Source organism: Neopsephotus bourkii, unplaced genomic scaffold (assembly GCF_033783945.1).
Source record: "Neopsephotus bourkii isolate Nb327-2 ecotype Australia unplaced genomic scaffold, CSIRO-AGI_Nbou_v1 NB_1292, whole genome shotgun sequence".
Classification (NCBI taxonomy): Eukaryota; Metazoa; Chordata; class Aves; order Psittaciformes; family Psittacidae; genus Neopsephotus; species Neopsephotus bourkii.
The window spans coordinates 9,851,036-10,332,097 of record NW_026901776.1 but is presented as its reverse complement, the minus strand read 5'-3'; the positions used below and the strand labels follow the sequence as shown (position 1 = coordinate 10,332,097).

Here is a 481,062-nt window from a genome sequence, read left to right as displayed (position 1 = left end):
GAAAACTGTAGATCTTTCCATAAAATGTGAATATTTTGAATCTCTGCTGAACAAATTTTTCTTACAACCAACAAGAATCTAGAGGCAGAAACAGAGGATGTGGATGGAGATAATTGTTCTATGGAACAATTTCAAAGTTAAAGTTTAGCTGAAGTGTTACCTTCTTGGAACACTAGGGTTGGAAAAGTTCATTCCAGTCAGTGGTTTTGTGAGGTTTAACAATCTGACCAGAAAAGAAATTTCTCCCTGCCCCCGATTTGCAAGCTCTTTTCCCAGTTTTTATTAACTTTGTTATATAAAAGTTCACCATATGGGTATGCTTCAGACTTGGGAATCATCAACTAAGAACAAAAGCTTTTGTGAAAAGCATCTTGATATGCTAGCAGATCGATTACTCTCATTTAATGTGTCCACTCTAAAGCAGTGGGAAAGCGTATGCCTTACCTTGTCTTACCAGCTTGAACTTACCTCTGAAAATCAGAGGAAATGGTTAGGAAAATCCTTCTGGGTGATTATTCTGAGTGAGGAAAGAATAATACAGACTATGGATGCACCCTCTAAGCTAATTCTGGGCATGTTCTTTACATTCTCAAACACAGATCTTCATGAGTCAGGGCCTTGCTTTCACAGAGACTACTTAAATGTCCTATTTTAATTCTTTGGGGATTTTTGGATCATCTGTTAAATATTTGTGTTTGGCTGACATGGCATTCTTGTCTTTGTCAATTCAGGCACTACCATGGTGCCTCACAACTTGAACAGCAGTATCTTGCATGGCAAATGAGCATAAAAACATTCAGAAAGTAACTTGTCCAGTGACTTGAAAAAAACTATACTAGAGTTAATGCAGGAAGTTGAATACTTGTTACAACATTGATGTATAGAGCATTCCTGGAGTCCTGAGGTCTTCAATCCCTAGAGATAATGTCAACTGGGAGGAATGACTTGTGATGATTCAAGTAATTAACTGTATTAGATGTCTGAAGTTGCTGTTAGATGTCTGAAGAGCTGGCTGTAAACAAACTAAGAATACTATCCCACATATGACTAGGACACAGAAATACATTGAGCATTCTTTAAGCACAGAGACAGAAAAGGAGCCTTATGACTAGATGGTAGATTTCTGCCGTCACAAAACAGGTTATTTCTAGTAAACTAACTAGAAAGCTATATGGAAATTAACATTCGTTTTAAATGGGAAGTAATGAGCTAATGCATGGTATTGAGGAAACAGAACAATCCCCTAGACAGGCTCAGAGAAGATGGGAAACAGTGGACTCTAAACAGAAAAAAGAGATGCTGTCAAGTTTATGATGCAATATATGAAATAGTTGAGATCAACAATATACTCTTCATCTCTGTTCTTAGAGGGTGGAGAAAAAAAAAAATCTTCTTTGGTGTAAATTATCTAACTCAGCATGTTATTAATTTGCACCTTCCCCAGTATCTTTCCATATAAAATTTCACTTGTAAATGTGGCAGTGCACATGTTCCACCCATGGAGGCATTCACAGGGTTAAGCATTGTTTCCCCATTGTAATTAAGCTGAAAGTCCAGACGAGGAAAAAAAAATGAAGCATGAATAAACTACAGTTGTGCTGGTTTTCGGATATGAACTTTTTCTCCCTCTGTCCACACAGTGGGTAGACTGAGAATGCACAAGAACATGGGAGGGCAAAAAGACGGGACAGCTGAACCAAACTGTCCAAAGGGATATTCCACACCATATGAGGTCTTGTTAAGCACCAAAGACATAAGAAAAGCAGAAGGGGACATTTGTGCTTATTGCATCTGTTTTCCCGAGTAATCATTACCTGTGCTGAGCCCCTTCTTTCCCATAGATGGCTAAACATCTGCCTGTCAGTGGGAAGCAGTAAATAAATTCCTTAGTTTGCTTTGCTTGTGTATGCAAAGATGAAGAGACAGGTGAAGAGAGCAAGCAACTGCGCAGATACTTAGCTGCTGTTATGTTCAACCCACCAGAAATACTGTCTTCAGTGTTTTGATTACTTGGAACAAAAAAATCTGACAATCAGTCAGTTTGGGGTTATTTTGTTTATTTGCTTGGGTTTTATTGTGATTTTTTTTGTTTTTTTCTTTTGGGGGGTGTTTCTTTTTTCATATAGTTTAAATATATGAAATATTTTAAACTTGTATCTGAGAGAACTTAAGTTTAGTTTCTATATTGTCTTCTGTTGTCATACATCGCTGAAAACACCAGCTAAAATAATATGAAAAACATAAGTTATTTTATAAGGTTTAAGAACATTTTATTTTAAATTGTATTATGAAAGCAAATGTTCATTTTTTAAGTAATATAATGGAAACATCAAAGACTACAATCAAGAAACCTATTTTGAAAACTACTTTAAAATTATCAGCAAATAGCCAAGAACAACTGAATTTACTGGAAACAGAGAAAAAATCATTAAGCCAAAATGAAAGTTCTAGTATAATGACCAATGGCCACCAAATAAAAAGCAATAGAAGTAGCAGTAGAAGTAGAACAAATTACACATGTAATTTATTACATGTGCCATATATTCTCTTACAGTTGTGGTACAAAAAACAGTTTACTTGATGTCACACAAGAGAGCCACTCCTCTCAATATCCAGTGGTCTGGAGTCACGACTGTCCTTAAGTAGACCACTGTAATATAGTTCAGATCTGTCCTCATGGGCTTCTTGTAAAGTGGACAAACATAGAGCTTGGGATCTTTAGGACTGGTTGTATTAACAGCATAAATATGCAACACAGGCAGCCGAGTAAAAAGAATCTTTGGTGTCGATTCAATGAGTTTGCTATTTCGTTTGTCCCAGCCTGCACCTTCCAGGTATAGCCCATATACATATACTCCTTCCTGTGTGGAGAATAAGCAGATATACAAAATAAAAAATCTATTTCATGAAATGAGTGTCGTAAACTATTAAAAGGAATATATGTTTGATAATAATACCTGACATTGAATCTTTTCAAACCACATAATTTTAAAATAGTATCCTTTTTCAGAAGATATTACTGAAATGGATAGCAATGAAAGTTGTTTAATAAAGCCCATACACTACAAAATTTGATCTAAACTTTACTATAAATTTAAAAAAATTGAGAGGTGATACAATGAAATGGTTATTTTAATAAAATATTTTCATAACTGCAAAATAAAAAAAATTAGTATCTTCATAGAATCATAGAATAATTGGAATGGAAAGGACCTTAAGATCATCTAGTTGCAACCCCCCTGCCATGGGCAGGGACACCTCACACTAAACCATGTCACCCAAAGCTCTGTTTAACCTGCCCTTGAACACTGCCAGGGATGGAGCATTTACAGCTTCCCTGGGCAACCTATTCCAGTGCCTCACCACCCTAACAGGGAAGAATTTCCTCCTTATATCCAATCTAAACTTCCCCTGTTTAAGTTTTAACCCGTTACCCCTTGTACTATCACTACAGTCCCTAATGAAGAGTCCCTCCAACAGCATCCCTATAGGCCCCCTTCAGATACTGGAAGGCTGCTATGAGGTCTCCATGCAGCCTTCTCTTCCCCAGGCTGAACAGCCCCAACTTTCTCAGCTTATCTTCATACGGGAGGTTCTCCAGTCCCCTGATCATCCTCGTGGCCCTTCTCTGGACTTGTTCCAACAGTTCCATGTCCTTTTTATGTTGAGGACACCAGAACTGCACACAATACTCAAAGTGAGATCTCATGACAGCAGAGTAGAGGGACAGGATCACCTCCTTCGACCTGCTGGTCACGCTCCTTTTGATGCAGCCCAGGATACGGTTGGCTTTCTGGGCTGCAAGCGCACACTGAAGCTGGCTCATGTTAAATTTCTCATCGACCAGCACCCCCAGGTCCTTCTCTGCAGGGCTGCTCTGAATGTTTTCTCTGCCCAGCCTGTAGCTGTGCCTGGGATTGCTCCAACCAAGGTGTAGGACCTTGCACTTGACATGGTTGAACTTCATAAGGCTGGCATCAGCCCACCTCACAAGTGTGTCAAGGTCCCTCTCGATGGCATTCCTTCCCTCCAGTGTATCAACCGAACAACACAGCTTGGTGTCATCGGCAAACTTGCTGAGGGCGCACTCAACCCCACTGTCCATGTCAGTGACAAAGATGTTGAACAAGACCGGTCCCAACACCAATCCCTGAGGGACACCACTCGTTACTGGTCTCCAGCTGGACATTGAGCCATAGACCACAACTCTTCGTGTGCGGCCATCCAGCCAGTTCTTTATCCACCGAGTGGTCCATCCATCAAACTGATGTCTCTCCAATTTAGACACAAGGATGTCATGCAGGACAGGGTCGAACACTTTGCACAAGTCCACATAGATGACATCAACTGCTCTGACCCCTGTCCATCAGTTCTGTAGCCCCATCATAGAAGGCCACCAAATTGGTCAGGCAGTATTTTCCCTTAGTGAAGCCATGCGGGCTGTCACCAGCCAACTTGTTGCTTTTCATGTGCCTTAACATGTCTTCCAGGAGAATCTTCTTGAAGATTTTGCCAGGCACATAGGTGAGACTGAGTGCTCTGTAGTTCCCTGGGTAATCAATTTTCCCCTTCTTGAAAATGGGGGTTATATTTCCCTTTTTACAGTCATCAGGAACTTTGCCTGACTGCCATGTGATTTCAAATATGATGACAATGGCTTAGCAACTTCATTCACCAGCTGGACCCACAGATGGATTTCATCTGTCCTGTGGTCTTGTGCACATTCTGGTTCTTCAGATGGTCTCAAGCCTGATCCTCTCCTACAGTGGGCCTAAGGTCTTCATTTTCACAATCCCTGTACCTGCCTTCCAAGACTTGGGTTGTGTGGTCAGGGCATTTGCCAGTGAAGACTGAGGCAAAGAAGTCATTAAGAACCTCAGCTTTCTCCAAATCCAGGGTAACCAGTTCTCCTGATAGCTTCCGGATAGGGTCTACATTGTCCCTAGTCTGTCTTTTATACATTTATAAATGCTTGTATACTTATCTCATTGTTATTTATCTTGTATGCTAAGCAAAAACAGCGAGGTGAAGACATTAGTAACTTTTGCCTCTAGCAATCCAAAATGACAGAATGATTTAATATAAATTAAATACTGGAATTAATACTGAAACATCTTTGCATGTTATACATACAGAAGGAGGTGCTGTGATTTCTTCTTTGTTTTGCTTTAGCACTTCATTATGGATTGTAACGGTATCTAAAGCCCAGCCTTTATGTGCTCGAGTTGCTTCTTGTCTCATTGCTGTCAGGAATCCTTGAGAAATTAAGCCAGAGATTTATTATATATCTCAGATGACAAAAAAACCTAAAATATATATATATACACACATATGTAAAATCTTGTTTAGTTATCTGCTTGAATGTTATAGACAGATATTCAGAGTTCTGTTAAAAATGAGCACCCTGACTAATAATAGCAAACTTTGCTTTGGGGCCAAAATAGGAACAAATGACAACAGTGGTCTAGAATGCATTACACTGAGAAAAATATTTTTAAATGGCAAATAAAATAATAGACCTTTTTTTGTTGTTTTTCTCCTACTGAATTATTCAGTTAACAAATATTCACTCAGGATACTGACTTACACATTTTCATTAGGCAATCAACTACAAGATCCAGGGTAGAGTTGTGTTTCAAGAAAGAATTTGAAGGCAGACAAGGTATGAATTATGTAAGCTGATATTTCTGTAAAGGCAACTTCGGAAAAAGGTGTTTTTTAATAAAAGAAGAAAAATAAGATAAATTTCCATGACAGCACATCTAAATGTGATAAATAACTATAAAAATGTGTGGAATATAGATAACGCAGTGCTTAAAAAGAATGAAAAATTTATGTTTTGCTAATGAAGAAAAGGGAGTTCTAGACAGAAATGCGGTAGGGGATGACATAATCAAGTCGTGAGTTCGGTGATCTTTTGAATTTTTTTTTTAACACACTATACTTAGGCTTGCAATCAAAAAGGGTTAAGAGGTAAAATTCACAGCATTAGCTGAGCACCGTGTCAACTTTAGAGAACCTAAACACTGCCCTGCCCCAAAGACCAGATATAAAATAGAAAGCACACAATGCATCTTCTTGTGTAAGAGGCTTGAAAAGCAGAAGCACAAGATGACAAATAATTGGTCAGCAAAGAGGTCTGGATGTGTTATAAAGAAAAAAGCTACAAAAATGCAGCAATTTTAACAAATACCTGGTTGTTTCTTTGTAAGTGTCTCAGAAGATGACAATGCAGTATCCTCTATTTTATGCTACCAGATGAAGAACTAGTTGGAGTTATATCAGAGAGTTTAGGTGAAACATGAACAATAGAGAACAGGATAATTATATATGATTACTGTAAAGATTTAAAGATGAAATTGCATCAGTTCCTTCTTGGTAAGGCATAAAGGAGAATATGACTAGTGTTTTGTTGGCTGTCAAGTGTCTACAAGGAGGAGAAACCACCTAATAAAATACTCACAAGCCAGGGAAGAAATCATGAAAGTACATGGACATGCAGTAGAAGACAACGTTTCAAGATATGAGTGGTTTAACATGCTAATTAGGATAAAGCCAATTAGAAGTTAAGAGATTTGTCACAGCTAAAATATTTATATATGTTGTAAATACAATTAATGTAGTACTTAAAATGAACATGTATTCATTTCTCAAATACTGATAAAAATACAATAGTATTATTTAGGCTTCAAATTTTGCAAAAAAATTAATTATATCTGTATAACATGATACTTGTTTTTTCATAAGCCTGTTCATTTCAAGTGCCATGTGTGCTGAATGGCATATTGCATCACCATTAACATACATTTTTACTTAATAAATATTTATAGGACACAAACACTGATAATAGTAAAAAATCACAAGAGGTTTAAATACAATTACTGGTGATACTTTATAGTACTATCAATAGATTTTTTCCACTGAACTGATACAATACATTCCTCATGTTTTAACATTATAATGTATTTGCCAATTCTATGATAGACTTAGAGCTTGATTCACTAGGGCAATTAGTTTAGATTTTCCTGCAACAGCAGCACAGGATAGATTAATTTCTGATTTGCCTCACAGTCAATTTTTTTAAACATTACTGCATGGTTTGATTTACTCAGAATTTTCTGGAGAGCAGTATTACACATACAGCAACTATACTTACCTCACCCCTAACCAGAGCAAACCTTTGTGCTTAGCACACTTCTTTCTCCATCTACAGGACTATTTTATTTGGAACACAGAGGCTGAAGCAATCACCAAGTTCAAGAACATCTGTGTCTCAGGTTCATTTACTATTAGGCTAAATATTTTTTTTTCAAAAGAATCTGGTTCATTATCTTCTTTTACACCAGCATGAGTGCTGCTTTTGAATAACCAGAGATCAGCTGCACCATTTTTGGTACAAGTTGAATGATGTTTTAACTAGCATCTCAATGCTATCTTTTAATGATAATCCGAATGGGCTTCAGGCACCTCAACTGTTTCTGAAAGTAACTCCAAAAAAGACTTTGATATTAATTATTTTTACAGAACTGGTCATAGAAAGGCCAGAAAGAGTTAAGCATTACAAAGTAAAGGTAAATAAATAGTCAAGGATTTCAGCAGTTAATACTAATGGAAAAAAACATCATAACTGTTACCTAAGAGAAGTTTCTCATGAGAATTTTGTATGGACAGTTGTGTAGGCTAAATGAGATTCTTCTATGAACATGCACCAAATAAGGTAACAGGTTTTGTTATTCATAAAAATGGTTACAATTTCTTTTTCTTCCTCTTTCCTAAAAACGTCATAAGTTATAACAGGTAATGATAGATAATGTTTACTTGAACTTTGCAGTGTATCTTTGATGAATTAGGACAAACTGTTAGTTAAATAACCTGTGAAATGGCAACACTGTGGAAACTGCAGGTGATAATTCTGTGAAACATAGGTAGCTGCTATAAATTCTGATATAGTTGCATATTTGTAGAATCATAGAACAGCCCAGCTTGGAAAAGACCTCGAAAGATCATCTTTTGTGAGAAAAGGAGCCTAGAGGAGAATAACTAGCACCCTATCCAATTGTATCTTGAAAACCTCCACCAAAAGGGACTCTACTGTGTCCCTGGGGAGGTTGTTCTAGTGAATGACTGTTTAAACACTAAAAAAATTCTTTCTTTTGCTACTGTACAGCATATAAATAACATCTTGCTCTAGATTAAAGCTTTTCCATGCTAGCATCTTATAGTTTGGAATATGTTAAACACTTCAAGACAACAGGAAAAGAGTACTTTAGAAGTTATATCATATCATCTCAACAAGATAAAGCATTTTGTTAACTACATGTTTTCTTTCTTGCAATATAAAAAGTGTGTTTACAGGTCAGACTAAAAGACCATCTATACAAGCATCCTGCCTCTGATACTAGACAAAGGCAGATGCTTAGTGAAATAATATTACAACAGGCAAAATGACACATAAATCCTTTCACTTCTTTATTCTTCCAGCTTCTGGCAATCTGGAGCTGAGGGACCTCCCAACTCGAAGGTTAAATTTGGACAATCATTTTTATTGCTGCCATTGGACCTGCTTTCCATGACTTTATCTAATCTTTTTTTTTGAACCCATTTATCATCTTGGCTTCTATGACACGTTCTGACAGCAATGAAAACATCTTTTCTAGGTGTACCATTAAGTTAGCTATGTAGTAAACCCCATTAAACTATAATTAAATGCATTACTACTCAAATCCTTTCAGTATCCTTACCCTGTGGATTAAAGAATCCAGTCATCCAAAATACATTTGGTCTTCCTCCAAATATCCAAGCAGAGAATTGAGTATTTCTTTCCAAAAGTTCAGTAAACCAGAAGCCAATTGTTGAAGAATCCCAAGCTACTCTTTTCCATCCTTGAGGAATTCGAGCTTCAAACATATTATCAAATACATCTTTCAAATTCTGAAGGAATGAAATTATAACACATGAACTAAAGCAATCAAGGTAGTAATTTGAAATACGGTATTCAATATTAGTAAATATGCTTTACTTGCCTCACTCATAACAATAGTTCCTTCTATGGCTAATTTAAGATCATTCAAACTGTTGCGGACTATTGTGATCACCTTTTGCATTCGGTCGATTTCTTGCCGAAGAAAAATATTCATAGAGTTAAGATGTCCCATTTTAATTAAATGAGCTTTTACCTAAAATATAGGAGCACAGAAGAAGGAATTTAGTTGAAATTGAATTGTTGACATAATGTTGTCGTATGTGACATCTTTACTTTCCTGTGTTCAGAAAACAGTAGACTAGTACTTCATGTATTTCAACAATTATTCTGTAAACTGTTGCAGTTTTTATTTTTATTTTTTTGTCTGATATTACCAAAGCACTCATGACTTTGCTAGAACAGAACTTCACCCAGAAGGCCCTGGAGAATGCTGTCACAAAAAGTTAAGACTGACTTTTTTCCTGTGTTTTTACATGCAGCTTTGACAGTCCAGGAATAGTCTCCATGACCCATCTCCATGATCAATTGTTAGAGGTCTTTATTTTTAATAAAATAGCCTCATATCAATTCATGCTGATAGTTATAATGATGTTGGTTATTTGCTTGAATCTGCTACTAGCTATATGTTATTTCTTTACCATTCAAGGTTTCTTTTTTTTGGAATGTCTTCTGTTAAAACTCAACAGAGGGAACAGTAAGAAAACAACTAAGACTAACTTGCCTCATGAGGTATGTAATCTGGAGGAAGTTTCTCTAGCATGTCTTCAGCTAAATGATAAACAATTGCTTCACGAGTTTCTCCAGCTCCTGCACCACCTTCTTTAGGCTGAATGTTGGTAATAGTGTCTAAAACATCAGCTGCTGTATTACTTTGGTATCTGAGAGGATAACAAATACATATAAATTACATAGAATTTTTTAATAGTTAAATGATACTTTGGAGAACAGACAACTTAAAACTTGAGAAAAAACATAGTGTCATCAGATTAAATCGAAACTCCCAATAATTTCTTTTTCTTTGTGTCCTGCACGAAGTTGAACACACTAGTCATGAGGGTTTGTTGTGGGTTTTTTTTTTTTTGACCATGAGTTTTATTTTGGTTTTCCATGATTGTAAAGAATATGAACTTCCTTCTACGCACTGTTACACACTTGCTGTTTTTCTAATTCAGGGTTAAGAAGGAGTTCTACAAGCTGAGAACATGGGGTGTCAGAAAAACCTACCCTGTGATTTCCAGGAATTCTGTGGAAAAGGAGAAAATGCCATATGCCTATTACGGACATCTAAACAGTTATTTGCTGGGAAGAAGCAACACAAGTTTTTTTAACAAGGAAGAATATTTCACTCAATTATTTCTTAAAAGTGGAATTCAGAAGAAGGAAAAGGTGGAGGCATTACTCTGCAAACTGCTCATTTATTAATTAGTACATTCATTCTGCTCTAAGGTATTTAGTATTAATGATAGAAGATGATAGATTTACAATGTTAGTGATTAAAACCTTCTATTCCATAGTAGAGCATTGGCAGTGCTAATGTAAATTTATGTTCTGAGTCAACACAAAAAAGTAAATTACATTTATGTGGCATTTGACAGCAAAAGACCTCATCAGTCCTTCAACATAAGCAGACTTACAGAAGTACTTTTGCTACAATGCTATCTAGTGGCACAAAGGTATGAGAAGAGTAAGAGTGAAAACATAGCAGTGTGCGTGTTGCCTACTTTTACCTTATAGAGTCAGCTACATAAGGAACATACAGCATGGGTCTGACACAGAAAATAAATGTGTACTGTCTCAAAGCATAATTTTGCACATCAGTTTTGTTTTCAACCTCATATGACACCATTCTCTTTCTATTACTTTCTCATACGTAATTGTATAAGCCACAAAACCAAGGACTGTGCTGTAGGATAGAACATATGAACTCCTAACACATCCAAGCTTTGGAGACAGTATCATAAGATTAGAGAAGCTAGATACTGTAGCATTTCAACATATGCTGCTTGTGAATGCTATTATAAAGACTATAAATCAGAAAAACAGAAGAAATCCTACTGGCAGTTTGCTTCTCAGAGGATCTAATTTCTGCTTCTTAATGTACGAATGGTGGGGCTTTCACGGTTTTTAATAACCCTTCACTTTAGATTCAAAACTCTCAAGCTTATTTCCATTTATGGCCTCATTTAAAGAGTGACAGATATATTCAAGACTACACATGAGCAGAAAAGTTGGAAAAAATCAAATTTCTCTTGTACTTATGGCTTCATTCGCAACAGAGACGTGAACCTTCCTGTTGACACTGCATGTACTGTTCTTCCAGTATTTCTGGGCTTTGGAAAACCTCACTTTCCTTTACATTGCAAATAAAATGTTGAAGTGTATGTGCAAACAATAAAGAAAAAAAGATTGCACAGATTTGTAGAGGAAGTACCATGCTCCTGGGAATGAAATCAGATATATGCAATGGGGTGTCCCCATTTTACAGGGACTTGTTTCCAAATACTAAAAGAAAAGGTCTCTGTTTTCACTACGTTGGAACTACTTACATAATATCAGCATTGCCATGAAGACCAAAGACCATGGGACTGTCCATTGCAGGGAGTAACTGAATGCACTCCAAATACTGTGCCAGGGTTTTGCACACTAGAACTTTATATCCAGGATAAAAACAGAAAGTGCTGTCAAACATCTTTTCATTAAACCATACCTATGGGGGATAAAAAAAAAAAAAAGTATTACTTTGTTACTTCATGGTTTTTTTTTTTGTTTGTATTTTTTTAAATCTCATTTTTATTTTTGGAAAATTAAGAGTTCTTATTTTAGCCACAACATCTGTTTTCACTTGAATACAAAAGTAAACTGTTAAGAGTTATGTCTTCGAAGTTTGAGCTCCAGCTAAGTCTTTTTAATAATTTCTGATCCTCACTAAAGAGAAACCAAGGGGGAAAACCTCACTGCCGAAGATGTTTTGAAAAATTCATTTTACTCTGAAGAGTCTTATAAACTGGTGAAGAAGTGCATATTCAGCAGAAAGGTCTTCTGATTTCTGTATTGCAGCTGCCAATAAAAATGACAAATAAGTGTACTTTCAAGGTCTCCTACCTTTGCAAAGCAATTAAGAAGACGCTTATCAAAGTCATCTGTGACTCGGCCTCCATACTGTACTTCCCCAATCATGTAGTGTACTGTGTTCCATGATATCCCCTGTATACAATAAAGTAAATGAAAGATTGTATTTGTAACATGTAAGAAGAAGGTATCTAGCCTGCAATTTCGGTATCATTGGAAGCTCATAAGGCTCTGAAATGTAAGCTGAGAAGTTCATTGTTGGAAGAAAAAAATAATTGCTTATTTTGAATATATTTTCTGAGCTCAGCTCTATAATTTTATAGTACAGTTAGGCTTGGTCCTGCTATTAGAAACATATCTCATTATTTCCTGCGTGACCTGAAATCACTCTCAACTGCTACTGCCTCTTCTCTCCCACCCCTCCCCAGATTCTCATCCTTCTCTATTGGCAAAGTGCTGCTTTGCAAGGAATGGCTATTCTGTTGCATTATTCTCTGATAAACAGTAGACCAAATGGCAGACATAGAGAAGTTTTATTTGCTCTGTCAAACTCTGTAAATTTTTGCTCCCTTTTAAAAGCAGATATTATATAGACATGTAAAAATTTTAGATATGGTACTGAAAAAAAAAACAAGATAAAATTCTGAAATTCTTAACTATTACATATTTTTATATGGATGATAGCACACAAAATATTTCAGCTTGACTGTCTTACAGAGAATCTGATACTTTGATCATTAGAAGCCGCACTGAAAGAAAAGCAATGAGTATACTCATAAATAGTAACATGAAGAAAAACCAATTATAGATGCTGAACAAAGCAATTAAATACACTGTATGCAAATTTTAGTATTCACCTTCTTGATGCCACAGTCATCTAAGTGATTTTGTATAAACTGAACACTGGCTGTAAAATCTGATGAGTTAAATTCATAAGGAATATTCCAACCCAAAGGTCCAAACTTGCGTCGTTCCTTAGGAATGCAATTAGAAGCAAATAGGTTTATGAAACAACAAATAATTTTGTTTTATTATTAAAGTTCTACACTAATAATATCAGTAGTGGAGTAAAGAATTGAACTGAAGAAGAAATCTAGCCTAGGAAATGGCTATATGCCTCATACACATCAGTAATAGACAAAGTTTATTTTTAAGTTATACCATGAGGGATAAATATTTACAGAAAAAGCAACAGACTCATTTGTTGTTACCTTTACTAATCAATTTATCATCATATGTTTGAAATATCTCATGTCTGTGTGGATGATCAGGTTTTTATATTAAGTAATTAAAGAATTACTGTATCTCTGCATTTTCAGCACACAGTTCAGAGTTCTACAGTTTTCTATTTTTTTTCTACAAATACTGTCTAATAATGATAGTTTCAGTTTTTCAAGCTCCTGTATTAATGCTCAGTTGTCCATAGGTTTCTAGGTTTCTGCTTTTGTCTTATAGTTTCACTCTATTGTTTTAATAAATATTTTTCAAAATTTACAACTTTATAAGACTGCCACCACTACATTATTTGAATTTATTATTGCATACATATTTAAAATAAAATTGTAACACTTGTAGTAAGAGAAAAATAATTCAATCTAAAAGTTACTAATAACTAAAATTAGCTAAATGATAACATATCTATTAGAGTTTAAATTACCAAGTCAAGAATGACTGATAGTCTTTGACATACAATTAAGCAACATTTAGGTACCTTAGCTACAGTACTTAAAAATAATTAGAATTGAAAATAACCCTTTAATTTTTTCAAAATTAAGTATTTTTATAAGCAGAGAAGACAACATTAACCAGTAATACCCTGCAGAAACATACAATGATTTTCTGTCAAATTCTCTGAGTTACTTCTTATGCTATATTTATCATGGAGATATTGGTCAGTTTAAAGGCAGGGCAACATATATATATATTGCTTGCTGATTGGCAATCCGTAAATACATTTACTGAACAGATGAATAGCTGTAACAGTTTTTAAAAGAACTGATGGTTGAGTAAGAGCTTAGATCTTCTATTTCCACAAGAACAGTATAATCCTGAGGCAATACATGGAGCAGCTTTCTCACTGCTTATATAAAGGTAGAAGGAGGAAAATAATATGGAATACTCTATCTTAATGGGGACCTCCAACAGTCCTCAACATCTTTGCTACACTAAAAATATGAGCAGCTCAATAGAGCCTAAGGCTTAAATACTGTTTTATAACTATTTTGAGATCCTTGATGAAAAGAAGGTGTTTTCAGAGAGATCAAAATATTGGTATTTATTGTGATCTCGAAACTTCTATATAACTTTAAAGTACAAAGTATAGATACCATTATGCTCACATTGGAATTAAGGTAGAAAACACACTGACAGATAAAATATTATAAAAAGAGGACACTAAGTGATAGAATTTCATTTAATTTCAGCCATCTAGAAATTAGACAGCTACTTTAATCTAGGCATCTGGATTGCCTTTAAAATCAGCAGACAGAAAGAGTGATATATCTCTTGAAAATTATTTATTTTTTTATAGAAGGACAGCTAAGACAGATAACTTGATTTTCTTTTTTGGAGTGCTTATCTATTTCTATTGTCTACAAAGATAGCTTTTTCCCCTTACACCAAACAACTTTTGAACAGCTAAAGTTAGATGAGAAAAAAAAAAACTCATCCTAAATACCCACAGTGTAAAAATCGTGTAAAATTTATTTAAGAAAAAAAAAAAAAAAGAATACGGAATCTTGAAATACAGAGAAAAATTAAAGCTTCAGCCCTGCAACATGATGCTACAATAAAACTCAGAATGCATATTTTCAGGAACCTCTGTTAAAGTGACTCCATCAATTATAACACTATTTGAAAACTCTGTGACTAGTACCTGAACAATAGAATGCAGGAAAGCTACAGTGTAAAGCAAAGGTTTCCACATAGGCAAGTTGCTAACGTCTAACAGATCCTGATTAATTCCAGAAAACGTTCTTTGCAATCCAGCACGTATACCATGGGGAGGTTCATTTGTGAACTTTATAGCCATCTGTCATTTGAAAAATATAAAGGAATTGAATTTGTTTACTGAAACAAAAACAGCAACATGCAAAAATGTTGCAACTATTAGTTATAAATAAATTGTAAATAGCTAAAGCATTGTAGATACAATGTTGATAGGTAGCTTTACTGTAAATTACATAAACTGAGCACATACAAGATCAGGCCTCAAAAGGTTTTGAATATAGACCTTCAGTTTATGTTGGTCAGAACCATCATGGACACTTGTCCATAGATCCAAGAATTTTCATCAACAACCTAGAAGTATTTGCCATGCTTTTCAGAAGGCATCATATGGTTCTCTACACCTAATTCAATGACTGAATGATGGAAGAGAACTATCCAGTGTAGATGAAATGTCTTCTATTTCTGGCCCCAGGAGTTCACAGTAAACGCAAAGAAGTCTCACCTCTCCTCAGATTTTTTGTGTTCACAGTGGCTACTCAGGACTCTGTGGCTAGGTCTGCACAAGTAAATTAGATTCACCTGAGAATGTTCCTAGGCGCTCTGGTCAGCAGGCATGGAATCGGCATTTGTGAAAGTAAACTGCACAGCCCCATAGAATACAGCCCCTCAGTTCCATGCTGACTGCCTTACAGCAATAGTTGCTACAAAATTTCAGTTGTCAAACCATAGCTGCAGATTATTTGGAAGAACACTAGTTAGCACAGGGTTTTGTGTTAGAGAATGTTGCACTTACTTACCACTATGTACTACTGCATTCCAATGCTCGGTAATGTTTATGGGGCACACTTGAATCTATTAGGTCAGACGCAGACTGGCTGTACTAGAATCTCTATTCCTTGAGACACCTTCAAATGATGGAGGAACCCAAATAAAAACTAAGTATTTTTCTGTTCCCACAGTAAATACTTTTCTGGCTGGCTTGGGTAACAAGGTTGCATTCATTGAAAGGACACTAAATGCCTGTCCATGGGCTGAATGCAAGTATGGCTCTGAACTCTTTCTACTTCTGATAGACACTTAATGGAAGACATTCATGAATATGTACTTCACATGGCAGTTTTACCATCTCCATACTTGTGGTAAAAAAACTTCAGTTATTTTTAAGGAATGACTTTTCAACTTCAGTCTCACAAACTTATTTCTGGGCTGCAGAGCCCAGACATGCTGTTTCAGAGATAAGCTCCAGTCTTCTGCAAAAACCTATCTATTGGCACATAAACACACTAGGCTGTTGGACGGAATGGGAACACTTGATAACCTGTCTTTCCACACTTCAAAAGATACCCCGTTCAGTTTCTGCTGCATGTTCTATATAAAAAGAGGTAATTATTCTCTTCTTTCCTTTGAGAAGGAGCTGGCTTTTGGTTTGTCTGTTAATAATTTTCTGTAATCCCTGAAGGTAGTGTGATATTATAGAGTGGGAAATCACATGTGAGATATTTGAGATAAATGCAGTGATGAAATTCATGCAGCAACCCTCTTCAGTTCTCTAGTCTCCTTTTAGCAAACTGTGTGTTTAATTACCTCACAATTCATAAATCCCTTAAAGATGCAGAATGCATTTACTTTCTGTTGTGAAAACACAAGAGAATGTAAGTCCATAAAACTAGTTATCTATACACAATGCTTTTCCATGATGACATACATTTTTTATTGAAGGCTGTTTCCTAGATTCATTCAAGAAAGGAACCCTTCCCTTCCTTCACATCCCAGGTATCAATTATGGTATCTATTGTTATTTAGAGAGAATGAGAACCACTAAGCAGACTTCCACGTTTTTTGTAAAGGAAAGGGATCTATAAACACAGAAATGTTAACGTACAGCTGTTGCACTAGATATTAACTAGCATTATGAGCCACTGTGAGAGAGCTAGAAGCCATCATAAGTAACTTAAATGTACTTTGTAAGAGTTTAGACAATTTTCCTGGTACTGATGAAAATGTCTCCTTGAGATCTACAGAACAACCACTGATCATTTATCCAAAGTAAAATGGGTTACTTCTTGGTGGAATATGTTCTTTGAGATCTTATGTCCCTTTTATCCTTTATTTCAGACAGGGAAATCTGAAAGAGTCTAAGAACAGTTGCAGGCATTACTCTGTTCACAAGGCTGGGTTGGGAAAAAGAGATAGTTTTGATTCAGGTGTTTCTGTGTACTGAATTAGTTTGAGCTCACACATACATAATGCATCTTTGGGAACTTCCAGTTACTGGTAAGTAACGTTCCTGTTTAAAGTGTTACTTGCATTGTGAGGTAAGTTCATTTTTTCTTGTGTTTTGTTTTTGTTTTTTTTTCCCCATTAATTTAATTTCAATTTGCAAACTTAATTTGCATAATTTTGATGGCTTTAGGTACTGGAATTAAACAGTTAAACAAACCTGTAGCAGTGCAATTGGGAATTTAGGATGTGGCTCAGTAGTTATCCAAACTCGAAACGTCTCATTCTGTATCTCAACTGTAAGAAATGTTTCCAGCAGTTCATCCATGAAATCCAGCCCAAGATGACAATTCTGAAGTAACACCCAGCCTCCCTAAATAAGAATATAGACTATTACAATATAAAATTTAGAGGAAGTTATTTATAATGCTAAAACCAATTTCCTATATTAGAATCAAATTTGGTCTTGCATTAATTTTTTATTTTTTATTTTTTACTTTTGGATTGCTCCTGAATATGTATTATCATTTGATTTGATATTGGCACAGTTAATGCAAATAGGAAATGTTAGTTCAACAGTTATTTCCAAGTCCTACTGTTCACAATGAAAATAACGTGACAGGAGCCAATATTCTAAGTAAAGTACCAGTGCTACCTAGTGGCAAAAAGAAGTAATTCCTCTACTCTCCAGTATTCAGTAATCCTGCTCTCAGATCCGAAAGAATGTCAGTGGAAAAGTAACAGCTGAAATCTAAGAAATATATTTTCTAAAAACTTTTTTAAATAAAATAATTAAGTGTAAAGAGACAGTAACAAGACCCTGAAACTTTTTAACTGCAATTAGTTTATCTGAAATAAACGTATTTGCATGAAATTCAACCTCTGCATATTAATTTTGATCTTACTCAACTCTAAAATTTCATGAAAGCTCTATTTTGATTGTTATCTCTCTGTATTTTTGCTTATGAGTTTAAACTCATCAGCTTTTGTAGCATCCCTTTAGAAGTCTCATAAATCAGAAGCCTGATATTAAAATGGGATATTATTTAATCAGTTCTAAACAATGATGTGTGGATTTCATTACTGCTTCTAATTTCATTTTTGCAATTTTGTTTTAATTCATTTAAAAATAATTAACATTTGGTGACAAAATATAATTGAAATATGTATGGTGAACTGATGGATATTAAAAAATACTAAATTACGGACTTTTTTTTCTTCTTTTATTGGGATCCACTTTTTTGAGGAAAGTCTTTAATCAGTTTATCACATTCCTAAATGAATCAGGCTCAGTTTTTTTAAATTATCTACATGCAATACAGCACCACAGTTTTAATCGTATTATATACTCCTGGCCAGAGGTAGGAAAAAACCACGGAGATTTGTCTTCATTTTTATTAATTCTGCATTGTTTCAGATCTGATGTTCACATATCCCCTCTTCTGTAAAATGTATGCACTGCCAAGGCATTTAGTTCAGAATTTGTTACCAGTGAATTTCTTTTTTTTCTTTTTTCCAGAGTGGTGTACATCTATATTCCAGTACTGGTGTCATAAAAGTTGGAAGGAATTCTGAGGTTACTGGGACACAATATAGATACAATATAGAGAACTTCCATAACCAAGGCTGCATTAGCTAGAGAACCTTGGATTATACAATAGTATCTAGAAAGCGTGTAGTAAAGACCACATACCTACAGACATATACATTTATGTCCATAATAGAAAACCACAAATTAAGCAGACTGTATACTGGTCAAATGAATAAACATCATCTGACAAGATTCTTTTTTAACCCCTTCTCAAATGAAGCTGTCTCACAGATGGCAGACAAAGACCTAGTTGATGATGTCCCAAGTCATTGTGGAAGGGGGTTGGACTAAATGATCTTAAAAGATCCCTCCCAAGACAAACCATTCTATGATTCTATACTACGGTTGGAATTCCCTGAATTGATACTGCCTGGCCTTTTCTTTTTTCTGCATGAAAGACAGGAAGTCCTGGAAAGGCTCTGAAGCGCTTCGGTCTATCAAATAAAGAGGAGACGACTTTGCAGAAGTCTAAAGAAGCATTTCCTCATTATGACTGACATGTTAATGAATACTAAAACAGTCAACTTATATTGCAGTGTTTTTTCCCACCTGTTGCACTGATGCCTGTATGAATTTGCGTGCATGAACTTCTTGTCCTTGACCCATAGAGATGGTCACACATTCTACAACATATTTGACAACATATTTGACAACATATGATTAATGGACTTATATTCTTGAGAAAAAGTAAGAATTCCAATTCAGCTCCCCAAAACAGTGATATAAGTACAGCACAATTAAGTACACTTTAATGCAAAACATATTCTTTTAAATGCAAAAATGTGTATTGTATACTTTCATATATTTTTACCGGAAAAATATATTAAAGTAGAATCCCTTTACTATCGTATTATACTGCTATATGTAATTTTTCTAAACACTGTATCTTTGTAAAATAATATTCATATATACATCTACAATATTTACAGTTTGTAGAAGTGAAACACTCTGCCAAATTTTAACAAAGTAAGCTACAGCATTTGAAATATGAACCCAGATTTTTCTTTAAATATAGATAATGAAGCCATGTAAGTAAGCAAATCGTATAATTGTTCATATGCACAGTTCTTCAAACTTTCCATATGATGCAGACATGAAATACAGACTATACAAATGCTGATCTTGTGGGTATTTTTTGTTAGTTTTTTTTTGTAAGCAGATTACTGATTTTCACATTATCAGCAGTTAAATGTAAAAACAAGAAAACGGTATTGTCACTATGCCAGAACAACAACAAAAATTAGCCCAACCAAACAATCAATCAAAATTTGCAAATATTGTCTTACAGATAGCGATTAAAAAAATCATCACTGAGAAGGATGATAACAATTTAGGAAAAAAAAAATCTGAAAACATTACTCTTCAACTGCACACAGAATGATTCTCATCATACCATCTTTTACTTAAAATATTATTTTATCACTAAGATGACAGTTCAGGAACAATAGTGCAACATAAGTTAAGAAATACTTTTCAGAGAAAAAATAAACCAGAACCTGAAATTACTTACATTACACTTCCGTATCTTCACACATGAAAATGAATAATTGCTTACATACCTAATTTAAGCTTTCTAGCCAAGGATTCAATCTGCATACTTGGGTCAGATCCCATAGACAAGAAACAGATGAGAGGTGACCGTTTGTCACTTTCTCCCCATGTTTTCTCTAAATTCAAAATGAATGGCTCCGTGTATTTCTCACTCAAGGAATTTGCGATATATTTCCTGGCTTGGGAAAGGGTTCGATCTGGACACCAAGACCTAGAAATTAACATATATACCAAGATACTAATTCACTGCCTCTTCCTGTTGCAAAGACCAGACTTATATTGGAAATTCTATTTTTATCATAGATTTTTGCTTCATAATATGCATTTATATGTGTATACACATTCACGTATATGTTTGTAGGTTTGTCTTTACAGATATAACAACAGACACAGCTGGTGGTCTTCCCCTCTGCTTAGGACTGTTCAATACTTTCAGTTGCTAACAATTTTGCCTAAAGTAACCTATTTGCACTGGGATTTTCTGTTCTGGGTACCTTTATCAGTCTGGGACATTCTTCATTTTAAACACAGATTTTGTATCTGAGAACACAAGTAAGGAATTGCAAGATTGTTTTTGTCCGTAAGGAGAATTCTGTAGATATTTCATTGGGTTTATCAGTCTTTTAGGGTACAGACATCACTTTTTGGCATTGGATTGCATTTGTGTTGGGGGTGAGCTTTTATTTTTTCCCATGAGGAATACAAACTGTTACTTTTGGATAAAAGACATCACTTGGCAAAAGGGATTTTTAGATTCTTACTCAAAGGCATATCGTACTTCATCCATGAGATTCTAGCCTTTTTACTGCACAGGTTGAATCTCCTCCAAAGAAAAATCTTGGGTTAGTAATTAATGCTGCTGGTTTGGTTTGGTTTGGTTTGGTTTGGTTTGGTTTGGTTTGGTTTGGCTTGGTTTGGTTTGGTTTGGTTTGGTTTGTTTTTTTTATGGAGCACCTCTGATTTAATTGTTGCAGCACTTGGAAAGTATACAATGAACATAAGAAGATATGATCTCATGCATAAGACAGCTGAATGCTGCTTTGGAGAAATCCATTCTACGCCAAGCCCTGCCACAGAGATCTTAGCTGATTCAGTACAATCATACACTTTTCACGTGGGACAATGGAACACCCGTATTGCATTTCCACAAATCTATTTTTTTTCAATTATTATAACATATTTAAAGTTATTTAAAATAGTTCATTTTAAAAGAAATGAAGAAATAAAATAATTTTTAAAACTATCAGAATGATTCTACTTTTTCAGTGACTTTTTGGAGAAGGCTGCAATGTGATTCCCAGTTTCCATTTGCCATGGCATAAAAGCGATCCTATAAATATATTTCCTAGAAACAAATTTTTTAGACTCTTCAAAGCGTATCTCTGAAGTGAGTGAATTAAATCATACTTCATGTGTGTGAATTAAATACTACTCCAAGTCACTCAGAAATTAATTAAAATTACCCTATTATGATAATAGCACACTGGATAGGCCAAGACATGCGATGTAACCATGTGTGTTATTTCCCAAAGTTCTGAAGATGCTCACCTGATGAGTAAAAGCTTGTGAAAGATATCAAGTGAATCACTATATCCATCAGGTATCATCTCTTCCTCAGGAGCATCTTTATCAAACCAGCTTTTCCATTGCTTCTCATTAGAGGATACCTAAATTTATGACATTAAGATACATATAAATATATTTCAGCCATAGCAAAATCCCATTGTAAATGCGCATTTTGATGAGAGTCTGTTATTATATTAGGATAATGTTACAAATAACATTAAAAGTCTACAGCATTTAAGACATATGCCATGCGAATTGCTATTAAGATATTTAAAACAGAAATTCTAGTATTAAGATGTCAGCTCTTAAGCTAACCAATTATGCATTGATTCACCTCCTGAACACATGCAGCTCCTTAGAGAAAAAGCAGTAATTAGCAGAAAGATTCTATACTACAAGGGGATCATACAGTGATTAACTCATTACTTCTGATCACAAGGCACTAAGAGGAACAGAAAAATCTGTCCCAGTGCAGACCAGCCAGCCAAAGAGTCACAAATGAAAAATAACAGAGTCTAGTATGTTTTTCATTTGTGAAAGAATAAATCTGACTACAAATATGATCATTATTCAGGCACCTTACAAAAGCAAGGATCTAACAGGACAAGGGCGTTGGTGGTCAGAACAGAGTGAAAATTGCTATGCAATTGAGCCTCTAATTTAGTGACTGAGAAGAGTCAGCTACCACAAAGTTCTCAGATCACTGGAAAGAGAACAAGGAGTACACTGATACCATCTCTTCTGAAATATAGTTCCATATGCCTGTTATAATCCGAGGAGCTCTGTCCAGTTGACTGACTTGGTTTCAGATAATAGTTTCAGAACAACCTACACCAATCATGGATTTGGAGAGGAGTGAGAAATGAACATATAGGGACATCTTCCAACCACATATTTGCTATAATGAAATTCAGAGAGACCAATGAACACCAAATATCCCTTTCTGAACTATAATCCATGTCTGAGAAAAACAACCTTATAAGCAAATAGCTCAGTTCTACATCAACAGTCATCAACCTAAGCACATGCTAGAAGTGTATTCAGAAGAGGTACCTTTTCAAAGCTAGGCCACAGCCAGAGATAGATTGCTGAGCTAAAGGGACTTTAGTTGGCTCAGTAAAATCATTAAGCTTTCATTACGTATTTCTTTGTACCACCTCTCAACCACAAGTGGAAGTAGTACCAGCATGAAAACGAACAGGGTCATCTAAACGTTTAAAGAGGGATATGTCTTTATTAGGTTAAATTAGGCATCTGGGACTGGAGGACTTTCAGAGGACAAAAAAAATTGTAACTGGCAAGAAAAAAAAAGAGAAACATGGGCAATGTCTTGAGAACTGAGCATACCATTTTCAAGCTTTCTTTTTCTTACTTTAAATAATTTTCGGTTTGTTTCTAAGTAAATAATGATCCATTAGTATTTAATATGATGATCCAAATAGAAAAGCATATCTAATGGATGCAGATAAGTATTTAAAAGATGTTATCTCCATATATGCATTTTTAATTAATATCTTTCATCTCTATGTATTATTAAATCCTCTAATTGTCACATTTCAACTTGCAAATACATGGAAATTTTAAGTTAGTGCTAAAAGATTAGTTAAAAAGGAGGTCTTTCGGGGGTAACATGGTCACCTGTGTATTTTGTTCGCACCAATTTTAGAAAAGTGCTGTAACAGAACCATTACAATTTACAAATTAAAAAGAAAATACATAATTCATAACCCCACAGCTAAATTGAAACAGTATTAGCTCAATTTAAACAGTGTTAGCAAGTGTGATGTGGCATGCATTTTGGGTTCTGGTGCCCTAATCCATGTGAAGACCGAACTAAAATTCATCCAACTTTCTCCTGACTCAATATCCTGTTTTGCTAAGTCCACAAACTAAAACCTGGAAGAAATCAGCTGGTATGTATTCAGATCTTGCCTTGATGCAGAGTTAAGAAACAGCCATGACCACTTCCAGGTGCAAAAATTAGAGAAAATCTCTGCTACCCTTCAGGGCACTAAATGCCATCACAAAATGAACTTGGATGACCAGTTCTGTAACAGCAAGAAGAACTTAATGTCCTGGCTATCAACCTGAATAGCAAGGAGTGCTTAGGAGGTACAGAAAGATAAATGCTTAGGGAGTGTTTTAACTAAACTAAGAAAGAGAAATTTACTAAAGTAAACATGTCACAAGATTATGTGCATATAAGTTCATATATGTATCAATAAATAGTATATTTAAACTAGCTCATCATATCTGAATAACAAGTTCACCTTAGAATGGAAATGAGTATTGGAAAACAAGCAGCAAACAATTTATTAGTAAAATCTACCAGATTCAAGATATAAAGAATTGTAACTTAAAACCCGACACCCACAGATTAACTTTCTGAGCCTTTTTGATACCTCTACTTTTTAATTATTTCTCCTTATTTCTGTCTCTCTTTCAATACTTCCTTTTTTACCAGTTCTTTGCTCCTGTTCTCTTCTTTTTTTTACCTCAATGACTATAATACAAAATACAATAAAACATACAAAAAACCCAGAGCAAATAAATATACCTCCATTCATGCTACCTAGATGTTCACTTCTATGCTTTCATGCTGTATTCTCTGGCCTTGTTCTTAACTACATCTCTTGTGCACTCCAAATGTAAAACATAGGAACACAGTTACGATTAGGAAACTGGTTATTAACATTAAAAAGACAATTAGTAGATATCACCTGATCCAAAATTTCTGCAAACTGTGGGAGTTTGCTCAATTCCACTAGGTTTAGCCACGTCATGTCAAGAATCCAGTGGAATGGTTTGGGTGGGCAAGCCTGTAGATCCAGTGCTGCACCTCCTGTAGATACAAACACTTTGATGAAATACACAAGGCATTCCAGGGGTCAAGATATATTTGGTATTTCTTTCTAAATTATGTTTTCTGGCCCATGCCATTTTCACTGGGATGCTAACTGCACTCCTGTGTACTCTGCATTTATTTCATAAGATCATAATTTAGTGTGGAAGGGACCTCAGGAGGTCTGTAGTCCAATCTGTTCAAAGCAGGGTCAGCTGAGATAAAATCAGGTCTATATCCTGTCTGATCTTAAAAACCTCCAAGGATGGAAACTGTATAACAATGAGTTCTAATGTTTGTTTGTTATCATAATGAAAAAAAACCACAAACCCTGACCCTTACATCCATCTCTGAATCTCTCTTTGTTTTTCCAGTTTATTTCTGTTGTCTCTCATCTTCTTGTGCACCATTAAAGAGCCAGGCTCTGTATTCTTAATGGCCTTCTCATAGGTGATGAAAGACTACTATTGAGTCTCCCCTAAGTCTTATGTTTGACAAGCTGAACAAGCCCAGTTCTCTCAGCCCCTCATCTAAGATCATGTGGTCTATGTGGTTTGTTGTTAAAAGTTCATAAAACGATACTGATTATATTTGAAGTATTGGAAATTCTTAATAATCTTGTTTCCTTTTCATATGTTCACAACAAGAAAAGAAAGAAACTCTGGACTGATGGAATGAGTCAATCCTAGACAGCCTATCAAGCACAAACAATTTTAAATAGCATATATAATGGCTATCTGGCCTTATATAATACATGTTTAATGTCCACTGATATGCAATTGAAGAGGAAACTCAAAGGAGCACCTCTGCAAAAAAGATTGCAATCCAATTTTAAGCAAATTAACTTTTAACTTTTTTTTATAATTAACTTTTTATCACAATTTTCTTCTTGTTGCAGTTGCCTCTTCCCAATCCTCCACAAATCAATTAATGTCACTTCTTGGGAAAACTAGAGGGTGTTATTCAGTGGTCTCCACAACTAAGATCATTTATTCATGTAGGTCACTGTTATAATGAATATTGACTTTACAGGTAAAGAGTTAATTCTTTGAGATGTTCTCCTGAGTGCTTCAAGGATGCAAGAATTTTATTTTTCTATCAGTGCTGATTTTCACAAAACAGAATCTCTGCTCTAGCTACCTGAGCATCCTTAAGTAGGAACACAAGAATCACTTTGCTGAATCTGGACATTAGTACGCCGAGAACAATTAACATCAAAAGTGAGCAAAAAGTTCCAGTGAGTGGGCAGTAAACAGACCTTAGGGAAGCTTTTGCTTTGGGAAAAATTTTAAACCTTAATTTTTTGAGGCAGACTTATTCAATTAAGAATGAGAATTACAAAAGTGTAAATAATGTGTTTCTCATTGTAATAGAATCATAGAATCACTGATAATCTTGTTATTAATATAAATCCCTATCTTTTTGATAAATCCTGCTGAGTTCTTATGGTTAGTAACTTGTTATGTTAATGAGTTAAATATGCAATGCCTCTCCTTTCATTAGTTTTTATTTTGTCATTCATAGGCATATGTAAAAAGTTCCAGCATCCAGAATAATACATGCAATACTTTCCTATCTAGCTAAACAAAGAAAAAACTGTATCACTTCCTGGACTTTACATGCATCTGTTCTGGCAACTTAAAAGATAGCTTTATTCAACAGTGAAGCAAAGGAGCAAGAAGTTACCTAATTTATAAAAATAAGGATACACAGATAATACAAAAGTATATAATTATTAAACAAATTGATGGAGAGAAGCAGAACTATAATCTTAATCTCAGGATAGAGCACAGCATGGTTAAATGGTGGAGAAAGAGATGGGCATCTAACTTCACTGGACCACAGCAGGGATAAGGACAGAGGTAGTTCCCACAGAACTATTGGTAGAAACCATGGAGCCAAAAAAATTATACTTACCCTTAATGAATGTACGAAACTCTTTGGTTTTCACATATTCTCTCTCAAGATCAATTTTTAATGTCATTAAAAGGGTAAAGAGGAATTTGTGATTTTTGTACAAGCCTCTAACAGAATATGAGTGAATTTCAAAGGTAAGATACTCAATAATATTTGAGACTCTTTTCTGAGGTACAGGAGACTTCCCAGATCTGAATAATGGGAACAAAGCAAAAACAAAGCATGTTAATAACAGCAAATACATTGAAAGACAAATATTTGGATTGTAGAAAAATCTGTGCCTTCCTACTTGGCCATGGATCGATCAAATAACTTCAAGAACTGAGCCAGTGAAGTTTGATACATATTATTGACCATGCTCATTGCTGTAATAAGAAAATAAAGAATGCTTCCGCGTGTAGCAGCAGGTCGATATTCCTCCTGAGCAGTGTTAATCTTCACTTCAGTTTCTGCTGCCACAGCCAACTTTTCAGCTACTTCAGCAGCTGTTAGCTTAGTTGTTTGCAGAACACCAATCAATGATTCATCATCTACTGGTGAACCTAAAAAGTAAAATATTTTATGTTTAAGGCATTCTAATAACTTCATATATGTAAAAATCAAAAGGCTAAATTACACGAATTATTTATAATAAATGGAAATTATTTACTGAATTGCAGAAAGCTTTTAAAATGGAGACCAAACAGGATATGTAATACTAAAACTATTTTTATATTCAACACTCTAAACAAATGCATTCTGCCTACGTCAATATGAATGTATCTATACCAGCTTTGCAGCATGTATTGGAGAAGTCAGCCTTCTTATGCACATAACATACGTTCATACACAGTACTTCGATTATTTTAAAGTCTATTGATTGGTACACACAAAGTCAAAAAGACTTAGGGTCCTAACGGCAATGGTCACACAACAGTATTCATGCATCTCAGGTACTTAATGATTGATTTGCTAGAAGGCACCACCTTCTGTTTCCACCATAGAGATAGTAATTGATCATGTGCAGGTTCCTAATACACTACAAAAGACTTTGAACACCATTTTAACTAGCCCATTTTACCTTGCATTTTCAATGGGTTAAGGATTTGCCCATGATCAGATACTTTTATCTCATTTGAGGGGCAAAAAGCTCTCAAGAACTGGATTTCTTTCATAAAACTTGTTTAGGTGTTAAAAATACTTAGTGTCTACAGTTGTATACAGTGGAATTCTACAGTTCCAAATCCCTCATGCTCCAGTAAATCACTATACTTCAAATTTCTACCACTGGATATTCTCTTATTATATCTTAAATGCATAAATAAAATTCCACATGGAAAGGTTCTCATGTGAATAAGTTTAACCTGTCTAATCTCTTAATCTTTGATACAGAACCTTTGATTGCACTTAGTTTGTACAGAAGATTGTCTTCCAGTTCTTTCATCTTCCTCTTATTTGAAGTTACATCTTCCATGAGTGCAATTCGTTCTGCCTCTAGTTCCTATTATAAAAAAACAAGAAAATGCCATGACATTTTATGGTCTGTATCTATGAGTCATACTTAAAATTCAGTTGCTGATTTTTCAGGTTCATGAAATTTGATACAGGTGAAGAGTTAGATGCAGCCATGAAATGTGCATTTTACTTTTTAATTTTTCAGGTATCTAAAATGTATTTCTATAACATCTTTTTTTCTTTTTAAGCAGTCTTTAGTTAGCATCTTATGAAGTATCTTATCAATGCCAAATACTTGTACTTAAGTGTTCATGCTATGCTGACAGCCATATGCAGAAGATCCTTTAGATGTATTTTTGTTATTTGGAAATTTCTATACTGACTCTGAATAAAACTTTAGAAAATGATTGATGTATTTTTTCCATTCGAACATTTATTTTTCCCTACATACTAAAACCAGTTAAATAATTAAAAACCAAAAAAAACCAAACCAACAAACCATCACCATGGTTTGTGTGTACCATTAGGTTACCTGTTTTTCAGTAAGGACTACTCTTCTGAGCAATTGATTCTCAAGTCCTTTTATTGTAACAGTAAAATCAATAATTGATGTTTTTGCATTAATTTCAGGTGTGAAAGCAGGATTGGGTAGCTTTGTAGTAATGTACAGTCTAAATGAATTCATAATATCTACTTCCTTGTTACCAATTTTCACCTGTGGAGTAAGTTAGAATAGTATTAAGCAGAGGAAAATGAGGTTTATTTGACTCAATAATATTGATCAGAAAAAAAAAAAAAGTGTTATTTGAAATGCCAAAGAGAGGAGATGCATTTCACGATTCAAATTTGTCATGAAAATAACAATCAATGACCTAAGGTAAAGTTAGGGTACATTACAAAAGTAGCATTCCCCTCCAGATAAACATAGGGATAATATCCACTGTGGGTTCTCGTTCATGTCTTCAGAGCTATTTGGTTTAGGTTTTGTGCTTCTAATCACACCTCAAAGGAAGATGGCAAAAACTATGCATGTTTGGAGAAATAATTGTTCTGGTGTGTTCACAAAAAAAAAGAAAATTCTCTCCAACTATGGAACATAAATTGTTAGAAATTATTTTTATACTTATTAAGACTAAGCAGATCTTAAACAATCTTTCTAAAGGAACTATGAATTTATTCAGTTTTCCACAGATTTTTTTTTTATAGAAGTTAAAATATCCTAAATCAGCAGTCTAACTTGAAATCTGCATGTGCATAAGGAAATCTGATCACTGTGTATGAGTCTCCAAGGCCATTTCAAATACCAGGCTTAAGAAGAAACAGGACCAAACGACTCCCTTGTTTGCTCTGACATTCAAAATAAAACTACTCTACAAAAATAGTAATTATTTTATTTTCAATATCATCAACAATCTGGTCTCCCATGTCTCTCATATCCCAGCCAGTTAATTAAGGTTATTTGAGAAAAATACATACAGAAATATACAGCATGTGCAGTCATTTTATTTCAGGATGTTTGAAGGAGAGGTGTTTTTAAATTTAGGAGCGATTTCTTTATCTAATGAAGGTGAGAAAGACTCATGTTTTCTCAAGACTGTGAATATACTTAATATTATTAATAAAACTTTGTGCTTTTTGGCTTGTTCCATCAGAAAACAGCTCTATTTCAAAGTAAAGATTCTGCAGCTGCTACAGTCAGTGCTCCACACTAGGAAAAGAGAGATACTTTCAATTCTTTTAATTCTTTTAAACTGTGTAAAATGAAATTGCTCAAAAATCAATAGAAAGTATTGTAAGCATTTAACGTGATAAATGTAACTCATTCCAGTTTGGAATCTTTAGTAGCAAATTCAGCAGTTAAATTCAATTTTAGACTCATGAACTTACTACTCAGCTGGGGTTCTCTCTCGTATATTTAGTTACTTCAGTTTGATTCTTCAGACTACCCTACTGAATATAAAATTTACCTGATTCATCAGAGGTTTGGACAAAAGGATGAAATATCATTCATAACAAAGCAAACTACTTGTTTCAAGTCTTTTTTTATTTTTTTTTAATTACTAACCTTAAAAGAAGTTCCAGACTTCATGAAATTCTTTTCTAATATATTATCAAGGACTGGATCCAACTCTTCACCTATATTTTCAATCACAAGTGATCGTCCGAGTGAAACACTTTCTTCTAGGTGTGTACGGAAATACTTGTCATTCAAAGTTGTTACCTCAAAAGTAAATTATAAATTTGTGTAAGGACAAAAATTTGTCTTTGAAGTCTTACATGAAAACCACAGATATAACAATTAAAACTTTTTTCATTGTTTTTGATGGTTGCATTTCAAATGAAGTAATAAACATTGACCATGCAGCGGTTTATGCAGAAATACTTCTTGCATATACAATGCAAGAACCATACCAATGCAAGTACCATAAACAGGCAAATTAAAAGATTGGCTGTAACAGAATCTAAGAAACTTAATTATGAGAGTAATAATGTATCAATTATTGGTATTCATTGGGAACTGAAGGTGTTACATATATTTTTGAAAACACAGACACCCAACTTTCAGTTTTCTGTTCTATGTCCTGAGGACTAAGTTTTCTAAATTTAGCTTTGAAGTTCTGAGAAATTCTTTCTGAAAACCTGAATTCAGTGTAACAAATTAATTGCTGTTACAATATTATGAACCCAGAGGTTAGAAATATCATTCAAAGGAATACATAATGTATAAAATCATAAAAAACATGTAAGTAAATAAAACAATTAGTTTTGGTTTGCTTCCTAGATTTTGACTTTCAGAAAGTTCCTATATTATTTTCCAGATTCTCTCTGCAGGTATAAAATAGGGCCATTCTACTGGAAAAACAGCTTTGCAGAGCAGGCTCTTGGGGTCCTGGTGGACAAGATGAGCATGGGCTAGCAATCTGCCTTTGCAGCAAAGGCCTACAGCATTCTGGGCTGCATCAGGAGAAACATTACCAGGATGTTGAGGAGGGCAATTTTTCCCCTCTGCTCAGTACTGGAGATGCATATTTTGATTCCTCTACCTATTTCTGGGCTCCCCAGTGTAAGAAAGGCACTGAGGTGAGTCCAGCAAAGGACCACCAAGATTATTAAGGGATTGGAGCACTTGACATATGAGGAAAGATGAGACCTGGGATTATTTAGCCTCAAGAAGATTTACAAGGGTATTTACCTATGTACATAAATATCTGGTGAGTGAGAATGAACAACAGGGAGGCAAGCCCCTCTTGGTGGCACACAGTAACAGACCAAGACACAATGGGCACCATTTGAAATATAGATAATTCAATTTAAACATAAGAAAAAAATTCACACAACTTTATTGTGATGGTGGTTGAACACTGCTGGGGGCAGCTGACCAGAGAGGTGGTGAAGTGTCCATCCCTGGAGGTATTCAAAACCTGAATGGACACAGTCCTGGGCAACCTGCTTTAGTGGATCCTGCTCTGAGCAGGGATGCTGCACTAGATCTACAGACATCCTTTTCAACCTCAACTTTTCTGTGGTTCTGACAGTTTGTTTTATTAATGGTAGAATGATAAGCAAGAACTTCACATTCACTTTACTCTGATCTTCAAAATCTAGAAATCCTAAAGTGCTGAAAATTTCTAGAAATTCTCGAGAACATATGAGATTTTGCAGGGTTTTAAAATGTAGGTTCCTTTTTACATGCTACTTCATTTGTGAAAAAATCTTTTGTGATGCAAATTACAGGCGTCATGTGAATATCTTTGCATTATATTTCATGAGCAGATATTTAACCTCATTGGCTTAAGCTATAAAAGAGCTATTAAAATTGCAGTAACATCAGGATACATGAATTTGTCTTAGATCTCATTTCAACTGGTTGTCTTCAATTTACTTTTGTAGCAATAACTTCATGTATGAATTCCACCTGGAGTTCTAACTTCTGGACTGCATCAGTTTAAGCACTTTGCCCACATTTTCAAAGTTATCCTGCCTTTGTCTGTAATCTTACTAATAGTTGCCCAGTTCAATCTCAAAAAATAATTTCATATTACACTCTTATGCTATACTTTTCACTACATTGCTCTTTATGGATAGAGAACATGCCAATTTTGAACATAAGGCTACCTCCTTCTCTTTCATACTTGGTAGTTTTCATACCAGTATTCCAACATTTACAATTATATAATCCTTTCCTAGTCCTTAAATGGGATTCAAAGACTCATGTCAAGTTCCCTGCTGATGCATCCACATTGTTGTCAATTCACATACAAGCTAAAGTTCTCAGGTATGTATGTATGATAGCTACATTGACTCAGAAGCAGAGACAACCTAAAGCAACAATGTTTGAAGGAATACAAACTAGCACATTTTTACTTTAAAACACTGCTCACCAGTAAGTCATTATCCTCTTCTTTCTTTTTAATCCATGCTTTTCCTTGAGACTGTGGGTCTACCAAAAGTGGGTATCTAGCTGATTTAGTGACAATGATACCATTCTGAATTGAGAAATCATCTCCAGGCAGCCCTTGAAGATTCCACTCAGTAATCTGAAGAATACAAAATGAAACAACAAAAAAAGTGAGTAGTTTGGAATAAAATCTCACTGCATTATCCTTCAATTATGACTGTTCTAAGAAATAATGGGAACATCAAGCCCAAAGGGATGCATTCCTGAACCTCCTGAAAAACGATTAACGCAGATGGAAAAATATTTCCAGGATTTTATTTTTATTGATGTATTTAATGATAAAAATACATATTTTAAAAGCGTAAGAAAGCCAAAAGGCATGTGGACAGCCAAATTAAAAATTGTGATCAATTAAGAGAAAACCAGGCTAAAACAGCTTTTGGGGTTTAATATTTACTGAAGGACACTGGCATCGTTCTCTGTTTGATTTCTCCTTCATTCATGTTGAATGAAAAGACTTTATGCATTCTTTTTAAAATGTATTTTTATATGAAATTTATTTTTGAAACCAGACTCAGATAACATTGACAGAACCTAAAAAAAGCTAATAACCAAACCCACTGTTTTGCACATATCTATGGGTACTTGAAAGTGCATTATCATGCCAGCATTTGTCTAATTGTATGTCACTTGTTTATAACATGTAACATTTTTATGTATCTGAACATTGCTCAGCACTCAGATCTTTAGTGGAAATTGCCAAGAACATTAGGAAACCACAGAACTACACTGCACAGCAATACTGGGGATTATAGATCCTTTCTAAGCAAGCATAATGCTAGCTAATAGTCACAGAATATATTAATTGACATTGAAATGAAACCCATCCATCACCAAGAACTTACTGTTGGCGGATCTACCAGCATAGAAATCAGGTTCAAATTTTCAGTAAAGGGGATTTTATGGGCTCTCATCTCAGTTTCCCATAAATCTTTACGCAAAAAGTCCCTGAAGTTTTGATTAAAAGGTCCACAGTATGAAAGAAAACTTGTGCAGAGCAGTACATCTCCCACAAGCCTAGAAAACAAATAAAATAATAATTAAAAGGTGATATAGAATTTCAATTTCTATAGATTTAGACAATCAGCTTTTGAAACACCAGATTTCTGTTCTGAGGACAATTCAAGGAGGGTCTTTGAGAACAACAAATAGTTTCTTTATGCTTTAAAAAAAATGTTTGTTTTTTTTTTTTTGGCAAAACTTAAGAGTTGTATAATATGAAAACATTATATCCAACCCTACAACATAATAAAGACCAGATGACTATTCCTTGTTTAATAACTGAAGGAAGAAATTGGTTTATTTCTTAAAAAATATGTCTGCAATACAATATTTATCGAAAGTTACAACCTTAATTCTCGGAATGAGCAGACCTCAATAGACATGTAAAATTTATGGAAACAGAAGCATTCCATAGAGGCCCAGTCTAAATTTTCAGGCTCTTTACCTCCATCAACCATTTTGACAGCGTTCCTATTTTCTAGACAACTAGAACCTCTAGCTATAACACTGCTCAACATGTCATTTGGATAGCAACACAATGGAGACTTTCAAGTTTCCAAGATAGAAGTTACTGTCTGATCTCCAGGGCTTCTTTTACTTAAATATGTCATAACTAAAATCAGACTATCCAGTATTAAGCTAGGAGTTCTTCCTTTTTCCTTCCCAGAGTTAGGCTTAGATAATCTCTACCTCCTGCCTATCTGAAGTTTTCACTTTGCTGGGTAACACTGGAACAAGACACAGCATTAAGAGGGACAGGAAAAGCTGTAATAGAGGCATGTAGCTGCACTGGAAATAATCCCTTTGGAAATAAATCCCCAAAGCAAAAGTATTGGTGTGAACTTAAATACAAGCAACACTCAGGTATTCACTTATGTGAAGGAAATCCACATTTCAGGATACTTCATTTAATTGTCTAACTATATAAATATCTCCAGCAGGAAAAAGTACAACTTCTAAGGCTGCTAAATTGCTTATGAACTATTCAGGTTTTATACATAATTAGTGTTGTTTTAATTGGGATTTTGGTATTTTGTGAGGTTGTTTGTTGTTTTGGGTTTGTAGGTTTGTTGTTGTTTTCTCTGATGAATTTCATACCTGTTAATCTGAGATTTAAATTCTTTACTTTGCTGAGTCCACCTAACTCTCTCTTCGCTTAGTCCATCTATAAGTGTAGAGGCTGCTTGCATCTTTCTTCTACATGTTTCTGCATCATTCAGTAAGTCCTAAGATTGGAAAAATGTCTTACATAATTTAATAATAGAATGAAAAAAACTAAAGAGTTATTTTAGATATTTTTAAATTCTATTGTAGTTATTGTGACTATTCTATTTATTTGAAAATTGCTCTTGAAAACTCTAGGTGCACCTATTGTCTAACATGTTCCTATTCACAAAAAAAGAAAGAAATATGAGGGAACATCTTTTTATACCTGAACCTGATCCATGTCATTCAAGGTAGCAGGTCCTAAATGTGTGTTTGTATCAATTCATGAATACATAACATCATTGTATGGAAACATTTTTCACAAAACTAGAAAACTGATCTCACCATTTTCTTTTTCATTGCTGCATCAAACTTTGCTTGCACTTTTCCCAATTCAGATTGTTTTTCTTCTAAAACCACCTGAGCCTCTGCTAACTCTGCATTAGCTACTTTCAGGCGGCCTTCCTGTTTTGCCAAGTTAGCCTGCAAAGATAAGAAATATTAGGACAATAATCATGCAAGATCTTAATAGCATTCGATGAATTATCTTAAGCCTGGTTAGCTGGGAATCATGAGACAATACGTAAAATAACTTTCATATTAATATTTACATTAATGTTTAAAATATTTAATCTGAATACTGTCACATACTGTAAATACTACTTTTTTATTAAAGAACAATGTAGTACTCAAGGTTCCTACAATATATTGTCAAATTTATTATTTAAAAATAATTACATTTGAAGAAACTGGTTAAAGAAGTCAGGTTTCTGATCTGTATGTACATATCAATTACCCTACAGGAAAAATCATTCTATATTCTTGCTTGATTATATGCTCTCTTATTTCTTTTTTATTTGCACATTCTGTAGCAACCAACAAGAACATCACCATGATTTTGGTCCTTTATTAGCTAACAATATAGTTTTTACCCACTACAAAATCATGGTCCTAAACTAGTGAATCTTCGTATTGCTCCTAAACTGACATTTGTGCTGAACACAGGAAATGATTTTTTATTTTTTTTTTAAATAATCTACTTGTATTACTGTTACTTTCGTAAGTAGCAGTTCTACCAGTGGAAAAAAAAAATGTGGAGGAGATTTGGAAGCACCATTCAGACGTTTTTCCTTTTTTTGACGTTTTTCCTTCTTTTTCTTTCTTTCTTTTGTAAACTGTGCTACGTGTAGGAATTAAATACTTCGTTGAGTATCCAAAAAGCAACAGTCAATGCCTTTGAGATCCTAAATTATTTTTACATCTAATTTTTTAATTTAAATGTTCACAAACATTAAAAAGGAACACCCACAGTAAGTTAAAAATGAGTCTTAAAAATGTTTTACCCAGTTTGGTTCACACTATTGCAACATGATTTCTTTACTGAAGTGAGCCCTCAATTTCTCCATAATGCCAGTATTTGGGCAAGATATTAATCCTTTACTTCCACAAAGTTATCATGTGAAAACAAAGAAGGTTAAACAACTGCAAACCTGTGTTTGCAAGACTGTTTAGAGAGGCAGTAAAGATCCTGGTATAACTTTTTGAAAACAATTATAAGGTAGTTATAATAAATACAAAGACTGAAAACACCATCCACTGCATACAATAAACCAGAGAAAATATAATTTATGTCGACTAATTTTGTGTTTAGTGTTCTGTCTAGAATCAAGACAAGGATATGGGGGTTTCTGCTTTTATCATTCTTAGTAACTAAAGTCTACAGGCAATTATTTCTGAATAAAGTTATCTAAATACATTTTTAAGATCCTACTACTAAAGTAAATGGAATTGAATTACATAAAAAGAAAACACAAAGCAAGTGATAATGTATTACCTTAAGAGGTAAGACTTCTTTGTTAACAGCATAAAATCTTGTCATGGCTTGTGTCCAAGAGAGAAGTCCTGCCACATTACCACACACCTTTTTACCATGATCTAGTGTATAGTCTTCCATGTTAAAGTAAGGCTGGAGTAATTCTATTGTCTCTTCATTCATTGAATCCTTAGTAAACTGCTGTAGACTCTGCAAGAATTGGCCACTCATAAACTGCAAAAAACAATACAGGATATTTATAAGCTATTTGCACATTTTACGTTCAAAAGCTTGTTCATAGATGACTATGTTAAAAAATGTTCCTAAAATTCTTCTGAAGTAAGAGGTAATTCATACAGTTGATATTGTAAGTATGCTATTCAGTTGTAACTCCTACACGCCTGGAGTTTTAAGCAGTTACACTCCAATAACTAGGCTTGAAAGGTATTGACGTACTTTTCATCTTCCATATTCCCATGTTGTCATGTAAAAAGCACTTGAGAAGCAGCATTTCATAAAAGAAATTAGCTAAGATAAAGCCTCAGAGATACATTTCTATCTTACCTAAAGAATGTCAAGAAAACAGCTTATGCATATATGAAATGTGACCTAAATTCGTCTGGAAAGGGAAATTACTGGTTTTAAATTTTTTTTCTAAGAAATGTTTAACACATTAAAAGGAACTCATGGAGTAACTGCTTATCCCATTTTCATAATGTTGGTGGAAAATAAAGTTTTGATGATTTCTTAATTTCTGAAAAAGCTTAAATAAAAAGCATAAGCTCTATTCATATCCAAAAATACCTTACTTTTTGTTATTTGCATAACAAAAAATTAAGGTAATCCTATTGGCAAATTAATACACTAATAGATTTAGAACAGAATTTAAAGGCAGAATTTAAATGGCAGGAGGAGGTAGGAAAATAAGAGTATTCTGAGAGAAGATCAAAGTCCAGAAGGAAGAGATGGCTTGCCAACCAATAATTTTCAGCCAGAAATACTGAAATGCAGAACGGGAAAAGCTACTGTGTCTCAGTCAGTCAAATAATCTTTCAATCAAGGAGTCTGGGAGGATCAGGAAAGACTGTTTAGATGTGGACCTACAAGTTTGCAAAGAGGAAGAGGTCTTTTCCAGCATGCCTTTATCTCGTGTATGGTTAACAAGAATTGGTATTATTTATTTATTTGCCATCAGGTCATATGCCAGGACCAAGGACAAGGAAAATCTAAGGCCCCTACTCCAAAAGTCTCTAAACAATTTACCTACTACTTGCTATGAAATAAACTCTACTTATATACTATGCCTGTCTTAAAACCCTATGTTCGCCTTTTGCAGAATTCTATCCTGTTTCAAGTAAACAACATCATAAATTCTCTGATACTCAAGTTGTTATTTCTGATGTTTGAGAAACACTGAAAACTCTACTTACTTTTAATGATTCTCCCCATGATGGCTTGCAGCAAGGCTTTTCTGGATCCATGGTAACTGCATGTACTGGCTTTTGGAATAGTAGCAGACAACAGTCCATGACCCTCATAATTAGGTGAGGAGGCTTTGCAAGTTTTCTAACAGTAGCAATATCCGCTGGTTTGATGGTCTAGTTAAAGAAATGTAACAGAATCCTGCATCAATACCATTATTCTATTTTCCCATTTAGTAACTTGATTTTAATGTTTGTCTGTTGTACTTTTCTCTCAGGTAAGTTTGTACTAAGTGCATACAAAAAAGTGACTAATGGGGCTTTAATAAATGGCATAGTTTCATGAAATATAATAATTTTAATAAATATCTCTTAGATAAGAATATTTTCCCAATTTTAAAGACATCACTCAAAAATCAAATTTAAATACATAGAACAGCAGCATTAACTCAATGAAGATAATTGCACAGGAATTAATTAAAAGCAGTTTTCTTGGTAAAATACTATTTTGGATATTTAAGGCTTCAGTGTCATTATTTACTCTAAGATGGTTTTGTTGGATTTTAATTTATTATAGGGATGAGGTACTACTGCTTCATTTTCTAGCAGCATCACTAACATTTTGCTTAGCTTAATAACCAATGTAAGAGTTATAAATTATTGCAAACTTCAAAACTAACGTATTAATTTGTGCCTACAAAACACATGCATGCCACTAATTGTCTAGAAGAAGTGGTTACACCACAGGATAATGTGTGAGTCCATATATTTTATAAACTAATTTTGTGACTATTTTCAGAAGTTTCATTTATCTTATCTAAATGTGTCCTGGGTTTAGCAGTAGCAGTCAATTTTTCTCCTTCTTAGTAGCTGGTTTTGACTTTCAGCCTGGGAACAGAGCTAATAACAATGATGTTTACTCTGACCAAGGACTTTGTGAGTCTCATGGTCTGCCAGGAAGGAGGGGAGGTCGGGAGGAAACAGAGACAGGACACCTGACCCAAACTAACCAAAGGGGTATTCCATACCACAGCACAACATGCCTGGGGAGGTAACTGGGAGTTACCTGGAAGGGCACTCTCTTCTTGGTCGGGCTCGTTTCGGCGGGTGGTATCATATTCTCTTCCTTTGTTATTTCCCTTATTATTATTACTGGTGGTAGCAGCAGTGGTTTGTGTTATACCTTAGTTACTGGACTGTTCTTACCTCAACCCATGGGAGTTACACTCTTTCCATTCTCCTCCCCATCCCTCTGGAAGCCAAGGGGGGGTGGGAGGGGGGAAGGAAAGAAAGAGGCGGGGCGTAGAAACTGTGTGGCTGACTGGGTTTAAATCACAATAAAATGTCAGTGTAAGAGCAAACAATGCTTCTTTTCTGGTCTTCTCCACTCAATATTTATTTCTTGTCACATAAATTCTAGAAAGTTGACATAAAGTATTAAAAATGTAATATATCACTGATTTCTGATTCCAGATTTTTTTCCTTTACTTTTTAATTGCTCAGAGCAGAATAATGAAATTATGTAGAATACAGCAATGCCTCCAAATTTCTTAACTCTGATTCTGATTGCCCTGAATCCCTTTTGTTTCCTGTTTCTTTCCAAATTAAACATTTTTTTGCTGAAGGAAGAGATATCCTCTTAGTCATCTTGAAGGAAAGATATTGCTAATTAAATATGAAAATAAAGCCGTTCTTTAGCACAAGAAGTATTCTCTTGAATTAAAAAGAAAAGATATTCTAAAGGCATGTGTAACTTTTGGAAAGACTTACACCTTTATAATGATCAAGTATTAGAGTGGAAGCAGAATGACTACTATAAAATAATCTCCATGTGTTTAAAGCAAAACATGAGCTCCGCAAATCTTCAAAGCCATGACCACTAACTGTGAACAGCTGGTGACAGCAGTCAAAACCAAGTGACAACTGCCTGATGGTGGCTCTAGCCTTTCTTTCACAGGTGACTGAAGTAGTACTAAACTAATCAAAATGTAAGAATTCTACTCACATTCAGTGCAACTTCTGCTTCTTCTAATGCTGGTCTAGCAGCCTCCAGTGTAGTCTCTGCTTTCACTTTTTCTACATCAATTTCATCTACAATTTTTTGTGCTTTATCTTTCACACCTTGGACTTCATTTTTTACTTTAGATGCAGCTTCAGCACTTACTGTGACTTCTGCTAGCACCTGGAATTGATAATAAACCATTAAATATATAAAGCAAAATGGTGGAACAAATGTTTATCAGATACAACAGATACGTAGAGGCTGTTATATAGAAAAATATAAAGCTAAACCAAACTATATATGGCACTATATAAATATATTCACAGAATGAAGTGATGCATTTATGTCTGGTTCTTCAGTATGTATATTTTCAAATCTCCTTTGAATGTGTAATATACCGTTAGCTTTTTTGACCAGTATCAGCTATAGGATCAAGGCACTCTGTACACATTTACAAGAACATAAATGATGCTCTCAAATACCCATGAAGAAAACAACCACAGATAAAATCCCCAAATCTTTTTTTTTTTTTTTTTTTTTTTCTGAAATTCTATTCTGGTTTCTATAAGGTGCAGTACTAAAGGAAGGAAAGAAAGAAAGATATAAAATATGAACAATACTACATGCAGTTTAAATAAATGTCTGTTGTCTTATTATTTGTCCATGTCTTTTACTTTTGATGACTCATAAGTAGTGCCCTATTGAAGAAGCTGACAACTAAGAGGCTATGTGAATGGTTGCCAAAGAGCTATTTCAAAATGCAAAGAAAACATAAATTTTAAACAAAGTGAACTCTACCAATATTATACTCCAGATATGTCAGAAGTGTAATTTCATTCCTTTCTGTCATAATTCTCTCTCTCATCAGATTAAAGGCTTTGAAGAATGCTGGCAGTACCATAGCCATTGCTGGCCCGAAGTTTGCTCTCCAGTGCATATTAAATATGCACCATTATGGCATCTTTCAGAAAACAGAGTGCCTATATTAATACATTCCCTAACATACCTTTCCAGTAAGTCATTTTGGAAACTAGATTTCTACCAGACAACCAAACTCGTGAACACACAGACACGTTGTTAATGTAAAAGACAAAAGCTGAAACTGAACTTCATCTAAAGTAATGAACTTCATCTAAAGTAATGAACTTTATCTAAAGTAATTTTGAAATGGTAAAGTCCCATTATCATGCTAATTTTCTGTTTGCAAATAAGTGCATCTATACCCTAAAATTTAATAAATTTCAACAAAAAAAACCATGAAACAAAAAATGCAACCTGATTCTTATAGGTGTGGGTAAGAAATGGGAGGAGAACAAGGAAGGCACTGAACGTCTGAAGTAGTCTTAAAGTGCCTCACTTTCGGAAGCAAAAACTGAATCAACATGCTAAAGACAAAGAACTGAAACCCCATTTTAGATAACTATGCACATTTTTTGTCTTGTACAAATTATGAGAAAATTCTTCCATAGCACTTTACCCCATTAAATATCTTGGTGCTAACCTCTGCCTTTTGCTATTTAACACTCAAATACTTACCTCATCTGCCTTAACAGATGCCACAGCTAGTTCCTTCTCCTTAAGTGCCAACTCCTTAGAGAGTTTAGCAACAGACTCACTGGCCTCCATCAGCTTAGACAGACCTATTAAATAAAAGATAAAATCCAGAAAACTTAAAACTGTTTTTTCCTGATAATATAATACAGTCTAGCTCTATAGCCCAAATGCCTTGTACGTTGTGTTCCTATTTAAATTTGTGTAAAGGAGAGAAAGTGGCTGTAAGCAGTCACAGTATCATGTTTGTTCCTACTATGCACTTTTCATGGATACAAATAATTTCACAAGGTGCAAAATTATTCTAAACAAGATTGATTCGTCAAAAGAAAAGTCCGTACTTTTTAGGTTTAGTTTGTTACAGGTGTAAAAAGTAGCTAAAGTTTATAGATGGAATATTACCCAGAATAAAATATATTCTTACGTAAATACCCCATTCCTGGCAATATTCAAGGCCAGGTTTGACAGAGTCTTGGGTAACACGGTCTAGTGTGAGGTTGTAACTATTTGCTCGCAAGGTCCTTTCCAACCCTAACTATTCTATGATTCTATGATTATATAGCCTTCATTTTTAAAAAAGAAAGAAGTTATAAAAAGTTTAAAAGGTAAAAAAGGTTAACAAGGTTAAAAAAAGGTAGAAGTAAAAAAGTAAGAACAAAAGTAAAAATGGTAAGAAAAAAGGAAAAAAATAAAAAAGGGGGTATGTCAAGGATATGTTGTGTCATGAAGTCACAGGATTCTCTATCCTCTTACATTGATATACAAGATCTGTTCCCGTAAAGATGAAGTTTCCTAAGCTGTCAAGATGCCTTTGTAGATTTACAAAAGCATGTCTACATGCAAATGGAAGAAAACTTCAAATGTACTCTGAAACATTAAGAACATTGAGAACTAATATAATACAAAAAATTAGGTAATTTGAAAAAAGATATCCAAATTTAGAAGGACATTTCAATTATACTTTTACATATTTCAGATTCCTAGCTAGAAAATTATTACAAGTAACAGCTACTTATTCTACAGCAGAAATCCAAAATAAATCGTGAAGCACTCAGATTTTCAGCAAGAATTTCCACAGACAAGTCCAGAATTAAATTAGTAACTGTGTTTAGAGCTACCTCTCTTTATGCTAGTAAATCAAAGCTCTCTCTGGACATTTCAAGGCCATGCTCAAATAGAGTCTTGTGTGACATGGTCTAGTGTGAGGTGTCTCTGCCCATGGCAGGGGGGGTTGAAATTAGATGATCTTATGGTCCATTCCAGACATAATCATACTGATTCTATGATTTTCTGGTGCTGCTTTCTGTTATGAGTGCTAATTGGGAATATTAAAGTTTAAAAACACTGAGATGAACAATTAAGCTGGCAGCTTCAAGTCATTTTTGTAAGAGAATCATTATGAATTTGTGTTAGCTGGAGTGCTTGGAAAGGGTACCTGTATGCTACCAGTTTTCGACTGTGATCCAGCAGATCTGATTTTAAGCTATCATGGATAAGAAGCCTAATATTAAAAATAAAGATCATTTCAGACCACACAATTATCCCTATATTGCTTACCAATTTGCATACGTTCTGCTTGTTCATTAATACTCTTCAACTTTTCAGTATAAATTTCTTTGTAGCCATTGATGAAAGAGAGATAGGATTTAGGTGTTACATAGGTTCTTCTTCGAAACCTAAAACATAGTATATTGGCAACATCAATTTAGTATATATTTTTTATATGTATAGCAATTTCATTAGTTCCCATGAAACAGGAGATTATATAAATCAAGTCTTTAATTCAGTCAAGAATCTAATGTCTTCGTAATGCAAATCCTTATTTCCAATTACATTGCTTTTATGTACATTGCTGAACAGTGGAAATAAAATTAGGACTTTGCAACATAATAGTAATTACTTTTCATGGCCTTTGTGTTTCTTGATATAGCAGATCTATTAGCTTTTCAAAGCACTTACTGCTTCATATAACAGAATGAGTTCAAGAAACACTACCAGTAGCAACACTTTTGTGATTAATTATTATGTTTGTATAAAATATTACCTTTGGAAATAATCCTCACAGCTTTCTGAAACTATATCGTGAAAGAGACCCATGGTTTCCATCACTTTTGTTTTAACTGATGCAGAGCAGACCATATTAAATCCTGAAAGAAAGTAACTGGATACAGCTACAAGAGCTTCCCTGGGCCATCGGCTGAACCAATCCATTGTGCACCCTGATATGAGACCAGGAAATTTCAAAGAACGTGCACGGAACTTCTCACCAACCTAAAGAGAGCAACACTGTCAATTTACAATATGATACATAATTAGGTTGATCAAAATGTTTAATTCATATAAACAATTAAATAGTCAATTTTTTTCTTGCTAATTTTCTTCATGGAACATCCTGCACAACTTTTTTATGTGTTTTGTTAAATTTCCAACATTCAGTATTTTATGAAATTTGAAGAAACAAGTTAATGAAAAATATAAATGTTTCTTAACATTTCAAAAATTCAATTATTTTAATTTTCATTAAATTCTCGTTTCAAGTAAATTTTTATGTGTCTTTAAATCTCCTTTAAAATATAAAGCATGAATAATCCTGTCACACATTATAGGATAGTTTACTAATGGATATAAGACAGATATGAAGAAAAACACTTACTGGAGAAAAGCAGAGGATAACATGCAAGTTCTTCTTTACCCGACTTAAAAAATATTCATAAAGATTATCATAGGTAGGAGGACACCGAGGCATCTCTTTTTTCATCTCAGCTATTAATCCTTGGGTGATTTCATCCATTTCATCCCGAGGAATTAAATTTGAAATCTTTTTATAAAATTAAGATGGATAAGAAAATAAATAGCATGGGTGTAATTATTACAGAGCTTATAAATATTTGTCTCTTTACAACTGTACGTCTCTCTGCACATACAGTTTAGACAGATTAAAAAAACAACTTTATGATGTAGACTTATGTAACACCACTAAAAACTAGCAAGTCTAACCCAGGAAGAGTCCAGATCTTGACTGGCCAGTGAATCTTCATTTAATAAAAGCTACCAAAGTACCCATTACAGCTCCTTATCTTCTGGCTTACACTGAAGCAGAGATAAAAGAACTCCATACCAAGAGCACGCCTTAGAAAAGATGAGATATTTTAGAGTTATTATTAGAGAATATTTAGATATTACTGATTCTACAGTTTATTTACCAAAATAAATAGAAATGAACTAGTGGGAGCAAATTTTACAGTTTCCTGCTTCTAAAGTACATTTCCTGCCATATTAAGACTCTTACCTCGCCTGAAGACAGCAGATTATTTATATATTCCAAAAACGACTCCTCCTTTATTTCATTATCAGTGAAAATAAAAGTGATACCTTGTGCTTCCACTCCAGCTGTTCTATACAAAATTTTTAAATCTTCTAAAAGATTGGTTACATTATAGGCTCTAGGAGTAGTAATAATAATAATAATAAACATTACCTGTGAATTCAAAACAATTGGGACTACCCTTATATTTGGATTATAGTTTTATAAAAGATAGAGCAAATATTCTTTATAAACACACATATTTTGGCTTAGGAATATGTAACACACAGTCCAGTTTTTTCAGCTCAAACTTAACCCAGTGTTGTATACCAATCAGATAAGAATTTATTGTTTTCCACATTTTTAAATGGTGACAAAAAGAAGAGGGAAAAAAACCCCACCCCCCCCCCCAAAAAAAAAACCAAAAAAAAACCCCAAACCCACAAAACAAAGGAAAAAAAAACCCACAAATAAAGCTGCTAAAACATATGATTATGACTGTGGAAAGAGAAAGCAATAACATTAATTGGCTTCATATATTTCTTGCATTTTTTACCTGGTTAAGGTGATCTGAAATATATTATAGCCAGCAATTAAGGAGGCCAACCTTGAAAGACTTTGTTTTCCAGAACCACCAACTCCAACAAGTAAAGCATTTCCATATGCTGTCCGAATTATTCGGGAAATCTATATGGGAAAAAATGGAAGAAAAGATCATTAATAAATTTAAAGTAAAATCTTAATTAGAAAATTAAAAATATATTATACTCTACACTTTATTTACTATAGCACAACATAAAGATTATTAAAAGGTTGCTTGCAAAAAATTTTTCTTCTCAAAAGAACACATATACATTCTTTAGGGATTTTGTGTACCTAATGAAGAATCTGTATATACATATATATTCATATGTATATAGGATATTTATAATCAGCTACAAATGGGATTTAAACACATAAAGGGAGGCATTTTTAGCATTATTTTATCTTTCCTGAACATGTTTGAAAACATAAAATAAAAACACGTTTTATCTAGATATTCTGCTTAATCTTGCTAATGGAAATGGAGTATCAGAGACTTTCAAGGTCTTCTGAAATTCACCTAGCATCATGTCCTCGGTTCAGTTGTGACAGTTAGTTTTCTCCTTCCTAGTAGCTGGTGCAGTGCTGTTTTTTCAGCTTTAGTCTGAGAACAATGCTGGTAACACATTGATGTTTTCAGTTGTTGCTAAGTAATGTTTACCCTCATCAAGGACTTTTCAGTCTCACGCTCTGCCAGCAAGGAGGGGCACAGGAAGCCAGGAGGTAGCAGAGACAGGACACCTGACAAAAACTAGCCAAAGAGGAATTCTGTACCAGAGCACATCATGACCAGTTTATAAACTGGGGGGAGTTACCCAGAAGGCCCACATCACTGCTCAGGTAGTACTGGGTATTGGTCAGCAGGTGGTGAACCACTGAATTGTGCATCACTTGTGTTTATTCTTTTTTTTCCTTTTCCCCTTTTAGTTTTATATTCTCTCCCTTTACTATTTCCCTTATCATTATTATTATTGGTGGTAGTATTAGTGGTTTTGTATTATACCTTATTTACTGGACTGTTCTTATCTCAACCTGTGGTATTTACATTCTTTCAATTCTCTCCCCCATCTCTCTGGGAGCAGGGGAGAAGGAGAGGGAGTGAGCAAGCGGCTACGTGGTTCTGAGTTACCAGCTGAGCTTAAACCACAACACATCACATGAACTATATTTAAAAAAAAAGTATTATTTTCTTCTGTTTAAATGCAAAGCAAACAGTCATTTACTTCAGTTGAGGTCAAGTAAAGAAAAAGCAAACATCTTCTGTTTTGATTTCACTGTGGCTTCTATGTGTCTTTCAGTGAATATACCCTCAAGTTAAAGTAATCCCTTAGATAACTAACACAACTTCTTAAACCTGAGACATAGCACTTCGAACAAATCTCATGCTTAGCCTTCCTCCCCACCCCTCCATGAGTCAGATTCTGACTTTGGATTAATTCTTTCCTTATATATTATTTTATGAATAGGGATACAACTGACTGTAAACTGAGACTTTCCTCTGCCCTACATACTGATTGATTCTACTGGAGCCCTGATTATATTTCATGCCTCTTATCCATTCAGATCCTACTTGATGTTGTTTTGGTCATCTATCAGGTACAAATACGTCTGAAGTGTTCTCTGAATTCTTGAGGATTAAAAAAATAATTAAGTCATTCTATATACAAATGTGCTGCTTTATGACCTCACCTTTCTATCAAGGAGAATCTTCATACACCTGAATACACAGAAACTCAAACAAATAAAGAAAGTAACAAACCCCAAACCTTAACAAGATGTGTCATTGCATCCTTAAAAAACACCAAATCAAGAGATGATCCTCTAATAAATTCATTGTATTGTCTCTGATACATTTGCAATTTTTCAAAAAGAAATTCAAAGCTTGGAACCTGGAAAAAAAATAAAAGTCAGTAACAATACTAGCGTGTTCCTTCACAGTTTAAAATTGCCCTGATATTTTTACACAAACTCGAGTTTGCATATTGGCCATGCATAATGAGATTATATTGTTAATTCACTGTAGTGATGTTAGTTGTGTATAATCAGAAAATTTCTGTTAATGAGGGAAAGAAGGTGCAAGGAGAATAGGAATGAATAAACTACACTTTTATGGGATTAGTAACTTTAATATCACTAAAACAATTCATTGCATACAAACCAGAAAAATCTAGCTATATCTTTACAAAAAATGTGATAGGCATTCAACAAAAATTTCTGTAAGATATGAGTTAAGCAATATAACATACTTAATAGTTAAAGTAAAACTTCGGTGTCTAGTATTTTAGGTGTAAAATTAAATACCTTCTCATAAATTTTTGGTGCTTCAAACACAAAATCATCAGGTTCATCACCAGTTGGTTCAGGAATATCCCGTAAAAAATCTACAAAATATGATTCAGCTTGGAGATCTTCTGTTATGTTTGTATCTACATTTTCCTCAACTGCTTTAATAATAGTTTTATCAAACCAGGCTGTATCTTCATGAGTAATAAATCTAAAAATCATAGATCAGTACAGGCAAAAAAAAAAAAATTGCATAGGAAGTCAATCAGATAATTAAATACGAGAAAAACCCCTTGTAACATTCCAAGGAAAAATAGATATTAGGCAACACATACTAAACAATCATCACAAAAATGGATTAGGCAATATTCACAGAAATCAAATACTTCTATATTCAAAAGCATAATAGTTAAACAAAATACAACTTGACTTCCTGAATTTCACTTAGAACTAGGCAGTAACAGACCACTTAATACCTCAGATGAATAAGGCTGAATGATTTCCCAAATAACCATTACTAAATGACCCTTCCATCTTTCAACCTAAAGCAGAATATCATAATCGAGTTATCATAGTACTGCCTATGAAAGTGCAATGATATAAGGAATAGTGAAAGGAAGATAGCATATGTCACCACAACCTGACTTAACTCTCAATCCCTTTTACTCCAAAATTTATAATTAACATAGGGAGAAAAACACTGCAGGGGAAGGGGGCAGAAGGAGTCATGCTGATTGAAATACAATGAAGTCTGCAAACACAAATACTAATGACTACATTTTATTGTTTAAACAACTGTATCTGCTTCTATTGATAGTTTCAAGGTGGTTTTAATACAGATCAAGATCTTTGACTACTCTGATTATCTGTGGTTGTGATTATCTGAGAAGCAATCAAGGATGATACTCAGTAACCAACTAGTAAACGTAAAAGGCAAGAACCACCTTAACCACAGAAAAAAAGGTATGCCAACTGTCAATGTCAAACCACAAATGAAAAATAATCTTCATCTTTACATTTTCTTCCAGTGATGCAATGCTTATCGTAGGAGAGAATCAGCTTCAAGATCATCTTAAGAACCTGAATGTGCACAAGTCCATGAGACCTGATGAAATCCATTCACAGGTCCTGGAGGAGCTGGCAAATGAAGTTGCTAAGCCACTGTCATTCATATTTGAAAAGCCATGGCAGTCAGGTGAAAATCCTGACTGGAAAAAGGGAAATAAAACTCCCATTTTCAAGAAGGGGAAAATAGAAAACCTGGGAAAGTAGAAACCAGTCAGTCTCACCTCTGTGCCTGGCAGGATCATGGAGCAGATTCTCCTGGAGAACATGCTAAGGCCCATGAAAATCAACAAGGTGGTTGGTGAAAGCCAGCATGGCTTCACTAAAGGGAAATCATATCTGACCAATTTGGTGGCCTCCTACGACGGGGCTACAGAAGTGATGGACAGGGATACAGCAGATGGTGTCATCTATGTGGACTTGTGCAAAACACTGGACACTGTCTCACACGACATCCTTGTCTCTAAACTGGAGAGACATCAGTTTGATAGATGGACAACTCGGTGGATAAAGAACTGTCTGGATGGCCTCACGCAAACAGTTGTGGTCAATGGCTCAATGTGCAGCTGGAGATCAGTAACGAGTGGTATCCCTCAGGGATCAGTGTTGCGACTGATCCTGTTCAACATCTTCGTTGGTAACATGGACAGTGGGATTGAGTGCGCCCTCAGCAAGTTTGCTGATGACACCAAGCTGTGTGGTTTGGTTGATACACTGGAGGGAAGGAATGCCATCCAGAGAGACCTTGACACGCTTGTGAGGTGGGCTGATGCCAGCCTTATGAAGTTTAACCATGCCAAGTGCAAGGTCCTATACCTGGATCAGAGCAATCTCAGGCACAGCTACAGGCTGGGCAGAGAAGAGATTCAGAGCAGCCCTGCAGAAAAGGACTTGGGGGTGTTGGTCAATGAGAAAATGAACATGAGCCAGCAGCACATGCTCACAGCACAGAAAGCCAACCATATCCTGGGCTGCATCAAAAGAAGCATGACCAGCAGGTTGAAGGAGGTGATCCTGTCCCTCTCCTCTGCTCTCGTGAGACCTCACCTGGAGTACTGTGCACAGTTCTGGTGTCCTCAACATAAGCAGGTGTAGCTGTTGGAGCAAGTCCAGAGGAGGGCCACTAGAATGATAATGGGGATGGAGCACCTCCCATATACAGACAGGCTGAGAAAGTTGGTGCTGTTCAGCCTCGAGAAGAGAAGGCTGAAACTTGAAAGCATAAAATGATACACTCAAGGCTACATGACATTTTTGCATCGTGGGTATGATCCTAACTTCAAATTAAAATTAAACATTTTTCCCTTTTTTATATCAAGAGCTCTCAAGTGCACATATAAATGCATATACGTCAATTTCAGGTAATTTGTAAGTTTGTATAATATACAGTAGTTCAGGCATTTAGAAATATCAGCACTGTTAGTAGTGGATTTCCACTGAGAAAGGTTTCTCACATTATAGAGAAATAAATATTAAAGCCATCAGAAAAGTCTGGCCTTCATTTATATATCTTTCACATGTGCTGGATAAGATTTCTTTTTAGATTTCCTGCATGCATTTTTGTGAACTCAGCATACGTATTTACAGGGAGAGCAGAAAGTGTGCATGATTTTCAAATTGGAGTTCCTCTGGAATACTGGAACTGATCATAGTAGCAATCTTACTTCCTTGGCTCTTAAATCAAGTTTGTTACTGCATCTTCCTGGGGAAAATGACAAGGCATCTGCCAGCTGATTCAGGGCTTATATGGAAGAAAATGAGTGATTCCATAAATATAGGTAGGGATAGTAAACAAAACTGGCTGTCAATAGTCTATGTTTTGTTTGGAACTGTTTCTAACATTTACCTGAAATGGTAATGAAATGATAACAGTTGCTTTGCCTATAGTTTCATCACTCTACGTACAAAAATATTACTGAATCTTTAATACATACAGCTCATAGCTATATCTTTTATGAATATTTTAAAGATTTAGAAGAGATCAGCATTATTTTTTTTTTAATCACAAGCATGAGAGACTTTTTTCTGTGAGGAATTCAAAGAAATGTTAAATTATTCTCTGTGTATAAATCTGGGACATTGTACAATCCTCTTTTTTCACAGAACTGGCTGAGTGTACCCAAAGTTAAGTGAAAAAAATTGTGGGTTAGAACAAAGAATATATTTTGGAGATGCCCATCCAATTACTGAGTAATCTATCAGTATATAGCACAACATTTCTTGGGATAATACCACAATGAAGACTGAATGTAAAATATGACAAAATTGGCCGAATAAGGTTAACCATAATAAGAAGTTACACAAATGTATGAGCATAAATGCAGTAAATAGCTAAACCAATATAAAATTCTATAGTTATTATACCTGTCAGCAATCACTCTGGTACATTCATGTTTAAAAAGTGTTACAAGGACACTGGTGCTGTTGCATTCTTCTGCCTTTATATTTAACATTCCTTGCCAAATTCTAGAAAGGTCTCGAAGGTTGAAGATATAGTGGAATTTAGATGGTGTAGGCAGCATCTTTGCCTAAAGAAAAATATTGCTGATACTCAAAATAGGTAACATGTAGAAGGATTCAAGAATAAGATAAAATTATAATTAATATCACACATAAAATATAAAAATAACAAAACTACTAGTTTTCATGCATAATACTGTGGTTAAACTCTTTCTCAGAAGTCATAAAAAATATTTATTTAAAAGCAGGATATAACGCTAAACCTAAAACCCCAACTCTTATGACACGTAATAATGTCATATGTTGTTCTGGGCTTTGTAAATTAAAAAATATAATTTTATAAAGAATTTCACTCCTTGCTCATTAGCTATAGTGATTAAAACTTTGAGTAACATGAATAAATCTAGATGAATGAATGGTCTGATAGTTTCATTCATGTGTCTTGTATACCAAAATCAGATATTTTCCAGATTGTAGCTCCAAATCTTTTTAGCCCATCTTTTTTCTGGTTTATTGTGATAAAACTTTCTCTGTAATTTATACCTTTGTCCACTGCCATAATATTCTACTTGTTGGGACCAATTTTTCCACCATATCACATACTTCAGGGTTGAAATTTCTACAGGAATTAAAGTATCCACAGCCAATAATACCTGAAAAGATAAAATTCAATATACAGTCAATCTCAAGTTGTAGGCTATACTAAGGTAAGTAGTGAGCAAGATATATAAGTATTTATTTAAAACATTAATTTGCTTTTAAATTACAGATGAAATTATTTTGTCTCTCCTGTTCATGGAATTTCTGAACTGGTGTAGAAACAACTGGCAGTAGGTGCTGGCATTTAATAATACACTGTATTGACAAAGTTAACAGAACTGAAAACTTTACCAAGAGGCCATTTCAGACAGTACAGAGGTAGAATGTAACCTACATTAATAGTAGCAGTGCTCATGTAATTCCAGAAAATTCCATTACTTTCTTATTATCTCGCTTATCCAAAATTAGAAAGACAAGCATTTAAAGGGGTTAATTTCTCTCCCAGAGACTATTTTTGCTGTAATACAGCTTCAATTGTTTCATGGGAAGTACTCTGAATTTACATAGTGAAAGTAGGAAAGAGAACATACTTTTACACATTTTAAATCATTTATAAAAAAAAACCAAAACAATGATAAAAAAGTATCAAAACAAGGAAGAAGTACCAAAAATCTTGTCAATGGATGTATTGGATGGCAATGTACAATTGAATACAGAAAACTGTCTTTTTAAACGCTGGGGAATATCATTACGACCTCCTCCAGGATGTATCATTGCAGCTATTAACTGAACATCTACAATTGTAGTGAAGTCTCCAGGTTTATCCAAACTGTACATTCCTTTCATTTCCATCATCTGACGAACGATTTCATTTGTTATCTGTAAGTTTACATGACTTGTAAGTTCAAACAAGAAAAAAAGAAAATCTTGTAACTCTACCACCAACCCCTAGAGAAAGGTTTTAACTTTAATCTAAACTCAGATTAAACTTTCAGGCTGTACTACCATACAATATCAACAGAATGTGTTTGATATTCCTTTAAACTATGTAAAGTTAAGGCAATGAACTGAAAAAAAAAAAGTTCCATATTTTGCTGCTGGATATTCAGCTCCAGATGTTCAAACTATGCTTTTCAGTTCTCCCTTGGGCCTCCTTTGAAACAGAACAACTAATTCTTTTCTGAAACAGGAAGCTGTTTATTCTGAAAAGGTTATTGATTCCACATTCCACTCTATAGTACCTGTATGGATCAGGAGGCACCAGAGTTTGCCCCCATAGTGACTGCTCCAACTATATTCAGCAAACCTTATGGGTTCACATAAAAAGCCACATGATATGCAACAGGGCACTGATCACAAACCATCATCCCAATAAAAACATTTTAGCACTGTCTTGAGGCTATAATGGATGTTCCTTCCATAGGGGAGATCTCAATCTCAAGTGAGAGCAAATGATGCAAACCACCACTGAGATACAGCATTTTGATAGAAGGCCACGTTCCACTTCAGACATTGAAAACACATGCCTGGCTTGCATTTTGACAAAAATTGCTTTCAAAAGTGAACAGGAGGAACTGTTGAGTTTACATAGACTCACTTGTATCCATAATGCCACTTAAATACATGCCAAGTGGAAATTCTTCAGATCTACTATGGGAAGGAATTGTGAGGTATTTTTGCCTGATTTTGGGTCTGTATAGACACCCAAATTGTTACACACCCAAATTGTACATTGGCTTATCAAGAGGCAAAAATCTTTAATCCAGTTTTCAAGCCTATGTGTTACCTTTGAATTTGGACAGTCTTTATTACTTTTTCCAAGGTGTCACATTCACATTTTGCAAAAAGTTTGTTTCCTGGTGCTCTCAAATTAATGTCAATCTTGAAATTAACAATATGGTACTCTAGTAGAGTGACACTTTTTATTTAGTCTTATAAAAATATGAGAAAGTGGAGATAATGTAATATATGACACCATTATCATATATATTTCTACAGTAAATCTAGTTTACTCTCTTTTTTTCTCCATCAGTGTACCATATTAGAAAGCATTTCCAATAATTAATACTTAAGTATACTATTGAGGAAGTCCACTGATTCCAATGTATATAAATAAAAAAGCACAACAATTTGAGAATAAGTCATATTTGATAAAAATATTTTACCTGATCTCCCCATTCATTGATAAATGGCATACTGATATCATCAATAAAAACAGTCATTTTTCTGCCCCCAGGAGGTCCATAAGTACTTCCAGCACGTTTGTCCACATAACTCTCTATTGTCTTCTAAAAAGTAAGGAGGATTCTTGTTTTGCATCTAAAGCAATGATATTTAAAATGTATTGCTAAAAAATGTACTACTTATTGCTTTCTGCTAAAGCACTTCTTCAATGATTTCCTCTTTTTGTTAGTAGTTTCATCTTCAATTCATCATTAAGGAATGATGAATTCTCCTGTTCATGATACTTATTCCAATGCAATTCCCTGGCCTTAGGACTATGTCTCTGCTACCAGAGAAATTTTTATAAAGTTTTCAGACACGGAAATTATTACTTAATTATCATGAAGTCACCAAACTGAAATGACATTAATTTTGGTATGATGCATTATGTCCATATGAAATATTACATCTTCTTATGAATTATATTTCAGTCTTCAAATACATCAAGATTAATGCAAGAGAAACTGCTAAAAGAAAAGAAAATAGATCAGAAGTTTTGAATTCTGTTGCATTACTACTTTTTTTCCTCTTGCTTCTCAAATCAGTGAGAGTGGGAAGGTAGCACACACAATTTGAGAAATGAAAGATTAATCAAAACTGTATTAATTATGAGCAATAATTAGAATATCAACAAGCACAAATAGCATTTTCATTACCTATAGCATAATTTTTATACATACTGGAGTTATTTAGAAAAGCATTTAACAATCACTCTTCCAAAGGGCAGCTCTGGAGAGGAATGGAATCTGGTTTCAGAGTTTTTCATGCACAGTCTTACGATTATGATTTGGATTTCCCTAACTAAGCTCAGTTGTTTTATATTAAATATAAATTTATATATTGCTGTAGAACAGCAAACCATAGATTCTTAGAACAGCAAAACACTTAGATTCTTTTCCAGTTATTTTCTGCATGTCTTGTAAGCCAAAAAATGCAGCATTTTAACATTTTGGTGTCAATAATCTTTTAAGACTATTTTTAACTAAATAAGAATCAGGGTGCAACAGACAAATAAGACATGGATATTTAATTGAAGTATATCCTCAAAGTTCTACGTCTCTGCAGTTCTTCAAAAGGTATCTAGAACATACACTATGACAGAAAAAAAATCTTACACGATGGTAGCAAGTATTTTCCCTAGAGAAATTAGTTTTCTGTTTCACAAGCATGATATCATCCTATATGAGTAATGTATACTGTCATAAAGATCAAAGAGTTAATCACATTTTTGAAACAGAAAACAGATACAACAGATACAAGTTTTGCCCAGTGTTTTTGCCCCCCTCCCCCCCCGTTTTTTTCACAACAGAAAATAATTAGTTGAGTGTTGTAAGGTAAAACATGTAGAATATATGTAATGAAAATGAAAAAAAAAAAAAAAAGAAACTGGTAAGAGAAAGAAAGCAATGATGTAAGAAATCAAGAACTTTGCAGCATATCTAACACATCCAAATCACACAATTCACATATCCTCAGAATGAAGACTGAAAAGACTTTTTGAGTGTAGTTCTAACAAGTGTTTAGAAGCATTTAAACTGTTTTTCTGCTACATTTCTCTCTTAGAAAACAGCAGTGTGAGCTATGCATTCAGCTAGCTGGAGGAAGAGAAAGCTTTTCTTCAGAGGTACTGTGGGACTGCAGCAGAGACAAGTCATGGCAAGATCTTTTACAGACTTTGTAGCAGAGACAAGGAAGTCTGTGTTTTGTTTTCAGGACAGTAAAGTTCTAGGGACCTATAGTACACTAAGTAAAGGAAAGTAAAGGATACTGAAACAGATATACTGATTGATCAATTAATCTTGCATGCATGAAAGGTTGCTTGCCTTATTCTGTCTCACTTGTTTGATATAAACCACGGCCAGAGATCTTACGCGCAACATAAAAGCTCAGCAGATATTCTGTGAGTTTGGAGCTTTAAAAAATAGATGTTTAAGCCATGACTTTTCACCATTTTCTTAATAACATTTACATTAGCTTCTTAAAAAGATGCTTGACTTTGCAGTTGAGTTTGTAACACCTTCTCCAGTGAGCATGCTTTTCAATCAAGAAATATCCCAAGATTATTATTTTATCCTACTGGAAGACTATTACCATTAATTCATTGCTCTGAATTGGTAATGAAGCCAGTTCAACTTACAGGATCTATAAGTTGAAATCTGCTTTTTATTTAAGAAAAATTAACATTATTGGTATAAAGAATCAAGAAAAAAAAGAAGTGTAACTAGAAATTTTCATTAATCTAGTATGAAAGGTCTTCAGCAGTAAATGGATTATTAGAATTCCATAATGAAAAAGCACAGAGCAATCATGAATATATGTATCTCTATGTGAGTGACTATATTTTATTCTGATCTGCAAGGTTATTTTTAATGGAGTTTTCTGAAGTGTTTTAAGTGACTTAGAGGAAAAAAGTCCTCTAGACTTTATTTCTAAATCACTTCCTTTATCATCAGAATGAAGTACAGTTTAAATACTTAGCAAGTAAATTATATGCAAAAATTACTTAAAATCTGTATTTTTACCTGAAACATAAATGGTTCTGTGGCAGATGAAAAGTTTAAACTTTTTGACAAATGCTCTTCTGGATCATATTTCTTCATATATGCCTTAATCATGACTGTCTTTGCACTCCCCTGTTCTCCTATGAGCAAAACTGCCTGTAACAGATTTTAAATAGCCAGACAGTATCTAAATATAAAGACTTTGTATGTTTCCACAGTTTGCATCAGATACATCAAAGGCACAGCCACATTATGGCTTCTGGACAGTTTCATCAAACCCAACAGACTTGTCAAAATCCTAGACTTTTACAGAAAAAAGTGTCCTGGGCTTGGCCACAACAGTTATTTTCCTCCTTCTCAGCAGCTGTTTCAGTGCTGCATTTTCTACTTTAGTCTGAGAACAACACTGATAACACACCGATGTCTCTGGTTGTTGATAAGTAATGCTTACTCTGGTCAAGGACTCATGCTCTAACAGTGAGGAGGAGCATGGGAAACCAGGAGGAAGCAGAGACAGGACACTTGATCCAAACTAGCCAAAGGGGTATTCCATACCACAACACGTCATGCCCAGTATATAAACTGAAGGGAGTTACCCCGAAGGCCCAGATCGCTGCTTAAGTCAGATTGGGTATCGGTTGGTGGGTGGTGAGCAATTATATTGTGCATCACTTGTGTTTATTGTTTTCCTTTCCCCTTTAAGTTTTATATTCTCTCCCCTTGTTATTTCCCTTATCATTATTATTATTGGTGGCAGCAGTAGTGGTTGTGTGTTATAACTTAGTTGCTGGACTGTTCTTGTCTCAACCTGTGGGATTTACATTCTTCTGATTCTCCTCCCCATCCCTCTGGAAGCAGGGGTTAAAAAGTGGGAGGAGTGAGCAAGTGGCTGCGTGGTTCTGTTACCTGCTGGGTTTAAACCACGACAAACAAGTTCCAGCACTGACTCATGTGATGGTGGTATTTCTAAAACTGTCTCCATCTACTAAAAAGGGAATACACATTGACTTATATTTGACAAGATGATACAAATTTCCATAGGAAGTTGTTAAGGTTATTAAGAGCATTGTGCTAAAGCAAAAAAAGTGTTTTATCAGATCTTCATCTGTTTGAAAACAAGCCCATATGCATTTTTTAAATAACTCTTGTTTAATGATGCCTGAGCCAAAAGCCATGACACCAGATTGGTCCTTATTGGTTAAAGCTCTGTGAGTAGTGCTTTCTCCTTTTTAATACTTGCTATTAACTACTGCTTTCCTAATAAGAGGAAAAAACAAAAGTTAGGACATTCATGGTTTTATTGAAGTACCCTGTGAAATTTATTTTCCTCGCTTCCTTTTTCCAGAAAGCCCAAATCAGAAAAATTAATATGGTGTAAAGACTAAGCACAAGGTTTTATGTCTTTCTCTGAGAAAGACAGTAGGTTGTTGGACCTAAACATTTATGACAAAAAAAAAAAATATCTAAAAAGGGTATTTTAAACATTTTGCCCAAGCACAGAAGTGAGTACAAAGTAGTCACGTTAACAAAATCAAAATAGAGCAATATGCAAATAATGATGCACCTGGCAAGTAGTAAGTAGAGACAGAGAAGTTGGACAAAGATTGCAACCCCCAGATACATTTTAATAGTTTTCTATTTATTTCATATAGTAGGCATATACTTAAATAACTAATCCTGTACTTACTTTCTCTTGTTTCGCAATTGTGTTTATCAAAAACTGAGTTGTGACATTGTCAACATTTGGAACCAGAATAGATGCATATTCTGGGACACTATCTGTTGGATAAACATACTCCTGAACTCTTTTACTCCAGTGCTCCCAGTGACCTGAAATGACAAAAAAAGAGGCATAAATTTTCTCAAATCTAGATAAACTACAAGTAACAAAAAATATACGTAGTCATGACCTTTAATTAGTCTACAGTCCTACTAAATATATACATATTTTTTACATTTATATGTAGCTGTCTAAATAAAAAATTGAAAGAATGTTTACCTAGAAACTCATTCTCACACTTCTGGTGAAGTATAGAATGTGACAATATGGACTGTGCATGTGTTACACTAAATCAACGTTGCTGGTCAAAAAATTATGAATTTGAATACATGAAACATAGATGTATTCATGTAAGAATATACTCTGAAAGAATAGTAAGTTCTTTGTGACAGTGGTTGTATATGTTATTTAAACAATTCATTGCAGAAAACATTACACTATTCAAAATATTAATAGTTGCAATATTCAAAATAACAGTAATCTTACCTTTATAAAATATAAAGATTTATTATTGATTATAAAAGATAAATAATAATTAAGAGGAATTAAAATAATATTATATTTTAAATAAAAAATACTAGCTGTGAGGAAATTCAATATAAAATTATATTAATTTAGGCTAATACAGCCTAAGCATAAATTATCTAAAATTGTAGGTTGGTTAAATTTATACAAAAGAAATCTGTAAAAATTAAAAACAAAAGAAGTAAGAAAATGTTACCAATGAACACACTATCCCTTGTTTCTGACTTCTCACTCCACAGAGCTCTGCAGATAGAATCTGTGTTAGTACTATACTGTCATCAAAAATCTCTGCTCATATCACTGTATAATAAGGACTATAGGAATAATTTTAAGTTTCAAAGAAGCCATACTCAGTTTTAAAATGCCATTATAAAAAAGGATGTTAATGTTTTTTTTCTTACCATGACCAGAAACATAAAACTCATACATCGTTTGACTGGTACCAGGTGAGATTTCTGGTAAGTCTAATTTGTTATCAAGAGCTCTAATGAAGGCTTCAAGTTTATTTCTACTTTCCAGCTCCAGAAGGGCACCTAAACTCCACATTATCGCAAAGCAGAATAATTTATGCAGATGAGATATAGATGATAAACCACCTTCTTCTTTCGATGGAACCAAACCCTCCAGAAGATTAATAGACTGAAAAGATTTTAAAACATCATACATTAAGAAAATATTACATTACCTTTTATTTTTATACATAAATGTACATGCATTACTTATATGTGTTCAAACTTTAAAACATCATCTGAATACAGGTTACTGAAGACTAAAATAAAATTTAGAATGACAAACACAAGAAAATAGACTAAAGATATCTACATGAAACTGGATAAATTATTTAAAACTACTTGAGTAATGTGATCATTAACTATCCTTTTAAATTATGCCTACATTAAAATGTAATTTTAAAGCTAGGATAAGAGAACAGCTTTTTAAGGGATTTTATAATATCTAGTGGGATATTCACAACTTTAAAAGCAGGTGGGGCCTAGTGATTTCCATCTTTAAGCATGGAAGAATTCTCATCATCTGTCTGATACATTTATTTCAATTCTGGTCAGTTAATGCATGTAGCACATTAAACTCTGTTTTGTGTTTTAAAAACTAGATTAAAATATACTACTTTATTATTGATTTGCTCTGTTTCTAATAAGCTATATTCCAGAAATCCAGTAACTTGGTATTGACAATTTGGTGATATTGCTCATTGTCGTGGTTTACGCCCATCAGTAACTCAGAACCACACAGCCACCTGCTCATTCCCCCCACCCCGCTTCCTCCCCCTGCTCAGCGAGGGATGGGGTGTAGAATTGAAAGAATGCAACTCCCACAGGTTGAGATAAGAACAGTCCAGTAACTAAGGTATAACACAAACCACTGCTGCTACCACCAATAATAATCATGATAAGGGAAATAACAACGGGAGAGAATACAACCACTCGCCACATGCCAACCGATACCCAACCTGACTCAAACAGTGATCTAGCCCTTCCAGGTAACTCCCTCCAGTTTATATAGTGGGCATGATGTGCTGCAGTATGGAATACCCCTTTGGCTAGTTCAGGTCAGGTGTCCTGTCTCTGCTTCCTCCTGACTTCCCCTCCCCTTTGTGAGCATGAGACTCACAAAGTCCTTGGTCAGAGTAAACATTACTTAACAACAACTAAAAACATCGGTGTTATCAGCGTTGTTCCCAGGCTGAAAGTAAAAAAGACAGCACTGCACCAGCTACTAAGGAGGAGAAGAATGACTGCTGCTGCTGAAACCAGGACACTCATGAAGCCAGATATTTTACTGTCTTACATAACAGCACTCATATTCCCTTTCTATATGAGGCAGTGTCAAACACATTGTTTAGAGATAAGTCTTTTTAACACTGAAACACATGTGTAATCATCTCGAAATCAGTATTCTTTGTGTTGCCTTGCATCTCATCCTTGAAGTGGGAAGTAATGCAGTAACGTATATTTTAATACAGCCTATAGGACATAGATAGAATACTTTTGATTACTTCAGAATTTAGTTTAAAAAATTATTAGACAGCATTAATTACAATTCATAATGTTAAAATAATGTCAGTTCTTTTGTTTGGAAGCGAATTATGTATTTAATTATTTCCAGGACAGGCTGTCCCCCAGTTTGTCTGAAAAAAATCTTTTTGTTCCCTGAAATACAAGCTTGAGTTTAACATTTCCCATAGAATGGTGCTCTTTGTCTTGGCAATATTCTGTAACACGTGTTTGAAGAATGAAAACAGAAAAGAAATAAAATGACTAATAAACCATGCAAATGTTTGCAGCAAATCAGATTAAAACTTCAGCTTGTCCAGCATCTAATCTGCAATAGTGAGCGAAAGTGAACACTTAGAGAAGAGTAAAAAAAAAAAACAACTCTTGGCTTATGGTGGTACTAGGGGTGGTACTTTCTGATGGTACTTTTTCAGCTCAGACCTTTCTGAATCAAATACACTTTTTCAGGGTTTAGGAATCCTATAAGAATTTTTTCACTCTGAGAAAATCAAGACTAGTCTTGAACCAACATAGACTTCTATTGTCTATAACACCCGTTGCTAAGATGTTCTGTAGGTCTGCCATCCATGGCATTGCAGAGCTTGTTTTTCTGCTGTGTGAATCTCTTCATGCTTACCTTCACTGATTTTCATTATTATTATTTTATTACCTATATTATTTTATTATAATATTATTATTATATTAAATTATTATAATATATAATATAATAATATATATTATTATAATACCTATATTATTTTATTACCTATCATATTCAGTCTTGTAAAGTCTGTCTACAGTTTTTCATGGTTAGCTCCTTAGTCCTTACTATCCTGAGTAATCAAGTAGCATCAGTAGACTTCACCTAAAACTTTTCCAAATCGTTTATGAATATTTTAAACAGCATTGTCCCATCAATGGCACCTCAGTAGCAGTGGTGTCCTCTGTCTTTCCTAAGAACTGATCCGCTAGTCACACACCTCCTACCTTCTAATTATTTATCTAGAAAAGAACCTCCTATCTTTCTGCTATGACTGCTTACCTTCCGTATAAATCCCTGGTAAAGAATTTTAGCAAACACTTTTGTTTCTTCATGCAGACCATATCAACCTTTAGCTACAATGTTATTAACTTTTCCAATAGGCTTACAAGGCAGGATAACCCTAAATAAAAGTTGTGTTGAATCTCTTGAAGCAAATTACATTCACCTACCTAATGAGGTGGTCCAGAGAATAGTAAACAATTATAAAGTCAAGAGGAAATTACAAGGAGGAAAGCAAAGGTGAGATCATTTTTTGTATAACATCATTGCCAAGCTGTTGTAGATACAAAAAACAGATGAAATTGCAAATGCTAACGAATAGCAGATATTTGGGTATGTGTGTATGTTTGGGTGAATATCCAAAACTGAGCTTTAGTACTCAAGTACAAGTCTGCTATCTGCTTGACACAACTGGTTTGAGGTTGTTGTAAATTTTGAAAATGCCTGAACTAAACAAAAGCAGCACATCTTCAGTCCCACAATAAAGAGAAGTAAGACAGAGCCCTCACTCAGGAGGCTGGTAAGATACGGTGCTTCTGCATGTACAGTATTTCAGCAAAACTGGGATCTTAGGGTGGTCCTGGGTTCAGAAGTAGCAGTCATTTTTCTCCTTCTTACTAGCTGGTGCTGTGCTGTCTTTTTGACTTTCAGCCTGGGAGCAGTGCTGGTAACACCAAAATTTTTAGTTGTTGCTCAGTAATGTTTACTCTGACCAAGGACTTTCTGAGTCTCATGCTCTGCCAGGGAGGAGGGGAAGCCAGGAGTAAGCAGAAACAGGACACCTGACCCAAACTAGCCAAAGGGGTGTTCAGTACCACAGAGTGTCATGCCCTGTATATAAACTGAGGGGACTTACCTGGAAGGGCTAGATCACTGCTTGGGTTGGGCTGGGTATCGGTGAGCAATTGTATTCTCTCCCATTGTTATTTCCCTTATCATGATTATTATTGGTGGTAGCAGCAGTGGTTTGTGTTATACCTTAGTGTCCTGGGTTCAGCAGTAGCAGTCATTTTTCTCTTTCTTGGTAGCTGGTGCAGTGCTGTGTTTTGACTTTCGGGCTGGGAACAAAGCTGATAAAAATGATGTTTTGGTTTGGCCAAGGACTTTGTGAGTCTCATGCTCTGCCAGGGAGGAGGGGAAGCCAGGAGGAAGCAGAGACAGGACACCTGACCCAAACTGACCAAAGAGGTATTCCATACCACAGCACGTCATGCCCAGGATGTAACTGGGAAAGTTACCAGGAAGGGCTAAGTGGACTGCAGGGTTGGAGGAGGTATCGGTCGGTGCTTGGTCGGGCTGGGGGGGCGAGTTATCGTTCGCCTGGTGATGAGGTGTTGTATTCTCTCCCCTTGTTATTTCCTTTATCATTACTGTTATTGGTGGTAGCAGTAGTGATTTTTGTTATACCTTAGTTACTAAACTGTTCTTATCTCAACCCGTGGGAGTTGCATTCTTTTTGATTCTCCTCTCCATCCCTCTGAGAGTAGGGGGAGGGCAAGAAGAGGGGGGGGAGTGGGTGAACAAGCTGTCTGGTTGGGGTTAAACCACGACACTTAGTTACTGGAGTGTTCTTATCTCAACCCATGGGAGTTGCATTCTTTCGATTCTACTCCCCATCCCTCCAGGAGCAGGGGGAGGAAGGAGGGGGAGAGCGAGCTTACCGCTGTGTGGTTCTGAGTTACCAGCTGGGCTTAAACCATGACAAACAGGTTCTGGAAAGAAGAGACTGTGCAGAAAAGAAGGGTTCTGGCAAGAAGTGGTCTTAGGGAAAAAGAAAAAAGGCCCCTAAACGGAGGTGAAGATCCTAGTTAGAGGAAAGATCCTGAAAATGGGGTAAGATCCTGGAGATCAGGGAGATGCATGTAAACAAATGCGAGATGATTCCAAGAAACTTTATCAAGTAATGCCCAATTCTGGCAACTGTAAGAAGCTGAACAGCACAGAAACAAACACATCTTTTTGCCCTACCTTCCCATACGGAGAAAGAAATCCATGCTGGGAAGAGAAATCAAGACTAAGTGAAAGTAACAGTGGAGGAGGGAAGCAAGTGAGGAACTGAATCAGTGAAATTACAAAGTACAATAAAATCTTTGGTCTCACTGGTTTTTAGTTATACCTCAGCATAGAGATCCACTAAGGTGTATTTACCCTGTCACACCTGTGACAGAAACTTATTAGTGATTCTCATTCACAGAAAGAAACACTCAATACAGGTTAAATCAGGTAAACACTTCCCAGACCAAGCAGTATGAGTAGAACACTCATTTGCTCACACTTACTAACAAGCCCTCATCAGAAATAACATAGAAACCTATACATCCCAAGAAAAGTTTTCCATGAAGACATCAATTCAGCCAGAGGTTTCACAGATAGCAAATGTAGGAGAAAAAAATATTGCCTTTCTAAAAAGATTTTGTGTATAGCATGTTCATCTTATTTATCATCATAAATTGTCAAGTTATACAGTTCTTGCCTGCGTCTTTCAATTCTATAGATGCCTTAATTCCATTTAGTACTGCATACTTAGCTTTGCAGCATTTACTGTGGCTATTAATTTGCAGCAAAATATTCAAGCTATTGAAAATCTGAAGCTAAATCCCTAATGAACGTTAAAGAGATATGGGGTGCAAACTGACTAGTTTAATAACAAACTGAGGTGTTATCCAAAACATTGTATTGTCTAGCCTCTTATTCAATATAAAACTGAGACTACATGGACAAATGGAAAGTCTGAAGACTTAGAATCTGCAGATGACAACAGCCTCATAAACAAATCAGCTGGAGACCTGCAGTGTAGGACTGACAGTCTCACAAAATCTGCCAAAGACGTAATTCTATTATTAAGAAATCACTGCAAAAAATTGGACTTCATTCAAGGTAGAATTCCAACTGACAGGAAGGGACAGGCACATTGACCTTGACAGAGTTGGCTGACAGAATCACAGCTATTACATTTGAGGATAAAAAGATAATTAGAATTATTCTTCTCTCTGCTGACACTATCCATAGGGTTAGATTGACTTCCACCACAATTTGCTTGGTACTAAAAGAACCTCAATGAGACCACTAGCTTATTAAATATATGCCTCTGAACTTTCTGAAGCCTGCAAATTCCAGTGAACAGAAGACTAGCCTACATATGAAGCAATAAAGAGCAATAAAACTTTCTTCTGCACATCTATAACAGTTCCTCTTATATTGCCTGAGGAACAAATATTGAGTTTGAGGTTTTCTTTATCAGGATGAAATCTTTTCAAATTAAATTTTATTGCTGTCAAATGTTCTCTTTGCTATTTTTGGATGCTTACTATAGTCAGTCAACTCATACAGGCTTACACAGTATCTCCTTTACCTGCATAATGTAGTTACATTCCAGAAGCTCCATTTTTGGATTAAGGTTCAGTTTCATGTATGTATACACTGGTTCAAAGACTCTGTCATACAAACTTTGTAAAACTTCATTTTCTTGAGAAGAACGTTTTTTCAGCCATGCCTGTAAAATATCCACATTACTTTTCTGTATAAAATGTGTAACATGGTAAAGTTAGGAGTAGCCAGCAATTATAATCTTACTTGCAATATTGGTCTCCAGCTGAGAGCAGAAGAACTGATATAGACCATACCCATTCGAGAAACTGTTGCTGGAGAGGCATTCACAATGTTGTGAACCTCAAATAACAGTTTACATGTAGGAGACATAGGAATTCGATCTCCATTTGCTAGAGTTAGGGTCTTGTTATCATCCAAAACCGAATTTAGATTCTCAATCCAGATTGCATCTACAGGACCATCTAAAATCAGAAACACATTTTCACCTGGAAAAAATAATTAAAAGAGATATAGTTCATATCATTGTACTGAAAGAGCAAGAAAATAAATTTACAAAAGATGGTCTAGAACTTGGGTAATATGTAAAAATGTATTTAATTTACTGTAATTTCTGATATGTCCAGAGATGTTCATTACTGTATAAATGGCTGTCATGATTTAAACCCAGTCAGCCATAAATCACGCAGTCCCTCTCTCAACCCCCCTCCCTTCTTCCCCTCCCCCTGCTTCTAAAGGGATGGGGAGGAGAATCAAAAGAATGCAATTCCCACAGGTTGAGATAAGAACAGTCCAGTAACTAAGGTATAACACAAATCACTACTGCTACCACCAATAATAATAATGATGGAGGAAATAACAAGGGAAGAGAATACAACACCTTACCACCCACCAACCAATAACTTGCCCACCCAGCCCGACCAAGCACAGACTGATACCTCCTCCAACCCTGCAGTCTTCCTAGCCCTTCCAGGTAACTCCCCATTACATCCTGGGCATGATGTGCTGTAGTATGGAATACTTCTTTGGTCAGTTTGGGTCAGGTGTCCTGTCTCTGCTTCCTCCTGGCTTCCCCTCCTCCCTGGCAGAGCATGAGGCCCACAAAGTCCTTGGCCAGATCAAACATTTGAGCAGTAACTAAAAACATTGCTGTTATCAGCACTGTTCCCAGGCCGAAAGTCAAAAACACAGCACTGCACCAGCTACTAAGAAGGAGAAAAAATGACTGCTACTGCTGAACCCAGGACAGTATCCACCCCTTATTCCATACCATTCACATCATGCTCAGATCCCACATTTTTCAGTAAACCATCGCTCTTATCTCAGTGCACTCTTATCTTAGTGCATGGACCAGTCCCTATAAAGCTGCTGAGTCCATCCAGTTGATGATGTCTGGCTCCATCTCTTGTAACAGTCTTTCAGAGCAGGAGAGGCTGTGTGCAGTGTCCACACTCATGAATAATCTGGGCAATAGTGTCCACTGCTAAATCCACCCCTCGATTATGAGTCCATCTATATTCTGCGTCTCTGCCCTGATGGCCTGAAGTGTCATGGGCCCACCAGGCTCAAAATAATTCACCACCCCCTTCAGCAGTTTCTGCAGCTTGTTGCTGGGGACTCCATACAGCTGCCTTCTATCTCTGATGCTTTCAAAGCACTGGAGTGGCCCAGTGGACTAGATACTCGCCCATACTGCCCCACACACCCTGCCACTCATGACTGTCCAGCCTTGGGGAAAACCTCTTGGTCCTTCTATATCATCATCTAATCCTAGACAAGACCCAAACCCGACTCTGCTTAACTTCTGAGATCAGACAAAATGGTAGCGGGTAGAACACACTCTGTGTGTGTGCCAACATGCTGATCCCCATCACAATCAGCAGGCAGGTCCCAAGGATACCCAAAGGCCATTCAAAACCTTCAGAAATCTCAAACGATGCTGCTGTGCTTGTCACTGGGGCTGGTGTAGCTGCTGTGCTTGCCGGCTCCCCCACCACCAGCTTCTCTGAGTCCAGCTCTTCCTCCTCTGCCTTGCTGCTAAATGCTGTGTGGTCTCCTGCATCCTGCTGGGGCTCGGGCTCGCAGAGCTTGGTGGGTGGCTGCCTAGGAATGCTCTTGGCCGCCGTGGGCCTCGTCTCCTCCGTGGGGCTCGGCTCCTCCGCCGCCTTCTCCCGCTGCTCGGCAGCCACCTTCTCCCACTCCTCGACAGCCCCGACCTCCTCCACCGGCAGCCGCCCCCTGCTGGCCTCCGGCCCTGCTCCCGCCGCCGTTTGGTCCCCGGGGCTGCTCTCCCGGGCCGCTTCGGCAGCCGCTGGCTCCAGGGCCGCTCCCCCTCAGCTCCCCGCAGCCTCACGAAGACGGAGGCGAGGGCGAGGGCCAGGACGGTGAGGAGCAGCCGGACGGCCAGGGACCAGTCCACGGCCACATCCGTCCCGCCCTGCTGCTGGAGCCTGGCCGTATTACAAGTCATTGCCATAAAGTACAGTGAGACAGGAACCTTAGCCCAAGCCCCACACTTGAGAAACACTAACACAGCAAATACCGGCTCTAAGTAAGGTACAACATTCTGAAGCTGTGAGATCAAGAGGAACAACTCTGAGAGCCAATAAATCAGCATTGTGACGAGTAACTATTAATCTGGTCAGGTCTGTCGTTATCTCAACCCTTCGTGCCTCTCGTAGGGCGCCAAAAAAGAAATGTCATGGTTTAAACCCAGCCAGCCATAAATCACGCAGTCTCTCTCTCAACCCCCCGCCCCCTTCTTGCCCTCCCCCTGCTCCTGGAGGGACGGGGAGGAGAATCGAAAGAATGCAACTCCCATGGGTTGAGATAAGAACAGCTTAGTAACTAAGGTATAACACAAATCACTGCTGCTACCACCAATAATAATAATGATTAAGGAAATAACAAGGGAAGAGAATACAACACCTTACCACCCACCAACCAATAACTCGCCCCCACCCCACGTGGCTGAGCACCAGCTGATACCTCGTCCAACCCCTCAGTGCCCTAGCCCTTCCGGGTAACTCAGTTACATCCTGGGCATGATGTGCTGTGGTACTGAACACCGCTTTGGCTAGTTTGGGTCAGGTGTCCTGTCTCTGCTTCCTCCTGGCTTCCCCTCCTCCCTGGCAGAGCATGAGGCTCACAAAGTCCTTGGCCAGACCAAGTATTTGAGCAGTAACTAAAAACATTGGTGTTACCAGCGCTGTTCCCAGGCTGAAAGTCAAAACCACAGCACTGCACCAGCTACCAAGGAGAAAAATGACTGCTACTGCTGAACCCAGGACAATGGCATACTTAGTTAATGAACTATTTTTGAAACAATCAGTAGCAAATGAGGACACAAGTTTATCTTTATAATGTTCAGTAACTGTGGTGAGATTACCTTGGCTGGATGCCAGACAGACACTGTGCCACTCTCACCTTCCCCATCCTCAACAGGATAGAGGGAGAAAATAAGGTTAAAATGTTTGTGGGTTGACATAACAACAGGGAGACCACTTAACTACTCTTATGGGCAAAACAGGCTGGACTTGGGGAAAAGTAATTTAATGCAAATTAACATAGACTTGGATGATGAGAAACAAAGACAAAAACCTAAACTACATTTTTCTTACCCACTTTTATTTCTCCAGACCCAACTTCCTCTTTCCAATCTTTTGTGACACCAGCGTAATCTAACTCCTCCTCCCCCTGCTCCCCCACCATTCTTAAGGGGCACAAGGGGGATGGAAAATTTAGCATTTTGTTGCTAAAAGAAGGGTTCTTTGGGCAACTAAAAAAAAGGCATTGAACATTCACAGATCCCATTGAAGTTAAGTAAAACTATCACTCACCAATTCTGAAGATCGTCTTGTTTCACTTTTTTCTTTTATTTTGAAACATAGTTTAAAATGCAATTTTAAATTTTAAAATTTTGGCAATCAAATTTTAAAATTCTCTCTTTATCTTCAATATAGAAAATCTCCAATAGAGAAAGTATAGACCTTTTAATTGAGAAAATTCAACTTTCTTTTAAAAAGAACCTCCTTCTAGGAAGGTTTTTTAGAATTCCCTTTTTTTTTCTTTTTTTTTTTTTTCAGATACAAATGAATCACCATGAATAGGAATTTCAGTATTCCAATCCTAAAATACTAAAATATAAATATGGGTAATCATCAGATGAAAAACTATGCAAAAGACATGATTTTAAAGCTAGTACAATTAGTACAAGTAAATCTAATTTATAATTTATCAAATTTCAAAATAATACATCTGCACAGTAGAACTGAAGTAGCAAAGGAATTAGCACCATTTTTATGCAGATATATTACTAATAATAAAATTTTAAACTGTTGTCTTTTCTTGAGAAGTGAACTGTATACTCATCTATGTTCTCTATAGTTTCCTCCAAGAGGGAACATTACCACATTTGCAGATTCAAGATACTTTTTTCAAGAAAGCATTCAGGAAGTATTTTTATGATGCCACACACAAAATGATTACATACCCTTTTTAGCTTTCAGTGTTTTCCTCCACAATGTAGAAAAGATTCCATCTGTCCAATCATTGGTTGCAGCATCTAGTTTTCCAAACATTTGAGGAGCCGTTATAGCTTTGGGGTTCATACGCATTTCTCTATGAGGCTGGCCACATTCTGTCAATGCTTTCATTAATATAGTTATGACCATTGTTTTTCCAGATCCACTTGGTCCAAGTATCATCAACCCATGACGTACTAGAGAAGTTTCATACAACTATAAAACACACACACAAAAAAAAAATTAAAAAATATAAAATGAAGGAATATATGCTTTTGAAAGATTTTTGCTTCTTTTTAACAGTCAGTGACATAGATTTGTTAAGACACACAAATTACATGCTCAGAATTGAAATCAGCAGGTGTTTAGGGATTTTGTGTGTTTTGTCGAATAGTACATAACATTTTAATCTTCTAAGCACCAAGGAAATATGCTATAAAACAGTTTAGAAAACTAAGTCTTGCCTAAATTTTTCAGAGGAACTGAAAACAGTTTTACCAGATTTTTAAAAGTATTTTCTATATTATTCAAAAGGAAAAATGAATAGTAGCAAAACACTACTGCAACAGAAGAATGACTAAGCACCAGACTACTAAAATAGCTGAGTACGTGAAATAAACATAGGGGCCACACATCCCCCAGGATTGTAGATGGGTTTAGGTTTAGGAAAGCTCTTTAGTGCATTTTCTGTTTTTCTTTTAATGTTAGCTTTAGGCTTGCTATGGAAGTGGCAGAGTCTGCCTACACAAGCAGCAACTCAAAGGAACATAAAAGTGATAGGCCTCCTGAGTGACACAACCTTACAAGGAGAAGCATATTTAGCTCCTTCCTCTGCAAGCTGAATAAAGGCCTGTATCATTCCAGAAGGAAGATCTAAAGGCACAAGAAATGTAAACTAAGATCAAGTGAACCATAAACTTGAAAATATCAAATTTCTTATTCCCAGTATAAGGTGGGGTGAAATTTGTTAAGGATTGTTATGAACAATCCCCCTATAAGCAGTTTGGCAATCAGAAATATTGAACTATGAATAAAATAGTAAACATAATTTTAAGCAAGATGGTCAAAAGCATTTTCTCCCACACAAAAATTCTGCTGGCCATCACTGTGAAGATGTGTGAAGGACAATATGGATCCAGCCTGCATAATGTGGAACAAAATCTTATATAAATTAGGTGGAGTTTGAGCAAAGCCATAAATATACCTCTGGTTTGATGACAGAGACATGATATTTTAGTTGTTGTTAAGTAACATAAGGCAGAACGTTGTATTTTCTGGAACAGTCTAATGCACTGTTTCTTTTGCTCTCACTCAACAAATCACATAGCAGTTTTGTTTTTTAAGCTAGACAAGTTTGGACATTTTCAGAAATAAGCATAAAAGCCAGTGTGCCTTTCTTGTTTGATGCCTAGCTTCTTTTAAGATCGTTCGTAAGAGGCAATGATGTAGTTTCTAATTTAAGACTGCACAGCCAATGAACAAGCCTAGCACTTCAAGGACTTTAGTTTCCGATAACCTCTATTCTGATGTTGTGCTCAAGGAAAACATATTTCCATATTTCCATATCCTTAAATGTCAGTTGTTATACTCTCAACTTGACAATCAGCAAAATTACGAACATATGCTTCTAGAGAAATGCAGTTTTCAGCCATTAGGAATGGCAAGGATTATTAGTCTTCACCTTTAACAGTGTCTAACTGTTACTCAAAATGTAGGGATAAGTAAAAGATGAAAATTAGAAGTCAGATGAAAATTAGAAGTCAGCATAGTTCTTCTCTTGCTGACAAATTTTACAAAGCAAAATTCAATTTCATCAATTAAGGGAATTAAAAAAGAATTAATCCATTTCACTAATAAAACCTACAAGTTCAATCTTAATGAATAATACAGCTAATAAGCTAAAGTTGATCACTGTTTAAAGCACGGTGTTCCAAGAAACAGGCTTTATTGCCTGTATGCAGAAGAAATAATCAGAAAACATGGGAAATTAACAAGGTCATTATGATTAAAAACATCATTATCATCAATCATAGAATCACAGAATAGTTAGGGTTGGAAAGAACCTTAAGATCATGTAGCTCCAACCCCCTGCCATGGGCAGGGACACCTTACACTAAACCATGTCACCCAAAGCTCTGTCCAACCTGACCTTGAACACTGCCAGGGATGGAGCATTCACAACTTCCCTGGGCAACCCATTCCAGTGCCTCACCACTCCTACAGTAAAGAATTTCTTCCTTATATCCATTCTAAACTTCCTCTGTTTAAGTCTGAATCTATTGCCCCTTGTCCTATCCCTACAGTCCCTAATGAAGAGTTTCTCCCCAGCATCCTTATAGGCCCCCTTCAGATACTGGAAGGCTGCTATGAGGTTTCCACGCAGCCTTCTCTTCTCCAGGCTGAACAGCCCCAGCTTTCTCAGCCTGTCTTCATTCAAGTGTGTATTCAAAAGAAAAGAGTAGAACAATAAGACAAAAGAGCAACAATGCTCTAGTTACTTTTCTGGTTTGTCACCTTGTAATTGTTTAATGATTGTCTCATCATTTGTTAGGCTGCTCCATTTGCTAAGTTTGCTCCTTAAAGAAGGCTGTGTATAGGCAAGTGTGTTGGCATAAAGTTTATCAGAACATGAGTTAACTGTCTTTAATGATCAATTCTAAGATAGTTTCAAACACAATTTCATGACAGAAATACAACTGTCACCCATTTAAATGTTAATTGGAATAAAGGTCCAAAAGGCCATCCAAGCACCTTTTGTCTTCGTATTAAATAACTATATATTCTTTAATCAACAACATGCCACAAAGATTATCTGTCACTAAACAAAAATTTCCATAATACAAAATTACAGTTTAATCATTAATCATTAGTTTACTAAACATAATGTCTTACAAATATTCTGAAGTCAAAATAATTTCTTGCAACACCTTAACAATTTCATCTCTTTTACTTTTCAATAAGACTACACTTAGGTCTCAAAAGCTTGCAACAAACTAAACAAAACATACTAAGCTCCAAGCAAGCTGTCAGCCCACAGGCTCTATGCTATTCCTCCAGTGCCACGAACCAAGCTTTTCTCAGGTCAAAAGTAGGCAACTTTTTTTTGTTTTATGCAAACAACATTGTAACAACTTTCTGCTACACAATCCTTTAGATTCTATGTATTTTCTTACTCAATTTTAATAGAACTCTTGCATGAAAGTAACAGACGGATACATATTCCATGTAGGTCAGGTATTCCCACAGTATTCAGGTGGCCATGCACTTCAGAAAGATGCTTTGAACACTACAAATTGACAGTAGGTGGGTTTGCCCACATCCTTGTAGTCTAGAAAGCTTTTAAATCTCTTTATAGCTTAAATCTTCAATCACACACATCCTTGAGAGAGACAATTCCCAGTGTATGGCAGTGCCATTCTTGCTACTGACACTATTTTTTTTTTGTTCTTTCATTTTATAGTGCCTACATGCATGTTTACTTTCATGCTTAGACTTGTCATAGGTTTCCATAAGCTTGCCATAGCATATGCTAAGACATATATGCTCTATACATTTTATACTTCAACTCAATACAGGTAAGCTGGATGATTACTCAACCATACTTTACAATTATGTCTGCTCAAACCCATCATGAGGACTCTTCATTAGAGAAACATATTTAAGTCATAAATACATACCCCTTACATTTCTCTTTGCCCTTATAAAGCTCTTCTAGCTCTTTCCTCCTACTTAGTAGGAGTTGTGCCAAGGCTGTGTTTCTTCTCACTCTTTATTGCTTTGACCTTCAGAATACCTCCCAATCTGTAGCCTAAGAAACTCGTGTTAGAGAACCATGTAGGTGATTTGCTGCTTCATTCAGATAACTTAGATGGACTTGGAAGTGCATCACCATATCTGAAAAGGCTGGGTTAAGAGCATGTTTTAAGGTTTGGGTTTTCTTTTGAGATTTTGTGGGTTGGGGTTTTTTGTTTGTTTCTTTTCTTGTTTGGTTTTGTTTGGGTTTTGGTGGGTTTTGTTGGTTTTTTTTGGTTGGTTGGTTTGGTTCTTTTTATTTGTTTTTTCTTTGGGTATTTTTTATTTGTTTTGGTCTTTGTGGGATTTTTTTTTCTTTATTTTTCTGTATTATTTAAAGAAGTAAAAACTTAAGTCCCTTGGATTGGTCTTCCTTAGTGTGGTGTACACACAATCCTTTTTCCCATATTAGAAGCACAGGTCCTTGAGTGAAACAGTGGTTTGACTACTAACATGATGTTCTGACTCCTTTTTGTTAAAATGCTTTGGAAAAAAGAAGTTTTACCTGAATAAGTTTAAGATTCCATGGTGGATGGTTGATCAATCCTGCCTCTACAACCTGATTAGCCACTGCTGCCTGGAGCTCAACATAGGTACTACTGTCCAGCTGTAAGCCCGGAAAGAGATCACTGATAAGATTGAGAAACAAAGGCTCATCTTCATCTATCTGAAAGAAAAAAAAAGTTAAGTGCATAAAGCATGGTTATCAAAGAATGTCCTCAAACCAAAATTAATCTCTGTTTTAAAATAATAAAGAGTAGGGCTGTATTTTCTAAATACAGAAGCTTACATTCATAAACACAGCCAGATACAGCTCACTATAAAAACAGCATTTTGGAAATGTCACACATATGCCATGTGAGAAACACATTTAAAATTAAAAGAAATTTCCCACTGAGAAGACACTGGAATAAATTTCTAAAAATGGTTTGTAAAACATTACAGCATGGATTGGAAAGAACATCCTACTTGGAAAGAAACAAAAGTCTAATTTATTAGATACTCAAATTATGCAGTTTACATATAGTACAGTAGTCACTTTGTACAAAAGTTAGTATATAAAATATGACACTCACGACTAAGCCATTATTAACCTATTTGAAACTTTGCACCCTAAGCACTGTTTGCAAGTCTAATAAATTCCCATTGCTGTTTAATGATAATGATTACTGTTGCCATTTTTAAAGAAAAGGATGTTTGAGATTTTTTTATATTCTTTTATGAAACTCCATGAAATATCTAGTAGACTTGACTCTACATGTTACTAAAATATTAAATTAGATTCTTACCAGCTTAGAAAGATTCATATCTCTTAGCCCTCTCATAACAATACTTAGTTCACTTTCATTTGGCCTGGCCCTCTTCTGAGTTCCAAGAGTCCTCAGTACTGAAAGGACATTCCTCAGACCAAAGTCATAATGGACCTAGAGAGTGGGAAAAGGTTTATTGTTGCTATTGCTTAAGAATTATTCTATGAAAATTAGTGGAGGATAGTAAGGTCATTTTCAAGAAAGAGAGGGCAAATAGGAGTTTTCATTTCCAATTTAAATTTAATTGTCTTCACCATTTATAATGCCATATAGGAATTTTTTTTTTGCAGCACTGTATAGCAGGGTTCTAAAAAAAATAATGGTTCCATTCCATTGGAATTTCCAAACAGGGCATCTTAAAGCTGAAACTTCATATCAAAGCAGTGCTTTGGGGAGAAGGGCAATTTAAATCAAACTTGAGACATTCCTCCTGTGGTTTCCAATTTCCAACTACTTTTTAAGCCATAGATAATTCTTACAGGAAAACTAAATCAGCAGGTTAATTTCTAACTGGCTGTCACGTTTAGGCAGAGACCCTCATGCAATTACAATACAGGCTATTGTTCCTTAACAAATAAATGTTTGGACATGACTTCACATACACAAATTATCATGGTTATTTATTCCAAAATTGTAGAGATATTTGTTAAAATTATGTTTAAACTACTTCAATATTTGGTAAAAAACATAAAAAACAAGCTGCACAACCAAAAACCTAAGGGATGGTATTGTGTAAATATGAAGGCAAAGATGAAGGGAATACATAACACTACCTGCTTAGTGAGCTGCTCCTCGCAAAGTTTATAAAGAACAAAGAATTTCTGAGACAAGACCACATTATCAATAAATCCATAGCTTGCTAGCTTAACTCTTATAATTATCTGAAATACATTTTTTTAGAAATTTCATTAGTTTTTTGGAAGTTAGGTGAAAAAGTAAAATACATTTTTTTCCTTCAGTTCAGTCAGTAACCTGTCTATCTGGAACCATCATAGCAACACTTCTAAACTGCATTTTGAGATTTTCTGGTAGTTCTTGACGTCCAGCATACCCAGGATTCTGTGTAAGAAAACATAATTCATTATTTACAGAAGTCAAAATAAAATTTAATAGAAGTTCAATAAAAATAAATTTATGTATAAATACCTAGATTTCTTCAGAGTTATAACTCTTGTATACTAATGGTTAAAATGTGAAGAAAAATGTTCAACCATAACTATGAATTTAATAACCTATTCATAATTGTCAGAATAGTAACTGAATTTCTTTATCCTAACAAGCCTGCAATCAGAATTTTAAAATGTCATGGAATACAATCTAGTTGGTTAATTTCTTCTAGTGTATTCCCAATGCAAATGAAGTCTTCATCACCATTTTGCAGAAGAGGTAGGTTTTGTAACATATAAAAATTCAGTGATCCAGCAAGAGCCAAAATACAATAATAACAACAATAATATTAGGATGCCTTTCTCTATTTCTTGCACCTAAAAGGCTTGCCTTAAAGTACAAAAGTGCAGTAAAAATAACACAATCAAAATTAAAACAAGAGAGTTTGACTAACAGAATCATAGAATCATAGAATAGTTAGGGTTGGAACGGACCTTAAGATCATCAAGTTGCAACCCCCCTGCCATGGGCAGGGACACCTCGCTCTAAAGCTCTAAACCATATCACCCAAGGCCTCGTCCAACCTGGCCTTGAACACTGCCAGGGATGAAGCATTCACAACCTCCCTGGGCAACCTATTCCAGTGCCTCACCACCCTAACAGGAAAGAATTTCCTCCTTATATCCAATCTAAACTTCCCTTGTTTAAGTTTTAACCCATTACCCCTTGTCCTGTCACTACAGTCCCCCTAATGAAGAGTCCCTCCGCAGCATCCCTATAGAAGATTTCTAGAAAATTGCTGCAAATATGGGAAATAATTCTGATATCAAAGAGGTGATGTTTAAGAAATTAGCAGTAGTCAAAAGATATTTATGACCTCTGCAGTTGTTATCATTCACCTGAAAATGCAGATGACGGTTTTAATTTCCCGTATATCATCTTGGATTGCCGTGTGCCTTGGCATTACAAAACACTACAAAATTCCCTGCCCGTGAGATTATAGGAATTGGTGCTATGAAGCCTCAGGAACCCTAGGCAACAAGACAGTACTAACTCTGAAAGTTAATATTCCAAATCCAGGACTTGTGTTTCTCCCTTGGATAATGGTTGTTAACGGCCAGCACACTGCCTTGCCTAAATTTTTTGTACAGATTATCCATTCATTTCTGGAACCTAACTTTGATGTATATGTACTGCAAGTTTTTTCCACAAGTAGTCATTATAAGAAAGATAACAATGTATCTCAAATATCACCCATAAGAACTTCAAGAGATAAGAAGCACAGCTCTGTCTTAACACCTGCTCTGATTCCAGATTTGACACACAGAGCAGAATGGGCCTCTTTGCCACAGAAAGAGAAAAGAAGACATCCAGCATTGCATTTACCAGTTTAGAAACATACTGTATCAACAAATAAAAGAATCTGATAATTTTTTGCACAGGTTTTGAAAAGACCTGCTGTCACCACAGTGCAAGGAGAGTGGTTTATTCCAGAATCATCATACTTGTCTTCTGTAAATCAGCTTGAAGAATTCTTTTTCTATATCCATGTAAAATACTCATCAGACAAGACATATGCCCTTGCAAAATATCTTTCCTGTATCTCCTGCTTTAAGTGAATGTTCAGGGCTGTTTGTTTTGGTTGGTTTTGGTTTGTTTTTTTTTTTTTTTTATTCCTACACTAACTTTCTCACTAATACTGTTGAAGCATTTCAAGCTAAGGTATTAAAACATATTAGTGTTTCAGTCCCCTCAGTGTGCAGAGAATTCTTGAAGTTTGGCCAGACTCTCTTTGGCCAGACTCTCTTTATTATTTATATAATAAATTGCAATACAATAATTAAAGGACCTAATTATGAACTTTTCCAGTAATCTTAAAGTAAAAATGAAGACATGCAGCTCATGAATAGTCAGATTATTTATGTTCCAGTAGTTTAGTATAATTCTATTGCAACAGTATCACTTAATTAATAAAAGCAGTTATTTTCACCTTGCCATTTAATTAACTTGTATTTAGTATAATTTGTCATTTCTCTGGAATTATTACCATTGTTAGGAAAATTCCAAATTCTGGATTTAAATCCACACAGTCTCCATCAGAAAAAATGAACTGCTTTTTTTTAAATTTTCTTGCTGTTAAAATAATAAAGATTTGTTGTGCTGCTACTGACAAGACAGGCAACTCAATTCGGTTGAATTCATCAAAACATCCCCAAGATCCAGACTGTGCAAGACCTAAAACAGGCACAGAAGAATTTATTATTCTTCATGCATAGTTGAGATATCTGAATTAGTTTACTTTTCCTTCAAATAATCAAGCAACATTAGTTTTATTTATTGCCCTGTGGCCAAGGCCTATTTCATTCACATGACTATTTCCATATCAATCTGAATTAACAGTTGATTTATACAGATTACTTAAAAGTGAGTCAAAATTGGAAAATAATATTTTGATAACTTAGAGTTTTTCATATATCTTTCATCCAGATCTTTCTGTGAACGCAGACTTAGTGTAAAGCAGCAATTTAATTATTTGCAAAAAGCTGTAATGCTAATATAAAAAAAAATAAAAATAAGTGACTTAGGGCTACAAAAGACTAGCCCTAGATGTTACAACAACAACAAAATCCACTTTTTTTTAATTTCCATTTGGGTATTTCAGTTTTCACAATGCTTTTAAATTACTTTTTACTTGGCAATTATAAGTCATAAAGGTCAAATTAAAAATTGAAATTATTTTTGCATTAATTAGGGCTTTCAATAAAACTTTTAATCTCACAAGGCATAAAATATTAATTTTAGAGCATATATCTCTATGCATAAGCACTATCATTGTAAGTCCACACTAAACTACAAGTTTTTCATGTATGGTACAGCATATCAACAACATGCAAAGTGTGAGCAATGCTCTGTGTGAACTTGTCTACGAAGGAAAGAGGGGAAGACAAAGAAAGAAAATGAAAGCAAAAGAGATATCTAGCACAAAATTAGTAACAATGACATTTTATAAAGGACTGATTTCATATTTGCCTTTTTTCAGTTTGGAAAAGTAACATGTATTTAGTAGTAGACAAGAGAATTGTTGCTCCTTTAGCAACATTTTATGAGAAAATTCGTTGCAGCACTTTTTCTCCCAATTATATTAAAGTACCAGCAGACAGTAGTTTTCTTTCACATAACTGAAAGATAGCTATTTAAAAATGAAAAAATTATCCAAACCATTCAGGGTATGTTTTTGTTACACAGTTAATGCTAAATCACTTTAAAGGGATTCTGTGAGGTACTCTTAAGATTTTTTTACTATTTTAACAGCCTGACTTTCAAACAGACAGTATGCTCGTAACCCCATACCTTTAGGCACTTTAATTTGCTTGCTAAAAAAATAAATTAATAGTTTAATCCCTTGCTTCTTAGTACATACAATACCATAAATCTGCAAAATCCACTGACAAAAACATCATGAAGTTCAAGTCCCTTATCTGGAACAGAATAATTCCATGCAAGAGTACAGTTTCAGTGCTGACTAGCTACATAGCAGTCTTGCAGAAAATGACCTGGTGTCCTGCTTGACAACTAATTGAGTATGAATCAGAATTCTGGTCTTCTAGCAAAGGAAGCCAGATGCATTTTGCACAAGAGTGTAGCCAGCAGGTTGAGGAAAACTACTTTTTGCCTCTTCTCTGCACTTGTGAGATAGCAGCTGGAGTATTGTATTCAGTTTGGGGCTTACCAGTAGAAGAGAGACATCAATATACTTGCATGAGTCTAGCAGGTGACTGCCATTATTTATAGTCAGTGGCTGAAGGGCATGACATAGAGGAAGGGGCTGAAATAACACAATTTGTTGAGTCAGAAGAGGAAGCTAAGGGGAAAGCCAAATGTTGTTCATAACTATCTAATAGGAGGCACTGAGAAACTGGAGCCAGGCTCTTCTCAGAGATACACTAGAAGGAGACAATGGACGCACGTTTCAATGTAAGGTATTCCAAGTCAATGGAAGTATAAAATATGTCACCATGAGGATAGTCAAACATGAACAGGGGCCCAAAGAAGTTGTGGAACATCCATTCCTAGAGGTTCTCAAAACTCAACATGTATAAGGTCCTGAGCTACCTGCTCTAACTGTATCTGCTAAATCACTTGTGGAATCCTATGTGAAGAAGTCTTACCTTTGAAAATCCTACCCAAACCTCTGAAGTCCATTTGATCAGAGCAGTTAAACACGACTACGTATTTTCCCAGAGCTTTTCCCATGTCTTTCGTTGTTTCTGTTTTACCAGTTCCAGCTGGCCCTGCTGGAGCTCCTCCCATGTTCATTCCCAAAGCCTGTGCTAACGTTATATAGCACCTATAAATGTTAATTCATATTAATTTATTAAATCATATGAAAGATATATGTGTGTATACATGACATAAAAATGACTTATCAATAGACTCTACAGCTTTTAGGTTGAAACATTACTTCATAAAGCAGTTCCATTGATTTCCATGAGTGTGGGAAGTTAAGAGTAGCAAAGGTCACAAAATACAGCATTTGAATATTACTTCTAAAAGCAAAAAAAATTATCTGCTGTTTATTTTGTTATGAACTGTGAACGTTACACAAGTTAAAAAATTAATGCACACCAGGTAAAGGAATTTAATTGTCAGTAACTCTTCTAGCAGCTTTAGCAGATGCTACTGTTGAATTCTGCCACCTCATCATATTCTGTAGTATTTTAATATGTATGCATTTCATCAGGTTAGCTACCTTTGTCTAAATCATCAAGTCTGAAAGAATATACGGCCCCGTTGCAATTATGAGCAAAAGATTTTTACAAATCTAAGAGAAAAGGTATTTTGACTTTATTATTTCTTTTTTTTTTTTAAGAACAAGAATATATGGCCCCTTTGCAATTAAAAGATTTTTACAAATCTAAGAGAAAAAGTATTTTGACTTTAATATTTTTTTTTAAATCTTAAAATGTGCAGACTACTGTTTTAGTTATGTGGTCTTAAATCTAAGAGAAAAAGTATTTTGACTAATATTTTTTTTCTAAGTCTTAAAATGTGCAGACTACTGTTTTAGTTATGTGGTCTTAGCTACGGTTTTCATTCATAGCAAGATATGGTAGAGCAGCACTAAAGGAATTAAATTACAAAGTTTCTATACAAATGATAGAGTATCTGCACTCTCAAATCACTCAGTGTACACTGAATACGTTTCTAACTGAAGTATTTCTGGGTTTAAATCTATAACTGAACAGAGATTAATAACTAGTTCATTCAGTTTAGCTTGAATCACTACATTATGCCAAACTTGCACTGCAGGAACCTTGATGCTTTCTAACCAATAAGAAATTTTAAAGTGACCTAAATTTTTCAATTCGACAGTTCATTTCGGCTCAAGGCAAATTTTGGGGTGGAATTTAACATTCTGCATCAAAAAAATAGTTGAGGGCAGTACAGCTCACTGCAGAAATGTACTGAACTTTCCATAATGTCCCAATAGCAGTCCTACCTCTTCTGGAGAAATAAAGGTGTTCAAAAAGCTGTATACATACATATTCCATATAGGTAGCAAAGTGAGTGATTTCTGGTTCTTGGGGGAACTTTTTGCTAGTGAAGTATCATTTGACCTTGTATTTTCACATTTGGTCAAAAGTGACACCTCAAGAAAGAAAGAAATGGAGGAAGCATTTTGACTAGAAAGGAGCCAAGAAATTCCCAAGAGGAAAAATGAAAACTTATTCTTACTGTTAAGCTACATTTGAAACAAAATTAATGGTTGTTTCCTTGCTTGACTGCAGAAGAATGGCAGGTGAATGCATACATCTGGGACTTTATCAACATCAAAATTCGTATGGACAAATTTAAACTTTTTCCAAGTATTATTAAGACAGCAAACACTGACTAGTTGTCTTTGACTTTCAAAAAACATTGTCATATTTACATAATCCTTTATTGCAGAACTTGAAATATTTGACCTAATCTTTTATTCAGTATAGAAATACTGCTAACCTATATATTACTACATAACTTTAAAATTGTTTATTTCTGTTACTATAACTTTTTTTACGACTAGGCAGTCATAAAACTTTTCTAGGAATGACTAAGTCCACAAATTAGTGACAGTCTGTTTTACCTTTTCTAAAAGAGAATAATTAAGCAAACATATGAGATTTTCATGAATGACCTAGCCCACACAGGACATAATTCAGAAGGTACCTGTGTGATTGAAGATATATGTTAAATATGCACTACATATCTTAAAAGTATTTGTCTTTTATAATTGTTTTTCTAACCTGTCTGTAAGAGGTGTTATAACCAGACGATCAGTGCAACCCAGAAATTCATTTTGGTAAACAAAATCAACATCTGTAATGGATACTATGACATGATCAATATCCTCTTTGAAGTAGAATCTAGACTGCTTTAACCATTCAAAATCAGTTGGTGATGTGATGTGCCTTTTTACCTTAAAAGAAAGTAAATAAACATTTATGTTAGAATTGAGCATCCATGTTTATTTTCTTAGATAACCGCATGAAAATAATGAATAATGAATAACATCACTCAGGTTAAAGTTCCAACATAAGGAAACTGAAATACATATAAGCGTCTCATAATATTTTCAGATGTACAGTAAACTGGTATTAAAAAGCATCCTGGTCACTTAACCTGATCATCACAATATCTGGTTTTGTTAAGTAAATCTTACCTTGTTTTAGTAGCGCAGCTCACCCTCCAAGTTAAATTAACAAACAGCACACTGCTAACTCCACCAAACACATTGGAACAAAGGGCATGATGAAGAAAGAAACTGACTGAGGCATGGAAAGCAAATGGTGTAGGATCTAATCATCTTGTGTCATCAGCAGTAAAAATATGAGAGAGGTAGTGTTGAGGGAAGGCATTCCTCAAAGAATAAAGGAACATAAACAATTTAGCACAGTCTAAAAAGTTCAAGTACGGGACTGGCATTATCTGCTGATTTTAGCAGGGTATTTTGCTTGTCTGTCTTCTACATATTCTCATTAGGAACCAGAAGAGGAATCACAATATCTTGCTCTCCAAAGAAGCAGAAGAGACAGAAAGAATAAACTAGGAGATATGGATCAATGCTGCTATCATTGTTGTAACTCTAGTGCCTACTGCCATCTACTGAGATGTAACGAGTCATGAGGAAATTATCTATGATGATAAAGCTACAAAACCCTCAGCAGACTTTTAGTTATGCAAGTCAAAGCAATATTACAGTTTTTCTTCTTTTGTCTACCAAAACTATTGTGTAGGAAGAAGTGGAAAATTGAAATCTTCTAAAAAAGTGTAAACATTTGGAGCAAATATTTAGATGGCAGAATTGATGGATTTTATTCTAGTTTAAGTAAAAATGTACTGGTTTTAGTGTGATGAGATTATTGACATCTCTGTCTTACAAACACACGCATGTATGTGTAAGTGAAGTTAGCCCATCTAAGAGAAATTATTACAACAGGAATCAAAATCTATACCTTACCAAATCATCAAAAATATCACGCTGATGCACATGAATGGTAATAAGTGTTTCATATTTCACTCTCTCATACTTGGAAAGATCAAGCGTTGTCTGGCTAATCAACATATTTAGAATCTCTAGAAATCTCATGTTGGTTATTTGCATGATTTTTCTGTCCTCTTTAGCATTCTGTAGAGCTTCTTCTGAATCATTCGTCCACAACATTTGAATTCCCAGTAACCCAACCTACAAATTTAATATGTGGAAAACCAAAACAAAACAAAGCCCACAGGAATCATTTGTTGAACAATAGCCTTATTACAGAAGACTTCTGTGTAACAGGATGTTATATAAATAATAATAAATAACAGTGTAGAGAGTCCTAAACCATCACTACATCCATCATGATGCTATTTCACCAGAATACCGTGTCTGCGTTAATTGGCTCTGCTGTGATATTGGAAACTCCTGAGAAAACATTACAAAACTTTTAAGAAAATTTGTCATATACTGAGATACACACAAATTAAGGATGATTCTCAGTTTCACTTAAAATCCCTCAGTGTACTGCAGCATCACAAACATAAACGGGTGCTAAAGTTTAGGGAGAAGTCCTTCTGAAAATTTTCCATTGCCAATTTGTAGCTAATTAAAGAACATTTAAGAAAAATATGCCATCCATTTCTACTGAACGTGGGATGGATTGCTATCTTTCTAACACATCATGACTGCAGAGCAGTCTAGAGCACATTCAACTCAAGTTATTTGACCTCCAAATAAATCTAGAGTTAAAGGATGTTGCATGTAAACTACTGTCTCAGATTGATTTCGATTTACAATACTCGTAACAAAACAGGATCAATGAGAATTGTATCAATACCTTTTTTCCCCCACACTTCTGCATTGACAAAGCACTAAGACCTAAAAATTTGATTCATTCACTCTTTCTACTTTTCTATCTAGTCAGTAGATTCTAAAAAAAAAATTATTTTTGAGTAACTGATTAGTAAGGAGGAAAAAAAAAATCTTTGGATATGTCTTTTCATGCTACCTGCAACAGAAGCTTCTGAGACAGGAAAATACCATTTGAATGAAAGAAAACATTTAAAGTATTTGTCAGTATTTAGCCCAATTTCTTTTCTGCCTTATAACTAGCTCTTCTTCCTGTGTACTCTACATTTCTTAACCAAAGTCCATTTTCTTCTTTTTTTTCCCCAACCCTCCTCCCTTCTAACTTAAACAATTCTTTGAAAATAGAAACATCTGGATCAGCAAGACACAGGAAAGAAAATCTTTGCAGATGGTAATAAAGCCACTTCAAAATGTCTGACATGCAAACAAGACAGTCCTTTACTGTTTAATGAAAAGTAGTAGACTTTCTATATATAATGTTGAGATTATATATAATTATGTCATAAATACATAGAATTTATGTATTTAAAATTTAGAATTTAAGATAATTCTATTAAATATTTAAGTGTACTCTTTGGTTAGTGTTTTTTTAATTGGCAATGTGTTGGCCAGTTTTAATATTCACAGAATTTCTATTAAAAGAATTTACACCCACTACTACATTTATAAGCAAATTACAATCAGAATTTGTATAGGATGGGGAATAATTCATTACTTGTTAATGAAATTTATGAATTATCAAAATGGAGGTAGGCAAACTAGAGTCCTTCAAGATAGGCTTCTACAAGACTGCATTTTCATAGTGACAAGTATATGAACTACAAAATAAACCTTGTACATGATGAGACAAAAAATCATAATCATAGCTCTTGCAATCTGAAGTTATGAGAACTAAATCAGTCTGCACATGAAATTTTATTTGCATTTGAAAGGAGTTCAATATCCAGAATAGAACAAAAACTATAAGCTCTACTTTATATTCTTCATGACAAGGAAAAAGTAATTTTTAAAGTAGATTACAAGAAAAATACTATGCTATATATAGGGTACCAATACTAAAGTAATTAAGGATTGGCCTTCTACTGAGTAAGTCTTTAACATTGTTTCCATTATGAAAACTTCCTCATATAGACAATCCTATATGCTCTGTACTTCCCACCTCCCAACACACACAAACCCAGACTGAATACAAATATACATCTTGTAATCTCACCTGTGCTGGGAACTGATTAACAAAATTCAGCAAGTGATATCCCGGGTCAGTAATTTGGCAAAATGCCGCCCTAATTATGCCATGCAACGACATCTGCTGCACACGCAATAAATCCTGCAACCAAAGTTCTATGGGTCCTTTTGCAATCACTGGAGTGTCCAGCTGGAAAGTTAATAGAAGTATAAAGTACAAACTAGCACATAGGTACCAAACTAACAAAGAATGTTAGCTATCAAATAGTCACTAAATACCTATTCAAGACAATTATGATTTCATTAAAATAATAGAAATTTATTTAATGAAGAACTATTACACTTTTGTTACACCAATCCTTAAAACGCTAATTTGCAATTAAGAATAACTGAACTTAATATATACTTCTATGTTCAATAATAGAATTATTTATCTATTAACAACATTTCTAGAAAAAATATTCAAAGAATTACTGGAATTTTTTCTCCTTCTCTTGATATGACTGCCAGCATGCGATCATAATCCTTTTCGTGAAATTCTACTTCATTTATATTGTCAGATATGGAAGGAAGATGTGGCTGTAAGGATAATTCAGAAGTCATTCAATGTAAATGCATAAAATTAGCAAACAAAAAAAAAATCACAGGCATGGTTATCCTGCAAAGATTCATCTGAATCTACAGATGGATTTCAGGCCATCTATCTGTAACAACTGCAGTAATGGTTGTACAGGATTTTATCTTCATTGCATTTTTTTACAGTTTCCATAGGTGATCTAGCAGAACAGAGATCACCTATTGTGCAAGATCAACTATTTTGTCATCTCAACCAACCATCAGTTACAACGCAGACTAGCTAGACAAATTTTCCAATATGCAAAACAGAAAAGGCTCATAGGGCCCCTTCTCTTATTTAGTCGTGAAAGGAATCAACAGAAAGCACTTGATGGAACCATATTCTAAGTGTTCTGAATTCTGAAGATTTTTTTAAATTACAAATATCGATTTCACATTTCACTAAAGCCTAAGAGGAAGCAGCAAAAAATTTTCTCAAGCAAAGTTTATACAAAGAAAATGGGGTAACAATTTATTAAATGGTTTTACTTTTTTTTTTTATTATAAGCAGAAGAGATCACTAAGGTCATACCTGAATTGTATGAGAATCACTTGCTTGTCCAAAAATTTCAAGAAGTACAGGATCAGAAACAAAAAAGAATCTAGGAAACAGTAGTCTTTTCTTCTCTAAATATCTTTAAAATAGAATAAAATTTTTATTAGAATATTTCAAGTCTTCAATTTTTTTCTACATAAGGGAAAAGATTGAAATACAATTAATATTTCATATAAACTATTTCCAATATAATAATGCATTAAAAATTAAGCAATTCATACCCTGTAAGTGATTTCTGACATACTTCCAACTGTTCATGTAAATAAGGCAGAAGTTGCTGCATAGTCTCATCTCCAACACAGCATTCTACTACATTCGGGTTTTCACGAGCTCGTTGCATTATTCTCATCCATGATTTGTCAATATTCTGAAAACGCTTTGCTTCCTATACATAGCATAAAAATTAGTACTTTCATAGCATAACCTGTTGGAAATTATTACACAGATAGCTTTTAATACACAGTAATAGGCAAACATTGTAAATTTTACCTGGGGTAACTGTTTTGCAATTTCTCCTCCTACAAAAACAGCTTCAAGATAAACCCAGAGGTTCTGCACAACCAGCCATCCTTCAATTATGTCTGTAGAGCTGCTTAGTTTATAAATCCAGCTCTGAATGTCCTTTTTAAACGGAGCATTGTATCTAAAGCAGAAAGAAAAGCAGAAATTATTTAATTCTAAAGAAAGCTATTATAAAATAAATACTTACAATAGTGAAAACACCAAACCCAAACAATACTTGTTTCACTTAGAGCAAGAAAAATCTCATGGCAAGGTTCTACCAGCTTGATTACATTAAAGCATACTGAGACAATAGTTTGCTACTAACACGTGGAAGTCTTCCACTTGAGGAAGATTTTCATTAGACGTAACATTCTTTTCATTAAAAAATAACATTTTATTCAAAACATTACTGCTAATTTAGCCTAATAATAGTACAGTTGCTACACCAGTGTATTTCTGAAAATACCATACACAATAAATTTAAAAGTACCTATTGGTCAGTAAAGAGCCAAGAATCATTAAACTATCCTCCATCAGTGTTATAATTTCTGATGATTCACTTCCCCTCAACATTAACTCTCCTCTCCCCTTGAATTGAGAAAAGCTCAGAACTTGGCTTTCCCAAATCTCAGCTACTTGAGATAGTTTTGCTTCTATATCCTTTTCCTTTGTAGCAGATATGCATATATCCTGTAAAGAGAAAACCATCTTCAGAAATGAAATATTTCCTATTATTACACAGCTAGTAATAGAATATCTAAAACAATATACTAATTTTATTAAATAGTACAGAAATGTGTTACACAATTACAGACACACACTACTAATTTTACTACTAAATTACATTTTTTGGGTAACTGAAAAAAGCACAATTGGAAATGCATGGACATACCATTTCTTTGGCTTCTTATTTTGTTATTTCTGTGTAATGAGATTTCTGAATCATCATTTTTACAAGGTTTAGACTAGTCATGTAGACTCATCACCAGATGACCTCTCAGTCTTATCACATTTCAATTTATAGAATCACAGAATCCAAGAATAGTTTGGGTTGGAAAAGTAAATGAAGATATGGGAAAGCAATCATATTATATATTAATAATCATGGAACCTTCCTCTAAAATTTATGATTTATTTACAAATTGTTAAAGTAACCACAGAGTTAAAAAAATAGATTACCAGGATCATTGGAAGTTTTGTTTGATGTTTCTGGGTTTTGGGTTGGTTGTTCCCCCCACCCACCCCATCCCCCCCTTTAAAAAGGGTAAAAAATCTCACAGAAAATAGGGCCAGGAAGAATGTGAAAAGATCACGTAGAAATAACTGTCCAAAGATTCCAGTTGCTACCTCTGTTGTTCATATGAATAAAAACTTCTACATAAATTACAAATTATTTTAAAATACTGTGGCCTGACTGCCAAGAACTTTAACAAAGTAAAATATATTTTTTAAAAAGGTGATAATTTCATAAGTATTCATGCTATTTTTAGTGACAATATAAAATGAACAAGGAGGTAAAAGTGTATGTACCTACCTCAATATCATCTTTATTTTTAAGAACTGGTGCTTCCATGATGTTTCGAAGGCAAAAGGTATCTGATTCTACATCAAACTGATGTCCTGTTGTTTCAGCAATACGATCCCAGTGTCTTTGCTTCATTGCTTTGTTGGTCATCATTTCCAACAAAGGACAAAACTCGTTAAAACTATCAATTTTTTCCTTGAGATCTAAAAATGCTTGCAAGTGTTTCAGTCCTTTAGGTAGTCTATGACACCTGCAGTTGAGTTTAATTGATACATTAGTAAATGCCTCTTTTATCAAAATCAGAATTGCTTAAACATTTTTAATAAGTTAAGGGGATACGTAGTTTGTATTGAGTTCAACAGTTTATATGTAAAATTCCAACTTGTGTCAAGTACCCTACCTTTTGTTGAAAAAATAATACAAACGCCCTACTAACAAAACATAATATTTAACAGTTTCAGCCACTGATATATTCTCTGCAAATAACAGTTTGCATTAAAACATAGCTTACCTGCTGCTTTTCGTCACAAACTCTTTATAGGCAAACAAAAAACCAAAGCAAAATCAGTTAAATTTCACATATGCAATCCTTGTGCAAATCTAATACTTTCTTCAATTTACAATTCCAGTAATACACATGGCACGTATTAACATATCACTTTGGAGATACGTGTAATAATAAGAAAGACATGACCACCTTCTCGTCTACTTTTGTTAGTGGTCCTGAAACTATTCTCTAAGAAAATGAACATTATATAGTTCTAATGTGGAAACACCCCAGCAAAACACTTAGATGAATAATCACCTCTTTGACCACTCTTTTACAGAGCCTACACACTAAAAAGCAATTTTGAAGCAGCTGACCTTCACAAGAATGTCCTTTTTGTAATTTATATGCACTTATACATAGATAATTAATGTCAATTACCAAGTATATTCTTTGGAGAAAAAGTAATAAAACCTGGCTCATATTTCCCTTGGGTTTGCATCCTTTGCCACTTAGTCTCTACCTCCCACTGATACAGCTTCATATTTTCTTCATATCAGGTACAATACAGCAGTCTATGTCTGGTTTCAAACTATGTTAGTGCTGTGTGGTTGCCAACAGAATCATGTTGATTAGCTCCCTGGTTGCTGTCAAACAGAATGCTTCATACTTGCCTTGCTTTCCCTGACAGGGGAAAGTACTTTGTGTCCGATTTTGGACTACTGTGAAGTTTTGACTTTTGTAAAACTCATAGACCTTCTTTGCTGTTTGCAGCCATTCTTTCCATTTACAAGTAAAAAGCTAACATCAGGTTCAATGATTTGTGACACGGGAATCACACACAGCAAAGAGGAAGATTTTGAATGACATGCTGTAGGCTCCAGAGCTGGGGGCCCTGTTACTGAGTCTAGTGAACCAGGAGGTACAATTTTACACAAAGGTACTGCCAGTAAGGTGTCAGCATTACTGCAATATTAATTTTTTTTACAAATCCATATTATTTAAGACACTCAGCATTGTTATATATTGGAAATGGCAGAAAAGTTTTTTAAAAAAGGATAAAATAGTCTAAGAAACTCAGAAATGCTGTTCTTGCATTCAGGATTTAAAGATTAATAGGTTAATCCTCCTAGTTGAAGAACACACCACTTACAGATAAACTTTCAGGTCTCCTAACCCCTTGGCTGATTTAGTCATGACAGACGACTGACTCTTCAACTGATCCTATGCCCTTCAGTTATCAGAACTACAGGTAAAAGGCTGATTTAACTAAAAATATAGTGTTATTCCACTCTACCTTGAAGAATCTTATTACATTATGATAAATGTTATTCATGGAAGTTTTGCATTTTAAATAGCTCTGATAGCTTTACTGAAGACACCTAAATTTTAATGCATCTAACATCAGTTATAATTAATATTATGAACATACCTGTTTTGAAAATCTAGAAGTTCAGCCTTAATTTTTTCAATATCTACATCTGTCCAAAGTATCTCATAATAACCTTTAATACTATTTTTTACAGTATCATATAACCCATACATTTTTTGAAGCAAGCTTAACTCCTTCCTGGAAAAGAAAACCCAAAACATTCCAATAATGTCAGTCATTAACTCAGATATCTCACAACAGTTAAATAAAAGGTATATGCAATAGTACTACAAAAAATAGAGGTAGATCAATTAGATTATCTTTCTTAATGTAGACGAACACTTTATTATTAAAATCCACAACAAAGAGCAGGTAGTTGTGCTAATGACCTAATACCACACTAAATATATCAGGGAGAAGTTTTGCTTTAGTCAAGTTCTATAAAACTTCCATTCATCCAAACGGAAGCTAGTTTATATATTCTGAGCTGGCTCTGCAGTGCAAAGCAGAGCATGACAAGTGAAGACTATTTGGAGACACTGCTCTCTGAATCTAAATTAAAATGCTGATCTAAAAACATCCAGAAAAGGTTGTATCTTCATCTGCTGTGAATCACCATCAAACAATTAAATGGCTGTTGCAAAAACTTTAGAATCTGATTGTCATCTGTACAGCTTAAAAAAAAATGTAGTCTTTCATAAAGTGATACATTGACTTGTCCTTGCCTTTTCCTTGTTTGTTCTTTGTACTGTAACTTAATACTGAATACTATACTCATCTACTTCAATGTATTTATATTTATACATTTCTAGGACATATTATTCTGCTCCTTTGTATAATATTTACATGTAGTAAAATATTCCTGGTGTTTCTGTTACCATAATAAACAAATTTATTTTTTATTGGCAAATTAATTAGACATCTACACTTTATTTTTATTTAATTTAAGGAAGTGGAAACATTCCATATTGTTATATTTCCCTCTTTGGTGTACCCTAAGCTTTTCTAACATACTTAAGAATTACCTAAGACAGCTGTATTTGCACATTTACCTCACTTTATGCAAAACTGGATACTCTGTGACAGGCAATCCAAACAGCTGTTCACCAGATGAGTATGTGATAAACTTTCTCCACAGGTCATCAAAGTTAGACTGATAAAATTAGATTTAATACAGGCAAAAAGAAAAAATGTAAGATGTTTTAATCTAATCTTGTCTAATAATACATCGTTTAGCAGTTCTAAATTCGTCTTAAAATAATACCATTAGAAGTGAATGTAATAGAAAATATTTTAGAGCTAAAATTTTGAACAGTTCTCATGTAACGTAATACTCAAACCCATATGTTGAATTCAAATAGTGAAAGTTTACATAAGAAGCAAATAATTTGAAGAAGCATTTTATAAAAATAGGATGTGAAATGAATTCCACATCATAAGGGAAAAAAAAAAATAATTATCAGATGGTAAAATATACAGCCTGAAAAAAAAGCACTGAAGAGGGCCAAAAAATAAAGTTACTTTCAAAGTGTAACTACTGTCCAAAGGGTAAGATCATCATAGAAAAATGGAATAACAAATGATTTTTCTGGTTAGAACCCATAAGTACAAAGCATTCTTTTGACAAAACACTGCAAATTCAACCAAAATCACTCAACTTTCAGTACATATTAGATGCATTAGAAGGTGTAAGGAGCTTTTGTAATTTACTTTCAGAAACTTGCTGTTCAGAAATTCTGAATTTACTTTTTACAAGTCTTTACAATATGTAAGAGATTGACAGAAGTCCTGTTGAAAAAAATCTTCAAGTTCCTATAGCTTGCAGAAAAATAAGGTAGGATTAAAAGTAGACTGACAACTGGTTTTGGACCCATGAACTATGGTTCATAGCAAACAAATATCAAATGGAAAGACAGTTATCTGATGGAAAAGATGACCTTTAAAAGATAAAAAGATTGGGTTATGTGAAAGAGCAACTGGATTGTATTAAGTTCTGTCCGGGGCCAGATGAGGAGCAAGTGGAATGTCTGTGGGTACGAATTAAGGGACAGACTGGTATGGGTGATACAGTTGTGGGGGTCTATTATAGATCTCCTGATCAGGATGAAGGAGTTGATGAAGCTTTCTACAGGCAACTGGAAGTAGCCTCGCGACTACATGCCTTAGTCCTCACGGGGGATTTTAACTATCCCGATATTTGCTGGAAGACTCACACAGCCAATCATTCACAGTCTAGGAGGTTCCTCCAGTGCATTGACGATAACTTCTTAATGCAAATGGTGGACAAACCAACTAGGAGAGGAGCACTCCTAGATTTAGTACTCACCAACAAGGAGGGTTTGGTTGAAGGGGTGGTGATCAATGGCAGCCTTGGCTGCAGTGACCATGAGATGGTAGAGTTTCGGATCCTGTGTGGGAGGAATAGAATACCTAGCAAGGCCACAGTTCTGGATTTCCGAAGGGCCAACTTTGGCCTGTTCAATCAACTGCTAAGAGAAATCTCATGGAAAAGGGTACTAGGTGGTAAAGGGGCTCAAGATAGTTGGTCAGCATTCAAGGACCGCTTCTTCCAAGCTCAGGATCTGAGTGTCCCAATGGTCAGGAAATCAAGTAAGGGAGCTAGGAGACCAGCGTGGTTAAACAAGGAGCTGCTGGGCAAACTCAAGTGGAAAAGGAGAATCTATGGATTATGGAAAGAGGGGCTGGCCACTTGGGAGGAATATAGAACAGTTGTTAGAGGATGTAGGGAGGCAATTAGGACAGCTAAGGCCTCCTTGGAACTTAATCTTGCTAGTCAGGTTAAGGACAATAGAAAGGGCTTCTTCAAATACATAGCAAATAAAACTAACACAAGAGGCAATATAGGCCCACTGCTGAACGAGGTGGGTGCCCTGGAGACAGAGGATATAAAGAAGGCAAAGGTGCTGAATGCCTTCTTTGCCTCTGTCTTTACTCCTGCAGACTCTCCCCGGGGGCCCCAGATTCCTATTGCCCCAGAAGGAGTCAGGGCAAAGGAGGAGTTTGCTTTGGTAGATGAGGATTGGGTTAGGGATCAGCTATGCAATCTGGACATCTATAAATCAATGGGTCCGGATGGAATGCACCCACGGGTGCTGAGGGAGCTGGCGGAGGTCATTGCTAGGCCACTCTCCATCATCTTTGGTAAGTCGTGGGAAACAGGAGAGGTGCCTGAGGATTGGAGGATGGCAAATGTCACACCAGTCTATAAGAAGGGCAAGAAGGAGGACCCGGGTAATTATAGACCGGTCAGCCTTACCTCCGTCCCTGGAAAGGTGATGGAACAACTTATTCTTGACTCCATTTCTAGGCATATCAAGGATGAGGGCGTTATTAAGAACAGCCAACATGGTTTTATGAGGGGGAAGTCATGTTTGACCAACCTTATAGCCTTCTATGAGGAAGTGACTAGGTGGAGGGATGATGGTAGAGCAGTAGATGTGGTTTTTCTTGATTTCAGTAAGGCATTTGATACTGTCTCCCACAGCATTCTCATAGATAAGCTAAGGAAGTGTGGGCTTGACGATCAGGTAGTGAGGTGGATCAAGAACTGGTTGGAAGGAAGAAGGCAGAGAGTTGTGGTCAATGGTGCAGAGTCTAGCTGGAGGTCTGTGACTAGTGGAGTCCCTCAGGGGTCGGTGCTGGGACCAGTGCTGTTTAATATTTTCATCAACGACCTGGACGAGGGAACCGAGTGTACTCTCAGCAAGTTCGCTGATGACACTAAACTGGGAGGAGTGGCTGACACACCAGAAGGCTGTGTTGCCATTCAGCGAGACCTGGACAGGCTGGAGAGTTGGGCAGGGAGAAATTTGATGAAATTCAACAAGGGCAAGTGTAGAGTCTTGCATCTGGGGAAGAACAACCCCATGTACCAGTACAGGCTGGGGACTGACCTGCTGGAAAGTAGCAAAGGGGAAAGGGACCTGGGGGTCCTGGTGGATAGGAAGGTGAACATGAGCCAGCAATGTGCCCTTGTGGCCAAGAGGGCAAATGGCATCCTGGGGTGCATTAGAAAGGGTGTGGTTAGTAGGTCGAGAGAGGTTCTCCTCCCCCTCTATTCTGCCTTGGTTAGGCCACATCTGGAATATTGCATCCAGTTCTGGGCCCCTCAGTTCAAGAAGGACAGGGAACTGCTTGAAAGAGGCCAGCGCAGAGCCACAGAGATGATTAAGGGAGTGGAACACCTCCCTTATGAGGAGAGGCTGAAGGAGCTGGGTCTCTTCAGCTTGGAGAAGAGGAGACTGAGGGGTGACCTCATCAGTGTTTACAAATATGTAACGGGTGGGAGTCAGGAGGGTGGAGCCAGGCTTTTTTCAGTGATATCCAGTGATAGGACAAGGGGTAATGGGTGTAAACTGGAGCATAGAAGGCTCCACGTTAACATCAGGAAGAACTTCTTTACTGTGAGAGTGACAGAGCACTGGAACAGGTTGCCCAGGGGGGTTGTGGAGTCTCCCACATTGGAGATATTCAAGGCCCGCCTGGACAAGTTCCTCTGTGATGTACTCTAGGTTACCTGCTCTTGCAGGGAGGTTGGACCAGATGATCTCTTGAGGTTCCTTCCAACCCTTGGGATTCTGTGATTCTGTCATTCTGTTATGTGGCTGATGTAACTTAGCTTCTTTTCAGTCATTATCCAGTTGTCATACTTGACTCTTCCCTCTTCTACTGCTTTTATTACTCATTAAGTCAATAATTTTTGCACAAAGTGAAGCAAGGTTACACATCAATCAATCAATCAATACTTACACATTAAGGGAAATACTGCATGATAGTTAACATAACACAGAGAATAACAACCAAAACACATTTACCAAAAATCGTAGATGTGTCTGTCCTGGGTTCAGCTGGGATAAGCAATACCAGATCTGATTTTAATTGTTTGGAAACTCAGTTTATTTTCTTACCTGAAAGATCTGTAATCTATTACTGGCTTCCTGAGGTGGAATATTTGGAACCATAGGTCCTTCCTTTTAAAAAAAGCAGTTAACAAAAACTGAATATCAATTCTCAAAGTGACTGAAGCACATTATATATTTACAGGTAATCACAAAATGCACATATTTTTGATAGTCAAAATCCAATAAAGTTATATTTCTTGGTAATGCAATACTTACAATGGTAAATCTAAGAAAGGATAACTTTAATGAAATTTAAAATTCTTTAGCTTAATTGAACTCAATAGAGCTAGACTTCCATTTTTCATATTTTGTTCTTCTGAAAATAAAATACTGAGTGGCCCAAGACCATCTTTTCTAATGACGTGTGATCAAAGATGCCACATGTGCTACAATTCATCAGTTAATTTCTAAGTTAGCTAATTTGTAAGTTAATATTTCATGGCAAGTTTTACCACAGACATTTTTTTCTTTCCCTACAGAGTTGAGTGCATTGCTCTTTCTTCATACTGAAAAGTTTGACCTACAATGCTGACTGCTTAGCAACCATGGCATCAAACATCCAGTAGCTGTGCAGTATAAAATACCAGCAATCAACAGCTGCAAACCAAAAATATTGGAAAACTAAGTCAAGTTTTATATGTAGCTACTAAATTCACTTACTGTTTCATATGATATTTCAAAGTTTGACACATCTTCCTGAAAAACTGTGACTGATTCTAGCAAATTATTCTTAAATTTGGGCTGAAGTTGAACCAATTCATCTTGAACTCTGGTCTGATATGCAAAAGATTAAAATCAAAATAATTTCTTTTAAAATCAGGAACAGATAACTGAATTACACAGAAACCAAAATTATAAATAAACGTATGAAAATACTGAACAGAAAGCTAAGTAGATATTTTCCTCTTATGGCACTCTGTTTGATTTTTCACATGAAAAGTAGAGAAAAAACAAACAAATAAAAAACATAACTAAATCTTCTCACCACCATTACGTAAACATGTTTCATTATAAGTGGGCGAAGGAACAAAAGAACACAGAAAAGGGAGAAAAATATGCTATTATCTTCATTCCCTCCCACCAAAAAAACTCTTAAAAGCCAAAGTCTTTAAAAACTGTCTCATTCTTTGTTCGAAGAAAGCTCTTGAGTCCTTTTCAGAGTGATTAATCTGTGGGACAGGTTCTAACTTAATTGCTCCAACAAAGTATCTACATATTTCCATCTAACCTTCTCAATACTCAATAAATGTTGAGCTTTTGTGGGATATAAGGCTGTCTTAAACAATAAAGGCAATGTGCAATCACCACTTCAGGGTAGGGGAAGTAGCAGTGTATACACTCCTTAAAACCCAGGTAATCTAAAGGTAGTACAAAACCTGGAAATAAAGGAGAGCAGGAAGGGCAGAGAGACATAATGCATTTCTCATTTTCTTGCAGGTTATAATCATATACTAAAAGCTACAGTAATATCTAAGTATTAAAGAGCTCTATAAAAGTAAAATTAGAAAACTAACATACTAATAAAAGGCATAGACACTAGTATGAAACTGAGGCCAAGTGAGAAGACAGAGTGGAGTGACAGTGAGTCCCACATTGTCATTTATACTCTGAAAGAAGCATGCAAATACAAATGGAAAATAACATAGTTTAGACACTTACGGCTTTTTTCTGTAATTTCTTAAAAGAATATCTGAGTGAGTCAACTCCTTCTGATTCTTCTTTTGTAACCTTAATTTCACATGTATTTAGAATGGCATAGGCTTCCTAGATAAAAAAAGTAAAAAGCCTTAGGAACGCATTTTAAATTCATTTGCAGGAACATAGAACAAGTTTGTAAGAAACATTTCAAAGAAAGTCTGCTCATGTAATTTAGGCATAAAATATTGATTTATTTCTTTTTAAGTAGGGATGATGACTGAAGAACTAGGGAACAACAGCAAAAATATTTCTTCAAAGATGTCTTGGTTGAAATACTAGAAAACAATATACAAACACCATAAATTTAATATTAGAAATACATAACATTTTATCATCTCAATGGTATTTTTATTCCACCTGAATGTACAAGTTGATTATTTTTTTCTGACTCTGAATAGTTCTGCTCACTAAACTATACATTTTTAAATGTTTTGCCATATCACCTATAAAATATTAATTACTGTTTGCCAAACTATCAAATGCCTGCCTATGTATCTGTTACAGAATGAACCTTTTTTAACACTTGTTTTCATTAACAATGTGTTTGCCTGTCTTCTGCTCATTATTCTCCTCCTACACTCATGGCATTATTTAAAAATAAAATCATTTTCATATCTTATAGTTTCCCTGAACCACTGAAGTTGAAATGGGCCTCTGGAGATTGCCTGGTCAAGTTGATCAGGCATGATTCTCCCTTGATTAATCAACACTGACTATGTTCAATCCCCTTGTGTCATACTTTTCCTTGCATCAAGTTCTCTTTCCTTCAATCGTGTTCTAGTCAGAAATATAAAGACTAATGACCCCATCAACAAAGTTCTAATTAAACCTGCCGAGAACAAAAAAACACTGAAATTACCAATCAGTTGCCATTGTTCTCTACTTATAGATATGTCTTTATTTTATCAGACCTGTATTCTTTCATCATGTACGGAAATCTCATTAAAAAAATACCTAAGACTTACTTGGTAACATCACTAGCCCTACTGATATTAATGGAATTCATTATCTTAATATAGAAAGGGAGTAAATGCTTACAAGTTATATAGAATGCGAGTGGCTTGGGAAAGAACCTTTAACCAAATATTGATATCAAGGTGCCAGAAGCAGTTGTAAATAAACAACCAATGCTAATACTTCATATTTTATATCATTTATTTATACATTTTGCATAATTTCCTACACATGTAAAAGCTAGCAAATAGTGCTGAATTCAATTCCTCTTGCTTATTTTATTTAATATAAGCATAATTATCATGACAACAATAATCTGAAAGTTCTTTCTGCTATGATCTAACAGTCTTCAAGAAAGAAAATGTTACTCTACAGCAGTACAACTCCTCCTCCAAAAGGTGAATTACAATTTAACCCAAATGTGTTCTATTAAGGTGACCATTTCAAAGTGTGATAATAAATACCGAGTATATAACAGAATAATGAGCTTCTTTTACCTTCTTTCTCATAGGAAAAATGAAAGAATGCTGAAAGTTAATGACAGCATACAATGATATGTGGCTCCATGAATACTTTTTGGTTATATTTAAAGAGGTCACATGATCAAGATGTTTGTTGATAGATAAAGAAAAATTAAGAGGATTAAGACTAATGGCCAAGCATACAGCAAGAGGGAGACTACTACTCCCTTATCTTGCGCTCTCATCTGCTTATTTCCGCATATTGTCTCCTACAGTGTATTTATATTATAATTTGAGAATATCTTTTTGTTCTGCATTTATAAAGTATCTAGCTAAGTAATACTAATTAGTAATTCATAAGAAAAATAACAACAAAAATATTACTTCATTTCCCATCTTCACTGTATGTCCTTTAGGACAGTAAACTCATTGTTTGGGTTCTCAGGATTTTTAAGACTCCTATTATATACTATTATTAATCAAGATAAAAAAGTCATCTTACTTCAATAGGTCCCAGAGTTATATCTATTTCTATTTCTTTATCACGTATGACAGATAAAGCTTCCATTGCAAATCTGACATCATCTAAATCACACAGAGGTCGAGACATTTTTTTTAAATATTCAGTTATGAACGACGTCATGTTTGTCATTTTCTCTTTATATTTCTCATTTAAACAATGACAGAGAAGCAACATCCAGGTTTTGGCTTCAATTGCTAAAGCTGTTTGCAGTGGTCCTGATTTAAAAAAAAAAAAAAAAGCAATTTTTTTTTCCTGTAAAAATAAAACCCATATCATCAGTTATGATTCTTTAACAGTAATTAGGAAAAGCAGACAGGCAATCCAACTACTGCATTTTGAAAAAATTTAAGCTATACTTAAAAATATTTCTGTTCTTGCACTGTATATTATGGTATCTGTTAAACATATTCATAAGCTTACCTAATAAGATATATAAAGAAGAAAAAAAGAGGAAGGAAATGTCTACTTATTAATGTTGATTTTCAGACATTAACCAAATGTTAATATATATACATAAGATCAGTGGTGTGTAAATGGTTTATACCTGAGATTTTGAATACTTCATAAGTAAAACTGTAAGGTGCCTCATGATATCATTTACAGTTAATATATAAAGACAAATGAAGAGTGATGAGATAGAAAAGCTGATCATTTGCATTCTAACTTCTTTTCAGAGTAAATTAAGGTTTTAATAGGCAGTTTTTGTACTCTGGTGAAAGAAACCAAAAGATACTAGCAGCATATAGCCTGTTTTACAGCAGATATAGTTTCTCCTTTAATAATGTTATCATTAAAATATGACTCCTGAAAGTCAGAGGTAATTCAAGAAAAGTATTGTACACTGTCCAGAAGCTAGAATATGTAAATGATAATAAATCAATTCCCCAAACTAAATTGAGTCCAAGAAAAATACCTGCTTCCACAGATCACAAAACCATTTAATATCCTTGATCTTGAATTTAAAGGACTTGGCTCCCTCTGGTGCAGTGGTGACAGATAAGGGAGTAGCATGAACACCAACAATCTCCATATTCTTTTGGTTACACCAATTTTTATCACTCTTGGTTACATAATAATAGACAGCAAGAGTTATCCAGAGTCAAATACTTGGTTCCAGAGTGGTTTCATTAATAACAAGTTGCATCAAGGAATGAGGATATGCAATTAGCAGTCTGGCATTTTTGCTTATTCACTGTAAAAACCTAGGGTTAACACACCACCAAGATTCTGCAATGAACTCTAGTCATCAAAGAGTGCAGATTCTGTCTTCTCTGAGGTACAAGGAGGAGAAATTGTACAGAGATGATTTCTCAATCTAATCGGTTTAATCTCTCAGGAAATGGGTGTTGCTCATTAGAAACATGGCCTTACTAATATTTTAATATTTAGAAAGGGATACAATTACCACTTGTGCCTAGATAGCAACCACGATAATATTGGCCACAAAGTAAAACAAACAAACAACAACATAAAACAGTGACACTTGTCCTGAGAAGACATGTTAGCTTCCCTGTCATAGAACAAACAGCTTAATTATTCAACAAGCAGTTGCCTCAAGAGAATGCATTTGTCATTAATAACAGTCGCATCTGAGTGTTCTTCAGAGTAACCTGATCAATGTGTACCAGGTTGTCAGTACCACAGAAGGCCAGGTTACTGAAACATGGTGCAGTATAGAACTGAAGGAATGCATTCCAACTGCAGGTCTTAGTGCCAGCTTCTCTACCTTTAAAGACACTAGAGGTGGACAGGAAAACACGTGGTATTCTGAGAGCTATGGGTGCTAAACATGGGAATGACTAAGTAGCCATACCTCCTGCTAAGCCAAAAACTGATATTGAAAAACAACCTGATGCAGCAATGTGCTAATCTTCTGCCAGTATCAAAGAAAGTGATTTATGGTTCCAATGCACTTCATAATCACTGGCTGATTTGGTGCCAGAGATGAGTGCCAGAGATGATCAAGCCTCCACGAAAACTTCACAGCCATGACAGAATTTAATTTCGCTGCTCCAAAGAGGAGAAAGGAAGGGGAATGGAAGATTTGTTTCAAGACAGATTTCTTAGATGGGTCTGAGTGAGCCCTGGCTGATCAGTCAGGGAGGTCTCTTCAGTAATCTCTATTCATGTTGTAAGCATTTCTTTCCAAGAATAAACCAAATAACATGACTGTTATATTCATTATCTTACTGTATATGCAAAGATAAGAAAATGTCATACCTATATGCAATTCAATTGGACCAAGAGGAATAGTAGGGTTTAAATTTTTCATCTCTTCTTCCAGCTTTGCATACCGAAGTATTTCTTCTTTAATTTCAGTCAGAGATGGACAGCTAGCAAAATATTGCTGTGTGTAGTTTAAAATATCAATGAGCAAACATCCTTTTTCATATTTTTCATTAAACAAGTATCAACAGTTATTCAGGAATTAGTGAAAATTTATACAGGTTTTAGCCTTCTGTAACCCTGCTAAAAGAGTAAAATGGATGCGATGAGGCAGTCATGTTTATCGATTTCTGTGTCAGTTACTCTCAAGTTTGTTGGGAAGTTCCAATCAAATTTAGCAGAAAAACAAATACCCAAGACATGCAAAAAGCCTAACAGTTTTGTGAAAACAGGTGATGAAACAGAGACCAAAACATACATGCCCACACTTACAGAAAGTCTACCCTGTTAGCCCAATCATATGGGAAACAATCACAATAAAACATTTTCCTTCCATGAGAAGGACTCAAGTCTAGGAAAGTTCTGTGATTCTGAGAAACTGAAGTTCAGAAATGTTACACAAGAGCTGTACTCAATATGTCTGTGTGGCAGGGACAAGAAATAATGAAAGCTGTTTCCCACTTCTATTCTTTTGTCTGAGAGTACCCAGGCAGGCAGTGGAAGGGTTCGTATAGTGCTAAAGAAAGAATGTATAAACGATAGCATGTGTGTAAAAAACTGAACTCCAGTATTATTGAGGCTTTCTATGTAGCAGTATTGTTTTTTTCAGTAGCACTAGATCAAATGAATAGTACTCATTTGATTAGATTTCAAATTTTAATTAGGCTAACAGTAAATTCTCAGTTCTGCATATAAAGTGGGTTTTCCTAGCCCACATAAACTGCACAACTTGCATTGCAACAGTCGAAAGACACCAGTACTCCTGTAGTAAATAAGGTGATGCAATATTCACAGATCTGTGTGCATATAATGCAGTCTATTAAATAGAAAGTAGAAGCATAGAAAGCTCAATTAATGCCAGGTTAAATAAAGTAGATACATTCCTTTTGCTTAGGAAATACATCACCACTACTGAAAAACAAAATAAGAATTTCAGCTGTTAATGTGCTTTCTACATCTTTTTCCTTGATTGTTTTCCCTGATTTTTTTCTGATTAAAAAAATAGGAATAATGAAGAACAGTCCTATAGGTGATCATCATTAAACTCACCTGAACTTTCTCATCTCTATCTTCTGTCCATAGTACCTTATACTTCTGAAAGTCCTTCAGAACTTCACTAGCTACTTCTCTTAGAGAATTCACAGAAGAAGAGAGAAGCATAACTAATTTAGAAACATCTTCATGTTCTGCAACACCTGAGTAAAAGTTTAGTAGCTTTCTGGCGAGCACACCTTCAGCTCCTTCTGTAAAATAAAATTATATGTCAATGAATGAACCATTAAAAGTTTGAATAGAATTCTCTTCTAAACCTATGCATGCCAAGTTAAGTAATGATACTCTTCAGTAAGGCTGAATAACCTTCTTCAAATGTTTGTATGACTGCTTAAATATGACAAAATGCTAGCTCAGCCAGGCTCTACACAGCCAGAGAAAATTCCATACAGAGTGAATGTTTCCAAATGGAAATAGTCTTCCTAATTTACAAATTAGATGCTAAGCTTTACCAAGTCATATGTAAATAAGTGCATAAATAATGTCTGTCATATGTTAAAGCTGCTCGTCTTGCAAACTGCTAATTTCAAAGTATTTTGAGTCTTGTCTGAAAGAGTGTAGAAATAAATGAAGAAAAAAAAAAGTGGGGGGGAGGGCAGGGAGAAAAGGACAATCTAGAGATTTTCCTACATCTCATAAATCTCTTGCCTCCACAAATGCTTTCAAAGGCAGTTTTGACACTGGTAGCTGCTGCTCCGGTTACACTGTTGATGTTGAAAGACAAGCCCTGTCTCCATTAAGAACTAGAATTAAGCTCAGACAGAAGGAAAATAAAATGCACTTAATCATGTCCCTCCATCTTTGATGAATTGCTGAAACAACCAGGGTCAATATAGACATTGATATCCCCAAGATCTAATAAGCCCATTCTGCCATAATGATGTCTGAGCATTCTGAAGCAGATAAAAAAGAATGGAGAAATAAAATCCACTCTTCCCACAACCTACATTTTTAATGGGGGATTTAATGCAACTCTGAGTTCTCTTTTACTCTGAAGACCTTTTCAGGGATCTGCTCACTGGAAACAAAGTCTCAGATTTATCCATCCTTGCCAATGTACTCCTATAGATCTCATTGAGCAAATACTAACATACACCTCTAGGTGCGGCTGCTGAGCAGTTAAAAGGTGATGAAAATGGTTACTTGTTGATATTGTATTTTGACACAGAAGAGGAAAAGGCTGTGACTGACGAAGACAGCTTCCTACCATCCCTGCTTGAAGCCCATTAAAAGACCTTAAAAATCATACAAAGCACATCTGTAGAAGAACAAAGTCCCAGCTCTGGACTGTGGAAACAAAAACCTGCCCAAGATGTTAAAGACTATCCAAAGGAATTACAACAAAGATACAACTGTATTGCAGATCAATGGCTCAGCCAAGCAGCTAAAAGAACCTGATGGTAAAAATATGTTCAGGCTTTTGTAGGTGCTTGCAAAGCATATGGAGGGATGTTTAGAAATAATATAATGGTAAAAAATATCTTAATAAAGCAGATGCTGGTCTATCTACAGACTGAATATTCACATGAACAAAGACTTGAAGTGTCTTACAATCCATTCTAAGAATACAGCCAGCAATTAAAATTTTTACTGGAACCTAATTATTAAACTGGCTCTTGTTCAATTCTCAATATTCCAATGTAAGCTCATATACAATCATTGTTTATGATTTAACTATATCATTATGGTTACATTCCACAGTAAGCAGGTAAAAAAAATTAACAAGCTTACTGGGCCTCAAATTAAATAGGAGATTCAGAATGTAGTAACTTTTCTAAGATTGCTTTGCTTATTGTTTCTCAGAGTTTCACTTACATAAGCCTGAAAAGGTATTTCTGGAACAGACAGCTAAATAAATCAAAACAAACCAAACAATTTAATGCAAGATAATCCACAGTTGGCCTTTTTGAAGGAAAGTAAGCTTATTCAGAAATATTTATACATGACATTTTAATTAAAGACAAAATTTAAAATAAGTAAAAGAAAAACAAACCCAAACCACTTACTTTCCTTTTTTTTTTTTACTTGTCCTGGTAATCCTGCTGAGGATAATTGCCATTTGCTTGCTTCTGGTTTTAATCTAGATTTTTGCAAATGCTTCTGTCCCCACTGAGCAACTCCACGATTTACTTCCAGTATTAACTGAATCATGCAATTGATAGCTTGCTGTATATCATCTAAACTGGGGACCATTATCTGTTTAGAACATTTGAAACATTGTTAAATAAAATGCAATTGACTTTCATTTTTTAAGTTCTCAGTTTTACTCCACTTGTAGTGAATTGTGGAACTTGCCCCAGGAGACAACCTGGGAAATGTAACAGTTTGGCTCAGAACTGCCTATTAAACTTGTACATACTCTAGTGACCTGTTACCTATTTGCACAGTCATAACTTGGTTAAAATGATAAGCAAGTATATAAGTAGATGGATTTATTGGTGGTTTGGTTTTTTTTTTTTTTTTACAATATGTTTACAATTGCTACATTTTAAATAGCATTTGTATAATTATCTTCTATAGTTTGTTACAAGCCTTGTTTCCTGCATTCTAGAAGCACTAGAAAAGGATGCCAAGATCCTCCCCTCTGTTGCTCTTAACCACTAAATTCTGAGAGAACTGTAAGAGAGATAGTCATAAAAACACATATAGTCAGCTTATTTTAAAGATCTACAGCTACAGAACCTCTTCTTTTAAGTGCTTTTCTATACATGTATTCATACTGTGGGTATTTTCAGATAAACAAAATCACCTGGATCAAAGTGCCAAAGGTTTTAGTTGAATAATTTATTTTCTCCCAAACAGTTTCTTTTCTCCCAAAGGTTTCATTACCTCAGAAACTTTTGGAAGAGCACAGTATTTAGTAAAGTAGTGGAACTCCATGCAGTAGCCCTGAAGATGTCAACTTGTATATTTGGCAAGGATTTTGTATCGTAATTCTGAAAGCAAACTAAAACCGAGTCAGAAGAGGAGAACTCATATGCAACTACTGGAGTACATGTTAAAAGGAACCAGAAGGAAAACAAGAATTCTTGATGTGAATCAAGAACAACTAGCTAACAGAATAGTGTCAAACCCCAGGCCCTAGTCTGCCATCATCCACTGCATAAATGCTAATATGGTTAGCATAGCAAAAAAAAAAAAAAATCTGAAAAACTCTCCCAGAAAAAAATCAGGCACAGTTTGGTGCATAAAACATGTCAGGAGCTGTTTCTAACACACAGTTTGAATGCAAACTTCTGGAGTCAGGAATATAAACAGTACAAGGGATACACACTATTTCACATCAGCTCACTTTCAGGTCAAAGAACAGTCTCTAGCCTGTTTTATTTAGCATTACACAAACAGCCATAAAGTGCTGAACCCAAAACATTTTGAACTGTATTGACAGCAATAATGACAGTCTTGTGCTTGTTTGAAAATCAGGTGTATGTAGGATAAGGTGGAGTAAAGGCACACATCAATTTCGCAAAAATACTGAGCAGAAGGAAGAGTCTATCTGAGAGTGACTCACGAAAGAATGGAAAAATGGCATTTCCTGCCAAAATTACAAGAAAGGTCACTCTCATGATATACTTAATCCTCAAATGTAGTCCTTAGAACACTATCTCACAGCTTTCATGTGCAAGCCATCATTCTGAAAGGATGCAGTCAGCCACAGGAGTCCCCCACAACTGGGACACAAACTGCTTGAAAGTTATAGAATGTTTCAGAATTATAGAATGGTTTGGGTTGGAAAGGACCTTAAGATCATCTAGTTCCAATCCCCCTGCCATGGGCAGGGACATCACACACTAGACCACATCTCCCAAAGTTCTGTCCAACCTGACCTTGACCACCGACAGGGACGGAGCATTTATCACTGCTTTAGGCAACCCATTCCAGTGCCTCATGTCCATCACAGTGAAGAACTTCTTCCTTATATCTAGCCTAAACTTCCCCTGTTTAAGTTTTAACCCATTACCCCTTGTCCTATCCCTACAGTCCCTAATGAAGAGTCCATCCCCAGCATCCTTATAGGCCCCTTCAGATACTGAAAGGCTGCTATGAGATCTAAACGCAGCCTTCTATTCTCCAAGCTGAACAGCCCCAACTTTCTCAGCCTATCTTCATACGGGAGGTGCTCCAGGCCCCTGATCATTCTCATGGCCCTCCTCTGGACTTGTTCCAACAGTTCCATGCCCTTTTTATGTTGAGGACACCAGAACTGTACACAATACTCCAAGCGAGGTCTCACGAGAGCAGAGTAGAGGGGCAGGATCACCTCCTTCAACCTGCTGGTCATACTCCTTTTGATGCAGCCTAGGATACCATTGGATTTCTGGGCTGCAAGTGCACACTGAAGCCTGCTCATGTTCCTCATCAACCAACACCCCCAAGTCCTTCTCCGCAGGGCTGCTCTGAATCTCTTCCCCACCCAGCCTGTAGCTGTGCCTGGGATTGCACCTACCCAGGGGTAGGACCTTGCACTTGGCATGGTTGAACTTCATGAGGTTGGCATCAGCCCACCTCTCAAGCATGTCAAGGTCCCTCTGGAAGGCATTCCTTCCCTCCAGCGTATCAACCAAACCACACAGCTTGGTGTCATCAGCAAACTTGCTGAGGGCGTACTCAATCCCACTGTCCATGTCAGTGACAAAGATGTTGAACAGGATCAGTCCCAACACCAACCAATCAATCTCATGGATTGAGCAGTTACATGCATAAAAGCAAGGATCTTGCAAAATTCTTATCAGCATTAGCAAAGTGGTATTTTACCCAGCATTACTTGATCACTGCCCTAGATCAGTCAAGTATTTCAAGAGCTGGTTAAGAAAGATAGATGCACTTCCCTTTGCAGTGAGTAGATCTTGGGGCTTTATGCTTAGGCAAATATCAATAAGGTAAAAATTCTACACTTTGACAGACCTTATATGCCATGTGTACATAAAGTGTGAATGTACAAGAGAATGCCAATATAAACACTGATTCAATGGCAAAGGAATATCACCTTATCCTTCCTTTCATTGCATTTCCATAAACATAAAACTTTTAGTCTTTATAAGGCAGATAGATATTATGTTACCTTCTCATGCATAAAATAAAATACCACACATATCACTGCCACAGAGTTATCTTACTCTACAAAACACAAACAAATGCATTCATTATTTCTTTGCAGTCAAGCCGATTTTTGTCCTCCGCACACAGAAATCCACAGCTTTTTTGGGTTTGAATCTTCTCATTTTTTTTAAGTTTTTCTCCTTCTGGTCATCTTACTTCCTACTGAGATGACCAAAACCAATCTGACTTAAATAATGTTAAATTTTTTTAATTCAATTAAGTATTTAAATCATGCAAGGAACAAAACAGTTAAAAACAAACATGAAAAATCTATTTCAGAAATGCTACACATGAAGGAGAACTGTAATAATTCTGCAAAGAATACTGATGGACAGATTGCAATATAATTGCTGAAACACAGAAGAATAAAAGGCCAGGTTCTGCAAGTACCACTAAGAAATCAGGAGCATGCGGACTGTGAGCACGTTTCACCAGTGCTCTCAGCACACTCAAAGGCCTGAGCAAGTGTTCTATGTTGGAATGGATGCCAGTTCAGTAGATGTGTGCCCACATCCTGATCTTAAGCAAATACATAGATAACTATAAGACAGTGTATTTTACCTTACCTATATGACACATAACTTACAATATTGGGAACAGCGAGGTGTAGTTCCACTTTTAGAAGAGAAGCCACCTCCTGAGATTTGCTTGAATGGGCAGAAAGCTTTGTTCTCCCAAAAGTAGTTTTGCTGAAAATAATTTTGAAACATCATAAACACTTCACCAAGAAATCTCCTCAAATTATCTTGGAAATACAATTTTGAGCTACCTTTTCTGGGCAGACCCTCATGAATTTTTCATACTAAGTTATGAACTACTTGACAAAACTTATAGAAGCTTCTTGTTTAAAGGGTAATGATAATACCCAGAGCTCCATCATTCAGACAGAGGTTACCTTGGATCCAGCCATTGCTTTCAGATTATTTTTTTTTAACCAGAACATTTCCTGATTCTGGATTCTGATGCTTTAATTAACAGAATTTAATGCCTTAATGATGGAACTCTACCAGTGCTTTGATTAGGACATAAGAAGGTTTTACTGACCATTTCATGTAACAACCTATCAAGAGTAAAAGTTGCTTTGTTACATTTTAGATAAACATTCAACAGAACAGGAAAAAACCAAAACCACTTTCAAACATGATGAGCTAGTGGAAAATTAAAAACACATGACCTGAACCCACTCAAAACTAGCAACTAAAGTGCAAATTACGATTTCTAAATGCCATGACATGACATGGTGACCAAATAAGAGAGAATTCAACAATATGATACGATAGACATATGTAAAGGACACACCTATATAAATTCCTGTTGACTTAAATAAGATTGGGATTTCAATGCATTTTCTATGAAAGATGTCATCAGAAAAAGAATTGTCTTCAACACACATTAATGAAAAACCACCATCAAGTTCACCTGCTTAAAATTAATTCTCTTAATAGAATTCTAAGTAGACTTTCCAATATACAATATATTATACTGAAGTAATTCTGTCTCTGAAGTATACGCCTGTTTGAGCAGGGAAGAATCTATAAAAATTATACTGGGTATGGGAGGATTATAAAATTGTATGGATCTTGATATTATCATACAGAATCATAGAATAGTTAGGGTTGGAAAGGACCTTAAGATCATCAAGTTCCAACTCCCCTGCCATTGGCAGGGACGCTTCGCACTAAACCATCTTTAACCCATAGGAAACAATTCTGAGTGCACAGCCATGCTTGCTGAAATAATCTGAAATGATTACTTAAGCTCTAGTCATTTGAGTCAGACTAATTGTACTAACAGCATTTTGAAAGCAATCCCAAGGAAAAACATACGGGAATAAAAAAGGGTGCAGGTAGAAGGGAAACAATACCAGAAATAAACTTCATTTTCTGCACAAAACCAAGTGCATAGACTATAATTAGCAACATAAAGAAATAAAGCATAAAAGTGCTGTTCAAAGCATCACTGCAACCTAAAGTAAATGCTCTTGTCCTGGATTCAGTAATAGCAGTCATTTTTCTCTTTCTTGGTAGCTGCTGCAGTGCTGTGTTTTGACTTCCGGGCCGGGAACAGAGCTGATAAAAATGATGTTTTGGTTTGGCCAAGGACTTTGTGAGCCTCATGCTCTGCCAGGGAGGAGGGGAAGCCGGGAGGAAGCAGAGACAGGACACCTGACCCAAACTGACCAAAGAGGTATTCCATACCACAGCACGTCATGCCCAGGAGGTAACTGGGAGTTACCTGGAACAGCTGGGGGACTGCAGGGTTGGAGGAGGTATCGGTCGGTGCTTGGTCGGGCTGGGGGGGGGCGAGTTATCGGTCTCCTGGTGATGAGGTGTTGTATTCTCTTCCCTTGTTATTTCCTTTATCATTACTATTATTGGAGGTAGCAGTAGTGATTTGTGTTATACCTTAGTTACTAAACTGTTCTTATCTCAACCCGTGGGAGTTGCATTCTTTTTGATTCTCCTCTCTGTCCCTCCAGGAATAGGGGAGGGCAAGAAGGGGAGGGGGGAGTGAGTGGACAAGCTGTCTGGATGGGTTAAACCACGACAGCTCTCCATGTTCTGCTTGAGCTAAGAAGTCCAGGACCAAGAGTTCTAGGACCATCTGACTAATAATACATGTGCATCTATTATTACATGTGAGAATGTACATTTAAATTATTATAATAATACAGAAATAACTTTGTTCTAGTAATACTATTGAAGAAACCTTTCATTTGCAACTTACTTTGAAACAAATATTCTTTTTTTAAGACTATCCAAAGACAGTCGGGTGGCTTTCTGGAGGCTGTCTAGCAGCTGGTAACTGAAATAGGCAACCAACTCTTTTGATTTCTGTAATAAATAAAATGCACATCATCCTGTATTGTATTCGACAGAAACCTGAATAATACTTCAAAAGGTTTTAAGTCAAACATATTAGTTTTGTCTGAAGGAATTTATACTGCAAGCTGCATGAAAATACAAGGGGAAAATAGCTTGTATGTAAGTAAATAAGCAAAAGCTGAATGAAAAAGAGAATATAGTATCTGAGGAAACTCAAGTTGTCTTATTCAGAGACAGAATACTGAGATTTGGCTGAAGTTTCACACTCCTTCAGAAAAGCTCTCTGTAAAATCACCATGAATTATGCAAAAATATTATTATATAAGTACTTTTTTGAAATAAGAGACAAATATAGTAAAATCTCACTGTACTGGATGAAGAAGAACAAAAACGCAGCAACATGCAATAATCACTAGCATGAAACAACAGAATGAAATCTTGTAACATTACTGCATTTGTGCTTGCCAGTTTGTGAGTTTGTTCTCTACTTCCACTTCTCTGCTGAATATGGAGAGATCGTATACTTTAAGGAAAAAGTACAAAGGTGGTGAAGTTGGAAGAAGACATAAAGGATGAATGTTTCCACCCACCCAAGAAGGAAAGCCTGTGTTATGGCCTAGGCACAATATTCTCTCCAAACTTTTACACTTACCACTTACATATCAATAATCTGTTTAGTAAAGGTGATAACCTGAATAACATGGAATATACTTTTGAAAGCTACAATCTATTTTAAACTCACTTTGTAGGGCAACTATTTCATAATTTTTACATTACATTTTATATTCTTTATGTGATGTCTTTCCGTAACAGATTTCTATCTACCAAAACTCAAGATACTATTTACTAATATGAGTGGTCAGAAAAAAAACCCTTTCTGATCACAAAATACCTTTTTAAACTCATCTTTGTTATCATGAGAAGGTGAAGAAGCACTCTTTTCGCTCTCATTTTCATCATCTCCAAACATTATATGCTTTTCTTTTACTGTAAATTAAAAAAAAAACAAAACAGAAAAAAAATAAAACCTTGTTAACTGAACATAGTGTTCTGCCTTGAACCATGCCGTTTCCTCTCTTTACAAACAAAACAGTACTGATTTTTTATTTTAGGAGTATTTGGATCAGCTAATTAGTTTTCTCTCACACATTTTTCTTTTTTTTTACACCAGGAATCAGCTTAACACCCCAGTCTATAAGCCTCAGCCTAAGAGATACCATGCACTACAGATATGTTATTAAAGGTAGCTAGGCAGACATGGATATATCAGCTTGAAATGGGGGGGAGGGAGTGTGTGTGTGATATCAAGATAAACAGTTTAACAAAATACAAAGAAGTATATTTTCATTGGGTTTGTCTGGTTGCATGGCATTGAAATACCTGGAGCATTGAACCTAAGTACGCCCCTATGTCTGGAGGAAACTGAACCCAGAAGGGAAAAATCCTGTGTACGAAAAGGAGCTCCATTACTGAATAAGCCTCAAAATGCATTCTTCTTAAAAACATTTTCTTCAGCTAAAACCTGTTTTACCTATAATGGTATAGCACCTCCTAAAATCTTTGTAACACATCCCAGAGCAGTGGGAACCAGCCATGTTGATGAGCTGTGAGCCTCGTACACTAGCAGTTGATTGTCAAATAACTGTACTAATTTAAGCTGATCAGCTAGTTAAGCACTGGCATTTGAGATACAATTCTACTGTGACAGAAAAGTCACAGAAAGGGACAGTATCAAATACTCCATAGACCTGAAAAAAGAGAAACACTGGATTCATTGGGGGGAGGTATGGTATAATACTAAGAGAAATGGAACCATAATGTTCTTCCTCTAGAGCAAATACCTTGGTAATCTAAACAAAAGGACAGAGTTTAATTCTAGAAACCCCAATACTGAAACACTGAATTACCTCTGTATTTCATAGGCTAACATAGTCTCATAGTTTAACAGAAGTAATTGAAGGCAGAACTGTGACACAGATCAAAGCGCAGTGGGAGAGAGAAGTCTGAAGAAAGTCAGCTAAAACAATTGAATTTTGATACATAGTACGTAAATCACACAACAAGGGACAGATTTTTATTTAAATAATCAACATTACCTACCTGGTAAAATGGGGCTTTCTGAGGTTTTCTTAGGATATTCAATTTCATAATTCTGTTTAAATACAGATATTAGTTCTTGAACAGCATCTTCAATGTGCATGCTTTTGTGGTTCAATAACTCAGCACAATCTTTAGCATAAGCCTGTTAAAGAAAAATATCAATGAATTATCTTAGCATCACTGATTATCTTATTACTGTTTTTCTCTTCATGGAAAGACAAAACATTTCCCTGAATATTGCATTCTTCAGAATGAGACTATTTCAGTAAAACAGCAACATTTTAAAAAGAAAACTGAGAAACCAAACCAAAAATCTTTACTCAAAAATATAAATATCTTCTGTTATCACTACATTTTTAACACTTTTAATTTCAAATGTTCATTTTTGAAATACAACTGCATTTTTAAGGGCCAAGAAGAAAATCCGGATTATTGAAGGGAGGTCACAGTCTGAACCTGAAATTACCCAAATACTCTTTCAACTGTCCTTAATTGTTTTATTTACTTGCACTAATTTGCTAACTAAATACTTCTTTTTAGTCTCATTTGGAATTAAGAAAACTCTTACATTCTCAAATATACTTGTTAGAAAGTCTTTTTTTGCATTATCCTTTAAAAAAAAAACAGTTTGGAAAAAACAGGAGAAAAAAAAAGGCTGCATATATCTTAGTACCTTCATACAAAAACATCTCATCTAAATGTGAAGCAGTCAAATAGATAAAAATTATGTGTGAAATACTACACCTCAAGTACCTCAAATACTCAAGAACAAATCTATCTTCATACAAAACATTGCAACCAAAATATTTTAGCTATAAAAAAATTAAAATTTGTTACCACAGTTGGAAAAATTCTCTCCTAGTTTTATATTAATTTACTAAGGCATTGTTTCTAATATGCTCAAGAAGTCACATCCAAAAGTGTAAAGTGGCACATACTTCATTGGAGGTCAACATATCCTCTACTTTAATAGGATCCTCTACTGGTAATACAATTAGAAGAGTATTTGATATCTCACTTAATATTGAAAAAATCTGCACTTCACTTAAATCAGTAACCTAAAAAGAGAAAATCATATTAATACCATACATTTATCTTTAAAGCATAACGCATTCGATTTTATAGAGTTCTAACAGGTATGCAATGTTTTGCAGAAAAATAAAAATTGTATCTCTCTACCCAGTGAAAACACAAGAACTTACATAGTGGAAAATCCTCTAAGAACGTGAATCATAGCAGAAAAAAACAAAAACAAAAAAAACAAAAAAAACCCTTGGTGAATATTTTAAAGGCTAAATTCAGTCTGTTTTTATTGTGAATTATCTCTTTCTCTATTATCTACAGAGGGAATTTAGGAAGAAAAGCACCCTACAAAAAATTTAGTCTTTGTTAACATGTTCCATTGCGGACTATGAACAATGAAAGACCAGATGTAAGTCTGCTAACTATTCAGTTACTATTGCCACAGAAAACAACAACTCAGTTGATGAGAGTGTAGGTATTTAAATGTCGCTTAATATAACAACATCTAAAAAGATTAGTAGTATGCACAACTTCATTTCAGGCAGTCCTTTAAAAAAAATAAAATCTTGCAGCTCCTAAGTGTCTGCACCAGTTCCACGTTGGCAAACCAAGACATATGAATCCTTCAGAAAGTGAAATCTTTAGAGTAATTTCATGTTTTCACCTATTTCTTCACAGATTTCTAGTTATCATCACCGTATTTTTAAATTCACTGCACACATGAAATTAATTCACAGACAGTATAAGCCAAGACTACTTGTGCACCATAACAGCAAGGATCTAATAATTTTTGAATGCGTTTTTCTTGATAGCTTTTGAGATGGTCAGCCTTGGAGATTGGTTGAATGACTGGCAATAGAAATAATTATCTCCTTTTTCCAGGAGATTCCAGGAATGCCAACAGAAACTGGTCCCAAGACTAGAAGTAGCTTCTTTAACCTTGTCTTCTTTCCTGCAAGTTTAGGAATTGATGGAACAGAAAGGAACTCTTGCTCCACAATACTATCCATGATACTAGGCTCCTGAACCATCCTTGTTTTAACAGCAGTTTTAGGAAGACAGGTAGTAAGTCCAACCACAAATCATTCCAATTATGCACTATACACTGCTGCTAGATTAAATAAAAGAGTAACAAAACAAGTTAATGTGTTAAGATTCTTGTTCATAGTCTTACTGGCCATGAGTTGCAAGGCAAGGGGAAGTCTGCTGTAACTTGCTTGATGGGTTAGTCTTTAGTCCTTCATAGCTTTTCACTGGTTTTTATTCTAAGTTACAGAATTATTAGTATTCATTCAAATATAGATAAGTGGCTTTATCATAGCAAAATCCCAACAAAACTGACTTCTAGACAATTTTTATTTTTTTACCTGAAATATTCTGCATCTGTGATAACCCATCTTGTTTCTCACAATATCACTCATGTTTCTGGTTTACATCACTTTTTCAGTAGTTATTTACAATATCCCACTCACAGTAATTAAAGGTCTAATCAAGGAGAACTGGCTATCCTGGATTTGGAGAAGGCTGAGGTTCTTAATGACTTCTTTGCTTCCGTCTTCACTGGCAAATGATATGAACACGCCACCCAAGTCTTGGAAGGCAGATGCAGGGACTGGGAGAATGAAGACCTTAGGCCCACTGTAGGAGAGGATCAGGCTCGAGACCATCTTAAGAACCAGAACGTGCACAAGTCCACTGGACCTGACTAAATCCATTCATGGGTCCTGAAGGAGCTGGCAAATGAAGTTGCTAAGCCACTGGCCATCATATTTGAAAAATCATGGCAGCCAGATGAAGTTCCAGACCACTGGAAAAAGGGAAATATAACACCCATTTCCAAGAAGGATGACCCAGGGAACTACAGACCAGTCACTCTCACCTCTGTGCCTGGTAAAATCTTGGAGCAGATTCTCCTGGAAGACATTCTAAGGCACATCAGAAACAACAAGGTGGTTGGTGACATCCAGCATGGCTTCACTAAGGGGAAATCCTGCCTGACCAATCTGGTGGCCTTCTGTGATGGGGCTACGGACCTGATGGACAGGGGTAGAGCAGTCGATGTAATCTACCTGGACTTGTGCAAAGTGCTCGACACTGTCCTGCATGACATAATTGTCTCTAAATTGGAGAGACATCAGTTTGATGGATGGACCACTCGGTGGATAAAGAACTGGCTGGATGGCCCCACACAAAGAGTTGTGGTCAGTGGCTCAATGTCCAGCTGGAGACCAGTAATGAGCGCTGTCCTTCAGGGATTGGTGTTGGGACCGGTTTTGTTCAAAATCTTTGTTGGTGACATGGACAGTGGGATTGAATGCGCCCTCAGCAAGTTTGCCAGTGATGCCTTGTGAAGTTCAACCATGCCAAGTGCATGCTTCTACGGCTGGGTTGGGGCAATCCCAGGCACTCTTATGGGTTGGGCTGGGAAGAGATTCAGAGCAGCCCTGGGGAAAAGGACTTGGGGGTGCTGGTTGATGAGAAACTGAACATGATCTGGCTTCAGTGTGCGCTTGCAGCCCAGAAAGCCAACCATATTCTTGGGCTGCATCAAAAGGAGCAGGAGGATCCTGCCCCTTTACTCTGCTCTTGTGAGACCTCATTTGGAGTACTGTGTGCAGTTCTGGTGTCCTCAACATAAAAAGGACATGGAACTATTGGAACAAGTCCAGAGAGAGCCACAGGGATGATCAGGGGACTGGAGCACCTCCTGTATGAAGATAGGCTGAGAAAGTTGGGGCTGTTCAGCCTGGAGAAGGCTGCATGGAGACCTCATAGCAGCCTTCCAATATCTGAAGGGGGTCTATAAGGATACTGGGGAGGGACTCTTCATTAGGAACTGTAGTGATAGTACAAGGGGTAATGGGTTAAAACTTAAATAGAGGAAGTTCAGATTGGATATAAGGAGGAAGTTCTTTAGTGCAAGGGTCATGAGGTACTGGAATGGTTTGCCCAGAGAAGTTGTGAATGCTCCATCCCTGGCAGTGTTCAAGGTCAGGTTGGACAGAGCTTTGGGTGACATGGTTTAGTGTAAGGTGTCCCTTCCCATGGCAGGGGGGCTGATCTTAAGGTCCTTTCCAACCCTAACTATTCTATTCTATGATTCTAAGTTTACATCTTTTTTGCATTGATATTGGAGGGGTAAGAAAGTCAGAAATGTATACAACCTACATATTTAAGGAAAATTAAGTTTACCTACAAAAGACATTGTTATTTCAGATAACTTAGGCTCAGAGAACTGTTAATTTCTTCCATAGCCAATCTTTTTTTTTGTGGCAAACGGAGCACTTGATCAGAATTATAATTTTTTGACATACAGAAAAATAAGTGGATATACCCACCAGTGGCTAAAAATCTCCTAGAACAGGAGTCACAACTTAAAATATTTCTTGGAAGATCACAGCCATACAGTTCAACTGTCAAGCTTTAAGAATGATCTGACTATCAAGGTACAGCCTTCAAAAGAAAAAGAACTAATACAGGTCCTTAATCATGTTAATGACATGAAAAGAATTCAGAAACTATGTTGCAAACACTAAGAGAGTAAAAAAGTACAGACCCAGTCAACATGCAGAGGGAAAAGCATACTCCCATTGATTATTTTACCAGCTGCACAAAGAGGAAACAGTTTCACAGTATGCTGTCTATGAATACAGTTAATGTTAAAAAGTTCTCCACTAGACAGTGTTTACATGGAAGCATCATGTGTGAAATTGTGCTAATGAACAAGGACTCAAAGCGAAGCAGAGATCAACTGAAAATCAGAGTGGCAGTGACAGAATCTGAGGACAAATGGAAATACATTCTACTGCAACAACAGAAGCAAAGGTCAAACATTTAAGGATAATGGGAGAATCGAGTACACCATTCTTCAAAATAAGAACATACTTTAAAAAGCAAACAAAATTTCTATGTATTTCAATTGATATAAAAATAAGTACAGATTTATTTCCAATATGAAGCGCAAGATAGTGGAAATAATTTCTCTAAACTCTAATTTCATTTATATAGTGATTAAGTGCATACCTTTTTCAAAAACTCTTCAAACATAAACAAAACCTGATCAGCTTCTTGAAAGAAACTTTCCAGTGTCACAGATGACCAAGTCAACATGGTAAGTCCTTGTCTCAACACAGTTTCCATCTAAACGTAAAAATATAATTTCACAGAATTAAAAAAATAATAAATAGACAATTTAAAGAAAATTCCATAATTTTTGTAATCACTAACATCATTGATGAAAGGAAGAGCTGTGTCTAAGTTTTGCAAGGAAGGTCACAAGTTTTCAAGGGAAACATCAAAGAAATTTATGCAATAAAAGTGTGGTAGTGCATACTACAGCCTCTGTCTACAATTACAGTATCACAGTATCACAGTATGCTAGAGATTGGAAGGGGCCTCAAAAGATCATCTAGTCCAATCCCCCTGCTGGAGCAGGAACACCTAGATAAGTTTACACAGGAACGTGTCCAGGCGGGTTTTAAATGTCTCCAGAGAAGGAGACTCCACAACCCCCCTGGGCAGCCTGTTCCAGTGTTCTGTCACCCTCACTGAGAAGAAGTTTCTTCTCAAGTTTAAGTGGAACCTCTTGTGCTCCAGTTTGTACCCATTGCCCCTTGACCTATCATTGTTTGCCACTAAGAAGAGCCTGGCTCCATCCTCGTGACACTCACCCTTTACATATTTATATACACTAATAAGGTCACCCCTCAATCTCCTCTTCTCCAAACTATAGAGACCCAGCTCCCTCAGTCTTTCCTCATAAGGAAGATGCTCCACTCCCTTAATCATCTTAGTTGCCCTGCGCTGGACTCTCTCCAGCAGGTCCCTGTCCTTCTTGAACTGAGGGGCCCAGAACTGGACACAATATTCTAGATGCAGTCTCACCAGGGCAGAGTAGAGGGGAAGGAGAACCTCTCTCGACCTACTAACCACCCCCCTTCTAATACACCCCAGGATGCCATTTGCCTTCTTGGCCACAAGGGCACAGTGTCGGCTCATGGTCACCCTGTCGTCCACTAGGACCCCCAGGTCCCTCTCCAGTACACTGCTCTCTAACAGGTCGTTCCCCAACCTATACTGTCAAGTGCACATATGCTGCAAAGATCTTCACCTTCCTTTTCTGCTGGCTAGCGGCTTTTAGTGGTTTCCACTGCTTCCCAAAATCTAAATCAAGTCCACTACTGATCTTACAGTTTCTCTTTTAACATATACCTCAGTCACTCTCAACAGCATCATTTCAACCTCATGTACCTAGGTAATGACATTTTTCATTCATCCCTGTTTGAATCACACCTATCCTCTGTAAATTTTGTTATAACCGCTATGCTATTTTTTAAAATACTCTTCCCTACTGTTTCCTTTACTGAACTCTTGGTTCTCTATGGTCTTTCTTCTGGATTTGAGGATTTTCAGCACAGGATTTTCAGTAGCTGAAATCATTTCCCTGTCACTGTATGATTTACACTAAAGACCTTCCTTCATTGCAGATCCTGTACGTTCAAAGGAGATGGAACTGAGGAAAAGGAAGTCTTACACTAAGGCCTTTCGAGACTCTCTCACAGAGCTCACATGATTTTTTTGCCTAATCTCACTGATTCCCAATATACAGTCACCATAATTTTTAATTTTGTCATCCCCATCATCCTTGAAGTGACAGAACTTTAATTTTGCTTAATTGCTGAGAAAGTCTGAACTGATCACTCTCATATCTAATTTTAAATAGCCACCTATCATATCCGTTCTTTCATCTAACATTTACCAAGTCACTGCCTGGACCTCATGTACTCTCTTCATCCTAATCCTTCATTTACTATGTCTGTATCATAACTAAAACAATGAACTCAGTTTATACAGATACACGGCTATTTGCAACTACAGCCATTACTATCATCTTGATGTATATGTTTTCAGGGAATATATTTAACCTCACAATGCTGGGATGGTTCTGTTACTGATAACCAACACAGCTAATTTAGAAGCAGTTTAAGACTCTGCAGGAGTTTCTGTCAAATTCTGGCACCAATGTAGCCATAGATTAGATTTGCTCATTCCATGTTTGGATTTCTGCTTTCCTCTTTTCCTCATATACATCAAAGGCTTCTCTCCTTTGTTCAAAAAACATTTTCATCTTCTGTTGTTTGTACAATACTCATCCTTCCTTTTGCCAGTTGTTTCCTCTAAAATACAGAAGTGCATGATTCCCTCTATGATATAATCATTTTTATAGTAGTATCACTAAAGTGAAGACTACCATCACCTTTTCTTTTATTAAATTCTTAAGACAATCAGGACAAGTATTTTGTTTCTCGCACTTCAGGATATGCCAACTACGTAGTTGTACAAACTCTGCAACCTTTTAATATTATCACAACCAAAAGGGGAAGTATTATGTAGAACAATCACATTTATAGACTTGCAAGTGTCTGGCAAAACAAAATGGCCAGTAGGATAAACAACCTGCATCTCCAATAAAACTGTACCTTTAGTGTAATATATAGCCTTTCTACATCACTGAAAAGACTGACTTAATTCACAAGGCTAATAATTCTCTCTGAGCAAAGACAAGGATCGAGACATTCAGCATTTCAGCTAAATGAAAAACACAACTTGCCATGAAAACCTCTAAAACTGAAATAAGTGATAATTTACTTCCATGTCAAAGCCAGAGAACTGTATAGATAAATAGACCCATAAAATAATTTTCTATATTCCACTGGGTTTACACCTCATAAGCACTAAGATTATTCTACTGTAGCACACATTATTTGATCACTGTATGAGAGATGCAAAGAGCAGATTTTTGGTCTTAAAAGTTTTAATAAAATTCGTTAAGCTCCCAATATGAAGACTCATCTAAATATTTTTAAATTATAAACTACTGGTAAGTTATTCTAACTTCTGAAGTATATTGAAGTGCATTTAGCAATACCAACCTTATTCATTTTGGGGGCCATTAGCTTTACAAAACTCATTGGTGTTTTCTCACACAAATCTTCGTAACATCGGAGAAGACCCTGTTCATTATTCAGAAGGATAGTATCAAGAAGCATATTTTAAGTGCTTTCTTTATTGAAACAAACTACCTTTTACACAAAAATCATCATAAAAAGAAAGTACAAGACTATATTTGAAAGCAAATGTAGAATTTTACACAGACATTACATACCTACGTACATAATTTCTGGAATGCGATAAATCTGTATGATACTACACAAGGAAGAATGAAAGCGGCCCTTGCACATCACATGATTTATACACAAAGCTAAATGAAGCATGAACCTTCTCAAGAGCTAAAGACGGTTTGAGCTTTAGTGACCAAAACTTGCAATACTCTCTTGAAGCTGATTATCATATGCCTTAGATAATTAAAATCACGCATAAACTCAGTTTTAAAATATCTCCTAGTCATATGTTTTGCACACACACACACACACACACACACAAAATCTTGTATGGTACACCTCATCCTCACAATATAAGCTTCTCAAAATACTACAACAATAGCAAATACTACAATGATTATCAGAAATTTGACTTCTCTGGCAGGTAACCTGCAAAATTCTTGATGGTTTTGTGGCTCACCATATCTTCCAATCCAGAAAGATTCCAATCTTTGCTTCTTAAAAATTCTGTAAAAATGTGTTTTACTGATTTTCAGAGACTGAACACTTTTTGGATAGCTTTAATTATTTCATCACCAAAATATATTTAACATACCGTGCGGTATAAGAAACATATAGGGTTATATTGAAGTATACACTAGGCCACATAGCAATTAGCAGAGCTTCTTCAAATAAGAGCCTCTATTTCCACCTTGTGGATTCCACAAATATAGCTTAAACTATCTCTTACCCAGATTTAATCTTTATTTAACCATAGAAAAATTTCTAAGGTTAATAAGATATTTTTTTTTTAAACAGCAGTCATGATAATTTTTCAATTTACCTCTAAACGCAACTTGTTTGACATCAGTTTATTTTCTGTTTTTACTATCTTTATTGCTTGCTCTGGTACTTGAAGACCCAACTTCATCATACATTTGGTCTCTTGGATAATCTCTGGAATTTTGGGATCAAAATTAACCAGGAGCTTCCCAGTTCTAGGATGATGCTGAAATATTGGGGCTTGTAAGGCTGTAAAGACATTTTTATATCAGTTTTTAAGACAAACAACTGTTTCTGTTATATAAAGTATAAAGGAGCACAGATTTCTCATATTACTATATAGTTATTAAATATGTATATTTACTTGTGAAATAGCTTCACATTATTTTAATTTAAAGAAAATATACAGCTAACTTCCACCATATTACTCTCGCATTACTTTCATATAACCTTTCTCTTAGTAAGCTAAACAAGCATCATATCTGGTCTTATCTGTGGCATATTTTTTCTTAGCTTGAATTTCAAAATTTTCTAATTCGCTTTCTAAGGATCTGGAAGCACAACACTTCCATGAGATACTCAGTATCTTACAGGAATTGGTTAACCCAGAGAATGAATGCTTAAATAGGGATATTGCAAAAATTCAAAATAAAAACACAAACACCAAGACAAAAATTTGTGTTGACTGCATGATAACATCCTATTCTTAGAGACCTACTCCTAGTTTTGAAGCCCACAGAGTGTCTTCAGTCTACATGATTTTTTCAAAACTTCTGCCCATGTTTACTCTTAAGGTGTTAAAGTTTGATTATCAAACTTTTTTTGTAGGCATTGGGATAATTTAGCTGTATAAATTATTATAGTGTAAAGAAAACAGGAAAATTATTAAATTATATACAGAAACAATCTGAAAAAAAGAAAAAACAACAACAACAACAACTGTGTGCCTTAAATTTATTTCACTATTGTTTCTAGACACCTGTTAGTGTACCAAGTCTGCAATTCTCTGCATCAAAATCAATGTTCAAGGTCAGGAAGGGACAGAAATTTGTATCATTAGGCCTGCTTACTGGATCATGATTAATTTGCACATTTTAAGGGTAAATCACAGTATCACAGTATCACAGTATGTTAGAGATTGGAAGGGACCTCAAAAGATCATCTAGTCCAATCCCCCTGCTGGAGCAGGAACACCTAGATAAGGTTACACAGGAACGTGTCCAGGCGGGTTTTGAATGTCTCCAGAGAAGGAGACTCCACAACCCCCCTGGGCAGCCTGTTCCAGTGTTCCGTCACCCTCACTGAGAAGAAGTTTCTTCTCAAGTTTAAGTGGAACCTCTTGTGTTCCAGTTTGTACCCATTGCCCCTTGTCCTATCATTTTTTGCCACTAAGAAGAGCCTAGCTCCATCCTCGTGACACTCACCCTTTATATATTTATATACACTAATAAGGTCACCCCTCAATCTCCTCTTCTCCAAACTATAGAGACCCAGCTCCCTCAGTCTTTCCTCATAAGGGAGATGCTCCACTCCCTTAATCATCTTAGTTGCCCTGCGCTGGACTCTCTCCAGCAGGTCCCTGTCCTTCTTAAACTGAGGGGCCCAGAACTGGACACAATATTCCAGATGAGGTCTCACCAGGGCAGAGTAGAGGGGAAGGAGGACCTCTCTCGACCTACTAACCACCCCCCTTCTAATACACCCCAGGATGCCATTTGCCTTCTTGGCCACAAGGGCACAGTGTCGGCTCATGGTCACCCTGTCGTCCACTAGGACCCCCAGGTCCCTCTCCCCTACACTGCTCTCTAACAGGTCGTTCCCCAACCTATACTGAGACTTAAGAAATTATCTGATTTGCATAAAGGTAGCATTTAATAACAGTGAAAAAAAATGCCTTGTACATATTTAATTACTTACGATACTGTAATTGTGATATTTCCTTCTTCCATGCATCATGATAGACTACCTCGAATTCCACCAACAGATAGGCAATTTTGTTGTATAACTGAACAACTGCTTTACCTTCTGGACTTGCCAAGATATCTGAATTTTTCTATGAAAATACAGCATATTCAAATTAAAATCATGCCAGAAGAAAATTATTTGGGGCTTTCTCAGTTTAACTACTGGCTGTACTTAGTCAGGAGAGCTAAGGCTCAGTTAGAACTGAGTCTGACAAAGGATGCAAAAGATAATAGGGAGCGATTCTATAGGCATGTTGGAAACAGAAGACAGACAAGGGCATAACTTTACTAAGATGATGATCAAACAGTGGAACAGGCTGCCTCAAGAGGTGGTCAATGCCCCAAGCTTGTCAGTGTTTAAGAGGCATTTGGACAATGCCCTTAGTAACATGCTTTAACTTTTGGTCAGCCCAGAACTGCTCAAGCAGTTGGACTAGGTGGTCATTGTAGGTCCCTTCCAACTGAAATAATTTATTCTATTCTAACTCTACATCCTGGATCTACAACAGCTGTTTCTGCAGAGCATGTTTTTTTAACTAGATATTCACATACAAATAAACAGGCTGACTAGCATATGAAAACAGTCATCATAGCCACAAACATCATGGTCACTCTGCCGAAGACAGTTCACTGTTACACAAAACACCTAATTTTTCCTCACATCAACTTACATGGAAATAACTGATTGGTTCATTTATCCTTCTGAAAAGCTGTCTCACCCATAGTATCCTTCCTGCAACAGGTGGCATGTTTCGACCAAGAGGAGGGTCATTTTTCTGAATTTGGTAACACTACAGTAAGAACATCATCATTAAACATATGGAGTAAAAAAGTAAATAAATAAATCTATTGAAATGTTAAACTTTTTTTCCTCTGATAACAAAGTTTATTCCTCTTTACAAACAGAACAAATCTGTGTAGAGTCACACAACAGATCATTGTGAGAAGAATGCATTGTTTCCCCCTTTTGCTAAGCTTCTGAGGTAAACACATTGATACCACTGTTGGTATGTCTCCTGTCTTCATTATTTTATACCATTTCTTACATGGGTTTATGACAGAGCCCTGAGTACACCAAAAGGCATTGCAAACCTAGAAGCTGAGCAGCCAGTATTCAAGGCCAAGCCATACTGGTGCACCTGTGTAGCTTTGGAGCCATGGGCTGTGAAATCAGGCTGTTTGAGAAGTGTTGTGGCTTTTCCTCCTTTCCTCGGCAACTGCCCTCAGGAATGGCCTAAGCTATATTGTTAACTGAGAAGTTTTACCTGAATAGAAATGTCAACATTGTTATTCAAACACATACACTTGACTAATAGCTAACATTTCAGGAGATGGACTTGATGATTCTTATGGATTCCTTCCAACTCAGGATTATCTACTATTCTATGATATGCTCTTTTCTACTAACTTGTCATCAATATACACATAGAGACTCCTGGGTACACATCCCATGCTTTTATCTGTGCCTACGCTGAGTGAAAAAAGAGGCCCTACTCACTAAATGGTGTGGAACAATTAGAAATTAAGCATATATTAAAAATGTGGCATTGTTCACACATAAAGGAAAAACGGACTTTCAGGGGAAGATGCACCTACACCTCATGTGCCTGTACTCCACAGTGGTTCCTGTGGCAACACTGACGGAGGATGGAGCAGAGTGGAGATTTTGCGGCCACGCTCTGTCCTAACATCAGCAGAGAGGGGAACTTGGTGGTGCTAGAAACTGATAAGCTGCATAATTGTTACCCTGAGCTAACAGTCTGTCATCTTTTGACAAAGTGCTGTCCTTTGTGCAACCTCTGCTACATTATAATGCATTTTAATACAAAAACACACCTTTATCTCTAATGCCACCTGCCTCCAAAGTGAGATCACCCCTCTTTGAACATGCTCTTTGAATTCTATGTGGTATATTCTTTTAAAAGAGAAGCAAGAGAATTTTACACCAGTAATAACAAAGGTATGTATGACTAGAGTCACTCAAGCTCCACCTTGAAGGTGAAAAAAGTATAAAATGGCCCAACAAAGGGGAATTACTGGGGGAAGACATCATCATGGACAAGTCCAGGAAAATTCCATCAGCAGATTACCCTTGACTCCTGGGATTGTTTGACAGGCTGGACCTTTCTTCCTCCCCATTAAGGATGCCTTTGGGTAAGACGTGCACTGTATTAAGTGCTTCCCTGGGAAAATCAGGAATCTCTATACAGAGTTACTTTTCACTTTTATATTTTAAAGCCAGGCTGTGTTATTCATAACTTTATTGTGCGATTGTATAACTTATTATTTGCACGTGCTTTTACAGATAGTGTATTTATCACCAATCCGTAAGAACCTGTATGTGTCGCTTTAATAAACTGCACTGTTTAAGTGGCTAATCATAATAGTTTTCTTATTGAACACAACCAAATCCTTCAGTGTGGCTGTGTCAGTTCATGAGCACGATTAGACTGAAGGTACAGCATGCTATTAGTGCAAATACATGTATACTGTACTTGCCTACACTCATGTCTGCTTTCCTTAACAGGAAAATAGTGGTAGGACAAATTGAGCACTTACAGTCAGCTAGAGAAATAGGCAAAATGTTTAAAAATTATTGCAAAGACGTTAAATACCTTTTCAATAGATTCCAGTTCTGCTACATAATGTCGAAGAATACAACCAACTGTATGTACTGTTTCTTCTTGAAGGCATGTCAATTTCAGGTCTTGAAACCTGCATTAAAAATGAGTAACCAAATAATATTTCTAAATCACAAATAATTTCTTTGTTTTGTTTTGGGGTACATAAACATTGCATAAAATCAAAACATAAATTTAGGAAATGCTTCTGGATCTGGGAATGTTTGGGGTTTTTTTGCTTTGAGCAAACTTAAGCAAGTTGAAAAGTTCTGCCCTGGTGAGTTTTCTTATTGCTGTTACTGATGTGTTTTTTTCAGGTTTTTACTTTAGCATCCTCTTGTAGATACAAAATAAACTGTAATGAAATTAAGAAACAGGATAATATATTGATTCCTGTAAGAAAGCTAAAAAAACATCTTCTATTATGATTACATGGTGCAGAACACCAATAATGAAAAATTCTTTATTAGGCCCTTAGGTCTAAAATTAGCTGTGTTATTTAAATTGTGCCAATCAATACTTTGAAGTTACTTTAAAATATTTTAAAACATAATTGCCAATACCTTTGAAGTAACTGAAGTGCATGTTGTGAAGACAAAATTCTCCCAAAACAGGTATGCATAAATGTCTGTATCTGCATCTAAAAATAGAAAACTTAGTATAGTTTTCCTGGTCATATTGATGCTTGATTTTTGATTGGTATTTTGATGTTTGATAATTTCTTAGCATAGTATCATTTGAAAATGTGACTGCTTAAAGCACAAACCAGCAGCCTTTACTGGTCTATGCTTAATGTAAGCAATAAATAGGTAGTGTTAGTCAAGTAATCTCTTAAAATGCCATACAACTTTAGCAAAGAATCAAATAACATATTGAGAACAGTTGTAGCTTTGTTATGCCCAAAATCTAACCACGTGTCTCTAGGCTTATAAACCACCTCCATATAAATCATTCTGTCAGGTCTCTAATTTTTGACATTTTGACTGCAGTGATGATTTTCAGTGAGGACTGTATATGTTACATCTGACTTTGGAAGAAGGAGAAAGAGAAAAAGCTGCTCTCCGGACAAAAAAATCCACAAACCAACAAACAAAACAAAACCAAAACCAATCCCCCAAATTTAAGCTCTTTGGAAGAAAATCAATGTAACCTATTCAAAGTCCAAAGTCTCACTAACAGATGGGAAGATACTAAATAAGGTGTGATGACATTCTTCCCTAAATAAGTTATAGGTAACAGTATTACTTACCTCTAAACCTTCAACTTTCGTGAGGAAGTCCACAAAATCCACATCAAAGTCTGTTTTTCGAGGATCAAGAATGTCATATTGTTTCTTTTGAACACTTTGGTAGATATTTTTGAATTCTACTGCCATGATATCTATCCCTTCAATGGTAGACAGACTCAGTGAATTAAAAGTCTGTACTATAGTTATCATCTCTGTAATCTGAAATGTAAGTATTATATTCATACTCAAGAATGAATTATTTGCTACTTACTCTATAAACTTCAACCTGAGTAAAATAAAATATATAAGAGCCACCTCTCTAATTACTGCATTCAGAAATGTGCTGCTTCTGAGCTTCTAAGTCAAGTAGCTTGAACAGAGCATGATTAATTCAGTTTTCAACATCAGTTCTCACTACAACCCAATACAAAATAAAATCATCTTCATTTTTCTTGATAGTGAAAGGTTTCTGTTTTACATTTGACTGTTAGATTCAACAGGATAATATGAAAAAAGTTAAAACATGACATATGCACACTGACACAGATTTCACAGAATAAACCCCCCCCCCCCATACAGATCAGTATTTATACTGCATGATAAAGAAAAACATCATTAACTCACAAAATTCCTGCCCTCTGATGACTGCCCCATCACCCTCTTATCCCTGTCTGACCTTACTGTGCACCAAGGAGCACTTACTATCTATTTCACTCTACAATTTCTAGGTTAAAATCCTTTCATTGGATTAGCAAGCTAAGTGTTAGGACCACACCAAGCAGCAGAACCATCTGAAGAACTGTCTTTGGCAATAACAGGATTATTAATATGTTTGAACACCATTCAAAAGAGTAAAGTGTGTTATTTTTCACATATTTTTAAATCTCCTAAAATAGTGATCTAAGTCTAGATCAGATGGGTTCTTTCTATCCACGATAATACAAAGAAATTGACAATTTCAGAAGGACATCGTGACGTAATTGCCTATTGGAACGACTTACTCTGTGGAAGTGCCTAATTACGAACTCCTTCCCAGGATGATTAAGAGCATGTATGTTGACGGGTATCGACCTTGTAAACTGCTGTTGGAGAGGCCCTTCTTTACTGATAATAACAGCACATAGTATACTCACTTTTTCTAATCTCCTACAAAAAGCTTCAGATTGTCCAAAAATGTACATTTCTGATACTTCAAATGACTTTTCTCCTAGAGTTTCCAAAATCTCTTGCTTTGTTTCATGAAAGCATTTCTGATATTCTTTCAATAAAAACATGCAGTCCTAAAAAGCGAGGGAATAAATACTATATTCATTATGCTATGCTTATGGGTAAAAGACTGCAGAACTCAAACCTACTGTCTTTCCAAAGTGGTTAATTACCACTGAATCTAGTTTCAGTCAACAAGGGATAAGGACTTACATACAGTGGTTTTCTTTCAGTATGTGTTACAAATATTTGCAGCTTACCAACACAGAACAGTACAGTACAGTGAAAGATTTAACGCTAGGAAGTAAGTCACAAAAAAATAAACAGAAAAATTTTAGTTCTTCTTAAAGGAAAGAGTGGTTTAAAGGCCAGCAAAGAGCTCTGAAGGAGACATTTAAATATCAAAAGCCATTAGCTTAATTAAGAATGGTCAGACTGTCCCCTGGATAAGAGTGGAATTTGTCATACCAGTGTAGTCTGCTTAGAACTCCCAGGGGACTTCGAGGAAATTGGTTATACGACTTCATGTGTGCTGACAAGAGTTAAAGTGAGATTGAAAAATAATCTTTTTCAGTTGATTACTTACTTAAATTATGAAGACTTTATCAGATGTAAAAATAATAAATGGTAAGAAGTGTAAACTCTATAATCATTGGGATACAAAATCTTCTGTCAGCTCTTGGAAAACAGAAAGCAGATTCTACCAGAATATACTGGCAGTCATCAGACTGTCTGAATATATAGGTATATGCAACAATTGCTTATGAATTACAGGAAATGAAAAAAGATCTTAATTGAAAGGAATTTTCAGATCTTCAAGAATATACAGATACCAGAACAAAGACTGATCGCCATGATTAGAAACTGGCCTTATATTTCTTTCATAGAATAATGAGGGCTTATTTGCTGTATAACAAGATGACCTCAATAAAATAGACAAATTATCAGAATCATATCATCCTGCAAGGTCAGAGAAGATACATTCAATACATTTTTTTCTGTATCTCTGGACATAAATTTTAAAGGACTGAAATTCTATGCCTTTCTGGATAAGATAGGAAGTCAGTAGCTGAGGTCTAAGGAAAAGGCAGAAACTGGGTCAGCATTGGCAATCAGTAACCCCACAGCTAGAAATATTTTGCCATGGTGTATTGCATATGCTTAATTTGTTCTTAGTACGTCATCATCAGCTGAAGAAAAGGAAGAATCTCTTTGTAGTAAGCTCTCATGGTATATCAAAGAAAACTTGAAATGAGTTACTACTAAACAAATGGGGGTCTATTCAGGTGCCAGGTTCCCCATGGTAGAGGATGATGGTACTATATCAGATACCTTTAAGGAAAGAATGTGAACTATGCAGGATGACAAAATTCCTTGGTGACATATATGGTGAAGATGACAATTTCAAGGTCAGTGACAGACCACCCTGATATAGATGAAGCCATTCTAATTTCAGCAAATGCCCACGGGCTAAAAAATGGGAAAACACTCAAGGCATCACAAAATAAAACAGTAAAGGGATGTAAAATACTTGATACATATTGATATGGGCTTCCTTGTGCATATCGATAGATAATCAATAGGTTTGAGAGGTAAATAATAAAATGCCAAAATACAAACCTTAATTTTTCCAATGACTGTTGATGTCTCCTGATCCCAGACACGAGTCAAGCCACTATTTGTAATATATGCTCTACAAGATGTTACCATTTGATTTGTAACCTAACACAGACAAATGAAAACAAGTAGGTCTCAAGTTTGAAGTAGATATGCCTATTTTGCAAAATCTAACAAAATTTCCATATGCCTGTCTTAGTACTATCAGAGTTTAGATAAATTTCAATTACGGCAATAAGAGTGGCTAATATATGTAACATACATGACAAACACCCTAAGGAGAGAACATTCTACTTAACCACAAAAATCCAAAGTTTGTAATGACAGAGAGAGAAAGAGGAGTACGGGAGTGAATGCAGATGCAGAAAACATACTTTGGAGAATAGCTACAGGTATTTTGTATATTGTATTATATACAATCTATTTTGGCTACTAATAATGTGAACAATTCAAAACAGTTCTTCTGACACACGAGATTATTGTAAGCAGGTCTTAAGAATTCCTAACTGAATAATGACTGAAAACTGCTGCACCAAAGGCAGCCTCACACTGTAATACAAGAACTGGTGAAGTTGCAGATAGGACCTCCAGCATCACCTCTCATGATCTTTAAATGAAAGCAAACAGTAAGGAGGACATCAAGTCACTGGATTAGAATAGAGCTTTTCCTTTGCTATTTCTTTTCTACAACTTCATATAAAAAGATTGTTATTAGCCTCCTAGACTATTACATAAACTATAGCATGCTTCAATATGCACACATAAAAACAATTACATAACAGGCAATATAAACATTGCTGCATAATCCATAACTAAGATCCGATGAATGCACTAAGATCCGATGAATGCAAACCAGCCAAAGCCATGGATAAATACAGCCTCACAAAAGCACATGAAAAAGTGGTGTAATGAGGGTGTACTATGAACTTCCCCTATGTGTTTACCGGAGTCTTTTAGTTATGCAGGATTTCTTTGCTCTAAAACCATTACACAAACAATCTTTTCCTGCAGTGAATACCTGGATTCCACAAAAGACACTGGTATAAATACCTAGATGGTCTTAATTTTCTGTTTAAGATGGCAAAGTTTATGATCTCAGATTCAATTAACCATTCAAGTATGACTTGCTTCTGGAAACAGGAACTTTTTGTCTTTCACACCTTTTGGAGTAATAGCCTAGGCAGATTGATGATTTAATTAAGTCTTCAAGGCAGATAATGAAAGAATCTTTTTGGATTCAGTGATTTAGGAAACAACTGAGAAGATTAATTCAGATCTGAAGATTAATCAAGAAGATAAAAAAAATATTAATTTTGCTGAACCAAGAATAACACCAAAGTTCCTTCCAGAAGACAAGTCTCTGATCCAAGTTCTATCTTCTCCTGACCACTATACTTCATTTCCCATGCAGACACCATTTTTTACCATTTTTTAACAAACATCCTACTGATTTAAACAAAATGAGTTTGTTTCCTGAAAAAATCACAACATTTTTAGAATGAATATTATACCTAGTATGTTTACCTTTATACACAATGATGTCATTCTCTCAGAAGTATTGTAATATCTTGAAACACGGTGAATCATTTGTATAGCATTTACTAAGTTTGGTATTCCATGTGTCACTGACATCTTAAAGTGGAGTTTTTAGAAAAATAAGTTATTTTCTAGTCTTAGCAACTATATTTCTACTCTATTGACAACTTCTAAATTACCTTTTTCCCTAAATCACATGAACCAATCTTCAAAATGCCATGGCATCTTACCAAAAGGTTTCGTATTGAAAAAAAAAACCAAACAAAACCAACACAAAAAACAGCACCTAATCACACTCAATATATTTTTAAACTTCAACTAATAAGAACAATAAAACTCATTGATGATTTGGTGAGAAATCAAATAAAAAGGCATTGATACTGTTATTTTAATGAGCTATTTCAATGATCAAAAACTGATTCAAAAAGTACATGTTGCATTTTTTGTTATAAAAGAAGCATTCTTCTGGCAGATGACAGTGGTTGTGATTAACACTTTTATTTTACTTCAAGAACAGCTGCTAAATATACTCTATGCTACCACATTGTGATATCAATCATAACATAAAACGTTTCATTCAAACATTTCACAGAACTCATGAAGTAATTGTCACAATTAATTTCACTAGAGTACCTAATTCAGTCAACATATGAAACATCTAAATCTTTCACACAATTCATGAAATAATTGTTCACATTATTAAAATCAAACCACAGTATTAGAAGTATTGCATAATTCAATCACTTCCAAAGTATTTTGGAAGAGGAATATAGAGTTAAAAATGATAATTCATTACCAAGGAAGGACTTATCCAAGTTGCAATTCTCAACATCAAGAAAAAGTAATTTTGATTGTCACCCCTCAGAGAAGCCCAGATTCTGGAATTAACTTTTGGCTTCATAAAGCACATTAGTACTGCGTATACATACAGCAGGCATTTGCATCTGGCAGAAGAGTGTGAAAGAAAGGTATAAAAACAACCCTCAGTGTCTATCACCCCACTTCCCAAAATGGAATTGGGAGAGTCTGAGTCTACTGATTTTTTTTTTAATCCTTCACCAAAAAAACAACCAACCCAAACTCCTGCACAGTGAACTGTACAGAGATTCAAAGCCCTAACTTACACATCCAGTCAAAATGTTCATATAGTAACCCACTTCAGCTACAAATGTGACTGTGTGATACTGCATTCAGTAAGTGCTGTATTTATGCACATACTAAATATCATATTAAATCTGCATTTAATCCATTCCCAAACCACTAATATTTAAAATACTTTTCAACATCAGATATTAAATTCAACTCGATCCAAAACGTAGTTCTTTATTGAAACAGAATACATTTAAGTTGTATATAATTATTTTCAAGTTGAATACCATAGAAAATCCTACCTAAATTATCTTGATCTCAATGTTTTAGGAGATGAAACAGAAGTACAGATGTATCAACATTTTCCCCAACTGAATAAAGAACTATAATTAACCATCCTGTATTAGTAAGATAATGAACTTTTTTAATGCATTTCCAAGTGTCTGTCTATGCTTAAGATAACAAAAGTTTTATCTTCACGACACCTACAAAGCAGCTCATCACTATGGCCTGGTACCTAGCACCCTCTAGTGATACTCTGAAAAGCTGAAGGTAAACAGCTTTGCAATACTGCTCCTTTTTCTCCCCTCTTCTACTATTCCATGCAGCATCAGCTTTATGTCATACAGTATCACAGTCTTTTTCCTTTCCCCCAGTTAAAATTCTGTAGTAGGATCCTAAGCTTCCAGAAATTCAGAAGAAACTCAACACTTCCTGACAGAGGACAAGAGGCATGTAGGACAAAACATGTAGTACTAAAAACTAAAGCAGAACATGCAACTTTTCCTAGGGTATATCCTCCTTACATCCTATTCTGCAACAATCATTAGAAATTTATATCATTTATAATATTAGTATACAAGGGCAACCAATTATTTAATTTCCAACTAGCTGGTTCTTCTGCAAATAGGAGTGTCTAATACTATTTTTAATACCAAAATATTATTTTACTCATTTGGGACCTCATTAGGTTCATTATTCTCTACATAACCGAATTTTTTGTACTTTGGTTACAGCTGGGTGATTATTCATTGACATATGGAATTTTCATTGAAAGACATATTTTGAGACTCTTGTACTATAAAATATGTACCTGTTTTAGCTCATATTAAAAATAACATTGGCAGCAGGACTGACTTACTAGGAAATCATGTGTGCTTATATTTAATATGTATTTTAAAATATATTTTATGTAATGCACAGTAAACTAATGCTTTAATATTTAGCTTGACAGGTGTGTAGAAAAGATCAGAAAAAATGGAAAGTGACATGATAAAAATTCAAGCAAATACAAAAAAGATCTCTTTTGCTCTGGGCATTCTATGTAAATACCTAAACTATGCTTAGAAATGATGAAAGACATACTTACAAGGTCATAGTTGTAAAGGGGCTGACAAACTTTTTCAAGTATGCCTAAGTATTTCACATTATCTTTTGCTTCATTTGCTGCATCTGTGATTCTGGCTTCTAGCTCTCGCCACATCTAAAGGGAAAACAGTACTGTAAAAAACCTCAAACCGTATCTTTAACTTGCACTGATTTGCCAGAAGTAAATCTTGGTAAATTAATTTTTAAAAGCCAATGTCAAACCAGGCAATAAAAGTTACTTTCATTTATCATAATTTTGTCTGAATGTCTAGTTCTTTCTCTTAGTATATTATGCACACCAGCATCACACCTAAATTTTCCTCCCACTTCTTCTCAGGAAACCTCTCTAGGGTGCAATGAAAGTAAATTTTGCAAGCTTTGTCCACTACAGCAAAAAACAACATTAAAAAAATTACCCATAGTATTCTAGAATGTCCAACATTCAGCACATTAATGACAACTTTGCAGTTTGGTCCTTTCATCTGCTCAATAATAGAATTTAATTTAGCAGACATAGATTTCCACTGCTGTAGTTCAGTCAGCGGACCTGAATCATCAGCTTCTCTCCTCATCTGCTTACTCTCAATCAGAATCTACAACCAATTTGGAAAAACAGAAAAAAAAGAAGAAATGAAACACTGAGGATGCTAAAAAGGAACATATTTGCAGTTATAGACACATAAAAAAGGATACTTTTTCCAAATTAGAACCAAAGTCTGAATTGCACTTAATCATATTCCTAAACTGAAAAAGAAATTAATATGCATGTTTAACTGGTGTCATTAAAAGGGTGAATCTCTGCATACACCTGTATTTTTCTTTAATCAGAATATATGAATTTAAATGCTTCAAATATAACTTCACATGTAAAAAACTTGAACTATTTTAACAAAAACATTAAATATCAAAGTCAAAAACATACTCATTTGTATGTTGATAAATGCATTATATGTCTTTTACATTTTTATTCTCATGAGCTAAAACCACTAAACATAGTATGCCTTTGTTAAGTAGAGCATGTCCCACTCTACACAGACTGTGTACTTTGACAAAGGGTTCTGTGCTTTATCACAGAAGTCTCAGACACTAATTTCCGTGACCTTACCTCACTGGAAGATTTACACAGGATAAATGCCCTACTGGGCCTGGTCAAAGATCTTCTTAAGAGTCGTATCACATACCATGACTGGCAGCAGAAAATTAACAGGTAATATGTGTAGAGTATACCTAACTGTATACAGTGTGGTCCTCACCAGTGTTATAACTCCTGCATCCTTCTGTTCTCTTCTTACTATTTGTATATCAGCTGTTCAGAAACCCTTATTCCTTCTAGACTGGAAGTTTGTAGGGCTTACAGACTACCTACTTATGCATAGAAGTGAAGCACTTGTCTTACTCAGGTGGTAATGCAGCTGAAGCCTTCATCTAACTTCATGCAAGTCTCATATAAATATCTATCTCTATTCATATTGGATGGAAGTGTTAACAACCTACCTGCTCAATTTGTCTAGACCATATCATAAGTACTTTCTCTAGCTGGTGAACCTCATCAGGATTATTAGCTGCTGCAGCTACTTTCTCAAAGGACTGGAGTTTAGAAAAATTAACATAATCTATTATTTCCAACTCAACAGCTCCTTCAATGCTTATCATAGCCCCTGGGGAAAAAAAAAAAAAAAAAGTGATTGCAATGCCAGACCAAGTAAGACTTTAAAATTAATTTCTATCTGTGTAAGCAATTGAAATTTGGGAATATTCTGCAGTCACTGTTATTTCAACATAACAGCCATTTTACTGGACTCATATAAAGCAGAAAATTACTATATATATGTGTTTCTTTTTAAAAGCAATATATCACTATTTTCTTCAGTAATTAATCTACCTGTGTAGTTATTATGCAAGTAATTGATCATTTAATTCTTTCTTGCAGAATGTGAAAAGTTCCATACCTATGTGCTACAGCCTTTAAATGGAGTTTCTTAAGCAGAATTCTTCTAGTTTGGCTGCTCCCTAAATGCAATGCTTACCCTCTAGAAATGAAATGTATCTCTTAATTGTTTCCACGAAGTTCTGTTTGGTTTTTGTATCCTGTTTGTTCTGACTTAAAGCACCCCAATTACTTGTTTTGAGGATGGCAGGGAGAAAAATCTTTTGTATCATATTCTTAACTCCACGTAGGAGTCCTTCAGTAGCATCCAAAACACCAAAGAATATATCCTGCATTGTAACCAAATGATTGTTAGTAATGCAGTAATTTAGAATTGAAAGAGTCATATAAAATCTGTGTATTTTTTTTTATAAAGGCACTCCAATGTGCCAATGAAAACTTTAAGGAGACAAAATCTTTTCAAAATACTGATACCTACCACATGACCATAAGATTCTGTTTTCAATAAAAAAATGCAAGTCAACAATAATTTAATACAGTTATAAAATACTGTCAGGTTACATTTTCATAATTTCATTATTATTTCATAATGTTATTTCCCTATCACACAGAAGTTTGGAAATTTTAAAATAGTACACAATTAAAAATATTCTAAATGTCCCCATCTACCATTAGGAACTGAGTAACAAGATGTAAGTAGCAAAAATGCTCTGAAAGTACATACCTGAAAATATATTAGAAGCTATTATGTAACTGAGGGTATATATTGCTATGGATCAGATTAAATTATTGTCTACTCTCTAAACCTAAACTTTACAAGTTCTGACTATATTTAATATTCCAACATTTTAATTGTCCTTCAAGTCAGCAAATCTTAACATACTTCATATAACAAACTTCCTAAACATAAACTTCTCATCACTTCAGCAACGAATTTAATGAAAGGGTAATATTTATGACCAATATTGAGACTCTTGATAAAGACAGATCTCTTACTTCTAACAGTGCTTTACTCTTTTCTTAGCTTCCAAAAGGAATAAAATATTTTTAATATAAAATATAAAGTATATAAATTAATAATGGTTTTTCTGTCTGAAGAATTTAAAATTATATTAATTAGAAGATACATATACAGGACTGATTCTAATCAATTTACAATCCCTTCAGCACAAGTATTATGATGTGTAGCTATAACTGAGAACAAAGCCCACGCACATCTAAGAATTTGTCTTGTAAAGCAGAAAAACCCATGCTACATAATCTACATACGATAAATGTGCATTTCACACATTCAAAGACACATAAAATAAAAAGGTACAAGTAAACTTTTCCTCTCCTGGTATTTGCAATAAAGTCTTCTCAGTTCATCCTTCTACCTTAAAGATTTTGATGACATCTAAAATGTACTTAGCAGAGTTAAAGTTTTCAAAAACAGCAAGGAGAAATTAACTTAAATGCTGACTTCTTTAGCAAAAGTCCTGTAAAACACTGAATTCACAAGATACCCTGAGAATTTGCTGAATAAAGCTATTCACTGTCTACCCAAAAAGAAAAGCAAAGAGCATGATAATAGCTTAACAATCAAAAAACAGTTACCAGAAACTTTAGTTATATGACAGTAGTGAAACAAATAATGAAACAAAATAGCTACTTTTAAAGTATTGAGGTTTTTTTTAATGCATCAAAGAATACCTCGTGTATAGTTTTTACATTTATAGGGTGGTCATTCTTGAAACGAACAAAAAAAAAGCATTGTCCTATGAATTTGTCTGGTGTATCATCCACATACAATCGCATCATTTTACTTCCTTTTGCAACTCCTGGAATTGTCCGACCACATTCTGAAAAGCATTTAAAACATGTTACTACTTTTAAAAGCAAGGATACTACAAAATTATTAAATCAGTATAGTGAAATAAAATTCAACATAGAAATAATTAATTTTCTTCTTTTCTATGAGAACCAAAACCAGCAGAATTCATGGCTGTAATCGACCACACATTTCAAAATCTACACCAAACATGTAATGTCTTACAAAGCAAATCTGGTGCATTGTACTGCATCGAAATGGGAATTTGCTTGGGCCCATCATTCTAGGTTAACTTGCTGGTGACTGAGGTACTCTGTTTATTCACATGCACCCTATGAGACAAAATATCATGCCTAAGCAAGAAAATAAGAGAACTGAAATACCCTCAGGACCTCTGGGGATCACTGTATACAATTTGATCATTTTATATAAATAGGTAAGGGAACAGCATGTTAATTGCTTTGAGAATCATCAAGGTTTTTAGACATTACATTTTAATTCTCTACTGATCATGTGAAAATGAAAAAAAAACCAATAAATTTTTATTTCAAACATTTATTTATAATAAATGCAAATTCATACAGGTTTTATCAAAGTGCTTTTTAATGAACTAAACAATTTGACTTGAAGCAAACATTTAAAATATGAATTGTCAGTCATTGCAAAAGGCTGCAAAATTACAAACAAGCGAGTAACAGGTTTTATTCTGGAAACATTAAACAAAATTATATCTGCCTGTGTTAACATCATTAAAAATTTACCTATTTCTGGTGCTTCTCCTTCTTGATAGAAAATTTTTAATGCTTTACTTCCTCTCCTGGCGAAAAAAGAACTAAAGGCTTTCAACTGTTAAATCAAAAAGAGAATACTTGTTACTCAAAATATTTTTATGTGCCTTTAAGACAAGCAAAAGTAATTTGACCATTCCAGTGTTAAAAGTTTTAGTGGCATGTAATGTTTATCCTCAAATACTGTGAGGAGTTACAAAACAACATAATAATTATTTCAAATACTGCTTTCAAGTACTGATCTTGCTTACAAAGGTGGCCTAGCTTCTAATAACTAATGGTTTTGGTCCTCTCCAGTAATGCAGAGACACTGAAGGCTATTCTGTCACTAACAGAGATCTGCAAGTCTCAAGTGTCAAATGAAAGTTAACAAGTCGTAAGAGACTTAGAAATACACAGCAGATTTGCAGGACTTGATATACTCTGCTACTGCTACTCTACCCCTAAATGTAAAAGATTAATTTGTAAAAGAGAAGCAACATCACACTTAGGAATTTTAGTGTGGAGACATGAATGGTGTTAGGAAAACAAGTGACACCCAAGTGGGACAGTATTTAAACTTATTCTTTTGAGAAGACAATGTTAAGTGAAAATAAAATAACTAAAAGCAAGGCAGCTCTAGAAATGCATGCAGCGATTTTACTTTGATTAATAGGCGGTAGTGAATAACAGGGTTAAAACTGAGAAAAGTACAGAAAAAATCCTCCAAAAATAAAAGAAAAACTGGTAAACTGCTGAAAGGGCAGTGACAAAAATCAGAAAAAGATTCACTACTACAAAAAGCTCTTGAACTTGAGAGGAAGAGAAAGTGAACAGTAACTTTTGATCTTATATGATTTTACACAGGATGCCAGACATGAGCTGCTCCTACGTCTACTGATTCTGCAAATAGCTTTCAGTTCACATGGTGCAAACATTCACTGTCTGAATACACAGACAGGCTAATGCTCTAAAGAGTAAAACTTAACTCATGGATGTCAAAGACATGACATGTATTTGGGAGTTTACTAAAGGAGAATTTGTTAAAGGACAATGTTGACACAGCCTCAGCAGTCTAAACTGTTTATGAATAAACTAAAACTGGAAACTGAAAAATTTCCAACCATACGAAGTTTTCAGATGGTCCTGGTGACAGGACAGGAAAACAAAACAAAACAAAAAAAAAAAAAAACATGAAGTTAAGGTGATCTAAAACTATATACCGTTTAGAAACTGTTAAAAAAGGAAATGTTAGTTGATTGTCAACACTTAAAGCATCTCTATGTTGCATAAGCATATCAACAAACATATAGGACAGACTCACCGAAGGGGCATCCAAAATCATTTCTTCCACAGTTTCTAAGTCTAAACCTAGCCTGATACTGAGAACTTCAAATATGTATTTATAAGAAGCATCAACTTTTGCCTTTCGATTTTCTCTTGCTTCTTTGTATTGAGCCTAAAGCATTAAACACATCTTTCAAGTTAAAAATACACAAAGTGACCACAAGAGTGACCTGCTATGTAACTCACAACTGACGCTAAAATTTGTCTTGTACACTACATATCTGCCCTGTTCTTTAAAAAAATCTTAATTTTCAGAGATTAATATAAGAATGAATTATTAAGAATTATTATAAAATGTAAAGTCAATTCTGAGGGTATGTCAAAGAAAAGCAAACATTAAATATACTACTACTGGATTTTAAGATATTTGTGTGAAATGTTAACTAGTTTTATTTTTCACAATCAATATTTCAATTTATTATACTAATCCAGAAAGGTCGCAACATCAATTTAAAATCAAAGCACTACAGTAGGTAAATATTTGCAGGAACTAAGCTGGGTACAGCTTTGCTTCAGGGTAAATTATTCAGTTAATATCTCCTGTTTCCATCCTCTGCTAATTTAAAATAAAACCTTAAAATACTACAAGCACAGGAAACAAAGACTCATTTTCTACCAGAAATCGTTTAATAAAAGAACTGAGTACAAACAAAAAAGAAAGAAAAAAAAAAGAAAAAAGAAACAACAAACACAAACTGAATTTAGTAATCTGAAAAAAGAACCAGAAATTTATTTAAAGACCTATGGTTCGATACTAAACCTGTTTTTCTTTTAAAATTCCTTGCAAGGACAGAGATCCATCAGTGCCCCATCTAGACAACTTTCGGCTTGCAGCAGAAAAAGAATCTAGGGAAGAGGAAAAGCTTGCTAGGTTTTGACTAAGGCGAAGAGATCTGGCTGCAGTATCTTCTAGCATAAAACTCTCTGCACTTGGAATAGGCCTAGCCCCTTCTCCAGTGTTTAAACTTTCTCTGTATTTTTTTCGTGCCCCCTCCATCTTGAAATCTGAAATACAAAATAAAAACAACACACCAAAACCATTTACAACAATCCAGATTTTTCAAGTCTATCTATAAATATATATATATAAACTTAAATGTGTTATTCAGTGTACTCAAATCTACACATGGATTGAGGGACTAGTCTTAAAGCATTGTAATCGCCACTGCAAAGATACCTGAAGTCCCTAGTTTAGGTCTAATTTTTCCTCAAAAAGTAGCTTGTTCAGTTTCACAGGGATGTTATATGGGAGAAACATTTTATAAAACAAATGTTGAGATATACTACTAAGGTCATACCTAGGATAACAGCTGAAACAAAAGCACAGAAATCACTATTCTGCACAGAAATCACTATTCTATTCAGAGTACTATTACCATAAGGATTAAAACAACCACCAAGAACTACCAAGTAGCTCTTAAGAACCCTTAGGGCAGCCTAATATATGTGTTATACAGAATCACAGAATCATAGAATAGTTAGGGTTGGAATGGTCCTTAAGATCATCAAGTTCCAACCCCCCTGCCATGGGCAGGGACACCTTGCTCTAAACCATATCACCCAAGGCCTCGTCCAACCTGGCCTTGAACACTGCCAGGGATGGAGCATTCACAACCTCCCTGGGCAAATCATTCCAATGCCTCACCACCCTAACAGGAAAGAATTTCCTCCTTATATCCAATCTAAACTTCCCCTGTTTAAGTTTGAACCTATTACCCCTTGTCCTATCACTACAGTCCCTAATGAAGAGTCCCTCCCCAGCATCCCTATAGGCCCTTCTTAGATGCTACTGCCTGATTCAGGATATAGAAAATCAGAAGTGAGGTAGACATGAAAAGGCTACCGGTGCTGCACTATTAGCTGCTTATTCTTGCCCACAATTAGCTAAGTGAGCATGGTTCTCTGAACTCTGGCATGCAATCACCCGTTATAGAAAATGTTAATCTCTTTCTAGAAGTAAAAATACTAAGAAAAAAAAAAAGCACCCAACACCTTAGCAAAGTCACAAAAAAGGGAAACTTTAAAATTAAATTAACTCATTCCTTTCTTTTCCTTCATGTTTATCTGACTGCCTTAGTCATCTCTAAGGTTAGCATGGGTACTTTCCACGTCAACATTCAACCTGGAATAGGTTGGTTATTAATCTCCTTGCATTTTAACTGGTTCTCTTGGCAGCTGATACTTTCTCCTGAAGCTCAAGGTGAGAGAGGTGAGACTGTAATTAAAAACAAACGGCTTTCATTAAAAGCAGACTACATGGTATCCTGGTATCTTCCTTCACTCTCTAAGCACCTGTACTCAAAATGCCTGGTGGCTCATATGAGGTTTTCACACTTTCCAAAAACCAGCATGAACTCCAGCTGGCTACCTATCCCAGTTGTAACAGCAGATGTGCCTCCAGGCGGCCCTAAACCTTGCCTCCAGGACCTGTTTATGCAAGAAAATTAAGTCTGGTTTCTAGGACAAATCTTAGAAGGAGGATCAGGAGGGAAAGCAGAAGATTTCTAAGTATGGAGCATCAGGGATACTGACTTCTGGCTCTCTTCTGAAAAGCCGACGTGACTTAAGCGGCACTTCTGCTTTGGTAGAGATATGCAGGCGGGGAGGGGCACCGACCTGGCTACAGCTATGCCTCACAACGCGGGGAGTGGGGAGCATCCCTCCCAGCAGTATAGCCGCCGTCCGCAGGGCATGGGGTCCAACGCCTGTCGCGGGGCTCTGGCCAGATGAGATACCGTTAGCGGGGATGCCGTTAACGGAAGCCCGTAACGGCCGCGGCAGAGCTCGCGGTCCCCGCACCTGGGAGGTGCCGGCGCTGGGCCGGGTGCGCGGCTCGAGGCCTCTCCCCACCGGGCCCGGCCCTGCCAAATCGCGACCCGCTGGCCGTGCCGGGCAGCGAAGAGCTCAGCGCAGCCCGGTGCTGTGAATCCTCTTGGCAGGGTTGGTTTTAGATGCACCTGTGGAAGTTACCGAGAAACGCATCCCGGATTCTACATTGCAGAGGCGGTTTCACCTCAATTATCAGAGGAAAGTGTACTTCTATTTATTCCCCCCAACCCCGTGTTCAATCCCTTTTTTTCTGGCGGAGTTTTCTGAAAGAAAGATTCTTTAGACAGGGAGCAGTTGATTATACCAGGCGCCATCAAAACGAGCGCACAAGGGCCGGGTTTCCAACCAACACATTCACAAATCCCCGCTCCATCCGAGCTGGGCCCGATGTCGGCGCCTGTGCAGGCCCTGGTCCCGCACCTTCAAGCCTGTGCTCAGCAGCTGGAGGGATCCCTCGTCAAGTCAGTGCGGGAAGACACACGGTTTCACGCCACTCTCCACCTAATTAGTCCCGTAGCCAGGGAGGCTCCTTCCCTTTGACACGGAAACGAAGGGACAGTAGTCGACCTGATCGGACACTTCCTCGCCTAGCACCGATTAAATGCAGGCGGGGCGGAGCGAAGCAGAGCGCCGCCTTTCCGAGAGAGCTGTCTCCTCCTTCTGCTCCTCTTTCGACATGGCGGTGCCGGCGGAGCTTAGCGGCCTCAGTGATGAGGCGGCCTATGCCGCCTGCTCGGAGCCGGACGCCAGTACGAAGGTGGGGTGAATGGGAGGGGAGGAATCAGAGTGTCCCGTGGTTGCCGGCGCCTGGCCTTGCGGGGGTGCCGCCGGTGTCTGTCCGTCCCGTTGCCCTGCTCTTTGCCCGGGGGACGTGCGGTGGATGGATGGCGGCATGGGGGAGCGAAAGGGGCGGTCAGAGCTTGCCGGCCCAGCTAAAAACGTACCCCAGCATTTTCGTTTTTTACTAGGATACCTTGTAATTGCATTTAAGGTGTTCTGCGTCTGTCTTGTTTGTTTTAAATACATCTCTTTAGGTATGCTGCCATTTGCTTTATGTCCACTTAAATTGTTAGCCCTTGGTACATAAAGTTATCTTATGGCTTGAGGAAAATACCCTCACAAAATTGCAGGCAGGTTTTGAGGCCAAGACTGCCATCAAGCTTGACACAAATTCAACGTCTGTGCAATGATATAATAAAAATGCTGAGTTCAGGAGTTTACCATTTATTTAAATGCTCTGTCTGCAGTGAGGCCTAATGTCAAATACGCATGTGTCAGCCGTCTTCGCAGAATGGTTCATGTGCAGTACAGCTCCATAAAAGAATAGTAAAAAATTATACTTTTTTTTTTTTTTTAATAACATTGATAATACATATTGAGTGATACCATTAGTAGTTTTGCTTTAAGCATTGTGTTACAGAGGCATATCTCTTCAAGACAAATCTGTATGCATAGGGTCAGGACAAAAGCTTTTATTTACATCTAATGTAGCACTGACTACTTCTAAACCTGCTAGTTTTAGATTCATTATTAACTGGGATCTTTGTTAATGCCCATAAATAAATTCTGGTTGATATATAAATAATATTTTTTCCCCAGGATTTTTTATTCCAGCAAACAATGTTAAGAGTAAAGGATCCTAAGAAGTCACTAGATTTTTATACAAGAATTCTCGGAATGACGTGAGTAGAAGTTGCATGCCACAATAAGTTTGGGTTTTCCTACTGTTCTTCTGAGAAGCTTTTGTTATTTTGATGTAATCATATTAATTGGTCTCACAATGTAAACAGTGGTGCTTATCAGCTGATGCTCAGTTGGATAGTCTGGCAATCTCTGAGCACAACACAGTTAATGCTTAAGCTGCAGATGAACTAATATTGGCCTTGACAAGAAATTTCTTAAATAGGTCACTAATTATCAGTGTACAACCTGATTACTCTCTCCTCACTGAACCTGCAGCTAACTGGTAACTTTTATGACAGTGCTTACGATTGCAATCACTGGTGTAAATCCTGGAATCAAGTTTTATGCTCATTCTCAGAGGTGGTTTATGATCACCTCTGGTCATAAGACAGTAAGGCAGTAGAAGCTGGAGACAAGGCCCAAACTCAACTTTTTGAAGAAGGCTGTTGGGAGGCAGATGCAGTAGCCTAATATGTTTAAGCTAGGCTCTTCTTTGCACAGTACTGACATTTGAAATGAGTTATTTCAAATAAAAACTTTAACATATTTTTAAACATCCTGAAATGAGATATTAAAGACTGTGTTTCCACTTTAGTGAAGATGTGTGAGAAAATAAAAACAAAGCTAAAAAATAAATTAGATTAATTTTGCATGTGTGCTTGTTCTGGCTAAATACCCTACATAAAAATTGTTTACAAGTATTTTTTAGTTGATAAAATTACCACATATGAAATGGATTTTATTATTATAGCTAGCTGTTGATATTGTAAAAATAATTAAAGGTATGTTTGTGTTTTAATCCTGCTGTGTTCTTAAACTTTGTCTGATGCAAGTCCATTCCTGAGACTCAATCAGTTTCAAAGTAAATGTTTTGATCCCTTGGTAGTATTTTAAAGGGTAAAAACAAAGATCTTCCTGAGGAAATACACATAAGTAACAGTGGCAGCCTCAAGATATGAGCTTTTGTACTGGTTTGAGATTCAGTTACTGATAGTTTTGCTTTTAAGCATACAATTTTCTTTTTTTTTTTTTTGATTTCTTTTTAATAGGTTTATAGAATCATAGAATCATAGAATAGTTAGGGTTGGAAAGGACCTTAAGATCATCAAGTTCCAACCCCCCCTGCCATAGGCAGGGACACCTCACACTAAACCATATCACCCAAGGCCTCGTCCAACCTGGTCTTGAACACTGCCAGGGATGGAGCATTCACAACCTCCCTGGGCAACCCATTGCAGTGCCTCACCACCCTAACTGGAAAGAATTTCCTCCTTATACCCAATCTAAACTTCCCCTGTTTGAGTTTTAACCCATTACCCCTTATCCTATCACTACAGTTCCTAATGAAGAGCCCTCCCCAGCATCCCTATAGGTCCCCTTCAGATACTGGAAGGCTGCTATGAGGTCTCCACGCAGCCTTCTCTTCTCCAGGCTGAACAGCCCCAACTTTCTCAGCCTATCTTAATATGGGAGGTGCTCCAGTCCCCTGATCATCCTCGTGGCCCTTCTCTGGACTTGTTCCAACAGTTCTGTGTCATTTTTTTTTGTTGAGGACACCAGAACTGCACACAGTACTCCAGTTGTGGTCTCACAAGAGCAGAGTAGTGGGGCAGGATCACCTCCTTCAACCTGATGGTCTCGCTCCTTTTGATGCAGCCCAGGATACAGTTGGCTTTCTGGGATGCAAGCACACACTGAAGCTGGCTCATGTTCATTTTCTCATCAACCAACACCCCAAGTCCCTCTCCGCAGGGCTGCTCTGAATCTCTTCTCTGCCCAGCCTGTAGCTGTGCCTGGGATTGCTCTGACACAGGTGTAGGACCTTGCACTTGTCATGGTTAAACTTCATGAGGTTGGCATCAGCCCACCTCACAAGTGTGTCAAGGTCCCTCTGGATGGCATCCCTTCCCTCCAGCTTATCAACCGAACCACACAGCTTGGTGTCATCAGCAAACTTGCTGAGGGCGCACTCAATCCTACTGGCCATGTCAGCGACGAAGATGTTAAACAAGACCGGTCCCAACACCAATCCCTGAGGGACACCGCTTGTTACTGGTCTCCAGCTGGACACTGAGCCATTGACCACAGCTCTTTGTGTGTGGCCATCCATCCAGTTCTTTATCCACCGAGTGGTCCACCTATCAAACTGATGTCTCTCCAGAGACAAGGATATCATGTGGGACAGTAGTTTTGGATTGTTTCTATTTTATAGTTAAAAATGTAGATATTTTAAGATGTGGATTGCAGTCAGAAAGACAAAAAAACCCCAACAACATGGCAAAATTGTTCCATGGGGGAAGCACCTTGGTTTATTTGAAAGCTATCCCATTACCCTTTTAAGTCACTATTTCAAAATATTTTTTTGCTATTTAGACTGCTTCAAAAATTTGACTTTCCTACTATGAAATTCTCACTCTATTTCCTGGGATACGAAGATAAAAATGATATTCCAAAAGACAAAACTGCGAGAACAGCTTGGACCTTCTCTAGAAAAGCTACACTTGAATTGACACAGTAAGTATGAATATAGTGGGAGATAACATTTAGCTAACAGCGATTAAACAGAAGTGGATGAGTGTAAATCCTGTTGGAGTGAATAAAAAAATGTAATCATTACTGTGGAAACATCTTCACTGTTGTAGAGCTTTAACATATGGCTGAGATCTTGGATACTTGGCAAGCTTAATCTTTCCCTTTTCAGAGCTCTTTCTGAGCTGCTGGGTGAAGAGTGGTATATAAATATGAGATAATACTTGCTATGTTTTGAGTATGCATACTATCTGTGTAGGGAAGTTACAGAATTTAACCAAAAGAGGTATTAAGTCAAAACATACATTTCCCATAAAGGGGACAATTTGGTTAATGTTATTAATCATTGTAATTGTGTAGGAAGAATCTCCCAAATACTCCATGGTCTTGCTTAACCTCAGGACCACTTGCCCTCACTGTTTGTTCCCCAACAATGGCTAGATAAACTAACTCATGCAGTGCAACCTTCTCTCTAATCTGAATGTGACAGGAGAGTTTCTGACTCATTCAGGTATAGAACCCAAATATTAGGGCTGTGACTAGGACCTGTGACCAAGGCAATTCTTGATAGTTTAATGAATGTAGTCAACAGCTGAAATTCTCTGGTTTCTTAGGAGAAACAGCTTACCCTCCTGAGGAAACTGATCATTTAGGATTTGTTAATTTTGATGCTTTTCTTCAATGTGTAATAATTACTTCTTACAGCAACTGGGGTACTGAAAATGATGAAAATCAGTCTTACCACAATGGAAATTCAGATCCCCGTGGATTCGGTAGGGCTTTAATTTTGTGTCTGTAGTTTTTAAGCTTTGGTTTATTGTGATTACATACTTTTTTCCTTGTGCATTGGGGAAAAATGGAACTTTAAATGACTTTTGGAATAGCATAAATTCTGTGCATGCTGTAGCCTTTTTTTTTTCTTCATTTTGTTTTTTTTTTAAGAGAACTGTAGAGAAAATATTCTAAGCTTGTGTCGTGATTTAAACCCAGCCAGTAACTCAGAACCACATAGCCCCTCACTCACTCCCCCCTCCTTTCCCCTGCTTCAGAAGGGATGGGGAGGAGAGTCGAAAGAATGTAACTACCACGGGCTGAGATAAGAACACTCCAGTAACTAAGGTATAATGCAAACCACTGCTGCTACCACCAATAATAATAATAAGGAAAATAACAAGGGGAGAGAATACAACCGCTCACCACCCACTGACCAGTACCCAGCCTGACCGAGTAGTGTTCTAGCCCTTCCGGTAACTGCCCCAAGTTTATATAGTGGGCGTGATATGCTGTGGTATGGAATACCTCTTTGGCTAATTTGGGTCAGGTGTCCTGTCTCTGCTTCCTCCCTGCTTTGACCTCCTCCCTGGCAGAGCATGAGACTGACAAAGTCCTTGGTCAGAGTAAACATTACTGTGCACCAACTAAAAACATCGGTGTTGTCAGCGTTGTTCCCAGGCCAAAAGTCAAAACCATAGCACTGCACCACCTACTAAGGAGAAAAATGACTGCTAGCTACTGCTGAACCCAGGTCATGGATGAAAAGACTTCTAGTAGGTTACTTTAAAGAAAACATACCAGCACAAAGAAAGAAGGGGATTTGCATCTCATCATTTATGTCTCTTCTTCCCAGCATATATGCTGTGAAAGATTGTGAAAATGGATAAATATTTTTCAGAGTAATAAGCCACAGTTACGCTTTTCATAAAAAAAACTAATCCTTTGGCAAGCAAACCATGCTAATAGTAACTACAAAATGAAGGATAGTAATTGCTCTTTTCTTGTCAGAGTATCATGGTGTTTAGACTGATTTACATTCGGATTTCTATTCTATAACCCACTAGTTACCCATTTTAATCTGGAAGGAGAATTCCATTTGCATGTTGCAGTGAGGATAGTATTCATATGGCTCAATTTGGTATTTTGAGTGTTTGAAAGGTCACTGGCTTGTGAAATGTTTGGTACTCCATCTAGCCACTTGACATTTAAAGCTTCTGAATTGATTTGTAAGCTTAGGCTTTGCACAGTGTTAGTCTCTACAAATACAGCATTAAAGATAAGACTCCTTGTCCTGTTGAACTAAGCAAATACAACAAAATCCTGTTATGTGGTCATGCTTTGGGAAAATACAGATAAACCAGTGATTGAGAACCTTATTTTTTCCTACTGTAATCTTATCTAAACAATATGAGCTACTTGAACTCTAAAGTTCCTATTTTAAAAGGCATTATCAAAAAGACAACTTTCTGAAGATGTATAATGTTAATATTCTAAGTGCTCCTCTTTCTGGAGTGTTTGTTTTCTATATCTTATGTGAACTATAGCATGTAAACTTTTTGCAGAAGGTGAAATGCTGAGCAGACTGTTTCCTGGAACATCCAGCAACACTTACAATGAACTCCTCTCTTTTTATCTTGTTGCACAGGACACATTGGAATTGCTGTACCTGATGTCAATAAAGCTTGTAAGAGGTTTGAAGAACTAGGAGTGAAATTTGTGAAGAAACCAGATGATGGTAAGTCTTGATTAGAAATACAAGTAATTTTTTTTCCCCTTTGTTTTTAATATATTACGTCTAGAAGATCTCTCTTGAAAACCAGGTAATATATTTTCTGTTGATGTCACTCTTAGGTGCCAGAACAAGTTAGCCCAGCACCCTCTTACACACTGGGCAAAACTGACAATAGATCCATCTTGGTAAAAACTGTGATAGGTATAGCTATGTGCCTTCTGCATCTAGTCTGACCTTCAGTAAAATAGTTGATAGCTTATACTTCTGCCTAGAGTTACTACAGAATTTACTTTTACCATGGACCAGATTCACACATCACATCTGTTTGCTAATTATCATATGAAAATAAGACGACTTGGAAGATGTAATTACTCCCACCATTAAAATTGAGTAATTCCTGACTTTTCTGCTTATTTTTATTTAATGCCACTTACTAGCTATTAGCATTCTGACTGTTCTGTCAGCTTTCATAGAAAAGCCTCATTAGTCTGTATCACATTTGACTTGTACAACTTCTAGTAAAAAAATGCATGATGTTTAGCTCAAATGTCTAGAGAGTACATAAACAAAGAATGCCTATTTCAAAAGCCTAAAATGCAGAAATTAGTAGTGAGAAGTCTTTCATTTTTCAACTGGATTCTCCTTCATGAAGAGACCTTATGAGAGTTTTAGGACTGATGTATTCTGAAATGGACATCTCGTACTTAGCAGCATGTGCAAATCTTTAACTTCTCTCTGGTTATAGAAACTAGACGCTTGCCTGTAGTAAAGGCGGGTTGTGATGGATTTTGTTTGGCTCTTACTTGGTTTCGTTTTGCTTATAGATTGAAAGTAGCATTAGTACATGAAGCTTCAGTTCACAGGTACTGGAATTGATCTAGGTTCTTTGCTAGAGGAATAAGAACAAGTAAAGCAATTTTCATCTTATTCACTGTGTTCTCAGCTGAAGCAAATGTTATGAGCATAGATGAAAACTTAACTTGAACACAGATTTCTTGATACAAGAATTGAACTTCATATTCCTGGCATTTTAAAGTTTCTGAGCCCTTTGTAATTTTTCAACACCTTCTGAACCCTGGGAAAGTTGACATGGAAGATCCTGATTTTGATTCTGTATTTCTGCATAGCTCTAAGCACATAGGAGGGGAAGCTTACACTGTGAGTGGAATAAAAGAAAGAACGCTTAAGGCAGTTAAGGGGGAGCCAGAGCAAAAGCTGTGTTCTAATATGAAGAAATAAAATCAAAACAGCAAATGCCAAGGAGGAGGAAAAAGTTTTGGAATTCACGTTCATTGTCGAGCAGGCTAAGAGCCGTAGTGTGGTTTTTTTTCCCCAAAATTACTGAATCAAATATCTACTGTTCTCAGAAGTTTTTGCAGTTAGAATATATTGAGAGTTAGGTTGGTTCTGTTACAGTAAATAGCCTAATAGAGCAAGCATAATTAAAAGTGTGTGGTTAACACTTTCAGATAACATCTTAAGCTGTGCTATCCTGATCTACTGTTGAAGAACAATTTTTGGCAACCTTGTTTTAATCTGTGATATTTTTTCCAAACAGTAGAACTTAAAGCATTCCTGTCCTGCATTTCTCTGTTTTATGATGAAGTGATGCAACTGTGTACTATAAGCCACACTGGGGAGGGAGGGGGAACAAACAAAAACCAGAAACAGAACTTCAGTGTGAATACAGGGATGATGGGAGATTAACAGGGTAGAGGAACACAGGATTTTATACTGGCAAAGCCAGTTCAAGAAAATTGTGTCAAAACATCCTGGAGAACAAAAATGCTATTTAGAGGATGAATACTTACAAGGGCAGTCGATAAAAGATAGACTTGCAAAGTGACTTTAAACTACAGCTTTGTAGATTGACAGTTTAGCATACAAATATCTATTGCTGATTAAAAACTCATTTCAGACTTAGCTAAATTTGAACTAATTTTTATGCAAAAGGAAAAAAAAAAGGAAAAAATATTTTTTCAAAGTAGTCGTATTGACATTAAGAACTAGTCATGTAGTCTTAACTTCATCTTGTTGCCTTTTTCTTTTCCCCATAACAGGTAAAATGAAAGGACTTGCATTTGTTCAGGATCCTGATGGCTACTGGATTGAAATTTTGAATCCCAATCACATGGTGACTCTCACTTAGTTCTAATGAAGTATATATGAGACTCTCACTTTCAGTCCCCTGGAGAAAATCTGTAGCAGTGTTTATGAAAATCTCAGTTAATGGATAGGAATCAGTTGTGTTCAGAATCTCTTAAAACTATCCCCTGGGACCTTGCTGTACTTGGATTCTTTTATTCCTGTCCTGTGATGCCACTTCAGTTTGTTCTCAATTATGAATACTCAACCATTTTTTTAGAAAAGCTGTTACAAAGATTTGCTTCTTGAATATTGATTATGTTAATATTTCATCAAGCCCTGTCAAAAGATATATGACCAGAAATTCACTGGCTCTCACACCTTTAAACTAACAACAAAACAAAAAATCCTTTGTTGCTACTGATGAGCTTCAACAAGGAAGAAAAAAAAAAATACACCTTCAGAATATTCTTTTTTTTTTTAATGAAGTTAACAGATCCAGAAGGCTTCATCCACTATATTGTAGAATATAAAATGTAGAAATAAAATGTCAGACTTTTGACTTGAGTACTAGTATGTTTATGAAAGTCCCTATCTTACTTGTATTATGTCAGGCAGAACTCTTTATGGAGCAGCCTTAAGCAGCCTTGCCTAGAACAAGATACTTTGTGGAGGCAGTAATCAGCAGAAAGAAAAACCACAGTCTTTCAGCTTCTGATTGACAGCCAAGAGAAGAGGTCTCATAGTTGCTAACTTGTCTCTTGCTTCTTCTTGTCTCTTCCAGTGCTAGACAGAACTTGCTCATAATTTTTATTTCAGTGAAAGTCTGGGGCTATATTTAATTTAAATTCCAGGTACATTCTGCATTACAAAATAAAAAAAGTGTCTGAAAAAACAGCTTCCTACCAGTAGTGCCCTCCCAAAAGGAATGATGGTTACTGAAACGGTACCTGTAACCAGTAGGAAAACATACAATGTTTACATATGTTGCACAGAATATTTGAATTAATGCTATTCCCCCTGTTATGTAGACCATATCAGGTTTTGAAATCCTGTGCCTTCAAGAAAAAAAAACCCTTTGCCATGTCTTACTATGGCTTGAATAGTTATATGACTAGTTAATGTAAAGGCATTGCGATTCACTTCCAAATAAAGCATTGGTGAAAACTAAAAAAATCACTTTAAAACAGCATGACCTGTTGCTTTGCTAATTGTTGGAATCGTAGATAACTGAAAAGTTATTTGGTTGGTTTTGTGGATTCTTACTTGAGAAGAAATCTAGTTATAAAGGAATAAATTGGGAGTATGGTAGTGAAAATAACTGTGTGACTTCCTTAGCAGGATGCTTTATTAACTTAATGGCAATGTGCAGAATTAATAACAGTCAGTAACTCCCTGGCTTATAAATTAAACCAGAGATGTAGAAAGTACTGCATTTGATTCCTACTGTGCTAACACAGATGTTAATGACTTAAATGCTGAGTGTTCCTGTCCCGTCTCATCTGAAAAATCCTTAATTCTGTCTGCCTCATCTGAACAAGATAGCATACATGAACTCAGTAATTTTAGAGCTCCACATGAAAAGTAATTAATAAAATTAATCAAAGATGTTTACCCTTAGAAAATGAGTGAAACAGATCATATACTTTATTGGAGCCTTAGGTGTCGGAATAAGGAATGAGAAAACTCTAAATGAAGTTGTCTAAAATTGAGTTTTATTTCAGTCAGTACGTGTCATCTAAAGCTTTATGACCAAGGGGTTGGCAAGGAAAATCTCAGATTTTTTACAAGCCTTTAACTTGGTAATTCTTATTTTAACAACCTAGTATTCCATTCAGAATTGTTTCACTATACTTAAAAGCACAGGTGTGACTGGAAAAGCTATTGACGCAATTGTATCGAACCCAGTAATTAAAACCGGCATAGTTTGAAAATCTTATGAGTAAGTCAAAGGGTGTGCATACATAGGTCAGTGGGGAACTACATGAGGGGAAGCAGGCTATGTAAAGGTTCTCGTTAATACTAAAATAAAAGCACTCTGAACATGTTTTCAAGTCTTGGAATGGTCCCTGGGTTTAAGTGCTTGGCTAAGCATAGCCATTGTGATAGATGATGAAGCAATAAAAAGGAAACTAGTAAAAAAAACACTGTCATCTACAAACTAATTACAGCAGTATAATGAAGTGGGAAAGCTATGGGGGTTTAGGTTGTCTGTTGTTACTTTGTTTTTAAAGTCACTGCTGCTTGTCCTACTGAGAACTAATTAACTCCGGTACTATCAGCTATAAAATCCGCCAATAAGCTAGTAAAGAAAATCATTAAGTGATTATTCTTTAAGCCTGTAACAGATGTTAAAGATTTTAGTTGTAAAAACTTTTGAAACTCTTCAGTGTTCTTACCGAGTACAGACAACGCTATTTTTACTTTTTCCAAGGTAACTTTTCTGCCAAATAAAGTGTGGAATTATATAGCATGTAGTGCTTTGCCACTTGGAGAGCCTAAATTTAGCGATGTGCAATACAGTAGAAATTAATCTAATGGTCACGCAGAGAGGAGCCTATGTTCTCCTTATAGCCTGTAAGAGGTTCCATTACTCAGGACCAACACCCAAGGAATGGCAAGAGTCGGGGAAGCACCCCTCTAGGCTTAACCAAAGAAAACGTACGTTTTGAATGTAGCCGAGTAACAGCAGGTGGGAACGCGAGGAAGGTTAAATATCAGCTGCTGTTTGAGAAGGGCTAGTTACTTCAGCACCGAACGGAGTGCTGAAGCCCCCGCCAGACCGGCTGTTGCCCGAGGCACAGATGCGGCTATGACAGCCGCGGGCAGCCTCGCCGGCTAACCGCGACTTCACCCCTCGAGTGGAGACGGTCTGCGGGAGTTGCCACCGCCGACCATGATCGCCCTCCCGACCCACCGACCGCATCGACCCTGCCGCCGGGCTCTCCCCGCAGCCCCGCCGCGAGTGCTGAGCCCCGCCCGGCGGATGCCGCTCTTCTACCAGTCGCCCCTGCCCTGTGGCCGGAAAAGGAAACCCAGCACCGAGCGCCCGTGAACGGTGGAGGCTGGTGAAGCGATGAAGCCGCACATGGCAATCAGTATCGTCTCCAGCGGGTGGTGTCGACGTCAGCACGCAGGGGGACGGCTGCTGTTGCTAGGTGATGTCAGCGCGCCGGTTGACGTAGCGACGGCGACGGAGCAGGGGGTGGGGGCCTTGTCGGCGGCGGGGCTGGTGAGTCTTGGGGGAGGGTTGTGGGGGCATGTGGTGGTTGTGTTCCTTCTGCCCTTGTGGAGTGGGTCCTGTGGCTTCCCCGCCGTGAGCTCTGGGCCCTCGGCGGGCCGGCATGTAGCCGGCGGTGGCTTCCACCGTGCGAGGGCAGGCTGACCGAGGAGCGGGCCGAGGAAGCGCTGAGGGGAGCAACTGAGCTCTCCCGGCGGCGGAGGGGCCGTACCTGAAATGCCTTTCTGTGGAGGCCAGGGAGGGGGCGGCTGGGCGGACGATGACTCTCCGCTCGGGACGTCGGTCTAGGGCCGCGGCGGTCTAGGGCCGCGGCGGCCCAGGCCCTGGTTTCCTGGGCACGACCTTGGGCAAATCGCTGTCTCCCGGCCGCTCTCTGTTCTGTGCCGATGGGCGATGTGCCTGCTTCACCTACTCGCCTACCCCGTTGCCTGCTCGTTCTGGTAGTGTGCTGGGGTTTTGGGGTTTTGTTTGGCCTTTTTTTTTTTTTTTTTTTTGTTTGGTTTTATTTTGTTTGGGTTTTTAATAGTCAATATTTTGATGCTTTGGTAGTACACACAATATTTTCGCAGGGTCTTAGTACTTAACTACTCTTGCAAGTTGCATACTGTTGTAATTCACTGAATTCCTTTTGACTTTGAAGCAGCTATTATCAGGCTGGAAAAAACCCTCAGACAACCGGTGTTAACTTGTTAGCAATATGCCTATAATCTTGCTTGCCCAGCAGTGTTCTTCGTTTGTATTATTGTTAAAAGCTCAGCGCACAGACCCCTCGCAAACCCCGGTGCTGGGACCACTTAGTTCTGTATGTGTTTTAACATTCAATTTGAGCCTGTTCACAAAGCCAGGTGTATTTGGCACTTTTCCTATTACAACTCTAAATGAGGCGCTTGAAGTATAGTGTCCTGTTGGTGTCTATTCACTCATTTATTAAAAACAAAATAAAAAACAACCAAAGCCACAGGAATTTTCATAAATGTCTTTTGATTAGATTTCGATAATACAAGTGAATTTGATAATCTACATCACTTGTAGGAGCAAATATTTATGCATTACATGTTATTCTCCAAAACAAAGAGTTCTTCTTTGCTGGATTGGGATGTAGTTACTTTCCAGTGCATGAAGCTACCTAAAAATATTTTTTTCTTTCTTTTTCCCCATTGCTCCATTAAACATATACTTTAAAGAAGGTTAGATTGTCTTTTAGGAGAATTCATAGATGAAGATATCATCTATTTAGGGAATTAAATACAGTTTATTTTTCTGCTGGCATATATGATGGGAAGAATAACAGTAATTTGTACTTATTAAAAGCGACTCATTATGTTAGCTATGTATTTAAGCAAATAAAGCCTCTATATTCCTGTATTTCCTCACCCTACAGTTTTGTTTTCTTGTTTGTAAAATTAAAAGCTTGCACAGGAGAAAGATCTGCAACTGCCTTAAATAAAACCCCACAACCAGAACACAGAAAAAATCCCCATATCCTTTAGCTAGGTAAGAACACTTAAGGGAACTTTGGATGTGTAGGGAATAAAATGCGTGTGGTGTGCTTTGTACAGACATGGTTTAACTAGGACACCCATGTGGAAAATGGTGTTCTCGAGAACGTTAATGATGTAGTAAGAAATTTTCAGGATGAATTTTTTGTGGCTTAATGAATGGCAGTGTGTTACTACCTTCTTTGGTGGTTAAAAAAATAGAATTGTCATAATTCATAGAATCACAGAATTGTTTGGGTTGGAAAGGACGTTAAGATCATTTAGTTAACACCCCCCCCCATGGGCAGGGATACCTCACATTGAACCATGTCACCCAAGGCTCTGTGCAACGTGGCCATGAACTCTGCCATGGATGGAGCATTTACCACTTCTTTGGGCAACCCATTCCAGTGTCTCGCCACCCCCACAATAAAGAACAACTTCCTCATATCTAACCTGAACTTCCCATGTTTAAGTTTAAACCCATTCCCCCTTGTCTTATTGCTACAGTCCCTGATGACAGCTCAAAAAAAAAAAAGAAAAAAAGAAATTCTAGTGCTATCATTTAATGCTATGAGGAGGTTTCCCGTAGAATTGTGGGAATTTTTTTAAGAATTTATTTCCACAAAAGTTTTACTGAGAAATCTGCATCTTGCTCAATTTTGCCATAGGCTACATGCCCCCGGTTTCTCATGGTAATTATTTCATGCATTGTTTCAGGAAATGATACAGTTGTTGCTGCGTAGCTGGATGTCACTGAATCACGTTTCTATGAGCTTGCTGTTCGATCTGTCTGTTCAGCATGGCAAAGAACCCTAATTTTCAGGAAGCTGGCCATCTGCCTGCAGGCTATGTCCACTGTAGGTCTTCAGACAGCTTTACTGGTGAGTGGACCAATGCATTTCCTTGAGATTCTGACTTGAGAGTTTAGTAGTATGCCAGTTTAACTGGGTTGTACTGAGTGCCTTAATACCTATTTTATGGATGTGTTAATAAACAAGCTGCAGTTAATATATTGTTCTTTGTACCTAGCCAAATTTATTCCTTCTCTGCTGTTAGAGGGATATATCTCTGAGCAGAATGTGAAACATTAGCACTACAGCACTTAAGTACTAGGAATGTGTTTGAAGATGAGCAGTGCATAACTTCCCATATGCTTCAAGTCAAAACATTTTTGGTACTAAATTATTGTTTAGAATGCTGTAATTGAATGGTGTGGTTGTTTGTCATTAATGAGAGTTAACATCTGCTTTTCTTTTAATCCTTTCACAACAGAAGGGTTGGAGATGAGACTGAAAAGTTCTGTCAATTTAATTTACTTGATCTTTCATATTCTGTGTCTGTAAATTTGTACTACATTGATAATGTTATTATTTTTTATTGGATAATAAGTGCCAGAACATATATATATTTTTTCCCCTTTCTGTAACAGTTTTCACTCACGGTCAACTTTTGTTATTCAGAAGTACAAAAGACCTTCTGTAGTGAGGGTTTCGGCAAAATCACAGTATTTACTTGGGTTATACTCTGTATGTTGAGATGTTTACTAAAAATTTCTGTTTTGTAATATGTCAGCTTATTGTACCAGAACTTATGAACACAAAATATTTTTGTATAAAAAGATGTGTATGTCCATTACAGAACCCCCAAAATGACCCCCCCCCAATATCTGAAACAATGGTAAGTTTGTACAGTAGCTTTACTGTCACACCATGTTCAAATATATAGTAATAGAAATTATAAGTAAAGTCATATTTTGCTGAAATTTATTTGAACCAAAATATTATATGAAGGAATGAATTGCAAAATAAATACTACTCAAATCCTCTCCAATCAACTGAGGATAAATTCCTATTTCTAGATAAAATAGCCATGCAAAGTACAAGCTAGATGAAGTAATTAAGTCTTTCAAGAGTATGAAATCATAAAATTTTTAATTCTAGCAGTCGTCTGTTTACTTGCATTTATTTCTAAAGTTTCAATTGGCTTATCAGTTATGTAAACATTTTTCACTCAGTTTATATGAAAAAAGAATCCCAACAAATTATTCATGAACAATTTCTTAAATTATTTTTTCTGTACCTGGTATAAACACAAGTTTTCCATGTTCCATTGAAGCAGCACTGCTTTTCAGAGGAGTCTTTAGTGATAGCCCAGAAGTGGGGAAGGAGGGAAGTGACTGAGTGCTGGCCTTATTGCAGGTCTGGTTTGAGAGTTCCTTAGTAAAGATGTCATTGAGGTTTTGCTGTTGTTGCTGCATTTTCTAGATCATGTTTTTATACACTGTAACATGTTACAGATTACTTACTAAAAAGAAATATAGCAATCTAAAATTTGGGTGGGTTGGGGGGGGGGATGTGTGGTTGTTTTTGAAGCGATGACACATTGTGTAGTATTGCATATTACCTTATGTAATAAATACCAGGCCATGTTTTTGAGTTTGTTGCAGCTTTAATGGTGCCTCAGACTCACTGAGAAGACTGTTTTATTTATTTCTGTGTCATAAGCAAAGCTGCAGCAGGTGACTCCTGAAGCAGTTAATTAGCTCTGAACACCTCCTGGAAATAGGTTATGGCGCTGGCATAAATACCCTGGTCCTTTATTCTGAACATGGTTTATTGTTCTTTGCCAGGAAGAATAAACTGTATTCTCTGAAAGGTGATGTCGTTTGCTGATAGAAAATCCACAATACAGACAAAACTTGCGTTGGAAATGTGTAGTACTGAACAAGTAAATGGATTTGAATGCTCCTTCAGTAGTTGCCCACAGTATTACAGTGTAGTAGTATTACAGTGCTAGTGTTGTCCACAGAAAATGTGTAAGGTACATACATGGTTTCATGAAGTCACTGGTTTCCAACACTTGATGTCATTCAAGCATATGAAGGGCTCCTCAGCCAGAGGCTTTTAGCCATCATGTATTCCCAGTGTTCAACATGTTTGTGTTTGAAGCTGACAGTTTAGAGTAGTACATTGTACCAGCAATTTGAAGAGCATTAGATATTGAAACAAATTTGACTTGCATCTTAAGCACAGGGATTTCTAAATTTCTACTTTCATTGTTTGCTGTCATTCAAGGTCTTGATGGTGTCTGTTAGTCAACAAGGACTGATGTCATTGACATATATATTAGCGCATGTCACCAGTTCAGGCTTTGCCCTCTCCTGTACACGGATTCTTGCTTAGAGAGGGAGAAGGAAGTGTTCTTTTGATTTTGTTTATATATTTACCTGAAATGGAAACAATTTTTCCTTGAACTTTTCACCCTATTGGCACGTGACAACATCCACAGCTACTGGAAGCAAACCGTGCAGCTGATGTTGTTCCTTTATCATTGTTAGAGTCTGTCCATTTTATGTAGACGGTAACTGTTCCTGTCTTTTAAAGGTGAGAGTGAGTGAAGGAAACAAACAAGTAGAATGTAGAAAAAATTGAATTTAAATAGATTTTAAAGCCAAAATGTGCCTGTACTTTTACAGGTATAAGGTATCATAAATAAACTTCCCTAATTAATAAAAATCAGAACTAGCAGAAGAGAATACAGAGTTGCTTGACAGTGTGCCTGTAACTTGCACGTGGTTGAGTTGCCTCACTGTTGTGAATGAAGATCAGCAACAGCAATTACAGACTTGTAAGATACCGAAGTCTGGAAGGAGTATTGGGGGTTGAGATTTGCAGCTGAGTAGCAAATACATACTTTTATTTGCTCCTTTGGGATGATAAAAGGTTTTGTATTTTGAGGGCATTTGAGTTTTACTGTTGTCTGTAAAGGCTCAAATAATTAATAATTATGTTATGATAAATATTATTGCTAGTATAAATAGGACTGATGTGAGTTAATTTTGCTTGTTATAAAGTAGATATTAGGATGTATGTTGCATAAATGTGTTCATTGTGGAATTGTCTTAGCTAATTGTAAATTAACCAGTGCAAATAGAAGAAACAGTCTGTTATTACAAAAACCCATAAAAATTAATGTGCTGTCATTAGCATGTGTGTCAGGATAGAATAATGCCTTTACAGTGTTCTGTGTTCCCATGGTTAGGCTGCCTCCAGTATCTTGGCCCGTATTGCTGGTTCCACGCTATAATGGCTACATGGGTACACAGCTTCTAAATCAAGGGTGGGAGAGAGCCTGAGGAAAGCTGCATTTTTGTTCCCAGTTGTGCTGGGACGGGACTTGTATTGCCAATTTAATAAGCTGGGTTTTTCTCTAATCTTATATTCTATTTCTGTTGCTTTTTCTAGTTCAGTTTAAAGTTCTTTGGGACCGTGTTTCTACAGTATCTTGATTTTGGGTTGTTTCCAGGTCCTACGCAAGTGGAAATAATACTTTCACCCCATGTGCATTTTCTTTTCTTTGGTGGAGTAGAAATGACTGGGAACAGATGCATGTTTTCTTATCATACTTTTTAAGTGTAGCTTAAATATGTGTTCATGTCATGAAAGATTGTCATTTGAAAGATTAATGTATTAACCACATGCAGGGTATGACCTCCTCGTTTTCCTGTTTCTTGTGGTACACCATGATTCTTCAGCACTAAGTATGTGCCTGTTTTGAAATGTGGCTAATCACTGGGGCACAGGTGTGTGAAAATATGGATGGTCATGACCTGAAACAGCCTCTTTTTATTTAAAAACAAACTGAAGTGTAACAATATAAACTGAAACTTCCCTATGGATGCTCTTGCCAATGAGGCTGCAGAAAGCCTCTGTTGCTGAAGTAAGCCAATAAAACCTCTTGTGAATTAAGAAATAACAAAATAATTCCGTAGAAGGTGTGACTAACACATGCATCTATATTGTGCATTAATGTGCAGACTCCTACTTTTATGACTGAAAGGGTATTAGGGAACAAGAAGGCATCAAGGAAACTGAGTCAAAAGGATAAGAAAACTGAACTGTGTATTTCAAAGCTTTGATCTTCGTGTGTTATTTATTAAAAGTTGTTCTGATTGTTTATTTTCTCCCAGTTCTGGACAGCTGATTGGAATTCTGCAAAAACACTGATGTTTTTACTCATTACTGATTTTAGTAAAGACTTGGGAGTTAAGACTATACTTAATTGGTCAATTTATTTATTTCTTTATAATTTGTGTGCATTTTAATTCAGACAGAATTGCTTTCTAATGGTAAATTCAGTTGTTTAATTTTTAATTCCTTTTGCTGGAAGATTTTTACTTTAAATAAATGAACTTACAGAATACCTGGGTCTTTTGTTTTATTATCTGCTGGCTAGAATTGATTGATGCAAGCTGCATTGAGTCCTGTTGTAAGTGAACCTTCATAGAAAGCCTCTTGTTATTTATTTCTTGTTATATATGGTAACTTGCACAGTCACTTTTTTCGTAATCACAGCTTGATCTTAGCAATTTTTTAATATTTGTGCCCTTTAAAATGCTGGTTATTTTCTTTTTCCCTGTAGGCTACCAATATCACCATCCCTCCAAGATGAGTAACAGCCATCCCCTTCGTCCTTACACAGCTGTGGGTGAGATTGACCATGTTCACATTCTGTCAGAGCATATTGGTGCTCTAATGAATGGGGAAGAATACAGTGACGTTACCTTTATTGTAGAAAAGAAACGTTTTCCGGCACACAGGGTGATCCTGGCTGCTAGGTGCCATTATTTCAGGTGAAGTATAGCTTTGTGTCATGCTCACAGGAAATTTTCATGCAGATAAGATAAACACTGTTTCTTTATGAACTTTTCAGATTGTAATCGTCTGTCCACTGAGTGTGACCTTTTCTGTGTGAATCTTTCCCAGCACATCAAATCATTGTGTCCAAATATAAAAAAGATAAATACCATGTCACAGTGTTATTCTTTTGACCTTCATTAAACTGGATTTTGAAGATATTTTCACAGGCTCATGAGAAAAAGAACTTAAGAACAGAAAAGTTCTGCTGTAAAATTGTTTTCATTTTTTGCGGAGTATGGATAGTGTGCTTCTACGGAATATGCTCAATTATAAAGTTTAATTTTGATGTGTTGGAATTAAATACTAAAAGATGTCTGGCCAATACAGTTTAGAATATATATTTTAAAACTAGGAATAATACTAATCCACCTTTTTAACAGATGGCCATTTTCCATTCTAAATTTAATTAATAGAACTTTGTGATAATATTCTTCCAGTTATTTTTATCGCAGCCATAAGCTAATAATTAAATTGTGGATGCAAATTGTGTGCAACCTGTCCATCATATTTTAAAAAATCATTGTGAGTACTTTGATTTTTCTAAAGAGTCAGGATTTCATCAGAATTGCTGTGTGCTCGGTTTAGAGTTAAGGAACAGATGATCAAGAATCCTGAGATTTGCTAATCTGCCACTGCTGTTATAGTGGCCAACAAATTGTTTCATTTGCTTTGTGAAAAAAATCTTTTTTTTGGTTTTCTCTCTTTCTGTTAGCACCATATTTTTCAAAAAAGGAAAAGCATGAGAATCATACCTTGATTTCTGCTTCGCAGGCTATTGTTCATAGTGCAGACGTAGCAGTTGTGTAGGATGAAAACATGCATTAGAATATTACTCTGCAGCTGCTCTCAGAGCAGAGCTGTACTTCAAATGCCAAATATAAGGGGTTCTATTTTGTAAGTTCTTAAACCGTATCCTCTTTGTATTGCTTTTGCTCTAAATAGTAATTTAATCCTTTCTCTTTCTACACTTTGCCTAGTTTATATCAGGTTATAAATTTCTTAAATTTTATCTTATAGAGCGTTACTGTATGGTGGAATGAGAGAATCTCAGCCCGAAGCTGAAATTCCTCTTCAGGACACCACCGCAGAAGCATTTACCATGCTGTTGAAATATATTTACACTGGTCGTGCTACACTACGAGATGAGAAAGAGGAGGTTCTACTTGACTTCCTCAGCCTAGCACATAAATACGGGTTCCCAGAACTGGAGGATTCAACATCTGAGTATCTTTGCACAATACTTAATATTCAGAATGTCTGTATGACATTTGATGTTGCCAGTCTTTATTCCCTTCCCAAATTAACTTGTATGTGCTGTATGTTCATGGATAGAAATGCCCAAGAGGTGCTCTCCAGCGAAGGCTTCTTGTCACTTTCTAAGGTACATCTTTTTGTTTGCACTTTTTTCCCCAGGAATGTACTTTGATATGTGTACCACTTCATGACAAAATACTAATGGGGGCACCAAGTACAAGTTTGTACGTTAGTTAACAGGTCTCATTTTAAGCTAATGAAACTGTGAGAGTTAGAAATGTTCAAGCCAAGCTTAACTAAGAATCCTGGTGATCCACTGAATTTTTTAGGTATTTAATTTTGACCAGTCACTATAGCTAAATATAGTAAATCTGATGGAGTATTCTACCAAGATGGGAGCAGGTAATCTAACCTTGTCACATGCAGCTTGTTAAATCTGAGTTCTGAGAGCATATTAGATAAATAATTTAGCAAACGTTAGTCATCAGGAAGCACATACTTTGTCATCTTTGGTATAGCCAGTCTTGGTATATATGAGATTTATCCTTTTTTTAGGCAAACTCCTAATTATTCTGCTAAGTGAAAATCAAGCAACTGTTCAATCCTTTTTGTTCCCATTTTGCAGTCAGTGGGTTTTCTGTGTGAATGAGAACCACTGAAGTTTCCACCTGGTGATTCTCAGTTGGTACTGAAAGAGGGGAATGTCAGGGGAGGGAGGGAATCCCAAGTAGTTAGAAGTGGTTTAAAAAGGTGATTCCAAGCCGCACTTCATTGTTCCCATCAATGGTGTTATACCACTATAATTTTAAAGGAATGCTTTAAACTATACTATCAAATCTCAAAAATCACTTCTTATATTCCAAAGTAAATTTGAAATAGCAACTAGAATTACACTGATTTGAACAGTTTTCCACATTTCAATTCTGACTTACCTTGTGGTTTTGTAATATTACCTATTATTTACATGATAGATCCAGTTATTCTTGCATATGTAACTAAAACAAGCTACAGTTTCAGGTAGTCACTCCATTGGAGATTATTTTTAATAAATACAAGTTAACATACCCATTAATTTTTTCCCTATTTTAATTTCCTTTTTTAAAATAAATTTTATTTCTCTTTGGGGTTGTTTTGTTTCATTTTTCTTTTCCAGGCTGCTCTTTTAAGTATCGTACTGAGGGACTCATTTGCAGCTCCTGAGAAGGACATTTTCCAAGCTTTGATGAATTGGTGTAAACATAACCCCAAGGAAAACCATGCTGAAATCATGCAATCAGTACGTTTACCACTAATGAGCCTAACAGAACTATTAAATGTTGTAAGACCTTCTGGATTGTTGTCACCTGATGCCATCCTAGATGCCATTAAGATTCGTTCAGAGAGTCGGGACATGGACCTCAACTACAGGGGCATGTTAAGTGAGTGTTAGGGTTTTTGTGTATTTGTGTTTTTTTTTTTCTCATTTACTGGCTATAGTTCTCTGGAGGATGTGCTTAATTTGTGCTTTGAGGTTTTGTCCATTATTACATGTTTTGAAAGGCTTACATAATGAAATACCTTGTTATGTACCATTCTTGTCATTTCTATTCCTCAGTATCAGCCAACATATTCTTCTTCATATTTGCTCAAACAGTATAAACAGGTCTTCCAAAACTGTACTAATGGAAGCCTAAAAAGTGTGAGAAGCCTTTCATCTGTGCTCTCTGTTAATTCAACAAGAATATCTAACACCGAGCTTTAGAAAGATACTGTTAGTTTGTTGTCTATTTTTTGTTGTGTGATTTTTAAAGTGTTTGCCTCACAGCAAAGTATAAAGCTAAATGTTCTTTGAGAGCTTGTACTGTAGCCTCAGTCATGCATGATGAGCCCTGAAAATAACTGCTTTCTCAGAACCACATCTCCCCTGTGTTCTTAGAAGTTACAGATATTAATATTTAAACGTGAGTTTAATATTAGGTTATTGAAAAAGTTTGGTCATGCAAGTCCTTCTGTTGACAGTGCAGTAGAAATATTTGACAAATTTATATGGTGTTTTCTGTATTCTTTTTCTGCATATTTCTGTCTCAATAAATAATATGCTTCTGATCTCAGAATTCCTCGCTTTCTCCAAATCTGAGATTTTCAGATAATTTAACCTTTGTGTTGTTTTAGTACTGGTTCAGGCTCTTGTGACTTTTTCTGTTTGTGTAGACATTGATGACCACTTGAATTTCATAGTTGTGCATTTGATGTTTTTATGTAGTAGTACTACAGTACAGTTAAAATTGTACTGCTTCAAATTCTGTTCTTCAGATGTTAAGTTTAACATCTTGTTAAAATTCACACTTTTGTTGCCAACATGCGTGAAGAGTTCATGGGCAGCTTTTACTCTTTCAGCTTTCAGATCATGTTTGCTAGAGTCTGTTCTCAAACAAGACTGTTAAAAGCATATTTTTAACAGGGTGGTTCATCAATGTGTTGTTTTGTAGTTGTAGTTAGGGATAATTGTCCCCAGGTATCTTGATGGATGATCTGCTCCTAGGATGTAACATGTTTATTACTGTGAAATGGTGGCATAAAAAACTTGCTTGAGCATGTTGGTTCAAAGCCCAAGTAGTCCTAAGTTTCCTGTTTCGCACAGGTTCATTTAGCTTTGCAGAGTACGGGAAGCCCATGCAACTATTAAAATAGCTTGTATAGCTGTACCACTCTGCAAATTTGTGATGCATCCGCATCTTGAATATTTAATGAGGTTTTTACTTTCCCTCAAATAAAAAAAAAATAAGAGACTAAGTAGACCAAAACTTTAAAACCAGGACGAAAGTGATGATTGAAAGAGGAAGGCGCAATAGAATTCTGTAAAATCATGAGGAGGTCTGAGAACATAGGTACAACATGCTTGTAAATTATCAGTGCTTATTTTTATGCTATGAAAGACCATCATTACCAAATGCAGTGGAAGGAGGACAAGTTCTAAAATACCTCTCTTTTTTTATATATTTCTTTTTCCCCTTGAGCATGTGTTTGTGGCCAAGAAAGGATACTGGAAATAATTCTTTGTTCTGACCTAATACGGTTGGTGTTCTTATTTGCAGTATAGGAATGTAAAAACTAAGCTATTATTTCCTTTTCTTCTTAGTACCAGGGGAGAATATTGCAACAATGAAGTATGGAGCACAAGTTGTAAAAGGGGAGCTGAAGTCTGCTTTGTTAGATGGGGATACTCAGAACTATGATTTGGATCATGGCTTCTCTCGACACCCAATTGATGACGACTGCCGCTCTGGAATTGAAATTAAACTAGGCCAGCCGTCAATAATCAACCACATACGAATACTGCTGTGGGACAGAGATAGCCGGTAGGTGCCAAGTAGACATAAAAAGGGAAGGTAATGCATTTTGTACTGGTGATAATATTTCACATTGATACATTCATTAAATATTTTATAGAAACAGCATGATACAGTATTGGAGATGACAATGACAAGTTTTATTTTAAAACAAACTATTTTTTTAAGTGTAGTTTTGGTTACTTACACACCAGACCATACTTTGTGATACTGAACTACCTTATAATATTTCAATGAATTTTCTGTGTCTTCACAAAATAAGTTTATATTACCAATGAAAGTTTACATAACTTAAATTGTTTTAATTGTTTTCTATTTGCCACTTACTTTTCAATGGCTTTTATTTTAGTTTGAAGAATATTTTAGTTCTTAAGCACAAACCAGATTTTTTATGTATTTACATTCCAAACATTGAAGGAATGTTCAGACTTTTTCAATATATCAGAATTGCTAAGAAATAACACACTTATAAAAATAATGACAATAGTTCAGAGATGGTAAAATTTATTTAGAATACAAATTACCAACTAAGAGTAGTAGTTACTAGAAGCCACTTCATGGTGAATCATGAGCTATCATGGGTGCCTCAGCCAATTTATGTTCATCTACTTGAGATTATTCTGGAATGCATAAAGGCTCAAACTGTGCCTTTTTGAACAGTATAATGACTGCTTAAGTAGGAAAATTGCAAGGCTTGTTTTACTTGACAAATTGAATATATTAATTTTATAACTTGCCATGACAAAAATTTTACAATGTAGATGGCAGATCATGCAGGTATTCATAAGGAATTTTCTAGTAAATACAATAAAACAAGCTACTTACACTTTTAACACATTATTGCCTTTCTGGTAAAAGGTTCATTTTATATTACTTCCAGACTAACAGTGAAAAATTGCAAATCAATTGTATTTGTTTTCTTAACTGAGCTGGGTTATTTTAAAACAGGGTGTACTAATGTTTTATTGTTGTGTTTTTGTGGGTTTTTTTTTTGTAAATTCAGTATTTTTAAAATATAAATTACAGTTATTAATCATTCAAATCAAACTGCATGATTTTTTAGCTATTTGTTTCAAATAAGTTCTCTTGATTCAGTTCAAGTGAAACTTACGCTTCTCTATTCCTTTTAAGAAGATTGAAAAGTAACACTTTGAAGGTACAAGGAATTACTTGATACAGTATTATACAACTTATAGAAGATCAACCAATTTTATAAAATTTGAATAAGTATTAGAGAGATATTAATACTGTGGAGTTCTTTACCAATTTTGAGATAGCTTGTGTCTGGTAAAATGCCCCTCATCTGCAAGGCATAAATCAGCAGCTGCTGAAACTCAGAAAAACCCTTTTGCTTGGGACAGCTAACTAAAAAAATTATCTGTTGCTTGGTGTCCTACACCATTCTTTGGAAATTTGTAGAACAAACTGTTGTTTCGGGCAGAGTATCAGACTAGATGGACCTTTAGAGGTTTTTCTTGTCCTCATAGAATAGTGAGGGTACAGTGATTTAGAATCTAGTTTTTGTGTCATCTTGAATTTTTTTGGGTTTTTTTTTGTGCAAAAGTTTACTGTGGGACTTTCTTTTGCTTCTTATCAAGTATAGTACTTGAAATGTCAATTTTTTTCCCCCAGTAGCTTAATCGTCTTAAAAGAAATGGAAAAGGAAGCATTTGGAGTACATTATCCCATTGTGGGCTCCTCCCTATAAGATACTGACATATTGGAGTGAGTTCAGCAGGACACTGATGATGAGGGCTTGAGCACACAATGTACAATGAGGTGCTAAGAGAAATTCCTGTTTTAAGAGGAGAAAGCTTAGAAAGGGAAGTTATTGCTGTCTTTGCCAGTTTAGTGGATGAATATAGAGAATACAGGGACAGACTCCCCTTAAGGATGTGTTCTGACAGGGCAAAGAGCAATGGACACAAGCAACAAGGTAAGTTCCTATTAAATATTAGAAAAAGAATTCATAATGGGGCAGTTGAACTTGGGAAGAGTTTGCCCAGAGAGGTTCTGCATTTCAGCCCTTAGAAGTGTGCAGAACTTCACCAGTCAAAACCTTAAGGAGCTTTCTCTAAAATTGCCCTCACTTTTGCCAAGAGATCTTTTCCAACCTATGTAGTCTTTTAGTCCAAGAATTGCCTACTGCTTACCTGCATCTTTCTCATGGGATACATGAATAACATCTCCAAAAGAGATGTTTTAGCAACTGTACAAACACATGATGGCTTCTTGTTGAACATCTTTTTAAACTGCTAATTAATTTTAACTGATGCTCTGGTCTGTTGGATTCTTCAGAATGTACATTCTTAACAGAACCTGATACAAACTAATAGGTGTGGTTTGTACCTCTAGTTTAGAGGTGTTAATTAACAGATGAAATTTAGATAAAGAAGTGCTAAGGAGTCTAGATGTCCAACTTACCTCTGTGAAAAATATGCTTTTCCTTAAGAAAGATTCTCAAGAAAAATAAAAGGCATAGTGTTGTGTATGATAAGGGAATTGCATTTCTGAGACAATTTTTCTTTGCTTGCTACCTTCAGAAACAAAAAAAATAGCATGTTGTATATTGGTTACAAATTCATATCACTCTAGCAGTGGTGGTGTGAGAATCCCTAAATTCTCACCACAGAGGACAGACAGTAACTTTTGCATTAAATTGCTCAAATTCTAAAATGCTGGAGCCTAGCTTGGTGAAATATGCTTAGGCTAGTAATAATAATAATAATAAGCACAGTGTATTTATATGGGTTGTGAATATTACACGTCCGGTTGGTGTGAATGTGGAATCTGATTATGCAGTTGACATCTTAAAGACTCTGCATTGTCTTTCTAAGTGAACAAATTGGTATTAACAGTGTTAAGAATTTTGAAAAAAAACAACACTTCAGACATCTACTCCGCTTAAGTAGTTAGCAAAAAGCTGGAAATATTAACGAAGACATTAATGTTTAACAAAAAATGTGGATGTAAAACTGGAAGAGTAACTCTTAGGAATGAGTGTGAAAGGGGGATAAATGCAAACATGGTGCTGTTGAAATGCCTATTAACTTTGCAGACTAATGCACCGAGAGAAAGAAAATACTCTGAAACACATATTCCACTATTTGCTGATCCACAAGTGAAGTTGCTACTACATTTTTAATAGTACTGTTGTAGGTATAATATGAAAATAGCTGTGGCTTTTAAGTTTTAGTTTGAGTTTGTTTTCTCCTAGCAGCAAACTATAAGCTAAACATAATTGATAAGTGAGAGGAAGACACAGATTCTATTGGTGATTTTTTTTTTGTTTGTTTTGTTTTTGTTTTAGTTTTTAATGGGGTCATTTGGGGGTTTTTAAGGCTTAACAAAGTGTCATAAACAACTGAAAGAGTCAGAAGAGAAGAACATCAATGAGCAAATGATCATAAACTTTTTTCAAGTGAAGGATTTGAATTTGTTCTGATTTGATCTGATAAATATTTTCTCATTTTTCTTTATTGATATGGCAGTAGCAATATTAACTTCATCACTGGTGTTTTGGATTTATTCCATGCAGAAGGAATACAAATGATTGTTTTTATGACTAAGATGAAAGTCTTCATTGCATAGTCTCATCTAACTACTGCAGATTGTAAGTGTTAGGATGTTTTAAGTTATTCTGAAAAAATCCCTTAACATAAACTGCATGTTAATTTATTTTCAAAGCTATTTTGAAAACAGGGATTTCTTTTAGGTAATTTAGTTGAAGGTCTGTGGATAGGAACAGGTAGCCTTCTTTTCAGCACAGCTGGAATGCAGAAGAAAGTGTAAAATACCTAAGATGTGGCTGCTTGCATTCTAACCAGTGCTTTTTGACAATCCATAGGTCTTATTCCTACTACATTGAGGTGTCCATGGATGAGTTAGACTGGATTCGGGTTATCGATCACTCTAAATACCTCTGTCGGTCCTGGCAGAACCTGTATTTTCCTGCCCGTGTCTGCAGGTTAGTTCATCACTCTAATGTTGCATAGCTATCATTAACTAATGTAGATGCAGAAATAAGTTGCTGGATTTTGCTACTGTATTTTGTATATCTCAAAACTTATGATATATAACTTTCATCAGCTATCTTAAAATAAATGTGTCTATTTTGATGGATGCTTTTCAAATATAAATATAGGTGATAAATTGCAAGCATCCTGTTTCAAAAATCTGGTGCTTCCATTTCTAATTATATATCTCTCCTTTTTTTTTTCCTTCTTTTGAGTCATGCTCACTTTTCCTATTGCAGCTGATGTATTTATTTCACTCAGTAGTAAACATAATTACTTAGCTTTCGAAATGCTTAAAATGTTTTTACATGCTTGCTATAGAACTTGGAAATGTATTTTAGTATATTTTACATGTTTTCTGCTGTTGTATCGAAAAAGTGTTTTAGGTAGTTGTGAAAGGGGAGAGATAGGGCTAAAGAGGTTTGAGCAGTGCTTTGTGTAAACCAAAGCAGCTAGATGGGTTCAATCATTATTAAGGTGATGTCTTTTTACTGTAGGCGCTGGGAATTCTGGAAAAAGGTTATAATCACATTGAACCTGTGTTACCCAAAAACTTAATGAAACTTGTTGATAGGCCATAATCTGTAGATTCCAAGATTTTATCATTAGGTTTTCGGTCATAGGCCCTAAGAGGAAAAAAAAAAATAATGTCCTGTGTTGTGATAATAATCTTCTGTAGAAACAAACTTTTTATTTGGCACAGCAACACTTGAAATCCCCAAGGAGGGGAAGTGCTTTCTTTTTTCTGAAGAATGGCCTTTGTCTCTGATCTTTACTGCTCTGCAACACGGGCTTGCTGGCAAGCAGTTGTAGTCTATGTGAAAAGTCTGATGAGTCATGTGTGTCTGTCCTCAGATAACTCTGTCTCAGACTTCCTGTCTTTTAGTAAGGTCATACTGAATGTAACTGACTTGAAATTTATTTTTGCTGATACAAACAAATACATTCTCACCTTTTCCACATAAGTATTATGATTCTGATTTTACTCTTTCTGAAATGGTTGGCACTGCCCCTTACTTTGTGTGTGTATCTGACAAATTTTGTTGCCTATGATAAATCATATAGCAATGATGAGTTGCCTCATGGAGTTTGTAGGTGTGTTTTACATTTTCCGGAGTTATTTTTTGTGTGTATGACCTTAACTTGCTGCAAAGTGGATGGATTGTTAGTGAGCACAGCTTTTTTTCTACTTCCATCATGTTACCAAGAAGATTTGAAGGGGTCTAGGGTGTTATGGTGGGACTTTCCTAAATCTTCTTTCAAAAGGGCAGCTGTTCTTTGACCTCTTCCACAGACTTGTCCAAAAGTGTTTTTTTTTACTTCAACAACAGTTTATATGTGTCGTGGTTTCAGTTCAGCCAGTAAATCAGAACCACGTACCTGCTCACTCACTCCCCCTGCCTTCCTCACCCCGCTCCTGGAGGGATGGAGAGGGGAGTCGAAAGAATGTAACTCCCACAGGTTGAGATAAGAACAGTCCAGTAACTAAGGTATAACATAAACCACTGCTGCTACCACCAGTAATAATACTGATAAGGAAAATAACAAGGGGAGAGAATACAACCGCTCACCACCTGCTGACCGATACCCAGCCTGACCGAGCAGTGATCTAACTGCCCCCAGTTTATATAGTGGGCATGATGTGCTGTGGTATGGAATACCCCTTTGGTTAGTTTGGGTCAGGTGTCCTGTCTCTGCTTCCTCCTGGCTTCCCCTCCTTCCTGGCAGAGCACGAGACTCACAAAGTCCTTGGTCAGACTAAATACTACTGAGCAACAACTATGAACATCGGTGTTATCAGCACTATTCTGAGGCTGAAAGTCAAAACCACAGCACTGCACCAGCTACTAAGAAGGAGAAAAGTGACTGCTACTGTTGAACCCAGAATATCCACCCCTTGTTCAATACCATTCACGTCATGCTCAGATCCCACATTTTCAATATACCATCACTCTTTTATATATATATATATACATACACATATATATATATCCACAGAGAGAGAGAGAGAGAGGTCATTCCTTAATGCATGGACCAGTCCCTATAAAGCTGCTGAGTCCATCTGGTTCATGATGTTGGGCTTCATCTCTTGTAACAGTCTTTCAGAGCAGGAGAGGCTGTGTGCAGTGTTCACCCTTGTGAATAACCTGGGCAGTAGTGTCCATTTCTAAGTCCACCCCTCAATCATGAGTCCATCCATATGTTTCATCTCCGCCCTAATGGCCTGAAGTGTCATGGGCCCACCAGGATCAAAATAATTCACCACCCCCTTCAGCAGTTTCTGCAACTTGTCGTTGGGGACTCCATACAGCTGCCTTCCATCTCCAAGGCACTGGAGAGGCCCAGTGGACTAGATACTTGCCCATACTGTCCCACACACCCTGCCACTCCTGACTGTCCAGCCTCGGGGAAGTTCTCTTGGTCTTCCTATATCATCATCTAATCCTAGACAAGACCCAAACATGACTCCACTTAACTTTCGAGATCAGATGAAATGGTCGTGGATAAAACACACTCTGTGTGTGTGCCAACATGGTGACCCCCATCACAATCAGCAAGCAGGTCTCAAGGGTACCCAAAGGCCATTCAGAACCTTCAGCACTCTCAAATGAGAGTGCTTGAAGCTGAAATAGCTGGTGCTGTGCTTGAAGCTGAAACAGCTGCGTTGTCTGCTGCAGTCAGAGTTTGAGTAGCTTCTGTTCTTGTCGCTGGGGTTGGTGTAGCTGCTGTGCTTTTGAGTTGGAGTAGCTGTGGTGTTTGCTGCGGTCAGAGTTTGAGTAGCTGCTGTACTTGTCGTTGGGGCTGCTGTAGCTGCTGTGCTTGGAGTTGGAGTAGCTGTGTTGTCTGTTGTAGTCAGAGTTTGAGTACTTGCTGTACTTGCCACTAGGGTGTGTGGGAATATCTCCCTCACAGGCTGACCACCTGAAGAGGGGAAAAAGGATGTGTAATTGCTGTACACTTATATACCTCCCAAAGTATAGAGGTGGTGACCATACTGGGAACACAAGCCAGATCAGTTTCATGATCAATTATTCTATTGTATTACAAGTCATTACCATGAAGTACAATGAGACGGGGACCTCTAGCCCAAGGCACCCAGCCAATAAACACTAACACAGCAAATACCAACTGTAAGTAAGGTACGACATGCTGAAACTGTGAGATCAAGAGCATCAACTTTGACAGCCAATAAATCAAGCATTCTGATGAGTGACTATTAATCTAAAACAGTAAATGCTTATCACAAATAGGATTAGACACACTCAGGTCAGATCTGTTGTTATCTCAACCCTTTGTGCCCCATGTTGGGCACCAAAAAGAACTGTCGTGGTTTAAGCTCAGCCAGTAACTCAGTACCACGCAGCCATTAGCTCACTCCCCCGCCTTCCTCCCGCCACTCCCAGAGGGATGGGAAGGAGAGTCAAAAGAATGTAACTCCCAAGGGTAAGAACACTCTAGTAACTAAGGTATAACACAAAACCACTACTGCTACCACCAATAATAATAATGGTAAGGGAAATAACAAGGGAAGAGAATACAACTGCTTACCACCCACTGACCAATGCCCAGCCTGACCCTGGCAGTGATCTAACCCTTACGGGTAAGTGCCCCCAGTTTTACCTCTTGGGCATGACGTGCTGTGGTATGGAATACCTCTTTGGTCAGTTTGGGTCAGGTGTCCTGTCTCTGCTTCCTCCTGGCTCCCCCTCCTCCCTGGCAGAGCATGAGACTGTGAATGTCCTTGGTCAGACTAAACATTCTGACCAGCAACTAAAACTTTGGTGTTATCAGCACTATTCTGAGGCTGAAAGTCAAAACCATAGCACTGCACCAGCTACTAAGGAGAAAAATGACTGCTACTGCTGAACCCAGAACAATCTGTTTGTCATAAACCCTTCAGCTGTCTTCGTCTGTGTGTGTGAGTCTGCTACATTTTAGGAACATCATTGTCCTGTATTGGTGACGGCTCTTTGTAGCCTTACCTGAAAGTTCTCAGAAGGAAGAGTGGAGGGGAGTACATTATTCCAGAGATTTAGGTGGTACCTGAGTAATTTTTTGTTGCAGAGGGAAGTCTTGTACGTTCTAGCACTCCAGTGATCTCTTAATCCTCTTTAGGTGGGGGGAGCACAGGAGAGAGCTTGTTTCATGTGGTGATTTTTTGTATACATACCTATATATTTTCTACTTGCATGCCCAAACACACTTGGAAGCCTTCCCGTTGCAACGGGAGGTATTTGAAGTATACAGTTGTCCAGGTAGCTACAGCAGAGGCATCCTTATCAAATAGTCCTTATGCCTCTGATTTTTCCACTTCTGCTCAATGATCGCCAGTAAGCCTGTTATTTTCTATAAACTCTGTTCCTTGTTATCATAGCCGGAGTGGTGGGGAATTCCCTGGAGATGCAGCTACTTTGAAAGAGTGGGTGAAGGAGCTCAAGAGAAAGTCATGTAGCAGCTTAAATTTATGAATTCTTATTAAAGAGCAGTAACCTTAAGGCAATATGAGTTCTCAGTTGTGAGTCAACATGATAATTCAGGGTAGTTTAGATAAGTCTGTTCTGTAATCTGTCTTTACATCAGTGAATTGAAGCCTACGTTATAGTAAGTGTGCATTTGCTAGTCAGAAGTAAAAGTACCATGGCTATAATTTACTACTTCTCTTTATGTATTATTTTCTTGCAAATAAGAAGAAAAAGCTATTTTAAATGTTATAAGAAACCTAACATTGCAGACAATTTTTTCAGCAGTTCCATTTCAAGAACTTTGTGTTTATTTATTTATATGAATATAAATAGTTAGGTCTAACTTGAAGTTGGCTCTGCTTTGATTAGGGGTATGAACCAGGTGACCTCCAGAAGAGAGGTTTTGAGTGTGGGGAGGCTTTGCACACATCCATATTAGTATTTGAGACTTTAATTTATCTGGTTTAAATTAATATTCTTTTTAGAAAGAAATAAACAAGAAGTAGTATTTTTTTATGTCTTTAAATCGGGGGGTTTGAAATTATGTATTTAAATAGTTTTATTTACTTAAGTGAGTTAAACTAGTTATCTCTAAGATACTGACAGACTCAAAACAGAAATCCTAAAATTCACAGCACTTTTTGTCATCTAAAAAAGAAATGATTTCCAGTGTTGTACTGTTATGCGCTAATATGAGATGTCAGAATGTATTCTTCTAATATTTAATATTCAGTTTTTGCAGATAAGTTATGCATGCTTATCTAAGGGCAGATAGGTTTAAGTGGCTTATATGCCATTTAGAAAGAAAGTATTATTAGATTATCAGCAGATAATAAAAAAAAGCCTATTTATTTAATTTGAAAATGTAAAGGCCTGTCCTGTTTGTAAAGGAATACTATAACATAACTCAGCAGATCACTTACATTTACCAGCACTAGGTTAATCACTACGTTCTTTACATTCAAAGCTAGTTGTTTTCATATTACTCAGCACTGCTTCTGTTGCACTCTTGAGTCAGTATGACAGGTGCTGGTGCCAGAAATTTTCTGTTCATGGGCAACAGGAGAGAGCAGTGCTTTGCAAGCATCATACTTTGCTCTGTCTTCTTGCCATTAGTTTAATGGCATACTGATGCCATTACTTGCCATCAGTAGTAAAAACCAACAATTTATCTTTTATTCTCATTTTGTATTACTAATGAAAATCATAATCAGTTTGCAAGCAACCACTTAGGGAACCAGGCAACAATTTTTTAATGGTTTGGATGCATTTTCAGCAGAAGATGGTAAACTAAGTATCTTTTTCAGTGCTGTTTATTACTGGTGTAGGTTTGAGACAGGTGATGTTTGGGGGATTTTATTTCTTAAAAAAAACTTATTTTAGCTCCATCATGGTTTAAGCTCAGCCACGCAGCTCAGTTGCTCACTCCTCCCCCCTTCCTTCCTCCCTGCTCCTGGAGGGATGAGGAAGAGAATCGAAAAAATGTAACTCCCATGGGCTGAGATAAGAGCAGTCCGGTAACTAAGGTATAACACAAAACCACTACTGCTACCATCAATAATAATAATTATGGTAAGGGAAGTAACAAGGGAAGAGAATACAACTGCTCACCACCTGCCGACAGATACCCAGCTTGACCGAGCAGTGATCTAGCTGTTCTGGGTAACGGCCCCCAGTTTATGTAGTGGGTATGATGTGCTGTGGTATGGAATACCCCTTTGGTTAGTTTGGGTCAGGTGTCCTGTCTCTGCTTCCTCCCAGCTTCCCCTCCTCCCTGACAGAGCACGAGACTCACAAAGTCCTTGGTCGGACTAAACATTACTGAGCACCAACTAAGAACATCGGTGTTATCAGCACTGTTCTGAGGCTGAAAGTCAAAACCACAGCACTGCACCAGCTACTGAGAAGGAGAAAAGTGACTGCTACTGCTGAACCCAGAACAAACTCAAAGGGCTTTATGGCATCACTGTATAGGATGACATTTTGAGGAGCAACAAGGATTTGGAGACTTGAGCTATTAGCTTTTTTTATTTAGACACCTTTCTTAAAAGCAAAGAAGTAGAATGTACCAGATTCTGTACATGTTGTTGAAGGGCAGCCTGTTTGTATCTGATACAGTAGATCAATTGTTCATAAGTAGATTATAAAGGGAATGTGAGCCCTGTAACATTAGACAAGGTTAGGTGCCTTTTTTAGTTACCTTTCGCATAAATATTAGTTATGCAAGGTGAGAGCTGTCAAGGGCTGAACTAATGTGTTCACCTGATTTTTAAGAAGCCATTCAGCCATTTTCATGGACATAAAAATGGATAGGAGTGTATTTTATTTGCATGTATGTAGGGTGATTTATTTGTTTTTTGAAAACATTTCACTTTTAAATATATCCATTTTCAAATCTACAATCAATGCCTCTTTCAAATTATCTGAATGGAAAAAATGCAACCTTCTGGCAGTTAGTTGTTAAATAAAAGAAGTAATTTATACCGCAATGAATTAAGACCTATTCAGTCTTTTAACAAGTCATTTATTGTATCATATGTCATAGTTTTATCATGACTTTGGAGTTTTTTTTGATAAATGGAGCATTGTTGGATATTCACAATAGTGTTAGAGTTAGGGGCATTATTGTGCTTCCCCTGAAAGATAATATGTACTTGGCAAAGCATGTACTAAGCCATCCAGAAGCAGAATCAATTAAGCAGTGAGCAAAGATGACTTAAACATTCTTCTTCCTGTTACTTACTGGTATGTTCCAGTTCATGTCTCATGGGTTCAGAGTAACTTTGCACAGGCATAACCTTTTTCTAGATAAGTAGATGGAAAATGGAAGGGCAGCAACCAAAACCCTATGAAATTCTATGATATATAGGAAATGAGAAGATTATTTATGCTTTCTCACACAGAGATAATTTAGTTATCTGTAGAATGTAATCCCTGATTTCAATATACAAGCTAATTTGTACAAGGAAGATTATGCCTTAGACATTGAATTTAAGTCTAACAGATGACAGGGTTGCAATATTTTGAGGGTTTTTTGGTTTTTTTTTTTTTTTCATTTTGTTTTGGGTTTCTTTTGTTTTTAATGGGTTGGTGGAGGTTGGGTTTGGGTGTTTTTGTTTTTTTTTTGGGGGGGTGGGGGGTGTTGTGTGTGTGTGGTTCAGTGTTTGATTTTGCTTGGGTTTCTTTTAGTGAGAGAAAGTGCTAGGTGTAATACCTTGGCTTTTTATTGCCATGGTTGTACTTTAGATTTTTATTTTTTGTTTTAAATGCTTTTATCAGACATTATTCCATCACCTTTAAACATTGAACTGATATATACTGTGCAGAAAAATCAAGTAAGAGACAATTACAGGGTAATGTTTCTTTTTTAATATGGTCTGGTGTGCGTTTTTTAGTGTTTGTTTTCGTCCTAGTTTCATTGTTTGCATTTACATAGCAATTCTCATGTAGAGATGAAGACTCTCTTTAGAGAGAAGATGGAAGACAGAAAATAGTCATGTAAGCATGTCCCTGTGAAAGTTAGGAACAAATGTCAGGTTCACAGTTATACCACCTTCCTTCGTTAACGGTGTGGCTATGTAGAAGATAATGCTTGCATATTTGTTTTCCTTCTGTGGTTTGTTACTCATTTTTGAAGTGAATATTTTTCTTTCCTATTTCTGAGTATTTTCAATATGTACCAGTTAAATAAGCTAAAATGAATAAAATCTTCTTGGTTATATTAAGAAAGTGACTCTGTCCTATGTAGCAGTTAGTCCGTAGTCATGAAAATTTGGATTGTCATGTGTTTCAACAAATTGGTGATAAAAACTGTAAGAGACCTGCTTATATGGTATTTTTCATAACCACTATGGATAACAGATTTAATATGCAGAAGTAACAATAGTTCAATAAAAAAACAAAACAAAACACCACAAAACCAGATTTTCACATTGATATTTCAGTCAGAGTTTTGATTCTAAGCCACAGCACTTTCTGGGTGGATAAAAAAGTGCAAGTACATTAAGTGAATGTTAATGCCTTTAAAGATACTTGAATAGGCAAGTGTCATGGTTCAACCCCTGCCAGCAACGCGGAACCACACAGCTGCTCTCTCACTTTCCCCCATCTTCCTCTCCTGTCTCCTGGAGGGATGGGCAGGAGAATCGAAAGAATGTAACTCCCACAGGTTGAGATAAGAACAGTCCAGTAACTAAGGTATAACACAAATCACTGCTGCTACCACCAATAATAATAATGATAAGGGAAATAATAAGGGGAGAGAATATAACCGCTCACCACCCACCGACCAATATCCAGCCTGACCGAGCAGTGATCTGGGCCTTCTGGGTAACTGCCCCCAGTTTATATAGTGGGCATGATGTGCTGTGACATGGAATACCTCTTTGGCTAATTTGGGTCAGGTGTCCTGTCTCTGCTTCCTCCCTGCTTTCACCTCCTGTGTGGACTCAGAAAGTCCTTGGTTGGAGTGAACATTACTGAGCACCAACTAAAAACATTGGTGTTATCAGTGTTGTTCCAAGTCTGAAAGTCAAAAAGACAGCATTGCACCAGCTACTAAGGAGAAAAATGACTGCTATAGCTGAACCCAGGACAACAAGGCTGTTTTCTGTTTTATCTGTCTCTCTTTTTTCATCCTTTAATTTTTATTTTGGGGCTTCATCATTTTACTCTTTCCTAGAACACAAATTTGAAGAACTTCATTAAAGCAATTACACGAAAATGAAAAATTTTGAGATATCAAAGTAAGTCAGAGGTAGCCACAAGGTGTCACTGTAGTAATAGTTTAAAAGACTGAATTTCTTTCTCTTTAATCTCCTTTAGTAAAGCTGTTATTCCTAGTGTGTGTTGTACTGGTGTACTGAGCTTCCCAAATTTACAGAATCATTCTGTTTACTGGTTATGCTACAGAGAGCAGGTACAGAGGTTGTACATTAAATCAGAAGGAAACTCAACTAATTTGATTAACTTTCTAACTAATTCGACTGGAAAAAGGGAAATATAACCCCCATTTTCAAGGAGGGGAAAATGGATGACCCGGAGAATTACAGACTCAGTCTCACCCCTGTGCCTGGCAAAATCTTGGAGCAGATTCTCCTGGAAGGCATGCTAAGGCACATGAAAAACAACGTGCTTGGTGAAAGCCAGCATGGCTTCCCTAAGGGGCAATCCTGCCTGACCAATTTGCTGGCCTTCTACGATGGGACAATGGAACTGATGGGTAGGGGTAGAGCAGTTGACGTCATTTACCTGGACTTGTGTAAAGCGTTCGACACTGTCCCACACGACATTCTTGTCTCTAAATTGGAGAGACGTCAATTTGATGGATGGACCACTCAATGGATAAAGAACTGGCTGGGTGGCCGCCCACAAAGAGTTGTGGCCAATGGCTCAATGTCCAGCTGGAGACCAGTAACGAGTGGTGTTGGGACCGGTCTTGTTCAACATCTTTGTCGCTGACATGGACAGTGGGGTTGAGTGCACCCTCAGCAAGTTTGCCGATGACACCAAGCTGTGTGGTTCGGTTCATACACTGGAGGGAAGGAATGCCATCCAGAGGGACCTTGACATGCTTGTGAGGTGGGCTGAAGCTGACCTCAAGAAGTTTAACCATGCCAAGTGCAAGGTCCTACACCTGGGTTGGAGCAATCCCAGGCATAGCTACAGGTTGGGCAGAGAAGAGATTCAGAGCAGCCCTGGGGAGAAGGACTTGGGGGTGTTGGTCGATGGGAAACTGAACATGATCTGACTTCAGTGTGCACTTGCAGCCCAGAAAGCGCGCAGTATCCTAGGCTGCATCAAAAGGAGTGTGACCAGGAGGTCAAAGGAGGTGATCCTGCCCCTTTATTCTGCTCTTGTGAGACCTCACTTGGAGTATTGTGTGCAGTTGTGTTGTCCTCAACATAAAAAGGACATGGAACTGTTGGAACAAGTCCAGAGAAGTGCCACAGGGATGATCTGAAGCACCTCCCATGTTAAGATAGGCTGAGAAAGTTGGGGCTGTTCAGCCTGGAGAAGAGAAGGCTGCGTGGAGACCTCATAGCAGCCTTCCAGCATCTGAAGGGGACCTATAGGGATGCTGTTGGAGCGACTCTTCATTAGGGACTGTAGTGACAGGACAAGGGGTAACAGGTTCAAACTTAAACAGGGGAAGTTTAGATTGGATATAAGGAGGAAATTCTTTCCTGTTAGGGTGGTGAGGCACTGTTATAGGTTGCCCAGGGAGGTTGTGAATGCTCCAACCCTGGCAGTGTTCAAGACCAGGTTGGACGAGGCCTTGGGTGATATAGTTTAGTGTGAGGTGTTGTCGTGGTTTAATCCCAGCCAGACAGCTTGTGCACCCACTCCCCCCTTCTTGCCCTCCCCCTACTCCTGGAGGGACGGAGAGGAGAATTGAAAAGAATGCAACTCCCACGGATTTAGATAAGAACAGTCCAGTAACTAAGGTGTAACACAAATCACTGCTGCTACCACCAATAATAATAATGATGAAGGAAATAACAAGGAAAGAGAATACAACACCTCAGCACCAGGCGGCCGATAACTCACCCCCCCCAGCCTGACCAAGCACCGACCGATACCTCCTCCAACCCTGCAGTCCCAGCCCTTTCGGGTATTTCCCAGTTACCTCCTGGGCATGACGTGCTGTGGTATGGAATACCTCTTTGGTCAGTTTGGGTCAGGTGTCCTGTCTATGCTTCCTCCCGGCTTCCCCTCCTCCCTGGCATAGCATGAGGCTCACAAAGTCCTTGGCCAAACCAAAACATTTTTATCAGCTCTGTTCCCAGGCCATAAGTCAACACAGCACTGCAGCAGCTACCAAGAAGGAGAAAAATGACTGCTACTGCTGAACCCAGGACAGGTGTCCCTGCCCATGGTAGCGGGGTTGGAACTTGATGATCTTATGGTCCTTTCTAACCCTAACTATTCTATGATTCTATGAGTTTTCCATGTTTCATCTGGCATGGGATGATGTGGAGTTTTAACTGAGGGAATATTTACCTAACCAGACCAATTTATAGTTTGAAATGTAATTCTATTTTGCCAACAGTACCGGAATTTGAAAATTATAATGAGTGGGCAGAGGTCTTTTTTTTTTTTTTTAATCTGCATTTGCTACTGTTTTATTTTTTTACTTCCTCTTTAGATATTATAATGTGACTAATCAAAGGGAAATATTTATTATTACTGCATAATTTTTTTGTCCTTAAGCATGTTTCTATTAAATGAACTGATAGATGCCCATAGAGTAATGCTGTAAATGTGGGAAATGTTTTAAAGTTACATTTTTTCCTGTTTTTTAATTTGTTCTAAATTTAAAAATGTTGAGGTTTTCTAATACTTGTAGGTTGAATTAGTAATCAGTTCAAGAAGGACAGGGAACTGCTTGAAAGAGTCCAGCGCAGAGCCACAAAGATGATTAAGGGAGTGGAACACCTCCCTTATGAGGAGAGGCTGAGGGAGCTGGGTCTCTTCAGCTTGGAGAAGAGGAGACTGAGGGGTGACCTCATCAGTGTTTACAAATATGTAACGGGTGGGAGTCAGGAGGGTGGAGCTAGGCTTTTTTCAGTGATATCCAGTGACAGGACAAGGGGCAATGGGTGTAAACTGGAGCATAGAAGGTTCCACGTTAACATCAGGAAGAACTTCTTTACTGTGAGAGTGACAGAGCACTGGAACAGGTTGCCCAGGGGGGTTGTGGAGTCTCCCACATTGGAGATATTCAAGGCCCGCCTGGACAAGTTCCTGTGTGATGTACTCTAGGTTACCCTGCTCTTGCAGGGGGGGTTGGACCAGATGATCTCTTGAGGTCTCTTCCAACCCTTGGGATTCTGTGATTCTGTCATTCTGTGATTCTGTGGTGAAGTGCTCCATGTTTCCCTTGAAGTACTTGGCTGCTATAGAAAGCATGGTGTAGAAATCACTTTAGAGAGCGTACTTGTATGTTAAATGTGTCTATCAGTGCAGCAAGAATTTCTTGCCTTTTATTAAACATTGATTATATGGGGTGGGTTTTTTGTTCAGTGCTTCAAGAGTTTTTTCTACTAATGATTACACCATTTGTAATCCTCTGCCTGAGACAAATTAAATTGTAGACCTGGTCTCCTGAGTGTTGAAAAACATAGAATGTAAAAAGAGTAAATGTTTCAGGACTAGCACAGTTCTAAACTAAGAAATGTTGGTAGCTGTGCATAATTATTTTTCAGGTAGCAACATGCGAAGAGATGTGATTTTCATATATAGGCTAGACAAAACTTTTTTCTTTAATTCTGTTCTTGGTCAGGCAGCATCAGATAGGTGTGCATTATACTGGTGATGGTGCAATCATCATACTTTCCACTTGGGCAAGTGGCTTATTGAAAGTAGCTACTGATTAGGCAGCACTGTCTCACTTTCAGCCTTACCAGTAGGTCTCTGACATAGAGCCATCATAGAATCATAGAATGGTTTTGATTGGAAGGGACCTTATCAGTCATCTAGTTCCAGCCCGCTGTCATGGGCAGGGACACCTTCCACTAGCCCAGATTGCTGAAAGCCCTGTCCAACCTGGCCTTGAACATGGCCAGGGGCGGGGCATGCACTACTTCTCTGGGCAGCCTGTGCTCATGCCTCACTGCCTTTGTAGTGAAGAACTTCTTTAATCTAAATCTGCCCTCTTTCAGCTGGAAACCTTTACTCCTTGTCTTATCCCTAAAGGCCCTTGTAAAAAATCCCTCTCCAACTTTCTCTGTAGCCCCCCTTTAGATCCTGGAAAGCTGCTATAAGGCTCTCCCAGGAGCCTTCTCTTCTCCAGGCCCAACTTGCTCAGTCTGTCTTCATACAGGAATAATAGGTACCTGTTTTACAGTTTTCCTGTGTTTGATGGAAACTTAGTGGATAATAAGTTGCCAAAAATCATTCCAGATACAGTTCAATTTATGAAGATGTTAAAACAAGTGAGGAGGTGACTCTTGAGGAAGAAGCAGGTGGAGCATGGTCCCAGTTGAAATAAACTGAGAGGAAAGCAGTGTCTGGAGATCTAAGTTAGCACTGACTGTTTTAAGCAAGTAGTTCTAGATTCACTCCACTCCCCCAGCAGAAAATTGTGGTAATCAGAAAAAAGTAAACAGACATCCTAAAGAAGATTTTGAGCATTGTTCTGACTTAAAATGCAAGCTTTATATATCACCAACCTAAATGAAAAACATAGAGTTGCTGGCAGGAGCTCTGGTAAGGCCGAAAAGGATTTGAAAAATTTTTCACTGCAAAGTCATTACTAACCTTATAAGAGGACTTCTCAATAATGGAATGATTAAACTTGGGCAACTGAAATCATCCTTACCTTAGTTACTGCACATGAGAAATACAAGTGGTTACATAAGCAGCACACTGATTAGTTGTTCTATTTGTACTGTCCTTTGGGAAGCATTGACAGTTGTGTAATTATTTTCTTTCTAATAGTGCAGATATGCTGATGTTTCAGAGATTAGGAAAAAGACCCAACAGTTTGCTGCACAATACAAATTAGCTTTTCTTCATTAGTCTATCACTGAAATCTTAAAATATTTTCTAAATTCTAATACTGTATGTAATACAGTGATAACATAATTCCAGAGATAAGTAAAAATTATCTTGGCTTGTATTATAGAAGCATATTATTAAAAGAAAGCAATTTTGAAATGTCACCCAGACCTTTGAGAGGTTTCACTGACATTATTTTCACAACTCATTTTTCACTGCAGGCATGCAGGTTTTTTGTTTTTGGGGGGAGTGGGGTGAATCACTCGTTCTAGAAGGTGACTACATTGAAGAGTTTTTATTGGCATGTTTCCTCTTGAACTTTGTTAAATACAGAAAATTTTCCAGAGGTCTCCAATTTAGGTGCTGATTGATTATCTTTTCATCTATCAGTGGTTTGTTTTGTTTGGTGTTTTTTTTTCCAATATGTGTTCAATCTGTATTTTTTTAGTTTTCTTAAGATAAAGTGATAGTCTTGGATTTTTCAAACAATACAGGTCATCTGCACGGGATCAAGAAGGCTATTGCCTTGTCTGGAATGGAGTGTTTATTGATTTAAAAGATCCCTTTCTTCATTTCATGTTATGTATACTTTTGATCTTAAGCTTAATGCTTCTAATTTAAGCTCCAAATGTGGTCCTAGTGATATAGAAGCTCATTTCTCTACAGGCGTAATCAATAGCATTTTTTGCCAAGAGCTTTATAAAGGCAGCTTTTTTATTCTCTCATTCCTTCTCTGTCTTTGCCATAGCAATTTAAGTTGTCCTAACCTAAAAAACCCTAACTTACCTTTCAGGAAAGGCAGAAAAGCTAGTGGGTGATAACCTGACAGAAAGCTCATCCTCTGAAAATAAGTATTTCTCTTAAGAAGTGTGTGTAGAGGGGTCAGTATGGCTTGTATAGAAATACCTAAGTGTGAGGGAGTGCCAGTCCAGTTTGTTGGATATGAATCATAAGAAAATATAGTACAATCTTTTCTTATTTTTTCACTTACAGTTTAGAAGAAAAATTTAAGATACCTAGATTATATATTCTTTATGTTTGACATAATCACAAGCATTTTTGGTTTTGTAGTATGGATAGAATTTCTATGTGTTCTGAACTTTGTATTGATTCTGAGTTTCTTAAAGTGAAAATTGTTTCTAGGTCTGTTTTCAAGTGGTTTCACCTTGTAAAAGAGATCTGGCATAAATGAAAACTTTCTGTAATTATTCAGCTTGATAATGATACATAAAGATGCACCTAAACACTAAATTACCAAATTATTTGTAATAATTCTACAGCAAGCTGTATTTAAAGATAATGTTGCGTAAGACAAAACTGTGTTTAAAAAGCATCTTCAGAATTCTTTTAATCCTCTTCTGTGATTTCTGTTACACTCCAAGTGCTAGAATTAACTGAAAACTTGCCATATATATTTACAAAGACAGGCTTTTACAAAAAGAAATCTTGTTTTGCCAAATTTGTAAGAATTATGATTTGTTTTAGTTTGTTGATCAGTGATGGCCATCTGTTGAAGTTGTTTGATGCCATTGTGTAGATTATTTCTCTTTTTCGCTATTTCTCAGCAAATAATGGGCATGCTTTGTTGGTGTTATCTGAAACACTGTACCACACTTGCAGTTGCACATGATAAATATTCAAATTGTATACATAAACCCAAGTAATACACTTCCATGGATTCATTTTTCAGTTTCTAAGTTTATAAACCCATCTGTCGACCGACACTAGGCCAGTCTCAGTTGTGGAATAATTTGGGTGACATTAAAATTTTATAGTACAGCAGGTTTCTCAGTGGTTAAACTTGATTCTTCGTTCACGCATGTCAGGTTGTCTTGTGTGTAGCACTTTGTAAAGGTATAAATCATTGTATGAATGGGGAAGCCTAACGTGAATTTCTTTATTCAGTGTTCTTTAGTTCTCCTCAAAAGAAGGTAGTGGAACTGGTGTTGAACTTACTGAGCTGATGAATGATTCTTGAGGTTGAACTGTACTTTGCTGCTCCTCCTCTCAGTTTCACTCAGAAGGATTAGGCTCATGGTTTTGTGCACCTTTTAAATTGTTTTCTGCTCCACAAAAGGAATATTCACCCCATAATATGGAAGAAGGTAGGCACAAACAGTTGAAAATGAAAAATCAAGCTGAAAAGACCTATAAATAAAAATAAACAAATTAGGTGTTATGGCAGATAAAATCTATAGGAAATAAGATATGTGAAAGCATGCATAAATATCTTTAACTGATAAAAATGAGTGGGTGGAGGAAAGAAAGCAATGGAAGAGAGATGATGCAAAGGAAATACAACATGTTTGGAAAAAGTGCAAGTGAAAAATGTTTTAAAAGGTAGGGGTTTGGGTTTTCTATTGTTTTTGGTTTTGGTTTTTTATAGTAGGGATAATTATAGGACAGGCACATGTGATTTATTATTTTCAGGCTGCTACTGGAAGCAGTTACTTTATTATTTGTAATGTCTTTTAAATGAGAGAAAGAGGAATCTTTGTAAAGCACCAGATTGTGCATTTGCGTTTTGATTTTCACCACAAAGCTATTTTTGCAGCTTTATACTTTCATGCTTTTCATTTATAAGATTGGGGCAAATATTTCTGTGCTTCACTGGAGATGTAATAAAGATCTTGGAAATTTTAACTAACATCATTAGTGATCAGTAAACTAGTGGCTTCATTACTCTTCTCCACACCATTTTCTTTGTTGTTTATATTGGGGGATAATAGCAGTGATGGAAGGTGTATTAAATATTGATTTCTAAATCGGTATTCTGTTCAATTCAATTATCCTGTCTCCTTTAATGGCAAATTGCAAAGTTAGCTAATCCAGCTGCATTCTCATTAACAACCTAAGTGCCCTTTTGAGTCAGATCAGCAGGCACCTTGCCCTGTGTCCTGTCCCTGACCCCAAGAGCAGGAAGTGCTAGTCAGGGGGAGCCTGCATGAGAGGCCATGCTCTTGTGTTCCATTCTTCTTAAGTTCATCTGAGCCTACTAGTATGCTCTTACAGATTCCTTGTCCATTCATTTATCTAAGGTACTTCTGTGATTGGGCTGTTAACTGCTTTCCCAGCTTCTAGTGGCAGTAAATAGTTTTATCTGTTTCTTCTACTAATTGTGTCTTCCAGTTCCAGTATTGTGGGATCTGATGAGTAACAACACTGCATTCACCTTTTCCACTCCAAGATTTTGTGAATGTCAGGCATAGCCCCCTCAACCATCTCCTCTTTGGATCCATGTACTCTGTTGCTTTTGTGATTTTAGGTGATTTTCTCTGTACCTCCTATACCTACTGTGTACCCCTTGAGATGTGGAAACCAGAACTGTACATGAGCACTTGGGATACAGGTGCACCAAGCAGTTACAGAGTGACAGAGCAACGGTATTTTGTTCTCAGCACCCTTCCTAACGATGTGCAGTATTTCAGCAGTCCCCTACCCCTGGCATTTAACTAACCAAAAAAGCTTACTTTCATTTGCAGACTTAGAGAATGCACTAATGAGAACCTAGGCTCATTAGCTTCTGGGCTATTCAGAAGCAAGACTATAGATTTCATGACTCATCTTGATATTGACAGTGTTTTGCAAATGAAAACTTCTTTGGCTTTCACAGTTCCTTGACTGTGTGACTCACATGAGACTTGCACTTTTGATCAACTCTTACGTTAAAGCTTTAAAATGTAAGATTTGGCAGCATTTTATTGGGTTAAGTCAATCCACTGGTTACCAAGATCAGTTCTCTGATATACTTGGAGCCATTTTATTTTTGAGGGAAAGATGAACATGCAGGATTATCGTTGTTGTTATTATTATTGACTAGAAATACAGTCTTTTAAAATGAGTGAAACAAACAAAAAAACACCAGTATTTTCTTTCACATCCTCCTACGTAGGGTTGGGGCAGGGACATTTTGGTTGTTTTGTAGATGGATTTTTAAATGGTTACAATTAAATTGACTTGGAAAATCCCCAAAAGCTCTTATGAATTTGAAGAACTTGATTTAATTTTTTTCCTGAGAGACTTGATTTTTCAAATGTGTAGGTTAAGAGTGGGGGGAGGATTTATACTAACTTTCCATGTGACTTCACATTACATGTTCATTTTCACGTTAACTTATCAGACACCCTTGCCCTTTCTATGCCATCAAACTTTGGACAATAGAATTTGAAAATAACTATTTAAAAGAGCAAATAACTCAGAGTAATGTGTTATGGTTTCTGTAAAAGGCTTTTTAGAGTCTAGAAATTAGGAGTTTAAGTGTCACACGTTTGGACATTTGAAAAATTAGTAAATGACGAGTACGTAGTATTAAGGCATGCAGTCAATCTTAACTGTTTTCATACAACAGTTGAATTCTTCAGTGTATATTAAGAAGTTTCTATCTGATAAAATTCTAAGAACTACTGAACTTGTTTTTTGGTGGTTTTTTATTACAGTTTCAGTAGAAGGGTAATTTTCTGTGTAAATGAGTATTTATGAAGATTTTAATCGATGTCAGACAATTGTAATTATTTTATTTTTCCAGTTGAAACAGCAATGATAATGTTTTGTTTGGCGAGGGATATTCTTTTCCAGAGTATTCTTGATTTTGATTTAATAGGGAGGAAAACTAAATCTGGATGAAACATTGTGTATATGTGTATGCATAGACACTCTCCTCATGGAGCTTGTATTTCATCCACCCTTTTTTTTTTTTAAGGGAAAGATTTAATAGATATTTAGATGAAAACTGATTTGAAAACTTCAGTAGATCAAAATAGGGTGAAGGACTGGAGACATTGCTGATGATTCCAGTTTGCAGTAAATTATAAAGCATCTATAATAGCTGTAAAAAGAGATGTCATATTTCATCTTGCCTTCATAGATAAGTGTGTAAATGAAAGGGAAACAAATTGTTTCAATATGGCAAATCTGTATTATTTCTTTGGAGTGAAAATGAATGAAATTGAAATAATTCACTCTTGGGTGAAACTAGAAACTATAAATGTATTTTATCCTCTTGGTGTGGATTGACATAATGTAGATTAGGGATAAGAGAATGTTCCTTGTATCATCAACAGTAGTCAGACACATTCATGAGCACTGAATTACAGTCAAGAAAAAGGGGATCACTGCGCGCTCATGTAATTTACACAGAAAAGTGGATAATTCACTATTTTAACAGCAGTTGCTGTTCACTGTCAGAAAATTTATTTTTTCAGACTTCTTAAACCCTTTCTATCCTTTGTATTATGGAAAGTTTTTAGTTACCTGTGCTTCATCTGTGTGGTCTGTGCATCATCATTTACGGGAAGATGCTGATCCTCTGGCATGTGGGCATGTGTTGGCACCATCACATCCAGCATCTAACTGGTCTTCCCCATAGGTGTCTGGAAATAAATCTAATAATAAGGTTTGGTGCTAGCAACATATTTAGGATAATTTGTTTCCATAACTGACTGACAGTCTGTTGGCATTTTGTAGAGGATGAGACATCCTTGAAAGGTTCACCTGCCATATGCAGGTTCAGCTTGTGGGGTTTGTACGAAACCCCACCAAAACTTCTCTTTTCTTATCACCCATATATGTGCAAAGAAGATCAAAGCCAAACTGTTTCTATAATTCAAAAGGAACATTTTTGCCTTGCTGATAGATATGGCAAAGTAATTAGAAAATGCTTGTCTCCTAGAAATGTTAGTCTCAATTCTAACTTGCATGGTTTGGTTCAGAGAGTAATAGTATGCTAAAATACATGCCAATATTTTATTCTTCTTTGACAAATTTGGTTCCTTTGGTTTTCGTAACTGGTTAATGGTTACAAATTCTTCTATTGCTAAGACTTCAGTGGCTGCTCTTAAGCCAGGTTTCTTTGTGTATCTGTTTCCTATCATCAGTTTGAATGCTGGAGAAGTGCAGAGGTTCACTTTAGTTTTTGTGTGCCATGTGAGAGGCTCTGCAGAAAAATATGCTGCTAGGTACTTATTTTTCTGGTAGTTAAGAATTGTTTGGAGACCCCTACTGTCAAATTTGTTACAGCATGGAGCTGCATAATGTTTCACAGTCACAGTCTGACAGGGATAAAGGTTGTCTGGCTTCACAACATTCTAGAAGCCAATGTAAGGTAACACAAATTGCTGGAGGAGGCTGATCTTGCTACATTGCACATATAGTTAATAGCAAAGAACCTCTTCCAGGGCTGGACAGAGAGCATGAACCTAAATGTGGTGTTCAGAATGCCTTCTAAAGGAGCTTTTTTATGTTCACTGGTAGTGCTGGAGAACCTTAGGTGACTGTTCCCACAGTGCAGCTCCCCAGGTTGAATGATTGTAGCCAAATGATGTGAAAATGCCTCTTTTCTTTGGGAATTGTTTCTTTTTGAGTGCTTTCATATTACGAACTGGAGGTATGCATGTGATGGAAGCAATTAGTACTAATTTTGGATCAATGTTAATGTAAGAACAGGGTGCAGGTATGGCCAATGCTCAGGAAATTAGTACTTGATTTGATTTCTGCAGAAAAAGTACTGCTGGAAGGTATTTTCAGAAGCAGTGCTCTGGGTTTAATTAGATAAGCATCACTTAAACATTTGAGGGGATAGAAATGGTATAAATGAAGTAGAGAGGATGTAGGTGAGGAGATAGATGACATGGCTTGTCTGCCTGGATAACCTCCTAGCATTTCTATACATCAGATATCAACACTAGATAAGGCAAGTGGGAAAGAAAACATGAGTGCTTTGACAGAAGAGCTTTGTATTTAGTAAACTGGAGAGATAATGGGAATTTATCTTTTAAATGCGAATGAATCTATACTTCTTATTCAAGGGGCAGTGGACAGTATATTTTACTGGCATTTGTTTCTGTATTGTGGCTGTTTTGTATTTGTCCTTGCAACAGCCAAGGTGACTGAGACCAGGGACTTGAATTTTGGAGAGAATCTGTTTTTTGTGCATTTTATAATGATAAGTTGCTGAATTCTCACTGAATTTTAATGAAATTAAGGATAACAGGAAGGGATTCCACAGGTACATAGCAAATAAAAAACAGACTAGGGAGAACGTAGGCCCCCTCAGGAAGCTCTCGGGAGAACTGGCTACACGGGATTTGGAGAAGGCTGAGGTTCTGAATGACTTCTTTGCCTCGGTCTTCGCTGGCAAAGGCTCTGACCGCACCACCCAGGTCTTGGAAGGCAGACGCAGGGACTGTGAGAATGAAGACCTTGGGCTCACTGTAGGAGAGGAACTGGTTCGAGATCATCTTAAAAATCAGAACGTGCACAAGTCCATGGGACCTGATGAAATCCATCCGCGGGTCCTGAAGGAGCTGGCAAATGAAGTTGCTAAGCCACTGGCCATCATATTTGAAAAATCATGGCAGCCAGGTGAAGTTCCTGATGACTGGAAAAAGGGAAATATAACCCCCATTTTCAAGAAGTGGAAATGGATGACCCAGGGAATTACAGACCAGTCAGTCTCACCTCTGTGCCTGGCAAAATCTTGGAGCAGATTGTCCTGGAAGGCATGCTAAGGCACATGAAAAACAACAAGGTGCTTGGTGACAGCCAGCATGGCTTCACTAAGGGGAAATTATATCTGACCAATTTGGTGGCCTTCTATGATGGGGCTACAGAACTGATGGACAGGGGTAGAGCAGTTGATGTCATCTACCTGGACTTGTGTAAAGCGCTCAACACTGTCCCACACGACATCCTTGTCTCTAAATTGGAGAGACACCAATTTGATGGATAGACCACTCGGTGGATAAAGAACTGGATGGATGGCCGCACACAGAGAGTTGTGGTCAATGGCTTAATGTCCAGCTGGAGACCAGGAGCGAGTGGTGTCCCTCAGGGATCGGTGTTGGGACTGGTCTTGTTCAACATCTTTGTTGGTGACAATGGACAGTGGGGTTGAGTGCACCCTCAGCAATTTGCCGATGACACCAAGCTGTGTGGTTCGGTTCATACACTGGAGGGAAGGAATGCCATTCAGAGGGACCTTGACACGTTTGTGAGGTGGGCTGATGCCGACCTCATGAAGTTTAACCATGCCAAGTGCAAGGTCCTACACCTGGGTCGGAGCGATCCCAGGCATAGCTACAGGCTGGGCAGGGAAGAGAGTCAGAGCAGCCCTGTGGAGAAGGACTTGGGATGTTGGTCGATGAGAAAATGAACCTGAGCCGGCCTCAATGTGCGCTTGCAGCCCAGAAAGCCAGCGGTATCCTGGGCTGCATCAAAAGGAGTGTGACCAGGAGGTCAAAGGAGGTGATCCTGCCCCTTTATTCTGCTCTTGTGAGACCTCACTTGGAGTATTGTGTGCAGTTCTGGTGTCCTCAACATAAGAAGGACATGGAACTGTTGGAACAAGTCCAGAGAAGGGCCACAAGGGTGATCAGGGGACTGGAGCACCTTCCGTATGAATATAGGCTGAGAAAGTTGGGGCTGTTCAGCCTGGAGAAGAGAAGGCTGCATGGAGACCTCATAGCAGCCTTCCAGTATCTGAAGGGGGCCTATAGGGATGCTGGGGAGGGACTCTTCATTAGGGACTGTAGTGACAGGACAAGGGGTAATGGGTTCAAACTTAAACAGGGGAGGTTTAGATTGGATATAAGGAGGAAATTCTTTCATGGTAGGGTGGTGAGGCACTGGGATATGTTGCCTGGGGAGGTTGTGAATGCTCCATCCCTGACAGTGTTCAAGGCCAGGTTGGACAAGGCCTTGGGTGATATGGTTTAGTGTGAGGTGTCCCTGCCCATGGTAGGGGGCTGGAACTTGATGATCTTAAGGTCCTTTCCAACCCTAACTATTCTATGATTCTATAATTCTATGAAATGTTTGGGCTTGTTGAATTAAAAAAAAAAAATTATAAGTGTGAATTCTCAAAAGATGCATTTTCGACACCATATTAGTTTTTGTCTCAAATTAATTTGAAAAGGCATTTAGCAACTGAAAAGTTGACTGAAGATTTTATTCTGTGCTGTGAGCTTGTTTAGTGAAATCTCTAAATCATAGGCTAAGGAAAATTGCTTAAAGCACTGCTCAGAATGCAAACTTGAGGCCCAGGTTATCCTGTTTCTTCTATTAGTTTTGGCAACTATTTGACCTCAGTTAAAAATGTGATGCATTTTTCTACATGTTTTGGAATGGTGGCATTTAAACACTTTTTATGGCAGGTGGGGAGAGTGAGAAGTATTTTTCTTGACAAGCCTCTTGAGCATTTGGAGGACTTCATTGGTGTATCTTTTAAAAAATGTTTAAAGTATAACTGATTTTAAAATATGTGTTCTCTGACTATTCACTCTGAATTTAGTTGACACACTTTGTAGTGTGGATGACCAGTGTTTGAGCTGTTCAGAAACAAACCACTGAGTTTATTCAGTGGTTACATCTAAAAATAAAAAATTGCAGGGGGAAGGAGGCATCTTGTCACTGAATAACATCTGTTATCTGATTTTATTTTAAAGTAAGATCAGTGGTACATGATTTTAAATTGTCAATTTGGTGAAATTACTAATCTAATCTTTGTTTTGTAGCTTCATGTCGTACATTGTATGCAACTTCTGTGATGCTGTTTAAAAAGTTGAATATATTTGTTCTTTATTACCTGAAAAGGAAATGTTTCAGTATGGAAATGTTATGGTCGTTATATCAATTTCTTAAGTGCAGGTGGGAGGAATTGCTGTTGATGTAACAGATTTAATAGTTTGTATTCAAAATCTATGGAATAGAAGTAATATTTGCAGCTGAGTAACTGCCAAGTGTAATTCTTCAGGCAGAATTCCAAAAGCAGATGTAAAACTGGAAAATTACATTCTTTTTCAGGCATAACTGCACTTGAATATCTTTGTTCATTTTGGATTCTGGTCAATTATATCTGCATAAGGAGCTAAGTTATGTATTTTATTTCATTCGTTCTAGTAAGAATTTGTTTTGGGTTAAAATTGGGAGCTGTATGTGGTTACCATAGAAATTATTTGACGTAGTTGCAGTACTTAAGTGAAAGCAGAGGTTACCACAGGAGTCACTAACAATGGAGAGTGCTTTTATACAGGGTGCATCAGATCAGGCTGATAGGAAGGGACAGAGTTTTTTTAGTTTTCTCTTCAATGTTCTTTCTACTTCTAGTGGCCTTTTTAAAGGAGAGAAAAGAGTTTTTTCTGGAGTCTTCTGGTTTGCTTTCTCCTACACTTTGCTTCTTCTCCTTCCAGCTTCTGGTTTTCAGAATCAGTCAGTGCTACTTCAGAGGTTGGCTAGAGGAAATGATTTGATGTTACTGTGGAGCTTTCCTACCAACCTAGTCTTTTAAGGAGAACTTTTATGTTGACTTCTTAGTTATCTTGATTTATGGGTCAAGAAGGTTATGGAAAAACATGTCAGTTCTTCAGCTATTAGTAAGTTCCAGTGTAGGTAATATGGACAAACATGTCAGTTCTTCAGCTATTAATAAGCTCCAGTGTAGGTAATAAAGTGGTTTCATAGAAGCTAGCTAAAATACTCTTGCACTGAGCAGGCAAAAGTTCTGCGAAGATGGAATAGTGTGTCTCATCTTAAGGATGCAAGACTTGTTATAAAAAAGGAATATGTATAAATTGGCATCATTGTGGGGGAGAAAGGAATTTTTTTTGTGTTTTACATTTTCTTGTTCATGATGTTTCAGGTGTTGTTCTGATGTGGTGGTTTAGAGTGGACTTCTTACATAATAATTATAAATAAATGTTTTTAAAGTTCTACATAAGAGTTATTAGATGTGGGAGTTACAGTGGGTAGCTAAAATAAAACAATAAGCACCAATATCAAGGAAAAAAATGGGGTACTGATGTCCAGATATTCTGAAATGCATTTGTGCTTCTTGCTTTGAGTAGATTTTTTTTTTTCTTTTAAGATGTAGGAGGGAAATATGCAAGAAATACTGTGATCTTGATTGCCATCATCTAAGCAGAACATGCTGTGCCATACTTGGAGGTGTGGGGGGAGCGTGGTCTTAAAATTGAAAGTTTTCTAATCTTAAAAATTGAAAATTTTTAAGTTGAAAATTTTACTCTTTGTAGATTTATGGCCACACATTAGTGTTATAAGAATTGTCATTTGTAGTTACTGTAACATTGAACCTTTAATGAAGAATAATTTACTTCAGGGTCTGAGTAAATTATTCTCACTGGAGTAATTTCTGCAGCCTGTTCTCTAGAACACCGTTTCCGACAAGTTCCAAAAGTACAAATGGAGCAAGTGCCCGTTACGGCACACTTGATCAACTGCAGCTAAAAGGTGTTTTTATTTTTCAGTCTGCTTTCCACTTTGCATTTTCTGTTGAGCAAGTTAACTTTAGCTTTTGCTTCCACATTAACAGTGTTTTCATCCTCACATTTCTACTCCTTTTTGAGATCTTTATAGATAGACAAACTGCTAATTCCTTGTATAAAGCTTTAAATTCTTTCCAGACCAGGGCTGAATTGTAGGTGATTCATTTTGGTTAATACAGGTGGTTTCTTGGATTAGTGACTAACACACAACTCCCTTATGCTGTGCTGTCCCTACATCATCTTCTCTCGTAAGGCTTTATTGGGTGTTGATGGGTGGTTTCTGCTGATTGTCCTCTGCCCTAAGCTCAGTGTTAGCGCTGAGGTGGACCTTTTGAGGCTGAGACTCTCACTTTCCTCTCTTAATCTCTTATGCTTGGACTGGGAGTTGGTATTCCTGTGTTGGGTATGTGTGGAAACTGCCAGCATCTTACTGAAAGAGAAACAATTTGTTGAATTAGATAGAGACAGGAGCTCCAAGGATCAAACTTGAGGTTCCCTTTTGCCTTTACCCCTCTTTCTTCACAGTAGTAGAAATACATGGTGCAGTCATCAAAACTTTGGATTGCTGTTAGGTATCTTCCACTGGCTGTGGATGCTTATCAGCAGAATCATGTCCTGCTTGTGAGTGAAGAATAGTTCTTGTTCATATGCATAGTAATTAACTGAGGAAAGCACACTCTTAGACTAAACATGAATATGCTTCTCATCCTCAGCTCAGTCCCTTAATGACTGCCTACAGGCCAGTCATCGGGCAAGCCGGAAAGTGTTGGTCAGGTCAGTCCATGGACCAGACTGAGCCCTCATTTTGCTGAGCTGCTGCCTTCCTTCCACATCAGTGTTTTTTATTCTGTGTTTTTTATGTTAATTCTCTGCTGAGCTAATGCCAGATAGTAACACCTTAAAGCTATCTCATATTTGTGCTTTCCCTTTGTTTTTAGTTTACCTTACATGGCATAATTGCTTAACATATTCTTACATATAGGCAAAGGTGGTAAAGGCAACCAGAGCTCATCGTTAATTTCTCTTAGTAAAACTGAATTCTGGTCATACTCAGGGAAGAGGGAGGGAGGAATGAAGAGTAAAATTTTCATACCTGGCCTGGGACAGGCTTAATCCCTCCCTGCTATTGGCTGTTGTTACCCTGGCAGCATATTGTTGTCCTGAGTTCGAAGATGCTCAGAAAAATTTGCACAGCTAGGTGGATTCTGTTGTCAGCCATGGTATAACAGCTTGTACTATGCTAACTTAAGGTAAAATGGGTCAAATGGTGTCCACAGAACTGGGAAGGAAGCTGTGATGTGAAAATCATGTGATATTTGTGCTAGATAGGATTTCAAATGGTTTCAGTAAATGAATGGCAGCTATGCATGACAGGCAGTGGAGAATATTTGTAAAGTTGTTTTGGATCTCTTGCGTCTTTGGATAATTAGATTAATACATAAATGCAGGATAATGTAGTTCTCAAGGGTATTATCAGAAATTCAGTCTTATAATTGCTAGTTTTAAAGGGAAATAATTACTACACTATTTTTGCCTTGATCCCAATTTTATGGCTCTTACTTGAAATAACAAAATGGTTATTTCATCCTATGTAGCAGCAGCTTTCTGTAGACTTGCTTTAAAAGCCCGTATCCTGGGCTGCATCAAAAGGAGTGTGACCAGCAGCTCAAAGAAGGTGATCCTGCCCCTCTCCTCTGCTCTTGTGAGACCTCACTTGGAGTATTGTGTGCAGTTGTGTTGTCCTCAACATAAAAAGGACATGGAGCTGTTGGAACACATCCAAAGGAGGGCCACAAGGATGATCAGGGGGCAGGAGCACATCCTGTATGAAGATAGGCTGAGAAAGTTGGGGCTGTTCCGCCTGGAGAAGAGAAGGCTGCATGGAGACCTCATAGCAGCCTTCCAGTATCTGAAGGGGGCCTATAGGGATGCTGGGGAGGGACTCTTCATTAGGGACTGTAGTGACAGGACAAGGGGTAATGGGTTCAAACTGAAACAGGGGAAGATTATATTGGATATAAGGAGGAAGTTCTTTTCTGTAAGGGTGGTGAGGCACTGGAATGGGTTGCCCAGGGAAGTTGCGAATGCTCCATCCCTGGCAGTATTCAAGGCCAGGTTGGACAGAGCCTTGGGTGGCACAGTTTAGTGTGAGGTGTCCCTGCCCATGGTAGGGGAGTTGGAACTAGATGATCTTAAGGCCCTTTCCAACCCTAACTATTCTGTTCTATGATTCTAAAAATACAGTATTAGCCAGATCAAGGGGATTAAATAAGATCTTAAGAATTGTGTATCTTGAGAGTCTCAGAAGAGATTGGAGTGGTTTAGAAAGCCCGGATGGAAGAGCGGAATGGGAGGATAAACTTTTAAAGTAAAGAAAGCCTATTAAACTGAGGGTATTAGCCAAAGGGCGAAGTAAGCTGTGTAAGGAAGACAGGATTTGGAGCACATCATGTGCAGAAGCGTAGAAACACTGCTGTGCAAGACAAGCCTAAAGAATGCTTAGGAGTGCTGAAAAAAGTTTAAGAATTAATAATTCTGCCTAAAATTGTGTTTGTTTCTAATAACTACTGTAACAAACTTTTGAAACCTTTTCAAGTAGCCTACAACAGCATCTGAAAGTTAATGAACTAAATAGTTCCTATGTCCATTCTTTAGTCTTGTAATGAACTGTCACAGTTTGGTCACATCCATCCTGTTAAACTCCTTTCAGCTTCCCGAATGGTGTGATCATCCTCATTGCCCCTGGGAGGAATAGCTTCTAGCCATGTGCACCTTCACTCAAGCATTGCTTGAACAGGAACTGCTGGTTGGGCTAGACTGGAATTGTGCCAGGGACAGGTCTAACAGTTGTCACAGTGTAGACGGATGCTTCCATTTTCAGATGACCTTAAAAACGAACAGTATAGCCAGAATAATCTCAAGACTTGAATTCTGGAGAGTTTTTCCTGTGCTTCTATGCACAATCACTGCTGTGCAGAACAGGGGAATAGCTTGGAAGTAGCAGACCTAAGATGGTTCGTTAAACGCTTGGCTTCAGTTCGCTTGAGCACTGTTTTAGAGAGTGTGAAAACTCTTTGTGTGACGTTTAACTTGTTAAATGATTGATTTGGAGAGCTTCCGTAGTAATTTTTCTGACGTGCCAGAAGTATCTCAGTGTAAGTGGTTCAATGACAGAATATGTGGGAACTGTACAGATATTTTTGGTTTGTTGTGATACAGAGTGGAACAGTAAAGGATGTCACTGATAATTTCTTTAGGTTTTGTAGAGTGCATGGATTATATATTTTTTAATATAGTTCATCTTAAAAAATCCTTTTGCTTGTAGCTATCTTCCTTCTAGAAATGAGAAAAATAAAGCTAAAAGAAATTGGCTGATCTGCTTTTGTTTGCAGAACAAACTACAGTTGCGATGTTTTTACTGCTTTAATGAAGGTTTGGAGGCTGGATGTTAAATAGATGCAATGGATGTTAAATAGATGCAATGAATATTAGTTGCTGGATTTTTGATAGGATGTAAAATACGTGAGTGAAGCAAAACATATTCAGCAATTGCCAAATCCAAGATTGCTTTTGTTTCTGCGGAATGTAGGGAGTAAGAAGTGCGGTGTTAGTTACTCCTGCATAGAAAGTTTACTCTCTGGCCCAAGTTGAGATTTAATATTTTGAAATCTGTTTTGATCTTTTCTGTTTCAATGACATTTTGATGTTCCCACATTGTTCAGCATCTCTGGCCTGCTTTTAAGATGATGGAACAAGTGATGAACCTGCAGAGATCCAATACCCTCTCAGAGGAATGGCGGAGCATGACTGTTACTACCTTTACAGAATGAGAAACCTTGTGGTAGCATATTGTAGTGATAGAGTTAATACTCAGTTAAATAAAAGTGGAAGAGGAGCAATAGTGCAAGGGAAGGAGTGAGAAATTAAGTGATATCTTTTTAGAAGCCTGCCTTGTTGCTGCCTGCATTGCTCCTCTGGGATTTTTCTACTGAATGCAAGAAAAACATCAAGCTCTGCCTTTTTTTTTTTTTTTTTTTTGTGTGCTGTAAAGCCTTTGTTTAGATGGGCAGGGTTTATTACCAGTGTTTTCCCAGCATGACTAAGTTCAATTAATTTCAGATGACAAGCACCAGGGTTTTCTTCCTCTCCTCCTTCACAGCTCCCACTTCCCACTGCATGGAAAGCACAATTTGTTATTGGTTTGTCTTGGGCTCTGGAGACCTCATTAAGGGCCCCAAAAGGGGTTTCTGTCTCCGCTGTTGAACACTTTTCTGGTTTCTGTTGAATGGAGGCCATTTACATTCTCACATGGAAGGAGTGCAAGGGATGGAGGATGAAAACTGGTTTATACTCCATGCCTGTTGATAATGCAGCTGTTTAGGCTTTTGTGTTACACTAAAGTTTGCAGTGCAGAGGCAGATCAGCTTTAAGATGGGAATGTAAGCAGGAAATCTCAAGTTATTTTTGTTCTGACAGTTTATATGCAGAATGTCAATTTGTTTGATGCTAAGAAAAGATGCCAGCAAAATGCTACATTTAGTCACAGTTCCTAGACACCATGCTAACATTTCAAATTCCTGTTCCTTTCAAAATCCTGTAAAAGCTGCTCTTGGAAGCAAGAAATTGGACTTTTTAGTCTGCACAGTAGTTCCAGACACTATATTGAAGTAAACATACATGAACTGTCATATATGTATGGTATATTTTCATAGCAAAAGCCAATATGCACGTGAAAAACTATTTATTCCATCCTTACAGTAATTAGAGCATTTAACGTGGAAGGTACATAGTCACAGCAAACAAAACTATCTGAGGCATTTAACCCCACATAGGGTACTGAATTCTAATTTCAAGCCTTCTTACCAAGGTAAGATGAAGTAGGAGTTGAATAAAACTATTTTTCTTATATAAACGTCTGATTCCCGTACTCTTTTCTCTTTTGTTATCTTGTAATAAAATAATGTATAGCGAATGTATAATTGGTTGTGCCCTTAGGATTTTGACAGTATTTCACAGTGTTGCTGGTGGCAGTGTAAAGCACCTACACACACATGCACACACACATTTATGTATCTATTTATACATGAAGACACACACATAAATCCATACAGAAGGATATAATACTACTCTTGGGAAGATTAAATAAAGGTCCTTTACAAATATAATTGTTTTTTTTGTGGTTTTTTCTTTTGTTTTTTTTTTTAATTTATCTTGTGTGCTAGTGTAATACTTAGCTTATGCATGTAATACAACGCAGTTCAGGAAGTTGCTTACAATTAAGGTCAAACTGGAAATACTGAATGTCTAATTAGCTAGGTACCACATACAATAATTTTTTTAAACAAATGCTTTCATAATTCAAGACTTAATTAAAATTGTTCTTTGTATCTAGAAGGCTTGTGTTAGCTTTAATGAAAGCCAGCCTGGTCCCTTGCTGCCAGCAGTTGCAATGCACTGTTTGTTCGCAGCTGATGGAAATACTGGTGAGCCTGTCCAGGAACATGCCATGCCAAACCAGCAGATCTCTAATTTTCTGTTTGGAGGTTTGGGTATGAGACAGAAAGTGGGCCCAAATATACTTGAATAATTAAAATGTGTTAAAACTTGTTTTATTTTGTAAAAGTCATGTTTAGAAAGCATAATTTTGCGTGTGATTATGCTTTAGAGTGGACCCTTTAAACACCAGCAAACTAACAAGCATGTTAAATTGCTACAGCCCCTAGGGTCTGACCATAATTCTAATCCTTTCTAAACCAATCCCTACATCTTGTTTAAAAAGAAAAAGAAAAGAAAAAATCTCTGTCTTCAAGGTTTTAATCTTGATTTGCAGGGGTTTTTATAACAAAGTGTATTTTAAGTCAGTTGCTCGTAATATTTATATTTCTAATGATTTTTTTATGTACAATGTAACTTCACTTTTAATTGCTCAGGATTGTTATGGACAGTTACTAACAATCTCTATAATTTTGTCATGAAAATGGATTAGCCAGTCTTACGTGCTTGTGCTTACGTGCTTGTTCTATTGCTAGCAGGAAGTTAGTGTTTTATTAATCTGTCAGGAAAAAAATGGGTTTTACCAGAAAGGAAAGCTAAAATAGGTTTGTGCTGAAGTTCTAGAATAAAACGAAAGTTTATGAAGCAGCCTTTCTTGAGTTATTAACTAATAAGGTGTGGTTTGTTCCATTTCAAACAGTTGAGTTTCAGATGAATTTAATGAATATGGAAATGAGTTAATCTTGCATTTGAAAAGTAATGTAAAGGGGTTTTGCTTGTATCACAAATATAACGGGAAGTCTGCGTTGTTGAGCATAAGGATCCCATTAAAAATTTGCTGTTAGGAGGTGGGAAGTGAGCTGATCAACCAATAAGTGCCTTTGTGCTTCTTGTAGATACAAACGTTATGTCTTTCTTTCCAGGTGACAGGTAAGTAAATGTGTGTTGACATGTGCAAAACTAGTATTTTATCTTAAAATAAAACTACTTACTTAAAAAAGTATAAGATATTATTGCTTGTAATTTTTACATGTAATTTTTGTGCAGGTTGATAAAAATAGATTGTGTTTTTATGTGCATTAAGTACAATTTATTATATATAAAATACAACTCGCTTACATGTGTGGGTATCCAGATCTGCCTTTGTAATCTGCGTGTCATCAACCTCATGCAGATACACTTCTTGAAGAAATACATGCAGACTGTAGAAACTGCTCAAGCAGTTTCGAGTGTTTTGTACTTATGGGCTATGCATGAACGTATGCATTACCTATTGGAGAACGTAAATGGAGAATTATGCAAACACTTCCTATTTTGTTGTTCATAGAATATTCTGCAAAGATATTAATTAAAGGACATTATTTAAAGAAAGCTTGAAATGCTACTAGATTCAGCTTCAGTAGTCTTCATGAAGATATTTGAAACTTTGCTGTGCAAAAAGTTGCATGTGAGATAGTAGTTAAAAAACTTCCCACAACACACAACTAACAAAAAAACCACCACAAACCCAAGGACTTTTCCCAAATAACCATATTTTTTCCTCCAAAGTAAGAAACATAGATGTATATTGTCACATAAAATTGTATTATAATTAAATGGTAAATTCTTTAGTCAGAGTTGCTGCAAAGATTCCTTGACTTGAACACCTTTTGCCACTAGAGAGTGCTGTTCAATAACTAAAATTTTTTCTTGCCAGAAAAAAAGTTCTCCAATAGCATCTTTCCTTCTTCGCATTAAACAGATAAATGATTGATACTCTTCAAATGGCAGATTAGTTTACACTTAACATGCTACTTAACTGTAGACACTTGTCTGAATGACAGTAATGGTTTTACTGTAAGTTACTTACAATATTTACAATTATTGTAAGTTACTTATAGTAACGTTCCATGAGATATAGCCCTAGAGGGCAGGCGGGCCCAAGAATGTTGGTTGATATTCAAGGATCACCTGCTACAAGCTCAGGAGTGTTGCGTCCCAACTAGAAGGAAGTGCAGCAGGAGGGCCAGGAGACCTCCTTGGATGGATAAGGAGCTGCTGAGAAAACTTCAAAGGAAAAAAGAGGCCTGGGCCAGGACAGGCAGTCTGGGAAGAATACAGGGATGTTGTCCTGGCTACCCTGGATTTGGAGAAGGCTGAGGTTCTTAATGACTTCTTTGCCTCAGTCTTCACTGGTAAATGCTCTGACCACACCACCCAAGTCTTGGAAGGCAGATGCAGGGACTGTGAGAATGAAGACTTTGGGCTCACTGTAGGAGAGGATCTGGTTCAAGACCATCTTAAGAACCTGAACCTGCACAAGTCCATGGGTCCTGATGAAATCTATCTGTGGGTTCTGAAGGAGCTGGCAAATGAAGTTGCTAAGCCGCTGGCCATCATATCTGAAAAATCATGGCAGCCAGGTGAAGTTCCAGACCACTGGAAAAAGGGAAATATAACCCCCATTTTCGAGAAGGGGAAAATGGATGACCCAGGGAGTTACAGACCAGTCAGTCTCACATCTGTGCCTGGCAAAATCTTGGAGCAGATTCTCCTAGAAGGCATGCTAAGGCACATGAAAAACAACAAGGTGTTTGGTGACAGCCAGCATGGCTTCACTAAGGGGAAATCCTGCCTGACCAATTTGCTGGCCTTCTATGATGGGGCTGTGGAACTGATGGACAGGGGTAGAGCAGTTGATGTCATCTACCTGGACTTGTGTAAAGCGTTCGACACTGTCCTGCATGACATCCTTGTCTCTAAATTGGAGAGACACCAATTTGATGGATAGACCACTTGGTCGATAAAGAACTGGCTGGATGGCCTCACACAAGGAGTTGTGATCAATGACTGAATGTCCAGCTGGAGACCAGGAGCGAGTGGTGTCCCTCAGGGATGGGTGTTGGGACTGGTCTTGTTCAACATCTTCATCTCTGACATGGACAGTGGGGTTGAGTGCGCCCTCAGCAAGTTTGCCGATGACACCAAGCTGTGTGGTTTGGTTGATACACTGGAGGGAAGGAATGCCATCCAGAGGGACCTTGACACGTTTGTGAGTTGGGCTGATGCCAGCCTCATGAAGTTTAACCATGCCAAGTGCAAGGTCCTACACCTGGGTCGGAGCAATCCCAGGCATAGCTACAGGCTGGGCAGAGAAGAGATTCAGAGCAGCCCTGTGGAGAAGGACTTGGGGGTGTTGGTCAATGAGAAAATGAACATGAGCTGGCTTCAGTGTGTGCTTGCAGCCCAGAAAGCCAACCATATCCTGGGCTGCATCAAAAGGAGTGTGACCAGCAGGTCAAAGGAGGTGATCCTGCTCCTCTATCTACTCTGCCCTTTTGAGACTCACTTGGAGTATTGTGTGCAGTTCCAGTTTCCTCAACATAAAAAGGACATGGAGCTGTTAGAACAAGTCCAGAGGAGGGCTGTGAGGATGATCAGGGGACTGGAGCACCTCCCGTATGAATATAGGCTGAGAAAGTTGGGGCTGTTCAGCCTGGAGAAGAGAAGGTTGCGTGGAGACCTCATAGCAGCCTTCCAGTATCTGAAGGGGGCCTATAGGGATGCTGGGGAGGGACTCTTCATTAGGGACTGTAGTGATAGGACAAGGGGTAACAGGTTCAAACTTAAACAGGGGAAGTTTAGATTGGATATAAGGAAGAAGTTCTTTACTGTAAGGGTGGTGAGGCACTGGAATGGGTTGCCCAAGGAAGTTGTGAATGCCCCATCCGTGATGGTGGTCAAGGCCGGGTTGGACATAGCCTTGGGTGGCATGGTTTAGTGTGAGGTGTCCCTGCCCATGGTAGGGGGGTTGGAACTTGATGATCTTAAGGTCCTTTCCAACCCTAACTATTCTATAATTTTATGTAGAATCATAGATTTTGAGGTTATTTACTCAAATTGATGTATGTCCTTAATTGACTAGATCAAAACAAGATGCTACTTGACATTTTTCACATTAATTTAGTTGCACGTGTTTAGAAAAAAACAAACAGCAACAAGAAGAAGAAAGAAAGAAAACTCCCCAAGCACTTAAAGTAAGACTTTCCAAGTCATATTTTGCAGTCAGGTTCATGAGAATTTACTTGGAAAAATTTTGAAGGTAAATATAATTTTGAAGAAAGGTTTTTCTTTTTTAAAATTAGTATTTTCTTACAATGGGTCTATTCTTTCCTCTCTTCAGTTTTATATTTCTTCATAAAGTTTCCATTGTTTTTAGTAAACTCATAGACAAGATCTGAAACAAGTGCTGATGCAATGTAATGCTATTTCTGCTAAATCTTGATTTTGCAGACCAATTTTAAAGGCTTTTTCTAATTTCTGTGATTCTTCTGTTGAGCAAAAGTGATTGTTGCAATTGCTAAAAAATTAAAATTGGTATAATTGCCAAAAAAGGACTAAAATTTTGACTTACCTGACACAGTGGTAGTACCTGAATTCCTGTCTCCCATTGCTGAAGTTAAAACCTCAACAGTCAAGCCCAGAAGTTTCATCAGGGATGATTTTGCTATTTGGTGTAGCTTCAGCTAATAAAGGTATACAAAACTACTTTACTGTGCAGTTTTTGAAGTTTTGATTTTTACTGAAATTAAACAACTGCTAGAATGCTTTAAGAGTCTTGGCTGCTTTTCTTACTTGGAATTCAGTATCTTACATTGTGGGAGTGCTGACAAGTATAGTAGTTTGTTACCAGGAGTCCAGCTATAACAGTTGGAGGGGGGGAAAAAATGCTTTCCAACCTCATTATTGCCAGTAAAGGTACAGCCAGAAAAATATTAACCGTTTTTATTTTTTGGGGGGAGGGGCAGAAATAATTGCATGTTTCATCACTACAGTTTGAGTAGCTTTAGGATGCTTCATCTGGGGGTGCCCATGAATAAAAATGAAAACTGTTTTAGTGAAGTGGAAGTCTGATACTTGTTTTTTTAACCACAGTATGTCAGCCTAAACTCCCCTTCCCATTTTAAGCATTTCCCTCAGTGGTCAAATGCCTATATGCCATATGTCCTTCTCAGATTTCTAGCCTGTTCAACCAGATCATGAAACTGACCTTAAAAGTTTGTTGTTTTGTTTGACCTTTTAGAAATATTGATGTTAGCCTTTGCATAGGGTCTGTTGTTTCAGTTTTAAGTACTTTCATAGTTGTGGTAATGAGCATTCTGTCAAATTCGTCTTTACTGAAGCTCCTTTTAGAGTCATCTCTATAATCTTTAGTATAATTAGGAACAGTAGTGATGGTACAGCCCCCTAACTCCGTTTTTCAGGTGCTCAGGGCACTGCAACACTCTTCTGTTTTTCTTGTCACATACAAGTAAAAGTGAATGTTGCCATATGGCTTCCCATAAACAGGTACGTGATACAGCTCAGTACAACTTGTTATATATATTGAATGCATTTCTTACTGAACCATGGACTTCCTTAATTTTACAATTATCTCTGACAATTGTGAAGTTATTTAAGGGTGAGTTTTCATACATAATAATAGATGACATACAGGTTGTTTGATAAGAAATACAGTGTTATCACAGTTCGACAGATAAACTGTAAATTGTGGTGTAATAAAATTGTGATGTCGTTTCCTAAAGAGATTTTATATTTTAATCAGACTTGAAATAACATAGTATGAATAAGAACAGCTGAGCCTTGGGAAAGAACTAACGGATGTTGCTACTAAATTTTTGGCAATGGATAATTTTCTTAGCTAAACATCTCTTTAGTAATATATTTTAATGCTTTGTATGTGTTTCATTGCTTCAGATACATTTATGTTGTCATTTTTTTCTTATATTAGCAATTTTGGAAAGAAATGCCTACTACATTCCCCTTTTAAAGAAAAGGGAAAGGATGTAAAATATATCTGAAAAACAATGCTTGTGTTAAGGATTCTGATGTTTACTTGGATGTTACAAAGTAATGTATCATTTTATTAAATTTTGTTAACAAGGATTATGTGGGTTAAACTTCATAGAGATGTGTGGAAATAGCTAGGGTAGCTTAAATATTGGAAAGCATGTAACATGCATGTGATGTTCCATCCAGTACAGCTGTTCTGCAGCGTAGTATGACCTTGTGGCCTAAGTAAGGTGGTTTTGGAAGGACAGCTCCCTGGCTTCTGACAGCCATGTTATTGCATCTGTGAGGTCTCAGCTGATGACTCTTTGCCTTCATATTCATTAGGAAGATGCCAAATCATTCTGCTTGAACTGCTAACAGGGGAGTGAAGCGTTTTGGGTACAGTTCTCTGCTTTAGGAGCCTGATGTGATTTCAAGTATGTCATTTATCATTCTGATATATCAGTACAGCACCTTCACCATATGAATTCTGCTCATTCTCTGCTTCAAAGTGGTGCTGTGAGAAGTGCATGGACTTGGTGAGGTGAATAGTGTTCCCTCGCTTAAATTCCTGAGATGCTGACTGTTGGAGTGATTCTTCTCAGTAGTGAGGAAATGTTTGTTTCCTGATGCTTTGAATCTATTTAGGAGACTAATTGGTTCATAAGATAGGTTAGCTGTATGTGCAAGTATAATCCTTAGCTGGATATTGGGAACGTTGAAAAGAATGGGAGAAGTTTTTCCTCATTCCTGGGTGAACAGAGTTACCTCTCCCTGTTGTGCTGGCTCTGGCATATGTCTGGCCTTTGCCTGAACACTTTCAACTCCCTGATCCATGACAGGATAGTTTTTTACTTCTTAATGTGTTGAGTTTATTAAGTGAATAAGCATGAGAAGTGTTGCAAAGAAAGAGGTGGGACTCCTTGTCTGAAAGTAGAAAAAGTGATGGGAAGCTTAAAGTGATGAAATTGGAAATGGAGTAATATCTCCCCTTTTAGATAGCAGAGAAGTTGTTATATCAGCTCAATTGTTTTAATAATTTTATTTTGAGGTAGCAGGTGATAATTTATGACCAGGATAATTCAGAGTGTCAGCAGTAGAAAGTTCAGTTACCTGTTCAGTAACTTCACATAACATTTTCTTTCTTCCTTTTCATTAAGTGATTTGCAAGAACTACACAAATGTATTGCATACAAGTGTTTAGAAGTTAAATTCACAGTGCACATCTAAGACATTTCTGTGGGCCTGTTCGTAGGCTTGACTCCACCTAAGAGCCTACCATGAGAGCCTTTGTCTTAAGAAAGCAGCTGTTCTGCATTTATCTTCCTTGTGGTGTTGTAGATTGAGAAGCCAATGGAGGACTTTTCATTAACCATACTCTTCTCCTTATTTATCCGCTTTCTCATTTTGCAGTATGACTTCATAATAATAGCACTAAGAGAAAATTCTTTCTAAGACAAGCTTCTGGAGCATTCAGAATAAACAAGTCACAGATACTTCCATCTTCCTCATCTGTTTTTACACTGCCTGTGCTGTTTCTAAGTGAAGAGCAACTGCTTTTGGTCTGTGTAGCCAGGCAATATCCTGTCTCTGAGTGATGGGTTGGAAATTAGGTATTGGAAGGTAACATAAAAATTATACACTGTACTTAGCTGGGCAATAACCTACTGATAGTTTGGGTTAGTTTTTTTCCTTTTATCCCTTAGAGGTCAGGATATGCATCGATGTGTGAACAGCAACTTAGGCTTTTGCCTACTTTAATCAATATTATTTAAAAGGGTATTTTATTAAGATTTCTAGAATTTATCTTGTATTGATAGTGAGAACAAATTTACTGTGTTTCATCTTTAGTTGTTTTAAAATATTTTACCTGTCAACTGTACTGACTTCATCTTTTGTTATCAGATGAAGATGTATGTAACACAGTTGGTCCTACTGTTTATTATCATTCACTGTTTCATTTAGGTTCTTAGTAATTCAAAGGCCTAATAACACAATGAGCAGATGTTCCAGAGCTCAAGGATTCCAGTTGAGAGAAAATGAGAGACAAATACAGAACTCTCAACTAGTTTATTAGTGTAGGAAAATATAGGGATAATAAAGGATACAGTAAAGGATATTTCTGAAGAGTGGATATTTTACCAACCCCAAGGACCCTATGAAGGCGATCAGGAAACCAGCTCTGAGAATCATCATCACAGTGCGAGGTGGCAGGCTCAATCATAGCGGGAGTCCCCTTGGAGGCAATGTTAACCTGGGTGGCATGAGGTTCTGCCTCCCTCGCATCGCATGAGGCTTGAGCTTTTATGCTGACAAAAATGCACACTCATTCCGACACAGGGGGCCAGCCGACATCGGAAGAAGTGGTCAGCAATATCTGGAAAGGTCTCCAAGGGTCAAGACTTTTCCAGAGAGTTCTAAAGGAGAACTTTCCAGGTAGGAGCCAAACCTGGACTTTCCAGGGAGCAGCCAAGGCAGGACTCTCTGGCAAGGAGCCAAAGCAGACAAACAGTACTTTTCTATCTTTGTGTGTTTCACCGCAGACCATTATCTGTTGCCTCTGACACAGCAGATATAAAGAGTTAAGTATGAAGTTCAGGTATTTGTATTTCAGGGGTGGTGGTATTTTTTTACCTTTAGTTTGCAGTTTAAAATTAGCAACATGGATAATGTGTATCTTAGTTGGTTTAATGGTAAATTTCTTTATGATATCCTCCCTGGCATGTATATTAATTTAAAATACACAAAGAAATATTTAAAAAACACAAAACTTAAAAAATCAAACTAAAAAGATCTCACCTTTCCAAATCTGAAGCATGTATTATAGGCATAAGTAAATGAAGTAGAAGCAAAATCTTTAATCGAATAAGGTGCTGGTTTGGAAAAGGTTGGGTAGGAGTAGACTCAGGATGCATCTGACTGACTTGTTTCCTGTCTCCCTCATCCAGTTGATTTTAAAATAGCACCAAGAATTCTTGAATGTTGGCCTTCCTCTTTTGACAGCAAATGTCTGTGTGACTTGCTGAGTATACCATTCATTTATACTGAAGATGAGGGTGGAGAAGGAGTATCTGTTGCTGTTCTTCATTGCTTAGTTAACCATAGTTAACAAGCCTGCATGACAAATCCAAGTGTTATGTCATATGGTATCTATGATAGACAGATGTATATAACCTTACTTGTGCTCCTTAAATTTGTTTATAATACAGTATTGCATTTGCTGTAGTTGCCATTTTATATTCCTCTCTCGATCTCAGTTTACAATTCTGAATGTAAAGTGAAGCCAGAGGCCTCAAATAACAGGGAGTCCTACTTGATGGGTACTTGAGAAAAGCCTGTTGTATTTGAAGTTTTGGGCATCACATCAGAACTCTGCAGCCTGTGAAGGGACTGTGCCCCGTTCAGCAGTGCAGCATTCAAGTCCCTGAAACAATCAACTTTCCTCTGTTATTACTTTTACTCTTGTTCATCTTGTACTCTGTACTTCTGTCTTCAGCAATAATGGAGCAGGTGTCTTGCAGTCAGTCTTTTAATGTAGTGGCCTGATTTCTCAGCCTTAACTGTATACATCATTTGCTGACTTACATTTTGCTTTGAGGAAGCAGGGAGTGTACATCACATTTTGACAAATGAATGGTCCTCCTCTTGAGGCAAACTTAGGTAATCTAGCAGTCTCAAAATCACACTGCAAGCGTCAAATTAGGCCTTCTGGCTAGGGAAAAAGTCCTGCATTTTGTAGCATTAAATACATTAGAGACGTAAATCTTTTTATAGAGACTTTTTTTTATTATTTTAGAAGTACATTTGTGGTTAAAGCATAGCTGAGAATGTGTTATTTACTAATATTTGTGTGCATGTGTATGTCTAGTGTTATGAGTCCCCAAAGCTTTATGGAATATCTTTGTAAGTGAAAGGAATAGTACATACAAAGAAAATTTGTTGCCATTATTAAGAGGATTCTAAATTCAATACTCCAGGCTTCATTCAGTTAAAAGTACAACTTTAACATTTTGTTAGTACTTTTGCTAAGTATTTTATTTTATGCAGATGCCATGAAAGTTTCTAAGCCCTACAACTGATGTGCAATTGCCTTTTTATAGGATAAAATACTGTTGTTAATGTCTTGCAAGTTTCACAAGAATATGTAGCTCTTTTCTGTGTTGTTATAAAGCTTCTCTAAACAATTACAATTTGTAGATGTTTTCCAATTTACTGCCATGTTTATTGCATACTGAAGCAACAGCAATGAATTATAACTAAATATGACTTTAATGTCTTTTCACTGTGGATTTCAAATTGTTGCCCACTGACATTTTAGCTGGGTTTCTTGAGTTGGAGCTTTTCAGAAAAGCTATAAATACTTTTAAAAACTTAAGTAAGGGAGGAAGAATCATACTGGCACAGTTTGATACTAATATTAGCTTAGCTTTGGCTGTGCTGCCTGAGCTTTTTCAGACTTTGGTTTTTCTGTGAAATTCTGTATGCAAGTTAAAACAGTGTCCAGTAGCCTATTATCTAGGTGGTGGTCTAGAACATCCAGACCATCTAGCTTATACATCTGTTGTGGTTTAAGCCCAGCCGGTAACTCAGAACCATGGAGCTGCTCGCTCACTCATCCCTTCTGCTGCCCTGCTCCCGGAGGGATGAGGAGGAAAATCAGCAGAATGTAACTTCCACAGGTTGAGGTAAGAGCAGTCCAGTAACTAAGGTATAACACAAACCACTGCTGCTACCACCAATAATAATAATAAGGGAAATAACAAGGGGAGAGAATACAGTTGCTCACCACTCACTCACTGATACCCAGCCTGACCCGAGCAGCGATCTGGACCTTCCAAGTGACTCCTCCCCAGTTTATATACTGAGCATGATATGCTGTGGTATGGAATACCTCTTTGGCTAGTTTGAGTCAAGAGTCCTGTCTCTGCTTCCTCCTGTCTTCCTGTGCCCCTCATCACTGGCAGAGCATGAGATACTGAAAAGTCCTTCATCAGGGTAAGCATTATTTAACAACTAAAACATCGGTTGTGTTGTCAGCATTGTTCTCAGACTAAAGCCAAAACCAAAGCAATGCACCAGCTACTAAGAAGGAGAAAACTGTTACAAGTGAACCCATGACAACATCTAAAAAGGCTAAGTTTCATATATATGTATGGATACACACAGTTTGTTGCTGTTTCTAGGGAGGCACAAACATGAATAAATGTAGGGGAAAAGATGGGAATGAACTCTGAGCCCTTTAGAGTACTACTTTACCCCTCTTAGTACAGAAGCAAATGGTTGAAGTAAAAGTGTGATGTGTCTTAAGAAGAGGGGTATTGAGAAGAAGTGGAAGCCCTTGAGGCTCCATGGAGGAAGGTGAATGAGTAACCTGATGGCACAGGAATGGGGAATTTGGGTGTACATAACCCCTGGAATGTGGAACACACAGGAATGAGTTTTACTTGAATATGCCAAGGTATGTGGGCACCAGATGCACAGGAGTCTTTCAGGTAAGGATGAAGTACTTCAAGGATTTTTATGTGCAATGCAGATATTTAACGCTTCTGTTCACCTTTATTTGTAGGCTAAGGTGGTGCTAAGGATAGAAATTAGTTTTTTCACAGCTTTAAACCATGCCTGTATACAATTTTCACAATAAAGATACTAACTGGTAATTTGTTGTGGCTTAAGATAACTTTCATATAACATAGCATATTGGAAGAGCCCACTGTGAATCTGTTGAGCCAGAAGAAACTGCAAATAAAATGACATAACATTGCTATTATCTCTAGTCTTCATGTTTTAAATCTCAACATGAATGACAGCTATGTATGAGCGGTATATTAGAAATAGCATCGGCAATAGCGGGACCTTCTTTTGTGCAAGAGAGGAGGAAAAGAGAGTGTAAGACTGCTGGAAAATTATCAGAATTTAAGTGACAGGTGATAGGATGTGGTATAGTAAAGTAACCTTTATGAGGGTTGTAAAAAGCTCCTGCTCAGGCTGCACAAACATGGGAATGGCCCAGGATGACTGCATATGAATCAATATAAGTATGAGAGAGTGGTCAATATTAGATAAGAATCTTAAATCACTGTGATGATTCTGTCATACAGAAATCAAGTAGCCATCAATTGCTCTTGTTTAACCCTACAAGTAAATTTTAGTTTGCAATTAAACATACCACCATAAAAGGTTTGTAAAGCAAATATTTGATTTCTGCATATTATACTGATTTCCTAACAATATTTTGCTGGTGCAGTTACACCCATTCTACACTTCTTCCCTGGCATATACATGTTGGTCAGAAATGTAGATTGGGTTTGATTTTCTTCTTTTCTGTATTCAGGCATACATGTGTTCTGAAGTATTGTTGTGCTGGTCAGGCCAATATTCTAGCAAACAAAGGATACTCCATTCCCTTTCAGAGGATTGTTTTAAATTTTCCTAAGTTCTTTGTAAATGGAGAACCGTACAGCTTAATAGAAATAGTTTTAATTGGAAATTTTTGTTAGCAATGTGAATAATGATGTATTTTTAACACATTTTTAAGTTTTACACTTTGAATAGTAAGAGTTTGGTTTATTGTATAGTTGATATTGAGAGCACAAATGTAAATATGTCAAAAGTAATATTAAATGTGGTGAATTCAGTATTTTTTTTGTGTGTGTATTGCAGACTATTGCTATGTCTGCTGGAGCATCCAGTTTCTTTAGAAAAAGATAAATAATTTTTAAAAAGTCCTCACTTTTTTCTGACAGATAGGACTAAGGGGGTTTCTTTTGGCTTTCTGATTGGCATTGATACTTTCAGAATCTAATGTATACTATGAAAAATATTTTTTCCATGTGATATTCCAGGTTCAGAAACCATATGGTGAATAGGGAATTTAATTGAAAATAGACTTTATATCTGCCGAAAGGTATCCATTTTAGCTTAAAAATGAAAGTGTTTAAATATATTTTCAAAGTTAGGCATTTATGCTTAGTGGGCAAACCTTTTAGCCATGTTACTTCTTTTGAGTCACGTAGCAATGGTGGTGTGTTCTTTGCATCTCTGTTTTTAACCTTTATCTTCTTTTTCCGAGAAGCCAGTATACGGAGTAATTGTCATTCCTGGTAAGTCAGTAGTGTCTGAGGCTGCTAGAACATCATCTTTTACTTTTATGTCGTCACCAAAATTGGCTCCCAACTGAGGACTGTATGATAAGGAAAGTGATGTATTTGAGGTGGTTGCTCTGAGTCCTTATCTTTTGGAGATAAAATAAACATATCGAAGATGGAATGATAACATTCCATTGAATGAATTTGGAAACCATGTTTTTTGGATCTGTAAATACATTAAATGTATGAAGTGTCAAGAACAGGTTTGATTGGAAACAATTTTTGCCCACCTGCTTCTTTTCTACTGTCTCAGAAAAAAATCCAACTAATTGGAAATAGTACTTGTGGAGATAAAGTACTGTGACTGGAAGCTGCAGAACGAGTTTTATTAGCTCTGATTTTATTCTTGCATCCATATGATCAATAAGATAGTATTTTAATGGGCAGAATAGATTAATCTTTGAGATAAGCAAAGGTTGAACTGATTAATTGTTACATGGTCTCTTATCACATCAAACCCAGAGTCTGTGTTTCAAACAGAAGGGCAGTATTGTAACTAGCAAAGCAATACTGAATCTGCTGCTGCTGTCTTTTCTACCACCCTTTGAAGGTGTTGGGTGATGGGAGCAGCAGCACAGAAGGCCTTAGAAATGTACTCAATGGAGTCATAAAATAAATATAACTAATTCTCATTTTGTGTAAGGCAAATATGCTTCACTTTGTGTAATTTGCATTTTTTTAAATATTAAGAAAAAAGAAGCTAATGCTGACTTTGAAATCAAAGAGGGTTTTTTTTCTTTAAATCGGACATTTTTGTTGGGTTGCCATCTTTTGTTAATCTCTAAAACAATTCAATGAAGTAGAAAACAAGAATGAGTTACAGCTGATTTTTCACAGTTTTTGCAGTTTTTTTATTCTTATTTTTATAATGCCAGGGGGGTTTTTTTGTGTCTTTTTTCTTTTTTTCTTAATTAAAGTCATGAAAGAAGCTAAGGTCACTGAAGCTTTGATGGTTGGGACCTTTCTGTAATGTCCAGAGTGCACTGAACATCTCAAAGTTCAACAGTATTCTAGGTAGTCTTTTGTATTTTAACTTTGTTGGATGGATTGTCAACTGGTAAACTGCAGTCAAAGGCAAGAGCTCTTTATTTCACAGGGAAACAGCATGCTACTGTCAGAAAAAGGTATATGTATGTACTAAAAATACAGAGTGAGCTAATAGCAGGATAGTAAGATAAGTAGGTGCGTGTGGCTGATCTGGTTGAATTCATAGCGAAGAGATTTCCTACAAAAGAAAGTGTGATCCCAGGGTGAAAATTATATATGGAAGAGAGTTTTGACTTTCAGTTCAGTGTTTTTCTCCATAATGACCTGAAAAATTGATCCCATAAATTCCTCAATGGGATATGGCTATTTTCAGTCTTTGAAATTCTAGTACTAAACTTTATTAACAGTCTGTCTAAAATGAGGGAGGATGAAACCTTGAAGCTAGAAAACCGTTACTATAACTTTACACTTTGAAGAGCCTGTTGGCAAGGAAAGCTGTTATGTCGAACAATGTGCAGACTTTATTTCTTACAGTGAATTAAAGTACACCAGTACAGAGAAAGAGACAGACATCATTTTTTCCTTTACCTTGGCTTACAAGTACAGTGCAGTTATCAATTAGGAAAATAGGAGGGGCAGTAATATTCTTTATTGCCTGGATTTTAATCTGCTTTTGCTGCAATAGACATCTTTTTCTGTTTCGCTTTGTTTATAATACGTTGAGCTTGTTCCAGTATAATAAAGTTGGGTGGGAAAGGGTTGAGCAGCCCTGCAGAAGTTAGCCTGGATATTGGCTGAACAGTCTACATGGACTTGAGTTAAATCTGCATGGAAGTACTGCTCTTCCCTCATTGTAGTTTCTACTGATCACAATTCCAGAATTGCAATGCCAAGACACTGAGTGCAGAATTGGGTTTGGGACTTTTATATGGGACTCAGTATCAGGAAGACACAAGTATATGCAAGCTATATAGTAGCTTTTATGTGTTGGGGTACTTAAATTGAACAAACTGTGTTAGATTCAATAAGCAGCACAGAGAAGTGTGTTAGTAGTGTTTAAGTCTGTAGTATGGCTAATCTGCTTGGTGGAAGAGGAGGGGGAACAGAAGTTACTGAGAGTTGAGTACTACTTCTGATTTTTAATCTTTTTACTTCATTTCTTTTGTTTAAAATCAAAATTGTGTCATTCTTTCAGCAATACTGGTTCTTGATCCAGTAGTAATATTGGGGTTTGGGACAGGTTTTGCAAACAGCTAATGTTTAGCATGAGCTGCATATGGGCTACGCCCCAGAATAGCCGTTGGTCAGTTTTCCACTGTGGTGTTCTTGTTTTGAGATACAGTAAGTGCCTTTAAATTAGAAACAGCCAATAGCTGCTACAAGCAAAGTTTTCAGGTAAGGGTGATTCTCTAAAAAAATAAAATGGAAATGAATGTAAGAAAAGATACAGATATCCTTGTTTCCTTATCTTTTTTAATGCTGAAAACAATATAAATTATACAACTACTGAAAGAATTTGCCTTTTCTCTAAAGTAAGGATACTAGTCATCTTTCAGTAAAGAAACCGATGCTTTCCAAACACTACATTCAAGTTCTGCTCCCTAGTTAGAAATGCTTGTTTCCATGCTTGTTACAGTTTTGTCTGGGAGTTTTCCTGATGCTTCTTGACCAGGTTCACCAAATTACTAGAAGAGTAATTGAAGAGCAAAATGTTTATGCATAGGTTGGTATTCCATATAAGTAAATCATAGAAGATGTATGTCTTGATTTTATCTAAGCCATGGTTTGTTATAATGCAATTTAGTAATAAGAGAACAAAATCTGTAATGTATGGTTATATTTTTGATACATGGGTATTAATAGAAACTACGATGTATGCCTGCTGTTGAGTGATCTAATTTTAAAAAATTAAGAACTTAAGTGTGCTTCAAGGTTTTTTTTAAGACTTAGCTTAATACCTGTTCAGTATGATCCACAGTTATCAGTACATAATCTAAAGTATTTATTAAAATCTGAGATGATGCATTTAATTTGGGTGGAAAAGGAGAATATTCTTCTTCCTCCTGTCGTCTTTGAAAACTTACACTCTCATTCTGTCACTGTTTCTCTCCTACCATCCGTCCTTATTAGGAGGACTGGAATACCTCAAAGAAAGTAATATCCAAACAACTGTCTCTGTGGCAGGTCCATCACTCAGTGCCAAGAGGAAAACTTGAGGTATCTGTGAGGTCAAGAGATCAGAACATAGAAATGTTTTCAGCTCAATTCTAACTTACCTGGTTTTGGATTCTGCTTTTTTTTTTTTTTTTAACTGACAATTTTTGAAATAGTACTTTAAAATCATTGTATGCCTTGTTGGTTTCTTTTAAGATTTATGTGTCACATAGGGGAAAATGAATTGTAAAATAACTGAGCTTTAAAAAAGAAGAGCTGGTAATTAATGTCTCATGTGGAATAGTGCTCATTTTTTTTAAGTGATCATGGTCATCAAAGTATGATATAATAATTTTAAAAATCTACTTATTAAAGAACTCACCTTTTTTTTCTGAGTTGTATTATTTGATTTGTGTAGCCTCTTGCTGTTTGTGAAGCTGTTGTCAGGAAATACATAGTGTATCTAAAGGAGCAAACATAGTTTACTTTACACCTACATACTAAACGTATGTACTCTATTGTCTCAATCTGGTCTAACTTGCCTGGGGGACAGTAACGTCAGCTGCTGCAACAGGATTGTAAGTAGCTCTCTACTCATAGTATAAGAATCATAGTATCATAGAATAGTTAGGGTTGAAAAGGACCTTAAGATCATCAAGTTCCAACCCCCCTGCCATGGGCAGGAACACCTCACACTAAACCATGTCACCCAAGGCTCTGCCCAACCTGGCCTTGAACAACACCAGGGATGGAGCTTTCACAACTTCCTTGGGCAACCCATTCCAGTGCCTCACCACCCTTACAGTAAAGAGCTTCTTCCTTATATCCAGTCTAAACTTCCCCTGTTTCAGTTTTAACCCATTACCCCTTGTCCTGTCACTACAGTCCCTAATGAACAGTCTCTCCCAAGCATCCCTATAGACCTCCTTCAGATACTGGAAGGCTGCTGTGAGGTCTCCACACAGCCTTCTCTTCTCCAGGCTGAACAGCCCCAACTTTCTCAGCCTGTCTTCATACGGGAGGTGCTCCAGTCCCCTGATCATCCTCGTGGGCCTGCTCTGGACTTCTTCCAACTGCTCCATGTCCTTTTTATGTTGAGGACACCAGAACAGTGCACAATACTCCAAGTGAGGTCTCACAAGTCATACTCCTTATTGTCAAATATCTAAAAAGCCAGGACACAAGTGAAATTAAGTCTTACTTCAGAGAGAAGAAAATACCTCATTGTCCTGGGTTTAGCCCACGACACCCATACAAAATTTCCTGAAAGGAAAATTAACACCCAGGTCCTAAATGGGTACAAAAATAGGAAAGAGTCCCTGTGCAAAAGCTGTGCTCATCTCAGTCTTCTCCCAGACAACAATACCTGTACCTCTAGCCCTTTCCTTGGAAGCACAGACCCTAGGAAAGACCCTCACCACCTGGAGAGATGTCATGCAATAATACTGCTGACTACTGCATTCAGAAGGAAACATGGAACAACACCTTTTCTTTGGGCACACAAATGACAGTGAGGAGCACCCTCAAGAACAGTTAGTTCTGACAGAAGTTGTGGGCCCCCTGCAGAAGATGTTCAGCATCTTGTGGAGACTCTTAAGGGCACAAGTCTGCCCGAAGGCATTTCTTTGTTCTATTGCCTGTTGTATCAATAATGGCCAAGTGACCTGCAATTGTCTGAACTGTTCTGTGGTATAAACAATGAGATAGATCAAAAGTGCCAAATGCGCTCTCTTACCTTTAAAGGGAGGTAGATGGGAAAGAGAAGATCTTTCTTATCCTCAGTTGTTGGCATATTGTCAGGATCATGGCACCTTGGCATGAGCTGGTTGGAGTCTATCCCCTTGCTGGCTAAAAGCTGTGCAATATCAAAGGTGAGATACAGCTGTCTCATGTTTTGAATCAGAATGGGAAATAACCACTTAATGCACCCTGAAGGGCTCACATGCTATAAGAACGGTAAGAATGTCTCACAGATTCGAGTTTTGTTCTTGTACCCAAAGGTTACTGCATCTAAATAATCTAAGAATGCTAACATGAAATATGCTGATCTGTTACCAACACCATAGGCTGGTGTTACTGAAGGGTCAAAAACATTTTAAAACAGGCAGCCACTTACTTAAAGTGGGCAGGCAGCTCTCAGTTCTTTGTTGCAAAGCATGTGAGGAGTTGTTATTTACACAGCTGAACTTTATTTACTCACATACCTTGGGCCCTTGAATTTTGAAACAGTTGTATAAATAACATGCAGATATTTACATGAAATAAACACAGTAGATTATCCCTCTTTGCTTAGCCAAGTTACAAAACAGTTATTTCAAAGAAAAATTCCACATCATTTTACTTCAACATTATTTTTTTATATACAGTGGAAGAACAAGACAGAGCTAATTGCCTTCTTTTGGTTTGTTAAGCCTTCCCAATTTATATTTAGGGAAAAAAAAATCTTTTAAGTAGCTCCCCTCTTAATTATTTTCTGAATTTTATTTTAACCTCCATATACAGTATGCTGAGACAGGCTTTGAAAGACAGTTTTGTATAGCACTTAGACAAGATTTCTGGTAGAAAACAATGGATAATCCTTATGGACACTTTGTGGATACCAGCAGATCAGGTATCACATTTTCAGTGATCTAAGTCATTCAATTAAAACATAAGGTAGGTTTGCTTTTCAAAAGTATAAAATTTAGGTCGTGGTGTGTCGAACAGTAGTTTCCGTACTTTTCTGGTAAGATGAGCTCTCACCTGCAGAGGATTTTCTTGAGTGGGATCTTCTCAAGAAGTCAGAAAGCTGTGGTATTTCTTCTTAGAGATTTTTTTGGTTGGTTGGGTTTGGGGTTTTTTCCCTTCAGGGAGTAGGTATCAGGGAGTCCTATATCTCCTGGTTTTGGGGAGGAAGTGTAAATAATAATAAAGGTATCTTAAGTTCTGCCTATTGGAAGGCTAGAATAGAGTAAGTCTTACTTAAGATTTTCCTCCTCTTCCTTCCAGTGGAGGTCTCTGCAAGGCTCTTAGTGGTGTGTCATTAAGAACACTATTGCATCATACTAAACTAGAGATCAGAGCTGTTGGCATCTATGGTTTATGTTCACCTTTTACCACTAGAGCTGAATATTCTCAACAAATGGCTTTCTTGAAAAACGGTTTCAAATTATTTGATAAATAAATAGATAAAAATGTATTGTTGCTGTTTACCTCTTTTTGTATATGCTCTTGATTTGCACCCCTTAGAGAATATTACTTAGTAGGGGATAATTTTCCTCTTCTATTTTGAAGTTTATTTCTATACACAGTATCATGATGTGCACAATTCCATATTTATTTCACCATGAATCTGTATGGAGAAATCACAGAGTTAAGGGTTGGGAAATTCTTGTTCTGTAATTCATAAAAGTTTATGCAGATCGGGAAATACGACTAATAAGCTAAACTTTAATAATCAGATATTGTTCTTGAGAATTTACATCATGTAAGCCCCCAATTTCTAGGCAGTAATAGCAGCAGCTAACGATTAGTAATTGTAAAACAAGTAATGAAGTTGTTCTGCTGGTACCTGTAATTTATATTCTAATTCCAATTTTATTTCTTTATGTAAATATATAACTTGCTTACTAATCCCCAGAAATCAGCTTTTGAAGTAGCAGTTGTATTTTATACTTATTACCTTGGAAAAAATACTGATTTTGTGAACTCATGGAAAATAGGTAATGGGCACCAATTTTTTTTTCCTATCTTTAAAAAAAGGAACAGAAAGACGAAGCTGAGGAATTATGCCACACAGCACAACTTCAGTTTCCAGAAAAACACTGGAGAGTGTAATTGAACCAAATTGTTTGTAGACACTGGAAGATAAAAAAAATTACTGTCAACTAAACTGGATTTGACCAAAACAGGTAGTCAATTTAACTTCCTTCTGAGGCAGAAAAACAGGGTATGGATAAGAAATAAATCAAGACGTTATACTTTGTCCTCAGTAAAGCTTTTGACACTAACATGGTATTTCAGTATGCAAGCAAGGGGAACATAGTCCAAATGAAAATATAGTAAAGTGGGCAGAAAACTGAAGTAGCACCTGTTGTAATCATAGTTATACGGAAATAAAAATAGAAATACATTAAAAAGGGGATTTTAAGGGGTCTTTCTTGGGCTCCATGCTTCTCGGCACATGTGTAATGTTTGGATGGTAAAAAAACCAACCATATTTTCTTAAAATTTGAGGATAGCATGAAACTGTGAGAGGAGATGCAGTTATGTAATGGGTAAATTAGAGTTAAAAGGGTCTTGACACATTGGAGACACACTCTAGATAAATAGAACATTCTTTCCTAAGAATAAGTGCAAGAGTCCATGCGTGTGCAGAAAAATAATGATGTAGAGAGTGAGAGTGAGGAGCTAATGGTTGAATAGCACTTCAGCACCAGAAGGGTCTGCAAATTTTAGTGGATGCTAAACTGGACATGTGACAGTATTGGCTGTTGCAAAAGATAATATTTGAATCTATATATAGGAAGATAGATTCTAATATGAAACTACATTATTCATTCAGTTCAGTCATATCTGAATCTCTAATTTTGGACCCTTGAGGAAATTGCCATTTCATACTGGAAGAAGCAGTGTGGGAAGAGTCTAGAAGGGAACACCAAGAACCAGCACAGTTAGACCTAGAATAAAAGATGGGCAAACTTGCAACTGACTGGTTTAGAGAGGTCAGAAGGGACACATAAAAAACCTCCAGGTAAAAAACTTGTATAAAACAAGAAATTAATATAGTCTTCATCTTCATAAGGCATAAAACAAGAATTAGTGGGCATAAATTAGAGTAACAGATTTGGCACTAAGAAACTCTCTCACGCTGGCTAAATAGAGATTGGCTGTGAAGGTGTGAAAGCTTCCTCAGTGGAGAATTTTAACAAGTGGTTAGATGTTTGTCCGGAGTGTAGTAAATGTGGTTTGATCTTTCTTTGTGACTGTGACAGGAGGGATGGGCTAAGTGATGTCTTAAGTTCTCTTTTAAGCCTCTTCTTTTCTAGGAGTTAGTTTGAATAGAAGCAGCATGATGACCAATAGTGCCTATACAGGATTGTTTCTTAAAAACTGATATTCCTTCTGCATTCTGCTTGTCAGCACATGTATCATGAATAGGGAGTGATTCATGGGTTAATCTAGCTCTATGGTATATAAACTATAATTTATTGATTACTGTTTGTGGGGATACAGTATGGTGAGGCACATTTCTTTCATAGTGTACGTGCTTGGTTCCACGTAGAAATTAAGTCTGTATTGACAGACACCAATTGTAGGAAAGATTTTGTTAATGCATCCTCTAGAAAAAGGGCTAAGTATATCAAGACATCATAGGATCTTCAGAAAAGTGTCAGACAGAAACAGCAAAAAGCTTTAAAAATGCCCTACTTTTGGAGAAACCTAATATGGAGTTTGCATGTTTGTCTGTGACACACATCAGTCGAAAAGCAGGTGTAGAGGGTTTACCACTGTCATCTTCTCCAGAGAATTTGGAAACCCTTGGTTTAACTAACTTTTGAACTGCCAAAGGAAAAATGGTCCTGCATAAAATGTCAAATTTTTTATTTTTTTTTTAAAGTACGACTGCCACAAATCTGCTGCAATGTATTTTTATCATTAGGAGATATTTTCTGGTTATTTATGGGAATGATCAGTTAAGTTCCCTTATCAGACTTCATTAAAATAGTTGTTGAGCATGATCATACTTCTCTCTTGACATCTGTATGACTGTGTGTTGCCAGATAGTTGCAGCAGATGTAATAATCTAATTTTTGTCCAGTGACATGTGTCGTGTTTCATGAATGCATGTGTGTGATTAAGTGACAAAGGATGAACCCAGCAAGACCTGAGGAGTTTGAAACATCTTCTGGAGCTCAGGAGAATCTAAATTGCTTAGTGTTGTCTGTTGGTAAATTGATTTGCTTCACAGGACAAAAAACAGAACACAGATGAAATACCTAATTTTCCATATGATGTTCAATGGATTCATTCATTTCCATGGACTTGTTCAAAATAATAATCTAAACTGTTTAATTTGTGAGATGAGAGACATAACTGGAGAGACATGGCTCTTAACCTGATTTGCAAATATTTGCATCTCTGTATTCTGCTGCCCTCTTAAATTTTTCCTCCCATTCTGTGTACCATAAAGTGACATACTGTTTCTCTGCTTTTTTTTCCTGGTTCTTTTAGTAGAGTGTGTGCCATGTTTTATGCAGTATCTTTCACTGGAATTTTCTTCTTCCTAATCAAAGTGGTGCCACTCTTGTTTGTTTCTTGACCCATTTTTTTGTTGTCTGGTTGTCTGCTGTCTCATCCCTTTGTTAATTTCTTGTCCCCTTATGCTCTGTTTATTTCTGTTCTTGAGGTGTTTTGTTTGTGGGGTCTTTTTTCTGCCCTTTATAATGTCTTGTTCCCTGCTTATATATTTTTTACAGCATCTCTTTGATTTCTTCTCCTGAATTGCCTTGGTGTTGGTGTTGTGAACTGATAGGAATATGAACTTACAAACCTGTTTTAGTGAACAAAGTGTAATACTAGGCCTATTCCCTTGATCTAGGGAATCTAATATAGGGAATCTAATCTAGGCCTATTCCCTAGAGTTTAATATTGGAGAAAGAAAAGAAACAACATGAATAAAGTGACTAGAATATAAGAGCTTATCAGTACAGGTAACTTTTGAAGTAAAATATTTTTTAAGAGTAATTTGAACAGTTAGTAACGTTTAGAAAATGAGGTAAAGGAGTTCTGTTGCAGTTGTATGGGCAAATGAAGTGTGGAGCTTGATAGGAAAGGGACTTTTAGGAAAAAGTGATATGAAATGGTTGGAAATACAAGCAGTGTTCAAATATCTTAAAAGGTGAAGGTAAAAATGATGTGTAAAGCTTTAGGATGAACATTGGCTGGCATTTTGAATTTGTTTAAAAACCATGGAAGTGCAAAAGCGAATTATCTGGAAGCGAGGAGTGGGGCCCACTGCTGTCTTCCTCCCAGCTGTGGTCTTTCTGTCAATCCATCAAAGTTCTTCACAATAGAGAATGTTTAAAAATTAGGTAACCTGTACCACAGATTTTTGTCTTGGGCAAGTAACTAACTGAGATTTTATTTTGGATTCAAGGTTCAAACTAGAACTATATGGGAGTGTAACGTTTCAATTTTCGTTTCTCTTGGATGTCAGTTTAAAACCATATGAGCTCTAAAGGCTCTAAAGATAGATACCTCAAATATTCTTTACTTTAGCGACCTGTTAAAACCATTCCATGTCAGAAGTGATGAATAGGTTTTGTGGTTTCTGAGCAGGATCCTGATCGATCGGTTGCTAGTTAATGAGGGAGAAGAAGAGCAAGAGAAGCTGAAGTCCAGCTGACTGTGCAAGAGCACACCTGCCTTTCTGCTTTACCTCATTTTCTCTGTAATGAAGGAACCAATTGGTTTAGAGCAATCAATGATGACCTGGTAGGATCAGGCAGTGTTCTGGCATTGCCAAAGCAGTTAAAATCAGCAGAGCAAGGATTATAAAGGGAGTGGGAGGGGAAAGAGCTGAAGACTTTGAATTGAATAAGAGCTTCATTGATATTTTAAGATTGGAAAAAAATCCCAGCTCTGTAAGGTTAAAAAGTATTAAATCATTATCATGTTCTTTTTTGGTTGAGATGGAGAGCTACAAGATTGCTCTAATTTGTCCTTTAAATTGGGTAATTTCCGGTGCTGCTTCTGTGTCTGAGGATTTCTGCACAATGTATGTAGGTATTTGGGGGAGGCACTTTGCTTTGAAATTTCATGTTGGTACTTAATCTGTCTATTGTACTGTATGCTATTAAGCTCATAGGCTGCGTACCTTCATATAACGATTCATTCCAATTGAGGAGGATTAAAAAAACTCAAGCCTGTAGTAAATAATTGTAATACATAGTTCTTGTCAAATTGTAGCTTTAGAAAGTTTGACATATGCTTTAATATTTAAATAAGATGGAGTTTTTATGATTCTGGCAAATCTCTTATTTCCTTGAGTAGCTGTCCTTAATAGGGAAAGAATTTCTTTACAATAAGAGTTTTGGCCTTATCAAGACCAATATATTTGGCAAGTTGGATTTACCTTGCATGAAGTGTTAAGAGAGTTACCTGCTCCATATTTTAACTTACAAATTTAATGAATATGAACATTAACTGGCAATATTATTGATATTTAATTACATGCCAGATGTCCCTTCTACACCTCTTTTCTGCTTAAAAGAGGGTAATGCATTTTTTTGTAGGATGAATCTATTCTGAGTCAAGATATTTCTGTGAAAAAAAAATTAATAATAAAAAATCCACCAAGTGTGATTTATCTTTGTATCTGATATTCTCAGTTTTACTTTATTGACCCACATTTCTGTGGAGGTTAACCTTCCCTTCTTTCCACCTCAAAACCATCAGAGAGCCTGAGTATATATAAAGTTCCTTTAATCATCAGTTGCATGTTGTCATTTTAACCTTCATCTCATGAGCATTCTTTAGTTTATGCTTGCCCTTGAGCAGATGAGGTGCATGATCCTATTCTTTCAAGCTTTTAAAGCATTTTTTATTGGATATTTGAAATTGAGTGCAATGTTAAAACAACTTTTTATTTTGGAATTTGAAACTCATGAGCTAACATGTGAAGTCCATTCTAGCTCGTAACTAGATTGGTGCTGACCACTTTAGTAATTTTAGGCATAGATGCATACAAGTACATATACGTGTATATATATACCATTTAATTTTCTTTAGGAAACCCCTGTGATTATGACACATATGATTATGTATCCTGTAATGGGTGGGAGGAGTGGAAATTTTTATGATGCCACTTTCTTGGCATTATTGTTTCTCCTTCAGGAATCTCCAGCAGTTAGTTTTCATATGAAGTTGTACAAACTCCTTATGTTTGATTGTGTTGATCATGGAGTGAACATTCTACTTTAAAAAAAAAAACCATCAAGTGTGGGGACTTGAAAGGTGGTTGTTTGAATTGTTATATTTCTGCCTTCTGTATAGGGAGTGTGCTATGATGGCTAATGCGAGTGACTTCTGTCCCAAATATAGCATGTTTTATGATGTATCATCAGTTTTATCTTCACTGATACAGAAAGGGTTATGTGGTTTTCTTGCTAGCTGTGTGGTCATGGAGTGTGAGACAGGTTTGTTGTTGGGTTTTCTTTTTTTTGTTTGTGTCATGGTTTAACCCCAGCCAGACAGCTTGTTCACCCACTCCCCCCCCTCTTCTTGACCTCCCCCTACTCCTGGAGGGACGGAGAGGAGAATCAGAAAGAATGCAACTCCCACGGGTTGAGATAAGAACAGTTTAGTAACTAAGGTATAACACAAATCACTACTGCTACCACCAATAATAGTAATGATAAAGGAAATAACAAGGGAAGAGAATACAACACCTCATCACCAGGCGACCGATAACTTGCCTCCCCAGCCCGACCAAGCGCCAACCGATACCTCCTCCAACCCTGCAGTCCCTCTGCCCTTCCAGCTCACTCTCCGTTACATCCTGGGCATGACGTGCTGTGGTATGGAATACCTCTTTGGTCAGTTTGGGTCAGGTGTCCTGTCTCTGCTTTCTCCCGGCTTCCCTCCTCCCTGGCAGAGCATGAGGCTCACAAAGTCCTTGGCCAAACCAAAACATTTTTATCAGCTCTGTTCCCAGCCCGGAAGTCAAAACACAGCACTGCACCAGCTACCAAGAAAGAGAAAAATGACTGCTACTGCTGAACCCAGGACAGTTTGTTTTTAAAGCCAAAGAGTATTAGAATCATAGAATAGTTAGGATTGGAAAGGACCTTAAGATCATCTAGTTCCAACCTCCCTCCCAGGGCAGGGATACCTGGCGCTAAACCATGTCACCCAAGGCTTTGTCCAACCTGTCCTTGAACACCGCCAGGGATGGAACATTCATAACTTCCCTGGGCAAACCATTCCAGTGCCTCACCACCTCCACAGTAAAGAACTTCTTCCTTATATCCAATCTAAACTTCCCCTGTTCAAGTTTGAACCTGTTACCCCTTGTCCTGTCACTACAGTCGCTAGTGAAGAGTCCCTCTAATCCATTAACATTAATCTCTTAGCAGTAAGGAAAACCAGGCTTTCTTATCTTGATCTCCTGGTGCAGAGCTGATTTGTGATCTTATGGCACAAAGAATATTTTGTGCATAAATATAGAGGAAAATCTGTAGGAAAATATTTCTAGTAATCTTTCTTTTTTAAAAGAAAGAGGGTATGATAGCCACATGCGAACTCACTCTCAAAAATGAATAGTTGAAAGGGTTTTTTTGCTAGGGCATGCAGGGATAGGACAAAGGGGAATGAATGGCTTTAAACTGAAAGAGGGTAGATTTAGATTAGATAGTGGAAAGACTTTCATCCCTGTGAGGCACTGGCACAGGCTGCCTGGAGAAGCTGTGGCTGCCCCATTCCTGGCAGAGTTCAAGACCAGGTTGGACAGGCCTTCGAGCAAGCTGGTCTAGTGGAAGGTGTGTGCCTGTGACTGGGGGGTCCATGTATCATGAATAGGGAGTGATTCATGGGTAGGGGGGTTGGAATGAGATGATCTTTAAGGTCCCTTCCAACTCAAACTTCTGCGTGATTCTGTGTGTATGTGTGAAACTCTGTTTCTTGCAAAAACAAGGCTGCTTTTTCCAGGCCAAAGGTTCACCGGGTTTTCAGTCTCAGCCTTTTTGCATTAAGTTCAGTCTATAGTCTAGACCTTTTATTGCATAGTAGGTCTGGAATGCCTCTTTGTGAAAAGGGGCATTACAGCACAAAATTTATGTAATACCTTTAAAAATGTATTTTTATTATGATGATGGTTTAATATTTCAAAAGACATGAAGTTTTAACTTTTAGTTCTGATTTAAATGTGTCTCAGGCCTTTAGTATTAGCATTTATGAGAATGTGAATCATTCCGAGGTTGAATTTTTTTGTGTAGCATAAGCATGTTCATAGAGTTCAAGAATGCAAAACAAACAGAGCCATGGTATGAGTGCAGTTACAGCGCAGTGTAATAAAAATGTACTTTTGCACTTTATTTATTCATTGTACATGTCCTTTTATCTTTCTGCATGTGCAACATTATTGCTTTGAAATAGAGGTGGAAAGCCAAAGCTGTAGGTGTGGAACTAAAAGCATATGCACTTTCAGAATACTGACATTCTACAACAAAAGTATTATTTATCATAAAAATAGTCTTTGAATTCATGCAAATTAACATTGGCAATGCACACCTGATGTTTTCAAAATTATGCTTCATTTGTGAAGGAGAGCAAAGTTTTGTATCATAAGAAGTACAAGTAAGTGTAGTAATGTTCCTTTATGCTTTTCATAATGGCCTGATGGGGCACAGGTAGGTCCCAACTAGGTAAACTCAAACATGAGGTTGTTGTGCTAGGGAGATAACTGATTCTGCTGAAAGGTCTTTGGTTTTGGAGGCTTTTTTCCCTTCACAATACATGGTGAGTATTTTAAAGTCTGAAGCTAAATATGCTGAGAGGTGTCATTTGCTAAGAGATCTCATTTGTATGGGAATATAATTTTGTGTGTGTGTTATTTTTGCTGTATCGTTAAATACTACTTTAAAGCAAGTTCCTCTGAAAGATGTATAGATAAGATGGAACTGCCTGTTTATTTTCACTGCATTTTCTTTTTTCTCACTCTTCCTACTATTTCTACTCCTTAGTTATCCTCATGCTTTATGTCTTAAATATGTTTTCTGAACAGAAGTAGATGTCAAGTCTCTAATGCTAGTTGATCTTTTCTTAGGAAAACCCATTTTGTTATGTTTGTTGCGCAAGTTGCTTTTTGTGTACAGACATGCATCTTTAAATAGTATCTAATTGTAATGTTTTCACATAGTGGTTAATATATGGATGTGATTATTACATATAGAAAATGGAATCAGGCTTTGGTCAAATGATTTTTAGTATTCCAGCTATGTAACATTATTAGACCTGAAATTTGTTCATGTCCAACCACAGTATTTTTGTTTCACTTACTTATTTGTGGAAAACCAGCAAATACAGTAGAATCCATGAGTATAAGAGAGAATGTTAAATACATTTTGATCACATAGAAATCTTTTTCTATGGTACGTGCATATAGTTCAGTTGGGCATGCGCATTTTAACTTTAGCCTAGCTACTGTGGATAATAATAGCAGGTAAGTTGTATGGATGCAGGTTTCAGATACTGAGATTCTGAGGGTTCTTTGTAAGACTTGTAGGTACTTTAATCCACAATATGTGATGTAAAACCAATGGTACTGTGGCATTAAAGTTACCATGGCTTTGTTTCCCTATGCTTCAGGCACTTTTGCAAGCATGCTTCTGGACTCTTTTCCCTGAAACTGATTTAAGAGTGTTTCACTAACATTTTGGCACCACTTCCTTTTGTCTTATCCATTCCTTTCCTGAGTTGGTATTAAGAATCTGAAAGTGAGACAGAGAGTCAGCTCTATGTGTTTAGGTGGAAACTCTGAGCAGCCTTCTCTGGAGTAATATTAAAAAAATAAGGCAATATAAAATAATATAAAAACATTGATCAGGAAGTTTTGAGTCTGGTGTTGATATAGTTGAGCCATTGGGAGTTGTAGGAAGTCAAGAAAGCTGTACAATCATGTATGAAATAGATGGATAGGTTATACATCACATAAATCAATAACACAATTACCTGCTAAATATGGAGGCAGTAGGGTTCTTGAACATTTTATGGTGAGAGGTACATAGGGTAGTTATTGATTTCAACTAAAATTTGGAAGTGATATTCTAAGTATATGAAGATGCATTCTGAACATATAAAATATATCATCTATTTGAGGATATGTGACCCAGAAGGGAAATAGTTCACTGAGGGCTCTGCCAAGGTGAAGGAAAGTGGGCATGAGCTGAGAGGAGGAGGTATAATAAAAGAGATGAAAATGAAATGTAAAAATTTGATTTTGGGCATAGGTAAGGAAGACCAGGGGGTCATGCCTTAGTTCTGAAGTTCAGAGGTTCTACTCCATGAAGGACAAAAATGAGTCACAGTCCTGTATTCCCTGTAAATTTCTAGTTAATGAAAATACAACAATAATTACTGCCTCTATTTCTGATCAGATATTTATGTCATTATGCTGAGAATAATAATAACATTATAAAGGAAAAGATAGTATTAGCCTGATAATAGCTTCCTGGTCATAACAGACATCAGTTACAGTTAGGAATAATGCACTGAAGTATAATGAAGAGCTGCCTCCTGAAACATGTTTTTACTACATTAGTACATAAGAATAAAATGTATAACCTACTTTTCATCAAAATAATGCAGTACTGAATTTAAATTATCAGGTTAATAAAGTGAGATAGATGGTTTAAAAGGTAATATAGCACAGTCAGATACATTGAATTGATATGCTAGTAAAGGCAATGTCTACAGAATCAAGATTTACATAACTGCATGGTATGATTCTGTTGAAGGACACTCTTTACCACAGAGCATTCCTGTCACTGCTGAGGCAAAATTCATGTTATTTAGAGGAAAAAATCCTCTTGAAGATATGATACCAGCTAATGGCAGTTGTTCCAATGTAATGGTGTAATGATCTAACTGGATTTTGAATATGAGAGAATTGTGTCTGTTCCTAGCCACTTTGGGAAGGCTAGGTACAAGGTATTAACAATCGAGAGCTATCTGATTATCAGAGGGTAGGTATGGTGAAACAAGCACATGGATACACCAGCTCAGCACTTCTTTTTCCAGCACAAATGTGTAACTTCAGGTTTATGATGGGTTGTAAGAGCCAATATCCTAAATCACTGATTTCATTCTCACTATGTCACCTGCTATGCAGGATAGGGACTTTTGAAAAGACTTTTTTTTTTTGCTTTTTTTCCTTGTGGGTTGGTTGTGGTTTTTTTGTTACCTCCCTCCCTTTCCCCCAAATTGGAGCCTAATACAATACCTTCATGGGTAATGGAAATATTTCAGTGATGGCATTAAACTGGTAAAAGAAGGCTTAACCTTTCTGAGTATTACCTGTCTTCTGGACTGGAAAAGAAAGAGGTTTATGGAAAAGAAATAAGTTTGTTATATTAGAGGATCCTAAGTAGATTATTAAAGTTACTTAAGGAGCCTTTATTTTGTCGTAACTTGGCTCCAAGCTTATCAGTTTGCAACTTGCAGCAATTTCAGTGCAATTTTTATATTCAGTGAGTTTGTTACTTTTTTGAAACAGTTGGTGAAACCTTCTCTGGCACTCCTTAATAAACAGATAGCTAAAAGGATGATGCCTTAATGCATTCTGTCTCTAAGTAGGTATCCAGACAGAGCTCTGTTTGATTCCCAAATAAAAGATACTTTGTTCATGGTGATGGAAGTTATTACTAGGGTTTTGTCCTGTGGTCATAAAACTTCTTTCACTACCGAAGTAGTCATACTGCATCTGTTAGAAATATTTGTGCACGGGAAAGTACTGACTTTTCATGTTCTTTCAATGTGTTGTTAAGTATTTGAACACTATTACAAAGGAAGATCAAGGCAGATTTGTTGCTGCTGATACAGATACTGAATGTGATCCTCCCTATCAGTGCTCATTACTTTCATAGAATTCTCTCTGTAGATGTGTTCACAACGGTAATGCCTTTCACTGCAAAGCAGTCTGTACTGTGTTGGTGGTGTTCTGTTATGTTGAGCTATGGTGACCTGAAGGTGTTGTATAAATGAGAAATTGCTTCATTTACCCCAGTGGGAGATACTTCTTTCATTGATACATGTGATAATGGGTGACAACCTGGTTTGGTTTTCCTGTAAAAACCCAGTAACTGGTGAAAAATTGTTTAGACATAAATACATCCTAACTTCTTAGGAATATGTTATGTAATATCTTGAGACAAAGCAAAAGGTAATTCCTTCATTCAGCTTTCTTCTCTAGGTATTTCTGGATCAGCTTGTCTTACATAGCTTCAGCTGCAGATATATTGGCAGAAATAGTGGAAGCCTTGTGATAAATGTTTGAAGGAGTTATGCTAATATAGAAATGCATGCAGAAGTTTGATTTATTGCACCTTGATTTTTTTGCAGGTATTGATAAAGATGTTCAGTTGTCTTTCATTTGAGCCAGAATCATTAGCAAACTATGCCAGTGCAGTAAAGGTGTGAGCCAAAGAGCACACAAAACCAAGCTGATTTCCAGAAATTTAATAATTTTGATCATTTTATCAAAAGCATTGCAACTCCAGCTGTTAGACTTCGTGTGTTTCAACAGAATGAAACTTCATGGGTAGATGAAGATAGGTCAACGGAGCGGTCTGCCATAGTCGATGAGGAATGGGTTAAAGACCAGTTGAGCAATCTGGACATCCATAAATCCATGGGTCCAGATGGGATGCACCCGCGGGTGCTGAGGGAACTGGCGGAGGTCACTGCTAGACCGCTCTCCATCATCTTTACCAAGTCTTGGGAAACGGGAGAGGTGCCTGAGGACTGGAGGAAAGCAAATGTCACTCCTGTCTTCAAAAAGGGCAAGAAGGAGGACCCGGGTAACTATAGACCAGTCAGCCTCACCTCCATTCCTGGGAAAGTGATGAAACACCTTATCCTTGGTGCCATCTTAAGGCATATAAAGGATAAGAGGGTTACGAGGGGCAGTCAACATGGCTTCACCAAGGGGAAGTCATGCTTGACCAATCTCGTAGCCTTTTATGAGGAAATAACGCGGTGGATGGATGATGGCGGAGCGGTGGATGTGGTCTACCTTGACTTCAGCAAAGCGTTTGACACAGTCTCCCACAGCATCCTCGCAGCTAAATTGAGGAAGTGTGGTCTGGATGATCGGGTAGTGAGGTGGACTGTGAACTGGCTGAAGGAGAGAAGCCAGAGAGTTGTAGTCTATGGGGCGGAGTCTAGTTGGAGGCCTGTAACTAGTGGAGTGCCTCAAGGGTCGGTTCTGGGACCAGTATTATTTAATATATTCATCAACGATTTAGATGAGGGAATTGAGTGTACTATCAGCAAGTTTGCTGATGACACTAAGCTGGGAGGAGTGGCCGAAACGCCAGAAGGCTGTGCTGCCATCCAGAGGGACCTGGACAGGCTGGAAAGTTGGGCAGGGAGTAACTTGATGAAATATAACAAGGGAAAGTGTAGAGTCCTGCATCTGGGCAGGAACAACCCCAGGTTCCAGTATAGATTGGGAAACGACCTGTTAGAGAGCAGTGTAGGGGAGAGGGACCTGGGGGTCCTGGTGGACGACAGGGTGACCATGAGCCAACACTGTGCCCTTGTGGCCAAGAAGGCCAATGGCATCCTGGGTTGTATTAGAAGGGGGGTGGTTAGTAGGTCGAGAGAGGTTCTCCTTCCCCTCTACTCAGCCCTGGTGAGACCTCATCTGGAATATTGTGTCCAGTTCTGGGCCCCTCAGTTCAAGAAGGACAGGGACCTGCTGGAGAGAGTCCAGCGCAGGGCAACTAAGATGATTAAGGGAGTGGAGCATCTCCCTTATGAGGAAAGACTGAGGGAGCTGGGTCTCTATAGTTTGGAGAAGAGGAGATTAAGGGGTGACCTTATTAGTGTATATAAATATATAAAGGGGGAGTGTCACGATGATGGAGCCAGGCTCTTCTCAGTGGCAACCAATGAAAGGACAAGGGGTAATGGGTACAAACTGGAGCACAAGAGGTTCCACTTAAACCTGAGAAGAAACTTCTTCTCAGTGAGGGTGACAGAACACTGGAACAGGCTGCCAAGGGAGGTTGTGGAATCTCCTTCTTTGGAGACATTCAAAACCCGCCTGGACACGTTCCTGTGTAACCTTATCTAGGTGTTCCTGCTCCGGCAGGGGGATTGGACTAGATGATCTTTTGAGGTCCCTTCCAATCTCTTAACATACTGTGATACTGTGAATTTTCAGGTGCTTATTTATTTTGATGGATAAGTATCCCCTGGAAGGAACTTATCCGCAACTCAGTGTTGAGTGAATTTTGGATACTCAAAAGAAATAAGCTTTGGAAGAAAAGTCTTACTTTGTTTTTCTGCTTACCATTTACTGTTCTTCTTCGATTGCTGCCAAATTTATTTTAGGGCTCATGACATTAGATTTAAAACAGTTTCTTCTTCTTAGATGTTTTACCATGTGAAGGGAATTAAATGACTGGTTGTTAAATAAAATTGTTCTGTGGTTAAAGAATCAGTTGAAGAGACCTGAATTCAGTAGCTCAGTAAATATATTTCTGTCTTCTGCAGGCCTGCTCACCTGCTCACACATTTTAGTGGCATAGTTCATAGACATGTCAAACATAAATTAAGTTCATATTGTAGGAGATCAAGACCTACGTTTTAACAAAATGATAACATTTTCTTGGGGCTGTGGCACCCAATGTACTGCCTCAGCCTGATGGTAGTGTTTCAGAGAGCTAATATCCATTGTAATCAGTTGAATTGGTGCAGCGTTGCAAAGCGCTGTTTGGAATTAATCAAACAGTTCTCCTGATTGCTTATTAAATCAATCTGCAAGAGAATTGTGGCGAATTGTGTACGATAAATGTGGTTCTTCTCTACAGCTAAAACAAATCACAAAAAAAAAGAAACTAGAAAAAGAGAAGCAGCAGGAACAAAAAACAAGTTAGAGTAGTTGTCTCTCTTAAATGCCCTGTCTTTAAAATAATCAAAATTTAGCTCTTCTTACAGGAACTTGAGTTTCTGGAATCTTTATTATCTGTATACAAATATTGGAAGTCTTGTCTACCATCTCACTGCTGCTGAGCTATGTAGGGGTGTTTGTGCAGGTGAAATGTAGACCTACTTGTAATCCAAATTTATAATGTGTTTTCACCATGTTATCTATTATTTCCCATAAAACAAAATTAAAAATAACTACACCTATGAAGCCTACAAGGTTGAATCTGTTGCACTGTCCATTACTGATGAACAATTCCATAAATATTTCTTTTCTCCTTTATTTTATAGCTCTGTTCAAACCTGCAGTACTTAGCAGGTCTTGAATATGCTGGAAAGTAACAACTAAGGTAGCAACCATATATATGCGTGTAGCATGTGATATATCCAGTTGATACCATATCAGATTTTTCTCATAAAATGTAGAACTTGGTGAATTTAGAGATTGGTCTTTCACTGATCAGTCTCACATCAGGCATTTGTTTCACCAATATGAAAAACATAATTTCAATGAGACTTCCATTTTGTAGTGTCTGATTGGCATGAGATTCTGAGTCTTCACTGCATAAGGTCTAAAATGCGTCTAAAGAGTTATCATGAATAAGAGTTTGGTTAAGCTGTGTGTTGTCTGGAGCAGAACAGGTGTTGCACAGTTTATTTAAGTTTAGAAAAATCCACCAAAGTCATGAGAACTGACATTCCACTAGTCTAGGTAGGGCATTACTTTTGTTCTTTATTTTTTAGAGGGTTTTCTCCTACAAACATTGCTTCATTGAATACTGCATGGATCTTAATAACTGTATGATCTTATCTTAAGATATCAATTAACAAAGCCATTCTTGATTCAGATATAAAACACTTGAATATTAACAGTATGTGTTTTATCATAAGTGTTTTAAATGTCTCTGGCACTCTCAGCTTAGCCCACATTTCATCATTTCAGAATTGTTCATACAGCAAATTAAAATTGAGCCATCAATACTTTGCATCGATTTTCTAACCACCTCCAACTATAGGGAGTTGTTTTCTTAGGTACAAATTTGGAAATCATAAAAATGTTGATGGAAAAGATGTATCTGGTCATTTTTATGTTATTAACACATAGCTAATTATACTCAGGTATCTCTTAGCACTTTTCTGATACAATTTTAACATAAAAAATGATAGGGTTCCTTGCATATATCCTTGGATATATTTCTCAGTAAGTAAAAAGTTATACTGGGAGAGGAGGGGTGTTTGGTGGTTTTGTTGTTGTTCTTGTTTGTTTATTCATTTTAACCTTAACATTCTTCATGTGCATATATGACTCTCTTTTATGAGCCCTGGAGGTCTTATCTTATTCTCTTCTGCTTATATGTTCAAATACCTAGAGTTGCTGTACTTCTGATTAATAACAATTCATCCAAACAAGCCTTATGTAAAAAGGGTTCTTTCAGTAATTGCCCTCTCTATTTTTTATCACTTTCATCCTCTTTTAAAAAATTGACCCTTCTTTAACACTCTGTCAGAAACTGAGACAGCAAAGCTAAATACAGTTTTCTGTATGTATCTTCACTACAGTTTTATAGGAAAAAAAATCAATTCCTTGTTTTTTAAATCCTAGGTTAAAACACCACTTATTTCTTTGCTGAGATACCTCGATGAAGGTTGATATCTTGAGCACACACACTTGCTTCTAGAGCCCACGACAACATTGTTCTGTTTTATCTCTTACACACCATGACAGGTGTCCTTGGACCAAGAAGTAATTATTGCATGTTAAATTCACAGGCTGGTGGAATATAAGAAACTGGGAAAAATGGAAAGTGTTCTTGGATTTCACTGAACAGAACTTGTCTCTATTTTTTTTTATTCAATATGTTTAAAAATGTGGAGTCTACAATGTATCTATATAATGAATCCTGAGCTAAATTTACTCAACGCAATGAAATCACATAAGGGTTTTCTGTGATTCAAAGAAAGCATGTCCCATTGAAGATTATGTACATTTTGAAAAGAATGTGGCTCCATGTCACACCAGCCTGGAAGGTATGAGAGGAAACTCATGTCTGCTTTCTGCATCCTATCTGCACTTTGTACTAGAACCAGACTTCCTTAAGAGCAGTGCTTTCTTCTTGATTTTAAAGAATTATTTTTTCTATTTTTCTTTTTTTGTAATTTAATTTATTAGGGTTCAGTTTTGTGTATTCAACAGAGATAGCATAAATAAAGGTGATATTTAAGTTGGGTTTGGCTGCAAAATAGAATCAGAGAGAGGGTTAGTACAGATTCCATAGCATCAAAATCTTACTGTCTTCTTCTACCAGGTATTGAATTTATGTTGTGGAAGTCTATTATGAGATCAAGTGAAATTACAGATCCCTGCCCATATTCTGGACTGGTTGGGGTTGAGATCTGAGCTGAAACAAAACCTGCAGAGCCCAGTTCAGATTTGAGAAATTGAATGGAGCTATAGGCACATGATATAAAGATTCAGATTCAAGCAAGTTTTTCTCAAATTTGGCATTTTCTAGGGGGGGAAAAAAAAGGGGGGGATAAAAAAGCAGGAATGAAAAAGCTTACCATTTTAAAACTCAGTCATACGTACGGAATACAAAATGTATTATCACATCATACAAATGTTACTTATGTTCCCATGCACATCAGTGTTAGTTTGGTTAAATATGTTCAAAAACATTGATTGCTTGGTTGGTATGTTGCTTATATACAGTACACAAGCAATTATATATACTGTGTAATTGTTGTATATCAATAGTTTTAACTTCTTGAATGCTGAAGCATAGAATACCTGGATACACATTTTAGAAATTACAGAGATAAATGGTTTTGCTTTCAAACTGCTACACTGTTTCTTGTATTTTCATGAATTGCAAAGGTGTACAAGATTTGCAGGTATATGCTTTTCCAATTAGAGGTCACTAAGAATTGAGCTTCTTCAGCCCAGAGAAGAGAAGGCTTCAGGGAGAGCCTTGTAACAATCTTCCAGTACCTAAAGGGAGCTTGCAGGAAATCTAGAGGGAGACTTTCTACAGGGGCATGCAGTGATAGGACATAGGGGAGTGGCTTTAAACTGAAAGAGTTCAGATTCAGATCAGACAGCAGGAAGAAACTGCTCACCATGAGTGCAGGGAGGCACTGACACAGGTTGCCCAGAGAAGCTGCCCCATCCTTGGCAGTTTTAAAAGCAAGGTTGGACAGGGCTTTGAGCCACCTGGTCTGGTGGAAGGTGTCCCTGCCTGTGGCAGGGGGTTGGAGCTAGATGATCTTTAAGATCACTTCCAACCCAAATCAGCCTATAATCTCGTCTTGTGTGTTTTGTTTGATTTATCACTGTTTTCTATATTTGCAGAAGGGATTTCCTTTGGTATGAAATAAACTCTATTAGACTTTCTTATCTATATGCAGGAAAATTTGTCTCCTGTCAAAAGAAATGCTTTCCATATTTGTTCTGGTTTGATTATTTAGTTTATATATTTACTTAGGGCCACTGTTTTACTACATGATTTAATAAATCTGATTTTTTTCCCTCCTTGCTTTATTTTATTTTTTTTTTTGTCCTGTTGCCATGCATCTGTTGATTCAGCTGTGTGAGCCTGAAGGATTATATGTTTTATGGAGTTGTCAGTAAATGGAGTTTAGATGGTGGCGAATAGCAGTGTTTCCTTTTCCACCAAAAGAGAAACAGAACATCATCTAATGCCCTTGTGTGTGTGGCTGTATCTCATGCATCTCTGTGGCAGTGATCAGGATGTAAATGTTAGCAGTTGCCACGCAGTTAGAGGATATACAAGTATGCAGGACTAGCTCTCGTGGATTGTATCAGATGTTTCACAGAGGAACATTAAATGCCAGGTTCTTTAGAGCTGGGCTTGCACATACTGGATTTAGTTATTTTAGTTCACTGTTGCTCTTCTGGGTTGCTTTAATAGTAACTTGGAGTGGATATCAGTGCAAAATACCAGTTAATTTCCAGTACGTCTCCTTACTTAGTCTTCTTTCTTAATATCCACCGGGGATTTGAATCTGTGCATAATATATTCCAGAGTTTGTATCTTTGTGGTGTTATTATAATAAAGGATTAAAATGGATCCCAGAGTATGCATATTTTAATGCTTGAGTCATATGTCATACATACTGTTCTGAGGCAGGCAGATGAACTTTGGTATTGGTAGTCCTCCAGGTCAGGGTACTCACAGCTGAATTAGTGGTATGCTCAGCAGCAGCTGTTATCCAAATTAAATATGTCAGATGTACAAATGTAGAGAGAAGTAAAACCTAATATAGTTGTTTGGAAGTCTGTTTGTTGTCAGAACACAGTACTCAAGTCATAGTTTCATGCAGAGTGAAGAATTGCTCTGGGGAAAAATAGGGGATGGATAAGGGCTGTTGCCACATGGGTGCCTAATTAATCAGCCCACATAGTTCATTCAGATTTTAGTACTTTAAAACGCATAAATACATGAATAGAAAGGAAATGTTAAGACAGCTAAACTTCTGAAGTTGGACTTTGAAAGATACATGGTTACTGCCATTTTAAGATCCATTGATCTCATAATGATGTCTTCTAATGATTTCAAAATAAGAGCCTTTGGGAAGGGGTATAGTGTCCAGTCTACAACCGTTTCAATGTATAGGATATGAACTGTGATTCCTGGGTGAAAAAAGAGCTGTTAGATACTTTTTTCTGATCCACCCAGTCACCTCACGTCTTGTCTACCATGCATAACATGGCAACAGTGAATGTTGTGTTTCGGTCTAGCCTTGCTCCATGTGGCTAGTGACCTTTCCTTAGGTTTAAAGTCCTGATAAAAAAAGGAGTTGAATTTCAACCTCTTCCTGGTCAAATGCCTTAAAGAACAGATATATAAAGAGGGATTATCTGCACCGGTATTTACAGCAGTTCTGCCGAAAAGGGTCCCAGCTTTGGACTCCAAGTTGACAGAAGGATAACTGAAATGTTCCAGTGTTATCCACATAGTTTTCAGCACAAATACAAAATAGCACCTTACAAGGTATTGTGAAGAAATGGAACTGTATCGCAGCCAAACCCACTACAGTATGTTCTAAAAATTGGAGTGATCACACAGAACATTTCATGCATTTTAAGCATTTGTCAAAGTTGTGTGTGCTGAATAACTGTTCATATTAATCTTGTTGCCTGTACTCTTATATTCCACCTAACAAATCACTCAAGAAAAAAAAAAGATATGGTGCACATAGTCTTGATTGCATTTCCAACAAATTCTGCCTTATCTCTACAGTCTCAGGCTATGGAGGCTTTAGTATTTTGCATTAAATGGAATAATAAACTACAATTCTTGTGCAAAACCTGAGCATGAGATTTTAGAATTTAGGGTGTTTAAAGTAATTTTGAAGATTGCATTATTTTTAATTTCCACCAAGTGGAAGAATGAAAGATTCAGACAGGAAATCATGCTGATCATTCACCTTGAGAGAGATAAGGAAATAATAAAATATATGCAGTATACGGGGGAGAAAGGATGAGTTTTGTCATATCATTATGTTCTACCTTGCAATAATATTACATGGAAATAATATACTTCAGAAGATTAATGTATACATTATTATTTTAATGGGTGGGATTTTGTTTTATATTGCCACAAAATTTCAGCTTTCCAGCAATGTGAAACATTGTCACCTATTGTTCAAAATAACTAGTAGGTTATTTAGCATACAAAGAATACGGTTTGTGCCTTTCGACTTGTTGGCAGAGAACTTTGATGACCTGTGAGTGACATGTTACTTAACCTAAGTGTGTGGTATGATAAAGACACTTTTTCCCATGGCAAAGTATTCCAGTTTTTTCTTTCACCTTCTCAATATATTTCAAATAAACCCAAACTATAAAAGCCAAAACCAATCAAGAGCTTTGCACCAATGTTACAGTTTTGTAACACACACACACACGCACACACACATACACAAAACCCTGATTAAATTAGTTTTTAAAAGTAATTATGAAGCATTTTCTTGTGTTTCTGTTAATAATGCTATTTTCTTTATTCTCGAAACTCTGTAAAGCAAGTATGTCAGAGTATCTTCATTAGTAATGCTCTGTTGGTTAGCCTGGAGCGGGTTTTGTCCAAGCAGCACAACTCAGTCAATACCTTTCTTGTCTGAGGAAGATGAGGGAGTCTCGGTGGCAAGCCAGCCTCTGCATGCACTTAGAAATGTTTCAGTATTTTTCCTATGTTTAGTTGAATTCTGTGCTTATGATACTGAATAGAACAAGAGCATTTGCTGTTGTTGAATCCTGGTTGTTGCCTGTGTATTTAGGGTTCCTACTGTACTTGTGAATTGCCAAAAAGAAGATAATCTGAAAAGACTGAAGGAAATACATCTGTGTCTAACTTTAAGGAGGAGGCATACATCAGCTGAAGATGTCTGTCAGATCTCCTAAAACTGAAAGGTTCTTTCAAATTTCAGGTTAACTGTCTCTGAGCAACAAACTGTTAGTCCCCTGAATAATTTGATTATAAGCTTGTCAATGGATTTTCAGTGCCAGTTTTGCTAGGTTGGCTTTGTGAGCAGAAACCTTGGGGTCTTGCTCCTGTGTGTCCACTGTGCTTCTGCTATGGCTGTACATGGCTGGGTGCCTCTTGAAAAACAGTGCAAAATAACCTCAGCATGCTATGAAGAACTGAGGCTGATAGAGTTTTGCCTTCATAATGTGAATCCCCAAATGTGGCATTTCACATACAGCCTTTTGCGGCAGCTCACATGGGCAGGTCTGGGAAAAAAATGCTGTTTCCCTGAACCTCAGCAAAGATTCTTGAGATGCTCTTCGCAGGCACTTGTCACAGTTAAATAGTGAGGGAAAAGTTCTGGTTTACCCCTAAAATATAGCTGCACCTTCTTTATGAAAAAAATAATATTTTCTCCAGTTTTGCCATCTTTAATTTTTCTACATAGAAATTCTTCCACATTCCTACTTGCAGGAAATTTGCTACTGTGATAGTTAATCTGTGAGGTGATATTCAATATGAATTAGCTTATCATTCTTCTTTATTTTAAGTCATGATAATTAAAATATTTTAATTGAAATTTTGAGCATATGTATTATAAAACGGTGGTGAGGCAGTGGAATAGGTTGCCCAAGGAGGTTGTGAATGCTCCATCCCTGGCAGTGTTCAAGGCCAGGTTGGACGAGGCCTTGGGTGATATGGTTTAGAGAGAGGTGTCCCTGCCCATGGCAGGGGGGTTGGAACTTGATGATCTTAAGGTCCTTTCCAACCCTAACTATTCTATGATTCTATGAATATCTAATATTTTTTTCAAAATAAAGCTATTACATAAGCTAAAAGGATCAGAGGTCAAAAACGTCAGTTTTAGTGATGATACTCAGGTAGCGTAGTTGTCTCTTGCAGTCATTTGCATGTAATAGATTGATTTTTTTCTATGTATGGTAAAGATGAATGAATGTCAGTAATAACAGCCAATGAGGCTTGCTTATAAGAGCTCTTTCATAAGGCACTAAAGTGAAGTGTAGGAGGAGGTTGAACATTAGTAAAAAGCTATGAGGTTTTTTATTGCCTCAAAAAAAAAATCTCAGGTGAAAGCTGTGCATCTTTTCAATTTGGTATGATGAAGAACACAAGCCAATATGATGCTGTTGGTGAATGCCCATTATGTTGGAACTATAATTATGTTATATAACTGAAAGGTTGTTTTATACAGAAGACTGAGGATATTGGTTAAGATCCATACATCCTAGTACTTTTTAATTGAAATTAATTAATTTAATACAAAGCCTTCTGCGTTGTGGGTAGCCCATTTTATGGGTAGTGATATTTGGTTTAGGTAGTTTTCTGTGTTGCTTGTTAAACGTTTATTGAGATGGTGTACAATATTCCATTTAGGATTTTCTAAAATTTATAGTAAGAACTGTTGGATCTGTTCAGAAATTGGGTGAATCAGACTAAATCAGAGTTTAATGGCTGTTTATAGAAGGTGGAGCCTCCAGGGTAATACTGAAGGTGAACAGGTGTTCAAGAACAACTCTATTTGATTTTCAATTAGAGTCTAGAAGTATAAGTATATAACCAGAAATGGAATCCAGAGCTTGCTCTGTTTCATAACACTTGACTGTTCAGAATTACTTTTTTGTTATTAATATACACCAGCAAAGACATTGATACCTTCTACATCAAGTGCTAGAATTAGAATCAGTCATGTTGAAATGGAATTAATTTTTGGCTTCTGCAGCGCAGTCTCACTGATCTGTTGGGTTTGTTGTGCCTGTATGAAATCTTTCACTCTTGAGCAGAATAGTTGATAAAGCCAATTGTTTTTGTTGTTATTTAAAACTTCCATGAGCACACATTTGCACTAACAGACCATTTCTGAACCAGAAGGTCCCTCATTTTGCTTTTCTTGGCAAAGTCGTCCAGAAAGATATTTCTGATAGATGTAACAACTCTTTAATTATTTTTTTCCTTAAATCGTACTGGAGCCAGCATCCTTAATAGATAGAAGTTTGCTGTGAAATTGATACGCTTTTAACTCCTTTTATTATTATTTTTTAACAGTTACTCAGTTCTTAGAGGTCTGCACAATACAGTCCAATTGAATCATTTGTATTTTAGTGCATAGAATTTTGTCATACTTAACTTGTGCTACTTACATTTTATTTTTTTTTTTCTTTTCTCTGTAGGTATATTCGAATTGTTGGGACCCACAACACAGTGAACAAAGTTTTCCACATTGTGGCATTTGAATGCATGTTCACAAACAAAACCTTTACTCTTGAGAAAGGTCTGATAGGTAAGAGATAAAAGTGTTCTCCTTTTACATGAACTGTTGCAAATCCTTGCCTTTTAAGACTGGTCATCACTGTACTCTTATTCTCCTGCTGTTCCCACACAGAAATCTCATGAGTTAAATGATGCTGTAAGCATAGAACTGGTTGGCTAGTTCTTGTGACTTCTTTGAAATTCCAGTTCTGTGGATTAATTATTGAAGCTGCAGGAATGCTAAAGTTCAAATTAAATCAACTACTGCTGACAAGGTCACTGGTAATTGAGACACTGTGCTGCTAATCCAGTTTCTCTTTGCATGTCATTGCTCTTGCCTGCCACTAGGTTAGCCTGAGTTCTGTAATGAGGAGGGAGAACCAGAGCTATTTATTACAGTGAAGATGAATTTAGGTATTTAGAGACTCCTATACAGCCTAGTTTAAGCTGCTGAAAGTAAACTCTCAGGTGTTGATTTTCCCCCAAAGAGTCATAGACACACTTAACCATGGCAGAACGTTACATTGGCTGCCCGTGTTTTCAGAGCGCCACGTTGATGGAGCTTTCTTACCTCTGGAGATCTGAACAGTTCATGTAATATTGTTTAAGTACCACTACATAGTGCTGTATTACTTAAGGTAGAAATCCCCAACAGACCAACAATCCTGAATGATAAACTATGTCAAAGTAAGGTTTAATAACTTCTTTTTAGTAGTCTAGACAAGGTGATTTCTGTACATTCTTCCATACAAACTCATGCAACTGAGATACTAAAATTCACTGGGGAGAGTTTTGTGCCCCTTTCAGTAGTTGACTAGTTGAGGGTTTACCACAGTTTCCAGCGTGAAATTGAAAATTTCAGCAAAATTCTAAGTTCATGCTGGTTTTAAACATATATTTAGATTTTAATTTTACACATATAATAGCTGGAAAAGAAAACAGTTTTCAAAAAAGAATGAAAGAGTAGATACTAGTAAGACAGATTTTTTTTCTTTTTTTTTTTTTCCCCCTGATAAAACTGTAATACTTAGCTGTGAAAAACTGAGGAACAACTTCTCCAGCCCATGCCCCCTGTGTTATACAAAGGCATCGTATGGTTACAGCTGCTGTCATGAGGTTTGTTGTGTAATTTAATGATTTTTTTTTTTTTTAAGGACTGAATAAGTAGCCTGGCAAATCACACTTGACCAATTTTTATGTTATATAGTCCCAAAATATGAAGCTGTACCATAATGCAAATAGAAAGTTTTCCTTTTCTTTTAGGGAGCTTGCTAGTATTGCAGTTGCTATTGACAAGAAAATAGAATAAGCATTAAGGAAGAGCTGTGTTTAAAGAAAACATCTACCTTAGTAAGCTATCTAGTGCAGAAACAAAATATTCAAGTTTATTAAAACCTTTGAGCTAAATTTCATATTTATCAATGCCAGCTATGAATTTTTAAAAACTTTGTACAAAATCAGAATTCCTGTGAGCAAAGAAGTGGTGCATAGATCTGTATGTATTTGGTTTAAGATTATCAGTCTTACTTACCAAATACTTAATTTAGGGCACAAGTAATATATTTGCTTGGTTGTTTTGGTTTTCTTTTGTTTGGTCATAACAGTAGGCAAAGGTAGTGAATCTGTGTATGTTCATGAAGTGTACTTGTACCATAATTGGCTTGTGTCTCATATACTGAATGTTATTTTGTGGCTTAGTGAGCATTTTGTTGAGGCAAACTGTTTGATCTGTTTCAGCATTTCATGCGTTTTAAAGATAATCTCGGGATGGACACTTTGTATGGCTTAATTAAAATTCCTGCATTTATGATTTTTGGGTTTTTTTGGAAGTTACAGAATCATGCAGGGAAGTAGGGTTTGGACTACACAATAGTATGTATCCATTGTTGTTCATGGTGATCAGTGGAATTACACTGTCATTCAATATGGATCAATCAAGCTGTTGTATCTGTGAGTCATTTGAAGTGATCTATAGTAAGCAAAGTGAGGCCTGTAGGGCTGTACAGCTTTTTATATTGAAGGGATGGTAGCGAATGCAACTAATGGGAAATTAAAAGAGAATTCAGTGAGTAGTTAATTGGAAGAGGGGTGTGGACCAACTTCAAATAGTAAGTAAAGCAGCAACAGCTGGATATATGTGTATGGCACTGCAGAATTTATGATGAGAAAGGGGCAAATTGAAAGATCTGGGGCTAGTTGAGGGCAGTCCAGTTTGAAATGGTGCAGGGGCACAAGGGATGTTCCACCAGAATTTATGGCCAACAGTATTGCCTATTCAGAAATATTCTCAGCAGCTCTGATAAAAGCAAGACCTTACATCCATGTAGTGCTTTGTTTTAAATAGCTGTGATTGTTACTGTAAGATAGCATGTTGTCTGGCTCCCTTGAAAAAGCAGGCTGTCCTAGTACCACTTCTGGAAAAAAATCTTTACAACTATCAGTGGGGTAGTTGGCACAGATCTATTTTGTTGCTCTAATGAGGATTTGCAATGTTTGTTTCTATTTCTGCACTGACCAGATAGGGTAAAGTGAACTGAAAGCACTTAGGAAAGCTCCACAAGATACATCAAAATGCAGTAATCAAAGTAGGTTCTTTTTAAGCTTAACTGTGTGAGAAGCTTTCATCCTCAACTCTTGAAAAGCAGTATTAGGTAAAACTATTAGTTCAGTCTTCGTCCTGGATGGTATCACATGTTGTATTAGATTAGGTTAGAAGAAACACGGCTGCTGTATCTATAACCTGCTTTACTAAGAAAATGAAATGTTGGTAAGCCCTTGAAGGTCATATGGCCCTTTCAGAAGGACTTCGTGACCCCTAGTTCTGGCAAAGCAACACTGAAGACAACATGCAAAGAGTTTGTAATTTCAAACCTCATTCCGAAGAAATAAGGCCACAGGGATGTTTAGGGATCTTACGTGGAGATTTAAGGATAGTTAGTTATTTAATTTTTGTGAAACCTTTTCAACTTGATCAGAAAGCTGTATATACAAAGACGGTAATTTATCAGATATATTACTACTGATACATACTATCTATGTAATGGCTGTCGCTGTAAAGTGAAGATTAGAAGGCCGGTAAACAAATAATAAAAATGAAGTACAGTTTCCTGATAACAGCAATTTTATGTTGCTGTGGTTTTGCGTATAAGGTTTTCATGACAAGTGTTGACTTGACGTATTACATTTAAAGGTTAGTATGGAAGATGATTTATGCAGTTACTTTATACAACACTACATGCACTACTGACTTGACCCATTGGTAGCTGAGAAGCAGTTTTGAAGTAAATATAGCAGGAAGTGCTCTTTCTAGCACTGTCTGGTGTTCTAGTATTGGTTTACCCTTGGTTGTCTTGTAAAATTAAGTGACAGAAATTAATTCAGTCCCATGAAATTATTCCCTAACACAAGCGTTGGGGTTGAGATGTCATTTTCCTTTCAGCATAGTATTATCTGTAATTGTGTAAGTATGTGGACTGATAACTTACTAGTTTCATGAGATTTATATAACCATTATATTTTCCAGAGATGTAAATATTTTTTAAATCTGAAAAGCATAGTATTTGCTTTTAGTAAACTTCCACTTCTGAAATTTTGAATGGCCTTTAGTCATTAGTATTTAATCTAGAATCCAAAACAAATGAAGATTTTTACAAGCTAGAGACTTACTCTTTTGGAAGCTGAAGCAGTACCCGGCATGATGTGCTGTTGTGTAAAAGAATCTAATCTACCCAGTGACAAGAAGCTACAGCAGTGGGTCTGGGGCTGCTTCTGTGTAATACCACTTTTGGCTTGGGGAGGGGTTTTGCGGGAGGGAGGGGGCTTGTGATTTTGTTTGGTTTGGTTTTGGGGGGGGGGGGTGTTCACCTAAATATAGGAGCTAATTCTTGTTTTTCTGCCTCAAAGGGAAAGAAAATTATAGCCTTGCTTAGTCCTTTAATCAGTACTTGGTGCTGTGGAGCAGTCAAGGACTATGCATGCGTGTCACTTGACCAGCCTACCATCCTGTTTCGAGCCTGGTTAAGGTCATAGGGAGCGCAGTTTGAAAAGCTTTTATATGCAGTTGTGTTTATCTGTAGTCTGTCTCAGTCTATCAAACTATCTGGTACAGTGCACACAAAAGGGAGAACAGTGAATAATGACTGAAGAGTAAGAGATTGATATAAAACACTGGAATGTCCTTGGTCATCCTCTGGGGAATGCTGTTTAGCACTTACGAATCATTATGAACCTTCATTTGTGTGCTGTCCAATGCCTTGGAACTTGTTTTAAAAGGGAAAAAATGAAATGAATAAATAATCATTCACTTCTTTTTTACCTCTGGCAGTTACTTAAAAAAATAATAATAAAATACGTAAGAGAGAAACCAGCCCTATCAGTTTCCTAGTGTGTGATTCAGCTTTGTAAAAAACTGTTCTATGTCTCTCCAAGGAAGCAGTTAGAGATGCTGTTTTTTGTGTCTAGCTTAATGTTGATGCCACATAAAGCTATCATAATTTGTTTCTTCTCTTTTTTTAAAGGTTAGTCTCCTTTTGAAACCATGTAGGTTTACCCAGCAATTAAGTCATCTCTGCTGCAAGCGTAGCCTTAGGAGATTATGAAAATTTGAAGTCTATCTAAATACTGCAGGGATTTTTTTTCTTTTCCTCTTTCTGTGGGAAAGGACAGCCACATGGTCAGTTTAGTTATTGCTACCCATTCTTCAACTGAGATCTGTTTATATCATTCCAATTACTTACCCACCCCCCACCCCCTTCCCATTTCCAGTGTTGCAATGAGGGCTTCCTAGGGCTCTTCTGAAACAATCGCTATTTCTGAGAGCATTCTTCAGGCAGAATGTTTAATGGAAGAGCCCTGTAGCTAGCCAGTTGGTTGGCAATTAAAAGTGTGGCCAATTCTTATGACTTGAATGCCTTTATTTTAATTTATTGGATCAGAAATCACAAACTCTACCAGATATCAACTGAAAAATCAGCCTTCTCTGAAGTTACTCGATTCCAAAGTAACAATTGGACATAGGCAAATGGGTCTTCTTTTCCAGCTAAATATGGCCTGCAGAAAACTTTCACTGAAACAGGTGGAAATACTGTCAATGTTTGCTTGAATTTGATATTTCTTGAGTTCATGATTGATTTCTTGACTGAATATTCAAATAAAATATAGCAATGTCATCAGGAAGTTTCAGCTCAAGAAAATAAAGAGTATGGGGATGAGGGACAGGACCTCTGACTGTATTTTAATTAACTGAAAAGTCTGTAAACTTAGTATTTTCTACCATGTAGCAAATAAACAAGTGCTAATTTGTACACTGATTAAAGATTAGACTTAACAAGTCTTTTGGTATGTGAAAATAATGAAAGCAGAATGCTCAGCATTCTTTAAATTATTTAATACACTAAAAGCAAACCCTGGGATATGTCTGACTTACTTAAGTCTTTTTGTTGTAGGAAGGTTTTTTTTTGTGTGTTTGGGTTTGTTGCCTTTTTTTTTTCTCTGCTTGCTTTTTTCTAATTGTTACTTTCTAGACAGGAAACTTGTGAGCTCAGTAGCTGTTCAGGTAGAGAAGGAATGTGATTTTACCATTAAAAATGGAGCATTTGAAAGCAGATGTCAGCATGAGAGAAAAATCACTTCCTCATACTTATTAAACATAGAAAATAAAATAATAAATGTATTTCTTTATGGTGAGGATTTTGTAAGTGCCTTAACAGAACTCAGTAAAATGAACAGCTGTTTTGCAATGATTACATTTGAGCTGACAACCTTTGACTGACTATTGCATAGAGTGCAGTATAAACAGTCCATAATGCTTTAAGTTGATGCCTTCCTATAAAATAAGACTACTTAGTAGATCTGCTTTTTCTGTGTGTTTATTTTAGTGATTGAATTAAGGTGCATTAATGCTGGTTTTGTGAGCTGGTGCAGGAATCCACTCCATTTTTGTCCTTCCTGTGTAAAAAAAAAGTTATTTGAGGATTTTCTGTAATTCCCACTTCTGACCCTGCTGTGTTTATCAGTTGATTACAGTGAAGTTAAAGGGTTGGGCAGAAAGCAAAACCTGGCCTGTGCAGACTGGGAGATGAAAGGAAGTATTTTACACTCAGATATTGAGGCCACCAAACACTGGCTGCATTAATGATTATCTTTTTTATGAATACTTCAGGGGAAACAGAGCTTCTATGGAAAATCAAGTATGCTAAAAATTAAGGAGAAAATAGAAGAAAGCTTAATGAATGATAAATAAACATGACTGAGACTACTGCACTCTCCTAGTACATTTTCTCCTGCGGGATCTCTAAGAACAGTTGAATAACGTAACTTTAAAATACCACTGGTATTGTTGGCCCTTGGGCCCTGCCTTGAAAATGACAATCCTTTATAAAAATACTATTCCTAGAATTAAATATGCTGCCAAGTTGTTCATCACTTCATAGTGTGGTGTAAGACTAGGAGACAAGAAAGGAAGTTTTAATAAATATTTTGATGCTGCTGTCCTGTAACCTCAATCGTCTTCATTTGTTTGCTTGCAGAATGTGTATGCTTTGCTAATGCACATCTTGTCTGTTACATAAAAGCAAATCAAACTTATCACAGTAAAACCGCTGTATGTGGTAAAAAGAATTTCTGAATTTGTAATCCCCTCTCTCGTTTTCCTGTACAACATTGGTTACTGTAAAAGCTGGATAGCTGGTGGAATAAAAAAAAAGAAAAAAGGCAGGCAACAATAAGAACAAGACTGTTGGTTTTGGAAGTGTGTTTTTGGAAACGTGAACTAAATTGAAGCAGAAATCCTAATGGGAAAAATGAAGAGAACCAAAAGACTTGAAAATACAGAACAGAGTGGAGTTCCTACCAAATGGTATCTTTAAGAAATTTATCAAGTGGATATAAAAGATGATAATAAATATTCAAAACAGGGAGTGGCAGACCCCCCCTGAGATAAGGAACAGTATGGCACCTTCTGCACACTGCAATTAGTCAGAATGACATTCTAATTAACCACTGTAAGGAAGACCACAGAATTATATTAAAAACATACTAATGCAGTTTCTGCGTGGTTGTTAAGGAGTTTGACTAATCAGGGTAACATCTTCTTAGGAGGTCATGAATTAGTGCAGAAATCTAAATGTGAGAAGGAGCAGGACAATGATCAGAGGGCATGCAGGTATGATATTGGATGAGCTGAGCTGTACTGTGTTCAATTACTGCCTCACATAGCTCAGAGAGTGTCCAGAACATGCCACAGAGCCTCACTCATCATGAATGTTGATTTTGACACTTCATCTTTTACTTGTTTTTAAAAAAAACAACCAACCACACAAAAAGAAATAAAGTGCCATATATTGAAGACGCTTTAATACCTATATAAAATGGATACTCAAGGAAGTTCCTGTACTGCAGTGGAAGAGGGGAAGAAAAGGAACCCAAGGTAAACTTCATTTTTATGCCAGTACTCTTAGCTTGTATTATTAGTCTTCACTTTAGTCAGAACGTTCCAGGTGAAATATCCTGATGTCTACCACCTGCTCCCCCATAAGAATATGGGAATTTCTGAAAGTCTCTTTTTCAGTAATAAGGAATCAAGAGGTTTCTTGAATAATAATGTGTCTCTTTAGTAATTTTTTTAATGAGCACACAGAGATGATAGTGTGTTTGATAGTGCAGTAGATTTCTGAGAGACTGTTGCTTTTCCACTGACTTCGATTATTTCTTAACAATGTGCTTGCACTTTTTTCCCTCTTTGTGTTTTATGGTGAGTTGATTGGTTGGTGGTTTTCTTAACCACCTGATACCACTAGCACGATCGAAATTGTAGCCCTTTATGGAAAAATCATCTCCTTTTTGGGTGCTGAAGGTTCTCACAACTAGCTCTGAAATTTCACTTAGCTGTACGACAGCCATTTTCATATGTTACACGTATTTTAAAAACAACCGTTAAAGTATGTAATTAAGTTATCATTGTGCAGTGGGCTTAAAATGGTACATTTGCACCATACTATACAGCATTTGTTTTCTTGTGAATATTCACAGGGCTGGTTTCTCTGTTTCTAGGGCGTTTGTGCCTTTCTTGTTTTCTTTTTCCGATTTTCAGAAATGTTTGGTATGAGATGTTGTGAATTTGGAAATTGATCACTGTCTTTCAGATAATTTTTGATAATTTATTTCTTCTTTTCTCTTTTAAGTTGCAATACCACAGAGATTGATTGTCCTTTATTAGAGCTTGCCATAAAATCTCAGCCTTTTTTAATACAGTCTGTGCTGAAAGAATTTTTGTTATCATTTGGGTAAAACCCTCAATGTTTTTAACATTCCCCCCCCCAAAAAAAAAGCTCAACAGGCAACCTTGATTTTTACATGCTCAAAGAGCATAATTTTTCAGACTTGTTAATATTAATTTTTGATGACCATAAAGAGTAAAGAGAGTTTGAAAAGTTGAGGAGGTTAGCTAAAAACTGAGCTTTTTGGGAAAGTGCTGGACCTAACTAGGATATCTTAAATAGCTTTTTCTTTCATGTTCGTTTGTCGTCTTGCTGGAAGATGAAGTTCTGAAAGTTTTAGATTCTCTCTGAATTACAAACAGAAAGAAAGTACCATATTTGATTACATGATAACAAAGGGAAGTAATAGGTAATTCCAAAAATAACTGTTGAAGCACTTACAAAACAGCCCTGGAAAACTAACTGTATGCACACGGAAATGCACGTCTTTCTTACAGTGTGCTCCCAAAGCACCTGGTGTCTTGCTCTTTGATAAAATTGCTAAAATTATGTTAAGTTCAAGCTATACCATGAATTCCAGTTGATTTGAAGGGAAGAGGAAGACTGCTTTAAGGGGAAGGGGAAAACCTTCCTTTTTTCAAGAGGGTGGGTTCTAAGTAGCTTCTTTTGCTATCAGGGTGTTACAATTTCTTTTTTGCAGCATTCAGTTGTACCTTTTTCCTTTATCTTGCTGAAAGAGAATTATTTCTGTGCTTGCTGTGCCATTTGTTAGGCAGACCTATTGGTCTCTCCTTCCCTTTTGTAGTCCAATACTTGTATTGAAGGATTTTCTAAGTGTTAAAAAGCTTTTTAATTTTCTCAGTTCTGGGGTGCGGTTTCTGATCACAGTCAGAGGGACTGTCAGAAGTACCAACAGCTATGTGTTAGAATAATCTTCTGAGCTCTGAGATTTAAAGCCCTGATTTTAAAGACTTTGAGCCCAGCCTTCCCACAGTCCAGAAAAATGCTTTAAATGTTGCACACTTATTTCTCAAAACTTGTTTTCTCTTTTTTTTTTTTTTTTTGGGGGGGGGGCGGGGTTTGAGGGAGGAAGGTTGGGAGGGGGGTTGTTCAGTGTGAAAACAGGAATAAAGTGTTAGAGTATTTTAAAAGTTTTGCTGGACAAGATTGTTTCCCCTCCACCCCATCCCCATGTGTCGTCGTCCCCCCCCCCGCCAGCTGTATTAAAAGGGTACTTTCATATCACTAAGACAAATACATCTGTTCATTTACCAAGCTATTCTGGGATCAATGCTATAAAAATTATCCATACCATTTGATTCTGCTTCATAGGTCATGTTAAATCAAGAGTTAAATTTCCTTGTGTGGATCATAACTTTCATCCGTTTTGTTTTCCCACTTCTTTGCCAAAGACCAGTGTTAGCTCAACTGTTTTCTGACTGTATGTCTGTTGTCTTTGTGGTTTTAATTCACAGTTCCCACTGAAAATGTTGCAACAATTGCAGACTGTGCGAGTGTGATTGAGGGTGTAAGTCGCAGTCGCAACGCCTTACTGAATGGAGACACAAAAAACTATGATTGGGATTCTGGGTACACGTGCCATCAGCTTGGGAGTGGAGCAATTGTAGTACAGTTGGCACAGCCCTACATGATTGGATCAATACGGTAAGTTGGTTTATTTTTTCTCTAAATTAAGGGCAGTAGTGAAACTTCTGCCAAGTCACTTTCTTCAGAATATGACATTTGGAAATAACAGTTATTAGGGAACTAGTTTAGTAGTTGTCATTTGACTTCTTTATTCAATGTTATGGGCCTGTTAAGAATTAAATGTGTGAATTATATGTCAAGATACAGCAGTGCAATTCCAGAAAATATTACATTCCAGAGGCATAATAATAGTAACAGTCAAATTGTAAGATTAAAGGCATATACTTATATTAAAATAGAAATTTAATTGCAGCCTCACTTGTGGTCAGAGTAGGCGCAGATCTGTTTATTGAAGAAGGCTATCATCTCGTGATCGGTTTACTTTTCACTATACGATTATCACCAGTTCTTACTTGAATATGGAGTATATAATAAAGGCACAGTAATCTGAACATTGCTTTACAGTGTTGGATTAATGAATGTGTTTAAATCTGGTTTGAGTTCATTGGGCTATTTCTCCAGTAAATGTCTATATGCATATGAAGAACAACATTTTGGATAATGTAGAAACCTTGGAAATAGATTAGAGAGCAGAATTGTTCAGACATGAAGACAAAAATGGCCTTGCCAACTTCAGATTATCTGACTGTAAATGTGGGGAGGTTGTTTCTTAAAATCTAAACATACAAAAAAACCTCATCTTAACTTCGTTCTTTGTAAATTTAGAGTATGTTGTCAGGGACTTAATTCGTATTCTCTGTGATGATGGGCTAAAAAAAGAAAGGTTTCTGAAGTTAGGGTACTGGGAAGCAAAGGTTGAAACCGCAGTGAGTACTGGCTCACAATGGGAGACCAGGTATGTGGGTATATGTTGCTAGGAATGAGCTTGGTGTCATCCACTTGTTAGAGTTGTCTCTTCAAACCGGCTGATAAGCAAGTGAGACTGGAAAGCTTTTATAACTGCCAGTTTCTGCCTTGTGTGTTTTGGTTTTGGCTTGTGGCATTGTTATGATGGTTGTAAAACTTTGAAGATAAAATTTCAAAATCAGACCTAACAAAAGTACTCTTTTGTCTGTATACTAGCTATAGTCATGTATGTAGTTATCTCATGTATAATGCAAGTCCAACATTGTTTTTGTTGTGGATAAGTATAGTTGGCACACTTGATGTTTGATGCTTTTGAGTTTGGTATCTTTAATGTTCAGTTAAGTACTGCATCTCAAGTAGAAAACCAGGAAGACATGTATTCAGTTTTCTTAAAAGAGATAATTGAAAATGCAATTACCTCATTTTCATGTCACTTTAAACTTAAATTTAAGTCAGCAGAAGTTTTTGGCCATGGGAAGGAGCAAGAGAAAAATATGTTAACTAAAATGCATAATTACTTAGGTCACAGTCTCTGTCTTCCTATCTTACCCTTTTCTGGTGTCTTTCAATTGGCAAGTCATTTTCTGGTCAGTGCAAAAATACTGACTTTCCTGTATCAAAAACGATGCTACTGTTTATTCAGAAGATTTTTATTAAGTCTCTTTATTAAATAGTGTGATAGGCGAACTAAAATTTAGTTACCAAGAAATTATAATTGTATAATTGGCAAGTGTGTAGGGCCACTTAAAAAAACAAACAAACAAACCCAAGTATTACATAATTTTAACCTAATAGGCATTTAGTGATGTGTGGTATTGCACTGTACTGATATACAGTCAGAATCTTATCTATCTTTGTGAGCTTTCCTGCATGTATAGTACAAACAAGATGAATAGCTTGCCATAAAAACCAGCAATACAAAACATTATCATCTAGGGTATCTTCTGACAGAGGAGACTACCTGCATTGCCTAGAGATGGAAATGCTAACGCTATGTTATCTTTTCCTTCTTGTGTTCTGCCTAGAAGAATTAGTGGTCTAAGTTGCAGCCACATCTGTTGCTATATCACAAGCAGCCAAGGGAAAGATGCCCCTTTGAGAGCTTAAGTGAGGTTTCACTGTGTGGCAGCTACAGCTTTGGCAACGATCTAGACCGTGTCCTGTACTGTGCAATGCTAAAAGTGGTGACTCTTTATTTAGCACCAGGAAATCTCTGACCGGAACAGAAATCAAATTATATATAAACATAGATTAGGGCCAAAAGTCTTCAATATTTTATCTTGATGAAAGAAGAATTTTTTGAACTGTCTTCCACAACTGATTGAAATGTATTCATTGACTGTTTTCCTGTGGTTTGCTTGCTTGAAAATTCCCTTGATCTCACCTACCCGCCTAATAGAAAAAAAATTCCAGGAGCAAGGCTGTACAGGCTGACTGAATGCCATGACTGCATAATGACATAAATTGCTCTATCCCCAGAAACTGAGTCATTTCACCTGTGGATTTGGATTGTAAATCTGTAATTAAGAATTAAAGTACATATCTTTTAAGTTCAGAGACATGAGTGTGCCATTGAATATATTTGTAGCAGACAGAGTAAATATGCAAGCCTTTGAAAAAAGGCTGGTAGCTGCTTTTGGTCTGTACAATTCAGAATACTGCTGGGGAAAGCCTCCAAGTCAGAATGTGTTACCATGGCAACTAAATTCCAAGTATGAAGAAAGCAGAACTCTTGGTACTCAAAGATGCATTAGAACTGCATAAAGAACTTACTGTTTCAGGAGTGTGTCTTCTGTATGCATGTTTTCTGCAGAAATCGTCCCATTGTCTTTGAATCTTAGAACCATTCAGGTGGGAAGGGATTTGAGGAATTCCATCCTGTTCCTCTGAGGAGGGTCAACTATGAAGAAAGACCATCCTACTTTATGCACTCGGGTCTTGAAAACCTCCAAGGAAGGAAATTTTTGAACTTCTCTGAGTGGCCTCTTCCAATGTTTAATTCTTCACAGTGTACTTTTGATTGTTTGGGGTTTTTTTTCTTTTTCATGGTGTTCATGTTTTCCTATGCCTCTTGTCCATCTGAAACATCCTGTTTCAATTTTTGACCGTTGTCTTGTTTTTCCCATTCTGCACCTCAGTAAAGAGCCTGGCTCAGTCTTTTTGATAACCTGCTTTTCAGGTACTGAAAAAAAGCTGTTAGGTTCCTCTCCAACCCCAACCCTTCCTAGGCTAAACAAGGCAATATTCTCAGCCTCTTGTACAGTGCATGTGCTCCAACCTCCTGACCATCTTGATTGTCCTCTGATGGACTTGCTCAGATATATCAATGTTGTATTTGGATCTAAAATGAGATGCAGTATACCAGCTGTGATCTAACAGGTGTCAAGTAGAGGAGAATAGTCTGTTTCCCTTATTCTGCTGGTTCATTTCCTGTTGCTGTACCTCCAGATGCTGCTAGCCTTCATTGCTGAGAAGGTAGACAGGCAACTAATAGCATCTTCTGCTCAGTATGACTCCCATGTCCTTTTCAGCTGAGCCAGTCAGACTGGATCATTTACTATTACAGTGGATTAGCCTGTATGAGGTATAGGAATTTGCTTTTGATCTTACTGGATTTGGTAATATTCTTGTTTTCCTGTGCCATTAGTCTTCCCAGAGGCTGGTAATCAGTCCCCCTGAATGGCAGCCACGCTCTGGAATTTATCAGTTGCATCCTGCAGTTTGCCATTGCTTGCAAGCTTTGTGAGGGCCCATTCCATCTCCTTGTTCAGGTCATTGGTAAAGATATTAAACAGGATAGGTCCCAGAATAGACTCTGGAGGAGCTCCTTTTCCATGCAGTACATGGATGATGTACTGTCGACCATTATCTGCTGAACTAAATAATCAGGCAAATTTTTACCTGTGTTGTAATCTGTGTATCTAAACTGTAAAATCCCCACTTGGATACAGGAATGCTATAGGAGGCCATGTAGAAATGTTGTTAATGTCTAATATTCTTCAGGTATTTGTATATGAATTTGGAGCACGGTCTTCAATACCAGAATTTACTCAGAAGTTCTGGAACAGATGTGATGATAGTCTGTGCTCAGTAGTATTTCCTAATAGAAAAGACCTGAAAAACATGGGGGTTGGACTAGATAACCTTTAAAGGTCTCTTCCAGCCCAAACTATTCTATGATTTTATTTTAAAATAGGTGTAACTGAATACTGTCTTTTAGACAATTTAGAAATTAAACCGTTTTTCTGTTTAAGAGGATTGTTTTATTAAGACTCCTACTTGGAACAGTTAACAGAGAAATCATTACTTTAGGTAGTTTTTCCACATTGTTGCCAGTCTGGACAGAAAATAACGTTGATATTTTCCCCCTCTGAAAAGGCCCTTATCAATGACAGAAAACCTATTATATTTAATTAGGAACAGAAAGAGTAGCAATTGGTATATTTAGCATACAAACATACTTTAACTTCTAAATGGCTAAAACTGTAATGTTGAAAAGGTTGCCATATCACTATAGCTGTCTAACTCACCCTGCATTTATTTGCAATAGAAGTGTAATACTATCTTTGATTGATATCTTCATTGGTTTGTTTTTTTTCCTATAAATATCAAAAAAAAAGGGGGGGGGGGAAACCCAACCAACCAACCCCAAACAAAAAAACATAGGACAACGTTGGTTATAATATATTTGGCAGAGGGAGACAGAATTTTTCCGTACCATAGTTGTTTTCATGTTAGAATAAATAGAAATATTTTGCATTTTATAAAAGTAGATTAACCACTTAGCCCATTTTATCTATTCGGAGACTATTGCTAATATGAATACATGATAGCCAACTGTTTTATTGTTCATATTCAGAGTAATTCTTAAATTACAAATGATACCAGTTAGCTTTAATGTGTTTTCTGTTTGCTTATACTGTCATCAATACATCTCTTTTGCTTTCTAATTTTCCATACCACTTCTGCTTATGAAGTTTTTCTTTGCTGCTCATTTTCTGTGCTTGACAGTGAAATCGTAGGTCAGAATAAAAGATCATATAAGCACATAGCAACTTTTGTCTCCTTTGTAGTATCTTGACGAGAGATTTGTTTCCTGCAAGAGAACTACTGAAACATAAATATCTGCAGAAAATGAAAGGGGATTATAGACAACCATAGGCAAAAATGCAAAGAATTGTCCAAAAAAAAAAAAAAAAGCCCCACCTCTTTTTGTACAGTTTGGGGTTTTGTTTCCTCATCTTTCCACAAGTGATGCTACTTATGTTTTAATTTCTGTCTTTTTGATTTCTGTAAGTATGTAAGTGGATTATGAACAGAGCATTACCAACTATTTATACTGTATGTGGTAACTACTGTCTTGTAGTATTCAAGAAGCAGGTATCATCTTGTCAGATGTTACTGTTTTGTATTCTGCTAACACCTTGAGTATGTGTAATTATATAGCAGTCTGAACTAAACAGTAACAATATTTTTATACAGAAATCTTTTTTAAAGAATAAAATGCAAGCAGAAACAGCATAAAATGCTTTTCTCAATACAGAACAATCAGTCGTAGCGCAACACATGACATTTAGCGAAATACTGTTAAAAAAGTACTATAGCTTCTTCTGAGGTAACAGTCAATATAATCAGTGTCCCACACCTGTAATATGAAATTCTATTTATACTTGAAAAGCTTTGATTTTATATAATGAGGTATTGTCAACATGTGATGCAAGTAACAGTACCATCTTAATTGATTACCATGCTCAGACTTTATGCAGAGAAGTGGCATGTGAGATTCAGACTGGACATGAGGAAGAAGTTCTTTACAATGAGGGTGGTAAAATACTGGCACAGGTTGCCCAGATAGGTGGTGGATGCACCATCCCTGGATATTTTCAAGACCAGGTTGGATGTGCTTCTGAGCAACCTGATCTAAGTAAATATGCCCCTGCTTATTGCAGGGGTGGTGGACTAATGACCTTTGAAGGTCCCTTCTAGCCCAAACTATTTGGTGAGAGAAATGTGTTTAACAAAGTTGCAAGGAATGAGCTGGAAAAAGCTTTGTTCTCCTTTTCCTTCTCAATCCTGAGGGCATGATTTACTAACAAGAGATAATTTAGCTTTTTATTCTAATATTGAAAGTCCTAGGAACATGGGCAGTTTTGCTATAGGCAGATGCATTTCCAGTGACTTTAGTTCAGACTTTTTAAGTGGAATATTCTCCTTCCTGTCATTTAGTATCCATCTTAGCAAAATATTGCTCTTTTACAAAAGCTTAGCCTGGTAGTTTGCATGGAATGTGTTTCAAACATTACTTTAGCTGGCATAAAAAGTGGCTTTTGTGCTCAGTGTGCACTGGTGAATATTCATGTAATCACCTGAAAGTTTTTCACTGCTTATCCAGGAAGGCATTTCATGCAGAGTAAATACCAAATAGGTTCTGTCACCAGCCTCCCTCCCCAATCTCTCCTAGGAAAGCTACTGCAGGGAGGTGAAGAAAGAATTTTTTGTTTTCTTTCACAAGCCCCCAAGAAACAAAATCTACGTTTAGCATTCATGTGAAGTCACTTTGGGAAAGATTCTGCCAACTTTAATTCGCTCATTGTTTGGTTCGTAATAATTCTAAGCCATATGTTTTTTTAAACCTATTTAACTTGGGCTGGGTTGTTTTGGGAGAGTGCAATTATTCACATTCTTAAAAGGAACACATCTGTCCTGTTAGCCTTTTGCTCTAAAACCAAGCCAGTTGTGTTTTAATTACAGTATCGTTAGTTGAAATTACAATCATCAGTGTGCCTCTGATATTCAAACTCTTGATCATAGCTTTGAAAACATGCATCAAGGAAACTAACACTGAGCCCCATGATGAAAAGAATCCTATCAAAAAATACATATTAAAATTACATTTTAATAGCCTTTTAAAAATTAAACAAATTCACGTATGTTTTTCATTTCCTTCTTTTTATCATTTAAAAGATTTTGTTTATATATAGTTGTTAAATTAATTTGGGATTTGTTGATTCCTAGTGCTTAACAAATTCACCATTTTAATCCATAAACTTTTTTGTAATTTTTTTTTAACAGAAAATACTACTTCGCTTAGACTCTTCAGTATTTAGAGATTTTCAAGCAATAGAAAAGCATAATAGGAAGGATCTGATGAAGCAAGGGGGAGATGAGTTGAAGTTGTGTGGTTTTGTTTTGTGGTATGGGGTTTTTTCCTTTTTAAGTCTTTCATGACACTACAGGCAATTATTGTTTACCTAGCTCTGAATTTTTTAATTTGGAAATAGACACTATTAGTATGTGCTAAAAGGTTTGTTTTATTTTAGCTTCTTAAAGCTATTTTTGATAGCGTATTGTTTTTGATAATGAGTTGGGTTCAGTTGAGAGCATCAAAGGAATTTATTTTAAATCTGCATGTCCAGTAGACTTGATTCCAAATGCTGGGATTTGAATGCATTTGAAACATTGAATGCATTCAAAGCATTTCCAAATGCTTTGAATGCTGGGATTACAAAGCCTAAAGAAAAAGAGCTGAACCAGATTGTTTTAATAAAAAGGTAATAGCATTGCTTTTTTAGGGCAAAGATGTAGACACATGTGTCCTTAATAACCAAATTCTGAAGGTGGTCAGGCTGCTGCTTGGGACAGCTTAAAATCCTTCTATCTGTAAAAGGAAGGATTCTGCATCCAACAACTGGCTGGGTCATTTTTCGCATACTGGGTTTTTTTAAACTTAGAAGTGAGCAGTCTGATTTTGCAGTTATATTCCTCCCAGAAGAGGTAGCAGATGAAAGCAAGAAAGACTTTCTCAACTAGAGGACAGGAATTTATAATATAGGACTTAGGTATTCTTCTGTAAGACAAAGAGAGACAGCTTGAAACTCTATGCCAGGGAAATGTCTGTAGTGTGTCTCAGCTATTTTCATTGACAATCAATGCATGCTTATCTGTTGCATTTTGAAAAATGCAGATCTGTGGTAGTTCTTCTTCACAGCTGGAGAAAGAGCCTAACTTAGCTGTATTACCTGGCTATTTCAATTCTGTGTACATGTGGCTGTAGTTACTCTCCTTTAGGTCATAGTTGCGGTTATAGCTGTTTTGGATAGCCATGCTTCAGTTATTACAGCAGGTTCATTTGCTCCTGTAACAAATAACCAGACTTAATCAGCAATCTTAGTAAGCGTTAGCTAACTTTCACCAACTGCTCAGGATCAAGCAGTTCGTAACAGACAATATGTTGCAGTGGAATATTTATTTTTCATTGTTGTATTGAGTAAGGGTTCAGACAATAAGAGTTTTAACAAAAGAAAAAATAAATCAGCAAACCTTAATTTTCCAGAACAGGCTTCATCTGGATAGTTCAGTTAAAATGTTACAATTCCAAAACTGGATAAGCTGGAGAGATAGCATTATTTCAGATAATGGTACATGCAGCATGCTGGTTTTGCCTCTAGTCACCTCTAATTTAAATAGAAAAGATTTTTCAGATTTTGGTTTTGATACCACATTTGTCATCGAGTTTGTATGAAAATGATAAGAACAGCGCTTAGGTTTTTCTAAACTGTACTCTGCTGATCAGTGGAGTTACAAGTGGTTTATGTAAAATGTAGGCAAATCCTTATCAATCAAAATATGGATGACATTTAACTGATTCTAAAAACCAAATAGCAGAAGTGTCTGACACTGTTAGGGCTAGTTCGTTGCCCCTGTAAAAACCCTCTTTTCATTTCTGGATGCGTTACTGGAAAAAAGGATGCTCCATACTGATTTGCAAACATGCTGGATAGAATTTTATGGCTTTCGCCAATGAAGGCATTCTGTGCTGGATATCGTTCTTAAGTACACATATCTCAGTCCCACCCACTAAGGGGAAGAGGCAGGGTTCTTGGTTGTGCTTTAATTCTTATCCTTAGAAAGAAAATTAAACAGAGGAATAATGTTGGGGTTTCAAACATCTCTTACATGGTGATTCTCTCTTACAAGGGAGGTAATCACCATGTAAAGAGAAAAGGAGCAGAAGATACATTTGCCAGAGTACTTTTTAAGAATTACACACTTAAATCTCATCCCTGATGCTTTAGATCTTTCTCTTTGAGAGACAAGTATGAAAATTGAACACTGTTCAATACGTCAGTTAGTGCCTTTCGCGAAGAGCTGCATGTTTGTTAGAATGAGTCTGGAAGGAGTCCTTGAGGCCTTGTATTTTCTTCCTTTTTCTTCTGTCTTTTTAGCAGTTTGGTCAACAGTTCATTGCCTTTTTCCTCATATTATGATGAATGAGGACTGGGAATTCCAATTTTCCTACTTGCCATTTTTAATATTTCTGTTATATTTAAAAAAGAAAAGAGAATACAGTTAAAAAGACATTGTAATCCTTTTAGTCACCCAAAACTTTTTTCTTTCCCTGCTTAAGTTGCCCTTTCCAAACAGATCTTTGATTCATGTTTAAAGCAGGCAATGCCACATGCCAAATAAATTAGTTTGTTATTGTCTTTCAAGTAAATGAAAAGTAATTGGATTAATGTAATAGTTTAATGTTGGTAAGGTAGTTATTATAAAGCTGAAGTCTGTTATTTGCCTTAGGTTAGTAAGAATAGAGACACTCAGGTTTGAGATGACAGAAACAGTAAAGACCTTGCTGAGTGTTAAGAGGCATATTCAAAAAAAGAAACAGCTAAGTTTTAAGAGGAGGAAATAAATAACTGGATAATTTAAGCAGCTTTCTTTAATGCTTATTTTACTTATCACTCAACTTCTTCATATTTAGGTTGCTTCTTTGGGACTGTGATGATCGGAGCTACAGCTACTACATTGAGGTTTCAACAAATCAGCAGCAATGGACTATGGTGGCCGATCGCACAAAAATTTCCTGCAAGTAAGTTTAATTTTTTTTCCACTTAAGTGCACAAAGTCAGAACTGAAAACTGTTATTGGGTTTGGGTTTTGGGGGTTTTTATTTATCCTTTTGTTCACTACTTACATAGATGACATTTTGATTGTGAAAATGTTGATCATTAGATGACCTGTAGGTCATGAACTTTAGACCCTTGAATACAACTTTAAGAGGTAACAGCTTTTAGTGTGGTTGAATATCGAGACTTTCAGATCAGAATCATAGAATCATAGAATAGTTAGGGTTGGAAAGGACCTTAAGATCATCAAGTTCCAAACCCCCTGCCATGGGCAGGGACACTTTGCTCTAAACCATATTACTCAAGGCCTCATCCAACCTGGCCTTGAACACTGCCGGGGATGGAGCATTCACAACCTCCCTGGGCAACCTATTCCAGTGCCTCACCACCCTAACAGGAAAGAATTCCCTCCTTATATCCAATCTAAACTTCCCCTGTTTAAGTTTTAACCCCTTACCCCTTGTCCTACCACTAAAGTCCCTAATGAAGAGTCCATCCCCAGCATCCCTATATGCCCCCTTCAGATACTGGAAGGCTGCTATGAGGTCTCCACGCAGCCTTCTCTTCTCCAGGCTGAACAGCCCCAACTTTCTCAGCCGATCTTCATATGGGAGGTGCTCCAGTCCCCTGATTATTCTCGTGGCCCTCCTCTGGACTTGTTCCAACAGTTCCATGTCCTTTTTATGTTGAGGACACCAGAGCTGCACACAGTACTCCAGATGAGGTCTCACAAGAGCAGAATAAAGGGGCAGGATCACCTCCTTCGACCTGCTGGTCTTGCTCCTTTTGATGCAGCCCAGGATACGGTTGGCTTTTTGGGCTGCAAGCGCACACTGCTGGCTCATGTTCATTTTCTCATCAACCAACGCCCCCAAGTCCTTCTCCGCAGTGCTGCTCTGAATCTCTTCTCTGCCCAACCTGTAGTTGTGCCTGGGATTGCTCTGACCCAGGTGTAGGACCTTGCACTTGTTATGGTTGAACTTCATGAGGCTGGCATCAGCCCAACTCACAAACGTGTCAAGGTCCCTCTGGATGGCATCCCTTCCCTCCAGCTTATCAACTGAACCACACTTGGTGGTCATCGGCAAACTTGCTGAGGGTGCACTCAATCCCACTGTCCATGTCAGCGACAAAGACGTTAAACAAGATCGGTCCCAACACCAATCCCTGAGGGACACCACTCGTTACTGGTCTCCAGCTTGACATTGAGCCATTGACCACAACTCTTTGTGTGTGGCCATCCAGCCAGTTCTTTATCCACCGAGTGGTCCATTCATCAAATTGATGTCTCTCCAATTTAGAGACAAGAATGTTGTGTGGGACCGTGTCAAACGCTTTACACAAATCCAGGTAGATGACATCGACGGCTTAATCAAGTTCTGAAGATCCACATCAGTACTGGACCTTCAAACAATCGGTTTGATTGTTCATTCTCAGAAGTAGTCTGCCTCCCTTATCCTTGGGTTTGTGATCACTGGAAGTTAAACCATGTTTCTTGCAAGTTCACGTGTTATTGTGACCTTGGTGTCAAATTCCCCTGCCTTGAGAAACCTGGTAGGAGAGGTAATAGATTATGCTTGGTAAAAGATTTTCTTGTTCAAATGCCTTTCTCCCTTATCAAAGCACATAAATGTATTGTAGGATATTTGAAAGGGTAGGGAGAGTGAGGGTAGGGACCACATCAACAGATTGAATGGTTACCTAAGCTTGACCTTGTCTCTGTTCAAAAGCAGAGTACCTGACTTGCATGCACTGACCACTCTACTTTTGAACAGAACCCTTCCTTAGAAAAAATGCTTCTTAAAAAGCAATTAAAGTGAAAAATCGTTTCATTTTCATTTGTATACTTAAGTCAGAAGAAATAATGAGTGAATACTCTTCACATGTATTCTCTCTATTGTCTTTTCTGCAATTATTTGGTGTGCTGATAAAACCTGTTCTTCTAGTATGGAAGAATAATTCAGTGTTGATAGTCATTTTAAACCATTTGGTAGTTTAAGTTACAAGTAGAGAATTACCCAGTTACTTAAATCCCATTCTCATGGGACTGAAAAGATAGTCTGCAAATTTATACATCACGTATCCCTAAGACAGGTATGCTCTTCAGTCAGTGAATGTTGATAGGTTATGGTCTTCTGGCTGATCCCCAGGGAAGCTTAGACTTGTAAAAATCTTATTTCCCTCTTTTTCCCTGAGTCAGTTTTCCATAACGTATGCTTTCCTTCCTGGGACAAAACTGAGGTCATCAGCTGATTTGGGGACATCCCCACCCATCCTGTATTTGTGCTAACCGAAAAGAAAAAAAAAAAGTAGATTTCACAGATTCAGAGACATAGCTCAGTTTGTCACGTAGAGCAAGAGATTCGCTCCTGTCCTGCGACGCTGCAGGTACTCATTTTTCTAAAGTTGATATCCCATCTCTTAAGAAATAATACAGTTCAAAGAAGCGTTACAATGCCATCTAGACAAGTTGGTGAAGGAGAACTTGACATGTCCTTTCACTGTCTATAAAGGGCAGAGTATTGATGAGCAGAAAACTGGGGTTCTGCCTGCAGGTCTGGAGAAAGAGTAAAGGAGATTTAATCATTCTCAGAGGCATCTCAGCGTAGTAGATACATTTCATCTCTTTGTCTGCCTACAGCAGTGGGAGCACTGAAAGGCTGAAGCCACAAAAGAGAGAGACTCAGAATCAGAATCTTTTTGCACGTTCTCTTTGTACATTTTGATACTAATAGCCTGTAGCAGTCTAAGGGAGCACTTGCTTAAGTATGTACAGTGCAGGTGGAATTGCTGATTGACTGCCCAGTTCAAATATCTACTCACCATGTTCAAACCACAGTTTTTTAAAGAAAAACCTTGGAAAAGTATAGCTGCACCTCTGAAATGAAGATAGATACCATCTCACAGTATACTTCAGTATTTTGGTTCAAAACAGGTGCTCTGGAAGTTCTCTAAGCTGCGGCTTCAAGAACTATTTTCATATGTATTAGAGAATTGTATTTTGCCTAATTTCTGGCTCTGACAGACATGCATCCAGCTGGCAGAAAGCCAGTCTTTCATCTTGAAGTCTACATATTTACAGTGGCCCAGCACTGTCTGTAACTGCCTGCTCTAAACAAATATAGAGACCTGGTCCTGAAGCTTACAATTACAAAAGCTCCAGAACAGTTCAACTTAACAAGGACTAGAAAAAATCAAAGAAAAAGAAGCAATTTGTAAAAACCTTACTCCTCTTTGGAAGTTTTCCATCCTCTGCAGTTATATTTAAGTACTGTCTCATCTGTAACTGAGATAAGTAAAAAAGTTTGTGCCCTACCCCCTTATCTACCCTCCCAGTTTTCAGATGATTTCTTTGCATTCAACAGCAATTTTTTATGTTCAATTTAAATTTCTTGCCCTTTATGATCATTAAATTGGATGGGGTATTTTTTTCAGTTAGACCACCACAGAAAAGAAAATGTTTTAAACATGTTTAATTTTCTTTTCAAGTAGGATTTGCAGAAGTGCTGAAATTACTTCAGCCGAAAAATTTCTTGAATTGTAATGGCAGGTAGATAACTCTAAATACTAAATAAATATGCATCATATTAAAAATATATGTACAATAATATATGTATATTTAAATGTTAATTATGATAATTAGATATATATAAAATACTCTATAACTTCCAAATGTTACAAAGGTTAGGACTGGTCTGTAAAGTAACAGAGGATCATAATTGCATGCCATCAGAGCTGGACCACTTTTATTTTATGAAAAATACAGAAATGTTGTACTGTGACCTACAAAGCCATGCTGTTAGCGCTCAAAACCAGTTGAATGTAGAATGGAAGAGACATCATCATTCAGTGACTCATGCAGTGAGTGAAGACCCTCATTTAAAATTGTTGAGTAAGGTTTTGATATGGTGATGGAGACAACTTAAGAGAAGAAAATTGAACCAGTCACTGGTAGGAATATGTGAAGAGCTGACTTTTTTTATTTAGTTTCTATAATTTTGTAAAATACCCAGCTCAAAACAAATTGAAAATGTAGGGGTTTGCCACGAAAACAAGCAAGTTATTTTTATTTTGTGTAATTGTAACATCAACAACAAGCAGAGGAGTTGAAGAGCTGGATTTTAACCAAAATTAAAACATGCTGTAGTAAAGCACAGGTGGTGTAGTTTGTCTAATTTGCTGTCATAGTATAATGATAAAGATACTACTGCTGAATGCTAGGTTCCTGTCTCTGTCCTTACTCTTATCATGATTGCAATGGTATTTTATGCAAACAGCTTCAACAGAGAGAAATCTGCCAATGAATGCCTTTTAGTCAAATCATTCAGGCACTCCCCAAAGAAAAGCAAGAATCAAACTCATGCACTGTGTCTGTATTTGACTCACAATCAGGTGAGTCAAACAGTTAAAGATTTCCTGTGTTCATCAATTTGCCTTAGCCAGACTACACCATAATGGGGTGGAAGCTACACTAGCCTTTGTTATCTGTGTGTTAATGAATATTGCAGCCCTCTCTCACCTGGAAGAAACAAACCAAATACTTTCCTAATGCGGTCAAAGTTTGCAACTGTTTTTTCTCTTGGCCAAATTCTGATTTTTTTGATGTATACTTGGACATTGCAGCTTTTTATACAGAGGTATAAAAATAGTCTTAGGCTCGTGTGTCTTTGTTTAAAGAAAATGAGAAGAACACATGTCCTTGCATGGGTCTACTATTGCTGGTTTCATTGCAAGTACCTCTCAGCAGCAGTCAGTTAAGAATCATTATACTTGCATTTGTGTCGGGTTAAAATATTAATTCCTTCCAAAATGTATAGTTCAAATTATGTCTGTTTCTCTTATGAATTTTCAAGATGTGAGTGCAGTCTTAAGTGGTTGATAAGGTGTTGAAATACCAGTTTTACCTTTTCTGGTATTAGTTCTGTGTTTAATATGCTGCAGCAGACTCCAGACAAATAAATCACTTGCTTTTCTGTGTTTAATATGCTGCAGTAGCAAATGAAAATGGATTGAGTTAAAATACAGAGAACTTCACTGGGGCCCACGTATGAAAAGGTAGAATGCTTGCAATGAGAAAATTTTCTTTGGCAATAGTATTCTCTGTTCACTTTCCTGTCTTCAAAGGCGTGGGTAAGAGTTGCTTCCTTTTCTGTTTGATGCCTGGCTTTCTGTCTACCCAGTCTTTCAGTGGAGTTACAGTCCTCTGTGAAAGTCATTTCTGTGCTGTCTCACAAGTATCCTGTGAGGTCTCCAAATCATTTTGCTGAATCTCTGTCACAAGGGGTAGGATAGACCATAAAGGTAGCAAACACAGATCTCAGCAGACTTTGTTATCAGTAAATGACAAACAAGCTGATGAAAAAAGAAAATTAAATTATGTTTGAATATTATATATTGGTTTTGACGATTACTGAAGCATGAACTTCCTCTTTAAACTATCAGTATGCTGCTTTGGATTGTTTTAATGGTATTTTCAATGTAGTATTTTGTGTAAATTAATAATTCAGTGCTCAAAGACAGGAACTGACAGTTTGCTCCTAACCTCCTCTTCTCCCAGTTTAAGAAGCTGAAAACAGAAACTGGATGTCTGTTATCTTCACAGGGGAAGCTTGCATACCTTCCCTAAGTGAGAGCCAATTAATGCATGCTGGTTGTGTAATTGTCAATTTTCAAGTGCTCTATGGAGGCTGTTTTTTTTTTTTCTTTCCACAATAAGCTGTTTTTCTCTACACAGTATGACAGTAATGAAAAACAGTCATGTTCCCATCTATTTTTTAAAATGTTTATGATAAGTGGGCTCGAGCATGTTAGCGTTAAATGGTAGAGACCTGAACTTGTTACAGGAATTTGCTGACAAAGTGTTTGAAAGTCAAATGAAAAACAGAAGATACAAAAGGCCAAGGAGGAGTCAGACCTCAGAGTTAAAAACACTTTTGATAAAATAAGCCATGTAAAGACAAATACAAAACTGGCTATCACAACAGTTACCAACTCAATATCATTCTTTAAAGTTCTCTTGTGTACTTACTGTGAAATGGATCTAAGCCGTTGGCAGCAGACACGCCATGTACAATTTCCCAACAGTAAAAAAGGATTTAATACTCTGGTAGACTTTGGGAGACAATCTGTGTTGTTTATTGGTGGGCAGTTTTACAGGAGGTGGTATCAACTGTATGGAACAGTTTTATGAAGGGCATGATTTAATTTTCAGAAGTTTTGTAACATATTGCATTATATCTTCTTTTTCTTCCACTGATGGACTCACTGTTTGTTGTTCAGAGTATCCTGCTGACATTATAAATGTGTACAAACTTCCAAACTGAATTTCATGTTTCCACTGCTTATTATCTTTTTATCATATAATAGCTATTCCAAATCCTGAATTCTCAGCTCAGTTCCCCTCAAGTTTTTTTCTATAGTTTTTGTAGGATTGTAATTAGTACTTTCACATGAAAAGCCCTGTGGGGTGTGGATGTCTTCTGATTTTTCAAGCACAGTTTTCAACTTTGAGGTTTACTACTCTTGTCCACAGTTTCGTATTTCTATCCTATGATGTACTGTGTACATTTCCAGTTTTAAAGCACTGCTATATTTGCTTTGATAATAAATCAAATAATGCCTAAAGAGATCTAGGTCATGCATCTGAAAAGCTCTCCATCACTTTTCAGATGTGCAGAAAAGTGTTTTCCATATTGCCCAAGGATTTCAAGTAAGAAAATACTTCTTTTCACCAATGTTAATGTAGGCAAACTCAATTTGGAATTTTTTTTTTTATGTGTATACTTTTGTGAAAGCAGGCTAATACCTATCATAATGTGATTATTTCTTTCTCTATAGAGATAATATTTGTAGTGTGTGAATTCCTTTCCTTGTAACCGCACATGGCACACTTCATCCTGTTTTACATTAACTTAATTTCACAGCAAAACTTTTCTTGTACCTCTTCCGTCAAACAGTGTATTTCAACCGTAGTTCATCCTGTTTTACATGAAGTGAATTTCACAGCAGCTCTGTGAAACCCAAATGCCTTCTCCAGAGTTGGTGAACTTGCTGTATCCACAGTGGTACAATACAAAGATGAAACATATACAGGCAAGATGTCTGGGAAATTACTACATTGTTAAGCTCAATTTCAGGTCTTGCTTCAGAAAAACAAACTGAGGGGTTTCATTAATCCGCTCATTATGCCACTAGTAATGCTTACTGGAGTAAGTCAGACAGATATAAAGGTCATTTTGTGTAATTATTGAGCTTAAAAGCCCTGAACGATAGAGGCATTGAAGTGCATGTTTTTCCTTGTGTTTATATGCTCCTATTTTGAAAGATTCTAATAAGGCAAAGAAGAAAGGGGCTTCAGCTTCATAGGCCTGCCTTACTAAGCGCAAAGAATTAAGATTTCACAGAGAGAAACCAGATTTGTATTCCATTTCAGAGTGTTAGGTGCCTCTCAGAAGTGTGGAAACTCTGCATCTAGCATTTCATTTGGTAGCTTTTATTTTAGCTGATCCTAAATTGATTGAAGAAAGATCTAGCTTCCCTTAAGTTATGTTTCTTAATTGTAATTCAGGATCACAAGAACGTTTTCCAGCTATTAATTTGTCTCTCCCCCCACAAACACACATGCTTCTACCTCCAGTTCCTTGTTGCTTTTCAGCCACAAATATGTATGGGTCTTTTGAATGAGCCTTGAAGAAAGCAGCAAGGACTTGCAAAGTGCAATGTCTTAGGCTCCCTTGAATGTTTTCCCATACATTTATTTCCTCTCAGGTCTCTGTGTGCCATATTCGTTGAAGTTTTGCTTTGCTCTGTTTTGCTTTGCTCTTTTTGCCATACAGCTGGGATGTTCTCAGCTCTTCTTCATGCACTTTACTCTAAGGAGAGTGTAGAAAACATCGAAGTAATTTACATCACTTTGGATGTTAGCTCAGTTCTGCCTTAGAGAAAATAAGCAATACCAAGTAATACCCATATTATCAGTACCTGTTTCTTCTAGCTATTGGATTTTTCTGCCATGCTATTCTAAACTTAAATGTCTCTTTGGAGGCTAGTGAAAAATGTCAAGCAAATGATATAATTAATGTATTATTGCTTGATAATATATCATCTAGACAAAGTACATTTATATTTTTTTTCAAAGCAGTGATAATTAAGTATGTGAAAAATATCTGCTGCAGTCTTCTACTTAAAAGTCAAAGCAAACATTTTTTTCATGAATTATTATTCATTATTGTAATTATTTTTCTTATTACATGAAAGTTTCAGTAGACATTACTTTCCAATCATAGGATCATAGACTAGTTAGGGTTGGAAAGGACTTTGAGATCATCTACTTTCAGCCCCCCCTGCCATGGCCAGGGACACCTCACACTAAACCATCTCACCCAAGACTCTGTCCAACCTGGCCTTGAACACCATCAAAAATGGAGCATTCACAACTTCCCTGGGCAGCCCATTCCAGTGCCTCACCACCTTCACAGTAAAGAATTTCCTCCTTATATCCAAACTAAATTTCCCCTGTTTAAGTTTGAACCTGTTACCCCTTGTCCTACCACTACAGTCCCTAATGAAGAGTCCATCCCCAGCATCCCTGTATGCCCCCTTCAGATACTGGAAGGCTGCTATGAGGTCTCCACGCAGCCTTCTCTTCTCCAGGTGGAACAGCCCCAACTTTCTCAGCCTGTCTTCATATGGGAGGTGCTCCAGTCCCCTGATCATCCTCGTGGCCCTCCTCTGGACTTGTTCCAACAGTTCCATGGCCTTTCTATGTTGAGGACACCAGAACTGCACACAGTACTCCAGGTGAGGTCTCACGAGCAGAGTAGAGGGGCAGGATCACCTCCTTCAACCTGCTGGTCATGCTCCTTTTGATGCAGCCCAGGTTCTGGGCTGCGCGTGCACACTGAAGCCAGATCATGTTTCTTTTCTCATTGACCAACACCCCCAGTCCTTCGCTGCAGGGCTGCTCTGAATCTCTTCTCTGCCCAACCTGTAGCTGTGCCTGGGATTGCTCCGATCCAGGTGTAGGACCTTGCACTTGTTATGGTTAAACTTCATGAGGTTGGCATCAGCCCACCTCACAAGCGTGTCAAGGTCCCTCTGGATGGCATTCCTCCCCTCTGGCGTATCAGCCAAACCACACAGCTTGGTGTCATTGGCAAACTTGCTGAGGGTGCACTCAACCCCACTGTCCATGTCAGCGACAAAGATGTTGAACAAGACCGGTCTCAACACCGATCCCTGAGGGACACCACTCGTTACTGGTCTCCAGCTGGACATTGAGCCATAGACCACAACTCTTTGTGAACGGCCATCCAGCCAGTTCTTTTTCCACCGAGTGGTCCACCTATTAAATTGGTATCTCTCCAATTTAGAGACAAGGATGTCATGCGGGACAGTGTCGAATGCTTTGCACAATCCCAGGCAGATGACATCGACTGCTCTACCCCTGTCCATCAGTTCTGTAGCCCCATGATAGAAGGCCAGCAAATTGGTCAGGCAGGATTTCCCCTTAGTGAAGCCATGCTGGCTTTCACCAACCACCCTCCTGTTTTTCATGTGCCTTAGCATACCTTCCAAGGAGAATCTGCTCCAAGATGTTGCCAGGCCCAGAGGTGAGACTGACTGCTCTGTAGTTCCCTGGGTCATCCATTTTCCCCTTCTTGAAAATGGGGGTTATATTTCCCTTTTTCCAGTCATCGGGAACTTCACCTGAAGGTTGAGTGGGTTTGCCTTTTTGATTCTTTTCAGATGAATTTCTAAAGCTTCTGTGGTAAAATAGAAAAATTTCAAGTTGTACTTCTTTGAAGAGATTATAGTGATTAAAATTCAAGTATAAGCTAGTTCTCACTATTTATGGATAGCAACTGCTTCTACTGTAAGCGCTAGGCACAGGCAGGGGTTTCAGTCAATGCATTTTAATTCTTCTTCGAAGAGTGAAAAGAATACTGCAGGAAAGAGAGGCTACCTTAACTGTTTTATCAACCACCAAGTATGCGTGATATTCAAACATTTATTATTTGTGTGTTCATTCATTCTTTTTCTGATTGTTTTGCTTCCTGAGTCAGTAGTCATAAAGCATCTTCGGTTTTACCAGGAGGGCATTTATTTTTTCCATATTGTGAAAGTGTATGGAATATGTTTTATCTGGTTCCTGGCTGCTGCAATCATTCTTGCATATTCTGTGCTAGCATTCTTTCATCTATGTTTTCCTCTCTGCAACTGCTTCTAGCAACTGAATCTGAGCAGACCAGCTGCTGCCAGAATCAGCGATTTTGTACTACCTTGTAAGTCATGTAAATCACCATGATGATGTACCATGGTGCTTTCATCCCAAACTGTTGCTGTCATTTATCTGTTTCAGCCGTGGTCTCCCGATAGATTTCTCATTCCCTGTTTTGATGCATGTGACTTATAAGAACATACTATTTAGCATGCAGTTACAGTTGTTTTGTCAAATTTGCATTCATTGACCATATTTAGTTTAGAAGTTACCAATGCAAAGTCATGGGTTGAATGATCAGTCGTCCTTTGCAATATTTACATGCATATAGTGCTCAGAATTGCCTTCCTCTCTGGCGCAGATTTTCTCATTCCCTGTCCTCTAAGAAATGGAGTAAAGGCTTTCTTGCTCACATATTTGAGAACTTGTTTGAGTACCCAGTTTCTAGAGCTTTTCAGTAAGACTTTCTGCTGTAGTTTCTCTTCTCTTTCTTAAAGGCAATATGAATTTACTTTATTTTGCCAGTTACTTTACGTGCACTTTGATGTTTTATGCCAAATCTGTCATTCTGAGACATCAACCATATCACTGGCTTTTTGTTGCATGTTTCACACATGTATTGAGTAGATTCAGATAAACTTCAATATCCAGTGGCTTTCTCAGTCTTTATTTTTTTCTTTAATATGTCAGAAATTGTCAGACCTGATTTTTGCATATTCTTATTTTTTGAGATCAGTCATAAAACTTTGCCCTCTCCTCTTTGTACACATTCGTTTTGACTTAATCTATAATCTCTGCTAGGCTAAAAAAAAAAAGTAGATGAGATAAACACTGCGTGGGTTAGTGAAAAGTGAAACCTTTTGCCTTCTGAAGAGTTTAAGGGTGCTGAAAAAAATCTGAGAAGAAGATAATTAATTATAAGAAATGCTTGCTGAGATTGAAGAATGTAAGCTTTTGAGACACTGAGATAACTGAGCAGGCCGTTTCTGCAGCAGCATCTTGGGTCTGTAAGTCTTCCTTCCAGTGTAGAGGTACAAGAAATGCATGTATTCCTTGAGAGTTACAGCATGACTAAATTTCTGTATTTTGCTGGATGGTACTGTGGCCACTTTTTAATATTAAAGATGATTAGTAAGTTGGGGATTTGCACATTGCAAGTTCTGTTAGTATATAATTCTACTTTGGAGATACAGGCTAAAGGTAAACGTGATGGGAAATAATCACTCTGTCTTTTAAACCTGGTAGATAATGCCTTGACAGAATTAAATTTTGTTTTATGAGTAAACGTTGATTTTGTCTTATAAAATAAACAGTAGTCAGAATCTTGGCTGTTTCTCTGTCTTACAACAAACACCATTGTTTACAGTACTCAGCCTCACTTAAATATGCAGCCTGTTCTAGCTTCTGATGCTTGCCATGGAGAAGCTCTCAGATAATGTAAAAAAGCTTGCTTTCAGTTGTTCATTCCTCTCTTAACTTTATTCTAGTCTCCAGCTTTACCTCAGTGTATCATGTCCCTCTGAGGTATTTGTATAGTCTGTTGTCTTCCTTCTGTGATTGATTGCTCATACAGACTAAGAATACTTAAATATTCCCTCCCATAAACATTTGTGTCCCATTTAGACCTACAACATTAAGTAATCCTGGAAAAGCTTGTCATCTTAAGAGGTCTTCGCTAACCATTTCCAACTGTAACATAAATAGTAATTTTCTTACCAGGAGGAGAATGCTACTCTAGGCATTACTTTGCCATTTACTTAGGCAAAGATTTTTTTCCATTCAGAATAGGAACCAATTTGCAGCTTTTGGTTAAGGACTCAACAATGAGGATTACTGCTTTTATATTATGGAAAGATTCTTTGGCAATATGTTGGATTACCTCCACAGAGTCATAATATTCTCTCTTTTGAAAATGTCTGTGCATACATGCACATACTCACATGTATACAGGCACCCACACACGTGCACATTCTCAGCATGCTTATAAGTAAATATTACTACAAAACAGGTTATCCAAGTTCTAGATGTCTCATGGGAAGCTGGCCCATTTATCTGCCTGAGATAAGAAAGGAATGCCAGATACTTGAACTCTTGTTTTGCAGTTATGTTTGTTTGCTTTGAAATTCATTGTTGCATAAGATTATCTAATAACCCAGTGAAAAACAGATGCCCAAATGTACATGAACTAGATGGGAAGTTATTACTGTTTTGTCTGTAGCCCTTTCCTACAGGCAAAGCCATTAAATATAGCAACTGTTGACATCTCCTTGTTTAGTCAAGAGTTAATGCATCAAATCTTGAGATTTTGCCTAATTACATTTTTGATGTTCAGCATCTAATTTCACTAAAACTCTGAAAAGAACATATTTGCTTGTGCTGGCTGAAACAGCTAGAGTCTTTAGTGTTACAAATATCCTGCACTGAGATAGATGCAGTTTTAAGCCATTGTTTTATTCACAGTAATGTTTTTACCAGGACAGATTATATCCTATGCATCGCAAAATGGAAGAATTATTGTATCTTTAGGCTTGGGGATTTCTGCACTATGTGGTTATGTGCTGTATTTTTTTAGAATACTGCTCTCTCAGTTTGTTTCATGTAGTTGAAGGGATGGTGCTTCCATTCTGCTCTTTGCTTTTCTGTCACACTGAGTTCCCACAATAAGAATTTTTTTTTCTCAGTCTCAGCACTGAACATCATACTGCCTAATTTCATTCCATTACTTTTCTTGTATCCTTGTAAACCAATTTTTCTGGCTTAATGTCTTTCATACACTTCAACTACATATTTAAAAAGTCATTCTGCCTTTTTCCTGGAACACTGGTTGCTACTTAGACAAGTTATGCCTGACTTTATTTTTTGCCTTTTCCTCTGTTTTTTGTCCAGTTTCCTCTATTTTTAAGATATTATTTGTGAATTTTATGCAGCATATTGTCTACAGATATTTAAGGTAGGGAGTTACAAATTAAATACTAAAATTTAGTTTACCAGGACCTGTTATGAGGGGAGCTACATCTTTTCTGTTCTATAACACTGTAACAAAAGCAAAGTTGTATTTGTTATTTTTGTCTTAGTTCACTTTAGTCTCATGTCTAAAATTACTGCTGTCATGGATGTAGGTTCAAGTTTTTTTCTAGGCGAATTTCAGTCTGAGGTCGCAAGGCTTTTTTTTGTGACCTTTGAGGTTAATAGATAATTCAGCATGGTAGCAGAAAGGGCAACAGTTTTCCTCCCTTCCATTAGCAAACCTCTGTATGCTTGTATACCTGTTATGAGAAGGCACTTGCTGATTTACTTTTTTCACTGTTTTATTCTTCTTAGAGGCTGTGGTTCAATTTACTGCATTCCTTGGAGGTTTGACATGTCAATTAGATGTTATCGACAGTAATAGGGCAGTTGCTGTAAATGTGAAGCTTTTGCGAGTGGGCCATGAAATCACACCCAAGGGAATGTAAGAGAAAAGTGTGATAAATACAGTGTTAGACTGCGCGCTACAAAGGAACTGATTAATAGGGAGCATGATTCTGTCTCATATCGCTAAAAATACTGTTTATATATTTGCTGTTAATCAACTACTCCGTTTGTAGGAAAAGTTATGTAACAAAGTAGTTTACAATCTGTTGTAGGATTGGGGGGGCGAGGGGGGGAGTTTTCAAAGTTAAAAGCATCCTACTAGTTGTATTACTTGGTATGTTAATGCATTGGATGGATTTTCGTACCTTTGCTATCTCTGTGAACATCAGGAGCAATAACTATTGGTAATAAGTAAGCATAACAAAACCAATTCAGCCTCTATAATTGTGCAGGTTTGTCTTCTGCGTGTGTGCTGTGGTCTACACAAAAGCATGTAACATGAACCCAGAGGTCAAGTTACTTAAGTTCACAGCCTTCATCTGCCACCACTGCTGTCCCCCAAGGATGTATGTGGAGATACTACATGTACAGTCCTTGCTGCAGCATAGAATTTTGGCTTATGGCATTAGCAAGCAAACTGCTAATAATTTCCTTTTGTGTAAGATATTTAAATATAAACTGTGTTTTTGGAAGCATAAAACAACACCTCTTGAACTTGAAAAAATGTGTGAGCAAGCTAAATTATATGAGCTTATGCAGTACGAAAATGCTTCTGATTTCCTACATTAGGATATGGATATATATGAAAATTGGTTACTGTATTTAGTTAGAGAAATAATTACTACATTGAGTTTTACCTTTGCTTAATTTGACTGTTTTAAGATTTTCTTTATGTAGTACTTTTTCTAAAGCAGCAAAAGTGTCAGTACTGAAGCTGTGAAGCAGGGGTTACTAAAAGTTGTCTTTTACACTATAAGCTTGATAAAGATGTTAGAAAGTCAGTATAGACTTCATTAAATCTTTTTTATGTCAGAGTTTTTATTCTGATAAGTCTGTTTTATCAAGCCCACATTTGGTTTCTGCAATAAATCATATGCAATAAAATATTCATAGCAGTTCAGTAAATGTTCTTCTAGAGGACAGGTATTTTGTTTAAATTGGTGGGAGGGGCCAGTCATAGGGCAGAAATAACTACTAATTTTGTTCAGGTGCTTTCAGAATTATGCATTCCCTATGGGAACTGTGTTTAGGATAGAAACTTGAGGGGAGTTTTCCCAGAAGGTGGGAGTGCAGATTTTTACTTGTCAATATATAAAGCTGTTATGTAACAAATATTGTGACAGGTGATCGTTAGTATTATTTATTCTCACGTTTATTCTAGATTGTCAGTGTATTTCTCTTAACCGTTTTTTATTACTGCTACCATTAGTACTTCAAGTCCTTTTCGGCTTGTTTTTTTCTCCTAATGAGACTGGATAAAATATATTGCTATCTCATCAATGGACTATTGCATAAATATAACCAAGATGCATAAATACAACCATGAGTTTTACCTCTGTCTCCGAGAGCTGCAGAGAAAAAGCTGTTACTTCTAGCTTGCACCTTCCTTGCTTCTTTGGAAGTGCCACATTTGATGGGCTACCTTTGTAGAGAGTGCTGTTATGGTGACAGCAAAATTGATGGAAACAGGTCTCAGTTTTGAGTTGAGTAGACCAGGGGTAGGACTGCATTTAATTTTACTTAATTTAGAACCCAAAATATAGATTGATTTTGTGTAATATTTTCCTCCTCATGCTTTATTTTCCCCCTCTGGCTTGGGATGGAAAGGCAGTGGAGGCTGAGCCAGGTACCCAGTTTGACTTCTGTGCTTTATGGGTCTGACTCTGAATTAATTGTTAAATTACAGCTTTAATAGGAGAGGGAGTACTACTTCACTTTATTGTTTAGTACTGTTATGGTGGAAAACATGTTTTTTATAGGCACTTTATAAGATAGCTGCAGACCTTTTTGGTATTTTACAAAGAAAAATGCCTGTATAACAATAACTGTTACAGCCTTTTTAGTGCACATTTCTGTGCTCATAAACCAAGGGGTGTAGCACCATGTACATCATGCAGAACATACTATGGTACTTCTTGAGTCTCTGTTGGCTTGTATATCTGTGCACACAATTTTTTGTTTGGCAGCACCACTTGCTAGATACTTGCTGCCTTGTTTACATCAGTACAGTCATAGACTGATGTATGGAAACACAATGCAACTCTTCGTGTCATCTGCTTTTACAAGTATCTCCTCAGTATTTCATCATAATAAGCACTGTGTTTAAAATGTTATATATGTTTCAAGTTGAAGAAGTCTGTATCCAAATAAGTAAAAAAATATTATGTCATTTACTGTATAGAATGAGGCATATGTGGACAAATATTAGAAAGTAAATTAGAGGTTACTTTTTGATATTTGACATATTTTAGGGTGTGGTGTTCATTTCCACATTTGTTTCCAACTCTGCTTTGCTTTTCTTCTTGGAGTGGGGAACAGAAAATGGAGGTTATATGTCACCTTGGAAAGTGAGGACAAAGAATGTGCGCACATAAAAAGTACATGCTTAGTCTGAAGCAGTTACAATTGTTGAATGAACAGTTGCAGCTTGTTGAATGTTAGTTACATGTAGCGGATTTCTCTTTCATCTTACATCTCAATTTGGTTTCAGCTATAATCAGTGATGCTGTGGTGATCTCACAGCATGGAACTATTCTGTAGTGCCAGTGGCTGATTAGAAAACCTCAGTAAAAGATAAGCTTCCGCTTCTTTCTTAATTTGTTCTTTCTGGAAGATGAGGAAATAATGCGGAAGGGTTGCTATTTATAGCCTATTATATGTAATAAATCTTTAGAAAGATAGCAGCTTTTCATAGTTGTAGCTAGGCAAGGATTCCAAATGCTGAAAAAATCTATTAATTTTTTTAAGAGGTGAATTGCTATTTTGGAGCTATAGTAGCTTAAGCAATAGCAAGTTATTGTTACAATTTACCTGGACATGAGTATTCCTTGCATTCTTCTTGCAATAGCCTAATAAAGAAAAAGAGATGAAGAAACATGAAAGTGGAGGGGTTTCTAATGATTTTCTTCTTCCTCTGAATAGAATATGGTGAAGAGATTGTGGAATGTACAAAGCCATAGAGTTCTCCGTGACAGCTGTTGCTGTTGGAGAGATGAAATCACTTGGCCCAAGAGTCTATTTATGTGTTTGAGCAGAGAAAGTGATTTTTATTGCGAGGAGCTCTGAGACAGGCAGAGTCAGAGAATAAGAGAGCAAAAGATAATTATCTGAATTATGTTCAGGCTATTATAGAAGACGAATATAGTTAAAATGTAATTAAATATGACAGGCTCACAGGATGCAAGCATGGCTGTGGAATGCTAATCATCCATTACTGCATCTCCTTAGGGGTGTCAGGCAGAACAAGAGAGAAGTCTGGTGGCTGAGGTGAGATGTTGAGTGTTAAATAAATCACCATAGGACTGTAACAAGGGTAATTTCTCTTGGGAAATGGAGCTGTGGTATCAGGAGACCTTTACTAGCCAAACAACTTGTGCTGCATTTCAGCTTGAGGACCCTGGTATAAATCTGAGTAGGCTGGTAGTCCCAAGTCTTTGAGAGATGTAAACCTCAGTTTGAGGCAGTGATTATTTCTGTTGTGAAAGTGATGACCAGGGCTGCTTCAGATTGAGCAGCAAATCTAAAAGGAATCAAACAGCAAGACAGATGTGAAAGCCAAGAAAAAGACCAACGCTGCCTGAATATCTAAAAAAGTTAAACCCTGAAAAATTTATTTGTTACAGGTTCAGTAATAAGGAGTCTTTCTTTATCACAGAGATACAGAAAGTCCAAAACCAACAACACCAGTTTATGGGAGAAGTAAGTTCTGATAGCTTCTTCATGACCTTGTCATCAAATCATAGAATCAGCTGGGCTAGAAAAGACCTTTAAGATAATCAAGTCCAACCGTTACCCCAGGACTGCCAAGTCCACCACTAAACCATGTCACTGAGGGCCTCACCTACACACTTTCTGAACACTTCCAGGGATGGTGATTCCAGCACCTCCTTGGGCAGCCTGTTCCAATGCCTGATCACCCTCTTAGTGAAGAAGTTTTTCCTGATATCCAGTTTACTGTGCTGGCACAACCTGAGGCTGTTACCTCTTGTCCTATCACTTGTTAATTGGGAGAAGAGACCAGCCATCTCCTCTCTCCATCCTCCTTTCAGGTAGTTGTAGTGAGCAACAAGGTCTGCCCTGAACCTCCTTTTCTCCAGACTGAACAAGCCCAGCTTCTGGGGGATTTTAAACTCTTTTATTCATAATAGTTTCAGAATATTTTCCAAACCAATAAATAGAGAAATCTGATTTTTACATCAACACTCTCTGCATAAAGTGTGTGTGCGTAAATGTGAAAGCATGTGTATAATACACACTATTGCAATACTTTGAGAAGTAGTGTTGCAGTCATCAGCCACTCACCTTCGGCCATGAAGAGAAACTGCCTGCCTGTAATATTAGTAGGAAACTTGAGAGATTTTCCCATGTTTAAGAAAAAAAAAAGTTTAAATCATAGAAGTCTTTCAGGTCTTGAGACAGTCAACAAAACAGTTCATTCTTATTTTATATTTTATTTAGAGCTTGAAGAAACACCCTGAAATTTAAAATGAGAAGGACATAGCCATGTAAGGGATATAAATAAACTATGCCCTTAGGTAGATAACTGAAGATAACTGCTGTACCTCTGAGGCCTGACACAGACTGCACCTTTCTATTATGATGAGTAACTCTAATTACATCCATTACTTCATGCAGTAATACCAGTGAACTACTTGAAATTAGGTCTTGATTTGGCTCATAATCTTCTTTAAGCAAATATAACCTGACAGCAGTGATAAAAGTAATAGTCTACTAAATTAAACCCAGAAATGCTATGTTTGTGACAGAGGTTTTCCTACTAAGGGATAATTCAAGTTCTTGACAAATAGTCAGAAACCAAGCAGCTCATCCTGCCAGGCTTTGGGGTAGTCTGCTGGTGCCAAGTGTTGTTTTACTCGTTTTGCTTTGGTCCCTTATTTCCTACATGAACACTGCCAAAGGTGTTCTGAACACATTCAGGAAAACTATCCCATATTCTTCTTCTGTAATGAGTTAATCAGTATATCCATTTTATTTCTGAAGCCTTCTGTGACAGTCTAGTTTTGCTAAAAGTGTTAAATTATGTATCCTGCTTTCACATTTAATTAATACAAAATAATTTAAATTCTAATGTTTTCAAGTACTAATCTAGTGTAGTGGAAGACTGGCATCAAACTGAAACCTCTAGTTCCCACTATTCTTTTTGTTTCTTCTGTTTTAACTCTCAGTATATTCTGTAAAGGTATTACATGAATACCATACACAAAGGTATGGTAAGAATTGCTGGGTTTATGCTGTGTATTAGGCTGATTGAGGTGGTGTACCTCACCCAGATTGGAAGAGTATGAATGAGGAAAGAAAATTATAGTGGTCCCAATCTACTGCTGCTCTCAGTCTAGCCCAAAAGGTTACACTCCAGCTCTGGGTGTTGGCCTGTTCTCCCCACTGCTTCTGTGTCAGAATGGGGAAATACAGCCTGAACTGCAAAGAATGCTGTATGTCAGCTATAATTTACTGGAAGGACCTTGGCCTGCACAAGGGAAGGTTGGCTCTTCTGCCTCGACTGCTCCACTTAGAGTAGAAGGAGTTTGAGGTTTTGGGGGTGTGTGATTTTCTTTCCCTAGAGTTGTAATTTCTTTAATCAAGCTCTGATGAATTTTCATAAGTAGTTAACAGGTGGATGCATTAACTTTTACTTATCTGATCTTTTGTTTATCTAACAAGTCAGTATTGGTCAAGGATTTTAGACTTTGATTCAGGCTTTTTTTCTTTTACCATTTTTTTACCTATGAGCAATAGTATGGGTATTATTCCTGCATACAAATTTTTTGTAGCATACAGTATCTATGAAAACATGCAAGCAGAGTCAAAGCACTTTAAAAATAAAAAGGAACAAGGAATGCTGGAACTTTGGGTGATGAAAAGTGTTTCTCTATTTACCGTATTAAGTGATAATAGTACGTAATGTCACTTGAATGGGTTCTGTATATTTTACTGCAAGCTGTTGTGACTGTGTTTAATATTGGTATGTCTTTGGAATTTTTTTTAAGATCCTGGCAAACAATCACTTTTGATAAACAGCCTGCATCTTTTATCAGAATAGTCGGAACGCACAACACAGCTAATGAGGTAAGGAACTTTTAAGAAAACCTGTATTCTTCATGAATATGCAGTAGCACAGTTTTCCATATCTTGCAATGAAATTGATAATGCATTCTAAAATGTACTCGCTTCATTTTTCTTTCTCTGGCAACCTAGCAAAGTAAGAATGAATGACTTTTGTATTGGAGTACTTGTGAACTGTGTTACTGTCTTTCTCGATTTGAAGGATTGTTGCTAGTCTGGGTTTTGCAAAGTAAAGTGCTTCTGGTTTTGCCCTTTCCATAGTGCCAGCAAACATTCCTTTTGGGTTTGGTTTTAAATTAATCCTTACTTGATATATGATGAAAATACCATTTTAGTGCACTGGAGAAATGTGTATAGTCTCTGATTATTTGTTTCTTTCACCTTTATGTTTTCTTTCTAATGAATAAATCATAAGAAGCATCTCAGTCTTCATAAAAACATCTTATTTGCATAAGATTCTCTTATAGTTAATTTTCATATCTGGTAAATCATTTACCAGTAGTCTCCAAACCAAAAGACTCTTTTCAATTCATTTTATACAGAAAAATATTTTTCCCTGACTGACCAAGTGCAGTATCATCCTTTCGTTGTTTACTTGTGCTTCTGTCTTCTGTAATTGTTGTGTATTGTGTCAGATGAAGTCCGGATTTTACAAATTACTTCAGTAAAACAATTTACAATATGTGAATTTAAGTCTGCATGTAAGTCTTTGGGAAATTAGGACCTTAGATGCTGAGCTTATAAGAGACACCAAAAGCTGCTGCTTCTGTGTGTATGCAGGCATCTCTCCATCCCATACATGTAGTTCACCACGAATCATTGTATTTTCACACTTTACAATAAACTATGAATAGCACTATTAAATTTGTAGTAATTTGAGGTTGTCAACTGTAGGAGTCACAATTTCTGGTCATATTCAGCATTATGGGGTTGCTGGTTCTTAAGCATTGGGAGAATTGTCAAATAGCATTGCTTATGTCCAATTTTTGAGCAATTATTGCAAACATATGCCCCACCAGATGTGAACATTAGTTCTTGGCAGACAGTTGGAAAGAAGCTGACCAATCAACTGAACTGAGAAAGCCGTTCTTTTTTTCCTAAGCACTGTCTCTTGCAGTGTACACTTCAATCTTAATCGGTGAGTTCTTAAAACTACAGAATCAGAAGCTGCCTCCAGGGTTGTTGTAGATGCATGAAGAAGGCCTTTTCCATTACTGATTCATACAGAGTGTCTTGTTTGCTCTCATGCCAGTCTCTGTAAGTTCTCATCTCTATTAAAAAAGAATGAGGTGCAGTGTTTAAACTTAGCAAATCAGCCTATGGGAAACATTACCTCCAACTTTTGATTCACAAAGGTAGCCTTAAGCCCTGAAGAGTAATTGGCTTTTAAACATAATTCTAATTTCAATTTGGTTATTATTTCCAAGGAATATAATAGTTATTTATATGGAGCATTGCATAACTGTAGTAAAGATCAGTATGTGCAGACTGAAGTTACAGCTGTTCATATAGAGGCTCAGTGGAACTATAAACAGATGCTGCTGTCCTAGGTCTTTTGCTCTTTTGTCTTTTAAATCTGTATGCAAGACTTTTTTTTATTATTTCTCCTAAAGATTGTATAGAGGAAGAACATGATCAGCATGTACCTGTTACTGAATTACATTTTTTATTTGCATTAAACAGATGCTCTGTAACATTTTGTCATAAATTTTCATTTTCCAAATCAGGTATCAAGATATTTTTCATACTTCCAATGTAACTAATAACAGTGTAGCCAAATTCTCAGTTTGTTCTGGAGTCTATAGTCTCAGTAGTCTCTTCGGTAGGAACACAAGCAGTTTCCAGATTTACTTACCCGCTTCTGTCTGTATTTATTTTATGTCAAGCCACTCTCGTTTTAAGCAGTAGATGCTAATGGCAGCATGTTCTCATCAAGGAGTTTTACTGTAATAGGTACAAAAATAGTCCCTATTTGTTTTACTAATATATACCTTTGAACTTTGAAACACAGTCTGCACTTTCCAAAGGGAAGAGCTGATTTTGGGGATTGAAAAAAAATCCCATAATATTTCTCTATTCTGTGAATTATTTCATCTTTTAAACTTACTGTTTCAGATGCCATGTTTTCCAAGTTTTGAAAGACATGTTGTTCATGGATTTTGATGGGTTTTTTGGGGTTTGGTTGTTTTTTTTTTTAGGGTTTTGGGGTTTTTTTGACCTGACTTCCAGACATCCTGCTTTTATAAAGAAGAGGATTATTTTTTCTTAGTCCTTGCCATCATTTATTTGTCAGAAAGGTCACCTAATACTTCAACTAAGTTTTATCTTGTTCCTCTTCAGTATTACTGACCTGGAAAGGACACATAGTTGCTGATGTGAGAGCTTTATCTTACAAATTACTGCACCAGTGTATATGTACTTGGCCTTCCTGCTTTATTTGTTAGACTTTTCTTAAGATCTCCGTGAGAAGTATACCATGCTGTTGACCACAAGATGATGCTGAAGTTTCATCTCTGTCTTTTGAGAGAAACACATGCAGGATTGTTTGCTTTAGTAATATTGTTCTGAAATAGGTAATTCTGATACTAGATGAAGCAGATGAGCTCAACTGTACTTCTGTGCTCTCTGCTTCTTTCACAAGCAGTACTATGCTTATTGAAGTGGCAGAGTAACTGCAAACAGTGTTGTAAATTCACAGGCTTGTTAATGTACCAAATGTTGAGTTGAGCATTAAGTATTAAAGAATCAGTAAAAAGGACAGTTACAATTTAAGAATCGGGAACTTCAGACTTTATAGACTAGTGTTAGCTAAGCTGTAGTCTTATCCATACTGTATTTTAAAAAGCATTCATTCATTTGTAAAGTGAAGTTTTAAATAAAAAACACTACTGGTGTTCAATACAACAGAAACATAGAATCATGTGACTTTGAGATCTCCATCACATTCATTAGGCTGTGCTGCCTTTAAAGGAAAGCAGTGTCTTACTGAGGTGGCACTGGTGAGATAATACTGTTTTCTTCATGTCTTGATGCTGATACAAGCAGCTGAAAAAATAGCTGTTACTTTAAAGCTGTTTACTTTACATCCCACTTTATATGAGAGTGGAATGCATATAAAAGGAGCTTCTGAAGAAGCATAGCTGAATGCAAAAATTGGCGTCTCAAAAACTGTAAACAGATGGAGAGAATTCATGCCACCGTAGAAATTAGTCCAGCTTTAGAAAAAAACTCATCAGAAGAAAGGCAGAGAAAAACCATTTGTGCACATATGTCTATGTGTGGGTATGGGTGTAGATTTATAATCTCTTCATATATATATATATATAAAGGCATAGCAATACATCTTTATTTGAGCATGTATTTATATATAGAAATATAAATGTGCATTGTTATGTATCTATATAAAAAATATAAAAACCTGCAAGAATTCTTACACTGAGAGGCACAAGACAATATAATGGGGTTAAAAAACCCCCAGTGACTAAATATGGTTTTCTCTTCATTTCGTGTATGCTGCCAGAATTGGAATTAACTAGCTACCTTAACAGAAAAGACCCTGGGGCTATTGCAGATGTGTTGCTGCACTCTGTTCAATGTGCACGAATGGGGGTGCTCAGAAAGAATGATAGGGTTTTCAGTTGTATTGCAGAAAGCACAGAAAATATAAAATTCTGTAGTCTTGTATGAATATGTAGTATACCTGTGTCTTCTTTATGGTATTTGATTTTTGCACACATTAATTTGATAGGGTCTGGGAAAGGACAGTTAAGATTAAAATACTGCCTTTGTGAGAATAGCTTTAAAGACACGATCTACTTGCAGGAAGAATAATAGAAAATGTCATAAAAGCATACAGAATTAAGTTAAAACATGATTTTTAAAATTCAGGATTTAATATTCATTAAGCTTTAGCTATAAAACTACTATGCATGAGAAAATAGCAGATTTTAATTTAGTATAAGAAAACATTTGTTTAGTACATGACAGAGCTGTGCAATTCATAGCAACAAAGAGTTCACATGGAAAGAAGCTTTGTAGCAGTTTTAGAGAGTTCCTCCCCCTTCTCTCGGGCACTTCAAGAACAAGTAGAATTAAGAGTAAGTAAAGTAGAAAATAAATTGGAAAAAATGCTTAAACATACAGTCCTCTTACTCTTTAGACACGTTCACCTGCACAGGGGTCCCAGGTATTGTTTGAAAAATCAGAAAATGATCACTGTTTGAAGTGGAGTATTTCATCTGATGAAGCAGCAGCCTTCTTGGATGCTCTGAATGCTTTTCTACATACTCCAAGATATGTCTGTAGAGCTACTGTTGCTGTTACAGCAGAGGGCAATCTTGAAATAGAATCATATTCATAATGATTTAAATTTCATTTCTAGTGTGCATGAATATTCAGTCTTTTGAGGAAGTAATTAGATCATAAGATACGCTTAAGACAATATAATAGTTGTTGTCATCTGATACCATGTAGTAGATATTTATACTACTTGTCAAAGAAAAAATCATATACAAATGTCTCTGTATGCTTTGTAACCATCTCTGAATTTTGGCACCATATGTAAAGGTTGGTATTATTTGAAAGCCTTCTCTTACTCCATTTATACCTCTGTTAGTATGTTTATGGCCCGTGAATAGTTGTTTTTGACTGCATGGTGAAACATTCTAATTTGACTAAGTACTTTGGCAATGATCTGGCCTGCATACTTCCATATATATTCTGTCTTACTCTGATCATGCTTTTGCCAGCATTTAATTGTTTTGCCTTATCTTCATTTCTTTGTTCTCTCCAGGTGTTTCACTGTGTGCATTTTGAGTGCCCAGCACAAAACAGTACCCACAAGGATGAGAGTAGTAAGGAAGTGGCAGCAACAGAGGTCGGGACTGGTGGACAACAGCTTGTTTCTCGCCCTGTTCGAGCTGCAAGCACTAGTTCCCTGCATTCCCCTCCTGGATCCACCTCGCGTTCACATGCTCACCAGCCATAAAGGAGATTGAAAAGTGGTTTTAGCACCCCTGCTGGTGTTACATAGAATGATACTCGGAACCTTCTTGTGCTGGCACCTTTTCTTCTTTCTCTCTTTGAACAAAGGGGACCATGTCTGAAAGCTGGAAATGCTGAAATGGAAAAGGCTTTTCCCAAGGACATGAAGAGTCTGCTTCACTCTCCTCAATTGGTTCAAATCAGGCTGGTCTCCGAGGGGGGAGAAAATAGGTCTTCAATCTTCATCAAGTATCCCATTAACACCCTACCTCTCTAATCTAACCAAGGCAAGGAGAACAGAAGAAAAAAAAAAAGGCAGAGCTACAGTGGAAATCTTAAATGACTCAAGCAGAATGAAAGGTATATAAGTATTTGTTCCCTGAAGGCTCCCATTAGCAAAGAGAATGTTTTGGAACACATCAGTCCAGAATATGTTATTTTTAAAAGTTATTCTTCATTCACATTCTTTGTAACTAGTAATCTGTTTCCTAAATTGTTTTGACTCTGTATTACACTATGTCTCTTATTTTTGGCTGTAGCAAATGCTGTGCAGTAGATTAAGGAAGTATCAAACATGTTTACCTGCTGAGATGAAAATTCCCTCATTCATCAGTGGGATGACAAGAAAAGCCTTCATGATATCAACAAACTAATTAATGAATGCTGTATTAGTCTTGACCTTAGTTGACTTGTCAAAGTACAAAATTGTCATTTATTACACTCAAAAGGGGAATTCCTAATTCAGGCATCTACCTTGAAGAAAAATGTAGTTTCTGTTCCTGAAGATGATTAGTTAAATTTTATCTGTATTTCCAAGAAAACTTGCACCAGATCATCAAAAATGGTTTAGAAAAGCGGAACTGCAACTGGTCACTGACAGGCAGTTGTTCAAACATAAAAAGAAGAATTTGCAGATAACTTTTTTTTTCTAAGTAAAAAATGTTGTACAATCTAAAGCTGAAAATTCATATGTGCGTATGTGCACAAACCTTTCACATAATCTTCATAAAATATGATGCTTTACGCAGCATTGTAAAAGATCTGGCTTTTACTTTGCAATCACAGAATTTGTTATCCATCTGTGTCTGTCTGGATTACACTACCTGCTACTTTGCTTATTTTAAGCATTTCCACATTGATGATGATGCAGTCTCTTACTCTCCAGATCCATGTGGCTTTTCGGAAGAGCTCCATTCCAGTCTTTCAGTATGGGATAAAGTGATTTTGTATTAAGACAAACACTGATATAATTGGTTAAATTGATTAGGAGGGCTGTTGCTCCTCACAAAGCATATTATATTGGAAATGTCAGCCATCCAGTTTTATGAACTTGGAATTTCTTGTGGTGACAAATAGCCTTGTCAGAAGAAAACAAAGCTAGTGTAGGATAAATATGGTTTTCCTTTGCATAACCATAGTGATAAAGTGAGTTTTATCAACATAGGAAATAGTATGTTAATTTATCACACTAGTTAATTTGAAAGAATTTCCCTGTTGGATACTGGTTGTGCAAAACCAGAAAGAAATATAACAAGTGGTAGCAATGAATCAGTAGAAACTTCAGAGGAGAAAAGCTTCCTTTTTCATGATTCAAATAGAATTGATTAGGCTTTATCAATAATAATATACTATTTCTCATTGCCAAATTGCAGTTGAGTTCTAACATTTGCATGCCGTCCCCTCCCCGTTGCTGTCTCTTCTGACTTGTGAATGTCTGTCAGTGAAGATGCATGCCCACTGCATTACAGATAGCTTAGAATATTTGCCACAGCAGCCTCAGGCACTCTGGAGTTCCGAGGCAGGATACTGCTCATCCCAGCTAGCACCTAGTCTAGGGTGCTGATTACCTTATGGCTTCACAGCCTTTAGAGCATGAAATAGTTGAGACCAGTTACAGGGGACACAACTCTTGTTTAAATGTAGGTCAAAAAAAATTGGATTTTTTTTTTTTTTTTTTTACTTCCTTAGAAAAGCGTTCTGGCTTTACTTTCCAGTTCTGGTTGTAATCCATGCTAAAAGTACTATGAAGCATGGAGCATGTCTTGTCATTGATAGATAAGTTCTTCCATGTTAGTGGTGGTATTTCTTTGCAGTTTGAGCAAAGGGCATAACTTCCTAGCTCTGAGTCTTTAGTAGTCACCATTATAGACCGTTTAAAAAAATAAATAAGATTTTAATAAGTTAGTGCCAGCTGTTCTGAGTCCAGGCTTTTGGAGAAAGAACAGGATTTTCAGCTTGTAATCTTTTTGCAGAATTCATTTTTATGATAAAAATAAGTCTTGTAGACTGTAACCTACTGCAAGTCTTTTTGATGTTGTCATATGACTCACTGTTGTACTGAAATGTCTGTTTATTTCCCATAACGTTCACCTTCTGCTTAGAATCTGAGGCAACAGATCTGAGCAATTCCCAAAGCAAAAGTTATCAAGTACTACAGACCTTCCAGTCCCCACAAAATCAATCACAACTTAAAAACTTTGCATTGTCCCTTTATACAGGTGAATATAAATTTTTAGTATTAGTCTGATTCTCAGTCACACATGGCCTTTCTTAATGTCTTTATTTTCTTCTGTTCTTCTCAGAATCTGTAACTGGGGTGAGTCCAATGTGATCACAGAGCTCCCAGGCATTTAAGACAGACTTCATGTTTTCTAGTGGGAATCCTTTACCTTTTTATTCAGAGAAATAATGTTGAAATGTTTAAGGGATCTGAACTGCTGTTGGTCTTCTATCACTGTCCTCCAGCAAACACCCCTAATATCTGTATTGCCTAAAAGAGGTCTCTCAAACATTGTGTCAGCAGCATATTACTAGTGGCAAAGGAAGATACCACATAGAACTAATTAGTGGTTTGATGTGAATGTTCTCATTCTTTCTAATTATTGTCTGTATTTACTGCCTCCTGATTTCATATGTGGTTCTTGTATATTCCTCTGAAATACTTTTTTTTTTCTTCAGTGGAAGTTGTGCTGTTACAGCTTTATAGCAGAGTTTATCAGAGTGATGAAATACTATAATTATTCAGAACTGTTATCACTCATGTTTTATTTCAACAGGTGTAGAGCAGAACTGACCAGGTATTCATTGCTTTCTAAGTCAGAAACTATAAAGTAGACTTGCTGCTAGATTTCTGCATAAAGGAACTAACTATATTGTCACTACTGAGCCATTATTTCTATTTAATACTTCACTATCTTTAAATTCCACTGGACTCATTTTCTCAGTTTTTCTTCCATAGGTTGAATTCAGACAGACTCAACTCATGGAGCTCAGTAAAGCTCTTTTTAAAGTATCTTTATTTAATTAATTTATTCCAAGTGCATGTAAAAGATTTTTATTCATGGAAATGTACAGCCAAACGTATCTGGGAAAATTAATTTCTGAAATGAGCAAAAACTGTGCAGCCATTGCCAATCAGCTCTAGACCAAACTCAAATGGCATGTTAAATGGAGCTACAATGAGCAAAGTTAATCCATGTCTAATGTAAAAGACAATACAGAGGAGGAATCACCCATTTTGTTAGAGAAGGAATGGTTCTTTGTTGCCATTCTCTTCTTTCAGAGCTCAATTTCTTTTTTTCCTCATGAAAATCAGTTTTTCTTGTTTATTATGACAAGCTCAGTGCTTCACAGTATTGCTGAAAAATTCAAATGAATTTAATGCATCTTCAATTTTACTAATGATAACATTAAATTAGAGAGTTTTCAGTTTAGTATCTGATTTGATGAGCTGGTTTCCATGAAAGAAAGTGAGAGATGTCCATAATTGTGCCACTCTAAGTAAATTAAGTTTTTCAACCAAATGCATGCGAGCATCTACTCATTATTCAGTGATGTATTGTTCATTTAGAAGAGTCAGTATGAAAATTAGAAGACAAAGTTAATGCTGTTCTTGTCTGTTTTGTGTTAGTGGTTCTGGTTATACAGTGATGCTCACTCAGAGACGCTCGATAAGGAATTAGATGTGATTTCACAGAAAGTAGACCTTGCATTTCTCTATGAAAGTATTAATTGGCTTAGATTTTGACAGGTGTGTAAATACACTGTCAAATGGACAAGTGAATGCATTGGTAATTTTACTATTTGTAGTCAGCAAATAATCAGAGCCAGAAAGAGTTAATGTGTTCAAGAGTAAACATTTTATGCCAGAGGACTAAACCATGCTTCAGAAATAATAATTTCTAGAACCCAGAGGATGCTTGAGGCATGGTTCCCGTTTCTGTTAATGGTGTATTTAGGTTAGAATCCTTAGTTCTTTTTGAACTCATTGTTGTCAGTTGAACTAGCTAAATGAGACATATATATATATATGTATGTATATGTATAAGCTCCACAAAGCTTTGCTCAGGATTCAGAAAAAAGTCCTGTGTCAAGTTTTAGGTGTACCTAAATGTTCATATATATGCATATGTTAAATTAAGCTAGTAGCTAATTATTTGGCTTGAATTTAGAATAGCTTCTAAGGCTCCAAAACTGGGAAAAAAAAAAAAAATTCCATGCAGGCAGGTGTGAAGTGCTGCTGTTGTGGAATGCTGACTGTATTTGATGTTTGCTTAAAAAATGCAAATGTCTAAACAAGGTATGGGTGAGCAAGTCCAAAGCTGGGTTTTGCCCAGTTGTTATTTGACTATAGAGAGTTGTATAAAATAGAGCAAGTTAAATGCTCATCTTAAAGAGGTGCAGTCCAGAGAACACACCTGTATTCCTCCTAGCTACCTTGTATGCTATGGCTTGCAGTGCTTACAAAGTGAGCCTTCATAGGATTTTTGTTTCCTGCTGAAAAAAACCTGCAGACTTTTTGTTGGCCCTTCACAAGTTTTCATTGCAAAGCTTTGGCTGAAGTAATGTCAAAGTCCCACCCATATTCCATGATGGGATCTGCATCTGTGTTTAATTTTGAAAATGTTTACTAGAAAAATAGTTTTAAACTGCAACTTTTCTTAAATAAACCAAGACCAAACTAAAAACAGTAGTCTAATACGAGGAAACTACAGGTATTTAGCAATAGAGTGACTTCCAGTACAACTACATACCAGCTTTATAATACTGTGTTTAGTTGCTATGATGCATACAAATGGTGGAAGTGAAGAATCAGTTCTGCCCACGCTTGGCATCAGACATTATTACCCAGCCAGACATAACAGCATTACTTCTTTTCCTTTTTCTTCCAGCCTAATAGAAGAGTTCAGCTCAGTGTTCTGAAAAAAACTGTAATTGATTCATTACATCATGGAAGTTCAGATCACTTTGGCTAAAATCTGAATGAGTGGCAGCTTATCCCTACAAAGGTGTAAATATGCCTCTCCAATGCTTCCAGCTACTTTAGGTCCTGGGCTATTGTAGAGGAGGAGAGCTGCACTGTTGGTAGAACATAAAATATTTTCCTCATTAGAACTTTTGCTCACATATTTCGTATTTATCATGTTGTCACATCTATTCTATTGATGCAGATACTCATCCATTAGATAAAAGAAAGTTAACCCAGTTTCTCATGATTTTCAGAATTACCCAGTGACTCCTGAAAACTGGCAGATATACATCAACCACCTCAGTCTATATTAAGTAGTCTGAGGAATTTACAAAACTGACCTGTATGGTCTTTTACAGCAAATACTGTGTCAAAAAAATACCAGGTGACTTCTATAATACCAAGTAAGTTGGTCGGTAGTACTGTTCAGATGGGGGTTTGTGCATCTAAAACTATGTGCCACGTAATCCAAGTGAATAGTTACCACATCTTCTTTCTGTAGAGAAAGCAGGGAGCTTGCACACCTGCCAGAAACACACAGGAAATCACTTTTGGTCTATATCACTTTGCCACATCTGTTGTCTCTGTACTCCTGAGCTATAGTTACTAGGTGATCTATGGTTAATACTTACAATGTGATAAATGTGTTTAACAGTAGACGTTAAGTCTGTACGTAAAAATTTTAGATTGTGCTTTTGAAGCATGGTCAGGCCACAGAATTGGGGTTTTGGCATCTTCTGTAGCTGTCTGTTAGGGGTTTTAAGTTATTTTCAGTTGCTAAGATATAGTAGAATTCTTCACAGCAATTTCTCACAGAGATTTGTCATGCTGAGAAACAGCTTTTGAAACAATCAGGTCGGGTTCATTGCTGGAGAATAGGGGCAGATTTCTGCTTTCTGCAGGTCAGGATCCTGTTTTGGTCATTCTGTAAGTTTGTTTATGCCATTTTTAATAATAAGGGCATTGGTGTTGCATGGTTTGGATCTGTTTCAGGAATTACGTCACTGATTTTGAGAGGCAAATCCTTCAAGTGAATGCTTTTATGCAATAATATGTTTATGGAACTTAGATGACTAGATTAGAAATGTATCACAGGAAGAGCTGGAGTTGCAAGGAATCATTTGGGTGAAAGACTATGTATGCACAATGTATGTGTTACCTAAATTGAAGTGACTGTTTGCAGAGGTGTATTTCTACATGTCCTTTTTTTTAATGTAGGAAATTTTGTTAAGGAATCTAGCACTCATCTGCATGGGCAGCGCTAAAAACAAACAAAAAAAAAGGGCAGGCAGAGAGGTCAGGAGCAAGGCTTTAGTGGTTTTTATAGGAAGAGAAACACAAAGAAATGATTCTTGGGGTCTGAGCTAGTTCTGTTTGTCTCCAGTCTTCACAGCTCTTCATTTTTACTACATGCTTCCTCCAGTCTTCTTGTTATTTCCTTTCTTTTTCTCTCTACCTAGCATCATAGCACTGTTGCTGTGGTGTTCCCTGGAACTTTCCTCCAAATTATAATTTATTAATGATTTGGGTTTAGTTTATTTTTACCTCTGTCAAATCCTGAATAAAATATCCTCAGCCCCGTTCATTCACATCAGACTTTAAAGGCAACAACCACTAGACTGTCAAGTGCTGGTGAGCAAAATTTAAATTTGGCTGTCTGTTGATATGGGAAATAGTAGCCCTTTTGGAGCTTGTGCTTTCATAATCTCTTTGCAGTCTGTTTGTTACCCTGAAGAAAAAAATCAGTAAGAGGTTTTAAGTAGCAGGACAGACTTTGTGCAGACTTACGTAAGTTAAATTCACATATAAATTCGGCACCCATGTCCATTAACCCTCTCCAATACCTTGTAAATTTTTCTTTCCTTTCTGCTTTGCTCAATTTCATTATTATCATTGGTTTTCTTTCCAAAGTGAATGTTACTTCATGAAGTTACATGTTACTTCAGAGGTCATAAATTAAATAGAAGGAGCCAGGCTAAAAGTTCAGCATTTAATGAACTTTTTCATTCATTCATTTATCTCAGTGCTCTCCTTTCTTGACGAACAGTAGTTTATACAGTTGCATTCCCCTTCTGTGTAGCAATTATCATTGCACCTTGAAAGTTCTGTGCATTACATCCCTTTCCTTCTTTCTCATATTTACTAAGCATAGAGTGGTTCTAAACTACCTCAGACCTTGTTGTGAACAGGTACAAGTTTCAGCTAAAGTTTTCAGACTGTTGTAGTCTTTGAATGTTGTTTAGGTGCATGTGTATGTAGTGAAAATAACCTGCCAAACCCTGACTGCATTTTCAGGAATACCTTCTCAGTGAGGTGTGTAGCTGGGATGAATTCACAGCTATGCCCATTCAGGCTCGTACTGATATCTCTTTCAAGAAAACCTTTTCAGGAGCGCAACTTCTGTTATGGGTAGTGCTTCAACTTTCTGGTCTCAGCTCCTTGAAGGAACATGATACTGCCTGCACTGGACTACTTTCACTTCTCTTTTGCCATGACAGCCCTCATAAAAATTGCATTGTCAGAACTCTGTTCCTGGCTGTTAGCAGGAGCTGAGCTATTGTATTGGACTGTGCTCATCATAGGAGAATAAACCCCACCTGCATGTTCTGATGACCTTGGTAACATTTTATTCCACAACAGATATGCACTGCCAACCATTTGGGCTAATTCGGTTTCAGGTAAAATGATGGTTGCAGGTTGTGCTGCAGTGATCTGATCAGTAGCTTTGGGAATTGTCTGGTTTTGTAAGTTACCCATTGAACAACCCGGCAAACCCTGTTAGTACCGATTTCCTTTTCACCAGCAGATGTGCACATCATCAAATGAGTATTTTGTAATGTAGAGTTTTCTAATGAGCATCTAAAAAAAGAAACATCACAATTATAACCTTAGTAACAATGTGTGCATGTGTAATAAAAGTTATAGAATTATTAAACAACTATATTCTGTGCATGCTCTAATATTGTATAATAAGTTGATAAGCAGAGGGTTCTGGAAAGCAAGGAAGGCTGGCTCTGGATTTTTCTGTTAAGGGTTTCAAAGAGCAGCATGCCAGAGCAGATGCAGGACCAGACAATGCTCAAAGAATCATAAAGTGAAACTGTTGTGCTTTGTATTTATTTCTTGGGGGAGTTTTCTTTAAAGTATTTCACTTCACAGGAAAATATATTTAAAATAGTGACAATTAGAAGTGCACCTTTTCATGAATGAGAGGGGTGTGATTTGAGAAATAAAGTGATCCTTTGTGTCTAACTGTTTGTCTGTAGTTCTGTTAAAATAATGGTAGAGCCTATCTGGTGCTGCTCATATACTGCATGTGCAAATAGAAGAGTTTTGGCAGAACTGGAGTGTTTTTTCCAGCATAGTGAGGAAATGAATATCATTATCAGTGATACATTACCTCATAATTCTATGGTTTTAATGTCAACATAGAAAACAGTGGTGATTTTCACAGTGACTTTCAGGCTAGTTTGCATCCATGAGGCAATGCGAATGTGGAGAACCAACAGCTGCCAGAGGTTGCTCCCATTGTGTGCCACTGTGCTCTCTGGAAGAGGTGTGTGAATGAGTATTTCACTTTATTTCACTAAAAAGGGGGCAATTATTTTGAGACTTGGTAATCTATTTTTAAACAAACCAAAAAAAAGATTTATTTTTCAGAGGTGTGTAGCACTTCATTTCCATTGGACTGCCATGAAAGGTGGGAGCACTGAGGGTTTGATTTGTCAATATTAGGTGTTTATCAGCCTCTCATGTTGAGCAGCATTTCTGTAAGCCCTGCCTGGATTTCAGAACTTCATGCCCTAAAGCAGTGACTGTTCTCCAGTAACAATACATTCCTCTATCATGTAATGTTTTAAGCAGAGGTAGGTATGTGATGTTGTTCCTTTCATGTATGTATATAATCTTTGTTACCTGGAAAGTTGAGAGGTCAAACTCAAAAGATGGAAGTCAGTACCAGGTTGTAAGATGAAGCTGAGGTACCACAGGAAACCATACAATGCCATAATGTAATTAAATATAATGTTAGATGTAATTTCTTTTTCTTGTGTTGATTAGCCATACATTAATAAATTTGTTAGTTAATAAATTTGGCAGTTATTAATAGATTTTGAGAGTAAAATGGGATTTTAAAGTGTTGGATCCTGCTGTTCAGTTAAAAAAAATGGATGTGTGGATTTTTGAGCACAAGCTGCCACTCACCTCACTTACTAAATTGTGACACTTGAAAGGTGTGGGAATACTGATGCAAGGAAGCCTCACTTTGGAAGTATTGTTTGCCTAATAGAGTACAGATTGAATGTTAGCCAGAAAATTGTATGATCCAGGCACTAAGAAGTAGCACAAGCTGAAGCCATCTGCAGTCCCAGGCCATGCGTCCAAGTTAAAAAAAAGGTAAATGCTTTTTGCTCGAACTTGACTGATCGGGGCCTCCTGAGGGTTTTGGGGTTTTCCATCACAGCCCTCAGGCAAAATTTTGGTTGTGTTCAAGATAATGCATTTCATAACAAGTGTTGGGTATCTTTTACTAGAAGAAAAAATACACTTAAAAGCACAGCGAGGAGAAAAAAATGTTGGATGAGAGCAAAGCTAAGAGGAAACGCTCTTTCTCCTTGCTGTGGTAAGATTCCAGTTCATCTTTGTGCATAGGGTTGTAAAATCATCAGTAATAGGCAGGGATCATGAAGGGAGTGCAGACTGAAGTGGAAATACAGCTTCCTCTCCAAACAGTAGCAGAGTAGAGAGTCAGTTTGAATGGTACAGCCTGAGGATTTATTTCAGAGTAATTTCTAATCCTAAGTGATGGACTCAGTTGTTAAGGAGCAATGCCAATTGAAGCTTAAAACACCGTGACACATTGTTTGAGGTGGAAAGGCCAGATATATATCAAACGGCAGTAATTTTACATTCACTATAAGGAGCAAAATGCATATAAACAGGACATTTTTGTTACTTACACATTTTGTAATTTACCCTCTAATAACTGCTGCTTAAATATTCTCATAGGCTGCACTAAGCAAATTAACGCTGGAAAGTAGGCAGTGGTTGCCTTGTAGCTTAAGGCAAAAAAGAACTAATCATGTAAGACCTTATTCGAGTCTCTGTATTTTTGTGCTTTGCCATTCTCTTTCCCTTTTCCTTCACAATAATATGCCAACCTTCTATAGCTGGAAAAGTGTGGGGTTTCTCCACGCATGAGGACTACTAAGGTGTATAGAAAAAAATATGTCCCATTTAATGAGAGTAGATGCACCACAAAAATATCCCTTAATGCAGCTGAGTCATTAGGAAGTTGCATGTGCCTGCTCTATGTAGCGACCACTGTAGTCCCACTTAAAGCACGACACCTTGTTGTCTGCTTTTTAAGATGTTGAATGTTGATGTTTAAATTGTTACGCTTTTTTCTTGAAGACTGCAGGACTTGGGGAGAAATTGAAATACTCACAAATCTTTGCTCCCCTCAGCAGCAAACTGCTGCACAGGTTCCCTACTGGCTTGCAGAGAGGATGCAGGCTGGTTGTTACTGATGTGTCAGTGGAAATGCTCCCTTCTGTAGCTCTGTTTGATCAAACATACCCCTGTGCTTTTTGAATGTGAAGTTTCGCAGCACATGTATGAGGGGGAGAGTAGTGTTGCTTAGCACTGAAATACCACCATCTCTGTGTTAAAATCAAACTGGCAAAGGAAGGTAATGTTAGAATACAAAAAGTGTATTTGGGTTCCTATCTGAACAGTTATTTCTTTATGAGAGGACATTCTGCATCCTATGACAGCTCAGTCTCCTGGAGCCTTTGCTGAGTAAGTCTCCATGTTCTGGTATCCTGTCCGATGGTAGCCCATAGCAGAGTGAGATTCTGTGAAGAACCTTCTCAAAAGCTTCTTGGAAACCTAAGTATAATATACACACCAGATAATTGGCATGCTTGTGCTCACTGACTTTCTCAAAGGCCCAAGTGTATTTGTGAGGTAATTATTTCCTTTACAGAGCCATCCTGAGCTTTCCCATCGTTTGTTTCTGGAGGAATAAACAGATGACCCATGCTTTTGTGCACTGCGGAATAGCTTTTCCATTTTCAGATCTGTCAGGTCATACACTTTTACCTGCAACTTGCTTGTCCCCCCCCCAGTTTCATTCATAGTCTTTCATGACTACTTACAGTCTGGTGCTTAGAAGACTGGAGGTGCTGCTTGGGGCCTGCATGTGCTGTATGCAGGTAATCCACGTGCCCCAGCCAGGGAAGCATAGCTGTGGAATAGCCAAGGGGTTTACTCATCCTCATGGAGAGGTAACTGCTCTTCAGAGCATCCATCTTCCCTGTCTACCCTTAGCTACTGCCCTGCACCTGTTATTCTCCAATTGCATGCCTTAACTGCCACCTTTGCCTATAAGTGATTCATACTTGCACATATTTCTGCGTAGCTGATGTATACAGGTGGGTACAGGCGAATCAGCTGTGTTCATACACATGCTTTGTTAATGAAAGATCCCTAATTTGATTCAGAGAATTTGCGAGCTTCAAAAATGCGGGCTGTTGTATTCTTAGATAGAAAGCTTTGCTGCAGATTCCAGGATTGCTGCTTGAAACCATATAAAAATCAAAATTGTTCTAGCAACAATGGCTCCTAATTGCTCTTGCCTTGGAGACTGCAAGAGACCAACTCTAAGCTCTGTTCAGATGTATTTATTATTGATGAATACCATTTTTTTCAGCCTGATGTCATGTTTTCATTAGGCACAACATGTATGAAGAGATCACACACAAGCAAATATACTTTATATCAATAAGGGGCATGGTAAGAGTATTAGAAATTTACTTAAGGCGCACCTGAGGCTTCCTGGTGCAGTTCTCTAAGTCTGTTCTGTTTAACAAGGTAATTCATTACTGATCCTTCATTGCGATGTCTTAAGCTCACGCCAGTCAAAAGGTCTTTCTTTTTAACAAGACTAAAGAAATAAACACCTAAGATGTGTATTTTAAGAAATCAGAATCTGGTACAAAGAGATCTTTAATGTCCTTTTTAATACTGGCAACCTCAGAAACACAAACTGTAAGTTTATTAATACTCCGGGGCATTTCCTTTCTTGTTTTCCAAGCATTAACTCTGAACAGCTCCCAGTGGTAGTTGTTTAGGGAAATGATTGCCTCAATAACTTAAACACAATGATTTCTAAGCGTAACTATTACGCATTTCAGATATTCTTTCAGTGGAAGAAGGAAAGAAAAAGGCAAGACATATTCATCTTCAGAAAATGATCCTTTGGCTGGATGTATATATATGAAGGGTCTCATGAAAGGGCCTGGTACTTCACTTTAGGCTATCATGATCCATAGTCAAGGAGATGCCACATCAACCAACTGACCTACAAATAAATGTGGTGTCTGTATGAGTTTTTAAGACCAGAAGATGACAAAATACTTTATATCATCTGCTTTCCAAGGCTGCAAAATCCTGGCTCACTATTTAGTCAGAGGGAAGCAGGCTGAACACTGAAGTTGGTAGATATCTGTATTATGTGTATTGAATATGATCTCTCTTTGCCGACTGCTGTAGTGGGCACGCCAAACAAACCAAGCTGTCATGAGCGAGACACAGCAGTAAGCACATAAGTTTAAGATGCCATACAGAATACCCCACAGTTCCCTCTATGGAACTGTGGAACTAGTCCTACATCAACTTTAGTGGTTGACTTTTATTCAATTGATGTATCAAATATCAAACGTTTTCAACTTGATTACAAGTTTGTGTCAGGATAACTACAGTACAGCCTCCATCACAGATGTCACTTGCAGTGACTCCCTGTTGTTATCAAGTATTAAGGCTGACATAAGATAGCAGTTTCACTAGTGGTCTAACTGAAGACAATATTCTCTGCTAAGTGCTATGCAAAAATGTAGTTCAGGTGTAGTCTGGAAGTGTTGGCTGGTCCATTTTATGGTAAGAAAAATATGAACATATTCTGTTCCCCTGAATTTATTGTAGAAACTACTAGGTTACAGCTATTGGTTAGATTTTACTCCTGAGAAAGTGAAGTAGCAAGTTGATTTTTCATTTTCTTCTTAAGCGAAAATAAAATTGCCGATTGGTATTTGACTGAATTTAAACTTAAGGTTGATGGGCAGATTGCAGTCTTATTTTTCTCAAGATTTATGGTTTTCTAACCTGTATTTCTCCCCACCATGTTTTTCCTTTTCCCTCCTTCCTCAGAGCCAAATTACTAAAATACAGCAGATGCCAGCAAACAGAAACAACCCTTCATGCATTCTATTTGTCATGGAAGTGCTAAAATTTCAGCTTTTTAGCGCACTTCATCATTTTGACAAGATGACAATATGATATATCATCACCAGACAGATGACACTAGACAGATGACAATACTAATCCTGCAGCAGGTTCTCAAGGGAGATTTTTATTGTGAAAATTGACATATATTGTATCAAGGTGAACATAACACATTTAGGAAAACAGCAATTTGCTGCTTTGTGCACTTCAGTATATCTCTGGGTCTTTATCGCTGTTGAGTCAGAGTTTCTGCTAATTTGAGCTGTGTCAGAATTTGGGCTCTGGTAAAGCTGGCAGGTCCTTCATGTCAGCTCCCAGTTCTGAAGCTGTTGAGATGCTGAAAGATAGGAATTACACAGATGTTTGCTTAATGGTTATTTCCCCAGGGGCTCCTGTCAAAGCTGTTGGCAGGGAAGTAGGGGGAATTACCTTGGAAATTGCTAACTCACTTTCACTGAATAACAGACAAAACAAATTTGACCAGTTTGTGAAGGTATGAACTGCTTCCAGAAAGACAGGAAACGGTTCCTAGCATAGATGTTGTCACCCATGTGTTGCTCTGTCAAATCAGCTGTATTGCTGCAGGCAGGGACTAGTGTCCAATGCTTCAATTGAATGAACGTGTTCTTTAAAATGTACACAACTTGTTGAGTGGTCCTGGACAGAAAATAAAAGCGTCAGGAACTGATTCTGGGATTAAAGAGGGAATAATTAAAAGCCAACAGTTTAATTTTTGTTCGAAGTACATTTTAAGGAGCTATGGTGATCAGCGTGGTGTAAAATAAAGGAAAATCCTAATTATTCCTTCATGTGATGACTGACTGTCCTGCAATATGAGATCTGATCGGTTTTTTCTTCATTATGCAAATCCCAGTGGTCAGAAGACCAGGCTGTAGGCTGGGGGAGCTGAGGTGGCTGTACCCCTGTGGTACATCAGGTGTTAGAAGCATCAGCTTGCAATATATTATGCTGCTCACTTTGCTCCATGGATTACTTGCTGTGCCCACATGTTGAGATGCTTTTAACTCATGTGCAGACTTTAATCTTTGATATTTTTTCCTGGCATTAGAATTTTTTCTGTGACCTGTGTAAGAAACACACAACCCAAGCTGAGAGTGTCTAAGCCTTGCTGATGCCTGCCATATGCTGACTTATCCTTAGATATATTTTTCTTTATTTCTCTGATATATTCAACATCACAAACTCCGTATGGTTACTGCTTCTTTATGTATTCCAGTGGGAGTTTATTTTTTGCTTTTCAAAGGTTTGCACAGAGACTGTCCTTAGTGGAACAGTGTTGTGTGCCTGGTTCATCTTACTATTCTCCTTAGTTAGGGATGCATCAGGGCTCGATGTGTTAAATTGAGGAATGCTTTTAAAGTTGAATTTCTGAATACTGAAAGCTGTAGAAACACTGAGGAGTGAACAGAAGGCATCATATATTGAACAGGAGCTTTCAAGGATGGGGAAACTATTGCAAGCAGGCAGCTTTGACTTCCTACTAACTGCAGCTGATTGTACCATGATTTCCATAGCAAAACTCAGGGAATCACAGTGAAGACACCTCCCCTTTCCCTGAAGTGATCAGAAGTAGTTCATAGGTATGCTTAAGGCTCATCTTGCTGAGGGCAACAGGAATCAAAGAAGCCAGAAAGTCACGCTGACAACAAATCCTAAAAAGGAGTCCAAAGAAATGCAAACTAAGTAGGATGCTTCAGGATAAGAGCAACACTCTGCTCCTATGCAATGGTTTCCAATGCTGAAGAATCGTAGGAGCATAGAATGGTTTGGGTTGGAAGGGACCTTAAAAACCATCTGGTTCCAACCCCCAGCCACAGACACACACCTTCCAGTAGACCAGGTTGCTCAAAGCCCCATCCAGCCTGGCCTTGAACATTTCCAGGGATGGGGCATACACAGTTTCTCAGGACAACCTGTTCTTCCAGTGTTGCACCACCCTCACAGAACAGAATTTCTTCCTAATATCCAGTCTAAATCAACCCAGTCAGTTTAAAACCCCACCCCTCGTCCTAAGAACCAATTCAGACCAGCTGAAAAAAAAAACCAACAAAAAACCACCGCAACAAAAAACCCAAACCAAAACCCAAACAAACAAAAAACCAAAACACAGCAAAAATCCCCAAAGTAGATGTTGCTTTTGCCAGTTCCTTGTAGACATGGTGCAGTACAACATTTATTGCATTCAGACATCTATTTGATTTTTCTATTCTTAGCCATAGTAATAAAGGAGTTTCATATAACATCTTATTACAATGGCATCAGATGTTGGAAAGCAACACTGTGAAAACATCACCATGATTTTGAGAGGCATGGTGTGTGCATATCATCAACAATGATGAACTAATGGTAACAAACAACATTAGTGAGAGAAGGTTATTACCTTAACTGCCTTTGGATTATCTTCCATGTGGTTTCAAAACAGAAAATGTGTAAACAGCTGTCATGTTCTGCCCCTCAACCCCCCAAATCCACTTTTCTTCCTTTCTCCCTCCTCCTGTTAGTCAAAATCAGGCAGATAGTGGGTTCCCAAAGGCTATAAATCAAGAAAAGGTATAGCCTAAAGTCTGTGGCATATGCAGTATTTATAGATATTGCCTATACATTGCTAATAATTCACACCTCTAAAGCATCGGATATACGGCCGCATTAAGGTAACAAAAATGGGAATAGCAGAGTAATAAAAACAATTAAAAAAACACCTCCGGAGTTTTTTTCTCAGAATAAACAACTGGTTATAGATATTGATTGTACAACTACTACTGTATAAGCCTAACTCTTCACCTGCTTTTCTGGATAAAAAGCCTATGGACATATGAATATATATGTACATGTATATATGAAAAAGCACAGGAGCGCACATGAATACTTTCTTCAGTCCAGCTCCCCAAGTCTCTAAGCTAATTTGCAAATACATACCAAAGGCCTAACAAAGTAGCTAAAACAAGCAAAGACAATGTACTATATTTATCCAGAATTCAACTCTTCCAATTCTGCCTTGCACAAATCACAGTGTTTGGCAATATTCTGGCATACTGTGAGTGGCTGCAAATCATAGAATCATAGAATAGTTAGGGTTGGAAAGGACCTTAGGATCATCAAGTTCCAACCCCCCTGCCATGGGCAGGGACACCTCGCTCTAAACCATATCACCCAAGAGTTCTGTATTGACATTATTCAGTAAGTGCCAGTGTATTATATACTAAATCATAGAGTTTTACCAAAGAACTTCCAGTATCAGCTTCTTTTCTGCATTGTTTGTATTTACGGGGAGTGTTCATCAGTGATAGATAAGGTCAGTTTGTGCTGCTGTTGTCACTGCCCAGAGATTGAGAATGCAGTGATTTCTCAGAAATTCTTTCTGCTTCATGCTGGCCTGTGTTACCTGGAAAATGGACTCTGGCTTAAGCAGTCAGCAGAGTGGCACAGCCAGTGCAGATTCTAGACACATTCAGAGAGACTTTTGATCTCATAGCTGCACAATGGTCTAGTTTACTCTATCTACTCTTCATGGAAACTTAAGTTTTCTGCCTAGGCACTTGGGTACCATGGGAAGGAGAACTGCCTGTGCCTAGTTAGGTTAGATTGGCCTAGTGAGTTAAGAGTATAACATTAAACTCTATGGCTGAATCAACATTAGTTTCTATAATGTTGCAAAAAATGCTTGGAATAAAACTCCATATAAAATCAGAAGGGCAAGTATCAGTGTCCCAGCAATGGCAGAATTAACTGTCTGAAAACCACAAAAATAGTGGAATGTGCATGGTTTGAAGGCAACCTCTTTCCCATAGAGCTGGTATTTTCACAAAAGAAAGGGATCTTTAAATACTCTCTACTTATATGGGTGACAGCCTACTAGCAGACCCATATAAAGAAAATATTGTAAGAGTATTATGTTTATAGGATTTCCTAACAGTTCACATACCTGCAATCTTTAAGTCAAACCCAGCATCCTTTATATGAGAAGTGAAACTGCTAGAGATGTGCAGTAATGAAGGCCCATGAAATTGAGTCATTGCCATGTTTTGTTTTCTTCTTTCTTACGTGTTTTTTTGTTAAGTCACATCAATGTATTCCAAACACCTCTGCAGTGCAAAATACATTATGGGATTCCTGTATCAAGGAACTTGAAGTCTAATTTTAATGGCAAAATAACAGGTAAGATAGCAAAATAATAGATCTGTGGAAAAGAAAAACAAAAAAACAAAAAAAAACAAACTTAAGTCTGTGCAAGCAAATGAAAAAGAAATTGATTTTTACATACCAGAGACTTTCCCAAATGTCTGTTACATGAAAATGTAAACCACAGAACAGTAGTCTCTCTCGGTAGAAAACACAGTATCCTGTTTTCATTGCAGTTTTAAATCTAGAGAAAGCAGCTAGTATATTCCATCCTGGGATGGCCTTTCCTCAAGATCTGGTGTGCTAGTATGTGTCATGAAAGTGGCTATCCCAAAATATAACCAGCAAGGATCAATATGGTATCTCAGCTTGGTGACAGACTGTTTTACCATGAATTGAGTTGCTTTAATGTGCCCTGTAAACATAGCTGAAAGGCTGTCACATCTGACAGTCCCTAAATTCAGAAGAGCCTTGTTCTTTGTGAGAATCTTTTTGCTTGGCAAGTGCACTAATTCATGATTAAAGGAAATGAGGAGGCTCAGCACATGAAGCAGAGTGGGAGGAAACTGCTGGCATGATTAACAGTTGGTAAAAGTATGAACTTGAAATAATTGCACTGTTCTCCATGTTCATGGCCTCTTTCTATTCAAGCTATACTCTTGATGACAGAAAGAGAAGAGGCTAACTAATCCACCAGCTAGCCTGAGATCTGTAGGAATTTTGTACACTCTGATCAAGAGAAAACACACTCTAATGGTTGTAGCAGGGGAACCTCAATAGGAAAAGTTGCTCAGAATCTCAAATTTTGTACCTCAGCCAAAACAAGGAGAAAACTGAACAGCTGTGGCAAAAAGCGGATACAGGAAGCCAAAAATCCCAAAGCTTATTTTCACAGAATCCCAGTACAGAATCACAGAATCCCAAGGGTTGGAAGGGACCTCAAGAGATCATCTGGTTATTTTAGGAGAAACCGAAGTGAAACGAAATGTGCATGCAAATGTGCTCTCTAGGAAATCATGCACATAAATGGGGGAAAAGGGACAGCCAAGTACTTAGGAGTAGAGCTAGGAGTGGAGAAGTAATAGTCATAATCAGCTAGTTCAAAAAAATTATTTACTGTTATTTCCCTCCAAAGTGGTGTTTTTCCTGAACATGAAAGGCCCAAACAATCAAATGTATTACAAAGTACAGTTAATTAGCTTAGCACCACTGCTAGAGAAACCAGTTCATTTTTCTCTGTGTCAGGTGGCCTACCCAGTATACATCCTTGGCAATCTGCCTGGCCATTCTCAAGCCTCTTGGAAATGGAAGACAGGCACTACTCCAGATTGATTCCATCTTATCTGTGTGTAAATAAGTAAAGCATCAGAGACAGAAAATGAGCCAAGAATGAAACTGTTTTTGATAGTCATATCTTAAGAGTTTTTCATCTTTAGAATCTCTTGCAAAATGCATTCAGCTAAGAATGGAAATGTGCGCGCTGAGCTGCGGCAGTTGCACTGCTTGGCAAATTTGCAGATCTCAGCTGCCATATTTGTTCTTCCCATATACATAAATACTATCAGATAAGAGATGAGAGATCCTATAGTAGAATTTCCATTATAAAAGGTTTAATGGGGAAACTTGTGAGATGAGAAGTCTATACAAGTACTATTTGATGCACCAGAGACCACAATATGATATACCCAATGTCTGTGTCCAGTGCAGGTATGAATTCAGTCAAGCTTATAATCTGGCCATATCAGAGCTAGGTAGGCTCTTGCAGTCACACTAGTATTCTCCAGTCTTCCAGAAAGACAATTCATTAATCCAGCACAGTGTTAGCCCGGATCTTATTAAAATGAATATGTAACCAACCACTGAAATCAGTTCCTTTGTCATTCCGAAGGCTTTAGGGGAGAGCTGTATTTTCACTACGACAACATAATACACTATCCTGATTTTCTAATGGGTAAAGAAAAACTAAACACCCGCATATGCCTCCTCCTCCCCTGCCCAAATGACTTTATTTTTCATTCCTTAGATAGAGAAGGATGCAATGATTTTAGTGGGTGATGAGTTAAAATAAGTAGCTCTCAGACAAAGCAAACAATCCAAAATACGATCGATTTCCAGCTCTAGATGTTCTTGGGAAAACACAGAAGCTGAAGTCAAAAGGAGAGGACTAATTACTCTTTCACAGAGCTTGAATGTCGAGTTCAATTTTCTTTCCTCCTTTGGACTCAGTGTGTATGAGCTAGTGCAAAAGACTTTTAGGTGTGTAACTCCAGGCATCTCAATCTGACATTACAGCTGCAGAAAATAAAAGCAAACCCAGCCTCCTTTTCCAATGCCTATCCAAACCTGGGAACACAAAAAGCCGCTGGAAGACTTGTTCAAGGATATTAAGAATGATGATGTCTGGAGTGGTGAAACAGGAACCAGACACAATAGGTGAAGGGCCCCACACAGAAGACACCAGGGATAAGTACCTAACTCATAAAAACAGCTCTGGGTCCAGCACTGAGCACTGCAGTCATAAATTCATTAAAATGTTGAGGTTCTGATGATGCCTCTAATTTTTTAAAAGATAAGGTTATAGCACTTGTCTAGAAACCTGGACAGCTGAGCTCTAGCTTCTTCATCTAAAGGACCATCAGTCATCTTCCAGGAGAGTGCCGTAAGATGACATAAAGAAAGCTGTAGCAAAAAGGCACCCTTCTCTGGCCTGTTAAAGCTTGGCTGCTGAACAGCTAATCATGTAAGGTATATGCAGCAAGTAAGCAAGAGGGAGACAGTGTTTATAATAAAAGTGATTAGTGTATGGCCTGTAATTATGGGATTTTATGATCCAGGATTTTATACCTTCCTCTGATTTATTTGGTGGTAGGAACTGCCAGTGTGTGACCAACAGCGTTAAGCTAAGCAGGCACACTGTTCTGGAGCAGAGTGAGAATTGGGGGCCGAGTCTTCATGAGCTAGTCTCCTCTGATGCAGCGATTCCAAGTTTCTAAGATGTCTTCCTAAAGCAACACTCCACGAGTCGTAGTCTTTCACTCTGTCTCAGTTTTCTTATGTTTCAAAATAGCTCCAGCCTATCTCATTGGGGTTTCTGAGGCTGAATTAGCAATTATGAACTGTTATCAGATCTCCAGAGACCTGGCAGAGCACAGTATTATAATCAGTTTTCTGCTGTCTTAAATGCTAGATTTGGGTAACTCGGTGTATATATGTTCTGTTGCTCTGCTTCAAAGAGACAAAATGGAGAAAAGCAAGTTAGATACAGATTCAGCATTTCTTCTTTATTACTATATAATGAAAGGTAAAAGCACATTGATTCTTTTGACATGTTCTTCTGGTTCCCACATGGTAACACAGTTGCGGGTTCGAACTAAGATTTTGTTTGATACCTCTGTGCCAGTACTTCCCTTCCATGACGAATCAATTGTTTTACTTAACATGAAGCAATAAACATATGCCAAATATTTCACCTTTGTAGATAAGGATTCAGAATGAGTGTTAATACAGAAGTCCTGGTTAGAAGTCCCCAGGAGTAGCCAGAGATACCAGTATCAAGACTCCTACTGATCAAGTACTTCACCTTGCTGGAGGCTTCAGATTTTCTGCAGAGGTCAGATAAAGAAAAGTCAGTCACTAATCATCCCTCCTAGGTAGCCAACTTGCCTTCAGGTCAAGGTCCTGTGAACCGGGATCATAGCCAGGGATGGTCAGCATGAAACAGGTTTCAAATCACCAAGGTGAGGAAGTACAGTAAGCAATAGGCTAATCACAGCTCTCTAATAGGAAAAGTTCTGTGTTGTACCCAGTTCCACAGGAGTTCTCTCTCCAACATGTCTGGAAGCTCCAGCTCCTTATGAAAAGCATTGGAGGGGTAAATCAAGTCATATTCCCATCCCCCTGAGCACACAGCTCTCATTGTTGACCAGCTTATGGCCAGCAATGAGAACATTCATACATGTCAGTCCTTGACACTTGACACTACCGTGTCTTGTAGCAAGTACTTCCCATTCCCAAGTCACCCTGGGTTTAATAAGCCTGATTTAAGCAACTCAATTTCATCAAAATCCCTGTTATTATTTCAGCTGTGTCTCTGCGATAAGGCAGGTGGTAAACAGATCCAGCTGGACAGCAGATTTGCCTACAAAATGTGTGCTTGTTCTTTTGGAAAATTTAGAGAGTGCTTGCTTGACTTGCCCTTTAGAAAAGCTTTGCTCTATTAGAGCTTCTGATTTCTTGCTCACTGCTTCATGTTGTCTAATGGAAGCAGGTGACAAAAGCATCATAGTCACTTTTTCCATAAAGAATATGCTTGATGTTCTGCTTGTCCTTGATCTGCAGCATCTTCCCTTACAAGTGTTTTTTTGCAGATACAGAGGAGAACAGCAACAATATGCCCAGCCAGACACTGTCAATCTATCCAAGCTATCTGCAGCAAATTATTTACCCACTGAGTTTGAATTTTGTTTCTGAACAGATAACAGTTTTATAAGTGGATCTCACACCCCGAGCTACTCATGAAGTATTTTGTGTGAAGAAATTTTAGCAGAAGGACTGCATTCATAGCATTCACTGTCTGGCACTGTGATGTTTGCAATCTAAAATTAGATTGAGCTTATTACATGATGTCATATTGCTGTTGAAAAATAGCTAGTATCTAATATAATCAGCTCTCACAAACTAACCATTAGCAAATAGTATAAGCATGATTTAACTATCCGTCCCAAGTGTGGAATGCTCTTTGCTCCTCAGACATATAAGTTAGGTCAAAACAGCAACATTCCCTGTCAGCTGCCATTTGCAAGATGGTTTTGCAATGTGGAATTTTGAAAACAATATTTTTTTTCTACACTTCTTTTAAAAAGGCTGTTCTGTAGCGAGAGATGAGAGGCACTGATCTAATTCCTCATTAGAAGACCCACATGGTAGAAAGACCTGTGTGAATGGTTACACCTTAATACCATTCAGCAGAGATTAAGACGTTCGTCTTCTGCCAGCTTCTTCGTTAATGCCATTGCCATCATGGTGGGAGACTTGAGGTGTTGGCTTTTTCCAAGTTGTTTTTCCTCATGTGAGAGCAATGCCTTAAAAAATACACTTTACTGTTATGCTTGTAGCACTCTTTCTTGTTGCGAAGGGTGTTAAAAGCAGCAGATTTTGTTCTCTGACTCTCTAACTAAAGTGAATTCCTGACAAAGAAAGGCTTCCGACACTGATATTTCGATGGAGATTTCTGAAAGATGGGACTGTCTGTAAATAGTCTCAATTTTTCTGCTCTGGTGAAGTATTCTGGATGGTTTTGGTGCACTTCAAACATTTCCTGTTCTTGTTCTCTATTTAGCACTATCACTCATAACCCTCTGCATAGTATTAATCATATAAAAGGTTTGAGAGGGGCTCCTCTTCCTTATGTACAAGCGTAAGTTTAGAAAGCAGGATGACTGATGCACAGCAGAGCTTACCACTGCAGTGTGGTAACTACTACACCTGATCCTGCTATGGTGTGATGAGCTGCTGTTAGAGACTGGCTTATCACCTGGGGTTTCCACACCCACTACCAACTGCTCAGGAGCCAGTAGTGTTTTTTTCCTTGGAAACATCTGTATTTGAAAAATGAATGAGTTTTCAATAAAAGGGAGAATGTTACCTCTTCTAAGTAAATTATTTAAACTTGCAACCTGTTTCTATCTTTCCCATATGAAAAATTAATGTACCACAGGCCCTTTTTGCATTTTCATGGTAAAACAAATCTTTTCGTAGGTTTCCACTCTTCAGGAACAGAGAAAAGGGCTTTCCACAACTAGTGTCAGAAAACCTACCTATCAATCCTCAGGGCTCACCCCCACCTTGCCCCAGAGAGGACAACGTTGTTAATGAACATGAGTATTAACATATAGAGAAGGCTCATTAATCTCAAGAGCACCATGCGCTACTGACAAAGCAGTACATATGAAGAATGAAATGAATAAGTTTTTCCATGTGCCACATGGATCTTACACTTGGCCTTTGACTGATGCTTGATAAAAGTCATGGTCAAAATTTCCAACCTGGATGTGTAAACTAGGCTTTTATTTTCAAATCCATGTCATCATCATCATCATCATCATGGCTTGACTTCGCGAACGAAGATTTGGGAAGGGCATTTACCCACGCTTACTACAAGCGCGCTGATGACTAAGAAGGCCAATGTGGGATAGGCAAATCCGGCTACAAAAAGCACAGCAGAAGGTCTCCTTGGGTGAAACAGGTGGGGCACGATTCTTCCTGTGTTGTCTTTTCTCCTCGAGACTAGTTCTTCGTAAGCTCTCAAAGGAGTCAGCGGCATTATGTATGGTGTGCCTCCAAGTCTCCCGATCGGAGGCCAAGGTGGACCACTGATGGTAGTCAGTATGGCCAAGGCTAAGGTATTGTTTCAGGGAGTCCTTATATCTCTTCTTTGGGGCACCTCTCTTGCGGCTACCGGTGGCAAGTTCACCGTAAAAGACGATCTTGGGGAGGAGGTGATCCTTCATCCTAGAGACGTGCCCTGCCCAGCGCAGCTGCAATTTCAGCAATGTGGCCTCGATGCTGGTGACCCCTGCCTGTTCGAGGACAGTGACATTAGACACATAGTCAGTCCAATGGATGTTTAGAATTGTACGGAGGCAGCACTGATGAAAGCGTTCCAGGAGTCGCAGGTGATGACGGTAGATGACCCATGATTCAGACCCATATAAAAGAGTAGACAATACAATGGCTCTGTAGACACTGATCTTTGTACTTTTCTTCAGGTGCTTATTACACCAGACTCTTTTATGGAGTTTTCCGAAGGCTCTATATGCCTTTGCTATTCTGTTGTCTATCTCTTTGTCGATCGTGGCATCCGAGGAAATGATGCTTCCCAGATAGCTGAACTGCTGAACTGTCTTAAGCTCTGACTCGCCGATGGTAATATGGGGATGGCGATAATCTTCTTGGGGTGCAGGTTGGTAGAGGACTACTGTCTTCTTCAAGCTGACTTCCAGCCCAAAAACCTCAGCCGCCTCCACAAGCAAGATGTTAAACGCTGCAGAGCTGCTTCTGTGTGGGCAACAAGGGCGGCATCATCAGCAAAGAGCAGTTCACGGACAAGATGGTTTAGGGTCTTAGTGTCGGCCTTCAGTCACCTTAGATTGAATAGGCTACCATCGGTACGGTATCGAATATAAATGCCGTCTTGTTCGTCGAGGTCTGATGTAGCCCTTTGGAGCATCATGCTGAAGAAGATTGTGAATAAGGTCGGTGCAAGAACGCAACCTTGTTTCACACCATTGGTTATTGGGAAAGGCTCAGAGAGTGCATCACCATACCTGACTTGGCCTTGCTGATCCTCATGTAACAGAATAATCATTTTCAGGAACTTGGGGGGACAACCTAATCGTTCTAAGATCAGCCACAAGCCTTTCCTGCTCACAGTGTCAAAAGCTTTGGTGAGGTCAACGAAAGTTACGTATAACCCCTTATTCTGTTCTCTACACTTTTTTTGCAATTGTCTGAGAACAAATACCATGTCTGTGGTACTTCTATTAGCCCTGAAACCACACTGACTTTCAGGTAGAAGTTCTTCTGCGATAGCAGGTACTAGTCTGTTCAATAGTATTCTTGCAAGAATTTTACCAGCAATGGAGAGCAGAGTTATACCACGGTAGTTTGAGCAGTCTGACTTGGCACCTTTTTTCTTATACAGAGTGACGATGATTGCGTCACGAAAGTCTGACGGTATTTTGCCTTGTTCCCAACAGCACACAACTAGCTCATGAAATTTAGCGTGGAGTGCTTGGCCTCCATGCTTCCATATTTCAGGTGGGACTCCGTCAACCCCAGCTGCCTTGCCAGTTTTCACCTGCTGTATGGCCTTAAGAGTCTCTCCCATGGTAGGGGCTAAATCCAATTCGTTTTTCACCGGATGTTGCAGAATGTGCTGGATTCCTTCGCCTTGGACTACACGATTAACACTAAAGAGGGTTTGAAAATGTTCAGACCAACGATTCAGGATGGAGATTTTATCTGTAAGAAGCGTTTGGCCATCTGCACCAAGTAAGGGGTTTTGAACCTGGAATGTGGGTCCATACACTGCCTTCAGAGCCTCATAGAATCCTCTGTGGTCACCCAAATCTGCACATAGTTGAGTCTTTTCTGCTAGGTTGACCCACCACTTGTTCTGGATGTCTCTAAGTTTCTGTTGGAGTTTGCTACATGCAAGACGAAAGGCTGCTTTTCTTACATGGCAGAGTGGCTGAGCGAGGTGTGCTTGATGAGCAGATCTCTTTTTTGTCAGCAATTCCTGGACCTCCTGGTTACTATCGTCAAACCAGTCTTTGTTTTTCTTTGAGGAGAACCCAATGGATTCTACGGAGGACTGCAGGATGCTGTTTTTGATATGTTGCGAAAGCGCTTCAGGAGAAGAATCTATAAGTTGGTCTTCAAGCCTAGTTTGAAGGTTAGCCTGAAAGCTGTCCCTCACTGCAGCTATTTGAAGATTATCAACATTGAGCCTCCTCCTTGGAATGCCGCCCCTCTTAGGTTTGGGCTTGAAGTGGAAATTAAGTTTGCAACGCACAAGGTGGTGGTCTGTTTGACATTCTGCACTAGGCATCACTCTGGTCTGGCAGACATCACGAATATTTCTCTGGCACACTAAAACATAATCAATAAGGTGCCAATGTTTAGATCGAGGATGCATCCAGGTTGTCTTCCAGCTGTCTTTCTGCTGGAAGATAGTGTTGGTGATGGTAAGCTGTTGCTCTGCACAGAACTCTAGTAAGAGACGACCGTTATCATTGCAGTTGCCAACACCGTGCTTGCCTAGTACTCCTTTCCAGGCTTCAAAGTTCTCTCTTACTCGGGCGTTGAAGTCACCAAGGATTATGATCTTATCTTCTATAGGAACTTTCTGAGTGAGGTGACGCAGGTCGGAGTAGAATTTTTCTTTTTCTGCAGGGTCAGCTTGCAGAGTTGGAGCATATATGCTGAAAAGAACAACATGTTGCTTATTGTGCAGTGGAAGACGTAAGGAGATAATACGGTCGGAATGACCTATCGGAAAATTTTCAAGTTTAGAGGCTATGGAGTTTTTAATCATGAAGCCGACTCCAGAAAGATGACTTTCAGTTTTGGGTTTGCCTGACCAGTAGAGTGTATAGCCAGCACCATGTTCTTTGAGGCTACCTTCCTCATGAAGGCGAACTTCACTGAGTGCAGCGATATCGATGTTAAGTCGTGACAATTCATGGGCAATTAGCACAGAATGGCACTCAGGACGCCCACTGTTCACTGTATCAAGCATGGTTCTGATGTTCCAACATGCGAGTGTCAATCTGGACACACCTTTGGAGGCAGGTGTATGCCTTTGTCTCTTTGTTTTTAATTGACCGCAATAGAAGATGCCCGTTGGCCGCGGCTAGCCAACCAGGTGGAGGGGGAGATGAGCTTTGGTTAGGCCACCTTTTCTAGGCCTCTCTCCATATGGAGCAAGCAGTGCTGTCCTTGAAAAAGGCTGCTTGGTCATTCAAGATGCTGCCAAACAAGACTGTCATCTCCTGGGTCAGACTTGAGCGACCAATGTCCTGAACCGCCTGCATGCAGGGTTGGGTCTGTGACTTCCAGTGCACCTTATCACCTGCCGTTTCGTCCCTCGCCTGTCGCTGCAGGGCTTTGCAAGTGTGGGTAAACCCTTCGGGCCTGCGCAGTGGATTTATTTTAGGTGAGGCACAGCGTGCACAGAACTGGCCTCACCCTTTACACCTGAGGTTTATCTGCCAGGGCCTAGCGAGCTTGGACGGTGACAGCAAAGTCCTCAGGTCGTAGGTTTGATAGAGTATCCTTCTCTTAGATGGATGGCCTTACAGGGCTACACGAGCTCCATCTGCCCGGGTTTGAAGTTGGAGTTGTCCTTCTCCTAGGATGGTTGCCTGAAGGCTAGTGAGCCCATCCTGCCCATGGACACACTTTGTCTGACCCTTCATTTGAGAGCTGACTGGCATGGGAGACCCTACCGGAAGCATAAGCCACCACCAGCATAACTCCCAACTTCACAAGGGCACGCAAGCTCTTTCCCCACGACAAAGGGGTGTCCGTGAAAGAGTCAAATCCATGTACTACCTGAACAAAACCACCCTGAATTTCAGCAGTGCTGAACAAATGCCCCTCTGATTCATTTCACTGGCAGTTAAGAAATCTCAGCACCTCTGAAAAATCAAATAATGCTTAAATTTACAGCTCCTCTATTTGAAAATATCTCCCCCAGTCTCCATCTATTTAAATGGAGAAATGCAAAGCCAATGGCACACAGTGGTCTGGGCTGTTAATAATGTTTTTGGCAATGTGACAAATCAATGAAACGCTTGGGAATAATGGCATCAACTTGGATTTAACAGTTTCGTGACAGTCGTGCTTTCCAACAATTGGATGTCAGGATTTTTCCCCTGTACTTCTGTATCAGTTGTGGCAGGTACCCATCATTTCCTTCTCTCTATCCCCATCTTCCCCTTAATTCTTATAAACAAGCAAGCAGCGTGGGCATGTACTGCCTATTCTGTAGAGGTTTACAAATCCTGCACAGCATCTCTGACTTGCCAGACACATGGCATTAGGGAAAGGTGAGTGTTGCCTTTCTCATCTTGAGTGAAGGGAAAGCAAGAAGAGGAGACAATTCCACATTTCCCTGAACTGGCTTCAGTCATTGCTGATAGATATTTTGTGAGCTGAAGCAGCAGACTCACCGTTCTAGGACAGTCGCATGGTGCTTGTCATTGCAAGTAGGAACTGAGTCTTCTTTCCCTTGTGACCTGCAGTAAGCATCTGTCTATGTCTATGTAAAGCAGTAATATTTCTAGCCTTGTAAGTGCCTGTGCCTGCGTTCAGAGTCTTACTGCATGTACCCTGAGCAGTGGTAGCTTTCTCTTCCACACCCTATGTGCTTGGTGGCTGGCTGGGAGCAAAGCTGTACTGTTCACTCTTCTACAAGACTGCTCTCTTGGCCACTGCCACATCCTTATGGGCCCATCTTTCAGGGCCTTCTGCTTCCTCTCATTACTCGCTTACTGCATTTGGCTGCTTATTTGGCTGACAGTGCACTTTCTGTCCTTGCACACCTTGTCCCCTCCAATGCACCTCATACATTTTAAAGACAATTTTAAATAAATAAATAAATAAATAATGAAAGTAGGTGAGTTAAATAACAGTTTGTCTGGTCAAGACCTCAAAGGAAGATTTAACTCGCATGCAGTGTGAGCTTCACGCTATTATGGAAGTTGAGGCAGTATTTGGGTTTGCTTCTTTCACATAATTTGTTGCAGTTTCCCAAGTAATTGCTGCCAAACTGCTGGGCAAGCAGAAAGAGGGGAAAGCAACCAACAAAATGTTTAATGCTTTTTGATCTCCATGAACCCAGCCCGATGGGTGACAGTAACATATTAAGCTTGACATCATGAAATTAATGCAATCACCTACATAAGGGTTCACTATTTCGTTCTAGAACCTTGGTGAAATACAGCTGAAAGAACAGATTGGGACTTTTTGGGCACCAGATGAAATTTTACATAAAAAACTGCTGTGGAAAATCCTTTTCCCTCTGGAGATGGATGATCTACAGTGGCCGTCTATTTCTTTTCTTGGTATTAATAATGTGAAGTGTGTATTGAGCATCACTTTGAGAGAAACCCTTTGATATCTTTGTTAAACATTGTCCTTTGCTACAGCTTTATCTCTAGCAACAAATCTGGTGCTTTTTGTACAGAAAGAATAAATGATAAAAACAACTTATTCCATTGAAGGCGACCATTCAACTTTAAAACAAGAGAACTTTTTACAAGAAAGGTGGTTTATCCATCCCAGGGAGAGGCATCTTGCTCTGATCAGATACCACCGTGAAAGGCACAACATAGCAGCACCTCTTAGGCAGCCTTCACAAAGCGACAGCCGGGCAGACCGAAGGGAATTCTTTGGAGAGGAGATCTCCCGACCTTCAGCACGTCCCGCAGCTCCACAGCGGCGCTGGGGCCCTGCACAGATATGCCTGGAGGGCCGCTGTCATCGGAGGGGTACCACCCTCAGCCGTCCCGCTCCCGGCAAGCGCTGACCCTCCCGCGGGCCGGGCCCCAGCTCCAAAGGAGGGGTCCAGCCCTTCTCCCACCGCATGTCCAAACACACCACAGGCTTTCCTCCGCACCCCAAGCGCTCCCACCGCCCGGCACATGCCCTGAGGCCGCCATCCCCTCCGCGGGGCTCACTGGGCCTCACCCGGCAGCTCCCCTCTTCCCCTCCGTTCGCCAAGCAGAGCCCCGAGGAGGCTGCTCGAGGCAGCTCCAACGGCCATGCAATGGAAGCCCCAACGGTCGCGCCAGGGATGGGAGCGCACCGAGGGGCTCCCGCTGGGGAGCCGGGCACAGCGGCGCTTCCGCGGCTGTTGCGGCCCCGGCAGAGGGAGCCGGAGACCGGCGGCCCCAGGGCTGAGGTAAGGCGGAGCCGTCGGGCTGAGGAGGTGGTTCCGGGTCTCCGTTTTTTTGCCTTCTAGCTCTGTTGGTTAAATGGGCGGCTTTCTTGAGGTTTTTGCCCAGCTTAAGCCGCTCCACCACAGCAGCGGTGGGCAGGCATCGCTCGCTGCCATTATCGCTACCTATGCCCGTTGCTTCACGCCTCATCCTTGTCAATGCTTTCCCAACAGGTTAATCCCACCCGTAGCCGAGAGCTGCACCGCCCTGCGGAGAAACACCACCCGAGAGTAACACCTCGTCTGTTAACACTGAGCTGCCTCCGGGATGGCTCATCCTCAGCTCGCTCCTGAGCCTGGCCGTGCTGCTGGAGCCACAGCTGTGGGGTGAGGAGCTGCTTAATATGCTGGAGGTGTTCTCTGCCTGCTTCTTGGCTCGTGTTGATACTCAGGCGGCTTTGCAGCTACAGCTCATGGTCTGCAATTTATGTAATTTGAACTGTCAGTAATTCCATCGTCATTATGTTTATTTAGAAGAGATGCCCTGTTATTCGTTCAGTTTTATGTGTTGTGTTCCTTACTTTTACAATCATGGGTTTGTAATTTCCTACTTAATTCTTAAGGACTGCCATGCATCGTGGCTCTCATGGTATTCACTTGTTTGGGAAGAACATGGGTCTGAACAGGACCTGCTCACCTTTGTGTAGGTAAATCTACTGTAGTCTTATCTGAAATATCTTCTTCTATTCTAATATTACAGGTTTTCTGATTTCCATAAATTTAGTTTTGCACCATTTTTGTCCCCCACTTTTTAAAAAACAAAAACCAAGAACACCCAAAACCAACAAAACAAACAACTTGCTGTGCTTACCTTCAGATGCTTCTTAATTCTGAGGTAGGCAAGTAAGTACAGCTTCATTATATCAATTTCTAAAAGCTAGATAACAATTCAGTACCATGAAGTATGGCACTTTAAATGCCAGAATACTTTATTGTTTAATCACTTGTCCCTGGAGTTAAATCTGAAACCTCTATCAGATTCCACTTGCATAAGGTATAGGAAAAGCTAGGTACATGAAAATGACTTCCAGAACAGTGTTTTGAACACAGAACAGCGCTAACCTAGGAAAAGGTAGGAAATCTGGAGTGGAAGGGTTTATCCTCCATCCTGCCTCTCTTTAGAGTTCAAGTGTTTAATTTGGGATATCATCTGTAGCTCTTCATTGAGAGAGATGCCTATAAAAAGAAAATAGCTTTTATTTTTTCCTTAACTGTATCCTCATTGTAGGAGAAGAGATGGAGGTGTCATCATGGTATAGATCACCTTGTCAGAGAAACCATGCAGAAAGTGAGAGATTGTTTTCTTTGCAAACTTATGACTTTCAAAGTCACATCTCTCTACACCCAGGAATACTTTAAGCCTGTAGCTTACTGAGAGAGAGGCAGAGTACCTGTTACCTGTGTTATTGAAGCTGAGTCATCATGCAGAAAGTAATATATGGGGAAAAAAGGAAATTTGGCTCCCACATGAAGTATGTGTGTCACTCTGGGAGCCCAGAGTTCTGATCCCTGTCTCAGGGAACACATAGTTATTTTACCAATTAATAATGTTCTTTGGAATAATGAGCAGAACTGAATGCTGCCTTCTCAGAAGTGTATATTTTAAGTCCTCAGGTGTTCTATAAAAGCAGACCATTGCCCTCAATAGGCAACAGCTGAGTGAAAGCTGTTGATTAGTACTTTGGGATCTTGATATGTTAATTATGCCTAAGACCCAACTAGGTGGCTGTCTTTGTTTTCCTTTCATTAAAAAAAAAATCAAAGCAATAATGATGTGATCCTCCCTTTCAAGATTTCCTGTGAATATAGGTATTTCTGTATATATCAAAATGGTAAGATGGTTTGTTTCTTTCAGTGACACAAATGGCTGCTTTGGAAGTAAGCACTATCACAAAAAGGCCATGCTTTAATGTCTAAATCACAGCAGTATGTGTAAACACAGTGAAAATTTCAGGATGGAGATTTTACAGCTAATGAAAAAATTCTGTAAGCACACACATCTGCTAGGTATGCAGATAAAAGGTACAGAAAGAACTTCTACAGTGGGGATTTACATATATTAACTTTGTAATTGTATGCACAACAGGCAATTACACAAGAGTTAATAAAATAATACTAATAATGATTTGTATAAGGTAATTGAAATTTATGAAGCAGTTTTGGTGTCTATTAAAGCTTTGATGCCTTCAAGTAGAGCTAATGAGTATGGTAGAAGAGACTAGCATGAATAAACTTAATGTTGCATTTGGCAGACAAAGACAGTAAAATATTTTGAAAAGGGGTCTGATATCATCATTGTGTAAGTGGGAAACTTATGTAGGAATGTAAGTCATGTTTTGGTTTGCTTTGCAACTTGAGTCAGAAATGGGATACAGCAGTTTAGATAGTTTCATCTAAAAACCCTTTCTCCTACTCAGTGAGGTCTTGGCTATTTGCAAATACTGTCTAAAGTGCTGGTGTGCTTTGGCATTACTTCTGTGTAATGGGCAGCCTGCAGCTTTTCCCCCAAACCATTGTTATGTTTAGCAATTTGGATTCTTTTCTCATGTCTGTACCACTCTAACTGTAACTATTGAGTTAAGGTGTGTATCTGTTAGACTGAAGAAGTAAACTGATGGCTTCTGGATCAGGGTGTCACTGTGCCTTTGAGGTCTGTGAAGAAAGAAATTAGATCTCTGAATGTGCGAATGCTTTTGTTTGAGCATGGCTTACCTTTTAAAGTACTGTTGCTGTGTTTAAAGTTTACACTAAGATTGCTTTCTTTATCTGAGTTTTTATTCTATATTCTTTTTTCCATACCATGCAATACATTCCCATGGTGACAGCAAGCGCTTTTTCTCACCAGAAAATTCTGTGTAATTTGCAAATGAGACAGTTACCACCCAGTTAAAATGGGCCTTTCTTTGCGTTTTGTGGGGCCTTCACCTGGACAGAGAATTAAGACCTTTGTGCTAGAAAGGCTTCACTTTCTTTTATGTTCTTGTCATATTGCAATGTCACTATCCTAGAGAAAGTATGTTTACTGTAGGATATGATGAAAGAGTGTGGAATGGGCTCTTTCAGCTCTCTCACTGATCACATTACTTTCTTTTGCTTCATGAAAGTACTGGATTGTAATAGCATGGATTGTTGGTGAGGAGTGATTTGTGAGAATGCAATTAGGAGGGACATGGGAAAACTCCAGGAGTAAGATAGAAGAAACGTCAAGCAAGTCAAATTGTTCTTGAGATGTGGTGGTAGTAATTTGGAGCTCTGCTGTTAGCAGTAAGGACTGGAAGGAGCACAGAGGGTGTAAGTAAGGTTGACACACAGTGGCAGAACTATGTGTTTTTGAGAGCTAGGAATTGGTTTATGGAATTAGGTTCTTCATTTCCCTCCCTTCCCACTCACTCCTTCCTTGCCTCCAGCTGAGCTCCTAAGGGAAAGGCTGGGGGAGAGGAATGAGAAGCAGCAGAAGGATGTTTATGCTGCTTGGTAGGAATGTAAACCAAGTAATTAGCGATGTGCATTGAATAAATGGGTTTGGATTTTCTTCCTTCTTACTGCAGATTGCTATAAACAGTCTCTCTCTGCCTTTCACTTTCACAAAAGCGTTTGTAAATTTAACCTGTTCCTAGGAAAGTCTTACTGAACTGAGTCTTGGTTTTGAGCATCTTCTGTAGGGACCAGAAGTTTCTTGAATTGGGTGCGACATGTCAGATCTCCACCAACACTTGTCATGTTTAGGACTACAATGCAACAGGGGAAATACGGGTCTGGTTGCTAAAGCTCTGGGACAGTTTAGACTGGGTATTAGAAAAAAATTCTTAACTGAAAGGGTAGTTGGAACAGGCTTCCCAGGGAAATAGTGGAATTACTATCCTTGGAAGGGTTGAAAAATCATGTAGATGAGGTCCTTAGTGACATGGTATAGTGCTTTGTGAGTGGACGTAATGCTTGCTTCAGCAGCTTTAAGTTTAGTAATATAAAATGATGTTGTGACCCAATCCCAGAGTGTAGTTTTGTAACAGAGTTATCTTACACTGCCTATAGAGTGTCAGGTCCAGATAGCTCTCTGATTGGTAGCTGTTGCAGGTTTGCTCTTATAGAGGATTCTGGAGTTTATGAAGCTCAAGTCTTCCTTGCTTATGTACATAGGAAACTGAAGCAGTATCTTAAGACTGGGAGCTGTCTGCTGTAAACTTCTTTGCTTCATTCAATACAGAGATTTGAAAAATACAGTACAAAGCCTTGTCTGTGGACTGCAATTTCTCTCTTCATCAGGTAATAAAGATGGGTGACTGCTTTAAGTGCCAAAAAAACCACTTTATTTGATTTTGTGCTGTTGTTGTTTTTAAAACCTTTCCCTACACTTCCTTGTGTTACCTTATGCACAGGCTGAGCCTGAGAATTAGGGATTGTCTGCCTAGGTGGTAAATTTGGCTCCTTCCCAAGCCACTCTCATAATCCTCTCTGTCTGCACATTTACGGGGGTATGATATAATAGGCATCACAGAAACATGGTGGGATGGCTCCTCCGACTGGAGTGTTGGAATGGAAGGTTACAGGCTCTTTAGAAAAGACAGGCCCTGCAGGCAGGGAGGGGGAGTTGCTGTTTATGTGAGGGATAGGCTGGAGAGTATGGAACTCTGAGGACAGGTGAGCAGTCAACAGAGAGTTTGTGGGCCAGGGTTAAAGGGAGAACAGCGATGGGAGACATTACTGTGGGGATCTGTTACAGACCGACTGATCAAGGAGAACCTGCAGATGAAGCACTCTATATAGACAGATAGGAACAGCCTCATGCTCACAGGCCCTCCTTCTCATGAGTGACTTCAACACCCTGACATCTGTTGGAATGATGATACGGCCCAGCAAAAGCAATCCAGGAGGTTCCTCGATTGTGTGGAAGACAACTTCTCCCTGCAAGTAATAGAGGAGCCGACAAGGAGAGGTGCCATGCTTGACCTTGTGCTCACCAACACGGAAGGGCTCGTTGGAAATGGGACGCTCCAGGGCAGCCTTGGATGCAGCAATCATGAGATGGTTGAATTTATGATCCTCAGGACAGTGAGAAGAGCGTACAGCAAGCTCACTGCCCTGGACTTCAAGAGAGCAGACTTTGGGCTCTTCAGGAACCGACTTAGTAAGGTTCCATGGGATATAGCCCTAGAGGGCAGGGGGGCCCAAGACTGTTGGTTGATATTCAAGGATCACCTGCTACAAGCTCAGGAGTGTTGAATCCCAACTAGAAGGAAGTGCAGCAGGAGGGCCAGGAGACCTCCTTGGATGGATAAGGAGCTGCTGAGGAAAATTCAAAGGAAAAAAGAGGCTTATAAAAGGTGGAAGCAAGGACAGGCAGCCTGGGAAGAGTACAGGGATGTTGTCCGGGAAGCTAGGGACCAGGTTAGGAAAGCTAAGGCCCAGTTAGAATTAAACTTGGCTAGGGGTATTAAGGATAACAGGAAGGGATTCTACAGGTACATAGCAAATAAAAAACAGACTAGGGAGAACGTAGGCCCCCTCAGGAAGCTCTCGGGAGAACTGGCTACACAGGATTTGGAGAAGGCTGAGGTTCTGAATGACTTCTTTGCCTCGGTCTTCACTGGCAAAGGCTCTGACTGCACCACCCAAGTCTTGGAAGGCAGATGCAGGGACTGTGAGAATGAAGACCTTGGGCCCACTGTAGGAGAGGAACTGGTTCGAGATCATCTTAAAAATCTGAATGTGCACAAGTCCATGGGTCCTGATGAAATCCATCCGCAGGTCCTGAAGGAGCTGGGAAATGAAGTTGCTAACCCCCTGGCCATCATATTTGAAAAATCATGGCAGTCAGGTGAAGTTCCTGATGACTGGAAAAAAGGAAATACAACCCCTATTTTCAAGAAGGGGAAAATGGATGACCTGGGGTATTACAGACCAGTCAGTCTCACCTCTGTGCCTGGCAAAATCTTGGAGCAGATTGTCCTGGAAGGCATGCTAAGGCACATGAAAAACAACAAGGTGCTTGGTGACAGCCAGCATGGCTTCACTAAGGGGAAATCCTGCCTAACCAATTTGCTGGCCTTCTATCATGGGGCTACAGAACTGATGGACAGCGGTAGAGCAGTTGATGTCACCTACGTGGGCTTGTGCAAAGCATTCTACACTGTCCCACACAACATCCTTGTCTCTGAATTGGAGAGACACCAATTTAATGAATGGACCACTCGGTGGACAAAGAACTGGCTGGATGGCTGCACACAAAGAGTTGTGGTCAATGGCTGAATGTCCAGCTGGAGACCAGTGACGAGTGGTGTCCCTCAGGGATCTGTGTTGGGACTGGTCTTGTTCAACATCTTCGTCTCTGACGTGGACAGTGGGATTGAGTGCACCCTCAGCAAGTTTGCCGATGACACCAAGCTGTGTGGTTCGGTTGATACGCTGGAGGGAAGGAATGCCATCCAGAGGGACCTTGACACGCTTGTGAGGTGGGCTGATGTTTAACCATGAGAAGTGCAAGGTCCTACACCTGGGTCAGAGCAATCCCAGGCACAGCTACAGGTTGGGCAGAGAAGAGATTCAGAGCAGCCCTGCAGAGAAGGACTTGGGGGTGTTGGTCGATGAGAAAATGAACCTGAGCTGGCTTCAGTGTGTGCTTGCAGCCCAGAAAGCCAACGGTATCCTGGGCTGCATCAAAAGGAGCGTGACCAGCAGGTCAAACGAGGTGATCCTGCCCCTCTATTCTGCTCTCGTGAGACCTCACTTGGAGTATTGTGTGCAGTTCTGGTGTCCTCAACATAAAAAGGACATGGAACTGTTGGAACAAGTCCAGAGGAGGGCCACGAGGATGATCAGGGGACTGGAGCACCTTTCGTACGAAGATAGGCTGAGAAAGTTGGGGCTGTTCAGCCTGGAGAAGAGAAGGCTGCATGGAGACCTCATAGCAGCCTTCCAGTATCTAAATGGGGGCCTATAGGGATGCTTTTGGAGGGACTCTTCATTAGGGACTGTAGTGACAGGACAAGGGGTAATGGGTTAAAACTTAAAGAGAGGAAGTTTAGATTGGATATAAGGAGGAAGTTCTTTAGTGTAAGGGTGGTGAGGCACTGAAATGGGTTGCCCAAGGAAGTTATGAATGCTCCATCCCTGGCAGTGTTCAAGGCCAGATTGGACGAAGCCTTGGGTGAGATGGTTTAGTATGAGGTGTCCCTGCCCATGGCAGGGGGTTTCGAACTAGATGATCCTTTCCAACCCTAACTATTCTATGATTCTATCACAGAAGCAGGAAGGTGAGAAGGTGTGGAAAGACTTGTAGTAACAAAGATGCTTTTGCTTTGGCACAAAGAGTTGTAATCTCTTCCTGCTGTTTCATTTCTTCATAAACATCCCGACCCCTGTATATTCTCTGGCCAGCATGTCAGTTAATTATTTTTCACTGGATGGAAAAACTTTAATTCCACTAAATTAAAAACAGGGCTGCAAATGGTCTTGGTTTGAGCTCTGTGGCGTCTGAGGCAGAGGAACAAGATTATTTCCCACAAGTAGATGTTAATTGATGTCTGAGCATGTCTATTCCTAGAAACAGCAAGCACATATAGCATAACCAGCACCATTAAACCAGCATCATCTACCCTCTGTGCTTGGCAGGTGCAGAACTGGAAGAGGGGGAAACTTATGAGGGACCCATCTGTAACTGGAGCAGTGGGGATGCAGTGAAATGAGCAGAAACGTCTGATGGAGAAGAGGAGTGCAGCTTCTTTGAATGCTTACGGTCTGGTGGTTAAATGCACAGAGTACTACAGAAGACCTGTGGTTTGTTTGTTAAACATACATCCACTTTATTTTCATTTCATTCCTGGTCAAGTCTGCCTGAGATTCACATCATAAAGCAGCTATGAAAGTTTATTATGAACTGATGAAATATCTAATAAAGAAAAAAAAATTAAAAAAACCCAGAAGTGTTCTTTGGCCTTTGGAAAGCTAGATACTAACAGTTTTGATTAAACGGAATAAGAGGTCACTAAATCTGGGCTTTTACCTACTGTGTGTAACAGCTTCAGCTACATCCATTTCAATAATGAAATTCTGTGATGCCTTTACCTTATATATAAAGCACCATGCACTGTATATATTTAATTTTGTTTCCATTTTACAATGCAGTGAAAATCTTTTTCAACTAGCCTTGGATACTTAAGTGCTGAATAGAATAATAAATCCTGTGCATCACTAGCTTGACTTTCATCCAAGTGTCTCAAAGAGCTTTATAAACATCAAGTGATCTTTCCAGCATGCCCATCACAACTGGAGAGTATTACCACTGTCCTACAGCTATTATTATTAATTTGTATCACTGCATCTAAGAGCTCCAATCAGAGTCAAAACTCTACTGTGTATATAATGAAAAGTTAAACTCTGTCCCAAAGACCTTTGAACAATTGTAGAAAAATAGGAGAGAATACAGGATACTGGTGGAACATGGCATAACAGTAGAAGGGGCAGGGAAATTGCAACTTGGGAATTGACCAGTGTTGGAACAGCATGGTCCGTCCAACTGTTGTCGTGTATCTTGTGGGCAGTACAGTGAAGATGAAACCTGAAGAATGATTTTTAGTGGCTTTTTGGATTTTACTGTGTGACTGCTTCCATGTTTTAAAGGGCAGCACAGGAAAGGTACGCCTCAGGCACACTTGGCTTGATGAGGGATTAAGTTTGCCTCAATATTAGGAGAAAAATGTGTAGAGTGGAGGTAACTGAACTGCAGAGGAGTAAAGAGCATTTTTTATGGCAGTAACGCTAATGGAACCAGTGGGCTGAGGAAAGAAGGTAAAAGAGTGGCCAGCCCTTTGCCCTAACACAACTGTCAATGAACTGAAGTGTGTAGTGGGTGTTATGACAGAGCTCACTGTACCTGCACCCCGTGATGATCCCAATTTTGTCTTCCTGTTTCCAGGAAGAGAGAAATTTTCAGCAGAAAAAGGGAAGCACTGTGTCACCATATGTAGAATACACTACAGAGTCTGGGCACCTGCAATCAAACCAGTTAAACTGCAGCAGTTGTCAAGAGATCTGATGATGATTCAACAACTGCAGAAGCAATTTTAGGAAGCAGTGTCTGGCATGTTTAGGCTGTGCAGTGATTCTTGAAGTCTTCTGGTGCATAACTCAGGCTTACACTTGCATTCTTTGTATAGTCTAGTAGGTGAGGCTTGCACTAGACTTTAGACGAAAGAGAGAGCTTGCTTCTGAGATTTCCTCCTAGCCCAGTGGCAGTTGACATGTGCGATAGGAGGGAGTGCTTAGCTCAGAGCATACCCTATACTGACAGTTAAGGAGGTGGGGGTGAGCTGCATCTGAGCCATTCATGCTTTGCATGAGTTCTTTATTTACTTAGCTGATGAATAAGATGTCTTACATTTTACAGCTCCTCTACTGCAGAGTTAGACTGCAAGCCTAACCGCGGTTATACTTTCCACCTTGAGTCCCTGAAGATAGAGTGTCCGAAGAGCTTAACAGCGGAGTTATTCGCTTTACCCTGAGATCTGTTCTCCCACTTCAGAGATCCACATGCTTCTGCCTAGCTCTTACGAAGGGCAGAGATTCCACCTCTGACTGCTCCCAGCTGTTGAGCACAGAAAGCAGGTGGAAGAGAATGGTATTCCTGTGTGCAGCTTCTGTTGTACTAGACCTGTCCTCTAGTTTCACTCTATGCTCCCACCTCTATTTTTCTCACTTGTTTTCCAGTTATCTGGCTGTTCTTGGTCAAGCTGAAGCAGAATTTGGTTCACTGTCCACGTCTAGAGAGCAGACTTATTCTTTGAGTAGATTGCTGTCCTGGGTTCAACCATAGCAGTCATTTTCCTCCTTCTTAGTAGCTGGTGCAGTGCTGTGTTTTGACTTTGGGCCTGGGAACAGAGCTGATAACAATGATGTTTTGATCTGGCCAAGGACTTTGTGAGTCTCATGCTCTGCCAGGGAGGAGGGAAGCCGGGAGGAAGCAGAGACAGGACACCTGACCCAAACTGACCAAAGAGGTATTCCATACCACAGCACCTCATGCCCAGGAGGTAACTGGGTGTTACCTGGAAGGGCGAAGGGGACTGCAGTGTTGGAGAAGGTATCGGTCGGTGCTTGGTCGGGCTGGGGCGGGGAGGGGTAGAGTTATTCATCAGCTGATGCTGAGGTGTGGTATTCTCTTCCCTTGTTATTTCCCTTACCATTATTATTATTGGTGATAGCAGTATAGCAGTGATTTGTGTTATACCTTAGTTACTAAACTGTTCTTATCTCAACCCGTGGGAGCTGATTTCTTTTCAGTTCTCCTCTCTGCCCCTCCAGGAGTAGGAGAGAGCAAGAGGGGGGGTTGAGTGAGTGAACGAGCTCTCTGGCTGGGTTTTGAACCACAATTGCCTCCACTGTCCATCTCCTTTCAGCAGTGTAGACAGGCCCATATGATCCATGATGCAAGAGAACAGATGTGCAGAAACCTGTACCATTGAAAATATAACTGTCTGTAGACTGTAAGCACCTGTGTTAAAATAAAACCTGCAGACCCCACATACTCCTTCTGCCAACCAGACTGGTGGATCCCAGGTGTTTCTTAGGTATGTGTTATGCTGCTTTTCCCATCCTCCATACTACCCAGGACTTCCACAGTACATGAAGCTTCCTTTGTGCCATGACTGTGGCTCCTGCCACTGGACTCCCATAGCTCTGGTTAAGTTGGTTAGCACAAGGTTGAACGAGGCCTTGGGTAATATGGTTTAGAGCGAGGTGTCCCTGCCCATGGCAGAGGGGGGTTGGAACTTGATGATCTTAAGGTCCTTTCCAACCCTAACTTCTATGATTCTATGAAGTTTGTTAGTCCTGGCCTCTTTGCCGTTCCACACCATTACTTCTTGTGAAACTTGCTGCTGAGGCCTGCCACAGTGGCTGCAGCCCGTGAATTGGGCAGAACATCTACCTGCTGAAATATGCATGCAGGTCTAGCTCTTCATGCTCTTCCTTAGCATCATGAGTGGGCTTAGGTGGCTGCGGTGTTAGCTGGGGTTTGTGAATCCTGGGCTGTGATTCTCTGCATGTATCATATAAAATGGCTGTGCTAAGAAATTCATCTTGTGAAGTGCATGTTTCTTGTGTTCTGCCATGTTATCCCTAGCTTTAATTTAGAATCCCAGAGACTCTGTAGTCTAGGGAGATGTTTTTTAACCCAAGGACAGTGGACACAATATAAACATGGGGCCGTGCCTTGAACATAACAAGTCAGGCTGACTTAGAAACACTGGCTGTTGGCTTGCTTTCATCCCAACAGTGACCTTACAGAACGCTGTTGGATCTTGCTGGGACTTGCACAGGTGAAGGAAAAGAGGGATGACACTGTTGGTGACTGCCCTTTACCATCAGCAAATGCTGTATTTCTTTTATGTGTCTTGTTTGTCCATTCCAGTTCACATCTCCCTGTTGGGTTGTGTCTCATTCTGATGTGGTGATATTTCACAGCCATTTTAGTGCTAGTCTGTTCTAGTAATCAGTGCAGTACCTTGCAGCTGTTGGCCTCTTTGAAGATGTCACTGGAGCTGAGGTTGCAGCCCAAAGGCAGTCATCCAGGGCTGGAAAAAACACACTTTGACTCCACAGATCAGAGTAGTATTTTATTTGCCATGCTTGCACACTGCCACAGGCTGTGATTCTGCTAACTGCTGTGAGGTAATGCAGGTCCAAGCTCAGGTGGCAGACTGAGAAGGGGAAATCTTGTGCGGCAAGGCGTGGTGGTGTTTGATGGAGGAGCTGGCATTCCTCTCTCTTCATGGGCGGACAACACTTCAGTGTGATAACAGGGGATGATGTCTTTCTACAAGTGCCATCATTCATGCATGACATGAAAACCGCATCTGGTTTATGCTGCAGTTGAAAACTTCCCAAGGCACTGAGTCTTACTCTGCATGGCCTCTTCAAATTTCCATGTAAACAAGTTCAGTGCTGCCCTCCTAAATCTACAGTCATAACATAGTAAGTGTTTGAGGTACTGTGTGTGAAGGACTGTTTGCAAGAGGAGGAGAATGTGTGAGAAGTGTTACTGAAGCTCTGGTGATAAACGGTAACTTAGCACAAGAATTTAGCTTAAACCAGGTGGAAGTGGTTTTACTTTGCAGTGAATTAAGGGCACACATGGCCTTGAGTGCTGTTGCTGATTGGACAAGCTGTAATTTGCTGTGTGCCATGTAACTCGATCATTGACGGTTCTGTTCTGGATGGAGATAGCAATTTTATTTCAATGTGATTGGCTTTTTCCGTGTCAAAGAAATGTGTAGTGTTGCCAGTGTGCTCAGAGGGATAGTGATCAACCTCTGTTAAATCCATGCATTTGGTGATTTTTCTGCATGAAAAGGGTTGGACTTTGTTTGCTTCAATGTAGATTGGTAGAAGGAAAGTGTTGATCATATTTGAGGTTTACTTCCTCTAAGAGAAAATTCTTTGTCGCTTGGCCCTTTGCAAGTAAGGCTAGATCTAGCAGTAAAATTTCAGTAGTGAACATCTGGATTTTTCTTGTGTAAAGGATAATGAGATGTACTGATGCCTTGTAGCATCTCTGAAGGGCATATCTCTGATGCTTGTGGCATTCTAAATGCCATGTGAAGCATTTCAGTTCTCTGTTCTGGAATTGTTGGGCACCTAGGATTCATGTGGGACTTTCTAACACTTTGTTGCATTTAGACTTTGGTATGACTGTAGAGACTCATAGCAAATACTTCAGTGATATTTTAGCAATTTTTGCTGCCTTTTAAAATCTAAGATTAAAGAGAAAGTAATGAGCCAGCTAATCTGTACAGTACTTGCTGTCCCTTCTATGCAAGAGGAACTGCTTTTTTTCCTCAGGACACTAATTGACTTGATATTCCCTGACTTGATATTCCCTTTATACTGCTGAAGGTAAGATGCTGCTATGCACTTGGAATAAAGAGGGGAATAAATGGCATATACAAGGTAGGACAGTTGAGCTACCACTGAGAAATATGTACTAATTACACTGATTTCTCACCTGCATCTAAAATGACAGAATTGTATTGTAGCCTATCTTGCCTTCTGGGTAATTGTTTTACCTGCTGGGTGCCTGTTTTACAAGGTCAGTGAAATGACTCCAAATGAGAGAAAAAAGCCTAACTAAAATACACTGTCTCAGATGTCCTATTTGGATGGTCGGGAGATGAGAGAGGTAGAGGTGTGCTGCATAACTGTAATTAATATTTATTTTTGCTATTATAAAGGCGATTCTCAAGAGTTTCATCTGTGCTGGGTTCAGCATCTGACATTGGCTTTTGCACTTTGATTCTGTGTCTGGTTTTCTGATCTTGGTGGAAATGTATTGGAGAAGACAGAAATGGAGCAAATTGGGAACCAAAGCCATCCCCATGCTAGCTAATTGAATATATGTATAGAATGAATAACTCTACAATTGCTGTTGAAACTATTACATCAAATAGTCATGAAAATTTTCAAAGCTTGTAGATAAAAACCATGTTGGCAGCTGGGAAAGGGAGCTGTACAAAGGGAGGGCTTTTTAAAAGCATTGGGATTACAGGTTCACACGTCTCATTTAAAAACAAAACAAAAAAACAGAGCTGTTATGCAAACATCTCCCTCCGATTCCTGCAGTGTAGTAAGTACACACCACTTACATTCTACAGTAAAGAAAAGCCATGCAGAGTGAGCCAGGCCACTGCACAGTTTTTACAGCCACCTGGCACATAGCGCTCAAGTGTCTATCACTGGAGACCCAACGTTACCTCTGGGCTGCTATCTCAGTTGCTTTATTTGTCATTTGTTGACATCAAGAAGTGGAGATTATGGAAGATGTTAGTTATGTGACTAAACCAAATGCTACCTTAATGGCAGCTGCCTTCTGTTTAGTTTTTTATTTGTAAAGTGAAGCAGAATATTGTCTTTGCAGCTGTTCATGGCTTATTCTTAAGTTGTCCATCAAATCTGACAACAAAAGCCAAGGTTTAACACTCTGAATTGCATTTAGCTAGCTCATTTTTCCCAGGTCTTCTCTTCATGCTAAATAACTTTTTAGTTCCCTTGGCAGCAGGAAGCCTTTAAGTTACCAGCCTGTAGTAAGGCAGATTTTGGGCATGTCAGTTGAGCTCTTCTTAGGTTTCAGTTTTTGGTAGATGCAAATGGTATCAGATGGAGGGCTTATACAGCAAAGGGTATAGGTGCTTGGTATGTTCAGTTTGTTTCAACCGCTGTGTGTTGTAGCAGAGCTACTGTTTGTCTGCTGTAGATACTATGAGAGACTGTATCCTCTACTGTAGAAGAGCTGCCTGTTGTTGCTGCTGTACTCAGGTGAAACACTGTTGGAAGTACTTGGACCTTCTCTCAGAGAAAAAGTAGCCATTCTTCTTAATTAAGAAATCATTTTAGAGGGAAAGAAGTGACATGGATAGGGAAACTCCAGCAGAAGAGACAGACCCCGCTTTCTTTCCATGAGGACAGAAGAGATGAGGAAGGGAGGATTAGCATTGCAACACTTTTATTGACTGCTTTATCAAGCACATCTTTCTTAGGTTTTTTCACCTGTTTGAAGAGAAGGCTTATTTTGAAGCCTAATAAACTAGAACATATTCTAGTTCAGTGATTGGGAGCTTCTTGGTGTACTTCGTGCTTATCTGGAAGAAAAGGTGGGGAGTAGTTCCACATGAATTCCCTAGCTGATTCAGGATCCTGCCAGAGTCTGTTTTTCTTCTCTCCTTTTATGTTAATTGGACAAATGGAAAATAATGAAGAAGAGACACAGAACAGACTCCCTGGATCAATAAAGATGTCAGTTTGGTTGCATCAATATAATTGGCATAGCTAATGTCATTTACTAAATAAACGGGCGTGTTTAGTGCAGCATCATGGGTGTCCAGAGTGCTTTAAAAGCAAAGATGATACAGCTCAACAGCTGTAGGCTAGTGTGGCTGGATGGGGCTTTGTACAGCCTGGTCTAGTGGGAGGTGTACCTCTCCATGGTATGGATGTTGGAACTAGATGATCTTTAAGGTCCCTTCCAACCCAAACTATCCTATGATTTTAAGTCTTCAATAGGAAATGAACTTTATGCCAAAGCATCAGCTATACTGAGGTTAGAGGGTGGGCCATGAGGCTCAGTGGGGCAAGGCTGGACACAGTTTAGCTTCCAAAATGATGTGCATTTGATTTCTTACTACAGAATTGTTAGTAGCAATAGCAAACTTTCTTTGAAGAGGGACATTGTGTGTTGTCTGCTGCCTAGAGACGATAGCCGAATCATTCATTTTCATGGCACTTCATAGTTATTTGATACATCTCTTGCTTCTCAGCTGCTAAATGCTCCAGTTCGGTAAACTTTGTCCATTGATCATTAGACAAATACAGATGTGAAATTGGAGCGCTATGAAAGAGGTAGCCACGTGAGATGGAGAATTTCTACTTTTGAAGCTACTAAAGCCTAAATGAAAGTCCTTTAAACCCTGACCTTTTGCTTCTGTGTTTATTTTGTTTATGGTCTGCTTCAGAAGCTACATACTGGCTTTATTCATATTTAGGAAAATAAATAAGCGTGACCCTTTCTCTGACACACAAGCAGCTTTCTTTCTGGTTCTTCATGCTATTCTGAAATGAGTACTGACAGACAGCCTCTTAACAGTCTGTATGTAACACTTTTTTACAAGTATTTCAGTGCTTTACAAATATGATTACACGCTTTGATCCCTTTCCCAAAGGGCAAATACCTCTTGGAGAAAAAAGCCACATTTTCAACATCACAAGCAAAATCAAATATGCTTTTAGTGCAAGAAAGAGAAGAACAGTACTCCAGCTAACCTTAAGAAATGTAAATGGCTTACAAGAAGTCAGTCTAGTGTAGAGCCCAGTCACCCTGGCTAGTGACCTGTCCTTTCAGTAATCTTCCATGTCTATTTGTTTTTCATTTCTTGTGAAAATCAAGTGCTGAGCCAAAGCATTAGTCCATCATGGAGTCAGATGTGTTATGACGCATCTTGGCACTGTGCAGTCACTGATGCAGGGCTCATCTTCAGCAGAAGACAGACTGTGGCAGTGTTTATTCCAGAGCAAGTTTGGTCTTGTTGCACACAGAGGTTGAGTCAATAAGTAAAACTAGCTTTTGTATGAAGCTCTGTGTCCAAGATGATAAAATGCGTGCTGTTAGTTTACTAAATGAGCTGCTGAATTCTGCACACAGAATCTAACTGTGGTAGCTAGCCTGGCTACCAAGAGAGGCTGCCTACAACTAATCCTAAAGAAGGAGCAAAGCAATTTCCTTTGTTACATGTCAGGACATTCCACCCAAGTCTTGCATCCCCCCCAACCCTGTCTTGGTGGTTGATGGCCTCCCAGTACCATCAAATACCAAGCTACCACTGCAACTTCGGACAAGAGTTGGTAGGATGCTGGAAGGAGACTTGCATGGACCATGCATGTCCCTTCACCAGTCTTTGCTTGCCAATTGTTCAGGACCTGGCACAAGACTTGGGGGATGGGGAGAGGGAAGGTTTCATCATGGACTTCAGCAGTCTCAGACAGCATGGAGAATTCTGCTCTTTCCCCTTTGCTTCTAGCATTTCCCACAGTGTTGATCTGTCACTTGTCTGAGGAGAGAAAGTGGATGTATGTTATTGCAGAGGAGGTTTCCCGCTGCTGGAGGAGAGGGTCTGCAGCATACAGGCAGTTTATGGCCAAGTGATGGAGGGGCAGAGCATGAAACTAACACAGGGACTGCTTCACCAGGTCCAGTCACTGCACAAACATGGTATTGTCAGTATCTTGCATATCACTACCCTTTTCTCCTGCCCACCTATCAAAGATGGTGTAGGAAACCTTACAGTGACTTCTCTCCACAGTAGCAGGGTTTTGTCCTCTCTTTTCTGCATGGAGGTGGGTTCACAGGTCTCAGCCTGGCATAGTGACTCTGTACTTCCTTATATTGCGTATGACTTTGGAGCGATGAGGAACTTGCATATCAGTCACACTGGGGATGACATTTCTTTTACTGGTTTGGCATAGTCAGCAAGGACTAATACACAGGTAAAACTAGATGCATGTAAGTGGGTGAGTTTGGCCTGTAACTGTATCAGAGCTGCCTACCACATCCAGATAAGTTTGGAATAAGTGGATACTTCTCTATCCTTGCCAGATTACATGAACTGCTGCAAGTGAAGGTTACATAGTCTGTTATATCTGATCTAGTAATGCCTGTGCATGAGATTAGCCTGTGAGTGTCCTAGGCCTGGAGTAGCTTGAGGAATGGTAAAAAAAGCGTCATATAAACCTTTGTGCAAACCCTTGAAGTTCAACCACCTTCACTGACTCTTAAGAGTTGGAGTGCAATGCTTTTGTCTGGCTATGCTGGCACAGACAGGGCCCCAGTAGTCACAGACAGCAACAGAAGCATGGCGTAAGGAATGTGCTTCTGGCTGAAGTGAGCAAGGCAGTTCATCGGGATTTTTTAAACTGAAGACTTTACCTGTCAGCTCTGAATTAGCACGCTGATGAATTCTGTGCAGGAAGAGTTTACATAGGTTCCTTGGAAGAATTTAATAGTTTAGCTTTCTATGTTTTTCTGTATTTAGCAGATCAACCCCTTAGCTATATGTTCTAAAATAAAGGATAAAAATTAGGCATTCTAATACTTAATGCTTACATTATTCTCATATGCTTTGAAGTAGCAGTTATCTAGGAATGGAATTATACAGTATCCACAAACTGTAGTTAACAGTTAGTTACACTCTCAAACAGAAAATTATACCAAGAAATCCATAAACAGGAAGAACAGCAAGGATCAGACAGTCTTACTGTGAAGAATTACATGGTGTGGGAAGCCTATTGCCTTTTGTGCTTTCTGCTTTATGCCACAGCCTCAGCTTCCACAGTGCTGAGAAATCAGACATTTACTGTTGCATTCAAAACCCATGAATTCTATTTCAGTAAATTTTACACAAAACTGTGTAATCCTTCTAGTAGATATTTAGCTCTATCTAGTATGTTTGATCTTCAGACTGCACTCAAAATAATTTATCCTCCTTGCCTTTAGAAAGGTGCTGAATGTTGACTAAAGAAAACTGATCTATATTGATGTTAAATGACTGAATCAAGGATGGTGTGAAATAAACGGTTAAAGGCTGCATTAATCTGTCTGTCTTACTGAATGTATGCAAACTGCATAGGGCCTAACACTTTTCAGTTCTGTGGAGTGTTTCAAGTGTCATAGATTGCTGAATTTCCTTCCTTACCTTTCTGCTATCAGTCAGCCAAAGGCTGACAAAAGAAGGCCACCCCAAAAAGTACAATTCAATCACAGATCAGCACTTTCTTGTTTAATATGTTACATCTCTTTATAAACAATTTTATTGTTTCACACAACAAACATGGTTAGAAAGAGCAGGTACAATATACAACTTGATTGCCTTCAGGGACTCATGGATGCTAGGTTCTGTGAATCCTGAGATCTTTCAGGTCTTGGGATAACAGTGCAGCTGCTGAGCCAGTGGACAACTTGCATATGCATGCATCTGAGGCAGTGTAAATGGCTTTACCTTTATAATCCAGACTGAGACCAGCAAAGGAAAGGAACTGGTTCAGATTTATGCAAGAAGTTTTCTATGTCAATCAAATCTACCTGTTTCAGTAGTTGTAACTGCTGAGAATTATCTTCATGAAACTTGATGCAAAGAAACCAAAGGAAAAAACCCACAGTATCAACTACATGCTAAGAACTTTAAATCAGTCAGCCTGATTGATAAACACTTAGCTTTACTTGGCAAATCAGCGATAGCTTTGTATTTTATCTACAGAGTAACAACACTGGGTTAACAATAGAAAGAATTAGAGGTAGAACATTAGAATTAGAGGTTTTTCTTATTCTTGGTCTGGATGGGTATTCAGTACCTGTACAGGTACCATTGAATGCTGCTTGCATCTCTAGTGGCTGTAGTATCAAGTTAGCTTTAAGGTTCCTTTTATTGAGGTGGTCTACAGAGACTGTTAAGAGTGATGAAGAAGGGGTTTAAACTGAAAGTACGTTGTTTGCTCTACTGTATAAAGACAGGTGTAGGAATTTAATATACTAAACAGTGACAGTCTTTTAACACTTTTCATTACAGATGGAAACAGCTGCTGGCAATACAAGCCTCAGTACCTTTGGATGTGAGCATCTCTACTGTTACATTGTCAGCACATTCTCTTGCCTTTGAACATGACAATTTGGGAGGGGAGGCAGTGTAGTTAATGAGGGAGAATTTGCAAAAGGGGTGATGGAGAAACCCAAAAGGGGGTGCTGGAGGACCCTACAGCAATTTCTGCAGAGAAACCAGGGAGTAGAGAAATTAAGGTGTGCATGGGCGTCAGAACATAAGCTGACAGAGGTGCTGGATAACAAGTTTCAAATAGCATTTATTTCCCTGCTCCCACTAACTTATCAGGAATTCCTGCCTCAGACAGAGGCAAAGCATTGCTATTAAGGTGGCAGCTGGAGTATGGTCAGCATCACCTGGCATGCACCCTTCAGAGTTCTATGCCCCAAGGACAGCATGACACATGTAATCGAAAAATATCAGTAAACCAACTGCGAGCATTCAAACTTCTCAGCTGTGTTAAGGGTGACTATTTTAAACAGAATTGTAAATGAGTATAATGGTGCTTCCAGGACTAAGTCTGTAGTAGTTGATAATGATTAAACTACAGCTACAATTAAACAGGCAAATTGAGATACTGGGACATGCTACATTTCCCCAGAAGACAAACTAGGCAAGAACTGATTATATGAATATGAGGCAGCGGAAAGTGACAACTGGTTTTAGCCCAGCAGCCTAATTCTGCTTTGGCCACTTGATATCCCAGGAGGTAGGGCTGTGTGTCCAGGTGTGGAAAGATCTATTTGGAACTATTATTTTTGAGACCACCTGAGACCAAATAGTCAAAACTAGAAAAGTAAAAAAAAAGGCATGCAGTGTGACTTGAAGATAGCTATAGACTTTGTAATTAACAGCTGCTTACCTGATTAGTATTTTAATCTACATAAACATGGAAGAAATGAGGAGGAAAGTCTGCATGCAGACAGTATAAAGGTGACACCTCTGGCTGCACGATGTATTATCCCAAAGGAGCAGGAGTCACACAAAGCCGGTAATGGTACAGCGAGCCGTTATTTTAAAATGTGGTTAATTGGTTAACTTAAATTTTAACTTATTCTTGGAGCTCATCATCTTCTTAAAGCTGCTGTTAAATGTGGTATGTCAAAAGAGTTTCCAGAAACTGATCAAACTAAATCTTTCAGGAATCTAAAGCAAATGTAGCATACCTTAAACACTGCAGGAGAAGGGAAAAAAAAATAGACAAATTACTGCTGAATGAAGAATGAATTTAGCTTAACTAGTAGAGGGCTCAGTTTCTCTTTACCCTCTAAGGGTCTTTCATTTTTATTTCTTTGCTCCACTGAAGAGATGAAAGTAAGCATGTTAACAATGTTTTTAAGGATTGCTACTTACTTTGCTTCAAAGAGACCCCAAACCATTTAAGAGGAGAAGAAAACCCCAACGTTTTCAAATGTTCAGAGAACCCTAAAAAGAGGGCGTGCATTTCTGATCCAGAGGTACAATCTGAAGTGTTTAGAACTCTAGTGAGAATATGGTCCTCCATCCTCCCTGAGCATGCTTGGTAGAGGGAAGTGACTTCTGCAGCTGAAAAAAGAATAAAAGGAACTAAACAACAAGGAAAGAGGGGGTGCTATCTTCTGTCCTTATGTGTGAAGGGAGAGCCGACAGACAAAAGTCTCTATAATTTTATTCTCATTACTTACACAGTCACTGCACCGTGCTACAAGTCATTAACTCACAGCATCCTATTGCATATTATTAACTTTGCACAAACTTAGCAGAAAGGAACATTCTGCTTATGGTTAAACCATTGCCATTAACACTTGCTACTATCTGAAGAACAAATCCCTGTTACAGGATGCAGTAATCTTTAAAAACTATATATAAATTTCAGTTACCTTTTCCTACTGCTTCAGATGCATGTGCTAAATTTGAAATAATTTACAGTTAGTCTTACAAAGTTCTGCTTGTTTTTCTTCCAAAGAAAATAGCAGCATATTGCAAAATAGGAAGGTCCTGTAGCAAAATATGTAGTCATTCCTAAATAATCCATCAAAAATGGTTTCTAATTAGACAGTCCTGTTTCATTTCTTTGCATGTAACATATGTTGCAGAACTGACTCAAACTCTACACAGGTATATTCACAAAGATAAAGCAAAACAGTTTTCTCTAATACTGAGTCAAAAAAGTTGGTGCTGTTTGGCAAGTAAATATTTGTGTCTTTACCATTTTATGATCTGATCTGAGCTGACTTGAAGAGGAAGGTGGATGTGATCACTTACGCACTTGTCAATTTGCATTCTCTGCCTTCTGCTTTCACACCTTCTTTCCTCCTGACTCAATTTCAGATTGGAAGATGAGGTATGCAGAATTTATGGGAAGGTGTATGTGAACAATATCACAGAACTGAAGTTCAAACAACCCACAGCCGCCTAACATCCAGAACAAATAAATCATGTCTGCATTAAGTTTCAGTTAATTGAAGAAACAGTGTATCACTGTAGTAAAATATACAAGGAGGTTATCACTTCTATAGACCAGTATTTTAATCTGCTTGCAAGAACAAAGTTGATGCTTTTTTTTTTTCCTTCCTGTAGTGAGTACTGAAAAACCAAAAAGAACAACATCCACATGGAACTACTTTCAAATGCCCAGTCACACATGCTGATTGCCTCAACAAAGAAAGAAAAGTGAATCAAGACTAGGAAGAGAAAGAAAGGTATGTCCTTATCACTAATGTATTTGATAACTGTTATTTAAGAGTGACTCTTTCCAGCAGCATTAAAGTTTGTTCTGGAAAAGCTGCTGATAGTGAGAGAGACAGCCCACTACTGCACAAGTTCACCATGTCAAGTGTGCATTGTGAATACTTTTTAGCAGTTTTTCCAGTGTGTTCGTGTAGCAAAGCATGTACAGTCTCAGCTAAGGATAAGATTATGAACTGGTTACACAGGGCCTGTATTCTTATACAGCAGATCCTGCCCCATCAGCCTGCGTGTTGAACCATGGTTTACTACTGCTTACATTACTTTTTGTTCTGTGTGCAGAATTCTAATAAGGTATTTAAGTGATGAAATAAACATCTGCTGCCAGTAAATACAGTTCATTGTAAGTAAAGTAGTGTTGTCTCCAAACACTGCCATTAGTTTTCTAGGTACAAAAGTTCTCAGGAGCATACAAATTTATTTCCAGCATGCATTGCCCACAATCTCATTGTGACATTAAGAGATTACCTTTGATTAGGCCATCTCTTTGCTGTTGTGCTAATGACTGACAATTTCAGTAACACCCTACAACAAAGAGAATGTTAATTCATTTGTCTGGGCACCTAACTGTGTACACATCAACTGTGAGCATAGGTGCCATCAATTATTCCACTGGTGCATTTCTTGAGTATAAAACCTCTATTTTTTATGACGCTGTTAGCATCAGTTTTCTTCCCTGGTGAGTCTTTGTACTGAAATAGTTATTGTAAGATTTAAAAAAAGTGCTTTTATCCTTTAGAGATTTATATCTAAGCTACAGCATAGTCACAGAAGGAACTGCTGTGACTGTAGAATGAACTAAACACCACCAGTAAGAAGTTAATATAAACAGGACATTGTGTTCACGAGGCCAAGACTACAGTTTATCCAAGAGAAGAAAGCCATGAAAAATTCAAGTTTTGAATGTATTTATCACCTTCCATGGAGTAGATAAAAGAGTTTAATATAACTTTCAGACTGCTATAATTGCACCAGGACTCTTCTCATGGTGTTGCCTCTGTGCTACTGAAGAGGAGTTCATGTTCTCAGATACCTCAGTTTACAGTTACATTGGTTCTCACTGAAGACACTGTTTCAAAACAGAAACCAATGCAGGTAAGGACAGGCACTGGCATAGCAACCTTCATGGCAGTTCTTGCTCTTTTTTGAAGCCTTGGCTCTCACCCAGCTATAGGCCTGAAACTTGATGCAAAGGCACAATTGTTTTATGTAACTTACCTTTACTTAACACAGCCATCTTGTTCAAGAATCAACAGTTTTATAACTGAAAATACTATATAGATTTGAGGGGAAAAAAAAAAAAAAAAGTATGTACATATCCCATGAATCAGGCCCAATTTCAATACCCAGCAATTTTCAAAATTGTTTTTAAATAATTACTGTGATATTTTCTCTCCCTCTAATACAGTCCTTTAATGAACCTTGTATTTCTAGCATCTAAATGATTAAGAAACAACAGTCATTCCTCTACTTATCCATTATTAATACAGCCCATTATGATTTGCAGTATAGCTACTCTAGATGAAGTTGTCAAAATGGATGAAAGAACATTTAAGACATTAAAACTCTGATGCCAATCATATAGTGTACAGTATGCATCAAATGAAAACAGTTGATTACTGTATCTAACCTCAAAATTAAATTGACCATTGGCTACTGTAGATTTAGCCAGATTTGCTTACAAAAGAAATGACTAAACTTGAACCCAGCAGAAAGATTACTTTCCCCTTCCAAACTGGCAGAAAATACTGTTCACCTTCATCAGCTGTAAAATTCAGTTTGAAGTTAGTGACCTAATGTGCGTATTTTCCCCATTTGTATTTCTTAAATAAACCTGCAGGAGAAAAGGTGCAAAATAGCAAGACCTGTTGGAATAGGCAGAAAGGAATTCAAACTTTAATCTGATTTGTTTAATTTTTTTTAGCATGAGGAAAAAGAATAAAGTTACAAGATCCTTTTAATATTTTCACAATGTTAAACTAAAACTGAGCTCTAGGCTACATGTGTAAGTAAATCTAGAACACAAAAGGGTTAAATAAGATCTTCTTTTAAGATACAAGAACTTAAGCTTTCTTTTACGTTTAACAAACTTCACAGAACAGATACTGCAAAGGAACAACCCCCTCCCCAACTTTTTGTTTAAAGTGAACATTGTCCATAATTTACATGAACTTTTAAGTAGTGTTCTCTCAAGAGCCACCTTGAAACCATCTGTGCACTTGTAATGAGATTATAGAGAGTATTAAGGAGGAACAAAATAGCATCTTCAGTATTAATGCAGAAAAGTCTTATGTGTCAAATCAGAATGCCCATCAAATGCTATGGTAGGATTTTGTAGGAAAAGAAAGTGCTTATCACAGCAGCCTCCAAAATCCATGTTTGCTTAAACTCCTCATGGCAAACGTAAATAATATCCTTGGACAGTCCCTCTCACCAAGACCACTGCCTGAAAATGCAGCACATTATGGAAGATTTTGGTGCTGGTTTTATTTTCTTGACTAATATCAATAATAAGAAACCAGCTTGCCTTCTGGATAGTTTGTATTTTATAATGATATGATGGGGCACTTCTGATTTGCTCCATGATTAATTAACAATAATGCAGTCAGATGCTGAGTGTGTGTGGAGATGCAAATATATAATCTTTTTATTTAAATTAGTTGTCTCCTTGTTAAATGCTCCTAGCTGGCTAGCAAAGTAACAATCTGGTTTGGCCTATAAGAAGTTAGTTACCTGTAACAAGTAGAATGGAAGATGACTCATTCAAGCTTACTCCCAAAACTTTGGGTTTTTTTCAAGTGATACATTACTTCACCCCTCTGATGTTTTACACCTGCCCAGGATTTGAAGATGAGACAAAATCTTTCCCTCCCTCAGGTTTTCTTACATATTTACCTGATTGTTAACACCTTACTAATAGGCTGAGAAGCTGAATTCATTCAGGATTAAGCTGGACCACACCGGTACAAATCCTTTTTACCTGCATAAACCCTGTGTGCAGCAGCAGATGTGCCAATTACAGTATTTGCTTTTTTGTTTCCAAACTGACAAGACTGTTACAATTCACTTCAGCTCAGCTCAATGTGACATACTGTAATATAGAACCACAGGTCTAACCAAATCCAAAACATTCTACTCCATGTAATGCTTTTCACATTCACTTGCTATACTTGCTTTGCAATAGATGCGGGCAGAGATTTTCATGAGCGCGTTCACCTGCATAGAAGGCTGATGGAGCCCACTTGATTATCTCATTGACACTCTGGAAGCGAGGAACACAAGCTCAATCTGATAAAGGATGTTTTACTGGTTGTTCCCCAATACTGTTACTGAATTCTGTTTGCTACAAAATGTCCTTTTTTTTCCCCCCAATATATAAGTCTAGCTACAGAAAGTCAGTCTGTAGAATCCAGCCATGGCTACTGTGCTGTGAATTAGCCTTATTTGATCAATTATCAGATACCTGCACTTAGCAAAAGGCAAACAAGAGCCAATCAGGTTTTGGCCAGTGGGAATGGCTGCACTGCTCAAGGTATGTGGAATCTGTTCACACAACTCATACTATCTCTGTGGATGCCATGTAAAAAGTATGCACCGTTTACTGCTCTGGGATGGAGTTGGCTTTATAGTGAGATCATAATTTAACTGAGAAGAAAGAAAAAACCAACAACAAAACAAACAAAAAAACCACGAAAAAACCCCCAAAACAAAAAAAACCCAAAACAAAAAAAACCTCCACAAAACAAACAAAAAAACCCAACAAAACAAAAAAAAAAAAAAAAAAAAAAAAAAAAAACAAAAACAAAAACAAACAACCCTGATAGGTTATTTATAGTAAGATAGATATCAAAAAATTTATAAGAATCTCTGCCCCCTTTTTTTTTGGCCTCCTGGGAAGAACCAGAAAGATGTTCCTACCCCAACAGAATCCCTGATGCTGGTGACACTGCCTAACCCAAAAGCCACACGCGATGAAGGCACGAGTGACCAGTCAGGTCTTCTGTGCTTAAGCAGCTGCAATTGGTGCTCTTAGTAGTATTTCACCTCCTCAGGATTCACTAGCAGTGAAGAGGTGAAAGGCTGCACATTAAACAGCTTGTCCGAAAGCCACGTGCATAGCAAACTTTTACACCAGCTTCTATACAACTATTTGTTTTAACTCTGCAGCTGGAATGTTTCCAGCATAAGGCTTTTAGAGTGACTCCAGCAATAACAGAAGCCTTTGGATTTTTCTTGTTTTGTTTAAATCCACTAGCCATGCTCAAAAATAGTATTTCTTCATGTTTTATTTTTATACGGTGGCTAGCAGGCACCTTAGTAACCAGCCAGAAATCAATTTCAACCACCATCAACCCCTAAACTACAGTACCAGGACAGCTGGCTAAAGAAAGGAAACTGATTGGCTGTAGTCTGAAACTTGCCTAGTACAAGGTGTCTGGCTGACTTTGTCCTAAATAAGGCTAACATTAGTGAACTAAGAGAACAGCATTTGGTTGCAGTCTTGCACTCAGGAACATCCTTCGCCAATGCGTTGGCAAGATCTCCCTACTTTCCGATCCAGTTTCACCATTTTCATAATGGCTTCCTCACGCCCACGTCCCATGTGGTCAAATGTGCAGTCATGCTGTTCAGGCAGGCGATGTAACATACAGAACACATAACCTACCGTGGAAAGGGAGAAGAAAAAAAATACAGTTAGGGACTTGCTTAAAGTGGCAGAATCTCACCTGTATCAGAAATAAAGGATTACTTACCAGGGGATTACTCAGTTCTCAGAAATTAATGCCAGCTTTAAGTTTTTACTTACCTATCTTCCTTATAGGGTATTAATAATCATCTGATTACTTAACTGCATTTTCTTAAGTATTTATCAATATAGTACCAAAGCTCAAGTCATACTAGCTTTGGGTTTGGGTTTTTTTTCTGTTGTCTCATAGAGGAAGTGCCCCAAATCACCTAACGTAGGTATGCACACACAGTAACAAAGCTAATTTGCAAAAAGAAAAAGCTAATCACCTTCTCTGAAATCTTTTCTACTTTATTTGCAGCTGGCTGTCATTTCTGAAATTCATGCCTATGGTATTGCAGGTTCAGCTCCCGAGCAGGCATTCCAGTCAGACCTGTTAAATGTAAGCACCTTGCTTTCTCCTTACTGCCAGCACCCCAAGTTGGCAGTAACTGCAGGAAAGTTCATGGCTCCACTACTATGCCAGTTTTCAGAAGCTTCTCTTCATGAACTGTTCTGACACTAACCACAGGGGGTGAGCAGGCATTTGACACAGGGACATGTCCTGCCACATCATCTTGCTCTGTAGCTGAAAAGATGAAGGTTACTGTCTCTTTGTCTAAAGCTGGTCAATATTACCCAGTTTTCCAGGGAGCACATGACTCAGAAACACATGTAAATACTTCTTCATACAGGTGAGGAGGGCATCTTCTGTACCCACCCCTTTCTAGTCTACAAAGAAAATGAAACTTTTTTTCTTATTTGTCCCTAACTCTTTATAACAGTAAAGAAACTGCCTCAAATTTCCTGCTTCTGAAGTGAATGTTACATAGCAGTTAAGTAGTATTAAGATCATATAGTAGGGGAAAAAGTCACACAGTTAAAGGGCTCATGTACCCACCATATATGAAACCAAATATGATATTGCCTATGCTGCAATATTTTTCCTGCCTGACGGTACAAGGAACATCACTCTGTCTCTCACTGAATGCTTTACATTACTGCTGCTCCTTGAATGCTCGAAGATATTAAACCCACAAAATGTTGATTTTTGAGATGGAAAAGGATAAAAATGAGTGAATACTTGAGAGTGTGTTTGTGCCTAATACACACACACATATATATATATAAATGTGTTATGTCTTTTAAGGCCCTGTACTATAAAACATCAATTGTGAGAGACAACAACAGGCTACCTTTATGTTAGTGTGATTGTTAAGAAACAGAAAAGGAGAGAGTATCACACACAGAATTATTAAAAAAAAAGGGAAAAAAAAGTGAAGAAAAAATGATGTATCTTTGCTGTGTGTTTCAACAGCACCAGCTGTGAAAAGCCATGGCTATTATCTGTGTCTGGCTTTGAAACCCAGTATTAGTAACAAAGCAAAAAAAGACAGGTTTTCTTCATTGGTATATGCTACTCAGAAATATGGATGGAAGGATGAGATTGAATTGACAGGTATCTCACCCTTGTGATCATTGCTTCCACTTCAATCTCAATCTGGATCATACCTCAATCTGGATCATACCACACACTCCAATGTCTTTCTTGAGGTGCCCAAAATTCAAGGTCTCTTTGTTAAAATGAAACATCCTTGGACTATGGCTTCAATACAGAACAGGCATTTCACTCAGTTCTCTCTTACAGAAAGCATGGAGTGAAGACTTCCTGCATTTCTTGAAATAAAACTTCAAATTACTGAACGAACGTCCACTACAGGCACAAGAATACATAAATACCTGACTAGATGAGCTCAAAAATCAAGTTCTTCATCTTATCTGCAATGGACGTGCAAGAACAGATGCAGGAAACCCTGCAGATATGGATTGTGCTGAAGTTGTTTCAGACAACTGTAGGTAAAAACTGATGGTTTTACAGATCCTCTCCACATGGTTAACAAGCATATGTATAAATGCTATTTAATGTTACATAAAAGAGCTCTTGTACATGTGTACAGTGTTCTACATAGCTTCAGAGAGACAATTCTGTAAGTCTAATAAGAAAATAAATATATGATTCACCACTTTCAATTGCCCATCTCCTCACCTTCAAAGCTTCCTGCCTTCCCCGTAGACCAGTATAACTTCATGGTGTTCCTTTCCACTCTGCCACTCCCCATCCCCCATCTTCCCCCCCCCCACCCCAGTACAATCTATTCTGGGCTTTTGCATATCTTCATGTCTTTCTTTGAACACATTTTAGTTCTTAAGGAGCACCTGTTTTAATGTAGGAAAATCTGTGGCATTTGCTGTATTTATTCCAGATTAAACATATTTTTTTTTCTGTTTGTCAATGCTTATGCATTCTTGATCAGCATTTCAGTAACTGTCCACAAAGAATGCCATGTGATTTTCATTTTCCTAGACAATGGAAAAAGTATTTCTGAATTCAGCAACTAAATAATCTAAAACTGTTATTCATGTACCTGCTAATTATAACTGATAATACCTAATTAAGAGTACCTAAGCACATTTTGAACAATACTAAAATAGTTTTGCATATACTGGGCTGTTCTTATGAAGGGGGTTTATTCTCTTTGCAATGCAGACCTTCTGCAAGTCTCATTTCCAAAAACAGACTTCAGATCATTAGTCCTCAAATTGCTCCAAATGCCAAAGTCACTTTAAAGACTGAAACTTGTATTTTTGTAGGTTTTATTTTAAATTTAAAGGACTTGAATACTGCTATATAGTAGCTAATTGAGTAACAGCAGTTCTGATTAGTTCAGAATGGATATATTCAAGTAAGTTATCCCTGCTATATTCACTCCTTGTTTCTTCACTGGTCTGGAAATCAGAGTGAACATTCTGTGGTCTGCACCTGCACAAGCACCTGATGTTGCATCCAGACCATCAGTTTTTACAACAGTTATGTTATTCACTTACGTGCACTGGGGCAGTAGGCCAATATATGTACTTCTATTTTCTTCCTTAAAGCCAATGCATATTTAGAGGTCAAACTTTTATCCTGAGAGTTCTGCTTTTACGGTTATAAAGCAAGCCAGATAAATGAACTCTTGTGTGTATTTACAGTCAAGTTTGTTATGGGAAGATATCAAATACAGGTTGTCTTCCCTAAAGGGTTTTACTGCAGAAATGCTTCTTTTAGCACACTGTATCTAAAAGACAAAATAAATAACATTATGCTAGGGGAAAGAGCATGGGAAAAGGGAATCCATCTGCCAGCTACAGTTAGTTTCCCTAGTCATCAACCAAAAATATGCCAGACATCTACTCCAAGCATAGATTATTTCAGTCCAGTAAATGCAATAGTACATCTCACACCATTGCAATTGTTGTTTTCTGATGTTAGAAGTAAACTATGAATCGCCTACTCCTCAGGCCTGGAATGCAAACTTCTTGGAAATTTCCATTCTGAAGTATCATCTCAAAACCTCTGAGCTTCTCTAAGCACTCAGAAACTACTGCACAATTTATCATCAAAAATTCACTTCCATTTTATCACTAGAACATAAATGGCTAAAGCCATAAAGCACTGTGCTATCTCTGCTTTACTTGTACCCATAAAGATGAGTCATTCAGAGGAAGTCTAAGATCACACACAAGCAACTGTGAGGTTGCTTTCATCATTCCTGAGGAATCTATTGAGAAAAGGCAATTGGAGAAGACAGAAAACAAAATAATCTTCCATTTTCAAGACCAGAAAATACCACAGACCTGCAGTTTGCTGTGTGTGGGTGACAATGAAAAACAACTGCATTTTCCTTATCATTACATTCAAGAGCACTGGACAGATGGAAGTATGGAATGACAATAAGCAAGTATTTTAGCTGAAACCTACATTTAATTCTTAACTTTGTCTTAAAATTCTGAAACCAGTAAGCTACTAAAGTACCAATAAAATGGTATGCGAAGCATCAGAAACAATTCAACTAAATGGCATAATAATCCACAATCCAAAAGCCAAATTGTGATTCTGGAGGATCCCTGTTTGTTTTTTTTTTTTTTTTTTTTTTGCCTCTTTGTTAACAGGAAGTGGTCCATGTGGTTCCATGACTTTCTGGAACATGGCACAAATGCCCAATAACTGGATTACTACAAACTACTAATGGGAAAGCACAGTGGCACTGGTGGGACTGCTCCAGCAGATGTCCTTGGACAGGGAGTCCCAGACTCCTCTGATGTACTGCTGCAGAACATCACACTGTTACTTAAAATATATAATAAATATAATGGTCCTTGTTACATGCACTGCGACAGAAAGGAAGCTCCCTTTTCTCCCACCCTGAGACTCTGGTCCTGATAGGTAAGACATTCAGAAAGCTGCTAAAAGATGGCAGATTTGTTTGGTTTGTTTGTGAACATGTTTTGAAAAGCGACTTGAAAACTTTCAAAAGTTTCCCTATTTGAAACATCTTGATGTATATTACCTAAAAAGCAGTTGCATGTTGCCACAATTACCCTGATAGTCAAGATATTCATACTTTTGTTTTTTTAAGAACAGTGAGCACGTCTGGACTTTGCCATATAATGAACACATTCTATGGCTTATAGAGCAGTTTTGTCTGCTAAAGAAAACTGAACCTTGCTTATGCAGAGGTACATTTTTGCATTTATAAAAGCTATGCCATTCAAATATCATTGTTGAAATGAAAAGATAAAGCCCTTCATTACTAAGTACCATCAATCATCTTAATTGTTTAAGCTAGACAATTATGTTTTCATTGCATGCATGAACTGCTCTAAAAGTTTAGCTTTATATACTGCAGTGACCTCTCCTGATACATTCAAAGAAGCTCCCATTGGTAGGTAAAAGAAAGTGAAGTCAATATTACCATAAAAAAATCAGAGCTTCTGATAATTCAGAATCATCTTACTTGCCCACTAGTACTGCTATTTATCATTTTCATTCTGGCAAAATTGTCAGGATTTGCAGCTTCTGCCATTTCCAGATTTTTCATTTTATTTAATAAACAATTTGTGTTTGTATAGATCCCCTATACCAAGCTTACTCAAAGCAGCCTTGATAATGACATACACTTGTTCCTGTGCAGAATTTTGTCATGTGTACTTTGACTTCTTCATGTACTTCACAAGAAATTTACCTGAGTAATTTGAAATGCTAATCAAGAGAGGTTCAAACAGAACTTAACAGCACCTTGCGATCTCAAGAGATGAAGGTGCTACAAAAATTCTCCCCCAAAGGTGTATTACTAAACAAGGTATGTGTGAGCTTATATGCAGATTTCTGTGCAAGAACAGACTTCAACATATCTTTTAAAGGTGAATGTATCTACAAAACATCATAGAACACAGCACAAGCAGGCAGATTAGCCAGCAGAGAAGATTGGCTCATGCCATGATAACGTGCTGCTGCAGCACTGTTCGGAATAACTGGACATCATTCAACAGAAGTATCTAGTAATCCCCAAAACAACACTTACGCATCTCCTCCATCCATTCCAACTGTGATGATAATGTAATGTGTGGTAAATGATACTAACAACAAAGCTATTTAAAAAGTGTGGGAGGGAAATATTTTTTCAAGACGTGATATAGGAAGAAATGAATGTAAAGAGTAGAACAAACAGCTACCAAGATACAATACTTGTAGATTGAGAACCTCAGAAAATACTTGCTCTCTCGATTTCAATATTATCAATCAGCTTGCTCCCCTGGTATTCTGATACTGTTCTAAAAGAACATCCAGCAACGGAAGGACTATAGCCCAGCCTAGCAAGACTTCCAGTGCAGCTTACATGCACTGCTATTTTGCAGTACAAATATTCTAGCGTGCTGATATCTTGCACCATTCTCCCTTTAGACAGCTCCATTCTTGCATAAACTCTAATTATCTCTTCTCTCTCTGCTGTGGGGAATGCTCTGCATTGGCATTGTCAGCTTTCATAACACAACTCAGGGAACATTCAGTTTTACTGACATTTTCTATAAAACCAAACCAAATCCCAACAAGCTGAACAAGAAGCTTTTGGAAATAAGCAGGCTAAACTATTCTCCCGTTTCCCCTTTTGAGCTTTGCAAAATGTCATCAACTTCGATTAAGCGCTAAGTAGTTTGGAATACCTTGGCTAGAAATCTTGTCATTAATTCCCAAGGGAAAAAAAGGAGTAAGCCACATTATGGTGACGCTTTTTAACCAAATAGATGTATTTATTAAACTCAAAAAAACCATAGCTGAGACAGTCTATCATTTCCATTCCAAGAAAAGTGGATGGGGAATGTTAACCTCTAAGTGCTCAAACTTAAAAGTCTCTAAATATTAATGTACAGTATCTTAAAAGTTGCTCTCTCAAGGCATTTCAGTTCTATGTTCCTTCACAAACAGCACAGTTGCAATAGGTTCACAAAATGTACTTATTATTTTTCTCGTCATTTGCTATGGTCACTGCAACTTGCCCTTCAATATTTTCTTCTTTATATAGATTGTCTAAACTTACTTAGACTACTAAAATTATCAATAACTGAACCAAAAAGAGGAAAAGAAAAGCAGTTGTATAAGACACATTAAAATGTTTCTTTAAATCTGCTAACCTGTTCCCAGGACTGGACATTCCCTTGGGACTTTCAGCCTGCTCTTAAATCAATCAGAATCTCAGGTTTCATGCTAGGAACACACAGCTCTGTGACATCTCTGACGCTACATAAAATTTTATGTCTGAGAGTCAGGATGTTTCAGAGATGCTGCAGATTCATTCTGTAATTCTACTATAGGGTTTATGCTTAGGACAAAAGAAGGGAACAACAATATTTTTCTTTCCATGCTCTATTTTGCTGTCTACCACAGTGTAAAGCAGTACATATATGAGCACGCATTAGAGACAAAAAAGCTATTAGTAAAAGAACCTGCCCAGTAAATGAATGGAAAAAGTTGTATACAAAATAAAGATGATACCATCTTAATCCTGTAACAGCCACTGAACAGGTGTGGTTAAAAGATTCTGCAAAAATTCTTTAGACTGCAAGGCGAAGACTTTGTATTTCCAAGTTCAACCACGTATAATCTGTGTTTCAAAGGGGCTTCTCTCTATTTTCTTGAAGATCATAAGCCTGGGAAGCTGCTTTAGGGAGCACAAAAAGAGATGTGGTTTTGCACTGTGGAGACTGCAAACAAACTATGTTTTATCCCTATTTGTGCTATCCTATTTCACATTCACTCTATTTATCTTACTACTTGCACAGAAAGCTGTCAAACTGTTTTTTCCTACATTAAATGTGACACAAATTTTTAACAGAGAATTTGTATCACTTGAGGGCAGACCACATACTGATTTTTTAGGTTTTTTTTTTTTAATCAACATTCCTCAAGGAGGTTCTACATAAGACACTATTCTACTCCTTGACTTTAGAACTAAGAAGAACTCAAAAGAAACAGCCTCCTCCTGTTTCTTTGAAGACAGCGTATTTGGAATGGGAAAAAATTAAGATACGGCAGTGTCCTATGTTCAAGTTCTGGTTTTGCTCTAGTAGATACCAACTCCATAAAACAAGGGAGCCTCTTCAGGAACAGAACTGAGGTTTTCAGGAAATTATTTCTGAATTTCAAAGAGCCTGCATTGAACAAAGTGATACAGACAGCAAATTTAATTGCTTTGTAATAGAAATAAAAATAATTATAATAAAATAAAATTTGCTGTGGGCCAGGCCTTACTAAATATTGAAGGTCTCAGTCAGGATCATACCACAGTCCCGCCATGTACCACAAAATAAATGGAGTTAAATCTTCTGGTTTGGACCAAATAATTTTCTTGCTGTACGTAACACATGCACACAAGAGTTCATCAAAACTTCTTCATCCCACCCTGGATCCAGGAGTTAAGGCCAACATCTATCAGAGACAGTCTAATGCAGCAACCCAGGTACATGATTACTTCCATGGGCATAGAATCATAGAATAGTTAAGGTTGGAAAGGACCTTAAGATCACCAAGTTCCAATCCCCCTGCCATGGGCAGGGACACCTCGCTCTAAACCGTATCACCCAAGGCCTCGTCCAACCTGGCCTTGAACACTGCCAGGGACGGAGCATTCAATCAATACTCACTTTTAAACTGCTTTATACCTCAGAAGTCACTAACCTACACATTTCATATGTAGACTCCCCTTCCAACTTTATACACTGTCCTCATAAGCTGCAGCCCACAGCAGTCAGGCAAGAGCAGTAGTTGAGACACTACAAGCTGACTTACCAGCCAGCACAGCTGGTGGAACACCTGTGGAACTGGGGTATGATCCCAGTTCATCTATGCTTATAGATGCACATTCACAGAAATTAACATTTTAATGTCACATGATTTCTCAATATAACTGAAACAAAAGTTAATTTAACAAGAGATTAAAAAAAAAAACCCAAACAAAAAACAACCTACAACCAAAAAACACTCAACCAATTTTGCTCCCAACAACTTGCAGCATAGCGGTGCCAGAGAGTGAACACCAGTGTACAACTGACTTGAGGGAAAGGAAAAGTTATGTTCACTGGGGAAAATCTAGACTTTAAGTAGGTGAAAAGTGTTTGCTTTTTTGAATAACCGTGATCTTGTAATGTTATATTCAGGAGAAATTAATATTACTACACTTGCAAAAGACATGTTCACTGCCATGTTTGCAGGGCTGGGAACATACTGAAACAACACTGCATTTCCCATATTGTTCTTAGTTTCACAAGGTTATATCCCATAGGATGTGAGAGAATGAATCCAAAGGACAGGACATGCTGTAAAAAAGCAGAATTATGCCAAAAATGTAGTGTCCAAGTATTTGTTTCCTACCCAGGACATTTAGATTTGAGTAGTGTGAAATCTTAGGCCTCTTGAGAAGGGGCAGGTGGATGACAGAGCCATCCTAACACCAATGCAGGGCCTTGTGCAGTGTTTGACACTTTTAAAAGAACAAGGTATTAATACTTCTAGATTTCTGTCTACACCAGGGCCACCTGAGCTAATACACTTCTGCCAAAAGCTGAGGATTTAATTAAAAGCCCAAGTGTACCCAGTAACTTAATTAAAATAGCACACAATACTGAGTGATTCAATAATGTATGTGTATCATTTTGTTTAGCCCAATGAAAATGCATGAAAGATTAAGCTACTAATAAAGAACTGGAATGAATAATGGAAGTCTATACCAAAATACTGTACATGTTGTATTAATTCTGTTCTCCTGAATCCTGCATGTATTTTGACTTTGAATCACCACATGCTGAATATGACTCCAAGTCTGCCTTCCAGTATATCTCCTGAATTGTATTATTTATGTCTTGAGTTTAAATAGCTTTCTAGAGGTTGCACTGTATTGATCCACAGTCTGACATCAGCTAGGCTTGCCGGTCACATCACTGGAGAGAAGCAGCTCTCTTAAACCTAAATGAAATTTATTTTATATCATTATCCCCTATTTATACCTTATGTCCAGGGTCTGTTAAATTACACATTCTGCTTCACACAAGCTTTCTATTCCTGTGACCTCTTGCAATCTATGTCAAGCGTAATTCTTCTTCTAACCAAAGGGAAACTGAGCTCCATTCAGAGCTCTATTTATCCCATATTTATACCATGATGGAAAATAAAGACTTATACCTACAGTTCCACCCTTCCCGTTTAGTTTGTGTGAACCAGCTGTAGTTCCTGAAAAAAAATTCTGACTTTTTGAGGTAAATTTTGACAATTCCTTTCCATATCCATTTTGTCCTCCCAGTTCTGATGCAGCAATTGGTGTGATGTTTCCCCTCTAGGTCTTCCTATGAAGAATTTATATTTTCACCAACAAAATTTACTGGGCATCATTCCACCCTACCTAAGCCTTACTTGATGATCAGTTTATCTAACTTATAGTGTTCTTTTGGGATTTGTCAGATTATTATGCCATGTTTTTGGGCCTTCTCTGTTTACTTCAAATATCAAGCATATTAGTAAAATCAGTACATACTTGCAAAGCTATTTGTTAACATATGGACAAATGTGTTTGATTCACTTTGATGGGGAATGCTGTATCTAGGCAGTACCTCTCCTTTTGAGAACAAACTGCTCCAGCCCTCTGCCAACCAGCAGGAGCTTTCTAAGCACACAGCCCTGGAGAAGCTGTAACATTTTGACTTCATATCAAATCCTGTGAGACTCAATAAATAAGAACATTTTAAAGAAAGAACTTTGATTAGTAAAGGTAGAGCTTCTTTAACCTTCAAAAATGTTTCCTTGAACATCAGGCAGGTAGGTAGGTATTATCTTCATTTTCTGATAAGAAAAAAAAAAGACTCAAAGGGCAAATTTCTTCCCTAAAGGTACTGAAAGAGACAGAATTAGAAATAAGATAGTCTCAGCTAGGGCATGCATCTCTTGTGTATGCAAGACAATTAAAAACTGCATCTTCAACTGTTCAACTAATGTGGCTTTCTTACCTCATATTCTTCTTTCTTCTTTAACCACAGGACAGGCATGTATGAAAGAAGAGACCAAATGTAGCACACCAACAAAATGCTTATTTTTTCACTCATACTATAGTATAGAACCTGAAGGGCTTACAACATAGTAGTGTAAAAATAAAACTCCTTTTTTTTGGTTTGTTTTTAAAAGGAACATGCTAACTTGTTCTACTTAAGGAGAACCTGAGGACTTAAGAGACCAACTGACCATTTCAATAACATGAATTGATTGGGACTGAAGAATGTAACTAACAGGCACACTATACATCACTGAATCAGGAGAGCCGCCTGCTGCAGAACTTTAAGTAGCATAGTGGAAGAAACCAGAATCAGCACATGCTGTAAGAAAGCCACACTAGTTGAACAAACTGGGGGAGTATAGTAGAGCCTTTTCAAACTATTTCATGATTCCTAATTATAAGCAGACCATGAACTCCATTTACACTTTCAAAGCTGTGGACAGATTTTCTAAAGCCTAGGCACTAGAGTGTTTTTTTTTGGGTCCTACCCTTGAAACCCATGAGTCACCAATTAGTCCCCTGCTTTGAATTTCTCGAATTTTCAGAATACATACTAACCAGGCAGACCAACAGTAGTTAATAGTGTGTATTCCCTATCAAATTATAGTTTTGAGATAAAACCTTTATAAAACAAAACAAAAACTCCTTTCAGTTTTAAGTTAATCTTCAATAGTTTTCCTTTTTTAACACTGTAAGCTTGTAAACTAAGCTGCAAGCATTACTGGAATGGCTGAATGCCTGAGGCAAAACACCTATTCTGGGAGCAACTATCTTAGGACAACAGTCAACAGAAGACAGCTGAATATGGTACATCTTAAGGCCTGGCAGGAAGACTTGCCAGAATTACAGTATGCAACTAGTCGCAAAAAGGATTTTTCTTTTAATACTTCTTGAACTGGTTGACTCAATCTCCAGAAGCAGTGCATGTATTTAATGTTAATCGAAGTATCTATGTTATACCAACGTATATCCATGTCCTGAAGGCATTTTGGTTTGCACCAGAAAAACCTTATCCATCTAGAAACTAAACTGACCTGCACCATTACAAATTCTTCTCCAGAGAAAAAGGTTCCATGGAAATGGAACCACAATTTAATATTTTACCAAGATTTAAGAGAAACATTAGTGTCAATACATGTTGGACTACTTTGTACAAAGATTGTGCAGTTGTCAAGAGCTTTTATTTTTTCTTCCTTATCTATTCCAAATTTATTTCTTTCTTCCTGTCCTTCTTAAGATAATTTCTAAGTTAACTAAGTAAATCACATCATTCCAAATTTATTTTGGCACAATCCAAACAAATGCCTCATCTCCTGTGTTTATGAACAAGCAGCTCTGTTATACAAGTTAAGAATCTGCAGTTCGTTTTCTTCCACTTGTTTTATCTGTATTACTGTATTACAGTGAGACTTACCTGTCTACAGTTATCTGTAGAAAAGGTACAATCTCTTTTGTGGGGCCACATTTTGTTTCTGGTGGCTACCAAAAATGCTTGGTATGAGTCTGTTCTTTTTTCCTCTTACCCTTCTGCTTAGCAGAAGACCAGAAGTGATGGATGCTTAAAAAAATCCCAAGAAAAGAATTCCACCAGGTTGTTACAGATTTATACAGAATCAAATTAAAAACAGGAATGTAAAAAAATAAGCAGAGAGATATACCAGAAAACTCTTTTTTTATACTACTTAGATACGCTTATGAGTTCGTGTGAGTGTATATATATATATACACACACACACATATATATATGCATATGTAGACATAAGAAAAGTTTCTGAAGTGATTTAGAAGGCAAGTTTGAAAAATATTTCAAGAAAGTTTTGCTCCTGTCCCTGCTAAAACGGAAGATTTTTTACAACTTGTTTATAATGCTTTCTCACAGTGGTGGGATCTCCTTTAATTTGCATTTACTCATCAATGTTTTAAAAGCCCTTTCCATTGTTAATTATATAGAGACAGACAGATAATTTGGCAAGCACCAAATTATCTTTAGAATGCACCAGACTTAAATCAGGAGTTGGTTTAGGACTTGTAAGAGATGTAATGCCACTTTGTTATTAATGTTCTAGTGCAAGATGAATGTATTCCCCATGGGTTTATTCCCTCATTACCTTAAGGTCAGCTTTCCTCTGAGCTACTTTTTTCAAGTGACCATTTTATCAAGACAATCTTACCACTTTGATCACATCTTGATGAGGCATTTCACCAAGTTCTAATACAAGTTTACCATGAGATTTATCCAGTTTGCATTAAAGTCATATTCTCAACAGTATTACAGGGACACCCAGCACATTGTGTACTGTGAAGACTAAAATCTGTCCTCTTTCTAGAGACATGCTTTAGTAGTTAGATCTAAATCACAATGAGCAGTGGACAGCAATCTATATGCATAAAGTTATATCCACATAAAATTTCTAGCTAGATAGGAAGGAAAGTTATGCCCTTATAAAGGAGGAGTCTGTGATGTACCCCAACAGTGTACTAAGCCATCATTCCACACTTTCAGCACAGCAAGGCACCACTCTGGCTAACCAGCAAAGTGAGACTCTCATTTCCTCACTCAAAAGTCTTACTGCTGTAGAAGCCACTTGCGAATGTGCATCCCTTCAAATCCAGAAAGAGACAAACACCAATACTTGCCAACATCTCACAAGTAAAAATAGCAAACCAACATGTTTTGCCTCCACCCATGCCTGCGGTTAGTATCTACTGCCGAGTCTCCTCCAAGAGCAGTGGTGAACACAGAACTGTTCAAGTCAGTCTGTATTCTGGGAAATTATAACTTGTTACAACATAACCTTGGCCAGTAACACTCCAAGAAAATCTTTCTTGTCCACACAGGCAAGAAATAGGGCTAATGAGTGTTTGATCAGCTTGCACAACAACTGAGCAGTTAGTTTCTTAAGTGTGATCAAACTAGAAGTTTTCAACTTCTTCCCATCCTACTTAGCATCTACTGTGGCCAAAGAACATGAAAATCTTGATATTCCTATCTGAGAAACATGCAAACAAATCAACATCTTTCTAAGGCACTGATACTGAAAAGTAAAACTTGACTTACTTCCAGGGCCCATTATCTTGGCCACCCCACTGACTGTCAAGAGTTCCGGACAGATGGACTTCAAGCTACAGACGTGTCCATTAGGATGTTGCCTACAAATGACAAACTATTCTACATAACAGGTACTGAAGAGCTGGTATACTGCACTGATTTTTTTCTGACTGGGACTGTATCTAACATGACATGCAAGAAATTCCTTTACTGATCCTCTAGAATATCCTCATACACCTTATGCAATTCCAACAATATTTGTTCTTAAAGAACACTGCAGACTTCCATGTGTTTGCTTTACACAGCAAGTGATACCAGAACTATTTGCTGTAAAATATAAGCCTCTGCCATAAAATTAAGCTACCCTTTTTGTGCAAATAATTTCTATGTCTTAGAAGTTTAAAGTTCATTGTCTTTTAAAAATGCACAAGTTGACAAGATGCATATTGCTATTGAGTAGGACAAGGCCCGTAAGTTTACCATGTTATTTGCAAATAATCAATCTGTCTTTTTCTAAAACACCCTTCTAGAACTCTATGTTATATAGCTACTGTCACTCTCAAACTCACTCCCCCTCATTTTAAACAAGGCTCTAGTACCACCTGCTTATCCTATCACTGTACTGACAACATAATTTTCAGATCAAGGATCACTGGCAATTGATTTTGGACTGCTTGCACTCCCAGCAGAAATACTGTAATAGAATGTAACTTGAAGAATAAGATTTTTGTAACTTCCTGATTACTAAATCTAATATTAAATAAATACATTATTTCAATACAACCATTATCCATCAGAAGACAATAAACTGTTGAAAGGCCCACCCAAAAGCACAGAACATCGCTGCCTGGAAAACATGCCTAGTGTAACTGTCATCTAGAAACGCTTCACAGGAAGACAGTTTTGTTCTAGCAGTGTTGATTTAAAGGTTATGCAGTCAGAGGCACAAAATGGGAATTCATTTTAAAATTTCTCTTTCTCACTGAAGCTTGCAAAGTGCATCAGCAATTAACAAGTCCTATCACTTCTCCCAGTTCGCTGTGTGAAAAGGCTCAGAACTCGTCTTACAAATTGCTCTTTTGAAGATCAAAGAGAAGCTGAATTTGTCTGTGTGTGCTCTGGATGAGTTTGTAATTTACTGGAACTTTCAGAGGAGGCTTTGCAGCATGCTTGTTTGACAGCCTCAGGGCACAGAATTCAGGGGAGCTCTGTGACTCTTCCGAGTTCCTTCCTTGGCTTTAATTGGCACCTCATTAGAAATTAATGAAAATGACATCCTCTGTTCTTCCTGCTCCAGGCACAGAACGCTAGAAAAAGGCCCATCACAATTCATAACACATTCAATTTATATAGCAATGGCTCTTAAGCATTATTTATGAGGTGTGAATTTCTTGTCAGCAGTTAATAACTTGTATGGAGCAGAAGCAGAACGAGTGTGTATGTGTGTGTGTGTGTGTGTATGAAAATACACACATTTTCTGTATCTGAAAAATTTTTGTGTTCAAAGAACCCTTGCTGGTTTTTTTTTTTTTTGGTTTTTCAATCTCTGGTGAATTGTCTTTTTTTCATGACAAAGCCCTGCAGCACTGTCAGATCTGTCTAAAATTCCATATACTGTCAAAGGAACAAGCTCAGCAGCATCACCTCTCTACACCTCACTAGGACAGGTCCTACAGGAGACAACAGAGACAACACAGCAGTCTCTCCAAAATATCTCTGAATTTGAGATAAAGAGGTAGAGTACTCTGTCCCCTTTTAAAAAGGTTGTGCCCTGTTGGACAAGTCCCAGCTATGCTGGAGTAATACTTGCAGGTATATCTACATTAAAACATTGTCCAGCAGGTATAAATTTCTCTTTCCACTATGTCTAAAAATCCCACTGGAAGAGACACCAGAACAATGGGAAATGATTTCCAGGACCTTTAACATCAAGGCAAGATGATGTGTAATAGGCAAACAATAAAACTGCTATTATGTGGAGTTAATCTAGATTTTAACAACAGGGTTTCAGACGCAGCTTTGGAATAACATAGTATTTCTGTGGTTAATCCCTTTTCCTTACATCCAAGCAAAACACACACATTTGTCCTTCTAAAGTTCGTGTCTGCCTTTTTATCGATTCTGACTACCAGCATTTATTTTAACGCTTAAAGTTGAGGGGGTTTTCTACTTTTTTTTTTATTGCTTCAGTTAAGAAATAAGATGCCAAGAATTTAATAGCAGTGGTAGAAAGTCCAGATCAAAAAATGTTCTACCTTGGCCATTACTTTTGATATACAGGCTTGTTCTACACCAGTTGATTGTATTTCCAACTCTTTCAATTAAATACACATTGTTACCAGTGCTTCACATTATGACAAAAAGGATAACCTGATCACATACGGATTTAGAAAACATTTTAAATTAATGAGAATTTTAACACGTTTATTCTGGCCTGTTTCCCTTCATTCCTTCCCCAGGGTTTCTGAGCTGGCTTGTCATTCATGACCTAGAGAAACCTAGTTTTACAGATAGCAGGGCAAACTTACTGAGAATGGTATCCAAGGCAGCTGTGTAAAATGACAAAAGCTGGTGGGTACTGGTAAAGCAGTTCAGGTGATGTGCAGCTGAGATGACCTGTGTTGCTCAGTGGTAAGGTTTTGCTTACTTATTAACTTTACTACTAAGTAGCACATGGTATGCTTACTTTCACATCACAGGAGACTATTCCATTACAGGGAACACATACGTACTGAATACAGTATTAATTAAAAGTTATAGCTGCACAGATAAACCAAAGATACAGTCTCTTCAGTCCTTCTAAAATGTGTGGGATAGAAATGTTTATTATACATACTTTAAACTAAATAGGATGTAATACATAATGTAGGAAAGTAAATTTTCTTTTCCTCACTTATTGCTGAGGAACTTCAGATTTTTTTGTTTCCTATTCATGTTTTATTAACACATTTTATGACCTTTAACAATTATTTTCATAAAGCTGTAGCTATCCAGTGAAAACAATTCAACATTCGTTGACAACATTCGTATTGCAACAGTGTTGAATTGTGGAACTACCTCCAGAAAATTTGAGAGGAGCCATATTTGTCATCCAATTTAAGAAAAAAAAAAAAAAAAGGAAAAAAAAAGGCATGTCTGATTTTATAATTTGAAAAACATTGTTAATAAATGGAAGGACTTCTAAAAAGTTGTTTTCAACTTCATTGCTCCTACATAGCTCCAGTTTTGCAGAATGCAGGAAAAATTAATGACAGAACGTAATCTCTAAATCAGCTTTTCTTTAATTGCCCCCAAACCTGTAAAACTCTCTTGTTCCCAGTATTAGGGAGGATTCTTTTATCTCAAGTCAGGTCCCTGTAAGCAGCCTCAAGACATCTGTGACAGCAGAATACCAGGAGCAGAAACTCCTGCCCCTACCACGCTGAGCAGGAAAGGCCATGCCAAACTATGTCACTGACAGTGCTGAATTTCTTTAGTTTGGTAAAAATGTTACTGGATACTTCAAAGTATTGAGACACAGGATTTCCATAATAAGAATTTCTACATTACAGCTTTTGATTTCATGTTTGATGGCTTCAAAATAACATATGTAAGTTCTACAGCAGTTCCCCAGTACCTGAAACAAAGCTTGTCTCATGTCCAAAGGAGCACAACAGAACACAAAAGTAATCTCTAAAGGCTGAAGACAGATAGATACTGAAGAACAAAGGATAATCATTGAATCTTTACCAGTTTCTATTGCTCATTATTTAGAACTCATTTATACACTATATATAAATGAGGTCTGCCTCATTTAACTGTGTCTTTGTAACTAGCTTAGCTAATCCTTTCTCCCCCCATTGATGCTCTGAAAGACATGCCTTCTATCCAGAAAACATTTTAGTACAATATCCTCCAATTCACAGGTGCAGTGTGAATTGCACTTATTGTCTGTGCAAATCCTTTGGAAATTATCCCCCTGCTGAGACACAATGAAGTAACTAAACAAATTTCTCTGCATGTGTTGATACAAGTATGGTCAGAGAGCACAAGCATAAGATTGAAACACATGATTATATGTAAAAATAATTAGCAGGTAAAACTACCTTGTGCATTCTCACTGGGTCTGACAAGCACATTTAAACCAGTTATAAACACAATTATTCCATGAAGGGAGAGGATCTCCTCTGGAATCCAGTCACATTAATTATTGTTTCAGAAAGATTATTTGCATGTAATATGAAACCCTAGATTAGCTGTCTGCATGAGATTATCATCCTCAATTCAATTAGCTGGACAGTGTTATCAACTCTGGAAAAGCCAGGGTGGATAACTAAGTATTATGGACAGGTCTTCCCCACCAAGAGCTAACTATGAGTGTTTTCAGTTAGAGTGGGGTTTTGCTTAAACTTTTTAATAATAATGTAATTATAAAATGCAGAATGTAGATGCTGACCTATGTTTCTTAAAGCTCTGTGAAAACCTTGTCATCTTTGTGTATTTTAACGTGCTTTGTGTTTCTTCTCCTGTCAAGTGGGTATGATGCTCTCCCGCCTTACAGGGACTTGTGAAGCTAAATTCATTAACATCTGAGCTCTCTTGAGGCAGTACATCAAGGCCAAAGTTTTAAAGGGGAAATTAGACAGAAACTAATTATAACTTTCTGCTACCAGTGGAAGCTATGGCTTCTGTTTAAAGTTACCTTTGAAAGATTAAAAAAAAATAATGCAAGTGTTCTCTGTATTTCTACTTCCGATACAGATCCGAGCATGGCTGCATTAGAAAGCCAGACACTACTGACAAGCAGTACTTACCACAGCGACATGATCCCAGTTCCTGCTGTACTAGCTCCAGTTTTGTTTGGCACTGGAAGCATCGGCGTCTACTCTTCTGTTTGGATCGACTGGTTTCTTCAGGCCTGTCATTACTGTCATCCAGTAGCCGTGGCCGTTTCTCAGGAGAAGCCTCACTCTCCGACTGTGAATCTGTTGTATTCACAACAAATATTTTAGGAAAAATATTAGAACTTCCTTGCTGAGGCATCCCTTTGGGCAGACTGAAGGTAGACAGCCTGCAGCTGGGGTCACCACCAAGCAGCAAGATACTTCCCATTCTACTGCATGTACCCATTTGCTTAACAATCAAAATGAGGATCAAATAAAAGACAAATTATCTTTGTCCCCTCTAACAACCTCTCCTGCTGGCAATACTGAATATAAAATGAACTGATTAGCTTCCTTCCAACCATAGCTGGGTCATACAGAGATACATGTAGAGTATACACAGTCCTAAACAACTGCAGGCTTCATCTGTCAACTCTTTTAGCTTCTCCCATGAGCCAACTTGGTTCTCCCTGCACAAACTGAGTAGGCTGCTGCTGACACAAAACTGAATGCTGGTTTGACCTGCTTCCTCCCTGGGCAACAGGGAGATTTTTAAGGCAAACCATGTAAATTATACCTCTTATGACTGAAGGTGGTACATGAAAGCACCATACTGTGCTTCCCTCTCTTTCCATATGGGTAACAATTTAATTTAGCATACACCAGCAATACAAACCCAAACAAAAGAAGCCCAGGCAGTGCATGCATGCTATAGATTCAAAGTGCTCAGCTATTTTTAAAGAACTACTCAGAATACTGTCTGCAATAACTACTTCATAAATTTCAGCTTATAACAATAAGTGTATGGAAAACCTTAAAAAGTTAAAGTTCAGGACTGTTACTTCAGGTGGTGTAGTGCCTTTTTCTGTTGCTGTGGTTTCTTGTTCTTTTTTCCCCTCTTACAATGGATATATTGACCAGAGGTCTCAAATGGCACGAGATGCATGTTACTGACTGGAACATGGCATACCCATGCCTTATTTTCATGGCATGTCAGAGGCAGTGGATTTCAGCAGATCTGCAGCTCTACAATCTGAGTCAGGTCAGGCTAGAAAAGACATTTTCGCTTCCCCAATCTGTGTATAGCAGAATCAGTTCTGCATTTTGTTTAATAGAAGCTGCAAACAAATGTAATGCAAGGTGTACTAAAAATTAAATGGTTGGTAGCAGTGTTGCAAGAAAACTAACTGCGGAAAGCCATTACTGCAGTCACCAAGAAAAAAAAAAAGGCTTTAGCTCAGTTAAATCTATTTTGAAAGAACATTAATATAACAAGTAACAAGAGAACTATATGTTTTTGCAGAAGAGCAGCCTATTCCTATTGCACAAGTTTTTACCTTTAATTTTCCATTGTGTGGTATCTTGTGCGCAAGGAAAACATGTCTACTTTGTGTTAGCTGTCCTGGACTAGCCAGGAAAAGGTAACTGCTGTGGCTAAAGCACTGTCCATATCCTTGTTATTTCAATGATCCACTGCTTACCACCATCATGACCTTCCTTGAGCAAATATCTAATGAAGTCAGACTAGGATAGCCTCTCCCTCTCAGGTATGCTCTATGAACTTTCCCTGGTCCCTCATATTTAGTATAAACTAAGCCATTTCTCTTACCTGTGCTTCAGACCTTGTCTCACAGTGCTTCCCAGTTGTTGGACTCCAATATTACACCCATGGCAAGCAGACAACTTGGTTCGCTTGGGTCTACATTTTTACTGACATAAGGTATGCTGAAAATGTGCCTGGCTTTACAATAAGAGCAAGACTCCACACCTCAAATTTCCCAGAAAAGTGAACTGCTTTCTGCACAGTATACAGGTGATAAGTTTTTATTAAGCTGCAATAATTCATCTAATGTGTGCCTTAACACAACCTTCTTTTTGATCAATGTCGTAGATTAAATAGATTTTGTGAGCTTACATCCACAAAATGTATCTATTAGGGCTAAACTAACATCCAGTACATAACTGAATCCACCTCTGCATGCTCTGCAGGAGCCTTGACAAGGAAAATAAAGCAGTGCATAATGAATTCATACAGCTATGGAGCAACCAGTCCTATCTTGAATTAAACCTCTGCAGAAGAATATCCACAAGACAGATCCTCTGTCTCTACCCAACTCTACCCTCCAACTGGCACCTTATGTACAGCAACCTGGCTGACTCAGGGCTCAGTGTAAATCAGCCTACCTTGCTGCCAAAGATGCGGAATTACATGATTTGTAGTTTATCCATTACTCAGAGAAACAGATACACTGCTGTTTTGAAAGAGCTGCCTCCCACACAGCTTTGCTTCTGGAAACATGAGCCACTCTGGGAATTCTCAAAAGCAAATTTGGCATTCTGAATTAAGAAGATGGAAACCATAGTGGTCTGCTTATAATGGAGTCCAAATAAGGGATTTGTGTGAGTCAACCAGTGTCTATCAGTTAATTCACCCATGTGCCTTACTGAGAAAAACAGCGTACCCCGAGTCAGGCTAGTAGTCTTATAATTAAAAGATTTCATTGTACTTTTCCTGTTAATTGGTGATGACTAACTGAATATTAACATAAGTTGGTTAATATGACAGAAATGAGAATTTAGATATCCAATCTTTTAAAATGCATCTCCTTTTGCTATAAAGAGTGCCAGCAATGAGGTCACCTTAGCCTGACTCTAGGGACAGTGCCAACCATCTGATCACAGTACCTTGAACATGTGAACACAAGCCAATACTCATTACAAAACTGACCAACAGTACTCATGCTTCCATCCTCTCAGGGTTAAGAACAAAAAGTGAGGAGAAATCATGGATCAGGAATCAGAACTTTTAGATTCAGTCCTGCATGCATTTTTTCCAGATCACGTTTCTTTCCACAATACTGACACAAGCAATAGAGAACACAAAATAAATCTCCCAGCACCCGGAATCTTGCAACATTACATTTCAGAGATCTGATAGCAAAAGGAAATTGTCATGCATAGCTTCACCACCTGGGTTGCAGAAAAAAATCCCCTAGGAACAGGGTGAAGTGCTGCAACTAGACTCAAGAGTAAATTCTCTGTGTATTAAACAATAAAAATGGCTCAAGAGAAGAGGATTTTTTTCAGCCAGTGACTGACAGTGACTTCCCTTAGAAGAATGGTTCATGCAATAAGAATTACTTCTTGCTGTGCTTTTAAGGAACATTTCCCACACTCAACTTGCATATTAGTATTACATCAACAAATACCCAATCCGAGTTAAAAAAAAATGCTTTCCTTTTACCTGCAGATGTCAAAAATCATAAAATTCTTCCATAAAAATAAAGAAAAACAACAGAGACATCCCCAAAATGTTACAAAGAAATTGCTCATCAGAGATTCTTCTATATCTGAGGATGGAGATTGTTCTAATTGTGGTGACTCCCACGTGAAATGAGATAACGAAATAAGTCAGCCAAGCAAGACTGAAACTGGAGGCTTGCCTGGAAACAACAAGCAGAGCAGTGTTCTTAAAAACTGTTATCTCTTAGACAGAAACTCACTTTTGTTCTGTCTTGTCATTGTTCTCGCCTTCATTTCTCATCTTCTCCCCTCAAAGTTTTCCAAATAAAGAGCTGAATACCACTCTCTCTAACTCTCCTGCCATGGAGGGGTTTGCAGGCTGCATGCACATGACTCTACCAACAATCACGATGCTCTTTCACAGAATTTTGGAGAGAGGGTGTGACACTCTAACTCCAGCAGAGACATGGGCTGATGTCCTGGGCTCAGCAGTAGCTAGCAGTCATTTTTCTCCTTCTTAGTAGCTGGTGCAGTGCTGTGGCTTTTACTTTCGGCCGGGGAACAACGCTGATAACACCAATGTTTTTAGTTGGTGCTCAGTAATGCTTACTCCGACTAAGGACTTTGTGAGTCTCATGCTCTGCCAGGGAGGAGGGGAAACCAGGAGGAAACAGAGACAGGACACCTGACCCAAACTGACCAAAGAGGTATTCCATACCACAGCACGTCATGCCCAGTATATAAACTGGGGGCAGTTACCTGGAAGGGCTAGATCACTGCTCGGGTCTGGCTGGGTATCGGTCGGCGGGTGGTGAGCAGTTGTATTCCCTTCCCTTGTTATTTCCCTTATTATTATTATTGGTGGTAGCAGCAGTGGTTTGTGTTATACCTTAGTTACTGGAGTGTTCTTACCTCGGCCTATGGGAGTTACATTCTTTCGATTCTCCTCCCCATCCCTCTGGGAGCGGGAGGAAGAAGGGGAGGGGGGAGTGAGCGAGTGGCTGCGTTGTTCTAAGTTACCATCTGGGCTTAAACCACGACAGCTGACAAAACATAACAGGGAAGGAGGAAGGAAGAGATGGTAGAGTAGAAAGAGAAGCCCTCTTCAGCTGCTGCTTGCTTCAATAAAAAAATGAAACCGTTTAATTTCTGGTTCAGTGACAGCTTTTGAGTCACTCAGGGTTTAGTTTTTTTTTCTTTCCTAGAGAGCCCATCACACTGACAGGCTGATATTTATGATCTCAGCTGCCTGTGCAAACACCAGTAAGAGCAGTAATTAATGGATCCTCAAACATCACTGCCATCTCCTCTGAAACCATTTAAGAAGGGGCTTGAGCTGTTAAAACCTCTGTCCATGAAGAAATTTGAGCAAGCACAGACAATAACTGCGTAACTGGGTTTAAGTAAAGTTTGAGCAATATCTTGTTCCCAGTTTCTAGTTTTGATTTCTCCCTCCCTTCATTCTTCCATTTTTAAATGAGGGATTACCTAATTCCCTGGATGTTGACCATGCATTAGAAATTTCATCTAGATGAAACTGCCTTCTTACAAATCTTTCCTATCACATTTACCAGAATGATCATTTAAAATCATCTCCTCTACTTCAAATGAACCTAAAAGTAACACAGCTGTTCCAAAACCCATTTGGCTTGTTGACAATTAATGAGACAGAAATTAAGAGATTAACATCTTATGAGCTAAGTTTGACAACTGTGACTACCTCAGTTCCTCCCTGTTGCTGTTAAATGCTGCAGAAACAGTTATTTTGAAGCTCTGATATTTACAGTGATAAGAACATCTCGTTTTCTCACACAATCATGACTGTATCTCAAAGCTGGATCAGAAACCTAAGCATGCTCCTCTTTGGAAGCACTCACACTCATCAGAATTTTATTCCTTTTGTGAATTCATCTCAGTTTTTCTTAAAACCCTATAGATAATGTCTCAAAGTCTTACATAAACCCTTTGGTAAGATTTAACCACACAATCTCTTTTCTAGCACCATCACAGTAACCTCAGTATCACTATTTCACTGATTGTTTCCCTTCCACAGAATTTAAAAGCAATTGCACTAAAACTCATTGTCCCTATGCAATGCAGAATAGGGAGACCGCACAGGAAGGGTCCTTACAGAACTTGGGTCTTGTTTGCCACTTACTTGCCTAGGAGGCTCCCTGTGAAATCACTCTGGAGACTAAAAATAACCCCCAAAAGTTGCATTACAGAAGTCACTATTTCTGAACAATTACCAAAACCATTCCAAATTAGTTGTTTCCAACTCCAACAAGTAAAAACAACCAACCGATTAAAAAAAAAACCTACAACTTTTAGCCTGTTTGAAATACATAATCATAAGAGTTGCTGCAAGATGTTCCAAATGTGAATTATCACTGATGTGCACCAAACTCCAAGATGTGAATGCTCCATCCCTGGCAGTGTTCAAGGCCAGGTTGGACAGAGGCTTGGATGACATGGTTTAATGTGAGGTGTCCCTGCCCATGGCATGGGGGGTTGGAACTAGATGATCTTAAGGTCCTTTCCAAACCTACCTATTCTATGATTCTATGATTCACCTTCTCCCTTTGCAACAGAGATTAAGAAGAAGGCTTCCATTAGACAGTGACAAAGTGCTGTGGTTTTAGGCCTATTTTAGTTTTTTTTTTTTTTTTAATGGAACTAAAAACAGTGAAAAAATGAATTACAGCTTTGAAATGTTTGAAATATTTAAAATACTGCTTTGAATGTTAGTGGTATTTCTGAGCTCAACAACAGCATGGCTTAATTTCCCCAAAATGAGAGCTGGCATACATGATGCATGTGTTGCAAGTAAAGAAGAGAATCAAAGGTGTGCAGTACCAAGCACTTTGCTGGCATAGTGAGAACAGGCATTTGTAAAACATAAAGATGAACGCTCCAGAGTTACTGTGGGACAAACTAGAGATGCCTTATTGCGTTAGGAAACCAGGCAGCTGCCCCCCACCCAGAGTAGTTTACGTGCATCAACCTAATCTGTGTTTCTTTTCACCAAACTTCAAAACTACTCTAAGTTAAAATTTTATATATATGTATGCGTGAATGATAATTAATGCACAGATTATTGGTGGCATATGATTTCAGGAAGACAGAAAAATGCGGGAGCATAACCACATTAATTTTAGTAACATTCCACTTACACATAAGAAAACACTTTTTTGCTGTAGGGGATACTCAAGACTAGCAAGGGTTGCCTGGGAGGGTGGGGGTGGTGGAGGCTCCGTCCTCAGAGGGGCTTAAAACTGTGCTTAAGATGGTGCCCAGCCTGTTCTAGATTATCCTGCTCTAAGCAAGGAGATTGGTCCATAAGGTCTCTAGAGTCCCTTCCACCCTCAGATATTCTGCAAGCCTCAGATCCATGGATGTGAAAATGAAACTTAAAAAAAAAAATTACACGCTAATTCTTTCCTACCTCTCATATTTCTTGTTTTGTCCTCTAAACCTGTATTGTTGGCACTATTACCCATCAAAAACAAAGTGTACTGTACTGCAGCATAACTTAATAAGGCTATTAACTACTATTTCTAATGAAATGGAAGAGACTAATCTTGTGCCAGTAACCCAGATGAATGAAATGCCCATTGAAAATTGTGTAACAAATAGTGAACTACATAGGTCACTGCACGCAGCATAACAAGGTTATAATTAGAAAAAGCATGCAGGTGACTATTCTCCTTTCTTGTCACTAAATTTTGTAATTGCTAAATTAAGTGAAAAGCTAATTAGTTTTCATCTCATTTTTAGGCTCCTATACTACAGCTGTTTTATACTTAAATTCTTGCATTACCCCCCCATACTCTCTGATGTCTGCATGTCTTTAGTTCATGGAAGCATTCACTTATTTCTCAAGCACTTTTACTTATATACCCAGTTGACTTAAACAAGTACATATTTAAATGTATCAGGCACCTGTACTGTACATTTCCTTTGACAGGTTAACTTAGGGCATTTCAATTAGTTGAAACATTAAGGCTCTGGGGAGACCTTACAGAACAAGGAATCTGAGAGACTTTTTACAAGGGTACGTAGTGATAGGACAAGGGGGGGAAGCTTTTAAGTTGAAAGAAAGTAGGTTTAGATTAGACAGGAGGAAGAAATTCTTCCCTATGAGGATGTTGAGGCACTGGCACAGGTTGTCCAGAGAAGCTGTGGCTGCCTCACCCCGGCAGTGTTCAAGTATGTAAACCTTTGGAGCCCAGTACAGATGGGAACAGGTTGGACCACGCTGCTGCACACTATGCCTGCTGCTGGCTGCCCATGTCTTGCTACACGGGTAAACAGTTGAAGAAGGTATTTAAGAACAGATGCTGAGAGCAAAACCATACACAGATGGCAACTGGTAGTGCGTGCAGGCCTGAAACTGAATTCCCCTTGCCTTGATTGCTGGGGACAAGTTATGTAGTGTAGGAGCTTGATACCATTCTAATGATTTGTTAAGGGAAGCTGGTTTGCATTGCTGGGTTTTTCTAGTAGCTGATACACAGCATCTCAAGCCCTTCATATATCCATACTATTATTAAGAACAATCCCTGAAAAAGGGGGGAAAAAAGGAAAAAAAAAAAAAGACCACAATGCTAAACTCACTAGTTTTCAGAAAAATATTTAGCATGTCAATTTGAACTGATTTTCTGATTAAATTATGTATTTTAGCAGCACAGGGTTAGGGTTGGGAGAGGGACAAAGGCAGATTCTGGCGACAGTAAAGTCGAAGAACAAATGATGTTGCAAATGTCCTGAATAATCAGAACAGGATTATTAACTGGAGGAATAATGTACACACAGAGATAGCTAAATGGAAGAACCGAAACACAAGAAGGAATTGAAAATCTGGAACAGGATGTACGTGATGAAAAAGTTATGAAGGCAAATCATGAACATCCTGGCCATTCCACAGCACCTGAAGAGACTACTTAACTAGTATTCCAATACATATATTTGCATATATGAATATGCAAGTACAAACACATACAAAAAAAAGCTTACTGTGGTTCTGAAATTCAGAAGCATTCAGCAATATCATAGTTTTGGTTTTGCTGACTTTAATGAGGGGCCTCTTACGCTTTGTGAAACTCTGTAATGTTGGATTAACAAGAATAGATAATGCTATAAATATGGCATCTCTGCTAGTCAGCTTGAGTGCATAAGTAAGGGGTGCTGCTCTGCTTCAAAATCCTAGCAGTATACTCCAGCTCTGTCCTCATCAATCAGATGGTGTACAGTGTTCAGGAAGGTAATTCTTCAAACTAATAGCCTAAAACCAGTTCTATATAGAAACTACTTGCTCTGTTATTTTTCATTCATACACTGAGTTTTTCTTAGGACACCCTACCCCCTCACTGGTATAATGAAGGCTTTCCAAGGCTAAGACACAGATTCAGAAGAGGAATTGTAGGGAACTCTCGCCTGCTAGCAGTGAAAAAAATATGTATTTTCAATATTAATCTTTCAAAAATCTGATCTGTCATTAACTGCAGAACCTCAGAGATGCCATTAGCAACAGAAACCTTGCAGTGAGAGACTATAATTCCAAGGGCTGTAACTGATTAATGGTATGGAAAAACCTTAAAAGCTCTTGTATTTTGATAAAGATTTTACTGAATGCATTAAGGCAGGTTCTGAAATATACAGCCAATCTACCTTCAAAATATACTTGGGTTTGAGTCTGGTATTTTACAAAAAGCTTAAAATTCACTTTGTATTTTGTTACTTTTTCAGCTTTTTTTTTTTTTTTTTTTTTTTTTGGTGGAGAAAAAACCACCAGCCCTGGCACAGAAGACAATTTTTGTACACCTGATTGCTGTCTACAATACATCCATCAGAAGTCAGGCTAGTCTACTGAGCAGTTCCTGCTGATTTGAAAGGAGATGCTTGGGAAACATCTACACTAACCTGAAGCAAAGCTCTACACAAAGGGAGAAGTAGAACAGATCAATGAAACTCAGAGGATACAACAGTACATGTACTGCCTTGTATCTCACATCCACCTTTCTTTCAACCCTGTTTTGCCTCAAGATGTTTCTCTCATCAGTTACTCCCTGAAATTTATGTTATGGAAAGTAATTTGGAACAGGAAGGGGAAAAAGAGGCAACTTGTTTGCATGACAATTCAGTGAACACACAATAAATCCCTTACTTTGTAGGAATATACGCGGGTTCCTCTGAGTATACTTAACAGACTCAAGCATGCTTCCAAGAGACTCTAAAATTACTTCCATGTATTTTTAGAGTCCTTATGAAAATGAGCACCTAAATGGTGACTATCTAAAACTTGTATTTAAAAGCTGTCTGATGCTCACAGAAGTCATTAGTCAGAAGAGAGGTCTTCACCAAGAGTCAGAGGAAACCTTTGAGGCACTGCTCTCACATAAAAAAGTACAGCAGTAACAGGCTCACTATTAGCCACCTGCATGCTACATGTTTTAATCTAGGATATTAAAAAAATCAATATTAAAGAGCAAATAAAAGAGGACATGTTTTGAAATATTTTTCAGGCCAGTTACTTAGTGCTGAACTTGTTAAAAAAATCTTTCAGTGCAATAAAATAACAAATTTTACATGATAAAAAGCTGTGTCTCACTTGCTAAATGAAACCAGTAAGAAAGGTGCCTGAACTGCACAGATCAGACCGAGGTGCTGGCTGCAACACATTGAGGTAAAATCAATTCTTCAGGCTGACAGGAGCAGAGCTCCTCACAGATTTTTAAGTTAACCATCTCAACTATTCTTTGCAATGTGCTCCATGTTTTGCTATTGGGCAAGCCCCACTGAAACTAAAGCAAACCCTAAACTCCCTAGTCTTGTTCCAATGTAGATTTTTATTAAGTTCTAGGAAGGTGCTGCAGGTGGGGAAGGTCACACATGTCACTCTCATTTATTTGTCCTTGAAATTAATTGAGATACAGTTTATTTAAAGTTGTGAGCTGCAATTTTATTATTTCGGAATAGCTTCCCAGTACCTCAGTGGGTACATGCTGTTAATGAAACAAGAAATCCAGAGCTGTTTGGACCATAATTCCAAGTAGGCTTAATAGATGTGTATTCTTTATTCTTTAGAATTAGCTATGTACCTATTGCCAAAGGTCAATTAACTGGTCACAGAGATACTGAGAGTTCAGAAAACTAAACATGGCATTGAATGACTTAAGAAAATACATTAAAAAAAAATTTACTCTTTTGTTTCAATGGATTTGAGGACAAATCCTTTATCATAATTCCCTAAGACTTTAATACAAAGATGTGGTCATAACTGAATTTTAAAAGATAATGACCTTATACATAAGACAATTTTGTATGTGGCAAGAATTTCACCAACTAGACGGAAAACCACCTTTGAGACTATAGGGAAAACATGCAGAGGAATCAGTTAAGGGAAGCAGAACATACTTGTTTTTCAAAAGAGGAAAGTATCTTTTTTACCAAAGCACACTTGGATTATTCTGCTCATAGCCAACAACAACCCAGCCACAAGAACTGTTCATTCAGCTCTTTACTGACCATCCCAACTCCCTCACCTTTCCAAGAGCCTCTCTCCTGGCTCCTCTCTGCAATGCTCAAGGAATTAAACACTCACCTGTACTTCTAGACCCTACCTGCCTCAGCTCTCACCAAGTGCTATGAATGCTATTGAGTTGAGAGTAGATACCTTTAATCACTCAGATTGTATCTGTTTTCTGTTGGTGTCATTGAAAAAATCAGGTTGGAAGGGACTTCTGGGGCGTTACCTAATCCAGCATCCTCCTTGATACAGAGTAAGCATCAAAGCTGGATTGGTTTGCTGGAGGCCTGGTCCAGCCCCTATTCCAGTGCCAGCTAGAGGGGAAAAAATCTCTTCCCTTGATCTGTCAGCTATACTCATCCCAACACAGCTGATCCAGAGACAGGGTCTACTATCCTCCTCTCATCTGCTACTACCTTTAATTTGACATTCAAAATAACTTTCCTACTGGCTTACAATACAATGTGAACTCCTATCAAGAGATCATCCTGTCCCTTTGATGTAAGCATGTTTTCCTCCAAGTTCTACTTTGAATGTGGTCTTTTTCATAATGGGATTTGGGATATAGAAATGAAAACAGATGAAAAATTTGAGTCAGGAGCAGCAAAAAGAGATAAAGACAAATGAAAGCTGAAGAATGGACTTACATGTAATTAAAAAAAGTCTTGAGCAGGTTATCTGGTGAAGTTACAAAAACAGGGGGTTCAAGGGCATGCCCGAACAGCATAAAGGATAAAAGGATAAAAGATGAGTTTGGGTGATTTAAGAGGAGTTGGAGTAACAGTTTTAAGTACTGGGAGGACATTCTCTATTAAGATGCAGGACTTGAAAACTACTATTGTACTGGGTTGTTTGGTTTTTTTCTTCCTTGCAAGGGAGGAAAGGCTTGTTTCTCATAACCTATGTACCCCTGTATAACCAACACTTACTGAAATTTGTACACATTTCTGCCTTTCACACAGGCACACACTGAATTCTGCTTTCTACACAAGGTACTGCTCTAGTTTTGGCGGGGATAAATTTTCTTCCTAGTAGCTAGGAGACTGCTGTGTTTTGGATTTAGGATGAGAATAATAAACACCCTGATGTTTTAGTTATTGCTGATCGGTGCTTACAGCAAGTGAAGAATTTATCTGAGTTGGTACAATTTTGGGGAATACAATATTATAAAATGGGAAATGTTAATAAGCTTGTAAGTTATCATGTTCATTTATTTATCTATCCTATTCCATAAAAGCAATTGTGTTTATTTCCTGAGGCCAGCAATCCTTCTGCAAATAACTTCATTTGCATTTCATTGATTAGAAAAAGGAGTTATTCTCAAGTTGGACTTACTAGCATGGTTTATAAACATCTTCAAAACAAGTAAGTATTTCCAATTCATCTATACAGTGTGTGAAACAGGGCTTCCACAGCCACACTACATTTTTTGTCCCTTTGCTTAGCTTCCTCACTTCATGAACAATGCAAAAGAAAGGAACACCTTAGGACCAGTAAGTGTGAAAGTTTATTTCAAATAATATCAATTATGAAAAGGATTAGTTTCCATTCATCTCAGTTAAGAGTACTTTAACACTGGCAGATATAAGTAATTCCTGTCCTAATATCATAAGATGATAGAAAAAAAAAACAATTTATTTTACCCTGGCTGTACTGAATAGTCAAGGACAGGAGTCACTGTTTGCACATGCTCTCATGCTGCTGCACTCCTTTTCATTTCCAAAATTGTACTTTTTCCACGATCCAGAAGAAAATTCTCTTCAGAAGTAAACAGCAGGAGTGATTAATGTATGAACTACGAAGATGCTTGCAAAACTTCTCTTTAGATTAAAGCAAGGATAGGCTATATTTCAAGGCATTTCTTTTTCTCCGTGCCTTAGTAAAGAGGTGATTTAGATGTCTAGCACAGTAATGTGCTAGACTGTGATAGATAAAAGATCAAGAAAGTCTTTTTTTGTGGATATTACCAATTATTGTGTGCTAACAAGCTCTTAAAAACCTTCCCAGGAACAGCGTGACTTTTTATAACTCAGAGGCAACGATCATCATGGCTATAGATGACTTTTAACAAACTTTTTGATATATTGACCTCAAACCTCCAACCACACTGGTTATAACACATTTAGTCTAAAACATATGAGAGGCTTCTAGTGTAAAAGAGTTCAGGTGACCATAACCACTATGTGTTATGAATGAGGGTGATTTTGTAAAGTTGAACAAGATGATAGTGAAAATAAATCCAAAATCGCAGCAAGTCCTTAAATTTGTTTACATATCAGGCTATTACGATCCTTAGCATTAGAAGGATTTTAATCTACAATAATTGTAAGACTTTGAAAAGGCTTGTAGATAACCAGTACTGGCAACTAATGAAAATGATATGTACAAAAATAATCAAACTGAGGTATATGTGCTCAAGCTCCTCTGAGCAGAAAAGGAAGCCAATCCATTCATCCAGATAGCTATGGAAGCACAGAACAGATAATCCAACACATCACAGAAACAGGCAAGAAGATAAGCTAGTAAAAACCCACGAACATACATCATCTGATCATGGTGCAGTGTCATCTCCCAGCCTCTATTAGCTCTTGCTGCATCAGGGCAAGTCCCAGACACTTTATCCTGTTTATAATTGCTGATAAGCAGTAATAAGGCTTCCATGCTCCAGCTCCTGTCCGTTCCAGTTCAGTGCCCACCTATTAGGTTATAACTTTTATTTACAGCCTTGCTTGATGTGCTGTTTCTATTACTACAGGTGGAAACTGGGGGGGGGGGGGAAGAAGAAAAAATAAGAGTGCCCCTAATGGGCACTATTATTGCCAGGGCTGGGTGATTTACTGTGCTGCTCGAAGGCTGTTCTGTCATTACTTCCTTGCCAGTGAGAGAGCTCGAAGAAGGGTGGATTTCTAACACAGTGCCCTGCAGAAGTCAAACGCTGAAGAACACTTTAACAGTCCCTTCTAACACCAACTGAACACAAACCTCAAAGTTGTTTTAATGTTACAAACTTCCTTCACTATTATTTTGTACATTTTTGGTTAGGAGCTTAACACTTGAAAGCAATTAAAAAAAAGTAAAATTTAATTAGTGGTGTACCAGGTTCTTTTGTCCTCTTTCAACACAAAGACTGATGAAAAATGATCACACAAAAGTAGTGATTTCTTGGGTTTGGCTTTGGCTGAATTTGTGTACTTCTATTTCCACAACCTGCCCTTTCTGAAACACCTAAAAGCTGTCCTCTCAATTGTACAGGTTCAGCCTCACAGCATTCAGATTTATGGCAGTGCTACAATCAAGCACACGCATTAATGCAAGAACATCAATAAACTCAAAACTTCGAAGAGGACCCCACACCTGCTTAACTGCTTTGCTCAAGCAGTGCAAGAATTATTTGCATCTTCTAGACTCAAATTTTAAACTAGAATGACAGAACAAGGAGACAGATACTGTAATCTTGTACAATATAAATACTACCACACCGATTCAGGACAGATACCCTAATTAAATGCAAGACATCTGCACATATAACTATACAAAATATTTAAGATGCATGTTTCTCATGAACAGCTACTGAGAAAGTACTTAAAACCTTACCAACTTTATGGACATAATGTATGAATTGCCTGTATCATTACTGCATTTTATCTGCCCATTTCTACTACCTTCTCTACTGCACAATAAAAAATTAACCGAGTGCACTCACACAGCTCCACTGATTTTTTCCAGATTTCTTTAAGCCGCATGAGGATGCTTTAAAACCCAGCTTAGAACTGTATTAAATCATCATTAAAGCTGTAGAGCAGAAATAGAAGACTAATATGCCACATAGTACTGCACTTTCCTGACATGGGCACCCAATATAAATGGGATCTGGATGCCCAACTGACTAGAGTAAGCCCCACAGTATCTGCTATCATTACCTGACCACTAAGAAACAAATCAAAATGCCAAAGAAGCTTGCACTAGCCACACAGTCCCATCTCTTTTTCTGACAAAATCTTCAGGCTGCTGGCCCTCAAAAAACCTTTGAGGCATCATCGAAGCTAATGATTGCTGGGATTTATTAACTCCTTTCATTACAATCCTTGTCCTATGAGCACACTTTGGAACAGAAGCACATTTTACCACAGCGATGATTCTGGTGAACAGGAGGAGGAAAAACCCCGCTATTTGGTGTCATAATACAATTCTTTATCTGAACATCCCTTCAGCATGCAAGCTGACAAGTGCATGAGGTAAAAACTCTTTTTTGGTATGAGAACTTTTCCTGTGTCTTGACAGATTTATTGTTCTGATCTTTCTGCAATGGTTACATTAATGCTAATAAAATACAAAAGGTTTATGTCTTCTTAATACCCTCCTGATGGGAACCCCCATACAAGACAAGTAGGTCAAATTTCTAATTTTCTTTCTCAAATACTAATATATGGTAGACTTCAGGGGAAAAAAAACCCCTATGGTTGAAGAGGGAGGCGCAATTGCACAGATGAATTCCACCCAAACATTCTGCCTTCAAAGCTCTTCCAAGCAGAAGAAATGTAGAATACTTACAGAAAAGAGGCTTATATGTAATCTGTAGTATTGATAACTATTGCTTACACAGCTTCCTAGGAAGGGACACTAAGCTAGAAGTGAATGTAGTGTGAAAGAACTTGCTGGTTTTGGCTGAATAGTTAATTTTCTTCACAGTAGTTAGTGTGGGGTTATGTTTTATTTGTGGTTAAAGTGCAACAAATGTTCACCTAAGCAGCCTGCTACACGTGCCTTAAGATGTCACACCATTTCTGGGCAATATTTTACAGTCAATGTTTTCTTGTCAATTCCCATATTTATCCAGATTCCCAAATGCAGACTTGGAAAACATGGCAATTTATTTTAAAAACTAAAGTTTGCTGAAAATTCAAGCCCTGGAGAAAAAAACCAAACTCCTTGTACAGGTTTATTAGTGTAAGGACTACAAACAAAATACACAGATCACTGAGTAAATAATGCACTGGGGGAAATTAAGGTAATTCTTCCCTTCTGCATATTCAACACAGCTCAGCTGGTACATAAATACAGGCAAAATTATTTTGGAAACACAGACTGCTAGAACATTACCACTACATAGATGCCTGCTACTACCACTCCACAGGAGATTATGGCTGCCTACCGTGGTGCTGGTGGAAAGGATCATATGAGCTCTCCTTAAACCATGCAAAACCAAGTCTGAAAAATATCTGAGCCAATGTGGGTAACCTGGCTGCCTGCCTGAATGAGAGCTCATGTGATTCTTCATCTGCTGCAGAAGCAGCAACTTCAGCCTGACAATGACCTAACGTGTCACTACTAACAGTAGCTCTGTGAGAGATTATCTGTCTATATCTTCCATGTAGAAATAAAGTTACTGAAAGGACCCAAAGCAGGTAAAATTTAGTCTCAATGCAAACATCAGCTGTCTATACTACATCTTCGATCAGTTTTCTATTCAGTACTCTGCACTTAAAAAAGGGATTTCCAGAGCACAATCATTAGAGTTAAATCAGACCAATTACTCCTTTATGTCTTATGTTTACAAAATTTAACAGAAATCATGTATTTATGGAATTACGTTTAACAGAACTGTGAGATTAACTACGTGCCATACAAATCCTTTTACAGATACATTTCTGAAAGCAAAGTGACAGTATTCCTATTTCATTTGGTATTCATCAGATATAGTTGACTATTAAACTGTAACCCTACAGCTACATCTCACACAAAATCTAACTCCTTGACCCCACAAAAAACATACCTGAGTTGCAAGATCTTTTGGTTGGTGTGGTTAACGAGGCATGAGCTGTACTTGTGCATGGCCCACCTGGAATCAGAGAAGATCATACGTCTCAAAATACCATCTACATTTAACATCTACAACCATATCAAAATTATACTTAGGAATATAAAACGCTGAGGAGCACTTCTCTTTGAAAAGCACATATGGAAGTAGTCTATTATTCTCAGTATTTCTTTCACAGCCAAAACCAAATATGTCTGAAAAACTAGATGATAAGTTGGGACAAAAAGACAAGTTACATTATACTTTATAAATATTTCAAGAGGCAGTTTTAGGAAAATACTGTAAATAGCAATTTTTCCAGCCTTGACAAAGTTACTGTTTCTGTCAGAACAAAGGTAGAAATGCATGTAACTAGCAAGTATTGCAAGGGACAAAGCAATCACTTCCCTGATGTCAACAGCAACCTTGTCATTGACTCCAGTGAGATACTGGCTTTGCCTCCTAGATTATTCTCATGATGTATTCCAAGTGTGGCACAAGAATACGCAAACATTCCGTGTTTAAGTTTTTTCTGTTGAACTCTGGACTCTTGCTCACTCCTCTGGTATCTGTTTGGTAGGAAGTTGCCTTTTGGCTTTTTTCTTAATATGCATCATTGTTGAAGAGTTCTCCAGAGATCTCATGAAAACAACAACCAATTGAGTGTGTATTCAGTGACTTGCAGTAAAAAATAAATAAATAAAAAATAAACCCCATACAGTGAAGACAAGACAAATCTAAAGTAGCATTACCAGTGGTAATAACATATTTCTAACACATTTGATAATTGGATATTACAAATTGGATGATGCTAGAGAGCCTGAAATTAAGTTAGATCTAGTAGAGTTTGGCTACCGAAATACTAATAATCAAGCTTGCACTGGACTGCTGGTGATACAGGAACACTATGCTGGCAATACAATTTAAGTCTTCATGGCCTGAAAAATATTTTTTTCCTTAATTCTTTTTTCATCCCTCACATATCTGGAAAGCAGCACTGGGGCTCTGGCAATCCTGGTTTCTTGGTTTTTTTTTCTTTTCAAGTATTTTGAAGTCTGGCCTGTACTGAACTGTTTCTTTTTGCTTCTCTCCAAGATGCTCCCCTTCAAGTTTTGATTCCATTTCTGTTTTTTCATTAAATGTCAGGTCTTGGGTAGCTGTCTACCCTATAAAACTCACAGCACTGTAACACTACAAAAAAGGTAAAGACACTTCTGCAATTCAGAAGGAAAAATGTGAGGAAATTATTTCAGTGCATTTGATTTCAATGAAATACTCTTGGGACCAAGGATCTCAGCAAAGGACTGGTAAACTTCCTCAAGTTTTCTGTTCTCCAAAAAGTCCCTTTAGCAACATAGATATATCTTTTTCTAGGCTAGAATATAAAAAATGAAAGCATTTTGATCTATGCTAGAAATACTACAGTAAAAGGCTCAGAAAATGCCTAATCTAGGGTTTCGTGCACTTGGGAACAAAATCAATACTGCAACAGAACCATGTTGAAACGTTTTTGATATTCAACAATTACACAGCAACTCTGTTAAGTCAGTCTTGACTTTCAAAGACTGAGTATATAGTATTTCAATATAGAATCTGAGTAAACAAAATATAAAACAGAATATAGACTATATAAAAAATATACAACGGTGCATGGAAATTCAATGAATTGACTTCAGACCACAGCTACCTCTGAAGATGCAGCTGCTTTTCTTATACAATTGTAGTTACATTATCTTGGTTTTCACTGACTAGACACTGGCAGACATCATCGCTGTGGGCTATCAACACTAATCTTTGCAATTATTGTACAGTAAATGTTTACACCAGCTGATATTTTCAGCATCCAAGTATATACAAGACATTTATTTCTCACTCTCTAAAGCACAGTAAGTTGGTACATATTCTGCACTTCCCTATGTCAGAGTTTTTCTTTTATTTAGTTTTCCTCATTAGATATTACTTTCATATAGCTTTGATTTGCATAGCACAGCACCAGAGTTTCAACAAAAAAGTATCTTGGGACTTGGATGTACATACACCAGTGCCTAATAACCAGCGAAGGCAGCATGTCCTTCCTTCTGCTACTGTTTTTGTTCTACCATTAAAAATGTCATGCATAATTCAATAGTAGGTTGTATGGGCTTGATTGTGCAATTCTACATGGAAGGCACTATGCTGAATCTTTTGGTATTTTCTCTGTATTATTTTAAACAGGGCAGTATATTTCTTATCACTTTGAAAAACAATTCGGTATGAAAAAAAGAGGGAAGCCATGTAACAGTAGAACACAAGTCCTTCTTGGCTGCACACAAAGGTAGGCTTATAATTTAGCATGATTCAGGATATATCTGCACCTTTACTCCCCCCAAAAATAAGTGTTCCAAATTTAACTGTGGTACATAAAACATTTCAGAATTCAATGAAAGGCCATATGTGTCTAACTTCTAACATAACCCATGAGGCTGTAAACGGCTGTTTTTTCTCAGCACAAACAAGAGATAAAAATGGAAGAATAAAGATATCTTTCTACTCTATATCCAATTAACATATTAAACAATAGCTTCTGCTATTTTTTTCCAGTATAAGGTTTCTGGCATTTGCAACTCCTCTTCCAAACAAAAGCAGCCACTGCCCAGCAATAATGTAATCCCAAGAGAAGATTAAAAATGCAAAACCACTAAAAGCTACTGAAGAAATTACAGCTGTGAGAATTGCTGAGTTTGCAAATTCACAGAATTAATGAAGGCCAGAAAAGATCTTTTAACTAGAACATTATCATATATTAAAACAAAAGGTGTTGCAGCTGCTATGGTTTTGGCTTTTGAGATCCCTAGCTTTCTGTGGCTTTCTGTTAACTGTACTCTAAAATTTGGAAAAACAGGTTCAAACCAGTTCCTCTGCTAAATCTCTATAGTAGAATTTTACATATTACTTATATTTCTATATAATGCTAATATCATTACTATTATAGGCTATTATAATTTGTCTATGTTTAAACTGACATTTAGAATGCTTTTCTCCATTGTCTGCCCTCCCTTCCTGAAAGTCAGTAACAATTAGCAAGTACCACCTGCCCTGCAGGACATATCCTGAGGCAGGGTAACTTTTCATTTCTTTTTCTGAAGTCTTGGTAATGTAAAGTGACTCGACTCAGTCAGAACTGTGCAGGAAAAAGTAAAATACCAGGGTAAACCCCCCTGTTCCTGATGTTCAAGGAAGTGCTAAGTATGAACCCAGAGCACAGGTGTTAGGTGTATTTGAACAGCATCTGAAAGTACTTACTGAGCAGCAGACGAGATGTAGAATGGAGTGCAACCAAGCTTGTAGATGAGCACAAACCCTCTAAATCAGATAAAGAACAAACTGGAAAAAATGAGTGAGGGAGCCTGAAGCTCAGTGACACTTGATCACAGTAACACAAGCATGCCTGAATACCAGTTTTGAGCTTTTGGTACTGTGATGGTTCCCTCCCAGAAAAAGCACACCAACTCTCTGCATGCAATGGGCCAGAAAAGGGTAGTAAGAAACAGCTGAACTTCTCTGGACTTCAGCGGTGTAGCCAAGGGAGAACTTTGTGGCTATTTCAATGCATGGAAGAACCCACCTTTGGAAAACTGTCCAAACCAGTAATCTAGTTGTGCATTTCCTGAATAGATAGAGACATAATCTAATTAATCTACATAATTGAGTTTGAAGACAGTCATTGATTTCAAACACCAATACCTAAACAAATAGGAACATAAATCTCTAAATTCAGCCTGCACAGAAAGAATATACTTTAAGGAAAAAAAGGCAAAGAACATCATAGCACTTGCAAACTGCTTATTTGCTGCAAAATGGGTAAGCCACATTATAATTTAAGTGATGTCATTACTAAACAGGTAAAAGGATTATGTCACATGCAAACACACACTTCTAAAATCTCATCTCACAAACCTGCCATTATTTACTTTTGTGGATTTATTTACATGTAGCTTTTGGAGAATGAAACGAAACCTGGACTGCTTTGCTGCTGCTGAATGGCTAGTAGGTTTAACAACTGTAGCAAAGTAAATGGAAATAGGACTCAGATTCCCCTTTTTTCCCTGCTGTTGTCTCTCTCTGTTACCTGTTCTTCCTCAGTTTCCTCATTTGTAAAACAGAGACAGCACTTTCATACTTTATAGGTGTAAGTAGAAGTTTAAAAAATGTGCTTTTGAAATAGGCAGTTAAATTATATTTTTATAAATAATTTTTATGTAACCTTAACAGCTGTGCAGCTCTAACCCACATTTTTATTATGTGACTGTGTTTCTGTTTCATGTTCCATAGGGTCCTTTCACTTTAATAAATGGGACTCCAGGATACACTGTCTACTCTGCAGTGTGAAGCGACTATAAATCAGAGGAAACAATTAACGGTGGTACCATTCCACTAGTCTTCATTATGTTTCAAAATTATCATGCCACAGACGTGGAAAGACGTGTTCATTTCATAAATCTATGTGCAGATCTTTGTTTAAGATGTTGTGAGAGCCAGAAATGTTCTTTAAATGAAACTGGAGCTGTAGGAATTAAGACTGAAATTTACAGAAAGATCCTCATGCCATAAAAGATGACAAAGGTGACAAGCCTACTAGACGCTGTTTTGTTCACATTTCTAACTACCTGTATGTTCTGTACTGCCACCTAATTCTACTGGCATTTCTCAAAAGATGACTCAAACAGCCCACAGCCCACAATAAGGTTTTATATTTGAAAGTATTCTCGCAAACTGCAAGAGAAAAAGTGTTTGCATCAATACTAAGAAAAATACGTATTTTGTGACGAATATTCAAGAGAAATCCAGGTTTGATAATAATCCAAATGCAAACCTGTCTTGCTGTTAACATTAAAAAGAGTAACAAAAAGCTATTTGTACAAAGAAGCTAATGAAAAAAAAGACTGAAAGAAATTAAAAATAAATCCCTCAAGTTATAAACCACCTTTTGCTACTATCTAACTTAATAAAAGTAAAAGCCTGAGAAGATAGCTAGTTCTTACTCTGTGGCACAGAAACCCAAAGATGCCTGTAATACTAAACTAGCCAGGTACATATTCTATATGAGAGTTCCCTATAGTCAGAATTAGGAGAAAAAAAAAAAAAGGAAAAAAAGACAAAAAAGGAAAATAAAAAAGAAAAAAAAAAGAGTAAAAAAGGAGAGAGAGAAAAAGAGAGGAAAAAAAAAAAAAAGGAAAAAGTATGTACAAAACCGACTCCTACTGCAATAACCAACTGAATTCTCTAGGCCAGGGCATTTAGTGAAGTATACAATGGATAGCATCCAAGAGCAGCTATCATTTGAAAGATCAATATCCTTACTTCAAAGCCACAAAACACAATTAAGGATATCACAGTAATAATTCAAAATCTGAAGTATTTTCAGGGCATATTCAGGGAAGCTGCCATCTGACTCTGCTGACAAATTCAGGCAAAATGCAAAAACTGTGAAGTTATTACGTATCAGTACAAAACCTTTTGCATAGTGTCAGAGAGAAGGCCATTCAACGAAAAAGAAAGAAAAGAAAGGATACACTTTGCTTACTCATTTCTCGTAAGGTTATGTTAAAAATAAAACCAAAAACTTCTTTTATTCCAAAGACAGAAAAAAGTATCATTACTTTTCTACTACTATAGGCTTATTTGGCTTTTTACACAGTCATGCTTCAACGAGGCAAGAAATTCAGAGTATAAGCATTCATTAAGTGCAGTAGAAAAAAAAAAAAAAAGAATCACTCACCTTTCTGCCAGACACCTTTTACGAAAGCCTGGTACTACAGCAGAGGCAGAGATACACTCCTTATGTACATATACACTCCTTATGTACATACGTAACTTCACCAACATAACTTCATAACTGGGGGTATTTCAGTGCTTGCAGCACATGCAAATGCTTAATGAAAGAAACTATTTCAAAACATTCTTCAAACTTTAGATTCTTACAAATCTAAATGTTTGAAATAAACTGATGATGTTTTAAACACAGCTTGAAATGCAACAGTTCAAGTTGTGGAGGGTATACAACAGCTAGTCAAAAGTTACAGAAATTAAGTCCTGAAAATTCGTATTTGGGCATTTAAATTCAGCACACACAGCAGTTAGGTATGGTCAGTGACCTTGGCTGAAATCTCTAGTGCATTTTTTGACATTTACAGCAGTTATCTCAGATTTTTGTGCACCTTCTCACAATAACTTCAATGTGGAAATGCATTTAACTCTTCTGGAAATGCCAGATACTCGTTTTGTCCTTTTTCAATTGTGGTTCTTGCTAATTCAAGGAGGCCAGGAAGCGTTAAGCACATAATTAAAATAAAATCTTGTCACCTGAAGTTAAGAACTACTGAAATACCAAATCTGAGCCACATGCCAGAGTCAGAGTTGTTCACGTTGACATTTCTCCTGTCACATAACACCACAGTTAGTTTTAAACCTGTACAGTGTTAGCTTTAGGTCTATTTATATAGTGACAGAAAAATAATGTGACAGCCCTAAGGAAAGCAATGAAGGCCTGAAACTATGCAAAATTATTCTATATGCAGTGTGACCTTTTCTTTACCAAAATGCATAAAACCTTCCTTAATAAGTTAATTTTTTTTATAAAACTGCTCGTGGCTGAAGGTAGAGAGAGGAAGAAGTGAGGGCCACTGTCAAATCCGTTTTTCCTGCCTGTTAAAAAAATCAACAAATACCATGTCCACCCAATAACAAAAGGAAAACTTTGGCAGAACAACCAGCTCATATGCTGACTGACACTGAAATTAACTACCATTAGGACCACAGACAGGAAGTAAGGGAAGGGAAAAATTAGAATAGAGGAAAACTATCCAAGAACTTGAACAGAGAAACTTATCTGCACATAAAGCATCTGAAAAGCAAGAGTTAGACAGATTTAACCATCTGTTAAGAAACCGATCATTAAAATCCATGCAAATCTAGACTTCACAAGGCTATGGCAGTATCAATATACACCTTCTCTACAAAAGTTTATTTCAGAAAACTTACTGCAGCTGATGAGACCCGAAGGTTCTGGACAGTAAAAGGCAACTAAGAAGTATATGTGGGGCAGGAAAGAAAAAGAAAAAAGGAAAAAATAAATCATAGAACATTCCCCCTCCCCCTAAACTGCAACAGCTTTTTTTTTTTTTTTAATTGATGATAAATAATACTTCATAAAAAGAAAACATATGTGAAGGAGGAAAAAATAAAATAAGTCTGTAAGTCCTGAAGATTGCATAACTGTTTCTGGGCATAAATATTTAACACATTTTTGTTGATTCTAAGACTAAGAATTACCTCCAGCTAGGTAATTCGTCTACCAGGGGACAAGATGCTAATCAGTAAGGCAGCCACTGGGGTAGATGACTGCCCATAATTGAGGGTGGCAGGAGATGGAAAGTCACTACAATCTGAATGTGTATATAAGACACTTGGGAATGCAAATGCAACTGTCTCAGAAAATCAAAACAGTAACAAAACCAGGCAGAAATACTTGCATATTGTTGAACTGAACTCCTGCTAAATTCAGTCCAGGGAACTTTTCTCCTATATCACCCATTGTGTGATAAAAAAGGAAATGGCTGCTTAAAAACAAGTACAAAAATCCCCTCACTTTCTTCAACACAGAATATGAATCTTACCACATAAGATTTCTATGGTTCTATTCAGTTATTGTAACATGAATGGAATTTGTGAATTGCTTAATGACTTGCTGCAATTCTGTCCAATCTGTGTACCCTATGAACTCCAGTACTATAGCAAAATCTTTGACACAAGACTGTTCTCAAAAGCTTTAGAGAGAAGAGAGGGGAGTGGAATGCACCATGAGAATCCTTCCCGAGTACTCCATTCTTTCCACTCCTTCATAGGGATTACAATAATGATCCCATACATTGATTACTGGTGAATTCCCACAGTTCCATTCAGAACAGCACATAGCTGTACATTATTGCATGGCACTGCAAATTATTAATCTTTGAGGAACACAGCTGCAATAAGAACAGTGCATGCTTTATAGAACTTGCTGCATAATAAATAAATATTGCACAAAAAAAGACACCCTCAAATTAAAATCAAAAAGACATTTGAAGTTTAGGTATTCTTCACTACTGGAAAGAACTTTCCATGCTACGGCCATTATCCATCAGAAAAGCTCCATCTGTGTACAATTATTTCTGATAAATGATATTCAGCTTCATTAAAGAGGTAGTGGGGATGTGAGAGAAGACAGAGAGCTTAAGCTGTAAATAAATCTCTTCACTGTATTTTACTTAAAATCACCCCAGCAGGAAGTCATAAAGAAATTTTTTTATAGGTAATATTTTCAAATGGTCTGCAGGCTGTGCTGCCTATTATCCATCACCTTCAGTGTATGCTCATAATCTTGTAACAATTCAGGACGAAGGGCACTATTTAATTTCTTTCCCATCTCAGTAATGACCTTCCCACTTACGCCCAAGTCCTTCTTAGCCACAACAGAAACACTTTGTTGTAACACAACTGAATTTCTAACTGAACAAACTTTCAGAAAACCTGACCCACAGGCACTGGAGAAGCACTCTGTAACACCGAAAAGTCGATCCTGGCTAATAAGCCAGCAGAGGTGCTGAAGCCCCCTGCCCTGTGGAGGCCCAAATGTGTTGCTGAAGCATGAGGTTTTGCTGAATTTTCTAGGAAGGTTGTTTTAAAGCCTTGTTTTTACAGCAAACTACAGGTTCCCCCAGGAGAAGCACTGGACAGAAGGAAGAGATGATGGGCAGTCAGCAGCAACTGTGTATGCGAACGAGAGACAAAAGTTACATGGAAGGTTTACTCTTATTACACGAGCTGGTATCGGAACAGTCACATTTGAACCTTGCTATGTTTCTGACAATATTCTCACATGCAGATAGAAAACAGTAAGAAAAATATTATTTTCCTTAGTCTAATAAACTACCACAATCCCCAAAATGACAGTCTGTGGTTTGTCCACAGCCAATCTGCAGGAGTAAAAAAACATATGCAAATCTACATACTTGAAAAAATAATAAATACTTCAGCAACTTGGCAAAACTATCTATACAGATAGTTAATGCAAGTATAGTATATCAAAGATTTTTCAGTCCTAGTGCTTTGTCAGCGTTGTTATTCCATCAGTTGCCTCAATGTTGAGGAACTGGAGTAGCTCTCTCAAATTTCCTAATAAAATAAAAGCCTGTTTTTCTTGCTCTGTGTATTTATCAGCCATGCTGTAAAGTAAACTCAGCTCGAGAGGGACTGTCTCCATAGAGCACCTTCTAAACTAAAGCCACAGTTGGAGGAAAATGAAACTATAAATTACACACTTAAGCTTAAGTTAGAGAGTGCAATTTTTAAAACTCAGTATATTAGATACTGAATGAATTTACACAGAGGTTTAGAATAATCTAAATTACAACTTTATCTCACTGTGTTTTCCTAATCTTTGGTATCTCATCTTACCTTCAGGGGGAATTTTTGCCTGACAGTTCAATAAAGAAGAAAGATGGGTAATGAAAGAAGAGACGGACTGCCACATGAAACTCAAATTTTATGCAAACAACCTAACAGCAGTGTGGACAAATACACATTACAGCCAGTGCTTTGTGCAACTGCAATAGTTTAAAAACATAAGGTTTTAAAGTCAAATTTCATAAGATACTGGTGTTTATCCTAGAATATATGTATTTATTTACCAGCGATGTGTGAAGGAGTTTCTCAGTATGAGAGCGCCTCAAATCATAATGAAATTGTATACTGCAGTTCAAACAGCTGTAAGGTCAGTTAGAAAATCCTATAACCCCGTTTAGTTTGTTCTTTGGTTAAAGCCATGAATGTCTAAGTTGTGAGTAACGTCCAACCTTTCTTTCCCCTTGCCCCAGAAGACAGGTCACTGACTTCCAAAGGGAGTCAGTGAAACATAAGCCTGAGAACAAGGTAAAATGTTCATGTCTCCTTTGCTGTCACTCAGGAGTCATGCACTTACATTCCTCTTTGCTCGGTGAAGTTACATTCAGTTCTGTCAAAAGTTGCTGGTTGGAGTTAGCGGCCTGCGTGGTTAGAGAGGTATTGCTGTTGTCACTGTTTGTTTCTCCAGAGAACAAATCTGACTGGCTGTTGCTTGTGCTGGGAGTAGAGTCATCGTCCGGCTGTTTCTTCTGGAAGTCTGTCAAAACCAAGATTTCATACATCATCCCACTTGCTCAATCTCACCATCCAACTTTACTGCAAAAAACAGCCCAGCATAACAAAAATAATAACAAAACACTGCCAAAGGTGTCATCATTGTGACCATTCATATATCTCACACAACAAAAAGAGCAGTCTTCAAGTTTAAGCAGTCTTCAAATTTAAAATATCTTTAAAAACTTATTTGTTCTTGAAAAACAATACATGTTTTCAGAACTACACAAAGGTCTTGTTTCCCCAGCCATTCAGGAACATCCAAAGCTTGCCACTGCATGCATCAGTATACAGCACATGGCATCATTCTGAAAACAGTTCACACAAAACACATACATAAAGGAGTAAGCATCCAATGAGGAAAGAACTAAGGCATGAAATACGTGTATAAGGAAACGTTATGCTTCTCTTAACACAATCCTTCTCCCTGCTGTTATACAAAACACCACCAGTAACAGTTTTGGCACAGCTACTGCAGACAGCTATGGCTCTGGGTTGGCATGGGGGAGCTGGTGAGGGGTTGCCTTTGTATCACTTGTTCGGTGGGGGTTTGGTGGTGGTGTTCTCCCTTCTTTTCACCACTTACTCCAACACTGGCATTCAAAGCTGCTTATTGATCTATGACCATGGAATTAAACATGGGAAGTAAATCACTACAATACATTAGAACTATTTACAAATGATCTGATTTCAAAGTTTTTTTTCTTTTTTTCCAGCAAGTGCCATCTCACACTAGGTCTCTAAACTGCACCAGTAGTCCAAATTCCACAGCCCTGACAGCTGCCGTCCTCAGGCTTACCTTGCCTCCAAAGCAGACTCAGGTTTGAGGGAATATACTCAGGTTTGAGGGAATATACTCTTTTCTTTTTAAATGCAAATCCTCCCTTGAGGGCTTTTTTTCCCAAACACACAGTCCTGATACCTGATTTCTACAGCATTAGTCTCAGTTCCTATCAGCTACACTACTGATTTCAGTCTGGCAGAGCTCTGCCGCTGGATGCCCCCTCGGGAACACCCATCCCAGCCAAGTGGATTTTGGTCTGCTTAACATCCAGTTACTCTCACAATGCAAAGGCATCTCTTCCTTTTAAAAAGACAGATGAAGATGAAAGACATCATCACCTCTTCATGTTCCTAAACACATTCTTTTTTTTTTTTCCTAAAAGTGGCATACAAAGTCAGAATTAAACCATTACACAAACGCATACATAAATGAGTATTCGGTCGCTCATTATTATGTCATGACAGGGAGGAAAAAAGAGAAATCCATAAATATTTACAGATAATGACGTTAGAAACATGGGTATCAACATGACTCACTGAGATTGGAAGCACTGTAGCCAAACAGTCCCTAAAAGTTGCTTAAGGATTTAAGTTATTTGCCAGATAAGTTAAGCTGTAACTTCTGAAGAGTCAGCTAGAAGCCAGAAGCTTGGAGAGGAACAAGCTCAAAGCCAGGAGGAGAAGGAAGGTGGCAGCAACAGGAAACAATCCAGCTCCACAACACAGTGCTGAAGAGCTGGTAGGATGCTTTTTGTCAAGGGTGAGTTACTGGACACAGGGAGACGTCCTACTCAGGACTCACTAGTTACCAACAAAGTTTCAACCAAGCTGGGCTCCTGGATATGTTTGTGCAACCAAGAAAGCTTCAAGCACTTGGGATTCTGTACCAGACAGAGATTATAGCTGGATCCACCAGCCCAGAAGATATCCACCACCCAACTCTTCATGCCTGTACCAAGGCCGCAGTCCTGACAGAAGGGGAGCTCACAACTGGAGGCATTTTGGGAACCACCAGTCTCTAGCAGTCTATAAACAACCAGTACAGAATAAATATTACAATTGTGCAGGCTGCTTGCTAATAAAAGGTGGCTAAAAAGATTTTAAGTGGTTTTACATAAGATTGCATTCAAGGCAATGCACAGAATAACAGCTGTGCTGTGTGCACGTATCGGAAGTTGGAGCAAATCCATCTTCGAGAAGCAGAGCAAATATAATGGTTATGCTCAGTATTACATACTGTGAGCAATCTATAAAATGCATTAGAAAGAAAGTGGAGAGTTACAGAACAGCAATTGATACTATGAAATCCATTAAAAATCAGCAAAGTTAAAAATTCTCAGCCAGCTGCAAATATTTTACTCAAGCTGCCCTTGCTCACTCCAGTCTCTGTACATGCCAAAGGGCATTTACAGGAAAATGTACAACATTTTTGCAAAGTCCTGACAGTCCTTTCACAACACTATGGTAAGCACCAGTACTACACTGTGTCTCCTAAAGCTGCAAGTTTAAGAGCATGTTGACGAAAATGGTCTGGGTTTTGGTTTTCTTGTGAAAAACTATTCACTTTTGCAACCTAAATAAATTGATAAATTCTCCAAAGGCAGCATGCCAAAAATGGTCATTCAGCGACAGCATTTCCCAACATGATTACTAGTGAAACTCTTCAGAGACGTCACACAGCAGCAACATCCACCAAGGCAGTTAAATGCCATTTGCATTCATGAATCCAGGACCTTGTGGTCAGAACTTGCTTTTACTTAGACTACAAATCAATTAACTTTCACAAAAGTCATAGTCTACCCAGTTGTGTGGAACCTGAGAACATCCCCCCGATCTCACTTTTTAACCACTTTTTCACTGCAGACTTAAGCACTTGAGGGAAGTGTTTAGACTCCTCACTAACCATAACCGAAGTTATACTTACACCACAGCAAATTATTAACAGTTGCCTCCATAATGTGGTGTCAACAGCAATACAGGACCTACTCAGTAACATAGTTTATATAATAAACTTGACCTAAATTATCAACAGTTTTCTAAAACATTGCTTCATAATTCATGGTCCTGTATTATATTTCCTCTGCATATTGGTGGATGGCATTTGGCTTTTGCTAACCCGGACTCTTGTTAACACAAATAACTTGCAGATCCATTTGATATCCCCCCCCCCCCAGCACAGTAAAAGCTGGCAACAAGTATAGGAGAGCCATGGCTTAAGAAATACAGTTATGCTTTAACTCTTTTAAATAAAGCAAAACAAAAACACACACAATACAGACAGGACCTTGGCAAGTTCTGAAGGGGTGGCTTTATTCTGATTAAAATCAATGTAATTCTGGTGACAGAACAATGACCTTTCCTAATAGTCTCAATGAGAAAAAAACAACAAGAGTTGGCAAGATATTTATCACCATTTCCAGAAGTTTCTATTTATCAAGAAATGCATGCAAAACACTTCTTTTAATTATTATTATTTTTATTGAGACTTTCAGTATGCTGGTAAAATTCGTGCCAAAATGCACAATAGCTAACTGTAAGTCCACCAAATTCATGTTCCTATGCTCTAGTTAATGAAACTCAGCATTGTAACTTTTTACAGGAACTTCAATTGGTACCCAGGTTTACTGGAAACAAACTTTCTCCATTTGTTAGGAAGTATGTTTCTGCCTTCAGCTTTGGTGTTTTTTTGTGGTTGTGGTGGTTGTTTTTGTTTTTGATAGTCTGGTGTTAGTTACAAGGCAAAGCCAGCACCAAAATTAGATGTGTAAATTAGCCATTTCCTGCATGGGGGGAATAACAGAAGGAAAGATCTGTCAACAAAATGCAGGAAATACATACAATAAACTATTACTGCATAGTAGAGAAGCTGACAGTCTTCTAGATGCAAAATCGTTGAGTTTTGGAGCTGCGTCCAGTATCTCCACCATCTGAGCAGGAGCAGAAAATCTCAAGCATGGCTCTCATGCACTACATGTTAACATGAAGTGTATTGTTTTCTTCCATTGCTTAGGATTTCTTTGCAAACTAAACAATGACCATGTGCATGTATAGACATGATACAAACATTTCATATTCAAGGTATACAATGAATTAAAAGAGTTTACACTAAAAGGCAGGCAAGAAGCCAGATTTGTTTCCAGGCTTCCAAAGACAAGTTCTTTTGCAAGGCAATCTTCTGTTCATTTTTATTCATAAAATAACATTATAATGAAAGCCACTCTGTTTACAGCTTCTGATTCTAACCCATAAAACCAGAGGTGCTACATGAAATCATGCCTTCTGCACAGGACTAGAACTAGCATATTTCTCTGGTTATTGTTACCAGGTTATAGGAAGCAACCAGAAAGAGCCTATCTACCTGATATGATGGATTTCACCCATTACCTCAAGATCAAACTAAGAAATATTTAAAACATCCAACCTCCTCCACCACCTAAAATACTTCAAATTCTGTGATACAAAAAAACCAACCAACCAACCAACAAAAAAAATACCCTAAGGAAATACTGAGTTCTCAGCTTTTTCTTAAGGGGTATGTAACTGAAGGCAAGGAACAACCCTTCAGCTTCTGGTAACTTCTGTGACTACAGTCACTTGAAACTTGAGGTAAAAGTGAATATGAGCAATATCACCACGTCATAAAGCATTCTGCTCTGACAATGAGGGGCAATTCAGAATATTATGATGAAATGACTCAATAGTAAGCCAGAGCTTTTTCTCATTTGCGTTCATGCTACACCATAAGAAATTATAAAATTTATGAAACTCCCAAAAGGGTCTTAACACAAGGTCTCCTTTGGCTTATTTTAAGGGTCAAGGTTATACATACTTCCTATTCTCTAGTATACAACATATGTTTTCATTATTAAGAAATGGGTTCATTCGAATAAATTATGGATGTTCCAAGAAGCATCAGAGTTAATAGCATGCTAAGAGGAGAAAACTAGAGTCTTTAAAGTAATTATTTGGGTTGATAGGCAATATTACACCACTTCTTTATTCTTCAATCCTACAGCTCCCATAACTCGGCAGTGTGAACTAGCAAAAAAGTTATTTGGAGAGTGTTTGCTTCTCGCATGCACTGAATGTGCAATATGCATGTTTTCTATTACCAGAGCATCTTGTTCTTCTACAGAGCATAAATGTATTAGTGTTACATCAAATGTCTACTAGTCCATCAGTATCCCAGAGCACACAACAGACTTTCACCTTACTCTAGTCTGATCAGAAAACATCCATACTTAAAGAGAAATTGCATTCTGAAAGTACTCAATGGAAAGTAACACAAATATGACATTCAAACTGCTACAGTGAAATGTTCACATTAAGTTACTGCATCATTTTATTTTTTTTCATCATGTGCCTAGAAAAACTGTTCCTATATGAGCATGGAATAGTTCTGCAAGTCGCAAATATTTTATTTACTTATTTATTGAGAACTCTTCAGTGGACTTTTCTGGTTCATAGCTTACTGAAAGCATTTCAAGTGTCACTCATGTACAACTACATTTTTGCACAATGAATTAGTATGAAATAGATAAAACCTTTCCTTTAAGTAGCAATCTGAATGCAATCTAAAGCTCCGACAACAGACTGGCAATAAAATACCACTTAAGAACGGAAGATTATTTTTTGCTCCTTTTCAAATACACAGAAAGATGCACTAGCCCACTTAAAGAACAAACACAGATCTCCTGCCTTGAGGGGAACACACCACAGGATTTGCACAGGCACTTGTATTAGAAGATGAAAACCAAAGTCATAAAATGGAATCAGAGGTAAGTACTGTACAAAATAGTATTTATAAATAAACACTATATAACATATACACATATATAAAAAGATATTTCTTAACACACCCAAAATAATAAAGGCAACAATAGGTGAATGAATTGAAAATCAGACTGAAGAAAACGAAATAACTGTTGCAGTATATTACTGTGTGGGGTATCAGGGCTCATCACTTTCACATTTAAGCACAAAGTATAGGAAAGATTATCAAACCAGCAAAAATGTTAGGAAGATGATTTTTCTATATAACTGAAATTTATTTAGAATTGTTAGACCATGTGGTACAGGAAAACCCTCACGGTTTGTATTCATAAATACAACTTTTTAATTTTATTTTTTTTCCCTGAAGAAAAAAAACTCCAGAGATTTTTAGGCTTATTCTTCATGATTACTATATTTTTTACATGGCAACACATTATTAATAAGTTTCAAATAACGCAGTATATGTATGTGAAATAATGAGCTTTCAAATAAGCATAAAAAATACTAGAAAAAGGGTAAATGAAATATAAAAAATAAAAAGATGGGTCTGCAGGGGAAGTAAACAGACAGTGGGAACACAGCTACAGTTACATGTATTTATCATTCAGGAATTAGGAACAAGTTATACAATAAGATTGTCATATTTGTAAAATTACTGGGATGTTTTAACATAAACAAGTCTTCTGAGTTTTTCTGGGGGCTGGAGGCGTGCTTTTTTGTTTGCTGGGGTTGGTTTGTTTTTTTTTCCAGGAAGTCTGATGACATTGTATTTTTCTCTCAAAAATCAGGCACCTCTTGCTTAAAGGTGCAATTCTGCTCTAGACCTTTTTCTCCTGGCTCTATAAAATGATTTACCCCCAGAGTGATACAGGAAGCTCCAGATTTAACTATCATATTTTGACTATTATTTAGCATGAAAAATCATGAATAACTAATATACAAAGACTAGCAAGACAATAAGCATAATACTATCACAGATGACATTCAACTTAAGATCCAGGTTATTAATAAATATATATGCAAAAATCTTTAAAGAAGAGAATTGCAGTTTTGTATAAAAGTGAGAAGAATCTACAGTAAGTGTGTTAACCAGGTTATAACACTTTACATGACTGCCATGAGAAAAAAAAAAAGCCATTTGTACAGCATGCGATCGCACAGCCTCCAACATAGTTGCAGATGATGAAATTCAGGATTTCACAAAAGTATCCTCCAAGAGCAGCTTCCCCACAGAACAAACACTCCTTGGTAATAGCAATTAGCTTGCTGCAACTACTTCAGTACTGACCAGGAGCCAGGTCACTGAAAATCCCTGTAAATAACATTTTAAAAACCCTTGCGTCACATTTCTTACTGTTACTTTACAAAGAATGCTTACATTACAGCAACTAAAAATTTTGCTGTTCCATAAAACTCACCAACATGAAGAAGAATACTATTGCCTGTCATCACAGGATCCAGAGTACCGAAACTATGAAGAGTAAACTACTATTTTAACAATTCAGCTTAAATTTCTTGTTATAGAATCCCTAAAATCTCCTGTTAGCATTCTTACTTGAATTCATTACAGACCATGTACTGTGAGAAAGCACTACATAAAGGTACTATTACATTGCAAAACCTAAAACCAATGAGGGGCTAGCTATACCGCACCTGTGTCTGACAGTGGAACTAGGAAATTAAGACAATTTATTATCCAACTAATTGAGATTGTATGGATCCTGGAATCATTACTAAACAATACTGGTAATAATCCAACCCAAGGGGAAAGCATGAATTCTGAACAAACTGTGGAAAATAAAGCGACCAGTCCTTAATCATAACTGCAAAAAAGATTTTGGTTTTCAATGATACATCGAGTGAGAATTTATTAGGAATAACATCTACCAAGACAGATTACTAGTGAAACACCAACCGAGGGGGCAGCTTGCCATGGGCTCTTACATGCTGTCACTGCAAAAGACGGCAGCAACAATAACGTCACCAACTCCAGCAAGAAACAAGAAAAGAAACCCTAGTACCCAGGAAAAGTAAACCAGGAAAAGTAAGCTGATGCAGAGTCATGGAATTAGTCTGTAAATCAACTGGCTGCAGTCATTTGAAGGATCCATTTGGCACTTACAGGGAACAATCATTTACCATGACTTGAAGGTAACACAACAGTGGAGACAGAATTATATACAGGAGAGTTTAAAAAAAAGTACCTGAGGAATTTACAGAATTTATTTTCTAAAGATGACTTGGAAAGCTTGTAGTATGAGCACTTAAAACCAGACAACATGAAATTCTAGCAAATACTAAAAAATGTAAGTTTAAAATTGACTAAGAGCAGCACACAACCTACAAAAACCCCACAGCTCCATCACTCTCCTAAATTTCTGTATCTTTGTCTCCAGAGTTCTGTTAGTACTAATATCCCTTTATGAAACCAGACTAGTACATGTCCCACTTCAAGTTAAATTCACAATGGTGATACATCAAAATCTATGCTCCTAAAGGGGAAAAAACATTCATTTTAATAAGAAGAATCTGATCTAGCAAACCAAGCACTTTGCAACAGCAGCGAGTCACATGAAGTAAACTCACGAAGTGAACTTTGAGGTGCTTTTGCAATAAATGAGAGATCTTGAAAATAGGACTGTAACTGATAGAAATAGAATTTAATTACCACTCATATTTATTCTGGACACTTCATTCACCAGGCACAAAGGAACTAATAATGCTTTAATAAAAAAAATGTTTCAATTAGCCTTTCTTGCACTGGAGCTATCTTTTAAGTCACCTTATCATGCCCTTTCCAATACCTAGAGAGAACCCTTCTATTTCAAAATGCATGCCTGTTATTTTTTAATTAATTCTTTCAATCTAATTTACGCGGTTCCAATTAAAGTGAACATTTGCCTCATTTTCTGTCAATAATAGTCACATTTATAGTTGCAGCACTCCCAAATATTTGGCTATACTATCAATTGTCAGGATGCTCACAAGGGATAAAAGGCCTTGATGGTAAATTAAGCCTTCCTAGTACTAACCCACAAACCCCTCATCAGTGCCCTTTCCCTCATTTCCAGTTAAGCCACGTTAATAACTGCCATTACCAAAACTCTGAAAACATCCCTTGGAATTACTCATTTATCAGATTCTTTTCCCCAGTCTCAGCCCAGACGCGGAGCTAGAAACCACACTGGAAGAGAAAGGAGAGGAGACACTCATTTCCTGGACTCACTTCCCCATGGACAACCCACCCTTTGAAACATGTGTCTGTGAGGAATATTTAGTATTTTATCACTATTTCAGTTTTACCACCAACACAATGAATGCTGAGGTTAAGTATGTGGGGTGAGCTTCTTCCCGCTCTTCTCAACCCTACTGGAATTTATTCATGTAGTAATAAATATCTGCCTTTCATATGAAGTAGGTAACGTGTGGAGAGGAAACTCCCAAGTCTGACAGTCCTGTTGTGGGGGGCAAAAAACTTTGCAATGCTTGCAAGTTTATATAAGCAGTTTGTGACTGCAATAATCTACAGTAACATGAAGAGTGAGATCATTCTTTAATCACACAAGCGAAAAAGCTCACTGGAAACACATCTGACACCTTTGTGCCTTAGCCTGAAGCTTCACATTTTACTGACTTCCCAAAGGAGTCCAGGAGCTTAGGGGAGTAGCTGCAGTTTCCCACTTACCACCTCCTCCATCCTATTCTGTAATTGTACTGAAATGCAAGAGCAGTGTTCAACCTGACAACAAAAAACTGCAGACGTTGAAGGACCAAGGAAAGGAAAGTTGATGCAGATTTATGAATCCAAAAGGACAAACACTCTCACTAGGTGCAGGTGCTGCAAACCACCGTTACATTAAATTCGAGCCATGGAACAACATGGCCAACCCCAACTTAAGCACCTCTCGCTTATTTTCAACAAGCCTGCAAAATAAGTATTTCTTTTCCAGTCTTTTAGGAACAAACCTATGAATACACACAGATATCAAAGAACTGCCTACATAAAACAAACATTGCTTAGTCCTCTCTCTGAGTAACAAACATGCTGAAGTTTTGAGTTAATAAAACCAACTTATTTTACTTCTGTTTATTAAAATTGTTTTCTGCAAGAAGGTAGTAGAAATGTTAAATTCAAGTCAATGAAAACACACATTTTCATTATTAGCCAATTCATCCTAAAGAAAATAGCTGGAGCACATCTCAAAATTTAAAATCAGGATAAAATGGCTGCAAAAATAAGTCATCTAGTGAGTGCATATCTAAAGCTTATTGATTTTCTTCTTTAGGTTTTTTTCTTACAAATACAATTTCAGTATTCAGATGCTTCTCTGGTTTCTTTACATTAAATGAAGTTAGGAAAAGAATAAATAAATAAAAGAAAACCTGCTCTCCTTAGAATGATATTCCTGCCCCCACACCTCCCTGGAAAAGACAGATAAAGGTGGTTCTCAACATACTTACACAACAAATACATATGAACTTAAAGCATCTCTTGTGATGATGAAATGATCCTTCTGCCTGTCAGCATTGTGGGATCTCTGCTGAAACTGGCTACAACACATACTTCATGTCTGTGTCTCAACATGGAAATAAAGTGCAATAAACAAAAAAACCACACAAACAACATGAGAGGAAGGTGATTCTTTTGCTTGTTATACTCATGATTTGTGATTTGAAATTATGAGATTTCCTGGCTACCACTGTAAGGTATTGGAGATGAGAAAATTAGTCTTTTGCCAGTGCTGTTTCCAGAGCTCTGGATTGCAAATTATTGTTATTGGGCATAATAGCTCTGGAAACCCTTAAAGAGGAGTTTTCACTAGCAAAGCATAAATCCCCCCATAAATTAATTAAATGCTGGAAATGTTGGGATCCTGCACATGAAAACAGATTCTGTGGCAAGTTTTCTATGCTCCAAGTTTTCTTTCTGGGAGTTTATCAGAGTGGTGGCCATGGAATTAGAACTCCTACTCACAGAAAGACCCTAGCTTTTTTGCTTTTCATCTACAGCCTTAGAGAAGACTTTCAAGGTTTCACAGGTTCCTCTATTAATGACATATGAAAGAAACAAAAACTACTTTGAGTTTTCAACCTGTGGGGAGAAGAAGATGTTCTCGTTTTACTGTGAAAGAACGGGAAAAAGAATTCTAAAATGCTTACTAAACAGAAAGGAAAAGAAGGATGAAAATAGTTATTCTCACACATCTGGCTAGTTCATTACACTTTCCAAAATGCAATGGCCATGAAAAACAAGAAACTAAAATATGCTTTCAAGTAGCATTTGAAAGTATTTTTTCAAGCATTCTTTGTTATGCCTAGACAGAGCTAGAAATAACAATTATATACCCTCTTCAGGGCTCATGTTCTATAGACTGACAGGTGGAACCCATCCCTGAAAAGCTCTGAAATAAAATCTTAGAAATTATCTGTTTCTTTGCATTAATAAACTACAAGATAAACAGTTAACAATAACCTCTCTCCTCCAGTTAGAGCGGCTCTGTTTCAAGGACAAGTAATTACAGACATTTGGAAACTTAACTGAGGACTGGCATGTAAAATTCAGATCAAGCAGGTAAATATGAATAGACTAAAGGATGAATACATTTTCAGAAAGAGCCAAATGACTGCTAGAAGCTATCAGCTGTTTCATGCACATGGTTCTGTTTCCCCTGCTTAAAGCACAAACATCCATAGAGCCTATCCTTACAGCCCAGCAAAAATAATAAAATGCAGTTTATCCCAGAAGCAAGGTGGGAGGCTAGCAGAAAGACTGAATTAACTGACAAACTCAGAATAAACTGAGTCAAGCAGCCAAACCTTCCCCAGCTACAGCGGCAGGAAACCCTGTACGCAATTTAATTCTCTTTAAAAACAGTTTTACTAGCTCTCCAGGAGCAGTTGGAGAGGCATCCCCCACCACGAAGCTTCCACTTCAGCGTGTGATGCAGGAAACTAAATTCTGTAATGTCTACCAGCAGAGGGAGGTGTTCTATTATTCTGCATCTGCCAAAAAACTTTTTTCCAGGCACATCGATTTCTATTCTATTTAATCATTAGCAGTAGGGAACAAGCTTCTTTCTTTCTGTAAAGACACTTTGAAGAGTCTCTTTTTATTTATTTAGACTAATCACTGCTACGGCAAATTTGATTATCTATTTAACAGAAGCAAATTTGTAACTAATTCATTGTTTCCATCTCAAGCAATCAACAAAACCCCTGCACTTTCTCCTCTCTTTGCAACCCGTAACACAAAGACAACAGAAATGCTCATCTTCCATATGAGAGGGGCCATTACAGAATTTTCTTCTAAACCAGAAATTACTTCTACATTTTTCAGTAGGGAGAGGAAAAAAAAAAAAGTGAGAAGTGGCACCACCTTGCCATCTCACATGAATCAGTTCAGCAAATCATCAAACTTGAAAGAGATATAAATTAAATAGGAGGAAAAGAGTTGCAGAAGCAAGACTGATGTCATTTCGCCTTTGCTAAATTCTTTCAAGCTGTATAAATTTGTGGGAATAATCAGTAGCAGTTTCCTAACAGAGTTGTGCCAACAATGTCTAACTGCAAGCATCTATTTGTGCACAACTGTAAGTGGACAGAGGTAGACACCTTTGGAAAAAGATTCAGTGCCTACATGAAGAGAAAAATTACTGCAATATAAAGTGCCTCAATCACTCTCTTGAAGTACTTGCCTTTACTGACCACAGTGGGCAACTCAGATATGCACAGAAGAAAACCTTATCCAGTAACCCAGACATCTTTCTTTACAATGGTTCCACCTATTCCACACAGAGAACAAAAACAAACCCCTTATGTTTGAAAAAAGAGAATTATAAGCTTCCTCTGGAGGAAAGATTCAGACCAACAGCAAATAGTAATACAGATGAAAACAAGAGCATTAAATTTTCCTTCAGTCTTCATGTAAAGAAACCTGTCATCCATTGCACTGGCTATTTCTAATTAAAGTCTGCAATTTTTCCAATATATGAATGTTAAATGGAAGCTTTTATCAGGAGACTCTCCAATGGTAAATTTGATCTTGCTGGAGAAGCAGAAATATATCTAATAAAAAAAATGGCAGTAAATTTTTCCCTATTAAATGTGTTTTGCTTAGAAACAGCCAGAGTAAATCTAAGAGGTAATACTCTGTGACTGACTTTCCACTGTTCTTCCTCATCTAAAATGTTGTAAGGTAACATTTTAATGCTGCTGAATTGTCTGTACATTAAAATATCTCTGAGGCAACTACTTCAGAGGCTGCTCTTCTGAAGGATGGATTTTATTCCCATAATCATATAGTAGGACCATAGTGACAGATCTGACACCAGATACATTTTTATACCTAAATATAAACTTCAACAAAAGAAGTACTTAGTGCAGGTCAAAATGGAAGGAAAATAATTATTTGGTGTTATTTTCCCCCTGTATGTGAAAGAACCATTACTTTTATTCATACTATGGGTTGGATTAACTCTAGAAACACTACTTACACACACAAAAAAAAATGTTCTACATATTTATTTAAATAAAAAAACGGGCTACACTAGATATTCTAAAAGCGAACTTTAAGGAGCATTTATCTCTCTTACTTGTCCAAGATTTCTGCAAACATGAATACATTGAGATTCCCAGGAGCAAAATGAAGGTATCCAAGTGGTGACATCAGTCCACAGCCTAATGTTTGCACTTTTTTCCCAGCTGGTGCATGTTTTCTGCAAGATTTTAACTCGGAAATTAATTTGTAGATTTGCATGCTAACTTCACAGATACTCCACAGAAAAAAACAACATTTGATCCTTAAATCTTGTTTCATAAAGGCAAGCCTTCTGCAAATCTCGTGCACTCGATTTCACAAAGACTCAAGAGCGTTCCTGATTATGCCCTATCTTCTCCCTGCCAAATTCAGCAATGACTAAGAACACATTAGCACCACAGACTGTCTGATATGAAACCCATGTACTCAATTCCACCAGCGTATTCCCTTGCTAATTAATTTGTGACCTCTTCAACACGCTCTGGGACTTCAGTCTACAATTTCCCCCAGTACAGAATGTAATTCAACCTTGACTACAACACTGGTCTGGCTTCCTGGCTATTCCTTCATTTCCAAGCTCCCCAGGCTACATTAGAACACGTCAACTGCATCTGGGGGAAACTGTGATTACAGAAGCTCAGCTTTCAATTATAAGATTTTAATACCTTGTATTTAATTTTAGAAAGAAGACTCATTTTTTATATTTTGAAGCCATTTACACTAACAGCTGTGCCTACTCTTGTCCAGAGTCAAATTCTGCTTTATTAAATCACCACCAAACCAAGTCCTCGTTGTGGTGCTGCTTTAATTAGTAGATTTAAATTTGCATCCTTGAAAGAACTTTTACAAATCAAAGACAAATAAATCTGTTCCACTTAAGAGACCATGGGGGCAGAGGTGACAGATGAAATTCAAGCTTCTGAAATATGATCATTATTTCAAGCTGCTTTATACTGCACTGTACACCATTTACAGTGAAAAATGCCCTATGTTATATGTCTGAAGGTAAAGTTAATGTTTGCTGTTGAGCAATCTTTTCATTATTTGCAAATACACTGAGTGCTGTTAGCTACATTTTCATAACCGCTTTGTAAGGGTATCCAACTGCCTTTGAGATAGGTAAAAGATGCGTATGAAGAAAATTAAGCCACTTGCCCAATTTCATGCTGGCAATGCATGACAAAGTCAGGAAGCCTACATTCATTTCAAATCTAGGTAGGATTTTTTTGGGGTATTTTCAGAACTTTTGAGAACAGTTTGCCCTATTTTTTTAGTCTTGCACTCTTGGCCACTACTGATGGACTGGGCACTGGCTAGTCATAGCTTTAGCTGGTTCTGTACAGACATTCCTTTATTCAATTTCATTAATTATTTAGGAATTGTTCACTTGTGTACAGAAAACAGTTTGAAGAGAGCAAGCAATGCAATGCTGTAAAAAAATGGAACTCAGGAAAGGACAGAAATTAGCAAAGAAAGAATATAGTTAGGAGTGTACTGGGTGAAGAACTTAGTGCCAAGAATCAATTAATATGAGTATTCTGATATTAGCCATTTTGCTTGCAAATTGAAAGGTTTGCCATTTATATCTTGATTAATCAGACTGAACCTTCTAGACAAAACCTGGTTTTTAATATTATTTCTGAAAAAGAGCTTGGTCAGTCCTTCTGAAATGAAACAGTACTAATAAAATCTTCATAAATATTACACAATACTAAAGCAGCCTGTTATTCTGCAAACAGCAAAGTGACTAAAATAAATCAAAAAGAAGTATGCCATGGCTGATATCAAGAGTTTTTCAGTCCCTGCTATTTGCTCTCCTTTTCCAGAGGACCCCAAGATAGCTCATCATGATGTATGAAAAAATTACTGCTTTCTGATTTTAGAGCTTCTTTCTCTTATTCCTGCTCATCAAACCTGAAATATCTTCCTTTCTCCACACTCCCTCAAAAAAGTAGTTTTAGAAACATAAAACTTCTGTTCTCTGGTAAATTTAAAGATGCTTTGCACAGTCTGGATTTCCCATCAAACTTGCACAATGACATTGATTTGTAATACCATAAGAATAACTGCATCAGTCTGAAAATCCACAGCAGTTCTCCATGTTGGAGACATGGCACTAATCTCAAGAATTTTCAGGTTACTTTTCACATCAAAATTAAGGAGCAGAAAAATAATGATTTTTTAAAGAAGTGTTACAGTCTCACAAAGACTCCTAGGAATAGGCTTGTCTGTCAAATACACTGCAATGCCAGATTTTCAAGCCTTAATTCATGTTAAAGATTACAGGAGGCATTGGTCAATGGAGAGTGGTAGCTGTATTTGCCCATTAATGATGTGTCACGAGCTTCTAGATTCAAGATTCATGTTTATGACTTTCTGCATTAGCTGCCTACCAGACTTCTTTCAATATTGTAAAAGGTATTTTATCTTAGCAATAGATGTCTTTTTCATCCCCTATTTTTAGGAAGCAGTATCAGATCTTACACTGAGGGACACTTCCTGCAACTGTTTTTTTTTCCTCCTTTTTGTTAATATCCCCAAGCAAATGATATCTTCAAGATATTCTGCAAATAGGGGGTTAGGACTATTGTTGATCATATTTGTATTGTCTTCTCACTTCAGCATAATTCTACTTTCTTTTCCCTTAGTCATTCTCTTACTTCTGCTAACAAGCACAGGGAAAAAAGAAAACATGGCTAGAAGCAAGTAAGAGCAACTTTATTTTTAACATGCTGTGTTAGCAAAACATGCTATTGCTAGGCAAATGCAAAGCAGCTCCTATGCACTTGAATCCTGACAAAAGGCAGAGCATACTGACAGTACCACGTTTAGGAAGATGTGGAGGTTCAGTAAAGGTACAGACCTATCCCTCTGCTATTCTGAACTCATTTTCATAGTTTAAGGAAACAAATCTAAAGCTGCTATTCTGGTGCTGTGAAAGTAGAATTTGTATTATCTTCATTACCTCTTCAATGACAGTAGACTGAAAGGCTTTCATCAGATCTCATGTGGTGAAGAACAGAAAGCTGTAGCTTTCCACGTGGATGCCTGATTAGTACTAAAATATCTTCAAAAACATCTGCTTTCAAAAATAGAAATTGGAAGCACAGCACTCTACATTAATACAAAATGACTGGCTAATCAAAGCTCAAATGAAACTGATCCCAAACTGCCAAGCTAACTTCACTGACAAAGTTCCAAGTTAGTTTTACATGACATTTTTTTCCACAAGAGAAGATGAATTGTCTATGGGAAATTATTTCAAGGATTTATCGTGAATGCCTAGGAGTTCCTCAGGATCTATACTGGGTCAGTTTTCCAGAAGGAGATGGAGCTAGAGAGTCCACAATTGGAAATTTCTTATATTTTTCAACAGAGGTTACATGCCTTGTTTACGCAGAAGACAACACCTATTCAGTAATCAGCTGCAAATCACAGATTTTTAGAAATACTATCTAAGCTAAAGAACTAGAATTCACATCAGAAAAGAACACTAGAATATATATGTATCCACTTGAGAACAGTTGCTATTTCTTAAAAATGCCACAGTATATACCAATAACTTATGCAGTTTAAGAAAACCACCATATTGCTCCATAATTCAATTATCCATCTACTAGAAATTTGTAAATAGAAATGGAAAAGCAGCCATATAATAACAACTTCAAGTATTTTTTCCAACTAAAACTGTAAATGCAACCTAAATATTGTATTAATTTAAAGTTCTGTTCAACAACTAAATATAATGAGAGAAAGAATAAATAAGAGAGCAATTAGCTATACTATGAGAGAAAAGATGCTCCTTTGGTATCGTGCACCTGAAAGCAATTTTATTGGAAAACAGAAGTCACAATGGGTCTTGGAATTAGAAATCACAGTAACATGATTTACATGTTGCTTTTATTTAAAAAAAAATTAAAAAAAAAAAAAAAGATCAGCTGTCATCTTTAAGAAAGCACTACGTAGTCCTCGGTTAGTTAAAATTCAAAATTAAAATTATTAGAGAATTAAACATATACAAGCACTCACTGAACTATTTCAAAGCCATTTAGTTTGGTTAGTTCACTTTACAGAAAAAGTTATGGATACGTCCATGTTCAATTTAATAATGTTTATGCATTTCTACTTCTCTCCTAAAAATGATTTGGCAAGGCAAATCTCTGTGAGTAAATCTAGTAGGTCCTTTCTTGTCGCTGTTGTCCCTGCAGAGACTTTAAGCAGGCTGGGACATGTCTCCTTATCTAAACACTACCATAGTCCTTTTCAAATGTAAATGGTGAGTGAGAGCAGAACTATTTAATTCACCCATTTAATCCTCTTAATATTTTAAATATGCCAGAATGTGGACACAATGAAGAAAGCTTTTCACTTGTGGCACAGTATTACCTTTATCTACTGTATTTCAGTATCTATTTTCCCTGATCATTCACCCTAATTAGGGCTTTATTGAGCAAGAAGGTAACAATTACTGTGTTCTCTAGCCAGTATAACATTGTATCACTGTGTTGTAAAAAAAAAAATAGAAAATAAATAAATAAATAACAAAATCCAGTTATTTTAATCCAGTCCGATGACAGGCAGTTATTACCAGAGGCAATGATTCACAGTATACTGTCAAACCACATTATATTAGTATATACACGGGCTAGAATGACAAGAGATGTTACTCTACCTTTTTTAAAATCCAAGTCCATACTCAAATGCAAAACTTGAATTTTCTCACAGAACTGAAAATAAGCCAGAGCACTGACGTGGTGCAAAAGAGTGGCAACATACATTTGGCCTCAGGAACTTCTACTACTTCAATTGTATTTGCTGACTTCATGACATCTTACTGATTAAGAACCTTTCTCCTCTGGTATCCATACAGGTTTTACAGTCTCCAACGAGCAGTCTTCTGTATAAATATTAATGGTTTATACCTACAGAGGCAGCCAGCTGTGAAGAACATTTTTTCCTCAAAACGTTATTTCAATTTTCTGTGGCTCCACCCAATACTGCATAAATTGAGTCAGCAACAGGATTCCACTGGGATTCTTATCTTTTATACATTCATTGATATTTTATATACTAAATTAAAAGGATAAAAAAATATGCTAAAAAAAAAAGCTTTAGGAGATATTGTCTGGCAAAATAACTCTGCAATAGCACTTGAGGATGCCAAGGAAAAACACACAATCATAGAATCACAGAATAGTTAGGGTTAAAAAGGACCTTAAGATCATCAAGTTCTAACCCCCCTGCCATGGGCAGGGACACCTCACACTAAACCATCTGACCCAAGGCTTCGCCCAACCTGGTCTTGAACACCAACAGGGATGGAGCACTCACAACCTCCTTGGGCAACCCATTCCAGTGCCTCACCACCCTAACAGGAAAGAATTTCCTCCTTATATCCAATCTAAACTTCACCTGTTTAAGTTTGAACCCGTTACCTCTTGTCCTATCACTACAGTCCCTAATGAAGAGTCCCTCCCCAGCATCCCTATAGGGCCTCTTCAGATACTGGAAGGCTGCTATGAGGTCTCCACGCAGCCTTCTCTTCTCCAGGCTGAACAGCCCCAACTTTCTCAGCCGATCTTCACATGGGAGGTGCTCCAGTCCCCTGATCATCCTCGTGGCCCTCCTCTGGACTTGTTCCAACAGTTTCATGTCCCTTTTATGCTGAGGACACCAGAACTGCACACAACACTCCAGGTGAGGTCTCACGAGAGCAGAGTGTCTCCAAAGTGAATTTTTTTTCCTCTTTATTGCACCAGACTGAAAAGAACCAAGTAAATCCTTGGTTGTCACTCATGTTTCACAACTTACTATGTTCATCTGCAGGTTTTCAGAATTTGCAGGCAATTTAACGACTTCTGACATTTACATTGAACACAGCCATAACAAATTCACAGCATTTCGTGAGCTATGGTCTGATAAAAAGGGAGAAAGGGAAAGAAAAGCAATTTGGAAAACACGCATGTATTGTCATTATACTGATACTCAGAACCAAAAGCTACTGAATGTGTCTGACATTCAGAGTCAATGTTTCAAGACCTGATCATCAATTTCCAAGTTCAACCAGTAAATACATGGATCTGTGTAGGACACCAGTTAAACATTCATCAGAGTTCTGTCACAAGCACTTAAACAAAAGATGGGTTTAACCTGAACTAGTACCTTTCAATTATGGCACAAGCCCTTGTACTTGTGATGTATCTTGTTCCCCAGAGCCAGAGCCTCTCAGATCTTCGATTAATGTATCTGTAATCTAATGGTTTGCTATTTCTGCTTTAAATGTTAAAGTCTTAACCCTTCTTGCTTAAAGCTTCCAGAGTTCCTAATTTCCTCAAGGCCTAATGACATTCTAAAGAGATGATGTAATCTCCACATAGCTTAATATAACCCAGCCGTCAGCTTACAGGGCCAGGAGTACAGGTTTGGAATACAGGAAAATACTAAATCTATTTTTTCCTGCTTGTTGAGATAGTATACTGCTGAGTGTAAGCACCACTTCATTTCTGAATACATGGTGCTAAGACATGAATCTGTATCTCAGTTATTTAGATGTCACTGATTCCTCATAATATACATTTTGCAAATGAAACATAAGTAGAAAAATTAAATACTGCTGTTCAGGGCAGTAAAGTTATTTGTGGGAAATGTCAAACTAATCCCAGATATTTGAATCCTCTTCCTTCCCTACTTGCATTTCTTTCATTATACTGAGTTTAAAATCACTTTATTGAGTTAGGTGCCTAGATAATATGCTAATTAGTGAGTGCGCGTATCTGCATATCACCACATTAAAAGTAAAAAAACAATATATTAAAAAAAATAGAGCCCCTAAATGACTACAAGCTTGGTAGGCCTACCAAACCTGTGTCTTACCATCTTTAATGTAAAACAATCTAAAAGGCACTTCTCAAAATGTTACTTGTCTATTTCTAATGGACAATTTGACTGCACTTAAAAAGAGATCTGCTTTCACCTCCAAGGAACTTCATCAGTGGAAACAACGGTTACTATGACTGCCATCTTCTACTGGCTATAAAAATTTTGTTCTCCTCTCAGTGGAAAACAGTCCTGATTTTGATTGTGCATACATTTTCTGGGCATATACCAAAATACAGCTGTGGATACACATAGGTATATCTGCTCTAAAAAGAGACGGTGTTGTGGGATTGAAATTGAACTTTATTCTTCATATAGCTTCCAAAACTGTTGGGATTATATTCAAAATGCCCAGCTTTAAAGGAGTTCTGCTAGAGACAGCACTGACATTGTGGCTGATAGATCTCTGCAGCGACAGAACTTCTTTTTGTAATAAAAATGAGGTGAAATGGAGGAGGCAAATTGCTCAGCAAAATCTGCAACGAACTCCCTCAGGAACAATGAGACACAAGCAGCTCACTTCATTCTCCTACATATGCAAAATATCAAAGTATAAAGTATGGGGTTTATCCCTTCTAAAATGTAACATACATGTATATATATATATATATATACAGCCTTTCACCTGCCAAGTCCCCACTCGTTTTTCCAAGCCTTTCAAAGAAAACCATAATGCCTGCATATGATTTTACCCCAGGCAAAAGGACAAGGGAACTGCCAGCATGAAAATACCAAACTTTTCCAGTACTGTTGGGAAATACTCAGAATGACAGCGACACATGGCAAAGAAGCCTGTATAAAATAAAATGTCATACAAACTGCACCTTAGAACTGATTTAATTCTAACTAATGTTGGACAAGATGGAGTAGTAGGCACCCCAAAGATTTTGAGAGGCAACAAACTCTGTAAAAGTTTATGCAGCATAAGTTTACAGGTAAATTTGAGGCAGAAAATGGCAAAGTTGAACACCAGCATTTTTAAAGTTTTTGGTGGTGGTTTTTAGGGGAGGTGGTTTTATTTTTTTGTTGGGGCTCTTTTAAGTACGCATGAGAAGGGAGTAGAGCACAACAGAATTTTTAAGCATGTCCAACAAAATTTCAAAACCTGAGTGGATCCTTTTTGTTACCACCAAAATCTGAGTACATAACATTTGTAAGATTCATTCTTCTGAACGGGTGCATGAAGGAAAACATTTTTCTTCATTACTTATCATGTCTCACTCATTAAACCAGGAGCTTCCTCAGAGACTAGAAACAATCACCAGCCATGTTTAATGGGTAAAAGCACCAAGAATAATTATGAAAAACTACAGAAAGCCCAAGAGACAGCATTTATTTTCTGTTAAGAAAGAAGTCCCACTAGAATGGGAAGAATCGATGGAAAAAGGAGCAAGGTAGGTGTGGGGTTTTTATTTTTTTCTGTTAAAGTGACTATGCAGTGACTCTGGAAATTAAAATCTTACAACACAGTGAGGGAAACTGTGTGAATTTTCATCAAAACTTTTTGTCAGCAATTATGCAATGATAACTGAAAAGCAGAAAGGAGCTTAAAACATTTAAGTCATATGATGAACATGGTTTTATCCTGGTATCTTCAGGAGCCCTAGAAACTAAGACTAGAACAAGCCTAGTGACAATGCTGATTTTATTCCTAGACCAAGATTAGTTTTTCTATATCTGCATTTATACAGATCTTAGAAATGTTAGATAAAAAGAAATACTGCATAGGGCTTAAACATGGAACACATAAATTACTGTGAGAGAAGATATTAAAGATCTTTGTCATCTTTAAAAATTGCTTATTTCACCAATATGCTGTGACCAGTGGAAGGAGAAAGTTTATCCTCAGCAAGTTTGGAAGGAGAGGTATCTGGTCATTCAATAGTATCCATTGCGGGCTGCTTGAAAAGCCAACACTGAACAGCCCTCAAAAGACCAATTCAATGGTACTCAACAAGGAGCATAAGGAACAGAGATTTGGAAGAGAACATCACCAGGTGAAAAAATCATTGTACTGCAGAGCAAAAGACGACAAAGCTGAATGAATACAAGAATTTTTATTGCAGACATGTTTTGAAGACTGCACCATCTCAGCACAGAGGTTATATATTTGTACCAAAGCACTTAGGAGCTATTCCAACACTGGCTTTCTGGATGATGCTGCACAAATCCCTCCAACTAAGTTTCATTCCACTTTTTCCATATGCTGGTCACATCAAATTAGCTTGAAAACTCATGAGTGCAATGATTTGCTCCCACAGTTCACCCAGAAAGGATGCTTGGGAAAGTTAACTCAAATTAAAATGAATCAGAAGTCTGAAGTCACCATGCACAAAGCTTAGCATAGTAAAGCCTCACTGAAATTCCTCAGAGATACCAAATCTTTAGATTCAACTTCAGACCCTCAGTTTCCCCATGTCTTGTGTTGGCCTTCTATGCATTTTCACCAGTGTATTTCCACAGTAATATTTTACCAAAAGCCTGGATACACAAAGTTACTGCTTCACTACTTAATTATTTATTATTGCTTTTTCTGCTTCAACTAGTACAAAGAAATTTTCACTCAAAAAATAATACCTTAAGAACGAGAATCAGAATTTCCTATTCTGCAAAAATACATTATAGTAATATGCAGGAAACTGGCTGCAGCCCAGAACCTAGAACTCCTCCATTTTATTTACTCTCTTGGGAAGCTTTACGTCAATAAGCCTACTATATACTGACTTTCATGGCCAAATCATTAATCTTCCTCACACTGCTTATCCCAGCTAGGGTAATGTTTGATCTAATTCTAACAGATTTTCATTCCAGAACCAATTGTAAATCTCAGCATGGGATTACATACAACTTCAATGAATCAGTCTCATGCAAGAATCTGATGACTTGCACTTGTTTAGATTTGCAGTATTTTACTTATGGGGGTGGGAGCTCAAGGAGAAAGGTTAGTTGAAAAAGGAAATTTAAAAAGAAGTGATACCTCTTTTCTGCTAATCATATTTATATGACTATATATGAAATCTGTCTTAAGTGCTCATGGCATTTCTATTTACCTTTAGAAATTTCAAAGACAAACTCTGTGATCTTTCTTTATAGGTGCATTCCACTGCATCTAGTGAGCTGCAGCAATTAATGCAAAGCAAGAAAGCAGCTCTGTAAACCTGCTGACAGCCATTTAATGGGAGAGGTGGCAAGTGGTAGACATGTCCTGGCAGTGTGCTTAATGGATACACAAACACCCACAGTCGTCAGCCTGAAGTGATACTGGCAGAAAATTAAGTGAGAGATACAAAGCTCATTTAGCGAAAGAGACCCACAGCAATCTGGACAGCATAAGACTGTGTAAAGGTTGGGAGATGGAAAATGAGAAGATGCATTTCTTCAAGGAGATGGCAGTCTAATTTCGTAAGTCATTTTATTTAGCCTTGTTGCTTCAGTACACAAACCATTGCCTCTGCTTTGCAAAGTAAAAGCTTTTGTACAGATCTGTAAGCTCCCTGGATAGAGTATGTCACAGACTTGCTCAAGTTAAAAGGAGATTTTCATGTTAATAACACTGTCACCATATCATGTTTTCTTCAGACACTTCAGAACGTGGATGTAATAGAAACTATAGTCTCTCTCACATTATGGCCATCTCAAAATGCAGACCTCAAGCACTGTCAGACCTATTGCAATTCCTAATAGGAAAGTAAATCAGTATATTGACTTACACCAACTACTGGAATTGGGAAATAAAGAGAAGGACCTACCAACAATGATTCAAAAGAATAAAACAAAAAAATAAACACCACAAAGCAGCACAAAACCTACACGCTTAAATAACAAAAAATCCCAATTCTTTACTCCTGCTGCAGTAATAAGCAGCAGCCCAAACAGGGCAGGGCTGCTGTTTTACTGTACATTGTACAGTGTAAACAAAAGAGAACATGGAGGCTGCAAAAAGTATATTTGGGATACTACAGTGTACATCAAATATTGTAATGAAATCACAAGTTCAAAGTCTTCTGTAACATTTCTGCTACGGACAGGATTCTGTCTTCATGCTAAGACAGAAGATCAAACTGTATGTTTTATGATCTAGTGTAAAGTGTAATCATCTTGTTAATTAGTGCTTTTAAGCGGCTGTCTATGGCATTGAGAACATGCTTCTTATTGCAGAGTAATGAAATTTCAAGTCCATGAATCCTCCACAATAATTAAAATGAGGAAAATGCTGTTTTCTGAGATCTGACATTTCACAACACAGAACACAATCCTGAAGTGACCTGTAAATCCACTACTTGCTCTCTACCTCCAGACCTTCTTTTTGAAATGTATACCAAGAGCTAGACAAAGTCTACAAAACCCCAAATAGCCAACATTTCCTCAAGTTTTAGAACTATACAGCTAAAGGCAAGCCTTGCCATGCTTCCTTCTTGCCACACTCCCTTCTCACACAACATTAAGAACAACATAAACGTTTTACATGCTGTAATAATAATCATAAAAAGTTTTTACTCTTAACAAAAGTTAACCTCCCCGTACCTTTAAAAGTAATTTTTTAAACACACTTCATCTAATCTCTAATTAAGGATGATTTTATTCCTCAAACTGGAGGAGAACAAGACCAAAACCCAACACCCTAAACCTATCCCGCCCAATTATCTACATGAGCCGAAAGTCTAAAATTTTATTCAATGCAAAACTACCCTGAGCACTTTCCAACCAAAATGTGTCCAGAACAAGATGACTGCATCACCTACAAATCACATCTTGAAGGGAGAAACGCCACAATACAGAAAACATTTCCTCTAACAGCTGTGGCGGTTTTAAGCAGCTCCCTGCATGTTCCTCAGCCAAACTGTCCAACCATGGGCCTTCAACAGTGCTGACGTAACAGCCTGATGAACCATGCCAGAAAACTGATCTGAATTTGGAAAAAAATACACCATCTCCTCTCAGCCCAAAGAGCTTCACACACTGGAACAATCACATTTTTGTTGTCATTTTTTTCTCTTGACTCTGGTCAGAACCATAGTTCCCAGCCCAGTTACAAAACACAACTAGGGGCAGAGGGCAACACTGAGGAGGGAACAAACAGGGAGTCCCTGAAACCCTATAAATTGCCGAACATACTGGAAACCCTGGCTTTTGTTTCATTTATCTGTAGAGTAAGCAATGACAATTTTTGGAGCAGTCATTTTCTGAGTGTTTGAAGCTGTTTGCAAAATCCAGGAACTTAAGTTACCTTTGCTTCAGTAGCTTTATTGGAAAGTTTTCATAAATTACACCTTCTTCCCACAGAGACATACATATTTTAATATCCACGACCAGTGTTATACTTGGAGACAGTATATGTCAACACCTTTCACCGTTCATGTAGCTCAATCAACTTCCTAACAGCAAAACTAGCAACACTTACCTGTTGGTGTGACAGTCTCAAATACAGACTTTCAGTATACTTTTCATTTAGAAGCAATTTTACAAAACATAAGCAAGTATTATTGTCTAACACAGTTACGTATTTGTTACAACCCTTCTAAAATCAGCCACACATCTTCCACAAATATCCCTTCTTCCATTTTTTTGCTAAAGGACAAAATTCCTTTCTTTGCAACCATGCATGTCTGCAAGACATATCATGGGAGCCAGCATTTTAGAAAGATTTGAAAGAGGCAACATTGACAATGCTTTTATCTAAAAGAATTAATAAATTAGAAATGAAACCCTCCTACTCCAGAGGGAGATCAGTTGCCAACAATGGTCAAAAGTAAGTCTCCCTTTGCTATTAGTTATTATACAGTTGTGCTTTTTGTGCTCTAGATATTATTTTTTTTGCTCCTTTTCTTAGTAGAAGTCCCGGATACCTCCCACTCCAGGCAAGGTTCTGAATGCAATCCAATTCAGTGTAATAATTTCCATGACATTCCTGAACTTCTCTGAGCAATAATGAAGGAAATTAATAAATGTATTTTTATCTTCTAGCTTTCACTACTATATTACTTTGGTTGGAAGGCACCCCTAAGCATGGCCCTGTCCAAAACATGTTAGAACATGTCACTGCCATTGATTCCTCTTTTCTAGGATGCAAAGATGACAAAATCAAGACACCTCTAGTTTTTCCTAAACGGATTTTCACACAATTTGACAATATATACTTAGTCTGTAATTAGCTTATTAATTTCCACTATCCATCCCCTCTGACCCATGTCTTTTGCTCCCTCCCTGTGGTCTCAAAGGTGGTAAAGATGGTATAATATACTGATATACAGAACTCATCCATATGTCTGCATTCTGATGGGCCATTTCCCTCCCAGCTCAGTTTGCTGTGTGGTCAAAACAGCCATACAGCAGAGGGAAAGAGCAACTGAGGCTTTGTAACTCAGTTTACCTACACCAGCTCATATTGCCAGTGGAACTCTATAAAGAGTAAGTTACATTTTGAGCTAAATTTGAGGTAGCTTGATGTCAATCATCTATAGATAAAAAGCTTAAATCGTATATAGCTTCAGATGAAACTTCCCAAGACTGAGCCTGGAATCAGCTACTGGGAGGGAGAGTAAGGCTGGTCCAAAAATAGACAAACTTAACAAAATAAAAACAAGGCTGAGAAACCTAAAGAGCAAACTAGACAACTCAATAGCTTAAGCGCTTTTTTGAGGCACAGTTATTGTTTGGCAGCTAAGAAGAAAAAGCAAGACAAAAGTCTAAACATAACAATCTATACCATAATTTGTCTAATTCTACATGACAATGTAACACACAAGACTATGTCCAAAACTAAGAGTAAGTTTAGAGTGGAAAGATACTAGATAAAAGCAGCCATTTAATCAGTAGACATATAGGCCTTTTAAAAGCAGTATACAGAAAAAGTAGTAACCCAAAACATGACATTACATCTCTAGAGGATGGTTTTGTCTTTGAGATAAAAAATTGAACACATCATAGTGTCACTTTGCTGTCTGCTGAGAAACCTGTATCCTGTCGTCTGTCCAGCCCAAAGAACAACACTAGCAGAAATCTGAGCAGTGAGCTCCACAGCTTCTGAAAGGTTATGTGATCTTCTGTTCTTTCTTTCAGGCTAGGCGACAGCTACAAAGATGTGGAATTCTGTTTTCCTCCTATTGCTTCTGCATTGTCAAAAGACATTAGAAAAAGCTTCAAGAATAAATACACATTCCAGATTTTATCTTGAATCTCAGTATGCACAAAGTGAAGAGAGGCGGTTAAGTGCTTTCAAAACCAGGAACATTGATAGAGTGGAACTAAGCAGATCAAGCTTTTAGGCTGTATTTTAAAAGCCCTGAATACATGGGTGGCTGGGCACACTAATAACCAACTTCAAATACCAGATGAAGTACCTCTATAATGGAAAGACAGCCTAACTAAACATATGCCAAGCAGGAAAACCAGCTTATTTTTCTATTACTCCTATTTGCTTGGCCACAAAACCCACAACAGAAGTCTCTGCTATTTGCTACCTAATTGATCATACTGAAAACTAACATGCACAAACTTGTGTACGTGGAACTTCAGACCTATTTTACATGCAAGGCTAATGATGCGAGTTCTATTTCTCAGAAATACTAAATTGTTTTTGTTGCTTTAGAAAGTGCTACCTGCTGCTTCAGGAAAAAGTCACAATTGTTGGAACTGTTCTGACTCTGGATAAAACATTTCTTCAGCTTTGGAAGCATTATAGTAAACACTTGCTTTTTATTTTCCCTATATCCAGAATGGTGAGAATGACCTCCCTAGGTTTTTTATCATGTCCACATGAGTTATAAACCACAACCTCATTTGCTCTGGTATCCCAAGTTGACAATTACGTTATCACTGGGTATGGTGCAGTACTTCTGTTATTGCACTTATGTTTTTACCCAAGCTCAACACACAAGCCTGACTGTGTTACATGATGGATGTCAGAGTGGAAAGAATCAAGCCACATGTCCATGGTATCAATGCAAATTCTAAGAGATATGGTCAACAAAAAACATTTTTATACAACTGTGGCAGAACAGTAGGAATTAAAGAGATGTGTAGATCACAGTGGAACCCAAGCTACGTATCTCGGCTCCTAAACTGAGAAGTCATTCCTGCTGTCAAAAAATCTCCCATACTGTCCAAGACATGAGAAGACACGAGACACAAGAAAATTAGCATCTATTAGTGAAAACAACAGGATAATCTCTTGAACAGATGCATATTCATTACCATACTATAACAAAGTCCAGTGCTTGCTGTCGCACAGTTTAGTAACTATGCTTTCTGGGAGAAAACCTTGGGATAGGAAGTATACAGGATACATGCTCTTCAGCAGCTAAAAGAACTTTAAGATTTATTATTTATAGTTGGTGAAATGTATTGGCAACAGCATAATGGAAAATTAAAAACTCATGTAAAGGAAGCAGTGGAACTTACAAGCTTTTGTTAACCATCCAAACATTTATCACATTAGTAGTAGGAAGCATGGTGACAGATGAGAAAGCTGGCAGTTCCTAAGTTGAATTAAGAGTTTACAAGACCACAACAGAGGTCTCAAAGCACAGACACCTGCTTTGGCAGGTTGCCGCAAAATGAACAGATGTAAAATAGATATTTTTAAATTTTATATTATTTCACCTGTTATTACAAATTGCAGTGTATTTGAGTTGCATTTGGTGAGCTGGGAGATAAATACTGTTCTCAACAGATATATGGCTGTGTTTTGGAAAAGATATCACTCCACAGAGATGGATTGTGAAATACCATCTATAACTAACAAATACTAGTGTGTGCAAGAGAGGACACTCTTATAGGAGACTACTTCTGTCATTTGCACACTAGTTGTTAGCAAATATTTGGCATTATATGAAGACGTTCAAATAAACAGTAAAAACCGTCATGCCAATGATGGCTGTTCATTGTTTTGGAAAACACAGATGCAGCTGCTTTCCCCATCTATTCCTGTTAGCATGATATAAATGTACACTAAAGAAAACTTTCAATAACAAGTGTGAAACAATCAATAGCAATTTACTTTAAGGGTTTGATAATCTTTGCTCTAATAAACTAAGCAATATAAGCAATGCTTATACTGCTTAATTATTACAGCAATATAAGCAAAAGTATAAGGAATATTTCATTCTTATGGGAAGACCTAAAAGGAAACCTACAGAGCACCTAAATATCATTTGTAACAGGGGAGTGGGAGGAGCAGATACATTGGAGAATTTGTTCCTGTGATTTTCCATAGAAAGGAAGGATTGACAGATGTTATCTGAGCTTCTCAGTAAGTACTTATGTTCTTTAAATATTTTCCATCCACTAAATTCAAGATGCCTTTCTACTGTAATTCTGCTCAGTCAGAAGACAAAATAGGTAACTGAACAACTATACCACCAGAGTCCAGCTTAAGAAACACAGTATGGACCTCCCCACTCATAGAATTTGCCACATGCTTTGAAACCAGCAGAAACCCTTCCTATTCCTCCTTCAGGAAGAAGGTGATTTTATTATGTCTAATACAATCATCAGCTTCTCTGGAAAATGGCCACTGCCATGTCATCTTTCCATTAGAAACAGACAAGGCTAATGCTTCACACCACCCGCAATTAGTGGTTATTTACCGGCACAGCTGCCCTGCACTGCTTTAAGTACCTTCCAGTATGTAATGCACAGTAGCCATATTTTACCGATTTTAAAGCTACATATCAAGGTAACAAAAGAAGACATCTGCCATTCATCATGTGGGTAGGCTGTTGTGGTGGGGATCAGGTAAGGGACACCAGCAATAAAATTATGTTTCTGTATATCCCTGGAGTAACTGACATCCTTAAATGAAGGGTACCTTTACTTTGCTCACCCAAAACCAGGAACATGCTTAAAAAGTATCCCCATCTTGAAATTTCGGTGTTTCTGAACCAAACACTGACAACACTTAATTGACTTAGGAGCAGTTTTGTATGTCATACAACCAGTTCAGTCATTACTTGAGCAACTTCACACTAGGCTAAAACAGTTCATAAATATTATTTAATACTTCAACTAAGAACACTGGCTTTTATTTTTGTTGTTGTTTTCCCCAGCCTCCTAATTTGTTCATATAGAAAACCAGAAAATGCATGTTCAGCTCCTAATAAAACAGCATTTTCTCGGTTACAAGGCACTTAAAAGCATGTAGATAGCTTAAAAAACAAACAAACAAATAAACAAAAAACACCCCAAGTCTAGCTTCTGTACATTCCAATTCCTTACATAGTCCACTTGTGGCTGTTTGAACCATTAATAGGTCAGGTGCAACACTGGATAAGATAAATGATGCTCACAGCATATTTATATGGACAGGTTTTCATTTAGTTCTAGGTACAGTGAAGAAACGAACACAATTTTGATTATAATACTTCCAAAAGAGACTTTGTAGCTACAACATTGATTTCCCCTCCAATACATGTCAGCTTGAGGGCACTTTTCAACTAACATGTTGATCCCTGAAGCAACTTCTGATTTTTAAGAAGTGTGCTTGTATTACAGTTAGCAATCACCTTCTCAAGAGGACTCTCATTTAGGGAGCATGACTTCATTCTGGACATTTTTCAAATTAGCTGACATTGAGATGCTACAGCTTTCCATAATGAGGAAGTGCTATTTATTCCGTTAGCATATGGTGCAAGCTTTCCAGGGTCCATCGAGAAATACAAGAGTTACCAAGGGATAGTACCACTTCCTAATTATTTAGTGTCTCTGAAATTAACACCCTCATGACCCTGTTTATATATGGACAGAATTCTTCTGCTTTCCATTTCTTGTTGATTTCTCCCTAAGAATCTCTAGTTAAAGCCTGTGACCTCAATCACAGGTCCAAAAATCACATTTAAAAGGCAAATTAAAAGGATTTTGAAAAATTGTGTAATTTATTACGTAACTATTCAAAGTAACACAATCCAGAACAAATTCTAATCATCTAACCAATGAAAATCAACTAAGGATTAAGGCAGAGGCATGTCAGAAAGCACCTCAAAGGCATCATTTCCAACGAAGTCCTATTTCAACTCAGCTACAGAAGTTGCACACCATCCCTTCAAGACTGAAGAGGAGTGAATGTACTTTGGAAATTAGTGCAATTAAATGTCTTGGCTAATATTTAATTTAGAGAGGGTGTTCTCTTAATTGTGAGAGCCTTTTCATGCTTTGCATGAAAAAGAAACAATTAGAACTATCTGAAAAAAAACAAGTGTGAAATTTCTCTACCATCTCATATGCCACTGCAGCAAGTGCACAGACATGTAACAGATGGTCAATTTAACTTACATTCTCAGATATTAAACATTACCTGCAGGTCCATTAAACTCTTTTCTACTGGAAACACTGCATAAATTCCTCAATAACCACAGTGCAGAGGATTAACTTGACCTTTCTCCATGGCATGATACATTCCTGCTCAAAGCAATCAAATACAAACCTTAAATGACAGTAGCTGTTCTAGTGTCAATTTTACAGTTACATCTTTAAGTGAGTTGCAGAGTGTCAATCATCTACCTTATTGTTTCTCTATGACAAACACCATGGAATTAATGGGTACTAGAAAAAAGCACAGCGACAGATTAAGGTACTGTAAAACAGTCTTGTGAAGCCAGAAAGTGAAAATCCTGGTCAGCACAAGGAGGAGAGGAAAAGGCTGAAGTACTGTTTTACACTTGCTACCTGTGCCTGTGCTACAGTTTACACGACAGCTTTTATCTGTTCTTACAAACATGCTTCAGTAGCTCTTGGAAATGACAATACACAATACTGGACCACTGTTTTTAATTGTCAGCTTGGAAAAATTACAGTACTGAGAACTAGATCAAATACTGATTTTACTCAAAGTAACTGCTTGCCTTATGGCTAGCTACAATTTGTTAATGGTGTATATCACAATAATGGTATGTAAACGAAGACAACTTCTGAAATCCATTGTTACAGCTAGCCTAATTATTTGATTTAATGTATTCAAATGTCTGTAAATAGTAAGAGGATGAAAAGCTGGTCATTGTTATTAAAACCTCAAGTAAAACTACTCCTGTTTCAATTTACTGCATTTTGGGAGGCATGAAAACAAATCTTCCTGTGTTTCCTATCATGTGATATTTAACACCTGAACTCTCAAGAAATAACAAACTTTTATGTCAATCAGGAACTACACTTTTGCTTCACTGAGTTCTAAGACACAAAAAGTTAGGTGAAAAGAAATACCACTATGCAGCATAGAAAGAATATTCAGGGATATATTTGGCTAGTATACCATGATGCATTTAGATATGTGACTGTGTCAAAGCAAACAGAACTTTTAAAACACTTCACATAATGGTTTCAACACACAATCGCCCCAGGGAGCAATAAATATTCCTTGAAGCAACTAGACCAATTAAGACTCCAACTATGTTTTCCCTTCTTCATAAATATTTCTTTTGGAATAGCAAGGATACTTATCTTAGACCACCTGCTCATCCTGCTCCTTCTCTGGCAACCACATTGCTTCAAAACATGTGCAATGGGTGCAACCTGAAGCACAGGAGGCTCCATCTGAGTACCAGGAAACACTCCACTGTGATTGTGACTGAGCACTGGCACAGGGTGCCCAGGTTGGCTGCAAAGCCTCCATCCTTGGAGATATTCAAAAGCTGTCTGGACACAGTCCTGGGTGTTGCATCAGATTGCAACAGATGACCTACACATGTTCCTTCCAATCTCAACCTTTCCTGTGAAATATATAGCAGTCTGACCAATGATGAAGAATCCCTCTCTGTGTAAAGCTGTTCTCACTAATTGCTGATACAGCTATCTGCCAGCAGTTAAGTCTGCATTCCTGATGCTACTGTTTGAGAACAGAAACAAACAAAAAGATTTGGACAGCATATGGACCATCATATCAATCATAGGCAATCTCTTACTGTCAGTTTACAAGAGACAATGATCTATATACCAACACCTACACGCAAACATGATCTCTAAAAAAATGGTGACATTAGGGGAGGCTACATTTCTTCTGATAGCGATGATCTCGCTCAACTACATTCACTTTTGTCATACCCTAGGTGCTCTACAGCAATGTTGATGTTCCAATCAGTCACACAACAGTGAGTGCCGAACATACCAGTCATCATCATAGTGGGAGTAGCATGTGAAACCTGTCCATATCTCTATACTGGCTTCTCAGACTGGAAATTCACGTAAGATCTCTGTCCTTGCTGAAACCTAGTTATTTATCAATATTGCACTAGACGGCATTTGAAGAGAACCATGCAGTGAACTGCCACACCACAGACTGTCTAAAGCAAAGGTGAAGCTCACCAGCACTCTTCCCCACAGTCAATTCAAGCTTGTGTAATGAATTCCTACAAAAACTAAAACCACTGGAAATGTTATCAGTATCTTAGCATCATAGAATCATAGAATAGTTAGGGTTGGAAAGGACCTTAAGATCATCAAGTTCCAACCCCCCTGCCATGGGCAGGGACACCTCACACTAAACCATCTGACCCAAGGCTTCGTCCAATCTGGCCTTGAACACTGCCAGGGATGGAGCATTCATAACCTCCCTGTGCAACCTATTCCAGTGCCTCACCACCCTAACAGGAAAGAATTTCCTCCTTATTTCCAATCTAAACTTCCCCTGTTTAAGTATTAACCTGTTACCCCTTGTCCTGTCACTACAGTCCCTAATGAAGAGTCCCTCCCCAGCATCCTTATAGACACCCTTCAGATACTGGAAGGCTGCTATGAGGACGCTACGCAGCCTTTTCCTCTCCAGGCTGAACAGCCCCAACTTTCTCAATCTGTCTTCATATGGGATGTGCTCCAGTCCCCTGATCATCCTTGTGGCCCTCCTCTGGACTTGTTCCAACAGTTCCATGGCCTTTTTATGTTGAGGAAACCAGAACTGCACACAATACTCCAAGTGAGGTCTCACAAGGGTAGAGCAGAGGGGCAGGATCACCTCCTTTGACCTGCTGGTCACGCTCCTTTTGATGCAGCCCAGGATACCATTGGATTTCTGGGCTGCAAGCGCACACTGAAGCCGGCTCATGTTCATTTTCTCATCGACCAACACCCCCGAGTCCTCCTCTGCAGGGCTGCTCTGAATCTCTTCTCTGCCCAGCCTGTAGCTGTGCCTGGGATTGCTCCGACCCAGGTGTAGGACCTTGCACTTGTCATGGTTAAACTTCATGAGGTTGGCATCAGCCCACCTCACAAGCGTGTCAAGGTCCCTCTGGATGGCATTCCTTCCCTCCAGCGTATCAACCAAACCACACAGCTTGGTGTCATCGGCAACCTTGCTGAGGGTGCACTCAATCCCACTGTCCATGTCAGCAACAAAGATGTTGAACAAGACCGTTCCCAACACTGATCCCTGAGGGACACCGCTCATTACTGGTCTCCAGCCGGACATTCAGCCATTGACCACAACTCTCTGTGTGCAGCCATCCAGCCAGTTCTTTATCCACCAAGTGGTCCATTCATCAAATTGATGTCTCTCCAATTTAGAGATAAGGATATATGAGGGACAGTGTAGAATGCTTTGCACAAGCCCACGTAGGTGACATCAACTGCTCTACCCCTGTCTATCAGTTCTGTAGCCCCATGATAGAAGGCCAGCAAATTGGTTAGGCAGGATTTCCCCTTAGTGAAGCCATGTTGGCTGTCACCAAGCACCTTGTTGGTTTTCATGTGCCTTAGCATGCCTTCCAGGAGAAACTGCTCCAAGATGTTGCCAGGCACAGAGGTGAGACTGACTGGTCTGTAATTCCCTGGGTCATCCATTTTCACCTTCTTGAAAATGGGGGTTATATTTCCCTTTTTGCAAGCGTCAGGAACTTCACCTGACTGCAGTGATTTTTCAAATATGATGGCCAGGGGGTTAGCAACTTCATTTCCCAGCTCCTTCAGGACCTGCGGATGGATTTCATCAGGACCCATGGACTTGTGCACATTCAGATTTTTAAGATGGTCTCGATCCAGCTCCTCTCCTACAGTGAGCCCAAGGTCTTCATTCTCACAGTCCCTGCATCTGCCTTCCAAGACTTGGGTGGTGCGGTCAGAGCCTTTGCCAGTGAAGACCGAGGCAAAGAAGTCATTCAGAACCTCAGCCTTCTCCAAATCCTGTGTAGCCAGTTCTCCCGAGAGCTTCCTGAGGGGGCCTACGTTCTCCCTAGTCTGTTTTTTATTTGCTATGTACCTGCAGAAACCCTTCCTGTTATCCTTAATATCCCTAGCCAAGTTTAATTCTAACTGGGCCTTAGCTTTCCTAACCTGGTCCCTAGCTTCCCAGGCAACATCCTTGTACTCTTCCCAGGCGGCCTGTCCTTCCTTCCACTTTTTATAAGCCTCTTTTTTCACTAATTTACCTCAGTAGCTCCTTATGCATCCAAGGAGGTCTCCTGGCCCTCCTGCTGCACTTCCTTCTAGTGTTTTCTCTAAAGGCAAGGTGTACTTATCTGGCTTTCACTAACATAAACATAAAGCAGAGAATAAAATGATGTGTTTAAATGCCCTACAGGATTTACCATGGGAAAAAAACCAACCATAACAGATGTTAATCATATTGCTTAATTAGTTCCAGGCATTATGGTAAGGTGAAATATAAGTGAAGCAAAAAGCCATGTGAAGGAGGTAAATTCATTAGAAAAATGCCCAACACGAGCCAACAAAACTAGCATTCCAGGACATTATGAAAACACCATGTTTGAGGCAGACTCAACCATGGAGCAACACAATATCCTCCAGAAGATCAGGCAATGCCACAGAGAGTGAAGACAGCACCTGTGCTCTTCCTGGGTAGAACATTAATATAAAGGCCTGCCAACACCTTGGAAGTGGTAATCTACAGATACTTAAATACAGATAGACACACTTGAAACACTTCAGACAGGAGTATTTGCAGTTCTTACAACATTCTGTAATAAATTCAGATAGTAGAAAAAAAAATCAAAATCATTTAGTACTGAGAGTTCATTTTAAACGTCTCTGAATTTTTCCTCCATGACACCACATGATATTGTTTAATTTCTCTCATGAATTTTACCTTGCTCCCCTTTTCTTTACACTATCCTGTTAAAACAGGAGTTCATGTATTTTTTTATTTCACATCCACTGCACTGGAAACCTCATTTTTTGTCTTGTAATACTGACAAGCAGTAAAAGTATATGGAGTATAAGCATAAGATTTGAAAGCTTTCACCAAAACAAATTATTTGCAGGTTTACACTTCAAGACAAATGGTAATCTATGTTCCATACCAGGGTATGGCAACTGATAAATTAAAGCAAATGTATGTATAAGAATCTCTGGTCTTCAAAGTGGTCAAAGGCATTTGTTTTCTTCTCTTCACAGAGAAAATATTTTATAGATAATATTAACCACACATTCATTTTGTTTAGCACAGTTAAGAGCAAGACTCAACTCCACTATTACTCTTTGGAGCTACCATCTTGCTTTGGGATTTATTGCATCTATGCTGACAGTGACTGATGCCACCTTTACCATTCCTATTCCCTTTTTTCAGCTAATGAAAACTTCACTTTTAGAACAACACTTTAGAAACGTAGAGTTTCAGTAATTCTTAGCTTATTTTGTCAACTCTTAACAACTTTCGTACTGTGCAATGAATAAAGCAAAGTGCCATGTACAAACTGAAGAAAAAGTGAGATGGTTTAAATGAGAAATTCACAAAAGACTAAAAGGAGGATGAAAAAAGCAAATGGATACTGCGTATGAGAGCATTTAAGTACTGTGAAATTAATTTAAATGCTATAAAAGTTATGTAAGTTTATCTTTTAATCTATTGCTCAAAACCAAAAAGTAAGATATACAGTTTTCATTATAATATTATCATCATCAATGGGAAAACTGCTCTGAACTATGCCTATTTATGTCTGCAGACAGGAGGTTTTCATAATATTGTATGTTGAGGTTCTCATGCAAATAGGAATTGCAGGTTTTTTTAATTGTTTTTATTGTTTCGCTAAACAATTCTGCAAGGTACATATACAATCTACATCTGAATTGTACCTTCCAGAAGAGCAAACCTGTTAGCAGCTAGGACCTGCATTCAAACACAGCAGAATAAACGCATGCTAGAGACAGCACCAAACAGAACTCCCTGCAGGAATTTTCAGTTTGATTTCCTAAGGCAACTGAAATAGAGACTTATTTCACAGAACTTGAACTAAAACTCTGAATAAAGCATCTGATGCAAATTAATTTCCTTACACCAATTCAACAAAGGCAAAAGTAAAGGTCTGTGTCAGGTTAACAAACTGCATTTCTACTAAGAAGCTTTCTAAATTGAGAAAAATTTGGTTAATGGGAACTGCGCAAGAGTCAATAGCTTCTGCTATGGCCCTGACATAGAACAGGGCATCAATGGACCTAATAATCTTTTACAGATGTCTCCAGCATTATGATGCTGTCACCTTCCCTTTTCTGTTTTCACCTCTTCCTTTCCCATTTGTTCACTGTCACATCCAGTGTAGCAGATCAATTATTGTTTCACTAGAAGCAAGAGACGTACTTTTTGCCTAGAACTGCTGAAGTAGTAGAGGACACATCTCAGGCCATGCTCAACACATTATTTTGAACTGTGTTAATGATAAGAACAGTTTGTAAGCAAGATAACACCACAGGCTGAGCTCTGATGAAGCATCTCTCCCCGCTCCCGTTTCAATGTTAAAGAAATCCGCTCTGTGCCTCTGTGCCCCAAAAGTAAATATAACTCAGTTATTTATGTTCCAGAGCAGACAAGAGCTAGGCAAAAATTTCTTATATAAATGTTTTTCACTAAAAATGCAAATGTATCTATGATCCATTAGTCATTTAAATACACTAATTTTTTTAAATAAAATATATTAAACATTACCCCCCACACACACTTTTTAAAATTTCACTCAACATTCACAGTTTTATTGCCACTGTCATTGAATGTATGATTTCATGTAAGTTTTTGCCACTGTCAATGAATGTCTGATTTCAAGAAACACAGTATTTTTCCTACTGCAAGAACCCTGGCTGTGTTCCTCCTTCCGGCGGCCTCTGCCTCCTCCCATTGCCCATCTCCTAGCTGTCACACCTGAGCTCAGACTGTGACCCATCACTTATCTGTGTGCATTACACAGTTCTACTTTTGAATGAAACACACAGAAATTACAGAGCCAATTGCCTAAATAGTAGGAAAGCCACAAAACAAAATTCCGTAAATGCTATTGTCATTGTAAAATGAGACTGAAATTAGCATCCAGTTTCTATCATTGTTTTCACTGAAGATCATCTAGAAGATTTATTATGATGACTAGAGCACTAGGGAGTAAAGAATTTTTTCAGGCTTGCTAATAAATTTTCATCAGTGGTATCACATGGTACCACCAACTCATGCAGACTCAATTATTCTTAAATTTACTAATTACTGAATAGCTTTGATGGGTTCCGAAAAGAGTAGTGTAATTTTCCAACCCAGCTGCCAACCCTACATAACTGAGTGCAGCACTATTGCTTAGTGCTTTCAAGATATTTCACACGAGTAGCATGACATACTGGCATACTGTAAATAAACAACAACTCGGAATTTTAAGGTGTTTAGACCAAATCCTAAGATTCAGTATGAATTCTCCAAATTTTGTCTTTATTTTACATGCTTTTCTGAAACTGAAAACGGATGGAGCCCTGCAAATCTACTTCACTGGGTACTGGCAGAGGAGAAGATACAGCTGTGACTCCTCAAAGCATAATGGGGAGACATACACAAGCTACTGAACAAAAATAGAAATTAAGTAACAAACATTTTCAAAAATGAATGTAGTTTCTCTATGGATTCCCTTCCATTTAGTTACTACAGCTGTCATTTTTTGGTCAGTACCTAGCAACCTAACCTTACCCTAAATTTTTAATCATGGATGAGGCCAGTATCGCACATACACAACATTGCCAGGTTACAGTTAAGATTAATTTTCAGTTTCTTTGGAAAAGTAATAAGCACGCATATAGGAAAAAAAAATATGTATTTACTCTACTCATAAATAGTACATTTCAAGCATGAACATACCTGAAAGCCTTGATAAGAAACTAAAACAGTTTTGAAACCTCATTATAAGAGTTACAAGAAAAGGCCTAAACACCAGACAGCACAAATGCAGAAAATGCCTTCAAAAATGCAGCTCACATTTACCTGTACGGAAGAAGATGACAGGGGAAAGGGAGAAGTGTTATCACAAATGACTTATCACCTTAACAAAGTATAAAAACTGTTAACATTTCACTTATTTTCTCTCAGTGAAAAACACTAGGAGTGTGCATCTTAACATTTTAATACACATCTGCTTCTTGGGGAAGCTTCATAATATTGGTTTTTGAATTCTTGAACACTGTGGGCTCGATTTCAAGAATTTACAGAGGTTACCACAGAATGCCTGATTTGTAAGGAACACTTATCCCTGATCATACAAGACAGCAAATGTATCACACCCTAGGGATTAAAACTACTCAGAAAGCTGTCAGAGATACAGATGCTTTCCTTTAACTTTGTTGCATAGCATTCTGTAAGGTATTACCACACTGATGGATGCATATCTATCACTCACCTTCTGAATCAGATGAGGAAGAAAAAACTGGGGCGGGGGGGGGGGGCATGAGAACATGAGAAAGGGAACTTTTTCCAGCAGACACCTGTAGACCTGGCAGCACAAATCGTTGCTGTCTGGAACACAGAGATGCCAAACTCAGTTCCTTATTTAATGAATTTTTTTTCTGTTCAAACAGGTCCCCACTTTCTTCTGTTCATTTCTCTAGATGAACTTGAGTAATTCGAATTTTCACACAAATCTTAAAAAAACAAACAAAAAACCCCACAAAACAACACATTCCAAGTTGGGACCATTCATGCATATGGCTTGTCTAAGGCAAAAGCTGCAGCCAATGAGACAAGTAAGCAAAAGCCACATTAGACCACCAGTGCTATAAGGATACCTGGAAAAGAAAGCAGCTCTACAACAAAGTACACACCTCAGATTCTTTATATCTGTTGGGAGCTAAGCTACACCCAGCATCCAGTGAAGGTCTCACTTCTTGTAAGGAGAAAGTTAAATAAATAAATAAAGATCATGAAGATCAGTCTTACCCTCACTTATTTTAACCCTAGAAAGCTCACACTTGCGTCTTTCACATATTTTTGGTAAGCTAACATATACACCAGCCTAATGTTTTTATTCTACAAGCTCTCTAAAAGCCTCTAGGACTAAATACAGCTCAAGCACAAAAATATCATGGTGTTTGACATGAAAATGGAGGATATTTCTATATTTCTATACATCTTGGTATCTCATTTGGTAAACATCAGGAAAATTATAATTTTTCCTTTGTTTTCAGTAAAGATGAAGCAATTCCATTAATTTATTTGCCTTTCATCCTCAAAGCAATTTTTGTAGCACAAATGCCAGAAGTAGACCAGAAATCCTGTTCTGTTTGCAGACAAGGTGAGCAAAACTGGTTTTACTTCACTAGTTTATGGAGTTCAACAAACCAAAGCTTTCTTCTTCATAAATGGTGTTACAGCAAGAGTCACTCCCATCAGATGAGACACACAACACAGACTTTTGGCAGCAAAGTTTCCAACTATTCCTACCATGATCTAAATTTCAGCAACACAGGTTAGAAGAAAGAAGCTAGCTCTAACCCTAACTTTCATATCTCAGCTCTCTGGCCAGTGTATAACTACTTTAACCAGCAGTTTGCGTCAATTTAAAATTGTTTAGACACAAAAACACTGAATTTTATATTAATTTTATTACATATGAGCCAGAGGAACGTAATTTGAAGACATTAACTGTAAACAAATGTGTTTAAAAAAAATAATCGTCTTTTTTGATTCTGCTGCCACTCTACAAGAAAGTAAGTGAAAGACAAGACATTAGAAAAACGCCAGCAAAAAAAAAAACAAAACCACCACAACTGTCCCAGAGAACAAACTGGAGATAATTTTCTTCTTCCTCAGCTATCATTTCCATCCCAGCAGGAGAGAAAAAAAACCAACAAAACAACAAACCTGAACAAACACAAAATGGTAAAAGCAAATCACCACTTCCCTGATGAATGTAAAAGGTTCTGAAACCAACAATTTAAAAACACTTAGAAAACTCAAGGTTGTTAATTAGGGAATTATTGAGACATCATCTGTCTTGGTGAAGTCTGTGCTGCACCACTTCTGTCAAACACCAGCTCACCTTATGCTTAAGCTTTGAAGGACTCTACATCTCCAAGGAAGGTGATGTAATTATCTTAAAAGCAAAACAAGGAGATTCTTTCCACTTTGGCAGTTCCAACCTTACTGGTTCTGCTGAGCACTCCAGCTCTACCTCTATGGACCTTACCTAAAGTTAAAAGCAAATGCTTTATTTGGAGTATTCAAAAATTTTGATAAAAGTATTAAATAAAAGCCAGAAAATTTGTCTTCCACAGGTGAACAGAACTTCATTATCAGTAACTTAAAGTTGAAACAAGTTGAATCAGAGATGAAGTCTGTAGTGAACGCATTTGTAAAATGCCAGCTCCCAACCTGCCTGCTACAAACCTGCACCCAGTTTTGCAAAAGGCTCTTTTCAAAGCTAACAAAAACCTCCAATAACCAAGACTAACATTTAATTTTGAACAACCTTCTCACCTCTCTGTATATCACATGAAATTCACATCACCAAACAGCAGACAGTGTCACAAGGCAGTTATTGAAAAGGTATTAAGGCAGAACACTGAAGAGCTACTATCCCTTGCAATACTGGCATGGACAGACATGGTTTTCTCTTCTTCTGCAGTTTGCCCTTTCTCACTGTGATTTCTGCTAATACTTCCTGCATTCTCCTGATGCTCTGAATGTTCCAAAAAGTACTTTTTCATACATGACAGCAAATCTAAAGCTTGATCTCACATTATAGTCCTTCTAGGAGAATTCTACTTCAAGCAAGGTACTGCTTATCAAATAATTAATTTTAATATTCCAGCAATAAGATTTTTTTCCCTTATGTTCCAATCTGAAGACAGGAACAAATTCAGTAATAGAACGCCAAGGTTAATTTAAGAGAAGATGAAAAATGACTCAATAACCCTGCAGCAAGATAACATTCCACAATAGGTCATGGAAGCATAAAATTTTCAACAACTTCATTCTTGTACCATGGTATATTCCTGCTAATAGACCAGGGCACAACTGAAAGACTGTTAATACCTTGCTGCACAAATTTATATAGCAGAAAAAAAGCCGACTTTTAAAGTCTCAGTTTCCCCAATCAGCAGTAAAACTGGAAAAAGAGGCAGGAAGCCTCCTACTTGCTTTCCCTTGAGCAAAGGGCAGAAAATGAGTTGCAGTTAACCACGAAATTCAACTCCCTATTAAGCCTCTATTTAATAAATGACACTAAATACTACCACAGAAAGGTTTTAGCAAGGAAAGTTATACTTTGAGAGCCAGAATAGCACAGAACAAAAAAAAGCTATGACAGTAATTTGCTACTAGTTTCACTCAGCCACGCTCTAACTGCAAGCTACAGTACAGTCAAAAGTCAGGAAACCTTCCCTTCATTAACCCAGATATGCATTTTGTAAAGGTGCCCACTAGGATACAGCCTTTTGCTCTACACAATGCAAGAAGTTTTCTAATACAGAACAGGAGTTTTCTAATACAAGGCATTACAGAAAAAAGTCAAGGTTTAGGACACACTGAATGCCGTACCACTGTAACTTGCCACCCCCACTAACCCTTAGCCTTTCAGAGAACAGGGAACCAAACAGGGCAGAAGGTAACCCACACGTAAGGTGTGTGCTTAAGGGTTTCCACTGAGAGTCTAGAAGACAAAGCTTCCTTTTAGCTAAGCAACAAGGAAAGCTAAGAAACCAGCAAGCATCTCAACCACTGCAGGTAGATGTTTACATGGATTCTACAGCTACTCAGCCTCAGACCTGGTGAAGAACATGAGTTTTCTTCACCTTCTCAATATACAATCTCACACTGGCTTATGCTTTTCTTCAATTTTCAGGTCTTGACTTTCTTAGCATTTCACTAGGAAAGGAGAAAAGGAAAAAGAATGGTTCTAGCCCTGCAGCTCTAGAGATCATTTTAAACTTCATAAATGTTACTCTAATCCTGTTTTACAAACAACTCATTTAAACAAAAGTGTTTTATAACCAAGTTTAAAGACTGCATCTCAATCACTATTCACATTTAAACATGACATTTAGCACTTTCTGTTAATTTAAAAAATTAAATGATATCTACACACTCTTATAAAATAATTAAGCTTAGTATATTTCTTGTTTTGTGGGACACTTCTTTGCTAGCTTATCTGTCTATTCAATTTACAAGTACACCTGAATGCAAATTGAAATTTCATAGAAAGTTCACAAATACAGGAATTTAAAAATTATTACCTGGTTAAATAAAAAGTTACCTCAAATGCTTTGGATTTTTTAGATTTTTTTAGTTTGTTTTTTTTGTTTGTTTTTTTTTTTGTTTTGTTTAGTTTCAGTCATTCTTTGTATTTACTTAGAAGGGCTACTACTGTTAGTAAAAATGACTGCTTCAGACTGTCAGGAATATCATGCAGGAAGGAATACCCCGAATGATATTCCTTCCCAACACCTCTGTTTATAAATTAAAGCAAAGAGGTCAAAAAGTTAATAGTCATTCTTCCTGTTTTGTAATTACATGTTAATCATTAAAATAATTAAAAGAAAACAAGATTAATAAAAACAGTTTCTCTGCACTTCCAGAAGAGGTTACTCTAACAAGAGGTAGTTCAGTATTTCTATACACGTGCTTAGCCAGCAACTTTTACATTATGCCTTATCTGCTTCTTTGTAGCATCTGGTAGGTAAAAGCTAGTCAATTCAAAAGAACATATACCAGAGGTTTGGCAAATCACTAAGGTCTTCAAATTTCTGAAGGATTATTTTGATTAGGAAGGTGGCAAGTTAACATCAAGTTCTAAAAAGTGAAGTAACTTCATAATGGGAAATATTTAACATAAAATACAAAGTAAAAAAATCACTTCAGAGCATTTATGTAAAACACAGAGCACATATCCAAAGAGAACATACACACTTGTAAAAATAAAGAACATATACATACATGTGTATAGTTAATATAAACATACAACAACATTTAGGTTTATTTCCCACTAAATACATATACACACAAAAAATATGGTCCAGATTAAGACAGCTTTACTTTATTCCTGACTGTTATGGAACAGCACCATAGGGAAGAGAAAACGGTTTAAAAAAAAAAAAAAAAAAAGAAGGAAATCAGTATTTTTCTACACACTGAAAAACAATATTTAAAACCCTGTGTAGATAAGAGCATTTAATTTGACATTACTCAAGCACAGTCTAAGATGCAAGGCTTCTGAACAGTAACATAAACTACAAAATGTCACCTGTATGCACATTTATATGGGTAAATATATACTAAAACCCTGCTTCAAATTTTGATACATCTAGAATGGTTTCAAAGTTTTGTTCTTAACCAAACCCTTATCAAAATCCATGAAATGGATTCTGATAAATTTTACTAGAGTGCATTAAGGGTTACAAACTGTTCTTGCTCCTCACAAGCATCTTCAACTTTTATTTATATAAATCACGTTATCTGTTTAACATTTTGTTTTTATAAAAAGGAGCTAGACTCTCATTTGAATACTTTGGTAAGCCTATAGATAAAACAAGCTGCCATAACAGTATACAAGGTTTAGTACTTCATTTTCTGAAGCCCCCTAGAGGAGATACACCCTTAAGTCTTACTGACAACATTGTCAGAAGTCAAAAGTGAGTGAGCCGTAAGTTTTACTCCCCTGTAGGCTTAGGCATGCTATATAATTTCTCAGGTTCAGGTGTGTGCATGGAAAGAGTCACAACTGACTACTCATTTTCTCCCTGTAGGGAGTTACATATTGCAGCTTGCTGTGTAGAAAAGAGTTTCAAGTTAAAAACAAACCTATTCATTCTGCTGCCCTGCAAATGGACATTGTGCACTTAGCTATGGTACCTACAGAAAAGGCCCCCATAAGTATCTTAAAATTCCTTTCACCATAAACTAGGGCATGGTCAGCAGAACAGAGCTGCTCATAATGTCAGATATTTATGCAGTACTAACTCACAGTAAATATCTTATAAATCAAGAGCAAAATAGCTTTCATTCTGTCAAAAAGAGCTCAAGTGGGAACAAATACATGAAATCTGACCTTTACATCAAAAAAAGCTCATTTGGTTACCACCAAGAAAAAAAGGTTCTGTTACATAAGACTTCACCACTCTGCATTTCTAAACATGTTTGATGAATACTCCTAAATATTTTCTCCCAACTGAGGCACACCAAGATCGTTCCAAAAAGAGAAAGAATAGGAAATGGAGCAAAATGCACCTGATACAACAGCCAAGATACACTAATTTGGATATTGTTGCCAGCCATCTTGACTTTGGATTCAGACACCTTTTTTTCAGTTCAGTTGCTCAAAGATTCAAGGGCCCAATTAAAGAAAACACCCAAAGTTACTCATAATGGAACCCATCCAGTTACCTCTGACTAGCAACATACACCAAAGCTATGATTTTAATGTGCTATTATCAAAACAAGTGACTCCTGTTTTTATCTTAATTTAAACCCCTACAGTTTCCAGTTACACAATCATTTTAACTCTCTCAAAATAATAACTACAGACACTAACAGAGACGGAGCAGAACAAAGACTACTTGAGGCCTTTTAAAACATTAACTTACCTTTGTCAACTGGGTAGATATCCACACCAATTATATGCTTCTGCATTTCTAGGATTATTTATACCTACTCACAGTTTTCTTTATGGATTATTTAGCCAACTTTCATTTCAGATAAAGAGAATTTAACTAAAAGCAAGTGAACACCAAGTCCACTTTGAGCAAGCCTAAAGTATTCAAGAGGCACAAGTTTATTTCTGCATTTTTAATTTTTAACACTTACAGTTCCCCAAGACATCTATTGGGTGTTCACAATTTCCTCTCCATTTCTATGGGATTTTTCCCACATAGCTGGGCAGAAATGGCCTAATCCCAAAATATAAAAGGTCCTGTTACTTAGCAACTGAGATCAAATTAAGATGCTACCAATTTTACTTAACTGCTAATATACATAAATGTACATAAACACAAAGTTTAGAAAGCTTCAAGGTTTCCTCCTTACACACTAAGTTCATTAACCTTGTTAACAGTAAAATTTGCATGTTCACTTATACAAGTAACAGTCATGCTGTGGGTAACATTAGTAGTCAAAATTATATAAACCAGAGCTTACCCTCCAACTTTGTCCCATGAGAAGTCTTAAAGCAAAGTCTTGCATTATGCTCTAAAGATCATTACTAAGAGCTACTCTGTAGACTACTGCTAGATTGCTTGTTGAGACTCGGCACTTCTGATCACAAGTGAAACAGAGCATCCAACATGTGGCCTGACTGAAGCCCAACAGCTCAGAATTGACACTCCAGACTCATGGTTCCCAAACGCTTTGGCCCAGTAACAGTCAGAGTTCCAAATAACTGAATTTATTTATACCAGAAGGATCAGAGGTGGCATTATAGGATGGTAAAATCCCACACTAAGCTTCAAAAGTCAAGCAGTCTGAAATTGTAAAGTGTATGAACTAACTATTTTTGTACACTTCTGATCTGACCTCTATTTAAATTATTCTCATAATGCATGCAAACAATCACAGAACTTCTCTTCTAGAGGACCCTTAATTTGCTTACTGGATAGAATAAAAGAAGTTCAAAATGTGCAATCAGAATTTTTCAGAAAGCAAAGCTCTTTCTGCTAGACTCTTGTCTTCATTTTAACCCCCAGGAAAATTCTGAAGAGAAATAAGAAACAACTAAATTCTACCCATTGTCTCTGCCACAGAATTCCTACGTAACTTATGTTAGTTCTTCCTGCTCATTATTTATCTTCAGGATGTTTAAATAGGTACTCTTGGCTCCCCACTAGCAGAAGCATTCAGTACCCCTGCAGTTCCATCAGGGTAGGGAGATCTGTACTACCAGTGATTAAGGCATCATAAAATTATATCCTTTGGGGGGAGGGAGGTTAAGGACTGACTACAGTCCCAAGGCTTCTCACAGTTGCTAATACCTGTGGATGTTTGACATTTGTGCTTTAGATACTTATCACTAGAACAAGAATATCACCACCTCGACTCACAGAAATGTCAAGATGGTAAATTACTTATTTTCTTGAACCACAGGGGGTTAATTACTTCTCTAAAGAAATTCTACAAAGAAAAGAATTATTCTCTATTCAGGTCAATATGCAAATGCTGTAGTAAGAATATACAGGTCATGACAATGCCCTATATTACTTCCTATTCAGTACAATAAACGGAGTACAGTTCTGCAGAAACATCCCTGTAGTGTTGCAATTAAAAACGTGCACCTACTTCTTGCTTAATAGTGAGGAAGGTTATTCATTAGAAATACTAGTGCCCACGGTGCGTGCAGAACCCCCAGCATCTTCACTTCAGTATAGGGTGTCTGTGTAAAGGAGACATTTTCACCTAATGGAGCTTATCTAGGTAATATTTAATGACCTGTGATTTAAACCAGGAGATTAGGCCAGTACTCTCATGCTTTAATCCTTCAGCATAAAATCTCTTTAATCCTTTTAGCATAATTAAAAGACAGTTATAATGCACACAGATTAGATTAATTATTACAGCACCACAACCTGTCTTGTAATTTCTTAAATCTTCAGTGCCAGATTCAGTCAACAGTCTATGCTTTCTGCAAAGGAAAGGAACAAAGTCTTACACACTCAGTCACTAGAGATGCAGTTATTCTGGGCAGCTTTTCAAGAAAGATCTTATCTACAGTCCTACAGGCTTAGAGGTCTCCAGCACACGATTCCCTATCCCCCGTTTATGGAGATTCACCTACTCATAATTAAGATCCAAGCCAGATTCCTGCTCTTTACTTTCCAACTAGTTAATGCTACATGTAAACTCATTCACAGACAATGTTAAAAAAACCCCAACCCAAAATAAACAGAAAGGAAACCCAAAAGCAAATTGTATTGACTAAATCTGCATGAGCAGTTTGCCCTCTGGTGACTAACTTTGTGAGAACATACAAGATTCGTAATAGATATAGGAAGACTGATATGAAAAAAGAATGGCTGGAATGTTTGCAGACTCTACTAGAAACAGCATTAGAAGTTTTAAAAGAAATGTTCTGCATTAATTGCAACAATGTGATTTTATTCAATTTTAGAAGAGAAATAAACTGAACTAAAAGTGTCAAGATGAACAGAACTGCAACTACAGAATTGCCACATATGAGAAAGAAGAGAACTGAAATTTCAGAATTTTGCCTAAGACTCATGAAGACTAAGACAAAATAAAGAAGCAAAAGGTCCCTCTTGGCATCAATTCTTCAAATGTATAACAGCCAGGTCCAAAAACTGTCTTAGCACAGCAAGGGCTCAACAGCCGGAACTCCTTGCTCTGTGTATCCCAAGGAGATGACGTTGGCTAAGCTACTTGGACATGCATCTTGGGGCTGAGTATACAGGTGTAAAAGCATAAATAGACAAAACCAAATTAAATACAGGTTTTCTAAACTAAGACTGCCTTTCCTCTTTCATACAGTCTGACACTAATATGTTACACTCATTTCCTGCACTATCACTAATGCTATGTTACGAATTGGGGGGTGGTGGTGTGAATCGGTATTACATACAACCAGAGGAACAAGCTTCTATCCCAGAGTTTGGGCAATTTACTCAGCACGAGGGCTTTGACTGACTTTGAAGACAGCCAATTTGCATTTTAATCTAATATGTGCTAATGACACGCTTATTTCAAGCTGATTTGGAAGAGCAAAATACAGATATTACTCTTCAGAATGACCTCTTTTTTTTTTTTTTTTTCCCAAGACAAGGCTCTAGATTTATCTCAGCTCCTTAAATGAACACTGCTACTGATTATCATGTCCATTATATCTTTACAAACAGTCAATGAAGCAGGGAAATATTATCACTCAGTAACTGATGAGGAACAGAAGTGGAAGGAAAGAAATAAAAAAAATAACAAAAAAATTAAAAAGCGCAACTTGTCTCATACCACAAAGAAATGCTTATTGACTCTGAAAAGAAAATCAGGTCTCAAGTTCCTGGCTAGCTGCCTAGCTGCTAATCTCAATTATTTCATATAAAATAGAGAGACAATTGAAAGCCATCAGTTACATGGGGTTCTATTATCCAGGTCATGTTTGCCCTGTACACCTGCTTGCCTAACAGCTTAAATCATCTTAAACAGCTATATTTCCCTTACACCTAGCTGCTGAGCTAAAAGGTTTTCACAAGGTTTTTCTTGGTCTTGCCTTGCTTGTGTATGCAAGGACTATTGAAATGTTGTCCAAGTCAACCACTGTGACTGTTCACTAAATTTCTTCTCAGTGTCCTTCACTGAAGGCTGTTGGTGGACAATAACTTCTTCCTTTGAAGTTGTGCAACCATATAGAATGTAAAAGTTTGAGTGAAGAGAGACAAAAGGAAATGTTGGGGCTAAAACGCAAGAAAGAATTGCAAAGTGAACTTCTAAAACCGTTGTATTTTCCTTGAACTCACCAGGAAGTTTGATTAATGTAAAGACCAGTAGAATACTGGATAATTTTTGCCACAATCACAAATATTGATGGTAATAGAGGTACCCTTTCCTGATTACCTGGAAGTGGTAGAACAATGAGTCCTTCCTCAAATCCACGTAGCATATAACCTCAGTACTCTTATTTAGGAAGTGTTACTTCTAGATTCCTTCCCTTGTAAAATACATTTTGAAGCTAGCTCTGTTACCACCTGGCACTCCTTGCACAGCAGTACAAGGAGAAAGAGAAAGGTCAGCTGCTAGCCCTGTACAATTTTCATGTGGCATTAGCAATTAGAATCCTAGAGCACATGCAGTCAACTCAAAAGATACCCCTGTGCATTCCTAAATATTCCACATGCAATCCCTGCATAACACATCTCTAATGACAAACTAAATATTATTTGCAAGATGAAATGTAAATCTGCATCCTACTTCTCAAAAGGAGGAGCTGATTGTTTCTAATATGTGCTCACTGATACCTAAGAGATACTTTCTTCTCAGAGAGAAAGAGTTAAATATCCTCTTATATTCCCTGAAAGCTGCTGGTCCCATGCAGAGGTGCCATGTTTTATTTAAAACATGCTCGCTCTCAGTAACCACTTGTTCTAATTGGCAAGGCAAGGCTGGGTCCCCAAAGCACACAGCTCGTTACATTCAGTTTGGATTACAAAAACACGATGAAACAAACTGCATCGAAATGTACAAATTAACAGCTCAGGAGTGCACGACATGGACATGGAATTAGATTGCAATATGGAACAAACTCCACAGGGAGGCTAAGGAACAAATCACTAGTGTCTCTATAAACTCCAAACGAGCAAATACACAAAACAGAACACAGACTTTTCTATAAATCAAGCAAATTGCTAAATGGGAAACAAAGAAAAACATTCCCTCTCCTATCCTATGCACACACTCTCTTTAAAGAGAATGGAGTTACAAGAAAGTTTAATAAATTAAACCTGTGGGTTGCACATTCTGAATAGGTAACTCTGCTTTCATGCTGGCAATGTGCAAACATCATGGTAATTAAGTCATATTTCTAAACATTTCTCTTTTTTTTCCACATCATCAAAGAACCAATACACAAGAGACTAAATTACAGCTGGTGTTTCAACAAGTCATTTGGAAAGGTTATGAGTTAGAAGGTGAGCAAGATACTAACGAAACAGAAAGAAACTGGTTTTACCATAAGAAGAAAATATACTAGAAAACAGACCTATGAAAAACTAAAAATGATGCAAGTCTGAGACAAAAAAAGGGCTGAGCCCTTTTCTTTGCTTGTAGCTGAATCTATACAATGGGACTTGCAATGCCCTCAGATAAGAAAAAGAAAACATATGGAAAATATCAGTAATGCCTTGTCCAGAGAGAGGAAAAAAATAAATTAAGACTATCCAGCAGTCCTTTCAGGTAGCCAGTGCTGAGAAAACATCGTGTTTTCATTTGAATGTCATTTATATTTTTAACAAATGAGCTGCAGACTACTAGACTGTGAATTTAGCAAGATGCAGTCCAATGAAACAGTCACTAATGTCCTACAGGGTACACTGCTGACAGGATTGATTGACTGTAAAAATGTTAAAGCTCTTAATTAAAAGGCATTCCATTTTCCTAGACTGTGTTGGTGAAAAGACAATTCCAAATCTGACTGAAAAAAAGCCCTACTAACTTGAAGTCAGTAGTAGCCATAAAGAAGAGAAAAAGAAAAAAACCTGCCCTACCTCAATACGCAACATTTGAGTGCCAGTTGACAGTTACAGAAATTCTCTTTTTTTCTTCCATTAACAATTGTACAGAAATAAAAATACTTGATGGGCCTGTCCTCCATCCGTGCTTGCCTTTTCCTACTATTTTATACAGATGAAGATGGGAGAAGGAGGAATATAATTGAGAAAATTGAACTAGCAGCTGAACCACTGGTCCTATTGACACCCTATGCTGCACTGCTGTGCACACACCACCTGAATACAGCCAGGTCCCAGGCAGATGAGAGTTGTTACCTTCCATACAGCATCTTTAATGCCTTTCTATATAATGCATAGCAAAATCATGTCAGTATTGCTACCAAAGCAGCACAGGAGCCCTGTACTCACAACTTTGATGCCATGATAGTATAGATGAAGAAAAAAGTAGAATTCCACAAGTAATATTACACTAACTTCATTCAAAATGGGATCTCTATTTAAGCCTTAAAACTCCAACAAGCCTAGAAAGCTTCAGGTATCACCATCTTCTGAACTTCTGATTTCCCGATAGATATTGACTAAGAGGAACACATAGCAAAATAACGATTATAATTTGGCTGATGGTACTGTTTTTGACAGAAGTAAAAAAAAATTAGTCCTAAGCTTAGATAATGCAACTATACTTGAATAAACTCATTCTCCATTACTTTGTATTTCCCCTTCAAAACTTTAAGATACATTAGGAGAAAAGGAGTCAACTGAAAACATGAAACCTTTCCCAATCTTTTCACAAAATACTGCCCTGTTCTAACAATGCAAACAGAGGTATTACTCAGAACTTTTAAGCTGCAGAATAACTACGTATACTAACAGAGTAAAAAGAAACTTTGGGGTCAGCAGCACAAAACAAGCTTATAAAAAAAAAAATTAAGCCCAACAAAAGTAATTTATTCAATTCTTTTTCTTAATTCTGTTCCATGGTGATTGGCTCTCGATTGTCTCTCAAGTTGAACACACATCTCACCTTTTCAAGTATACTAACTATGCTAAATATCTTTTCCCTACCAGCCTTCCCCTTTCAAAAATTCTTTGGTCATAGAGTAAAAGTAATTAAGTGTATGCCAAGCAATATCTGTATCTGGAATGTTATAGACCATTATTAGCAACTGCTATAGAAATTAGAAATACCTTTGTTGCCACTATGACCAGCTATACAATTTTCCAAAGAATTACTTAGCTGCAAGCCTGACTGTGTAATAGAAGTTTAAGATGAAACTTGACTACTTTCAAGTGCTAGCCAGTAAAGCATTGGGTTTTGGAGTCAGCACTTCATATACTTCAAAATACAAAGACAGACATGACTACAGCAACAAATTCTAGCCTAATGAAGTAAGAAATTCAGGCACCAGTTTCCACTTGGAGCCAACAAAGGGAATACTACAATGAAAAAGATACATTTTGTGCACAGGTAAAGCAAGCGAGTACTCAGTGCTGGTTTCATACTTCTGAAAATGCTTGCTGCTTTTCTAGCAAAGTACTAAAACATGTGGGAATTCACATCAGAAATTACAAGGATATGGAAAATGCAAACCTAATAGATTTTGATCATGCATTTAGGAATGAAAGCTTTATGAAGAGCATATTTTACCATTTATCATACAACAAGCATAGAGCAAAGATAACAACATCTGAACAAGCAACATGCAAGATGCACTTGTCGAAAAAGTTTTCAGCAAGCAAGCTGAAAGCTTGACTGAGGATCAAGCTAGGAACTGGTTAAAAGCAAAATCTAGTTAGGCAGGAATGCTGATTTTTGCAGTAGGTATTATTACTGCCAGACAAAGCAGCATTCTAAATACCTCCCAGGATTTACAAAGACTAAAAGAGGAAATTGTGTTACTGAAGTGACTCTCTTGAGTCACAAATCCCCCAATTTTGTAAGCTCCAAAAACTGTGCATGTGACTTAGGCCATGACAAAATAAAGGTCTGCTCAACAAAGCAGAAGGGTTAAGATGCACAAAACCATGAAATAACTACAGTCAAGACATTTAGTTCAGTAAATAGAAAGAGGAGCAAATAATCTGATATGTCTAGAATCTGATGATACACAGAAGCTAATTGTCAGGGGTTTTCTTCTCTCTTCTCCCCCCCATCAGATCTTTCAAATTCAGGAGAATAAAAGATTCTATTGGCATTACAATATTTCATAACCTGGCATAGAGCTAAGCATATGTATTGAAAATACATATATAGTTCTACCAGTACTGATTTCCTTCTTCATAACTGGGGATGAAGTCTATCATTTTTACTCATTAAGATACCAGTGTTTAAAAACACCAGCATTTCAAACTAAAAATAAAACTAAACTAAGTGCTGAGGTCTCTAAAACTCAGAAAATTCTTGGGATACAGAGGTGAAGTATTTTCTCGAATTCAGTGATGCTGAGCTTGAGCTTCAGAGAACATAAATGCTGCATAGCTGGATTAAGAAGAGAAATGGAGACCCATCTCTAGAAGTTTCAATTACACCTTCAGACAGAAGGCCTATGAAACAGATTCACATGGATTTGTGAATCTGTTTCATGTCTTCCATGAAATCCATGTCATCATTTCATCTTCTTCAGTTTCCCAAGTGCATCTCTCCACCAAACCATCCAGGGCTACACTTAACCTACAGCTTCATATACTACTGATTAAATCTCCTTCCTGCACTACTCTTTCTAAAGCTGATAGTTTCAACACAAATGAAACTTTCTAGACTCATAATCAAACGGATTAAAAGCAGACTGCATTTTGGGGGGTGAATTAAGTAGAATGTCTAGCTTTAACATTTTCTGTATTTAAATATTTGTTCTTAGTCTGTTAAGAGTTTGTTCTGTGACTGTTCCCAGAAGTTCCAATTAAAACTGAGTTCTTAAGGTACCAGGTGTTGCTTCCATGAATGTTTGTAGAATCCCTGCCTGAAAGAGCCTACTTTATAGAAGTGGCTTTTCAAAAGTACTCAAACATGGCCCTACCTTAAGTTGAGATTAAAACTTCCATAAACCTAATGGGAGCAAAGATAGATTAATAAAGAGTACTTCTGAAAAATTTCACTTACCACTGTCCTGTATTGTAACCACCCAAATTTCACAGTTTACCGTATTGAAAGAAGAGAGGTTGCAGTATCAGGGAACGATGTGGTGCTACCAAGGGATATACTCTGGTAGAATTTTCATTTTTTTTTCACTTACCACCCTATATTCTCATTTAAAAAAAAATAAAACAAAACAAAAACCCCACACTATTTCATTTGTATTCTGAATGTGCCAGAAGTCTGAAGCAGCTATGCCTTAGCCATCTAAAGAGCAAATTTATTTGAAGCAATTTAATATGCAGGATTGCACTTGTAATGTACCTAGAGACTTTGAGGCATTGATAGCACATGGTAAACACTGACCTGGAGACAGAATGTTGCAAAGTACTTTGCAGAAGTACAATTAACTTGAAATTATTTCAGAGAGGCTCTTGAACATTTCAGAGTCTGATGCTTCTATAGAGCTTAAATAAAATAAGTCAGGTATTCCTTCTTGGAACAGGCAGATGGGGTGAAGAGAAGGCAGAGGGCTTAAGAGGAGAGCCAAGTTCAAGCTCCACTCCAGTATTTATCAACCTTTATGTGCAAGCCCAGAACTAGTCTGTGGCAAATGAACAGCAGATTTGTGGTTGTACAGAAGAGCTCAGTCAAAACTGTGCTCTTCTTGGCAAAGGGTTGCATGTATGTGTGCAGTATCCAGCTCACTCTTGCCACAGAAAGTGGAACATTATAACCTCAGTAATAACCTGTGAAATGTATTGCTGTGTTTAATACAAGAAAATGTATTGCACAAAACAAGGAATTCCAGTCTCTGTGCTACATAATCTGGCTGCTTTTGCTGTTTGTTTCATCATTGGACAAGCAGGAGTGAAAATTCACTGAATTCATATTGATAATAAATTAAGAAATCACAAGTGTTTGGTCAAACAAGAAGGCAAACTCTCAGCCCTGACTATTGCCCTTTTCTTCAATTTCCATGCTGATGAATATCACAGACACAAAACTATGACCATTTTTCCCAGGGGATGGGGACAAGAGGAAGGGCAGAAGCAAAGAGCTCATGTATTTACAAACTTCCACATAGTTCAGAAAGTCTGGAAAATAAGATAGGAATGTTCCACATAATAACTCATATTGCAGTGTAAACCCAACAATATTTTCACCTCTTGCTGACCTGCTGCCCTTCTCCCTGGTCTATATAAAAAGGTAATGCTTACACAAACGTAAGGGGCTTTGCTCTGTGTGTATCTGAAATTAATTCTTTAATAAATAGGAAAACTGGATTCTACTCCTTCCCTCTTTAGAAAAAAAACCAAACCCATACGTAATTTAACAAAGTTACTAACCTTTTTCGTTGTGTGGATTTCTTTTTTCTAAAATAAAAGAGAAAGGAAACAACAATCAAGAGAAAGAATAATTCACAGTTTTCCCTTGCATACAATTCTACTTCAATATATTTGAATTAGTAAGTTGCCATATTAAAAGCAAAAAAAGAGAAACATTTTCCCACATCTTATCTCTGGAGTACCTGGACTGCCGAAAAACATTTTTCAACAGCTTACTCGCCTACAATCTTGCTATTTGTAGTGGTTACATTTACAGAAACAGAAGTATACATCTTTCTATATTGTGGCTGGAAATCCATTATAAAAAGATATGCTAAAAATACTCCATTAACATTAAAAAATGATGACATTGAGAAGGTTTGAGTTACTACTCAAACAGAACTGGTTATTTCAGGGCTACTTGTTGAAAGAACCACAGTTAAGAACTAAAAGACAGAGTGTATTTGTCTTTTCCCACAATACTCGGTTTTGTTTCAACATGCAATAGCTTCTTAAGTTACTCAAATACTTTTAAAATCTTAAAATAAACAATCTAAGTGAAGCCTTGAAATTTTTTAAAAAGTAAGCTACCCCCCCCACTGCAAATCACACAAATATTTTGGTATCATTTTGTATTCTTACAACAGGAAAAACGATGAGCAGAGGTAATGGACTCCAGGAGATTTACAGAACAGAAGCCAAGAACTTTTCTTCTTGTTAAAAACAACCACCAACAACAACAAAACAGTAAAACCAAAATAAAAGATGCTTTGCTTAATACCTGGTCTGCTGGCTATGAAGTTTTGGGTATTCTATTTACCTCAGAATATGAAGGGACGACTATTTTGATATCTCATTATTAGAAAATCCATATTTCTGAGGTACATTAATATAAGTTGTTTATAGTGCTAACATTAACGTAACAGTTGCACTGAGTCAAATCAAAGACCTAGTAGCTTGTTTCTGACTGTGTTCAGCAGGGATAGAGTACAAGGGCAGACTTGCACTTTCTCCAGTATACCCTTTCTGGTGATCCATGGCTTTGGAAAACAGCCAGAGGAATACATGCATAATTTTTCTGAACAGCCTTTGACAATCTTTATTTCCTATGTGTTTGTTTAATGACGCAATGCGAACACAAGATTTGAAAACTACAAGTTGAAATTTATTTTTTGCTAAGAAAAAAAAAATCTGAAATAGCTTTAAAGTTTAAAAGAAAAAAAAAATATCTGAACTTTCTAATATTGCATCTGTTCCCCCAAGAGAAATTAAAAATCGTGAACTATGACAGTAATTTAATTACAATTTAAAATGATTTTATAATAATAAATAAAAAATAGAAAAGCATAGCTAGAGGATGAAAACTGGAAAAGGTCAATAACAACTCCTAACATTTTACAGAGTAGCAATGACCTTGCAATAAGAAAACTATACGCAACAATTAGAATTAGCTTACTGATGAGCTACTGATGATTATTCAAGGACTGCAAGTTAAAAAGAAATAGAACAAGATGTGTCCTATACCAACTTCTAATTTTTTTAGCCATTTTTCATTTTTAACCATATTTCAGAGATTATCAAAATAAATCCTACAAAATTCCAGAATACAATTCAGACTTATGCATTTTGAAACCCACATCATCCATATAGGAGCTGTGCTTACAACAGAGCTCTGTAGTTCAGAGGTGCTCCAGAACTCTGTAAGCCTCAAGAACAAGGTTTGATTGTCACATTTACACAAAAAGTTCTTGATTAGCAAATAAACTAGGCACCAAAGTGAGGAAAATCTGATTACACATGCACACTGAAGGAAGAAAAACCCATACGCAAATCCCAAAGGAGATGCCAACAATGTGGTTTCAATAATCTAACAAAAACACAAAAACCTTTTACTGCACTTACCAGCAAAGCATTTGGAACAGAGGTTCATAGTCTTGCTGGACCTGGGGCAAAAATAAAAAAAAAAAAGTAGAGCTAAAAAATTCATTATTATTCTAATCAATACAGGGAAGATTTTGGGGGAATGAAGCAAGAATATATAGGGTATGAACTTAAATCTTACTAGGAATCAAAGACAAGTGGCTAGAAGTGGCTGGACTAGGAACAGGGTCGGGGAAGAGACCTCATACGGCACTCTCTTTCCAGTTTAAAGAGCTTCCATAATACGACTTCCACACATTTACTCATATTTTTAAATAAGCTTACTTTACCATTCAATGTGTAATGTTAAACACTCATCATTCGAACCTTTCTACTGCAATATGGTAATAATGATAGACAGGAAGAGCCAATACATTCCACTTGAATATTAGACTCCCCTTGGCAACAGCTCTACAGTCCTGACAAATCCTGAATACAGTACAGCAATGGAGAGATTGAATTCTTGCACTTATAAGGACACAGACGGATGTGCTTTTGGAAGTCTAACTGGAATGGCTTAAGAAGTTATTACCTCAAGCTGTTCATTACTACCTTCAGCTGCATCCAGAAGAAATTTAAAATAACCTGGCTGACTCTGCACTGACACGGACTACGATAGTTCATATGATCCATTAGTGAGCTTTGAGGGCAGCAGCCTCCAGCCGAGAGAAAATTAGCTGGAGAATGACAGCAATCTCTTAAGCCTCCCAGATGTCTCCAAAGTGTTTGTGCAATTATGTCACAAGTGCTCACCCTCATAAAGTCAGTCAGCTCACAAGAAGAAAAGTTTTTAAAAAGTAAAGCTATCGACCTCCCCAGGGCTATCATGAAACTACCTAAAGCAGTATAATTTGAGAGAACAAGTTTCTCCCAGTATACAAAGTGTTCTAACATCACAACATCTCCTTTACAAAGTGAACTGAAGAATATTCTCAAGAGCTCTCTAAGTGTTGAAATGTCTTCAGGTAAGTGCAACCCAGCTTCTGTGCACACTGCCCAGTATTTGATTTGTTCAGCATTCCTGAATCAGATCTGCCACGGCATGTCAGTATTAACATCATCCTGAGCAGGTCTGAAAGCACATATTGACAGGCAAGGCTGAACCAAAACTGGGTCTATACCTCCCCAGGGCAACCTGTAGCTGGAACGTATTATTTAGCTAAATTAATTGCATATTTATCTTTACAAATATGCATATACAAACCCAACTGAAACTACCAAAATAGTTGTTTTCAATGTCCAGGCAAACATAGACAGAATTTTGAGACCTGCATCTTACAATATATAAATTATAAAAAATAAACTGCTTATACCTCAAGGCAAAAAAATTGTCAAATTTTTCAAAGCAATTTTATCAGAAATGAACACAACTGTCAGAATTCTAGAATTCACACACATACCCCTGAGTTTGGAAATGGATTTTGAATGACTTTCCAGTAACAAAGTAAATCCAGACCTGGTTAATCATATCTCACTCACATCAAAACATTACAGATGCTTTTCAATTCATGCACATTTGAAAGCTGCTTTACATCAGGCTCAAGAATTCTAGAAGAACACAGTTCACTGCAGATATGAGACATAAGCACTTGTCAGCTATAGCAAGAGCCACAGACACATGAAAGCTGGTTTTAAATGCAAACAGTATGCACACAAGAGAAAAGTTAATTTCCAGGAAAAGCAGAACAGCATTTGTAGCCACACAAATACATCATCAAATTGGTATATACCCAAAGATTCAACATCTAAATTGATAGTCTGCACAGATTATCTACCTTCATAAGAACTGCAATTAAAAACAGCATGGTGAGTCAACACCTACAGCATTATTGTGCTGCAGTTCAGTACTCACTGCTTATGGGTTAGACCTTCTGGAGCAGCTCAATATGCCAGGCAGGAGCTTCTCTGCAAAGCCATTAAACCCCAGGGGCAGCAAAGAAAAAGAAAGGCAGAGTTCAGATGGTTCATATTGATGACATTGGAATGGGCAATGACAAATGTTTTCACCGGTATAATCAACCATCTCAGCTGTTAAATATCAATCCAAAGCCTCATATAATATTTACTTATCAGCACATCAACAATGGAAGACACACACAACATACAGCTATGTGGAAAAAAAAAAAAAAGAAAAAAAGAAAGACTGCCATTTACTCATAACACCAAAACCCCACAGATTTTCTGAAAGGACAGTGCTGTTGGACAAGTGACTTGGTGAGCTAATAACCAATTCACTGTTCCTTTCACGGCAACTCAAAGTCAGTCTGAGGCTGCTACTTGAGAATCTAAACTTTGGTTTTTTTTCCCATCTTTTACAGTCACTTATTTCACTGTAGATCTATCAACATTACACTAGAACTAAGAAAATGGCATTTTTTTATTAGACACAGTAACACTGTGGATCAACAATCAGCCCCCTTTTGAAAGTGCAATATTTAAGTAGAGCAAAAGCCTTGCAAGGAAAATGCATTAAGCAGTTTACATACATCAAACTTACTAGGTATTATCTGAGAGTCATTGTCAATATCTGCCAAGTAAAATATATGTTTTACAGCCTTTGTTACACTGAGAATCCTTCCTCTCATCACCAAAATTTCCTCTTTGCAGCAGGCAAGGGCTCTCTCATCAGTTAAAATTGGGCAAGCCTGCATATTGCTGATTTTTCTGTGAAATAAACCTTGTTAACCACATCACTGTTTTACATTAACTATTTCCTAGTGATCCCAGCATTCACCAGAAGCTTATACTGACAGGCAGAACAGTTAAAAAACGTGGACACACTAAGGTAGTTCCAAGATTTCCCTCACAAAAGTCAGCTTTATGCTTAACAGTACCTAAACTAGAATTACTACACCATAGACTTTATATGTACAATATCCCTAGAAAGCCAGCTTTATACTGATAATTTACAACCTCCACTTGTACATAATTTAACCTGATATTCAGGAAGCCATTCATATTTACAGATAAATCAAGTCAAATAGAATGGTATTATCTCCAAGACAGACCATAAAGTTAAACCCTATTTGAAGGTACTTCTATCTGTCAAAAAGAAACCATTTAACTAAAGGGTGACACAAAATTATTATGGAGATTGGAAATCACAAGGTGAAGAAAGCTCAGAAGGTCAAGTGGCAGAGCAAGAGGCAGAATACAGTTCAAGCCAGCTGGAAAACCCCAGAGGCTACGGAACGACTGCATGCAACAGTTCCACAGAGCTCAGTGTGTCAAACAAGCATAGGCATTAAATATGCTTCCAGTGCCACACGAAAAAAAATGCAAAAAGCCAAAAAAAACCCACAAACAACAAAGCAAACATTCCTTTAATGTCCAAACAACAGCCATGAAGGTAGCAGCAATGACACTGCAATTTTGAAAGAGGACAAAGCTTACAGAAATGGGAAATCCTGTAAGTTGCAACATATTTACACTTTAAGCAATAAATAAATCACATGTAATGATAAAAATATAAAACACATTTGAGGCTATACAAACCATCTTCCCTTACTTACACTGTGGTCTCTACAAACCTCCACAGCAAAAGAAGCTATTTGATCCTTCAGACAGATGCACACACACACACTAGTGTCAGGTCCTAACTTCAGTTAAAGGTGAATAATGTAAAGTGACAGCCAGAAAGAGGCATTCAATATCAAAAATAACATACTTCAAATTCTATGTATTTATAAGTAACTACTTAATAAAACAGAAAAGACTACTTCCCCAATTTCACTTTCATATAGTCCTTTCTTACGAATGGTGCCTTATCTACTCCACTAAAAGCACTCCAAGCTATTTACTCAAATTTACACCCTACACTACTAATTACTTCTTTTCTTTTCTTGCCATTTGGCAGTATACCATTGTGAGGTACCATCCAAATCAATGCACATTCCACTCCGTCTTCACTGGAAGTATTTTTTTACTTCTCCCTCTCTCAGTAAATGATTTTATCAATACAAAACCACACCTAAGCATGAAGTTTAAATTCTAGCTATAAATGTCAAAGACAAGATTGCTAGATGCAGTTTATCAAAATGGACAGAATATAATAAAAAAAAAAAAAACCCACCACCAAACCAAAAAACAAGACAATCTCAATCTGAGGGTTCAAAAACAAATTCCAGGTGGAAATTTTGCACATTCTAAGAAAGTAAAAAGAAATATACAGGAATTTGTCTGATCTCAAGACTCTCAGTACTCAGTCTCCCTAATGAACACAATTTTCTGCCAAGAAACTTAAGAAAACCTAATATATGCTGAAGGTTTTGTAATAAAATCCCTTTTCCAAAATATTTTCCAGTAGACTCTCAGGCACTTCCTAGCTTCCTCAACACCTATTTAAGGGGAAAGAAAAAAAAACCAGCAAACCAGAAACACTAGTAATCAATACTACCTTAACTCCACACAAGTGCAAATGGCCAATACAAATGCTCAATTTCATCTATATTAGGCTTGTATTTGTATGTTTCCCACACTTTTTAATAGTGACCTAGTATACTAATGTAGATACCAAGAATCATGCAACTGCACCAGACAAAAAACTAATACAAGGTACATATCCTCAGTGCTTGAAAAACACCACCAGAATAACAGCTATTCTTGATAACAATTTTTGTTCTGTTGCTTTTTGAGGATGGAAGAATAAGGAGTTTGGAGAAAAAATGCTTTCATATAGAAAGCATGCATTACATATTTAAAGATATTTAAGCCACAGATGCTAATTAAGTATGACTGCAAAATCTCAGCTTCTGCATTTTTATTGGGAACAAGGTTTTCCAGCACATCTAGTAACAATCCTTCATGATTCAGAAGTTCCCATGACTTGGTAGCAGGAAAATGCACCTGCTTCAGTGGCACTATAATTGCATTGGTGATTAAACACACTATGTTAAATGCTTCTTGGTCCCCTTCCAGTACAGGATTACAGTGGGATCACAGTGTCACCACAGTACAAATAGATCTCCACCCCTGAATGATACCTGTCTAATATTGTCAGGGGTCGAATGTTTGAGAAACATTAACTTAATGACATGATTCTTATTAATTAGTTAAAACTACAAAGAAGCTTCATCTCTATACATTCAGCACATACTGTTTTATATATGTGGCAACTCAGAACAGCTATACATATGTTAAATCAATGCATTTATAGTACTGTAGTTAATGGCCTGTCACCATTTCCATTATAAAGCAATTTTCAAAGGTTTATAACTCTGCTGAAAAATTCACTCAGAGCTGAATCCTTCCACACAGCAAAAGCAAAAGCATAGCCCACATAGGTTTACTTTCATCTAAACCAGACTAGAAGGATTATAGAATCATAGAACCAATAAGGTTGGAAAAGACCGTTAAGATCATCAAGTCTGACTTATTAAAAGAAAATTGATCCAATTCTGTATTTCCCTTTCACTTTTCATCATTCGTTTAGAGCACGTAACACTTCACCTTGTACAGGAAGGAGGTTAATTAGACTGTGTTAATAAGACTTTCAATCGTACTTTGAAAGTTGTGTATCCTGTACAATAGTTACTGAAGAAAGCCATTTCACTTCTCTAGATCAGAAGTCACCTCACTGGTTTCATATATGCTGCACATTTAATATTTACAGTTCCTCCTTAATTTATTATCTTGCTGTGGGGACATGGGCAAGGGATTTTTAGACATTTTAAACAATTATTTGTATCTTTATGACTGAGGCAGCTCAATTATTCTTCAAGAATGATGTATGCTAAAGTCTTTTCCAATAAAAGAACAAAGTGGAGTACATCAAAACCAGGCAGACCTGTAGAGAACTTGACAACCAGCAAGAGATTTTTAAGCAAACTAGAATCTGAAATTGAATATCCCATAAATGCAGTCAATGTGCTCTACTGCATCAGCTGTTGTATACCCACACGCTCAGTGATATGAATTCTAGTTTAATTAGAAAAGTGGTATCAGGAAGATTTTATAATTATTCCTGTTACTAAAAGGCACTTCTTTTTTGCTTGGAAAATACATTAATATTCTGGTTTTGGACTCCTCATTTTCACCACAAACAATTTAAGTGTTGCTTATCATTTCAAGATTTTTGGTAAGCTGCTGAAAATGATGCTTCAGTTAGTGAGTCACATGCTCATAAGGACCTCATTATCCTGACCTCAATATGAAATTAAATGGAGGGTAAACTTTATGCACAGCAGAGCGTACCAGTGCAAACCCTTCTAGCAGCTTTCTATACTCAAAAAAGATATACTGATGCATCCAATGAAGTAGCTGTATCCTGATCTATTATTTTTTATCAGTACCTGCACTCAGCATTCTTTTAGAACCCTATGCACTTTTCATGCTTTAAATATACAGACACTGAAGTGCTTTGTTGACAATAAGGCCAAAGAGCACAAATATACATGAGTAAGAGGGGAAAATGGGGAAAATACACAGTAAAAAAGTAGCTCCTTATTCTTACAAAACATATCATGGGTTCTGACACAAAAGCACTGATAAGAGTTTAAATTCAAAGCCTCCTCCAACAAATCATATTATAAACTGCAAAGAATCCAGTGCATCTAAACTAGGTAAGACAGTTTGTGAGAATGTGTATCTGACTCAACTGGGTTTCCAGCTGAGCTTACAAAGTTGGTACCCTCCAGCCAAAACTAAATGCTTCATATTCCCATGAATACATGCCTCTACATTTTCTTAAAAAAAAAATAATAAAAATCTCAGTGGCAAAATCCTATACCAAACATTCCTCTGCAAGTCTTCAAAAATCTTCTTCACAAACATGTGCTGCCTACTATCTGAAGGACAATAAGAACTGAAATACTAAGTATTAACAGAGTCCAAGAGGCCTTTAGTAAATCAGAAATAAAATTTGAAAGTTCTGATCTACCCACCTTCCATCAGTTCCTCAAGGACATTATTATTTATGTGCACTGTAAGTAATAACTAACATTGCCCTATGACACCCCAATCATCATCTTCAGATTTACAATGTGAAATCACATTAACTTTACCTTTTCCTTCAGATCAGACACTCCAATGCTCCACAGATAAGCAGCAGTCAAAAACCCATTCTATTTGTGTTATTCCTTTTACCAGAGGGTAACAGATACTAAATAGTAAAAATTCTTAGAAAAAAAATAAGCGGGAAGTAACAAATACAATAGGAGTAGGAGTACTGAAGTTCTTTAAGTAAAAAAAGCACCTCAGATACTCCATCCCAATTTTTGGGGGGAAGAAGGGGGAAAGGGGAAAGTTACTTGCAAAATAACAGATTTAAAACTTGCCCATTCCTGATCTGATAATAATATTGGCTGCTGCCAATATTATTATTATTATATATTCAATCTTCTCATTAACTACAGTGAGCTTATAGGTCTTACCTTCTTGTATTTCTGTAACAATATGATTTGGTTCAAATAGGGAACAACTGAAGAGTAATAAAGCTGCTTCAAAAACAGGATTAAAAACTTCCATTTGTTTAGTAGACAGTATTCTGGCCTTCATCATTTTCTTTGATTGCATGTTAATCAAAGATAACATGCACCTGACTCACTGAATAAAACTATGTTTATTAATTTCTTCCACAGAGAAAATAAACTCCTGAAAACAAACACCTGATAAAACAATAACTTTATGTAATGGGGAAGTTGACTGTGTGTATGTCTGCATTTTTAACTTTCCGTTTACATGCCATGGTTTAAATAAATAATGAAAACAATAAAACAAAAGTATTTTGAGTCATAATATGTAAGCTTTGTTAGTATGTATACAGATGCCTTTCATTTTTTCTTCTATACAGAAAATCTTTCCCTTCTCTTTCACAGCTATATGGTCACTACCACAGCCATTGCACTGAACAAGAAGTCACATAATGAGGTATATCCTATAGGCACTGAAACAGAATGAGTGTGGTACACAAAAAAGCAACACAGACCAACCAGACAAGTGTTGTATTTGACCTTACAGAAAACAGTTTGCTTGTTATGGAGCAGAACTGGCATTTTTTACACTACATTATTCTGAGTTTATCTTATTTTATTCCACCTTTCAACTCTCTATACCTTTTCAAAATACATATAAAAACCTGTGTTTCTTCGAATTCCAAAAGGAAAACATCAATTCATTCCTAAATAGTCAAGATTGGGTAGCTAATATATCTAGCTATCTTAGTTAAAACATCCAAAGTGCTGGGGACATTGTCAGAGGCCTCAGCTGTTTCGTTTCTGACTGTGATCAAGAACTGTTTTGTCTTCTGCAAGTTTAACAGCAGCATGCCTGAAAATTGATCCCTTGCATTCCAGAATGAGCCAAGGAAGGGCAGAAATCAGGGTAAAAGAACAGATCCACAGATACCTTTCAGGTGTCTTTGCCCATACAACCTGTCTTTTGCACAGCAGTTTAAAAAATAAAATAAAATAAAATAAAATAGCCAGGGAAGTTCTCCTCTGCCACTATTACTGACTCAATACTCCCACCCTCCCAAATCTCTTTATCAGAGACCATGATAAACAAAGCAAAACACTGAACTGGATACAGAAGAAAAACAATAGCAAACAATAACCTAACCTAGTCCACCAGTTTGGGACAATTACTAAAATAAATTATACTGAAGGGATTATGTTGTGGTTTAAACCCAGCTCGTTCACTCACTTCCCCCCCCTTCTTTCCCTCTCCCAACTCCCGGAGGGACGGAGAGGAGAATCGAAAAGAATGCAACTCCCACGGGTTGAGATAAGAACAGTTCAGTAACTAAAGTGTAACAAAAATCACTGCTGTACTGCTATCACCAATAATAATAATGGTAAAGGAAATAACAAGAGAAGAGAACACAACACCTCAACACCAGCCAACTGATAACTTGCCCTCCCAGCCTGACCAAGCCGACCAATACTTCCTCCAACCCCGCGGTCCTAGCCCTTCCTGGTCCCTCTCAGTTACATCCTGGGCATGACGTGCTGTGGTATGGAATACGTATTTGGTCAGTTTGGATCAGGTGTCCTGTCTCTGCTTCCTCCCGTCTTCCCCTCCTCCCCGGCAGAACACAAAATCCTTGGCCAAGCCAAAACATCATTGTTATCAACTCTGTTCCCAGGCCAAATGTCAAAACACAGAACTGCACCAGCTACCAAGAAGGAGAAAAATGACTGCTACCCAGGACAAGTTAAAAGAAAATAAGTATTGTAAAAGTAAAAATGAAACACAGATAATAATAGGTAAAAACCCTTATTTTGCTTTTAGCACCCTCATCACAACTACTGGAAGAATGACCTAAGTCTAAACTTGACTACCTTATTAAACTTAGTGTAATTACTCTGACACATGAAATGGTTCAGAAAAGTGCCCTCACCTATATAACCTGCCTGTTGTTATGTATGTAAACTGAGGAAAGGGAAACTCCATTCTGCCAGCTGAAATATAAGGGACTGAAAAATAAGCATCACAAGACTACACCATCTGCTACCACATCAGACTGCATAGCTCTCAAATTATTTACTAACAGAGATCACACAAACTGAAGCTTGTATTAAGTCATGAATAACACTACAGTATGCATTTTTGCTTTCAGATTTTAGGTGTTATCTTCCAAACAGAGAGTAAGAAAACAAAGTTATAAAGCATGGACATCAAAACCTGCAAGATGGAAGATCTGACATATTAGCATACTTACCTCATAGGCTTAAAGGACTCACTGCTTGAAAATATTATAACTTACACTCATCACTGTAAAAGTTTCTATGCTGCTACTATTATCCCTGACACGGAACAAAACGCTGCACATAATTCCTTATGTTGTCAATCAGTACTACTCCCAATCTAATACAAACATATACAAACCATCTCCAGGCATCTTCCAACATATTCCAACAACCCATCAAACCTGGAGACCCCTAGAATTAGTTAAATTAGAACCGGAAGCATGAACATGAAACCCTATTGCTTATTTATTTATCAGCTGAAAAGGCAGTCAGATCTACAACAGTATTCTCTAATCAGAACTCAAATCTGTATTTTCTTAAAGGTATCAGGGTGATTGAGTGCAAAAGAAATACTGCAAGTTAAAAAAATCTCTTAAAAATAACACATTTTAAGCATTCTTAAAATCACTTATTTTCCCAAGAGAAGTTCTTGTATGAGTTATGTACGGGTTAAGCTGAGCATCCAAGAAAGACAAGCCATGTTCCAAAGTGTTCTCCACTAACACTTTATTTAATAGGAAATATTCCCACTCCTATAGGTTACTTAATAGGAAATATTCCCCCTGTCTTCTCTTGAGCACAGCTTACGAAGAACTGGCAAACTGGTCCAGCTCCTAATTGACCTACTCAGAGAAAGCCATCTGGATTCCCAACCTCAGTTAGCTCTTGGCTTAAAAACTCTGCAGAGCTCTTAAAAATAAATAAATAATTAAATCAGACATGGCAACACAAAAATGGCATAGGAAGCTGGAGAGACAGATTGCTTGTCTTACATTAGATGGTGCTCCCTTCCCCTTGGCCTTCGCACACAGCCAATGCCAGAAAATTATACTGACTGCTTATTCAGTAAAAACTCTGGTGACTCTATATACTTATACCATAGGTATAACCACCTAATGGGTTATACCTCGACCCCTAAGATGACAAGGCATCACAGAAAAGTACCCACAGAGGACCAAAGTTAGCACAGCGCCTTCCTGCTGTATTACAAAATCTGCACCCTCTGGTTCTCTGCCAGTTTGCGCTGAACATTTATAACTTTTTAGGTACTCGAACATCTGCTAAACATTTTATAACTCAAGCTATCAGCACACAAGGGTTCCTGTTGTTGTAAACACTGAATCAGCTGAACCACTAGTAACACTAATGAGGATTTACTGTATAAAGAAAACATATTACAGAAACCAGGCACCACACTGCAGCACCAATGGATGAGTCACAGTAGGGCTTACACCAAGTTCAGAAGATCATCCCTCAGCTCTGCAAAATCCAACATAACTCACAGTCTACTTAGATTTGCATTGCAAGGCTGCAGTGAATGCTGTTTGCAGTGGGCATTACTATAGGATAATCCAGCCTGCAATGTCTGCAAATAAGTCTATAGGGAACAAACACCACTTACAAAAATCAGTTTCTGTTATTAAGAGCCTATCAGTAGTACATAGCAACTAAATACATTATTGATGTGGTGGTCTTGTACGTTAGTCATAGAAGGCAAACTGCTGATTAAGAAAAACAGGATAAATCTTGTAATTTATTACAGGGTTCAGTATGACATATGCAAAACAACCCAGAAAATTTCCCCAGTAAATAAAGTCTGAGTAATCTACATAAAAATGTTATTTGATTGCCTCCTTCTCACACTACATGACAAGAGATCTGGGCTATTTTTTCCTGCTTCTCTTTTCAGCATAAGAATTAGCAAATCAGAAGATTTCAGAATGAACACATTGGGATTCTCAAAAAAAAAACAAAAAACAAACTCAAACAAAAACAAACAAAAAAACCCCACAAACCAAAACCACAAAAAAAAAACCAAAACACCACCACCAAAACAAAAGAAAACCCACATGAAACCAAACATGAATACTTAATCCATTTAAACAGAATAAGAGAGGCATTCATAAAGTGGTGGAGCAATGTTGAAATGAACAACACTGTATATTTCAACTCACTTCCTGCTCCCTCAGTAAATGTTTGTGAGAGCTCCCACTTCTGCTCTTGAGACTTTATTAAATTCAACAGAAGCAAAGAAGTGGTTTGACAGTCTCAACAGTTCTCCTGATAAATTTCAAAGCCTTTAAGTGTCTCTGTAAGGTTAAAACAGCAACAGAAAAAAAACAAAAGACACAGTTATAAAGTCCCTTTTTAAAAATGTACATGGCTCAGGCTTTTCAACTGGCCAAATCTTCACGCTGAAGAATTAAATCTTCCTCAAAAATTAATTTGTGGGTCGCCTGAGAATTAAAATCATCAGAATAGCTAAATACCAATAAAACTTTAAATTTCTTATGCATCACACAAGAAATGACCAAATTTTGTTTCCATGTATCCTGAAGTTTATAAAAAGATAGCGCATCTTATTTACAAAAGTCACCTATACAGATTAAATTTTTGAGTTCATAAGAAAGTACTAAGGCATGTCTCCAAAGTAAGAAATAGATTGATGTGGTGGTCTTGTTATATATTAATTATAAAATTATGCATTTATGTAATAACTGATTAAGTTGGGAATGCCCCTGCTCATGGCAGGGTAGTGATGAGCTTTAAATGCTCTTTCCCATTCAAACCATTCTGTGAACGTAAACATACAAATAACATCATTAACTTATGGCTTGTAAAATTTGCTGTCTGGAAGCTCTAAATTGACTAGAAGTGGTAAAGGAGACAAAACACACTGCAGTGGTCAAGGGAACGCAGTCAGGTATTTGGTTAAGTAACATAAGAGTACAAAACAATCTAAACATATACTGCTTAATAAGCACTTTATCTGAAAATGCATATTCAAGAACTATGTGGTTCTTTAAACCCCCACATTTGAAATAAAATGTCTTAACAGTATAAAACAAGTTCCTCCCTGTCACAGTACTCATTTTCAGGGGAATAAAATGCACCTCCAAAACAAACCAAATACAAATCCACTCATCTCCCCAACAATCTCATGATTTTCCTGCTACTGAAATTTTCTTACTAGTTTCATATCAATATCCGACATTTTCCTCAAGCTTCAAGATGCAAATACAATTCTAATTTGCATTTAACTAATTCACCTGTCATAGTTTACCCATAAGCTACAGCACTACAACCACCGCTGCATTAGTAGTTTCAGAGGAACAAAAGCTATACTCATTTTTGCATTTGTGCTACCATGCAAGAGAACCATAACTAAATTAGTTTGGTGGGTTTTTTTCTTTATAACACATACACTAAGATCTGTCACAGGATGCAGGCATGGTTTCTTTCTGTAACACACCGTGAACGTTTCACCATACAGCACACAAGAAGGTCCAAAAGCCTCCTCTACAGTAGTGACAGAATGGTCCAAAGGAAAAACAAAGAGGTTTTGAACAAACTGCCTCTTCTCTCTCAGCTGCCAGTGGGACAGACTGTCATATCTGGTTTTGCTTGCAGTACTTCTTATCCATTGAAGGTTGAGCATTTTGACTCGTCATTTTTCATTGGAACAAAAGTATTACATTTAAATAAATAAATAAATAAATACAATAGTCACTGAAATGGACAGAGCAGGTGAATACTCTGGCTGGTCTCCACTCCTGAGTGAAGTTTTTCTGATGTGCAAAGCAATGCCTTTTATATATCAGGCTCATAGGTTCTGAAAATGTTTATCCTACCATAGCTGAAGGTCAGTGACTAGCTCTCCTTCTGGCATATATAATACAAAAAAAAGCTGTATGATTTTATCAAAGTGTCTCAAATAATTCCAAGGTTGGTTAGCGGAAAGCAGAACACCTAAAAACATTAGCCTTCTCCATAAAAGCTACGTTGTATGAAAGCTCTATATTCTATTGATATTGCATATAATTATGAAAGCAGAATCTGTTAGATGGAATAATGTGTTTTTTTCATTAGTGACTCATCTTCCAAGTTACTGAGGTTTTTGAAACTGCACTGTATCAAACATTAACAGCCTGGAATGTTAGACCTTGAAGCATGTCTGGACTCAGGGACTATTTCTTACCCAGTACAGGCATCCACACCTCACTGAAACTAAACAGAGATTTTTGGATGCATGTTATCAACTATTTATTATGGGAAAGACTGGTGGTAAAAGTAAATTATTCCAAACTGCTTTTAAGTTCAGAGCACTGAATGTTAAACATCCATAATAACGACAGCTACTGCCCTTCCCTCTCTGTCCTGCCACCTCCTCCCCTCTGAATTTAACAGAAGGTATCTGAATTTGAGAACCTGACCATTCAGGATACCTGAACTCAGGTTGTATTTTAAACACCGTTTTTTCTACTACCATCATCAGAATTGTTCTCCCCGCACTCGTCATTGTGTCCAGTAATCCTGCCACATTCCTTACTTCAAGCAATTTACTCAACTGCCCTATTCAGGAAAAATCCACCTAACAGGGCTCCCCCCACCAGTCACAGCACACAGCCTAAGGCACAGGGAAAGGGGTTTAGGATAGGAGAAAGAAAGTTTCCACGAGATACCTCAACGTACTGCACAATGCGGCTGCCAAGAAACTTGTAGAGGAGCTAAAATACAACAGGAGAACAGACCTACTAAATTTAGGATTTACAAATTTTTCCTTGAAACTTGTACACTGTTTTGTGGGCTCTCAATGTACTTCTGCAACAAATGTACAGAGAAAAATTACTACAGCTTTTTTAAATTAAATACCTGAAGTAATTTCCAACTCAAAACTGTTTGGAAATAACGTCAAATGACAAAAAAATCAGATATACTGCTACAGATTCTGCAAAACAGATAGTCATAAATAGAACATGAACATAATGTTGAGAACATATTTTTCCCTAACAGTTCGTGAGCAGAAACAATAATAAATTACTGTGAGTGACGCATCTTACTAATGGGGAAAATACGTATCTTTTTCAAATGCACAAAATGATTTCTGCAAGTAATTAAACACACAAAAGAGCAACCACTAAGAAGTCCAAAAAATACTACCTTATGAAATTAAATTATTATTGCACACCAACAATGAAAATAATTACATTTCTGTCCACAGCCGTAGAAAATATTTCGGACTGATATTTAAAATACTATTAAGTCACCACATACTTATGAGTCATTTTCACATGTGCAAACTACAGACAGAAGTATGGCTAGTTATCCTGTTTTATGGCATTCCATCATCTGAATGTTCTGAAATTTTACTGCAAGACTAAAAGTAAACTACAGATTAAATATATCACAGGTTTTTTTTCTGTTATCTTGCCAGCTGGGGAAAATATTAGAATGTAAAACTATATTATTTATTCAACACCTAACTCATTTCAAAGTTCTTAAAAGCTGATGCAACAATAAACATGTACATGCTTTAAAATAGGACTACACAAGTACATTTTTAATGCACTTTAGTCAGACACAAGCCTATCAAATGCTCAATCTGCTGCTGAACAAAATCACCCCACTGAGATATTCACCACATTTTTGCCTTTGGACTCAGCCCTGCAAACCTACAATCACTGTTTGAACCCATTACATAAGTATGGATGGTAACATAACATTTTCAAAAGTTCACGAGTGTCAATGGAATTTGACACACAAGTCATTTAAATGCTTTGAAATAAGTTAGTATATTTGGACTTTCAGTGAAGGACACTCAGTTACAAGAACTATGTTTGCCTTGTTACCTATGACAGATAAAAGAGTTGTTTTCTTTTAATTCAACTACGTTACTTTCAGGGCTTCTCTTACTATGCCCTCCCAGTAAATAAACCAAAAAAAGCAAATTAAACCCTGTGTATTACATTACCAGAATTCAGGTGGGTTTATTTCAGTCTTAAGCTTTTTGATAATTGAAAATGTACAAAAAAGGCTAAACAATCTCAGTGAGATAAACCCAGAAAAGTGAAATTTTAATACTCTATGATGAGAATGTCCATTAATTCAGGATCTCTACCAGTGTAACTTAGCTTTTTCATATTCATGCTCCAAGGTGTAGAAACAAGTTTTAGCTATTTTTGTCACAAATATCTTTCAGCCTTATGCATTCCAGTATCACCCTCACTCCTCTTAATGACATATGAGAGGTAAAATATGAGTTCTTTCCTACTGCTCATCCGCCGAAGCTGGAATTTGATAGTACCCATCCACAACAGCAAAAAGCTGTTCTTTCTTTTCCCCTGGAATTTTGCTCAAAAAGTCTACCCACAGGCTGTACAGCAAACAAGCAAATCTGCCCTCTGCTCTCACCCAGTCACCATTCAAATTTTGCTCCTGTAAGCAGCAAGTGACATAGCCAGTGGAGAGCATTCAGCATTCCCGTTACACACTTGCCACTCATAAATCTCCCTTTATGTTTGCAGTGAGATAACAAATAACTCTGCTTTCAATCTCCCATGCATTTTCCCCAACTTTGTAAGTACACTTTTGTAGAACTCATTTCTACCTCGTCTAGCCTTAGGTATTTCCTGGCCTATGCTGTATCACTCTCCTACTCAGTTACTTTGGGAAGAAATTCCATTTTAGGGTTTCAAACTATTCTAATGGAGAACATGCCGATTTATTAACAGTTGACAATTTCTCACAGTGTCAACTTGATTAATTCTTTTTCCAGTTTAGGGAGCTCTCTGTGTCTCCGAAGTACAAATAAATATTTTCATATGATTGCTGCTCCAAATTTGGGTTTGGTAAAATCGAAGTTTTAATGAAAAATGTATTTATATTTTGGTCTCTTTGTGGGAGCTCTTCATGGCTAGCACTTACAAATAATAACAAATCATGTAAAGCTCAAATAACAAGTAGATTTTTTTTAAAGCAGCATTTCTTATTAATTTTGTAATCTTAGCAGTGCAGCAGTACAAGGAAGTGTAACACAATAATCTGCCAAAACATAAATAAAACCCACTGATCTCATCTCCTCTCAGTATCTAACTAATGAGAAATGCAACTAAGTAAACACTGTTCATGCTCAATCACAGGGAGGCTAGTTAAGTGTTTAGCTTAATAATCAAACGTGCTATCAACAGCAATAAGTCTTGTTTGGAAACAACTTTGACATAACCAATCTGTTGAGCTAATCAGTGACCCACAAATCTAAACTCCCAAATTTAACTAGCTTGATCTACATCAGTCTGCTTTTGCATTTTAAACATGCAAGTTCTGCTAATTAATACAATTAATTCAAGACAAGCACTAGCTTACTCTTCTGCATAAAGTCCATTAGCAGCCTCTTTTAAGTAAATTATCAGGATCTCTCAAGCATCTTAAACATCACCCTTCAATTTGCTGTTCCCTCAACATCTAAAATAAAATTGCGGAAAATACTGGTATTTACCATTCCATAATGTGTACCTTGCTTTGTCATAATACAATTGCACATAAGCAGAGTTTAAAGCAGTGTATGGAGAAGTCTCAGATGTCTACATAATTAACAAGATAGATCAAATTTTGTGCCTAGGCACTTGACATTTTCCTGATAAATTTATAACTAAAGCCTTTACGCAAGTACAGCAGATCTAAAATTTAGTGGCTGGAGGACAGAGAGAAGAACAAGGTCACCCAAAACTCTTAGGTTTTATTCTCTGACAAAGATAAAAGTACTTAGATTTTCTCTTCCACTTGCGAGGACGTAGGAGAAAAAGGTAACAAGGAAACTAAAGGAATAATCAAAACGTGAACATGCTCTGCTCTCCCCTCTTCCCACCTCCTTCAAAGTTTCGCCACAGTCTTAATTCCGAAGCGTAAACGCCTGTGATACCCCTTCTCATGTTGTGCCTTGGAAGCCCGGTCAGGAGCTCTTATTCCATTGCTGTTGGCAAAAGACCCCTAAGTAAGACTGCAGAAGACAGTGCGGACTAGCTTTACATGTAGCTCACTTTTCTCCAGTAAGCTAGTACTGGTCATGTGGCCATGAGAAATGAACCGATGCATGTGCTGTTCAGTGGGTGACAGGCAGAGAAGAGCACTTTCCAAGAAGTTAGCTGCGAAGTTGGGATGAGAGCCTCAAGCGAGTGAATTGGGCCTTTCTCCCATTCCACACAGTACACTTCCCAGGTCTCAGGTAAGTGCATTTTGATTACCAGGCTAGAAAGAATTCAGAATGTACATTTTGCTTTGAAGTTCAAGGTTTTTAAACAGTTAGTGAAAAAACAGTCATTCATCCCACATCCTTTATCCCATGAGACATGAAGGAAAACTTTAAGCAGCCTGGTATTTTGGCTTTTCAACCTTTGGTGATCCAGATTAAAGCAAACACAGACTGTAATCTTCACAGCTGTCATTTTCACAAGGTAGCTTTTACTATTTTGTGTTAAAAGTAGACCTACTACATTTATTTACATGAACAGAACCATGGGCATGGCAGCACTCACAGAAACCATTACATTATCCTCGTCATTTTCCTATTTTGAAATGACACTGAGAAAGTGTACGAACGAGCCTCAACTTCTTATTTTCTTCTACTAAGACTGAAGGGATAAATCACAATCACTGCACTTCCTTCATCTAAGTCAAACTGTAGGAAATCGGGGCCAAGTCAAACATTTTGTTTGCATGCATGCAGCAAAGGCTCTTTCGTTAGATCAGCTTTTTTACGCAATTTTAAAGGTAATCTTGGGCAAAGGCACAGCAACCAAGCACAGACTGATCATTAACAGCAGGTAGTAAAAATGAGCCCCGTAACATTACCTCATCCTAAACTCTTATCCAACTGTGTGTAACCTCCTCAGTACACAAGGAGAACAAGTTTTAACTACCCAATCACTGTGACAGGCTGCAGCTGCAAACTTCAACTCTACTGCTTCATTAACTGTGTCAAATTAATGCTGAACACTAAATAGAAGCAGGAGTTTTAACTCCTTAAATTTAAAAATTAAGCAAGCAAGCAAGCAAGCAGCAGGATCAGCCCATAACATCAGTCATCTTTGGTCTCCAAGAAAAATACAGGAAGAAAAATTAATGTTTCTATGATTCTGCTTGACTTCAAGCTTTTAATCATGTATCTGTGCACCTACCTCAACTGCATCCTTTACTCATGGAAGGCCCCTTCAGAAAAGAGACTACACAATTTTTTTTTCCTCACTCTCCACTTTCACCAAAGCACAACAGCAGTCTGGGAACTTCAGTAGGTAGGTGAAATTTTTGGATTTTTAGCTCTCTAAGCATCTTTTTTTCTCAAGTCAGTTTATGTAAATGTGTTTGTTCTTTAATGGGAAGATAAAATGCTATGTACAGCCTTTCAAAGAAAATGTTTACACTTAACTAATTCAAGTAAAATCAAAGTGAATTAAACACATCTGTAGCTATATTTAGATGGTACAAATTAAACTGGCAGCTTGTATCTTTCGTGGTAAGGATAATGCCACATTCAGTGTTTGCTACATACATGCTACCTGATTTTAGCAGAAACAATAGTTTCTGAACAATATCTACAAGTAAACAGCTGAAAACAGAAACATTAACTAAAGCCATCTGTATAGCTAGCTGGTAAAGACATTTGTCTTTCATGTTCTAGTAGTAGTTCCATTGGAGCTATGATAACCAAAGGGTCTTAAATTAGACTGATTTTGGAGACTGAGTTAGTATCTACATGTATACTCAGAAAAAGTAAACCAGCTTCCCCATATACTGAAGAAAAGCCTGTGCCTCCAAAAGCTGGTCTACTGTTTCTAAACTAGGTGCTACTAAAAATAAAACATTTACCTTCAGAACGTGTCCTCCATAGATGATGAGGGACAAGAAAGCTAAGCAAAAGAAAGGACAGCACTGTTGATTAACCAGCTAATAATAAGTCCCAAGATGAGACTCATATATATACACCATTTCCCTTACTCTTTTCTCTACATGCTTTCACAGACACCTAAAGAATACAAGTTTTTGGAGCTCCCATTTACTTCACCAACTTATTACATAACCTTAAAAAGACTACAAATCCATTTGGATGCACTTCAGAATATGTGCCAACTCAGAGAACTGAATTCTAACCTGTAGTGCTAGAGTTCTCATTATACCAGTAAGCGATGGAATTTCCAGTATTTCAGTTACTTTGAAAGAACACATCAGTTTAGTTTACTATATAATAATATGTATCACTATTTTTCTTTTACCTTTTGGATCTGTCTTTAAAAGCCACCTGAACAGGATAGGAAGTGTTAATTATTCACCAGGATTTCTGGTCTTTCCTGAATTAGTCACACAAGAACATTAGTAGTCAAAGGAGAGACTGCATCACAGAATAATGGATAATAATGGGGTCCTATCTTCATCATGAGAGAGCTGCAAAACTACCTGAGACTTGCAGATGTGTAATGCAGGCAGTTCTTGGTCTTCTAATTGCATAGCAACTCTCCTGATTGAAAGAGACTTCCTCCACCCACCACAAACACTTCCTTCTACATGAACATCCCTGGAACAACAATGGGTCAATATTGTCCTACAGCAAGTTTTGATTTAAAACATCTCTCCCTAAAAGAGCTATAGAAGCTGTAAACACTCCCTGCTACCAAGTTTTTCATTCAAGACTCCCAAAGCACTGTGGAATTAAATGAAGAGTGATGTATGATTCACTAATGAAGAAAACATCCAAAGGGAAAGGCATGGACCAACTGTCACACAGTGCAGAAGCAGCAGCAGAAATAGTAACAAATCCTTTCCAAACCTAAATGCAAAGAAGAGGACTTTTATTAAAGAAAAAAAAAAAAAAAACAAAAGGAACATTCTCCTGCCATCAGCTTTATGGGTTTATAGGCTCTAATCTCTTGTAAGAAATGTAAGATGGTTTAAAAAAAAAATAAAATAAAAAAGTCAGCATTAGAGCACAGGATTTGTACATTTGGAATCAAAGTATCCAAGAGAAAGTTAAAACAGGAACATGCCCAGTGTCCAAAATAAAAGCTATGTTAACAAACTACACACAAAATAGTAAAAGAATATACAACATCATTCAACACTAAATAGAAACATTCTAACATCTAACTAATTCTGGAAATGAAATATACTATAAAATAGGTATGTTAAAAGTATCACAAACACTTACACATTTGACAACACCAAAGTTACAAGCAGCAGTTAGCCCACTTTCTTAAATAAGGAGTCACCTGCTACATCGTAAGTATTATTTCCAAGGCACATTTAATTTCAGCTACTTTGCCATGAAGTACTAATCACAAAGCTCCAATGCCAAGAAAAAGATATTTGAAGTGCTCAAGTATTCTTGTCAATTGCTTTCTTTTGAAAGCTCAAAAATGAGTTAGCCTAGGGAAGTTACTGCGTACAAATGGATTAATCCTAAAAGCCCTCTATCACTTTATAGCACAGCTGGTGGTTCATCCACACATCTATATAAAAATTAAAAACCAAGATTTTAGCTGCCTCAAAGAACATCTGTATTTTAAATATTCTAAAATTCTCATAATTTTGTGAAATTAAATCATGATGCTGCTTTCCATATTTTTTTCCCTATTAAAAACTGAGTCATTAGACTAACATTCAAATTAAAATTGGAAAGAACCTTTATTATGGAAGCATACTACATTGAAAATGCTTTCACTCCTTCCAAACAAGTACACAAAAGTTGATTCTAAAATCAGAAATTATTAGATTTTAAATTGATTAACATGATAACAATTCAGGGGAACACTTGAAACCTATCTGCCTTAATAAGCAAGCTTTTGTTAACATGGACAATTTTAGAAATCATTATTGTCCATTAGTTCACTGAAGGAGATCACTAAAAAAAAGACAACACTGGGACATTAAACAGTGAGCTTCTCGAAAACTGATGTCAGCAATACCTGAAATAAGACTCACCTTTCTGCAGCTAAAAATGCATTTCATTGAGTAACATTGGATACTTGTTAAAAAAAGTTTCAATTAATTAACTGACCCAGACTCCTTAATATTGACATTATCTTAGACCAAAAGAGCATCTAATCAACAGTTAGAAGAACAATACAATTTCCAGTACTGAGGGACTCTTGCTAAATGACAGCATTTTGCCTACTTTATACATGCAACTTCCTCTGACACCTCTAACAACATATAATTAAAGATCAAAATGCTGCTGTTATGGCGACAGGGCTGATCTCAATATCAGTCATGTTGTGAAGACCGGCTGTGTTTTAGCAATTAAGTCAATGACGACGTAACTTGGGATTCTGCTTTTCTAAGTGTGCATGCAATTTAGGAGGTTATCATGGAACTAGCCTGCCTTTTTAGGCTTTTTGTCTGTTGTTTTGTTGGTTGTGCAATTTTTTTTTGTGGTTTGTTTTTAGGTTTTTGTGTGTGTTTGGGTGTTTTTTTCATAGAATCATAGAGTGGATAGGGTTGGAAAGACCTTAAGATTATCTAGTTCCAATGCCCTGCTGTGGTCAGGGATGCCTCAGCCTAGACCATGTCCCCCAGGGCTCTGTCTAACCTGGCCTTGAACACTGTCAGGGATTTTATTTTATTTGTTTTTAAAGAAAAGCACTGTCACAATTTTTCATTACTTCCAGTTGGTTTCTTTAATTTACACCAAATAAACATTGGAAATCCAACACAAGCCAAAGTACCTTTATTAAAGGACATAATGCAAATGCAAGTAAATTTAAAATACATTCCCTAAAGCCACTAATAAAAATACTATAACATTTAGAAACTTAAATTTATGTTTCTCCCATTGACCTACATTGTTCAAATTCAGAGCATGAATATGGTGGCCAGACTAAAAAGGAAGAACTGAACAGGATACCTACAATTCTTTCATAAATATAACATAGAGCAGGCATTCCCTGCTGCAGGGAAGATCCCAGAGGACAGATTAAATGTAAAAATACATCAACATTTTCCTAATACTTCGCTGTACAGGAAAGTACTGCATTTGCCACAATGCTACTGCTCTGTTGCTATTAACAGAGAAATTGGAACACACAACTGCAAATGCCTTTCTTCTTCAACTCATGGAATACTGTAGCTCTTCAATTAATACATTCTCCTGAGTACAGGTAAAGAATAATCTAGAGTGACTAGAGCTATGTATTGCAATACACTGACTTCCAAATTGTAAGATTTCAAAAAAATGCGTTAAAAAAAGTTAAAATCCCAAACTCCTTAAGCACATAGAATTCTCACCAATTTATATATAAGATCCACCCTTGTCATTAAAAAAAAAAAAAAAAAAAAAAAAATTAAAAGCAGTATCACATCAAAATCTTGACTTAGAACGTAATGGTTCACCATTTTAACAGAATGTAAAAATACCACTTCTGGTGGCACTTCTACTGTACGTCAGCAGCACCTCCATAGTCTGAAACCATCTGAAACCACTGATTTTGGTCACCCACACAAAGGTTTCTTTTTCAGAATGTCTTTTTCAGAATCATTTTGCATTAGCTGCATATTGTGTCCTCAAGAGTATTTTCTTACGTGGCCTTTTCAGTGTCCTGAGAAAATACATATAGTATCTGCAACCTAAGTTCCTTCACAAATCTGATGTCTGGAAAAGCTAATTCATGCTGCAGCTATTGACTGATTTTTGATTCTTCTTCCAAAACCAGAGAAGGGATCCCATGCTGGTGAACCCTGTCTGTACTGAATATACAAGAATTTTTGTCATTTGATCAAAAGAGAGATAAAGGAAGAACCGACCAATGTAATTTACCTACCTGAACTGAATATGAAGTTTATCTCTGAGATCCATATAAGAGTTTCAACATAAGTAAAATCAAAGATGGCCCCAAAACATTCAAAAGACGTTTGCGATAATACTTTAAGATCCAAGGTTAGTCAGTCAAGGTTGCATATTTGAAGAGATACAGGAGCACAGTGACATTTTAAAACTCAAAGAACATAAGCAATAATTTGCTGAAAAACATACCACATTCATCATTCCTACCAAATGTCTCTAAAGAAGCCAGTGTCCATTTATATGTACAACCTTCTAATTTAAAATAATTTTAAAATCCAATAACCGACACAGCATGTTAGTGAAAATATTCAAGACAGAACCAAACATATCCAATGAATATATCCACCAAGGATCATTCTCTCAAGTTAATGCTTTGCATTACTGATTCCAACACCTTAAAAGAAACAATGTGCCATGATGCTTCCATCAGTTTGTATCACAGAATCACAAAATGGTTTGGGCTGGAAGGGGCCTTAAAGATCATCTAGTTCCAACCCACCTGCAAGCACAGCCCGGAAATCTGAGACTTCAACAGTTCTCCAAGCCCAACATGCAGCAACAGCATTACCGTGTTAGTGGAAGTTTGATTCAGAAGTGGTTAAAATATATGCAATTAAAATCAGCAGCAGTATTTACTTAAAACTGATGGTGCCTCTATTATAATCCTCTAACAGACTGGACTTACTATTAGAAACTTGAGAACCCAAAGCATGTTCAATGAAATGAAGCAATATATGAAGCACAACGTATCTATGCTACGATACAGCAGCCTAACATCTTACTCACTAGCATTAAGACAGATATTTCACAGTATTAATCATGGAATAATCATTAGCACTGCCCAAATCACAATACCTTTGACTAATGGCAGTTTACAAAAGACACGACTGACTGACAGGAAGACAGAAAGACGCCTGGGAGGTGACCTAGGCATAGTAACTTAACTCCTCCAAGCTTCAAAAAGCAGCTCACATTCTACTTCTTTCTTGTTCATTCCACTTGTAGGAGCAGCAGCTATGATACTTAATTTCATTCTGAATGATGAGAAAGTTACAGTTAGATCAAAAGCTGCTGAATATGTGTGTTTAAAAATAGCACTGCATCTATCTACAATTAGAAATTAGTTCTAAAATGTTTTATATAAAAATGATTAATAAATTTATAGAATAAGCAAGTGCTTGTTTTCTCAAATTCTGACTTCACCGAAGAAGTGAAGATTTTTAATCAAGCAGGTCTATTTTTGGATCTTCTTGAAAAAACACCCTCGTACACCAGCTATTTGAATTTATTCACTCCTTAGAATTATCACACAGCAAGATTAAAGGAAACAAAATCAACTACCTCCCCCCCCAAGAGAATGGTTAAATTATGGAACTACTTCCTGCAGGATGCTGTGAGGGTCAGGAGTCTGTACAGATCATCAAGTAATTATATAAATTCATAAAAAAATAGGTAAGACCTACTAAGCCATAAATCTATAAACCAGAGGACAAACTTATGTCAGACTGCCAGAAGTAAAGGAGGTATACCAAGATAAGCATCACTGCATGCTTGCTCTGTCCTTATGTTTATTCCCTCATCATCACTCATCACCCAAATCAGAAACAGGGCTGGATGCATCTTTGGTCTGATGCAGGACAGCTGTTTTTCATTAGAAAACAAAATCTGCTTTCTGGTTTGTCTGTTCTATTAAGTACTGAAAAAGAAAGCATTGTTTTCACATTCCTAGAAGACAGTTTATTACAGTTAAAGTATTAAATCCAGTTCATCTGCTTTTACTTTGAATGCCAATAACCCCTATTCCTAAAGGTAAGTTTCTGCAATAAAGAGATACAAAGTGTGGTACCTCGCAACCGCATTTGCAAGAGGCAACTGCTTAGTGTGCAAAAAAAAGGGGGGGGAGGGGGGGGGGGAAGAAAAAAAAAGATCTTTTGACTTTAGTTGAAATGCTCTTCTAATTGTATCATGACTGAAGGAAATCACAAAAACCTCACAATTTACCTTTATTTATTCTGCAGGTTCTTATTCAAGCAGGGAACACAGAATCACAGAACAGATATGGTTAAAAAGGACCTTACAATCATCTAGTTCCAACCCCACTGCCATGGGCAGGGACACCTCACACTAAACCATGTCACCCAAGGCTCTGTCCAGCCTGGCCTTGAACACTGCCAGGAATGGAGCATTCACAACCTCCCTGGGCAACCCATTCCAGTGCCTCACCACCCTTACACTAAAGAACTTCTTTCTTATATCCAATCTAAACTTCCTCCATTTAAGTTTGAACCCGTCACCCCTTGTACTATCACTACAGTCCCTAATGAAGAGCTCCTCCCCAGCATCCCTGTAAGCCCCCTTCAGATACTGGAAGGCTGCTATGAGATCTCCACACAGCCTTCTCCAGGCTAAGCTGACCCAGCTTTCTCAGCCTATCTTCATATGGGAGGTTCTCCAGTCCCCTGATCATCCTCATGGCCCTCCTCTGGACTTGCTCCAACAGCTCCATCTCATAGAATCATAGAATAGCTAGGGTTGGAAAGGAACTCAAGATCATCAAGTTCCAACCCCCCTGCCATGGGCAGGGACACCTCACAATAAACAATCTCACCCAAGACTTCATCCAACCTGGTCTTGAACACTGCCAGGGATGGAGCATTCATAACCTCCCTGGGCAACCCACTGCAGTGCCTCACCGCCCTAACATGAAAGAACTTCCTCCTTATGTCCAATCTAAACTTCCCCTGTTTAAGTATTAACCTGTTACCCCTTGTCCTGTCACTACAGTCCCTAATGAAGAGTCCCTCCCCAGCATCCCTATAGGGCCTCTTCAGATACTGGAAGGCTGCTATGAGGACGCTACGCAGCCTTCTCTTCTCCAGGCTGAACAGCCCCAACTTTCTCAGCCTATCTTTATACGGAAGGTGCTCCAGTCCCCTGATCGTCCTCGTGGCCCTCCTCTGGACTTGTTCCAACAGTTCCATGTCCTTTTTATGTTGAGGACACCAGAACTGCACACAATACTCCAAGTGAGGTCTCACGAGAGCAGAATAGAGGGGCAGGATCACCTCCTTTGACCTGCTGGTCACGCTCCTTTTGATGCAGCGCAGGATACCGTTGGCTTTCTGGGCTGCAAGCGCACACTGAAGCCGGCTCATGTTCATTTTCTCATCAACCAACACCCCAAGTCCTTCTCTGCAGGGCTGCTCTGAATCTCTTCTCTGCCCAGCCTGTAGCTGTGCCTGGGATTGCCCCGACCCAGGTGTAGGACCTTGCACTTGGCATGGTTAAACTTCATGAGGTTGGCATCAGCCCACCTCACAAGCGTGTCAAGGTCCCTCTGGATGGCATTCCTTCCCTCCAGTGTATCAACCGAACCACACAGCTTGGTGTCATCGGCAAACTTGCTGAGGGCGCACTCAATCCCACTGTCCATGTCAGAGACAAAGATGTTGAACAAGACCGGCCCCAACACCGATCCCTGAGGGACACCAGTCATTACTGGCCTCCAGCTCCACATTCAGCCATTGTCCACAACTCTTTGCGTGCAGCCATCCAGCCAGTTCTTTAGCCACCGAGTGGTCCATCCATCAAACTGATGTCTCTCCAATTTAGAGATATGATCAAGTTCAGTTCCCCACCACCACTCTCTCCTCAGACAGAAGCTTCTGTTTGTCTCATAATTCTCAGTTTCTTCCAAAATTAAGATCCAAACAAAGAATTTCAGTGTCTCTACAACGCCTCTTATCATCCTCTGCAGCACTTCCTAGGAAAACTTGTAAATAAATCCTCAGTGGTCTCTGTTTCTGTCACTTAAATAACTTGTCACTTCTCTTTGTGTACAGACCAGTAGACGTATTACAGCAGTTAGCGATCATTTTAACTACAAACTGCTTCAAGTTCTTTTACCCAAGGTTATGACAGAGTAAAATAATAAAAAAAAAAAAAAAATACAATATTCAAGTATTTTTAGTCGCAACTTAAGACCAAAACAGAGCACAAGGACCACAGCAGGCAAATTACTTTGTTCCAACCAAACACAGTTTCCAGTGATAGGTAGCCTATAAACACTTGTAATAAACAGAAGCGAACAAGATTTTCTCTTACCAAAAAAAATTGTTTACGCCTTTTAGAAGTTCTAAGAATTAACTTTCCTAAGACATAAGAATCATGAATTTATTTATTTAAATCAGTTTATCACTTCAGAGGGAAGAACTGACGTTTCTGATCATCAATAACTGCAGAGACACCCTGCCCCTCAGACAGCACTACCCACACACAGCTATCCCAAAGCACCTTATCTCACTCTCACTGCTCACTCTTTGCTCAAAGGCCACAGTTAATACCAAGGTCTAATAAACAATAACCTATTTGGTAGTGCTGTGCTGTCTTGCATAAACTGACAAATTCATTACTTATTCTAGCATCTGAGCCAAAGCTCCAGTAAGTGAAAGCCTGGCTAAGGAGCTGCATAATACAAGCACAGGGAAAATGAATTCTCAGCGGGAAAGGTACATATTTCAGCAGTTTACTCAAGCCTCATTTAGGAACATCTATGTGAAGTCACAACAAAATTAGGCTTATGAAGGCATTATGCAGTCATGATGACCTACACAACCTATGAGATTAGAAAGTATGCATTAAAAGGACAGTCGCTCAGAGTTCATATGGAATGAACAGCTGTAATAAAAAAAAAAAAGACTAGGCAGAGAAGAGGCTTCTAATAGCATATATATAATCACCATTTGTTTAGAAGCTAAAAGCAAGCTTTGGTGATATACAGTCACTAATTAATCGTGCTTATGTTAAATGATTCACCATTTGATCAAATGTTTAATTTGAGTAGACAAAACTGAGAAAAGAGCCATATTGACATAGCAGGGACCTGATGATACATAAGTGACTGGAAAATCCAGACTCAGAAATAAACTCTGGATTGGGCCTGGACAGAATGCTTGGAGCACAATGCCTCATCACACATATGATGCACACACTGTCAGAGAAAGGCAGAACAAATGGTAACACCCTGCAAAACCCCTGCTTTCATATTCTCAAATAATACTGCCATCAGTTTTAGGTGACTACAATACCTTATAGTTGCCAGAAATAAGATGAAATGAAACTAATCATACTGTGTTTTCAATCAACTTCCAGCTGGCTGCCACCATTTCAAGAATGTAATTCATTTGTTTTACATCCATAAACATATTTCCTTTTTTACTGGTTCTGAGACACTCATTTCAATGGTAAGGGGTATCAGTCTGGACCATAAGAAAAATAAGCAGCAGTCACTACAGTACACATAGAATTGTAAAAGTATTATCCTCTCTTGACATACTCCTTCACAGTATATGGTTCTACCAGCCAGGGAGCATTTTAGCTTACAAGTCCCATGTACACGTATAACCGCTTAATAGTAAAAGCCTCGGCCCTTTGATGAGCTCTGTACAAGCAAAACCTTTGTGGAGTCCTTTAAAAGCCAGAGAGGAATTGCCAATGTGCAGTTCATTAAAGGATCATTTCTCATCTCTAATAAGCAAAATGGTCTAACTGGAATATATACATATAGTAATATCTTCATGTATTTATTAGCTTAGAGTTGAAGATTTTATATATCCTATAAAGTTAAACAGGTTTCTGAAATCTACTAGTCTAAGAAAAAAAACCAACATTACATGGTCTGTTAATCGGGAAAAGAAGAAAGAACTTTTCCAGACCACAAGAATGAGAAGTTAAGCACTGCATAAACTTTAGATAAGGTAACCTAAAATAACAACTCGCATACTGCACCCTTTCCAATCCTTGTACACTAAGATTACTCCAGTAAAAAGCAAAATAGCTGCAACTGACTGAAGATACAAAAATAGAAAGGGCAGCAAAATATTTCCAAACAGTAAGTTGTGCGAATATAAAAATATAAAGATCATTTCAGTGCTCCATTCAAAGTTTACTTGAGCAGAAATGACAGACTGGATATTCCAAAAAGAAGGACAAGTCTGCACAAGATTTAAGGATGGATTCCATGATCTTCAACCAAAGGTAAACAAACATTTACTGGCGACCTCAGGCAGATGCTTCAGAAGTTCTGAAAAGTCTCACTCACGCCTCTCCTTTCAGCTGTTCCTTTTTCAGTCTCTTAGATCTCAAAACATTAAGAGTTTAGTAGTTTTCTAGTCGCTAGAGATTCTTAAAACCTACAGGATCTGAATTTCTGATACAAAGCAAGCATTTTAAAAGAAGAATCCCTCCAACTTTAATGCAGCAGTACATACTAATCTTCTGTAATCTCCTTGTATGCCACCACTACTTTCATGCATCTCAGGAGCTACTTCTATTGCTGTTCACAAATAGGCAAGTTTTAGCCCAGAAAGCCCATGACTTACTTCAATTTTAATGCTTCTTTCTGTATTTTCCTTACTGATTCCTATCTTTGTGGATTACTGCAGAAATAAGAATCCTACTGCACACAGTCCTGGCTAAGTATTACATTAAAAAAATAATAATAATAATCTTTAATACTTGGCAAAAACTAAACAATTATTTGATCTCCTGAAAACTGCTATCTACATGGTTCAGGCTCTCAAGAACAACTTTCAGAACTTTTCATAGCCTTAAAAGTCCTGCACATAAAGAGTAAATACAGCCCTATTATTCCAAAATGTGACTTTACAGATATATAAAGGTGACATGAAAATCACAAATAAGACTCTGTCCCAAGACATGCTGCTGGTAATAACCCTAGCTCACACTGCAGAATTCCAACTTCAGACGCATATAAGGCTTTTTGCTATCAGGATTTACTTTCTTCAGAAAGCTGGTATAAAACTACGACCCCTTAAGTATTCCTGCCAATGCAACTGCACTAGAACAGCATGTCTGTACAGATTTATCAGTTTTCCAAGTACTAGGCAAGGACTAAGTAAATAAGGACAAGAAAACTTTCTTCAGGACTGAGAGTACCATCAAACTCTGAAAGCTGACAGCACAATTTGTTTTTTTGTTTTGCAGGGTTTTATCTGGGTTCAAGTGGAAAAATAGAATCATAGACTCACGGAATAGTTAGGGTTGGAAAGGACCTTAAGATTATCTAGTTGCTGTGTATTGAAATGAACCTGGAAGGCACTTAACTGAAAAGCAGATTAATTTATTCACTGTATTGGTGGAGAAAGTGTTTTTCCAGTGTTGTCTTTCAAAAGCATCTCACAAGAAACATTTCTTGTGACCAGGGGGGCAGAGGGAAGCAAAAAAAAAAAAAAAAAACCTTTTGGTAGCTGCTTGTTCAAGGGAAATATATGCTTTATAAAAGAAAAAGTAGCAGCCTTAAAGGCAATGGGTTTTCTTGAGAACCTCCTGTCACCATTAAGCCAATCCTTGAACACAAAGCACCAGATTGCCTTCTCATTACCCCAACACACTGTACCAGCCCAAAGAAAAAGTTTTCGCCAACTCTCCCTTCATATCACTACCACGTTACACGAGTCAGTACACTATGTAACATCCAGCAGCAACTTGCTTTCCACTACATTACAGAAAACATCAGGCCCAAATATGGGAGCCTAACAAAACAAAAATAAACAAAATATTTTATTGTATATTTATAATCTGTCTCACAAGATCACTCCCAACAGTGCCATGGCATTTGTTGCAGTTCAGGCTTCTGTCATAACTCAAAAATGGGATTTCATTCAAAATCTGCCACTCAATAAACCAACCAAATGTACAGTGACACTACTAAATCACCCTTATTGCATCTCTTTTCTCTCAGCCTCCACTTCCCCAGAGTATCTTAAATTGTATGACATAAATCCCAAGAAGGTACAATCACAGACAAATGTAAATCTCAGGTGGGCCCTCAAAAGTCTATTTAGTCAAATATTCCTTGAACTGCCCATAAATAAGAACATTAGGGACTAATGTTCCTGATATACATTAAGGACACTTTATGATCATGTGTATCTTCCAGTATACATTTTAACATGCTATACCTAATTATAAATAAAAAAAATAAAAAAATGAATAATGGAAACAATTTCAGACATATGACCCTAGAAATGTCAGCAGTTTAGCAAGGAACAGGCTTACTTTTCTTCACCTTTGAGAAACAGGAATGACCCTACTTTCTTCTTCCTAAAAAGGGATCAGCCGACAGCCAACGAGGACCTTATCTATTAGGAACCTCCCTGCCTTCATGAGATGGAGACACAAGTGTATTTTTGTCCTTTGCATTTCTCCTTCATTAACTATGGTGCCCTGCGCTGACCTGCGTGAGAGCTCCCCGTTCCCGGCCGCACGGCAAGGATGTGTCAGGCGCTCTGCTCCAGGACCCCAACCCGAGCACTCAAGAGTCCGCGTTATCCACTCCTCGCCTCTGAGGAGCTAGAGGCAGGCCCCGCAGCGCAGCCCGCAGTCGTCTGTCCCCCCGCAGCCCAAAAGAAGGGGCGACCGTTCCAGGAAACCTGCGTGGCTGAGAAAGCGATCAGGCCTTCCCCCAGCGAGCCGTCGGGAAGGCCGCCGAGGGGTGAGGGCGGCAGGGGAGGCTGCGGGGCCGCCGCTAAGGGCCAGGCCAGGCCCCCCCGCGCCCAGGGACAACGCAGCCACCTTTCCGCCTCACCCCCTTCCTGCGTGACCCGCTGCCTCCAAGCAGGAGCCACCGCAACACCCACCCGGGCCCTCGACGCGGCACACCCGGCAGGAAGGGGGACACCCCTTTGCCCTAGCGGGCACCCCGTGCGGCCTGCCCGGCGGGGACCAACGGCCGCCCCGCCCCAGGGCGAGCTGCGGGCTAGGCCCCCGTGACAGGGCCGAGTACAGGGCTACGACCTGGCCCGGCGCCCCAGCCGGCCTCTCTGCCAGGTTAGGCCCGGCCAGGCCCACACCCAGGCCCTGCCCCCGCCCGGCTGCGGCCCCCCACCGGCTCGCCCTTCGCCTCGAAGGCCCCCTCCCTCCCCACACCGACCCAGCTCCAGCCCAGCCCCCTCCTCGCCCCTGGGCCTCGCTTACCCCCAGAAGCCGCAGGGGCAGCGCGGTGGCAGGCTGGGCGCCTTGCTGCGCTCGCTGCCGGCGTCTCCCATGGTGGGGCCGGTGAGCGGGGCGGCGGCAGCGGCAGGCAGGGGGGTGCGGGGTTCCCAGCCGGGATTCCAGGCCGGTCAGCTGGAGCCGGGAGACACCACTGGGAAGGTGGTGGAGGGGCGGCCGCGGGAGGGGGGCGGCCGCGCCCTACCGCTGGGGCCCGCTGGGGAGGGGAGACACAGCGCGGAGATCTGTGCGGAGGCCCCTCCCGCCCGCCTGCTTCTGTGACGACCCCGCTGTCGCAGCGGGGTGGGCCAGCCCTCCCCCGCCACTCGGCCCCTGACTCAACAATGCGTCCCCCCCCTCCGGCGCCTTGCCTCCCCCTGTCCTTGAGCGGGATGGTTTCGCCAAGGCACCGGATCAGCTGGGAGTGGCATATACCATGGACTATACCCGGGTGAGAGCTAGGTTAGAGCGGGGACGGTAACTAGGGAAGACGCAAGTTGGGAAGGCGCCCATAGATTTTAGAAGGGAACGGGGTTCTCTGAGGGGGCTCAGCTGGGGCCGAGGTCTGCAGAGCTGCCCGGAGCTGCTAACCTCTTTTGGCTCTACCCGCGCGTTACGCACATGGTGGTACAGCCAGGGAAGACCGGCGCGGCGGGGGTGCCGGTGTTGCCCGCGCAGGCGCGGAGTGCGTGCGACGCGGAAGTTGGTCGGTGCGAGCGGGTACCTAGGGCTCTGCTCTGTATGGCCGTGCCTGCCCGGGCCGCCGTGACGCAGAGCTCGGCGCAGGCTCTCGGCCGGGAGCTGCCTCAGCGAGAATGGACTGACTGTTGCCAGCCCGGTGTGCCGGGGGTTGGGCGGCCTGTGAACACCCGGTGTCTCCCTGGCCGGTGGCCGCCTCTGAGGAAACCAGTGCCGGGGTGT

The 481,062-nt window shown here is 37.5% G+C and overlaps 4 protein-coding genes across 8 annotated transcripts; 2 read left to right on the top strand and 2 right to left on the bottom strand.

The window, feature by feature from the left end:
• Window positions 1-2,245: 2,245 nt before the first annotated feature.
• On the bottom strand, window positions 2,246-140,957 carry DNAH8 (dynein axonemal heavy chain 8). Its single transcript, XM_061365983.1, has 92 exons — window positions 140,714-140,957; window positions 139,931-140,065; window positions 138,601-138,685; window positions 137,722-137,870; window positions 136,169-136,358; window positions 135,636-135,799; window positions 134,558-134,734; window positions 134,143-134,256; window positions 131,673-131,780; window positions 130,152-130,253; window positions 128,459-128,605; window positions 127,347-127,544; window positions 126,661-126,737; window positions 126,092-126,191; window positions 124,148-124,267; window positions 123,430-123,565; window positions 121,574-121,761; window positions 120,562-120,642; window positions 117,653-117,769; window positions 113,545-113,664; window positions 112,607-112,748; window positions 111,399-111,493; window positions 110,409-110,515; window positions 108,268-108,370; window positions 104,588-104,777; window positions 102,579-102,772; window positions 101,364-101,490; window positions 99,123-99,358; window positions 97,167-97,271; window positions 96,168-96,281; window positions 95,514-95,576; window positions 91,638-91,738; window positions 90,646-90,783; window positions 88,736-88,976; window positions 87,692-87,891; window positions 87,187-87,340; window positions 86,919-87,082; window positions 86,674-86,776; window positions 86,001-86,105; window positions 85,555-85,716; window positions 83,451-83,675; window positions 82,237-82,409; window positions 80,122-80,300; window positions 78,000-78,187; window positions 75,818-75,904; window positions 75,619-75,726; window positions 74,825-74,959; window positions 74,041-74,202; window positions 69,713-69,959; window positions 65,467-65,708; window positions 65,246-65,386; window positions 59,241-59,478; window positions 58,222-58,364; window positions 56,556-56,690; window positions 53,976-54,098; window positions 52,476-52,689; window positions 51,814-51,923; window positions 51,175-51,338; window positions 47,764-47,956; window positions 47,229-47,351; window positions 45,437-45,567; window positions 44,866-45,019; window positions 44,230-44,394; window positions 43,621-43,847; window positions 43,134-43,252; window positions 41,562-41,665; window positions 40,029-40,205; window positions 38,033-38,200; window positions 36,624-36,836; window positions 35,135-35,272; window positions 34,682-34,809; window positions 33,427-33,598; window positions 32,505-32,660; window positions 30,188-30,343; window positions 28,655-28,837; window positions 28,063-28,168; window positions 26,978-27,230; window positions 26,689-26,879; window positions 24,650-24,771; window positions 21,912-22,030; window positions 20,372-20,574; window positions 19,362-19,435; window positions 17,442-17,594; window positions 14,928-15,083; window positions 12,910-13,026; window positions 12,086-12,187; window positions 11,530-11,690; window positions 9,705-9,861; window positions 9,024-9,176; window positions 8,742-8,931; window positions 5,134-5,255; window positions 2,246-2,861 (listed from the first exon to the last, which is right to left on the bottom strand). Exons 1-92 carry the CDS (start codon window positions 140,948-140,950, stop codon window positions 2,574-2,576), a joined length of 13,977 nt encoding a protein of 4,658 aa, XP_061221967.1. The 5' UTR covers window positions 140,951-140,957; the 3' UTR covers window positions 2,246-2,573.
• A 2,423-nt stretch (window positions 140,958-143,380) lies between these two features.
• On the top strand, window positions 143,381-151,902 carry GLO1 (glyoxalase I). Of its 2 annotated transcripts, none has more exons than XM_061365981.1 (6): window positions 143,381-143,539; window positions 144,382-144,464; window positions 146,839-146,979; window positions 147,700-147,767; window positions 149,414-149,503; window positions 151,561-151,902. In XM_061365981.1, exons 1-6 carry the CDS (start codon window positions 143,384-143,386, stop codon window positions 151,647-151,649), a joined length of 627 nt encoding a protein of 208 aa, XP_061221965.1. In that variant the 5' UTR covers window positions 143,381-143,383; the 3' UTR covers window positions 151,650-151,902. The 2 variants fall into 2 exon arrangements, with proteins under 2 accessions (XP_061221965.1, XP_061221966.1); XM_061365982.1 differs by having other exon boundaries at window positions 149,414-149,526.
• A 2,793-nt stretch (window positions 151,903-154,695) lies between these two features.
• Window positions 154,696-296,874, top strand: BTBD9 (BTB domain containing 9). 2 transcript variants are annotated; one of them, XM_061365976.1, is made up of 12 exons: window positions 154,696-154,817; window positions 157,025-157,188; window positions 161,729-161,939; window positions 163,024-163,387; window positions 164,414-164,678; window positions 166,379-166,598; window positions 170,437-170,556; window positions 243,801-243,910; window positions 253,571-253,760; window positions 263,371-263,478; window positions 283,316-283,394; window positions 288,184-296,874. In XM_061365976.1, exons 2-12 carry the CDS (start codon window positions 157,107-157,109, stop codon window positions 288,376-288,378), a joined length of 1,944 nt encoding a protein of 647 aa, XP_061221960.1. In that variant the 5' UTR covers window positions 154,696-154,817; window positions 157,025-157,106; the 3' UTR covers window positions 288,379-296,874. The 2 variants fall into 2 exon arrangements, with proteins under 2 accessions (XP_061221960.1, XP_061221961.1); XM_061365977.1 differs by lacking the exon at window positions 283,316-283,394.
• A 47,801-nt stretch (window positions 296,875-344,675) lies between these two features.
• On the bottom strand, window positions 344,676-480,333 carry ZFAND3 (zinc finger AN1-type containing 3). 3 transcript variants are annotated; one of them, XM_061365978.1, is made up of 7 exons: window positions 480,127-480,329; window positions 447,820-447,860; window positions 445,939-445,965; window positions 390,028-390,207; window positions 380,007-380,072; window positions 363,394-363,564; window positions 344,676-345,069 (listed from the first exon to the last, which is right to left on the bottom strand). In XM_061365978.1, exons 1-7 carry the CDS (start codon window positions 480,195-480,197, stop codon window positions 344,915-344,917), a joined length of 711 nt encoding a protein of 236 aa, XP_061221962.1. In that variant the 5' UTR covers window positions 480,198-480,329; the 3' UTR covers window positions 344,676-344,914. The 3 variants fall into 3 exon arrangements, with proteins under 3 accessions (XP_061221962.1, XP_061221964.1, XP_061221963.1); XM_061365980.1 differs by lacking the exon at window positions 480,127-480,329 and adding an exon at window positions 449,690-449,748; XM_061365979.1 differs by lacking the exon at window positions 380,007-380,072 and having other exon boundaries at window positions 480,127-480,333.
• Window positions 480,334-481,062: the final 729 nt, after the last annotated feature.

Coding starts and splice junctions, on each gene's coding strand:
- ZFAND3 (XM_061365978.1), bottom strand. CDS start 480,197: ATGGGAGACGCCGGCAGCGAGCGCAGCAAGGCGCCCAGCCTGCCACCG. Junction 363,565..380,006: donor CAAAAGATCTTGCAACTCAG/GTATGTTTTTTG, acceptor TGAATACAACAG/ATTCACAGTCGGAGAGTGAG. Junction 345,070..363,393: donor ACTGGGATCATGTCGCTGTG/GTAAGTACTGCT, acceptor TTTCCACGGTAG/GTTATGTGTTCTGTATGTTA.
- BTBD9 (XM_061365976.1), top strand. CDS start 157,107: ATGGCAAAGAACCCTAATTTTCAGGAAGCTGGCCATCTGCCTGCAGGC. Junction 170,557..243,800: donor TTTCCTGCCCGTGTCTGCAG/GTTAGTTCATCA, acceptor TTTTCTCTGTAG/GTATATTCGAATTGTTGGGA. Junction 253,761..263,370: donor TACATGATTGGATCAATACG/GTAAGTTGGTTT, acceptor CTTCATATTTAG/GTTGCTTCTTTGGGACTGTG.
- DNAH8 (XM_061365983.1), bottom strand. CDS start 140,950: ATGGAGGGGGCACGAAAAAAATACAGAGAAAGTTTAAACACTGGAGAA. Junction 101,491..102,578: donor ATAGAGATGAGAAAGTTCAG/GTGAGTTTAATG, acceptor AACTACACACAG/CAATATTTTGCTAGCTGTCC. Junction 41,666..43,133: donor AGCAGAACGTATGCAAATTG/GTAAGCAATATA, acceptor TTTATTTAATAG/GTCTGTCTAAGCTGATGGAG.
- GLO1 (XM_061365981.1), top strand. CDS start 143,384: ATGCAGGCGGGGCGGAGCGAAGCAGAGCGCCGCCTTTCCGAGAGAGCT. Junction 143,540..144,381: donor AGCCGGACGCCAGTACGAAG/GTGGGGTGAATG, acceptor TTTTTTCCCCAG/GATTTTTTATTCCAGCAAAC. Junction 149,504..151,560: donor TGTGAAGAAACCAGATGATG/GTAAGTCTTGAT, acceptor TCCCCATAACAG/GTAAAATGAAAGGACTTGCA.